Source organism: Fusarium fujikuroi, chromosome FFUJ_chr03, assembly GCF_900079805.1.
Source record: "Fusarium fujikuroi IMI 58289 draft genome, chromosome FFUJ_chr03".
Classification (NCBI taxonomy): Eukaryota; Fungi; Ascomycota; class Sordariomycetes; order Hypocreales; family Nectriaceae; genus Fusarium; species Fusarium fujikuroi.
This window is the reverse complement of record NC_036624.1, coordinates 1,507,501-2,053,801: the sequence shown is the minus strand read 5'-3', so window position 1 is coordinate 2,053,801 and position 546,301 is coordinate 1,507,501. Positions and strand designations below refer to the sequence as shown.

The following is a 546,301-nucleotide window of genomic DNA, read 5'->3' as shown; positions in this document are numbered from 1 at the left end:
CAAGAACTCACTTGTTGTCAGCTCGATTGGGAGGTCACTACTCAAGCTCGATGTGACCTCATCGGTAGATGTTTGGACTGCTAGGACAGTAGATGACACTTGAACTCCCTCGCGAGAGGTAGTCGTGTTATCTATGTAGCTTTCAGGCAAACTCGTTGTTCCGAGGCTGTTAGTGCTCTCATTGGAAGAGTTTGGAGCTGTTGTAGTGGCAGTATCAGATGTTGGGGTAGGAGTGGGTTCGATTACGATGGTTGAATACTCTGTAACTGTGTCACTTGGTTCGACACTTGTTGTATCTGCTGTTGTCATGGTTGAGTTTGGGAGTTCTTCTGAAATGATTGAGCTACTGGCTTCGGTCGATGTCTCCATCAATTCTGTGGTAGAAACGGTGGTGGTGCCTGAAGCAGTGAATGTTGTTTCCTTGGCAGTTGTAGTAGTAGTCGCCTCAGGGGTGGTCATAGTGGCCGTCTCTTTGCTAGTGGTTGCCACACTTGTATTCTCAACAGTACTAGTTGCCTCCTGAGAAGTTGTTGTTGATTCATCCTGAGTAGTTGATGTAGGGGGCTCTTCAGAGGTAGTTGTTGTCTCATCTGCAACTGTCGTCGTCGTAGACTCCTCGGCAGTGGTGGAGGTTTCTTCTGCTGTTACCCCGATTTCGATCGTTCCGGACACAGTTCCTGAAGCAGTGATGGTAGAAGTATAGGGAGTATCGCCTGCTGCCAATGTAGTTGTGGTTGTGACGTAGGCAAGCCGGAAAGGTTCGTTGCAGTCAACGCAGGCTTCAGCTTTAATCATCAGGGCTGAGTCCCACATGGCGTCTCCAGCATCACAAATTGCGACGACCACAGTCTGCGGACTGGCGGGAAGTGACGGTACATCGATCCAATAAGGCGCCGACGAGCCGGGGTACGAGGTAACGCTGTTGGGCGGTACGATCACCAGAGGTTGTGACAGCCACGGGTTCGTCGCGGTCAGCCTATTCCCACTACCATCCAAAGCATAGTTCTGGTTGTTAACGAATATGCCAATTGTATCAGGAGCGCCCCTTGGTTTGTTAGTTGACTGTAAACCGATTTGTTGCCAGTAGTACTAACCCAAGTTCTTCCGAAGCCATGACAACCTCGAATCTCATTCCTCCGAAGCCTGGAATAATCATGACATCCGCAGTCAATATCGCAGCGTTGTTACTTGAACCGCCGCCGCAATACGTTGCTGACCCAGTCGCACCATTATTCACGTAGTGGTCTCCATTCGGAAGAGCTCCCACAGCAGCTCCCGAGGTGAGGATCGCTGCGTCTCCCATACCGAAAGGTCCATCAGTGAATGTTCCAGAGCTAACCGATGCCCCTGTAAAGGACGCTGAGATGACACTTATGCCATTGCCAAAGATAGCAGAGGCCAGAGCGTTTCCGTCTGTGTTTGCCGTGACACTGAATGCACATGAAGCACGCAGCAGTGCTGCTAAGGCAACGAGACTTGACAGATGAAATCCCATCTTTAAGAAGGTATTGCGGAATTAATCAAATCGAGTGCAAACGTTGCTTTCCTCTGGCTTTCAGTTCAAGGAGTGGTCGGTGGGTGAGATTAAGAAGGTTCTTTATACACCTTTCATGAGCAGCCCATATCTGAATAGCAACTACAAAAGGGGAACTTAGAAAGTACCCCAATGCACTCATCAATAAGACCCATTCCAATGCCAACAGGTCGATGATCATCTTGAGATTACCTACTATCAGTCGATCCACGCAGTCGCCTCTAGTTGTCTGCAGCTAACGCGAGTCTTCTGCTGCTTTCTTCTGTCTCATTTTTGTAGCGGTTAGAAAGACTACGAATGGTGTGACAATTAAGTTCAGGAGAGTTTAAATCAACGTCTTGTGCAGTCTGCATATCTGAGAGTGACATGCCAAGGATCCCCTTGCACTACAATTTTTCAGGATGTCATCCAGGCTTAGTGAGTTGAATATCGACATTCCATGGATGAAAGCTTGGTTTTGGGATCAGAGAAACCATAACACTACAAGGGACGGTTGTGCCGCTGTAGTCTACTTCGATAATGAACTCTTCAGCGATACTCAAAAATCCAGTATTTTCCAAATTACAAGCCGAGCCACACCACATAATAGGACCATCTGAAACATGATGAAAGGTTTTCGTTCTTATTCGAATGCTCCCAACCCAAGAATAACATGTGTAATCGAGGATGATAAGCGAACGTTAGCCTAAGAGGAAATAATTCCGGTATGAGACATTTATGATGCATGTAAAAAGCTTAGCCTTAAACCCATGATTCTCCCTGAAACTTGGCCGGTCATTGTTGAAGAGTCAGAACATCGGCCTCAGGGGGCAAGAAAACAGCAAACCTTACTGTAAGGTATCAAAATAAATTTAGTAAAAGTCATCCTAAGCTTAGGCTATATTACCTAAGTCTTTTTGTAATTTAGGATTGAGGACCTGTATTTTCTTTCCTCCCCTAGATCGGTATTAATCAGATGAGACAGCCCACAATACACGACTCATGGCGGTCGATGGTTGGGAATGTTGTGAATAGAAGGCATGAGAGAAGAACTTCATGCCTTGTAAGATTCTACTTTGACGCTTTTTGAAGCCGTTTATTCCTATCTTCTTACTATAAGGAGGAGCCTGACCTAAACCCTACCAGAATTCTATAGTGATCGCTTAATAATACACTATATCGATAGAATTGCATTTAAAGCGCTTTCTCATATCATATGTCAATCGAGGGAAGTGGTCCGGGTTCTGGTGTTAAGCATATCACAACACTATATCGATGTCTCACACTGAGTCGGAACAGTTCCAGATAGCCAGTCTTTGGGGGGCAAGAAAACAGCAAACCTTAATGTAAGGTATCAAAATAAACCTAGCAAAAGTTATCCTAAGCTTAGGCTATATTACCTAAGTCTTTTTGTCATTTAGGATTGAGGTCCTTTGTTTTCTTTCCTCCCTTTGCCAGTCCATCGATCCAGAACAAGTGGTTCTATTGTATCGTATAATTACTTTGACTAAGCTACCATCATCTGACAGCTGTCTCAGGCCTTCCTTCGAAGAGCAGAACCATAGGTGAAGAGGCCAAATGCTGAAATGACACTGAGAAGAATTGGAACCGGTTTCCTCAGACGAAGGGCTCGGGGGAAAGCAGATCCCCCAAGCACGACGGAGGCTAAAAGACCAAGCTCGACTCCATAAGGCTGGTCATTCTGAATGCGATAGCCACCAAGAGCATCTACAAGCAAGTTGTTAACACGTTGACACGCTACGAGGAAGACAAGGGAGGTAATATTGGGACTTACATAAGAATCCAACAGCGCAGCCAGCAACGATTGAAGGAACAGATCGTGTGCGCGCGTATCCCATGATACCGCCTCCTGCGGTCAGAGCGCCGAGGATGTAGGCGGGAAGCTCAAGATCGTGGTAATTGACGGTGGCCTAAACTTGTTAGCCAACGAGCTGGTTAAGGCTGTTATAGGGCTCATGACTAACCATTGTATTGCTTGTATCCTTACTACCTGTTCTCTCAATAAATTTGTGAACTTTCAAGATGAAACAGCAACTTGTTCTTTTATGTCTAAGACGAAGCTGCGGAGCCCTCGGCCATTGACGACATATTCGAGGTACGTACCTCGCAGTTCGTGGTGAGCGTGGGTCTAACCCCCGGATTCTTGGCTTTTTGTGAACCAATCACCTTCAGTTCACCTTGGAGCTTTCGTGTCCAGAGGAAGCTCTCCTGCTGCACTTTGAACTAACCAAATCCACCAACACCAACGTACGTACGTCAAACACTACGAATCAACCATCACCAAAGCTTCATAATATCGAAAGAAACTCATACACCGAGCAAACAGCCCAACTCATCCAACAGACCCTCCCGAATTACAACAATGGCGGCTAAGAAGAACGTCCGCGATATCACCCCCTCGGCCGCTGCTACAACTCAGGCCAGCACCACCAGCGCTGGTTCAGTTCCTCCTCAGCCTCAGCCCAAGCCCGTCACTATCGCCAAGAACGAAATCAAGGGCGAAGTTCAGTGGGACAAGGTAGTCCAGAACCTCTACAATCACTACGTCAACAATACTCCTCAGCGCATCAAGTTGGTTGACGCTTTTATGGTCTTCCTTGTTGTCGTCGGTGTTCTCCAATTCATCAACTGCGCCCTCGCTGGCACCTTCGTGCGTCTTTACCTATGAATCTGTAATAGTTTATCGATTTCTAATGCTTCTTAGCCCTTCAACGCTTTCCTGTCCGGCTTCTGTGTGACGGTTGGGCAGTTCGTCTTGACTGGTATGTTACGACAACCGACGACCGACGGCCTCGAAAGATTATGGCTAATGATATCCAGCTTCGCTACGACTTCAAACAAATGAGGCTGTCAAGAACGATTGCCCTTCAGTATCCCCCGAAAGGTTTGTCGAACTCGGGTTTATAAAGGAGGCCCAACACTAACTTTCTCCAGGGCTTTCGCCGACTACATCGTCTGCAGCTTGATCCTGCATTTCTTCGCCATCAACTTCATCAACTAGACGGCTAGTTGAATATTGTGACCCTGGTGGGATAGGGACCTCTTGAGGGCTACATCGGACCCATCAAGCAGTGTACGATAAAAGACGGCAAATCACGAAATTCTTTAAAAGTTTGACCAATAGATCGGGAAATAGAACAATCAGCAAGGGGAATCATTCACATGTGCTATCTTGCCATAATCTCATTCTGCTTCACCACCACTGGCCTGAGTCTCTGGCTTTGGTGAGTCCCTTGGAGGACCGCCTTTGGGTGGGGGAGGGGCTGGTGAGTTCCTAGCCGAAGGTGCATTGTCCACAGCCCGACTCTTCTCTTCCTCCTCTTTAAAGTAATCATCCATCAGCCTGTTGGGATTGTGGCCATGGCGTTCCTTCTTCTTCCCAGCTCCCCTCGGCGGTGCACTCACCGGAGCATCACCTATCATCTGTGCAGGCACCAAAAAGTCTCCTGCTGGAGGGGCGGGCTCCGAGCCACCTACCGCGGGAGTAAATGCGTCCTCGCTCTTCTCATTGGTGGCTCCATCGAACATCGTCTCGCCAGGGGCATCAACGGGCTCGCTCAGAGGAGGAGGTATCCTGTGAAGGGCTCCGTATCCAAGCACGCAACCCAGCGCTCCTTGGCCACCCCAATCCCTGCTAGGCTGTATTGTGACTTCTCTGGTGACATTGTATTCGTTGTTGTAGACCCAGATTCGCATCGGCCGTCCGATAAAGTCCTCGACGAGCTCGCCCAGGCCACCCTCGCCATATAACGCACCCTCAGGACTACCGAGGATATAGTCACTATATGGCAGAAGACCGGCGGCATCGGCGGGGGAGTTGGCGGGGACATCGAGAACGTGCCAGATGTTAGCAGCAAGGGCCAGCGGAGCGTATTGGAGCGAAAGACCGAGGGATGCAGTATCTAATGCAACAGGCGCATGGATTTCTCTCGTTCTTTGGCCCTAATAGTTGTCAGTAGGAGAGTTCAGAAGGCACAAAGTTAATAGTTTACTTTTGCATTCCATAATCCCAAGGTAACTGTGCTGCCCGCGCAGTTTCTCACTTCCTGGCTGAACAAGGCTGGTTCGGGGTCCTCCTAGACTACTTGTTAGCGATAAGGAGCTTAGAGTGCCTAGAATGAGCCGACATACAATAGGTCTACCATTGATTCCAACAATAAAGTCGAACCAGGGTTCGATAGCAAGCTCCAGGTTGGTATTGCGCAGCACCTGGAAGCCGAAGGAGCCTCGCTCTTGTTGCCTCTGCTGCTGGACATCTCCGTCCAGGCGCGAGATGAAGCGGTTTAGCGCATTAAACATTGCTTCGATGACTTTTTCTCCAGATCTGTGTGTGTCTATTATTGCTGGGGATCAAGAGGGGCTGATGTGTTTAGTACTGTATCAGATGGAAGCATGTCAAGGGCAGATCGAGCAATCGCAAGCTGTCACTATTACAGTTGGCAGCCTTGCAGCGATGGCGTCTGTGCCAAGCCCACTAGTCTTCATGTGGGGCATACTGTGGGGAGCTCATCGTCAGCCTCGTGCTCAATTTCAACCTTTGAGCTCTTCGACTTGCTCATGGCAAGTCAATACATTCAACTTTTGAGAAAGAATGGCTGCTAGCGCTTAATACAAAACCTACTCGTACTATTCTTTGAATCAAGACATGAGTAGTTCAGGGGTAGAATTGTCGCTGGACGACTCCGAGTACTCTATGAAGCCCGCTGAAGAGCTGCCTCTAACTGATAGTTGTCACCACTATCAAGGAAAGCATGAGGTGCCATGGGATATTCAAAAGTGAGCAACTGTTGACTAGTTCACTTCTGTCGATCGTGCTAATATTGTCAGATACTTTGCGCAGCGATATTCGATCTTCTCATTGTACGACTATGGGGTTTACATGACAGACGATGCTTGGTTCGGTGTAACGCCCGAGCCAGTAGCAAAGTGAGCATACAATTCCTATACCTACCCCCTCAAGGCTCCGCTAACTCTAATCTAGCCAAGTTGCTCATGATATGTATGGCACCGACCAAAAGAAGCATATCCTAATTGATGTCTTTGGTGGCGCAGGGGGTAACAGTATTGCATTTGCTCTTTCTGAACGATGGAGTCGCGTTATCTCTATCGAACGCGACCCTTCAACCTTAGCCTGTGCCCAGAACAATGCCAAGGTCTATGGTATCGCGCCGGGGCTAATTACGTGGGTTCTCGGTGATAGCTTCGAGTACCTCGACAAGTTATTCAATCACACAGAAGAACTGCACCCAAATTTAAGAGTAAGCCTTGACGAAACAGTACTGTTTGCGAGTCCACCTTGGGGCGGCCCCGGATACCGCACTGATGAAGTGTTTAATCTTTATAACATGCAGCCGTATAATCTTGACGATTTACACACTGCATACAACAGGCTGGATCACGCGTTGTTTCTACCCCGGACGAGCGATATTCGACAAATCGCTAGGCTAGCACCTCCTGATAGGAAAGTTGAGGTTGTTCAATACTGCATGGAGGGTGCCAGCAAGGCCCTGGTAGCTTATCTTCCAGGAAAATACTCAAAGGCCCGTCAGTGAAAGATGCCCTCCAAAATAAGATCACTGCCGCGACTCGCATTGCAATGGAACAAGTCTATACCTGAGGAAGGGTGTTGCTGAGAGTCTCGGGCATTTGGTTGACGAGATCATGATGCTGTTGGGGGCAACCATACTTATCTGTTTGATACCATACCTTGCCTATTCAACGGCATATTAATATAATTTTCAGCTCATGCAGACATCAATAGACCGTTGGCGTATTGCTCAAAGGTGTATTATCCAGCTTATTCCAATTGCCTCGGTGATCGATATACAGTGTATGTTGTATAGTTGACACTGTACTGTGAATGGTTGGATTTGACTTGATCAAAACCTGTAGGAAACCCATCCACGCGCAGGAATTTTCGCATTGGGGCCCAAACTTGGCAACTTGTTCTACAGTGCCAAATACCTTTCATCATCATGGCCAAAGATAAAAAGAAGAACGCTGACGCCAAAAAGGCAAAAAAGGTGCCGTCATATTCTGTGCTACCGTGTCCGCATATGTCTTTGCCCCTCCATCAATTAATTACCCCTCCAAATACGACTGCCCCTCCATGCATCATGACATGTTGAACGTTTGACTAATGATCAGAATTAGGCTGAGAAAGCAGCCAAGCAGGCCAATAAGGGTGAAAAGAAGGCCAAGAATAAGGCCGCCAAGGTCGAAGGAAGTGATGCCGAAGATGTTGATCTTGATGAGGTGCTGGAAGAGTACCGAAGACAACAGGAGCAGTTCCTCAAGATCACTGAGACAGTAATTGATGCACCTCCGAGAGCGAGAGCTGCCTCAACGTTGATGGCTTCACCTCATGATAGCAATACTTTACTACTCTTTGGCGGTGAATACTTCAATGGCTCTCTCGCTCAGTTCTTCAACGATCTCAATATCTACAACATTAACAGAGATGAGTGGCGATGTGTAACTTCACCCAACGCTCCACTCCCACGATCTGGTCATGCTTGGACCAGAGCTGGAAACCCGAACCACGTCTATCTCTTTGGCGGGGAGTTCTCCTCGCCAAAGCAGGGCACATTTCACCACTACTCGGACTTCTGGAGGCTGGAGCCTGCAACGAGGGAGTGGACCAAGATTGAGAGCAAGGGTAAGGACAAGAGCCCTTCAGCTCGAAGTGGTCATCGGATGACGTACTGGAAGCAGTACATTATCCTCTTTGGTGGTTTCCAAGACACTTCAAATCAGACAAAGTACCTATCAGATCTTTGGATCTTTGATACTGTTAACTTTATGTGGCATTCTCCTCAGCTGCCTCCTGCCCAGCTCAAGCCAGACGCTCGCTCATCTTTCACTCTGCTACCCCATGAACAAGGTGCGGTTCTCTACGGAGGTTACTCACGTGTTAAGGCGACTGTCAACGTCAAGCAAAAGGGCAACAAGGGACCTAGCCAGGCTCAGCGAAATGTTCTTATTCCCAAGGTTCATGAAGACTGCTTCTTCCTCAGAATCTTGCAACCTGCCACAGACGCCAATCCCAACACTCCCCCGGTCGTTCGCTGGGAAAAGCGAAAGAAGCCTGCCAATGCCCCCAACCCTACACGTGCTGGTGCGACAATGGCCTGGCACAAGGGCCGCGGTATTCTCTTTGGGGGAGTGCACGACGTTGAGGCTAGTGAGGAGGGTATGGATAGTGAGTTCTTCAACCAGCTTTTCGCTTGGAACATTGAACGAAATCGATTCATGCCGTTGGGCCTACGAAAGCCTCGTCAACAGAAGAAGAATGCTGCTGAGCCCCGAGGCGGGCGTCGTGGTCGGGCTCAAGCAAATGAAGACGAGCTTCTGAGGCAGCTTGCTGCTTTGGAGACTGGAGCTTCTCTGGATGACGCTGATGAGATCGAGCTCGCCAAGAAGGAAGAGGAAAGAGACGACGACAAGCCAGCAAGAGAAATGCCAGTAACCATGGAATCCCCACATGTAAGATTTAATGCTCAACTGGCCATTCAAGACGATGTTCTCTATATCTATGGCGGAACATTTGAGAAGGGAGACCGGGAGTTCACATTTGATGATCTCTATGCCATCGATCTTGGAAAACTAGATGGTTGTAAGGAGATCTTTAGTCGACCCGTCGAAGACTGGATCGTAAGTGATGTCGAAATGGCGTATGAAATTTTGCTGGCTGACTTGAATCTCAGGAGTCTGATGACGAGGACGATGACGATGACGAGGATGACGAGGATGAAGAAGACGAGGACGAGGAAGAAACGGGTCAGCAACTCTACACACCCAGTAAGAGAAAGAAGAAGCAAGATGAGGTTTCTGAGGCTTCTGAGGCTTCGTCAGATCCTTCATCGGAGCCTTCAACGCCCTCAGAAGACGATGAGACTGAGACTGCAGCCACTTCTGTGGACGACGGGCTACCGCATCCTAGAGTAAGTATTTCGCATCCCCGCTTCAATACCATGAGTGCGTTACTGACAGAACAACAGCCTTTCGAGAGTCGGCGAGAGTTCTTCGTCCGTACATCAGCTGAGTGGCAAGAGATTCTGATGACGAGCCTCCGTTGGAAGAACATCCAGCCCGAGACACTAGCTATCAAGGAGATCAAAGCTAAGGCCTTTGAGCTTAGTGAGGAGAAGTGGTGGGATTGCCGTGAGGAAATTCTGGCTCTGGAGGAGGAACAGGAGGCTGCTGGTATTCAGGAGGTAGTAAGCTTAGCGGAGAGAGGAGATGCTGTGTCTGGTGGTGGCGCGAGAAGGAGGTAGTTAAAACTGGATGTGGCAGCTGTTATCTATATCAATCAATACGACGCCCTCTTCTGCACCCTCTTCATGACCTCCTATTCTAATTTTATGTGACCGCTCCTTTGTCCTTTTCCCGCTTATCTACTTCTTCTGTTAGTCAGTCACATACCATAGGAAGACCTTGCTATACCAAGGGTTTCCCCGAGCTTTTGGCTTGGTCTAACATCTTCTGGGCTTGAACGCCCCTGTATGCTGAGATTCATTGTCTCAAGATACAGCACGATAACAGTTCACGGGAATGGGAAATTATTGCCCTGAGCGTTTGCTGATAGTTTCTTAGTCATGTAGTCATCAACCTCCAGTCCTAGCTCCTGAGTCAACCCCAACGCCACGCACGCCAATCCATGATCTCCTACAATCGCCTCACATCAGGAGCACACACTACAATGGCTCCTCCACAACACCAGTGGGTGACCACATCGCTTTCTTGCCACGTGTCCATAGGACCAGAGCCGCAGCTCTCTCGATAAGTCAGTTGGGAGACGCAGCCATAGGCGGGTATGAAGCACCGCCAACGTCGACCTTTGGCTCGCACTCGCAGCGCTCAGCCTCCGGGACGTTGTCGATAACGGACTGAATATGGCTGCCGCAACCCCACCAGGAGGTCTTCTCTGTAGGCATTTTAGTGCCATTTTCTTGATATTGGATGCATGGACTTACTGCAGGTTCCGCAGGTGGCTTTTTTACACATTTTCGGGGCTGGGTATTCTGGCTTGATGGATATCGAGTAGGTTGTGAAAGAGGAGTCTGTCTATATCGGCTCCTCGGGGTCACAAGTGGAGATTGAGGAATGGAGAATGGAGGCCTTCCCCTTCCAGCATCTCCGGACGCCGGCGATAACTAAGTCAGAGCCAATGATTCGTCAATGATGTATGGACTGTTTTGTGAACCAATTGGCATTTGAATGGGTCAGGTCAGAATCATGAGATACGCTTCATGGGAGAAACTCTTGGAATAGTGAAGCTTCGGCTTATGATGTCATGATCATTCAAAACCGTAACACACTACTATCAAATTGACATTTCGAGGACGCTATTTCTCCATAGTTGAATAACAACCAAAACACGAATAGATTGATATAGATTGATATAGATTCACATAACGATGAAAACATGCTGACAACTCCTGCTAATGATCCATCCCCGGGCGCCTGGAAAACCACATCACAATTCCTCGCCAGCAGTCTTACTCACCAGAAGCTTATTCTTATCAATCATGTCACTCTCAACAACTGATCGAATGAGAGTTAATGTCAGTTCCCTCCCTTTCGCAACACTCGTAGGCGAAGCATCGGCTGGGACATGAAGAAACAGGGCCTTTCTGGGCCTCTGCAGTTTCCACAGCTCAGAGAGACTTGAGTAATAGATAAAGTCGCACATGAAGTGGCCTGCATCTTCTGATATGCGCAGATCCGCCTCCTGTGCTTCCTGTCAGTATTGACACGGCCTCAGATCTGCTAAGCTTACCGAACTGTACCCCTGCCACAGAGGGAGGATTTCATCGAGATTCAGCTCCGTCTCAATCTCCTCTGGGAGGCCTCGCCAGGGCCAGTCATTCCTTTCTCTCTCTTCTTCTCCGTCTATGTATTCGCCATCGACATCCGGATGCTTGTACCCATCACGGTGACCTCTCCTCTCGATGGAGTAGAACGGTCGAGGACCAGCCATTCCAACGTGAATGACAATGTCAAACTTCTGTGGAGTGTCATGGAACGATGGCACAAGGCCCCTCACAACCCGGTAATTGACACGGATAGCCTCAGGGTGCACCACGATGCGTACCTTTGGCAGAACCACAGCTACATGCCTCGAGTTAGGGTCCTTGGCTCGTAGCGGAGGAAGATATGAAGGCAAGCTGTTGGCGATTTCCCATGAGGGGTTAACGGGGTACTGTTCCCTGAACGGCTATAGCATCTGCGGGTTAGCAGGAGTTACACAACTCATATGACACTGCATATCCCGCCCAAGATGTCACGATCTTGAGCTTTGCAGTGCTGTGTGACGTCGAGCGGGGTGGTCAAGCAAGCAAATGACGCTTGATATGAGAGAGGAAGCAAAAACATACACCAAAACCTGTGACAAGCACAGTAATCTCATCGGGGTCTCCAATCTGCGAACCCATTATGCGTCGAGACTATATTTATAATAGAATAAACTAGCGACCAGGAAGATGGAGACAAGGGGGAGAATCTGGTCTTCTTGATATACTAGCTAGTGGGGATGACAGGATCATCAAGTTGTCAACCTATAAATACCTAATAACCCTCCATGGGTAAGCTGAGTGAGAAGACATAGATAAAAAGGGTAAAGTTGGGCTATTGAATCCTAAATCAGACTTAAGTTGACCTCAGTTTTTTATTTCTCTTAAGATCTGCTTACTCTTTTCTTTTCTTTTCTTTTCTTTTCTCTTTCTCCTCTCTCATATTTTTGGCCGAGGAATCACAGATAATTACTCTGACTTGTTCAACGAGAACGGAACAGGAATTGGACCAATGACATAGCAGCGTTTAATGTTAATTCGTTGCCAAGACATGCAGGCTGCCAAGTTCGGTATGGGTATAGGGTAGCTACTGAGAAACAAATACATTGTTTGATCAATCGTAATCATTTATATGTTATTGGCTTCTAATTAGTCTTTGTGTATCTGTGTTATGGCAATGGTAAGCTTGAAGATTTAATAGTAGTAGGGCTTCCTTTCTGCTATATTACACTGACTTTTGACGACTGAAGCACTGCGGAACTTTACACGTTACACTGAATCTATCGGGGTCACTTGCATGCAATGTCTCAAATACAATGGAGTCGAAGGGGGCATTTCGGATAGACTGAAAAGATAGCACTGATGAGCTAAGTATATGTTCACCAGCAGAAAAAGGCCAAAAGTTGGAACAATATATGCCATCATCTATCCCATAACAAGTACTCATGATTCTTGATAGACTTCCCCACTCGAGGTAGCCCCTCCATGCGGAGTTGCCCAAAACAGACACCTAGCCACCAAGTAACAGCTTGGATTCATCCTTTATAAACACCCTACATCAGAGCGACTGCAAACTTTTTCATATTATACAAGTTAAGCGATACCGCGAGAAAGACATATACGTTGGAATCATAAAAGCCTATTGCATTTTCGTGACAAGACAATCACCAAAAGCAACCTCCAAGTCATTCTGTCAGACTCTGCAGCCACCACCTTGTTCATCCAGATACTTTGCTCAGAGGATACAATGGGATCAACTCCGGACTACACCCTGCCCCCGCAGGAGCTTGCATTTGACGGGTTTCTCTTCGATATGGATGGTACCATCATCGACTCCACGGACGCAGTAGTGAAGCACTGGGAGACGTAAGTGCAGCCGCACCCACCTCACGTCTTACGCGGCCAACCCGAGTGAGTGACTAACCAAGCAAAGAATTGGGAATGAGATAGGCGTTGCCCCCGAAGTTATCCTTGAGACTTCTCATGGGCGAAGAAGCATCGACATACTCAAGATTCTCGCACCTGAAAAGGCGAACTGGGATTGTAAGTGATAAAAGCAACACCCCAGCCACAGCAAGCATGGCAAAGCCCACAAACACATGAATATGCATGGACATGTCAGACGCAAAACCTCACTTGAGGATATATCCTGGCGGCCATGTATGTGCTGACGAGGCCGGGTATGCCCCCATGTAACTGGACTATCATAGCTAGCTAGGCCGAGCGACCGCTGATCACTTCCCAGATGTACGTGACATGGAAGGACGTCTACCCAAGTACCACGGCCACGAGGCTGTCGAGATACCTGGCGCCCGTTCCATGCTAGAAGCACTTATCGCCAGATCTAGCCCATGGGCGATCGTCACCTCGGGCACCATCCCTCTCGTCACCGGATGGCTGCGTGCTCGAGACCTGCCCACACCGCCGTCGAATCACCTCGTCACGGCAGAGTCCGTCGAGAATGGTAAACCTGACCCCGCCTGCTACCGCCTCGGCCGTGAGCGTCTCGGTCTGCAGGCGGAGGACGCCCAGGTCCTCGTCCTCGAGGACAGCCCAGCAGGGATCCGCGCAGGGAAAGCAGCAGGCTGCAAAGTTCTCGGCCTGGTAACTAGCCATACCGTTGAGCAGGTCATCGCTGCAGAACCAGACTGGGTCGTTCGAGACCTCTCTTCAGTCAAGGTACTTCGGAGCGAGGGCGGAAAGGTGACTATCGAGATTTCAAATGCGCTCCGAATATAATTAAGCCTCGGCATTCGGTGCACCAGCGGAGCTCATGGTGGAACTGTGGTAGGTGGGTGAGGGCGAGTGAGTGAGTGAGTGAGTGAGGGAGGGAGGAAGGGAGGAAAGGTGAGGGACATGGAGCCGTGAGGGAGATGTGTAAAAAAACCACTTGATTTCATCATGACGATGGAACATTTAGCCAATAGATCCAGAGATGAAACTGGGATCCTTCCCTAGAGAAGAGATAGGCGAAAGACGATCGCCCTGAAAAGGGCATATTGACATCATCACTCTTCCTCTCCCTGGGTACATGCATATGTACTTGTTTCTTGATCTCATTTCCTTTGTCGCTCCCTGGATACTACTGTATTATGGGGATGGAGATGGAGATCCTAATCACGATCTGGCACATGATGATCGACACGCCAAAGCGACACAGCTGAAGACCTGCAGATGAGACTCAGTGAAGATATTCCGTCAATGTGCAGAAATCACGCGCTCGATCGTGTCAAGGGAGACTCTGCAACAAAGAAAGGATCCCGGGTGAAGTCTTTGTCAGTTCGAGACATGACAGTACCTACATAGTACTCACTTATTGTCTGTCGCCAATGGAACCGCACCCTCTCACACTCCCATCTCCACAAAGGCAGCTCTCTCAAGTGAGACCTCTCCAGTGGAAAGCCACTTCAACTGAGACGTTTCTTGGCCATCCTTTGTCCTTTCAGACATGATCTCTCGGCATCAATCTATACTCTCCCTCCTCTCGTGTCTAGTTGCGCTACCTGACCCGGGCGAAACATCTGGCGTCTTGCAGGCTAACGACAACCACTGTCAAGCGCGCTCAGCGGTCGCGGGTCTCCACGCTATAGCATTTCCCTAAGCATCGATTTAGCACGGTGAAATTCTTCAGGCCTTCAGCATCGGGACTCCGTGAACATGTCTCGGTTGTCACCTGTCATCGCACCGTTTCCTCTGGTGGGTCTTGAGCCAGGTAGCCCAAGGGCAGACATACAGAGTCCGTCGCCCGTTGAAGCGGGGAAGAGTGTAATTTCTCACACAGAGAGCGATAGATTGTGCATGTATGGCTAAGGGTATCGTTAATAATGCGAGAGATGGCAGTGCCAAAACTTTTCGCTTCCACTCTGCCTTGTCCTGTCTTGGCTTGGCCTACGAGGCCAAATTGACACACTACAAGAGTACTGAGTCAGAAACATCGAAGCCCCTTACCCCTGACGCGTCTTGTTGAAGACAAACAAAGCAAAAGAGAGGAAATAAAAAAAGGTTGAAGACAATATCGTCTACAGAGTCCACAATCAACACTCCACGCAGCGTGAGGAGCTCTCACGAAACCGCCGGTGTCGCAGGAAACATGCCGGCAGAGTCCCTGACCCAGATCTGTGGCGGTATCAACTTGGCGGCGTTTTCGTTCTATAATAATCAACTATTATCATCAACTACAAGTTCGCGCCGAGAGGCAGCGTACGGAAACGATTGTTCCCTTCTGGGAATGGCGGTCCGGTTCAAGTGGACCAAAGCAAGGAGACCAAGCTAACAAAAACTCTGTGTTTGTTTGAGGGAGAATTTGTGCCACGATAAGGCAGCAAGCAAGCAAGTGTTTGTTATTATATGCAGAGGGGTATGAGGCCAGCGAGGACGAGAATAGCATCAAAGATCTATGAAAAGCTCTTGTGAGGTTGGACAGCATACCAAAGTGACAGTTGACAGGTGAGGTGACAGGAACCGCAATTTCGCAGTCTGTTGTACTGCATGGCAGGTTTGCCGTGATTTCCGCACGCCGGAAGCACTCGGTCTATAAGCTGTTCAAGCATGAACAGCTGTCTTTGCCAGACCAATTTTCTGTGTTTTCGTGCCATGTCAGGGCTACGGGTGATTCCTGCAAGGTCCCGTACGCCCAGTGTCACTGTCGTGATAACTCTGATTCGCAAAGGGCGGGTAGTGACATGGAGGCTGACCCGGTGGCTTTTCTTTCCACTGTCCTCTGTGCCACTACTGTCCGGAACAAACTTCAGGCAAGGCGAAGGGAGTGGTGATTCGAAACTGCGTCAAGTCAACAAAGTCCATGGTGTTGTGATTACGACTCGCGAGCCCCCTGTCATTATTTTACTTGAGACAAGGGTTTCCCTGAAGGACCCATCATATCCCACCGTGGAAACAAAGGGAGATCTTCCGGTAGGATTCAACGGGATATCGAATCCGTGCGCATCCACGGCGTCGGAGAGGGCGGCCAAGATAATAATGGCCATAATATAGGCAGGTAGGCAGGCAGGCTAACAGCCTAAGCAGCAGAGCAGAATGCTCAGCTGGCAGGGGCTGGATAGTATCATAGAAGGAGGACGCCAGAATTCCTTTTCTCTCCCACAAATTCGCTGCCGTTATACCGCCCCGCGAGAACCCGGGTTATTGGCGCTTTACGTTCCTGGGCCGAGCACCAATACCCTGGAAAGCCATCCGCTACCTATGCAAACGCCCTAGACGCACTCTCGATTTGGATCTTAGTCCGTGATCGTGGCTGGCTCAAATGAGATTGGATCCCCTCTAAGCTTGAGTGTCTTATCCAGCCACGAAAGACGGTCCAGATACCAACAAAACACATTTCTTTGTTGTTTCATGAATTTTGCTGCCCTTTATAAGAAGCGACGAATTCTGAAATGTATTACACACCATCTTGGACTCCTTATTCCTGCATAAATATTTCCACTCCTGCTTTGTAAATGGCGCGTTTCGAGAACCGAAGGCTGGCGGCCTTTTCAAAGAGGAAAAAAGAAAGAGAGAAGAAAAAAAATGCATCATTATCTGACATCGTAGAAGAAAGGACTGCCAGAGGGGGACTGAAAAAGCAAACAAAAATATGCTCTTTGTCATATTGACCGGCCTTTGAGGCAGCCCCTAGAGCCATCATGTCTGAAAATTATTAGAGTAGAGGCCTTTGCGGTGCTCAGTGAGCGACAAGTCACTATGGCATACGTTGAAGACACGTCATGATTGGTCAATATACGGAGTATCAACAAGCTTGGTCGAGGCCCATGAAAAACTGTTATCCCCGGAGAAGTGTACAGCAGTAAGATACTGGTACCAGGACACCCTACCTAGACTACGTAGTGGGCGCTATTCAAGTTGGTTTGGGGTCTCGCTCTGCCTTCTTCCTCCATCCAGTCCCCACTCGACGACAAGAGCTTGCTTCATTAGCTTACTAGAGAATCTAACACAAGTGTCGCTATGTGATGATTCAGAGTCTGATAAGCTTGACCCCAGCAGCTAGGCTACCGACGGCGGATTGCGTCGGTTGCTTGGACTGGTGAACTGCTGCTAGGTTATTAAAGACATGGCACATCCATGGCTTCATCTCAGAAGAGATCTTTGCTCTTCGTCAGACTTGCTTTTTCAGTGCAGGCGGATTCCTGAGCTTTCTGCTTGATATCAGCGTTCGAATTGACCACGGCCTCACTGCAAGCCTCCCCCAGAAACAACGCAGCACCTACAATACAGGGCTAAGCGCTAAGGTAGCCTGGGAATCCTAGAAAGGAATAGCAAAGACCACCAGGACTCGCCGGCCACGTGTTGAATGGATCCGCTTCTGGCCTTATTCGACCAGACGAGAAACAACATGACCCCTGTTCGCCGTTCAAGAGCCCATTTCGGACCTATGCTGACCAGTCTCGTCGTTGGCATGCATGTATGCATGTAGTAGCGCGTAGCTCGATTCATCCATGATCCTGGAGCTCTGCATGTTCGACAGTGATTCCGGTTCAATATACCCTTACTGTTCATGACTCTGGCCATGACACAAGCGTATGAATATCTAGGTACAGCTGTGTTATTTGCCCGGCATTAAGGAAAACTTTAGCACATTGACAGGTGAACAATTCCTCATCAAAACAACACGTTTTTGACTTTCAGAGCTCAGGGCGTTTTTCCCTTTCCTTGACGGCATAGCTGACATCGAAGCATCGATCATTATGTCATCGAAGTTGTAGCCATTGAAAGTGCAGAGCTAGACCACCAGTCTGCGATTAGTAGGCCGACCCCTTCTTAAGTTGCACCGGGCAGCCGAAGCTCATCAGTGAGAAGCCTGCAACTTAGTATGTAAGTTAAGTCACAGGCAGTTCTTATGACAAGGTTCAGCACCTGTCATGCAAAGAGGTTTGAAGATTCTCCAATAGACCACCGGTTTACCGAGACGATGGGACATGGGGATTAAGTTGAAGCTAGGCCCAAACCCCAGTGACAGGGGCATCGGATCTGAACCTTCGCTTGCTTGTTGTACGAGTAGGCCACGAGTGCTCCAATCGTTAACGTGGTAGATTTGCCACGGCCTAGAGCTTTCCAGAGGACTGGTAACTCTCGCTAGGACCTCTAGCAATCCAACCCTGCCTCTGTTCGGCCGCCCAATACCCAATCCTCGTTGAACCTGTCCATCGATTATGCGGTGCCGAATGCTGTAGTACAAGATGCCCATACTGAAGGATCATCAGTAGATCATGATTGCATCAGGAGTCGATTCGCACCCCAGATACATATATGTATTCGGTGAGCTCAACACCTCAACTTTCCCCTCTAAAAGCTTGGTTTAGTCCAACTGTTCAGTTTCGACGACCTCCTGAGAAGGGTTTTTTTTCTTCCTTCAGGGGCAGAGCTCGGTCATGATCCATTCTCTAGCCGTGCTCAACGAGCATGGAGTGACTTGTTGGTACTTAGCGTAAGGTAGGTCTTCCAAGCCAGCCTCTGCCCCGTCTGCGCTAAGCCTTGGTTTCTGCGGGCCTCCTGGGAGGCGCTAGCACGCTGACCAATCGCAACACTGCACTCCGCAGCAGATTCTGAGACATTGTCTCTGATGAGGCAGCCGTTATGCTTGCTCAACGCTCAAGGCGGACGCCTGATAAGCACTTTCAGATAAAGCATCAAAACGGCGACGAACTAGCCCTGCTATTAGTGCTCCTGGCTAGATGTTTAAATCGTACGTTTTTCTCACTCGAAACGTCGCCTGTATTCCTGTACCCCTTGAAGTCGTAGGAAGATATGTGCGGGCCGCGGATCTAGTGCCCGGACGTGGTAAGCGAAGGCAATCTCTGATAATTCTGAATCTCTGGTAAACAGCGACCCCGAAAATGCTCGGATCTGCTTCTGACCAGGACCTCTTACAAGGGTAACCTCGTGCCAGGCTGCCAGCGGTCTTGTCTGAAGGACGACCAGGGATTCATGCAGCCTGTGGTCGGAAATGCATATCGACAAGGGTACTATACTCGATTCAGTACGTGACGTCCTCAGTATCTAAGTGCCGAAGACAAATTGGGCTTCAGACTGTAATCGCAGGTCGAATGGGAACAGTGTCCCGCGGGTGTTGGTGTGTACTCAGCTGGGAAAGGATTGTATCGTAGCAACCACTACGGCTTTCTGTTTTGGCTCGATTGTGCTTAACTACTGAGCAAGGTCGCTACTTATTTAGGCCGTTGTTGACGACAAGAATCAGACATGCAGTTTTATGACGGTTCAGAGCCGCAAAGTCGAAGTGACCCGTCCAAAAGTGATCGACAAGATCGGCCCCTGCCAGTATCGGGACGGCTTCTTCCCGACAGCAAAGACCATGTAGTCACTTTCAGATCGCTTCTGGAATCCCAGGCCCTTGACTTTTCATGTTGGAGATTCCTCGGTGTCCTCACTTCATCGGAAATCACCGCAAAGTGTATAGAATCTACCATGGTTTCCAAAGCACTCTGAACACCTGACGTTAATGCACAATGTATCGTAGTGCATGTACAGGCTCTGGAGTACATCGTATCCGAGATCCTGGTTTTCTGTCAAGTAACCCCCGCACTGAAGAGCTAATCACTTCCTAGACCAGTATCTGGGGGCATAATGGTGCACATCTTATGTAGATCATCCGTCAGGAAAATGCCTGCAACATGCACAACGCATATCAAGAAAGATTTTGATCCTCGTTCGGAAGCAAAGAGCCTCCACTGAAGCAATTCGCGGTCTGCGGTGAATCTCGAAGGAAGACAACAGCAAGAAAGAAAGTGACGCGGTCTCCCACAAGCCGCTCAGGCGGGTGCAGGTACATACATACGAGTTTGCTTATTAGTGAGTCGAGACCGTTCTCTTCGGCTTTGCCGTGAACTTCATTCTGGCTCAACCCCACCCCGTCGTACCTGAGAAGTGGAGGTGCTGTGATGTTGAAAATGAGTGTGCGACCCACTGCACCGACACAGTGACCAAAGACCTGAGAAGATCAGTTTGACATGCTGATAATAAACAACAAAATCAGTCTCTCAATTTCAACTTACTCACGTGCGTTGCTCGAAATGATCAGCACTCTCAGTACTGAAAACTTCTGTAGATAGCAACCTGGTTATGGAAGGACTCCGCTGTTTGGTTGTGATAAATAACTTTTTGGCCCTGTATCAAGCATTCGTAGTCGGGTCCGTGTAACTTTCATATTGGTGCATTTTCGTCAATGGGAAGCACAATGACGGTGCTACTGTGCTGCGATGCTACACCTCAAATTCGTTGCTTCGATATATCATTTCCGGGCTCCTAGGTTTTCTAGGATAGGCACCGTGCGCTCAGCGTTGGAACCCTGCCAGTTTTGGAAAGCTTGGTTTGTTTCCATCCCTGAGCAGTTGCGTTTCCGGTGACCCGCCTCTGGCGAGACTTACAGCTGGCCTGAATTGTCGCTTATCCATGCCGTTGATTCGTAAACTCTGGCTGGTGACCCCATCGTGGGCTAGGATCGACTCGCTGGCGACTACATACATGTCACAACCATGGCTGGGCAGGTTCTTGAAGCTTGAGAGTCGCATCCTCCTGGCCTCTCAAGGCCGTTGACAGACACATCCCCAATCTCTTTGTAGTGCCCTGGCATCACCTTCCTGCAGGTGTGCAATTTGCGGCCGGGCCCGCTAATGGCCAACCGCTCACGCTCCCTCGCACCCTCGCACCCTTTTCACATTTTCACCGGTCGTAACGTGCCTTGTAGCGCTGAGCGAACTTCACTTGGCTTGATGACATGTTTGATATCAGAAGGCAAAGATAGACCAAACAGTGCCTGTATGACAAAGTCGGAACAGTCGCATCTGAGCCAGATGTTCCTTGTAGACTGGAACTCGTCACAAAGACACAGTGTTCTCCTGAGATTGAGAACGCAGAGAGCCGACTGAACCACCTTGCTGGGAACCAGAGCGCACTACAGACGTAGTGTTCAAGCCGCTTACACAACTTCACGCAATCCCTCGTCTTGCTGTCGATCGTACCACGCCTCTTGGGGACACACTAAGTTGCAATGCCCGATATAGACAGAAGGGGTTGTACGCGAGGGATGCCAACGGCGAGGAAGGATGCCCGGTTGTAGCACCACTCAGAGCTGCCATTTGTTTCGACTATGCAAATGCGCAGAAGAGGATTTACATGGATGTGAGATTTGGCAAGCTGAATAGCCAAGGTTACATTCGCCATACTATATATGCACTCGACATTGTTCAGCTCTGCAAAGCGATGGCAAAGATGAATATCCAGACCGAGTCGGGACTTTCCTACCTGCAGTTCCTTGTGCAGGGGTGGTACGTGGATTGTTGAAGTATCATCTAAGTCGTTCGCCGTCAAATGGTTCAGTCTGATTTGGGGAAACTTTTTTGACTCGGCGACTTGGATGGTCACGACCTGCTTGGTGTGAACAACCTCAATGGCAAACTAACAAACAAGGCTGCAGGATCGCAAATTCTCTCCGCAGGGCTTGTTCGCAATTGTCGATTTGGTGTGATGTGATAATGTGGTTGCACAGCTGATAAATGAGCTTATTATGCCGTCCGCCACCAGCGGATGTGACAAAGACAACGTCGTACAAGCTGGACACTCAATCTGCCATTTGATCTTTGTGTGCCATGATGAAAGACAAGAGGTGATGAATATGTGGACTTCAGCTGGACCAATTTGAATTGAGAAAGCCCTTGTATGCTGAGCAGAGAAGCAAGCGCCAAAAAGGCAGACCACAGTCACTTCCATTGGAGTTAGGAGGTAGGTAGGTTAGTAGGTACCTAGATACTGACCTACCTGCCTTAGTACCTTTTGGATACTTTTGAGCAATCACGGAGAAGGTGGTCGTGAAGAGGCAAGCTGGAAGCTAGAAATGGAAAGCATAATCTGTTTTAGGATAACGTCTTTCCCTCACAAGCCCGAGTAGGGTACGGCGTAAAAGGTAAGTCTTTCGGGGTATACCTACCTGCCTCATCTCACCTCCCAGCTCTTCGGGACTGCATGAAAGAAAGCCCAGGCCAATGGCAGAGGTGCGTTGACAGGGCATGATTGGCTGGGGACTGACGACTTCAACAACTACAGCACGCTGCAAGCGCTGGGCCGGCGGTCCTCGTACAGGGGGACTTAGGTACGATATACTTGCCTCTTCACGATACCTTCCGGCCCAATCTAAGACTTCTGGACTTCTCGGGCCCGGAGCTTATTTGACTACGCCGACTCAATTCGCTTAATTCACAGCTCAACTCATGCATGAATGGCCTCACGGAGCGATTGCGTGTTATCGCCGACAATTGGCATTTCTGAGGAAGCCAGGCCGAACACCAAGCATCTGGACCCAAGCATCACATATGCATCAGAGAAATGGACATAATCTTGATCTGACTGAATATCAGCCCTTATTCTGGCAAGATCATCTTTTGTTTAGACTTCTGGGCAATCTAGTACGATACGAGATTGTGCGTCTCTCAGAGTCAATCACCACCTAACATGGATGAGCAACGGTGAAAAGGCAATGTCAACGACAACGAAAACACCAACAGTTGGCCGAATGAGACAAGGTCAAGGCACAGAAACTGGAGCGCCGCCTCCCTGGGACCCGGCCCTACCAACTTGCATCAACCCCTCGAGCTAAGTGCGAGATCCAGCGCGGACTCCACTGTGGCAGCTCTTGCATCTTCTTTAGGCGTAGGTCCACAACAGCTATTCCCTTTCACAGTCAAGACAGGCGAACGCAGGACCCGCTGACCCAATCCCGCCAGAACGGTGACTTCAAGCCCTCCGAGGGATGCTTCGGAGGGATAACAGAGCTGTGGATCAACGAGCGTGGACAAGGCGCCGCCACGACGGCAGCACAGACCGGCGCGGAGCGCTCCCTCCTTTGCGGTGCCCACTGCACCCCGGCGCACGCCTAAAACAAAACTCTCGCGTAGCCTTGTCGTTGGGAAGGGTGGACAGGGGTTGAATGCAGGGATGAGGTCGGTGGGCGAGCCTCCAGCTCTTGGGCCCGCAGCCCAGAACCTGAGCCCAAAGTTGCTCTAGGTACCTGGCCAGAGCACAGCAACCTAGGCTCTGGTGCTGATTCTTCGCGTGTGTGCCTGCAGCCCCTGCTCTACCCATGACAAGACATCTCGCCGCGATGTGATCTCCTCCTCCGGCCATGTTGGGATCCAGGGGTCTGATTGCTTCTTTTCGACTCCAGCTCCCTCGGGTGAGAACCCACACGCCATCTTGCAGACAGTTTACCATGACGGGCTAAAATGACTGCCGGTGTTTTTAAGGGCTCCTCAAGCTGTGTACAACATGAAGAGGTCGTTCCCTTCTTTTACCCTCGCACACCCCTCCAAATCTCCATCATTGCTTTCCCTTCCGACTAAGAACCTCCTTCGTCTACTTCATCCTTAAGAGGGCAGTTTGACTGACCTTTGTCTCACCATTGCGGTACTCTTCTCGCTTGCCTGGATTGCCTTGCCTTAACAACGGTTCTTCAAAAGACGACTTGTTCCGCTGCCTAACGCAACTTGATCACCCACGACCTCCTCACTCTCTTTTCTTCTATTTGATATTGCCTAGCCAGTCTGACCAAGTCACTCTTTACTTGTAATCGACAAGAAATCGATCTGCCATTCGTTCATACGCTTAAGATATCAAGCTTTACAGAACCTGACCCTGACTTACACGCGGGTCTGCATTCTTCATTCCAATCATTACCGCCAACTCGCCTGTTACATTCCTGAATAAAAGCCAGTGATGGAGAACATGGGTTCATACCACCACCAACCCCAGTGGTCTGGCTGGGGCTACCAGAGCGCTGCCCACCAATACCCCAGATACTCTCAACAACTACCAAGTTATGCGGCTTACCTCCCTGAATCGATGGAGCTTTACAATGCTCACCAGGGACATCTCCTACATCATCACCAAATGTCTAGAACAACTGAGACAAAGCCTCGACTCTCTAAAGAGGAGGTCGAGATCCTTGAGGCCGAGTTTCAGAAGAATCACAAGCCCAACAGCACTACCAAGAAGGCACTGGCTGAGTCTATGAGAGTAGACAATGCCCGTATTAATGTCGGTGTTGAATTTTGAGAAACCTGTATCGAAATTACTAACAAACTCGCAGAACTGGTTCCAAAACCGACGAGCAAGGGAGAAGAAGGAGAAGAACATCCGCGAGTACGCGGCGAAACAGAAAATGGACAAAGACACAACTTCCAATGACTGTGGTGTCCACTCAGACGACGACCATCTCTCTGATCGGGTTGTTTCCAGCGCTCCATTCCCAGCCCCTCGCCCTCTCGAAATCCGGTCGACAGACGTATCAAGTCCTGAGCATGAAAGCGAGAATGATGCTAGCCACTCCGATTTTGGTGTCGGCTCATCCCCAAATCTATCTTCTCAGCCTACACCAGAGCCTGTATCCGTATCTCTCAACGCATCTCTGCCCTCTTACAGTCAGTATCCTCAGTTGATTGTGCCAAACGAGGATGATGAGCCTACCCCTTCATTACCCCAGCAGTGCTTCCCTCGCCTGTCTACATCCCCTATTCAGGAGCAATATGTTTACTCCAGCAACAGCCTTGCTGTGGACCACATTAGTCAGCCCTCTATGGGTCTGAAGCCCTCCCCTTCGATGGATATTGCATCTCGTCGAAACAGGCGCCCACCTCAACTTGCCATCAATGCCTCGCGCAGTTACTCAGCAAGTGGTCCTAGAACTGGATTCGACATGGGAAGAAGGGCAGACGCTGGCCACTCAATGCGTCGTGTTGCTTCCGCGACTGGCGTTGGCCGTATCAGCAAACCCTGTGGTGGCCCGAGAAGCCCCTATTTTGAAAGAAACCCCGAGGCTCTCATGCAGCTTAACCGCTCCCCTAACTTCCAGACTGCTGCAACAATCGCACCACCCACCCCCAACACACCTGTCGTAGCAAATCAGCAAGGCTTGTGCGAGGCCACTCCGGCTAGCTCAGTAGCATACGAAGAGAAGTACCCAATGGATCTTGCCGTTCACGACCCAACTCTGCGTACTCCACCCACTACACCAGGTGTCATGGATCAACTGTACAGCAACGAGTCTGTATATCAGGTCGCCGTGGCGGATGAACCTCTGGTGACACCAGGACTGGCGCCATACCCCAGTGAGTTCGAGGTTCCTGGTACCTCAAGCCAAGTGCCCAACTATGTTTCACAGGGGTGCTCTAGCCAGCCCCAGACCCCTTCTTATGGTGCCCCAATGGGGCCTACCTACTTTGGCTTTGCTGGTGGCAACGCTGAGTACAATTGGTCCGACGACGCCTCGTTGTCGTCACATTCATCGCCTGGACAAAGTCAGCAGAGCGTCAATTTTATGAACATGACGCCCTCCAGCTTCACATACTCGGACAAGTAAATGTCCAAACATGGCCCAGAAACGGGTCGTGACACACCGCTATCAGCACCAACGGCCTCTTGCAACCTGCACATAACAGCGATTTCTTTTCTATTTCATCAAGGGCATTGTACAGTATAGACACAATGTCTTCACAGCAGCAGAAAATTGACGATTGTCAAAGCTAGTAACCATTGTTTGTTTCTCTTTTGTTCCTGTCTTTTCGGTATTTTATGAATGAATACAACGGCATCATACCCTAATGTAATGGGAGGACGGCACTGGCTGGCGCTCAGGCATGTACACAGGGAGCGGAGTTTCTTATGATCACGGAGGATCTGCTGCCACGGAAATGGCGCAAGATCTTGGCCGGGAGAATACCATACATGGAAGGTACCACATTGGAAAACCTCTGTGCCATGACCGCTGGGAGAGTTGGCAGCACATGGAGAAGCACTTAGGAAAACGCAGAAATATACTTGAATCTACAATTCAATCAAACTCATCTCTACGTCGCATGAGTGACTTTGTTCAAAATAAGATAGTATGTTGCAGACACTTGTTAGTTATGGAGTGGCAAGACCTCCATGGGGTAGATGCAGTCCTGCGATGACTGGCCACAGGTATGAGGATGTTCATAAAACTGAACTTGAAGTAGCGAATACCAAACTCGTTTACGGAGAGCCCATAAAAGGAGAAAGCGTAGCGCAAACCCCTGACGATGTTATGTTGTTTTTAGACCCCAAGGTCGTGAACCTAAAAGCGTTATGGTGGTGTCCCACATTCCTGTCTTGTAAAGTGGTGGGTTCCCAAAGCAGTAACAGATCGAGTTCTAGTTAGATGGCGCTATCCAGAAACCTTGTTCTTGACTCAAACGAACAATGAAAATGCCTTTGGCTCTCCAGTTCCTGTTTCTGGTCACATTAGCCCAAACCCGAGAACCGGGTCTCAGCCCGGACGGGCCAGTCCGAACGAAAGCCCCGGGCCGCCGAAATCTGGACTTATGACGGAAGAGCCCAACCAATCAGATGACCCTCCCTGAGGTCCAGATTAAATTCTTGTGCCCATGACGGCCCCGCACCACGCGGTACCTTCAGCCATGTCTACTCCGAGGGAAAGGGTTGGCGCGGGGGATCGACACTGCAAATGCTGAGTTTGTGCAGCGGGATCAATTAGGTAGACAGACAGCCAATTGAGTATGAGGTGGTAGAAATATGGGGCATGTATCTTGAACTCAAATCACTTCTTTCGTCTGATAGCCTCAACATGGGCCTTGTACTACTCGCAACATCCTCAAGGTAAAAAGAAGAAGAACTTGCCGTGAATCCTCCACGGACTAGTCAGTCATGACAGAAGACGCGTATAGTGCCTTGCTAAAAGCAGTTGGCCAACCCAAAGCACGAAAGATAAACGGCACAGTTGGGGTGGCTATCAAACGTCTGCTCGCTTACAAGATTACAGTTTGGAGGCTTGCCGGTTTTCGAGGAAAGTCAAAAAGGATCTCCGTTGCATCGAATGCAGCCCAACTGGGCTAACGTAAGGGACAACGACCTTGAGAAATGTTTGCCTCCTGGTCCTTGCAGTAACGCGTGGGGTGATCAATGGCCAACCATGTTCGAGAACAAAGAGCCGTGGCCATAGAGTATCGGCTAAGTAAGATTCAAAGAGTCGAACGTGACTCTGCAGCCACTAGGAACTGGCAAAGTTGACGTTTACGAGCCTGGCAGGCCTGGATAAGCAAAGATCTCTTGCGCTGGTGATTGCTCAGAGCTGAATAAGTGTCCGTTCGTTGTTGTCCCACATCGCATGCGCTATCATGTAAGAGTCTTGGCATTCATCCTGTAGACGTCAGCTTCCGCCAAGTCACGGACGAGACACTTCGTATACACAAGATAACTTCTACTTGCATACGAGTTTGTAGTAATGGAAGATCATCAGAGAACCGCTATAGCCGGGGTATCTTCAACAGCAACGACGTGCCCTGAGATTGATATCGTAGCTGGGTGTGTCTTGTTTCATCCTCAGGAAAAAAAACCTTGGTCCAAAGATTATGACTTCAGACAAGGCTTATTAGTACGGATACCTGCTGGGTATCCTCAACTCAAGCAACATAAGGCACTTAGCTGTTAAAATATTTGCTGTAGCAGAGGGTTGAATACGTATCAAATTGACCGCAAATCGATGAGTACCTTAATGTCTATGGTCTGGATGGCAATAGTATCCAGATTGGTTCATGATGTCGTCCTTCAGATCGGTAACAATTCATGGCGTGACAACACATTTTAAATACATTCCAAGAAAGAACATGACTTTGCACCAGCGGTGATTATATCCAATAGAGAGAAGAGAACGAACAATTTGGATACCACATTAATCACTATTCATGGATAATTAAGAATAGCAAATTGATGTATACCTATTCTACAGACCATTCACTCTGAGAATGAGGTGCTGTCAGTTCTGTAGCGTGTTTAGAGGTTTTGCAGGTAGCCTGTCCACTAAAATCAAGACGCGACGCGACGGGACCTCCCTATCAAATACGTCACATCCAATCCAATACACCTAGGTACCTTTAAGGTAAGTTAGAGGCATCTGGAGCTCCCGTGCACGCACCCCATTAAAACCACTTTAGCACATAAAATGTATGCTACTTGAGTACTTCATATCATAACAACAACAGTTTTTTGCAGCTTTGCAGCTATATCCTAGATTCAATTCTTTTTGTAATTGTATTCGAATATTCTCAGATGGATCCCGCCGCATGATACTTCTTCCGTTTCAATGTCCTCTTCTGCCGTTGCTGGCACAGACGCGACGCGTCCAGCGCGGTCAAGGATTTTGACACCAAGCTCTGAAGGGAGCTCAAATCACAAAGATGAGCTGCGTTCTCCCGAGGGACACAAGAGGAAGAGGGCCGACTCAGTAGCCATGGACCATCTTTTGAAGCCGTCGATTGCTATCAAGGTTTGCGAATACGACTCCGGCACTGTCGAATGCTTCAGCTAATTCGTTCTCATCATGTAGCCTCATCCTCCGAAACTCAATGTCCAGCCTCGCATCCTCTATCCATTAATGGTCCTTCCCCGCGAACGTCTACCTCTCTCCTATATAGATTTTCACGCTACCAATGTTGATCTTGCTTCGTATCGATTCTTCGAGTCTCATATCAAGATCCTTGACTTGGAGAGTCGGATGGGCTCTGGCCCCGTGGTACTTCTAGCCAGAAAGGAAGCAAGTCGTGCTGTGTACGCTCTTGAGCGACAACCCAATGGATTATATGTTGTATGCAGGCTAGGACCCTGGGCAGACTTGGAGGCTCTAGCAGACGACGCATCTGCTGTCTGTCGAGAACGCTTACGCCCAACTGCTAGAACCGAGTCTCAAAGCCAATACGGGCCTTCCGTAATCACCGCCCCGCACATTCATAACGAACAAAAAATCAAACGAGCGGCCATCGAAGCTATTCAAACCCTTGTCCGCAAAAGGCCCAGGTCGCAGTCTGTTTCGACATTGGCCGAGTCTGTGAAAACAGAAGCAGCCCCGGAAGCTGCTACAACCACAGATTCCAAACTCCCATCGCCAACCTTCAGATCAGAAGAACTGGCACGACCCCTAGGCGAGCAGCAGGCCCAGTCATCACGCCCAACAACTGCAATTTCAACCTCTGGTATAATCGAGGAGCCTTCCCAGCAGCTGACTACGGAAAGCTTATTCGAAACCTTAAGAACCCAGTATTTCGAGACGCTATACAAGTCCATGGTGAGACCTTTGAGCTTGGTTTTCGCTACCATAGCTAATCAACACAGGGATCGCTCGCATATTTTGCCAAAGGACCACTCTCTCGTGCTCGTTCTGCTTTCCATCTCGACCTTGACGCTAATCTAGATATTGAGGATCTCATCGACTTCTTGAAAGGACTCGTTCTGACCACTGTCCAAATCGACAAAAAGTATCGTGAGACTGTTCCAGCTCTTATAGCCCAGATGAAAACTGTGGTGGATAGTTCTGACGAAGGCCCGAAGAGAAAGCGCCGAGCCAAGAAGATGAAGATCGGAAAGGATGGGCTCTATCCACATGAAGAAGCTCATATCAGAAAGTGGTGGGCCACCAACAAACCTGAACTGAAAGAGGACGAGACCAACGTTCCCACTCAACAAATTCGATCACTTACCTCTATCCTTCGCACGAGAGAAACTCAGCTTCAGATGATAATCATATTGGAGATCCTGGCATTGACTCCGCTGAAATTCGCAGACGGTGCGGAAAATAGCCAGCTCCCCCTATTGCCTGATGCTGCTGAATCTCAGGGTGACGCGGTGGTTCCGTCGGCCAAGAAGCGGAGCAAACATAATCTTCCTGTTCTTGTAGATGTCCACGCTGATCGATTGACTATCTGGCAATCTACTGCTTCCGACGAGCAGCTGCTTTTAGAAGATTCCCAAATCACTCAAGCACCGGACGGTCAATCGCAGCAGAAGGCGTCATCGGAGCCTCTGAAAGACTTTTGTGTGGACATCATTGTGCCATTGTAAGCCTCATGTTTCCCTGTCATCTCCCGATAACGACTGACTATCTTCGTTAGCTTCTCCCATAGGCTCCCAGAGCTGTGCGACTCGATCAACCGTAAATTGGGAGGGCCTGTCATTGTGAAACCTACAAGGCCAAAGGTTCTGAAACGACCATTAAGCAAGCGTTCACCTAAACCAGGAGCCGTTGCCAAACGCTCCTTGTCAGGTCAGCCTACAAGGACGTTGCAAAGAGCCCTTTCGACTGAGCAGCAGTCGCGGCGAAGTGTTTCCAGAGGTCCCAGTAATATGATTGCCCTCATGCGCTCTGCAACATCCACTTCTCTGCCAGGAATCAAGAGAGAAGCTAGCGATCCATCTCTGGTTAAGTCGGCCCTGAACGCTGAGCTCGATCTAATGAATAGGAAGAGTGGGCCATTATCTCGGAGCAGCAGTGTATCCAACCTGCAAAACGCAAAATCTAACAAAAAGGCTCAAGTCGAAGCAGAGCTAAAGGAGGCTATATCTTCTTTGAGGAAACCTAACCGCGAAGTTGTCGGCAAGGCATTGGCTGAAGCGGCTGAGCGGCGAGCAACAGTGGGCTCTTCGGCCAAGAGTATGTATTTGAGTGGCAAACCTTGCGAGTATTTCTGGCTAACATTAATTCTCAGAAGTGAGAAAGCCAGGCAGAAGCTCTCTAGGCGCATCCGTTGTGAAGGCAACACCAGCAAATACACGCTTTCGAGATGTATTTGACAACCCACAGGTGGCAGATACACCCATTATGAGCACTGAAGATGTCATTCCTCCTTCAAGTCTTCCCTCTATTGTTCCCTCTACTAGTCTCCGAGGAGCACAGCGGGGTGGCTTCCGCCAGAGTCCAACTCCTGACATTGAGAGGATCGGCAGTACGCCTACAAAAGCCGGATCGAGTTTCATTCGTCGGCCTAAGAATGATGAAGACGTTTTGCCATTCCCGCCTTCTTCGCCTTCTCTAGAACGACGAACTATATCCGCTGCCGACCTGTTCAACCAGAGTGGAGTCACGAATCGAAAAAGAAAGGTCAGTTTCACTTTTGCTCGTGATGACGAGCTTTTGGCAACGCCCGTAAAGGGTATGAAAACAAAAAACATAGATATGGAGAATCAGGCGGCTGAGCCCATACCTGCTAAGTCGGTGTCAATATATGAGAAACTAGGATGGGATGACGACCTAGATGACCTGTTATGAGTTACTTGTCGGAACATATAGCGGTGTTTTTATGAGGGACATGCATCATTGCAGCAGGAGTTTCAGCATCGTTAGAAGGCGTTGGGAACATTATAAGAAATACTGTTTCGGCAATGATATTAGACATACGACACACGATACAGGTAATATGATAGCTCAATATGAACAAATTTGGCTTGAATGAAAAGACCTTCATGCCGCTGCTGACTCTACCAACATAGTTGGTAAATCTCTGATATCGACATGTTCCTGTGACCCTAGATCAACAACTCGCATGGCCTCGAGGCCCACAACGCCTTGTTGTAGCGCGAGAAATTGAAGCTCGACGACGTGACAAGCTCCCGGGGCAAGAGGACCGACACGGGTATCAGCACTTAAGCAAACAACATCAGTTGACTCGACGGATGAGTTCTTCTGTAATGCGTGGAGTACGTTTTCGTCGGTGACCGCATCGGCAACGTCTTTTTCGCCATTTCGTCGACCACCTACTGAGGGAGGCCGTGTCATACGAACTTCGCCTCGCCGGCGCTTGGGAATAGCAACAAGGGCAAGTTTGCGAGGAGGTGCAGAACTCTTTTCTGTAGCACGGTTTACAATATAGACGGTCCAAGAAAAGACCTGGCCCGAGTAGACAGGTTCAGAGGGACCGGTGAAGGTCATGGTTATGCCAAGTTCTGTAATGGAGGCGTCCGTGTTTGATGTGGCAGCCTCGAGAGTGGGTAGGGCGTCTGGGCGAATGATAGATGGCGATACCAGGGGATTTACTGCTTGGCCTGTGATAGAAAGTTGCGATGGTCTATGGGCGCGGACAATGCCAGTTCCAGCAGTTGCCGATCCATAGCCAGGATTGACTGGGAGAGTAAAGTCAAGCTGCGTAGACCATGACATGTTCATACTGGGCGTGCAGCGGCCCGGTATGACCTGAGCAGTAGCAGAGATTTTAATGTCCAGTTCCCGCATGGGGTTTTTGACTGTAACGTCGTGCTGACGGGGAGCTATGCGATAGAGGAACGTAATATGATCGTGAGAAACGCAGGTAAGAGGTAGCTGCATGCCCGCGTCATTGTTGAGGTTTTCCACAGTGGCGTCGAGAATTGAAAGTTCGATTTGATCTAATGATACCTCGCATTCGAAATGAGATGTAAAGTCAACTTCGAGCAGTGCGATCACGGCTGAGCTGGTCGGTGCCGTAGTCGGTCTTGAAAACCGGATTCTCGTGTGGACGACAGGAAAGATCTTGTGCTGGACCTGAGGCAGAGCTCGTATATGCTTCGTGACATCTTGTGACCGCGTAACCGGTGTAACTCTTGATACTCGCAGCGCAGACAACCGAGGCTTCACTCCGCCGAGTGCAGCATCACTTCCGAAAGACTCGAGTAGGTTAAAACCAGAGGGCACACCGCTCTGAAGATAGCCACTCCCCTTTCCAATGAGGTCAGTTGAAACCTCAGGTTTCATGCTCGCGGATGCCGTGAAGATGATGGCTGGTGCCGAGATTCGCGTACGAGGTCGACTCAAAAAGACGGGTAACTTCCATACAGCAAAAACACTTTGGTTTAGGTTGCCATCATCACCACTTTCTTCACTATCCTCACTCTCCTCTTCTTCCTCTTCCTCATCCCCCCCGTCGACGATAATGAAAGGGTCATCAATATCTGGGACTGTACCTGAGAAGATGGTATCTGCTGTAGGGTTCTCCTTGCCATGGGTTTTGCTGTTGACGATCTGGGCTTCGACTGATATGACTAGCCGATTGAGGTGTGTGCGGAGTGATGCTTCATCTTTCCAGGGACTTCTGAGAAGTAGAAGAACATTTACGGTCTCGTCTGGGGATTGTTAGCAACACAGTGACGAAAGAGAATGCGTATTGCTCACCGAAGAATAATGTATCCCTGCGTTTGATTGAATCAAGTATTGACTTCCCAGGCTCAACATCCTTAAAAGTTGCTTCCAGATCTAAATCCGTATTCTCCGGTATAAGATACGACAAGTGTGACTGCTCAGCAAACTCAGTCGTGGGGTCGGTAATAAATAGGCTTCTTTTGAGCTGAGTGAGAGATTCAGGCTCATGTTGAGTCGCCTCTGTTGGTATAGACTCCCTGTCTGTGGTATTACCAGAGTCTGACATTTCAGTCAAAGAATCAAAATGAGCCTGTTATGAGAAAAACTGGGATCTGAATACAATGGGGTCTTCCAAGTCGCGCGCTTGAAGGATCTCGTCTTTTTAACTATCATTGATTTGTTAGATTACCCGTGTAAGTCGGAATGCAGCTCATGCCCCTTAGCGACGTGGTCCCCCTCTGATAGAGGTCAATGCCTTAGGTAATCACGCACTTGGCTGTCGCGACGGGAAACGGTCTGTGCGCAAAAAGTTAGTGCTACCGAAATCGACCTCTAACTCAACTGCCTCCGTGTTGGCTGACTATCCTTCTCACTACATCGCCATCATTTTATCACGACCTGGAATCCCGCCACTACGTTGAAGCGGGCGATTTGTGTCGCGTACATAAGCTGCGCCAGGTGACAGTACTTTAAGATGAACGGCTTCGGCTCTCCTTATGGCCAGCCTGTTACGGCTTGGCAGGAGCATCATACGCCCGATGGAAGAGCATACTATTACAATCCGACTACCAAAGCCACGCAATGGACGAAGCCCGAGGAAATGATGACCTCAGCTGAGGTCGGTGTTCAGTGCCCGTCATTGGTGTGTACAGTGTTGCTAACAAGCCACAGCGCGCTCTCGCAAACCAGCCATGGAAGGAATACACTGCGGAGGGAGGCCGAAAGTATTGGTATAATACTGAGACGAAACAGAGCTCCTGGGAGATGCCTGATGTTTACAAGACCGCCCTCGGCACAACAAGCAAGCCCGCGACCCCTGCTTCTGCAACCCCCTACACGCCTCCCGCCAGCGCAGGCGGCTATAACCAAGCACCATATGACCAATATCGCGATCAACGCGACACTTATCCCGAGTCTCGTCAGATCACGTATGGAAACGACCCCAAAGTCCAGGCTTTTGTACCCGCCACGAACGACCCCGAATACGCCACCACTGAAGAGGCTGAAGCTGCCTTTGCCAAGCTTCTTCGGCGAAGCGGAGTCCAGCCAGACTGGACCTGGGAACAGACCATTCGAGCAACTGCGCGAGACCCGCAGTTTCGTGCCATCAAGGATCCTAAGGATCGCAAGGCTGCTTTCGATAAGTATTGTCAGGATGTTGTTGTCCAGGACAAGGAGCGCGCCAAGGAAAGATTGGCCAAACTCCGCGCTGACTTCGAGACTATGCTGAAAAGGCACCCTGAGATCACCCATTACACCCGTTGGAAGACTGCACGTCCGATTATTGAAGGCGAGACCATCTTCCGTTCTACCAACAATGAGAGCGAGCGTCGGCAGCTCTTTGAAGAGTACATCATCAGCCTGAAAAAGGCATACGCTGAGCAGCAGACGACTCTTCGGAAGACCGCTATGGATGGCCTTATCGATTTGCTTCCCAAGCTTAACTTGGAGCCATACACTCGATGGGCCGATGCTCAAGGTATCATTTCATCTACCCCGCCTTTCCAGAATGACGAGAAGTACCAGGCTCTTACCAAGTTTGACATTTTGACTGCTTTCCAAAACCACATGAAAGCCCTGGAGCGCCGGTTCAACGACACAAAACAGGAGGAGAAGAACCGAAAGTTCAGAAAAGAACGCAAGGCTCGTGACGCTTTCAAGTCTCTCCTTACTGAACTTCGCCGCAATGGAAAAATTAATGCCGGAACCAAATGGAGTCAGGTCGTTCCTCTTATCGAGAATGACAATCGCTATACCGACGCCGTAGGCCAAAGTGGCTCGACCCCCCAAGAGCTTTTCTGGGATGTTATCGAAGAGGAGGAGCGTGGGCTGCGTGGACCGAGGAACGATGTCTTGGATGTTCTCGAGGTAAGTTGTTACTTCTAATGAAGCTTTCGTAATTGGTTAGTAACAAGTTGCAGGACAAGCGGTTTGATCTTACGCCTACGAGCGATTTTGAGGAGTTCCTCTCCATCATGAAGGATGATCGACGGACTGCTAACATTGAACCTGGTATTCTCAAGCTCATCTTCGATCGAGTAAGTTGACTTAACTGATTATTTTGAGTTGTGTCTTGGTGCTGACAACTCACCAGCTTCGCGAAAAACGCTCGTCTAAGCGAGGAGACGACGATCGGCAGTCGGAACGGCAACAACGCAGGGCTATCGACGATTTACGTGCTTACATGAAGCGCATGGAGCCCCCTATCGCCTTGAGTGATACATATGACAAGGTACGATCTCGACTTTTGAAATCAGACGAGTTCCAGGCCGTTGCATCCGAAGATGCACGACGCAATGCTTTTGACAAGCACATTCGCCGGCTGCGAGAGAAGGAAGATGAAGCAGATCGAAACTACAGGCGACGTGACCGTATGTCTAGCGAACGAGACATGCATCGCCGTGAGCGGGAACGATCTAGAGGTGAGCGATCTCATCGTAGTGGTGGACGTGGTTCTCGACGAAGTCGCAGTCCGGAGCCCGATGCCTACGAAGCGGACCGACGCAAGGCTATCGCTGAGCGGGAGCGTAATCACCGAAAATCCACCATGGCCGAGGGTCTTCTGGGGGCAGATAGAAGCCGTCTGTCACCACCACCTCGTCGTGAGCGAGAAAGAGATCGTGATCGCGAGCGGGAAAGAGATTACGATCGTCCTTCTCGCTCACGCCGCGATGATGACAGCTACTACGACCGCGAAAGAAGAGATCGAGAAGATGAACGCGAGAGACTGTATCGCCGTCGTACCGACCGCGGATCACACGACGAACTTAACTATGGGGATGAACGTCCATCCGGCTCTCGACGTCGTCGTCCAGACGATGAAGACGAATACACTCGTCGTGATTCGCGCGATGCTAAGGTACGAATATAAAATCACTCTCAACTGCACTAGAGAAAGTATAGCTGATAACTTGAACCAGAGAACTAAGAGGGAACGGTCTCGAGAGCGTACACCGCCTCGTGCTGAAGAACGTCCTCGTAAGAAAACCCCTCCACCTGCAACCAAGGATGTTCACTCCGGCAGCGAAGAGGGCGAGATTGAGGAGGATTAGAAATTGGAACTGTATGTCGAAAGCTATGGTTAAAGCGTTTGGCTGCACTCTTTCTCAGTACGTACTGGCATTGTCAAATCCCCTGACAAGGTCCGTCCGGCGAGATGACACATGAGTACAGGCTTGCGGCCCCTTGTCGCCACAAGCGCCCAGTACCACAACGGTGGAGACATGGCGAGTACATTGCTTCCAGAAGCAGTCTTTTGACCAGTATGTGTCTTTCCCGCTTCTTATATTAGTCTAGGTTTATTGCTTGTGAATTTGTTGAGATAGTAGTCAACCCTCCAGATGGGCGTGTACGAGGTTCAGAAATAGTAAGGATTGTTGACCTCGTTTTAATGTTTTAATTCATCGCTTTTGCTATACGATCCAATATCTGTGTAATTGAAACTATTTCAAGACTAACTAACGGCCGTTCCGATTATGTCAATTGTTTCCCGCGAGGTGGGAAACCGTAGACGGCAGAGATCTTAATACATCAATTGTCCCTCAATCTACGAAGCAAGCCATTTGCTGTTGACGGAGAAGTTTTCGAGAATTCCAGACACCTCGAGTACCCGTCAAGACAGAAAGCCAGATACAAGCAAAGGCTTCGTAGGACCAGACAAGAGGGGACACTCTGCCGTCGCCGTCGTTATTCATCTGGGTCGTCATCCTCGCTGACGCTGCGGTCATCATCTATTCCCAAGACTCGCTGCTTTTGCCCATTCCCATTTTGAACGCCCCAAACGCCGTGAGATGCACCATCGAGAGAAGGGAAAATCTCATTATGGACGCCTTTAGCTCTTGTCAGGGGTCTCCTCCAAGAAGAACTGCAAAAACATGTTAGTAAATAATCATCTTGTGCAAATACAGCGTTTGAACTCACGAAGTTGCCGCTCATCTTCTGCTCTTGGTCGAGCTGAGATCCGCTCTTGTTGATACGGGGGCGGTAGTTGGTGGGATCACGGCGGAAAGTGACGTCGAGGTTCTTCAAGAAGGTGTTGCAGCCGGTAAGGAGTGATTCGGGCTTGTTGGCATGAGCGTCAATACCAGGCTGTCCATCGAATACAATGACACGGTCGGCAAGGTACGTGGCCATGATGAAATCGTGTTCAACAATGAAAGCAGTCTTCTTGGAATGCATGATGAATCGCTTGATGACTCGTGAGGCAATAATACGCTGCTCAGAGTCGAGATAGGCCGACGGCTCATCGATCAGATAAATGTCCGCAGGGATTCCTAGGGCAAGGACGATGGCAACACGCTGCAATTCACCACCAGAAAGGTTCTTGACTTCCTGATCAATGAAGTCGTCGAGCTTGAGAGGCTTAACGACGTCAGTCTGAAACTGCGGGGACAGGAAAGACTGTTTAATCTTCTTGAAGAAAAGCTGGCGAACAGTGCCATCGAACTTGGGGGTGATAGTCTGAGGCTTCATGCTGATTCGCATCTCGGGGACGCTTTTCTGACTATCAGGCTTGAGGGCTCCAGCCAAGAGGCGACAGAATGTGGTCTTTCCGGTACCGTTCTCACCCATCATGACGATGATCTCGGAGTCGGTGAAGTCACCAGCCTCGATGTTCAACTTGAAGCTGCCGAGAGTCTTCTCCATCTTAGGGTAGGTAAAGGCACGAGATTTGTCGATAGCGAAATCATCGGTAGTCTCCGCGATACGGAAGGTCAGAGACTCGTCTCGGAATCGCAAGTTCTCAGTCGGGATGTGACCGTCGAGGAAGATGTTGATACCTTCACGGACGGAGTGCGGGAGGGTGACGACACCATAGACGGCGGGCTTTCCGTACAGAACACAGATATAGTCGGAAAGATAATCCAAAACAGACAGATCGTGCTCGACGACAATGATATAGCCATTGTCACGGAGGAGGGAGCGGATGATCGAGGCAGCACTAAGACGCTGCTTGACATCAAGGTATGAACTTGGCTCATCGAACATATAGACGTCGGCAGCCTGAACCGAGACAGTTCCAATAGCGAACCGCTGAAGCTCACCACCAGAAAGGTGGTTAATATCTCGGTCCATGATATGGTTCAGCTCGAGAACATTGGCAACCTGCTCAGTGTTTCCAAGCGAGGCACGACTCTCGATAAGGAATCGGACAGTCTTGTTGGGGCCCCTGACCGCCCTGGGGATCTGGTCGACGTACTGAGGCTTGACAACTGCCTTGAGGTCATCTTCGAGAAGCTTGGTGAAGTAGTCTGGTTGCAAGTCAGTAACAACTCGGCTCCTCGCAGGCTTGGGGCAGCTACATACTCTGAAGCTCGGAACCACGAAAGTGCTTGATAACGTCCTCCCAATCAGGAGGGTTGTCGTGTCGGCCCAAGTTGGGCTTGAGCTTTCCGCTGAGAATCTTCAGAGCAGTACTCTTTCCAATACCGTTTGTTCCGACCAAACCAAGAACCTGGCCGGGTCGGGGCATGGGCAGACGGTGCAGCTTGAAACTGTTGGGTCCATATCGGTGGGTGACCTGGCTTTCGAGGTTGGTGGGCAAGTTGATGATGGTGATGGCGTCAAAAGGGCACTTCTTGGGGCAGATACCGCAACCGATACAGAGGGACTCGGAGATGAATGCGAGCTTAGAGTCCGGCTGGACCTCAATACAGAGTTTTCCGCTGCGAACGACGGGGCAAGACTTTTTACACTCTTGCCGACATTTTCGAGGGCGACACTAAAAGGAGGGGTCAGAAAATGTTTGGCGGGGCAATGCTGATGCTGATGCTGATGCTGGTGATCATGCTAATAACGGACCTTGTCGCTGTTGACGATGGCGATACTGTTGGTTTCACGTCAGCGCCTCTTGTTCTACTTTGTCTTTTTCTTCCTCTGCATTGTTTATGTGCTTCGTTCCGATCGCATAGACGTACCGAGTGAGCTTGTCCGACATTGTTGTGGTGAAGTAGCAAACGTCGCTTCAAAAGTGATTTTGGTGGGGTAAAATTTGTTTCGTGGGTAAGAAGAGAGAGGCGGAGGTCGACGACCAAGGGATCTCGAGCGCGCAAGATACAGTGAGTCGCTGGCGCTCGCCGATGCTCTTTGTTCAGCGGGATACAGGGTGAGAAAGAAAATCGGAGGGAGAAATCAAGGTTAAAAGAAGTTCCAAGGTCAGGCTCTGGGTTGTGCGGGTGGTAATCCAATTTTCAGGCCCTGTCATAGGTTTGGCGGGGGGGCTGTGGACCTACTAAATTAAGAGGTTCGCCTGTCGAGTAACCTACTATACTCTGGCCTCGGGGAACAAGAAAACACCAGACCTTCATATAGGGTGCCAGAATAAACCCAGTAAAAGATATCCTAAACTTAGTAAAGATATTCTAAATTTATGTAAAGTTACCTAAGTCTTTTTGTCATTTAGGATCAAGATTTCGAGTTTTCTTTCCTCCCCTAGTCAGGTCTAACAGTAAATGTGAGTGTAACCTTGCATGACGTTGTTGCTGCAGCCATCCATTTAACATATTGTCCTTCAACGACTAAAGTGACTTCGTGATTCAGCACCGATGCCTCTCTGAGTCGCCAAATGAATATAGTACCTTAATCAAGCACTGGGCAGTAGGTACAGTAAGGAGTTTTATTCAAAGTTATCAAACTAACTGATATGCTCCCCCTTCTTAAGCTTTTACCATCCCCTGACATGACTCTTGCCTCGGGGTTTCAAGATGTCAATACATCAGGTGAATAATTAGGTCCCTTGAGTATCTTCATAGAAAGGAACCCAACCGGGACAGAGCTGACTCACCCACACTACCTGGCACACCACTTTGTGCCAACAAACATGTCCTCCATAGTGGATTATATCATATCAGAGTTAAAGTGTATTATCCAAATTTCTTGTTACACACAATACCGCCCTGTATTATAAGTTCAAGGGAACAAATTTACCATTAAACGTTGGCCAATCCGCTCTCTGTGCCACATGACAAGCATTATCGACCAAAAGACAAATTTAGTACGATACTAATTCAGTAAATAGAGTGCGTTGAAGGCAAATAATATCACACCTAGGGAGAAAGGCTAAATCGGTTGTGCGATCTGCCTTCAATCCTTTCACATTCTCAACGCCGAGTTGGGAGACCAAAAGTAGAACAAACAACAGAAGCACCAATTTATTTACCACCTAGGCTCTACCTTACCTAGTAGATAGTACCAAGTACCCCGGACTCACACCTTGGCCTCAGGCAATGGTCTATTCATCCTTCCACTACAATCAATATCTCAATAAGAACAATAGGGTCCTTGGTTGAATCCAGGGTAGTGGCGCTAGTCTGTCACGTTCATTGGCTACTACTCCGTGGGCATACATGCAACAGAAAAACAATAGACATCGAGATATAGATCTAACTTCAAACCCATAAAGTCAGAAGCGGGCATATAAATACTGATGCAAGATGAAAAGAAATAATCAGGCAACGATCCTCAAAGCTCTGCCTTATATCGTGTGTACTAACTTATCGACCAAGGTACAAGGTAAACTCGCAATTATTTGGTCTCGCGTCGGATTGGTGGCTGAAGATCACGTGACGCACGCTCCACCTCTCAGGCGCTCTCAGCCTCTCACCGCCCGTGCAATCAATCCAAATCTTCAGGTTCCTGCCTCTCCACCAAATTGATTCTCCCGTCCCCTACCCACGTCACCGGGCCCCCGATACCCCCAAACACTTCCCGACAGGCAGCCGATAGTATCTAGATGTTGGCTTTGGTCTGCATGTTATACTTTAATGACTTGTGAGTTTCCCATACCCTTCCTGCTCCTTCTTGTCTCTGCCGCGCTCCTGGCTTGCTGGTCTGTCGCCCATCGTCGATCCCGCCTCGGCCTCGGCCTTGCCCATCACGATATTGCTTCCTCAAGAGTATTATATACGCCATGTTTCGACGAAAGTTGATGGATTCGATGCTCCACGTTCGTCTGGACCCTCCTGTGACCCGATACGCCGTACCCGAGTCACCTGGTTCTCTCAATTGCGAGTTCGGTGTTTCCATCAAGCGACTATCGATAACTTACACGGGATGCGACAAGTACTTCATCTCTATCGTTTCCCTAATACTCAGACGTTCCAGAGGTCATTTATGGGTCGCCGGAGTCGCGTCATCACGTTAATCCCTCAAGCGCACACGTCAGACTCGAATATCAGCTAATATCGTCGCGTTTTCAGTAGGTAGCCTGTATCATCACCAACATGATGTCCACCCCTACTTTGGGGGGTCCCTCCAATGGACATTTGTCGCCGGTTGATGGAATCAGCATGTCGTTTGATACAGGGGATCATGCAACCGATAGCGACTCGCATGATGCCCCCGATCTCACACTCGATCAACCATCACCGGCATCCTCAGACGAGGCAAACAACGATTCCAATATTGTCCACGACAATACACACATGTCAGCGAGCGAACAATCCAGCGAAGACAATGCGTCTGATGACGGAGACTTTGATATGGAGGACAGCCTCCCATCACAGAACGAAGACGCGATGGAAGACCGCGATAGCTCTACCGACTCGAATCGAGCCTCCAAGCGCAAAGCTCCTGTTGAGGAAGACGAGTACATCAAGGCTAATCCAGAGCTCTATGGGTTGAGGAGAAGTGTACGTTGTGAAAATTTTTCACTCAAACTCTCTTCAAGCTTGCTGACAAGAAGATAGACGCGACCTCGGGAACAACGAAAGATTGTAGGTCATCATCGCAATTCGGTATCAGGATGTATCATTGACTCACCTATGCAGGTCGAATCTGACGATTCGGATTCCGAACCCCCTGTCAACCGCCGAACAGTCAAAAGGCGACGTGTTGAATCCTCCCGTCCTTGTAAGTTGCCGATCTTTTATGCGCAATGCCTACCCACGCCGCCATCACTATCTAACACGGTCATCTCAGCATCCAAGATTGGAACTCCAACGTTACGTGCCTCCACAGCCGATTCCGATTCCGACTCCGACACATATGGCGGCGCTCGCGCAAAGAGCCTGCAGAAGAAGGCTCGAATGCAACGCGAGGCACAGCCAGATCTCGCCCTTGCTGAAAAGCGCTGGTCGAGTCGTCGCGCTGCACAGGTACAACAAGGAGCATACGAAGAGAGCGACGTTGACGAGGATGATGATGACGACGAGCTCGCCCCCATGGCCTACACTGTCGACTACATCGATGATTCACCGTATATAGAAAAAGTTGTCCGGCATAGGCTCAAAGACGGATTCGAAATTTCCTATGGGTTGACTAAGAACGACTTCGAATACTTCATCAAGTGGCAGGGCAAGTCGCACTTGCATGACACCTGGGAGACGTTTCAAGACATTCGAGATTATCGAGGTTACCGTAAAGTTGAGAATTACTTTAGAAAGGTGATCGAGTATGAGGTGGACATCCGCGTCGGCGATGATATCCCCCCCGAAACGAAGGAGCAATTTTTCCTTGACCGCGAGCGAGACGAGGAAGCATTCGAGGATTACACCAAGGTCGAGCGAGTGGTCGCTGTACGAGACGGTGAAGACGATACTGAGTATCTTGTCAAGTGGAAGGGCCTCACGTATGAAGAATGCACATGGGAGGTCGCGTCAGAAATCAGCGACGCGTTCCAAGACCAGATTGACCAATACCTTGATCGAGCATCACGCTCGTGGCAGTCAGACCGCAAGGAGACGAACCTCGACACAAGATCACGGATGGTCAAACTCGAGGAGCAACCCGATTTCATCAAAGGCGGCGAACTCCGCAACTTCCAGCTTCGGGGCCTAAACTTCCTATGTTTGAACTGGACAAAGGGCAATAACGTGATTCTCGCCGATGAAATGGGTCTCGGAAAAACGGTACAGACAGTATCATTCCTCAGCTGGCTCCGTAATGCTCGACGCCAGGAGGGACCATCACTTGTGGTTGCTCCTCTCAGTGTCATCCCGGCTTGGTGCGATACTTTCAACCATTGGTCCCCTGACATCAATTATGTTGTCTACCTGGGACCCGAGGATGCTCGAAAGATCATTCGTGAGCACGAGCTGCTCGTAGATGGCAACCCAAAGAAGCCCAAATTCAATGTCCTTGTCACTTCATACGAGTTTATCCTCCAGGATTGGCAATTCCTGCAGTCTATCAAATGGCAGACGCTCGCTGTCGATGAGGCTCATCGCCTCAAGAACCGGGAATCCCAATTATACAACCGGCTGGTAAGCTTTGGCATTCCTTGCAAGATCCTGATCACGGGAACACCTATTCAAAATAACTTGGCCGAACTTTCTGCTCTGCTCGACTTTCTTAACCCCGGCAAAGTCGACATTGACGAAGATCTTGATTCCCTTTCTGCCAACGATGCACAAGAGAAACTGCAACAACTTCACAAGGCCATTGCGCCTTTCATTCTGCGACGAACCAAGGAAACCGTCGAGTCAGACCTTCCTCCCAAGACTGAAAAGATTATCCGCGTTGAGCTTTCCGATGTACAGTTGGAGTACTACAAGAACATCCTGACCAGAAACTATACAGCTCTTTGCGATGCCACTAATGGACACAAGAACTCTCTCCTGAATATTATGATGGAACTGAAGAAGATCAGTAACCATCCTTACATGTTTCCTGGTGCTGAGGAGAAGGTCCTGGCCGGCAGTGTCCGCCGTGAAGACCAAATCAAGGGCTTGATTGCCAGCAGTGGAAAGATGATGTTACTCGATCAACTTCTTTCCAAGCTAAACAAAGATGGCCATCGAGTCCTGATCTTCAGTCAGATGGTTAAAATGCTTGATATTCTTGGCGACTACTGCTCCCTGCGAGGCTACAAGTTCCAGAGATTGGACGGTACTATTGCTGCTGGCCCCCGACGCATGGCCATCAACCACTTCAACGCTGATGACAGCGATGACTTTTGCTTCCTTCTCTCTACTCGTGCAGGTGGTCTTGGAATCAACCTTATGACGGCAGACACTGTCATTATTTTCGACTCTGACTGGAACCCTCAAGCTGATTTGCAAGCCATGGCTCGTGCCCATCGCATCGGTCAGAAACGTCCTGTAAACATCTACCGCCTAGTATCCAAGGAGACTGTCGAGGAAGAGGTCCTCGAAAGGGCTCGCAACAAACTCTTACTCGAATACCTAACCATCCAGGCTGGTGTCACCGACGATGGCAAGGCAGCTTTCAAGGAGGAACTCAACAAGAAGGGTCTCAGGGTGGAAGGCCCGTCTTCGTCTGAAGATATCCAAATGGTTCTCAAGATGCGATCATCTAAGATGTTCGAACAGAGTGGCAACCAAGAACGGCTCGAACAACTCGACATTGACTCGATTCTTGAGAACGCTGAGGTCACCAAGACCAAGGTCGACGACAAGATAAACCTAAGCAGTGGCGGCATCGACTGGGACAATTTCATGCAGATTACTGATGTGAAAGTGGATGATATCAACCTTGATTGGGATCAGATTATCCCCGCCGATAAGATCGCCGAAATTAAGGCCGAGGAAGAAAAGAAACAGCATGAGGCCTACGTTGCCAAGGTGGCGGCTGAAAGTGCTCCACGCAGAGCGGCCATCAAGAGCCGCCACAGAGAGAGTGAACGTGATGTTCGCCTCAAGAAACGTCAGAAGGAGCAGCAAGACAAGGAGGAGGATGACCGAAGGCCCGTGCCTCTCGATCCTAAGCGCCCTTTGAACGATAAGGAACAACGTAGTCTAATAAAGGCTTACTTCCGTTACGGCTCAATGGATGATCGCGGGGATGAAATTATCAAGGAAGCCAAGCTGAAAGAAAGGGATCCAGAGTACGTCAAGTCGGTCCTTGATGAATTCATCAAGGCAGCCAAGGAGGCGGTGGACGATAACTATGCTCAGATGGTGGAAGAAGAAAAGAGACTCGGGAAGACTCTCACGAAGAAGGACCGCAAAGCTGTCCTGATAGACTTTGGCGATCTTAAGAAGGTCAATGCTGAAACAGCCATAGAACGTCCGAAGCAGCTTCAGCTTCTCCGACAAGTCATTCGCAGCCACAATGACTGGCACACGTTTCGTCTCCCTGACGCGACAAAGGCGGCTAGCTACTCTTGCGCTTGGGGTGCTAAGGAAGATGCCATGCTCCTAGTCGGTATTGACAGACACGGCTTTGGCGCCTGGCCCCAGATTCGAGACGATCCTGATCTGGACATGGCAGACAAACTCTTCCTCGAAGAACATCGCGTAGAGAAGAAAGAGGAACGTAGCAAGGGCAACGACAAGATGAAGGCTCCTGGTGCTGTTCACCTTGTTCGGCGATCAGAGTATCTGCTTTCAGTCCTGCAAGCGAAGCACTCTAATGATCGTGGTGTGCAGCGAGCAGTAGAGAATCATCACCGTAACAACAAAAAGACACTTGTCAATGGTCACCGTGGGAGTGCCACAGCGTCTCCCGCTCCGCACAACGGCAAGAAGTCTCGCGACCGTGACAGAGACCACCTCCATGGTGACCTGCACCGATCCCGAAGCCATGCGGAGGAGCGCGGAACCCCGCGACCGGATTTCAAGCGAAAACATCTATCTCATGAAGATAGCCGTAGCCCCAAGCACCGCCGCATCGAGGAGCATCGTCGATCCAGTAAGCATGGAGAGGACAGGGAGAGATCAGAGAAGCGGCGTCACCGGGATGATGAGGACCGTCGTGATGAGCGACGGGATGACCGGCGACATGATAAACATCGCCTTAGCCACAGTCATCGCGATGAACGTCGGGAAGACCGCCGAGATGACCGACGTGACGACCGTCGTGATGATAGGCGACATGATCGACATCGTGAAGATCGTGATCGCGAACGAGAGCGAGAGCGAGCCCATGACTCGCATCCTCAGGATGAGCGCCGAGCCAAGGCTCTGCGAAGGCTGGACGAACTTCGCCGAATCGGCGACAACAAAGATAAGAGAGCTGAGGACAACGACGCCATGATCTGGTTTCTACTCAAACCGGTCCGAGAGAACTTTGAGAGGATTCTTTCTACAACCAAGGACAACGTCAAGTCAAGCAAGGAGCGGGCGTCTATCTTTGGCGTCGAGCTGGTCGTTATCGGCACTTTTCTCGACGAGAAATTGGCGGCCACTGCTGCTGACGAAGGTCTCAAGAGCAATTTCTGGTAAGTCTTACGATGATGGACATTTTCTTGTGGCGGACCCAACTAACACTGATGATAGGGACTTTCTGGCAGCTTTGTGGCCCGTAGATGATACAAGCAAGAGCGTCACGGGAAAGCGGTTGAGCAACATGTATCGCACTCTACATTCCCGCAGCAAGGGATCTGGTTCGACCAAAACCAACGGGGCATAGTCACCGCCTCCGTCAGCTTGAGAAAAGCAACGGATGATTCCTAACAAGGAACAATCAGTACGAAACCAAAACAAACACACCTCCCTACCTGTTACGAGCAGATTATACCTGATATTGTTTCATTATGACTTGAGCATCTTTTTATTCAGTTTCCGGCATAGGATCGGCGTTTGGTTGTGCATACCTCAAAAGACAGGGGCTGTCAGCATGTTTGCCCTTTACCACACTTGACTGCATTTTGAGCAAGAGCTAAGTGTGGAAAGATCTGACATTCAGGTTCAGATCATACCCGGATAGCATGATATAGGACTTGTCACAGGTGGAGTTGTATCGTCTTGATCGACTTGGCTGTTGCCAGGATTATACACACGTACGTCGGGGGGCGGGGGCATGTCTTATGCATTTGAGCTGGGCTAGCGTTGCGCGTCTTTGTTGAACTGGTTTTGTTATCTGGGGCTCGTTGTTGGTCATCTGCTCAGCACACCTCAAGAATAGGAGGTGAGAGAAGGCGATGCGGAGGTCAACACAATGCATAGAGACCCATATTGTTGTTAGATGAAGATTACTGCATGGTATGGACAGTGGATAAAAAAAAGAAACGAGCAACGACTGCCAGGCGATGGCTTCTGCTTGGGCTGATAGAAGCTCTAAACTATAAAGAAAGATGAACCCTGAGGTTCTCAGTAACCTGTCCCGCCTCGATATGTATACAACATGCTGTGATGGGTACGTAGCACATGGTGATTGATGCCCATTACAAGGCTGCTGCAAGCTTGCCGCTGGTCGGCCTCCTGCAGGCTGCAACCAACCACAATGTGTGTCACTCGTTCTCCGGCTTATTGGCATGGAGGGTGGAAATATGGTTGCTTCTTAGATATCTGATAGTTGCTTTCTTTGAGATGTCCAATATTCTATTCAACTCCCTATCCTAGCTAGTTTCAGCCAGACATGTCAGTGACCAACACCGAGATCGAATGTGCTCGAAACATTGCTCTTCTTTACTACCTTGGTAAAATTGGCTGCAAGCCCCAAAAGAACAGCATTCAAGACTGCGAGCCTATATGCAAAGCAGACATCAACAGGGCACTGTCTTTGCAGGATGAGAAGTCACTCACGTCAACACTGGCGTTTCTTTCGAGTATCCGAGATGATGCTATGAGGGTCACAGCAGTCTGTGTAGAGGAGAAGAAATCCGGTGTTGTGGTGATGATTGCAGCCAATGCAAAACATAATCTTAACTCATCACCGTATCTTGACGCTGTCAAGGAAGGGTTTGACAAGATATTCAGATCACTTAACCGGGAGACACCAGGTAAGTCAGGGGACACAGCAGGCATCTTCTGAGCTCTCTAATGAAAATGCCAGTATCTTGTGAGGAACTTCATAGACAGATTATCCGCATCGTCATCTCTATGTGTCGAAGCCGAATAATGAGCAGAGCGAGATTCATCAGGCGCGGCCAAAGACAAGGCTTTAATACCGTGTTAAAGAAAGTCAAGAAAGAAATGGCTCGATTCACAATGAATGACGATAAGAGGGAGTATATGAGACTGAGCCAAGTGCTTATTTCCAGAATAGATGATTTTCAAATCAGGTTGGCACAAGATCCATCCAGCACATCAGCATTGGACAAGAAGCTGGACTTGATCATAAGCACCTTTGCCGATATATCGAGAATACCAACTCTTTCAACAATGCTGCTCCAAGATATTCGACCGAGGATGGAACCGGACTTGTGCAGTTGCTTAATGAATACCGTTCACAAGTTGGCGCACTATGACACCTGTGCCTGGACACTTGTGAAGCTTTCGAGGACGTATTCGATACTTGGACGTACTTGTACTATCCCCGTCAGACTTGATGACACAGCATTCGGGAAGCCACCGGCAGAAACCATGGTCTTCAAGTTGGAAGAGCATTTGAAGAAGCTTAGAAAGGAGTATAACACTAACTGGGACTTGGATAACTTGGGCCAAAGACTAGCAACGAATACGAAAAAGTTCTGGGAGGACTTCTTGAGAGTTACGAACGAGCCAAAGATTCACGCTGAAATTCAACTCTTGTGACACCTCGAGCGTCACCCGGGCTCGAAGCCTCCCCGAGTTATCGCCTCCAACAAAGATGCGTGTTTCCTATGCAACGCCTTCATATTGTTGCATGGACAGTACATGATACCCAAGACACACGGGAGAATCTATCCTGGATGGAGGCTTCCATGGACTGGGCTCAATGAGACTAGAGGACTCTTTGTCAGAGAACTTGAACGGATCGCTGTAGAAAGACTCAACGTGATACATCAACAGGGGGTTGAGAAGAACATTGACCCTTTGGAGAGCACAATATCGTTAGCTGCTATTTCTACAACCCCCCTGAACAGATCTAGGGAAATGAAAGATATGCAGCCAGCAATGACGCTCACTAATACTGGGATAAACAGCGAGGTTCTAGATGCGATATGTCTGCTGCAACCTACGAAACCAAGACGATCTAAAGCTGGAGTCAAGACAAGGATAAATGCAAAGAACCTGGACGCCGAGAGAACCAAAGTCTCCTTAATACGCAGAAACTCTCCAATAAGTTCTCAGGAGACCATGGTTCTGGCACAGGAGTCAGCCAATGAAATCGAAAAAGCCCAAGGACAAGCCCCTATTTTAGTTGGAGAGCCAAATGATATCGCGTCCAAGGAGACTGAGTATGGGCTGAACAAAACTGCAATTCCAGAGACATACCAAACACGCCCGTCGAGCATTTATTTTCCAGAATCGAAGCATTCCGATCACAAGTCAAGCCTTGGCTCGACGACGTGGGGACAAGTAGAGCAGGATTCAACCAAAAGAATGAAGCTCAACTCGTTCAACCTTTACATCGAGTACACATCCTCAGATCCAAACACATCTTAAGTTCTCAAGATCAAGACCAAGAGATTGTCAGTTGGTAAAGCAGAAGAAGTCACGGATGGGAGTGATCACGTTTATGACTTGGACAGTCTGTCAACACTGGGTTGTGACCTTGGAAATTGTCAACAGGTCAAGATGAAGGCCAAGGGCGAGATTTATGTTGTGGATCTTGGTGATTTTGTTTGTCACGATGAATAATACATGTCATCCCGCCCACTAAGAGGTAGGCTTCTGAGGTCGTTGTGCTGAAATGAGCTATTGGAGAGCATGAGGAAACTCTTCTATTCTGAGCATCACCACATCGCTCAAAGGGCGTCAACGATAAAATTGAGGTGAAGCATCAGCAAAAAAGCCTTCATAGTGAATTCTGTCAAGCGATAGTTTACCTATATCTGCTGGGGGAGGTGGGCACGATAGCTACCAGAGAGACGGGCCACTGCCTGTCTGTTGGGTCGCTCTCGCACTGGAGTTTGAATGGCATATGATGACCAATGATGCTCATTCTAGCATCTCAAATGCCGTATCAGAGGAATTATATATAATAAATGCTTGGATACAATAAAACATGTTCTGCAGTTGTTGGTTGACTTGGACGAATGAGAGGTAAATAAATATAATTAATGACCGACTACGAATACCATGGACACATCGTTTCAAGCTCCTATTACCTCTTGAATAGCCATCTCGTATCTTGGGCTATCTACAGTCCGAGCACAACTCACAACACTAGTACCAAGGTAGTCGCAATGGCCCTTAAATAATTTGCTGTTGCTCATGTCTCATACATGAACAAATAAACGACGCTCATTGACTGCATCATGATATGCTGTGGATCCGTGGGGAAACACCAAATCACCGCCTGGTCCCTCATCCTCTCACTCAATCAATCTCATGCATCACATCCATCGCCTGAATAATCACATCATAATAAATTACTCTGCTTCTTACTAGCACTGCAGTCTACAGCATCTCACCAAGTAACAATACCAATACCAATACCTCCACCAACACCATCACCATCACCAACACTACAACGCCATCATGTCATCCTACACTCTTGAGCGTCAAATCGCAGAGCTCGCCGTGCTACGGGCATCAATCCTCACAAAAAGAGTCCAATCGACCGTCAGCGGCATCTCAAAAGCAGACGACTCTCCCGTCACCGCTGCTGACTTTGCCGCTCAAGCTGTTCTCATCAGTGCCCTCCGCAAGGCATTTCCCGGCGACAACTTTGTCGGTGAGGAAGATTCCAGCGCCCTTAGAGAAGATCCCGCCTTGAAGCAGCGTGTCTGGGAACTTGCTTCTAGCGCCCACCTCGACAACACAGACGACGAAGCTCTCCTTGCGAGCCCCAAAGATGTTGAGGAGCTTCTTGAGGTGATCGATCTTGGAGGACGTGGCCAAGGTGGGAGAAAGGGGCGATTCTGGGTAATGGATCCTATCGATGGAACAGCTACGTTCCTCAAGGGAGAACAATACGCTGTCTCCCTAGCTTTGGTAGAGGATGGAAAGGAGGTCGTTGGTGTTTTGGGCTGTGCGAACCTCAAGCCTGTGGATGATAAAGTTGCAGAGTCAACCATCGACAAAGATGGTCTGGGTCTTATGCTCACCGCAGTTCGCGGACAAGGCACCACGATTCGTAAGATGGACTTCAGCGGTCTCCAGCCAGCTCAGCCTCTTGACAGCGTCTCCAAAGCTTCAAGCCCTGCTGAAGCTCAGATCATCAACTACTCGAGTGGCTCGACATCTCGCCACGACCTCATCCGCAAACTCGCAAGCTCTTTTGGGGCTAAATTCCCCAACATCGAGCTGTACTCATCACATATCCGTTATGCGGCACTCCTCGTTGGCGGCGGTGATTTCCAGCTGCGTATCCCTTCATCTGACGATGTGATGATGCACATCTGGGATCATGCTGGAGCTCAACTTATCTTGACCGAGGCCGGCGGCAAAGTGACCGACCTTGACGGCAAGGATATGGACTTTGGAGCTGGAAGGGATCTGAGCCAGAACAATGGGTTGCTTGCAGCTAGACAGGGCATCCACGCTGCCGTTCTTGAGAGTATGAAGAAGATTCTTGCTGAAGATGCAGCCTCCACTTGACCAGCTATAAAATAAAAGGCTCTATCGAGAATCTCAAAGGATAATGGACCTTAATCCAAGATGCTGGTATCTACGTTCACATCAATATTCTATACATGCCAAATCCACATCTTACATCAAACTGCTTCGGCCTCCAATTTCCATGCTTCCCTGCCCATCCTTCATTTGGCCACTTCTACCCACAACAAATTCGGTATATATCCTTTGCAATCTGGCCTTCTCCTCTGAACTGATACTCGCCCGTGTGCTACCCAGAGCCTTTATGAGGTGGTCCCATTCAATCACCACCTCCCTCTGGTCGCTGCTCTGCGCCTTGGCGTCTGTGTTGGTGGCGGGAGCCCCGTGGATTTGCTTCGACTTCTTACGAGCTATCTTGATCTCTTCAAGCTTTGCCAAAATAGATGCGTTCTCGACCAGAGCAGCAGACTTGCTTTTTGGCGTCGCCCCGGTCAGAGGTTTGGCGTCTTTACCGTAACGGAACTGGACGAAGCTAGGAGTGGTGTTCGACTTGCCATTGGTTCCGTTGGATCGTTTAGAAGTGACTGTAGGTCCATCAACGTCCAAAACATCGTGAATAGCCTCGAGCTGAGCATTGGAAACAAGAGCCTGGAGGTCAGCACCCGAGAAGCCTTCAGTACGGCGAGCAATGTCCGTCAGAGGCCCATCGGATTCGGTCAACTCGTTCGAGAGTCTGACTTTTTGAAACAGTGCCTTGATGATGTCGACACGATCCTCCAGGGAAGGCATATCGCACAACAAAGACTTGTCCAGACGGCCGGGACGAAGAAGAGCAGGGTCGATCAGATCAGGCCGTGAAGTAGCTGCTAGCACGTAGACACCTGATAATCCCTCGGCACCGTCCATCTGTGTGAGAAGCTGGTTTACCACACGATCCGTGACACCTGTAGAGTCATGTCCTCTCTTGGGTGCAATGGAGTCAAACTCGTCGAAGAAAAGTACACATGGCTTCGCAGCCTGGGCCCTATCAAACAGATCTCGAACACTCTTCTCAGAGGCACCGATGTACTTGTTCAGAATTTCAGGACCCTTGACACTGATGAAATTGAGGCCGCACTCGCCTGCAACAGCGCTGGCAAGAAGCGTCTTACCGCAACCGGGATATCCGTAAAGAAGAAGGCCAGATCGAAGGCGTAGTGGACACTGCGCAAAGATGGGCGCATATTTAGTCGGGTATTGTAGCGTCTCCAGGAGCACCTGTCGTGTCTCTTGCAGCCCTCCAATCGACTTGAAGCTTGTTGACGAACTCTGCAGCGACACATTCCTCAATGAGGCTGGCGTGAATCCCTTGAGGGCCTTATCAAAATCAGCCCTTGCCAAGTGAATGGCACCGGTCGAGTCTGGCGACTCAGCAATGGCACGAATGATAGCCTCGTTCCTCGCACGAGACACAAGGACATTGATGTCGCCGGGCATATAGCCGTCTGTAGAGCCAGAAATATCAAGAAAGTCAAGATCGGAGTCCAAGATGAAGCCGCTCGTCTTTGCCGGAGGGCTCTCCTTACTCGCATGACTAGCGCCGTCCATCCAAGCACCACTGTCTTCCGTCATGCTGCCGTCAGCAGTTTGTGGTCGACTTTCGTCGCTGAACTGTGTCTGAGCTTCTTCAGCCGTCATGGCATCCTGCATGACAATAGACTCCATCACTCGGCGTCTCGATTCCTTATCAGGCGCCTTGAGTTCAACGATCTCGCGCACAACATGGCCACTGACTACAACACCATTGATTGACTCCTTGCCCTCGGCTGTGGCCAGGAGAACAACACCGCTGTCCCGAGTACAGTATTGTCTAACGATCGAGCACAGGATCTCACCGACTTGCCTGCTCCTTCCATTGTCATTGCCGACCTGAAGTTCCGTTTCTACAGGACAAAGCTTGTCCAGGTCATCAAGAACTACCACAGCTGTTCCGTTTAAGCGTGCACCCCAGCTGGCGGTGGCGAATAAACGGTTCAAAGTTTCCTTTATCGTTGAGATTCGTGTCTCGTCATTGACTAGTTTCCGGCAAGGGTAGTATAATGTATGGAATAATGAATCTTGTCGTAGTTTTTGTGCCAAGTATCGAGCAATGGAAGATTTTCCGGATCCCATACCACCAGTGAGAAGTACCGAAGAAAGGTGGACAAGATTAGACTGCAAATTTTCCAGCAAAGAGTCGATTCCAACAAGGAGCGAATCGTGGGTTGGTTGACGCTCAAACCCATCCGTTTCGGTCAGCCATGATGGCCGAGGAGTTGGTGGCTGAAAGTCAATGGGTAGTTTAGTATCGAGCCCAAGAAGCCAATTCGCAGCGTCTTTGTTCTCTTGAAAATCACCACCAAAGGTAAATTTAATGATGCCGCCTTCCCAACCCTGAGGAGGATCGAGACCGTCGTATAAGCCCATGATGGAGCCATCTGTCAAAGGTCCTTGAAGAAGCCCATCAGTACCTCTAGCAGCAGCATAGATCTGCCGGAACCGCTTCGCAGATTCTTCTTTCTCAGCCTTGGATTCTCCACCAAACCGCAGGCCTTCGACAGTCTTTGCACTTGAGGCGAAAGGAAAGACCTTGATGCTCTGAACCGCAGTCTTGGGGAGTTGCTGCGGAGCTGCTTGAAGCTTTACTATCCCGCCAACCATGCCAGAACACCCAAGACTTGCACAGAGGGGTGACGAAAGAGCAACCGATTGACTGTTGGGGGGGTCAATCCATGATCTAAGATGAGCAATGACTTTTGTGGCCGCAGTCGTCCCAGCAGGAACGCCGCCTTCTTCTGGTTGAGGCTGTTGCAGACCAGCTGGTCTAATAACATCGACCGCGACATAGTTGACCCCTTTGAAGGCTTCGCCGGAGACAAGGTCATGATCAACCCAAACACTTAAGTCCTGAACCAGGGGCCCTTCATCAAACCATTCTTCACATGAGCTTCGGTCAAGACCACGCAGAAACATGGTAGGTCTTCGCTCTTCCTTGGCGCTTCGCCGGCGCACCGTGCTGGTCGCGCTTCGTTTGGACTTGGAAGTGCTGGCTACGCTGCGGTGGTCGCCCGAGCTGTGCGAGCTCTTTTGCCTCGTCTTCGGCGCAACGATGACCTCGGCATCGGGAGATATCTTTGCGAATGGCAAGTCGGCCGGGGGCGAAGGATCCAGCGAAATAACTTTGATATTTGCGGTCGATGTCGGAGATAGATGCAGTGTCAACGCGTGGGGCTCGACGGGGTTGTCGCCAATTTTGTATAGCGGGTTCGGGAGCGCTCGAATTTGAGAGATTAGATTCAGTTCGAGGAATGTCGCATGTAGCTCAATGATCTCCCAGTCCTCCGGTGTAAGGGGTTCAATGTTGATCGTATGCGCCAGTGGAGGATCGAGATGAATGGTGGCCGTGATCTTCTGCCCTTCTGATATACCTAGTGACTTGGCTAGTGTGGCGTCGAGTTCGACAAGCTGAACCTCCTGATCGCGGGATGATCGCGAGCTGTTGAGTCCATCACGGGTCCCTGGAGGAGCGGTCCTCCTCTTGCTGGGCATGCCTGTCCATCCTACGAATATGGAGCGCTGCTGGGAGCCGGCTCCAGTCGGCGAGGCCTCACGATAGCTGAGCTCAATGATGACATTTTGTGCAGGCTATAAGCTATAGTCAGAAAATCGCCAGAGCAAATCAGTGCGGAAGAAAGTCCTTACAGTATTGACATTGACTAGGAGGGAGACCAGTGATGTAGGAAGGTTGACCAAACAGCTTTTGAGGTGAGATAGGGAGATTTCCGCTGGGACGGACTGCGCATTTCGTCTGGGAGGCATGATGCGCTTGGGCAATTGAGAAGGCTCGAATTCAATTGAGTCGGCCTCTCGCGGGAGGATGTTATTACTTGTCGGTGGGAAAAAGCAGAACACTACAGCTCAGGTGCCGAAACATTTCCGATCCGGAGTCCCTTTCTCGTCCCGCAGCCGAGGTCCCTACACGTGCTCGGTGATCATCCCCGTCCCTTTCCCCAGCTTTACGGCTTCAGTGGGTGGCCCATGCTTTCCTGCGATACCGCTGTGGCCGTCGCTGTAGCCGTGGCTGAGGTCAATTAAGCTCCATATGTGGCTGTGCGTCGCGGAACGCGAAAAGACGCGTTCGATGTGCGCGCTTACAAGGCAGGGCCCATCGCAACCACCGTTGCCCCCCTGCGACTGGCCCCGAGTCCACTCAATTTGTGCATCGCGATCGCATCTCTCCATTCACAGCAACGTACGAACTCGAATTACAGCGCTCTTCAGATTTGAGATCCTTACAAGATTTCCTCACAATGGCGCTGCGCGAGTTCAAGGCCCCTGTCAGCTATGAGAAGCAGCAACGTCAGTAGATTTACTGCTCCTACTGCGCTTAGCTCCCCGCATAAGCTAATCATCGGTATAGATGCTTTTCAGGAGTTCTTGACAGGATTCAAGACATCGCCAGAGCAAACCATCACAACTGCACTAGGCAATATCACCATCGGAGAAGATGACCTCGACGACGAGTATGATTTAATGGACGAGGATGGGCAAGATGTGAACCGGCAACAAGCGAAGGAGCGCCGTGCTCCTCAGTACAAGTACAAGAATATGCTGCAGCAACTCTCAGATCGAACGATTGACGAGGCGACGATTGATCTTGACGATTTAGCAACCGTATGATTCTCGATACTCCCTTCTCCAGCAAAGTACTAACAAGCATGTAGTGGGAGAATCAAGCGTTTGACGGTGAGGACAGTATGAGACTTGTTGATTCCATCGAGATGAACACAAAACACTACGTCGAGATATTTTCCCGAGCTGTGGACGAGGTCATGCCTCCAATGAGTGCAGATGTGAAGTGAGTGCTCAAGTGACCTAAATGTTGATGCACCACACTGACCAGCGAATAGCTTCAAGGACGATGTTCTCGACGTGTTGATGGCTCGACGACAAATCCGAAACCGAGAACTGGACGAAGCCGCTGAGCGAGACCCTACTGCTGCAGATGACAAGTTCCCTGCCGAGCTCACTCGCAGGTACACCCTCGTGTTCAAGCCCCGGACTAGCACCTCAAGTCAATCCTCAAAAGCTTTGGCGGTTCGACAAGTGCGCGGCGAGCACTTGGGTCATCTTATCACCATTCGTGCGATCGCCACTCGAGTTTCTGATGTCAAACCCATCGTTCAAGTCAGCGCCTACACTTGTGACAGATGTGGCTGTGAAATCTTCCAGCCTGTTACTGACAAGCAATATGGCCCCTTGACTATGTGCCCCTCTGAGGACTGCAGGCAGAACCAGGCCAAGGGTCAACTCAACCCTTCGTCAAGAGCCTCAAAGTTCTTGCCTTTCCAGGAGGTCAAAGTCCAGGAGATGGCCGAGCAGGTACCAATTGGTCAGATTCCTCGAAGTCTTACCGTCCTGTGCCATGGCACTCTTGTCCGCCAGATTAACCCTGGTGATGTTGTCGATATCTCAGGCATCTTCCTTCCCACCCCTTATACAGGTTTCAAGGCGATGAAGGCTGGCCTGCTCACTGATACTTATCTCGAGGCACATCACGTTCTCCAGCACAAAAAGGCATACAGTGAGATGATTGTCGATTCCACACTGGTCCGCCGGATTGAAAAATACCGCCAGACTGGCCAAGTCTACGAACTGTTGGCAAAGTCGATTGCTCCCGAAATCTTCGGACATCTTGATGTCAAAAAGGCTCTTCTCCTTCTGCTTATTGGTGGTGTGACGAAGGAAATGGGAGACGGAATGAAGATTCGTGGCGATATCAACATCTGCTTGATGGGTGATCCTGGTGTGGCCAAGTCTCAGCTCCTCAAGTACATTTCAAAGGTCGCTCCTCGTGGCGTCTACACTTCAGGTCGTGGAAGCAGTGGTGTCGGTCTCACAGCTGCTGTTATGCGTGATCCTGTCACGGATGAAATGGTTCTCGAAGGTGGTGCTCTCGTCCTGGCCGATAACGGAATCTGCTGTATTGATGAGTTCGACAAGATGGACGAGACTGACCGTACTGCCATTCACGAAGTAATGGAACAGCAAACAATTTCCATTTCAAAGGCCGGAATCTCAACAACCCTTAACGCTCGCACCTCTATTCTTGCCGCCGCTAACCCTGTTTATGGACGATATAATCCTCGCATCTCCCCCGTCGAAAATATTAATCTCCCCGCCGCGCTCTTGTCCCGTTTCGATGTCTTATTCCTGCTTCTTGATACCCCTACGCGCGAAACAGATGAACAGCTGGCCAAGCACGTTGCGTTTGTACACATGAACAGCCGACATCCCGATATCGGCACGGATAACGTTGTCTTCAGTCCTCATGAAGTGCGATCCTACATCGCCCAAGCAAGGACATACCGACCTGTCGTTCCTGAAACCGTCTCTGAGTACATGATCAAGACATACGTACGCATGCGAGACCAGCAGCAGCGCGCTGAGAAGAAGGGCAAGCAGTTTACCCACACAACCCCTCGTACCCTCTTGGGTGTTGTCCGTCTGGCCCAGGCCCTGGCCCGACTTCGATTCAGTAATGAGGTCACTCAAGACGATGTTGACGAGGCTCTCAGACTAGTCGAGGCTAGCAAAGAAAGTCTGAACAATGATCTTGGCACTGGTCGAGCGCACGCGGATCCCAGCAGCAGAATTTATAATTTCGTCAAGCAGCTTGCTGATGCCGGCCAATGTCGTCCTGAGGATGCCGATGGCGAGGACGAGCTCGGTATTGAGCTGAGCATGACGCAATTAAAGGCTCGAGTCATCGCCCGGGGCTTTACCGCCGACCAGTGGTCCAACGCTGTGCAAGAGTACACCACCATGGATGTAAGTTTTTGAAGAGACACTCCTTCATATATGAACAAATCACTAACTATCGTTAACAGATCTGGCAAACCACCAGGAATGGTGCAAGACTGGTATTTGTTAACAACGAACCCGATAACGACCAAGAGGATGACATGGACTTTTGAGAGCTGGGCATGTAACGAAGTGAGATGTTCTATGTAAAGGTCTGGCGTTTTGGCATATGAAGGTAGATGAGAATAGTCTGCTGGTAGAGCTCTGTCAATGATGAGAATTAGGCATCAAGTTTCTACCACAAACTCCAACTAATAAATAAACTCAGCTGTAATGCACATCACAAAGCTTTAATCGTTCTTGTAGCACAGATGGTTTGCAAAGAAGCCGTGCATATTTCGGGTTTCAAACACGAGTATTGTACATTTCTAGAATACATTTACAGTCTCATTTGCATCAATGCAGCACGCTCCATCTCACCAACATTACCGTGGCCGCCCACGGTCCACTTCTCGGATACTGTCCTTGAATTGAGAACATGTCGGAAAAGCCCGCTGGCGCCCCAGTATTCCATTAAAGAGCGAGCCTCGTCCTTCGTGATACCCTCAAGACGGAGGACCCAGCTGTTCTTCAGGGCCTCGTACACACGCTCGTCGTATTTACGCTCGTAGGGGTCAGGCTTGGGGATCTCACGGCCCGCCTGGCCAGCCTCGAGCTGCGAGAGAACAAGCTCTTGTGAGGTATGGTGATGGGAGTTGTTCTCTGAGGTAGCGGCGATGACAGCACCGCCATTAGGGAGAGGAGTCTTGCCAGATAGGGCGTGAATGAAGAGGCGGACAAGAGCCAGTTCATGGGCATGGACCTCGTTAAACGAGGGGTCTCTGTAATCACTGATCTTGTTGATGTGGGCAAGACCGTCGAGGGCAAAGAGCACCGGGGGTCGCCCAGGCAGTGTGAGCTCAGTCCATAGGGCAAGGAGGGTTGGCCATGCGTACTCAGCCTCCTTTGCGCTGAGAGCCAGATCAGCGAGTGTAGCGCCCTCCTTGAGGTTAGTGAACTTGGACCAGTCCTTCTCGATGTTGAGTTTTTCAAGAACGACACGGTTGGCTCTGTAGAGGCTCTGTATCATCTTGAGACAGTAGATGGGTTGGGAGAACTGCATTGGCTCAGTCTCAGGAATGGGTGAGTATTCAGTGTTTCCGTTGGTCAGATCCTGACCTGTTATGGTCAGTTAGAGGCATAAAGACGTGAAGAGGTCCTTTGGGGTTATATACCTTCGGGGACATGGAATACCACCCAGTTGTTAAGAAGCGCATATGCCATAGCCTGCAGCATGGCCATACTCTTTCCAGACAGCTTGCTACCCGTCAACACACACTTAAGAGCCTTCTTTTCCTTGGCCGATAGCTCAAGTTTCTTCATCAACTCTACCGTCTCTTTGCGCTGCAGCACATGAGGTTTTCGGAATAGGTTCCATGTCTGTGTCGTCTTGAAAGCCTCAAGGGCACGGAGATGATCCACAACCTGGTCAGGAATAGCAAACATCTTTCCAGCACTCTCAGCCTTGGTCATGTTACTGGCATCCAGATTTTCAAGGCCTGCGACAGGTAGAGCACTGTTATTGCTCAGCTGGATGCGCTTTCGGAAGGCCTTTCGCTCGCCAGGCTGAGGTTTTCGGACAGGCGTCACATTGGCACGTTTCTTATAGGACTTCTTGACCTTCTGGGGAAGGTCTCGGCGGCTCTTGATTGCCGGAGGAGCTGAGACGGCGAGAGCAGCGGTTGAAGTTGAAAACGGGGCGAGGAGGACCGGTTGAATTCGAGGAGCCCTGGGAATAGTCGGCCTCATGAGGCATCGAAGCGAATTGGCGGATGCCATTGCTCGCACTAGTATCCCAAATTGGCGTCGGAAAGGCTCTTCGTAGATATCGATGATGAGAACGAAGTCTATCGTAGAATTGACGCCAATTGGGCCGGTTCTAGGACGCTCGTCTCGAGGCCGTCGTCAGCTGAAGTTGAATGCCACTTCGAAAATCTCGGGTGGATTAAACCACACACCTCAAAGGTACTGGGGTAAGAGAAAGATTGGGGCTCTGTGATTGGCTTATACATCCTGTATCGGAAAAACGGCTGCCCACTGATCCGACATGCCTTATCGGTGCAGGAGGACCTCAGAAAAAAAAAGTTCCAGGAGCAGTACGACAACAAGAGAGCGCATCGCAACGACAAAACCGTTCATCCTTCGGCAAGTTTATGACGATTTCCAAGAAACCTCAACATCAGCCTCTAAAAATACTATTTGCTTCCACGAATATCACAATGGCGCTCCCAAGCTCTAAACCAAAGCTGCCTGTCGCAGTCGAGAAGCCCACGCCCTATACATTCGATCTCGGCCATCTTCTCGCAGAGGACCCCAACCCCGTCACTCTCGACCGCGATAATCTCGAGCAGTCCCTCGCAGAGCTTGCCCGCGACGGCGCCCAGTCTCTTATCAACCAGTTCCTCTCCACCTGCCCTCTCAACTCCACTGCCGAGGGCGTCCTTCTCACCCTTCCCGCCCCGAGCACCCGTCTCCCCCGCGAGAAGCCCGTTCCGCAGGCCAAGCCTCCTACTAAGTGGGAGCGCTTCGCTGCTAAGAAGGGCATTAAGCCCAAGACTCGCGAGCAGCGTCGCAACCTTGCCTTCGACGAGCAGACAGGCGAATGGCAGCGCAAGTGGGGATACAAGGCTCTCAACAAGAAGGGCGAGGACTGGCCCATTGTCGAGGTTGATATGGAAGCCGAAAAGAAGCGAAAAGAGGGTACCTCAATTCGCGCCGATGGTCGAAGAGAGCGCAAGGAGAGAATCAAGCGCAACGAGCGAAAGATGCGCAAAAACCAGGCTCAAGGCACAGCGGAAAATAGGCTGCGACAGCTTTGAAAGGGAACGGGATTGGTCGGCAATTTATTGCCAGCCTTGGTCAAGACTACTGCTGTTGAGCATGGAGCGGCGTTCAGGACATTGGCGTTTCGAAATCGGCATGTTAAAAGCTAGGGACTTTGGATGGTTTAGACGTTCAGCTTTCGAAGAAAAGAATGAAAAGGACAAGGCGCTGCAGCTGTCAATCTCCATGTTGTCAGGACTCACCAGACCGTGTCTAAATGTTGTCCATGTACCCCGAATGTGCGTCACGACGAAATACAACAACTAAGGATTCTCCTCCCACGTGACAGTTGATGTTGATGAAGACTATACAATTAATGGATAAGCGATTTCCGGCAGAGTATATTTACCAATGTCCAGGCACTATCTACTAAGTAGGAGGTAACCTCTGCCAATTTCAACTCTGCTACCCAACAACCCCCCTCCCAGCGGTTTTTAGTCATCAGAAACAGATATACTCGATATTTTGGTAATCTCCATGCTCTTCTCTTGCTTGGCGTGCCTTCATTTCACTGCAGCATGACGGCCAAACACGATTCTTATCAAGGCAGCTTGCCTCATCAGAGTGCTCGATAGCGAGCTACATAATCAAATTGGGCAAAGACGCAGTATGTTTGTCAATAAATCATCAGAATCAGAAACGCTGGAACTTCAAACAAGATCCCCCACTAACAAAGGGTGCAAGACACCCCTGGACGATATTCTCCTCAAAATGCATCATGGGGTATACCAAACAATAGAAAAGACAAAGTGCAGGTCAAGAACATCACTCGCTTGGTGCCGTGGATAGGTGGGCCAAATTTAAAGCATTCCTTGGATGTTTTGCTCGATTGCACATTGCCAAACCGTGCCAAACTGTTGGACCACTGTCCAGAAACGCCAGGCGTTAGTAGCAACCAAAAATGCGCCATCAAATCGAATGGCAAGGTCATAAGGGCGTGCCATCATGAATGGGCTATCGCCGAAGGATGAAGTCAGACTCTATCATAGCAGAGGCCGTGGTTGATAGTTGACACATTTACCCTCAGTCGAGGTAGAGTCGCAAGGAGGCGCTGAGAGAAATTAGGCACTTGGTGCATTCTCATCCCTCAGGGGCCTAAAGACCTCTATTCCTTTGAGGTATGGTCTTCCTGCTTCGGCTATCCTTTTGGCCACCTCCATGGGTAGCCGGGCGTGAATATGCTTGCGGAATGCAGCGTATCGTCAGGATGTCTCTGACTTCAGAAGCCGAGGGGAGATAAAGGCATAATGGGCGACAAAGGCCGCAGTTCGCTCGAGGTTCTGCCTAACTCGCGGTCGCTATTGATGGTCAAGGCAGTTGGGGCAGTCGATTCGTTCGAGACGACGCTGCCGTTGGAGGGGGATATCTGGAGCTGTTTCTTCTTCAGCTTTGGTTGCTGGTCGTTGGGACTGAGGCGGCCTGACTGCTTGCTGCTCCCCGAAGAGGAGAGTTGTTGTCGGTCGTCCTCCGACTCATCTTGTGGTCTTGGCTTTGCTGGTTCAGCGAGACCCTTTGGCGGAGGCTGGTCGAAGATCATGTATTCCTCCTCGATATACTTGGCCTCGTTCTTGCATCCTCTCCAGCAGTCGCGCCAGTCGCACACCAAGAACTTAAAGCAGAACGCGTCGATCTTCATGCACGGCTGGAAGCAGATGCACAGGTTCCTAAAGTCCATCTTGTTTTTATCCGAGTGAGCTAAGAGAAGACTGAGGTGGCAGGTAATGGCAAAAAGCAGATAATAGTTGAAAGGGGAGAGATTCGAGAGCTCTTCGATAAGTAGCTCAGGAACTTCCTCAGCACCTGCGCATTCTCTCGCGATTCGATCCTGTGCCGCTTTAGGAAACAGCTCGTCGGGAAGTTCTCGTAGCCAAGCCTTTAGCATCGAACCAATTATGTTGATGTCGTAAAGATCGCGCTCGTTGAACAGGTTGACGTCGAATTCTGTTCCGAGTTAATTTGAGTTCCTTCGCTTATCAGGAAGATGGTATTAACTTACGTTCATCGAACTTGCGCTGCCATTTCTTGATCTGAGGCCCACTGCCCGGAACACGATAAAGACCCTCGACTTCGCATCCCTTATAGTTTAGATAATCTATTGCTCGCCAAGGAAAGGCAGGCATCCAGAACTCTGTCTTATCCCTTGAATCCTCGAGGCGCTTTGATATTCTCGTCAATCGTGTTTGTTCAACTAGTGGTAAGTTGATAACTTTTATTTGATAATGTTCATCGTCAAGAGCATCCTTATCTTCTCGACCACCACGCCCACTTTTGTTGAAAAAACGGTCACTCAGCATGCCAGCGGCACGGGTACCAGAGGTCTTGAGGCCATTGAAAAAAGAGCCTCCGTTCTCGTTCAGGGAGGACGGTTGGGTCTTTGATTCCTTGTCGCGTTGTGCCCTTCTGGTAGAAGACGAATCTCTCGGCGCGCGGTCCTCGGATCGATTTCGGACTGCAGAGTTCATCATGTCTCTGATAGAACGATCACCACCTTGGTTCGTAGTCTTGTACGGCACAGAATTCAGGTGCAGTTCAGGTTCGTTGCCTTGACGAGAAGAGGCCGGGTTCAGCTCGGGGCTGGCGTCTTCCTTGTCGCGATTGGATCGGCTGCGGTTCAGTAGACCAAAAGGCTTCGACCTCCCTTTCTTTGTTGAAGACTGAGGTGAAACGGTATCGTAGTCGCCAGCGGATGATAAGGACAAGTCGCTTCGAAGAGGATCGGCGGAGACAGGTTTGTGTAGAGTATGTTCGGTGTATGAGGCACTTGGGCTTGGATCGTGTTTGTCTGCATCATGTCAGCAGTTGGTCATGGACCTAGCCTGCGCGCGATGGCTAAAGTATAATGGATCGTCCCAACTAAGCTTGGCTCAATGTTTACATACCTCCGTGTCTTGGTCGATTGGATCCGTCACTGCCCCTCGACAATACCTGGGCTCTCGTCTCGGTTTGTTTACGGTGGTGGGCATGCGATTGAGACTGACTTGCAGATTTGTTTTGCTTATTAAAATGGAAGAAACCGTTTTTAGCACCTTTCTTTAGTTCGCTTGGGATTGGTTGTTGTATCGCTTTAGACTGCGTGGTAGCCGCAGTTGTTGCTAGTGGATCAGGTAGATGGTCTTCAAGTGTAGAAGAGATAGAGGGATAGGTCGAGGGATCCTCGCGCGTCTGCCGTAAAGGCTGTCTTGGCACGGATTCTTCCCTACTCCATTCGGTGGATGTTGTGGCAGTGGAGGGCCGTTGTACAGGTATTGGCACCGGTGCTGATGGTTGTGGTGGTGGCGTTGACGATGATGGCTTCCCCTCTGCAGTTGCGTCTGCTAATGCAGATGTCGTGTGTGACGCTTTCCTGTGCTTTCCACCTTGGTTTCTCAAGGGTGAAAACCGACTATGGAAAGGAGAGGAGCGGGGAGACCGGGGCGATTTGGACTCGACCGGCGACACACCTGGAGAAACGGTTTCAGCAGTCGGCGAATCGTCTCTACTGCGTAAAGCAGCGCCAGATTCAGACTGGGATTGTGCTTGGGCTTGGGCCTGAGGCGAAGTCTGAGACGAAAGCGCCAGCGGCTGCGGTGCCGCCTTACGACCCATTCTGAATCCTGTCTGCTCACGGCGCAGTCTCACAATCGCTGTCGCAGACGTAGACACAAACGCGGGCCCTGCTTCGCAAACTCCCACTCCCACGGTGGGCGAAACGGGAGGGGGTTCAAACAGCGGGCCAGGGGGGGATCGGTCTGTTGTGCCTCTATTCTTCAATCCGATCTTGTTGCGGGTCACAGTCGGATAATTGAGCAAGACCAGCCTGTGAAGGCAGGACCTCAAGCCGGAGAAAATAGATGTGGTCAGGGCAATAGAGAACGGGGATTTGACAATTGGTGGCCGTTGAGGAGGAGGTGGGCGCGTCAACGATTCTAGTGGTGGTGGTAGTGCTGGTTGTCACTGTTGTGTAGCTAGGTCAGGGGGAGTCCAATATAGGTGGAAAGCATGGGGGCAGAAGCCAAGCTATGCGGAGGTCGAAGTAGAACTAGAATATAAGGGCAAAAAAGGGAAAGGAAAAGGGAGAAGAAGCAGGTCGGTCTGTATTTTGAAGATGGTAAGAGGGAAGGTCTTGTAGCTTCGAAATAAATGCCCTCTCGCCTCTGCAGGCGGTGTTGTTGTGGTGTTGTATCGTGTTATGCTATGCAGCTGGGTGCACTGTCGACTGTTAGATAGGTCCTTGGTAATGTCGTATTGCGTTGGGTTTTTGTCAGGCTTCAGTAATTTGGTCATTCAATATTATATCCGTAGTAATATCAATCCAATATTTCGATCGTGGTAGGGCTAATACTAATGCCCGGCATTGGTGTGTCAAAAATGTCCGAATCCCAGCCGTCAGCAGGTTGCTTTGGAGAAGAGTGCCGCTGGATACACAACAGTCGGTAGCCCCGAGTAACCAAGTTGTTCCAATCAACGAGGTAAAAGCCTGCATATAAAGCTTACTGTTGACCACTTCACGGAACGATTGCGTACGGTCGAGTAAAGGTCAGGTATCAGAGTAGGTAAGGTAGCTAGTGCATCCTTGAAGTGTGCGTGCAGTTAGTCAGGCAGTGCAGCTGATAATGTCCAAGGGTTGGCAGATCCCAAAAGAAGCAAGGGACAGGATGTGGGACGTTGTACGGAGAAGGACCAGGAACAAGGGACGAACAAAGACCAAGTCTTGGCTTTTGACGGCCTGCTTATTAGGGTGGCCTTAGGTAGGCAAGACAACCTTTGACTGCTATGCTAGCAAATGACGAAAAGACTTGGATAAATCCAGTATAGACTTAGGGCAGATTTTATATAGATTTAGGTAAGATTGAAGATTATTAGACTGATCTTTTTTGGCACCCTGATTTACTGTTAGAAGCTTTCCTGCTCACTAAGGTAGCTAAGGTAAGGTCGGCTTATATTGTGGCACTTGCTTTGCTTTTTGCCAGGGGTTCAATCACGAGGGGCTTCTGTGAGTAAATGGGGGTTACATCCAATCCAGTCCAACCACAATAAGAGGCATCTGTATGCTACCTTAGTGCCTACCTGGTACCTACCTACCTACTATCTACTTAGGTACTAAGGCACAGGCACCCTCAGCCATCAGGAACCCATGTACAGACAGTCTCAGGTACTGGGTTAGTACCAACTTAACCTTGCTCGGATAAGGTGGTTTCGGGTTCCAGCTTGCGGATAATAGGTATTCGTTCTCACCAAACGGTATATGAATACTATGAGGAACATCTGCAAATATTACGTCTCGCAGATACAGCACAGTACCGCAAATCGAGCGTTGCGCGTCAAGTGTGTAAGTGTGCTGCATGTAATGGATACGTGCGAAACTGAAACGACCTACACAAATTTAGACTCTGTAACCGATGCCCGATACCGACAGGTACTGGAAATTTGGCAACCTAAAACAGCCCGTTTCCATAGAGAATATGGACGCCAACCACCTACGAAGATAGGCTAGCTCGGTACTAAGGTAGGCTGGAACTTACATCGCATCCACGTCTATCAATTCACTGGATCCAACGCTGAGGCCCTTCTACCCCGCTATATCTGTTGGAAACGTCCTCGACCCAGGGGTTGATTCTTCGTTCACATCTTGTATTTTCGTCCCATCATGAGGGTTCTAGCTAGTCCTGATCTCCGAGTCGTGAGCTGGCCACTCTGAGGCAGAGAAACACAGCAAAAGTCCCATAGTAACCGAGGTGCCTGGCAGCCAAGGCGTCAGGCATCGGAAGTCTAGATGCGCCCAAAAGCCATGGAGCAACCAGGAACGAAAGAGCTCTGTTCAGGGCTGCAACCATGATATGAAACTAGATGGCTGTAATACGTATTGCATTTTCTGGCAACAGATAAGCCGAGTCTCTGGGGGCGATTTAGCTACTTCAAAGGCCGCTTTTTCATTTATATTCACTACTGCGGTTCACCGGCAGCACCTATTGTGTCACTTGCAACAAACTTTGCGATAAACTAGAGGCCCTTGACGCCAACATGGCTCCATCAAAGTCAACTGCCTCTCTTGGAATTTCTCTGGAATTGTAACCTGGCCACTGGCTCCATCATTCCGGGATCATAGGCAGTTCCTGGATGACCGGCAGCAGTGGCGTTCTTAGCCTTGATACAGAGTGGAGGGCTCGGGCTTTTTCCAAGTACAAGGCTTGGGTTCTGCCGTCTCTGTTCCCAAAGTCAATTTCCAGTCGACTCCCGTTTCTTTGGATGATGCATTATCGATATGGGGGGGACGGACGGGATGCTGTTTTCGAAGGCGCAACACCCTTCACGAGATAGCGAAACCTCATTTTGACACCTCTGCCTTGAAAGTCGATATCATTCGTACTACATGGGGTGCGGCACATGCCAGCCGCTTACCTGTCGAAAGTGCAGATGGATCGAGTTATAGAGTTGACGAGATGAGGCCTCATGGATCCCACTCATGAGTTTAGTGAAATTGCATATTTCCAGCGTCGTATGTTCTCTTATATCAATTCAAAGACAAACACCCACTACCCACTTGGAAAATTTGACGTCGTCAGCTTCAGCCGCCGACCGTTGCCAAATGTGGATTGCCCATCTTGCTTGGTTTGGCAGACAACCCATGTTATGATGTCCCTGCTACCCTGTCAAGTTGGCCCTGGCTGCTCCTGTACATAGCTATCCATTGCCAAGAGTGTCAACCTACATGAAACGTAGTGCAGACGATCAACTTCGTCTCATGTGTTGCAATGATCATTGTTCATCATCTCAGCCTTACAATGATGCCCTGGTTAAACCAACATTCTTGCATTGTATCGCATAAGCAAGTAATATCTTCCCATGCTTTCTCCCAATCTTTGGTTAGCCCAAATCTCAAGCCATGTTGCTGTCTCGAAACGTGCGATCTTGGGCAGAACATAGTGGTGGTCAGGCCGAACCACATGGTGGCAAGCTTGGTGTGTACGCTGACCACAAGATTCAACGATTGGGTAACCGAACCAAGTGATGCATGTTTCACGGTCATTTTGTGCTGTTTGCCAATTATTTCATCATTACAATATCCTGCACTTGATCAGCTAGCAGATTGCACTTTTCTATTTTCTTCTAGGTCGTAGCTACTACCTATGTCTTCATTCCAATTCTGGACTCCAACCAAACAGCTGCTGTTGGCCCAATCGACATCTAGCATGAGTTAATAAATTCTGTGATCTCCTTATTGAATCTCTCTGGTTCCTCGTAAAATAGCCAATGTCCGGAGTCAAACACCGATGACCTTGCTAGTCCTGGTCTTGACTTCTCTACACGTCTCACGCTCTCGAGCATTCCTTCGAGTGGAAAGCAGCTTGATCGTCGACCGGCCATAACCAACACCGGAACCGTGATTGTTTCGATGGCTTCTCGGTGGTCGAAGCGAGTATGATCTGCCAGTAGTCGTGCTAGCCATGTTTGGTCGCATTTTGCACTGATGTTTGTAAAGAAGGCTTCATCCTTGGCTTGTTGCTCAGCCGAAATCCCGTCTTCCTCCTTTGGGGCATATCGATATCCTAAGCAGCCTATCGCTAGGTCGATATGCGCCTTCTCAGGGTTATTGATCCAGTTGTATTGTGCGGCAAGCATGGTCTTCTCGTCATAACATCCAGTATGTGCCTTGGTCTCGTCCCATCCATCGAACGCTGAACGATCTTGCAGAGGTGCCTGATCAACAAATACAAATCCCGCAAAATCGTTGCACCCAAAGAGCTCCACGTAAGTCCAGAGCACGGCGGCGCCAATCGAACATCCAACAGGCACAATACTGACAGATGCCGTCTTGCGTATATGAGCAACAAGACCTGAAAGATCAGCCGCCAAGCGCGCAATGTGATAACCACCACGAGTTTGACTGGAGTCCCCGTGTCCTCGCATGTCTGGGGCAAGAACCCAGAGTGATTTGCTCAGGGACGTAAAGTTGCGGATGAAGTAATCGCTAGAGCCACTGAAGCCGTGCATGAGCAGGACACATTTCTCAGGTGCAACTCCTGTAACTTCCTTCAGTGGTAAGGAAGACTGAAATGCGATTTTACATCCATCGTTGGTGTTGAAATATTCTTTGTGCATTATTTGGGAGGATATGGTGGTCGCCTCTCTAGGTACCAAGGTTGTCTATCTGACGACTTGCAGTGGATGATGGGAGTGGAATATGTTCCATAGGATGCTTTTGTGGAGTTTTCACGCCTTCTTGAATTATTAAAGACAATCCGGCTGGGCCAACATTGTATTTCTAAGTCGCATTACCTATTATCCCACCATATAACAAATTAGATATTGGATATGAGCAAGTATTTAGTACGTATCGTCGACTTCCATCTGAATGAAATAATTCCATTTACGTTCATTTTCTCTGTTCGTTTTGATGCATTTGGACCGCATCCATGAAATTGCAAGTCAAACAACTTGTAAGGGTTGATGTCGTGCACTTTTACAGACTTTCAGGTACATTTAATTGTTCTCGATTTTCAAATAATTCTTTAAACATGGCTACATTATTATTGCAACAATATAGATATTTATCAATTACTATCTACTACTCTACAGAGACCTGCCTACCAAGTACAGGTAATGCTAGCATAAGTACCTACCTAGTAGGTAAGGTAGGTAAGTAGGTAGTAGTAGGTAGGAGAGTAGATGGTCAAGGGTAGGTACCTACTAAGGTAAGGTTTCTCGCCTTGACCGACCACCTGCCTTGACCACTGGCCAGGCAACGCTTACGTAACAGCCTACATAGAAAATTCTCTCCGTGTCAACCTCAGCGACTTCGCTCAACTTACTCCATCCTTTGACAATATGTCCCAAGACTCGATAGACCAAAAAGGTCCAGAACTCGCTGTCGATGCTCATGTGAAGTATGTCCAGAGCCTGGATACAAGAAAGGATGAGCTCGACTACTGGCTTACCGAGCATCTGCGACTCAATGGCTTGTATTGGGGATTAAACGCACTCTTCCTCCTAGGTCGGCCAGAGGCTCTCCCTCGACAGGAGGTCATCGATTTCATTCTCTCCTGCCAGCATGAAAATGGCGGGTTCGGTGCAGCACCTGGCCATGATGCTCACATGCTGTCCACAGTAAGTGCTGTGCAGATTCTCGCCATGACGGATGCTCTCGACCAGCTGGAAACAAAAGGCAAAGGCAAGAACCAGATTGGCAAGTGTAGGTATTTTGCAAGGTCCACAGTGCCTCCTATGCACTCACTGACCGCCAACAGTCATCGCGGGACTGCAGAATCAAGAGACCGGTACATTTGCCGGGGATGAATGGGGCGAGGAGGATACCCGATTCTTGTATGGTGCATTCAATGCCCTGTCCCTACTCGGTCTTATGTCCCTTGTCAACGTTGACAAGGCCGTTGCACACATTATCGCTTGTGCCAACTTTGACGGTGGCTATGGAACAAGGCCTGGTGCGGAGTCGCATTCGGGTCAGATCTTTACTTGCGTTGCCGCCCTTGCAATAGTTGGTCGGCTTGATCTCGTGGACAAAGAGAAGCTTGGCCGATGGTTGAGCGAGAGACAAGTTCCCTGTGGTGGCCTTAACGGTCGACCTGAAAAAGACGAGGATGTGTGCTACAGCTGGTGGGTATTGAGTAGTCTCGCCATGATCGAGCGCACACATTGGATCGACCGCGATGCGCTTATCGCTTTCATTCTCAAGTGTCAAGATACCGAAACTGGTGGCATCTCTGATCGACCTGGTAATATGGTCGATGTTTGGCATACCCAGTTCGGTTTGTGTGGTCTCAGTCTTCTGGGCTATCCAGGTCTTGAGGCAGTCGATCCAGTATATTGCATGCCCAAGACGATAACGAATAGACTTCTCGGCTGATCGTCTATCCGTCTATGAGCCCGTCTTTCCCCAACATCTGAACACAATGGTGCCAGCCACCACCCTCTGACCATTCATAGCACATGCTTACGACGTTGCTCTGTGATAGCATGTGAATATGGTTGAGGGAAGAGGAACTGTTGGTTTTTTCAGGGACATCGCTTGACTCCGTGGTGTTCGTCCCGTGAAGTCCTTCAAACATTCATCGACACTGAGCTTGTCAAGACATGTGCCTCATATCACGGAACCTGGATAGATATGGATGGTCTTACCTACCCCTTTGAACCTGATCATGTTAGACCGATAGTGCATTGCCCTTAATTAAAACACCTAAGTATCCATGGATCTTTCAATGTCAATAGAAAATTTCCTGCCAACGAAGACACAATCGCCTAGCTTACCCTCGGGCTCTCCTCGTGCTGTAAACATTTGCTCCTTGGCCACAATTATACACGCATTCTTGTCATCCCATACTTCCCTGGCATTTCTCAATACTGGGACCTAGCATATGAAGAGAAGCGCTTGGCCGTCTCCTCCGACATAGAATGTTACTGGCCTCCTGTTCCTTGCGCCACTCAGCTGAAATCCGTGCCTGTTCTTCATGCCTCAGAATGTTTCCTGAGGCTCGCAAGGCTTTAAGGGCACCTGCCGACACGCTCCTTCCCCCTTGAAAGTCAGACCTGGCTAGCCCCTCTTCAAGCACCCCTCATCTCCTTCCCCAGACTTCTCGTCCTCTACAGTGGTAGGTACCTTACCTTAAGGTTACCTTATGACTTCCATGAGATGCATCAAAATCATCCGAATCACCTGCATCTCCTCTGCCTTTGATATTCCATTGTCTTCAACCACCTAGTACCTATACTAGCCTGCTCATCTCCTTTCCTACCAAGGTAGATCTGGTAGATACCTTTTTCTAGTCTTGCCGTTGAGCACACCTCCGAGGAGTCTTTCAATCCTTACTTTTCGGCTTCGACTGTTCTGGTATTTTCGCATATCTGGTATTGCTGCTTGAGGAAACTTATTCCCTACAGCATTATTTTGGGAGCTCTTGCTGCCAGCAGGACAATCCCTACCAAGATACGGTGAGTTTCAAATGTTTCTCTTCTCCCTCGGTACCTACCTTACGTACCCAGGTACCGCTTGAATGACAAAATAACTGGGAAGATGAGAGTCATGGTGGCTTTCCTTGACTGTAAACAACCTTAGAAGACCTGGGCCCTGGAATCAGGAACGACCGTGCTAATTGCTTCTGCTACAGTATTGAGGCTATCTACCTAGAGAAACCGGATTCTTTCTCAAGCGTCATGTCATTTTGACTTTGTCTGAAACAATAACAAGCAGGAAGCGGGCTTTGATCTAGACACAATAAGGATCAAGGTCCAAGAGGTATGGGAAGCTTCTGCACCCTTTCCGCAGACTGCTGCCCTTCACATATCGAGATAATCATCTTTCGCGCGAGTTCTCCGCCTAAAACCGTTGCTATCCAGGTATGCAATTCGAGGCAAGCAGGGCAGGTGACTTCTGATCTCGTGGTAGACAGCTCTTCCCAAGTTCGAAGACGTCACAACTTCCTCGTAACCTGCGCTCGGGAAAGTCTCCAAGCCGAGCCTTCCCTTGCCTTCCACTCTGCCATCGGCCGGCTGTTACCCACGAGAAGCAACAAGGAGTCGATCCTGCACCATCAGTTCGAAAGTTCAGCTTCTACTGCTATAAACCGCAATCATGGCTCGAAGTAGGAAGCCCACAAAGCCACAGCTGGTAAGCAACTTCCCTTCGTATTTTCATTAGCTACTTGTTTTCCCTTCTTCTCGATCACATAAGGTACTTTGCCTTATCTTCACTTGCACAAGACCTGCTCTTTTCGACCCAGACCTTGATTCCATCTCCATCTCAACCCATTGCAATCACTATTGCCCTTGTTCTTGGCCTGTCTGTCAGCCCTTTCCCATTCGTTCTCAGACAAGGAGAATAACTCTCTGCAAGCCGTTTTATACGCCATCGATAGCCCCCTTGGTACCACAGCCCAGTCAATTTGTTAAAAATCCGCCCTGAGTCGTTACTGAATAAGGGGTTACTGATAATAACGTTGTGGCTTAGGTCATGGCTACTACAGCGATACCAGGAGACAATACAGCCAGCTCTATTAGTCGACACATCCCACTCTTTTGTTCCGTGTGCCCCGAGACTCCTCGTTTTTCGGACGTCTCACATCTTCTTACTCATATCGCTTCGAAAGGACACCTTCATCACGAAACCCAAACGAAGCTCAAGGCTCACCAAGATATTACCGCTGCGGTTAAACTTCAACGCTATGAGGAGTAGTACTCCCAAAATGGCATCGAGGCACTGTTGGTTGATAGAATGAGAGCAAAGCAGTTGAAGGAAGAGGCTCGTAGCCGGCGCAATCAAGGAACCAATTTCGCCTCTGCCAAGGTAGTGATATCTTCTTCTGGTGTTTGTTCCTTTTCTAATGGTCGAAAGCAAAACAAGCGGAAGGTTAAACAGGAGACATTAATGAGCCCCGCGATTAAGCTCGAAGGAGACGGAATTCTCGACGATTTCCCAATCTTCCCAGGCTTCTTTGACCATGAACAAGACCAAGATGTTCAAGAAGAACTCTCTTTGGGAGCCGACTCAATGTCGCTGAAGGGCCAAGTGTGGCCAGGAATGGGGAAAATGGATCTCGCCGACGACGAGATGAGGCGGACTCGGAACCAAAAGAAGCCTAAGTCCGTGATCGACAGAATGAAAAGGGCTTCGGAGCGTATCGAACCTACCCAAGTCATCTTGACATCTGAACTAGAGGTTGAAAGGACGAAGGACGTGTATGATGATGCTTCCTCTCCTGCTCCTGGCCAGGAAGAATCAGTGTGTACCATGAGAGAAAGTCCCTTCCGAATGCTAACGTACGTTGTCAGACACCACCACGAAAAGCTCCAAAAACGAAGCGCAAAAAGGTCACACCTCTTGCTGAAATCTCGGCCAACGCCCCCAAGCAACGCCGTAGTACTGCTCGTGGCCCCAAAACTGGCACGGGAAAGAAGACAAACCCTACAAAGAAACAAAATCGCGAGAAAGAACCCAAGACATATCCCCCACCAGACAAACCGCAAGTTATCCACGATGTTTTCCGCGATGAAAAGGACCGGCCAGGTGGGTATTGTGCGAAATGAAAAGGGGAAAATCGCTAATACGAAATGAAAGCTTCGATCAGTGAACCTCCACTTCCTGTCACTCGGAATGATAGAAGGTGAGGTTTTGTGCCGCTCCTGTACGAAAAACTGACACCGAAACTAGATTCGACCTTCGCACGAAGCATGGGGCTCGAAGCATTGACAACTTTCTTCATTCAAATCTTGTTTCTCCCACGCCACATCCAAGAGATCTAGCGCCACGACAACTTCTAGGCCGAGAAACATCTAACACGCTTCGACCTGAATCATTCCCTCCGGGTAAGTTTGAGGAACACCTGAGCCGCCATTATTCACAACTGGGGATCCTGGATTTGGACTTACACACAAACAGGCACATTCAGTCATGTAGAAGCTTCGTATGCTTTGAAAGACGCTACCATCTACAATGCTTCGTCACGCCTTCCATTCGTCCCTCCGAATTTTGACCAGTATCGAGGACTTGGCCCAGATCAGTTTCGATTGGCCGCAGACTATGGATTCCAGCTGAAACATGAAGACTACACGGGATCAATCACGGGAGATGTAACACAAGGGACAAACAGCAGTCCTTTCATGGGAGTGCCTGGAACCAATCCTCTTTTTTCTCATGACAGGCCATTCTTGAATCCTTACAGCCAAGCTACACCGAATGCAACATTCTCCCCATTGCCATTTACTTCTATCAACCGACAGCAAGACCAGTTACACAATGACAGAGGAATGAAAACACCGCAGGCACAAATTTGTGAGCCAAATGAGAACAACGGTGGCCTTGGAGAGGAGCAAGAGCTAAGCATGCATGCACCCTGGAACCTGAACGGTACAGAAAATGACCTGGACTTCTCCCACAGCCTTGCAGTGGACGACTCACAAATGTGACTGACAAGATGAGCACCGAAGAAGGGAAGACATGTGCCTTGTGGACCTACAGGCACAAACGAGAATCACAAGATCCACATACATCAGTGGAGTTCGCCAGTCTTCCAGATCATGGCGAGCCATGATAGATCGTTGTTCTCAACCCTCATTGCAGCCACCGAGGTAAGCACCTGGCTGACAGTCTTCATCGTACTCACTAAAAGAAAGCTCTAACCGCTCCAGATGACATGAAAATGCTGTACATATTCCATACGACTCCTGACGCCTATTTTTACCGACTCGCGTTTTTGACATTCTATTTTTCTTTTTGAACTTTCAACAAAATGGTACCGGGTGGGGACACAATTAGGAGTTTAAATTAACTTGGGACAATGTTTAGCGGCGCTCAGACGATCAGTATGGGGAATCTGGGGCTTTGAGGAGGCATATAAAATGGTGTCATGAGAAAAGAATAACTAGGGGGACTTTGGTGTCCGAGGGAGACGGACGTATCATTTGACATTGGAGTTACGGGGTTTCAAAGCAGAAGACATGGTAAGCATCGTATGGGAAATTAGTCATTCTGACATTGGGTTTATATTTCTTTCCTCTATCGAGTCCCCAAACAGTACGTAGTAAAGTTGTGATCTTATCTACAATTGTTCAATGCCCGATACAAGCTGGTCAAGATGATCCGGCCCTCCATCTATTACGTCAGACAAGGCACGGCAAACACCCCTGAAGCGACGAATCTTCATTTCTTGCTCCATTTGCCCCGACTTCAGGGCAGCAACATCGATGACTTTCTTGGGAATACGAGCGAGCCTCGCAACGTTCAGGCCATAAGATCGATGAGCAACACCTTCGCCAACTTCGTACAAGAACGTGACCTGTTCCTCGCCATCCTCTCCCTTCTCTGCCTTGAATTTCATGTGAACGTTCTTGACACCATCTAGACCTTCAGCTACCCGCGCCAGATTTTGATAGTGCGTGATGAAGAGTGTTAGGCAGCGGGTTTCAGTGACGACATGCTGCAGCACAGCCTGAGCGATGGCGGCACCATCGTGAGTACTGGTACCGCGGCCTAGTTCGTCGAGAATGACCAGACTTCGGGGGCCGGCCGTTCGAAGGATACGGGCTGTTTCAGAGACCTCGACCATGAATGTAGATTCACCAGCGAACAGATTGTCGCGCGCCCCCGTTCGTGTATGAATAGCATCGCAGAGGGTGAGAGACAAGGCATCGGCTGGGACATACGAGCCCACTTGAGAAAGGAGAACTATAAGGGCTAGGGCGCGGACGAAAGAGGACTTACCACCCATGTTGGGGCCAGTTATGAGGTGAGCGAGAGGTGAAGGATGCATGAGGCTGGTAGAGAAGGGTATGTAGCTGCCGTCAAGAGTATGCTCAGCAATAGCGTGACGGCCGTTGGTAATAGAGATAGTTGGGTCGGCGGTTGATGGGAGGAAGGAGGGTCGAGAGTAGCCTGGCTGAGCGGCAACTTTAGAGAGTGAAAGAATGCAATCGAGGGTCGCCAGAGCAGATACGGCATCGCGAAGAGGCTGGTAGTCTGCAGAAATGGAGGCGAGCAGATCTGTGAAGGCCTTGTCACAGGCGGCAGCTAGAGCCTCGCGGTGTTGGTCGCGTTCCGTAATGAGGCGAAGTACCTCGGGCGTGTGAAAGCGTGAGAGTTTCTTCGTTCCAGAAATCTTGGCCCAAGAAGCAGGGACGTTTTTGATATCTGTGTTGGGCACCTCAATAAGATATTCGATGCCAGCAACAGTGACATAGTCGACAGTCTTCTTCTTTATCTTCTCAGCGGCGACAGCACGGTGGCCATCTAGCTCGTGCTCAACATGAGCGATACCAAGTTGATGATCTTGCATATCCTCCGTCTGAAATTCATCACGGAAAAAGCCATATTTGTCATCATTCCGGGCTGCGACAAGGTTAATGCGCTCGAGATAGGACACAACTGTGTCAAGAATTTGTGGAAGTGCACAGACAGCATCGCTTAGGAGAGAGGAAGAGAAGGGGGCGTCAGAAGGACTCTTGACGGTTGAGTAATAGCTCGCAACCCTTTGGAGGGCCTGAAGCACCGAGAGGAGTTCTGGGCGTGTGCATTTGCCGTAATAGATGCGGATAAGGCTGCGTTCAAGATCGGTTTTGGTCTTGGCCAAAAGTGACTCGAGCTGGGATACAGGGATGGTTGATTGCTTCTCGAGAAGCTCCTCTACGGCGTTGAGACGGGCCTCGAGAAGTTGTTGATCGAGCAGGGGACGTCCTACCCATTTTCGGAGTAAGCGATGCCCTGGGCGCGTGAGTGTCTTATCGAGCGCCCAGAACAGACTGCCCTTTTCGGAGTGATCTGTAGAATTCCGGTACACCTCAAGGCTTTCGAGGGTCGTACCATTGATTAGCATATGTGAGCGTGTGCTGAAGCTCTGGAAGTACTTTGTAAGATCAAAGATGTGCTCGAGACCGTATTCTTGGAGATGGTTAATCATGGCCGAGAGGCAGATGGTGACAGACTCGGGAAGTTTCAAGACTTTGTCGAGAAGTGCGGCGGCAGTTTCGTCTTGGGCATTCTCTTTGAGCTTGTCCGCGTAGAATTGGGTGACGTGGGAATACGCCTCAGCCGCCATAGTCTTACTTTTGGGGACGCGTTCGACTCGACTCCGGTCACCAAAAACATTCGTGCTAGTGCCTGATAAGTGCTGCACGAGTTTATCGGTACCCTTGGTTAACTCCCCTACAATCAAGAACTCGCAAGGGGAGATGTGCAAGAGCCGCGTTTCAATCTCGCTCCGCATGAAACCGTCCTCGAAGTTGTCGTATATTATGTCTCCGGTGGCTGGCTGTACGGCAATGATGCCAACATCGACTTTCTCATCAGTGCCCCATCCCTTGGCCTTGGATTCCGTTATGCATAATAGATAGCCGCCCGAGGGGGCTCCCGAACCACCGCTCTGGTCGAGCTCACCATTCTCATCGACATATGTACCTTTTGTGTAGAGATTGGTGAGCTTACGGACGAATGGGGTATTGCGGTTGTCTCCAGCCTTCTTCAATGCTGCAGTCTCGATTTGACGAACGACACCGACTTTGTGTCCGGCAGCTACCAGGCGCTTTGCATGTACCGGAAGACGGTGCACCGGGATACTCGCCGAGGCAAAGCGATCTAAATGGGCCTCTGATGGGTCTGAATAGGTTAGAATGATGCGCCCAGAGCTACAGGAATGATAACTTACGCTCATCATAACGCATCTTGCCTGGAATGCAGACTATACTCAGCTCCTTGGCTGCTATGCGAGCGTCCTCCCCAAGGAATCGAAACTTATAGCCCACTTCCATGATGAGGATTGTGTCCATGTGTTTTCTCTTGATGTCAAGGAACTGGATCTCCATAGGGGTGAGTTTGCCTGTCTTGGAACCCTTTTTCTTCGTCTTTGCAGGGGCTGGAGCATCCTCCTCATCAGCGTCGGCATCTTCATCTTCACCCGCCAGTGCAGCATCTTGGAGATTACGACGCCATGCGAGTGCATCTGGATGGCCGAGTTTCTTGACGAATCTTTTATGTAGCTCCTGGTGTTGTCGCCTCTCTTCCGCATCTTCATCCTCATGCTGCATCGGTTCCGTGTTCTTGTTACCGTCTTGGGCGGTCGGTGCACTGGAGCCGTCGTATCGGTATCTTTCTGTCCGTGTCCCTGTGGTCTCTTGATCGCCAGCTTTCGATCTGGAGAAAAATGTGCTTGTGTCTTCATTGGCAGGGGTGTCATCAACTCTAGCTCTTTTCGGAGCCTTTCCAGGCTTCTCATTCTCCTTTAATGCATCATCTGGGGCTCGTTTTCGCGATTGCGACTCGTTATCTCTACTGGATGACTGTGGCTCTGATTGCGATTGCGATTGCGACTGGGACTGGGACTTGGCTGCTTGTGCTCGGCTTTGCTTCTCAAAGACTGCTGCTAAGCCATTGACTGTCTTTGGTGTGAAGAATGAAGTCAGTGACCGTTGTTTCTTCTCGCTCGATTTCGGAGTGGGAGCCATGTTGGAGATTAGGACTTGTGGGTGTTGTAAATGGCATCCATTAGCTATAGGGGGTGTTCAATCTAAGGTACCCTGTGAATTTCGAGGTGGTGACGTTGGAGAAAGCGCGTCTCAGACGTTGAGACGCGTTGAGTGGCTGAATTACCCACATTTCTTTCATTCTAGGTTAGTAGGTAATTCTTACTGGCACTCCAGACCCATTCATACCTACCTAGGTACCTTACCTGTACTCCCAACCTCAGTAAGTGCTTAGTGTTGACTTTGATCTGAGCTTTGCTTGACCAAAATATGTTAATGAGGCAGAGAAAACACCCATTATGAACTTGATCCTGATTCAGAAGGCAACAACTTACGGTAGCAATTCAATCACGAGATCCATGCTAAGTACTTCCCAGTAAACTCCTTACAATACCTACGTCTACAAGGAGAAGGAAGCACTATAGACATGGATGCATTGGTAGGCTATTAGAGAGTAATCACTTGCATCCATATCAATCCTTTATACAGCATTCCTGCACTCCACTCGACAATGATCAGCTAATCCCCGGCAATAGGAGCATAGGCCACCAGTTGGTTAGGGTCTACTCAGTATTGACATGTTGACATATTGACATGTGCCTTACAAGAGTCATGATCTGCGTCTGTCAAGTATTTGACTTGGTTAGGACTATCGTTGTTCATGTTTGGAGCTCCAATGACTCGACTTACCTTCGCGCCAGCTATTTACTCCGTGTTGCGCTAAGAGTGTTAATTATCACAGAAGTAAGGGACCTCGACAAAACTCATAATTTAGTTATCACATAATTCTTTAATGTGCCGCCTGAAATTCAACACAGGTGGTCACATGCATTTCTTGGCTTCAAGGATGGGCGCTTGCATCGAGGCTATGTCGCTACCCATGATGAGCTACAGAGCTCTCATGATCCATGATTTTACCCCAAATGCCCCACCCTCCCGTTATTCTTTGGCCCCCAAACCCTGCAAGGCTCTTCCCGAGGCCCCGCTTTTGATGGCTTCCAAGCTTTAGCTCGAGCTCTCGGGCGCTTACAGCTTGTTCAGCGGAACCAATCAGAGTCTGCCATCCTTCCTGGTGTTTTTGAAACATAGGTTGTGAGTTTGAGATTACGGAGTATCTGAGCTCGATATTTATCTTGTGGGATCGACGTACTTCATGCCCCTGAAGTTGTTACCGCTGGACAAGAAAGGTGTGTCTTGTTAGGTTAACTCGGGCGGTTACATCAATTATGCTCGGGAGAATACCTCGGTAGTAGGTAATAGTTACACAGGTAGATACCTTTATCCACGATGGTGAATAGCAAGACACAAGCTTTCCTTACCTACCAGGACTTCATAGGCACTGCATGTAGAACCTATTCTGTGAAGTAACGGCCTACGTTTCAATCAAACCTTAGGTAGGTACCTCAGTTTGGGTACTAGAAAACCCCTGTACTTATAGGTAGGTTCCCTCTAGTTCCCTGCGGTTGAAGGCCACGCCACGCCACCTCACTTCGTTTTAACGAGGTGCCTCCCAACTGCTGTATTGCTATTGGAAGCTCCTCATAATCTGTATGATCCAGCAGGCCACGGCGCTTGAGCAGAAGAGACCCTCTTCCCCTCTTGATTGCCTTTCCTCCTTTTCTCTCTAATTTTTTTTCTTCTTTCATGCGCTTTTGTTCTTTACAAAGAATTCCCCTGAATCTTGTTTATCATTTTTTCACTCTTGTGAAACCAACATCAGAGTTTTGTACCTGACGCGGCCGTTTCTGCGACCTACCTTCCTACTCTGCTGGGACCCCTCGATCCAATCAGGTATAAACAAGCACAACCAACGCCACCACCCGGGAGACGGAAAGCACTGAATACCTAGGTACTAATCTACTAAGGTAGTGCCTTACCTGTACCTAAGGTACACACAAGCCCACGTCATTTTCAGCCGATACAGCTCAAACGGTTGAACCCCGCTCAACCAATAACTCAAACAAGATAAAACCTACACGGCACATCACCAAAGAGTTTTGTTGACCTCTCAAGTTTGTTCTTGTTGATCAAGAACAGGCCAGCTACAGCGGCCTCCTTTGCGCCTCGTCATCTGCGTCATCAAGCTCAAACAGGACGTTCACTTGCTCGCTCACTTACCCCGCCATCATTGGGGAACTACCACATCGCATACTGTCGCACATTTCGCTTCCGTATCTTCCGTCGCCTATTAGAGGCGCCGTCGCATATCAAGATGGAGCGTAGTCGTGGTGTTCCGGATGAGGAGATGTTTCTCAGCAAGCCTGCCCCTGAAGACTGCGACAGCCCTACCGTTGAACCTTTGCGCATATTCAAACCTCAGAGCCCCCAACCCACAAAAGATGGCAGATCCTCTGCTTTCCGATACCCTGCGCCTCCTTCGTCCACATCTCCCGTCTCTAAGCACTCATTTCCTCTACCTCCTGGCGCCTCCAGCTCTGCGGCTCCCTTGCCGTTCCCGGACGACGACGACGTTCGCAAACCAACTCCTGCGAAGCCCTTCGGTTCCGCATACAACGACACCAGCCCTCGACTAGAAACTAGCCCACCAGGAAAGAAACCTGGTCTTGCTGAGCGAAGAGGAGCTGCCCCAAAACCCATCAGCTCTCCCACAAGTCCTGACGCCGACACCGATCTTTTTCAGCGCCCTCTGGCCGATAGCCACCGCCCTGGCTCCTCTAACAACAATTATCCAAGCTATCAAAAGACGTACTATCCGCCGCCTGGTGCTGCGTCTGGCTCATCAAGCAATGCGCCGGCCAAGCCAGCCGCTGTCCAACAACTCAAGATGAACGACCAGGGGGTAAATCGCTTTGCTTCAACTGCCTCGACTTCAACGACCCGGGCAAGCCGTGGCTCGCCTCCCCCTCCCGAAACCCCGATTGTGGAGCCAGGACAGGCGCCGGCTGATGCTATCGAGGCCCGTTATGCCGCCGCTGGTATCTCTGGAACTGCTACCCTTAACAGCCTAGGCGCCCCCAGTGCGGCCGCTTCCCAGAGACTCGCGCAGTACGGAAACCAGCCTCCTCCTCAACGACCATGGACACCGACCGAGACCCCAGACCAAGCACCATCCGGTCCTCCGACTGTGTACCAGGGCATGAATGCTATTTCGAGTCCGGCACAATCACATCAGTCGTTTAGTCCTCCCCCACAACCCGAACAGCAGCAACAACAAAAGCCACAGCCACAAGGGCAAGGGCAGGGCCAGGCGCAAGTCAGTGTGTTGGAGCAAGACTTCCAACGTATGAACACTAACTCGCCCCCTCCTGCGTACTCGAGCCTCAACCCTGGTGGAAACTCGTCCTATCCCAACGAGAAGCAACGGCCCCAGCAAGCCGGCTCAAGTTCTGCCGCTGCTCAACCCAACCAGCAGGTGACTGCATCGACAGCGCCAACGAAGGCCGCCGCAGTAGCTGCAGCTTCAACTATTGCTGGTGGACTTGCTTCACCTGCTCTTCAGCACCCAGGCCATCCTGCGTTTGCCAACGACCCTCACCCTGCGTTTGCGAATGAACCGCACCCTGAGCAGAATGGGCAACCGTCTCAGCAGCAAGTCGTTGCCCCTGCCCAGACCTTTGAACCCCAAAACCCTGCCTCACCTCCACCCTTGCCTGAGGGATGGATTGCCCATTTGGATCAGAATTCCGGACAATACTACTATATCCATCTGGCATCTCAGGCTACACAGTGGGAGTTTCCTAAGGGACCAAACCCCATATCTCATGAACAAGCTCCTCTCTCGCCAACCGCTTCGACTTATGGAAACCCTTTGGCATCGCCGATGTTTGGTAAGCAGGCCATGGCCTCCCCGATGTTCCCACCGCATACCCCTGGTTATGCTGAGAGTATCATGAGTGTGGCGGCTTCAGCAACACCCACAGCCGCCGGGTTTACCGGTCCTCCGCCGAGCGCAGGGGTTGATATGTATAGAATCCAACCTACGAATGGTGTTTACTTTGGCCCCTATCTACGATATGTCAACATGGATATTGAGAAGGGCCTTTGGCTGGGTAGTATTCTGATTGTGACAGATGCTCCTCAACCACCAACAATCCATATTCACCTAAGCCACGACCTGGCACCCAATCCACGACAAGCCGAGCCTCGCCCAATTTTCACACACCAAAGATGGAAGTTTTATAAATATGATTTAGAACTGCCCATGTCTGAGGCTGGTACTGAGCGTTGGACATACGCAGTTACCTCCCACCTTGGCTGCACACGCTATGAATTCGTGGTGGCTGGGCGTCAAGAGACTAGCTGGCGCTTTATTGCACATTCTGGCAACGATTTCGCTGCAGGCACTTCACAGAACGAGCGAGCTAAGCTTGGCGGGGTTGGATTTATGTGGAAGGACGTCCTTCAGAAGAATGTCGATTGTGGTGGCTTTCATGTTCAGTTAGGGCTAGGAGACCAGATCTACGGTGATCGTTTGTGGAAAGAAGTCCCTCTCCTCAAGCAGTGGCTTGCCATGAGTGGACGTGACAACAAGAAGAACGTCCAGTGGACAGCACGGCATGAAGAGGATGTCGCACACGCATACTTCCACTACTACACCAGCCACTTTGATCAACCATTTCTTCGTGAGGCGTTTGCGCAAATCCCCCATGTTCTGCAGATTGATGACCACGATATGTAAGTGCACTGTTATCATTTAGTCTGTTAGATGTACTGACCCGAATAGTTTTGATGGATATGGCTCATACCCAGACTATATGCAATCTTCGCCCATGTTCAAGAACATTGGACGAATTGCAACAGAGATGTACCTGTTGTTTCAGCACCATACCACTGTCGAGATGCTACGGAACGTCAGCACCGATCACGATATATTCACCATCACTGGAACTGGTTGGCATTTCGTGAAGTACCTGGGACCGGCTGTGGTGGTTGTTGGCCCTGACTGCCGATCCGAGCGTACCCAAGCCCAAGTAATGGCAGGCCCTACATACCAAGGGATCTTCCCCAAAGTTGCTACACTTCCACCAAGCGTGCAGCATTGTATCTGGATGATCTCGGTACCACTTGTGTATCCACGCCTTGACACCGTGGAGAGCCTTGCCAACACAATGGCTGCGGGCAAAAAGGCAGTCAACACAACCTACAACATTCTGGGTAAGGTCACGAGCTCCGTTGCAGGCGTAGTCGGCGGTAAAGATGTGGTTGCACAAGGCTTCTCGCAGGTGAAGAAGGCTGTCGGAAAGACTGGTCTCATGGGTAATGTCTTGAACCAGTTTGGCGAGCTTGATATTCAAGAAGTGCTCAAGGATATGTGGACTCACGACACCAAGGACCTAGAGAGAACCTACCTGATCCGAACTCTGCAAGGTATTTCGCAACAGAAGGGAATTAGAATGACCTTCCTCTCTGGAGGCAAGTCGACTACCACAAATCAGTTCTTGAGATTTTCAGGCTAACATTACTGCAGACGTCAATGCCTCAGGAGCTGGGTTGGTTCACGACCCCACGCACCCAGGTGACCACAAGACCATGTACCAGATCATCTCGTCCCCTATCGTGGCGGCACCTCAGAGCAACTATGTGCTCAAGATGCTGCACAACCAAAAGACGCTTTACGTGCCTCAGAATGGCAAGAAGTCAACGCACGAGGTGTCAGACACAAAAGAAGATATGATGGAGATCTTCCATTCTGATGCCAGTGGTGCCGCAAGAGAGCTCAAGAAGCTCATGGGTCGTCGAAACTACGTCGCCTTTGTTTCATACGACCAGGACGCAGCGGCAGCAGTGCCCCAGACACCGTTCAGCCCTAACCCCAGCCTGAACGGCTCGCAACAGGGCCTGTCCAAGGTGAGCCTGGCCGTCGACTTTGTTGTTCAGGGTGATGGAGCGTTCACGGCACCAACTAAATATGGTCCTGTCATCATCCCTCATCTGGAATATGGACGATGATTCAGTTGATGGTAGTTGGATTTCTAGGCAAGAGCACTGATTGGATTTCGCCATTTATATTGCACATATAGCGTTTCTACGATATTACGAAGACATGTATACATCAAAGATACCTTGTTGATTATCAGTTTGTCGAGCTTTGCAGCATTACATACGGCTACGAGACGGGTCAATTTCGACCACATTTGGCAGGATGTTCATGGAAAACATGGCATGTTTCTTGGTCTCGTTTCTATTGTGTATATATGCTTTTGAATCTCATTCCAACGCCCAAATATGTATTTAGAGATCGAAGAGTTCCTTGAGGATACGCATGGTGTCCTCAGGTCCGGTGACGGAGTGGCCAGTTGTCCTAGAGTCGGTGTAAATCTCGTAGTCGTTGCCGCCCTCGAATGTCTTGTCGCCAAAGAAGTGAATGGTCTTGTAGGCGACACCGTCAGGCTTCTTGGCCTCGTTCTCAAGGTGCTGGAGGCAGTAAGTCTTATCCCACCCGGTGGGGAACACATCGAAGGAGATCTGGCCACCAATGGAGAAGCTTTTCGTGAGAATGTCAGAAATCAGCGTGCCATGGCGGATTAGGGGTCATAACATACGTGAGGCCGAGGTGGCCGAATCGCTCCTTGAGAACAGCGACAAACTTCTCCCGGACCTTTGCGTCCTTGTCGAACGCCTCAAAGTCGTTTCGCTCCTGAGTGCTGGCGTTACGACCAACGGGGCTAATGTTGATCATTCCATTGCGGAATTCAATGAAGGTGCCGCGCTTGACGGGGATGTCGAGATCAGCAACGTAGTGGAGGACGAAGTTGGCAAGCTCCTTGTACTGCTCCTCGCCAATGAACTTGATGAAGGAGTTCGACTCGAGGGGTTCGCCGAGCTTGAAGGCAGTCAAGCCGTTCTCGGAGAAGCAGAAGTCGAAGAGGGCGGTGACGGGCTGTCCGGCGGGCTTGCCCAACTGCTCCTGTTGCTTGGCGAAGTCCGAGCCACCAACATATCCGATAGCACACTTTGAGCGAAGTTTCTGAAGGATGTCGAGGATCTCAGGCGAGGCGTCCTATACGGGTGAGGGATTGGAAGGGATTCAGAGCAGGGTGTTTGAGCGTACCAGGCGCGCGGGTGTGAGTGTGCCGTCAACGTCGAAGAGGCAGATAGTGTCCTTGAGAGGACGCTCCTGGAGAGGAGTGTACGAGGGAGGGGATACGAGAGCCATTGCGAGTGCAGCTGTAGCTTGGAAAGGAGAGAACCGAGACTGTACGGTACAGGAACAAGGTGAGATAGGGGAGCTCCTTGGTGTTGAGGAGGGGACTCGATACTACCTACCTAAACAATGGAATGGATGGGAGAAGGTGGGGCAGGGATGGGGAGCTAGATTAGTGCCTACTAGGTACTATACAGAGCATGTACGATGAATTTCAATGCGGGGCACCTAGACTTGACGACGAACTACCTTAGCACCTTACCTTGGTACCTTACACCTCAGGTACCACAGATATTGGATCCAAGGTGCTGCTCTTGGTGATTCAAAAAAGCTTGCTTGTAATATAGGTAGATCCTGGCAGAGTCGCTGAAATAACAACATGGGACCAACAGTCTGCAGACAAAATGAGGTGAATTGCTGTGGTTTCTCAAAGGTCTTCTAGAGTAACCCTTGGGCCACGTTTACCGCTAAAGATCCAGGGGTTGGTCCACTGTTGGTTATGGATGCATTGGTATTGGAAACAACACTTTCTAATGACCATGATAACTAGATGATCAATGAGGGTTGCAACTTCTGAGAAGTACTAAAGATATAAGGAAGATTGGTTACCTCTTGTTTTGAAAGCTCTGGACTGAGAATTCGTTGCTCTCATCTTCCACTCCTTGTTACCCCTCCTGGCCCTCTAATGACCCCTCTAACACTAGGTAGGTACCCCTCGGGGGGCAAGAAAACACCGGACCTTGATATGAGGTGTCAAAATAAACTCAGCAAAAGATATCCTAGATTTATGTAAAATTACCTAAGTCTTTTTGTCATTTAGGGTTAAGGTCCTGAGTTTTCTTTCCTCCTCTAGGTACCTTACCTGCCCCTCCACCAAAAGATCTTCACAGCCTCTACTAGCGCAAGGAAACTTTTTAGTGGGCCACCTGTTCCGCCCAGTCTCACCGCTAAATAGCTCGCAGCAACCAGTGGGTCCCTCAGTTGAGGTGAGCTCGGTGAACGAGTGAACGAGGATTAAATTCGGGATGGATGAATGGTCATTACCTGATGGATGTCCCTATATACACTTGTATCAGGCAGGATCTTTGAAAACAGCTCTCGTTCGTTGAAGAAGAAGAAAAAACGCAAAGTCGTGTTATTGCTTGGTCTATACAGTCGCTCAAAGAATGTATGAATAAGACAAAAACGCCTTTGTAAACCCAGCCAAGTTCATGGCAGGCTATGCCATTTCACCCCAAGCTCCAGTGAGCTCGACGATCACGTTTACGATTGTGCTCACTGCCCAGAGAGTGATCAGTCCCCATCCAATCTTGCGACTCAAGATCCATTTGTTCATGGGCACAACAATAAGCAAACCCACAAGCGTGACAAGCAGTGTGATAGCTGAGATCATCAGCGTCCCACCGACTTGAATGCGGTAAGGCTTGTACTTGATGGGATGGCTGGGGTTCTTGCGATGTTTCTTGTTTGCCTTCTGGATTGTCATCATGGCACCGCCGATACCAATCCCCAGAAGGATGTTCAGCATAGGGCCACCGAAGCAAGCAGATCTAGATGTCATATTAGCCTCGGTGCTCCAAGAAAGCCCTACTGTACTTACAAAGCCATGACGGGATACCCGAGCCGTGCTACTGTAATATCAGCGACTAGATCCCCCACACTGTTGCCAGCAGCAAATATGGTGAGACCTAATAGCGCTTCCGAGATGTTCAAAATAACACCAACTGTCTTGAGGACCCCTACAACCTCGCCTGCGATGGTTGAGATCCAAGCAATACTAATAATGAATCCCATGAAGCAAAGCATGTAATGATAACGAGGGGGTCTGTCCTCTGACGTGAAAACGACTAAGACACCGAGAAGAATGAGAGATGCCAGGAGTGCGTATAGCACCATACGGATCAAAGCTTTATGAGGGTTCTCCCAGTCCTCCAAGGTATTGGCCCACAATACAAGGACAGCAAACTGGGGGCCAGTAAATAGTTGTAGCGCCACGAGCCATCGGTTCCAGCCTGTGCAGTCATTTTTGACACTGCTGGAGGAATGGAAATCTGAAGCTGGCTTCGCCACTATAGCTGGTGGACCCAGAGAGAACTGCGAGGCAGCCAGAGTATCTCCATCTGCAGCATGTGCTGTAGAAGGTGTTGTCGCAAGGCCCACGTGACCGTTGCCACGGCTTGTGATGGTGTGTCTACGATAGCGCTCCCATTCCGATTCCCTTTCTGGCTCAATCGCCGAGTACTCGATCGATATGGGCGGAGCCATGTGCCCAACAACTTGGTGATCGTGATGGTAATGATCGGTGTGGTCATTGAGTACTTCGAGGATAGATGATTCGCCGTCTGTTGTTTCGGAGTCTACGACGGGTAAAGTCACCACCAGAAGAAAGATACTTGGGACAGAGATGGCACTGACAAACTTGTCCCATGCCGTCTTCTCTTTCCAGCCTTGCAATGTAGGGAACAAAGTTGCCCACAAGACATGGGGGGCTGGTAGTACGGCATAAGGCCACCATCTAACAGGACGTGACGGTGCATCGACTGTCAGTTGTAAGTCGGCAAAGGGTGTCTCACGACTTGCTGAACCCGGTGCAACGGTACTGGGTGATACTCCTCCTGGCGACACGAACTCAATTGGGTCATTCTGGTAATTGGGCGTAAGCAGTGCTGGCGAGTCACTGTACAAAGGGAAAGGCGTGTTAGGCGAGGAGCGGTCGCTGTAACTGCTACGTCGGCTGGAAGGTATTTGCAAGCGAAGTTCGGGAGTCAGCAGCTGTCCTTTCTGGTCTTCCGGAGGCGCATCGTGGGTGGTCCCACTGGGACCGACGGGAGGCGCTGCCAAGTTTCCCCCTACAGTGTAGGATGGGCTGGGGCTTGATGCCCTCGTTCCACTGGCTGCTGAGCCAGGAACGGACAACGTCGGCTCGGATCCGTTGCGGCGTGGAATATGTAGGTCCGGGTGAGCAGGCACACCAACTGGGACGTCTCCAGAAGAGAGCGCTCTGTTCCTTATGGGTGCGCGCTCGCCAGTGTTGGGGTCCAACTGACCATCAGACCGAGCCGATTCCGCGATTGTTGCGGTGGTCTGCCTGCGCCTGTGCACATGATAATCCGAATAGCTTCTTCCTGGGATCGTGGACAGCTGTAAATTGCCCTCGCGTTGTAGCTGCGCCAAAGCAGACCGAAATTCCAGTGCACCTACAAGACTAGGTCGAATGGGCGTCATTGTGTTTCGTCGAACTCCACGGCCTCGCAGAACTCGCATACTGCTGGCAACCTCGGCCGCAACCATGCGATCATGGTCTTCACTAGATGTGTCGCTTCCAGCTCGCTGAGGCGTACCATCAACCTCGATTCTGGGTCCGGCTTCAAGGAGCGAGATATCAGGCGGCGTAGCGTGCGCAGTGCCAGGGCCCGAGCCAGCATCATCTGGGTCGTCTCTATATGGCTCGCCGGCCAACTCGTCCCCAGAGTGACCTAGGGCTGCATACACGTGGCTGCGCGCTTCGCCTTCTCTGCGTTGTCTAGCTTTGCGTCTCGTAGAGTACCAGTGCCATGTTACAACAGTAACGACATACACTCCATAGTACCCTATCATCACCCAGCACTCCCACAAGTGCAAGTGGCCGTCAGCTAGGAAGATCATGGTGAAGACGACCGCAAGGATGAAGAAGCAAATATCGCGGGTGTATGATTTCCGATCGACACGGAACTCCCTCACCAATGCCATAGAACCAGCAACGACACCTGTGATAAAGCTTGCCGCGCCGATCAGCTCTCCGACGGCCATGCTGGCGCTATTAGAGCCCATGGCTGCAAAGGTGCTGAACACATCGGGAGACCCATTGCCAAAGGCGAGAAATGTGACGCCTGCCAGACTCTCGCTCAGGCCAAGGACTGTCGCTATCGTGCTTAGGTTGACACTGAAGAAATCACTTGCAGCGATGCCGATGGTGGTGAAGAGGAGGCCCAGCCAAAGCACGAGGGCTGTGAATGCGACGGGTCTTGCATTGCCGAAAGAGCAATAATACAGTTCAATGTAGTGTACAAGCCCGGCATCATCATCGTTGCAGTATTTGCGCACAAAGGCGCATTTGTCCACAGCATCGTGGACTTGGCTGCACTCGGGTGTTTCGACCGTAGAGGAACTGCGCTTGAAGAGCAGCTCGGGATCTGCCGCGCGATTCGAGACGGACTGCGCGAAGGTTGTATGCGACAAAAATGAATACGCAGTCAAGACTGATAGAAGGAGGACCGTAGTATAGAAAGGGCGAGACTGTAAGCGGCTGCCTCTGGGGAAACGCTTGGGAGTCGCATTGGGACGTTTGGTAGTCTTGTGCATGGGGCAAAGACGCCCACGGGGGGTGGTATTCGTCATGTTGGAGCTGGTATCGTCATGTCATGAAGTAGCTTCTCTGGATGCCATTATGATCCTGAAAGAGAAAGAAAGACAATGAACAAGAACGGGTCTTATGAAGCTTAAGAATATAGATTGAGATGCGATCCAGTGAGGGGAGTAGGAGAGATGCAGAGGAAATGTTTGGAGACCAAGAATTGGGTTCAGTGCTAGATAAGGTAAGGTTTAAAGGTTTAATAAAGTGTCTGTCGTATCTTGACGTTACATGCTCCCAAGCCCGTGGCATGCCCCATTCCCACGTTAACTTAACCGAGGGGGGAATCGTGGATCGGTGATCGAGAATCTTAATATCCCCCGTTATGCATCGACTTTCCCTTTTGAACCATCCAGAAATCCAGTTTCCAGCATTTTAGCGTCTCTTTGCGACGGGTTTGTTACGACCTAGTTTGGTGATGGTGACGAAGATGAAGGGAGGCCGCCAGTTGTTCAGAGATAGTACGGCATTGCTTGCCACAGTTAGTGTAAGAGTGAGGTGTGGCTAGGTACCTATCTTATTAGTTTCCAAGATTGGCAGGAACCACCAAGACACAGCTGATCCAGTCCAGAGCTCCCAGTGACAGACTGATCGCTAAATAATAACGATGACAGGAGTTGCTTGCTTGGTCGATACAGTATGCACACCGACTTCTCTGCCACTCGCACGTACAACATTGGGTCTCTTGGTTAAGCTTCTCATCTTCAACGTGCTTGCTTTAGGTTGCGCCACGTGCTTACTGGAAACTTGGTGATCAGATGGGATCCAGTAACTTAAGGTGGCATGGGCAGGGGTAGGTTACCATTGGGCTGTTTGGCCTGTTCCTGCCTTGGCAGCGTCTGTTGTCCGTGATGTTCCGTTTCAGACGGCGGAGAGTATCCGTAAGCACCTCCGTACCTCCGTCTCTGCCTACCTCGGTGGGCTGTGGCTAACATCTCCAGCCACAGTTGAGGCCTAAGGCTAAACAATAACACAGTATTGAAGTTACCCCACACACCGCCCGCCCCCTCGTGCTAGTTACCTCCATAGCAGTAGGCATTTATTTTGTTTACTTTGGCCAGGGGGGTCCCGCAACACGACGACGACGACAACGCGATAGGCCTCGTCCAAACACGCCCTTTTTATTCCCCCCAAAACCCACACAAACAAACTGAAAATGCCTCGAGTTGCTCAAGTCCCCCGGACGGGGAGTTCCAGGAATAACGCAGGCTCTAGTACGGCCTCACCATTCATAACGCAGTCACCTGTCAAGTCAGTCATCGATTCCCCAGCAACACCTGCGGTGTGCTAATGCAACTATCCAGAATCCCCCTCAACGATGATGTGTCAGAAAAGGGGCAGCGCATGAGCTCCAGGAGAGCTCTCCACGAAAGACAATTTAACGAGATTAAGAAAGCCGCAACTCCTCGCAAGGTTGGTCTTCGCCTTGACGACATGGAGAACGGTGATCCCCAAACTCCCCGCGGCGGCCGCGCCAGCAATATCGAAGATGACGAGGGCTTCGTGGTCGGAGGCTCCGCGGTCACGCCTATGAAGCGTGTACCGCTTCTCGCCAATTTCGAAGAATGGATGAAGATGGCCACCGACAACAAAATCAATGCGACAAATTCATGGAACTTCGCTCTCATAGACTACTTTCACGATATGTCACTCCTCAAGGAAGGCGACGGTGTGAACTTCCAAAAGGCTAGCTGTACCTTGGACGGATGTGTCAAGATCTACACCAACCGTGTGGACAGCGTCGCAACGGAAACAGGGAAGCTATTGAGTGGCCTTGCTGATAGCAACAACGCCAAGAAGAAAGACAAAGATGGCGAGGATGCCGACGAAAGCGACGAAGAAGAACTCGACGAGGATGGCAACGTAAAAAAGAAACCCAAGAAGAAGGTATAGCAAATATCCGGACACTCCCAAAAGGTTCAAACTAACATTTACTAGACACAACGATCATCTGAAGCAACACTTGCCCCCTCCTTCAATTCACTGCAGCTCAAAAAATTTGAGCTGGAATTCGCAGTCGATCCCTTGTTCAAAAAAGCATCTGCCGATTTTGATGAGGGTGGCGCCAAGGGCCTTCTTCTAAACCATCTTATGATCGATTCACAAGGACGCATCGTCTTTGACAGTAGCGACGATACTGGTGATGCCACCACCCTCGGGAAGACGAAGTCCGACGATGAAGAGGGTGACGGAGAAGACGAGGCCGAGAACGACCCGGAGGAAGAGGAGCTGGAAGATGAGGAAGAGGCCGATGACGTCGAAATTGATGTTGGAGTCCTTGGTGCCAAGTTCATCCCCGACTTGCACCGGCTCGATGAGCTTGATGTTTGTCCTTCTCTAAAGACGTTTGATCTTGGCGATCCTTCGGGATCCATGGATATTCCATTCCTGAAGGCACCCGAAGATTGGAGACAGGACCAGGACAAGGATAAGACCCCAGGAGCGCTTGGCGACTTTTCCGGTCTCGTAATCGATGGTGACGAAGCAGCAGGCTTCGACGATGACGACCTCGCCCTGGGAGCCTTCGATGCTGCCGATAATGTCGCTTTCGGCGAGGGCGGCGAGGCTTGGGCTAGAGAAGCCGCCCTGGAGCCACAGATGCGAGTGTACGACGCTGGCCTCGGTGAAGAGGGTGGTGACGGGGATGAGATCGACGGCAACGGTGAATACGTTGTTTCGATGACGAGCGCGCAGAAGGCGGACAAGATGCACGAGGACATCCTCGGATTTTTCGACCAGGCATTGCAGAAGAATTGGGCGAGCGCGGAGCACTGGAGGATCAGGAAAATCAAGGATGTGAATAAGCCAGCAACGGAGACAAAGAAACGCAAAGAGAAAGAGCCCTTTGAGATCGATTTTGCCGCACCGCTAGATTCACACACTTCGGATATTATTCATACACAAGCCACCAACAATTCGGCCATCAGCATGCTCAAGAAGGATTGGAAGTCCAAGTCACGCAATCTTCTCCCCGACGACAAGCACTTTAACTCCAAGTCTCTGCTGAGCCTATTCCTCAAGCCAAAGGCACGGATGAGCAAACGGCGCACCGGCTTCAGCTCTCGCGGTGGGGGCGGCTTTGGTAATATTGGTGCAGATAATCAACCTGATGGTGAAATGGACGAAGCATTCTGGGCCAACCAAAAGGCCCCGCAACATACAGACGAGACAGTGTTGCCTGAAGGCGACTATGATGCCAACTTCTTCCAGGACGATGTTATGCCATTCCCCGGCGGCGGTGACTTGGACGACGATGATGATCTAGAATTTGCGGACGCAAGAGAGCACTTCTCCCCAGGGCTTGACGGGCAGGCTGGACTCACTGATGGCGGAGGGCTCACGGCTCTACTTAATGGGGAGACAGTAACCAATACTGGAGCATTCGGAACAACACTGGTTACTCAAACGAGGCGTGTACGTCCCGAGTATGTGCAATATGCTAGGGTAGCCAAGAAGGTGGATGTGCGAAGGTTGAAGGAAGAGTTGTGGAAGGGTATGGATGTTGACATTCTTCAAGTAAGTTATTATGCACAGTCAAAAACGAAGACGTGGCATTATGCTGATACATCTCACTACAGAACCAACCTAAGCCCCAAGCAGTGGATGTCAGCGAACCTAAGCAAGAAGAGACGCTCAAGTTCACAGAGATCATGAACAATCTGCAGACCGTATATCCCAAGCCGGTGATGGATGATATTTCAACCTCATTCTGCTTTATCTGTCTCTTGCACTTGGCCAATGAGAAGGGTCTTGTGATTGAAAACACACCTGGTCTGTCGGAACTTGAGATCCGCAGGGATTGGTCAGCGGAGATTGTCGAGGGTGAATAGCGGGAGCGGTTTTGAACTATGTAACCACTTGTCTTGAGTATGCTTTGAGGTGGTCATGTACTTGTTTATTTGACGAGTCATGCATGGTATGCTCGCAGAATCGTTCAAGAAACACCTAGCAATGCATGGTATGGTATGGTATGGCATAACGTGATATCCTGGCGTTGGGGGGGGAGTCAACAGTAACAACATCTGGAGTACTTGTTTTGAATGAAGGACACGAAGGAATGATTAACTGATCATGCTCATGAGCTTTACGTTATACCATGTGGATGCCGACCGGAAGATGAGGCGACGGTTCTTGAATATGCAGCCTCTTTTCATTACCAATTTGAAGAAGGCAAGTTTGAATTCTTGATTGATTGGGCTTTTGTGGTCTCTTGGATCGTATCCAAGTTTTCTCAATGATAATACTTGGTGGATGGCAACCCGACCTGACCTGACATCCATATCCCAAAATCGGAGCTGCTGGAATATCAATGGCAGAAGATTCGTTATTATATCATCCAATCCAACACGCGAGTGCCACAGCGATATCTGCAACATCACACTCATCTCGTAGCTGATTTTTCCAGTTTCCATGGCTCAAGGGAGTTGATTAGCCACACAAGCTATGTCACCTGGCTAAGTAAGTACTGAAGATTGCAGAGAGATGGCATTGCTAACCAACTCATATAGGGACCCTAGTGCCTAGAGCAAATAATTTTCAGCTCATGTGTTCAAGATCAGGTCCTGATTACCTTATCTTTGTACGGGTAAAACAGACAGACTCCTGCTCAAGATCCGTATGATTTTACGTTACCTTCATTGGGTACCTAGGCGCCTAGGGACTTAGGTACCTAGAGGTATTTACCTTAAGTACCGAAGGTAAGGTACCTACCTACAGGGGGGAAGTTAAACACGAGACTGGATTTGGTGGTAGATCGGTGGATTTTGGTGTAAGCCAGTCTCATGTATTATTTCCCTCCAAGGACCTACCTCCTCCTAGGAACCTGGAACCGTCGAGCCGGGTACGTACCTTAAATCCTAGTCTCAGACCCACTCATGGGCTTTTGTGGCTGCGCCATGACGTTGAAACTGGTTACGAACTGGACCCTTATGACGATGTTGATAAATTGTGGGGGGGCCAAAGCCACCCAGAGGAGAGAACAAGAACAAAGCAATTTTGCTGAGGTAGATACTTAAGTCTGAATAAGGAAGGACCCTTGAGATCGCCTCGTTCTTTCCATTTCATTCATCATTCTCCTTTTTCCCCTCCCATCTTTGGCCTATCTAATCAGTCACCTACTCATCTTAGTACCTAAATATTGCTTCGATTTACTACTCCACATGTAAATAGCAGCCATCCAGCCACATCTCCTATATGTCTGTAGTATAAGTACCTATACAATACACACCAATCGACAACCTCCCTCAGGTGTCTTCCGAATACCAAGATCCCGAGACTGCCCCTCTCTCGCCGCAATGATCTGGTGGTGGACTCACACCTGCAAAACCCCTTGGATCAGAACACCAATGTGGTCTCCCCGATGCCGACATGCGCTACTCACTCATATGTATATAACATGTCACGACCTGGTATTGGTTCTACCCAACGTTTCCATACTAACTAATACAACTCCTAGTCATTTTCTTGTTGTAATACCTAATTCATTGCACACTAAAAAACCAAAGAGCACATGCCCTCGAAAGATCCGTTACGGACCTGGATAACCTTTCAACTATACACCAGTCAAATTCCTCATGACTTTCCGAATGCTATTTTTGGATCCTTCCAACCCTCTTTTCCACCCAAAGTTCAAGCACCTAACGCCAGAATCCGCGACTGCGCGACCCGATATCACCACAGCAGCCATTATAGGTACTCATTCATGTGTACCACCATCCACCTAAAGACCGAATCATGAAATGGAAAAGACTTGACATCATCATGCGTGGGTATCGGATAAGATAAGAAACAAAAGGGGTCCCTGGGGGGTGAGTAAGCTGCATCTCGACACATTTGGATACAAGCGTTTTGGTGTTGAATACAGCATCAGTATGCTACGAGCATACTGTCATCGTCACCGCCCTTCATCGTCGTTCGTCTCGTTCGTGCTTTTCGACAAGCTCACCAGCTCTTAGCAAGACGCTCATGCCATCGAGGCGAGTCTTGAAGGAACGATCCTCGGTCGGGGCGATCACATCAGGTGCCGGCGTCATTGGCACATCGCTGTCTACCATATATTCGTCGTTCCTGGCTGGAGGGCCAGTGGGTGGCAATGGCTGAGACCCTTGAAAGCCGAGTTAGCTTGGACTTCTTAACGAAGCCTCCATAGATTCAAGTACCATATCCCCTGGGCACAACGCCGTGGCCAAAATATGGCCTTACGAGTGGCACAGGGTCTGTCGGGCTCGGGGTCGTCGTACCAGTACCTAATCCGGAAACAGGAGAACCCCGTTCGAACATGGACGCGTTGGCAGCCACAACTGGTGTCGGCAGCGTCTGATGGTGGGAAAGGAGAGCGTGGATCGGGAGCGGTCCTTCGCCGGGAGTCCGTGCAAAGCCCCCTGCTGGACTCACTGAACCAATACTGCTGCTGGAAGACGGTTCGTGCCGGAGGAGAGGGGGCTTGGGTGGTGCCGATGGAAGCACATTGGGGACTTCGGGTACCGACCTGGGGTAGTTCGCAGCAACAAAGCCACTCGAATAAGGGTTACCTTCTGAGCCGGATGGAATTGGCATCCCCTTCCTTCCATCTTCGAGCATGTTGGACAACGAGGGCAGATGTTGATGTGAGACTTCTACCCCCCGACCTCCTTCTCGCCAGGACTGCTGGCGCTTGGGGGCTTGGTAATGGGTTTCCCGTGGACTTCCAGCATCGAAGAGGGCGGCCTGGGGTGATGACATAGTCTCATCGTTCGAGTTTGCCTGGGATAACAAAGTTGGCGTAGTCGACGAATGTTGTGATTCAGCTATCGACGCAATCGAGTTCAACCTTTCTCGCCGACAAGGTGGTGGCTCACTACCTTGCAACCTCTCACTACCACTGCCGCTCGAAGTGTTGCCTCCCGGTGTCATCGTGCTGCTGCTGCTGCTGCTGTGTCGCAATCGAACGGGATCCAGTTTTGTCCTCTTAGAGACATCGGCTAGCCAACGGCGGGGTGTCAGTTTTACTGTCATGCCAACGTGTGATGGATTTGATGCCATCTGGCTACAAACCTTGAGTACGTTTGGCCTGCTTCTCCTTGAACTCGTGGAGATATTGCATATACTTCCGATAGTCGGCCGTTTTCTTATATTCCATCAAGTCACGGTGGTACTTCTCTTTGTCGGCATTTGCTTGGCTTTCATATGCCTCCTTTTCGCTGGCATTCAGGTTTTGCCAATTCTCTCCAACGAGTTTTGCAATTTCTGTGAACGTGAGATTTTGGCTTTTTAAGTCTTCCCTCATTTCTTTGCATCGTTTGTCAGTAAATCTTCACGATCACTGAACGAGTGTGTCGGGGCAGAACTCACTGTTGGAAAACAATACATATGCTGACGGAGGTCTCTCAGGGGCATTATCGTCAGGCTGGTACCTTGTTAGTCATCAAGTCACCTACTTGAGAAATCCAAAGATTTCAACTCACCTTAGGGTGACGCCGATACTTCCGTTTAGCAACACCTGGTCCTTCAGGCGGTAGTTCCGTCCGAGTAGGCTCAGGTTGCACACTATCCGATTTTACATCCTCGCTGGTTGGTCTGACAGTAGTCACCAATGACACCGATGGGGAGATGCCTCGGGCATTAGCTATCCTTCTCTGGAGCTTCTAAAAAAAAAATTGCATCAGCGGCTGCCTGAGTAGGCGGTGACAGGAACCATACCCTCCGGTGGCCAAGTTTGACACCCAATGCATCTCTGAAAAAGGCTGTTAGTGGAAATGCTGCAGTCGGTCCACTCAGAAAGAAACATACAGATCTGACTCCTGAATGTCAAGAATGATATCCCACTCATCGAAACCTTGTTCAACGAATGCACCAAGATATTGGGACAATCCCAACTCGGCAAGAATTGACTCGAGATCGGGAGACATACAGCTCAGCTGGAAAGTTCCGGGGAACCTCCTTCCAAAAACAAACGGTTTTTTTAGATTAATTGGTGCCAGTGTGGCGGCTCAACTTCGTCCCAGGTACAAGTGGCTAGGATGCTGTACAATTTGATGAGAAACAAGCAAAGGTATCGGGTGATCAAGCCAGTTTGATGCGTCAAGGGTGCGTCCAGTGTACGTCTGGTGTTATGTTCGGGATCGTCTTTTATACATACGTTAACCACTGCTATGTGAGGCCTTTGATGGTCTTTCTTGTTGGTTGGTAGTGTTGATGGATGGAGATAACTGAGAATGGGTGGGTTCTGAAACGCGGGGTTTGGCACTGAGCTATGATGAACTGACGATGTCGGTTCAAGCTGGGTGGCTCAACAAGGAGCTATTATGAGACTGATGTTAGGCAAGAATCTGGGTAACAAGACGTCATGCTATATTCGAAAGGTTTCTGAATACGCGGAACACGCTTTGGGTCTTCAGTCTGTACTGATCGATCAAGTGTGATGAGTGAGGAGGTTTGGACGTGCAACGGAGATCTTGGGCAACACAGGAGTGATAAACTCAGGGATCGAGAGGAATAACGTCTGATGATTAGGTTGGTGACATAAAAGTTCTTGGTGAACATACAGAGGGTAAGGGGAGGGGTGTGGAAGAATGACGAAAGAAATAGGAGGCACGTACAGGCAAAATGTAATAGTATTGGGCCGGAGAATTGGTGAGAAGCGGACCTTGAACAAGAAAAGAGTTGGGACATATGGTGAAGGGCTGTTATTCTTCGCCAATTGACAAGCCACGGCAGTGAGCAGAAAGAGTTTTCTGAGGCTGAGGCAGAAGCTGGAAAGTCAAAGGAAAGGGAATCAACAGTGGGCCAGCAAGTAGGCTGGATAGATGAGGATGAGTTCGAGAGGGAGTGAAGTGCAGTTACGAGCACCCCTAGAGACAACAAGCAGAATCGGATATCTCGATTGCAAAGAGCAAGTGCTGTGATGTGGTGGATTGAGGAAAGGGTATTGTGTCCAACCGCGATGAGGGAAGAATGAGAGCTCACGGTCTGTCAGTGGCGCAAGACCTCGTCTGGGATAGATGTCGAGGATAGTGACGAGACGTGGATTGGCAGGTGATCTTCGGACTGAAACTTATGAGGCGACTGTAAGGTGACAGATCCAAGGGGGTAGGCCCCGGGTTAGGTTTGGCTGCAGGTCGCTTGAGGATCAAATGTTCTGGACCTAGGCTGTTGTTGGCGTGTGCGCGAGCGTGAGAGTCAAAAGACAGGCAAGGTAAGGCAGGACGAATATAAGAATTAGACTGTAGGGACGGGACTTCAGTCGTGGACGTACGGGAGGGGGTGTGAGGGCTGTCGAAGAAAGACAGGTCAAAGATGAGTTGCTCTGTGGGGAGCTGGTGTTAGAGCCAATATTGGGATGGGGGATTCTCATTCAGGGCATCGTGGGATCCAGATGCTGTTTGTAGATGGAGGTAGAGACAGGGTCCAGGGGAAAACGGGGCAGAGTCGGAGGTGCCGCAGCCACCGGCAAAAGAATAAATACGATTAGTTGAACCTGGAATAGGCAAAGCAGGGCTTCGGAAGCGATGATAGAATCGTGAGAGTTCAAGTGGCAGAAAAAGAGCAGAAACATCAGATTCCTACATGGCACTCGCTTCGGGGGGGTGGTCTTGCTGTTCAGAGGCTCCAAGAGAACTAGGAGGGCATGGTCTAGCCCAGCCAGTTTACAACTCAACCTAAAGGGGGCGTGGACGTGTGTGGGAGAAGGGTGTACGTCTACAATATTCCGTCAAGGGCACACAGCCTTGGCACGCTTGTCTCTTAAATTCTGGGCTGGCTGTTGATCCGCAGCCTCTTTCTTTTTCTGTTATAGAGCGTATCAAGTTTTGACGTTCGAGAAAGATGAATGATGCAAGGGCCGATTTCACACTGGAGCATTATCATCATTGTCCATCATCCATCATATTGGGTCCTGGGAGACATGGACAATTGGCACCAACATTGCTAAGCAACGTACGTACGGAAATGCAGTTCAGAATCGAGATGGGTCGAAAAACAAGAAGCGTGGACCCCCGAGGCCCTGTCATCGGCTACGTATACGATAGGGCGGCACCTGGACAACATCGAGATGCCCCAACTTGGTCCAATTGACACTTTCATGAACGATATCTGGGACCGGGCATGTTGAGTCGCTTCAACGCAACGCTACTGGTGCCCGTGACTGTGATTTCCAGCAGAGCTATCCATGGATGGATGGACGGATGTGTTGAAGAGGAAAATGCGACGCGGTTCTTGAGATGGGAGCACCAAATCGAAAGTCGGAAGGAAATCGGCACTCATCCAAAAAGATACACACCATTGCTGCTACTGCTGATGCTGATATTGATGCTGCTGGTGTTTGTTTGATGTTCCACAGAGCGAACGGTCCCATCATGATGTTCCAAGGACGCGGGCAGGCCTGTTATGGGGTTTGGCGCATCTCATCCTCTATTCAGAAAGAGGCAATTGGGCATGACGATCAACCGTCAATTTGATTGATTGATTTGCCCCGACACGGCAGGATGACAGTCATTGGCTAGGTGCATCACCCGTCCACACCAGGCTTTGCCAGCCCTCGAACTCAGGAGCGTGTCGTAGCGAAGCAACTCAGAAACTGTAACGGGTAAGATCTCGATCCCAATTCGTGAAACGGTCGTGGCCTCCCGTACGGTACGATACGGGATGACAGCGTGATGGGGTGAGAATGTCACGCTCTTGGACGCGGTCTCCCCATCATCCTCTGCAGCTGGCTCAAAGATGTTCAAAACTCGCCGAGACGGTGCACATCAACCAGCTAAAAGAAGCGTGACAGACGGACGTCAGGGTTGAAGTTGAGCTTGTTCTACAAATGGCAACGCTCGTCGGTAGCCAGGTGGTTGTGGGTTAACTAAAACGGAGTTTCTGGGTCAAGTTCTGGTGGTCGGAGCTATTGCGAGCCGGGGGTGTGGAGCCGGTATAAGTGACGCACGCCCTGGGCTGTCCACAATCCGCTCGTGGGTTGTTCCTGATCGCCATCGAGCCATCGCCTTTGTTGAAATCGAGGTTTGGCTTACTGATCGCACAACGCCAGAACTCCAACTTCACCATGATCGAGTAGGGCCTTGATCGAATCGTCCATGATGCCGCGCCAACGGGTGATCTGCTTGCTCAGAAATGCACCAGGTCCCCTTTTCACGGGCCACACGGTACGGCCACCGACGTCTTTGGGAAGTCCGTTCGTGCAGTGACAGAGGGATGCAGCCGCCAGAATTCGTCATGTTGCGCTGATGGTTGATGCCTCAAGTCGAATGACGCATATTGGAACTCGTTCCAAGGCATCATGTGTTTTCCCTTTCTACCATGATGGGGCAGTGTCATCCAGGGTGAAAACGCACGACCGACCTCCGGCAGTCCTCCTTTGATTCTGTTTCTCCGGTGCTATGATAATCTAATTCTGTTTGGGCTATTTGGGTATATTCTGCGTTGATGAGCCGAAGCTGAAGGTGATCGTTGGTTCTATTAGGCATAGTGCCTGTTAGTGGGCATGCGATAGCTCACAGGTAGTATGTAAGTTAATGGCTATCAACGACCGAGACGTGCAAGATAGGATTACTCATCGTCTGGCCACTCAAGTGGTATTGGAAATATTCGATAGCCGCAATACGTGGTGTCGGTAATTGTGAATCGAAAGCTGGTGGTAAAATCGCTATGAGCGGGATGGGAATTCGATAAAGGGTCTAGAATCTCGATCCCTCAGAGCTCTGGGATTGGCGAATGGTGGCGGATTGAGTAACCGGCTCCCCGTTCAATGTAACGCCCCTCTGGCCATTCAGCCATGCATCTTTCGTTTCGATCCCAGAGGCTTATTCGGACTGTGCCACCTTGGCCATTTCCACCAAGTATTGAGCTTGAGTTGGCGATATCTTGACCGATCGTAAAACTGATCATGGCCTAGTGTTCGAACTTGCAAGTCAAGAATGATGCAAAGTAAGGGTCACGGAGCATAGTCCGTATCACTAAGCCAATAAGCTTCAAGCTCGCGGGATCCAAAAATCTCCGGTTTTCTCGGGGGAAGCGAGAGACCACCGGCTGGCGGCATGCTCTCTGCTTTTATGACAGCAGCCTAACTATTTGGCCATACTAGGCGCTTGGAAGGTTGGAGGCGGCTGAAGTACCTGGGCTGGCTGGCTGCATCTCCAACTTCCGCCTCCGACGGCTGGGGGTCTCTGCACAAAGAATAGATATGAAAGCTACAGTGCCCGAAAGGTTTCGGGCCTTGTAGTTTTTGATGTCCAAAATAAACGGTTGTGACCGACTCCCCGATGTCGCGTAAAGCGCATCAAAGCGAAAATTTCTCCACGACGTTGAGTCTAGAACGTTGACGAGAGTAATAAGTGAGTGATAGGATTACCTTCTACCTATGCTAGGGTCACTGGCTAACTGGGTATGTACAGGCTGACAGGGCAATGGCCATATCTGATCTTTAGAAAGGGTGTGCACTAACTGGTAAGGAGAGAGGCAGTTGGTTGGTTCCTGTCCAAACCCTGCATAGAGTGCATGGAAGGGGCCGCTTCGAGTCCGCTTTCCTGGGCTATTATTCCCGGACGGATGTCCTGTTAATCTTCCTTTACGCCTGCCTATAATAATCCCACTCTACCTATTTGGTTTCGGTTCCAGCTAGTTGTTGCTCGATCTGATTCGCTGGGCTTAAGCGCTTTTTTATGCTTTGTTGCATTCAACACGTTTGCACACAGGTACTAGGTAAGGTAATAGGCAAGTTATAAACGAAGATACCTCAGGGGAGATGTATGCCTTACATTAGGTACCTAGGTAGATACCAAAGTAGATACTATAAGTACAGTAGGTACTTATTTAATTCAGCTTAATGAGTGTATACAGGACTTGTATTTCAGCACTTGAACATGGAATCACATTGGATAAAGCATAGGTGGGAAATGATCAGCAGCTAAATTTGCCCTGAGTAGGTAGCCAAGCCAGGTTTATGTAAATCGATGGATCTATCGAACAAATCTCCGTAGCTTGTTTTGCACCGGCGGGGGGCCTGTACACCAGCAAACTGGCCTTCTGTATCTAGTATCTAGGTAGGCATGTACTGACCTAGCCATCGGATTGTTGGATACCTACCTACCTTAGTAGGTAAGTTAACTTGCTACGCTCGCTGCTGCTGTGTTCATTTTCGCATGCGACACTGCGAATAGAGCTGCCCAATTCACGAAACTGGTCGTGCTGGGCCACTCTGATACCCGGGCTGGTAGGTCGCAGTCGAATCTAGAACCCAGCCATAGACATGGATGCGAGCGGCGAGTTCGATCGATGGCCAAAGGCACAAAAGCTTGCAGGCAGGCAGGGTTGTCAGGACACTCCACCAGTTTGTGTCAGTCCCAGTCAGCCCAGTTGATCGGAGAGTTTCAGAGACACTTTGACCATTTCCTATTAGCGGAGTGGATAAAGATAGACCGACTACCTACTGTACATCCCATGAAGTGTAAGCACGTATTTATGGCATACTGCAAGAATCCCTCTTCACGAAGTACATTCCCTTCTTAGAGTATGGGTGTCAATGCAGCTGCACGTTGAGATCTGGCGTGTTGGTATGCCATCGACTTTGATGGGTATGTGAATGCGGACCAAAGGAGATTCCAAAGGAGATTTGTTGGGTGCGAGTTGTCTGTTTCAGCCTCGATCCGTATTGGACAAAAGATGCATATCATGGTCGCACCACGCCTGTTCACCTACCTCCCTGTGCAACTTTCACAACAGTATCAGCTATCTGTCTGTCTTTTGGTCTCAGAGACCCAACCCAACGCCTTGACACAGTAGACCGCCCGCTTTGCTTCGGGCCTGGCACCAATATTGAGAACCATGTCTTCACTCCCTCGTTGATGCAAACCCTCAGCTGCGGTTGTCTTGAGGCGACCCGCAATGGCCCGGATCATATTGTGATCACCATCCGTCGTAGTCCAGGCCTGTGGCGCATGTGTTGCATGTGTCTAGACTAATCGATCGAGCCCATGGATCCGCCACAGCACTCATACAATCACATAAAAAAATACGGGAAACCCTATCCATCTCAACCATTATTTTTCGGACAATATCTTCCTGTGTTTTCTTATTACGGGTGCCTAGTAACGGGGGAATTACGAAAGTTTCCCGCACATCTGAGACACGGTGCTAGGTTGTTTGTTCGGGATATCTCCTTGTGACCAAGCATTGAGGCAAGTAAACCTGAAGTACTGAGTAACCAACCAGTAACCTATTCTTTAACTTATATGTCTGCGAACGCAATACCAGCTTCTCAGATATGTCTGGCTCATGTGAGAAGGCTCTGCAAAGGTTGTTTAATGATCTTCGCGTTCATTAGACGGCCTAAGATGTATGTATCCACAGCCCATTGTCAGCACATAAAAGATGGCATTAACTGTCCCTCCTCGACCGTTTGGCCCAATATGGTCATTGTTGTCTACGCTCATGAACAGAGTCCAGCCTCGAGCCTCGAGGCTCAACTACCCCTTGTTCAGTGTCTCCCGTGATTTGGCATTGACAAGCCACTCCTTTCTCCCTTTCCATGGACGCATTCGACGGCCCGTGTTCGCGCCCGCAAAATCGGGATCTAGATATTGTTCTAGACCCAAATTTGCCATATTCCCACTACTATCTGCATTGCCCACTCTGAGATACCGTATACGTGTCTGAGGTGTGACTTGGGGCATGCAATAATCTCAGATATTCTCCTTTCCAGACAATTAGTGGCATCCATGGTATGGTCACTTGATGCTGTGTGGGCTATTATTCGCAGGATGTACTAATTACGCGGAAGTGCTTCTACAACCGCCCCTGAAACCAACATACTATATTCGTTAAATTTCCATGAGAGGGCTCTCTACTGCGTAGTTCAGGGCACCTATAATTGGATGTTAGTAGTTCTTTCGCTGGCTTGATGTTATCCGTGCCTTACTTACCTATGGATCTTTACGGTTATACCCTTCCCTTAGGTTAGGTTAGAGGGAGCAGACGGGTACAGCAATGGAACGTCTGAGCTGCTTAGGCACCTTACCTTAATAATTAAATGCCCACGCGAGACCCCGAGACCCCATCACTACCGAGTGGAGGTAAGGTAACAGGCGCAATCCGAAATTGGATTGGATGTGGATCCAAAGTCAGCCCGCTCTTTTCAGAACAGCCTCAGTTTCTCCGTTCTCTTACAACAAACAGCGCAAACAATTCATCCACGGCCACCAAGAGACGAGGTAATTGCTTCGTTCCGCTCAACCAATCAATCGTCGCATTGACTGCCTACCTATCCCTGATCGTTGCAACATTACTTGCCTCCGAGGAAGTTAAACACCATGGCCCCATCTGACACAAACAACCGAGCTACAGAGCCTCTGGCCTCGGGTTCAAGTTCGGGGGATGCCGATATGGCCCAGGTGAGTAAAGTCACGACCTTCTTTTTTTTTTTTTGTCCTATTCATTTTCTTGAACTCTCCTACATATGTTGCTCCGGGAGAACGAACAAGAACGTGTATGGATGGTACGGTACACTCTGCAAGTTAGCACCAAAACACCACCGTGATGCCCGAGATGATGGTCGATATATTTGTTCGACTATCGATTTATTTATTTACCGGCTGTTGGTTCTGACAGCCAAACAAGCGTCACAAACAATGCTCTTTCTGTTCCCCAATCTCAATACCATTCCTCAACATGCCATTCCTTCATTCCCTGTCTATTCCCACTCCAGAAAGTCTAGACCCGGACTTCCCGTGGAACGTTTTATACCTTAGCTAGACCCAGCCAGTTGGTCGAGACCTTCTCGCTTCGCTTGGCTGCCACAAGTCGAACCCTCCTGATTTGCATCTGCATCAACATTGGCATCCTGCATTCTGCATCTCTGATCCCTGGATCCTGGGGTTGGTTGGACCTTGGGGGAATATCGGTATCATATCACTATTTTGTTGTCAGCATTCTTCTGCTCAGACACCCTCCCGTTTGACTCCATATCAACCTATCCCTCACTATGGCTATTGCACTGCATTGCATGATGCTGAATGTCCGTTCACTGACAATTTTCTGTTCCAGGCCTATCGAGACCTTGCTAGGTATACTATTCCAAAGTTCAGCGTCATTCCCCAGTTCATCTCACTGTTTATTCACGTTCACACTCCCTCTCACAATACCGATCCTTTCCATCCACTGTCTTCCCACTCTCGCATTTCTGTTATACGCATTCTCCTTGCCATCATTTACTATCAAACCACATGAATTGCTTCCGTCCACGTTTTTGGCAGGCTACATGCAATTAAATTTATTAAAAAAAGAAAAAGAAAAAAAACCAGCCTCTACATCCCTTGGCTTCAGTCTCAGTTCACAGATCTATTCACCTACCGGCGTGTCCGACACCTAGTCATGGCCAAAGCGTTTAGACATGGCCATGGCGATTTTCAAAATTCCCATTTTTCAAAATCTGAATCTCAAGAACCTCAGCTGAACAAGCTCCTCGGGAGATCGGCATCTATTGGTACCGATAATCACCCCATCACTACCCTTGCATCTCCCGGATTGACATTTTCTTCATCGGTGAAGGAAGTCTCCGATTGCCTCCTGATGCTTGTATCACTACATTCTTAAGTCACTCGACTTGCATTTCATTGGTTATATAAGTTCTTGCGCTGTATTGGTAACTCGGAAGCGAGGCGAGCATCCCTAGCAAAGACGCATCACGACATCTTCACAGCTCGCATGACGCACGCAGTCGTTCCTGTTCCTGCGCACCTCACTACCCATGACTTGGCCTTCGCCTCCCTGCTATTTTAGCACCAAACTCTAAGAGCGATTTTTTAGAACTGCAACTGACGCAAAGGATCCATAGAGGCGAGCAAGCGGCCACGGCCCTAGAGAATAATCTTTCAAACCTCGAGAGCAGGCTGGATGCCATCCTCGCTGCTTTAGAAGCCAGAGAAACCACACAGATGCCCGCCGCCGTAGCTAAGGCCAACAGCTCCCTAGGAGCTGCAGACAAAGGTCATAAGGGCAGATCACCGGATGGCACTAATGGCGCCGCAGAAAAGATTGAGAAGGATTCAGCCTAAGCGACCACCCAGTTCGAGCAGTGGCTACACATTATTTCACATAGTAGACTAGACAAGGGAAGCAGGGTGTCAAGCCAATTCATCAGTCTCTTCCGCAAAGACTCTTATGCTTGAAACATCTGGACGGTAGCGGCCATTCAATAATCATTCCCTATTTCGTTGAAAAGACATCCCTGTTCTCTCACCTATCTTTCGATCCCACGTACTCCTGGAGCTCAGAGGCTCATGTCCAGCCCCATATAGAAGGGCAAAATGAAATAGTAAACATGAACGAACAGAGAAAAACCAGACAAAACGCGATGAGCAATCCCGTAGAGCAAAAGATCAAACGGCATTCCACGAAACACTCATCCTCGAGTGGCCCTTCTCCAATCGTCCCTTCCTTATTCTAACTGTGGTCGCCGACATGTATCGTAAACGTATGTTTTTGTTGTCGGATCATGTTCGTCTAAATCGATATATGTCGTTGTAACGAGCAACTGGATCGATAAACGTGCTTCTCTGCAGGAAGTTTGACATAATCGTCCGCCCAAGAAAACCCCAGAAACGCCCACATGACAAATATAATGCGATAAAAAGAATTATGTCCATCTCAAGCTTTAAGCAAATGGAAGTTGAGGAACGCAGAGACACACTGCTTTGGACCTTGCCAGGTATCATGATTCGCTGTCGCCTAATCGACCAGTGCCTCGAGTTCATGATCTTCATGTCAGCCATGATGAGTTGATGCACCAGATCCCGTGATAGACAGTCGGTGTTGTCATAAAATTCACGGTAGGTACAGGAGTGGTGAGGTGACCGGGAAAAGATCCTATGGTAAATCTCAACTCATCACCTCACAATGGGCAGTAGTATTTCGCAAAGGCGGGCGAAGGCATGTGATCCTCGTCCTCTCGTTATTGACTGAGCGATCTCATGAAAGCCTGAAATGCGAGAACCAGTTAGTTGGTAAGACTTCGCATATCAGAGAGGTCAAGACGTGCTCTTGCCAGGGGATCCTCATCAGTGGCCAGAATGGCAGGGCTCTCCTTGCCATTTCCCAAAAGAGGTTCTCGACTCGTGAATGAGCGGCTCTCGAGCGTGGGTCGCAGCAGGCCCTGTCCCCCCTCCTTGTGCTTCGATTTCGTCTCGGCATGGAGTGCCAGTTCCCGCTCACGATTCTTTTCAAGCAAAGGGCCGCCGAGCGTCGCGCACTTGAGGATCGTCTGGATTAGATGATTTTGCTGCAAGGGTTTGGACAAATACTCGTCCATCTGAGCTTGGATACACTTCTCTCGGTCACCCATCATAGCGTGGGCCGTTAGGGCAATGATGGGTGTGCGGTGGCTCCCTATGCCTCGTTCGTATTCTCGAATCTTGCCCGTGGCTTCGAAGCCTCCCTGTAACCAAAAGCGTTAGTTAATGTGTCTGCGCGATGACTGTGAGGATTGAGTTTGTCGATGCTGGTACTTACCATGATTGGCATTTGTACATCCATAAGAATGACATCGAATTTCTTGCTTTGGACGGCTTTGACAGCTTCCCAGCCGTTGCCAACCACTGTTACCACATGGTGATACTTCTCAAGAATTTTCACTGCTAATCTTTGGTTGACGGTGTTGTCTTCGGCGAGCAGAATTTCGAAAGATTTCGTGTTGTCAGCGAGTGAAGGTGTCGCCCGGTTCTCGAGAGCCGGAATCATGCCGTTTCCTAGATCAATGAGCTTGCACGGCGTGGTCATATACGACGTGATTCCCAGATCTAAGCACGACTTCAGACTAACATGAACAACTGGTGCCAGCAAGACGATAGGAAGGTACTTGAAATCGTCCACGGCTCGTAACCTTCTCGCAGTGTCGATGGAATCGACGAGGATAGCGTCATAGGGAAGGGAACCACCGCTTTGAAGACGAGTCAGCGCCGGACTTTTCTCCGAATCCACAACGACGGGCTTCAATCCGATCTTCTCTAACATAGGCTTGATTGAGGTGGCGTTCTGCGACTGAGCCTTGTCAACGAACAGCACTTGATGGCCTCGGTAGGGGCGGATCTGTTGCTCGATCAGAGCAGCGTCGTCGGGAGCAAGCTTGACTAAGCATGTGAAGTGAAATTCACTGCCCTTGCCATGTTCACTGTTGACCCAGAGATCACCACCCATGAGATTGACGAGTCGTTTCGAAATAGATAGGCCTAGACCTGTTCCGCCAAACTTGCGCGTCATGGAGCCATCCGCTTGTTGGAACGTGTCGAAGATCAAATCCAGTTTGTCTTGGGCGATTCCTATGCCCGTGTCCTCCACGACAAACTCAACCGCATACTCTCCAGGTCGGACATTGTTTTGCCCCATGCTCTCCTTGATCGTTAGGCTGACCTCACCATGCTCTGTGAACTTGATAGCATTGCCAACAAGGTTGAGGATAATTTGTCTAAGGCGGAAGGAGTCGCCAATAACGTAGTCAGGCACGGAGCTGTCGACCTTGTAGGTGAGATCCAAGAACTTCTCATTTGCCTTGACAGCGAGAGTCTTGAGGGCATTGAAGACGGTTCCACGCAGTGTGTAAGGAATCTCCTCAATGACCATTCTCCGGGCTTCAATCTTGGAAAGATCCAAGATATCGTCAATTATCGTCAAGAGGCTATTGGCAAGATTATTGACAATGTTAAGCATCTCCCTCTGATATTGAGTCAGATCGGTGTCTAATGTCAGTTGGGTCATTCCGATGATACCGTTCATCGGCGTTCGAATTTCATGGGACATGTTGGCGAGGAACTCTGACTTGGTCTTGTTGGCAAGTTCGGCAGCTTCCCTGGCCTGGGTATTACGCTGAATAGAATCACGCAGATTTGAAATCATCTGGTTGATCTTGCGCTTGAGCTCGTCCATCTCACCCGACGCTTCGACGTCGACTAGCTTGGTGAAATCCCCATCGGTGGCCAAGTTGGTTATATCTGAGAAGGCGCGCACTTGTGTAGTCTGTACGAGTTAGAAAACGGGCTTCCCGCAGGGTCATCAAGGACTCCTTACCAGGTTACTGGCCATTGTGTTGACATCCGTGGTGATTTCTTTCCAGCGGCCGTCTAGACCGCCAACGTCGGCTTGAGCACCCATCTTTCCATCAACACCCACATCCTTGGCAACTCGTTGCACTTCGTAACAGAAGCTAGACAAACGGTCAACCATGTTATTGATGGTCTCTTTCAACACTTGTATCTCTCCATTTGCTTCGACCTTGATCTTCTGGCTCATGTCGCCGTTCGCAATGGCTTGAGTAACGGTTGAGATGCTTCGGACCTAGGATTTCATTAGTGACCATGTCAAATCCGAGCTTTCTGAGCAGAGATCTGAGCTTTACCTGGACTGTGAGATTTGACGCCATTGTGTTGACGTTTTCTGTGAGATCCTTCCATTTACCTTCAACATTGGCAACTTGAGCCTGTCCACCTAATGTTCCATCTGTGCCTACTTCCCTGGCTACTTTGCTCACCTCAACGGCAAACGTACCAAGACGATCCACCATCTGGTTAATCGTGTTCTTCAGTTCTGCAATTTCACCCTTCACCTCAACCCCAATCTTCTTTGTCAAGTCACCTTTGGCGACAGCTGTTGTAACCTTGGCAATTTCTCGCACTTGAGTGGTCAAGTTCATGGCCATGCCGTTGACGTTCTCCGTCAGATCCCTCCAGGTGCCTTCAACATCATGCACAGTGGCCTGCCCTCCCAGACGTCCTTCGGTTCCGACTTCGCGGGCAATTTTGGTAACCTCGCGGGCGAACTGTTGCAGCTGGTCAACCATGGAGTTGATGGTTGACTTCAGCTCGAAAATCTCTCCCCTGCAATCGGCCTGGACCTTTTGTGTAAGATCTCCCTTGGCGACAGCTGTGGTAACCTTGATAATGTCGCGCACTTGAGTCGTCAAATTGTTGGCCATGGCATTGACATTGACGGTGAGATCGTTCCACATGCCCTGCACTCCTCCAACATCAGCTTGTCCGCCTAACATGCCTTCTGTCCCGACATCTCTCGCTACACGTGTGACTTCAGAAGCAAATGTTCGTAATTGGTCCACCATGGTGTTAATCGTTTGTTGTAATTGCAATATCTCGCCTCTGGCAGGTCGTTCGATCTTTTTAGTCAGATCGCCGTGGGCCACGGCGGTGGTAACCGATGCTATCTCTCTCACTAGAGACTTGTTAGTCACAGGTTATCAATTTCGTAATCTAGGCGAAGTTGCAAACCTTGATCAGTAAGATTCTGGGCCATAACGTTTACTGTACAGGTGGTTAGCAATTTGTGTGGTGCAAAAGACTTTGGGATATGTGAAACATACCGTTGTCAGTCAATTCCTTCCATGTCCCATCGACACCGCCGATACGGGCTTGTCCACCAAGTAATCCTTCGGTACCGACTTCACGAGCGACTCGCGACACTTCGCTAGCAAATATTTGCAGCTGGTCCATCATAGCGTTGATAGTGCGCTTGAATGTTGTGATTTCAGGGTCCATTTCAACAGTGTTCATGCGAACCTTCATGGTCAAGTCACCGCGAGCAACGGCGGTAACAATCTCTCCAATTTCTCGTAGGGCCTTTTGGAAGGCCTCGTTGGCTTTCTGGTGCTTCCAAAGCTCGCGCTCCAGAGTAGCGATACGTTCCTGCTCGAGGATCTCGAGGGCTCGCTCTTGTAGCTGCTTCTGCTCCAAGAGCTGAGCATTTACACCAGCGAGCTCCTGGCGCTGACTATCGAGTAACTTGGATTGGTCATCCACATGTTCTCGAAGTCCTTCAAGGGCTTCTTCGGTCAGCTGATAAGATGGCAGATGCGGAGAGTGCAGACTACCTTGGGCGTGAAAGACTTTAGGCTTGGGACGGACCGCCACAACCTGAGCCTCTTCGCCGAAAAGAGTGTCAATAACCTCGTTGGGCGTTTCTGGGAATGGAGAGGTAGCTGAGGCCTGGCTCTCGAGCTTTCCAACACGCAGAGCAAGGTTCTGAAGCTCAAGTTCGAGCTTGCGCTTGGCGGGAGTATCTGGCCCTGGGAGTTGCACCTGAGAAGCTACACCAACCGGTATCGAATTGGGCAGTCGGGGATCTGGGGCAATCGAGGCGACAATCGAAGCCGCAGCGGCGAGGGCCGCGTCGTCAACCATGGTGATGCAGGTAGGCTGCTAATTCGCAGCTGAGTAATGGAGAAATATTTTTTTTTGCTGGTTTCCTTTTGGTTTATATATAAATAATTTCTGGCTGCGCCGAGTCGGACGTCCAAAGTGGGCGGATGGGTATGGATTGCAGATTTGAGTCGATGGATGGCACAGCGCCGGGTCGGTGGATTGTAGAGTATACTCGAAAACAGTACGACGCAAGGCAGGACGATGACCAAACTAGGGACGCAACAGCAGTCGACTGCGCAGCATCCTCGATTGTCGAGAGTTTGGATACAGCCACAGTACACTACACAAGGTGACAGTGGGCGGTGACCCTGTCGAGTAGAAATGGGCGAAGATGAGACAAAGTACAAGCAAAGCCGTCGTGAACTTGAAACCAAACAACAGAGAAGACGAAGGAGGGTATTGTCGAGACTGATCCGAGCCTGTTTCGTAGAGGTGAGAGGTCGGATGGCAACGTCGCGACAGACCGTGAGGTTTGAGAAGGAAAAGATTAGGCTGAAAGTCCAACGGGAGCCGTTTACGGGTTGACTGAAGCGGGCGTAGTGCACTGTAAATGGTAAATGGGGTGAGGGATAGGATTTGGGATCAGGGACGGAGCAAAGTACTTCAAGACAGCTGGAGAGGGGGATAAACCCAGTTCAAAAGGTGGTCCCAGCTGCAGCGGTGGCAGCAAGCACTGGACCTCAACACCGGTGTGGGGGGTCTAGCACGCCTAGGTATCTCTTAGCCTTCCGCTGACAGGAGAGTCCTTGACTCCCGTCCTTGAGGCTTTGGGGGGTACCTCTGGCTGTTCAGGGAGCTGGCGAGGACACCATGTATCTCCGAATTAGGTCGGTGCTGGGTAGATCCCTCGGTCGCTACGCTACCACAGCACAGCGCAGCACGCGCACACGCACAGCAAGACCAGTACGAGGTGGAAAGGAGGGCGACAAAAGCGATAAAAGGCGGAGCCAACCAAGCGGTACTAATGTCTGAACAGGCCTAGTGATGTTTCTCTTTTCGGATCGAAAAGGTGTTTGACTCTTTCAATGTACATCCATCCATACCATGACAATCTCTCGACCACCACACTGCGTACAGAGAGGCATGGCATTGGCTGACTACCATGGATTGCAGTTGGAATTACCTCGACCGAGTAGTAGTATGACTATGACTTCGGCTGTTGTGAGAGAGAAATATTGAACCCTGCTCAGAAAAGTTATTAGTTGGAGAATCGCATCTCCATATGTCCAACGATGCTACTCTACTACTAGCTGTCAACGATGTGAAATTGGACTGTGATGTGATCTAGTCGAAGCCTGAAACTTGGGGGATGAAACCATATCTATGAACGGTGGAGTGGGAACCCCGAAAGGAGTAGGGAAACGAGTGATCACAGCAGGGAATTGTGAGTAGGGGGTGACTCTGACTGGCCTGGGTTTGGCAGTTTGCGCAAAGAACTTTGCTATTGGGGGTTTTTACAGTACCTATAATAGGTCGGCCTCCTAAATCATGTGTAAATCCCAGTATGATCATGTTGTGGAAATAAGGCATGTGCCATGATAAATGCATCGCCTGTCCCTAATAATGCTATGGATACATGATTGCCCATGTAGTTCAAAATCTTGTACTCCGTATATGGCATGCAGACGTCAGTCTATTTTTCGTCCCTTTGTCTCTAAGTGGAGGTTCTAGCAAGGTGCCTTACCTACCTACCTACTAGGTTAGTAGTTTCTCTGCTTGGGGTTACAAAATTCATTGGCTTCATAGGTACACTACAGGTACTCTCACCTATCTCAAGTGAAAGAAGCCCAAATCTCCTGGGAAGGCCAAGTTCTTCGACCCCAAACCAATTTACCATATACGTATATCGATAGTGACAGGCTGCCTCGCAAACGGAGTCTGCGAGCAATGTCACTTTTTTAACAAGGGCCCTTCTGGGGAAATCTGAGGCTTGATAGCCAATGGTAGCATGCCCAGAGGCTCTCCCCGCCCCTAATGCAGGCTGGCGGCTGCACGAACGAATCGATCGACATTATTACTGTCCGCTAATGTCTTATGGGCACTACGACTACATCTGTAGAGGCGGCTGAGATATTGGATGGCGGATGGATGATTGAACGGGAAACGAAGGAGGGTGTCACTTTCTATAAGATCCTACTCCTAGGTAGGTAGGTAAGTATCCAGGAAGCACTCAAGTCAAGTACTGTACTGCTATAGTACCTGTGCCTCAAAACCAAACACCCTCTCTCGTCTCATATCAATCAATCTTCTCAAATTTATCAGCATCCCATCGTTCCAGTAAAAAGCAGGTTAACCGCGCAAGCAAGGGGCGGCTTAAGAAGCACTGTTGTGTATGTACATATAATGCCAGTGCCACAGCCGCTTTAGAAGTATTCAAATTTCCCATTTGTTTTATGTTTCCCCTCTACTGGTTTGTCGTTGTCCCGCAGAGCGGTCAAATACCGGTAGACGGTTACGAGTGGCGTGCACCCTTTCATCAGAAGGGTTTAATTACGACCAAACTCAAAGTCATTTTGAGACGCCTGGGTCAAGTATACATACATAGGTAGTTTGGTATTCCTTCTAAGTCGAGATTGATTAGCCTACCTACTCACTGGCGAAGTTGAAGAACTGAACTCTTATTAGCTGGCAAAGAAATGTCGCAAAAAACAACTCGATATTGGTCCACCTTGGAATCTTGCCCAGAACTCCTCCCGTACAGTACCTACATTCTCCATTCCGTTTGAAGGATGTCCACTGCCAACAGTCACGAGTATTCATCAGTACCAGCCCTGGCTGCCAAGGGCCAAGGCCGTTGATGTGGGGTTGTACTATGCTAGATACTCGCACAGTGATGATACTTACCCATCACTGAGTGGGGATTGGAGACTAAGAAGCCATACGTCGAGACCAGACTTGCAGTTCTGCTCTGATTGTGTCTTTCAATCCAGGACTTTGAGGACAATCCAATATGTTCAGTATTATTGATGTTTGTTTGACTTGAAAGCAGTTTAGGCAGTCACGGCTATGCATAAAGAGTGTGTTCTCGTGTTGGTGGATTTTGCGAATGGATCCATCTAGTGCGATCTCTAGACGCGGCTCCATTGTCATGTACTGAAACGGGCTTCTCGAGCTGTCAATAATAATAAGCGACATCCTCGTGGGCTCGTACATACGGGTCCCCCTTGCTTAGTCCGAAGATGAACTAGGATAAGTATTTCCACTGCGATCTTTATCCGAATTCTTGACCCGACTTCTCATGCACGATCACTCACCTAATAGATATATTGTCCCATCGGTCTTCTGAGTGCGCTAGAAAGGTGCTCGCAGTAAACATTCCGGGTCACACCATAAGCTTGCTCCATCTTCAGCTTACGGCACAATGCTCGCTGTTCAGCGAATATTGCAGTTACCACCGTCTGAAAACTGAAGGCATATATCTGAAGATTCAGGTGTCTTAGCACTGTGCGGTTTTCAACAGATGCTTACTGTTTCCGGACTGACTTGGTCCCGGCAGGCTGCAAATGAGAGCTGTGCAGCTGGCTGCCCTGGGCCTTAGGCCACGATCGCCGCGTATGGTACTATGAACGTGGTGTTTGCTTGGTAGCCCGGGACCACCAATTACGAGTAACAGGGTTATGACATACGCCATGAGACGGGCATTGTGATGGACAGTGTCTTGTGTTTCAGACAAGGCTGGCGCAAGTGTTGTCGCTCAGTCCGCAAAGCGCATGCTGCTAATGATCACTCCTAGGACACAGCCTTTGTGCCAGTGATATTGGGAATGGCTAGTAGTTTGTGCTAGCATTCTCAAAGATCGTCCGTAGCGAGGAGACTTGGCTAAACACATCACTACTCACTTGCGAGAAAGAACATACTATGTAGTAGGAGAGCATCTAATGGGCATGATATCTAATTGTTTTTCGGCCAGTTGCACATATGAACGTATGTACATACAGTAAGGTAAGGTCGGTAGGTACCTAATTATCATTATCGCGACAGGAGTTCAGGGGTCGCTCAATTGGTGGGTCGAGGTTGAAATCGAGTCAGCCACCCACGTCATGGTGCAGCTGCGGCACGTCCGTTTCTTATTCACCGACAGGGGTGCCCTTGATTCAACTCCTAATTGTGTGGACGACATCTTTGAAGCCCCATCTCAGGCAAATCAAAATCGAGCTTGGCAATTGCTCGCGTCGTTGCCGCTTGAACAAAAAGCCCCTCAAGTTGAGGATCTTCACAAGGCGCTGCGTAGTCCGCACCGTATGGTTTGGGCACGAGAGCCTCTTTCTAACGGGTATCTCGACCATTGTCACTGTCTGGAACATCTGAACATACTGTACGTGGGGTTGGCCCGTCCTCCTTCGAGATTGGTGGCTTGTAGTCCACGTGAGATATGTTTCGAATCCATTTAGTCACAGAAGCACGTGTACGACTCGGCTTTTGATTTCAAGATCGATGGTCAGAGACATTGCACGAAGCCTGAAGGGATGGGATAATGGGGGATGGTGGGCTAGAGGGCTAGAGGGCCAAGAGCAAAGCACTCTTCAAAAGACGGCAGCACTTGACAGCTGGTTGCTCACAAATAATCTGGCCGGTACTCATCGCGAATACCAAGAGCTGCCTCATATCCTCAAATTCATCTCTCATCCAACAACGCTGAAGCCGTTGAGCCATTATCGGCACTGTCAGTTTCGGTCGTCGTTCCAAACGAGGTACCCCGAATGCCAACCAACTGCCAATCACCACCAGAATAGTCCAAGACCGCTCAAAGCGATGTCGAATCGCGCGTATAACCATAGAACCCGCCACTGGCTTGGCCTGGATGACATTTTCTTCTAGAACCAAAACCAAGGGCTCAACAATATCGGCCCATCTCCACTCGGTGAATTGCCTCTTGTGATGATTGGCCATGTAAGCTTTTTGCCAAACAAGTCAAGTCGGATTCGATTTCGAGTGTGGTGGCGAGGAGACCCCCTATTGATACTTCTGGATACGATATGTACATACTTACTAGGAGTTTCTACATAGACATGTGTTGGTCTCTTCCTTCAGACAACACCCTACCTAATTCCAATTGCCCTGCTGCCCTGCACTGTTGAAACCGTCGGTTCATGAGAGATCATCGTTCCGAATTTCATCGAGCAGGGGCTCAATGCAGCACCGCGCACAACTACACCATCGAATTACATATCGCACTCGTGCCAACTAGGACAGAGGTCAGTCAATAACTAAGAACAAAAGTGGGAGTGGCTTCTCCTCTTCCTTTTTGCCCCTCATTGAAGGCTCTATCTACAATGGACAAATGGATTGACCAAGTGCTCCGCCCTTCTCTTTGACGGACAAGCCGGCTCAATCAGTGGAGTTGAATTGGACCCTCAAAAAAAGGACCCTGAAAATGCTGTCACTTTTCCCACCTCTACGGCCGTTGTTCTCGGTGGGCAGGGTCCAGCAGGCCACCGAGCTAGTATTAGCTTGCATTTTAAACGGTTGCCCCCTGTAAGTATTGTCCGTATCCCTTTGCCTCCAGGCTGTTTGTTGCAGTCTTGATCCGCCTTCGCTCGGTGCGGACAAGACGTGGACCATTACTATGTACTATGTACTGTACTATCTTAGTTGGATCTCGGTATCTTCGACAAAGCGGCCCTGGTTCGTGGTTGGGTGCTAGGGAACTCCTATCTATCCCCAGCTTCGTGTGTACGGGAGGCGTCTTTGTGGGATGCGGCCAAACTGCCTCAAACCTCCTCTCCATGACAACTTGACCCTCAATTAAACCAATGCAGGTATGGTCACAGTGTATTACGCGCCACTTTTGCTCGGCCGAGTCGCACATGGCATGTTACTTTTTGCATGTCTCCAAGATGAAAGACACAGGTAGACAGCACAGGTTAATAAGTTGGACGTTGCTGATTTGTGATTGACCATGTTTCTATCTCGTTCCACTCCTGATCGTAACCAGCTCGGAGATCGGCAGCAAGCATTGATCGCCATTGGTTTGTACTCACAATATTAGGCTGAATTTCATGTTTGCTTGCATCAGGTTAAGCCACTATTCTGCGACTACATCGTGAGCTGTATCCAAATGTAGGGTAGGTAGTGAAGGTGAGGCCTCGACGTTGAGCCGAGGTTTGGGAGCTTGCCACCGTTCATTTCATTTATCTTGCTTGAGTTTTCAATTGCTTCTTCTGCGTCAGACGCACCGAGTCTCAACATGGATCATTTACATAGACGGATTTGCTCATAGTAAACAGTATTGTGTTGAGACAACCATTCAAGTCTCACACAGCACCATCACCTTAAATCCCTGGGATTTCACCTTGCAACCAACACCTACACTTATTATATAGCCCAACAGTTACCGTTCAGAGCAAAAACATCCATGTATAAACTAACTAAGCAACTTCCTGCACACACGAATATGGGTATCTGATGCGTTCTCTTCCTGCCGGATAGATAGGTACCAACAAAATACAAACCAAACTACATCATAAAAACCTTCGCAGGCCTCCCAAGCCACTCCAGTGATGTCCGTTGTGTCACTGAGAATTATGCCCATGATCCCCCCTCTTGCGTTATACCACTCCTTATCGCCTCGGCAAGTTGTTACGCCCGAAGTTACCACCGAAAGCAGGGCCCGCAGACGAGTTCCAACCTTGCGTTACACTATTCTTGACAATCAGCGCAGCAGCAGCAGTGGCAGCCTGTCTCTCCTTCTGACGATGCCGGTCCTTGAGATAGTGAGCGGCTTCTGGCCGCATACGGAGGATGCGTAAGATCATATCGTCGCTCGGATCCGCCTGCGCTTCGCGGCGCTTGGCCTCCTTGGCCTTTCGCATAGTGCCCAAATTACGACTCATCATGATACTCTTGCCACGTCTGATGGTACCCATGCTGGCGAACGACCCTGCGCCGCCCAGCGAGGCTCCGAGAGCAGCCGGAGCTGACAGACGGTTACTCTGTGAGTTCTGCTGCTGGAGAGCCAAGCGTGCGCGTTCTGTTGTCGCAGCTGCCATTCTTTCCGACTCGCGTATCAGACTATTAGTATCCTCGAAATAGAAGAAGTTCAGCGATGCCAGTTCGTGCCACTTAGGCGACTTGAGAGTCTCCGCTGGAACACCTAGCTGCTCTCCCGAATCGTCTCTGGCATTGAAGAACTGGAAAAGCAAGTCCAGCCAATGATAGACAATGTCTAACTCCTTGCGTGTAAGGGGTCGCTGTTGGGAGGGCTTTTCAGACAGAGGTGGCACTAAGAGGTTCTCAATCACCATCAAGACCTCCTTCCAGAGTCGCGCCATGACAGCATCCATGGTGGCCTTTGTCAATGTCTGTTTCATGATAGCAAAGTTCTCGTCAAAGTATGCAAACAGGGGTGCAAGAGCCGCTTCAACTTGCGCTGGAGTTGCAGTCGGCACTGTTGAAGCTCGCTTTTTCCAGAGACTTGTTACCGACGCGCCAATACCGCCAGTGCCGAGCAGGTGTCTCAGAGTCTCCAAAGACAAGGTGTGATTGATCTGAGAAGTGAGCTGTTCAATGTTAGTGATGTGTTTCCATTTCAAGTTTGTACAAGAGTCGGATCCTTACCTTATCCGTGACCTTGCGGACCATATCTCTCTCAGTGCGCTTCAAATGACGAAAGGCCTTTCCGAAATGAAACTGAATATCGTCTCTCTCCCCCTCCATGCTAACTCTTATAAGTAGTCTACCTTGTGAGTCTAGGTCCAACCAGAACTCGCGAGGCAAATAGTCACTGAAATGAACAGGATCGAGTTTGAGCGATGTGCGTCCAACATAGTCGTGGTCACCGAAAGTGTCATAGTCCCAAATAGTTGCGATCATGTTGACTGGGCCCTGAACTGTGATATCGAAGGTTTCGTCCCAACGCGGGTTAAGACTCCTCTGAATGATCCGTGTTTTGTGCAGCCTCTTCTGATATTCGTCACCAAATACCACATAAGGATCACTGTAGCCGTTGGCATCACACGCCTTGAGATCCTCGGCCTCAACTACTTTGATCGTGAAGGTGTACTTGTTAGGTCGACGGGTCTTTTTCTTGGGTCCGTCGATTCTTTCCAGCAGTGCAGCACAAGCATCGGGATCCATAGTCCGTTCCAACTTGTCAAGCTCCTGCATGGCATATTCGATATTGTTCAGTTTGACAAAGGACTGTAAGCGTTAGCAGTATTCATAAAGAACATCTCATACCGAGTGTTTACCTCTGAGTAAAATTGGAAAGGTTCAACACGATCTTTATTGTTCCAGGCATCCTTGGCATATCTCATCCATTTCTCTTGAGTAGTCTGGGTCTGTGCCGCCAACTCTTCAGCTGAAGGACGGTCCATCTCTTTCGCGAATTTTTGATCAACAAGTTCGCAGTATTTGCCAATACCTGCGGCAAATGCCTTGGAGAGGGATGTCATGAATCTGGCGTGATGTTCATCGTTGCCCCAGTTGAGGTTAAAGACCGTGTCAAGGGTCTGGTTGAATAACATAAATATGTCAATGATAGAAACACTGTGCCTCTCCGAATCTCGTGGTATATCCTCCGGGTTCTCAGTGCGTACTTGGAACTGATCCTGCTTGACTGCCTGCTCAACGTACTCCTCGACTCTGCTTTCGGCGGCACGAACCCATCGCCACACGAAATCGACCAAAAGATCCTCGACGTTGAAAGCAAATGGCCGATCAGGTAGAGAATCGTTGTGGATGCGGCGGATTGCAACCAGCTCTCTGTACAGTTCGAAGCCATCCTGTATGTCGAGTTCGGTGCCAGTCTCTTGGGCCATCTCCAAAATGGACTCAATGATGGCGTTTGCATCCTCTTCGAACCGAGGGAATACCTCTTCGACCAAGATCTGGAAGGGATTTACGCCCATGATCTCGGGATTTTTGTTATAGCGTTTGTTGATCCTCTCACATAGCTTGATGACTGTTTTGCCTAACTTGACCACATTGGCAAAATCCCAGTCATTCCGGTCGGCTGATATCTCCTTTTCCATGTACTGGCGATAGGCCTCTTGAGCCTGATCATGAAGGCGCTGGCTGAGATGTTGAGAGAACTCTTCAGCAGCCTCGGGTCTAGGAGAGAAACACGGGTCGCTGAAGATGTGATTATCCAATATGTACTGGACGACGCCGATTTGGGGTGGTTTCGTATCATAGCACTGTTCCATCCTATCATAAAGGTCACGGAGCAGTGTCTCATGAAGGGTATTCAGAGTGTGTTGATAGACGGCAAAGTCATGCACCGTCCAGCGGCTGGGGTCTATTTCAGATAGAGGAGTCGAGTAGTTTGATATATGAGGAGGCTTCTTGACTTCTGGCAGTGGTGTTTTGACAAAATCGAAAACAGCATCCAGCTCCTCAGGGAGCAACTCCCGATCAAGGTAGTTGCGTGATGCAACCTCAAGCAGAGTGATGAGCCTGGAGCATTGGGGCACTCTCCATCTCACACACAATTCAGTCAAAAGGTCCATAGATTGTTTTGATAGGGGTTGGTAGTCAAGGTCAGGGTCGCTATTGATCTGGTCAAAGGTCATAGCATGTTTAAGAATGTACTTGAAGAAGGCTCTGGGGTCTGGAGGGACAAAGGTGTAAATATTCTCCTCGACTGTTCGGATACTAGAATCACCACCAATGTTCAGAGAAGCGAGGTTGATAGCTGGATCAAAGCCCATTGAAGCATCAAACGCTGGCTCGCTGTATGTAGATTGAGGCCTGCTGGAGAAGCCTTTGTCGATGTTGCTGCTCGATGTCTTGGCGAGCTCTGGTTTGGCAGTCAAAATATCAAGCATCATCTGGGACAGATGAGGAGACTCAGCCTTCTTCCACTCCTGAAAGGCCTCATCAAGATCAAAGTCATCACTCCTCAGAGCACCAGGCATGTCTGAATTTAGCCTGTGCTGGTATGACTTGAGATCCTTCAGTGCAGCCTCTTCTGTCCACACTCCCTTGTTCTCATTGATCTCGGCTTGTGCCTCTGAAAGACTCAGTCCAAAGATTCTGACTACTTGTTGAACCAAGGGCATATCCTTGACATCATAACTCAAAGGTACGACGACCTCGATAGTCGTGCCAGCGCCGTCAGATCCACCGCCAACCAAGTTTTGATCATTTGTAAGGAGCTTCTTCTCGAGAACACTCAGCTTGGACATGAGTTCAGTCTTATCGCGATCGTGGCCCTGGTCCCGAAGAATAGTGGCAATCAGGCGAACAAAGAGAGCAAGATGTCGGTCAGGAATAAGCTTCCAAGAATCGTCATCAGGAGCGGCACCTTTTTGAGCCGCCTTGGTGGTAGACGTGTAAAACATGAGTATGAGCGGCTCAAGCTTCCTCTCCTTATCAATGGTTTTGCGGAAGTTCCTTTCAGAGAAGGTAGTGTAGGCTTCTGCAAAGCTCCGCTTGACAGCAGCATCATTATAACCTGGGAGGCGTTCGCTACCCCTCAGCACGCCGCCGCAACGTTCGAGTAGAGCACTTGTAAAGTTGTGAGGTAGCTTGAAGCTTGAAGAGGAGCCGGAGGTGAATTCTTGGACGAGCGCGCCGACGCTGGTGTGAGTTCGGACGGGTTGCTTTGGAGCTGGAACATATTGCTTTCGCTTGGCCTTGGGCTGAAGGAGGTAGTGTAGATAAGCGGACCGGAGAGCGAAGCTGCGGGCTTCATCATGTTCGACGACAATTGCTTGGGCTTTGGAAGCTGCGCGTGCTCGGCCAAGATCTCTGCTGCTGCCCATCCGACGGCCTGGATTGTAGGAGCGTCGGGACTCTGACGACATTGTGGACGATCGAGGGGAGGCGACAGTGACAGCGGTATGGCAATGACGAGTACAAGGGCCTACAAAGTGAGGATGGAGATTGCTCGGGACGCCAGATGATACCTAAAAAGAAAAGAATTGGTATATTTTCTACGCGCCCCAGCTCATGACACTGGGTATCGGTCAAAACGTGAGATGTGGTCAGCAAAGGTGGATGCCGATGGTGAGTTGGAGGATTGGGCGAACGTGCGCGACAAGGGAAAAAAGGAGCGAGGGGTCCAAGATATCTCTATCTGTCTGGGCTATCAAATCTGGATAGCAAAAGAGCAATAGATAGATATGCGGTCAGTTTAGATGAAATATAAAAATTCGTATCTTGTTCCTTGCAGTTGTGGAGAAGAGTGGTTTGTTTTGTTTTGCTTTGTTTCGACTGTAAGTCAATATCTGCTCCAGCCGAAGATAGTTGATGGATGAGAGATTGACGGTGAAGTGATGATGGTCATGGAGCTGGAGGTCAGAGCCGCCCTGGTCGCAGTGCTTCAAGAGGTCAAAGAGACAAGGATGAAACAAGACGGGAACACAGTAACGACAGATCACACAACCTTTTGTTTGTGATAGGTATTTGATTAGCTGAGAGAGCGTGATGGCCCTTGATTGAAGCATAAAGGAAGCATTGGAGAGCCTGCACCATCCCATCCCATCCAATCCAATCCAATTCAATGCCATTAGCCTCCCGTCCCCTCTAATCTACAGTCGCTCACTGTTGACACAAAGCCTAAAATGGGACCCAAAACCACAAGGGGTCCAGCCCAAAATAAGAGTCTCCCAGCCCAAGGAATGGGGCGAGACGTCATCCATTCAGCCCATGGGCTGAGGAACCTGACCGGGACACGTCCTTAAACCGCTAATCCGCTAATGGTATCGCCAAAGGACCCTGAGAAGCGCTAGTTTGACCCTATCCAATGGAAACAACGGCGTGTTTGGGCGCTTACCAGTATGTATTATCGCCAGGAATTCAATTTCATCATGGCATTCTACACTTCATGGGATTCTTGTGTAGTCTTCTAATAGTATGAAATGTCTGCACAAGAAGTTCTCCACGCCCAGGGCACAAGGGTTGTCTAGGTGGGAATTGATGTAATCGCTATATGAATACATTTGAGTAAACAAAGTCTCCCTTTATAGTCCCATCTTTATTTCTTTTGCTTGACATCTTCACAGTTCACACATATATCTTGGCATTGAACATGATTTGTTTCGGTAATAGCACTTTACCTACACAACTAACATTACCTATATAAAAAAAACTGTTATTGTAGATAATAGACAGAGTCGATCTATTTTTTTATATATTGGTTCCTTCACAATTTTAATGTTTTTGTAAATATCTTATTCTATATACAATTTCCTACAATATCTAGCAGGTATTTCTTGCACAAAAGTAAAGAGAAAACATAGGGCGTTATCGGATTCACGGCACTTGATTGTACCCAAGTTAGTCGTCGATGTTTGGTGTACTTACACTGAGTGATGTGTCCTAGACATTCACTACCTACCTAGGTAGGTAGGCACCTAGCTGTTCTCGTGGTTCATCAATCCTTCGAAGTGACTGTCCTCGACTCTGACTGCTACCCTACCTCAGGTATTGGCATAACTTGAGCCTTACACCAAACGTAGTTATCATACATCCAATATCTGCAGAGCGCTGACGAGGAGCTGAGCCACAGGTATCTAAAAAATAAAAAATAAAAAATAAAAATAAAAACATGAACCGAAGGCTAGGTACCTATGTAGCAGCAGCAACTGATAACTTGAAAGCTTCGGGTTGTGATCATGTGTAAGATTCTCGTGTCTTGAATATATCCCATTTTGGTTGAGGTGGCTCACGAGGTTGCGGAGATCGCAATCTTGTATTGTGTTTTTTTACCTCGTTCATTGTGTGTGTGTCAGAGTTGTGCTATCAGTGCTTGTATCATAGACAAAATCTATCTGCACATTTGTCATGTGAAAAAAAAAGCACTGGATCTCTCGCTGTGCGGCTGTTGGTGATTGCCACCTAACTCATGGAGGATGACGAGCATGCACCAGACAATTGGCCATCGACCTACGGTATCTGGGTATGTAAGGGTTCGATATTGAAGAACCCAAACCCCGCTGTAGAGGAGCCACCGAAGGACCTGGCAGGAGTCTGGAGATGCCTGAAGGGATCAGTAGCAAGAGTTCCCTGTCTAGCCCGTCTACTCTGTACATACTGGTATGTAGAGTATCCGAAAATGAGCCAGGGTCAGGTAAAGTGGATTAATACTGTAGTGTATCACATGTAGGTCTGAGATATGGTAAGTTTTCAAGAAACGATGCTTTGCTTCTGCAGAGAGAACTTCTCATCTGCAGATGATTATATTAACCCATCTATGCTAAAGGAAGAAACATTACAGTATAAATGATCGTCCAGTATCGTCCAACAACGCCAAAATGCACCTATCGCGCTTTTGAATTCAGCCTGAGCCCAAGCGCCCACCAACAGCGCCGTTGTGTTTCAAATTGACGCATGTAACTGCATAGCCCGGTTTTGGAGGGTCTGCGGGTACCTTGCCTGACACTCGATGGTGCTTGGTCTGTTATAGGCTCAATAGGTAGGTAGCAAAAAAAAAAAAAAAGAAAAAAGACTACTCCGTAACAAATAGGTAAAGCAAGAACCATGTATCAGAAACCACCTCAGCTTGGGAGCAGTGGCCGGTTGCCAAACGCTACAAGGGGCTTAGATCGGTTAAAGATCAGTTCCCTGCTTCTCTTGGTGTTCTGGTTTTAAGCCTGGTGTGGGTGCGTAAATGGTGGTGCTTTTTATAACGACAATCGGAGAAGGGAGAAAAAGGAATAATCGTGATATGAGGGTTGAAGTTTGCGTCTATCTAGTCACCAAATGCCTGATATCCTGCATTATGTGATCGCATCAACCATATAGTAAGTGAAGACAAGATCTAGTACTTGAGTGGAACAACAAAGGGAGTCAGGGAATGCTACCTGTTGCACAGTAAATATGATTAATTAGCAGGTAGGTGGCCAGTGTGTAGCAGCATTTTAGTTGAACCAGTCTTCACTTTGTGTCTCATATGCCTTAATATTGAGACCGCAGAGCTGATGGATTCACTGTATCTGTCATCAACAAGTCGCAAGTTCCATACTTCCATCAAAAGACATTAAGGTAAGGTGGATTGATCAGGTAGGTGAGGAGACTCCTCCCAGTTCGAGATCCCAGCCGAGAGAAAAGAAGAATCGAAAATCCCCTTTCCTAGGTAATAATCCTTGGATACCTACCTACTATCTACCTACCTAGACAACTATGGACCTCAATTTTACTGCTCTAGCCGCATCGAATTCGTTGGCAACCCCTATGTACCTCGCTGGACTTTTCTTACTTGAGATAAGTCTCTAACGTGCCGCTTTCTTCGTTCCTCCCCTTCCAGAGATGACCATTCATCATCTTTGGCTCCATGATCGCGAATATTCAACAACGTTCAACATTGTCGTTTATGTCCACCCTGTCGTTGATAGCATTACGACTACAACAGGCAACAGCTCTTTTTATCTTCTTGCTTCTTGTTGATAGTCGAGTTCACAACTGCCTAACTTGACCCGCGCCCGCAGCTTCACCACATCCGTACGCCGCCTTGGACGTTGGCGCATTCATTATATGCGGGATACGCGACAGTCAAAAGTAGTTACATACTTCCCTACCTACCTACTTATCAAGTACATTGGTTATCTGACCTTGACTCCTGGCGGCCGATTGACGAGCGGTCGCAAATAGCCACACGAGTCTGATACTGGCTCTACACCTAATCGAGGTGCGAGTGGGCCACTCCGGTTGGCTCAGCGCCAGATGACGGCCTCCCCTGTCCCGCCCTGAGCCCCGCGCTACCACTTTTCGTACCGGCGCTATTCTGCCTGTTGGCTGCAGCAGCTCGCTGTCACGGTGTCACAGTGTCGCCTGTCATTGTGCGCCCTCCCCAGTGTGCGTTCGTTCGCTCGTCGCTCCAGCCCGTCTTTAAAGATCCCGACAGCTCCAGTTACTGGTCCCCAGCCGACACTGTAATCGTTCCCCGTATCTTGACTATCGCTGCCCTTCAGACCTACTTGACGATGGGCATCGTCAGCAGCAAGCCCGAGGAGGGGCCTGCTCTCTACTTGAGAGACCAGAATAGATGTACGTTGTCCTACCGTTTCCCCGCCTTGCCCTTGGATCTTGCTGGAGGCCTGCGCCGAGGTTGTGGCTTGTTACTCTAACTGACCGACTCTGTTTTGCAGTGAGCATATCCTCTTTAGTCGTCACAAACCCACGGAAGCGCACTTCTGTGAACGTCGTTCCCAATGCCTTTCCTGCGACTAGAGTTTCCGCTCAGAGACCTCTCGGGGACACATCCCCAGTAGAGTTCGTCCAGGTATGTTGCGACAGTTTGCGACCTTTCTTTGCGGCGTTGGTGACTGACCTAACCACAGGATCCTGATGTTTCAAATCCAACATCACCACCGAACTTCTTAGTCAAGCTCAGCAACGATGACGAGCTCATATTTTCCTTCACATTCGTTATGCGCCAGGCGCAGCTTGCGCAACCAGCTACTTCTTCTGAACCAGCATCCGGTCCGATCGATACCAGTATATCGGGCCTTACCTACGTCTACGCCTCGAATTTGAAAGAAGTCGAAAACTTGGTGACCAGAGAGTTTCATGCCGACCCAAATCTACATAGAAATGCCAACGTAGCATTAGTCGGCGATTATACTACAGGAGGAAGCCCATCAGTATCGTTCGAATGGACATGGAAATGGAAGCCCCCGAAGCCTACTGAGGATAAGGGTGGCGGCTGGAGGAACTCGTGCAGCGTACTATGCCACTCCTTTCGCGTTATGCAAGCGTACTAACCACGACCAGTTTGTCGAGTATGACCCTCGAGCTCACCGACTGCACACGCTAGCTAGTTTCTCCTACTTCGTTGCAGGTACTAACCCTCGAGATGCTCTTTATCCCTCATCTGCTCATGCTTTTGCAGGCACACCCGCGTCTCTGAGCCATCCAAATTCACCATCGCCCCCCTTTCTCCTGGCATCTCCGCCCAAGATTCGCGTTGCCTCGTCCCAATCAGTCGACTCTCGTATCACCGCTCCTGATATCATAGATGAGCCTGTCTCACCTCTTATTCCTACGGCTGAAATGCCCCTTACACCAGGCTTCCCACAGGCCAAAGAGACTGTCAAAGTTGACATAGCTTGTCCCAAGCCGAACGAGGAATCCATGGTCAGCGATGACGGTCCCGTTTTTCGGGCTACCCTCAAAGCCCTTGAGCAAAAGACAGGCAACATGAGGACTCAGATGAAGAAAGTTCTGAAGAAAGCAGAACATGCGCATTCTTGTCAGAGTGAAGCCAACGATGCTTTCACCGCATTCGTGGATGCTTTGCGAGAAGCTGCAGCAACCAATGCAAACGCCGTCCAGCCTGCTTTGACACATTACTTTGATAAGATTGCTAGGGAAATCTTAGCTTATGAGCGACAAAACACTTATCACCTACAGAAGATCATTATTGAACCGGTAACCAAATTATACCAAGTGGACATCAAACAAGCGGAGTCCAAGAAGCGAGACTTCGAGGAGGAAAGCAAAGATTATTATGCATATGTATCCCGTTATTTGGGACAGCGTCAGGATTCGGTCAAGGCGAAGAAGCTTGCAGAGGCCGATTCTAAATACCAAAACAAGCGACGAAACTTTGAGCTTAAACGATTTGACTACTCTAGTTTCATGCAGGACCTCCACGGCGGGCGCAAGGAACAGGAGGTTTTGTCTCACCTGACGAGGTTCGCTGATGCTCAGACACGAGGTTTTATGGATACTGCGAAGAAGATTGAGTTTCTTCTACCCCAATTGGAAGCCTTGTCCAACGAAGTTCAAGAGGCAGACAAGGAATATCAATATCAACGAAGAGAGCGTGAGGAAAAGAGGCGCCTTCTTGAAGTGAGCAACACACCATACAAAGAACCCGAACAAAATAGCACTACAAGCAATATGCCCAGCGGCTCCGCCACCAACGGCAATGCAGGCAATACCTCGGATTCAGATTTAGGCCGTGCTGACAGCACTGGGTCTCAGCTCAATGCCGGATCGGTGAATGTTCCATCAGGTGTGGAGTTATCCAGATCTCCAGGCAGTCTTGGTCAGACAGGTGTTGGAAGTCCTGCAGCTGCTTCCAAGTTCAAAGGTATTCGGGATCTTGAGGAGCGAGATAACATGCCATCTGCCGTCACTCATCGGAAGGAAGGCCTTCTGTGGGCCCTCAATAGACCGGGAGGACATGTTGACCCTCGCAACTTGAACAAACAGGGTTGGCACAAGTACGTCTCCTGATCTGGGTATGGCAAGCCTTTTCTAACATAATTTATAGATTCTGGATCGTTCTGGACCAAGGAAAACTGTCAGAGTACAGTAACTGGAAGCAGAAACTTGATCTCCACATTGACCCTATCGATCTTCGTATGGCATCTGTTCGAGAAGCCCGTAATGCGGAGCGTCGATTCTGCTTCGAAGTCATTACCCCTAGTTTCAAGCGAGTGTACCAGGCGACCTCTGAAGAGGACATGAATAGTTGGATCACAGCTATAAACAATGCTTTACAGAGCGCAATGGAAGGACGCAGCTATCAAGGGAAGCCAACCTCATCAAACGGCGATTCCTCTCTAAGAAGAGATATTGGCTCTGTGCTCACAGGAAAGACGCAATCGCTGAGCCACGGGAGTCATCATAGCGCCGCAAATACTGGGATACCGAGCCGAAGGATAACCGTGGGTGCGCGACCGAGCGCAGTCAGAACCTCCAGCTCTGGGTATGACGAGAACCCTGACAGGGTGCTCCAGATGGTCCGAGACAATGATCAAGGCAACTTGTGGTGCGCCGATTGTGGTTCCGGATCCAAGGTTGAGTGGGTATCGATCAATCTGGGCATCATTCTTTGCATCGAGTGCAGTGGCATTCACCGATCACTCGGAACCCATATAAGCAAGGTGCGGTCTTTGACGCTGGACATCAAGTCCTTCACCATTGATATTGTCGAACTTCTACTGCTAATCGGGAACCGGGTATCCAACATGATTTGGGAGGCCAAGCTTGACCAGTCGCTGAAACCAACGGCACAGGCAAGCCGAGAACAGCGACTACGGTTCATCACATCAAAGTATGTAGATCGTTTGTTCGTCGAACCCATTTCGCCCACGCTGTCACGATACGGGACAGCAGATGAGACACTCTTGGCAGCCATTAAGAAGAATGAGATACAGCAAGTACTCTATGCGTTGGCACTAAAGGCAAACCCCAACACAGTTGACAAAATGAGGGGCACACATGCTGTGTGGCTCGCGCTGGCCGCTGCAGATCCAGCAGCTCCCTCACCAGGAACTCCCCACACGGCAACCGATGCGGAAGCCAAAGCTGTACCGTTCCCTGTGGCCGAGCTATTGGTTCAGAATGGAGCCGAGATTCCTGCAACTATGCCGGCGTTTCCCCTGGGCCGCTTCGCCCAAATCTACGTTGAGCAGAAGCGTGGCCGTACAGTCATCGAAGGATCGATGGATGCAGTGCCCTCATTACCTAGTAACATGAGCCCAGCCGAGAGGCTTCAGCGAGAGAAAGAAGCCAGGCTACAGAAGCGAGTCAGCACAGGGGGCAGGCTAGCCAGATCTCCCATCCCTGAGAGATAGGAACCGGGACAGTAGGAACCATTGGCAGGCTTAAGTTCCTGTTGCTACTTGAGCAATCTCCCTCGGACACACAAACTGATCGGGAAACGATTTCGCCCCTGCAATGGGCTAATTTAACGGACGGCAAACTGTTTTTGGTAATGAAGGATGGTAGGTATTTTGACAGAAGACAAGGGCAGCACAAGGGAGTTTACTGGCGTTTACGTTGCTCATGGCTTTGTCATGCCATACGAATGGGAAAGCCATTCTGGAGACCGGGGCACTTAGGAAAGAATATGGGAGAGGAGAAAGACACCAGTATATGCTATTTTGGATTGACGGTAGAAAGGAGAGAGTGGCACATTGAAGGTGTAGAGCATCACTGCGGGCATGCTAGGTCATTGGGTACCTTATTGATAGGTTGTCGTTGCTGTTGCTTACCTTAGCTTTGCTTACTTTATGGAAAGAGATAGGCTTGATGATATTGAATAATGGTAATGTCGAGTTGAAGCCAAGATTTGCTGGAAATGCCGTGACCTGTGCATGCAAGTCTGCAGGAGGGACATAAATGGATGGTCCCCAAGCCCTCTCTGTTGCTACGTCTATTATCTCAACTTGTAGAATGACCTATCGAGAGCAGTGCCATTTAAGAGCCATTGTCGAGCAGGCTAGAACGTGGTGGCTCCTTATGACGCTCGTGACGGACGAGGCTAGGAACAGGCGTCGTGTGGGCAGGCGAATGTCTCATCCTGAGAGACAACGTGACTTGGAATCGGCGGATGACGATGCGAATTAATAGAACTGGGCCATGGGGTTGATAGTGGGTGGTCGGACGTAATATGTGCGTGCATAATTTATTGACTTATGGAAGATACAGTACTGGATCATCTGGAGGTTAAGCATGGGCTGATATCTCGATCTTGGTATATGTGCGTACCCAGTACATACCTCCAAACCGTTATGTCATCTCTATGGGCGGCTTGGAGGAATCGGATGAAAGCTTCAGACCCACCTGCAGGGCATATTGTAGCAGTTCTAGCGGTGGTTTTGCTGAGTTAGTAGGCAGAGACCTAGAGGAGGCTTTGCTCCACTGGAACGTCAAGCCGAGATCCATTCTTCAGTGGATTTTTGGCGTTCGGGGACCCACCCATTTACAGGTGAGAGACAAGGCGACCGATACTGTCATGGACAATTTCACGAGGCGAATATGTCCATAAGCGTGACTCTCTCGCCTGCGTCGACCAAGTGAGCACTTCACGACTGAACATTCGGATCAGATAATTAAAACAAGCTATAACTCACTGGCATATATCTGGAGCTCAGTTTTGATTGCAGCCCGACTGTGACTCAACTGAACTCGAATCGACTCATCGCATCTTGCATCTCAGGTACTCGGGGGCTGCTAGAAGTGGCTTGGATCGGATCGAATCAAAAGGTGCTAATGTACCACTTCTAGGCAGTTGTCGCACTCAGGTACCTTAGAACCTTAGCTCTAGGCTCCCTCCACCACCTCCCCGTCAAGCGAGTAGCACCATAACCTTTTCTTGGTCCAGGCTCAATTCACGCCCTGGTTCGCTTCCAACTTCCTCCTGTCCATAATCTTTTGCTTATCCTTACCCTTCCTTCATTCAAGGCATCGCTGTTCATCCATAGCCCCCCACTGGCTAGCATCCTTTATTCTTGGTCGACGACTTGTACTAGCTCATCGTGAACCATTTCACCCGGTTCCTCCTTGGCTTCACGTACAGATACTCCCCCTTCCTGGCCATCGCCATGGCTCCGCAACCCGAGAAGAGCCAATTGAAGCGCCCGCGCGTTAGTCCATTCCCTTCTCTTTGGCCTTTCTGAAGAAAGATTCACTTTTTATGCTGTTGGTGGGCAGAATGTCAGCCTTTTCGGAACACGTTTTGCGCCTGTCGTTCCATCTCGTGTCGCGCCATCTGTCGCTTACCGTTACTAACTTGCTTCGCTTCGCAGGGCTCGTTGCCAGATGATGAGACTGAGACCAAGAAACCTCGACGAGCTGAGCGCCTCGAGGCTGATCCAGACAAGACCCCAATTGTCAACAAGCAACATCTGCCATCGCCTCTCACACATCTTACCGATGACTCCAACGAGCTCAACAAGGAGCCTACCGCGACGCCCCCGGGACAGAACCAACACGAAATTACCCCCAAGAAGACCGAGGACACATGCTCTCAGGGCCAAGCGCTATCCTCACCACCTCAAGACACTCAACCGCTTAGTCAGTTCGTTGATCGCCACCCTGCGATCTCCGACGACATCGAGGACGAAATTCGCGAAGGGGTCTGGGGATACCTCGTTCCACTTGACCCGAAGTACGGCGACAAGCCGATTGTCCTAAAGAAACGAAGCGCATGCCCCCTCCCACACACAGTGGCCGATTCCGCCAAGCAGGATAACAAACATCATGCCAACGAGAACGGCAAGTCCGCTGCGATGAAAGATGAAGAGGCTTTTGAGAAGAAGAAGGAAAAGGGCGTCTCTTCTGGTGGCTATCTAATTGGACGGCATCCCGAGTGTGGTTAGTTTTACAATGATCTGGCGTCAGTTGATGACAATTACTAAATTAGCAACAGATATTGTTGTCAACGACGGTATTGTATCGAATCGGCATTGTCTTATTTTCACCGAAAACAAAGGCAACGACACTGTCGCAATCGTGGAGGATCTGTCGAGCAACGGCACGTACGTCAACGAAGCCATCGTGGGCCGAAATCAGCGCCGCGAACTTGAGGAGCAAGATGAGATTGCTGTCCACGGCAAGGCGCGTTTTGTCTTCCGCTACCCCCAGAGTCGACAGACAAGCGCTTTTCTCCAACAGTACACTCTCTTGGAGAAGCTTGGAAAGGGTCATTTTGCCGAGGTTTATCTATGCGTTGAGAAGGCCACTGGTCAGCGCTTCGCAGTCAAGATTTTCACAAAGCACCCTGGCGTGGAGGATCGCTCAAAGACGGAGGGCTTGCAGCAGGAAATCGGTGTATTGATGGGGGTTAGTCACCCAAACGTTCTTTGCCTAAAGGACACCTTCAACGAGCGTGATCGCGTGTACTTGGTCCTCGAGTTGGCACCAGAGGGAGAACTTTTCAACTACATCGTGATGAAGCAAAAGCTCAGCGAAGATGAGTCAAGGAAGTTGTTTGTGCAGCTCTTCCAGGGTATCAAGTACTTGGTAAGTCATGCCTTTCCCCCTCTAAGGTATGCTCTGCAAGCACGCTCCAGGGCTAACCGTGCCTTCTCAGCATGAACGTAACATTGTGCACCGAGATATCAAGCCCGAGAATATCCTGCTGGTTGATAAGAATCTGCATGTAAAGCTTGCTGACTTTGGCCTGGCCAAAATTATCGGAGAAGAATCTTTCACAACTACACTATGTGGAACGCCCAGCTATGTTGCCCCCGAGATCCTCGCAGACTCGAAGCAGCGCAAGTACACAAAGGCCGTCGATGTCTGGTCTTTGGGAGTTGTGCTTTACATTTGCTTGTGTGGTTTCCCACCTTTCTCCGATGAGCTCTACTCGCGCGACTTCCCCTTCACACTCTCCCAGCAAATCAAGAGTGGCCGTTTCGACTACCCTTCCCCTTATTGGGATTCCGTAGGAGACCCAGCACGTAAGTGAATATAACACTGAGGCCATTATACAGTTGCTAACATTGCACAGTTGACCTCATCGACTCTATGTTGATCGTTGATCCCGAGAAGAGGTTCACGATTGACCAGTGCCTGCAACACCCGTGGCTCACACAGAGCAGCCCGGGCGTAAACGACAGCACTGGTGGTCTCGTCGGAGGCATTGCAGGCCTCGAGGTCAACCGAAGAGCTCCTGCTCGTGAGCGAACCTTGCTGGCCTCTCTCAACACTGTGCAGGTCACTGCTCAGCTTGAAGTTGGCAAGGACAAGAACCCTGTGAAGGTGTTCTCAAAGAACAAAGGTCGCGTTACCAATGTTGCAAAGGAGTCTGACCCCGCCGCTCAACGGGCACCAGACGAATTTGTTGAGATGGGAGGTAAGGGCGACCAAGAATTATTTGCGGACGATGATTCGAGCATTTACCCAATAGGTGATAATGGCGAGAAGATCAAGGCAAACAAGGCCAAGAGATGAGATAAATCAGGGGTTTGGGAATGTTAGAGTTGAGTATGCGGAACCAGGGAGTATTTGGCTTTGTTCTGGTGTTACTCTCATTGAGTTGGTATTCGATATTGATTGTTTGAAGGAGTATCCTCTATAGAGACGGTACATGGGATCTGGTGTCTTGTATTGGATGCGTTGTTTCTGGTTTGTTTCTTCGCTTGCATACATATTGAATCACGGAGGAAAGGGGATGGATCTGTTGAGAAGAGCTGTTCATCAGCCAATAGTAACTTGAAAGCGTACGAAAAGTCTTGATTGTTTTACATTGCCTACTGAAAGAGCTTCGAGCAGCACTTGTAGGTCGTGAAGTGTTACACACCTGACTTGAAACATGGCTGACCGGGAGACTTGGTAGCACGACTTTGACTGTGTCGCGGCAAAATCTCGAGACCAGTCAAAGATATCTAATGTGACAGGATAATCAAGGCCTGAGAATGGAAAGGCTTTTTGTTATTACATATTCGGCATGATGATATCGTCCTCTGAACCTCTAAGCGTGGTTCTAGTTTGTTGCTTTCCAGGAGGACTAAGAAAGGGATAACAGAGAAAATTGAAAATAATTTGTATCTGGAAAGTATATTTAGAAGAGTATAGAAGCCCTTTAATAGCTTGAATTGACCATAGCTACAAGGCTTATTCAAGATAACATTGCCGAGAGCTGAGACTGATGCGCTGTTCAACCACATTCAACTTACACCGAGGAGTTCGCTATCTCCACGTGACTTATCGCTTAGCGCCCACACATACACCAGGTTGGAGAAAACCTATCTGGCGGGGTTCTCAAGGCCCCACCAGAGAGGGCTATTCGCCTGGGACGAGAAACTTCATATTTATCCGCTTGTCGACCTTACAAACGCCTCGAGATCGTCCCCCCGCGCGTCCCCGGAGTTCGCTTCTTATCCTGTTGCTCTATCCTCGTCCGCACCGCCCAAGCCGGAACGAGTTACTCGACGATCACCGCGACCGAAATCTCTATATCGAACTACCAGTCCCGCGAGGGAGTCAAAGGCAGCAAATATGGCCGAAACCAAGACTGCCGGCCAGCCCACTCTGGTCTTTGTCGATGGATCCTTCGAGGACCTCGCTGCCGAGATGGCCGACTATCTTAAGGCTGAGGATGCCAAGCAGCTTCTGAGCCAGGAGAAGCCACCTTCTCAAGAGGAGGTCATTTCCAAACTGGTCTCGGCCTCTGGAGCCCTCAACACCGTCCCCGAGAAGGAGTATACCGCCGCTTCTAACCTCATGACCCATCTCGTCCTGATGTCCTCCGACCCCAAGAAGTTCTTGCCCACTCTCTGCACCACTTTTGCCAAGCCTCTCCTCAACTCTCCCGTCCACGGCGCCGGCCTGTCACTCAACGCCCTGACGACTGTCTTTAACCTGCTCGACCCCACCGACCCCGTTCGCGCCCGCGTCTTCATGGAAATTCTCAAGTTCCTGAGAGCTCACGGCATGTTTGAGAGTCTGCGCACATATCTCGATAAGCTGCCCGAGTGGCTTGCTACCTGGGGCACCGACGCCGATTTCCAGCGAAAGATTTACGAGGAGGTCGCTGAGGTTGCTATTGAGGCTGGTGAGGAGCAGTAAGTTGTTCCCTTATGTGTACAGTGTGCGCGAGTGCTTCTGCTGGCGACTCGGAATCAGCCTGGAACCATTCCTGGAGATGTCTGCAGACACTGACCGCACCTGTATGGTTCATCTGCTGAATAATCTGCTAAACATCTGACAGACAAGCCTACGAGTACGTCGTCAAGGCTCTCCGAACATTCGACGGCGATGCCATCTCCTCCGAGGAGGCCCAGCGGCTATCTCTTCGTGCTGTCAAGAAGGCACTCACTTCCAATAACCACTTCCTGTTTCAAGACCTGAGGGGAATTCCAAGCGTCCAGGCCCTCAGCGACTCGCACCCCGTGTACTCGCAACTCCTCGATATCTTTGCTGAGCAGGACCTGGAGGATTATAACGACTTCAACGACGAGCACCAGGGTTGGGTTGAGAAGGAGAAGCTCGACCATGAGAAGCTTCACCGCAAGATGCGCCTCCTAACTTTCTCCAGCTTGGCTGCCTCCACCCCTAGCCGCGAGATCGAGTACTCCAAGATCACCAAGGCTCTCCAGATCCCCGAGAACGAGATTGAGATGTGGGCCATTGACGTGATCCGTGCCGGACTTGTTGAGGGCAAGCTTTCCCAGCAACGCCAGAAATTCCTTGTTCACAAGGTGACATACCGCGTTTTTGGCCAGAAGCAGTACCAGGAGCTGGCCAACCGGGTTGACCACTGGAGGACAACCCTGCAGAATGTTCTGGGCGTTTTGCGTCAGGAGCAGGCCAACGCCAAGGCACAGAAGGAGCGCGAGATCCAAGAGTTGGAGCGCAAGGTCGCCAACGCCGGCGTTAGCGGCAACCAAGATGGCGGTAGACGCCGACAGAACCAAAACCGGGAGCCTCGCGAACCTCGCGAACCCAGGGAGCCCCGGGAGAGGACAGAAGATGACGATTAGACGAGGCAAAACAGAGAAGGATATGCCAGGACATGACTAAAAACGAGACTAGAGCAGTCGTGGGGAAGAAAAATGAGGGGGCTTTTTTTCTGGGAATAGGGGACATTGTTATACCTGCTTTGTGTTAATACATCGTTGGGCATATGAGAGAGGGAATCCAGCGAACGAAGGGTTGCTAATGCGAATGGCGTAGCCGGTTTCATGAGCATGTTGGTCTTCTACCCTCCCAGCATTTAGGCGAAGATGGTGTCATGGCACTCTTCTTCAAAATAGAACAAAAATTGAATGCATGTTAAACACAGAGCGAATCTTGTGAGAGAGGCATGTAAGGGGTGGTTTGCTATTATATTGTACATATTTAATTGACTGTGCCGTGACCTTTTTGAAACAGCAGAACGGAGACATTAGAATGATGACGTGAACTTTTTGTGAGGATCTGGGTTGTGTATCCGTCCTATGAGACAGTTAGTGATATCTTCACAGTCAATGAATATGTGAGCAGCATCACAACGCAGCACAAGTTTGAGTAGATGAAATTTTAATCGCAGGAATGGCACTATTGTTGCACTATCCTTCAAGAGTAAATACGGACAATGGACGCAGAAGCCTGGCTTACCATTGCGTCGATTGACAAGGGCAACATAGCCTCCTGTTCCCACCAAAATGACGACCACGAAAGGCCAGAACTTGACCTCGTCATTACGACGGGGCTTTGGCGGTTGTGAAGAATAGAAACGGCCGCTTCGAGAAGCCAGAGAAGAGGACGTGAAAAGATTAAGTCTTGAGGCCGAAGCGACGAAGCGCCCGGGCTGGAAGGACATGCGAGAAGCCATTGAATGCGACCAAGACTTGGCTTCTTCAGACTGATGTGTAGTTGCAGTCTAGTTATAATCCGTTGAGAGTCGGATGGGCAAAGCAATCGATGAACTGAAGTCTGTAGTGATGAGTTCTGGTGGGACCATATTGAGGCATGAGATCGTATGGCAAAATCAGGCGAGGATTAGACATGAGCGATCACGTGACCTTTCTTATACTACCTTGTGAGAAATAGGTAGTACTTTTAGGTAGTTTAGTATTCTTATTAGCAGATAAAGACTACAATATTCAATCCGTTGTTATGAGTTAGTCATTAAGAACTAACAGTCGATCCCATATGGTCTTCATCGATCGTGACTAGGCTGGCTAGTCTGTCAGTGTCAGGACTGTTCGAACAAGGGACCAAGCCAGTCAAATATCCCGACTTGGTGCATTCAAAAGGCTTAGTAGTACTTTGATTTGTACTCATTTGAAATGAGCCTGGGCAAAGACTATAGACACTTTATTAAATTGCTGAGTACAAAACAGAATCCTTGCTTAGGTAGCTACTGTGCAACGAGGTGGTTGGTGGTTGGTTCAACTGCCGCCCGCCTACTGAACCAGCCTCTCTCACATTACGATTGACCTCAGCTCTGTCTTGAATATTAGTTAAGCGCTTGCATTTGCACCCCGCATGAGCTCATAAGGTACGACTAGACATACTTCAACGGTAGCTCCCGTGTTGGCGCAGGCGTATTCTCACCGACATCATTTGATTCTTGAAGACGAAACGCAATATAAGTGTTCAATCATCATTGTGGTCCTCGTCTCGTCTCATTTCGCCCGGTCCTACAGATCTAGCTTAGTTGCTGCGCCAACTACACCTTCATCATGGTGTCAACACCAAGGTCGATGAGTCGAAGAGACTCCCAGACGCCGCGATCACAGAAGAAACGCATGCCCAAGGGCCGTTACAGCGATGGACACTGGTGGTGTAAGTGGCAACTTTTCCCACCCAAGAATTGATCTGAACTCTGACATCTCTCAAGGTAACTGTGAACCCCGCCAGAAAGCCACACTCCGTGAGGTGAAGAAGTCTGGACCGAACAACGGCAAACTTTTCTGGAAGTGCGATGATTGTAATTTCTTCCTCTGGAGGGATGAGGCCAAGGTACGCGAGTCTGGGTTGAAGGCCTCCCGAAGAGGTAGTGAGCCCTCCAAATCTGAACCTCCGCCCATGACACAGCAATCACTTGTGTCGTATGGCTACCAAGTGACTCCGAGCCGGCGTCAGAGCGACGATGATTCTGCTGACAGCACAGAATCCGGCGAGGATTCAGAAGTCGATACCCCATTACCCAAATCAATAGGAAACCATGCACAAATTGCCGACCACTCAAAGCTGCCCTCTCCGCCTACTGCAGCTGTCGAGACACCCAGTCGTGGATCTACCAAGAGACGGCGCGACGTTTTCGAGGAAGATGATGACGAGTTCAGCGATATCGCCTCGGATGAGGAGCGCCAAATGGCTGCTATTGCGGACAAGAGCGCTGAGAAGGCCGCCCAGAGCCGTTTCACTACGCCAACCACAACTCGCTCGATCTCGGGGATGCCGACACCGTCTGTATCGCGTACACTGTTTCCCACCAGCGAATCCAAGAGACAAAAGCTAGTCTCCTTTGAAGATACTCCCTCAATGTCATCTACTACGCTGTCAGCAAACACAACACCTTCAAAGACTCCATGCGGAACGCAAGGGCTTCCTGCAAGCAGCCCTCCGGAGACGGGTTATGATGTGACAGACGAAGTCATGAATCTTCTGAGAGGCCAACAAATCGACAAGAGCGTTTTGTCATCTGTACAGAGTATACTGGAAGCTGCAGCACGTCGCACCAAGGGCATCGTTCTTGGCCGTGACTCTGCGCGGTCAAGTCTCAAGATCAAAGACGACAAAATTGCTACCATGCAAGAGCGTATTACTGCACTCGAGAACCGCGAGCGAATGCACAGGACTCAGATGACGAATATCAAGGCTGGTTTGATGAAGATGTATGATGACAACTGATTGTGTCAAGTGTTAGGTTAGACATGGCAAGGCTATGGTTGTGATGATGATAATGATGCGGGCTTTGGGCTTTGGTAATGTAGTTAGATATACCCTTTTAGCGATTGGTAAATAGTATCAGATTAGTTCTTGCGTGGCAGCCCAAATCAATTCATGAAGGTAAGGGTGTATTCATCGCGTCGCCTTGGGTTACACCGGTGACTGGCATTCAATAGAAACTACATACCTACTGAACCACCCGGCATACGTAAGTATTCAAGAGTTTTCAATTATCGTCGGAGACGTAAAGTTTTCATTTGTTATAGGCTTAGCAACATGAATTAGTGAATTTTATTTCTATACAGCCCGACTCCGGCACAGCTCCTCCCAAGTGTATGCAATCCCAATCTATACCGCTTTATCGCTAAAAGTCAGGGCCCAACCTCTCAGCGAGGGCCTTTTCAGTGTTGGCATAGACCTCGTCAGGAGGAGGGGTAGCATCGAGCTTGAGAACCTTGCCAACCTCCTCAAAGCGGTTGACGACAGGCATGCTGGTCTCGATGAAGGTACGGAATCGCTTGCGGATACTCTCGGCGTTGTCATCATCACGACCGCTGGTCTTTCCACGCTCGAGAAGACGAGACTCCATGACGTCCTCCGGGCAATCGAAGAAGAGGACTAGCTTGGCGGGACAGACAGTCTCTTCAAACTTGACGGCCTGGTCCATCTTGCGAGGGAAGCCGTCAATGAGGAAGCGCCCCTTTTGCGAATCCTTTGCCTTGAGGTCGGCGGCCATGGCGTTCTCGAGGAGAGCAATAGTCACCTCCATGGGAACAATGAGGCCGTTTCGAATATAGTCCTTGATGAGATCTCCATATTGCGAACCTGGTCTTTCCTGTTCGGCGCGCAAGAGATCACCAGCTGACAGATGACAGAAGCCGTGGTCCGAAACAAGCTTGGAGCACTGAGTGCCCTTGCCGGCGCCAGGGCCTCCGAGAACGAAGATGACGGTCACATCCTTGGGGTCGAAAGTCGGAGTTGACTTTTGGGGCGCGATGGTTGCGGGCGCATCTTGTTCGATCGCAGGCATGATGAGATATAGAGCTGTAGTTGGAGGTTGAGGTTAGCTGAGGAGTTTCATCATGGAAGAGGGGTTTACCTTTGGATTGGGTACCTTTGTCAATGCGGGATCATCTAGATAAAAAAGGGACTCTAGGAGAGGGAAATGTAAGGAAGGCGAGCCTTATCTTTTCCTCGATACAAGATCGATCGTGTTGATGCTGCCAAGACAAGGAGGAGTGGCTAGACCCTTGGATTGAGCGGTGTCCGACACATGGAGGGCCTGAGGCATCCATGATGTTGCTACAGCCCACTTTACAAGCTCAACCTCAGATCAGCTCTTATCAGATCAACCGCAATGTAACATCACCGTCATCTCGACAGAAAAATACAAGTATTTTGACGAAATTTATTCTCTTATGAGTTGATTGTAGTACTTGACTGGATTACCTCTACTATTCGAATATAGCGAGAATCTCCCAGCCCATGGACACAATCTTGATCAGCTGCAAGTGATGATTCCCTTGTCGACCATCGATACATACATTTTCTTCAGATCATATGCTGGACATACTCCTGAAACCCTGGCCTCTGACCTAGGCCTAGACTTGCTCCGAACTCCTTACCGACATCTTCATAAGTAACTTGGCAACGACCTCATCCCAACTGGCAGTGACATGATATTCTCGAATACAGGTCTGCACACATTATTCATAGTTCAGCGTGACTATTGGTTTGCAAATGACCATGGCGTTGGTCGAGTTGAAGAATTCGCCATCGGCATTGCCAATCTTGCTGAGTCTGGGCGAGACATGAATCCCAACGACTGGCTTCCCGCCCTGGATACCACTTCTGTGGCAAACATTGAGGTCGTCAAAGTTATCGCACTCGTCGTCGATGTCCCAGTCTGTCACGAAGAACGCCCTAGACTTGAGGAACTGGCTGTTCAACCAGACCGCTTTGCTGACAATGTTTTTAAGCCTCTCTTCCGCCTTGTGTTCCTGGTCAGAGCCCATGAAGATGGCTAGGTCATTCTTCATCCTGTCGACGATGCCTTTAGCCTCTTTCTGGTTGTTTTCGTCGAACTGCTTATATAAAAGGTTGGCTGTGTGAGCTTTGACACGACTCAGTTCTGGCATGCTCTCGCAATCGATCTCTGTGCTTTGTTAATACACTACAGTAAGATATGGGTAGGTTGGAGGTCATACTAGAGATGTCCAAGCAGAACAACTGGAAAACTCTGCCTGCAGGACCACCGAAGATGGCTGCTTCACCTTGGAAAATGTGAAGAACAAGGCACTTCCAGATATACTGCTCAAAATAGAACTCAGCCAGATTGGCATCTTTCTTTTGCTCCTTTTTGAGCGCTTCGACCACGCTGTGATCTGCTCCCCGGGGTGCCGTTTTTCGGAAAGGCTTTACTGTGAGGACCTGAGCAACGAAGCTGAAGATGTCGTATCTTATACCGTTCCAGGCACGTTCGACCTCGTCGTCGGTCACCTTGAATGCATCATTGAAGTTGGGGTCTCTTTCCTCACACATGACAGCTATTTCCCTTCTCAACCCGTCGGCATAGGCCTGTCTGCCGTTGGCATAAGCCTGTGTGTCCTTGAGGTTTCTGGTGAGTTCAACGTTGTCGTTAACCAGTCTACTATTTCTCTTCATGGCCGCGGCGAGTTTCTCTTCACATTGTTTGAGCTTGGAAGTGCTGTCGTCCGGTGAACTAGCCTCGAGGACTTGGCGTTCAAGAGAAGCGATTTTCTTCTGGGCCGCGTCAAGCTTAACCGCGAGTTCAGTCTTGCGCAGAGTAGTTGAGATTCGTTTCTGGACAGATGTCAGGCCTTCATGGAGGCTTTGGATGTCAGAAAGGTTGTTAGAGGGCGAATCCTCAGCGTGCGAGAGATCCGGCGTGACTGGCCTGGGAGTGGAAGCATTGTTGCTGGCGGTCGCAGACTTGTTGGTCTTAAGAACAATCTTCCGCACCTTTTTGTTGGGAGAGTCGGCTTCCTCGTCGGAGGATGATCGTTTCTTAAGCACAGCGGACTGGTTTAAGGTGAGAAGAGGAGAAGTCTCGACCGCAGGATCGGAGCTGGAGTGCACAGTCTCATCTTTTACATGAATTGATCGAGATCTCGCGGAAGACACGGAGCGGAAGCGTGGGATGATTGGCTCGTCAGAGTCGCTTTCGGGATCCTTAAAACTCTTGGGGGCCGCAGCTCGCGAGGGACGCTCTCGTCTCTCAGGAGTCGTGAGCTCCATGGCTTTTTGATGAGATGCGATGTGATGGAAAGTGAAAAGGAAGAAGCAAGGTGGCCAAAGATATCTGGCTTTGTAGAGGAGAAAGGCAAGGATGAAAGTGAAATGGTGAGGAGTTAAGGAGTTGAGGAGAAAGTTGTGAGTTTTTATGCGGCCTGGGGCTGGCAGTGATACAGAGACGAGGGGGAGAACAATAGCATGCCGAGCTGACACTGGCAGGGCAGTGCCGCCCAGTTTAACAATATGATAACAATGGGCTCTTTCCATGCACAATAGATAAAATCAGGCAACAGTGAAAAACAATATAGAAACCTGTTATAATATCTATGTCAATAGGTGGTGCATCTAAGGCTGTAGTTAGCAGTATGTCCATAGAATTGCGTTTTATGGCCTACGGCTCTATAGAGTTCCAAAAGCTGTTATACTAATCAGGGTGGAAAATATTGTAAACGTTTCCGTTAAACAGCGTCTCTGTTTAACTCATCATCGGTATTCTTCTTTATACCACAATCGAGGACATCAACATTTAGCCTTTACGGTTTATAACATTGGGGATAAATTGGCAATACACTGTAAGATCTCCTTATTCTTTCCAGGTTACTGGATCTGCTGAGGTTGCCCTTGAGGTTCATTGAAAAGTGATTGACTTGTGTCTACGGAGTACACTCCTCTGCATCAGAATTTACTTGTCTTTGTAGTAGCATATGTGTTCCGTAGTCCAAAATCTTGAATGCCTCGCTGCTGATCGCTTGATCTTTCGTTGTTAGCAGGATCAAGAGTAGTTTTTGGAGAATTTCACAACCTCTGCAAGCATATGAAGCTGCTGTCAATGATGAGAGAGACTAACTTTAACCTTCACTTCAAAGAGATCATGTTTTCGTACTGATTTTATCGTTACCTTGTATAGGATCTCCCCCAAAGGAACCTACCGCATTCAATGTATATGAGCTTGTCACAATTCCTTGGAGTTACACCCAGCCTAGGGGAGGTAAGGAAACTCAGGACCTTGACCCTAAGTGATGAAAATGTTTAGGCAAGTCTAGCCTAAGCTTGGGGGATTATTTGCTAAATTTATTTTGACATCCTACATCAAGGCCTGATGTTTTGTTGCTCCCTGAGGCCAGCCTCTGCCTCAAAAGGGAAACTTGTCACATGGCTGTAGGTAGTCAACCAACATGGGTGGAAATATCCCCTTGCAGTCTTATCCCACAAACAGCAAAAAGCGAAAGCACTGACCAAACCATTGCGAGGATGATGACTGCAATAGCTCCGTTACAATTTCCGCTTGATAACAATGGGAACAGCACAATGGTGCTTGTGTAGGATGTCCTCGAAGGCAGAGGCCGCGGTCACTGACTGTTTCATACAGATCGACGAGACCAGCAAATGATATTAATAGACACGAAGACTTGCGGTTGGGAACGCGTGTCTCGATGCATTGCAAATCGACCAGCCAATCCGGACAAAGCAAATGTCCTGGAATGGAGATTAATCCCAGGTCGTCGGGACTATCCATATGGCTTCAAGCCTCCCCATTGGATCAAGTATTCAAGTGCCGACAGCCGCGGCCCGCCCTGTCTTTCCCACTGTCAGGGCAGCATTAGGGGCTTGGCTTCGAGACAGAGCCTCCCAGCTAAGCTTCTGCTCACTGAAACTTCAGCGGGGATGACCGATGTTCGCCCCTGCATCAGCCATGATTGGCCAATCCCCCTTCTAGAACGCCCATTATCAAAATTGCCCAAGACCGACTAGACTGTCTTGGTCGATTTGACCTCCCCTTTACCCATGCATCCACTCGATTCAACGCCGCTTCTCACTTGGAATTTTGTCTCTCACCTCAGAACTTATTTTCTTCAGCCTCTTGTTGTTTCCGGCATTTGGGTCGCTCGCTTCTCTTTACCACATATCGATTATCTAATTTGGAGCATCTCAAGCGTGTTCTCGTTCGAATGAAGGTGTCATCATCGTCCTCGTCACCATCATCGCAATCCTCTCGTTTTCATCTTGACCTGAAGTCGCGTTGAACATCTGAACATATCAAACAATCACACTCGACTCGGCCCCTTCCTTTCGAAAGAACGACATAATGGAGCCAGGATTCGTGGGATGGGTGATGGAGCTTACGGCCTGGGTGGCTCCCTTTTTCATCGTCATGTCGCCCATCCTCTCCTACGCCGACCAAATTATCTCCATGTACCGAAATAAGACCAGTGCAGGCTTCTCGCTCGACATCCCTCTCATCATGCTCGTCGCGTCTTTCCTGAGGTTCGATCTCTCCTGTCGCGACACGATTAGCACGGAATATAACTGACCCGCGCGTCCCGAAACAGAATCTTTTACTGGCCCCAAGCGCAATACGATACGAGTCTACTCCTTCAGTCGCTGCTGATGGTTATCGTCCAAATAGCTCTCCTAAAAGTCGCCCTAGACTACCGACCTCCCCCACCTACCAAGGGCGGCGAGGCCGGTTTGCCATTTGCCGGTGCTGATGATGGTTTAATGGGCTTCCAGCGTCCTTATAACTTTTGGCAATGGCGATCCCCTCGACGGTAGGGTCTTTTCCCCCCATTTATATGTCAATTTGCTTGGTCTAACTGATCATAGATACTGGCATGCTATTATGTACTTTGCTGCTGGTCTTGTGTTTTTGGAGCTTCTCCTTTCCCAGATGCCTGGGCTATACGCCGTATATGCGAACACCATCGGATGCATTGGACTTGGCGTAGAAGCGACTCTCCCTATCCCGCAGATCTTGGTCAATATGCGGTCCAAGTCATCAAAAGGTCTACGATTATCGGTCCTGGCAGCTTGGATTGGCGGTGATACCATGAAGCTTTTCTGGTTCTTTACGTCAAAATCCGGAATTCCTTGGTCGTTCAAGATTTCGGGTATGTTCCAGGCTTCGTGCGACTTCTTCCTTGGTTTCCAGTACTTGCTTTACAATAGCCCCGAGGAGCCAGCACAAATCAAGGAACACCCCATGGTCGAGTGGGAGGCACCCAAGTCAACTACACGAAGTCATAGCCGGAGCCTCACCCCTACGCGACGACCTGTACCATTTGTTGGCGCTGAAGAGGCCAAATAAGCCGTCCAAGCCCATGATTATATAAATGATCTAATGATAGTGATGTTGGATCTTGATGCATACATCTGAATACAAAGCTGCTGGAGTGGAAAGTCGCCAGGAACGTCAGGATAAAGAGAGGAGGTTCTTTGAAAGAGATGGATGAGAGACGCTAGCTTAGAAGGTTCAATTCAGTCCTGGCCGAGTCAGAAAGGCCGAGTCCAAGAGCTGAGAGTGACCACAAGAAGACATCTTAAGTGAACATTGCGATATCTTCTTCTTGAGCATTTTCCTTCATCTCAGAGGACCCCACAAATTACGCAAGCCCAGCGATAGCCGGGTCTTGAGGATCCTGGCTTGTTTTTGAAACAGGCACAAGGCAAAGTCCCACCACTTTCAGCTCCGGCTATAGTGGCATCCCATCACCGTTATGTTGTGATAGCGGAGTACATGTCTGAGAATCCATCAAGCAGCTAAATGCGCATCTTGAGCAGCATCATCGAAGAGATACAGTAGAATACTAATTAATATGAATATATACAATACCATACTTATTCCTTTTATCTGCATGTTTGTTTAGTTTTGCTATGTGCTGTTCATATATTAGAGATCCTAGGTATCAGGCTATCTCAGCCTCACTGCACCCACAACCGTGCCAATTGCCAGCCCCTTTACTTAGATTCTGCCACTCAACGTCAACTTATTCAAGAATTAATCAATATTGACATTGTTTACATTCTACCGACCGCGGACTCGCTCAACTCCTGTATTGTTGAGCTATTTGCATATTATTCTGGCTTGTCAAGTCCTCTGTGGTGCAACACTGCCATAGCAGTGGCATATATTGACTTAGCCACAGTTCTTATACAGACAGGCCTTTGCAAGTCAACAAATGCCCAGATCAGCCGACCACTGAATAGGTTTTTTTGTTCCTGGGACCTGTTCCTCGAAACTCAACTCATTTAGCGAGCTTATACCTCTGTCCTTAAGCTCCTTTAACATCCTTTTCGCTTCGTCACAGGTTGTGGTTGGTAGGTTGCCTCTCCATGCTGCTTGTCTACTAAGTTGGTCGCCCAGCAACTAACCACAAATCGCAGGTTGATGTCCCTTATCCTCAACTACTATTCACCAAGCCTGGAAACAATTGCACAACTGGTTTGAGTGGGCACTAAATTTCCCATCTCCTCGTAACTTGAGGACTTATTGGATTTGACTGTGAATCACTGTCAAAACTTACTATATCTTTTTCTGCCTCTTTTCATCTTGACCCCAACTTCTTCGCATTCACACTTCGCATCGCAACTCTATATTATAAGTGTTTTCACCTATCTCAGTCACATCTTCATTGCCCTTTGATCCCAGGTAAGTAGTGAAGTATCTCTTTATTTTCTACTCGTCACGTCATAGTATAGTTTTTCATTTTCATCTTATCCCCGCACTCGAGTCTCTATAACCTTCTCTTCTCTCATCCCAACCACACATCATCATCATCTTATTGCAACAACCTTTCTTCTTCTCTTCAACACTGTCTCTTATTTATCAAATATAAAAGTCACTCGCGCATCAGCTCAACCCTCTCCCCCTCTCCCTCTTAGCAAATACCCTATTGTTGATTCCTTGATCAAGGTCAGTTTCAACTTGGCTACACCAAGCACTATCCCATTGCTCAAGTGCATTTGGCTTCATACGACTTCTCAAATATATCCTCAACGCGACCCTTAACCATAACTGTTCACGGCGACTAATAGTTCTCAGATACGTTCTGCCGAAGCCATGGCCCCCGCAAATGCCAAAGCCAACTACAAGACCTACGAGGCTCAGGCCCGTATGGTTCGCGCCATCGTAGCCGCTCATCCCGACGTCAAGTGGAACTACAAGGGTAAGAGGGCGATTTCCTTATATCTTATCGCACTTGTTTCCAAGGGTCTCTTGTGGCCTTAAGCCCTTGCTCTTTGTGTCCCCTCCCCGTAACGCTGAGTCTGCAGGAGGAGGATTGACCCTTCCCCAGAAATCGCCGCTTGTTACGGCTCTGACATGACGGACCATGCTTTGAATCATCGGTTCCGCAAGGTTCGGGCAACTGTCAGCATTATCCATGCGGCCCGTGAGCAAGGTCTCGATGTCAAGGATTTGACCACCGACGAAAACCTTCTCCCTACCACACAGGGAGCTATTGACAAGAACAGTACGATTCCCCGCCTGATCGCCTTTTCTCAAATAACATTATCATGATTTCTTGCTGTGAGCTCTCACTGACTCGCTCTCCATAGATATCGCCAAATACTTTGGTCAGTCTACCGCAGATGGCATCCAGTTCCAGTTTCGGACCATCAAGAAAGACGCTGAGGCTCTTCGTTATGCCGCTAACAACGGCGACGATGTCGCCAACTGCCTCAACCTTGGAACCGCATCCGGGCTGCCAAACACCCCGTCCAAGCCGACTCCCTCGCGCCAGCCTGGAAGTCGATCGGGCAAGGGATCCAAGCGCAAGACCTCGTATACGCCCTCGAATCCCATCAAGCGTTCTGGTTCAGAAGACGAAGACGACGACGAGCTTAACTTTGACGACATGGATCATACTCCCTCAAAGAAAGTCAAGACAACTGGCCGTACTCCTCGTGGCCCTACACCCTCTCGCACAGCTGCCCGGAAGGCCGCTGCTACTATCGCCGGCGCTTCTGCGCAGTACAATGACAGCGAGTCTCCGTACGAAGATGCCCCTACTCCAACTCCAGGTCCTACTTCGGCTCCCGTCGGTCTCCCTGCTGCAGCGCTTCCTTCCTCTGCGCCTGTTGCTCCAACCTCCATCTTTGGCAACGTAGAGCGTAAGCCTCAGCCGTCCGTTAGCGGAAATTCTGGTCTTGGCATGATCAACTCAGCTGGCCTTGGGTATCCCGACATCTTCTCAGTCGCGGCAACCTATCGCGCTCCACCTCCCGATGACTCGTCCTACATGGAATGGGGTGACGGAGAGATCTGAATCCTCGACCTCGAATCGCGATCTCTGGCTTGAGCAATAACTGACACCGTTGACAAATGTTCACGGATACAGCACCAAAATATGGATGAAAGCTCTACAGAGTGTACTATACAACATACCACAAAAGCACGAATGCGGAACCGGTTCTTTTTGTTAGCGACATATGGCTCGATCGGCTCTTACTGCCTTGCTGTCGGTATTTTGATCACATTTCATGCCCTTGCACCTGTTTTCCCAGCACAGATACCCCCTTTTCCCGCAACACAAAAGTATTCAGTTCTTTCATTTGACATCAGGCATTCGGCAGTCTTCATGGCTTCTTAGCCGGCCAGTTAGTAAGGGTTCATTTGGGCATGAATAGTATGGGGCATGTACGAGTTCTAGCTAGCTATTGTGCCCACTTCAATAAGCAACGTGAGTCTTAAAATGCGGTGCCCTGCAATTTATGGCCGTGACATAACCATCATAGTGTAAATACCATGACATGCCAAAACCACCGCATCAGGTGCAGGACAGCAATTATCTGGCAAGATCATAGTAAGAATGTCTTGTCTTAGGACTGTAACCCGAGTCATATTTTCCGAGCTGAGTATCGAATTGCCTTGAAATGTTGTCGTGGATTCAGTAGTGTTTTGTGGCTCGCATGAGACTATGCCTCACTCAGGAGTTGCTTGATTTTGACCTTCTTTTCATTGACATGTTTACGTCTCTAGGATAGACATGTTGCTCAACTTAACAAAAGCTGCCACAAGGCATCTCTTTCCACAAAGTCATGATGAATCACGTTGACCAGCCAATAATCATCCTTGATGCCGCTCAAAAGTTTCTCACTCTCAGAACCCCGACCGTACACCTTGGCCCATTCACCCCAGATTCCAAACGCCTCCTCGCTCCAAGCTCGGAAACTAACCTCCTCAATAATAGTAGGTGTGATGATCTCCTTTCCGGGGAACACACCCCATGTCACGGCATTTGTAGACGGACCGGCTTCCGTCGAACCGTTCACGTGATCGCTGTTGTCCGATGAGAGATAATCTCCGCGTGCGTTGCTGGCGTAGAAGCATACAGAGTCTTGCAGCTCCGGCGATGTGAGCTTAGCCTTGAGAGTGTCCCATTCGTTGGCGGGGATGAAGAATTCGACGAACGACTTCTGAAAGACAAAGCCGTTGGGTGGACCCCAGCCAAAGGTGCCGTCGCTGGATCGCAAGCCGTTGACGGCAGGCTGCGAGGCGACAGTCCACCAGCCCTTACGATTGAGTTGCAGGAGGTTAGGTTGAATGGTTGAACTCTCAGCCCGAAGCTCCTCCTCACTCCAGGGGATGGCAGAAAGCTCTCCCTGGATATGCTTGACAAACAGGTCGTTGATATCCTGCCGTGTCTTGGGGTAACCCCAAAGTTTGACAGCCTGTGTTACAGACATATGGAGGCTTACGCCGTATCCGTCAATCTCACCATAGGCGGGGGATCGAGCGTCACCAAAACGACCGTTGGGAAAGTCATCCCACGTCGCCTCACGGCCTAAAACGCCTTCACCCTCCGAAATGGCGAGAGTGTTTGCACGGGTATTGATCGCTTCGGCACGCACGCCGGCCTCCTGTCCAGTAGCCTCCCATTCAGGATATATCGCTGGCCTATCACCAACAATCACACGATTGTGGGGGTCTGAGGCAACAGAAGAATGTCTTCTTGACTGTCGGGAGCGGGAGTGGCTGCTAGAGCGCATGTTGGCGCTGCCATTGATCTGTAGCGAGGGAATGGCTAGTTCGTCCACTGCGATGGCTTCTTCGTTCTCTGGAGGGTCAGGAATAAGATTCGCCCGCTCCAGAATGAAGGATACGGCCTTCTCCAGGTTGAGTGTGTAAAAGTGGAAGCCTTTTGGACCTGGTGTCTTGGATTTGATGTCCTTGATTTTGTCTATCAACTCACTGACGATATCCACGCCGACCATCTTTACCCGTTCATCATCACCTTTGACAGCGTCGAGACGTGCGAGGAGATGATCTGGAATTTTGGCATGGCTCAGCTTGGTCGTGCGCTTGATCATCTGGTAGCTCTGAATGGGCATAAGTCCTGGAATAATGGGAATGCCCTTAAAGGCACCGCTGGGGTGTTCTCTTAGAGTGGTCTCGAAGTGTTCGTATGCTTCGATGTCGAAGAAAAGCTGAGTTTGGATGAAGTCGGCACCAGCCTGCACCTTTTGCACGAGGTAAGGAAGATCATGCTCCAAGCTTTGTCCGAGAGGATGGCTCTCTTCGGCATGCCCCTCGGGGTAAGCTGCGACACCAATACAGAAGTAGTCTCCATGTGTCTTGCGGATATATCTGACCAGGTCGATGGCCCAGTTGAAGTCTTGGCCTCCATCATCTTCTGAATCTTCTGGGTCGCGGTATTCCTCTCTTCGAGGGGGATCACCTCGGAGAGCCAAAATGTTTCTGATTCCTAGTGCTTTCGCATCTGAAAGCGCCTCATCGATCAATTTCTTGCTCATATTGGTGCATGTCAGGTGCAGGCAAGTCGTAAGTCCGACCTCTCTCTGACACAACTCGGCCAATTCAAGTGATTTTTGGGATGTACTGCCACCCGCACCCCAAGTGACATTTACAAAGAGCGGTCGAAGGGCACGCTCCATCCGGTGAAGACGGTCTCGCAAGTTGGAGAAGCCCATGGCGGTCTTGGGCGGGAAGAATTCGAGAGAGAAGTATGTGCCATCAGCTGGCAGAGCAGCGATGCGATCGGTGATCTTGTCCATTGCGACGGACGGCGGGGGTTGTGGTGAAGGTTCAATGATTCGCGTTTATTCGTTGTATGTGAAATGAGAAAGTTGTAGACTCAAAGTTGGACGAATATCGTCGGGGGGTACTTGAACTGTCGAATCGTCGTTGATTGAGTAGAAGGGGAGGAGAGATGCGATACCGGAAAGGGCAGTTAGCTCAAAGCTGAATTGTCGCTCTCTCTTATCGATTAAGAGCTATCGTCCTCAGATGAAGAAGGGGAGGGACTCTCAACTCAAGGAGATAACTCGGAGTGAGGCGAGTCGAAGACGTCGGGGTCCGTTTTCTTTATCCAATTCTAGATCGTGGAGGGGACGAGTTTTGTGGCGGGGCTTCCGTACTATCTAGTTGGCGGGGTACATCATTTTGCACACTGAATTGTTAGCGGTCTTCAGCGACCGTTCTCGGGTTGGCCACTGGACGTTAGCAGCCATGACGTACCCGACGGTACATGGAGACGGCTATCGTGTAAGTGGTGACCCATGTACCGACGTGGCCCGAGCTTTAAATTTCAGCCACTTTACTATCGCTTGCAGAACACAATAGCTTCAAATCTTGAGTGGAAACGTCCCGTCAACACCCAAGTCGACCCAATTGATGCGATCCTGGGTCGTATCATGCCTGCGTACCAATGCCATTGCTGCACCAAAGGCTCATGAGCTGCACCACGGCTCGGCGTGCTTTGTCTAGCCTCTCCTCCAGCTCAATTCGACATCCGATAATCGCCCACACCAAAACTACGACACTCGGAGCAACCTCACGACGGTTCTACGCTATCGACCTTACTTCAATAGACGAAAAATGGCGCCAGAGATGGAGAGAGTCTAATGAGACTTCCAGGGCCTTCGAAAAGGGGACAGACGGCCAAGATAAGCATTATGTGCTGCCAATGTTTCCATATCCCTCGGGCACACTCCATTTGGGGCACTTGCGAGTATACTCCATAGCCGATGTCGTCGCCCGATTCCGAACACTAAGGGGCGAAAAGGTCATGTTGCCTATGGGATGGGACGCCTTCGGTCTACCAGCTGAGAACGCTGCAATTGAACGAGGAGTTGCCCCAGAAAAATGGACAAGAAGTAACATGGCCAAGATGAAGGAGCAGTTGGAACTCATGAATGGGAGTTGGGATTGGGATCGTGTAGGTTCTGTCTCATATAGATCATGATTTCTGCTCTAATAATTCTTTCAGGAGTTATCAACTTGTGATCCCGAATTCTACAAACACACACAGAAGCTATTCCTCATGTTGCACGAGAGAGGTCTTGCCTACCAAGCCGAAGCTGAGGTCAACTGGGACCCTGTGGATAAAACAGTTCTTGCTAACGAGCAGGTTGATGCCAACGGCAACTCGTGGAGGTCCGGTGTCAAGGTCGAGAAGCGCAAACTCAAGCAGTGGTTTTTCCGCATCTCTGAGTTCCGTGAAGCCCTCCTCGAGGAGCTTGAGGCACTTGCAAAGGAAAATGCTTGGCCGGAGAGAGTTCTGGCTCAGCAGAAGAATTGGCTGGGTAAATCAACCGGCGCTTCAGTCAAATTCCCTGTTCTAGCCATGGGCCACGATATTCATGCAGCGATCGAAGTATTCACCACTCGACCTGATACACTCTTCGGCGTACAGTATGTGGCTCTTGCTGCCAGTCATCCAATCGTAGCTGAGCTCGCGGCTTCGGACCCTGAACTACAAGCTTTCATCGACACCATCCCTGGTCTGCCTGCGGATTCCAAGGTCGGCTATTTGTTACCTCACCTGCGGGCTATTAACCCACTTGCGTATCATGAGGAGACTCCCGATGCCACCAAGGTCTCGCTGCCTGTTTACGTTGCGCCATATGTCTTGAGTGATTATGGTGAGGGTGCTGTTATGGGTGTTCCCGGCCACGATCTGCGGGATAATGCGTTCTGGAAAGAACATCACTACGATGTGCCTGTCCGACAAGTTCTCTCTGCATCAGAGGATGAGTCAACAACAGCTATGAAGAACGAGCCCTTTGTCGAGCATGGCGTTATGACCGAACATAGTGGTTCCTTCAAGGGCAGGAATTCAGTGGCTGCTGGTGAAGAAATTGTCAGGCTGCTTGAGAAGGCTGATCTTGCAAAGCCTGTCGAGAAGTGGCGTCTCCGAGACTGGTTGATCAGCCGACAACGGTACTGGGGCACTCCTATTCCCATCATTCACTGCGACTCCTGCGGCCCGAATCCTGTGCCAGACGAACAGCTTCCTGTAAAACTTCCTGATGTGGACTGGGCAGAGACGCGTAATGGAAGTCCTTTGGAGTCGTCTCCTGAATTTGTCAATACGACTTGTCCCAAGTGTAACAGCCCTGCTCGACGAGATACGGACACTATGGATACTTTTGTTGATTCGAGCTGGTACTATGCTCGGTTTGCTGATCCCCATAATCAGGAACAGCTATTTTCTCCTGAAGCGGGCAGAACACTTCCCGTCGATACCTATATCGGGGGTATCGAGCATGCGATTCTCCATCTTCTTTATTCCCGCTTCGTTTTCAAGTTTTTGGCGTCAACCCCTCTGCTTCCCCAGTACAACGAGGACAACTACAAGTCTGCGGAGCCTTTCAAGCGCCTCATCACTCAGGGCATGGTCCATGGCAGAACATACATCAACCCTGACAACGGTCGCTTCCTCAAGCCCAATGAAGTTGACCTGACTGATCCCAATCAGCCCAAAGTGGTATCGTCTGGCAAAACGGCCAATGTCTCTTTCGAGAAGATGTCAAAGTCAAAATACAACGGGGTTGACCCCTCAGAGTTCATCTCGAAATACGGTGCTGATGCTACTCGCGCCCACATGCTGTTCCAAGCCCCTGTTGGTGACGTGCTCAACTGGGACGAGGCCAAGATTTCCGGAGTCACCCGCTGGCTCCAGCGACTCCACGATCAGATTATAGCCATTGCTGCAGAACCCGCTGACCAAACAACTACCGCCCGAGGATATCTTGTTGGGAAACATAAGAGTCTTGGTTCTGCGTCTACGGAAGAGCTCAAACAGTGGGATGCTGAGGGAGCCATTTGGCGGCATCTCCAACGAACCATCACATCAATTACTACATCTTATGAGGAAGTATACTCCCTCAACACTGTGGTATCGGATCTTATGATCCTGACTAATACCTTGGCTGAAAACGATGCTGCCAGCCCGATTGTCAAGCATGAAGCAGCTCGTGCTCTAGTTTCTATGATGGCACCCATCACGCCTGCATTTGCCGAAGAATGCTGGGCTCTTCTTTGCCCCTCCGCATCCTCCATCTTCTCGTCCACCAGCTTCCCTGTGCCGGACAACTCCCTCGCCGAACTCGTTCGCCCGCGAATACAGCCTTGTGCTGTACAGGTCAATGGCAAGGTGCGCGGTGTGGTCGATATTCCCGCCCCTCCAGCTGAGCTGTCAGGCGATGAGCTTCGGGATTGGATGGTCAGGGAGATTCTTGCTACTAAGGAGGGGGCTGCGCGGTTTTCCGAGGGCCCATACGATTTGCGCGCCGCCAAGAGGGCGATTCCTGTAAGAGGAGGCAAGACGATCAATTTTGTATTAAAGTAAACGTCGTGATCCGGTCAAGACGGCTGTACCATATCTGTAAAATAGAGGCAATAGATAGTGATAGACGTTTGGTGCTTTGCAGTGCTGCTGAGCTCGAGCTATCATTATGCGAAGTGAAGTTGATATTATACAGACTATTCGGGTCGTCCTAAGTCACAAGAGAATGTCATTCACATTCCTATACTCAACAAAAATGTGCTACTGCCGAAGCTGTAGGCAATGAACGAAATAACGAATAATACATTCTATAGGGGAAGAACCTGCCCTTTATATGTCTACGGTATCGCAGAACTTATTAATCAAGTGGGACAACGTGGCCGAGTGGTTAAGGCGATGCCCTGCTATCTCTTCGAGACATCATAGGCATTGTGTTCGCACGCGTAGGTTCGAATCCTGCCGTTGTCGATCTTTTTTACATTTCTTTCTTCTTATTTTGGTCTTCTTGCTCAGCAGAAACAAACTGCGTATTTTCGTGATGTTGTGATGTCTCGACGTTAGTGGTGGGTGGGACTGCCTCAGCACTTGTCGCTCGCCGAGCCAAAGTGCGAATAATTTAGATATTAATGGTTTTTACATTTTTCTCTTATTCTATGAGAATTTTTTCTATTCTATGTTACGATGTATGCAAGACAAGGATTTGTATCTCACATCTTGGTTGTAGAAGAACGCGGACTTCGTGGTTACTTGACTGCTCCTGTGGGCCATTAGAGTTCAATATAATATAAAACACTCTACAACTTGAGCGACTAATTTATTGTCCATATTGGTTAGCATGGACCAGAGTTTATCTTTACAGAGACACTGCTAGCTTCCATGAAATGATATTAGTGTTCGGTCTGTATACGTACGTATATGCTGTTTATTTCAATTCTGCAGAGGGGGGAAGATGCTGAGCTCACATCTCCTTGCGAATAGAAAAACGGTCAGCGTAGCCAAAACAAAGCATCACTGTGATCAGAGGAGAACTTGCAAACTGCAAATTGCTCAGCTTGACGAGTCCCCCTTTTGTTAATTGTGCATGCTTACGGGCCAGGTTGGTCCACCAGCCGACCAGCTACCATCAAGAATCGGATTACCAGCGGACATACACTCCCACGCGGTAATAGAGAATACCAGACATTATCAGAAGATCTGAGAAGAATATAATTGAATAATGCGAGTGTAGCCGCATTCGTCGATGTATACGATCAGTGAACTATGTCATACGGCATGGTCAGCATAAGCTCAGCTTCGGTCAAACCCAATAGCTCCTGTCTCAGCTGTGACGTTGCTCAATAGCCTGAATACGTTGGATCTTTGCACACCACTACAGCAGCTCAGATATGTCGTAGTGCCAGCTTAGATATCCAAGATCAATGCCAGGGGAGTCAGATCAAGGGGTCGCATCAACATGAGGGAGGTTGACATGAAAGCTACTATTAGCTTGTGGCCATGCTGATATTATTGAGCCTGATGCTAGGCCCAAGCTGAGTCCTCTCCAGCTGTCCAAATGCAGCCACCATATCGTGTGCCCTGAACAACCATGTCTATCTGCCATTTGATAGGCCATATGACCCCGCGATGCCCAAAATGTATTGCTCATGGTCCGTATTCTATCATACAATGCAGATCGTGTTGCCGAGAGTTTCCAATGCACAAACCAAAACCCCACCCACAAAGATGCACCAGTACAGTGTTCGTCGCTGTTTTTCTAGTCAAACACGATTATATCACTCGCTGCGCTCCGCTCTTCGCTCCTCATCCAACAATCTCTGATTCTCCCGACCGCTAGACTGCGGCTTCTCTGAGTCATGGTACAGAACGTAGTGTTGGATGATGAAGATGGTATCGTAAACCATGCTGATGTTGCCAAGAGCAAACTTGACCGGGTTACCGGTTATACCGCTCCAGTCGCGCTGCTGATAACTATCGATGGCCTGCTGACTGACGCTAAGGACACCGCCAGTAAGATCCAGTAAGATCTGGGAGATGCTCCAACCGTCGGTGCTCTGGTTGTTGTAGTTGGTAACGATTTGGGGAGTATACTTGATCAAGGTGACAATAAGTTTGACATAGCCTACGGCGTAGACAATATCAAGGGCAACCCAGTCATAGACGGCATCGTTTCCGGGAGATGAAGCAACAATAGCACATGTCAAAAGAACCCCAGTGATACAGCCGGCTGCTACCCCTAGAATAAACCGGCTGGGTCGGTTTCCAGAGTTCGGGGTGAATCCCCACAGCGATGGAGCGAAATACTGTGAGGTTGTGATGATGGACAAGAACAGAGCGTGGAGAGCAAAAGTGATGTCGTTGAATTGCACAGTAGACTCGAGGCCTCTGTGTCTCGCAGCATACTGAGCGCGGATTTCTGGTGAATAGTAGAAAGCTACATTCGAGCTAAAGTATGCAGCAAAACCTGATAGGTACGAACACTGTTAGTATGATGAGACGAACTGTACGAGATATGGACTAGGATGTGATCAGGCCCAGGATTCCGGAACGGCATGGCGACAAACCGCCGGGCTGACTGAGGTGAGAGAGGAGAGGGGTGTATATTGTTCATTCTTACACTCATACCATGCCATTCACTAGGCCCTGGGGGGTACGGGTATAAGGACACATTGCTGTTGGGCACTCACCGAGGACGTTGATAAAGGGGAAATCGATAGTTGTGCCGCTGGTGGAGCGACGACGCCAGTTCAGCAAGGGCTGGGGATAGAATGACGCGCTCCAGGCGAGGAAATAAATCCATCCAAAGAGGCCTGAAAGGAACGTGAGGAAGCCGACAGCCATTATTATCTACAGTCTCGTATCCTGGCGCTGTTACGCGTCAAGACTGAGATGAAGTGAAAAGGAGAGAGAATGAGGGAAGTCGATGCTCATGAGAGAGAGTCGAGGCTGTTGAGGACTCTAGCGATGAGTCGTGTGACCGTGGAGATGAATGAATGAGTCTTGGGATGAGACATCAAGCGAACCCTCATGTGCTCTGACGCCATCTCGGTACGTATTTTCGTGACTTCTAATGCCAAATCAAGACCCAACCTATGGAAGCGGTTGCACAAGTGTGGCTGATGTGCCGACTGTGGCTGCATGAGCCAATTAGGAACAGCCGATCAATCTAACAACTCTAGGTCTCATCGTGATGGAAATGTTGGATATGGAATTGCCAATTAATCGCTGTGAACTGAATCGGAGAGAAGAGGAACTCGGTGTGACGAAGAACCCCCTTCAAGATGCTGATGCTTGCTTCACCTTATCATGATCAAAGCTTCATGTTACAGCTCGCTCATCAACCACACGGAGAAGATCCGAGCAGATTTGATTTCACCCAAAACAAATGCAACAATAAGACCGAGAAGAGATGATGCTAACACTCCAAGAATATTAGAAGCTTGGGCATTGGCCCGTGAATCATAGCATCAAAGAAGCTTCCATCTACGGGAATTGCCCGAAGACGCCCTGACATCTTGAACGAGTGGATCCATCTTTGACCTTGCACGCCCCCTCGAAGATGTTGTTTTATTTTCTAGAACGTGTTTAACATGATGCTTCTCACCTTAGACCCTTGTCTCGGTAGCGAGCGGTGTGGGAATTGCAGAGCCGCAGCCGTAGCCGCAGCCGCAGGATCATGCCAGAAGTGAAAAAGCACGCCAGACGAGGCCAGACGAGGCCAGACGAGGCTCAAAATGTGGGCCCCGTAGATAGGTAGTGATGAGAAGAATCGGAAGAGGCCGGACACGATCTATATGAGACTGGGAGGTCCCTGGCGGGTTATTCTCTTGAGAGAGTTGTCATCGTCGGTAGGATCGGAGCCGAAGTGGGCATCGTGAACCAAATGGAATGCACGGTAAGTTTCTTTTTATTTTATCTTTACACTGCCGGTTGGTTCAGGTCGCATTATCTACTGCATCGTCGACTGTGGCTGCATACTGATGCATGCCGTGCTATTTCCGAGCCTTTGTGAATCAGTGGTCTTGAAACCCACATGAGTCGACTTATTCTGAGAGGAAAACATCAAACAATGGAGCTCGCAGGGGTTGAGGAGAACTGGGAATAGAGGCAGGTTGATTTGATGACGGCGTTCAGCCTCCGTTTCCAGCCGCCCCTCAGCCTCTGTGATCAAGATTGCACTCAACACCATGAGATTGAGGCGTTACCCATTCATCTTCCATGATCGTGACGTATCTATCTTGACGATTCCACCATCAGCACTTAAGTAAACCTTTTGAAGGAGAGAAACACCAATTAACCATCGCAAAGCCTAGACCCTGATCCTAGATCGCTAGAGGTTTAAAAAAAGGGGGCCTCTCTGGCTCCCGATCTTAACCCTTGCCAAACTGTGGATTCAACGGCCGTTCCGTACGGGGCATCGCTCGGCACCGGGACGGTACTTGTCACCTTATGCTCAGCTCATGAATATCAGTATCAGTATGGAGTATGAGTCTAGTCTCATATCTGTGGCTGTATGTACTAACTCTGACACGAAGATCCGTATTATTTCCTAGACGCCCGGCATTCGGCATTTTGCAACTCTATGCCTTGATGCAACACCACAGCAATACACAGTTCGACAGTCACCGCCATCAAATCAATCTCTTTTTTTGACTCGTCACCAGGTACATAACTAATAGTCTGGTCTTGATGGCTGGCTGCACAACCTTTACTTAGGAGATCGGCACTTGCTTATGCTCACTTCGTCAATTCAGCTCACAAGAGTTAAAGCCAGCGCGAGTCAGCTCAGCTTATCTCGCTGACAGGTATGGATGTATGCCACTAAGATCAAGACACATTTGGATACAGCAAGAAAAAAAAAGCGATAATTCAATCTTTCGGTCAACGTCAGTCACCGTGTGATGTGATCCATTCGTTCATTGCAGGGTGTGTAGCTAAGATAAAGATTCTATGTACTCCGTACATGCATACCTATCTTCGAATGGAACCAATTGTCGCCCACATGTCAATTGCGTGGCTCAGAAAGTGACCTTGGTTCCCACACAATCATGAGCGATCCTGCATGTACCATCCCATCCCGTCCCCGTCCTTGGTCTAACCCATAATCCCTGTAATCTTTTTAGTTCCTGGCCCTGGCGTCTCGTAAGTTCAAGGTCAGAACCTGGGAGGGTGTGTCCGTCAATCGGCCATGTCCACGACCACGTTTAATTCAAGGTCAATTCTCTTGACTCACCTTGTAATGTCTAATGCATATATATCATCTCTCAGTCTCCTCCTTTCTTGCTTCCTCTCCCCTTCGTATCATTCCCAACAACAACAACAACAACAACAACAACAACAACAACAACAACAACAACAACATATCTCTACACGCTCATCAATCTTATCATATCATAAGACTCAACGCCTCAAAGATCGGCACTACAACACCAACACCACCATTGGATAACATCATTCAAGCCAACAACAGCTAGCCTACCTAGTCGTGCATCAGTCTAGCAGCTCTCCCAACTTGATTTAAGATCTCGTCGACATCCGCTAGTCATCTCGATTCTGCTCAATCTACTCCCTGCCAATTTAAACCACCACTTGCATCACTATACTTTGAATACCAACAATCACCATGGCCACTACTATCCAACAACAACAAGAACCCCACAAGACCGGCTTTCTTGACCTCCCGGTTGAGATTCGTCTGGAAATCTACGATGAACTCCTCCTCACAGCGCCTTACACCCGATGTGGCCGACCATGCCCTGAGCAAAAAGTCCACGCTTCTCTCCTCCGCACCAACCGCCAGATTCACGATGAAGCCACAGATCTTCTCTACGGCTGCAACACGTTCCTCTCTCACCCCACACTGCTCACCTCTTTTCCCCGCCTCCGAAACTGGTACGGCCCCGTCAAGGAGTCATCCATCATCCCAAGCATCCGCCGCTTCCATACCCAAGTCCGCCTCGACGTCGATCTCCCCTACGACGCTGATGCCGTGACAAAAGCGTACAGCGGACTTGACGAGCTCACCATTGACGTCGTTCAGTCCATGTTCCTCGGCGTCGGATATCGCAATCTACGCATGTTTGAGGGTGTCAGGGGCGTCAAGAAGGTCAATGTCACTGGCAGCACAACTGGCTTCGAGGACTACGTCGAATGGCTCAAGATGTGCATGATGACAGAACCTGGTTCCAAGGTTCCCGAGTATGAACCTCAGCAGCAAGCTGGTTGGATCCAGAGACTAGCTACTGTTCACTATTAAGCTGCTTACTCTACTCTCTTCTCCCGTTCAGCGAGTCTGCTTCGGTGTATGGGTTTATTGGATTTGAAGCAACGGCGAACAAAAGCATTAACGAACGTGACGGATCTGTCTATTCACTTAGGCTTTGGAGTTTTGGTAATTCAACAGGCGTCGGAAAATGGGAATTTGATTTAGAGATTCCCACTGCGCAGAATGAAGGCGCATCAGATCAATTTCAGTTGTCACCCATAATTTTGGCACTTCATAAATAATAGAATTATATCCATTATCTTAGTCAGAGTCTCACTGTTTTCAACAACACTGTAACAATATGGACTCTTTGTTCTACTGCGTCCACGCAACCTTCACAAGATGGTGGACGTTCAGTTGATTGAATACCTGCTCATTGCGCCCGCAGCTGTACTTGAGGATTATTACATCACTAATATAAATGCATGAAAGTGCTAGAATTACATTACATATTTTATGATGTATCATGTGTAACTCTATCTAATAGCCACTGTGGGCCCGAAGAGCACCGGAATGTTGCATTTGATGTCACAAAAAGCATCATCCTCGTGTGTTCTGGTCTCTAAGTACTGATGCAATTTATATAATCAAACTTAGGTACAAGAGAGACCTATCATAAGGAAAAGGAGACAAGAGGCCGTTGAGTCTAAGTTCAGGATTACAGTTATGAACTTGTCAAACAATGAATGGCATGGCTTCAGTGTATAATGTATTGAATAGGAATCATGCTTTAGGATCTGTTTTCTGATCATCAGCTCATTTTCATTGTTTCGACCTAGATTCCTCAACGGTTCCGAGGCTCCCCTGTCAAGCGATTAAATTGCTGACATCTTTGACACTAAAGTCTCGAGTTATCTTGCCGCTCAAATCATCATGTTAATCAGATACGCTTCGTGAATGCGCCCTGTTACATACACTTGATTCTCATGTAATAATAAACCACCACACATAATTCATGAACACGTTTTGTTTTCCACAAAAAGATTCAAACAAGCTATAGTAACAATAACACTGAACTCTAAACATAACATAGTGAAGGGTGGTAAAAATACAGCTCCCATCATGCCCTTTGAATGCCCCAGAACGCCGAGTCTGATGCAAAAGAAGCAGACGCTCTCCCTCGCCCGCTCCGCTCCGCCAGGAACCGGATATCCGATTGATCTCTATCTCATCCTGCTTCTTTTTTTGTATCCCATCTTCCATCTATCCCCGTTCTTTTGTCTTTGTCTTTCGCTCTAAATGAAAACATAGATCCAAAAGAGAGATTTCATCACAAGAGGTTTTCGGTCTTGCTGGGTATTGGGTCCGATGCAATATCTCCTCGGCTTTGTCCGGTAATTGACACGGGCGGGTCGTGCTTCGGACATCGAAGCCCGGCCATGGGCTGTTTATCGAGGCGTAATAGCCGAGCAGTCACCGGACAATCGCTTTCGTCAATCTTGCATCCTCTTTAACCTCGAGCAAAAACCTCAACTCTTCCGTTTTCTGGACTCTCCCCGTCATTTCTATCATTTTGTCCATCCATCTACTGACCACCACCGCCCATGATCTTGGGCAGCGATCGCCAGCCCTTCTCGTTGGGAAGCTTAACCTTGCCAAAGTCCTCATCAAGATCGAGGATCACTTTAAGGGCGTTGCGGCTGCGACCATATGGACTAGTGTCTAGGCTGCCCTTGACCGTCGACACAGCATCTGACACTCCTGTAGGAATCTTTTCCTTCTGAGTACCAGGCATGGGTAGAAGAGTCTGAAGAACTTCATATGCAGCAAGGGTGAAGCCGAACTGAGGAGAAGATCGGAAAATACGCGCGGGACCACCCTTGAAGAAGGCAGTGAAGCCCTCCTCCTTCCAGATTGTCTTGGCTGCGTGTCGCAGACCGTTATATGTGGCCTCGCCCTTGCGGGCTTCGACCTGAAGTCGGGTCTTGATCACATCACAGGGTGTCGTCAAGTAGGCAGCGGGCATACCGGCGATCGCACCAGCAGTCAGTAGCTGCAAAACACCCAGCTTGTTGGTCGGAGACTCGCCAAAGAAGTCCTTCTTGAGATGGCTGTAAGTAGGGAAGTAGATGGCCGAGAAGGGAACGTCACGAAGCAGACACGCCGAAGCACCCTTGTACAATCCAACGAGACCCAGATTGCGCACGATCCACATAGCCGATCGCTTCGGTGTTCCTTCGACGGTCTTGGCGACCTCGCCCTGAACTTGGAGTCGAATCTTGACAATCTCGAGAGGGTTGGTAAAGACCTGTGGTAGGCTGGTCAGTGGCGCTTCTATCAGGTTATGGATAATTTGGTGGACTTACAACTTGGCAGGCACCAGCAGAACCACCAGAAATCATCTCGGACAAGACTGTAATGTTGCCATTCTTATCAGTGAAGTACTTTCGGGCAAGATCGTTCACGGTCAGCTTGATGGCCTTCTCTGGAGCAACACCAACCAGCTGGGGTAGCACGCCCGAGTAGAGACCACGGAATCCCTCATTACGGATGACCTTTTGGAAACAATCAATCGAGTTCTTGTAGAGGCGCTGACCGGGCTGGGCGCCTCGTTGGTTCTGCAGTCGCGTCTTCACCAAATCAATGGGGTACACCATGAAGGCACCAAAGGCACCAGCAACACTACCCAGAGCAAAATTGTAACCCGAGGTCAGAACACCCATCAGAATACCACCACCGGCAACCTTGGCCTTTGTAGCCTCGACGGCGTCGTAGATGGGGTTCCGCCACGAAGGATCAAGGACCTTAGCAAAATCAGAGAGTCCCAGGCGGCCAGAGGGTTCATCGAGACCGGCAAAGTGGAAAAGGATGTCAGCTTCCATTGGCGTGAAAAGGGAGAAGCGTGTGAGCTTGGCAGCCTCGTTCAGGAACTCAGGACGAGTGATCTTGCCGTCCTTGCTCTGGTCAATGGCACGGCGCAAGATGAGCTCAACGAGATCCATCCCGCCGATGACGTTCTGGAAAGCGCGCACATTGGCGTATGAAATCTTGGAACCAATGGAGAGGTTGACGAGAGTGTGCAGATTGTCAAGAATATGCTCAGACAGCTTGTGGCGGGCAGTCTCGACAATGATGCGCTCAAACTCCTCACCACTGATGAAGCCATCCCCGTCCTTGTCAAGCTGGTGGAAGGCTTGCCGAATGCGCTCGCCTTGGAGACCGCGCAACATTTGGCAGAACTGAGGATAGTCGAGAGGGTGCCGGTGCTTCTTGTTGCCAATGTAAATCTTGGCCCAATCGGACTCCCAGTCGAAGGTTAGGTTGTCGGGGCCCTTGTTGAGCTCGTACAACGTGCGAAAATCGTCGTACTTGACAGAGCCGGTGCGCTCAACGTCAAAGAGGCGGAAAGCGATCTGATACTCGGCATCCGGCTTGTTGAGGAGGTGCTCGAAAATACCCCAGTCAGCAAGACTCACTTTGCCCTTGCCATTGACATCCGCGACGCTGAATAGAATGGAATATTGATCACGGGAGATCTTGTGCTGTTTTGGGAGTGGTTAGTAAGTCCTTGCGAGTATACAAGCTTGGCTACAGCTTGCTTGAAGCAGGAGTGCGTGACTCACGTAATCCTCACCCTCGGGCACAACAGCGTTGATAAACTCATCGGGCCCGAGGAACAGTTCGCCTGTCTCAGGGTCCTTGATAGCATGCTTGGTGAAGCGCGCCTTGGTGTGGGCAGCAAGCTGTTCAGGTTCGTGTGTGCCGATGACGGCCTCCTTGACGGCCTCCTTGGCCACAGCAAGCTTGGACATTGTATATTGTAGTCGCTCGGAGGGGTAAAGAAAAGCTCCGAAAAGGATGGGTCGAGTTCACAGCAATTGGGTTGTCGGAAATAATCGAGCGATGCTCAGCAGGTCACAATCTGGGTGTCTGAGGTGACTCGGAGTCGAATTGGTTTCGTAGTGTCCACTGGCAAGTGGTCCGACAACGGCTGAGCACGACGAAATTCTCTAGAGCAGCGCAAATAGCAGAAGCTAACAAGAGGCAGAAAGAGGTGCAAAGGACAATATTTCCCTCGAACGATCGAAGTCAGCGGCAGGGAGAGAATGTCGGAGACGTATCGACGTAGCGAAAGGGAAGCGAAAGGAAGAGAAGCAGAAGCTGAAGAGGAGAGCAAAATGCGTCAATTGGGGAATTTCGAGATGGAGCGAAAGATGAGATAAATTTGCTATTCACTGGGCCAGGCCAGGCCAGGCCGGTGGTTGGTCCGGGCGGGGGGGTGTGCTGTAGGTAGCGGGTGTGTGTCTGTGTTTTGAGCCTGCCCCAAGTATCTTCGAGTATTGCACATGACTAGAAATACCTGTTATTTGTGTGTACCTTGGCCAGCAGCTCCCTTCCATAAAGGTACCTAACCTACCTTACCTACCTAGAATGTGTCTTAGCTAACCACTGCTGCACTTGCTTCTTCCTCTGAAGCCCGCCAGGTTGGCAGCTGGAAGCGCACCTCTGGAAGCAACGTGGGGCTTGGGTGGTCTGAAGTCCGGACCAGCGGACAGGTACAGGGCGGACCGCTGCAACCGCGCTCACGTTTTTCTTTGTTCTCTTTAAATCGATGCCTTGCCTTGAAGGCCCTCAGGTAAGCAGAGTGTTGGACAGTCAACGATCGAGGAATCTCGCTTCCTTTTGGCAAGTTCAGGAGCACGCACCAATGACATGATAGCAACAAAGGTCACCAGTATCAGTCAACGATCTCCAAAGCAAATTCGGTGAAGATAGTGCCCTAGAAACTACTGCCCAGCTCGAGCGACGGTACCTTGAGATACATCTCCTCCTCTAGGTTCGTGGGGGGCGCATACATATCCATCTAATGGATCTAATCTGTGGACCCCTTCCAAGTTGGCGCATCCCGGGCACCTCCTGGGCAAGGTCTTTTAACGAGCCTGGATATCAGTCGTTGCCTCAAAAGTTGAGCCTCAAGAAGGATATCATGGGTCAACTGCCAGACTCCTGAACGCCTCAAACCCACACAGATATCAGCAACTATGAGAATGCACACCTGATGTAAACCGCGTACAAAGGAAAACCACTGAATATGCTCTCTCCAGAAGAATGCCGCTTCTCTTCCGTAACACCGGGAAAGCTCCCTTCCCCGATCCCGGGGTGGCATATCGTTGTGGAGATGGACCCCAGGACTGACCCGCCTAACCGGAGTTCGGAGGAGCGCCAACTGCTTGATTCAGCACAGTCTAAGCTACCTATTTTTGTGTTTTTATTAACGATCCTGAGCATAAGACGTTCTCATGCTGTGGGTATATTGATGAAGTGTATGGACGGCAAGGCAATCATTTCTGATTTTGAAGCAGTGACCGCGTTTGGATCTAGAGGTCATATTTCGTTGCCCGGACTGACTTGGGTTCTATTTCTCTTTCTACCCTTCCGGGTCTCGCAGCCTTCTCTGACGTGGAAGGAGCGAGTCCCTTGTCTTCCATGAGAAATGTCAAAAAATCATATGTGCCGCGACGGTTCCGCTGGACCGTAGCGCAATCTATCATGTGCAGGTAATGCAGATTCTTCGGTACGGGGTCACAATGATGATCCCCTGATAGTGTTAAATAAAGGCTTCTGATGTAAATTGTTGCTCACCTGTTCTCGCCTAATACACGATATCATATGCCCCAGACTCGGAGTCGCGGAGGGTTTGCCCGCGCTTGCGACTGCGGACAGCATCCATGTTTCCAGAATAGCAGAAGCCCTCCCTCAATTTCTTAGATGTCACATGGTGCCGGTGGACTCTCTAGTGCAGCCCCGAGACCTGGTCATTTCAAGTGGAATCTTTCTTCAAGCACACCTAGGTCACGGGCACATCTCAATGCTATTCTTTGACCAAATTTGGCCAAGGTGAAACTCCAATAGAAGCCATCTTCACCATGATTTACTGTATTTTCCATGTTGTTAAACCTCAGCTTCTTCATCAAGGCATGTAACTTGCAGACCCGATTAGCAGTTTGCAGTCGCTTGTAAGGCTAACTTGCTCGCGCGCCTATCAGAATACCTGCTGCCACTTTCAAGAACCCTGACTTAGATATCCGTGTGCCAACGGGGAGTTCGTATAAATAGTCAGAGGTAGGTACTTGAGTCTACTTCCTACGACTCCTATGGTATTGCGGAAGCCCGAAATGCCGGGAATTCCCGGTCAGCAGAGAGCAGCTTTCCCCTGGGCTCTACCACGACTAGTCCAATGTCTATCCCTTGTTCTGATCTTGTTAGTGGGCGCTCGTACCCATCAGGCAAGGAGAGTCCTCCGTGGGGAAATGTCGGGGTTTTTGAGCTAGGGTCGGGGTAAGCTCGCCCTTAAAATATTCCCTTCTTCGATGTGAATAAAGTTAGCGATAGGTTTCGTGATCTTGTTCATTAGTCCCGTAAACATAGATCCCCCAACATGATAGAACTTGCGTGGATGACAAGTCGTGTGATATCAACATATCTTGTCTAGCTTGAGCGACATGCAAGATGCATTGCACGACGAGGGCAAAAAGATCTACGTTTTTCTATCTCGGTATTTACACAAGTCGACCGGCAGGTGACGGCTATACATTGTAGGAGATAGAACCCGCCTTGAAAAATACTAGATGCGGAAGTATGTTTCTCTGTTGACGAACCACTCGGTAGGTATGATAAAGACATATCCCAGCCTAGGACTGAAGCAGCAAATGCAAAGCGCCGCTGGTCTGACATACTAAATGGCACAAGGAACATCAAGTGACAATATTGAAACAAGAGAATTGAGGATTAGATACCATACACGCGTCCAGAGCCTCTACTAATCTATATGCTACTGTAAATGCAAACTTGAGGCCTATGGGGTTGCTGGCGATAGTGGCAGTGGTGATCATGGCTGATTGTATCTACATCCCACTTGCTCTGGTCTATGGTCGACTCCATTCTGCTTGAAGTCGCGAGCCCCTCACCACTCAAAGGGCCAGCCTCCACCAACGGTCCTTGAAGAATCATCCATACGCCTTTGTCCCTAGTCCATATCCCACCTACAATTGCATGTATGCAGTCGCATGTATGTAAGTTGGTGGAAGAGACCGTTCCCCCAAACGCCGAATTCCGAAAATGTATTAAACCAGCCAAATAGGCAATAAAAGATGATATAATCGCAGTCGCACAATCATGATATTCGTAACAGTCATCCAGAGTCGTTATACAGTATTTGTACTTTTCCCTCCGCTGCTTTCCCCTCCCTACATGCTCGAGAGTCCAGTGTTGAGGCAAGGCGTTTGATGGAGAAGAGGAGTCCAGGGGTAGCATGTGGGGAGTGTCGCCGCTCATATTAAGTTGGTGTGTTGTGCCCAGCTACGGCCGGGTATTAGTAAAGAGTTCGCATCAAAAAAAAACCACCGTCTTGAAGAGATTAGAGCAAAAAAGAAAGCCCAACCAAGAGCGAAAAAACCCTAACTTGTGTCGAGACAGAGTCTGAGGTAGATAATCAGGGCTTGTCCGGAGCTGGCCGCACATGCTATTCCGGTCCGGATGAAGTACTAAGGATACTCCGGTCCGGTCAAGTACCGACGCAACGACAACAGTAAAAGCACCTCAATCGCCGGTGTGACAGGTCGCAATGCTCGACGCCAGGCTGGAGAAGAGAAGAAATGGCGAGAAGTTTGTAGGCGCTATGCACCAGAAAGAACCCCCACAAACATGTCCCAGCCGGGTCATGATGGCTTCTTATCCCTCAATGGGAATGAGTTGGGGCTGCGCGAGGGACAACTCAGTACTGCCTTCGCGATACCCTTGAAGCTCTCGGCGAACGGGAGATAGCTGGTGAGGAAGAGTGAAGCCAGTATCGAGAGCTTCTTGCACCAACAAAGACGCTCCCTTATACCGGCGGTCCGTATACTTTTCAAAGATGGCGGCGTGGTGCTGGTCCGGACGATCACAGCATTCGATCATCATCGTCACCAAGTTCTTCAACTGACTCCAGGTATAGCCCGAGTAGAAGACATGCTGCTTAGTCTGCATTGCAAGTTAGCACGCGCAATATATGAGCATAGTCATGACTCCAACTTACCCAGTCACCCTTCTTGAGAATGAGTCGAGAAAGACAATGTGCACCCGCAGCCAGGAAGCTAGGGGGTGACGCCACGAAACGCTCGTCCATGATGGTCAATTCCAGGAAGTACTTGGCCAGAGTTCGAGTCTCAAGATCATAGTCATCAGCTTTGCTAACACGTCGCAAGAAGCTCATGGGCCCTGGCCAACCCAGCTCGAAGCTCAGCATACTAAGCATGAAACGCTCGGCCTTCAGAACCTCGTCGGCAGTGTAACCATTGTCAACCATGTAGACGATCTCACCCAAGGAAGGACAGTTAATCTCTTCGTACTTGGAGGCTACCAAGATTGCGGTGGCACCGACAAGTTGAAGCTTGCCAATTGAGACGATCTTTTGGGAAAGGAAACGGTCGATGTAGTTGACTGTCAGGAAAAGCGTCTCAGGCAAGAGACCAAATCGGTTGTGAACCTGTACCAGCCAGTCCATTAGGACTGATCGCATTGACCACTGAATCTCGGTTTGGTTATCCATGTAGTGCGCATTAGGAAGCATTCTGATCTGCAAAATGTTGTTAGTTTTGATATTAGAGCAATACAAACATGACTCTTTACCTCAAGCTCGCGCATATACTCAAAAATCTCGTCACCATACTCGGCAACCATGCTGACATCCCAAAGCTCTTCTTCGACCTCGTCTTGTGTACGAGTACGCTCCACCTCTTCACGTGCATCCTCGAGTTCGCGTTGAACGCGAGCTGTCACACGAGGCAGTGGAACAATTTCCGTAGCACCTCCAGCGGTCATATCCCGTGAGCGAACTGAGTGGGCTGTTGTGTATGCTTGGTCTTGGTCATCAAAGTCCTCGTCATCGGCCTCCTCCCAGCACTCTTCAGGCTCTGACATGGCAGGGAGAGAGGGGTCATAAGAGATGGGGACAATGGGTTCTTCCTCAGATATCTCAGGCAGCTTGATGTGTGACTCGGGATATTCCTCCTTCTGAAGCATATCCAGGTCGACACCGGTCTCGATGGGGAGATACATAGAATCAAGGTAGGCGCCTTGGTCGTAGGGATAATCAGCCTCTTGCAGCGACATTACAGCAGGGTTAGAGGATTTAGAGTCAAGCTCAACATCCGCTTTTGGCACTATCTTTTCCAGCTGCTTGCTTTGGGTGCGACGCAGACTAGCTTGCTGTTGCTGAGATTTGAGCTGAGGTTGGCTCTTATAGTGGCGAGGCTGAAGAGCAGGGGCATTCTGAGTTGACGGAGCAGGAGCCTTGGAGGCATTGTGGGTATCCTTCCTGACGTACGTTTCTTGAACGTTGTTACGCGATGTCTTCTTGTTCGCGTCAGAAGACTTATTTTCTAGGACGGTTCGTGTCGACGAGATGTTGGGTAGCCTTTGGGCGGGGCGAGAGAAAGAATCTTTGCTATAGACAGCGTTCTCCTTGTTTAGCGGCGCGCCGCCGTTGTTGTTGTTCACGCCATTCGATGCATAAACCTTGATCGATTTACCTTCATCACGAGTGTATACAGCCTGCTTGCTAACATTGGTCATATCACCGAAGGCGGCTCGCTTCGCTGGGCCACGGAAACCGGCTGCTGTGTTTGTGTTTGCCATTACCATATTTCCTGAAGACTTGTTTGGTTGTTGAAGATGGGGTGCGTTTTCGGCGCCGCGAGGTCGAAAAGGCTGAGGAATATGATATTAGCTTACAATTTTGTAACGGGTACTGGTATGCATCGCGATGCAAGGGAGAGGTGGCTGCCAAATCACGGCAACGGTAACTAATCAGGGAGAGAGTGTATGACAACATACCCTGGCGTCCATAGTGACGTTCAAAACTGAGGGTTGCGTGGATGAAAAAGGTTGATTGATGTGGTAAGAACGCGATTAATAGGATGCTGGTGGTCAAGGTCGCGTACGGATGCTGAAAGGATGTTCTGCTGTTTGAAGTCGGCGCGTTGATTTATCATCTAAGATGCTGCAATTACAGTTGTGATGGCAGTTGGCAGGCGACGGGTGGCTTGCAGTGCTAGGCCGTGTTGACTCTTCCCTTCTCGGTATCGACTTACTGCGCGCAATATGTTTAGGATGCTATCTCAGGCTGCGTCGAACATTGAATGATGAGGAATCCGGGGAGGAAGCTTGGTGAACAAGGCGTGTTTGGTGTTGTTGTTTTTATTTCTCAGTAGGAACAAAAGAGGCAGCAGCAGGCAATAGCTTTGGACTGGTGGGTGTTCGTGAGATTAGGGGCCCGGGCGCGCAGGGGGGGCATTGGATGGGGAGATTAGCCCTGGTAGAACTGAGCTGATGCTCGTCGAGATCAGCGGTGATGATGGCAGCAATAGAAGCCCTAAATGCTCAGGGCGTTGGAGGGAAAATGGGAATGAAGGGGTACAGAACAAAGGCAGATGAGAATGCGGCGATGATGGAATAATAAAGGTACCTCCGAAGAGCTGGGTCTGGGGAGAGCATGCACATCCATCCACATCCTGTTCGTAACTGTGCAACGGGCAACGGGACAACGTAAATGGTTGTGGAAGCCTCATGCCTTGCCAGTGCTGAGCAGAGGCTGTGACTTGATTGGAGCGCTGACCCAGCCGTCCCACTTTTTGCTTGATGTGAGATTTTGTTTGTTTGTTTATGCTGCTAACCCTCAGGTACGACGTTATTTTTGGCCCTTTAGTTCAAGGAGAACAAGCTCACTAAGCTTGGTGAGGGATGGCGCACGGGCCGCCACCGGGCCCTGGCTCGTTTCCAACCTGTCGTCACGGCGATGGCGCTTTTCCCAGCACTATACTTGTTTTGGAATAGCATAGCCTTATCGAGCTTATCTCGACTTACGTCGCGTCGCACTGGAAAAGTTCTTTAAGACGTTGACGTCGTTTATGTGGTGTCTGAGACATTGAGAACAAAAGTGATAGCTACGTAGTATGTGCCTGGATCTTGAAGGTACAACTCATCTTGATTTATATAGCGATCTCTCCAGTGTGCTGCATAATTAACCAATCTTGATCATGATTGCTTGACAATCTCTACCGCGTCTTATCAAGGTATCAGATCGCGCCAAACGAGCACGGTTTCACGTGATTCGAAATACGTAAACTCAACGGCATCTCTAAAAACCTCATAGTACTCCAAGAATTAAAAAAATCTGCCGAGACCTGTCTCGGATTGAATCAGGGAGGATCACATCCTCTCCTTTCCTTTCCGAGACCGCCGAGACAATTCATCGATCCGCACCGTCGCCAAGTTTTGCCTCCCTGCCGATATGCGCAACTTTGTGTGCAGATAGAAAGCATCAGGAATTGCGCCCAGTCATTACAGTCGAGTTCGTCTGCAACAACAAATACAAACGTCTCGTAATGTCAAAATCTCGATTATTCTATACGGTTGTCCCTCTGGACTAGCGATGGAATACTATGGCAGATATTAGTTAACAACACGCCAATATCTGCGCTTGTTTTACTGTCGTGCGATGCCTCCCTCACGGTTGAACAAGACAGCCCGCCACGCAAGCTGCACTAAGACCAACTCTACGCCACCATTTCTCGCACCTCGATCGATGCGATATTGTAGCATCATCAGTGTCATTTGGCCAGAATCTTCTGGATTTGGCAGGGTCTCTAAACTACGAATGTGTAGTCTCGAGAGAACGTTTGAATTCGTTAAATTGGTTGAACGCAGAGTAACCATATCTACCTATATCGCCAACCTGTGAGATGTAACTGGCATACAATTCCAATACAGATGACATTAGTAATTTCAAGGTACCTCAAGAGCAACGAAACACAAAACGGCTGGACTCACAAAAGTGTAAAAGCTCATGAAATTGCGCCGTTAGTCGCAAATAACCCTATACCATCACAGTGGCTTGTCTCCAAATACCGTCCTGATCACGACGTAACTATGTGAATTTTCCCTACTTTTCTCCGACTGCCATGTTCAATTTACTTCTATATACTGAGCTCCAAGCTACCTAGTCGCGACGCAGTCGCATCGACTCTGCGCAACCTTTTTGGCATCAGACTGTGCCACTTTGTGCCACGGAATTCGAGTGGGACTCAACGGGTGCGAATAGCAGCTAATCCGTTGGGCACATGGATATGAGAAACAAAAGCAAAGGTCCAAGTACGCAACGGGAATCTAGCGACGCCACATGCCAAACAAACGAGTTGGGTGGGTGGTGGTAAGGAGCGAAGCGTGTGAGGCAATACATCGTATTAGGCACAATTCGATCTACATAGTAAATGCAGATAAGTTTCTGCCAGAGCAAAAAGTGTACAAATGTAAGGATAAATGCCGAATATCGTTACATTTCTTGACTGACAAAATAGACAGCACAGGCAGACGAACAAGGGTTGTAGGTAACAGATACACACACCGTATCTTTTGTGCGCGGCGCCCTGACATGCTGCTGATGGACCTAATCGCAAGAGCAAATCGGATAGGCCCTGTCACCTTGATATCGACGATATTATCTACCTATCTCGCTTGTCAGAGATAGTCCCAGCCTAGAAACTGATGGCGGAGCCTTGGAGTCTCGTGGAAGACAAATCCGAGAGACATCTGGAGATGAGGTGACCACGGCCCAGGCTCGTCTCATAACTCCAGGCTGGGCTGCGACGAACGCTGATTTGGTCGATGGAGCCTTTCCTTGTCGCATCTTGTTTTTTTTTGTTGTTGACCACGATCACCTAAATTTTGCGCCAGCGCATCCAAACGTGGGTAATCCAGGGCGGGTCGGTGACAGCGTGCGCGCAAGCGTCATGCTTGACGGACGATGGGCGCATCGCATGCTTTGCTCTCAATGTAACGCTGTGCGACACAGAGATGAGATATGGGATGTGCGCTTTAGTTTTGGACGGCGCATTTACTGCGGCGTTTTAATCAGGGTCATTAGAAGCTTCTGTTATGAAATCTACTATACAAGAGGCAATGCGAAAAGATATCATGCAGCGCATTGCGCATCTCTGGATCGCAACTTGTGGCAAGGGTCTGCTTGGCTTGTCCAGGATATGCATGCTCCGGACTAGTCAGTCACGGGTCCTCGAGGGGCCCTCAGTATGCATGGTCTGGTTGGTGGTATACCACTTGAACTGTCGTCGTTCCAAGGGTCCACGAGTCTGATATACAGTTGAATAGATTAGACGTACTGAGAGAGGATAATAAACGACATACTTGAGGTCGGATTGAGACAATTGAGTCTCTGTCGGACCAGAAAAGAGATCAGTTGGGGTGCCGCCATCACAACGGATCCATGGCACCATCATCCACATCCACAGCTACCTCCACGTTCACTCACATTCACGTTCACGCGTGCTCTGGCCTCATGCTGAAACAAAACAAGCCGAACGTGTGGCCAAGGTCCAATCCAAGATGCCATTCCACCATCTTTCTCGTCCCTCGTACGCCGCAAGCTAATCGCTGCGACCGCTGCCTGAACGGTCCAAGATTGAAACCCCAGAGAAGGGAAATTGATCGACCGGGCCCAGGCGCCGAATGAGGGTTATCATGACACGGACAATTGGCTGTTCCTGTTAGTGGGGGACGAGGATGAATGTAGTGCCAGCGCAATTGACTGAGGTTCCGAACAGGCGCATTTCCATTCTTCAGCATCATCTTCATTCAACAGGAACGGCTTTTGTGGTTCTATTTCGAGCGCTTTGGAACTTTGGAGGCATGCGCCTGGCACACAGAGGCTGGCTGGGCTCTTGACGCTTGGATTTCTTCTGTCTCAGAATCATTCGCAAGCTAAGCGCATCATCCCTCGGAGTGGTCAATGGCCGTCATGGAAGCGCAAGTCGATAATGAACTGGCACAACTTCACTCCTTAGTCGCTGATTTGCGCATCAGACGGCCCTGTATGGCGTTGTTTCTTAATTATGTGGGATTGAAGCGCATCAAATACTTTGCTGTCCATATCATAAGAAACCCGTCGGGCAAGTGTTTTCGATAGGGGTTCCAAAAAAAAAACTGGAACATCAAGGTGTCATAATCAATATCGCCACAAAGGGGTGTCTCTCATGTTGCATCTTCAAGGGTACGGCGATACCTCAATATTACTTCTGAAAACTTATACATACAGTGAAGGAGTTAACATATCCCAAGACGGCCTATAATCCCCTTTGAAGCTCTCAAAAACTCCTCATTAACACAGACCGTTTGTGATGCTTACCGTGTGCCAAGCTTATTTCGACACATGATCAGCCTAGACAGGTCCCCAGCTTGGTCGACCATGAGAATCAGTGCGATTGGCTGCTGATGATCTGTTGCAACCACCAACTCAGACATCTCTGAGCCGCCGTTGAATCGAGAGCTCTCCGCTTTCTCAGCCTGTCGACCTCAAGAAGGTTCTTCTCAGCATCCCTTCTACTATTACGAAAGTTATGACTGAATCTTCAGACCATGGAGTCTTCATTGCTAGCCCTGTATTCAGAGAGATCAATTGTATCATGACAGACAACTTTGCGCCAGAGTCTAACATCTGTAACAAGCCCTGATTGAGGTCGCATTGAACCCTGGACAAGCTTCGCACGCTCCCATTGGAGCGCGGAGGAGGAATTCGCAGGTAAAGTGTGCGTGTGTGCGCGCGATCGCAGCTCAACAAGCGATGTCGCTGAGCATATTCTACGGCATGGACTATGTACAGTACATACATTATCAGCAGAAGCTAGCGGGAACCACTGCAGTGGTTGTTGTTCGTTGTCTCCTCTTCCTAGACTAACCACACCACATTTGGATTGGAGGTGAGGGTCGTCAACAGTCACAGACTCACACGAGGCCACCGACAAGTGTCAGAGACACTGGATCAGGAGGGGCTGGGCTTGAGGATTCTTTTCCATTGGGAGTACGGTCGCAGTTGTTGGTCGCCAACGACCAGTGTCTAGCCTAACTTGGGTTGCTTCTTGGAGCGATGGATATGTAGCTAGCAGTTGATGGATCGTGAGTGGCCGATGAGACCATACTTGGTAGCAATAGCCAGCGCTCGAGTGAGAGTTTCGGGAGGGAAAGGAAGCCAACAATCCAAGGTTCCCAGGATCCGCTGAAATGGGCAACCCATGCATGCACTGTCAGTCCCTCATGGTGCTCGGCGATATGGAGCCAATATTCAACTGAAAGCGACAGGTTCTACACAGCTTCAAGAACTGGAATCTAGACTGGCGCATTACTTTTGCTTTGCTCACCTGCCTGTTCATGAACCTTATGGCCCATATTTGTGACTTGCGACGAGTCTAAACACGATATGGCCTTTGCGAAGGCTCATCACCACCGTATAAAGACCCGAACATGCGCCTTGCTTTGCTGCTGGGGGATCGACATATGGCTGCCCAGGCCCTTGCAACCTATTCTGATGACTGGCCCGCACAGGTTTCAAAACCTGCGAGGAGTCGCAGACGAGATTCAGATGAATAGTTTATATGGTAATCATTTTATCGAGCGACTCGAGAATGCTCAACGAATCGAAACTGTAGTGTATGCGACGTGCGCGCAAAAAGATACTGATCAGTTTGCGCTGCGCATCTGCACCGCCGCATCCGCTTTTCTAGGTTCGTCCGCGCGGGAGGAGTCGAGAATGCGCCCTCTTTTCCCCTGAAGTCGGTCACAACGTAGAAACCAAAAGCAAATCTACAGTGCCTATTCTAAACATCGGGCTACCTTTTCACGGTATCTGCCACAATAATACCGAGATTAGAGGCACGTCATGGCAGTTCCTTGAATAGATGCTCGGGTTCATCGGCGAGGAACCACAATGGATGGGTCCTGGGCAATGAGTCCCCTCCCCTCAGGGCAAGCCATCCAACCAGCCCTGGCTCAATTTCAGCATCAGCCATGTTTCCCCATCCCTAACTTCTTGCCCAGACGCTGTAATTACAGGTTGTCGCACGCTGGCCAGGGCCGTCTTTAGTGGTCTGCTGGCCTAATTTCCAGGCCTCCTTCGGGAGTTCCTAACGCTTAACCCCCCTAAACGGAGTGTGCTCGTGTTAGTGAGCCCAGCTCCATTCAAATTCAACAACCTCTCTTCTCTCGCCTGGTCTGGCTCCTCTTTTCCTCATGCACATCCTCTTGCCGACTCTTCAACGCCGCCACAACCATCCCAACACGGATCAAGACCTCTCTGGTAAGTCCCATCGCCTGTGTTATTATGCGCGATCCCCATCGAGACCCAATCTCGAGGCCCCGACTCTCTCCTCTTCCATCCTGAGTCCCCAAGTTCATGTCCTCTCTGCTTCATCCGTTGTCCCCGTCCCAAGAAGCGCCAGACTGCCCCGACCCTCAAGCTACCCATCCTCTACTCGAGGGGCCCTCTTCATCATAACTTGGGAGATCCTCAGACCATCCAGCCCTTCCTCAGTTGCTAACAGGCTTCGAACAAAAACAGCATATCGATCTTTTTACCGTCGCTGTCGTTCTAACGAAAACCCTCCACCGTTCATCGTCGTCATACGCACCGCAAGTCCAAAGCCCTGAGACCACACAGACACACACAAGACTCGGCGCTTACCGCCTACCGCGTGGATGTTGATTATCCCTTGATTCTTTATCTACATTTTGACATCGCTTTTTACACATCTTGTCTTGTCTGCTTTTCTGGTCCTTGACCGTCGCATATAGTATTGAGCGTACTGTTGAGCGATCTTGTCGTGAACAGGGCCGGGCCCAGTCTATCCCAGGCAAAGCCCGCAAACACCACTTTGAGACCCATCAACCCAACTACACCCATCAATTCTCCAACGTCCATCTCTATCGACACAATAAACACCCTCTCAGCTTCACAATGGCCTCAATGTCGCCTCTCAACACTGCTATCGTTCCTTCTGGAGCATCCTCAAATGGCGGCAGTTTGTCACCTCAACAGACATCAACGCCCAAGAATGTCGCATTTGAGCTATTGTTTCTCGAATCCCCCCATTGCCGTGCGCGCTTGCCAATGCGAGTGCAAATATACCCCCACGACACAACGGACTCTATTGTCACTACCGTGAAGAACTTTTATGGTTTGTACTCGGGTCCGACCGGGTCAAAGGGAGTCAGTTTCGAAGATGATCTTGGGAACACTCTTATTGCCCGGTATGAGAACTTTCGAAATAATATGGTAGTATACGTCAGGGTTATAGAGGAACCTCCGGCGAATGCAACTGCGTATTCTCCCCACCCTTACCATAACTCATCCGCTGCCACCCACCCTTACTACAGCGACAATGGCTATACTGCCACTCAGGCTCAGCGCTTTCCCCAAGAGTTGTCCAGGCCCAGCTCTCGGACATCACGGAGACGAAGCCCGTCCCCCAACACTGCTCGTGGCCGAAGAAGTGCTTCTGCCAGCACAAATGGGAAGAAGGGTCGTTCTCGCTCCTCCAAGACCCGAGCTTCTGCCTCTCGGAGTCATACCGAACTCTACAGCGATAGTATAAACGGCTATAGCAGCAATGATGAGCATGACTCGACATCTGGAAAGAACAAGGACCAACTACCTACTACTGATATCAGTGTCGAGAACATTGTTGAAGGTGGCCGTCGTAAGAGGGCCAAGTTCGAAAGCTCGGTAAGTGGAGACCGCCATTTTGACAAGGCGGGCTCAGAGAGACTGACAACGTCGGGCTACAGGAACTTCCATTGTTCGCACCGCCCCAGATGCCTGCGGCGACATCGAATCCTTCAGTATCTCCTGCTCGCCGAGCTGAGCCTCATCGGCCCGCAATGCCATTCGTGCAGCCTCATCAAAATCCCTTCATAAACCCTCGCCCTATGCAGTCGCCCCAAGGTTATTCACATGGCATCACGCATCCCAATCTCTACTCAACCCCGGGACCCGATCGCCGCAACCGAAACAGTGGCGGATATACCAGTAGCGCCATGGGAATCCTTCCTACTCCCGACCCAACTATTGGCAGTTGTGTATCTGAAGAGGACAAGGACGTTGCTATCCAGCTGATGCGACTTGGCGACATGTCCAACATCTCCCACGGCCGAACCTCTGCTTCTACCCTCGATGATACATTTAGCGGCAGAGCCGATGCTGCTTCCTCTACTGGCGCTACTAGTGATGGCGAAAGCGAGAGTGAGACCGAATTGCCTCCTGCCCGACGCCAGAAGCTAGATATTTCCAGCACTGTTGGCAATGTCTATCAGACTACCGAGTCACACTTCATGCCACCCCCTGAAAGCGCCGAAGTTAGTGGAGACGATGCCGACTATGAGGATGGCGCTGACGAGTCTCTGCTCTCTACTGGCAAGAGCAAGCCTGGCAAGACTCAGAAAGCCTCTGCTAAACCTAAGGCATCCGCCTCTGTTTCTAAAGCACCATCGGCCAAGGCCTCCAAGATCGCCCGTCCCTCTAATGGCGTCAAGGGAAAGAAGCTGCCCCCTGTCCCAAGTGGCCCAATGTCCCCAGCTTCTATGCCCCCTTCGCGAAAGCAATCCATTGCGTCTACCGGACAGACTCCACTTGCGCCTGGCGAGGATGACCAGCCTGATCTTTCCACCAAACCTCGCTGCCAACGCTGCAGAAAGAGCAAGAAGGGCTGTGATCGCCAAAGGCCTTGCGGACGCTGCCGTGATGCTGGCCTGTCGGCAGACCAGTGCATTAGTGAGGATGAGGGCAACGGCCGAAAGGGTCGATACGGTCGTCACATGGGAGTGCCCATCAAGAAGGATGAGGTCACCGCCGTTGCCCAGCCTGCGCTATTACCCGCTGCGCCCATCGCGGCTGCTGCCATGACAATAGATAAGTCCAAGAAGCGCAAGCGATAAGCGCCTGGGTTCAATCACACTGCCTGAAAGTTTTCAATATTGTCGTATATACTGGTCTTTGAGCTTTGACACAGCAGTTTTACTGGCGTTGTTGTCGGCTTACTTGTCATCTTTGTCGATGTGACATGAATGACTTGTACAAATCTCCCAATGGGTCCCAACGGTTTACCAACAAATGGGCCATGCACTCAAATGTTTTCTTTTTATGTTTTCCCTGGTTCTTCTAGCTTGCAGGCGAGAGAGCAGCACTCATGATGATACTCAGGAGGATGTAATAACGACGGCCGTTCGGCCATTACACTCCTTATACGGCGTTTTGAGGCAAGATGTGGGAGTTTCGAGTGTCTTTTTTAACAAAAAATCTTTTTCCTCCGATTCAACATTATTTTGGTTGCCTTGAGGCTCGACGAGGTTGACGGTCAACCGCTTCTGAACCACGATGGACTTGTGGGCGGCAGTTCCATATGGCAACCGCTCAAAAAAGGTGTGATACGGTGGGGGAGCAAGGGGCATGGTGCTTGGAAAATCTCCTCAGGTTTAGAAGGAAGGACAGGAACGGTATACGGAAGGTTTATCGTGTGCGTGCTTGAGGCGCATTCTGATTGAGATGCATGACTAAAAAGGGATGCTGTCTGGATGCCACACCGGCCGCGCAAAGGAACGGGTTAACGTGGCAAAAGGCCAAATGTTTCCGATATGTTATTCTGTTTTCTAGCGACTTTTCTATATCTTGTTGTACGCAACTAACTTCATACAACATAACATGCCTGAGATTAATCAGGTTCATCAGTGCGCGTGAATGTGAAAGTGTGCGACACGAGCTACCGCAATGCGCTGCTAATATAACGTCTTCAAAATGATAGGTCATGCATTCTGGTATTGCGCGACCGCCTTACCAATGTTTTGGGGCATATTTCAATATTGATTGTTGATATTGACCAAGGCTTGTGTTTCGAGGCCGTTTCGCGACAGCGCAAGCCCGAAACTTCGGCATCGTTTGCCGAAACGCCCCGAAACGGTCAATTGCAACATTTAGAGTGAGACTTCTACATCACGTCTCACAGAACTACACATCCACCTCCAACTTTTTTTTCATCAAGTATGTTCCGACTTAATATATCACAATATTCTGTGCAGAGATATTGTGGTCTATTCTGCACCCCTACCGCAAATCGGCTGCCACCCCACCATCACAACCTGAACTAGCGTGCCGTTCCCGCTCCACCTTTTGCCGATGCGGAGACGATCTACAAGCCGATTGGCCGTTGGGCGGGATCTGGTCTCACGTGACAGCCTTACATCATATTTTTCTTTACCGCCATTGCTGTTTTTACCCCTCCATCCTTAGCGCGGGGTAATTTCTTGTCATGTTTTTTTGTTTCTGTTTTGACTGACTAGGGCATTGATTGATGTTAGTTGACAGAATAAAATTATCAAGCTTCAAGTTGCTCAATATTGTGTTCAACTCAAGCACCGGTATATGCTTAAATTTGAGATGCGGGCTGTGCCGTTTCAGAACAATAAGTTTATTGTGATTATCTCAAAGTCAAAGTCTAAGTTTGTGCTATCATGATGTTTCAAACATTCCTCCAGGACAACAGCAATGGCTTGTTTTATGAAGGGCGCAAACTCTTCTTTACCCATCGATTATCAATTATTGTTGTTCATCCTGACCCTTGGCGCCGGCTCCGCGCGGCCGCGACCACCCGTGACTTCTTCGGAGACGTTTCATTGGCCCCACGCGTCAGACCAACGGACTTCCGACTCCGGAAATAAACAATGCCGGCCATCGGAGCGGGGTCGGTGGGGATCGGTTCGTCGGCGGTTAGTGGGGCGACCGGCTGAGGTTACCCTGAACATGAAATAACGGCAATACTTTTCGCTTGTTTTGGTTCAAATATGGTGGGATTTTCAAGAGGACCATTGGCTAATACTGAAAATTATATTCATTTGGCAGGATTTTACTTCAGAGCTTGACTTCTATTTGGATTCTTGACTTTAACTAAGTTTATAATTCTTTTAGTGAAGGCCGGTCTGTTGCAAGCCTACGTCAACTGGATGGCCTCGTGATGAATAGGAAGTAATATACCTACCAGTATGTCGTGCTACTCGTAGATCCAGCTCTGTTTAACCCGGACACCAGTGTAACTGAAGGGCGCGGCTGGCACCCAGAAGCGTAACCCCATGATTCACCATAGGTCAGCAAATGAGGTTGACTGAAATTGAGAGCAACGACTATAGTAACCCGATCTGGGGTTTGTGGGGCGCGATATCGGCAAGCAACCATGGGATTGCGCCCTTCGAGAAAAATCTTTGATTCCAATGATTAAGGAATCGACTCTGATCGGGATGGGGCAGAGATCAGGGCGTATATAGTCGTCAGCCGCCCCAAGTTGAATAGCCCCGAAACTATGCCCAGCAACCTCAAATTCTAACACCTGCTGGCCAGTCCATCTTCTAGCATATCAATGGAAAACATCTTAATGCCATACACTTTATCACATCAACAATGTTTGGCAGGGATGTAGAGAAGGCGCCAACTCGGAGGCAGCCGTCACCATGCCCTTCTGAAGGCAATACCGAGGACCCTCAGAACCTCCATCACACGATTTCAAACACAAACGCCCCTCCTCCAGTCTTTGATCCTGAAAACTTCGACCCACCAGATGGAGGCTTCACAGCCTGGTCCCAAGTTCTTGCTGGTGTCTTCATCAATTGCTTGGCATGGGGCTACCCCGCCTCATTTGGTGTATATCAGCTTCATTATGAAGAATCGCTTGGATTGCCTTCGTCTCAAATCTCGTGGATCGGTTCCTGCCAGACTTTCCTGACGTTCGCGTTCTGTGGTCCAGCCGGCCGTCTTGCCGATGCTGGATATACCAGAGAGACTGTCGCCTTCGGAAGCTTCTTGGCTATCTTGGGAACGTTCATGACCAGTCTGTGTAAAGAGTATTGGCAAATCTTCTTGTCCCAGGGCGTCTGCACAGGTATCGGCTTAGCCTTGCTATTCATGCCTGCTGTGACTGTTGTTGGTTCGTATTTCAAAGCCAAGAAGGCATTTGCTTTGGCGCTGGCTGCTACGGGCACTGGGCTGGGTTCCATCATTTTCCCTGCCACTCTCCAATATCTCATTCCACAAATCGGTTTCCCATGGGCCGTCCGCTGTGCTGGCTTTGTCGCTCTCGTCTTGATAGTTGCCGCAAATCTCATACTAAAGCCGTACCTCGCCCCCAGAAAATCAGGGCCCTTGATAGAATGGGAAGCCTTCAGGGAACTCCCCTATTTATTGTTCGTGCTTGGCGCGTTTCTGAACTTTTATGCATTATACTTTGGCTTCTTTTATGTAAGTGCCTCCTTTGAAGACAAGCCGTAATGCGATGTTGTTGCTAACAGTAAACAGATCAATGTTTATGCTCGCAACGTAATTGGGTTTACAGCAGTTGAGGCTGTCAGCTTGCTACTGATTGTGAACGCAATGAGTATTCCTGCACGGCCTATAATGGGATACCTGGCAGACAATGTTCTGGGACCGATAAACGCGTTCCTTATTGGCATGACTGCACTCAGCGTCATGGTGTACTGCTGGATTGGCGTCAAGTCCGTCGCTGGCATGTACGCTTTCTGCGTCTTCTTTGGATTCGTGAACGGCGCGTGTCGGGGAACATTTGTTGGTGCTAATGCGAGCTTGACTAAAGGTAAGAGATCCGCCAACGTTTGCCTTGCTGTTTGTTCTCTTGTACATGACTGATCAGGCAATAAAGATCCCCGTAAGATGGGTACTCGCTTCGGCATGGTACAGACTATTTCTGCATTTGCCAGTTTGGCCGGACCACCGACTGCTGGTGCCATTCTGGATAGATCGAATGGCAACTTTGTATATGCACAGATTTGGGGTGGTACTGTGTTTTTGTTTGGTGCTCTCATGATTGCTTCATCCAGAGTTGCGTCAACCGGATTTGTTCTGATGAAAAAGAAATAAGAGGGAAAAAGATTGGGCATGTACACGAATACAACGATTCGGTACTTATGATTGAATAAGGAGGCGTAGGCTCTCAAGTAAGGCAACAAGTAAATGGTAATGTTTAAAGTGAATATAATATATCCGAGGTCTTTTTATATCCTGTTTAAGTGATGGAGAGTCGTGATGATTAGGCGAGCTATCTGGCTCCCGTCTTGCCATACAAAATCGTGCTCGCCCCTAAGGTGCTTATTAACTTCAACCTTGAGTCCCTGCTCTGTTAGAAGAGATGCCATGGTATCAATTTCCGGCTCATCAATAAGTGTATCCTCAGCAGACCATGCAAGCATTGTTAATTTCCCATTTGCCCAGTTGTCCCTGAAGCTTGATCCAAACCGAACTGGAGAGGCTTTCTCCCAGGCAGACTTATTGTCACCAAATGCGGCACCGATAAAGCCCGCATACCCGCCGTTGTGCCTGTCGTTGAGCCCAACAAGATCGAATATACCTGATACTCCAACAATGGCAATGGGCAAGGGTCCCTTGGGGTGAGAGGCGAGAATGTCCCCACTCATGAGAAGTTGGAACGCGAGAGTTGCACCCGCAGAGTGGCCGACCAGGATGTAGTTGTTTGACAACTCGTACTTGCCTTGTAGATAGTTCAAGGCTGACCAGATATCTTCTAAATGATCTGGGTGTTTTACGGTGGCAGACTCTTGAGGGAAGTCTGGATGAGGGGATAGCCGATAGTCGATACTGACAAAGCCAGCAATATCCAGTATCGCGACTGCACCCGAGATGACAATGCGCTTGATAGACTCGGTGAAATCGTTCTCATTGTTACGAGGATCACGCCAGGCACCTCCATGGATGAAGCTGAAAGCTGTTAGTGAAACCGGAGAAATAGCAGATCGATGGGGTACCCTTACACCACCCAATAACCAGTTTTTTGGGCTGGGCGATCAGCAAACCGCCATACGCCTAGTTTCTGACGGTTATGTTTCCCGTATTGGTGAGACGCGTAAGTGAGCCCCAGGGATTTGTCTTCGGCAATATCGGCCATCTTGTTTCGCTTTATGGGAGACTATCGACGCTATGACCCGAAAGGAAATGCTGACCACAGGGTTGTTCGCGGAGGTCAGTGAAGGATTGGGTATTAGATGCGAGAAACCCAGATCGGAGGCGTTAGTTCTTTTGGCTGTTTTTTATAGCACGAGCTTCTTTAAATTGGGGGCGGATGTTGTTCCCAGTTCTAGACATCGGCACTCGTTAGACCAAGATGAGGGGTCTTGGGATGTCGGAACTTTCGAACCCCGGGATCGGCCAATCGGATGAAGATTCCAACTTATCGGGTTGGGCACTTATATATCTGGCCGTTCCAATAAGATCTGCAGAATTGAACAAGTCACTTTCTGGCACGATCCGAAAAAGGGACTTGGTTGAGAGAATCTGGAACGCAAATGTGAACTAGATTTCAATAGTATAGAGCAAAGTCTACTAATTCAGGATCTCATAATAGGGGTAATACTTGGACATTTACGAAAACAGAAGGAGCTCTCAGGTCACCTTGCACAACATGTATTTATGTAGCAATTGCAGTTGGCAGGTGCATTGCTTTTTGCGGAACGGGACGGGAAGAAGCACGTTTAAAGAGACATAGCGACACGGAACCACGGATGAACGCCTTCCGATGTAACCGTCTTGCCATCGGTACTGGCTTTATCTGCCTTAGACATAATCATCGTGTTCCACTTCAACCTATAAATCTTCTGTCGCTGAATCCCAGGCCTGAGATGATTAGACGAGTAGCCGCAATAAGCTGCCATGCCAGGATCGCACACAAATCGGAATCATCGGGAGATAAACCGCTAGCGAAGCTGATGACCGACAGGCATCTTTGGCCTTTTGCTCTGACATGGTCACACCAAAAACCCGTCAAGACTGAAGATGTTCAGGGGCATGGGTTCGCACTACAGGGGCTGCACGTGTCTGGTTCGGGAAGCTGACCATGCTGTGCCTGTGAGATGGATCACGGACGGAAATACCTTGACGCACCCAGCATATTGCTCTCGAATCACCACTGTTTCACTCCCACTATGCCAACCCTTCGCGTGTCGCCTACTGATATTCATGAACTTCATGCTACATAGTTACGTATCGACAAGGGACTCACAGGCTTCAGTTGATAGGCATGCTGGAAGCGAGGTGGATCAATGATCGCCAGCCCCCCTGTGCTTCAACGTCTCCCCACTTCCCGATGGTGACCTCAAAAGTCCAATTCAAAAGCGACTGATGCATATATTAGCGGACTCAGCCCGGAGGAAATTAAGAAGAGACGCTGTACTTTAGTGACAGGCCTCATGGGTGGCTTACTGTGAGTTGTAATGAGCGATTCTTTGCAGACAAGGGTGTAGTCTTTGGTTGCCCCAAATGTCATGTTTTAACAGGGATTTGGACCTAGCCTAGCTAGCCTAGGCTTTCCTGCGAGCTGATACTGAAACGATGGCTGAACCGAAATCGTAGTTCCGCGGTGAAGTGCGGATCATCAGAATGTCCTACCATACCATCGGGTTCGCACTATCAAGAGAGCATCTTGGAAGAGTCTAGCGACCGACTTTTATCGTGGAGAAGACCGAATGTCTTTCTATTCTCACTATCTTTGATCAAAGTTAAGCCTCAACTAAATTGGCTAACAGGGAGAGTTGAGACTCCACAACCTGAGCCATTTGCTTGTCGTATGATTGCGCATGCTGGCATGTCTCTGTCCACCTCCTTGCTTGGGGCCGTTCATGATGTGCATTTGATTTGGTCAAGTTACGAAAAACTCTATTAAGTCCTAACTGTAAGTATTCCCAACCCCCGATGTTTGGCGTTCAACTAAGAAAAGATAGTTGCCGCTGGCTTCGGCACGCTAAACAGGGTACTTGGTTCAAACAATACGCCTGTTTTCTTCTCAAACCTAACCATCTCCAACAACTGCGCTACGTACCGCCTTGGTTACACAAGGTTTGCTTCATGGTATGCGAATCTTGACTGTCATCAGTACAAACTTTCTCAACCTGATGTTGATGCTTGTCATGCGCGGACTGACGCCATCGCCTCAACAAACAACCTGGTCTGACGATGCCTCACCAGCCCTGCCTGCAATCAGGCTGGCCCAAACAGAACTTTGACAGATGCACCGTTCCCTTCATGGCCCGTTGCAGGATTTCCATGGGCTCGCGGATGCAACATCGCCTCCCGCTAGCTAGTGGCTTGAAGAATTCGGCTAGAAACATGCCTCAAAATGGTCTTCAAGACGGTGAGATGCAAGGGTGCTCGAAGACATCAGCTTCACACCCTCTCTCTCTCTTCTCGGTCAATGGCAGGTCTGGTACCTTGCATCCGGCGTATCACACCCTTGCTCTACACAAATCAACTTCAATTTGACACCCCCCCCATCGCCAGCTATGAGTTGGAGACCCTTGCCCTGCATTTGATCAGATCCGCCGGGTCGGTTGGTGCAATCCTAGCATATGTGATTCACTCGCAGCTGTGAGATATATCTCACAGTGAGCCCCCCCTTTGCGTCCCTCTCATTAATTCTGTTTTGTGAATCTACATCATTTTTTTCCATCTTTGAGCTATTTATTTTGAACCTCCCACGACTTTTGAGGAGTGGGCCATGCTCGACCTCGAAAAGTTGTTCGTGACGCTGCAGCGCCATGGCCACTAATAAAGATATCAAAATTCATGAAGAGAACGGGTCTGCTTTGGTCGCGACAGCCATCACTCTCTTGACACTAAGCTGGTTCTCTGTCGGGCTACGCACATATACAAGGGCTGTCTTGATGAAAAGTTTGCAGCTCGATGACTGGCTTATGCTCGTTGCCCAGGTAAATTCCTCGTCATATTACATAGGACAACTCTCACTAAGAGTTAGATCATCTTCACGATATCATGTGCATTCATCCTTGAAGGTGTCCAGAAGGGAATCGGAAAGCACAATGACGCCATCAAAGACGATGAGGCCAAAGTTCAAGCCCTTATGGTAGGCATCCTCTTCTCCCTCGACACCCATTCTTGGTCAGATATTTACTCCATTATAGTGGCAGGCTTTGGCAACAGCGACCTATATTTTGGACATGATGTTCATAAAACTCAGCATTGGTGTCTTCTTGCTCCGTTTATGTGTCAAACGGGTCTACGTCTGGATTATCCGGATCAGTCTAGCTATTATCAGCATCTGGAGTGTAGTTCTCTTTTTCTGGAACCTATTCCAGTGCAAACCAGTCGAAATGCAGTGGGACTTCAGGATAAAAGACGGTACTTGTGTGAGTGCAGACCAGATCGTCTCAGCGGCCTATGCCATAAGTGTTATGACAGTCGTTTCTGACTGGCTCTACGTAAGTGGAACACTGTCTCATCTGCTAAGCTGCTGCACAATACTGAATGCTCGACAGGCCCTTCTACCAATCCCAATGCTGTGGTCAGTTAAAATGACCAAGCAAGCAAAAACAACTGTTATTGCAATTTTGGGGCTAGGCATATTGTGAGTTGGCTCTCCTCGTTGTTCAGAACCTCGCCTAATATACCATCAAGTGCCAGTGTCGCGACCCTTGTACGCCTACGATTCCTTGCGGATCTTACTGATACGGAAGACATTCTATGTGAGTAGCGTCCGGATATGTAGTCTTTTCCTAACTGACATCTTCAAGTTGCTGGAACCGATGCCATGGTTTGGACACTGATAGAACCAGGTGTCGCTATTGTTGCATCAAGTCTAGCTACCATCCGACCACTTCTTCGTGCTATGAGGATCAGAGGCTTCGAATCGACCGAAAATACTTATGGCACAGGCCACTCTGCTGCTGTCAGATCAAACGCAAACCGTTCCAAAACCGGAATCTTGATTATGCCAGGCTTTGGCCCTGAAGATGTCTCACTGACCAATATGGTGTCACAAAACAACACGAACTCCCTATCACACCCAAACGACATCGAAATCTTGCCTCCTCGACACGTGGGCGACGGCCCTACCTCACCTGGTCAAGCGAGCATCGTTAAAAGCGAGATCCTGGTGATACAAGGCAATAGCTCGCCCCTGTCGTCCTGGCAAAATCGAAACGATCGCTCTGCTTCTAGCTCTTTCGACCAAATCCACGACCTGGAGGCATACAGCCAAGAACTTGAACGCGATGATATGAGGGGCAGAGGCAGATGAATGGAATTATGATATGATACCCAAAGGAGATGAGAGCGCCCGATATATGACTATTTCTTTCTTTTTCTGTTGCAACAACGATATCTTATAGGGGACTTTTTGTACTTGTTTTCATTCGGTAAAGAAAGCAACAGGCGTCAGGATCAGGATTGGGCTGGAACATACAGGAAGCTAAATCAATAAGTTTGCCACAATGGGTTTGGCCTCTAAAAGGAGAGGCAGCAGGTGTTTAGTAAAAGGCCACGAGTCAGCAGAGGCCTGATAGATGGCGCATTGAATAAGGTTCAGATGTTTTGTTAGCCTCTAATGTGTTTATGATAATGAAGCATTTTTCAACACCCTCTTTAACTTTCTTGACTCATTTATCATCAGCACTGATACTAATGGTTCACGTGCTTGAAAATGCTTAACAGACGGTGCATACTTGATAGGCATGACACACTCTACAATCATGAAATGCTTGATGGTGTAGTTTGGGTATCTTTGTTTATTCTTCACCGAGCGACTCTCGCTAGGTTATGGTCTTCAAGTGTATCTGTGGCTTATCTTCAGGTTTGACATGATGCTCATACATCGGCACATGGCTGTGGGATGGTCCTTATTCAATCCTTAGGTCCTCGGATGAGACCTCCCAATCCTCCTCATCATCCCACTTTGGCGCAAGTACAAAACGACCCATAATCTTGCCCATTCCGATACTCTCTCCACCAATAACCCCCGGACGAGGTTTCTCGTCATTCTCTTCAATGATGACGGCCGTTGTTAAGAAATTCATCCCCGTGGCAGGGTTCAGTTCCATAGTAGTGCCACCCCAGTCCAGTTCTACACGGCCTGATTTGCGTACTTTTAGTTGGCCTACCATACCACCCGTTGATAGCAGGCTGGACATGAAACCAGCCTTCTGCTCGGGGTCTTCAAAGCCTGGTACATTAAGTCCCGCAGTGTTCTTGTCGGTGGTGAGATCCATGGGCTCTGTGTCAGCGGCGGCTGGTGTTGATTCCAAGACATTATCTTCGCCCTCACCAGGCTCAGGCTTGACTTTGTTAATGGGCCTGGGTTGGGTAATTGGCTTCAGAGGAGGCAACACAGGAGGGAACTGGAATAAGTACATGCGACCATCCTTGTTGCTCGGACCTTCTGTTTTGCCCTCTTCGCCCTCGGATATTTCGACAGCACCCAATTCATTGGCGAGAATCTCCAGATCTGTCTGGATCATGACCTCTTCTGGGTCTTGCTTTGGCTTCTTGGTCTGTGGCGCTGGTGTTTCGGAAGGCTGCTTGTCTTTGTCTCCTGCATCGGCCGTTGCCTCGATATCCAAATCCATGGAGTCGTCGAGTCCAGGCTCCTTTTTAACGACTGGCGTTTTCGTATCAGTCTTCCAGATGCCACCATCTTCTGCGTTCTCGTCCGTTAAGAGAGGCTCGTCTGCGTCGCCATCCACCCAAAGGCTCTCCTCTTCCTTTGAAGGGGTGGGAGGAATAGCTTGAGCATTTTCCGCGGCTTCTAATTCTGCTGTGGTGGCCACTATGACGCCCTCATCCTTATGCTCTCGTCGGTATATGCCCATAGGAAGTACGCTAACGGCGCGGGAATTGAGCGCCTCGATCATAGCCTCGTCTTCGCTATCAAGGTCCTCTTCGGGAGTATGAACATGGAGTTTATCCGCGTTAATTCGGGCCTCGCGAGATCGTGACGCCTGAGCAAAGCCAGGTTTCGAATCCGATTTCAATCCTCTTCCACCACCTCCCCCAAAACCACCACCACCTCCTCCTCCACCGCCGAACCAACCACCGCCTCCACGCCCGCCGGAGCCTGTATCCGTTAGAAAGCTGCAATCGAGTCATGGTATCTCGGAGGCAAGGCTTACCTGCTGCACCAGAGGAAAATGGGCCACTGGCTCCCGAAATGACTCGACCAAAACCGCCTCTACCCATGGCATCACCACGGCTCCTTTTACTCCTGAAACGTGAACGCCCTCTCGCCTTGCGCTCATCTGCTGCTCTCTCGCTGGCTTTCTGCTCCTCCTGTCGGGCAAGACTGTCTCGTTCTGCTTCATCTCGACGAATGTTCTTGGGTCGGAAGCGACCAGCTGCAGGAGCTCTTGTCGCCCGAGTGGTAGCCCCTCCGCGGGTTGAAGTAGTCGCTATACTCTGAGGTACTGGAGTGGCGCTGCCTGGAGTATCTGTAACGGCTGAAGTAGAAGAGCCGCCGTCATTTTCACCAGCTGCCCGTGAACTTGCCACGGCCGCACCTCTCCGACTGCCCCGGGCCGCTGCCCTACCACGGTTCATATTGTTTGTACTATGATTATTGCTTATAGGCTGAGAGTCAATGTAGACGGCGAGTAGTAATTTTCGGTATCCAAGGCTTTAGTCGCAGATGAAGCTTTCAAAAATTTAGCCTGAGTCGCAATGCGAAAGTATAATAGTGGGGTTCGGAATGGTGGGGGACGATGAAATTCTGCCATTTGTGAGACTTCTAGTACTCACCGCCTACTCACCCAACTGTTCTGAGGTTGATAGAATACCTTGGGTAAGGATGTAGTCAAGTTATTGAGGCTACCTAAGACATTAAATAAACAAACTAGGACAAATTAAGTTCTATACAAGATACAGGCAGGGATTCTGCAGATAGGCAAAATGGTCGGTATAAAGAACAGTTACTAACAATGCCTTAACTTAAAGAACATACTGTCTTGCTCCAAGCCTTGGGTTTCCTATTTATCTAAAACATATCACTCCTGTCAGTTCTTTAGAAAGCTTAAGAATTCTAAATTAATTCTATAAGAGAATATTATATAAGATAGTCCTTTACTATTATATATTTTCACTATTTATACTAATTACTACTTTCTTTTTTAAATACTTCTTTAAATACTTTTTTAAATTTCAAGGTAAACTAGTCTATCTTTTATAGAGATTATAATAACAATATTCTAAACTTATAATTAATTGTTCCTAAATTTATGCTTAACTATCCTTAGTACTTAGTTTAGGATCTCTTGTCTAAATCACTGATGATCTAGTGAGATGCGGTCAGGCCATCACTACATACAACTTGTATGGCAACCAGACGAGGATGTACTGTGTACCTAAGTCAGCCTCGAACTTTTTTTTCTCACTTTGAGTTGGGGTTCTTTCATAAAAATGGTATTGGCCGACGGATGACCGATAGACAGTGTGATAAGCGTGTTTATCAGTAGAAAGATAGACGATACAATGGAATGAAGCCATCAGTAAAAGGCTGCACATCTTATGTAAACGGTGATGCCTTTCGATTAGTCGGTACCGAGGAGCACGGAATTCATGGTATCATGGTAATGATGCAGGAAATTGTGTATGATATACAAAGCTGGCTTAAGAGAAATATTTGCGTGGTCAGCGATTTGCGCAAGCTTGACCTGAGATCCTACCAGCTGCAGTCTCTTCGTATTGGCTGGAGACAATGGACAGCCCAGTTGCTGTTCAAGCAGTGGTCAAGCTTTGGTAAACCAAGGCGATCCCAAAATGAAAAATACAATTATACACCAGCCACACTACTCCCGCATCTGTAACAATCAGACAGAGAATGCACCAATGTGCCTTCTGAATCTGGAAACATGGTGTCGTTGATTGATTGTGCATACCCAATCGGCATACTTCTCAAAAAGAGCTGGAAAAAAACACGCCCTCTTCTTCATGTGATGATAGTTAAGGCTTTGTTTCATCGAAGACACATCAGTGCTTTATCACCGAATTCAGAAGCAATGCTCCCTTCCTGAATAATCATTGATCCAATCCATTCTCTTCCGGCTTCAACCGTTTTGGCCCCAAACTTGACAACCACGCACCCTCGAACATTAGCTGCGGACCAAAGGACACCACCTTCTTTCTCCTCTTTGAGTCTCTGTAGTCGCCAACGCTCAAAGTCAGAAACATCTGTGGTGCTTCGCGCCATCGCTTCTGGTGAGCGGAAGTCCCGGGCTCCAATGCGAGGGAGTGCGGCGAACTCATTCCGAAAGAATTCTCCCAACGATTTGGTCTTGGATCCTCGCAATATAAGAGTTCCTGATATTGCCATATGCTGCATCATTTCTGGCAGTGTGCGGCCCACGGACTTACTCGCGTCTCTCGATAGGATGATTGAGTCTCGTACCAAGAGTCTATCAGCCGTAGTTGTTTGAGGATCTTGTAGCCATATCTCGTTCCGCCCTGTCCATTTCCTGAAGCTCCAGTTCTCTCCACGAGCCACACGCCCTTGGGTGACCCAATCCAAGAGACAGAGCGACGCTTGGCTTTTGAGCTTGAATATTTGCTTCTGGGCGTATACACTATCCTCAAAAGGCTGGACAGGATCCGGAAGGAGACACATGGAAGCACCATCTTCTATGGTAACGTCCAAGTTTTGAGTTGTGACGACATCGGCTGTAGGCGATTTGAAAATCTTTGTGTGACCTTGGGTAGCGATGCTGAGCTTCGCCTGCGGCTTGGCGTGTATTGTCAGATTAACCCCGTCTCCAGCAACAAGCCCCCCTCCATAGGATAATAGGAAAACGAGAGTGCTTGGCTGGCTAGACGAAGGAGCCGGGGATATTAATTTCAAAGGATACTGATAAGTCATGGTCTCAAGACCGCTCTCGCCGGCAGGGAGCAGGCCAACGACGATGCGGCCATCGCCAGGAGAGGAGGATGAGGGAGGAAAAGGCGAGTCCATTTTGGAACCATGTTGCGATGATAGTGAAAGGTAGAAAGCCAAGAATCAATGAAAGTTTGATTGGGCACAGGCAATAGTAACGACAGACTGCGTCTCCATCTTGACGCACCTTGACTAACAAATAAATACCTTGACCTTGGTTGAAACTGAGGCACGAGTCAAAGGTTCTCGACTATTAGATAAGAGATAAGAGACCGTTGGTCGACACAAGTGGCTGTGGCCCCACACCAGCTGGGATCGTGGGGTTATGTCGTAGGTACATCACTCAAGCTTGAGCGTGGCTTGTGAGAGGCAGAAAGGGGAGCTCCAAAGACGCTGCATGAAGTTGGGCTAATTGGCATTTGTAAAAAGCACAAATCTACCGTGATATCATGTAGCTGTGGAAACAAACACACGGATCCAAGCCAGATGTATGCTAGAGACAAAGCGGTCGTAAAGACCTATGTAAGGACTCAGGTATTCGTTAAGAAGATTACCTGCTACTTCTCCGATGTTCACCCGTGGCAATGAAAACTGGCACCACCCACCCACTTTCCAGAACAGCTTGCGCCGCCGTCATCCCCATCTCCATCCCCATTTGCACTCTACTTACTCCACGCGACATTCGACGCGCCAAGTGGCTAAAAAAACCCATTGTCACCCTCGCATCGAGGGTTTAACCACCAGACATTGATATTTCAAATGCCGATATCACGACCACCCCCAAGAGACACCATGGACAATAACGCGAGCCCGTCTCCGGATCCTGATGCGACAACGCGTCGCCGATCGGGACGCGTCGTGAGGGCACCCACCAAATTTACTCCTGATACCACAACTCAATCGACAAACCCAAAGCGCAAGCGAGGCGATCAGGATGACGAGGAAGAGGACGAAGAGGAAGATGCGGAAGATGAAGCGCCCGACTCAGACGAGGAGATGAGCAACGAACCCGACAATGACAGTGATGAAGACCATCCTGCACCGCGCTCTCGAAAGAAGTCGTCGCAAACAAGTCGCGCAAAGAAACCTTCAGCCAAGAAGCCCAAGATCAATGGTTCCAAGCCGTTGCGGCCTGCGCGAGTGACCCATGCCGCCAAAAGTCTCCCGAGCAGACCTAAGAAGAGTGTTCGCATTGAAGACGCTGCTGTGAAAGGGCATGGACTCTACTGTAGGCTAAAATTTCTCTTCCTGCGTGTTTTCCTACATGCTGACACTACAAAGCCCATCTATTCGGATCGGGTGATTCTAGCAAATCGGTGGCAGAAGAATGGCTGGCTAGCTACAAGACAAACGCAGTAGCAGCCACTGCTGATTTGGTGAACTGCATCCTTCAATGCGCTGGCTGTGATCAGCTCATCACAGAAGACGACGTTTTAGACCTGGACAACGTTGCAGGACGATTGGCAGATCTTCAGAGCGTTTACCAAGAGGTATTGCAATTCTCAATCGTGCCTCTAGCCATGCACGTTTTGCTGACATTATTACAGCAACAAATTACCGACTATCCTCTCATCTCCAGAACCAAACATTCACGATCCTTCCGAGACGTACTCATTTCCTTCTTCGAATGCCTTATCGTTGATATGCACCAAGGTCGTCTGATGTACAGAGACGAAACATTTCTTGACAATCTGCATACATGGCTTGCTAGCATGTCCTCATCATCACTCCGACCCTTCCGCCATACCGCAACCACTATATCTTTGGCAGTCCAGAGTGCGCTGGTCACAGTAGCTAACGATCTGGACTACAGACTCAAGAAGACCACTGAAAAGCGTGACAGGGAACAGACCAACAAAGATCGCAAAGCTTGCGCTGATGCCATTCAGTCATTTTTCGACACTGTTTTTGTGCATCGTTACCGAGATGTCGACCCCAAGATTCGAACTGAGTGTGTGGAAGCACTTGGGAACTGGATCATTTCCCTGCCTGTCATCTTCCTTGAGCCGGGCTACCTCCGTTATCTTGGCTGGATGCTGTCAGATACCAATGCTCCCACTCGCCTCGAGGTCTTAAAGCAGCTTACCAAAGTCTTTCGGAGAGACGCAGGGCAGCTGGGCCATTTTATTGACAGATTTCGCCCGCGATTGGTTGAAATGGCCTGCAAAGATTCCGATGTCGCTGTTCGCGTCGCAGCAATTGGCGTTATTGACGTCCTCCGCGACCAAGATCTCTTAGAAGGCGAAGAGGTGGACGCCATTGGGAAGCTCATATTTGACAATGAACTCAGAATTCGAAAGGCGGTTGTTGGCTTCTTCGTCGCATGCACTAGGGACGCTATTAGTGAAAAAACGAAAGAACTGCGTGATTCTGAAGCTACAGAGGACATACCCCGCGGGAAGAAGGCTTCTGTTGACGCCCCCCGTCTGGAATGGATTGATCTGAAGTGCCTTGCCGAAACCCTTGCCATCTATGACAATCAGATCGAGGAGGAGCACCAAAGTGGTCAGATATTGGGATTGGATGTTGCGGTTGATCTTTTGGAGTCTACTGTTCCAGAGACCAGGATCTCGCTGGCGGCCCAAGTACTGTTCGACAAGGTCAATGCGATCAAGCAGTGGACACTCTTGGCAGGATATTTGCTCTTTGATCACACAACGAGTTCAAAATCGCGGTCCAAGGCAAACAACCCAGATCTTGCATTCAAGAAGGCCGTCGCACCTACCACCGAGGAAGAATCGATACTACTGGATGTGTTGAGCTCAGCAGTAAAATCCAGCCTGACACATGCGCCTGAACACGACAGATCAAGAAAGAAGCCACAGACAGGCAAAGAAGCCGAGGATGTACGAATAAGCCCCGAAGATACAGCAGCCGAGCTGGTTATTGTAATCCCTCCTCTTCTAAGCAAGTTTGGAGCAGAGCCAGACACAGCTGCGATTGTTCTTCGCCTGGCGCATTTTCTCGATCTTGAACTCTTCAAGCCACTTCGTCAAAACACAAACAGATACGAAAAGCTGCTCGACGAAATCGTCACGCAGTTTAACCGGCATGACGATAAGAGAGTTTTGTCAGAAGCAACTGCGGCGTTATTGCACTCGCGACAGCATGGAGAGTTGGAGGAAATCACAGACAATAAATTGTCATACTTGTGGGAAACTGTCATTACTTCTCTACACAACTTTGACAAAACCTATGAGCTTTCGTCGAGAGGTAATCTAGGCGAGGCACCTCTCAGGGAATTGTCAACAGTTCTTCTCAAAATCAGCAAGCTGGCGAGCATTTCAGACTGTGTCGATGTCTTGGAGGCTGACGAAGACTCGTCCGAATCAACAACAAACCCTCCCATTCAAATACTAGCCAACATTGTTCATCGCGGCAAGTACGAGCCTCTCGATGACCAAGACATTGACGATCTCGAGGATGAGGTGGTCTCATTTGCGATCAAGACCTGCCAATTTTACTTTATGTGGAAGACGCTGGCTTATTCCAAACTCCTGTCAACGACTGGGAGCATCGCAGACGATGAGCTTGATCGACTATCGGTACTTCGCCAAACTTTCCGCCGGCATCTTATTGAAACTCTGTCGTCACGCGCCGCCATTGACCAGCTGAGATTATTCGCTACTGGCAGCTTGTGTGACCTTCACCTTACCTTCGCCACCCTCCGCCCAGCTATTGATCAACTCCGGCCTTCGTCCAGTTCTGAGTCACAACCTTCGAGTGGCGAGAAATACAAGACATTGATTCAAGATATCGAATCCGGTCTCATTCCTGAGTTGATTGCTATCTTTGACGGCACCGAGAAACAGTATGCCAAGAAGATAAAGAAGGACAAAACCCTAAATGAGCCAGCTGAAGACGAAGATCCTATGGCTGATGATGAAGACGAAGAGGACGAGGATGAAGACGAGGGTCTTTCTGAGGAAGAGCGTTTCACTGCCGAACTCAAGGCCGAAAAAGCCTTGTGCGAACTCACCGCAAAATACGTCCTCGTGATTACTGCTCGCCTGGTGGATCATAAGGGCTCACACGCAGGCAAGCTAAGGCGGCGTCTTCTTCGCAACCAAAACAAACTTGGCAATAACTTCAAAGAAGTCGTTACCTACCTAGACGAAGAGAAGTTGGCCGAGCGGACAAGGAAAAAGGCTGCCCATACACAGGCTCCGACAAGCACCAAACCTCAGAAGGCCCAGCTTAGCGAAGCCGTTGTAATTGGAGAGGATGACGAGGATGACATCTTTGATGACACGCCGCCACCAGAGGAGGGCTCCAGAGAAGATCTCCGCGCAAAGGGTCTTCTTGAGGATGATCCAATCGAAGACGATGACGAAAATGAAGATGAAGAAGCGGAACGACCAGCTCACGAATCAGACGATGATGTTATAGGTGATTAGACACAACGAGTTTGACCTCACATGGTGGATACATAACTATTGCAACCTTGGGCGGAAATGATGTGCGTTTTCTGTTTCCATTTTGTGAATAAGGCGGTATAGTTTCGGATGGTTCCTTTGTTTTCTTAGTTTCTGTATGTTCCCTCTTGCCAGTTTGGACTTACATGCTGGAGTCTGGGTATGTGGCAGAGGACCTGAATTTAGGGGGCATCAAAACACTGCGTGTACAAAAATTTCATAGTCATTGCAAAATCAGAAAAACTTCGCCTTGGTCTAATCGCTCTTCACTCCTATTTGGGACAAAACTTGCCAGTGACCACCGTAAGATCAAGATCTGAATACAACTTTCCCCTCCCCATACGCCTGACAAACACGGTCCATCGTCACTGAGCTCGTCTTCATTACCACAACCAAACTGACTGTCTGTTACAAACTATTCTCCAATAATCCTGGCGCCAAAAAGTTGGAACATTCTTTGCCAGCGTTTCCCATTCCCTGCGTTAGCTTGTGACGGTTCTGGCTCGGTAACTTTGATACCGTATTGCTTTATGCAACATGGAAATGCGCGGTTTGTGAGTTGCGTTTTGCCGGAGTTCTTTGGCTCGGGCTGCTGTTGATCGTCATCGTCGCTATCATCTGGAGGTTTTCCCTTTCTTGCCGCTTCCTGAGCAGCGGCCTTTTTCTCCTCCAGATTTCCCCAGAGCGTAAACATCTTGTCGCGGAGCTTTACCAGTGCCTGCTTATCTCGTCTCAGGTTGCATGCATCGAGCCCAGTAAGTAATTGAGCAGATTGGTTGTCGACTGCTACCCAAAGTCTCTGTTTCTTATGGTTCTCAGCGACTACAGCGTCCTCAAGCTCCAAAAAGAAACGCCACTCCCAGTTTCGCGCCCTGGAGAAATCGTCCAGCGTTCTCTGGATTGGCTGTTCATCTTCAGCTTCAGTTTCGCTGTTGGACGGCGACTCTTCACCGTCATCGGAAAGGTCCTCATACTCTGATTCCTTCTTCGGATAGGCGAAATCTGCAAGGTTTGATGGTGAAAAGTCGACAACTCGAACGTTTGCTCTGTAGTTCAAGTTCACAAAGGGCAGAGGAAGTTTTACAAGGTCGTCATCGACAGTAGTTTCATGCCGGACAAGCTTTGTGATTTCGGCAATCGGACTAGCCGGCTTGTCTTCATTTTCGCATTTCACTAAAGGATCGTCAGCTGCTGTATCAAGGAGTCTTGTGAGCTCAGGCGAGTTTACCTCGACTGTTTAGGTCCATGAAAGGGACCACATCCTGTTCTGTAGGCTCTCTGGCCTCACCTTGTTTGTTGGCTTTACTTTTCAATCGTTTTTCGTTGCGCCTCGACTTTGAGTTGCCTTTTTTTGGTTCGGATTTCGACTCTACGCCATGCTTGCGCTTTTGTCCGGCCCTCAAAGCCTCCTTGATTTCTCTAGCTTGCCCTTTTCTTAAGCGCTCGTATTGTCTTTTTCTTTGCAAGCCCTCCTTTGCACGCGGATCGAAATTCTCTGAGTCGGGATTCGATCCTACCATACGAATACTAATCTTTGGTCCATACGGATCACGATCTTCTCTCAAGAATCCCTCCAGGTTGGCACCACTGTGGCCTAGTTTGATTTGCAAATTTTTGACCAAAACCCATGCGAGAGTTCCCATATCTTGGTCACGAAGTGCAGTTACATGGGGTTCCCAGCATGTGATCTGGATGCATCTCTTCCCAAAAGGGCCCGGCCAGCCCGGTGGGTTAGCAGCCGTAGTGTACTTGTCGGTATAGCCAAATGGATCACCATCTCGGCCGATAGAGGATTCGTCGAAGCCAACAGAAAAGTTGTGAAACAATGGGTTCTCTGTATAATCGGAAACCCATAGAGTCATCTTGTCTCCGCCATCGTGGGGTGGCCGAACGACCTGGGCAACGATGTCACAGAAACATCCCTCTTGGATATCTTGAAGTAGTTTGAACTTGTCTTTGACGTTCCGTGATGCAACAACCATGGTCTCAAACGTTTCTTCACTAGGTAATCGACTCTTGTCAATGCTGTGATACATTGCAGACACGAAAGCATTCTCCTTATTGCCTGGCGCTGTGTCTTTGAGACTACTTGGTGGGCAGAGAGCGCATGAAGCTTCGCTAGGGCTTCTCGGAATTTTGGAGGCTTTATATTGAGAGATCTTCGTGTTATAAGTACTCAAGAGAGATGGGCCACCAGACCCAAATGATTGAACCTTTTGTGACTGTCAATACAAGCATTTTGGTACGGTTTAGGAACTCACTTTTGCTTGACGGATTAGCATTACATCACCAAGGCCGGGATTCGGTAGGTCTTCTTTCGGACGAAAGATGTCGAAGACAATTAAGCTATCATCATCCACAGATGAGTCGAAGAGTCGAATCTGACATTTGTAGTCTAGATGCGTTGGATGCCATAATTTACTGTAGGAAGAGATAGATTCTCACCTTTCCCTTTTGTTTGCATAGCCTCACGAAAACCGGAAACAAGGCCGTACACATTGACCAAAGCCTTGTTTGCAATTTTCCCATCCAGGATATCACGGATGGCGACGTATCCTGGAAGTGTTGATGAAGATTGGGGAGGCATTGTTTCCACCGTGAAACAACGAATGAAGGCTTAAACAGCACGAATAGATGGTCATTGGTAGTGGGCGAAATTTCGAAAAATAAACGATTCTTCGCGATCGCGTTGGTGGCAGTATAAGGTATGGATGCTCAATGCATCGTCAACTAAGGTACCAAGGTAAGGTAGGCATGGATAGGTAATGAATGGGTCTGTAGGACGCGATTGATACAGCATCTTGGGCCTTGACGCGTCAGGGGAGCTTACCCCTCCATCAGAAAGTCGCGACAGCACGTGATGATGCATGTGATTTGATTCGACTTCCAAGATTCGTTATACAGTACCTATGTTAACGGCACAGTGGCGACCTTGTGGGATATGTACCTATTTGTGAACAGAGAGCTAGACGCTACGGATACGCCATGCAATTTCTAATAAGTGTAGATTTCTCAATGTGTGCCTCAACATTCAAAGGGGTCAGGACACAGAGGTTTCGTCTATTGAGTTTCAGGCACCAAGCCATGACGAAGGAATTGACGTGAAATGTTTGTTCGTTCGTTCGCTAGTAGTTACTTTGTTTACATTACCTGGTCTCCAAGTGGATAAAAACAATGACCTGTTCTCTTTAGATTAACCTTACCCACATCATTCACAGAGTAGCCCTCTTTTCATGTCTAGGTCTACAGAGCTGAAGGTGATTTGATTGCACGGTGCTGAACTATCAACCTACGGGCGGAGTGGTTTCTGCCTGAGGCTGAAATCACCCGACTGGGGCCCTTGCGGTGGAAGCGGTTTCTCTTTAGGTTTAGCAGGCAATCAGTGGCCCAAAGCCCAGAGAAAGACTCGCCCACTGCCTGGGTCAATCATTTCGACGCCCTCCTAGTCCCCGGCTGACCAGACCCAGACCCAGACCCAAGACTTCTCTTCTCCATCAACATCAACAACAAAACTTTCTCCTTCCCCCCTCCCCTCATCCTCTTCTCCTCACTGGATTCTCTACTCTACGCTGCAGAGCAAGTCTTCTCTCCCTAGACGTTGAGCTCTTTCCATCTTCTTCTCTGCGAACCCTTTGTGCATCTTTCACCCCGCACATCAATTTGCTACTGTTCACCTACCAACGCCCCCCTCGTACCAAAACAATCGCAGTCATCATGGCTGAGCGATACATTCCCGAGCATCGCCGAACTCAGTTCAAGGCCAAGAATACCTTCAAGCCTGAGGAGCTCCGTCGTCGTCGCGAGGAGCAGCAAGTCGAGATCCGAAAGGCCAAGCGTGAGGAGAACTTGGCCAAGCGTCGAGGTATTGGAACCGGTGAGAACCGCCCTGGTGCTTCTCTTGGTGCCGCCCCTGATAGTGATGATGAGTCCGCTCCTACCGAGTCCCAGGTATGTGCCTTTCTATTTCTCGATCCTTAGGTCGTCCTTCCAAATGCTGGTTTCGCCTGCTGCTTGCGCAAAATCTCTTGTCGCTTTCGCTTCGCCCCGTCCCTCCCGTCTGCCTGTGATGTGGGGGAAAATATACACTTCAAATAACCCCACATTCTGGCTCTGGCGGGTTTGAGCAAAAGGCAGGGTACGGGTGCGGCTATGTGCACGTTCTACTCCCCGTCTTCTTGCGATCATGCACCGCTGCGAATAACGCGGCCCTGACTGTGTATCTCTTGTACGCATTTGCTAACCCCCGTCTCTAGTTGAATGAGGACCTTCCTCAGATGGTGCAGGGTGTCTTCTCGGACCAGATCGATTCGCAGATTCAGGCCACAACCAAGTTCCGAAAGCTTCTTTCCAAGGAGCGTAACCCCCCGATCGAGGAGGTCATCAAGACTGGCGTCGTTAGTCGTTTTGTCGAGTTCTTGCGATCCCCTCACACCCTGGTTCAGTTCGAGGCTGCCTGGGCTCTGACCAATATCGCATCCGGCTCCGCCACTCAGACACAGGTTGTCATTGAGGCTGGTGCTGTCCCGATTTTCGTCGAGCTTCTTGCTAGCCCCGAGCCTGATGTCAGGGAACAGGCCGTCTGGGCCCTCGGCAACATCGCTGGTGACAGCCCTCACTGCCGTGACTATGTCCTCAGCTGTGGTGCTCTTAAGCCTCTTCTTAACCTTCTTGGCGATAGCCGTAAGCTTAGCATGCTCCGCAATGCTACTTGGACACTCAGCAACTTCTGCCGTGGCAAGACCCCTCAGCCTGACTGGACTACTGTAAGTTCACATTTGAGAAGAAGAAAACGAGCGCGAATTAATTTGTTACCAGATTGCCCCCGCTCTTCCTGTCTTGTCTAAGCTCGTCTACTCCCTTGATGACGAGGTCCTCATCGATGCCTGCTGGGCTATCTCTTACCTCTCCGATGGATCCAACGACAAGATCCAGGCCGTTATTGAGGCTGGCATTCCTCGCCGACTGGTTGAGCTTCTTATGCATGCTTCCACGTCTGTACAGACTCCCGCCCTGCGCTCCGTTGGCAACATCGTTACCGGTGACGACGTTCAAACACAGGTTATTATCAACTGCGGCGCCCTACCCTGCCTCCTGTCTCTTCTGAGTTCTACCAAGGATGGCATCCGAAAGGAGGCGTGCTGGACAATTTCCAACATCACTGCCGGCAACTCTTCCCAGATCCAGGCTGTCATTGATGCCAACATCGTTCCTCCTCTGATCCACCTTCTGCAGAACGGAGACCTTAAAACCCGTAAGGAGGCTTGCTGGGCTATTAGCAACGCCACCTCCGGTGGTCTGCAGAAGCCAGAGCAAATCCGTTATCTGGTTTCTCAGGGTTGCATCAAGCCCCTGTGCGATCTACTTGGCTGCCCCGATAACAAGATTATTCAGGTTGCCCTGGACGGCCTTGAGAACATCCTCAAGATCGGTGACCTTGACAAGCAGGCCGCTGGTGAGTCTGGCGACTCCATCAACCGGTACGCTCTGTTCATTGAGGAGTGTGGTGGTATGGAGAAGATCCACGACTGCCAGAATAATGCCAACGAGGAGATTTACATGAAGGCCTACAACATCATCGAGAAGTACTTCTCGGACGATGAGGAGAACGCCGACGAGGGTATGGCCCAACAACCTGCTGGCCCTAATGGCACATTCGGCTTCGGTACCAACGGTGCTGCTCCCTCAGGCGGTTTCGACTTTGCCAAGGGTAGCGACGCCATGGATATGTAAAAGGCTCGCCGGTTCGGATTGAGAATTTCGATAGGAAATCCAGAATGTGGAGCAATCCCAACCCCCCCAAAAACATAGCACCATCACCACCCCTTCCCCCGGAACAGTTTTATGTGACTGTCGTTTACCCCTATCCCCATGATATCACACCCCATATCGCGTCTTTTTAATGTATCTGGAAGGTTTATACGAGGGAAAATCCCACCCCCTCAGATTACAGGCCCTATGGTAGCTTGAAAGCTCCAGCCTGAGAGTGATGAAGTAAGACGAGAGCGGAGTCGGCGGTGGCGTTTGGCTTCTCGGTCATGAATGCCCATGAGAAGATTCTACAGACGCCGACGAGTCTACGTGTACACGCTGAAGACATCATGATGGTTGGTGTTTACGCACGTGGGACTTGCGCAGGACGACCGCTGAGGTGAAGTGAGAGGCAGCGTCAATCGAGGACGGATGCCTCGGAGAGGCCTATGCTAGTGCACCAGGACTTCTGTGACGATGAAGCTCGAAGATTACGAAATTCGCTACCAAGTGGTGGTGAATCTGGTTCAATGGTAGCCAGAGACCGTAGTTAATCGAAAAGAATACGATGGGTGTTTGCCCCTCATTCATGATCACCAGGCATGATGGATGACATGTCATGTTTCTGACTGTAGATTTGTGTCGAATGAAGACGGCTTATTTCCCCGTACTTGAGAGTGAGAAGGGAAATTATTTGTGTTTGAATCCACCCAAAGCATTGTTCGTTGAGCTACCTATATAGATCATAATCAGAGTCTTCCCTCGAAGCCTTGGAAGGGTCGGGTTTGAGCGTTAATAGCGGGGCTACGAGGTCCGTACATGTAAAAGAAGGCGTACTGTAACATACCAGCACTACTGCACATGATGCACAGTGTGAATTAAAATATCTTTCTTGTCCCCCCAACGAGTTTTACTTGGCCATGCTGCAACTCATCTCTTTCTTTCGATGTTGCAGCTCTTGCGGGCAGTTTCCGAAAAAGAGAGATTGGCTGTGATAAGATATGAATACTGACATTTGGTAGTATATTCCGAGCCATATCTATCACCTCGCCCTTTCATAATCATCAAGAACATTCCGTGGCTGACAATTATTACTGTGTGTCGAGTGAGCTCCACTAACTAATCGATCACCAACCTAGCATTTCCCATATCAATTCTACAACAACACGACCAACAGACCACATCCTTTCAAAATGGTCAAGAAAGGCAAAGGAAAGTCCAGTGGCGGTATAGACCTTTCCGATCCCATGCCGTCTGCGCCGCCTAAAGACCCAGGAAAAGGAAAAAAGGGCCAAAAAGGTGGCACTTCTACTCCTGAAGCAGCCCCTTCTGGCCCCCCAAAACCTACGGTCAAGCAGCTCATCGGCGGCTCTTCGTGGACAGGAAAGCTGCCAGTAAACCTGCTCAGCGAGTACTGCCAGAAGCAGAAATGGGAAAGGCCCGATTATGATACCAAGAAGACCCCCGATGGTTTCTCCGTATGGGTTACTATAAGCGCCAAGGATCCTAAAACCCAACAGATCACCAAACTAGATCCCTTCAAAATTCCTGCAACTCATAAGCATCTGATCATGCGCCCTACGGCAATAGAAGCCAAGCATGCCGCAGCAACATATGCCCTCTTCAGAGTGTGTAGTATGCAGAATAAACACACGGTTCTCCCACCAGAGCACAAGTCATTATGGAAAGATTTCCAGGCTCTGAAAACCCAAGATGTGAAAGAAGGCAAGGCCTGGATGTATGAACCAGACCCGTTTAAAGCACTCCAAGAGCGTCAAGAAGCAAAGGCTGCCGCAGAAAAGAAGAGGAAAGAAATTGAGGCCGCTAAGGCTAAGGCCGCTGCCATGCCTGGTGCTTCTGGACTGGTCCTTATGAGTAATGCCGGTAAAGGAGACAGTCGATCATCCAATATCATGAAGGGATGGAGTACTGCGCCCAAGGTTGAGATGGGGAAGAAGACAAGAGCACAGTTAGAGACGTTGCTGCGAAGCGGCGTCAAGTGGAATCCAAATGGTGTCCACATGTCGAAACCTCAAAAAGACGCTATTGTTGCTGAACTCAGCAAGCTCAGCTTCCGTAAAAGCCATGTTGAAGAGGCAGTCGAATATTGCAAAGATCGAGAAGAGACGCTCGAGTGGCTTCTCATCCATGTCCCTGAAGATGATCTTCCTCGATGGGCTTTGCCAGAAAGCTATGCGGCTGGAGTTTCGGTCGGAGCTACGAATCTGAGAAGAGAGGGCATCATCAAACGGCTAGCTCAAGCAGGTTACTCACTTGAGCTGGCTACAAGGGTGCTGGACGAGCAAGGGGTTGATGAGGACAAAGCCGCAGAGACTTTGCAGAATTTGCTCTTTCCCCGAGAATCCCAGGATTCCGCCGATGCTGACTTCTTGGATTTGGGCTCACCCGAGGAACAGTGGGAAGAAGAAGTTGGGAGTCTTGAAGCAATCTATGGGGATGGTTTCGAACGTGAAGGCGATAACGTCATTCGCATCAAGCTCGATTCTGTCAAAAACGGGCAACAGACCGTCGATGCCTCTTTTCAGGTTCGACGTCCAGCTACGTATCCTGCCAACTTGATTCTGTCGATCGTGGCCAACATTCCTTCTTATATCAAGCTTAGCATCATTCGAAAAGCACTCGAGTATATCGATGAGTCTTTGCGTGATGAGCCAATGAAGATCTACCTGGCAATGGACTGGGTCCAGCAGAACATCAACGGCATCATTGAAGAGCCTGGAAAGCTGGTGGATATTTCGGCTGTCTCCTCAGCCGCAGCCGAGTACAAACCTGTTGCAGCTATTGCACAAAACAAACGAAGTACACGCGCCCCAAAAAGGATCAAATGGATAAAGGATGAGAAAAGCCGGGAGCAATGGCTTCGACGACAAGAGTCATCATCTTTGAAGAACATGGTATCCAAGCGTCAGGGTCTCCCTGCCTGGCAGATGCGAGAAGCCATAATCGGTACCGTCAGAAGCAACCATGTCACTATCATCAGCGGAGAAACAGGATCGGGTAAATCAACACAGTCTATGCAATTTATCCTGGATGATCTGTACGCGCAAGGTCTTGGTGGTTGTGCAAACATGATTGTTACCCAGCCGCGACGAATCTCAGCACTTGGCCTTGCGGATCGTGTAGCGGAAGAAAGATGTACACGCGTGGGTGAAGAGGTGGGATATGCTATACGAGGTGAATCTCGGAGATCCAAAGATACAAAGATAACATTTGTGACGACGGGTGTTCTACTCAGGCGATTGCAAACCTCAGGGGGGCGAGTAGAAGATGTCGTGGCGTCTCTGGCGGATGTCAGTCACGTTGTGATCGATGAAGTACACGAGCGCAGTCTCGATACTGACTTCCTACTCAACCTTATCCGCGATGTCATGAAGGCCAAGAAGGATATGCTCAAGCTAATTCTGATGTCTGCGACACTTGATGCCGCAACTTTCAAGAGATATTTTGCCTCGGAGGGACTCAGCGTGGGTACAGTCGAAATTGCAGGCCGAACATTCCCTGTAGACGAATACTATCTGGACGATGTGATCCGTATGACCGCATATGGAGTCGAAAGCTCTGATACAGAGTTCATCAGCGGAGAGGCTCTGGGTAAAGTCATCCAAAAGTTGGGTCATCGCATCAATTACAACCTACTGGTCGAGACGGTCAAGGCTGTTGATTTCGAGCTATCTTACGAAAAGAAACCTGGTGGTATTCTGATTTTCCTCCCTGGAGTTGGTGAGATCAACCAAGCTTGTCGCGCACTCAAAGCTATTAATTCGCTTCACGTTTTGCCACTTCATGCTTCGCTCGAGACACGAGAGCAAAAAAGAGTATTCTCTGGTGCTCCTCCAGGAAAGCGAAAAGTCGTCGTCGCAACCAATGTTGCAGAGACCTCTATCACAATAGACGACATTGTTGTGGTAATTGACAGCGGAAAGGTCAAGGAGACCAGCTTCGATGTGCAAAACAACATGCGCAAGCTCGAGGAAACGTGGGCATCACGCGCCGCCTGTAAGCAACGACGTGGTCGAGCTGGCCGAGTTCAAGAGGGCAGATGCTACAAACTCTTTACGCAAAATCTCGAACAGCAAATGTCCGAACGACCTGAGCCAGAGATTCGCCGTGTTCCACTGGAGCAGCTGTGTCTCTCAGTCCGTGCTATGGGAATGAAGGATGTTGCTGGGTTCCTTGGCAGGTCTCCAACACCTCCTGATGCGACCGCTATTGATGGAGCTATGAGGCTCCTGCGGCGCATGGGAGCACTCGATGGTGATGAGCTCACAGCCATGGGTCAGCAGCTTGCCATGCTCCCGGCTGACCTTCGGTGCGGCAAGCTGATGGTGTTTGGTGCCATCTTTGGCTGTCTAGATGATTGCGTAACCATTGCAGCAATACTGAGCACAAGAAGTCCCTTTGTTTCTCCGCAAGAGAAGAGAGACGAAGCGAAGGAGGCTCGTATGAAGTTCTACAGAGGTGATGGGGATCTCTTAACTGATCTTCAGGCCTTCCAGGAGTGGGATTTCATGATGCAGGACCATATACCCCATCGTCAGATACGATCATGGTGTGAAGAGAACTTTCTCAATTTCCAGACCTTGTCGGACATCTCCAATACGCGCGCACAGTATTATACGGCCCTAGGAGAGATTGGTATCGTGGCACCATCAGAAGCGACAATCGAGGCTCATGCACATGGAGCTAGCTCTGATGGATCCCAGCTCCTGAGAGCGCTGGTTGCTGCAGCTTTCACACCGCAGATCGCTCGCATTCAGTACCCCGACAAGAAGTTTGCAAGTTCAATGTCTGGTGCCGTGGAGTTAGACCCCGAAGCAAGGTCGATCAAGTACTTTAACCAAGAGAATGGACGCGTGTTTGTTCACCCAAGCAGTGCGTTATTTGGAAGCCAGGGGTTCTCGGGAAATGCTGCGTATATGGCTTATTTCAGTCTGATCTCAACTAGCAAGATCTTCATTCGGGACCTGACACGTACGTATATCCCCTTTCATGTTGCAAGTATTGTTCGGTTTTGCTAACATATAAAACAGCCTTCAATGCATACACACTCCTACTATTCTCGGGACCTATCGAACTCGACACTCTTGGTCGAGGTCTACTTGTTGACGGTTGGCTCAGGCTTCGAGGATGGGCGCGTATTGGTGTTTTGCTGGCTAGACTTAGAGGAATGGTTGATGAGTTGATTGCAAAGAAGGTTGAGAGCCCAGATATGAATGTTAAAGACGACGAGGTCATCATGTTGGTTAGGAGGATGATTGAGCTCGACGGTATGGATGCTTGAGTAAAAAGTCGAAGGCCATCACCAACGCAGATAGAGGTACATTAGATGTGAATTCCTGGCTTGACGGCAAAATTCTACATGAAGATCTTGAGCATGACTCAATATTTAGAAACCTGGATAGTTATTTACAATCAAATGCTGAATTCCACAACTCAACATAGATACCTGTTCACGCCTGTGCTTGTGAGACCCGTGTATGAAAAGGCGACTCCACCGTGGGGCACTCTCTATCATGAGTGCTGCACGGTCCCAGCACAGTATAAAACACTAACATCAACGCCAACACCAACAGCTGGCATCCTATAAGGGTTTCCGATATTCCCGCCTAAAGACATGTCTCATCGAGATTCAGAGCCAGAGGAGGCCATTACCAAGGAAGAGATCCGTGGTGAAGAGCCTACAAAGAAATCGGCCCGCAATGCATGCAAGTCACACACTCAACCCACTCGAAACATTCTTACATATGACAGTCGCAGAACTCATGGCTCCAAAGAGGAAAATACCACCCGAGACAAATGCAGCTCGGCCATCGCGTAGTGGGAACCCTTTCAAAGACCGCCTGGGCTTGGGTGCATATCTCGAAGATCCAGCCTCATACCCATCTTCACGCGTCATCTATCACAACGAGGACTTTGTCGCCATAAACGACCGTTATCCAAAGGCCACAATACACACTCTTCTTCTCCCTCGGTCGTCAAAGTACAATCTTCTCCATCCATTTGATGCCCTAGATGACCCAGAGGTCCTTGCCAAGGTGAAGACGGAGACTCAGCGCCTCAAGGCTCTGGTCGCAAAGGAACTCCAACGTCGTCTTGGCACGCACAGTGAGAGTGATGCTCGTCGACAAGCCGTGCTCGATGGAGATGCCGAGCAGGACCAGGGTGGGGAACTTCCGGAGGGTCGGGACTGGGCTGCAGAAGTCAAGGCCGGCGTGCATGCGGTACCAAGCATGAGACACCTTCACGTGCATGTTTTCTCGAGAGATATGTTCTCTGAAGCATTGAGGCATCGCAAACACTACAATTCATTCAATACGCAGTTTCTGGTTGATCTGGACGACTTTCCGCTTGCAGCTGATGATCCGCGCAGGAATACGAAGGAGGAGGCTTATTTGCGCTGGGATATGAAGTGCTGGAGGTGTGGGCTCAACTTTGGAAACCAATTCCAAAAGCTAAAACGCCATCTTGAAGAGGAGTATGAGACATGGAAGAAGCTTTAGGTACGGGTAGGAGAAATGGGATGGGTGGGATAAAAGGGCCTGCTTTACCCGTCTGTAAATTAGCATGATATTTGTACAACTCCTGAAGAGCACAATCCCAGTGTAACAGTTCCATGAATTCTTCCTGACCCTCAACCCTTGTGTTCCCGAGCACCCTAAAGCAAATCAACCAAACCCAGACCCTATAGTGAAGCTAGGAAAATTCCGCCGCCGCTGATTATTCAATGTTAGGATTTCTATACTGGCCATAATCGAAATCCTACTCGGAATCTTCGCCATCCTCGTCCTTAGCGGGCGACTCATTGACGGCATCATCCTCGTCGGCTGGGAGGTGTTAGCACATAATCATTTAGGGCTTTGTAGAAATTCCTCACCAGGCTCATCGTGATTGGGCTCTTCATCCTCTGATACATCGGCAGCCTTTGGCTTTCTGCCGCGCTTCTTGCCATCCTTGGGTGTTGTGGCAGCAGACTCTGTGCCGCGAGCAGCTCGAGGAGGTCGACCACGTCCCTGCTTTGGCGTACCATCGTCATTCACTGCAGCGACCTTCTTGGGTCCGGCGGCGGTCTTCTTGCCAGAACCTGGGGGTCGGCCGCGGGGGCGTCCTGTTGGAACATAGACCTTCTTGGGCATGGGCGCAGCACCCTTGGGAGGTCGTCCACGACCGCGCTTGACGGGAGCTTCAGCGGTATTCTTGGTCACTCCGGAGGAGGATTTGGGGATGCGAGGCGAGGCATCGTCCTTGGACGCGACATCTTCCTTGGTACGCGCCATGATGCGACAGAGAGAAAATAGCGATAGAGATTGAGTTGGTGGAAAGCGTGATAAAATTTCTCGAAAAATCGCGCATTAAAGTACGACACTAGTTTCTTCTGTTTGATTGTTACAGTTGAAAACGCGACAAAAGATTGTTGTGGGATGCAGAAGAAGAGAGGGAAGACGAATGTTGGATGTCGCGTTTCGTCTGCAAAGGTATCTGTACCTACTAAACCTAAGGCTAGTACCTACCAAAGGGACAGGTACTGAGGCAGGCAAGCTAAGCTCAGCTAAGGTGCAGCGCCGCCCTATTTAGCAGTAAAATTGATCAAGGGTGGCTGGAGTTTAATTCGCGTCACTTGGTCCCCGCGACAAAGAATTGGGCTATCGGGCACGACAGAATAACTCGAGTAGAGAACAGCAGATACAAAGAGGTGGTATTTCTCTCAGAGATTGACGAGAATCTAAACTTGATTCAGACTAGAGCTGCCGAGTCTTGAGGGGCCGCTTGGCTCAAGCTCCCTTCTGTTAAACCAATCAAAACCTGTACTACACAGACAAGGGCCCCCTGCAACTGCCCCTAGCAACGTGAATGACGCTGGTAAACAAAAAATACCTACAAGGGAAGACGGTGAGATGTGGGTTATTCTTCGACATCGACTTCACGACAGCATCGACAACGCCAACAGCATTCTTATGACGATGGCTCTGGACTCGAGATTGATGCCTTCTCCCTCGTCGCCCTCGGCGTCTTTTTATGAGGGCAGGGTTCACTCTTCGGCTTCAACGCCATCGCTGAGATCTCGAGATGCGGCTTTATCCATGCCCGCCAGAATGGAAGGGGGAGGAAATGTTAAGGTCGTAGTCCGAGTGAGAGCATTTCTCAAGAGAGGTGAATACACATAAGCACCCGTGTCTTCTTTTTGTCTTCTTTCCATAGAGCCTATGTATCTGACTAGTCTACAGAACTTGAACGCCAGGCAAAATGTCTGATCCAAATGGACCCCATCACTCAACTCACAACACTATCCGCACCCGATGATCCTGACCCAGAGGCTGCAAAGCTTAAGGCCAAGAAGGTCATCGAGGAGAAGAAATTTACTTTCGATAACTCCTTCTGGAGTCATGACACTGACGACAAGCACTATGCCACTCAGGAAGACGTTTACAACAGCCTTGGCGAGGACTTCCTCGATCACAACTTCGAAGGCTACCACACGTGTATCTTTGCCTACGGACAGACTGGATCTGGAAAGAGTTACACCATGATGGGCACTCCGGACCAGCCTGGCCTGATTCCTCGGACTTGCGAGGATCTCTTTGAGCGTATCGACGCCGCTCACTGCGAGAACTCAAACGTCGCCTATAATGTTCGCGTCTCGTACTTTGAAGTCTACAATGAGCACGTCCGTGACCTCCTCGTTCCTCCTCAAACGCACAAGGCGCCCAATTATCTCAAGATTCGCGAATCTCCCACCGAAGGTCCATACGTCAAGGATCTTACCGAGGTGCCCGTGCGAAACATCAATGAGATTCTGCGCTACATGAAATTGGGCGATACATCTCGTACAGTAGCGAGCACAAAGATGAACGATACAAGTAGTCGAAGTCACGCTGTTTTCACAATCATGCTGAAACAAATCCACCACGATATGGAAACCGACGAGACGACAGAGCGAAGCTCTCGCATTCGACTGGTGGATCTGGCTGGTAGCGAGAGGGCCAAGGCCACCGAGGCTACCGGTGCGCGATTACGTGAAGGTAGCAACATCAACAAATCACTGACTACGCTGGGACGTGTCATTGCTGCTCTAGCGGACCCCAAGGCCGGAAGGGGTGGGAAGCGAAAAGAGGTTGTCCCATATCGAGACTCGATCCTCACCTGGCTTCTCAAAGACTCACTAGGCGGAAACAGCAAGACGGCCATGATTGCCTGCATCGCACCCTCAGACTACGATGAAACCCTTTCCACGCTGCGATATGCCGACCAAGCCAAACGGATCCGGACTAGAGCTGTTGTCAACCAGGACCACATATCAACAGCCGAGCGAGACGCACAGATTGCTGCCATGGCGGAGGAAATTCGTATTCTGCAGCTTTCCGTATCAGACTCGAGACAGCGTGAGAAGAACGCCAAGGAAGCTGAGGACAAACTGGAGGAGTACCAGACTCATGTCAACTCTATGCAGCGCATGATGGAGGAGCGCAGCATGGTAGCTGAGAGCAAGATCAAGAAGCTTCAGACGGAGAATGAGGCCTTGAAACTGCACCTGAAGCTCGCTATCGAAAGCCTCAAGAACCCTATTCCTCCTGTTGTCGTAAAGCCAGAACGAGAAGTCGACGAGCAGGACAAAGAGAATGCCTCCGAATATAGTGAGTACGATGACGATCAGTACGATTCGGAGAGCACAGCGTACGGCGAGGATGAGTTGCAAGAAGAAATGCAGCAATACCTCCAGGATATGGGTAACTTGAGGAAGTTGATGCAAGGGGACTTGACGAGGTTTAAGAATGAGAACAGCGCGAGAATGCCACTGGGCGCAAAGGAAAACCTCTGAAACGGATGACCAACGACGCAGAAGTCATTGAAGGAAGATTTGCTAGCATGAATGGAGCATGGTGTTTTGGAAGCGTTGTTTGAATGACCGGGTTGGATTAGATTCACTGGATGTCTCTTTGAGTTTGCTGGACAATAGGCTACGTTACTTTACATTACATTACAAATGATTTAAATATGAAGAACTCTATCACACACGAGGCTATCAGGGTCAATGGCAGGATCAACTGGACCGTGAAGCTTTATATGCGTGTATGCATTGAGAAATGATAAAGGCATCAACGTTGGGCAACTACATAAGTATGCTGATTACCTAGCAGAGGGTTTCTTGTTTACTACCTATTTAATACACATATAAGTAATTCTATCTCCTACGAGTCTTCCGAATTGGGAGTTTTAAAGAGCACTCTTCCGATCCGTCGGTTAGTTTCACTAAGCGATGTGTTTGACCTGATTGGCTGAGTCGGTTCGTAAACTTCAGTTTCAGTCCGATCAGGGATATCTGAAACCGTCACCATGATTCGTCAAAATGTCAGCTGCGAAAATAGGACATGCCTTGGACGCAGTAACAGAGGTCAATAAATGAGCAACTGACGATGTTTCGTCACCAATCAATGGGGATTGCAAAGCCTGTAGAAGCTCATTCGCCGCCTCAAGGACCCCGCAGTCATGTCGTATCATGCCATGTCAAGTATCTCGGCTATGCTCTTATAGCAAAAGACTCGACAATTGTCTTGAATAATAAGAATGCAAATGTGCATGCTTGGTATATTTAAGGGTCACTAGTATACTTTCTCCGTTATTTGTCTTTACCACATTTAGAGTCTTATAGAAGTCTCGGGACATCTTGAGGCACATCAACCTACTAGACCTACTTAATATACTACCTTAGTACCTACCAGAGGTGTAGTTTAGGTACTGTAGCTTCTGAAACTCCGTACAAGGTATCCGTATCTAGGCATAGGTATATCCCCACCATAGCTCGGCATTTGGGCATCTACAGTCGCAACAAAATACTTGACCTGAACGTTAGACAGTACGTATCCACGTCTCCTTATTTTGCCTACCTAGGTACTACATGCTGGCCTTCTACTCATATGCCTGCCATTATTCGCTTGTCATTAAGGACTAAACAACGGAATAGGGGCTGTTAATGGTTTTACCTGTACTAAGTTGTCTATTCCTCTTTCTGTCCGACGTGTGCCCCTCACCAGCTAAGCTACCTACGTGACAGGGTTGCCTCTGTACTGTAGTTTCAACTCCAGTCTCCGTGCTCATCTCCGACCTTTGGCTTTCCTCACCTCCATAGGTACTCGCCATTCTTACATTCGTTTTCACTCCTTCTTCATCCCGCATCTCACCAATATGTCTTCCCGTCTCCCTCTCTTCACGCGCGGCATCGCAGACTCGCAATCTCAGGAGAACGATCCCAGCTCTCCCGCCGAACAGCGCGACGATGCCAAGCGAAACTTCCTAAAGACGATGCGAGCACTGCCCACTCAGCATTATTGGAACGTCTACTTCGACCGACAGGCCAAGGAAGGGGAAAGCGGTGATCAGTATCACTCTGGGCTGGAGCAGCTGGGTACCCAGATCGAGTCGGTGCAGGACTTTTGGCGATATGCCAACAATACTCCTGTCGGAAATATTGGTGTTCGAGAGTCCTTGTACCTCTTCAAGTCAGGCTTCCGCCCTGTCTGGGAGGATCGACGCAATATTCTGGGTGGAAGTTGGACATTCCGCTTCCCTAAGAGCATAGGTCCTGATGTGTGGACTCGTGTTCAGCTCCTTGCCATTGGCGAGAAACTCCAAAGTATTCTCGACGACGGTACGAACTCTGACCACAATGGACATGCCTGTGCTAACTTCTGCTGTAGACGACCAGCTTTGCGGTGTTGGCCTCTCCGTCCGCTTCAACTCCCACCTCATCACCGTATGGCACCGCGACGCCTCCAAGAAGAACTCGATCGACAACATCGTCAAGTGCATCATGGAAGAGCTCCCTCCCGAGATGCACCCCAAGCCTGACGCATACTACTACAAACGCCACTCAGACCACGCTGGCTTCAACCCTCCCCCGGAGCTCAAGGTCGTGCTCGATTCCCGCCGACAGGAAGAGGAGAAGCTCGCCGCCGCTGCCGCCAAGGGTGGTGACGCTAAGCCAGCGGTGACGGTCGAGTCTCCGCAATGATTTTCACGAAAGTTACGACGTTTGGTTTTGCGCTGCTATATAGTTCAGGTTCATTTCAGGTAGTTGGGTTGACATAGTGTGTGCTTGTTAGCTCACGTATCCCGTCCCGTCGCTGTCCTATGAGGCATGCATGCATCTGATAAGGCGTTTCAGAATTAGGTGTGATTATACATATATATTGGCCAGGACCCTTAATCCTGAAGAACCTAGCGCTTTTAAGATTGTGTAATTAGATTTGGAAACAGTGAATGCGTAGAACTGCTCCTCGACTCCTGATATAGATAGACACTGAATAACTGATGCCTCCGTTGATGAACTCATCTAGGTCCCTCCAAACAAGTCTCGACTCAGTAATGCGCGCTATACTATAATAATTATCATGTACGTTGGTCTGCAACAGGCAATGCATGATTAGCAGTCAGCGTCTGGTCCCTCATCTTAGGTTTCTTACCTCTCTCTCGGTGCCACATTGTAACTCTTGGATCGATTCCGCTTCATCTCATAGTATTAACTCCCCCAAGTCGTACAAGGCAAGTTTCGTTTGTTCGTAAGTCGTAACACGATGGCTCCTCCTGAAAGCTGGAGAATCACCTCCAGACACCAGCACTCTTCATTACTCCATCAAACTCCTCAACGCCCACTCCCCTAGCAACACCTACGCCGCCGTTCGCCTCGAGAATCATATCCTTGAGTAGTTCCTCATCGACATCCTCTTTGAGCACAGCAGCAACACGTCGGAGGTGTGCAAGAGTAATGGGTCCATCCTGACCGTTTGTGAATAGTCGAAAAGCTTCCTCGACTTCTGCACGATGGGCGTCCGAGTCGTGCTCCCTTGTATGGAATTTGAGGGCACAGATTGCGAAGAAAGGTTCAAATGTCGCGTAACCGTCGTTTTCTGGGTCCAGGATTGATACGAATTCTTTGAGCTCTGCGTGAGAAGAGGGCGGAATACCGAGGGCTCTAATTAAGCAAGCATATGTCAGCCAAGGACTCGAAAGCGTCCTCACATAGATACTTACATGAGTGCCGACTTGACGTCGTCAATAGGCAAGACACCATGCTTCTCGCCGTCCATTGGCTCCGCAAAGAGACTGAACGCCTCGCGGATCTCGCCCTCTTCTTGCGCAGTCACATTGTGCTCCTTGGCAAGTTTGGATTGTCGCGTCTTGGAAGCGGCGGTTGCGCTGGTCGCGGGAGCCTTGCGCTTCGGAGGCTAAGGGATTCTATTAGACCATGTTTTTACTGATGTAATTTCAGAGCGGGCATTACCATTTGCGCTTGCGAAGAAGGGACAGAAAGCACTTATACGCAGTCGCGATGATTGATGTCACAATGAATGCTTGTGGTGACAATAGTGGATTCGGCGCCCGTGAAGGACAGTGTATCAGCACCGTCTTTGGATTCTATTCAGACTGTACGGGCCCTTCTCTCAAATGAGTTTTAATAAACTTTTCTTTAGGGACCCAAACCATTTCCCTTTAACAACCTATCTCAAAATTTCCATAATCTCCATGGACTGGTTTCACAATGCACTCGCGCTCTCTTGAAGAATGATCACTGCGAAGTACTCTACGGTTTGTTTACTTGTGCCTGCTACGCCGCTATCATATACTCGGATTTCGACACCGACAGCCCTTCTCGATGCCGTGACGTTCCCTCAATATTCGCTTCTAAAAATGCTAGAGCTTGCCGCTTTGAAATCACTACAGCGAGCAAGTGTGGACAGTGAAGCAAAATTAAAACAAGCCTCGTCGGACAACTTCAAACCGGCGTGGTTCCAGCGGGTAGCAAGCGATGCCATGTCTTTGAAGACAGGCACCTAGCGATCCATGGAGACATACATTTGTAGTACTTCAATTTTCAACGCAGTCAATTATTCACTCAGAATACTCGCTCGCCCCATGCAACTCATCTTCACCCACGCATCTGGTTCCTACTGGGCCCTTGTCAATATGTTCCCTGCCATCTATATCTTGGACTCTGGCTCTCTTCAGAATGGTTAGCCGTGGGAGGGTAAAGGATAGCGAGGAAGTGTCACTACTTACTCACTTGAAGTTGTTCTTCATTTCGCGTAACTTGGCCATAACTGCCACAGGCTCAGTCTCACCTGTCTGCTTCTGAATCTCGGCATCCTATGATTGTTAGCTTGGTAACCTAACATGTTCAAGAACTTTGACGAACCTCAACCCTCATAAAAACGTTGTGTTCCTATGCAAAGTCAGCCGTTTCGTATCGAGACAACTCATGATATCGAGCTACCTTTTCGTCTCCTATGGTAAACTTGCCGGTGGTGACCTTGTTGTTCTCGGCGAAGGAATGCAGCTTCTGTACAGCATCACGCTGAGAAACAGATGCGGCAAACTTGACATTGGCCTTGGTATACTCATGTCCCGGCTGTCACAGCATGAGCATCGATGGACTTTTGTGTTGGCTCGGAACTTACATAAACTACGGTGTCATCAGGCAACGCCGCGAGCCGCTTGTTCAGAGCCTCGTGCATCTCCTCCGCATTGCCCTCGAAGAATCTTCCACATCCTGTTCATTATCAGCACAGGCCCAAAACATCCTTGTACTATTCGAGGTTTGCTCAAACTTACCGCCAATGAAAAGGGTATCACCCGTGAAAACAGCTTTGTCCTTTCCGTCTTCCACAAAGAAGCAGATGCTGTCTTGAGTGTGGCAAGGTGTATGCACACCCTTGAAGGTGATGTCGCCTAGCTTGAAGGTCTCACCATGACCAGGTGTCTTTGTAACGCCCTCGCAGTCTTTGCCACCGATAATGTCTAGCTTGGGATTGCCCAGCTCAGCAAGCTTATGGATGTCAATAAGCATTCATGGGACATCATTACGGGGTATCTTACCAGCTTCTTGTTGCCTCCTGCATGATCCCAGTGGCAGCAAGGAGATCAGTCTAGGTCGGAAGAAATTGATGGTAAATTACTCACTGATGGGTGTTAACAATGGCTGTCAAGTTGATCTTCCCCGCCTGAATAGCATCCTTCAGGATAGGCGCAACCCTGAAATATACATCAGCAGCTTCTCAAATGTTCTCAGGGTGGCTACTATGTACTCGGGAGGGTTTGCGGGATCAACGATGACGGCATCCTTGGACTTATCGTCAACTACCAGGTAAGCGTAGTTGTTGGAGCTTCCCTCCCCTGTCGAAATCAGTTTCAGGGTCCTCGAATTCTTCAGACATTTGACATACACATGGGAATTGACTGAATATGCATGGCGCGGGTAGCAACGAGCTACATCAATCATCTCAGCTAAGCACACTTTTTTGAGTTGAACAATTGACTCACGGCACTAGATAGAAATCCAATTTTCTGTCTGGGGAATGGCCGACTGGTAGCGAGTCTATACATAAGTAGGTCTGTGGAAATGTCAAGGCCGGCTGAGACGGATGCGCTGTAACAGAACAAGATCGAATGAGACGTGAGGCTTTGTCATCCAAGCGAGGCATCATGGCTCCAGTCCAGTACCTATCATGACGTTTGCCGATGCGGGCGACTGCACGTGATATGTCCAGGTTCAATTCCAACATCACCCATGTTTGCCTCTGCAGAATGATTTATACGTCTAGGTAGTCAATAAGGGGTATCTGGTAGAAATATTGGATACTCGTGCTAAACGATCCCAATGGGTTTAGGCTTCCATGTGCCTTTGAATTGTGCCCATCCAAAGTCATCTTCCTCATCAGCTTCTCCAGTGTCAGGCTCTGTATCTTTCATCGTCGTATCGGCGGTACCGGATTTTGACGACTTCTTATCTTCCTCAGACTCTCGTAGCCTCTGCATCAGTTCTACGCACTTCAAAAATGCTTGATTGCCAGGCAAACTGCCCTTGACCTCTTCAACTGTCTTGAGAACGCGCTCTGGACGCCACCGCTCGAACTCCTGGAACAGGGCTACCAGCTTCGATTCATCTCCCTCCCTTAGATACCGTAGTACTGCCTTGCGACACGCGTCGCTATTGTTCTCGCCCAGCTGCTTCCAGTAATACTCCCAAATCCACAATAAGGCCTTCTTAGCTGCTGTGCGCAGCTTTGCCAATGAGGGCAACTGTTCGTGCGTAGACTGATGGCGAAGCTCAACAAATGTAGCGGGCAATCCAATGGTCTTTGCAATAGAGTACATGCTCTGTTTGCGCTGTTTGTCCTGATGGCCATCAAGAAGACCAGTCACGAACCTTGTGTTTCATCAGCTCTGTCGCACAGTAATGGGTCTCGACTGGCAGAACTTACCTGCTAAAGGCAGCGGAATATGCTGCTCTGATTGCATACGCCGATGAGGCTGCATTTTCCCCAGCGGCTGCCTCCTTATCACTCAACGTCGCCGCCATCAACAGTGCTGTTGACTCGACCATGTGAGGACAGTTTCCTCGCTGCATCCACATCGACACACGCGCAATTGCTTTGTGCTGCCTCTTTTGTGTTTCCTGATCGTCCAGAATCTGTTGGTTTTGTATGTTTGCACTGCCTTCAGAATGGCTTGAATGGCTTGAATGCTCCTTTGCCTCTATGGCGTTGGTGTCGATGCCTGTGTACATCTGCTCGCGAACGAGCAAGAGTTCGTAACGGTCGCGCCATGGTGTAAAGACGTATTGTACCATCTTCTGTCTCTATAATAATAGATATTTTCTCCGAAGTATTTGATACTTAGCGGCATCTATTCGCTTGTTCGGGGAAAACAGTGGTGCGTATATTTTCTTTCTCTACTTTTTTTTTGTGTTTGCGTGCATTGGTTGCAGGATTTTTGTCAGGATAATATTTTTTCTATAACGAATGACGGCCGTGTTTCCCTTCAACAGGACTTGCCGTCAGTATCACGTTTTAATGCTCTGTGAGTTTATTCTGCAACCTATGATATCTCAAGAGCTTTCAATATTATAATTGTGATTTTCCGTTGATTTCTTTTACCCCCCCCCCCCCCGCCTTCAACACAAACGTATTGGAGCGCACAGCGTTGTAGATAAATGTATAAATGTCAATAAATACAAAGCACAATACTCAAAGTCCGAGGCTGGTACAGGGTAAAACATCTAAGTAAGTAAAATGAGAAAACTCAGAGTACCTGAACTCAAAAACACGTTCCCTGTAGTAGGCATTCAACAGAAGGTGTCTTGAAAAGGATGTCTACAAGATACTGTCGATTATAAATGCTTATATGCCACAGTTATGATTTCGGATAGTTGAGGTCGAGAATGGAAGTTTGGCGAGAGCATAAGGTAGCGCCTTGCCAATCAGCACGGTACAGATCTAGCGGCTATCACGACCATCCACCCGGAAAGGGACCTCCTCCCTGCGTCTTAGGCAAGTTGAGCAATTTTTCAGACCATGAGGTAGAGCAGAGCTCCTGATCGAGTCTTATTTAGAGCATGCTAGTCATGTCTCCCCAGAATGCATGAACAATCATACATATTGCTCTCCGCTGCTGGTTTAGTTCGTATGACTCCTAGTTCTATCTACGGAGCTTCCGAGCCGCACAGAGTGCTAAGAGTTACCAAGGTTAAGATTTCCATTGCTGAACTAGGTTGAGTTCGAGGAAAGAAAACTTCAGACCTTTCTCCAAAGTGATAAAAAGACTTGGGTAAGTTTAGTATAATTTTAGTATAGCATTAGACCAGTTTATTCTGGCACTCTAACTTAATGCCTGAGGCCGATTGATCACGGGGTGGAGCTGGCCACTATGTATTTTTCAGCCACAACCGTCCCTGAGCAAATACGTAATGCCTCAAAAAAAGAAATCGTAAAGAGGGGGGGTCGTGCACATGCCACGCAGGGCTGGCTCAGAGCGGGGAGGGGGCGTCAAATCTGGAACTGGACCAATTGAATATGCTGAGTCAAGTGCGGAAGCACGGACCTTCGATATGCCACATGCTGTGCAGGGTTTAGCACAGCTAATCAACGTTGGGAAGACGCGGCTCTTTTTGGGTCCACCTCATACCGCATCTTTTTGCCAAAGCTATGGATTTTACTGTCGCTTGATAGGTCATGGCCAAGTTAACATCGTTAGGAATAATACGTGACACATTGCCAAGTCCCTTTCTTCTCTCTCTCAATATTGATTGTATATTTCTTCGTTGGATAACTATTGGGCGGCTGCCTGAGCCTTACTTGTATCTCCCAGTTCTGTGCTCTTTGCACGGGGTATCCATAGCCAGCCAGACTCTATATGTAGTAAATTCAAACGCTTGCATCCATGTTCCTTATCCTGAGATCCGATCCAGGTGTACCGACCTTATCACATAATATTTTTCCATGTCCCGAAGAAGTAAAAGCCGGCTTTTCCCACCTACCAGTGTACACCATAGTGATACAAAAATTCCTGTCATTATTCATGTATGCCGTTACAAATTTCAAGATGCAGCGGAATCACTGCTCGTCATCATCCTCCTCCTCCTGCTCGTCTTCATCTTCATCCTCTTCGTCAGATTTGGGAGGTTCCCATGTCTCTTCAAGCTTCAGGCCCTTGCCTTGAGGCTCATGGGTCCTGAATGATGACCCAAGTAAAGATGACACAGTAGATCGATAGTTGTTGAGCTGAGGATCCTCGTTGTACTTCTCCGGAGTGTCGTAAAGCCCCATTCCAACCAGGATCTCGCCGTCTTCTTCCGCGGCATCTTCGAGGGCCTGATAGTGAGGATCCTCTGATACTGCAGGTTGAGACAGTTGGGTTTGTGGGAGGGTCTCAGGGGTGGGGGGTGTTGTGGAGCCAATGCCGTGCATGATAAAGGTATTCCAGTCCCATCCATTGCTATCAGTAGTCTCGGCGGGCGCAGCAATGACAGGCAGTTGACGACCCGGCAAGACCATAGAAGCAGCGGGGGAGTGATGCGACATGTTCGTTCCGTGGTAGGGATTGTAGGTCATGTTGTCGGTAGATTGATATGGGAGAGGTAGATGGGAGAATGCCAGCGGGGATGCACCGCATGAAGTTGAATCCATCATTGGGGAATAATGAGCATAGTTGCCGTGCAAGTCTTGGTGGTCGGGAGGCAAGTGGCTTGTGGTCAAGGCATAAGCGGGCTGTTGAGCCTGAACATAGGGTTGTTGGCCATATGAGCCCGGATGCCAACTCATGGGACGCGAGGATCGTGGAGCGGGTCGCTGGGACTCAACGTCACAAAATGTTGATAGCTGTTCCATGATCTGCTGTTGTCGACGTTGCGAGTTGCCGTCATTCATGAGAGTCTTGCGGCGAGCCGTGAAACCAGACGAGCGAGGGCTGTTGTTGGCGCTTGAAGGCTTGGTCACTCTCATGGCACCTCCAGATCGTTGTCCACTGGACCCTCGTGAGAACCTTCTTGAAGCTTGCGAACATGCCATTTGTTGTGTGTGGTCGTCCAGCATTGTGTCGTAAGGATATGCGATGGGTAAGGAGCCTGCTGGCTGCACACCGAAGAGTGGGTGCATCATCTTGGAGTGTATCGAGCAAGTAATATGATATGGAAAGTTGAGATATATCGAGACAAGTTGCCAAAACGACAGCTAGTATTAAAGGAGTTAAAGTGCTCAATACAAATTAATTATTGAGGTGAAAGTAATGATGGTAGATCCCAAGAGAACTGAGAAGGGCTCAGCTTGAATATGTATCGTGAAATGGTGGTACCTGCTCCGAAGGGGTTCGAGGGGGTTAACGAAACATGGGGCAATCGATGGCTTGAAAGATAAATCGAGCCTAGCAGCTTTGAACAAGATCAACTAACTCTCTAGGGATCTATGGTGTGGAACAGGAGGGACCAAGCAATAAAGAAGCATGGGCGATTTATTAGCGACATGACGGCTGTAAACCGTAGAATTTAGAACAGCCGTCAAATCAGAACCTGGGCCATGGGGTACTTGGCCAGGTTCCTCATCACATTTGACCCTCACTTCACGTTCCTGTGCTGGGATCTCCAATTTCTAGCATGGCAGCTGGGGTGGTGGGCTGCGTCATACGGGCCGGCAGGGGGGTGTGTCAACGGGCGGAGCCAGCAAGCAGTGAGAAAGGCAGGCGGGAAGTAGTGCCGGAGCGAGAATCAGGCTGCTGGTCTGGGGATTGAGACGACGTCTGCCGCATGGAGTCAAGGGTTTTCTTGTGTGAGGGGCGTGTCGACTGGCACAGAGTAGGATCAGTGCGGTTCACGCCGATTTGGTACGCCTAGGTACGCTAGAGGTAAGTTTGGCGTGGTACAGTCGTACCGACAGGGCGAACAAGGAGGAAACAGGTAGTGATGGGGCCTCCCGTCGCTATGATTGCGTTGCAGACCCACGAGAGCGGCGTCTCTAGAAGAAGTGGACCTCCTCGGGTCGTCTGGACTCAAGGCAAGCTAGGCAAGTCACCCCTGCCGCTAGGGATGCAGCTCACATGGAGTAGTGGGGAAAGAAGGGATGGAGAAGAAGTTGGCCCACGGGCTGGAGTCGTAATAAAACACAAGGAGCAAGGGTTGTCAGTCTGGCTGCAGCATCCGCCTGAGACTCACCAAGAAGTAGGGGTTAGGATATGGCTGAAGGGGTGCACCAAGCGCTGCACTAGCCGGCGCCACAATGCATGCATTTTTGGGGCCTTAGATGGGCCGGGGGACCACTACTGAGGAAGCGTCGCGCCCAGGCCAAAGGATGGAACATTTCCCTACTGGGTGAAAGTGCCACTCCGGAAGGGTCTTGAATCTCATCCAAGCGGGATGCTCATCACTGCTTTCGTGGTTTGGCATGCTTCGCTCAGGGCACTGCAGACACCCCTGCTGTAGCACATGTAATTCCCATTTCTCGGCTCTACGCTGAGTTGTTGCAACTCGCAAAGAGGGTGGGATGCGAGAAGGGCGTTTTCCTAGGAGAAACAATCATATCTGATCGACGGGTGCTTGATGGTGTTTTGCAATGGGTTTGAGATCCGCCTATCGTCACCGCCGAGGGACGACGCCGGTAATAACGGTTTGTTGTACCCGCTTCTTTATACATGCTCTTGCGTATCATGGTCCGTTTATTCTTGGGACTATTGAACGCTCGTCTGGTGAGGAAAAGCATCATTGGTGGTTTCCTGAAGATGGACGAAATAATGTGCTGGCAATTGATAAATGCTCTGAGCCAGACTTCGATAAATGGGTGGATAGCGTGATGGACTGGCACCGAGTACTTGCCCTGAGGCCTGGGATGGGTATCACCGTGAAGGTTTAATCCACAAGACGATGTATTGGCAAGGGCTTAATGGCGCAGCATTCGTAGGTGGTTGGTGTTGCGCTGTCTAGGCTGTCTCGCTGTAAAATAGCTCCAATGTCGATGAGAAATTCAAACGCACCATTTCAAATATTAAGATGTGGGACCACATCCGTACTCTAGTACCCTAAGAGTCAGAATGGTGCTTCTCCTGGAAAACTTGTGGTCGGGGACCGGCGTTGCATTATGCACATGGTACTCCGACTGTGCAGGAGAGCCAGGTAAGTCTCTACTGGGCACCATTGTGAGTTCTTTTCTGGGCGTGTGATAGTCTAGATGAGGAAGCTAGACATCCATATTACCTATGGTGGGCGATGTGCCTATGTACTGTTGCCGTTGGCGGGAATCCTTGGTGGCAAGAATACCTCAGTGGACGCGGACAGTTACCATCTTGTAAATTTGCTCCGTAAGACCAAGCACGGGCAGAGAGGAGCAATACAGTCTGGCCTACTCCGTACATGGAGCGAGACCTCAGACAAAGAGTAAGGTGCTACAGAAATATCATTCCAGGTCATTATAGAGAGAGGTATTGAGGAAGAGGGAGCGCCGGGCAGCCAGATCAATGAGGCATTGACTCAAAGCTTGGACGAATGGCGGTGCAGGACCGCCTGACTCTCCAGGCATGTACCACCCAACACCTGAGGTAATTACCTACCTCCACTTGGATACTCGGATCGGTATCTCAGGTAAGGCAGCTAGGGTAGGCACGCTCCAGCAACGCCCGACGGCCTGAGCGCTGACCTCCAATCCATCCTAGGTACCCATTACCTGGCATGGCATGGTCGAATGCCCAGTCACATACCTACCTATGTGGAGGTCCCTTGGGCGGTAAAAATACACGAGACTGGCTTACACCAAAAGCCATCGATCTACCACCAGCCCTAGTCTCTTGTTTTCTTTCACCCTAGGCTAGACTGAAAGCGCAAGCCGTCCTGCTCCGCCTGAATATTACCTACCGTAGGCAGAGGACGCTTGAACTCTCCCCTCCCTGTTTGAAGTTATTAATGGCAAGTGCGGTAACCAGTCATCTATCCACCTGCAAGCCCCAAAGGTCGTCAGTTGGCGACTCGCTCATCCTGACAGTATCATCCAAGCGCTGAATCAAGTTCGGTTAATACATGCTTTCCTCCACTCAGGGGCTGTGGAAACAACGACTCTTTCCAACCTTGGTAAATGTCGGGATGTCAGCCCGTGCTCCAGAATCCAGTCTGCCTGCAGTACCACTTCATAGCTCCCTGTGCTACAGTACGCCAACGGCAATGCCAACACCACCATGATTTGAGTACTGGCGGCTTTTTGGGCAAGCGGTTTGGTTTCTCTTCCTGGACCAGTGGATCTTATGTATGCTCCATCATGGCCTGCCACGTCGTCTACAACATGTACAAGCGATTCATCTCAAATCACGAAACACGAGCATCCTTACCTGCATATCGAAATGTGCTAGGTACGGAAGGTCTAATGTGTCTATTAAGTGTTCATCTCAGGGATCAAGAAGACTCAAGATCACAGGGTCTAAAAAGAAACAGTCGAATGTCTTCCTGGATTTATCTTAGATCTAATCAAGTGTTTTTATCATCCTCGGGTCGCCGACCAAACAGACGGCCTGGAAACAGTCAGAGGAGAGTTAGCAGAAGCCTCTAAGGTGATCCACTCTGGAACAGTTCATAATAAAGGTAATTATATTCTGTTCCTAGCCCAATGAAAGATGCAACAATGGCTACACGCTGACGGTCTCGGCTTTTACTCCTTCTCTGTCACCTCCATTGTCTCATCTCATCGCCCCTCTATCTATGGGGGATATGCACGGCTCATCAAGCTCACACCGCAGTCAACCAGAGTTTTGCTGGCGCTGGTAGCTAGGGATTCTTTGTTTACGAGATTATCCCCACCCTCAGAGTTCCATTGCGCTGACCATAACCACCAAATTGAGTGCCTGTGGAGCACAGCATACTGACGCCCCTCTCCTCCTTTAGTCCTCGCCTGTTCGCCTTCTGAAGCTCGCATCTCTCCCTCGAAAGATCTGGGCATAACTGTAAGTTGACTAGCCCCCTCTGGAAGGATCCAATCGTGCAGCAGAGGGATCAGCAGCCTGGGGCCATCAGTTTGTGAGCCTGGCGAGTTGGGCCTTGTTGTTTCTGAATTGCCCTGATTGCCCACTGATTCAGTCACCAAACAAGGGCGGCAACTGTGCGCCACCCGGAAGTGTCATGGTGCACGATGAAAGCGTGCCGCCTCGATGGGTCTTTCAACATCCTTTTTACTCAACCTCAGGTAACCCTGGCTTGTCTGGTTTAGTGTCCCAGTGAGTCTACCGTACATACCCACGAGACTCGGGTGTGTGGTCAGAACACCCAACGAGTCTATCACCGGTGGCTATGAATGCGCCGTTTAGGTAGTGTACGAGTCGATCCATCTTGCGTGTAAATTTTCTCCGTAGCAGGAGAGCGCGTCGGCATCTTGGCAAACAATTGCGGTCAGATATATCCATACTTCACCCAATAGATACCGAAATTGGTCAACAAATCCGGAGGCTGTGACCATGAACAGATACTTTGGCCGGTATTTGCTCGAGGTCAGTTGCTGCAATATCTTTGCAGTAAATCTCCCTGTCAGTTCGGAATTTTAATCAAGACAACGCTTGCCAAAACATAAAGATTTGCAATGTTTTGGATTAGCTATTAGGCTTTTTTTTCTTTTCTTTTTTGGTTCAGATGCCCTCGATCGATACCTCGGTGATTGGCGGGTCTATCCATCAATTTACGCGTTGACTTTACTGCCCTGGGCTAAGGAATTCAGGTAATTGCCGTTCTTTGATTTCATGGTCTTATCGAGGCTTGGAGGTTTCAAGCTGGCTGGCAGCTGGGTTCCATGGCCTTCAGGGGGCAAGAAAACAGCGAACCTTACTGTAGGGTGTCAAAATAAACTTAGCAAAAGTTATCCTAAACTTAGGCTATACTACCTTAAGTCTTTTTATCATTTAGGATTGAGGTCCTGTGTTTTCTTTCCTCCCCTAGCATGGGTTGTATCCGAAGTTCTCTTGTGGGTCACATGAACAGGGAGAGGAAAGGATTTGAAGGATGTCCGTGTCTTGCCCTCGCGAATCACACTCTTTGGGCTGGATCACGCATCGATTGTCCTGCCCAGGCATTTTATTTCACTTGGAACAGCACGAAAGCCGGGTAGCTTTCTGCGCGGAGCGCTGTCCCACAAGACATTGGCGCTGATCATCAACCTACATACAGTGTGTACTTGAGTACTCATCGAACTTCTCCTTACGGTTCGTGCGTTACCCGAGTCACGGAAGCGCAGCCACCACCATGTGAGAGTCTTCTAATACGGTGCAGTACATACTTTTGCATAAACTATCCCATCTCAGCACAGCGCAGTATCACTGGCCTTGGACGGTCTAGCCCCTGGCAAAGCACCACACCATTCCTCTCAAAACCATGCCAGCATGCCTCATCGGCGGATGTATCCTGGCCGCCTGGGATCACATTTGCTATCGCGGCTGACGAGGGCGATTTCAACATATGCGTCATCCAAATGCCCTCCAAGCAGCAAACAAATGGCGGTCGACAGCTCACTACCTAAATCATCAACACCATCGCCCTAGGTTGGCGACCCATTCTTAGGAACGGAGTTGCAACAGTAAGCTCCAAAGGGAACTTGCCAACGTTACACAAATGTTCAGTATCTTTGACGCAATGTTAGGTCCTAGTTGCTTTCATGTCATCCCTGGCTCAACATCTTCATTGCATTGGGGACGCACTCACCACGCATTCGTCCAGTCATTGTGAAGAATAACTGGAATCATACTCTGTACTCACCCTAGAGATCTGCTTGTGACCGTCCAATCAATCACCAGATGTGCTTCTCAGATGGATGGGGCCCAAACCAATCTGCCCTGTTCGGCCTCAAATCAAAGATCCTGCATCTAACCCATAATGTACTACGAGAGAGGCTGAAATTTTGTTTTCTTTGTTTGACTTTCTCTCGCTACCATCGCACTAGACACACATCCTCATGCCCGATTTTCACCCCTCTCAGCAAATCTGTACCAGTGGATCCCCTTTCATAGCCGAGTCGCTAATTCGGTAGCCCGAACGCTAACTGTCTTTGCGATCAGCAATGGATTCGATGTAAGACAACAAGACTCACTGGTCCCCCTTCGACACAATGCATTTACATACAGTAACGTATTCGGGTCAGATGTCGTTCGATCCGAAGATCTTTGTTGCAATAAGAATTCTTTGAGTCTTCTTGAGTACTAGCTGTAGGAAATGTGCAAGCTTCCTTTCACTTACCCAACTCTTCACGCCGAGTGGGCTATTGTCACGGGACACAGGCTCCGAAAGAAGCCATCGAATATTTACGAGCAACGATTGGCTTGCATCACCGAAACTTTTAGTTGTGATCAAAGTTGCCTGTGGCTTTCGAATCCACGCGATCTCGCTTACAGGACTTGCTGTCATTGAGACCTGGCAACCCACACCCGCCACACTATGCCAACTCAAAACAGATTGTGGGTGCTTGAAAAAGAAAAACGCAAGGGTGTGCAGATGGAGGACTTAAGCCCGTTCACCAGGGATTCCTTAGCATGACACCTGGGTATCGCCAAGGAAGCGAAAAAGAATAATTGCCCAGAGCCACGGTCCAGTTGCCGAAGATCAACATGCTTGGCCTGGCCTTGGTCTGCTTCCTATGTATGTAACATTCACCTCGATGTTTCCATGCCTACAGTACAGTACATAGTCCTCGTGGGCTGGAGACCTTCATTTCGGCAACGATTACCCAGCATGAGTGCATGTGAGCATGCGCTCATAAGACCACGCAATCCATCAGAGTGTTTCTACACTTCAACATCCCTCAACATGTTGGACAGAACTGGCGTCAATCATCATCAACAGTCATTGATGAAGGATGGCTCCAATATTATGATCAGACCCTTACACTGGGATGCGCCGCCCTTGCGCTAGACTACAAACATACCCTTGGGCCACTTTTAAAAACCGCTGCCATGGGTCTACCACAAGCAACATGAATGGAGAACGGAGAGTCTGAGGCTATGAGCGACCAGCCCCTGCACAAAAGTCTGACCTTTTTGGTATCATCTGTATTGTGTACGTACATACGGAGTACATTTGCTGGGGTTAAATACTGAGCTTCCAACAATTTCGTGTGCGTCGAGCCAATGAAGGACCCAGGCTTGATTGACTCAAGAGGATTAAATAAGAGCCCTTGCTTCAATGAGAAATCTAACTGCAACATACCTACCGCTGTGCCTTGGCCTTTCGACACCCATGGTCCAACTTTCCCATCCATCCATGCATGCCATGTAAGTCAGCTGCCAGAAGGATTTGCTTGAGAGAGAGCCATGGACAGCCTGCGTCGCCTCGACTGAGCAACATCTCACACAGCATTAGTCCCCGGCGGCGGCATGCATGCGAGTTTGTGATCATGCAGGTGTCTTTGTTAAGATGGGGGCAGAATGATTGATTACCTTGATTGTCTGTTTATGACTCGTTGCTCCAATGTTGTATCGTTGCTGTGCTGTATAACGTTAGAAACGAGTTGTTTGGAACGCTGTGAAGCCCCTCTGCGATCCTACTAGTAAGTGATCCTTCAGCGTCTCAGACCTTAGGTGCAGGACGTGACGATGAAGCAATATGCACATACATACGACCACCGCTATCCAGTCACTTACACCAGTCCAAATCCAAATCTGGTGGAGCTCTGCGGAGGTCGACCGTGGAGCGGAAGGGATATGGCTCGCGGTACGCCGTAAGATACGGCAATCAGTCTTGAGTTGGCCAGACCTGGTCTTGGGTCTTGTGGATAGCTTGGCGGCGCAACCTTGGATAGCCATGGTACCGAGAATGCATGAACAAGCCTGTTACTTATTTCGGCGTATTTTACTACTACGATTTGGGTGTCTTGATTGGATACTCAAAGAGACCAGCATCAGGCAGCCTTCATCAGACCTCTTCAATCCTGACTGCCAGACCGGTTTCAATGCTGTATATCGACGCGACCACCACCACGTAACCATGTCACCAATAGAGCACCACCACTTTCACTTTCTCTTGAATACATCATGGCTTCCCAGTCTCTCAGTTTCGCAATCAAGCGAGGCGGGAGTCAATGGTTTGCACAGTAAGCTTGTGAGAATGATCCCTTGGATAGGATACTCGAGAATAGACAAGAGGCACTCTCGAAGAGTTCCATTCATTAGATTTCGTTGCCGATCATAGATGAAAAGTAATTCAATAATTTATTCAACACAACATTACTGTCCGCCCGAGACTCAAAACGATCTCCAGTCCCTAACACGACCTGTCTTTAACGCCTGCGGCATCTAACTATAGAGCCCGGAAGCCGGGGGGGGTCTCCAGCTCCCGCCCGCTCCTCCGTCCGAGAAACCCATACCGATCGGGGATGTTCATGGTGGGTCAGAGCAGAGTTCAGCCATACCAACGGAAAGTTGCAAAGCCCTCTCTGACCGTCAAGTCCGCATCACTCGGGCTTATTCGCAACACACCCTAGAACTAATACGACACCACTCAATTGCCCATCATGGCTGTGACTGGGCATGTGTGGGGGGCTATCAGATTGGATATACCCTCCCATAGCGAGAAGACTCTCCACAGTTCACCCCTTGGCTAGTGCTTGTAGAGAGGGTTTCTAGCTTTCATCAGCGTGCAGGGGTTTTGAGACATGCTCAAAGCGGGCCGGCGTCATTCGCAAAGCAAAGCAAGCACTCGCACTCACAGTCACGCACTCGTTTGTCTCGACGAGGTTTGATGGATCTGAAGCATTTATCATGCCGTGTCCTATTTGATGGTGCAGCACTTGAATCACATCCCCTTAACTTTGATGAGAGCCAGCCAACAAGCAACATGCCAGCTGCATGTACGTACCGCCACCTTGCATGGGCTTTGGTGTGATGATCAACGAACGACATACCTACTCCGTATTTGACTTCAATTTCTGGTATCTACAGTATGGTACATACTCCGATATTGTCCGGTTATTTCTGAGGTCTGGTATCGTCATCGAGGTAGTGGCTTATATACATAGTACGGAGTACTCTCTTTAGATTCGTGTACATATTCCTGTTCTCAGTTCTCACTCCTTGTTGAAAACATGCCACACCAACAACAAAGGTGCTTCAAGTGTGGACTGTTGTGAGTTTGGTGCTGCAATTAGAATGGTCGTCATACTCTCAAAGCTGTATTAACCGCGGGCACATTAGACTTGTCGCTGACTTGGTCATGGTTGCTTTCATCCTATTCTGTCGTGTCCTCCCGTCTCATTTGACACGTCTCACACCTTGTCCCTGTCCCTAGTGCCATTGCTAAACAAGCCAGCTGCCCAAATAGCAACTACGGCAAATCGTCTTGGGCCTGCGTCTCGGGGCTTTTGGGTCCTTAGACTCTGCACCGCATGACGACGCTGTCGAGCGGCTCGCAGCTCGCTTGCCCTTTAGAATCCTCCCTAGTGTATACTATGTAAGCATTAGCTGCAGACGGACGGTTGGCCGCCGCCCTGGCTCTGGTACCGTAGTCTGTGCTCCAACCATGCCTTGGGGCGTGTGCAAATTCTCGAGAGACGGTGCGAAAATAAATAGTCGAAGGATCTCCTAAATTAGTCCTGGATCATTCTAAGCCTGTTTGAGTATTTATGTCACGTATAATTAAGCTCTAAGTTTTTCTGGCATCCCACGACTAGCCCACCTGCATACATCAGCTAGCTATTGGTTTCGCTCATCCGTCTCAACGAAGCTGGGAATTAAACATCCCTTGTGATATGATTCTCTAGAATCGATTCTTAGACTTAGGCTTGAGCGTCCAACAGTCATTACGAGACTTTTATGTTTTCGTATGACGTGTTTTAGAGCTATAGCCTCTGTTGATAGATCAGCTGGTAGATGGGATAACTCAAGGATGTTTACTTCCATCTTGTTCTTGCACTATCTAGACAGTTTCTTCACACGAGCACGAAGACTAACGACGTGCTTCTAGACTAATCGTGGTCTCCATGCAGTAGCCCCGGCGCATCCGCGTGGTTCAAGGTTGTGTCTTGCAGGCAGAATAGCATCATCCTTGCCCTTCTTAACAACCTAGGCCAGGACAACAAGACACCTGCTCATCCACTTGCATCACATCAACAAGCAGGAGAGAGACGGGACAGGTCCAAGTTGACACCTGACTAACCAATCCGTGCCCTCACCAATAGCGGGAGTGCGTGTGCGTATGTGCACTACGGCGGTTGAAGATCAAAGGAACCCAATGTTTCTATTCCCCGTTTTCACCGCCTTTCTCCCCTGTTTCTAATTATCCCCCCTTCCACTTCTCTCCTCCACTGTCTGTCCCTTCCAGTCCTAGACCCAACTGTCTCTCTTCTGCCCACTAAATCTCTCAACACACCCGAATTGAGAGCATTATCAGCCGGTGTAAGCCATAGGCAGCGACTCATGGTTCGCCGAGCCACTTTGCTGTTTCTTGCCATTTCTTTCTCCGCCCATGAGCGGTTTAGTATTTCCCCCCCAGCTCTCCTTGATATTCCGGCATCTGACCCTTGCACCGAAAGAGTCTGCCTAAAGAGCTAAATGTGTGGATTGTCGTCAAGCAACCATCGTATTATCGGGATAAGACCGTCAGGCAATCATGCCCATGGCTGCCCATGATCAGGTATTCATTCAAACGCCTCCAATCTCCGTTCCAAGCATGTCTCTTCCGAGTCCATCGAACCCCTCCCGCTGCACTTTGACCGTAGCTAGTCGAACAGCGAAACCCAGCTTCGCTCCCATGGTCCAGTCGTCAGGGTGACAGATCAGTCCGTACAGCATTCCGGCTATGAAAGTGTCACCCGCTCCCACGGCACTATATCTCGAACAGTGGTCAGGTCCTGCAGTTTAACGCGCCTTGTACTAGGTTTTGTTGCTGTGCTAGGTATTGTCAGGGCGGGGCAACTCACTCGATCACGGAAATATCTCGCCCTGATTTATCCAGGGCAGGGCAGTGAATACTCTCGCCTGTCGACCGAGACAGCCCAGCTGCTCCATCTTCACCCCACGTACACAGTGCCAGTGACCTATGCAGCTTCTTGTCAGCAAGGGCCATACAGTCAAAGCAGAAGCCTGATGTCCTTCCATGAAACGTACGCCTTTTGATGCCCTTCAACTCTCAAGCATTGTTCCGGAGTCTTGTGTCCTCGACTCTATCCCCCTTGTTAGGTCACTGCAATTGTAACGGCCGATATCCATGAGTCCACTCTCACCTCAGCCCAACTTCGCGAATAGAAGACAACATCCGCTTGTGCCGCCAGCTCAGGGAGGCCCTCTCTACCAGGCTTCTCAATTTCGACACTGATTGTCGCTTTTGGTAATACGTTACGCAGGAGACGGATACAGCTCTGTATGGTATCCGGGATTCGGCCCTGTTGTTTCATCATCAGCCTAGAATTACCGGGCAGAGGACACCGCGTCTGCATCCTACCTCAAAGTGCCACCATGTCTCCTGGTCCGGGTTGAAGCCTCGTGCGATGTTGCCAAACTCGTCTTCAGTCATTTCCAATAAGTCATTGTAGTTGACAAGCGTGCGACTACCTGATGCCTCGCTACGCATGATGTAACTGCTTGCCGCCTCCGTACTCTCCTCACGATAAACGCAGTGACTGAAGTCAATATTCGACTGCTCACCGAACGACGATATAACACGCTGTGTTGCGGACGAGCCAGTAGCGGGAAGGGGTGATACCAGATGTAGCTGGAGGGTGTCGCGCTCCGAGAGTAATTGTTCTAAGACCTGAAGGGAGTTGGGACAGTTGCCTCCACGTCGGATATTGAGACTGGTGGCACGTAACTTGGAGTCTTCGGATGGGAAGGAGGGCACGCTGGAGGTGAGTTAGTAAATGCCATGTGAATGCAGTAGAGGTGACGTTCGTGAGGATTGTATCCAGGTAACAAGCCCCTACGGCAATGAGATGCTTCATGATGTCCAGTGCCGTGCTTGTTGCAATACAAACTAGGAAAGCAATGCCGACCACCTAACCTGCGTCGGCTTACGCGTGAGGCAGACCCTATCACTTGACGTCGGCGTTATGTTGTATATCCCTTTGTGAGTTTTGGTGATGTAAGTAGTTTCAAAGATTCCATTGTAAGTGAGGGGTCTGCCGCAGGTTGGGTGTTCCACATATATTTTGTCACTCCTATATGGGAAGATAGTATGCGTATTGTCTCTGGTAAAAAGAGATACCCGTCGAGGATTACAAAACTCGTTACATTCATACGATATACTAGAACACACACTGGTCTAAAGACCTCCTAAGATGCACTGAATATGCTCTTTACTTACCTTAGGATAGAGATCTCGCGTGTTCTTGCCTACCCTAAATCTTATGTATACTCAGGCCCGACCATCAGCGTGACATGTGGGAACTGCCCGAGAGCCTCAACTTGGGAGGCTGCCAGTAACATCGTATTGTGCATGTGTACGTGGTTGTGATTCATATCGTTTATGGACCACCAGTATGATACCTTCTACTCTACCTAAACCGATTATCGTTCTTCTTACTCCTCCTGAGCGCTGACTAGTTGGGCCTTTTTCTACACATCTTGACTGTTGAAAACATGCACTTTGTCGCTTGATGATTGTGCCTCCAATATCTCCACTGGGGGCCAACTCTGCTTCTTTTGCGACTGGTCTTCCGCACACACGAAGATTGTGTCGACGGTGCTAGTAGCCGTAAAGGCGTCCGGAAAGGTGGCTGTAGAATATCTGGTGTTCCTCGTTTGAGCAATGCCGTCAAACCCGTCGACTATCTTCTGCTCATAGACAATCAAGTTGAGACCTGGCTTTCGAGAGAGCAAGGAGTGATACCAGGTAGAGTCCAGACGTCAAACAATAGATGCAATACAAGAGTGCAGGCAACCGGGCTCTCTCCCAAATCGATGGAACGACTTGGAGGGGATCCAGCCACGAAATATCCGTGAAGCTCTCTAAGGCGATATTTATCATTATGGTATTATTCGCAGTTGAGGGTTACTCGATTATCTCCAAATGGTATCACCTTTTTTTTATCTCGTTGTTACTTAGCTCTAAGTGATATTTTGGAGCTTACATAATATAAGCTGAAGTATATATCTTAAACTCAAGTATCAGTAGTCGAGTTGCTTGTTGAGAAGAGAGTTGAGAAAGTCAAGTTGGAACATATGATCAGATATCATAAATATTGATATGATTCTAGTTCGTGAAAACAAAAGATATAAGCTGGGTCATACACCACGTAGCACTGAGTCAATAGTAGCCCACGCAACTCATGTAGTCGTCGAAATTCATGCCTTGGGTGTACGTAGAATAGTGGCCGAAGGCGTACGCGAAGAGGACGATACTGTTACACGAAGCCAAAACTAGGGAAACCTTCCTAAGATAATGTTTTCCATGATGAATAGTATATGCCAGTCAACTTGACTCTGGTGAAGTAGTGGCCGATGCTGTATCTGCTTGCATGCCAGTTCTGATCCTGTTGCATGAGGACGTTGGCGGCCACTCCGTTAGAGGTCGACTGTTTGGATAGTCGGGTGCCGTTTGACGCCGACCAAGACAATGCCGTCGTACTTCACAGGCGGTTCCTTGGATTACAACAGGAAGTAAAGTAAAAATTAAGTTATTATTGCTTATATTTTCTCTGAATGTTATAGCACAGATTTGGCAGCATTAAAAAGAAAAGAAAGAAGAAAAGCAGAGGTTCATGTCAACGTTGCTTTGCCAGTTTCCTCGGAGCTGAAAGTTATACTGTAAATATCGATCGAATACCGGTTGATTTGTTCTGTCTTTGTCGGATATGCAACCAAGACCCCAAGGATAATCAGGCGTCATATTCATGGGATATACTTAAGCACCTCAGGCCACTCACGGTAGTGATCCTTGACTTATATGCCTATGTAATATGCCATGCTGTTTGACAACATGGCACATCTCTCCCACTGGTTCGGCTGGTTATTGACCATCACCATTAATCGAAGCAATATGGGAAACCCCATCCTTTAGGGAACGTGGCCTGCGCATACAATGCACTCTCATATTGGTTCTTATCCAGATCACCTCCATACAGTCGTTCCTATCATTGTGGTGCTCAAGTGTTACTATATTCGTTAACACCGAAAGCTCGCATAACCTCTGATGTGGTATTCCTTAATGTCGACGATGTTAAGTGCTTAAGGCATATGCCAGCATAAATTTATCGTTGCGATTTACTCGACCTCCTCTTCTAGCTCATATGAATACTATCTAATGCAGGAGAAAAAAAAGAGTGTCTAAGTGGGTGAACTGAACGTCGAATAAGTTGAGGTTTATCCGCCACACTGAAAAGTCTTACCTTCAGGAACTGGTGAGTGACTGGTCGGCTTCTGCTGGTCTTGGAAGGGAATCAGAACCTCGTTTGCCATGTTGGCAGAACTCAGGAGACCCTTTCGTTCGCATGGTGGGATTACGTTCCTTAGTGAGCCAGAAACAATTCAGAGGTAAGTCATCTATTTGCGTTTATTCATTTGATGTTTTATTGCTCCCTGAGGATTGCCAATCGTGGCAGCCAGTGCGTGCATCTTGTCTCGATATAAGAATTCAGTTATCGCTGGGCATCAGCCCAGGTCAACTGTTCGTGTAACTTGATGATGTAGTGGCCGTAATGGGACTGCATCTGATCAATTGTCATGGAATTTTCCTGTTGGAATGGCGATGGCGCCAGTGATGTTATCTGATCCGTTGTTATGCGTAGCCTGGTCGGGACTACAATTAAGTAGTCGCTGAGTTCACTAGGATCGGGTTTTAGAGCGCCCTGTGAGCTAGATCATGTCGTCAAGAAGGATCCCCAAGATTAAACTTCATATTTGAAGGCCCATTGAATCATCGATGGCATCTTGAAGTTGCCCAACCGACGTACACTTATGGCTAGACTTTGAAACCTTCCAGCTCTTATTTAGGCATTTCGTGATATACATGTGTATATTAGTTATGCTATCAGATTGGATACGTATGAGTTGCCACTGGCACGGTATTTGATGCTATGTTACTGGGAATATCAAGTGTTGATCCACAGTTCATGCTAACCGCTTCGCTAATGTTAGGATAGCTAAAGTAAGATAAGTCAGTATGTATATTTCTATCGTATTATTAGATGTAGGTACCAAAAAATTCCTACCTTACTGCTGGTGTTTAATTGAAGACATCTTGTCTTATGTTAATATTGCTTTTCTGGTTCTTTGTAAGCCAAAACAAGATTTGCGAACCTGACTTTGTCCTTTCACCCAGATATAGGAGATTAAAATATGAATGATGACACGTAGAAACGATCATAGATTTGAGCATAATATCTCTTTAAGCTATAATATGACTAAAATCTTGCATATATGCTGATATCTGGAGGAACCACCTTCATTCTTTCTCCTACAACATAGCTCACTTTTGAGCAGAGTAACCCTCGGACTTGGCAGAGTGTTTTGTCTCGTCCAGCTTGTCAGACGCAGCATCTTTAGCCGCGGAAGCACTGAAGAAAAGAAAGGTTAGATAATTCAGAACAGTTCGAGGATCGAGTGTGTTGGATGGTTATGCTCGAGGATCGTGTGTCAACGTACCGAGTGCCTACGCCAGCGTTCGAATCCTTGGCAACCTCCTTGTTAGCCTCCTTGCTGGTGCCAGAGAGACCCTCCTGGACCTTGTGAGGTGTTAGCAATGAACTCAGAAGCATGGCGGAATCTCGAGAGCATTCTTACCTTCTCGGTAGCTTGGTTGACAGTGTTCTTGATGGAGTCCATTGTGGATTGGTTTGTATGGTGAATGCTGAAGTTGATGATTTGTTGAGGTTGTGTGATGATGATGAGGGAAGAAAACAGACTGGACTGAGGAGGAATGGGGGGGTTTATATAGATTGATTGACTGTTCTCATTTCAACTTGCGGGTAAACCGTCGTCATCCAGTGTTTGACTACTTGTTTAGCGTACACGTCCTCGAGTTTGGTATGCCTGTCCCCATCGCTCCCCTTCTGTCCAGTTATCATGGACTATCATATGAAGGGGAAAAGTGTCGTCATTGACTGGCTTCTACATAGGAGTCCTACGTTGCCTAGGCGGCTTGATACGTTACTGTTATTGATAAGTGGGAAACAACCGGTCGTACCCCAGCTAACGCGACCACTTGAGAGCAAGATAGCAAGCAAGCTCGGGCGTTTGGCTTGTGATGGTTGCTCGAAAGACATTCCTGACGTCAGGCCATCACCGGAACGTCATCTCGATCAAAGGATCTGGGACCTGTTTTATTTGGTGGGGGTAGAAGAGAGGAGCCTGGTCTGTATACGCATTATGCGCGTCGCGGGGCACAGGTTGGGAGTTCAAGGATTGTGCCCTGTATAATTCCTAGGCGAGACACCTGAATACTGACACATGATCGACCTCGGTCCCTTGCGGCTTAAAATTTGCCTCTGTTACAGAGACTCTCTAGAGTTTGATGTCATTTCAGAGCTCTTTTGAAGGTATTTCTTCTTTTGGTAGTGGATCCACTTCCCGTGACATCGTGTAACGCGATGGGTCAGATCTGCCCCGCTTCCGGGTTTAACGGCGCCGCCACATAGCGGGGTAGCATGGAGTGTGGCGGTGACGTGGCCAGAGCTATCAGCAATGACGTCATGTGAACATACATTTCAGTTACGCTTATCCGTAAGGTGGTTACTTCACACCGCACTTATTACCTATTTCGTGCTTCCCCAAATCGGGCATTTTGTTCTTCAGCTTGCTTGCTTGTGACCGTACTCTGCCCGAGGCGGGTAAAACATAATTACGCCCGACGCCTGCATTTTTGCTTCCTGGTCTTGATTGGTGTCCGTCACCATCTGCTGTGCTCTCCATCGAGATCTCTCCCCTCGTGGTCCTTTTCGACGGAGCAATGTCTCCGCTACCAACCTTATGTATGCATGTTTGCAATTCTGGTTTTCTGATGTGCCACCACGGCCTTTTGGTGGCTGTTTGTTTCTCGATACTACGCTAACCGCTTGAGGTTTGATGTTTTCGTTTTTCGAGGGGCTTGCAAAACCGCAAAGTGCTCTTTGTATTGGTACGATTATAGTACATGGGAATATTCGTTCGAGCTCATATTTCTGGAGAGAATGACGCAATCTGTACTCCGTGATTTCAATCAGCATGAATAGCGGAAATAAAAACTACCCTAGCTGGATGGATAGCCAGCAAATTTTGGTGAAAGTCACATGCATCATCTCCCCGAGGGATGCAGGTAACAACTTGTCTATGTCGAATCGTAAATAGGCAACGAGATTATGGCGCACTTCTTTACTTGAGTCCTCGTGAGAAAGTAGATAGGGTCGGTATGGATTGTGACACGCCAATCGCATTCCAGGGTAGTAGTAAGAAGTGTTGTAAATCTTGCACAATCTGGTGTGCCGAAACTCTGCATTGCCTTGTTAGGATCACAACTGATTCCTCCCCACACTGAAATATGGCCGTGACTCCCCTAGTTAATGCTGGTAGGAACTCGAGCCTTCATATGCATATAGTAGTTAGGAATCAATAAAATGGTGAGTAGATGAAATCTGAAGCTTGACTAGTATATCTGCTTCTTAAGAAGCAGAAAGGAAGGAAGCGGTAACAAGGATTAAAACCATAAGATCCTATTCCATACCCAAATTGGATAGTGAAGTCGAGATGATATTGTGGCAGGTGAAAAAGACATGGAGAGAGGAAGGGAAAGGCAGTATGGCTGTGGGACGGCCTTTAAAACATGACTCTGGGGTCGGAATCTCTGGTAGTTCATAGTGTAATGTAAGACTCACACCGCCTTCCAGATAGTCTTAACCCGTGACAGTTTCAATTGGTAAAAATCGCAGATACTCTCTTGCCCGAGAAACTATGAAGATACAGCCTTGCGGAGGATTTGTGCAATGTCTCGCTCAGGGACTTGCTGCGCCGTCCGTATTGAACATTTAGATACCCAGTATTCACTATCTCTTCAACTTATTAGATACGTCTCTGCCTTCCTGTTCTTTATGATCGTCTGAACTGTGGACAATACGGTGTTTGCTTTTCAACAGCCTACACCATCTGGATCGACATGTGCTGCATGTTATCCGTTTAACAATAATTCGAATGATCAGTTTTTCAACGAAGCTGAGAAACCCCCATGATCTTCGCCAAGTCTCTGAGGTTAGTGTCCTCAAAACATCCGAGCTCCTCAATAGTCGTTGGAACCACGTGCTCTGGCACGTGAACAGCCTCAATCAAGCTTCTCACAGAATGATACATACGACTGTATATCAAAGGTTTCTTTCTGGGAAGTTCCCTACTATAGTTTTGCCGTTCTACATTAGAACTTGTTCTTTCTCTCTTAGCATTTCGACGTGAGACGTGGCGGTGGTAACTCGCTGATTATCAAGACTCCACAGCTTGAGGCTATCGCGTAAAGCTAGGTATCGAAATGAGCCGCAATCGCGTCTCATTTCGACACCGCTTCTCTTCGGCAAGCTCAAATTTCCTCGACAACAACTCAATTGCAGCTGTAACTCAATAACTGGACTCTCCACTCTTCAATTCAATTAATCAAAAAGAATTTAGTACTGAGGTTCGACGCAATGGCCACAGAACCCTCATCGTCCCTACCACCCGACCTTTTCGACCAAACAACAATCATCTCCCTCCTCTCAACGCTCGCGATCGTCTTCGTCGCCTATGCTGCCTCTTTGCGATTCTTGCCCTCCGCCTCCTCGGGGACTCTCCGTTTTCTTTTCATATGGCATCTCGCCGATGCCCTGTGTCATTTCCTCCTCGAAGGCAGTTTTTTGTACCACTGCTTCTTCTCGCACCAACCCCTCGTCGATGATGCGAAAACGGACCTGTTCCCAACACCTCCTGGATTCCTAGGCTATAGCGATCGAGTATATGGTGCGCAGTCAGGTGGAGACAATCCGTTTGCCCAGCTATGGATGGTATATGCGAGGGCTGACAAGAGATGGGCTGGTGTCGACTTGGGGGTTGTGAGTCTGGAGTTGTTGACTGTTTTCTTTGATGGGCCTTTAGCTGTTTATGTGTGCTACTGCCTGACTAAGAAGGATCCTAAGGTCAGCATATGGATGATTGTCCTGGCTACTTGTGAGCTGTACGGAGGTAAGTCCCGACAGTGCCTCATTTCATATGGATTCGCCAAACTAAACAACGCTCAGGATTCATGACTTTCTGTCCTGAATGGCTCATCGGAAGTACTAATCTCGACACGAGTAACTTCATGTACCTTTGGATTTACCTATTTTTCTTTAACACTCTGTGGGTCTGGATTCCGCTCTGGGTTATTTGGTACTCAGTCAAGGACATATCAAATGCCTTAAATCTGCGCCAAGGTAAGAAGACTCTCTAGACACCAAGAGATCACAGGCCATGAAGTCATTTTGCAGTATATGTGTAGTGTTGTTGAACTGCAGTGACATGGATGCAGAACGCAAAGCCCAGTTTGGGCACTGGGATCATTAATGGATGCGAGCACGGGGTGGGTAGTCATGCAGAGCCTCTTGTGAAGAGTTTGTTTCAAGCCTAGATACCCGAGATTTAGATCTAGATCTTCTCATATATCCTCAAGGTTAGGATAATATCGTCACAAGAACCGTAAAGCTTATGGTCAGGTCATCGTAAGTTCCTCAACATTGTTCGTCCTGTATTACCAGAGTATTAATTACGTGACAGTTTCTTCTCTCTCTTCAGGGCAACATTGGTGATATATCTCGTTGAATTCGTACGTACTATATGGCTTCGCTGGTAGCGAAGCCCCTGTGCCACGTCCTACCAAAAAACCCGAAACGTTTCTAGAAAAGTGCAAGTTTACACGAGCATAGCACCCTTTGCAGTGACGACGAGACGTGTTTCCTCAACTTAAATAGTACAATGAGAACGCCGATCATCAAAATCTGCCACCGAAACGTCACCCTTCACATATATGATTCAGTCCATACTAGATCAGTACACATCACCTCATTTCTCCCACTCCTTGTAACTCTTCTGCTTTTGTCTAGTATTCCATCCCAACTTTCCACTGATACTGTTCACCCAGTCTTCACTCCTCCGTCCCTCGGCTTGCACCGAGGCAAATGGAAATCTACTGGCGCTGATGGTCACGTAATCTCCTGGCTTAAGCTCGACACGTTCTCGGCCATCGAAGCTCGCCCATGAAGCCGTTCTAGCGCTATATGGAACACCGACCCGTAGCACAATCGTGTCAGGAAGGATGATAGGCCTGAAAGTCAGGGTATGCGCGCATATAGATGTTACCAGCATCACGGGGTTCTCGGGGTGGCACAAGGAGCCCCCGGCGGCGAGATTATATGCCGTTGAGCCTGTGGGTGTCGATACGCAAATACCGTCCGCCAAGACTGAGGTGAAGTGCTCATCGTCACCAAAAATTTCGGTAGTTGACATTGCTGGAATATACATTAGAATATCTCCTGCAGGGGTAACGTTTACTCTGGGATTCTCACTCGGGTTTGGTCCTCTGTCCACTACCACCTCATTCAGAATCTCGAACGTCCCATCCGGCCGATGCGTGTGCTCATCTTCCCTCTCCTCACCTATAAGCTCCTCCACCAAGTCTCGGGACTGCTCCTCGTCCTCCTCGGGCCCCTGACTAAGCTGGGCTCTCTTGCGCGGCTGGCTTCTCATGACAGTGCCTTCGAAACGAAGCCTCAGGCTAACTGTAACGCCCTTGGTGAAGGCCGTTAAGAGTGTCTGCTGGTAGTCCTCGAAGTCAAACTTGGTCAAGAAACCCAGGCTTCCTAGTGCAAAACTCAATACAGGTGGTACGATGCGCTGGAAGAGCCAGCTGGCATATAACACTGTACCGTCGCCACCAAGTGAGATAACAAAGTCAAAGGTATGAGGTCGTGTTCTGCACATGTTCTCGTCCCAATATCGGAGTCGCCTGTTCAGCGTTTCTTTGACAGCCTGCTCGTTCATGTCGCCTCTATCAAGATACCCCTTGCTCACCTCGTCAATGATTCCACTGACATCAAACTTCTTGTTTGTTTTGAGCTTGTCTTGAACATAGACAGTGTAGGCGACCTCGTGACTATGTTGAAGGAGCCACTTGACCAATTCTCGTGTCTTTGGGATCAAGTCTTGGTCGTATATCTTTGTGAGGATAAAGATGCTCTTGACCTTGAACCGAAGACGCATGCTACTCAATCGGCGACTTAGTTCACGCACACCCCATGCCATATCGCTAAGCTGCTGCTTGGTTAGGAGGCGACTTCGCACGTCGTCCTGATAACCTGAAAGGTCAACGTCGGACATGCTTTTGGTCATCTGCTGCGTCCAGGCCTGCTGATCAGCTTGGCCTGAATGTTCCATACCACCAGGCTCGACAACAGCGCGACACTTCTTCTGGTATTTGGGATCTACAATCGAGTTGAGGCTGTCGTCGCGAACAGCTTCGATGTGATCGCCATTGAGAGCCTTGTGAAAAGTGGCATGGCTAGGATTTGGATTGTTGCTTAAATATGACGGAGAGTTATTCCCTATTGAGGGTTCCGACTCTGGCTCGCTGGCTGAGCTGGCAGCATCTTTTGCGCGTCGCTGACTGTCAAGAAACTGGTGGACAAGGCACTCATCACGTCGCGAAGGATGGCGCATCACAGGCGCCTTGATCTCTGAGGCAACCATTGAGCTTTTGCGACGATATGGGTTTCCGGGATCGAAGACGACCTGCATAGGCGATTAGATCAGTCGCACCATTCTTGGTTGTCATCTGGTATTGGCGACAGTATGGACGAACCTCTACTGCCTTGCAGTCCTCGTCAGAACTCCCATCGTATTCGCGATTGCGACCATCTTCAAAATGAATGTGTTTCTCTGTGTGGTCTCCCATTTCTGCAGTTGAAAGGATAACACACGATTGTTCCTTTTACTTGTTATATCTTTTGTTGCTCGTGTAGTTGGATGACGTTGTTAGCTTGGCCTCAATAGCGGGGCATATGGGAGACGGATCCACTGAACCGCTTCTGAGAAAGCTGGAACTTTAACAATCTTGACCTTTTTTGAAGAGAGTTGATATTAAAATCATCCTGACCGCTGAGTTCACTTACCTCTCCCGCCGTGGCTCTAGCATCTGTGTATCAACTACCGATGAATGCCAGGAAGCTTTACATACCTTAGACCATGGTAGCAGCTTCGAAGACTTCACCTAGTTATTACCCATCTGCAGTGTGCTGATATAATGACAGTGGATCTCCTTGTCCTGGGCCTCGCACATGATGTTCTTGATTATAGAAAAAGAAGTCTTATCAGCCCATTGGCTACAATTTTACATACTTGTTAGCCCTGTTGGATAAGCATTGAACTCGCGTGTTAGTCAAATTATACAGTTTAGGGTAACCAGGAGCCCAAAGCATCATCATGATAGTCAATTCAAGCCAACAGACAGAACACATTGGCACACATTGCTAGACCACGATATTCTTTTCATGTGAAGCCGACATATGTCGAGCTGGTGTGGTCATTGGCAGTACCGAACGCCAATTAGAGCATGGCTTACTGAGGCTTACTTGACGTGCCGGTGGAGATGACCAATATGACATAAGCTTCTGTATCATTGATCGAAGGCGGTAAATTATGCGATATCGACTCTCAGGAATGAATCCCCTTCGGTAGCGCCTGATTAGCATAAACAGTATTCTTAATTAATATGTGAACATGGATGGTGACCCAATAAACATGTGGTGGTGTGAACAGCCCCCTCGAAGTTCTCGTGAAGGCCTCAATCAACTTGAGCCCATCAATGCAAGGTGAAACTGTCTGAAGTCTAATATGTTAGTAAAACGGTCGACGATATCTTTTAACTCGAAGCTGAGAATTCAAAAATACCGAAACAGCACCATGAGGCATCTCTTTGGCCATACATGCTGATTGGGACAACATAAGCAATAACAAACAGTCAGACCATTGTTGATCGAGTCTTCTACGAAGAGAAAACAACGACAACTGTGATTATTTAGTACATATAATAAAGACGAAGGGTGCACATTCGCCTTGCATTACAGAGCACACAAAGATAGATAGGGGTGCCAAGTCGAAGAGGGAAGTGAAGCTACTGCAGGAAAGCTATAATAAGAGACCTGTCATCCGTACCCCATGCTTAGCACTCAGTAACACCTTCGTTTTAAACATTCATTACAAGAAGATAGGATGAAGAGTAGGTATTCTTGACACGAGATCACATATGAATGCTGAGGTGCTTCTTGTAACTGATACCAACCATTAAGTATTCCTAATCAAACGCTTCGCAAGCCACTGACTGTTTGCTATAGCACCCATAGCTATAGTCCAGGCTCTTTCCGGGAGCACTTGTTTGAGGAGGAAACATCTCCCACTTCATTATGCTTCTAGCCTGGACGTGTGAAGAAAAAATAAATAAAGAGTGGACAATCCATGTTAGACCAATGCCTACAAAACAGCAAAGACTTACACAGTATGGCAAATAATTAGGATGCTAAATCGATTTCACCAAAAAAACTTACTCATGATAAACTAAAGCTGTCCCAAGCTTCTCAAAGCATCTTCTAACCCTTAGGATAAAAGCCTTCACGTTCCCCAACTGTCCATCACCAGGCGTGGGGAATGAAAGTCATATAAGTATAGGCTAATAGACGGGCAAACTACCAGACGGAGGCTCAATGAATATGACTATCCATTGCAAACTCGCTATCAAGCCGATTCTAATACTGTACTAGTCTAGGGCTAGATGCTGATGAAACTTCTCCTCATTCCAGAGATCTATGGGTTCTTCACAGTTATATTAAACAGAGCACATCCTCCATCCACTTACATGCGTGCTCTTCCCCAGTCCAATCTGCTCCCGGACGGACGACTCGGTATTCTTAATAAGAACCCGCGCACAAGACTTGTCAATTTACGAGTCGATAGGTGCATACACGAACTGCCAAGAGTTCGGCACTTGAACCTTGACCTTGTCTGGCTGTCCTCGCTTACAGAGCTGTGGGTTTCAAAGATAAAGTGGAAAGGCTTGAAACAACAAAATGGAGAACCAACCACCAGGTCCGCAGATACAGACAGATGCTAGAGAGGCCTAGACAAGGCTCTCGATGACATTGACTCGCTTCCAGCTGCAAGCTAGCCAGCTAGTGCTCTCTCACTGTGTAGGTATAGTAGTTTTTAGGCGTTCGCATGGTTCCGTTGATAGATCTGTTACCGGGTGCAAGCTCTGAACCTTGCGAAACGTCCCTGTATCCATCGTCTCGTGGCCAGCCGTTCTCCCCGCCTTCGGCACCAGCAGGATCCGTGTGACCTGCCATTGTAATCTCAAACCCTCTGTTCCAAAAGAGGAAATGGGACTCGTCTAAGCTCTTGGCCCTTTAGTCATTGTCTCGTTAGCTCTCATGCTAAAGGGGATCCCTCCCGAATCCATGTTTCCTTCTTGTTTTAAATCCACGGCGTAGTTGCACAAAACGGACAAACGTGGACGCTAGCCCAGATGCGGATTAACCCCACCGTTTGCTTCCCTTGAACTCCTGCCTCTTACAACCCGACGAAACTTGACTCTGTAACAACAATGCTTCAGCCTCTTCGAACCGGCGTTTTTCGCCGCCCTCAGAGCAGTCTTTCAAGAAGCTCAGCCAGTGGTGAAGTATCACTATCAGGAGGACCGTGAGAAGCAGTTCAGTTGTGGCTTCCATTCGAGGTCGATCATCGTCAAAGCTCAAGTGAGAATGGCACAGATGATCGAGCCCAAAGAACTCAATCTCGTGGTGGAGTAGCATTCTCTTACGCCAATTCCGTCAGCGCATTCGAGAATCAGCATCCCAGAAACCCAATCTACGCGGGTGAAACAATAGCCTTCTCGCTCTAATGCTGGAAATGCCTCTAACCCACATCAAGGGTCTGGCTTGGCTCGCTTGGCTACCGTTCTTCACCACCATCTCTCAGGGGCGACAACTTCAATGCTACCAAGCTCCGTCATGAAGCAGCTTGATCCTTGCTCTTTGGAGATTTCTGAGTCGCGCAGGGGTCACCAAGCTCACCGGATCTAGGGCAATCTGCGTTCCCGCTCGATGTGATTTGCCCTCAATTCGAGATATCAAGTCCTATATCGCCTCCATTGCCTCAGTCTCCTCCCACCTAGCTGGTGCTTGTCTGATCTTCGTTTCTTTTCTTGTTTTTCAATCTTACATTCGTTTGCCACAGGCCAGGTGCCATTTCCATTTCATTGTATTCATTTTTACAGTACATCTTGAGTGTTTGATCATCTATCTACTGCTTCTCAAAGTTTGCTCTGCTTTTCAATTGACCAAGTATACGCCTGGAGGTCATTCTGGTTCCTGCTATCATATCTCGGTGCTTTCCCATTTCTCTCATCATCTTTCCTTGTCCTTTGGCATCATAGCCCTCTTTCGATACTGTCATACGAACTCGACATCGACATGGGAAACTAGACCTACCAAGAAGGACAACGCGGTGCCGGCACTGTGAAGGCTAAACGCCTGCCCTTTACTTGACAAACACCTCGAATTTGACCAGAAAACGACAACAACATGGACAACGACCCGACGATGGACTCGACCGGCTTTCAGTTCCAGGCAAATTCTACATCAAAATGGGACAACGAACTCAAGTTTGCTGCAGCTGGCTCCGTCCGCACCTCGATCATCGTCCTATCGGTTTTCAACGTGATTGTAGCATTCGCAGTTACTATCAGTATTCTTCTGCGCTCATGGAGAACGCTAAAACAAGTCGAACCGATATGGGACTTCAAGTATGTACTGCATTTCCCGATCCGCAAGATTTTGTTCTCACAGTCACTCTTAGGTCGTCTTGGTTTCGGCTAGTCAAAGGACGAGATGTTTACCCCTTCGTACTTTCCTTGGGCATTGTAGTTCAGGGAATTGTGTATGCTACTGCTCAAGCCAAGGGACTTGAGTCACTTATGATCCTTGGGTGTGCCACAATATCGCGAATGATGCTGCTAGGTATGTTGAAAGAACAATGAGCTTTCACTTGAAGATACTAATCCAATTTAGCTTTCTTCATCGTACCCTTCATTCAGATGTTGTTCGGCCTGGAGTTGACAATCCGTATTACGAGGCCGAGCATATTCCCTTTCCGTGGCAAATTCAACACCCTTGCCTGTCTAGTAACCATCGGTATCTTGTTGATCATCGTGTTCTCCATAACCTTTGCTGTTCTACCCTCGGAGTTTTGCTTTGCCAGTCTGATCTCTTTCCTACATCGATACGATGCCGGATGCTTTGGGGTTCTACTCACTGTCATCCTGATAGTTCTGATTGAGTGCGGAGTCATATGCTTCAAGCTTCATACTGGTGCCAGAATGCGCATTGTTGAGAGGGACGAGGCATCTCGCATGGTCTACCATATGATAATTGCTGTGATATCATATGTAAGTATGGATCTGAAAGTGATAGCTTGTACTAATTCCGAACAGACTTTGCAAATAACATTCTTCTACAATACGGCGTTCCGAGATACAGGAGCCGCAGATGACACGTCAATGACACTGAACATGATCGGAACAGTTGTAATGAACATGTCAGGACTGTTGCTTGGCTGTCTCTATCTCTTCTTGCGATCAAGCAGATCCCCAACTGGCTGTTCTGATGACGACATTGAAGCGTCTCAGGGTTTCAGAAAATGGGGTGATGACCAGGATCAAGAGCCCCCAACCCCTGGGTCTGCGATGCTACAGCCTCTTGATCTTCCCAAGCTGGTTCGCAAGGCTGAAAGCAAAGAAGATCTGACGCTGGACGACAGAGTGGAAGACAAAGTGTTTGGTGCGCGCAAGGACTTCCTCAACCGTGGCCTGAAGCCTCTGCGATTGGGAAGTATGCGTAATTCAGGCGATCTTCCAACCGCACCGAAACCTGTACGGACGTCATCAAAGGAGTCGATCAAAAACTTCAAGAGAAGCATGTACAGCATTTTCCCCAAAGCCGAGCCACCCAAGTCGCCCATCCTTTTGCCGACAACAACCTACAAAGATTCCACACCCAAAAAAACACCAGCGCTTCAAAACTTAGCTGACGAACTTCTTGCACCGCCTGCCCTCCGTCTCCCGGATAAAAGATTCCGGTCAAGCGGTGCTTCTATGCTCTCAACTGCAACTGTGCAGATTGGCCTGCGCCTTTCCAACATCGGCGATATGCGCCCCGCCAAACCGGAGCTCAAACTAGACACAAATACAAACCAAGTGCACGACCTCGACTGTCCCAACAGTACAGTAAGGTTCTTTCCAAGAAAAACGAGTCCACTTGCCATCGCCATTGTCGATGTCCCAGGCGAGGGTACTAGGTATAAGATCCAGGACAACTTTGATGAGAGACTATCCGAGAAGGAACTTCCACCAGTTCCTCTCAGCGCGGGTATGAACACTCCGCCGGAGACAACTCTCAGTTCCGCTGTATATAGCCCTCAAGAGAAAACGCCCGTCTCAGCCTCGCACAATCCCAGGGCTGGATCAGTCAGTTCTGTAAGAGCTCATAGCCGACAGGGCTCAAGAAATATGGGAGAGCCAAGCAGACTTGCCAGCCGTCAGAGCTCTAGGATCGTACCAGAGATTGGCAGAATGCATAGCCGACAAGGCTCAAGGGTTGGGCCAGAGACGGGTAGAGTACATAGTCGCCAAGGGTCAAGAGTTGACTTAGAGGCAACAAAAGGAAAAGGACCATGGATTTGATAGGGGACAAAACGGTTTGGCAACTGGGGAGGATGACGATTTCATGAACGGTTTGGCAACTGTAACGATTCCCTTTGTGTTTCCATATTTAGGCCATCTTTGAAACTAGCGTCGAGATTTGGTCCCTTTTATATATAGATAATACCAGAAGATTAGGTGGACATGCTCAATAACATTTCCAATGCCAAAAGGTCGACTTCAGCGAGCATGGTATCGCGGAATCCGGGATCCCAGTAATTTATATTAGTAGTCAGCCTCTCGTGTGATTGTTGTTGTCAATTCATTGATGACTATCTGTCTTTCTTTGTCGTTTGAGCAGCAGCTCTCCTCTTCTCCCATTTCTCCCAGCCAGCCTGACACATGTCCTCTTCAATGACAAGATCCCTAACTCTGAAAGCTCTCGCCAAAGGCGTGTCTAGAGTCCATTTCAACCAGCCGGTTTGCCTCACGGCAGCAACAATGATGAACCAACCGAGAGCGCTTATGGCACCTGCAACACTACCCACAATGACCTGTTTAGGGGTATGATAGTTCAAGTATACTCTACTCCATGCCGTCGCCGCCGCAATCGCCGCCGCAACTACACTTACAGCAACTCTCTCGAGAACGCTCCACGGTCGGTGCAAGCTACTTTCTGCACGAATACCATGTACACGAGGTGGTTTGTGGCGGACAAGCAGGAACAGAGCCAGAGAGACACTCCAGAAGGCAACAAATTGTGCGTGGGAACTAGGCATACCGTAGCCCTTGCCGTGTATGCGACGCGGACGCTCTTCTTTTATCAGCCGTTTCAAGGCAAAGTTGAGCACCTCGCAGGCAAGTTGACCAAGAAACATCAAGGCGACTTCGACCTCGCGGGTAAAAAGGACGAGCGTGGCGTAAACGACGCATAGGGCTTGGGGGAGGAGGGCGAGGTAGGCGCAGGCGAGGGAGATATGATCGTCGGGGTCCTATTTTGCGATTGTTATTTGCAGGACTTTGCGTTGTGGGCGTGAAACTTACGTAGTATACGTGGGTGACGGAGAGGGAAGCGAGGGGAGTTGAACTGTCGTCCATGATGAGCTGGTTATGTGCAGCGGTATCCGAGAAGTTCAAGATAGGGACAGAGGCTGCATTCTCCTGGTAGGGCACCACAGTGTTCTCTGATTGGCACAATTTGTATATGAAAATAAGAGAAGAAAACAAAAAACAGAGAAAGGATTCGAGGCAATCACGGGTAAAAAAGCAAGCGAAAGGTGAAATCCAAGTTCAAGCTTGTGTTGTAGCCTCTAGACTAACTACTAACCTAGATGACGATGCAGCCCGCCGGCTGTGGCTGCATATGTGGCTCAGGCAGAAGAAGAAAACGTGGCGTCTCGGATTTCGGAGTCTCTTATTTGCCAACGCTGTGAATACCGGATGCCGAAACAAGACGTTACCACATTCAAGCACGGCCAAAGAGTCATCTACGTTACTTTACAATGCTATAACAGGCGTGAATGATATCGTCCCATTTTCTTCATAACCGAAGATTGCGTTTTACTCTTTACAATCCGGCATCAGTCACTTGCAGGTCACTCCGAAGTAGCCCTACCTATCTTGGGCACTATCTTAAAAACCCTCTCCTCGCCCCTCTCTCTACGTAAAGTACCTCCACCAAAGAAGCACCTCATGTTCGAGTCTTGACAAGGAAGAACGAGAAGGAGACTAAAACGATGGAGGCCTAGCAGAAACTCATTAATAAGGGCTGGTCAATTTGAGGGCTCTTGGTATTTGGCATACTTACTCAGCTTCGCCACTCTGGACAAAGTCTTTGCTGAAGTTTATCGCCTACATATACACCACGCCACTAAAGGATGAACGCTCTTCCCAAGGTATAACAACTCATAGCAGTCCCGAGGTGTCAAAAGAATCAAGATCATTAAACAGTGGGCAAGAAGAAACACCGGCCAAGGCGCCTGCAAGTGTGTTCTGAACTATCTCAGGTTTTGTCTGGATTTCTGGCATCCCGACGGAGCTGTGAGGGTTTCCCATCCCCCGAAAGCCATGGACTATAGCGACGACCCACGTCTTATAGAGCTTGGCTCTATTGAGGCTATATACCCAGAGATCCGACGCCCTGACGCAAATGACCCCTTCACCTTCGAGATAGATCTCCCCGTTGAGCCCGCCGCTCCAGTTACTGTCACTTTCCCAGCAGCTTCTGCACCTGCCCACCCAGGACTCACTACACTTGGCCAAGCTACTGAGAATGCCCAGCCTGAGGTTGACTCTCTCGAAGTCTCGTACCTGCCCCCTCTGCGGTTGAGAGTCTGTCTCCCAGAGGGTTACCCTACAGATGCGCCCCCAGACATTGTGGTATCTACCATACCGCAGTGGTTGTCGAGGGAAACGATCAAACGGCTCGAGGATGATGGACCGCGCTTATGGGACGAGATTGGTCGTGACATGGTTGCATTTACTTACATTGACCATATTCAGCGCGCCGCTGAAGACGTGTTTGGAACCATCAGTCCTGAGGGAACCCTTCAGGTTGATTCAGAACATAAACTCGCCGTGCTGGACCACGACATAAAAGCTAAAAAAGCTGCTTTCGAAAAGGAGACATTTGATTGTGGTGTCTGTCTCGGTATGTATATTCATCACGGGTCCCCAGTCACGTACTGACATTACATAGATCCCAAAAAGGGCTCCAAGTGTCACAGAATGCTTGACTGTGGACATATATTCTGTATTCAATGCCTACAGGAATTCTACAACGACGCAATCACCGAGGGCAACCTTTCTACTGTTCGTTGTCTGAGCCCTAACTGCGCTAAGAAGCGCGCAGCCTCGAAAGACACCAAGAAGCACAAGGTTGCCATCAGCCCTAGCGAGCTTCTTCAGATTGGTCTTTCCGAGGAAATGGTCAAGCGATACGTGACGCTCAAGTACAAGACAGAACTCGAGTCTGACAAAAACACAATATACTGTCCGCGACAGTGGTGTAATGGAGCAGCTCGATCGAAACGCCACAAGAAGCCGGAAGGTTTAGAGTTTGCTGAGACGTCTGATGTCGAATCCGGCAAAGAGGAACAAGAACAAGAGCAAGAAGGGAGTAGTGCCAAGTCTGGAAAAAGGAAGATTAAGGAAACGTTTAGCAAAGCGGATCTCTTGGCTATATGCGAAGACTGTGGTTTCGCCTTCTGTGGTCAATGCTACCAGTCATGGCACGGAGAGTTTGTCCGATGTGCACCACGACGTGACAAGGGAGAACTCAGCGAGGAGGAAAAAGCATCACTCGAGTACTTACAGCTTCACACGAGCCCATGCCCTACATGCAACGCCCCTGCGCAGAAGACACACGGCTGCAACCACATGATCTGCTCACGATGCGACACTCATTTCTGCTATCTATGCTCTTCATGGCTTGACCCGGTGAATCCATACCAGCACTACAACCAGCTGGCGGGCGGCAAGGTCACTTCCTGTTACATGCGGCTGTGGGAACTCGAGGGCGGCGATGGCGACGACGTGGGCTTAGGGTTCGTTGGTGGCCGGGGTCCCGTTGCAGATGCTCCCGCGGCACTCGATGATATTGAGCTCATGCCTCTGCCGGAAGTTATCGAGTCTGATGACAGTGACGGCGAGGACGAAGCTAATGTCCAGGGCAACAACAGACCGCTTGGAGGCCAGGGCCAAGGTATCGAGATTGCGCGTGAAGGGCCCCTCGTTATACGGCTCGTCGACAATCAAGCTCGTGATGGTCGACGAGCTATCCCTCCCGCTGCACCCGACGCACCGCAACAACTTGCGGGCCGCGGCCATAATGGCCCACCTCGAGGTCCAGCGGGGCGAGGACGCGGCGCAAGAGGGGATGGGAGAGTAGGAGGCGCGGTAGCCCGAGGGAGAGGAGGAGGAGGGGCTCGTGGCGGGGGAGCTGTTGCTAATCGTCAACGAGTGAACCAGCGACAACCTCAACTACCTCAGCAGGCACAGGGCCAGGATGAGAATAACCAGGATGGTCTGGATCCGGCACAGGAGGCCTGGGTTCGTCGATTTGTGCAGATGGCGCTCAACGATGAAGAGGACCTCGTTGATGGTGATTCTGATGAAGACGATGGTAATTGGGTCATTCGGTGACAGCTGTCCTCAGACAGGTTCCCGATCACGCCAAGCGCTGTATGGATGGCAGTGCGCGGCTCCGCAGTAACGACTCAAAGGTGGTTTAATGATACTGTGAATTCTCTAGATACCTGTACCTTTAGGAAACCATTACATGTGTCCTGTAGCAAATGCATGCATGATCTACCATCTCCACCAAGATCCTAGGATGATGTCAACCGGGCTTTGCTACGGCAATACATATGTAACCATCCATGTATGGCTACTCATAGCAAGTATTTTGCTACGAGAATCAAGTTCTCCTCGTCAAAGGACGACGCCAACCTGAATTGGCACATTAGTCCTAAACCCATACCCCCCATTCCATTCAGCGCACATCGGGTTCTCGATTCGTGTCTGCAATCGAGAATCTTCGGTATCAAAGATAGGCTCCGCTGCAGCAGCCCAAATTCGTCCTTGACAGCCGTTGAATATGTGGAGTGTGTATGTACTTGAGTCTGTTCTGGTTGGGTGACCTGCTGATTACTCAAACATGGCCGTATGCCTAGCATTCCAAATTACAACAACTCATTTAGACTTGTGGGAACTGCTCCGATCCTGAAAGACAAAGCATGATGCTTCGTCAATTACCGAAGGTAAACGTGGGCTCCTCCACCTGTATGGAGATTGTAAGGTAACGTCAAGTAGACCGCCAGTCGGGATTTTCACTCGGCAGACGACCCGGATCCCAGACAGCTTGGCCGGCCATGTAGATGGTGTAATTATCCTATATCGGTTTGTTCTGTTCTGTTTCGTTCCAAGGCTGCTGTGATCCAAATGGAGAGTCCTTTGCTCGCTTGAAACAGTTGACCAATGTTTGCCTTGATACCGTATCCTCTGGTGCTATAGTGAGCTGGCTTGCCGATCGACACTGTGACCCTTGAAGATGTAGACGCTCGTGTACTATAGGTAGTTAAGGACGACAACCATAAACTCAACCATGTACCTCTTCTCCTACAAGATGGCGGGACGGTCCAAGTCGACGTGTCCAGCGCACAAAGGAACATTTGCAACCAAAGATAAAAGATGAGAGATAAACAGCCCGCTCCTTGACTCCCGAGGTCATAGCACAAACTAAACGAGATCTAGATATTGAGATCAGGATATGTAAAAGGCCCTACCGCCAGCCACATGATGACCTGTCGGTCGATGCCAAGTACAAAGACACTCCTCAAGCGGACACTGCTCCGGCCAACAGAAGGTCCAGCAGCTAACGCGAGGGTAAGGCGCAAGCGTGCTCGGGCTTTTGTTCACGTGGTGTCGCACGGGATCACCATCTTTGTTGCTTGAGAAGACAACAGCGCTGCTGGTATACTGTACATGGCTATCCAGACCTGCTGGCATCAAGGGTTAATGCCTGGATAATAAGCCGTGACATGCCGTGTTAGCCTTGAACTTGCCTCGAGACCTCGTCTCTAAACTGCCGGCAATGTCGCTGCCGACCATGAAGCTCACTATGTCGAAACTCTATGACCAAACAGGGATTTAGGTGCAGCAGCTTGCAGACGCCGCCCTGCTCACAGCTATTGCATATGTGCGCACAAGCCCGCACGCAGCTAGACTCGACCTTTACCCAACAATGATAACACTGATTGTGATTGTTGACGGGTCTGAGGCTCTGGGCTGACAGTCGCAGAACATGGGAGTCATTAGTGAGACCCATGGTTTTACCATAGTACGTCGCTAACAGGCAGTTTAGCTTAGTTTCAGACATGACAAGAACCGTGCTGAATTTGTTTGCCGGCTGGTCCTCCTTACCAGGGAATAACATCCAAGAAGCACAAAGTAACAATGGCAGTAGCCAGCAATCTCGCTGCTGGATAATGCGGCAGTGTCTCCTGGGAAGAGCTGATCCTTATCCAGCCTCAAGATCGTTATCCCCAATGACGTGGTAAAAAGTCATCAATGAAGGTTAGAGACCTCTAGTACCCAGGATAGGCTGGCTCGGGAGCTCTACAAACCCTTGTTCTTGCTCTAGTGATCGGACCCTTTCCCATGCACACATGCTGCATGCGTGGCTGTCACTCTTTGTCCTCGTCGCAATTAAAAGGTACCTTTTGGCGCTCTCACATACGCCCTTAGTTTCTCGCTCAGATGCCCATTTCTGTAGTGGACCAGCGCATACATGCTGAACTGAAATCAGCTCATCCGCATTGCATCGACTCGGACTGACGGGGGATCTCTCTAAAGCTTCCCTGTGGGCGTTGCGTTGATCACCCACTGCCCCAATGCTACCGGATCTTGCCAACCAGGAGCCGCAAGCGTGCTCACGAAACACAAGTGTCTTGACATAAGTGCGGTAGGGCTGAGCTCGCGATACCACGTCAACGTCGAGCAGACTGGCTGATGCAGGTACACGGATCAAGCGAGGCCTTCAAAGGGAACCTATTCCTTTAGAGGCATTTTCGTACTTGGACATAACGCACTGTAACAAATATCACAAGGATTTTCTAGCACATGAAAACTCGGAAGTAACTGGTCAGTGAGTTAGTGGGCCAACAAAATGTAATAACAAGGATGTCTCTTCTCACAAAGTTGATTAAAGCCTCTGGGAAATGACGATTAACTAGCGTGAGTTTGTACTCTGGATGCAGGTAGAAGCGACATTTCAAACACTATTGCCGTAAATGGCCTGATGTTTGAAAAGTCTCGGGAGTGTTCATCCACGCGGCAAGGCCGCCTAATGAGTTGCACAACTCAACTTGTGCAGTATCAAAGTTGATAGGTATCTTTCCTAGGATACTTGCATGGTTGGTCACAGTATGCAAGTAGAACGCAGACCTACATTTATATTTCTTCAAGGGTCTCTGCTAGTCTGGGCTTGTTAGCTCAACAAAGGTGCCGATCGGTAGCTGGGGAGTCAACTGTACCTATGTACGCAATGTTTCGTTTCATGGCCGAATTGTTTCTTGCCCCCTCTGCTACTTGAACCCCGGGTCGTCGCATAAAAGAACGAGGTACTGCAGCAAGACGGTTGTCTGTCGCAAGCCCCAAGCCTCTGTTACAGTTGGTGGAGTTCAACTGGAGCCAATTCAACACTTTAACTGGCCATCTATAACCGACAACACGTCAAATAGGTATGTATGTGTGTACTGTAGGTATTGAGATCGCTTCAAGCCTATTGTAGCCACAAATCAGGGATCAGCATGAACCAAGGCCACCAAGTACTTCTGACCGGGGACCAAGGACTGAAGAATTGGGATCAGGGCCACAAACTCATCTCGCTGAATTCTATCGACTTCATGCGCATTAATTCGTATAATTTCGTCCACCCAGGGGAGCGATTCTGAATCGGTCCATATGCATCGTTTGCATGGTTCCGAGATGAATCGCTTTCCTGATTCAAACAAAGGTGATCAAGAGCCGGGTCTTCGATCGGCGTTTAATGTTCAGTTCAACGACGGAGCCTGGCCAAGGGATAATGAGCTATTACCCAAAGTGAGTCAAGTGTCTCCCAGTCAAGGTTGAGGAGGGACGATCAGCATCCCGAAAGGGACTACCGGCCGGAGGGACAAGGCCCAAGGCAGTCCAAGGCACGCCAGTTCGAACTTACTCGACCTAAACCCGGAGACATGTGGACCTTTGTGCTTGAGACAGCAGGGGCGGGACCCGATCGGCAGCCATCAAGGACAACGCTAAAACTGAATGCCAGCAGGGAAGCCAATCGACTCAGCTTCCTGAGCTCATGGCACTGTGGGCGTTCAACTGCCGCGATCTGCTGGCGCATTGCAACGTCTGTGGTTACGCTGCGGTTGAGGAACCAGTAACCATTGCCATCTCAGCTCTATCCCGCCCCCTCCAACGGCCACGTTTATGAAACATTCCGATAATGTTTCTCTCTGGCTGCTGGGCAGCAGTGCAAGGCAGAAAGCAGAACCCGACTCTGACGTAGTGACAAAAACCATGAGCGGGTTCTCTAATGACGGTTCTGACATTTGTGCATGGATGCACCAGGTTGTCCTACCTACACCTTTAAGTATGCACCTGCAGGACCGTTTTAGCGACTTTTCCGGGTGGACCAATCAAGTGTCGGCTATATTGCCCGTCAATTCAAGTGCTGCAAAAGCCTGCTGATGCTATCTTAATACCTGTGTATTAAGATCATGGATGTGCGAAACACAATTTCGGAGTCCACATTGCCAGAATAGTCGCCCAGTTCGCAGTATCGGCCCCTTTGTTGGAGGATCCCGTACATACCAAACTGCGCAACGTTTCTTGCAGTGCTCACTCATCATTTGTCATGTCCAGCACCAGAATCACCTCTCAAAGGATTCTTGAGCTCTGGAAAGGCCGGGTCGCCAGATTGAACAGACTACTTGTCGCAAAAGCCAACTGTGAACAGCCCGACTGCTCGTATAGTTAATGATATAAACTGAAAGGCAGGCAAAGGAAGAAGGGAGAGAGAGAGAAAATATCTTAAAAATGGTGGCTGCTTCACAGTGAAAGGCTGAGCCATCCTAATGAAGCTATCTGCATTTGCTCCAACGTTGCTTCGAAGGCAGCAGACGCAATGGCCTGCCAGATCTCAAAAAATCGCCGTGGCCACCTGGGATGGTTACATCGAGTGATTGGCGGCGGGACAGGGCACTTGTGGATAAGGGAGCTACCACTCAAAGGGTGTCTAGGCGCGTGTCTCAGGAGGAACAGTTCACCGGCGAAATTCAATTCCTTGTTCGAGTTGGGGTTTGAAGCCGTATGCCTTTTAGGATACAGTAGTTCCAAGACATGGCGCGGGCTTGGCAGCCTCGTTTGCCTGCAAGCCTCGATCGATAGATAATGCTATACACACACATTCTTCATGGGTGGTTAGAAGTGTCAGATAGTGGTATGTATTGCTGTTGATACGGGAACGAATGGGGAGGATAGTTGACCACCCTCCTCCGAACAAGCACGGGATACAGGACTGCGCAAGGCATGTGAGTATGATGAACTGCGCGCAAGAGTACGCGGTAATATTGAGTGCTCAATATCCTATCCATCTGTGGATGTGGGGACTCATGAGCTCCAGTCTGTGCGGATTTAGAGGTTGGAGATGTGGGCATGCAGTGAAAGTGCTTGGATGCGACCAATGTTCTTGAGATATGCTCATCCTGGTCATGTCGAAGAGTCGTGCAATCAACAATCAAAGGAACCCCAACCAGCAAAGAAGCGGGCCTCATCCTGCGCGTGGTCTTGAATCCTGGGTCATAAATGTTTTAACTTGAACATATTGGTCTTTTTTAGCTTGGTGCTTCGTTTGGTCTCGACTCTCGGTTTTGGCCTCGACTTCCCCGGTCAGGGAACATCAAAGTTGTTTAAGCAAGGCGGACATTTCGCGCTTTCGCGCCTTTGGCAACAATCCCTGATCACCTAGTGATAGCAATAGTGATAGCCTGATGGCGAGCCCCTCGCTACGGCCGAGCCTGGGCGCTTTAACGATTTGCTAACTCAACTGGAATGCTCCGATATGCTTGGGATTGAGCAGTTAGTGAAACTGCTCGACACTAGGAAAATTGGGGTTTTCTGATATGGAGCGGCCCCTGTGGCATCGTGACGACAATAACACGCGATGGGGATGCCACACCCACGACTGATTAGGTTTCTCACTATGCTTTGTATGCATACAAAACCTGGAGGAGGCGGAAGTTTTGGCCTTGTCGGGTGAGAGGCCTGGCAGCCTGGGCCTTGACCAAGCGATGTAAGTAACAAATCACGACGTGATCAGTGCTAGATGAGAGGATATACTGTGCATGAAAACTGTGGGGGGAAGCCGTTGAGGAGGGCGGCCGTTGAGAAGGGGCACGGCCCCGGCCGCTCTTGTCTTTTCCTGGCTCGCTTCTGCTATTTTGCGTCTCTAGTGCATCACAATTGCTTCTGAATGGCCGTTATCAACCTGGTTGAGTTTCCCCTCGCACGTCTCGCTCCTTGCTTCGTTCAGAGCATTTCCCCCCTCGTGCCTTTGTCTCACCTTTCTCATGCCCTGGACCTTGCTGGTCTTGGGTACGTACTGCTCCCTTTTCTCCACCAACGAACCAACCAAACACACCTAGGGCCAGACATTGATACAACCGCGTCCTTAACTTTGAAGCCATCTCCAAACTGGACGCCCATCTCAAACCAAGCGCATGTTTCCCCCTCACAAGTCTCCACGAGTCGTAGAGTGAAGGCAATGGAGCACCTATGACAACAGTCACTGAGTCGTGACGTGACGGCCGGCCTTGTTTCGTTTCTCCGCCCGCCCACGTTTTACCGAAACAGCCTCCCATCGTCATCATTCTTAGTAGTGAGCAACATCGCCCACAGCACGCACGTTTTCTCTGTCTTACGGACAAGGATCTCGAATTCCAGGAAAATGGGATAGTGTTGGTCCAAGCAAACGCCACATGGCTTAGAGAATAGCCACACTATTAACCGTTTGCAAGCACGTATGTGCCAAAGCCATCTACTGTACCAGCCATGGCCCTGAATCTCCATCAAGCACAAGGCTGCATGCCGGAGCAAGCTTCTCCGCACGTTCGGTCAAATTCAATTCCATCATGCGGCGCAAGCATCCCCAATCTAACTTTTGACAATAACTAGTCACCATGCTCGTGGACAACAACACAATCAACAAACGCCGCTTTTCCACGACTCAGGCCTAGCTAGCATGGATATCCTAGACAGATCATGGGCATATGGTTCGTGCTCTTCTCTAGGCTGCTGTCATTACTGCAGGGCTTTCGATATTACCTGAACACATACATGCATATAACATTACTGCTTGCTGTAATCCCACAGCATGCAAGCGGCGCGCCCGTTCCTGTCGCTGCCACTGCTGCGAATTAGTCGATGATAATTATGATGGAGCACCGATATGCTGATGATGGGGCCGTGCCGTTCACTCCACCTCCTCTCCGCTAAAAGGGTTTGAGTAAGCATAAGCTAAGCCGTCTCTTCTGCCAGACGAAGAAGGTACTCCATATTCTCATCTCCCGAGTCGATCCCAAAACGGATCACTCAAGTATGTACCTACTCCGGCTTGTAACCGGGCCTCCATTCCTTAGTTCACTGGGCAAGATCATACCAATAAGCTGCGGTCAATACCCTTTTGCTTGATATCGCCCTGTGTTAATGCCCTGTTAGGGCATCTCAGCACAGCACAGCACAGCACAGCACAGCACAGCACAGCACAGCACAGCGCATTGCTATCACAGACAGATCGTGATGGCAATGGGCGAATGTCAACCGCACACAACCAAACCCTGGTCAATAGCAAAACTCTTCAAACCTGAGTTTCCCTCTGTTTCCTTACCTCCCTGCTTCCTGAGTTTGCCCCATTATTAACAGCTCTGTCCAACGGTTTTCTAGAAATTTGCGGGCCAGCAACCTCTACTAGGCATCGGAGGATTCTTCTCTCAGAATCAACGTGCCCCGGTCAAGTGTCAGGGTTCAGGATTGGCTATGGGCAGGGCGGCTTGGTTGAGGAGGGAGGGGGCTGCCGGGCCCTCAAGAGATAGTCCCCGTGTCCCCGCTCGACCCATTTGCTCTATCCATCTCATCCCAACCAGCATGGATGGGGGTAGCCAGTACGTGGACCTTGCGTTGGGCAGGACATGCTCTTATCCAAACTTTAGCGGCATGACTTGTCAACAGTACATGGACTTTCTCTTTCGTGCTGGGCTTGATGAGCAGGGGTGTTTCTCGAACCCCTCGGTAGACGCTGACGAGGGGATGGCATAGCAAGGGACTGCGCTACGTGCTGGGGCGTGTCTGGGATGTCTTCTCTTACCTCGTGTAAAGGTCCTGGCTCCCAAAAGCCCCGGCGTTGTCGGCGGTCATGTCCTTTGCTTCTGCTATCCTGCCTGTATCCGGCAGTTTGCGGTCCTCTCTAGACCTGACCCTCTCTATCAGAAAGTCTCTGGGGCATAGCTTTGTCCGAGCTCCATTGCATGCTCCATTGATACATCCACCTTATCAGAACTGCTTGTCTCCCAGAGAAACAGCGTTTAATAAGCTCATCTTCTACTACGTAGGCTCTTTATGCTGGAGGCTCCGTTGGTGTTTACCATCACTGCTGTCGAACAGATTACTGCCCTCTGTTAAGAACCCAGCATTGTCAAAGTATTTGTATGAAATCAGCCTCCAATATCACAACAGGCTGTTTTGTTTCTCAGATCCGCCCCTCCACTCCCCGTCCTCCTTCCAAGAACGGCCGCATGCGCTGAAGTGGTCTCCCAGCCCGCAGACATTCATGACTGTTTGTGAGAGCTTATACTAAGAACTCTCTCCGGACTTGATACTACTAGGTCTTGTCGACAGCACTGACCCAAGTCCCTGTGCCTGGACCTCGAAACAGCCCCCCGTCAAACTCGGTCTCCACCCTGGGGACAGTGCCGGGTGTTGTACTAAACACTCCCCTCCATCATCTGCCGTTCCTCTGGCCGCCATCCATTTCCATATACAAGTACACACTTGCACCATCAACCTCAAACATCACTTCCCTGGTGTCTTGAGTATCGTATTGTTCCTTCGCTTCCCCCACACCTTGCGCCAAACACGCCTCTCGAGATTCTTTTATCTCGACTATCTTGTTTGGCCTGATCTGTGTCGACGTTGATGTTCTCAGGACCACGTTACTAGTGACGGGTCAAAGTCCAGACAACTTGATCTGGTTGAAGAAGCGGCAGAGTTGAATAGTTTATGCTCCCATGACAACCGCAACGGCATACCCGGCCACTATGGCAGATTTGAGAGGACACCCAGGGCATTCAAGCATGTGGTCAAGTTACGGAGGCTCAGTACACATACCAGGTCGAGTGACAGATCCCATGCCATCAACTTCTTCGCCGCTCTCAGGACGGACTAGTAGTAATCATACCGAGATGGATCAGCCCTCTCACCCCTACAGCCGATATCCCCAAGACGACCAAGAAGCATACGACAGACCTGCGCACCCAGAAATTGTCTCACATCACGGCTACCCAAACCTGAAGAGGTCTTTCTCTGAAGCAGAACCACCTGCTTACCAGGAAATTGTCCAGGATCTCCGTGACGACAGCTCCAAGATGACAGCCAGCCACGAGCACAAGCTCTTGGCCTTCAAGAGGACACAGGATAAACACACCATAGTTGACCAGCAAGGCCGCATGCAACAACTAGAGTTGTCCGCTCAACTCCACGGGATGTTCTTCCTTTCCGAAATGCCTGCGAATACATCAGATGGCTCGCTCAGACAGCCTGAGTTGACCTGTTACCGAAGAAATCTATTTCAAATCAGCGGCACTCTTGTTACACCACGAGGTCAACTGTCTGTGATCACCGAATCTGGCGAGACTGTTGCAGTCAGCAACATGGAAGTTACTATCTCTGCCATTGAGTCTGTTGATGGCAACCCGGTCCGATTAATCGTGATTCCGTGGAAAACCCCTCCACCAAACTCACCAGAGACAAACCAAACCCCAGATCAAGAACCGCAGTCTCTGCCCCTAATTCCTTTCCAGGATGATGGGACAGAATCTGATGGCGAATATGCCGTGTACCCCATTGGGTGGCGACGCCTTCAATTCAGGATGTAAGTCATTGGCTGCACTGGCAACACTCGCTTGCTAATACGATCACAGTGCAACTGCAAACAATGGTCGTCGAAAGGAGCTCCAGCAACATTTTGTCCTTCATCTCAAAGTCGTTGGAACATTGGCCAACGGTAACAAGACTGTGCTCACGGAATCCACGACGGCGCCCATTGTCGTCAGAGGGCGAAGCCCTCGTAACTTTCAAGCTCGAAAGGAGATTCCTTTGTTGGGATCCAGTGCAGGATCTCGAGGACAAGCCCTTGTGGAAACTGGAGTGGGAGTTGTTGCGGGCCCCCTAAGCGCAAAGCACCAGGAAGCGAAACCGAGAGGCATTGACGCTCAGCTCCCACGGACAGCTTTTACCTTTAACGCGCCAAAGATCCCGGGCACACAGTTAGGCCCAATAAGATCTAAGTGAGTTTGCTCCTGGGTCGACTTGGTTGTATCTAGATTTGAGCTGTACTGACCGATTTGTAGCTCATATCCAACTTGGGGAACACCGCCGGCCCAGGTGCCCTTGGGTCATATCCCAACCTCCGGTGCAGAGAGTTACCCTGCGGCATCAATGGGCCCTCTGGCTGGTACGGCCAGTTTCCCTGCTGAATCACAAGGAATGCCCATCCAATCATCGATGGAACCCCCTGTGCCCATATCCATGGTAACGAATGATTCGGAGCACCCACCAGTCCGATCCCAGTATACTTATGATATGCAGACAACGACTGGCCCTCCGCAGTTATCGATACATACCACTCCGCTCGGAAGCCATGACCAGGCCATGAACATCCCTCGTTACGTCGATAATCCAAGGCCGTTGAAGAGCCCACGACACATGAGTCATCCCTCGATAAGGAGCGCGGGCTCAGTAGCGAACACCGACGCCTCTCCAGAATATCGATACGCCCCGTATGCCCCCGTGAACTCGAGTTCTACCGAGGTTGCGCAGCCTAGTTACAACCCAGAAACATCTGGGCCACCTTCAGTGCCTGCAAGGGACTACTACGCCCCTGCGCATACCTGGACATCAGCGTCTGGGGAGCATAGTACGAATCTGGCATATGCCAGCACTGCTGAGTCTCGACCATACCCTTTCCCTCAAGACGAGTACAAGAGTACACCTGCGGGATCGTCGCCAACGAAGACCGAATCGAGCCAGCCGCAGGGTTCGTCTGTCTATAACGGAGCCGCGAGAGGCTCTTTTGATGCCATGCATCAGTATTCCTGGAATGGGAACTAGACTTCTATGTCTTATTTTATCCACAGTTAAGAAGCTCGCGTTTGACGATACAAAAAGTTGTTATCAAAAGATGTTGGCCTAACGAGAAGCATGACAACCACTGAACTTGTGGAGCGCTTGGTTCGTTTGTCAGTGAGCTTGTAACAATACCTACTGGAGTTTATTTATTTTTTTATTTTTATGACGGATGGTGTTGGCAATCTGAATTGGGCGGCTTGCACTGATTTGAAACATGGATACCAGAAAGTAGACGGAGCCGGAAGCAGAGGCAAGAATGATGAAGAGTTAATGGAGGTGAAAAGGATTGGCCGAAGGAGAAAGAAGGAAGAGGATTTGATACACGAGGATTGGCAAGGGATGACTAGAGGCTAATGACGCTGAGGAACGACGAGAACTGGTCAATTCGAAACCTCTCATTAATGCAGAGCGGCTGGTTCTGCAACGATTCGAGACGCCGTTGCATGTCTGGGGCTAAAGGACGGGTCAGGCGAAACAAGGGCGTATCTTCTTCTCTGATTTTGTTTGTTGATGTTGTTTATTTTCTCCTGCGGGTATGAATCTGCGGATTGTACCAGCTCCGTCATAGGGCGGTGTTTTATTTTGTCAAGTGGCACATCGAAAAAGTTGCCGCTGAGCTCGAGTTCCCTTATGTATCGATGAAGTAGTTAAAAACAATCGGAGTGTGATGAAGAAATTCCCTCGGGCTCTTGAGTGACTGGCTTGACTGATCGCTGTTGTGAAGGAGGTAGAGCTGGAAAATGAATAGTCATCATCCTACCCCTGGTTGGTCCTTGCAACGAAACGCTTGTGCTGTGAACCAACTACATTGCAAACTCGGGGCCTTGGGCTCTTTATACTCAGAAGCAATCAATAACTGAGGTCACACGAACGTCGCACCATCGAATGGCCCTCCGAGGCCCGGACCATCTAATGCCATGCCCCTTTCATGCTTGCGCTGTGCCAAGTTAATGTCCCAATAGCCTGGTCGTAATTGAGCCTCTAAGCAGGGCTATCGTGGGGGATGGCTTTGTTAATAGATCTGTTCTGCGAGTGCAGAAGGTAATCTGATTGGTTCACCTGAAGAGCTGAAGTTCAGGTTGACTAGTGTGCAGAGGGAATGTTAGGCTAAGTGTCACAGAGTATCACTGGTTGATGCTCGCCTTTTGTTAATCCTTAATTTATGTTGCAGAGATAATTGCGTTTTAATCAACGGACCTAGGCAGAATTTCATCTGTTGCTGTGAACACTAAACTTTGACAACTTCTGAATACTTTGATTAGAGACAAGCTCTCGGGATCAGTACATACAGTACTATCTACTAGCGTATTGAAGTACTAACCTCCTTGGGTAAGGTACCTACCTATCTAGACACCGCATTCAATACAATTTTGGCACCTCAAAAGTTAAAGTAGATGTGGCTGGTGCGAGGCGATAAGATAACAAAGCTGCCATTCCGGAATTTTGGTATAGTTATGGGGATTTTGCTGCTTACAACACCTTGACTTTTGATGGAAGTGGCCCAGCCTCAAAAGATCCCCGCTAATCTGCTTCCCTGACTTATCTTGCTGCACCTCTATAATATTGTGGTCTTTGTTTCTATTTTCATATTGAGGCAGACCTGCCCAGAATCTCACTTTATGTCCCCTGCGGCTGTCCACCATTGACAAAGAGAGAGCAGCATGTTTGAAGTGCCTGAAGCAAAGAGGTAAGTGATGGCCTGCTTACCGTGATCCGTTTTCTATGTATTAACTCACTTTTCAGGGTTCGAAGAGAAGATCTGGATAAATCAGATGATGGCGCAGAGAATTGGAGTGACGATGGTGTCTGTGATGTTGAGTTGCGCGCAAAACTGAATGCACAGATCGCAAGATCATTGGGGCTGGAAATCTTGGCAGAACCGACCCCTGAAGTCGCGATGAAGGACTGTTCTCTCGCAGGAAGCAAAGAATCTCGTGATAACGATACTGGAGGATCAGAGACTATTTCTGCCGCCAAGGATGATGAGGGAGAGGAATTTGTTTTTCGACTTTTCAGCAAAGCCCCACCAAGTCAAAAAGTCGTACTGGAGGAAGATCCTGGACCAACAGGCGATGGAACTTTTGTGATCGGTCGGCCACTCACTTACTATGTGGTTCAAAACATCTCTGCAGAACGAAAGCATGAGTATACTCTAGCAGCAGTGAGTGGGGACCAAGTGTTGGCGAGATCACACGGCAGGGCTTGGGGTCTCGAGGTTCCTTGGAGGGTTACGAAACTCGCTGTCACTCGAAACGCTAGGGCGAATAAAAAACCACAGGATGAAGTGGCTCAAACAAAACGGCGACCAGGAAAGAAACAACGGATATCCCTAAGAAAGCGAGCAAAGGAAATGGAAGAGAGGAAAACAGCCGAAGTCAAGAAATTGGCCGAGAAAGAGGAGCATGTAAAAGACAAGAAGAAGAGAATGAATCGTCTGAAGAAGCTACGAAAAAGGGCAAAAGCAAAAGGACAGAAACAAGCATTGAAAGAGGGAGATGGTAATAATGGCTCTGATGTAGGTTCGTCGGGTTCTGAGTGAACGAATTCTATAGAGTAGAGAAGCTTATAGATAAAGAGGAGTATTACTTGATAAACTATTTAAGTTTTAAATTATAAATATTTATTATTTCATATAATATTTATATGTTATTTTCCTCTTGGGTTAAAACGCTTATAAGATATAGTTACAGAATAAAATCAAAATCTGATAATGTAGTTAATAAAATTTAGCTTTTCTTAAATCGCTTTTCTTATATGTACTAATGTAGGTAGTTGCTCTCGTAGTAAGTACTTTAGTACCTAGGCAGTTATTGACCACAGCAATAAGTTGAGGAGGATGCGGGGACCCTTACCTACTAACTACCTAAGGTATAGTAGTTGCGCCTGGCAGGACCTGCATTGGTACCTCAGAGCATCCGCCAATTATATTCGGCGGGCGTTACCAATTCCCAAGGCTGAGGTGTCGGGCTTCCTCCTCCTCCATCAACTCAACCAGGCCACGTCTACAACTATTATCGCTCATACATTTCGGTCTCTCTAAAGCACCGGCTGAGACAAAAGCCACACGCTTGTTTCCCTGTAATCAGCACTTAATCAAGCAGTAATTCCACTATGGCTTAAGCACCGAAACGAAAAAAAAACATCGACTTTGGCGGGGCATTTGTTTAGATCAACCTCCCAACACCATGAGCAACGCCTGGCCCCCGAGGGCCTCTCAAGACGATGCGCAACCTATTACTCCGATAGATGATGTAACCGACACAGGTGAAATCGCTGACCTCGCCGGCGAGGCCGAACAACCCGATCTTCCACCGGTTCCTGCGCCGCCCACAGCAGCACGGCCTCCCCTCGAGCGAAACTCTCTACAAGGCGCTCCTCCAGCCGCGCCTATGGCATCTCTCCCTTCAAATGATCAGCCTTCGGGGACCGACTCGCTCTCTCTCCAGCAATTGCGCCATATAGTAGCGGAGTTCAATCGCGCAGATCCTGTCGCCTATGATTTTGAGTACACCGACATGGGTCCGCATGCCGAAGAGATAGACGAGTGGTTCAACTATCAGGTACCACAGTGGGTTAGGCTCAGTGCTGCGCAGAGAGCTTTTAAGTGGCACTGGCAGCATGAGTCGAGATCTCAGGACTCATGGGATGATGCAGATAACGATACGCGGGCACGGTTTGTCCAAACCGCTATAGCAGGCGTGCAATCCAACGATGCAGCATTACGGTCAGCTTCTATTGGGAAGCTGGTGTACCTGGTTTTGGGCCGTTGGAATGATACTGCCATGCCGAATGCGACAGCAGGAGATAGTCGGTCCGTTGCGAGTATTCCACAGCTGCAGGCTATCAAGGCTGGAGTCGAGTGTCTTAGCTCTTTGGAAGGGCTGCCAGTGATATGGGAAGCCCTGCGGAGTAATTTCGAAGTACAGTGGTGAGCATAGCCTGACGTACCTTTTGCAGCATGAAACTGAATATAGATCCCAGGTCAGGGGATCCTCTAGGGCAGCATAACAGCGCCCAAGAAGCTCAGGATGAGTTGATGAATCTCATGACCATCATGTACGTTGTAGTACAGGACACTCTCAACGACCCGGAAGACATGTCCTCTACATACGGAAAGTTGTGTAAGCTTTTTCTTCGTCTTCTATCTGGCCTTGGCTGATACGAATAGTGGAACTCAATCCCTCGATGGTCGATTACATGTTTACAGCAACTTCGAAATTACGATGGGATGAGCAAAATGCCATGCCCCAAACTCAGGTATGTTGAGCAGTCGTGTTTCACGCCGTGATGCTCATTCTTCAACAGATACTTCTACTGTTTTGGAAATCAATTCTACTTGTTTTTGGTGGAACCAAAGAGCTCGAAGCTATCAAAGACGCTACTAATGAGATGGGAGACAAAGCAGCTGATAAGAAGACCATCACTGCTTCACCCCTAGACTATCACGTTTTCCGGCAAGAGATTACATCAAAATACCCAGCATATGTACCTCCGCGACCAGCCATTCCACTTGAAGCAGATAACACCTCTTTATTACCCCCTCTCTCGAGTCAAGTTTCCAGGAATAACGGTGCTAACGGTATCATTCCCGCGCCACCTCAGGTTCACAGTGGAGGAACCTCGATTCTTGACCAACCAGTACACATTGCAACCCCAGCGCCATCACCACCCCCTTCTCCAGCGGTAAATGGAAAGGGAGGCAAGAAACAGAACTATCAAACAAACCAGAATTTCCCTTTCATGTACCCTCCTTTAGATGCGTCGAGCAACTTTGCTGGCGGGAAAGGCCCTTCTGGTCTCCAACATGCTCTGGTAGGCCGAAAGTGGGAAGGAAGCGATATTCCCGCTTCCATCCTTGAAGCTGGAGAGTTATTCTCAAAACGAGTCAGGATGACACGGGCGACTCGCCAGCTCTGGGAAGAGCGCGAGCGATTTCTTAAGTTCGAGCGCGGCTATAATAGTGACCACAATGATGATGATGACGAGATTGAGGGTCTAGACCTTAATGAGCTTTCGGCAGAAGAGCAAGAGATTCTGAAGGCGGTAAAAGCGCAGACAAAAGCAGAGGAGAAGAGAAAGAACCCCGTCGCTCCTGAACCTGAGATTGACTATGGTCCTCGACCAGAGCTGTTATCTGAACGAGACAAGCAACGCCTTGCTGCTGTTGAAAAGTTCTATGTGGGTGGTGAACACGAACCATGAAAATGGGGAAGATGCTAACGACGTTTAGCGTGATGCTCTGCCTCACCTCCAATCGCTTGTGATAGTCCTACTGCGGCCGATTCTTCTTAACGTGACAGCAATCGTCGCACAGCAACCTCAACAAGCACCTCCAGGAATGGGTAGAGGCAACAATCCTGGCATGAACGGCGGTCCTTCGGCGAATAGACAGCAGCAGGAGTTGCCCGGACAGAGCCTCCCCAAACCACCGACACCTGAATTATCTCTAGAAGAAGTTGACGCCGCCAGGACTCGGGAAATCACATCCAAAGCCATGACTGGGATTCTCATACTCCTGCTGAAATGGCTGAGAGTTTCTCGTATGTTGACAGAGTCTGCTTGATTGGCTTCTTTGCTGATATTAAATAGATGTCCTCAAATTCGAGTATATGACGCAACTTCTATTGGACTCTAACTACGTCCCTCTCGTCCTCAAGCTCTTCGCTCATCAAGATGTTCAGCAGGTGGTCGATAGCAAAATGGACCGCGCTGAAAATAGGTATGGGGTAATGCTTAGGAGTTTAGAGCCAGTCTGCTAATATCCCTAGTTTCTTCCATTTCTGTAACCTGTTGTCGCAATCTAGAGATAAGGCAGCTGCAGACTCGGTGCAGGAAGAAGATGAAGGGGATGACGAAGAAATAGAAGAGAGCGAAGATGAGGCTGCCCCTCCGCCGATCAGGAGAAGACGATCGCCAACTGCGCAAAACGACGATGACACAGATCCCAACAGCGATGACCACGCTTCTTCAACGAGACCCGAAGTAGACGAGCTTGGCTATCCCCTCAATCAACAACCGACAGAGCCTATCACAGACTTCTCGCGCCGCAACTTCTTCTCCCTCATTAATTACTTGAGAGTGATGCAAAAGATTTGCAAAAACAAAGCACACCGAAACTTGCTGCTTGTCCAATACAAGTCGTCAACAATCCTTAGGAAGTCTCTCAAAGTACCTCAACCAGAATTACGCCTGTATACGCTTAAATTGTTCAAGAACCAAGTTCCCTACTGCGGCCGTAAGTGGCGCCAGAGCAACATGCGGGTGATCACAGCGATATATCTGCACTGTCGACCGGAGCTGAAGGACGAATGGCTTGCGGGAAGTGACGTGGATGCCGAAGTGGACGCAGCGCTTCCCCTGGAACAAGCATTGCGCAGCCTAACACACTGGCTTAACCTTCGCCGGTACCCAGACAAAATCGCACCAGATATCAGAGCTGCTATGCGAGACGAGCAGGACTTTTTCTCCAGGGAACTTGAGAAGCTGGAGTTGAATTGGACGGAAGGGGGAGGCGACGATGGCATGAGCGAACTAGAGCCGGGTGAGGTCTGGTAGGCCTGTTACACAAAGGGGTTCTTGCTTGGGTGCTTTTGGTCGGTATGACGAGTGACAAACAGCAAGTTGTCTGTTCACTCTCCGTCAAGACTCGTTTGTGGGTTTCCCGCTACATCAGCGTTTTGGTCTGGGATGTAACAGTTCAACCTCTCTGATACCTATTGAAGCTTGGCTCTGCGATGATATAGAGATGGAAGAGATTAAAGCGAAGACACCAGCCTGTCAGATGAGTGTAAAGTATTTCAAGCGGCAAAAGACCCTGGAGACAACATAAACTAAGAGATTTTAGTTCAAGGAAAACAGAAAATGTGAACAGCCCAGCCTTGAATTGGATATTGATCCGTGGAGAAACGGCACATCGCTATTATCCCGGCTTTGAAGAGATCAAAATGCATATGATTAATCATTAAGCGGGCGAGTCAAGCCCTATTATCTAACATAACGTGAATATTCATGGGCGACCTGTTAATTTTGCCGGTAGCAACATTCCGGGTATCATTCTGCGCAGTTTTCCAATTGGGATTTCCAGTTTCTTTCGTTATATCTTAAGTGCGATCATAAACGCCGTCTTCATAGCGATAGTTTGGATTCTCGCTCTGACGAGCAGGCGGTTGAGTGACACCATACTCAGGCTCCGGGTAGTGAATCTGACCATAACCGTCCTGGCGCCCATGGTTGGGGTCTTGGTAACTGAAGCCGGTGTTATCGTACTTGTTGTAGGTATTGTCAGGGTAGTTGTTGACGGCGGTGCGATCTGTGGTGTGACTCTGGCGATATGTATCGAGCTGATCAGGATGAGTATGCTCCGGCAAGCCATGACCTTCTTCAGCGGCAGCAGTCTTGCGACGACGGAAAAGACGGCCCAGGAATCCACCCTTGGCACCATAGCCAGAGGTGTAGTCGTTGGCAGGACTGGGGCCGAAGCGCTTCTCCTTGCGGTGGTGGCGAGCAAGGGCAACCTCCATCACAATGGAGAATATGAAGAAGATGCTGTTGAAATGTCAGTTGGACTGCAGTATGCATGTGTCTAGATTTGTGACTTACATGGCGATGATAGAAACAGCTAGACAAGCGGACTGGAGCTTGCAAGCCGTGCGGTAACTCGGCAAAGCAGTGAATCCATCACTTCCCTCAGCAGTGTTTCCAGCTTTTCCTTTACCAAAGGGAGTGTCGAGATAGCCAGTGCAGCTGCTGGCGCCACCCTTGTTGGCAACAGCAACATAGATAAATGCACCGATGAAAGCAACATCCAAGATGATGGCGAGGAGAGAAGAAAGCGTACGGCCAGCGAGACAGCAGACAAGTACCAGAGCTGCAGCAGTGTAAAGAACGGCCACACCAGAGATACCCTCCACAGCGCGGATGGTATCACTGATGTGAAGGTTGTGGTTATGGAGCGTGGCTAAGAAGTAGGAGTAAATGGCAAGGATAAGGGCTGCACAGGCAAATTGAATGCCACGAATGAACCATTGAAGGAACTTGAGAGCGGTCCCTGACTTAGCACCCATAGTCACTTAGGTTTATACGAATATTGTCAAGAAAATAACGAAGATGTGAGGATTAAGGTTCGTGGAGGGGATAGGTAAACTGGGTGAGGAATTCGGGGTTTAAGTGGTTTCTTGCGTATGGGGACTAAGCTTGCGCAAGACATCCATTATTACGTAGCTGGGATCCCTCCCAGGGCCATTGCAAAGCATCTGATTGTGTGGAAGTGGCCGAGTTTCTGTTGATCGCATTAAGAGTGGCGATGCTAAAGCGGCCGAATCTGGTGATGACGACGTTTGGTGTGTGGCTTATACGCCTGTGATTGGATGGAACAGGTGCACAGCCTTGGTTTCGTTAGTGGGGACGCTGGCGTGTTGTGGCTTGGATGAGTTGGAATTGGGGAGAGCTTCTTGATCATCTACCTACCTCATTGTCCAATAGAACCATCCTTAAACAGGAGGAAGAACACTATTAGAGCTTCCAAGCAAACAGATATCTACCTCAATTATTACACGAACATAGAAAACTGAATGCTTTTCATACCGCTATAGCCTTCACCCATATTCGGTGGGGCAGACTACCCATTGTCGATCATCAGTCTCAGGTTTCTGATGATGTCAACCTTGAAAAAAACTTGAACGCCAATGACGACTGAGACCGGGAGATCAACTCAACTGGAAGTTTTACCTACTAAACCAGACCTGAACAAGAAGAGATGGACCGGGGGGGTTCAAGAACTGCCGAAAGGTTTGATTAAGAACTGCTCAAGTTCCGAACTTCGTGACAAGGGTAGGCCATCTAGCTAAAGGTTCTAGGGGGCCTCGATCCTAAGTGAAAAAAAAGACCTAGGTAGCTTAGTAGAAGTTTATGATATCATTTGTTGAGTTTATTTTGACACCATGTGTCAAGGTCTGATATTTTCTTGCTCCCCAAGCTGAGGTTGTAAATGGATCTGGATGTCCCTGCATTAGCCATATTCTTTCTTCAACGACCTTGGTTTAATTTACAGCTTCGTTGCCATGGGAGCCTGGTATCCCTACTAGGAATCTACTTAGTCAAGTAGGAGAATTTAACAGGCGGAGAGACATCTTACAAGCAAGCCTGCATCATTTCATTCTCCTGACAGTACCATTAAAGAAGCATCACAAATTATCATCTACTATGTGCTTTGTCTGGCAAACCGTATACAGAGCATAAAGGCATAACATGCGTGGCCATCCCGAATGAACTACTGTTAGCGCCATAATAATAGATTACTTCTCTCATCTCTCAATTCGGATTTGTTATTTCAGGCGGGGAGTTTCCTTTATACCAACTACCTGCCTATCCAATTCTTAGTGAAGCTCTGTCGTCCGCTACGTGCCCCCACCATCCGTAGGTGTGTGCAGCATGCTACTACCCCACCACGCGTCTACTAAACACGTTCAGTAGTATTGGATGTTATCTTTCATCGAACAATTGAGTGTTATTGACCCAGCAAAAGGAAATCGAGATGGCAGACGCAACTAGTGACGAAGATCGAGAGGTAGGGATACTTGCTTCTTTCCTGGCAATATTCTACCGATAGCTAATAAATTGAGTGTAGCGCCTCAAGGCTGCCTTGTGGTACGCAGTTGGTCAAATAGTTGATGAAGAGTCTCTACGCCGTAACCGAAATGCCACACCACAGTTCATCGGCGCACTCACAGAGCTAGTCTGGACACAAATCGGTAAGCAACAATCACCTCTCTCAGTTTTGTATCGGGATATACCGGGTGCTGAATAGAAGCAGAGAACGTTGCCACAGATCTGGAGAGTTTCAGCAACCACGCTGGACGGTCCACAGTGACAACAGACGATGTGTTGCTTCTCGCCAGAAAGAATCCCGATTTGCACCAGATCATGAAAGAGTTTGTTGACCAGGCCAAGGCAGAAAAGGGAACTGCAAAGGGAAGAGGGGGTGCGAGCAAACGCTAGGCTTGTGGGATGGTATCTGGGAGTTTGGCGCAACAAAAGGGACTTGACTGGTGACGGGAGTCAGAGATTACGGTTAGCGATACGCAGCTTGCAAGGAAGTTCTGATAATCAACCGTCTATTTATCCATCCACTCCCGTCTCTATGTGTATATGTGTATATGTGTATGTTCTATGGGCCCACTCAGATCTTGATCGAGGATTCCCCTTTATACTTATCCCGATACTCATTGAGCATGCCCAGAGTAACATTCGAGCCACCACAAAGCACGATCACCACGTTCTTCTCACCCCATTCCTCGTCGGACATGCCCTGTCCAAGCACTCTTCTCAAATCCCCACGATAAGCGGGGGCCAGGGCAGCACCGCAAGCGACTTCAACCAAATGCCGCCCATCGTCAGCGAAGCGCACGGCACTAATGGCAGCATCCGCATCAGATACAACGAGGCTCTTCATGGTGCCCGAAGAATGCTGGCTCCATTTCCAAGTCTGCTCTGACACTCTGGTGGCGCCCAGAGACGTTGCGATCGAGGTCATCTCAGGGAGTGTTACGTGTTCTTTGGCAAGGACGCTTGCATTGAGGCTGTCTGCTCCCTTCGTTTCGACGGCCACAACAGCTGGTTTCTTGTCTTGCCAGGGACGGCCCTCAACACCTTGCATCAGGCCATTGATCAAACCGCCGCCTCCGACACTACAGACAATCCCTTCGACGGGCTCTTCAAGTTGATCTCGGATCTCATCGACCATGGTTGCTGCACCATCCCAAACCCGAGGATCGTCGAAAGGTGGGACATATATGCCCGTGGGATCGTTTGCCAATAGCTCCTCACGCATGTACTTATCACACTCGGCCCAATTCCTGCCTTTTTGGTGTACTTCCACCCCAAGGTCGAGAAGCTTGCCCTTCATGAGCTCAGTAATGATGGTAGGAATCACGATAGTCGCCTTTTGACCCAGAGAGAGGGCAGAAGTTGCACATGCCAGACCAGCGTTGCCGCCAGATGAGCAGTAGAAGTGGACCGGGCCAGTGGCAGCACCAGCCGCTTGGGTCATAAGGTTGCCAATGCCGCGGGACTTGAAAGAGCCTGAGGGTTGAAGATTCTCAAGCTTGAGGTACACATTGCTCAGATGATGTTAGTTGGTTTGAACTATGTCGTGACGGTGAAGCTCACCAGCCTGCCACGCGGGACAGTTGAGGATTCAAGAGGCACGGTGTCCGGATCCATGGTAGCTTTGCATCAGAGCCGAGGGAGCCCATGATGGCAATTGAATTTAATCGCCTTTGTTGACAGTTTGAGGTGCTATACTGTTGCCACTTTGACTCCAATGATCGATTAAGGTTCGAATGGAAGTCAAGGCGACTCGGAGGAACAGCGTGTTATGATCAGAATTTCTTGAAGATGAAGAGATAAAGAGTCGATAGAAAAAGGCTACATTGATCTTTATAGATGCCTAGTTGCCAAGCGAGAACCACGAAGACTCCGTAGAACGCTGTCGAGAGTGTTATTGAATTTCTGTTTTTTAGCGCACTGCGGAGTTTGGCTTGGAACCCCAAATATTTCCCTGGCTGTATCCACTTGCCAAACGAAAGGCGCAAATACAGTGATAATTGCATCTCAAGCCTTCGAAAGGGTTCTAGCCTTTTGACTGTCCGAGTCAGATGAAGGAGGGAGTCCTTGGGGAGCAAGAAAACATCAGACGTTAATAGAGGATATCAAAAATAAACTTAGCAAAAGGTATCCTAAATTTAGTAAAGATATCCTAAACTTATACCAAATTACCTAAGGCTTTTCATACTTTAGGATCAAGGCCCTGGGTTTTCTTTCCTCCCCTAGAGAGTTTACTTCCCCTTTGACCTGTATAATATGGCTCTAGAATATCTACAAGGGGGAACTCGGGTTACAGCCTTGAACCCTGCATTTGCTGTAAGAGTGCGCTGACAACTTCGGACTGAAGCAATCGTTTGAAGACGTCCAGTGTCTGCTTGTCTTGATAATTAACTGGCGAGATCACTTTACAAACTTTTCCATCAATCGGTTTCGATATCTTACTTTTGGATAGATAACTTCCAAATACATCCTCTTGCGACTTTCATTGCAACTATATCTAGCCAGGTGTAGCCATTCGTTCTTTTTCCTATGGTTGGAGCAAGTGACTGGTAAGTGATCATCGATACACTTTTCTCTTCTCACAATTCGGTTCAAGAACATCATGAATATAACACCCAAAACAGACTCTTCAAGCGTTCATGGGGCCCTGGTTTATGGGCGTGAGCTAGAGGTTAACGCCTTGGTCTCCCAAAACTTGCTAAACCTCTCTATTGGTGATTGTGTCGTCCACGGCCTTGATATGCTCCATAATGGCCTCGGTGTTGTCTCTTGGACTTCTGCAACTCCTTTGATGGTTTTGTCAGTTCTCCCCTGGCATGGTAAATCACTTGATCCTGTCATCACCCGCTGATGCGGTGTCATGTCTTTGAGATGCCTCACTCGCAATATGTTATTCATCCCTTTAAACTGTCGTGCTTATCTTACATGTAACCTTCTGTCAAGATTCGCCTCTTGTGTTCTTAACGTTTGGTAGTGGTAAGGCTGGCACCCAGTCGTGACTATATTGCGGCCGGTCGCTTCTCGGTATCAGTTGCTTTAATCCCATCGCCGCTATCTTTTCTGCCAAAAGGTTGCAAACGCCTGGGCAGAAGTCGACTTCATGCCTCAAACTAGGGATGTAGCAATGCTAACACCGGTCTGCACTCTTCCTACATCGTCAACATAAAAAGGGGCTGATCGGCTGAATTGGAACAACAGAAAAACATAGAAACCAGAGATGGCTGAAACTATATGATGGATTGCTTGACTTATTGAATGCAGTGCCTCTTGGTCCAGTGTTCGTGGAAATGTAGCAGTGAATCACCAGCCCCTTATCTCAATATAAAAGCGTCCTCTTCCTTTCCTCCACATTCATCTCTTCACATCTTCCCCACAACGCCACTACCTCTCTGCCCAACACTACTCATTTCATTCTCTCCTCACCCTCACTCAAAGCTATCCAACTCCTTCAATCTTCTGCACCTACATTGCACACCATGGCGCCCACGAGCAATGTCAAGCAGATAACGATGACCAGGGCTCAAGTTGGCCAGGTCATTCGATCTAAGACCTGCTCATCCTCGCCAAGCAGTTCATCTTCTTCAAGTAGCCCGTCTGCACCAGGTAGCCCATCTTCCTCGAGCGACTCGGCCGTTTCAACCGGAAACAAGAGAAGCTCGATGGCCGCCAACAACGAACCCCCCAAGAAGCGTCATAAGGCTCAGCCCGACAGAGACTCACAGATAGTTAAAGCGTCCAACAACAACAAGGTGATCATCGAAGCACCGCTCTTGACAGATTTCACCAAGAAGTATGGAATTCCCATAAATCAATTCGTCTGGGGACCACGTGAGGCAACTCCTGAAGAAGACTCGTTTGACGAAGATGAGACGGCACCTCCTCCTGCTATCCCCAACGCCTACCAACGGGATCCAAGTTCGCGTCGAGGTAGAGCTCTGGTGCTGCTGCCGAGGAATATCAATCCCATTCCGGCCCGTTATCGAAACCGTGCTCAACGAGGTCGCCGCGGGGTTATCCGCAGTTCCCCAGCTCCAGCTCCAGCTCCAGGGCCTCGACCTAGACTCCCTATCAGGATCAAGGACAAAAACCGCAGACGTCTCGGCTTCATGGGCCTTCCCGCCGAGGTTCGTGAACAGATCTATCGAGGTCTTCTTTTGTCGGACAAACCTATTCTTGTTTACGATAGCTGGAGGCGCGTGTACCAGCGAAAGAACCCTGGCCTTGACATCAGCATCCTCATGGTGTGCAAGAAAGTCTTTGTCGAAGCGAGAGGCGTCATGTACGGCGAAAATATCTTTCTCTACCTTCTTCGGGATGCGCCTACTCAATATCACGGGATGGCCAACATCCAGGACCTAGTCAATGACGACATATATGTCCCTGAGCCTGGCATGAGAGACCAGGAAAACATCGCCGACAGAGACGCCAATCCTTTGCTACTGCCAGTCCACGAGCCTGGGACTATCGACACTGCCAAATACGCTCAATACTTTCGCTTCATCACGGTCAAGGCCGACCCCAGTCGCTCCACTGCCATTACGAAGGAATTCATGGTCGATGCTATCAAGATGTTTGCCAAGACCCCTTATAATGCCAACATCCACACGCTCAAGATCGTCATCAGCCCCAGGCTCGAACAAGGCAAATTTACCTTTGTCGATTTTTTCGAGCCAACCTCGGAGCTGATGATCGCATTGAGGGCACTACCTTGTGAGAGAATACATGTTCAGATCTTGAACGAGCATCTCAGCAATGGTGCTTGGCCCTCCTCGACTGATCTCATTCTTCGTACCCACCAACTGCGATTTCACAGGCAACTCGTGTTGCAGGCGCTTGAGGACAAAAGAGAGGATGAAAGCGATGACAGAGACGCCAAAGGTCAGAGCAGGGATCTTTTCAGAACGGATGCTAAGATGAGGAACTTCCGCTACAACAAGCTCTGTTGGATCCAACAGAGAATGGCCCAGCTCAGTAAATTCATTCTCCAGGTTTGCGAGAAGTCCGCCCAGAACGACGATGGCGAGCAGAGCAACGCTGGCGGTGCTCTATCTGGAGCGAATGACGACGATGAAGACGATTTGCACATCCAGGAACACGATGAGTGGGAGGAGAGTGAGGACGAAGAGGACGAAGACCAGGAGTCGGACTACGAGCCTGAAGACGGATTTCTATGATTGATAGAAGATAGATCCGTGCCTTAGTGGAAGCAACGAGTAAGGGGCAAGTCGAGGCGAATACTCTGATAAGAAATGGACGGATGGATGATCAATCAACTTGCTCACAGATAGCTTAGCGTACTTAATTAACTACGATTCGGGGTATCTCGCCATACCTATTCTATTCACCATCTCCATCTTTTGATCACATTACCTATGTTGAAGATATCTTGACCCTCTCCACCTCAAGTGTTTCTGTATCGATCAACACCAGCTCCTTTGTTTCTGCAAAACTCGGTACGGTCACAAGTCTTACGGACTGACCCTCAGGTCCGTGAATAACTTTGGTGGAGAAGTGTGGCTGGTTGCCGACGAAATAGAGGTGTGGGCAAGTCTGCATCACAAAAGGGTCATCGTCCTGGAACGGGTAGCTCCCTGTCCAATGTTTTAGCCTCGAGACATCAAAATTTGGGTCATCATGTACTCACATAGCGTATCGGGTGCAGTCGGGGCACAGCAACGCCATCGACACATAGCTTCCATCATGCCAAGACGGTCATCGCTGCCGACGTACTTGAAAACATCGTCGACATTTTGGCCACCAGTACCAAGAAACCTCCATCCTTCGAGCTCCGCTTCCCATGGGTTTGTGACAGTGTCAAACCAGCCTGGTTGGGTGGCTGGAGCTGTTGGGTCACGCGCATACGCTCGTGCCGCAGGGAACATTGCTGGATGTACAGGTTGCTGCGGGTAACTAGCGTTCGCTGGATCCTGAGCACCAGGGAGCATAGTGATAGGAATGGATGGTAGAAGTTCAGCAATGAACGCGTCGAAGAGTTGGGAGGGGAGTGGGTTGTAGGCGCTGGCGTCGTAGCCGTACTTCTTCTGGGCTTTCTTTTCTGGAAGTACCTCGTCTGCAGCAGGAGGTTTGCGGTCTGTTGTCGAGATGGAATTTCCTGCTATGACAAGGCGGCTAATATGAGAGGCATCGATCTGGCTTAAAGGGGTCATAGCTTCACCGAGCAGGTACTCGGAAAGGAGTTGAAGCTCAAGGGCGTGAGAAGCATCAGTGCCTGAGAAAGACAAGCCAGACACAATAGCAACCTTGCTTTTGCCTTTCTTGGCTTCAGAAGCATCAGCCATATCCTCATCTTCATCCTTTGTCTTGGCCTTTTCTGAATTGGGCTTCGAAAGATTCCAACGGTCAGGTTGTGGAGGCAGGTCAGGGAACTTGATGTCAATGACCTCTAATTCGCCGTTGGCGTTTTCGGTGCCCATGGCCCCGATAATACATCCAGTGACCAAGTTTACGGTCTTCAACACATCGCCAACCAGCCTGATGCGGCCCGACTCATCCTCCAACATGACCTGGTCGTCTTGGGAGAAATATTTAGGTGTCAGAATAGGAGCGGAGATCCAACGCTACGGACACATTAGCATTCCATTTCATAGTCGATCGGCAACTGATATGGCATACATCCTTGGACACGTCCTCCAGAATATTCGGCTTCAGTGGCATCTCCATGTATACGGTGCCAGTTACCCAGCACAGCTCTCCCTGCCGAACATCAAGCACTCTTTCAACTCTCTGTGCCTCCTCTTCACCAATCGTTGTGCCTGTCCAGGCCTCTGCGGCTACTTTGTCGATAGCTGGTTTTATCTTGGTGAGGCGCAAAAAGTACATATCGCCATACTGCTGTTGGTAAGAGCGTTGCTTGTTGAGTACAAAGGATTGTAGGGGCTTGTAAACGGAGACGCTCCGGGTAGGGACTTGGTGGGAAGTTTCACTGAGGGATTCGAGTCAGTCCAGTGCTTGCTTGGATGGGTAACAAAGCACAGCTTACGACGGCTTTCGCAAGAGGCTCCCCTCGACATCTTCGAGGGTCACCATGTTGAGTGGCCCCGAAATGGGAGTATTTGCAGGTTGACGGTGCAAATGAAGCGGCTGAAGGGTGTACGGGAAGTTTCAGGTAGTGGCAAGTTTTGTCATGTATCGTAGTCGTGCAATTGACTTGACAAAGAGCTAAATTGAAGCTTCCACCTGTAGGATGAAAACGCGTGAAGAAGTTTGGTCCCACGATTAGACGCGAGTTGGCGTAAAGTGGCTAGGCAACGGATAAGGGAACTGATAGGGCCCATTAGTGGGCAAGCATTCCACTAATAAGGGACTCGATGGGTCTCAGGTGTCATGACGTGCTGGATCTCAGGCGGAGGGTTCACTAACTGGAAACGACAACGATAGTGGAGTGCGGCCATAAACGATAGCGGGGTTCAGGTGATGGGCAGGAATCCTCATGTCCAACGGATCCCGCCTGTCACCGGCTGAGGTAACCAATCTTCGTATCGTACCTAATTTGGAGGGGGAACAGAAATCTCTGACTCGCCATTCTCATGACACGTACTATCTGATTATATAAATATCATATTCTCACAAATTTATGTTCCAGGAATACTTTCAATCCTCTTCCCATTGCCCTAACCTCTCAATTTGGCCATCCTTCTGCCTCTCTCGTTCTCTCCCGCAAGACGTCACCACCTCTGGAGCTCATCATGACACCTCCTCCTAAGCCTCCCCGTGTTGAAGTCAACAACCTCTCATACACTTTTCCCGACTACTCGACTGGTGTCAACAACATCACTTTGGATCTTCCTCCGCGGTCTCGTACCCTTCTGATTGGTGCTAATGGAGCCGGTAAAACAACTCTGCTTCGTCTTCTTGCCGGCAAACGTCTTGCGCCCAGTGACACCATCTCTATCTGCGGTGTAGATCCCTTCAAAGAGGGTCTTGAGGGTGTCACTTATCTTGGACTGGAATGGGTCCTTAACCCCATTGTCCGAACTGACATCGGCGTCAATGAGTTGCTTCGCTCTGTTGGTGGAGATGCATACCCTGATCGACGAGACGAGCTGGTCGCCATGCTTGACGTCGACACTAATTGGCGTATGCATGCTGTTTCAGATGGTGAGCGTCGTCGAGTCCAGCTTGCCATGGGTCTCCTGAGACCCTGGACGGTTCTGCTCCTCGATGAAATCACTGTCGATCTCGACGTTCTGAGTCGTGCTGAGTTTCTGGCTTGGCTCAAGCGTGAGACGGAAATTCGGGAATGTACCATCGTCTACGCCACTCATATTCTGGACAACCTCGCTGGTTGGCCGACTCATCTTGCTCATATGCACCTTGGTACTGTCAAGGAGTGGGACGAGGCTGACAAGATGCTCGCTACCATCGATGGTACTGTGGGTGCCTCCGGCAATAGCCGTCTCGGAGAGCTTGTCCTGAGCTGGCTTCGAGAGGACTTGAAGGAGCGGGGGCCACGGAGCAATATGAAACGTGGCCCTGAAGGCAAGACCTATGGGTTTGGAGGCATCCAGATCGGTGGTTATGGCGACGAGTCTAAGCAGCGCGAAGCATGAACTATTTCTTGCGGAGGTTCTTCTTACTTCGGGGCATTCTTAACAATCGCCCCGAATTTCATTTGTTTTCGGGTTGGAGTTTGGAAAGACGGATAGCACTCAACTGCATTTCTCGGCGTAGGGTCGCAATACGGGGAGGATTTGGTGGCATTGGTCACTCATGCATGGCGTTCGACTCGAAGGGAAACAGTCCTCAACCCTGTATTCTGCGGCGTTTGTTCTTTTCAACACTTGATGCATGACGACGGAACGATATGGCACTGGAAGTGCTTAGCACGGTAAATTTCAACCAAGAGTTGGCCAAACTAGACCAGGCTGATCATAATTTAACATATGGTACAAAGGACAAGATATTCATTTTCTCATCACCATTCATTGAAATGACTGCGACGTGGTTGGCCTGGAGCTGCCCTCGCCGTCTATTAATCTCCTCAGAACTGTCATTGTGTTCTTCAAAAGATCTGTAATGCCTCCGAGTTCACTAGCAGTCAGCGCCTCGAGCACCTTGATCCTATAATCCTGCCACGAGATGCGTAGCCCCCCGGAACTTGCCAATTGCCCAAGGCTACTCTGTGTCGGCGGTCCCTCATGCCTGGTGCGCAATGAAGAATCGCTATCGACTTCGGCATCCTCAAGACCTCTAATACATCGTTTGCTTTGCAAGCTCAGGAGTGGCGAGTGTGACAATGAGAAGAGAGATGCTAGAGTATGAGCCTCGTCCACAGAAGTCACATACGATGACAGAACAGGCACGAGGCTCCTCGGAATCATGCATCCAAGTGCGTTGGGGTCACTGTTAGTAAAAGCCCTGCCACGCCAAAAGCAATTGCACATGTCCATAAGGTAGCCATTGAAAAGGCTGACAAAAGTCCTGTTATATGATGTAGAGTCAATGCGGCTACTTTTCTCACGCCCCGGCTTGGTGAGCATGGCCATCTCGAAACCTTTCTTGTAAAAGGCGAGAATGGCACACATGCGTGAGACAATGGCTGCAGAACTGCTGAAGAAGAGAATGTAAATGAGGGATGAAGGGGGTAGTTCGATGCAAATGTAGTGCTTGAGGACCTGATGACTAACGAGTCTGGCGTTTCGCTCATAGAAGTCAAGAATTGCAGAACGTGATGAGACAGAAGGACATGTTTGGCAGAGTGTGAGAGCAAGTGGATTAACGTGTCGGACCAAGGCTGTGATAGTCCCACTGGCATGATCTGGTACTGTGTCACTGGATTCAAGCAGAACTGTCCAGTGGTGAAGAAGGTTCTTGTACAGGGCGAGAAGCGCTAGCAGAGATTCCGGGCTATTGTCAAGAGTGGCAGCTTCTAGGGGCTGAAAGATGTGCTTGTATAGCCCTGGAGAGTGTCAGCGTGACGAGTCAGTCTGGAGCGGCTTGAACTGACCTTGGAAGTCCAGTAATGGGGAGTAAGATAAGATCTCAAATATGGCATCGCGACGTCCAGATCCATCCCAAAGCGGAAGAAAGCGTGCAAAGAAGTCAAGTAGGAGAGGAGGAAGGTTCTGGTCCTGGTCAGATTTACCTTTAGCCAAGTCAACAAGAAACATACCTTGGTAGAAATAACATATTCCCGTAGGATATCCAGCATGTCAAAGAAGGTGCTTTCGTCTGCATCGCCATCACGAACATCTTGCAGCACACCATTGAGCCAGTTGACTAGTCTCTGCTCAGATTCGCCGTCTGGCCTCAGAAGCATGAGCTTCTGCAACAAAGGATCTGCCAGAACAGCCACTAGTTGATTGGGGAGTTCGAGCTTGTCAAGATTCTTGACGAAACTTGCAACATTCTCGATTTCCTCTAATGTAACAGAATTCTAGCAAAGTTAGTGCTTTTTCACGCAGCACAGCACGTTATTGCAGACGAACCTCTGCCACATAAGACGTGTGGACTACAGGGATTGTTCTGTTTCTAGTACTACGCCCTATAGGGCGATGAACACGGAAGCCATCTCGAGGTCGTAATGTGCCTTTTTCTGTTTGGTGAAGATGTGCATCCTGGATTTCGTCGAGCCTTGCTCGCCATTGCAGATCAGGGTGCTGAAAAATGGTCAGTAAGGGCAGTAGTAAAAAGACAAGTAAAAACGAGCCTTGAAGGAGGATGCTTTGCCCCGAACCGCGTCTCCAACAATAACTTCAGGGTAATAGTCTTTGAAAACTCTTAGAAGACCGATCAAGGACGGGTCATGTCCAGTTTGCCGGGAAAGGCTAAGCCTGTGATGTGTGAGCGAATGACCAGGCGTCTTCAACTGCAATACTTACAAGGCTTGTATTCTGAAAGGCTGGACATGTTTGCGTCTGGTAATGAGAGCCAGGAGGTGGCTGAGGTTAGGTCTGGCCAGAGTTAGCGGATTGCTCGCGGCAAAGAAAAGAAAACTTGCCGAGTGGCCGCGGTATCGAGGAGATTGAATAGAACCGAGTAGGTTTGAGAAAGCGTTTGTGGTGACTCCAAAGTGTGGTGTACTGTGATGAGCCACTTGAGAAGAGCAGCCTGGAGAGTCAGAGATGGCTTGAGGGCTCCGTGTCCAAGGCACGAGATGACTTGAAGCACAGATTTTCGAGAGATAGGTGCCACGGGATACAGGTTTCGGATGATAGCAGCTTGACTTGCTTGGTCAAGGTGATTTGGAGTTGTGACGAGAATGATGAGATCATCAAGGGTCTGAGGCAAAAGGCCCCATTCATACGATAGTGAGGTAAGACTAGCAATAGTAGATTTGACGTTGGTCTGGCGTGTTTTGGCGGGTATTTTGGATGCTACGCGGAATGTAAGTCAAGGCCTTTGTACATTGCTCGGGCAGTCTCACTCACATTCAATAACTTCGTCAACGAGAAGACGAATCTCCTGGTGGCCCGCCGAGGCGGGATCTATATCCGTCTCCATATGCTGGCGAATTTCCTGAGTTTGCAGTTCTCAGTAGATGTCAGGCAGAGAGACATACATGCGGTCCTCCGGGACCGAGCGGCAGCCTTTGGTTGAAAGTGAATGAGTGGGACGCCCCGGAAGACGGAAGACGCGTCGGCCAAGGAGACGCGTTTACGGTTTTCGGGGTTGGAGTGGGTTTTCGTTCGGAGCGGGGCATGAAGCTGTAGGTCCGCCGTCTATGTACAGCGGTACCTGGGGGAGGAAATACAGGTCAGGATCATGATCCTAAATGATGAAAAGACTTAGGTAACTTGGCATAAATTCAGGATAAATTTAGGATGTCTTTACTTAGGTTATTTTAATACCCTTTATCAAGGTCTCGTGTTGATTTATGGGAACCCACTTTCTCAAAGTCGTTGAACGTTGGACAAATGAAGGCATACGAACGAAGCTTATTTCAACCTCAATTCTGAAGAATATATCCAATGGTCTTCAGGACCTTTTCCTCCTCACTCGGAGTGTATTTTGAGTTCAGCATAACGGTTCTCGAACGTCACGCTTTGGTACAGCGCCCTTATAAGGTTCTACTGATATCCACCAGCACCTAGGCACACGGCACCTAGGTGTAGACGTGTACCAGAAATTCATTATGGCAGATCTGCATATCCTTCAGTATAATAGCTTGCTTGTTTATTTATTTGATCTATCACTTCATATCCTCTAGCATATTTTGCTTCACATCTTCATCGTTTGGGCGCGGGCAGTGCTATGACATATCCAGGTTTCAATCCCCAAGGTACGTAGTGCACATAAGAACTCGCCTAGCCTCCATTTGCCGCGGCATCAGTAACACGGTAACTCCAACCAACCTCAGGGCCGTTAAGGTTGCAGACAACCATCATCTATCGAGGCAAGGTAAATTGAGTTCATACTGCGTGTGGCAGATTTGCCTGATTTTGAAGCTTGCCTACACCATTACAAGGTAAAGAACGGCCCGTCCCTGCCGTAACCTTCAGTAACATTACTCTTAGCCACTGTCTAGGTACTAATATTTCTGATTCCTACCGAGTAGGTCGGTACCTTGGCCATCAAAGTTACAACCTCAACTTATTATTCGAGGTTATTGCTAGATGCTTGGCAGGAAAGATGGGGCTTTATTTGTTCATATCTATTTACTCCTTTATCGACTTGTTATTATGCAACTCCATTCGATTTCTCACCAGTCTTTCCTCATCCTTGCCTTGACAACCACTACGGCACGATCCAATAGCCTACATCTCTAAACTGGCTGTCAATGGGCCAACCAAACCATTGCTGACACCAGAAAACAACATCTCCATGGCGGCCATGGCGGTCAGCCTGCTACAGCCCTGGCCTATACGATAACTCCCACATTATCTAGTGCGACAGTCTTGTGCAACCGCCCGCATGTCGTTGCGGTCTCGTTATGATATTCCCTGATCGAGCCAACGGATCCGACATGTCAACTACCTATCCGCTATCCTAGCAAACCGCATTGCTCAGGAATGTCCCTAATACGCCCGAATAAGAATAGAGGGACTTCGCCCTATAGTTTCCTGCCTCTTTTCCAGACTCAACAAGACAAGGGTCAGCCAGGCTGGAATGGTTGTGTCAAGCCCGTATACCATCGACTGACGCGCAATCTCTATGTACTTGTTTGCTGCACCCGGGTCTCGTTCTAATTATTCTCTTTCCTCGTCTCAGGACCTGTTGCCGTGAGTCATGGCGAACGTGTTTTTGGACCTCGTGCCGGGGCGTTATCATTGATCCATGCCACTTTGCTGCAAGTAGCTCACCCGGTTCTGCCGACGTGCGTCTTTGTGTTACCATCAGACGGACAGCCTCTCGTGGGCGTCTTTCCGCAGTCTTGACGGATCCTCGCCTTCGGCAACCCCATTTCGTCGACTTTTTGGAGCTCATCGACGCGGATTGGATGTTCTCTTCGCCATGACCTCCGACCGGCCTTGGCCGAGGCTCATGTTTTTGATCAGGTAATCCTGACCGATGCCCTCATACCCTGGCAGCTCGAGAACTTTGTGTAGCCCTGGCGCTTCGAGGCGGCTGATTGCCCGTACATAGTATCCGTACAGCACTCACTTAACTGTACCAATTGGTGTCGCAGCCTTCGTCCCATCTAACCCCACACTCATTTAAACCCTCCTCCCAGTCCCAGCAGTCTGGATGGTGGACTGTCGCAGGACCCCAGCAAACCTGGCGCCCTAAGGCCATCGTCGTCACAAAACCCGCATTTATAGATCACTCACTGCATTGCTATTGCTATTGCTGTTGCTATTGCTATTGCTTATTCTCCTACCCGTCCAGATTCAAATTATCAAAGCATATCCTCCTCTTCTCCTCTGTCGTGAGCTTCTTATCCAGCCAGACGGCCTCGATTATGAGTTTGAGTTTCCATTCTGTCTCTTGAGTCCTTTCATCATTGAGCCATTCTCCTAGCTCACCGGCGTCCCTATCTGCGGAGCCGCTCACAACAAGCTCAACAATTCGTCGCATCTTTCTTCTCCAATATTGTTTCATACTTGCTCTTTGGAAGCTGATTTATGCCCAAGGGGGTTGGGTTCTTGTGGAGACTACGCACTTAACCGAGACGAGTAGCTTCATCGACGGTTCCGAATCAGCCATGTAACTGTATCGTCAGTCTCGATACCACTAACCTACACACAGTTGAAAACCATGTCAACTATACAAAGCCAGAGCTCACCGGCTACTTTGCTATGGGATCACCAAGACTTGATTCCTCTTCAAAAGAACCTAGGTGACGAGGATTTGGTCTTGTTATTAACACCTGCTGTTGTCCCTTTAGACCAGAGTCTTGCCAATGCAAGTGACCCTTTCGAGCCTCTCGGCAAAGCACTTGCACGCACACATCCATGGATCCGGCATGTTCCCTATACTAAGGAGCGTGGAATTACCGGCATTCATGTGGCATTCATCAAGAGAGCACGAGTCGTTATCTTCGTGCTGACTGGCTTCTCGACAGAGGAAGGTTTATTTCAGCTTGAACTCGCCGAGGTTGCTCGCGAGGTGTGTGAAGAACGCCCTTTAGTGCTTGTAGCCTGCTGTGAAGTTTCGGAAAAGGGGGCCCGCGAGTATGGTTTCCCAACTATCATTCAGTGTCCTGGGTACTTTGCGGCAGACTTACAAGCCGTCGCCGTTCTTTTGACAAGTGAACGACCGGCAACAGAGGCCACGCCGCCGACCGGTAACTCTCCTCCTCCGCCAACTTGGTCGCTCCTAAAATGGGACTACGACAAAGATCTTCCAGAAACCCACTCTTTATGGGAAGCATGTTTGCCTTCCAAATTCTATCTAAATCGCTCGACTCTTGGTTCTCTCTTGAAACGCGATGGATATGCCATGCATTACATGGTCAGAGAACCCAATCAAGGGCAGGCCGTTGGATTTTGTGCAACATTCACAACGTTTACGGATAGCAGCGGCGACCGACTGATTGGATCAGTAGCTGCTATCATCGTTCACAAAGACTTTCGGGGTCAAGGTGTTGGGCGCTTCCTCCACAACGAAGTCGTGAGCAAACTTAACAAGATTCGAGGTGTCGGAATCATTCAACTTGGAAGCACATTTCCAAGGTTGCTTTACGGTCTGCCCGCACCCGAAGCCGATACGGAGTGGTTCGAAAAACGAGGTTGGAACATGAAGGAATCAACACCTGGAAACGGGCGGCGGGTGCTCGACTGGCTGTTGAGATTTGCCGACCATCCAATTCCTGATCTGGCTTCCGCTGGCTTGACGTTCAGGCCATGCCAGCTAATAGATTACGAGAAGGTTGTCGAGATGGCAAACAAGGAGTCGCAGAAGAGATATGGGTTTGGGTGGTACGACCAATACGCCAAAACTATGGACAGTTGCTATATGAATGACATTGTAGTCGGGCTTGAAGGGGAGAATCTGGTTGCTGCAGCAATAACATATTTTCCAAATAATGGGAGCCCTTGCGGCGCAGATATTCCATGGCCAGCCTCAATCGGACAGAGCATTGGAGGAGTTTCGTGCATCTGCATCAAAGGTCGGCCACAATCCAAAACATGTTATCTGACCTTGACTGACTGTTATATTAGACGAAGACCCGGATATGGTCAATCGCCGTGACTCAGTGGCTACGAGATTGCTCCTAGCTTGTCGGCAGACCCTGAGTGAGAGAGGAATGGTTGGAATGTTTGTTGATGGCAGCAGATCGGACGAAAATGTCCTGCAGTCTTTAGGTCAGTAAGATTCTCAGGACTTTCGCAGCTACCACTTGCTGACAATGAGACTTGGTAGGTTTTTGCAAATGGGCAGAATACAAAGAGCTTTGGCGCAAAGTCTAAGGTAGGGATGAATCTCTATCGCGCAAGGGGGCCACACAACATGAACATGGTCAACAATTCTGTCAAAAACAGCTGGCAGAAGGAAGACCTGTTATTCAACGAATTTAATCCGAGCTGAAATCTCAATATAGCTCCCGAGGACTGCTTCTTGCAACGCTATCTTATATATCTTTCTTTTTATATCCGACTTTTACGACACTTGGCACAGAGTTACAACTTATATCCTCCTTTTTCCACATCATTCAAAGATATCACGACACGACTCAACAAACGAAGCCCCATGAACAGCAGCATACTGCGCCGGCTGGCGTATTTGACTACCTAAGGTATATCATGGCGCGGGTCTATTTACGCAAGAGCAACGAACTATTTACCTTGGTCAAACATTGGTATCAGCCAACAAGTCTCGTTTTAATCCACAACCTATTTTCACGCCGAGGATATTACCGGGAATCTAGCAGAGTGAATCGATTCTGGATTGTGCGCTTCTATCAGCGGCTGACGTGCGACAAAAGACTATGATGGATTTTGCCGTCCAACTTCGGAACCCTGCGATAGCAAATCACCAGGTGTGATCTGCCTGCAGTGCTCCTACTATCCCTACGTTGCCAACGCAGAATAACCCCTTAATGCATGCATCTTATAAACCCTATTGGCTCTTTTACTCATGTCACCATCCTTGAGCTCTCATTTGCTCACAAATGAGCCCAACCTCTGATCCTGTGCTACCGTCTTCGTATGCCGCCCAACCACCAAGATTCTTATGTCAAGCAACAACTAGAGCTTATGAAGTACCTACTGCTTTTGGGTGAGGTTTTGACCGCAACTACTACACGCGCCGCACTTGTGTAACAGTGACCTTACTGGCTGCTAGTGGATCAACATGAGCCAGCCCGTTTGGTCTTACAAAACACCCCAGGCAGTCATGCAAGTAGGCGGATTGTGACAACGAGACACTGCAGTCCACCAAACATTATGGGGTTTTGATAGGCGGGTTTAAGCAGTCTGAGCGTTGGTTACACAACAGCCGCTCAATTATGCAGCGTTGTACGACGAAATATTTTCTATAGGCTGATCAGGTCGGATGAGCTTTGTACGTGGATGCGTAAGCTGCAGGCTTTCAGAAAAGTGATTTGCTCCAATAATCAACCGCCTTTTTGAGGTAAGGACTGTCAAGTAAATCAAGTGGCACTGGCAAGACGATTAAATGTCTTCTAGCAGTCTAATAATATTCTACTTCGAGCGAGACACAGCTCCAGGGTATATCGAGGTGGACTGTAAGCAGAAATAGACAGAAAACAGATTTGAAATAGGGATAGAACAGACAAACATCAAGTGTGACCTAGAGCAAGAAACTTTTGAACCCCCCCATGACACCTTATATATAGACAGACGCCTCCACCCTTTTTTTTTTTTTTGGAAAACATAATGACTTTACTAGAATGACTCCTTGCTTCACGTTTCCCGCGCCCCATTCAATAGCACATTTTTAGGCCCACTTGGAAAAGTCGACGGTGTCAGTGTGGGAATCCTGCCCGTGAAATGGACCAATCTCGGTGTCGTTTGTTGTTGTAGATGATAACATTGAGGATCGATGTGAGGTCTGCTCACTTGTGCTTGTGAAAAAGGTGGCTACACTTGTACGACGTAAACTCGTAAAGCTATCGCGGACGGTGCTGGCTGGTCGCGACGACGACATATCTCCCTGTGGCAGGAACTGCTGCTGTTGGTGCAACGGAGGCGCACCCCCGAGAGATGAATTCTGTGAAGCCGATGGTGTTATTTGCCCGGATTTTGATGGTGTGTATTTCTCCCGAAGCCTTTTGATAGCACGGAGGCGACTTCTCCACGAGCTGACATGCTCACCGCCCTCACGGTTGGCCCAGACGTGAGAGAACACCGAAGCATTAAGAGCCAACAAACGGATCAGACCTGGGAGAGCCTTAAGTGACACAATTTTCATCTCTGAGGCAGGCGAGATCTCAGGGAAACCTGGCTTGCTCAAGACCTGAACGCGATAAAAGGGCTGACTGTGTTTGGAAGCGTCTCTAGCAGCAATAAACGAAGCCCTTGACGCTGGTGTAATGACAATATGGACAAAATTGAAGTCGCCCGGGAAAGTATCAAATTTGAAAGGCAGACCCGAATCGTTGAACACAATGTTAACAAAATCATTGCCAATATGGCGTTTCTTCATTGTGCAACGTGGGTCATGTTCAAGGTTCGTAGGCATCTGTGTGGTGACGTGAAACACGATTTCTGTGACACGATCTCGCCAGCAAAAAGTATACTGGCCATCAGAGTCAAATTCGCGATCGAGTCCATGAGTGTTGAACGTCGCCCCCTTGAGCTTGGTCAATGTGCCAAGATTGTTGAGGAACTCCATGTAATCGCTGCTACCAGACACATTCCCAAGAATCTCAACTTCATCAGTCTGTCCCTCTCCGATGTATATGACACCGACTTTGTGCCCATCAACAGTAGAGCTTCGATCAAAGACTCGAATGGCCCTTTCAACGGCATCATCCTCAGGGAGCGGAATAGGTCGCGCTAGATCATGACCTTGAGGGATGGACGACATCAGTTGTACCATGATGTGACTAGGCAAGATAGTATTCGTCGAGACTTGTCCCTCCCTGCTGATATCCACGTAATTAGGTGTTTGATGCGGAGGCGGTGGATCAAACGTTTCTCGAATCGTGAAGGCCGAGGTGCCTGAAGGCTGTCTCTTGACAATTTGAGCCCAGCCAGTGGTCGTGGCCTGGTTTACTGTGACGATGCTGTAACCAACCAACCATCTCTTCTTTATGATCTCTCCGAATCGATCCGATGTAAAGAGAGGGTCTTGGGATGATTCCTCCACATCAGCGTATGTATACCTTTGCATGAAGTCGATTGAAGTGAGTGCTTGTTCGTTATCCGTGTGCGCATCTTCAATCTCGTTATATATATTCCTGACAAGCCAACCAACCAGGGTGGCACGGTCTGGCAGTTTTAACGCAAGGAACCAGAAAAGTATCACATGGTATGCTAATGCATACACATACTGTGGTAAATCGTCTGTCGCGCTTGGGTGTACGGCATCCGAAAGGTTGCCCGTTGAGGTTGCTGGAGTAGACGGTTCACTGGCATGACTGTTCCTGTTGGAAGCCTTTTTGTCCCTCACAGATTGCAGATAGCGAATGCAAATTCCAAACACAATCTTGTACTCCTCTTCTCTGAAGTTGACATACACGTTGTGTAAACGGCTCAGACAAGCCAGGAACTCGAGGATGTGGATGGAGACATAAGGCTGGGTGATGATAGTAGACATCTTGGTCAACAGCTGAACCAGTGATTTGCTTGTTGAGAGTGGCAATTCATGACAGCATATAGACAAAGCATGGATGCAGCATTTTGCACTCCGCTCCCAAGTGGCGATGCCATGAACAAATGTTTTGACTATTTCATCCTCATCGCCCTTTTGAAAGTGGTCATGGTAACTGAGAATCATCGTTAAACTGTGGAAGAGACAAATCGCCACATCAGCTCGCCTCAACCCTGATGCATTTGGAGGCTCTTGAAAGGAGTTGGTTCGGATTTGCTCGCAAATGAGTCTTCGTAGCTCCTGAATCTGGGGAATGGCGTCTCTGAAAATGGCATGATTACTGAGCTGTGATGGAAGGTGAACCAGTGCAAAACTGTACACCTCCCAGTCGCAACCGTGCAACAGGCCAAGGACAGCCTCGAGCCAAGCGGCAATATCGAGGGCAGTAGCCTCAATATTCGTTTTGGTCTCTTGGACTTCTTCATCCATCACGAGTTCAGCGGAGCCAGGGCTGTGAGAAACTAGAACTGGACTAAACACGCCGGTCACGGTGTCAGGCAGAGCCTCTGGGTCCGGAAGGCTCCAAAGTTGATGATAGCGAGCTGCACTACCACTATTGCCGAGTAGGCCACTTCCAGCAGCGACACTTGCAGACCGAACGGGCATGCCTCTTTCATGGCCTTGCCCTTGGCTAAACGAAATACCGCGAGCAGACCTGGACGACCCAACATGTTCATTTCTTAACAAGCGTATAGATTGTGCAGCCTCCTCAGCCTGCTTCTTGGCGTATGTTTCCGGGGTTCGACACAAGGAGGCGGCAACAAAATTAGTCTCAAGTGTCTTTGTGATGAAAATTCGGTTGGCCCAATCGGCACGCAGCCTAAATAAGAGCTTCATAGCGGTCAACCGAGCATCGACCTCGCAGTGACTCGACTTCACAATGTTTATCAACGCATGATATAGCCTCAAGGATTTCCCACTGTCGTAATCCATAGTCTGCACAAATATCTTCACGTAGCCCTTGGCAACCACGTTTGAGGGCGACTGTCCTTGTGGCAGGTGTTCTTCCGAAGATCCTTGAGCGAACGGACTATGAGATGCTGACGATGGAATTGGTGATTTGAGCCTGTCGCCAATGACGATGCCTCGGAGGGCATCGATGATATAATCGAATAACTCCATGTCACACGATACTACAACTGAAACCATGAGCGACATGATTCCTTCAAGGACCAAAACATCCATCTCTTCAGAAACATCTTGAAGGATGCTCTTAGCCAGTTGTGGGATGAAACTCTCTTCGGGGTCGTCGCCAACTAGATCCACGACTTCGTAGGCATCCATGATGGTTTCCAAGGCTCGAAGCCTGATCTGTGAGGACCGATCTCTGTTGCCAAAGAATCCTTTTAAAACCAAGGTTAGATTTTCTTCCCATTGGAGATCTGAAGGTGAACAGCATCTGAACTGCTGAAAGTAATTCAAGACAGACGATGCAGTTTCGTCAGGGAGAAATTGATGGACTTCGGTTAGAAACGAAATAATGGTTGCCCGAGGAATAAACACATCCGATTTTTGGTTAATGAGCACATCAAGCTGTTTGATGAGGATTATAAGTTCTTGGCTCAGAGCTTCCTCAGGCTTCTCGTCCCTCACAGGACTCCGGTATCCATCAGAGTCGCGCGGCCCAGGTATTGCTCGTTTGGAACATGTCGCGGCAGCCTCGAGTATTACCGACCAGTCCTCGTCGATGATCAAGCGATGTATGTGGCCATTGCCATCGTCAAATAGAGCGTTAAGCAACTGAAGAATAGCTGTCAAAGTTTTGATGGAAGTGCCAGTTTTCGCAACTATTGTAAGACCATCCGCCAGTAACGCGAAAGGTATCCCCGGATAGCCGTTCTCCGGACTTTTGGACAGAACCTTTTGCAGTACGGCAAGAGCGCCGCGTATCTCTCGGTTAACATCCTTCTCCTTGGCCCCGTCCGTAGGATTATTTCGTAGAATATCCAATAAAATGCGGGTGGTCGCCTGTCCATTATGGCTTTTGAACAGATTTGAGAGTGTGTTCCAGGAGTCTTTTTGAAGGCTTCCCACCATGCAATAGATAGAGCTGAGCACTTGAACACAGCCTTTGAGCTTATCTTCTGGGATAGACCCAAATGTCACAATTGCATCAATGACCGCTATGCACGATCTGAGATCCTCTTCCACGCTTGTGCTCATGCAAATTGCCAGTAGTCGATCGATCAATCCTGTCACCGCAGATTCATCTGCATTGTTGAAGCTGAACTTTATGACGTCGATGAGAAAATTGAATAACTGAGCGAGGTTCTTTTCTTCACCAGAAGCGACAGCACGATTTCGAGAAGCGCCCTTTGAACTCCGGGACGCTTTCCTTCTAGCTGCACGCACCACGTTATAAGATTCCCATAGCCAATTAGTCAAAAGGGGAAGAAGCTCATAATCGAAGCCTGTCAAAACTCGGCCCCGCCGGGTTAGGTCAACAAGAGCAGCCAACTGTAGGTGAAAATCCTCCGAGTTTGCAGGCGCCGATAGGGTTGTGAAATATTCTTGCCGTTCAAGATCAGAGGAGGCCTCGTGCTTCACACACTCCGTAAGGAGCTCCCAACCAGCTGCCCGTGCTGCTGCAGGTTTTGCGGGATCGATAAGGTCTTTCGCAGCATACCAAATATCCAAGACAGGATTGAGAGGGTACTCGGCAATTGCGTATTTCAACGAGTTGGCGGCAGCAATGCGCTCGTTGGGTGAGCCATTCTTGAGAAGCTCAAAGGACTCCATGTGACTAGAGGACAGCCCATGAGGTGGGTTGGTGGAGACGGCTGGGGCTGGAGCATGAACGAACTCGGCGGTCGGCTGGGCGTTTGCTGAAGAGGGTGATGCTATAGATGGCGAGGATTTGGAGAGCTTAGAACTTGTCAGACCCCGGAGGACATGGGCAAGGCCACCCTGACGGGACGTATCTGGGGATGATGGACCATCTCCTGGCTGCGGTGACATGTGCTCGTGTGAAGTCTCGTTGGAGTCTTTGTGACTAAGTGAGGCTAATCGGCGCAGCATGTTAGCAAAGGTACAGAAACCTGTGCACTAGAAACTTTGTCATCGGCAAGGCAGAACGGATCAATCGACACGAAACAGACAACATGGGGCGTCAAAAGAGTCGCAACGATAAGGTGATGGGCACACCGGATATTGGGCAAGTTCAAGAGCTCGACGAGGCGTTTAGACAAGACAACCGAGCTGAATTGTCTTGTGTCGCAAGTACGACAAACGGAACGGCGTCTCGGATGCAAGGTGTGCAGAGCAAATTCAAAATGGGCAGACGGTGCAAGCGAGTCTCACCGGCGAAACATGTGCTACCTAGGCCTGAATTTGGCCTGTAAGAAGTTGCGTGTATACACAGGATAAGGCGTGTTCATTAAATGATCAATGAAGGTTGTAGATGATCGGGCTTCGGCTGCGAGGTATCGTGCAATTCAGTCAGGGACCAGAAGGAATGATGATAGCGATAAGTGTGACCCAATAACGCGGAGGTGGACGAGGATCCGGGATGGCACCACACGGCGGGCAGATCGGCGGGATGCAAAGGCGAGAAAAAGAGGCCGGGACTCGTAGAAGGACACACTGGCTAGAGCGCGGGGGGCTCGATCAATGACCAAGTTGCTATGATGGATGTATGAAGCGATTTGATTTGATGAGGCTGGAAGGATGAGAGAATATTGAAGAATGGGAGACGATGTTGGCACATTACCGTTAATAAGTTGGTAAAGTTTGTGCTTGGTGAATACCACCCACCTAACTCTGGGAAGACGCAATGACAAGGCAGATCGATGCAGTAGGGTACTTCCTGTAATGTATAATACTGATCTTTTGCCCACCCAAGGTACCAGGTAGTAGCTAATGGAAACGCAAGATTTCCTTACTAAGCTATAACAGATGACCCTTTGGTGACATTTGAATGGCTGTTTCCTGAAGCACACGAACAGCTCAGGGTTTGCTATGTACGCCATGCCACCAAGCTGTAGGCGGTAAGGTACCGCATGCCAATCGCGCCAATCTGGAACTATGAAGGGACCCTGAGTCTGTAGAGAATAATATTTTGTTCCTTAGCTACAGCGTACCTGCAGTATTCTCTGGCTACGGTTGTATTGGTGTGGGTTCTGTCGCCGAGTTGGGTGACAGACCATGGCGCTGATCTTATGGCTTGATTTCATCATTAAGTCTAGTAAATACATAGTCAATGAGATATACTGTCTTTTAAATTCAATAAATGTCCATGGATGTGCCGGTATGTGTATGTGTTTATGCATATCAACTGGGGTATCGCTGTCATCCGCCACAAAAGAAGTTGCCCAGATAGATGGATGTACCTTACTACTAGGGTTCATGGGCTCCGATCGATGCATACTAAGTACTAAGTTAGATACCTAGTGTAACGATTATTCAACTGCTACACGTAGGTATTTGCCTATCGTTTTGGGACAGTATCAGAGTTGTTATTCATGCAGAAGGGTTAGTACTTACCTAGCTTCTAGTTCTAGCATCAGGCCACATTGATGCAGAGAAATGCGAATATAGCCAACCTATATTCTTGGTCATTGGACTCCTTAGTACTGATCTTTTACAATACTCTGCATCGATCGATGATGACCTGTTACTACGCACGGTAGGTCACCATTTGATAATAGTACGGTCGATTCGTACTATTATGCAGATAGCAACGAGGTAGCTCCTAGGGAGAAAGAAACTCCTTGACTACAAATTAAAGCGTCAAAAATAATGAGACAGAGATCTCGCAAATCTATACCAAGCTCACGCTGATCTTTTTGTCATCTGAGACAAAAACGGAAGCCTTTTTGCCCCCGTACCTCGAGTACCTATTGACCTAGAGCTCTTCTTAGTGTGACTAGCTTCAAAGCCCATCAGCTCGCCTGCCTGGGCTAGCTCGCTGCTGAAGGCTTCAAAGCCATTTACTGCCAATAGCATCCCGCCAATGGAGACCCAGAAAAAATTAGAGCCGCCCGAGCTTTGATTTGCTTGTCAACCTGAACCTGCAACCTCTAAGCTCTTATTACTACCTACCTCCAAACTCGTCCTTCCCCATCACCACCGCTCATTTCTTTCTTCTCTTCGTCCTTTACCCTTCCCTCTTAAGGAGTCACCATATTAATACATCCTCACCATGGCGGCCGATATTGGTCAGATCGCTCAACTTCTTGACGCAACTCTCGATCCTACAGAGCATCGTAAAGGTACTTGATCCGTTGCCCTGTCCCACTACTTCGTTGCCCCGCGGTTTTGATTAGAAACTAATAAACAACCATCACCAACAGCCGAGACTGCCCTCAAGCATGAGGCTACCAAACCGCAGTACTCTCTCAGCCTTCTCAACATTGTCAACTCCGGCACCCTACCGCCAAAGACTCGACTCGCTGCTGCATTAGCCTTCAAGAATTTTATTCGAACAAACTACGTGGTCCGTCTTGCCTTTTTCTCGACCGACCCTGCCCAGAATACTAAATCGCGAACTCCGTGTAGGACGAGGAAGGCAACTATAAGCTACCTCAAAATGAGGTTCAAGTCATCAAGGAGCGCCTCATAGGCCTCATGATTTCATCTCCCCCCAATATTCAGGCCCAGCTTGGTGACGCTATTAGCGTCATTGCAGACTCTGATTTCTGGCGACGATGGGATACCCTTACCCAGGTGAGCTTGCAATATTGATGGGCAATCACAGTATAATGTACTGACATTTTTTGGCGTAGGAACTCGTCAGTCGGTTTTCCGCTACTGACCCCAAGGTCAACGTCGGCGTTCTCGAGGTTGCACATTCAATCTTTGCCAGATGGCGACCTCTCTTTCGAACAGACGAACTTTATATGGAGATCAATCATGTGATTGAGACCTTTGGACAAGCTTTCGTTCAACTTCTCGTGGTAAGTCATGGCGAGTGAATACTCTTGTCTGCTTCGTGCTCATGGTTTCTGGCGCATTAGACAACCGACAAGAAGATTGCCGAGAACAACGACAAGAAGGAAGTGCTGCATGGCTGGTTCGAGGCCTTGGACCTTCAAATCAAAATTCTCCATGACATGTCTTGTCATGATCTACCTCCTATCTTTGAGGAGAATCTCGGCAGCATCTCTGAGCTCCTTCACAAGTACCTTACCTACTCCAACCCCCTGTTGGAGACTGATGACGACACCGAGACGAGCATAGTTGATACGGTCAAGGCTGATATTTGCGAGATCCTCGAACTCTTCACCGTCAAATACGATGAGGATTTCTCCAAGTACTGTCAGCCTTTCATTGAGAAAGCGTGGAACCTTTTGTCTTCAACAGGCCCCGAGACCAAATACGACCTCATTGTCAGCAAAGCTCTGCATTTCCTCACCGCTATTGCGTCGTCTACACAACATTCAGGAATCTTCAATAGTGAGGATGTTTTGACGCAGATTGTCGAGAAGGTTATTCTGCCGAACGTGGCGCTCCGCGAATCGGATATCGAGCTATTTGAGGACGAGCCTATTGAATTCATTCGCAGGGATCTGGAGGGGTCTGATACAGACTCACGTCGTCGATCTGCTACCGATTTCCTTCGAAAGCTTCAGGAACGATTTGAAGCGCCTGTGACAACGGTGGTGTCCAAATATATCACTCACTACTTGTCTCAAGGAAGCAGTGATTGGAAGTCCAAGGATACTGCTATCTATCTCTTCCTGTCTATTGCTGCTAAGGGTGCGGTAACTGCTGCTCAGGGTGTGAAGACCGTTAACCCCCTTGTCAACGTCGTTGAATTTTTTGAGCAACACATTGCCCAAGATCTTGTTAGCACGCAAGGTATTGAACCAATCTCGAAGGTCGACGCCATCAAGTACCTCTACACTTTCCGAAGTCAGCTGTCCAAGGAGCAGTGGAAAGTGGCTCTAGGCCCTCTGATCCAGAACTTGAACTCAGATAACTACGTCGTCTACTCTTATGCTGCTATCGCAGTGGAGAGGGTGTTGTTTCTCACCGATGATTTAGGCAACCCCATGTTTCCTCGTGCAGACATTGAACCCTTCGCCAAGGATCTTCTCGGCCATCTTTTCAAGCTCATTGAAAAGGAATCAAGCCCCGCCAAGCTACAGGAGAACGAGTTTCTAATGCGTTGTGTTATGAGAATTTTGATCGTTATCAAAGACGGGGCTATTCCTCTGCTGGACAATGTGTTGACTCATCTCATCCTCATCACCAATGTTATGAAGCAAAACCCCAGCAACCCCCGCTTCTACTATTACCATTTCGAGGCCATTGGTGCTCTTGTCCGATATTGTGCCCCTAGCAATGCTGCTCTTTTCAACGAGAAGCTATGGGGGCCCTTCCACCAAATCTTGGTCGAGGATGTCACGGGTAGGTCACGCAGTTCCACGTTTGAGTATTGCTAACATTTCCTCAGAATTTATGCAATATGTCTTCCAGATTCTTGCGCAGCTTCTCGAATCTAGCCCCTCTGAGACCATTTCGGAGAATTACAAGGCCCTGTTAGGTCCTCTCCTAAACCCCACACTTTGGGAGACTCGAGGAAACGTTCCTGCGTGCACACGTCTCTTGTCGGCTGTCATTCCTCGGGCATCCCAGGCTATCCAGGCCGAGGGACAAATTGCGCCCGTGCTTGGAATCTTCCAGAAGCTGCTCAGTGGCAAAAAGTCCGAGGTACTTGCCTTTGACATCTTGGATTCCATTGTGAAGAGTTTTGAGCCGTAAGTCTTGCTTTTTCACATGCTTGTATTGATATCTAACCCTTGGTTACAGAGCTGCCCTTAATGATTACTTCGGTACAATTCTCAGGCTACTCTACACGAAGCTTCAAGGAACCCCTGCCGAGTCTCTGAAACTCCGCTTTGTCCGCTTCTACCATCTTGTATCTGCTCGTCTTGAGGCTGGCTATGGAGCAGACTACTTCATCCAGCAGTCAAACTCAGTAGAGGATGGTGTTTTCACCAAGGTCTACCCTGTTTTTGTCCTTGGTGAAACAGAGAAACTTGCACGCCCAGTTGATCGAAAGGTTGCAGTTGTCTCTCTTACCAAGACTCTGTGTGACTCGTCATCGTTTGCTCGACAGTTCGCGAAGGGCTGGGCCAACAGCTGTCGCAAGCTTCTTTCACTACTTGTTAACCCCCCTACTGTAGCTGCTGGCGCTGGTGATGAGGTCGTTGCGGAAGCAGATGTTGATGACATTGGCTTCGGCATGTCCTTCACTGCACTCAACACCTGCAGAGTATTGGCTAAGGATGATTTCCCAGAGGTTCTGGACGTCACCAAATGGGTAAAGGAGTACATGGCCAGCGCCAATCAGCGACATGGCGGCGCAATTGAGCGCTTTGTCGGTGAGCGATTGAGCCCCGAGGAGCAAGAAGCCATCGCCAAGTATATCCGATAAACTAGAGGGATGTGGTACGATGCATGTGGATGATGAAAGGGGGCCAAGGACATCCTTTTATGGATGTTGGATGATATTGAATGGACTTTACGAAGAATACCAGGACCCGAAGGGGGTTCGCAAATCCAATTGATGGATGACACGCAAGACAAAAAGGATGACAGTTGAGCAACCAAGCCAGTAACACGAATAGAGGACTGCGAAGAACCCACATCAAGCGAGGACAAATTCCGAGCTCCAGCCCCTGAGAACCATTCGCCAGTGATTTTATGTTCGTGACAATGCTATCACGTCAAAAGTAGTTTTAAAATGTATTAGATGGATGATGCTCTGGCCGTGGAATGACCCTTGTATGATGTCTATGGGGTTGTATATGCCAATGCCCATCAGAATCAAAGACACCGAGCAATGCTTGTGGAGACAGAAAGTCATCCGTGAACAGTAAACGCCTGGGGCCACGTACCCAATGGCCCCTTATCTCCGTCATAAGAGTCGTGACGATGCCATCGTTTGGTATCAAAATCATACAAGCAGCTAGGCTGCACCAAAAACTGCCCATATCCTTATCATATGCAATTGCATAACAGCAAAATTCAGAACTAGATATCGCTTCAGAGTCGTCAGAAACTTCAGCCATGGGATCGAGTATTGTGGGATCGTCTCAGTATGTGGTCTCGTTGGCTCTTGGAAATGGCAATCTCAGAAGAAGGTGCCATCTCTGCCGACAACGCTAACACTGTTGCGCCACCCACATCTGGTGGTGACATCACCAGAGTTTTGGTCTTGGTCTTGGTCTCGGGTGGGCACTGAAGTTCTTTCTGGATTCAGTGTCCCACATGGTAGGGGCGAGGGCTGGAGGTCGATCTCGCTGCTTCTCCGGGAACTCCTCCCACTAGCGTTCGTCTGGACGAACAGTAAGCTGCTGGTGCTCGATAGTCTTTTGGTAAATTCGGTGAAACTCAACCTTTTGGTAGCAGTGCTTGAAGTGGAGAGACGCTTGTCTCCGTTCGACCTCAATGAGGAATCATCAGACACCTTGCTTGGGGGTGCAGTCAATTCCAGCCTGGCCATGTTGGCAATCATTTGAGGGGTGCTGTTAGTCCTCTGTGTGGGGTTCGGCCTCGTTTTAGCATGTGCAGTGTGCGGTCGTATAGGAGGTGATTGGGGTATCACCGGAGTCCTCGATACCGAAGAACGGCTGGATGGTGATAACGGTGCTGGGTCACGACGATCAGCAATAAACTGCAATGCCCTCTGTGTTGTCGAAGGTATCAAGGCCGGACCTCGTCGATCAGGAACCCCTCCGTACGCATCCTCGTCTAAATCGTCCGAATCGCTATCATCATCCTGGCTAGAACTGTCAGAGGCCTCGAAAGCACTGCGCATTGCCAATTGTTGGGCTCGTTCGGCTTCTGCCCTCTGTTTCATTTTGTCGTCAGCTTCTCGCATCAATGCATCAAATCGAGCCAAGGAGCTCAGCTTCTCCTCGCCAGGCACCTCTCGCTCAGAACCAGGAATGCATCGCATCTGAAACGCTCTGTCCAAGATGGTCTCACGTGGCCCAGGCGGAGAGCTAGACTCTATCGCAGCGATAGATGGATGTGGCGGCTGAGAGCCAATACTGCTGCGACCGCGGATTGGCGAGCTCATTGTGGATGATCTTCCTTGCGCGGAGGTCCACCCCTCGATGAATTCCCCTTGATAATCTCCTGTAGTATTGACAGGGGATGGCAAATCAGTTGGAAGGACCGTAGTGTAGTGCTGCCCAGGGATCGGGAAATTCATTTGCTGAATTGGATAATTGTTGCTCGAAGGAGAGGAGACATCACTGCGTTTTGATCGTAAACTGGGGGATTCGGAACTGAATGTGAGGGGCCGCTCTCTGGTGGTGGTGGTGGTTGTAGTTGTTGATTGTGTGTTGATAGAGCTCTTATGTTGAAGACTCCGTGGATCAGACCGGCCAGATTTGTTACCACTGGTCGGCCGGGAGAAATAATCGGAGGCATCGCGAGACATCGAGGCAAAGGGGTTGGAGAACTGGGGTGACATTGGGCTCTCTGGACTCATCGGAGATTTTCGAGCAAGAATGTTGCGTGCCCACTCATGTAAACTGACATGATGATCGTCTGGAGGCGTGCGAAACCACAGGGTCGTCGCGCTAGCTTCTTTGCTCGATGATATGAGACCGGCAGCCCGGCTCGAACGTCGTTTCTTTTCTTTGTCGGCAACGGAGATGACGAGAGTAGGAAGAACGGGACCCTGTTTGCGATGATTGATTTGCTGGACCTGACAATCGGTGATAGAGTTCACTGGCCATTGCTGGATTGGCTCATTGTCGTCCTGAAATTCCAATGGGGTCAGCTGGGAGACATCAGGCAAGATGCTCAGGGGCTTCATACCTTGTGTTTATAGATGAGTATGCAGGATTCTTCTATGGGTAGTTTGGGGAAAGATCTACTGCCCCCAAGACTGTTGTTGCGACCGTTGGAGATAAACTGTGACTGACTAGGGCCACCTCTGGTGTTACGCCTACCAACGACAACATATCGCAGCTTTTTCGGAGGACTGTGAGTTTGGGTGACAAATAGAGCAGCGCGATAAAGGAGACTAACCTTCCAAACAGCTCTTCCAAGTATCTGGCCGCGTTCCGGAGGGACCAGGAGCATCCCCTCCAAGTTATCCATGGTGAGTGAGCACGGTAAGAATATGCGCAACGCAAACCATGGGAACAATGTCAAGTCGGACTGGTTGATGCCAAAAGAAGCCAGCAAGTGGGATCACAATCGCATCATGAGAACTGAATCATCAACGGAAGCCAATAGAGGGATAGAGTATCCCGACAAGCTAAGACTAGCAGAAAACAAACAAGCTCCCAGAAACAAAACTGAGAAATAGGGCCAATCGAAAACAAGCTGAGCGCAGAAAGACGAGACCGAAAAACCGTTGAGTTGGAATGCAGAGAAGAAAATCAGAAGAGTCGAAAGATCCAATGATGTTTGTGGCAACCGGACAGAAGCAAACTAAAGGGGACTCGGCCGGATAATGGAAGGTTCGGCAGCTGCTCGGAGACGGGACGGGCAGATCGGAGTAGCCAATTAAGGTACGCTACTAAAACGCAATGTACTCAGGACAAATTTAAGTTAGTCGTAGGCTTAGGTGCAAAGAGTAGTAGGTTAGTAGGTAAAAAGGAAGGTAACAACCGTCCCGTTGTCTCGTCTTGTCTTGCTCAGAAAGTCGAATGGGATACAAAAGGAGACCTAAAAGGGTTGGTTGTTTGATGAAGAAGGGTTTTCGTTGGCGGCTTACTTCCCTAGGTACCTAGCTACCTACTATACCTACTGTACCTACCTACGAAGGTAGGTAGACACAAACGTTAGTTACCTAGGTAGTTCAGCTCGTTGGCTGGCCGTCTGATGAGGTCCTCTTTCTTTCATCGGATTGGATTTCTTTTAACCGACCTCCACCAGCCCCTGTTGGAGATGGGATGGATGCGGGAAGAGGGGGGCCATGATGAGTTGGCCTCAGCTTCTGGACCTAATCCATCCTGGACAGCCCGTGGACGAGACATGGCTAGCACGGGGTTCACCTTTAAGGAGGATCCACCCTGGGAAGACTGGGGGGCACGAGGGTCGATGCGGGTGGACTGGTACTAAGGCAGGTACGGAGGAGGATGCGTTACAGCCAGGAGTCAGGCGAAATGAACTAAAAGTCTCGAACAGAAATGGAAGGAACAGCCTGAGCACCGCTGCACCGGTACAGTGGCTTCTCCAGGCATGCACAGTACTAGTATTTTAGAGTTCAGCGAACACAACTTGTCCGAGCCCAGGTCCATACAGTCTTGTCTAGATAGTAGGTAGTCACCAGCATCGCTGAAAGAAAGGAAGACGTACGGATAGTTGGCACGGCCTTTAACCTCCTCGATTACTACTAGGTCCCTACCTATCTCAAGGCCTGGGCAACTTATAGTAGTAAGTCCCTGCTGACCACAGTGCCTGCAGGTTAGTACCTACTTAGGTAGGTAGGTACCTAGTGACTAAAACTTTTAGGGGACTATGCTGGTCTTTACTCTTTTCTGTCTGTGGTGGGAGGACTGAGCGCAGATATCATATTGAGATCTTACAAAGTTTGAAGAAAAGTTAGTATCTGACCGTATTACCTGAGATCTTGCATCAACAACGTCGGGGAGCAAGAAAATAAGAACTAAACACACATTTAAGTTATGTCAGGAAATTCCCAATTATGGATAACTTTTGAGAAACTAGGCGGTTAGTCGGTCAAGAAACAGTTCATCCCAGATGAAACTGACTCGGGTAAGCCTGGTGGATCGACCATGTTACTCTATGTACGCCAGGAGAATTTGACATCTGATTATTTCCAGGTATGTACCCCTGTGCTTACATATGTGGTACCTACTTACCTTGTTTACCAGGTCGGAGGGGCATTTAGACGTGGGGACAATTCAATTCTCCTTTCCCTCAGGTCTTGAAGCTGTGGAAAAATAGTGTCTCAATGGGCAAAATCGGCGAGCAAATTCAGGCAGATAACTTAGTACGTAGAACTGGGAAGCTGTAAAAGAGACTCAGCCCATATATTGATAGGAAACCCCGTTCTTCAGTCCCCAGCGCGTTTGAAGCTAAGTACTGCCCAGGTGCCTCATGTAAGCTTGGTAGGGTAGGTACCTAAGATATCGTTCCAACCTGTTTGCTGCAGGGGGCACGATTCAGGATACCTTAGCGCTTCTGGCAAGATTGTGACCACGTTATTCTCTGAATCTGAATGCTCACCTCACCTTCGTAAGCCACGAAGTGACTTGGTGGGCCGATCTCGCCGCTGGAATCTCTCTGCTCAAGCATCTTCAACACTCCCAGCTACATCTTGTCCTTCCGACGTCTGATTGCCCGTTATTCCCTCCAAGTCCTCATGAGATACGGGTGTAAACTCCAGGCCCGTGTGGCCGCTAATGATAAATCATGTTTTCAGGTATTCCCGACATTGATCGGTCCCAGGAGAACTGGCAACTAAGTGTGGGGGATATCTGTGAACACTATATCTGAGAAGCAAACGATATGATGAGGGTCGTAAACCGAAAATGGAAGACCAACTTTCGCCCATGGGTTCCGTGCCCATGTCACCGTGCACATATGTACTGACGCTTGAGCCATTAATCATATTAACCCATGCTCTGGATCGCCTGGATGTTTCTCATCGCACGGTAATGCACTGAGTGCGGTATGTCATCTACAGGGATGCCCCAAGATCGAAAAAGCAAAGACCTGCCTTATATCAGTGTGCCTATCCGTAGTCGTAGTCGCTGCCTCCTGGTCTTTGAGTTGAAAGGAAAGAATCAAGAGCTTCAAGCCTCATCGACAGCGCTTTATATACAATTAAACATCTTCGGAGTACATTTCAATCACGATCCATCTTAAGTGTTTTGTCGGTTCTTAAAGAGCCAGCACGTGGCCAAGGTCAGCACATCTGGTTGCTCTAACGCTGCGCTACCAACACAGGCTCTAGGGCTCCATCGAAGATACTCAAGATAACTACCCAACCCTCAGAGCGCAAGAAAATACAGGACTTTATTTGCTGTGAGGTGTCAAAATAAACTCAGCAAAAGGTATCCTAAACTTAGCAGAGATACCCTAAACTCATACTACATTCCCTAAGTCTTTTTATCATTCAGGATTAAGGTCCTGGGGTTTTCCCTCCAGGCCTACCTAACTAGGTACCTATTGTTTGATCTGGGACGCTGTACGGATAGTCTGCTATGGATGGTATCTATCTAATGGACAGACTGGCAGAGTCCGTCGCCCATTTTACACGCGGCGCCGGCCCATCCCGCCACGATGGCCAAATTTTTTATAACCAAGGTAACATTAAGGCATTTGTACACATGTAGCACTGTAGGTATGTAGTTCGGTTAACCAAAGCAACGGATTTTCCCCCGGCAGTAGACTGGTGTTCGTGGCCACCATTCAGCCTTAACCTATGTTTGAGTATCAACAATGTACGGGGTAGGAGAAGTCGTTAACATAGAAATGATATAGCACTCACTCTTTGATGGTGCTGACTGTTCCTTTGGGCTAAACGTCTGGTTGCATGGTACAATACCAGGCAGTCAGGCACGGAGTACCTAAGGCAAACACAATACAATTACGGAGTACATACAATGAAATCCAAATGCCCAGCCCTCCGGCGGCCGTTCCTGGTCCAATAAGCAGGGGTCATGGAAACATCAAATCCTGTCGGGATATTTTCAGGGGTCTCAAGGTGGCATCGACATCACTCTGGTCTTTTGCTCTTCGTCCTCTTCTTAGAGAATACAATTCCTCCATGTATCATCGTCAGATAACACGATGCCTAGCGACAGTGTTCAGAACATAAAACAATATCGAGTAGTCTTCTATCCTCGCGTCAGTGCAATATTAATATGATCATGGCCCTGTTCGGAACAGGCTTGTTGACCCCTTTCTTCCTGTTGAAAGACAGGCTGACGACTCAAACAACATCTTTGATTGTCTCAACAATATCAACTCTGCCTCCACTTCGGCCCTTCCTTTCTACCTCGGCCTTGCTCTACATCCGTCTTTGGTTCCCGCGTCGTCCGTGAGCCATGATTGCTCCAACGTCAGGGGGGAACAGCCGTCAGGATCTTAGCGTCTCTACGGGGTACATGGCTCGATAAGCCAGGTTCAGAACCATGTGTCGACAGGGGTTCAAAGGAAGCCAAGGAGGAGAAGTCTCGATGGCAACGAATAGACAAATCAATAATCAGTTCCGAAAATCGGGATTACTCTATGGCTTTGCGTATGTTATTCTGTGCTGAATCAAGTGGAGTGGTGTTGATTCGCTTCACCATCCAAAATGCATCGGCGGCGGCTCTGAGGGATTCATTGGGATTCGTACATAAGGCATAGCTTGTCTTCTAAGTTGAATCCTCGAGAGGAACTTCGAGTAAGTTAATCTTTCCCAAATCTGCAAAGAGGCTCAACTCTTTCATCCGCCACTTTGGATGTCAAGAAATGTATTCCGTAGGACATCCGAATTTTTCTGACTTGCTAATTACTTTAAATGCCGCCTCTTTGATCCGTCTCTTGGTGTGGATGGGATGAATGATTAGGGTACATATATCCAATACATTCCTTCAAAGTCCACCAGTTAAGGCTTATGACTTTGTCTCCGGCCGAGCACTTTGACGAACCTATAGCTGAGGTCGTCGTGTATTATCCACAGCCGCAGAGGCCTGTTTGAAGTCGGATAAGGGCTGTGTGATATCAGATTTAGATTTAAGTCCCCCGAGCTACATGCAGATAGATCCATGAACATCTGCTCGTGTAGCCCAGTATCTCAGATGCTGTTGTGCGTTGATAGGCTATTGAGTGCCAACCATGGTTCAGTACCGTGTCGACTCCTTGACTATTTCTAGTATTGCATTTGCTAGATTGTAATTCTCTCAGTTTCCATCCAAGATCGATCTTGCGGATGCACAAATGGCGTGCCGTCCCGCGCTTGGCCTGGCCACCATCTCAATCATCTGCCCTGGTCCCAGTATCGCAAGGTCAGTTCATGCAGGCACTGCTAATAGTGAACTCAATTTTTATATTTAAGCTGAGGAATCTTTGTTCTAAATTCAGGCCTTATATAGGCAGGCCAGAATACTAAATTAGAAGAATCTGTAGAACTCCAAGTAACAAACAACGAAGGCAATCAGCCTGCATAACAACTTTGTTTTATGGTATTAACTAGTTGTGATTGCAAGAATTCGTTCTGATCACATCATTGATAGCCGTCAATGTACCGCGCCTTAACTACCAACCTAGGTGACCACTTTTGTTAGAAATGTTGTGAGGAACGATTTCGCAGTCTGTCTTGTCCAGCGCAAGTTAAGCTTTCGCACATGAAGGACACTCGCTCCCAGGTACCAAGGTCTAAACGAACAGAAACCGGGTTGTGAAGATGGGATTTCACATTCATGCGCCTGTCTACCTGAATACGGCAGGGTGAGACACTTAACATATTCAGACATCTCGTTTTACACATCACCCACCACCCAGACCCAACGCCGAGACAATCAATGACCGTTTCCCCGATTCGTCAAGGTCCATGATGATTATGATCGTGCCGGCGTAAGTAATCTTGGTGTGTTATACTTCCGTATATCCGCTTCCATCTACTCTATAAGTCAAACGCAAAGCACTCCCACCGTGTTCTCCCTGCCAAAAAAAAAAAAAAAAAAGTCACTTGAATGCGTCAGGAGTCTTTGACGTTACCGCATTCATCGTTCCTCTGCTGTCCAACCGTTGCCTGCTTGATTATGACGAGCCCTTAATTCAACACTGGCCGTTTTGTTGGACCAACTGGGATTCGTGTTAGCTGTTGACTTACTCATTGGGTCTCCGTGGTAACGCAAGAACACTCACATCTTTATTCGGCCATCGTCTCCCGCTGATGCTAGCATATACGAGTCGGTAGGATTCCATGCAACAGCATTGCAGCGGGGATGATGGCCATGTAGGCGCTCGACTGCCGCACCCGTGTTTTTATGCCATATAACGATGTTACCATCTTCACTACCACTTAGGACAAAACTCTCGTTGGCTCCACCAAACGAGCATCGAATCAGATAGTCACCGCCTGTATGACCGAAAAACTTCTGGACCGAGTTCCGCGTCAAGAGGTCAATGAGCTGAGCTTCACCGTCGCACTTATTGACAAGAAGATGACGTGAGTCTTGGCTGATGTTGACTGATGTCGGTCGGGCTTTAAGTTCCATATCAAACTCCAATTCTCGTGTGACAGCGTTATAGACGTGGATTGTCTGCTGATTGTCCACAGCCACGAGCCAGCGACCGTCTGGCGATCCACATAGGTCCTGGACTCTATGCTTTACCCCCCACTCGTACTGCTCACTCGTATCCAGGTTCAGAGTTCGAAGGCTGTAATTAGGATCTAGCGTTCCAACGACCAGTGACCGACTGTCCTGAGCCCAGACGCAGCCGCTCACAGGCTCCTCGAATTTAGGAAATTTCCGGATCAAAGTCCCGTCCTAAGCTCGCTGTTAGTGCTGCATTCGGGTATGAGAATGAGGAGTTGGTAATAACTCACATTGGTAGTCCACAATCTTGCATGCCCGTCCCTCGAGCAGCAGAGAATCAGAGAATCGTCAGGGCTAAAAACAATGTTTCCGACGCCGCCATCATGGCCGTCAAGAGACTCTAAGACCTTAAATGTGCGTGTATCCCATATCATAACTTCTGGACTACTGCCGCACGCCGCCATCTTGGCTCCGTCATGGGAGAACTGTACTTGCCAAATCTCATCGGCCATATTCGAAAGCTCCAATGCGACCTCTGTTGGAAAGTTGCGTCTGTCACAGAAGTGGTCTGAGTAGAGCGAAGGTGATAACGCTTCAGTATGGTATAGACAGGTGTCGATCTGACTCTGCTTAACCTGCTCAAGAAGGACTGCCAAGCGGTTTTCAGGGAGCATGACCGACGGTGATATGCATTCTTCACATGTCAGCAGGGAATCGAACAATTCAACAGAATACGTACTTGATAACTCCGAGAGCAACAGCTTTCGAGATTGGCCATTCGCACCATCCCACTCGGCCTTTGCCATAAGATCCTCGACCGAACGACACATGAGTAGACCTGATAGGAAATGCAGTTTACCAGTGTCATGGGATAACGGGGTCAACTCGCTTCGAAGTACTATCAGAGCCTTGCTTGTATCTTTCTGCTCCAGAAGTTCCAGAAACTTCTGCTGTCGTAACCAAAACCTCATGGCGTTGGGATCCGCGCCAGGTGCTAATACAAGGCCATTACCTAGGCCTTCAGTCTCCAACGAAGCGCCAGCAAGCAACTCTTCGGCCACGGGCCATGACCCGGTCAGAACAGCAGATCTGAAGCCGGCTACGGTTGGACTTTCCAGTTCGTACCCACTCTCTTCGCTCACATTATCTGCAGCAGTCCGGTATCCCATGTCTGATAACGCTTGTATCAATAGTCGGGTTACCTCCTCACGATCATGACCAAAATACTTTGAGGATCGTTCGTTGCGTCTGATGACCGATGTGTTCTTATCTCGAGCTGAAGATCCGTTCATGGCAGTCTTGTTACCGTTTGTGACCCCTGAAAACACTTCACTTGATCCATTAGATATTCCTAAAGGAGCACCATTATGGGGATCAAGAATGTCACTGCCACCCATGGTGACGTTCCCTCTTCGTCGCTTTGCCCTGGGCTCAGCGATAAGATGACCGTCTGGCGTGTAGGATCGGCCGGTTGACGGTTCGAAACGGCGGTCAGGAGCCGGGGAGCGTTGACGTCGTCCGAGTATCCGAGCCGGTACTTGACCCGGAAGTCCTTCAAATCTGGCAGCCGAAGAATCTATATTCGCGATGCCAGTCTGTGTCTGATTCCGGTTTTGTCGATGGGGTTGGGGCGCGGTTGCGTTAGCCGGGGAGGCGGCGGAGGAATGGGCGGAAGCAGTAGTATTAGAAAAGTTCGAGAGTAGATGTGGCGTGTCTGGATCACTGGAAGTGGTGTCGTGGAGATTTGGGTGCGATGGCTCGCCGGAGGAGTCCAGGACGGCCTCTCCGCGGTTTCCTGCCGCGGTGGAATCTGGGGTAGCTTGATTAGTAGAAAACTGGCTTCAACCAGAAAATGCAGTTCAGGCAAAGTAATGAAACAACAATAAGGCGAGCACGATGACAAAGGGCAGGATGGATGTGAAGAGTCGTGGTATTGTGATGTAAGGTAGGTAGTGTAGGTATGTAATGGATGGTGGTTGGAAGCGGGAGGTGGAGGTGGTGGCGCTTGATAGGTAAGGTAGGTAGGTAGGTAGGTAGGTAGGTTATGTTAGCAGCTGGGGTCAGTTAGTAAGGAGGTGTGCATGTGACGAGGTAAAGATGCTAGAGGAAACCGCCGTCTTGATCTCTTATAAATTAGTAGCTTGAGAAAGCCAGATACGATTCATGTCAATATTTATGAGTTCCAACGAGATCATCAGAGCTATCACTGTGGGCTTATTGACTACGTCCGCAGCTATGGTGTTATGTGTTGAGGTATGGCAGAGCTGTCTGGAGAAGCATCCAAGGGTGTTCACGGCTCCCAATTAGCACCCCGACAGGCGACAACAGAGGTGTACAGCACACCCAAGCTCATCTGCAACCCAGGTCTCCCCTGGAACAATTGCTCATTGTGGCTGACATTGAGTGGCATAAACACTGGGAATTATGGATCAGAGGGCGGAATGAGTGGAGGCCTGCGAGACGAGATAACCTATTCAGCATTGGCTCTGTTTCCTACCTACTTTGATATCCGATCGCTTTTGATAGGTATTTTTCTTTCTCATGCCCCAAAGAACGAATTATATAGGCATGCATTCTCTTGTTGACTGCTAACCAACTCAGAGACCGCATGGAACCTCTTACCCATCCATCAGTTAGCGTCTCTGGCTTAAGACGCAGTGTTACCCCCACACCACTGCAGCCTTAGCTGATGACGTTCAAATCATATCGTCACCGCAAATGATGAGACACTCCCGAGTCCTGGACTGCGCCTGGCTATGTGAAATCCCGATAATGTCTTACAGTGTGCTTTTCTTCGAGAGGGTGACCAGAAACTTTTATGTTCTTACTGCTCCTCTGCGGCAAGCCAATACACGTCCTACCACCATGCTGACAGTTCTCGAGCAAGCTACTGTATCAGTACCTGTTACTTTGGTAGCTACCCATGTACAAGCTTATCATGCACAAGACGGACATCTTGTGGCTGTAGCTCATCCACTACTTCCGTATTTCATGCACATGACCCTTCCCCTATACCATGTCAGGGTCTGAAGACAACTTCTTTTTCTTTTCAAATCAACAAATTAGAACTGAGGCATGGCTATCTAAGGTCTATCGCCGCCTGAAGACTGGCATCGAAAGACACGGCAAGAACTGATTGTATAAGCAAGGGTCTAATAGTGCAAGTGTCCTTGAAGCACCATATTGAAATATGCAAAGCACCAACGAAATATGACTGACAAAAACAAATGAACCGCTCCTAGGTTTGGCTGAATAGCATCACATACATACTAAACCCAAAGTCCATTCTAGGTCGCTTTTTGAATATACCTTCGAACGGGTACCTGGGGTTCGAACATCTACCGGTGCCTATATCGAGGCCTCCAGCCGGGAGACAGTATCGCCATGGTTTCTCTTAGGTATGCCGCCTCCAGGAAGGCAACCATTTTTATCTTTGGGGACCATCACAGGCTGACGTGTTCATCAGGCTACAGAGTTCTGAGCTTCCAGCCAGAATGATATTCAGGGCCGTCACGTGCAGTATCATTGATGGGAACGCTAAGCTTTTGGACCAGTTATGTAAGGCAATAAAAGCTGAGGTTGGGAATTCCTGCGCCACACTATGTGGCACAATGTAAGGACGTAATGCGGCGCGCAATGCTTAGTGCCATTAGGCTCGTGAACTCGCTGTCGTCTTGGGAGTTCCCTCCTTTATTCTAGCAACACCACCCGTCTCTTATATACAACGACCTTGCACCCCCGAACGCTGTTCATTCTCACGACTTGTACGCCTGAAAAACTTACAGACCAACCAGGGCTGCTGTGGTGCCCTGTTCCAAGCTTCCGCAACGTTTCCCGTTATCTTTTGCCTCGACCGCTTTCTGGAAGTTAAATAAACTATTAACCCTCCTCCCCCACCTATCGTTTTCAACTCGCTCGATTCTACGCATCGTTCAAGCGTACACAGTTTCAAGCTGGAAGAATCAACGAACATGAGCGGCACCCTTGCTTCGCAGGGCGGCATTTCAGATCCCGCCCTGATCCAGTTAGTCACGATGCCTACCCTCCAACTCTACCCTACCTCTAACTTCCATTGATAGACTTGTCAACAAGCTTCAGGATGTTTTCGCGACTGTTGGTGTCAACAACCCTATCGATTTGCCTCAGATCGCCGTGGTAGGAAGTCAGTCAAGTGGAAAGAGTTCAGTTTTGGAGAACATTGTCGGTCGAGACTTGTGAGTTGCTGCATACCGCCTCTGTTAGGTCGCCATGAGACTGACCGCCCCTCCTAGCCTGCCCCGAGGCTCTGGTATTGTAACCCGACGTCCCCTCGTTCTTCAACTCATCAACCGTGCGCCCCAGAGCAATGGAGTCAAGGCCGAGGAGGTCGATACCACCAACGACAAGCAGGCCAATGCCGATGAGTGGGGAGAGTTCCTTCATGCCCCTGGGCAGAAGTTCTACGACTTTTCCAAGATTCGAGACGAGATCTCTAGAGAGACAGAAGCCAAGGTTGGACGAAATGCCGGCATCTCCCCCGCTCCCATCAACCTTCGTATCTATTCTCCCAACGTCCTCACTCTGACCCTGGTCGATTTGCCCGGACTTACCAAGGTCCCAGTCGGCGACCAGCCCCGCGATATCGAACGACAGATCCGGGAGATGGTTCTCAAACATATTGGCAAGTCCAACGCCATCATACTTGCAGTCACTGCCGCCAACCAGGATTTGGCCAACTCGGACGGTCTCAAGCTGGCACGAGAGGTTGACCCTGAAGGTCAAAGGACGATCGGAGTCTTGACCAAGGTTGATCTGATGGATGAGGGAACCGATGTCATCGATATTCTGTCGAACCGTGTCATTCCTCTTCGACTGGGCTACGTCCCCGTTGTGAATCGAGGCCAACGAGATATTGATAATCGAAAGGCCATCAACCAGGCGCTCGAGGCTGAGAAGAACTTTTTCGAAAACCATAAGGCATACCGAAACAAGAGCTCATACTGTGGAACTCCCTATCTCGCGCGCAAACTTAACCTCATTCTCATGATGCACATCAAACAGACCCTACCTGACATCAAGGCCCGCATCAGTAGTTCTCTTCAAAAGTACTCAGCTGAGCTGGAAAGCCTCGGCCCCTCTATGCTCGGCAACAGCGCCAACATCGTTCTGAATATTATCACCGAGTTCACCAATGAGTGGCGCACAGTTCTGGATGGTAACAACACTGAGCTGTCCAGCACCGAGCTTTCGGGAGGTGCTCGTATCAGCTTTGTCTTTCACGAGCTTTACTCGAACGGTGTCAAGGCCATTGACCCATTTGATGTCGTCAAGGATGTTGACATCCGTACCATCCTCTATAACTCTTCTGGATCTTCTCCAGCACTATTTGTTGGTACTACCGCTTTCGAACTAATTGTGAAGCAGCAGATCAAGCGATTGGAAGACCCCAGTTTGAAGTGTGTTTCTCTCGTATACGATGAACTTGTTCGAATTCTGTCACAGCTTCTTGCCAAGCAGCTTTACCGCCGGTACCCTCAACTGAAGGAAAAGATGCATGGCGTAGTAATTGCTTTTTTCAAGAAGGCTATGGAACCTACCAACAAGCTCGTCAGAGATTTGGTGGCTATGGAATCATGCTACGTCAACACAGGCCACCCCGACTTTCTGAACGGTCACCGAGTAAGTTAATTCGCTTCTGAGCTTACTTGAAATGGCTCTAAACTGATATCTCAGGCAATGGCGATGGTGAATGAGCGATACAACCCCAGCAAGCCTGTTCAGGTTGATCCAAAGACTGGCAAGCCACTTGCATCAACCCCCCGGGCTGCCAGCCCGACAGTCCCGGATCCTGATAGCGCCGGCAACTCGGGCTTTTTTGGTAGTTTCTTCGCGGCCAAGAACAAGAAAAAGGCCGCCGCTATGGAAGCTCCTCCGCCCACTCTCAAGGCTTCTGGTACCCTGTCAGAACGCGAGAATATTGAGGTAGAGGTTATCAGTACGTTTAGATGAAGGGCTTGGCATCTACGGCATAATACTAATGACTGTACAGAGCTCCTCATCTCCTCTTACTATAACATCGTCAAGCGAACCATGATTGACATGGTCCCCAAGGCTGTCATGCTGAATCTTGTGCAGTAAGTGTTTCGCAGCCAGAGGTTCCGTCAAATCCCCTAATATCAGCTATAGATTTACCAAGGACGAAATGCAACGAGAGCTATTGGAGAACATGTACCGTACCGACACATTGGACGACCTTCTGAAGGAGAGTGACTTCACAATCCGACGGAGAAAGGAGTGCCAGCAGATGGTTGAGTCTCTCTCGAAGGCCAGTGAGATCGTCAGTCAAGTACAGTGATGTGGTGATGGACGAAGACTCGTATCATGACTTCCCTGCTCAGCATCGGGGTCAGACTGAGCCCTTCTGCCGCTTCTCCACCTACGAATTAACCGCCCCAGGGAGTTCACTGCCCAGCAGTCGTCTCCCGGCCCCTTCTCATGACGTCCTAAGCATCACTTTATTTATATTTTTCGATACCACACTTTTCAGGGGGAGGCCTAAGTAGACTGCTTAATGACTTATATTGGGATGCATGGCTTGGCCCTTACATACAACAGGGTTTGCAGGCGTGGTTTTGTCTTGGGGCGCTGTTGATGAAGCGGGAGTAAGTGGCGGTAATGTGTTGGCCGGACAGCTACTGGCTTGCGCTTTCTACCAAGCTTACTTGTTAGCTCTGAGTGGATTGTGCAGAAAGGTCCTGTTGTAGGTAGAATATATAATCATTGCCCTTCTGAGTGTGCATCCAACGCAACTCTCTTTGGTGCCAGTGTCCTAACACACCAATTACCTGGTCTTTCTACCATTAGCGCAAGCCAATGGTGGCTTGTATAAAACACGACACTCATACTCAGTACATGTTACAGCTTGGAAAGCTCCTTGAGTACAAACCCTCCCCGCTCCAGTACATACTCAGTTCCGTTCTCCCATCCCAGCCATTTCCTCAAGACTTCTTCCCCCCCTGCTCCAGGCTTCAGCAGATTCGCTCTATAGCCGTCTCCGGGTACACCTGGGCCTTGTCCAAGCCGAGCTGGGTCTGCAAGTCCTACGCCCTCTTTCATGGCAAGACAGGGCGTCTCCCGCAAGGTCACCGCCGGTCTCTGGTCACCTTCCCGCTTAGGGTCATTCTCTAGTTCACTATACTCCAGCACAGGGGTGCAACACGCATCTGTACCATCGAAAACTAGTTCCCACTGGGCACGAGTTTTACTTCGAAACCTATCTGTCATTAAATGCCGAAGCTCGGGCCAGCGATCTCTGTTGTGCTGGTCCTCTTCCCATCCTTGACCAGCAATCTCGAGCCCACTTAAAAGAATGGCAAAGAATTGCGGTTCAAGAGCTCCGACGGCGACATATTTGCCATCCAATGTCTCGTAAGTGTCGTAAAAGGGAGCACCTCCATCGAGCAAATTGTTTCCTCGGCCACTGTTGCCCACTATCGTCTTGAGCGCCATTCGAGGAAAAGTGGTCAGATATGAGCTTCCATCTACCATATTTGCCTCGACAACTTGCCCGCGGCCAGAAGATTGTCTTGAGATGATGGCCATTAAGATACCTTCAAATAGCATCGCTCCTCCACCAGCGAAGTCAGCCAGGATGTTCCACGGCGGATGTGGCTTCTCGCCATCTCTGCCCAGCATTCCCAGTGTACCTGAAACGGCAAGATAGTTAATGTCGTGACCTGCCATGAGTGCGTACTTTCCATCACGACGGAACCCAGTCATGCGGCCATATATAAGTCTTGGGTTAAGACGGCACAGCTCATCCGGACCCAGTGAAAGTTTCTCAAGTACGCCTGGACGAAAAGGATCAATGAGGACATCGGCCTCAGCAACAAGGCGTCTTATAAGCGCAACGCCCCGCTCTGATTTGAGATCCACGGCTATGGAGGATTTATGCCGGGCTAGCATATCTTCTGTAGGCGCAGATGCGTCGGGTCGAGCACGGTCTATGCGGAGAACCGAGGCGCCTGCGTCAGCGAGCAACATGCCAGCATAAGGTCCTTCAAGAAAATCGGTTTATCAACTTTGCTCTTTCATTTGTATTTGATGTACTCACCAGGAGCAAGACCAGCGAATTCTAGCACCTTGATGCCAGTCAAAGGAGGATGCTGCAACATGGTAGGTGATGTTGAAGGTAAGATGAGATTAAATATGCAGCAGAAGGGCCAAGCCAAGGCCTTCACTTACATAGGTAAGGCTAAAGGAATAATATCTGACTTACAACTAGAACGAAGGGGATATATAAGATCCAATGCCTAAGTACCTACTAAGGTAACAATTCCCCGCGGTAACACCATCAGCCGAGGTTCCACAAGTGAACAATCAGGAACCATAAATTAACCCAGACTAGGTAACGCCGCAGCCGTTCAGTCCCAGATCCTTGGCTATTTAATGTTACATGCCGAAGTGGAGACGGCTATGAATGAACTTCACTGGAGATACGTGAGATCTTGGATCAAATTGAAGCGGCAACTCACACCAAAGAAATTTTGGCCAGATTGAATTACCACCTCTTCCCCAGAATGAGCCCTTGAAACTATCATTGAATGATGTAGCTTAAGTCCTCCCCAGTCTTGAAGAGCGAGACAGAATAATGATACCAAGTGATTTGGCAAATGGCCAAAGTTTGAACAATTCGAAAGGACCAAGCTTAGATATAATCCAGTGGACCAAGAACACATGTCACAGCGCTCTCATTTTCTTTGAATCAAAAGTGTCATGTTTCATTCTTCGTTCTATCGGGCTAAAAAGGAGAAAAAGTAAAAGGAAATAGGTGAGAAAAAACTATAAGATCCAGGCCCACGTCTATCGTGAAGAAAAACAAAAGTGATCCCCTTCTTGAAACCCCGCCAACGCCCAACAGTATGCAAGCCCTGATAGTAGCCAAGAATGAAACTCCGTTCCATGCAGAAGTAGGTCGACATTGGGCGAGACAATCGTGATGAGAAGATCAGAGAGCCTTGATGTGAGCCCAGCTCGGGTATTGCGGTCTTTTTGATCGATCTCTTATCTCGCTCCAGGCATCCTTGAATGACTGTTTAGAACCAATCACCCTGGTCGTGCATGGCCTCGGCGACCTTGATGAAACCGGCGATGTTGCTACCAGCAATCAAGCTGGGAAGCTCACCCTCCTTGGCCTCGACGTACTTCTGAGCAGTCTCAAGACCAGCGACAAAGGCGTCCTTCATGATGGCCTTCAGGCGGTCATCAACCTCCTTCTCAGTCCACTGGATACGCTGGCTGTTCTGGGCCATCTCGAGGCCAGAAACAGCGACACCACCACAGTTGGAGGCCTTGCCGGGGGCGTACCAGAGCGCCTCAGCACCCTTCTCCTTGCGGTGAGCCTCAAAGACATCAATAGCCTCAGCAGTGCAACCCATGTTGGAGCCCTCAGCGACGATGAAAGCGCCAGCATCAACGAGAGCCTGTGCCTCCTCCTTGCTGACCTCGTTCTGAGTAGCACTGGGGAGGGCAATGTCGACCTTACCAACATGGACCCAAGGGCGGGCGCCCTCAATCCATGTGAACTGTCCATCGTGCTCGAAAGTGGTCAGGGCTTGGTGCTTGATCTTGAGGGCAGCAATGTTGTGAATTTGCTCGGGTGTGAATGAAGAACCCTCCTTAGCGACGAGAGCACCCTTGGAGTCGGAAAGAGAGACAACAGAACCACCAAGCTCGATGATCTTAAGAGCAGCGTATTGGGCGACATTTCCGGAGCCGGAGAGAGCGACACGCTTACCCTCGAAGGTGCCACGGTTGGCGTGCTTGAGCATGTACTCGACATAGTAGACGAGACCGTAGCCAGTAGCCTCAGGTCGGATCAAGCTACCACCCCATGAAAGACCCTTTCCAGTGAGGACACCCTCCCAACGGTTGCGAAGCTTGCGGTAGGCGCCAAAGAGGTAACCGATCTCTCGGCCACCGACACCAATATCACCAGCAGGAACATCAGTCTCGGCACCAATGTGCTTGGACAGCTCAGTCATGAAAGCCTGGCAAAATCGTCGAATCTCGGCATCAGACTTGCCCTTGGGGTCGAAGTCGGCACCACCCTTGCCACCACCCATGTTGACTAGAACAATGTTAGCGAGTCTGGTTCATTCACTTGTGCCAATGCCATCGCCCCGCAATATGCAGGGACTAGATAAGCGCGGTGCTGAGGTCACTTACGGCCAGTCAGGGCATTCTTGAAGATTTGCTCGAAACCAAGGAACTTGAGAATGGACAGGTTGACGCTGGGGTGGAATCGGAGACCACCCTTGTAGGGGCCAAGGGCACCGTTGAACTGGACTCGATAACCGCGGTTGACCTGTAGGTTACCCTTGTCGTCGTTCCAGACGACACGGAACTGAATGACACGCTCAGGGATGGCGGCCACAGCAAGGGCAGTACGATACTCGGGGTGCTCGTTGAAGAGAGAGCTGTTCTCGAGGGCAGAGGCGAGCTCTGGAGATTGCAAGTCAGGGTTTGTGTTCTCATTGATGTACATAATGGGTTACCTACCGCCATAGGCCTGCTCGAACTCGGGCTCTTGGGGAAGGTGAGACATGGTGTTCAGCTGCATTTGGGATGTGTATCGAAAGTGGTGATTGATAAATAGATTCCTGCTGGGAACGAGATTGCGAAGAGATTCGATACACTTTTCGAGACGTGTGAGTGTGAGATAAGGAGGGAGGGGAACCGTCTTGAAAGCGACGGGAAGGCGAGGTTTATATGGTTATCGAGGGCTGCAAAAGAATGGCAAGAGATGGTCGCTTGGGTCACTCCATCACTCTTTCCGTCATGGCATCGAAGTCCGCGTCCGCATCCGATACAAGACCGATGCCAGGACGGGATAGATACATGAACGCACCGCAACGCAGCGTGGCACGCACGGCACGGCACAAACATGCGACAATTCGTGTTCAGAGATAAAGGACGGGAGTCAGAAAAAAGCTCACTCGATAGGCAATCGCGTTGCCATTATCCCATCTAATCGAGTGACAAGACACACCCTAATCTCTGTCGTTCCCGATAAACCCCAGTCTAGCGTTACACCCCACATCGACATCGACAAGGAGCCTCATCACACACCCCTGGGGGGGAGGGGAGTTCCAATTTTGTCCAATGCTGTCTGATTGTCTGGAGTTGGGGTTATGGTTGTGGTCTTGCAAGTTGAAGAATTTGGATGTGGTAGACATAGACGAAACACATGTTATCGTAGCATGCCCTTCCTTTTCCTTTTCCTCTTCATCTACCATTCGAGGTAATAGGAAGACTCAAGCAACCGCACAAGATTCATGCCTCACTTTCGCAACTCACATGTGAGAGCACTAGTCAATCTATTACTACTACACCAGGGTCTTCACAGCTGCCGTGAGCTCCTCCGTACAAACTCCGTTTCTTCCCCACCATCTCATCTGGCCAATGGATCTCGGGCTCTCATATGTCGCGCGCCTACGGGTACCTTATTAGCCTCCCATTCTCACGGGCAACCAGGGCATGGTCAACCTCCGATATTCGCTCGTTCACTCCGGCAATGTAGGTCCTGGCTGCCGTCGTACCATGCCCTCTGTAGTAAAGATCAAAGACGCCATGTTTTCAGCCATTCATTATTCATGATACGGTTCCTATTAGCCAACGCCCATTATTCCAATCCATTATCAGATCCCCTCCATTCGCTCTATACGGAGTACAGCACTTCACCTCCACGCTTGCCACCGTCGCTCTTAGACTTGCGCGGTGGGGGTTCTGTAAATTACATGCACATCTTATCTTGGCTTGTGTGAAATCATCATCGACGTTAATCCGTTCATCAATGCCTTTATTAATCACTTGCAGTTCCTGCTCAGCGCCAAACTGAGCTGGCCTGACTGTTGCACTACTCTGAGTATATCCCCAGGTAAGCATGGACCTTCTCAGCTAACAAATAACCCCACACGACGTACAATCACGGTAGGTCCCTTGCTGCATCCCACGCTCAAAGGACAACTTCAGGACATTTTTTATATTATTTTTTGAGGGGTGATCTGTGTGTCTAGCGGAATGAGAAAAAGTGCCTCATCCCCCAGCCCACCACACTCCTAATTAACCTAAATCTTAACATTAAAGTCCTGTGTCGTGTGTGTGTAGGTACGTAGATGCATCAGCCAGGTTCCCGGGACTTTAGCCTGACCAAGCGCGTCAATTCAAACAATCCATTACCAATTCCCAAGCCAAACTTATTCTTTATATCTAGAAAGGGAAATATCTTTTGCCTTCTGTCGAATCAGCGACAACCCTGAATGCGGGAATAGCTCATACCGTTGCATCTTACCCTTGTCCCGTCACCGGCGTCTTCCTCCGACCCAGCGAACTTGGAAATACAGCATGCGCCGGGATAATTATCCTTGTCCACTTCCAGGTTACTTCAACCGTCTTGCTCAATTATTGTCAGTGATATTCGCCGTGGCCCCATTGACGCGCAGCACATATCGACACTCCCCGGACCCTGAACTGTAACTGTAACTGTTACCTAGTCTCTATACTATCAAGACATCCTTATTGGCCGCCTTGTCATCTTGTTTGAAGAATGAATTGACATCAACTCTTCCTCCAACCAATGGCGCTCTTGATCAGCCAACGTCGGAAAAGGATCTATCAAACCACAACTCAAGCAGCCCCAGACCATCATATGTTGCCGAAACCCTTTCCGAACGAATAATTACTGGCACGCTACAGTTCGTTCAGTGGCGGGGATACTAGGATAAAATAATCTGGGGGAGCCTGTCCTGTCACAGCATTCTCCTAATTCATCAGTACGGATACAGCGCCTGTCAAATTGTCAGAGCATGTCTCCCCGGACCGATTAGAAGACTTTAGCTTCCGTTTCATCCCTCGCCATGCTTTTGACCGAGACTACCTCGCCCCCGACAACAACAAATTTTGGTCTTAATCGTGAATGTTTAGCCGTCCGCCGTTTACGGAACTGGCTGATCCATCCGGACATACATCTCCATGAGAAAGAAAGTCTGAGACCAGATGCTCCGGGTGCCCTCCGAAAACTACAAGGACCAGTCGAAATTCCCGGGCTTCATCGCCGAACCACTGCAAATCGGCCATAGCCCGAGGATTAAGCACTGGCCACATTCATCATGAATCTGTTCCCTCATGAATTGCCCCCAACTTCCAGCCCATCATGACTTATGATACCCCCCTTCAGGCTTCAGCACCCCTCATTACCCTTGGGCCTTGGGCTATCCAATCGTTCCGACATGTTCCGCGGCCTCCTCTTCCTTCCGATCATTACTTGACTCTCAAAGTTTTACCATTGCCAAAATTATTGTTAACCACCCTTCGGTCTGCTCACGGCCAGGGTCTATCCCGCGGAGAAGCTCCCAGTGAACTTCGACATGCTTCGGGAGGTTTGGCCGCTCAGAAGCCCAGAACACATGATTTGATAAAGTATCATGCCATTTGTGTCTGTTTTCTTCTCGCCGAAACACTTCGACTTGTGCTATTCTACTGCTTCTAACCCGTGCATTATGACTGAAATTTCCCAATAATGTTTTGATACCACCAGTAGTAACACTTGGTCATTGCTTTTCGTAAGGGAAATCAAGGTCTCAGGCGCCTTCATGTCCAATGCCGTATACTTTATTCTGTCTCAAATATATGCAATGATACCTGCAACAACGTTGAGCCCGCAACCCCAACCCCCAGAACGCCTTACCTACATAATACGATTACGAACAATCCCAAACTCGTACCTGCGCCTATACATACAATATGCCTGTGTCTAGCCGTGATTTTATAACACATCTCTTCCATTACAGCTCAGCATGCCCCTCCACATCTTGCCGCCCGCACCCAGAGATGCTTTGGTTCCCTCTCCAGTGATTCAGCAAACAAAAAAAAGACATAAAAATGGCAAGGCGACGGCTGCGAATGTCGAGCAGGTATAGATGCCTGAAGAAGCAACCCTCTCACCACATGGCAGCCTGATCGGCGTCGAAACGTGAAAGCTCGCGGCCAGCATCCTCAAGATCCTTTTTAGCTTTCATGCGCATATAAAAGATGGGGCAATCTTTACTACTGCAGATAACCTCGCAGTGCATGCTGCCCTGACAGCGCTGACACTGGGTCCATAGTCGCCCGAAGCGCACCTCCAAGTCTGACACGCGATCTAGCGTCTTCTTGTAAAGCTCACCAACGCGAGGTGCGCAATTAGAGCACACCGCCCCCTGTGACTCTTCTTTCCCTGTCAGAGGTTTCTTGCAGCCCATGCATGTTTGTGTCTTCTTTGCAAACTTCATGAGACCTCCAACAGTGGGAGCTGCAACCGAGATGGTACGGGTATGATCTCCTGTAAGTAGAGAGCGCGCCTTGGTCTCACCGAGAATCGGCTCAAAGATACGGCCGAGTGGCTTAGCTAGTTGATTATCCAGGTAGTACCGCGTATCTATCGGCACGTTGTGCTCAAGCACGTAAATGGGGTCCTCCGACTTCTCGAAGTTTTTGGCGCCAGCTGGGCCTCGGACCATGACGTAGGCCACTCGGTCACCGAGTCCCGGTGCCGAGCCTGCATCTCGCTTCTTCATGCGTTGCGCCAGCTCGACGTGCGCCTGCTTTGCGGCATAATCGTCCTTTGTAAGGGCCTTTGTGATGACCAATTTCGACATGTCGACCTTATTCTGCAGCAGATCGGCAATCGTCTCTTTGACGTATCTAGAAAATTTACCATTAGCATTCCGTTTTCTCCCCGCATTGCCTGATGAGGTCTGATAACCTCTAAGAAGAAGGAAATACTGAAGCATCATTCGAGAAAGAACTTACTCTTGGGCACCTTGAACATCTTGGTCGATCAAGATCATTCGCAAGACTTTTTCAATGACCGTCTGGACCAACAAACAGTTGTCACGTCGCACCGTCTCAATACCCTTTGTGTCCATCTTGTCATACTTCTCTGGTTTAGTCCAGTATAGGCCAGCATATCGCTTCTTGTTGATCAGCAGATATGGGAAGTATACTTTTTCGAACTCGAGTTTGATGGGTTTGATGAATTTCTCCGAGACGTATTTCGAGGCTTCCTCACCAAGCTTCATAGCCTCCTGCAGGTCTTTGGTACCAAACTTAATCATGACGGAATCAGTATCACCATAAATGACCTGAGCGTCGTGAGAATATCCGTTTGCTATGTTGTAACGGTTTTCCACCTCTTCCTTGGTCTTCTCAATCATCTTTCGGCCAAAACTTGTTGTACTACTGGCAATTTCGAGACATGGGAGTTTGCCTGTTGTAGCACCAGTCAAACCGTACACACTGTTCGCGCTGACTTTCAGAGCCAGTTGTCGCCCATTCAACACAGCCTTCTTGAACGGATCTGTCTCAACCGCCAACTCACGCTTGGCCTGTTTACGGGCCGCGAGAAGTTCCTCAAGAATTTGTGCCAATAAGCCCTTGCGTTGCTTGGTTGTTACAAAAGTGTCTCCAGTCGGTGTGACAATGTAATCCTCGTCTTTCTGGAGATTCAAGGCTTCAATCGCCTTCTTACTGACCAGGGTAGTATAGCAAAGGTTATGAGCTTGCATGATACTAGGGTATAGAGAGGCGAAATCCAGCGTGGCGATCGGAACATCGTAGTAACCTCGGGTTGGCTCAATGACTGTAGCTCCTTCATATTGTTCATCAGAAGCCTCTGACTTGAGATTGGGAATTACAAGCTTCTGTTCTAGTGCTTTTCGGAACAACTGACTGATGAACTTGATTTGCTGACCTCGAGATAATAAGAAGTTGAATGGCACTCCTGTGACTCTTGCCATTTCAGTATAATTTTCCACACAAGAGAGTTTATCCATTAGCCTTTGTGGGAGGTAGGCATCTTTCAGACAGTACAGCGCCAAACGTCTTCGAGACTCGGGTGTGCCGTTGAAAAGCTCTGTGATCATTGTATGGTGGACATCCTCCTTCTGCTCGCCAAGGAAATTGGCACACACAGAGTTCAGAGTGTAACTTCTGAGGTGATGATCACGCTGGATCAGTTGGAGAAGATCCAGTTGTAGTCGACCGTTGGTGTTTGTAGCTTTGGTATCTCGGTTGCCCATCTGTTTGCTGGAGAAATTCGTCTCCTTGGCTTTGGATTGCATGCTAGGAATTCGAGTCCAGTACTCGAAACCAGGTACCTTGAGATGTTTCGCTCGGTCTAGCAAATATGGGAAATCGAAGTTGGAAATATTGTAGCCGGTGATGATATCAGGGTCCGCGCGTATAAGGAACTTCTGCCAGTCACTCAGCATTTTCTCCTCCTGTTCGTACTCAAGAATCTGGGTTGCCACAATAGAGCTCGTCTCTTGCAAACAGAATACGTTTCTAACGAATGGCTTCTTTTCTCCATATTGTGTAACGATATTTGCGATCTGGATGACGGGATCGTGGTTTGCTTCCGGGAAAATACCCTTACGGCCGGCACACTCGATATCAAAAGACAGGATACGCAACGGTGCCATCTTTGACCATTCACCGACCGGTTCGTGTGCTATGAGGTCGAGGTAGCTAACTTCAGCTTCGATTTGACAGTTGGATTGGCGAACATGATCGGGGATGATTTTGTACGTCTTAGCGGGAGCTTCAACCCACGACATTCCTCGGACCTGGGCGGATATTAGATCATGTAGCCATAACATCGCTTTTCTCATACCTTGCAGTCAACCATGAAACGCAGTAGAAATTGCAGGTTGTCAAAAGTTTGAATTTCGCCATCGTTCCTCCACATGCCTTTCCAGTTTGCATTGCCACTTTGAATCGTTGTTCGGACTTTGTTGATGAATTTGGGATCTGTCACGGTAACCTTCAGGTAGGGTTTTGATTGGTTCCCTTGAAATCCGTAAATGTTCTCTCTCATAGCAAAGGCGACTGAGTGGATGGTCGGCTGATGTTGAGCGACCTGAGTCTCTAAGTATGCCTTGAAAGCTGCACAGTCTTGTGGCTGGAAGTTGACAGGTGCGGGAACATATAGATAATGCTTGAAGTCGGTTACATGCAGCATGACTGAATTTCCTGCTTCATTGACACCAAACAGCTTGACGGTGGCCCGCCCACCATGTAATGTACCCTCCTCGGCTTCAATAGACTGGAAGCGGAGGCTGTCACGCTCCGGTACGAAGTCAACTACAGGCGGTCTATCCCATGCCTGATCCTTCTCGGTGTTGTTACGTTTGCGGTCCGACAAGTCCTGGCTGAGCTTTTCGAGGACTTCTGATTCAAATGCACTCTTGGGCTGAGTGGATGTCATTTTGGATCGACGGTCATGCTGAGAGCTGGGAGCCCGGGCCGCAGCAGGTGATGACGGTATCGCATCTACTTTGCGCTTCTTCGTTGAGGAGGGAGACGATGTGATGTTCTGGCGAGTGTGGCTCTCGCCCAGAACTCGTTTCTGAGGAAGAACTGCACTGGCCATGGTGAATGAGGCTGGCGAATGCGAAACACGAAGAAAGAACAAGTCGACGTCGAAAGAGGAAAAGACAAGAAAACTGCTATGCAATCACGTTTTCTTCCACGGAAAGGAGAGTGAAGAGTGTTTGACAACGTCTTTGGTGGATTATGATTGTTGACACTAAACGGTTGGAGGGGAGACTCTAACAGGGGAGATTTCTGATGGGTTTGACGACACGACTTTAATTGATAGCAACCGCGTAGCGCGACTCGTGTTAGTCGTGACGTGACTGACCCCACTTACTCGCCATGATCACGTGAACAGGCGTCATATATCCTTCTCTGAGACATGGGGAAAACCTACCTACCCTAGGCCATTGATAAGTGAGATTAATTGTATAGGGCTTTCTAGATCGTCTACTAAAGGAGTGATTGTCATGATCAACCGCCGTCAGCGGCTATTGGTAGCACGATGATCTGTTCCGAACTACCGCTTAATCGTACTGGGTCAACTTAGGGCGAAAGTGAAGGAGTAGTTACAAGGCCTTGTATATTCATATTTTGAATAATGGCTGCGAAAGCGCTTCCACACAGGCCAGGCAGATTGAGTCATGCTGAAAATGCACATCTCTCGGAGACTTGGCAGCTTCTTAGGTGAGTATCCCTTACAATGGTATTTCTGACCGCAAACGGCCCCTGGCCGTGCACAAATGAAAACTCCATGCAAGGACTGATGTCGTACTTGAAGTTCCTGGCAAGGGTTGCACTACCAAATTCAACTACAAAGATGACTGCCGAACACATCTTGAAGGGTATCACATGATACTAATACCTCGACGTGACAGTTGTCTAGAGACTTTCATGGCATCTATTCTTCCTGTCAGTTCATGATTTGCTCTAACATGGGCTGATAGCAGGCTGCAAAACTAGGGGAAGAACACATTCAGACATCCATTCTATAAGCATCCGTACTCCGTCTCGGGAGATCAGTTAAGCCATGCATAAAAAAAATTCATCATCTCACCCAAAATGGGCTAAAAAGGATCAAGCATCGAAAGAACTTACCCATTCAGACAAAAGGGGGCTGACAGCATGCTTTAGAGAAGTCATCTTCATGGAACCAGGACCATACGTCTGAGAGTCTTTGTATAGACGGCGAGGAAGAACCTATATTCACAAAGCAGCAACAAGAGGGAAGAATTATAGCATTTATAGCACCGTGAAGCTATCAGGCATATCATTTCCTTTGGTCACAAAATCGCTGACTTGCGGGGTATCGCGTGACATTGTGCAATGTTGGTTGGGCCTGCATACAGCCAAGAGCTGCAATATCATGTAATAGTATCGCTGACCCCATGTCTCATATCCATGTACAAGTGTAGTGTGTTGGGCAAATGCATGATACTATGCCAACGGCAACAGCCTGCAGGAATGCACAACTGGCTGATGGTGGTCAGTAAGTCACATTCACACCACTTATTCCGAGAGTTGCCGGTAAGATCCTGGTATCACGCGCAAGCACACGGTGATGCTGGATAAATCATTTCTTCATTAATCGACATAAAGAAAGCAAGAGGTAGCATTCTCCAACATCCTTATAGTGTTTCCAGTGAAAGAGCATGATCTAACTGCTATGTCCAATGGTGTCGAGTCTTGCAATGAATAAAATTGCTTATTAACGTGCAGGCTGCTTTCTAAAGCTGCGCGCACTCTTTAACCTGATGCGATATTGTTGGGTCTCTGTCGACCCAGCCTCTATTCATTATCAACTTATGAAGAACTCTTGGGCTCCTTAAGATGCTCAAAAGATCCCCAATCGCACCAATCGTTGATGGGCTGTTCAAGGTTAGCCACATTGTCATCTTGAGTAGTAGTGATGAGAAACTTACTAGGCAATTGAGATACTTGCACCAATCACAGGTGTCGTGATACTTGTAAAAGTTGTTCAGGAGAACAATGAAAACGACAATGATCATGACGAGGAAGGCAGCTCGAACCAGCCACCAAGCCCACCAGAGTGGCTTGCGCCCCTTGAAGAAACCGACAGGGTTCTTGAAAAAGTGAGGGGGCGTCTCGCCAGTCTGAGGAGAAACGGCTGCGTACGACAGCTCTTGGCCCATCCGCCGTCGCAGTGAGTTGGGCGAGTGCAGGACACAGACGCCAAGAGAGAGTCCCATAAGAAAACCGCCAATATGGACAAAGTTGTCCAAGCCGGGAAGAAGTCCCAAGACAAATGCGATGACCATATCAAGAATGATGAAAAGAAGGTCCTTGACGGGGTTGCGTCTGTCCTTCCATGAGTACAGAAGATCGAGGAGGACCAAGGCAATAATGCCAAAAAGGGCACCGGAGGCACCCACAGATGGCTGTCCTGGCGGCGCATAATTTCCACCCATGATGTTCCCGAAAATCCCAGCACTCATGTAAACGAGTAAAAACCGCACTGGCCCAATGGCCATCTCCATCTCTTTCGCAATGGTAAGCTGCAGAAGAAGGTTGAAAATGATGTGAATGAGACCGGCGTGCATGAAAATTGAGGTGATGAATCGGTACCACTGGTTGGGTTCGGGACTCTGGTTGATATCGCCATTGAACTTAGGATCTGGCACGTCACCCCCGAAACCGCAGACCACATGAAGAGGGCAGAAACTGTCGTCCCTGGTAGCATTGGGACAAAGTAGACCAGGTAGAACGGCGTCCTTCGCATTCTTGTCCACACTTTGAATACCCTTCACGTTGCGCATACAGGGGGCATAACGGGCGCCCATGTTGATCAGTAAGCCGGGAGATGGGCCGATAAATACGTTGAATTGCGGTTTGATCGCAATGGGAGTTCCTGTTAACACGCCTGTGAACGAGTCAGCTGACAGTTTTCCTCCAGCATCAATCTTCACATCTTACCCATTCTTGCTATTTCGGCGATAAAAACGGCGATTTGGACAACAGAAAAGATATAGACAACCCAAGGAATCCTCTTCTTGTTAGAGCCAATCATACCCAATTCGCCCAAGCGAACCTTGCCCTTCTTGCCCTTCTTCTTAGACCGTCCAGGGGCGTCATAGATATGATCATTCATCTCGGGGTCGTCATTTTTGGCGGTCCGATCTTGAAGGGGAATGTCTTCCTGGCCGTAAGGTCGCGCAGCGGCAGCCCCTCCAGCATAGCTTGTATCTTGATAGAAGCCTTGTTGGCCAATGTCAGCCGTACTGGAGCTGGGAGTCGGTCCGGTGTTCGAGTTTGCCGGGTACACATGATCGTCAAAGACGGTGTCGAAAGGAGACTGACCAGTTTGGCCAGGCTGATTATGGCTTGAGCTCTGACCAGAAGGGCTAGCATAAGTGCCCGCAGGAGGATATTGTATATCGTTAGGCGAGTATGGTGTTTGCTTGGTCGGGACAATATGCGCGGCAGTATCGGCAGGATAGATCGAGGTGTCCGGAGCATAGTGTGAGTTGTACGAGTTAGGCTCATATGGTGGTGCTGGTGTAGAATGCGGCGAAGGGGTTTCGTGATTCTGATAGTAGGGAGAAGCGTTGGGACCGGCCCCATAAGGAGCCTGTTGACTTCCACCGCTGTAGTAGTCGTGTGAAGCCATAGTTGACGAAAGCAAGAGATTCTCGAGTAACGGGGAGGAGGTTACGTAGGCAGTTGATGGGAGTAAGCCGCCAAGCGGCAAAGAAAGGGGATACAACTGCGACAAGCTGTTTCAGAGGGTCGGGATGGCGTCACAGATCAAGAATCGGTATTTTGAAACTCGGCGAACGATCCTTGCCCTGATCTCTATTGACAACAATGCGTGGGTGTATGTCAAATTGGCTTTGTCGTTTCCAAAGTGAAAGATGTTGAACCAGAAAATGTATCCCTCGCGCTAGGTCAAGCTTAGGTGGCTGGTCAGAATCCAAAGTCCTGAACTTCAGCTCAACGGGTTAGGTAGGCTTGAGCGGGTTGTTTCAAGGGTCGCCGGGGACGAAGAGACTGGTCTGGATTGCGTGGAAGCTCTCTTTTGATTGGACGACTGCCTTACGCGTGGAAGCTGTGGGCCCAGTGAGTAGCCTGTTCTATTTGCGTCGTTGTAAAAAATCGCCAAACGAGTGAAGCAAAAGAGTGAAGATGGGAGCATCGAAAAAAACAGGAGAGGAAATACTTGGGAATACAACAAATATGCAGCTTGGCTAGTTAGGTATCATTATTCTGAGGCAGCCTTCAGCTTAGGTAACAAGAGAATAAGGGCATATTTGTTCTATTCTCGCTGACTTGTGCCCATGACGAAACAACTCACAGCCGAGTGACGTACAAGCCGGGGCTGTGCTGACAGCTGTAAGCCATGGATCCCTGCAACCAAAGGTCGATCACTGGGAAGAAGGGTTTTTGGGTGGTGCCGTGCGGTTAAGCCATTGAGCCTCACTCTGATTAATGGATGTTTAAGCGCCACAGCTTCTTAATTTAGAACAGTAACCTCTATTCATGGCTGTTGTTGTGGTGGTGGCTAATGTGAGTCTTTGTTGATACCTACTCACTTATGGATCACAAGAACACTTGTAATCATGAAGTACTGGGAATGCTGATGTTTTATTACATGTTACAAGCTGTCAACTTCGGTTAGGTATTCCGGTATCTGCAAAGGTAAACCCCGATTTAACTCAGTAACTTCCGGACTGGTAAGAAAGACACCACGGCATCTCTTATTTATAAGTAACACTACAGCCCGTCAGCATAAACACTTATTCTGGGACAGTAGTGTAGCACAAACTCATGGATTACAATTTACTACCTACCTGTATTCTGGCTTTTCATATCGCAGGCACATGGATACTAGGCCCAGTTGACGCATTTTTATTGTCTCAACCACATCACCAATACATTTATGGTGAAATACTTGCCTTCCAGCCCGTGGCTGACACTACAGCGCAACGGACCACAGCCACTGCTAAAGCTGACGAGTCTTCCCGTATTCCTTGTACGCAGTGGAGCTCGTTGATGGCGTGTGCCCATATCGATCAGTTGTACGGGTTCCGATGAGATCTTTTGCAGTGGACAACAATTTACGCGTTGCGCCTCGTCCTATTCCACGCCAAGCTCCGGGAGAGAGAGATCCCTTGTGCAAGAAGTACAGCTCCCAGCTTGATGCATACCAGGAAATCCACCCCAACCCTCACATCTGATGGCATAACGAATCACTCCGGTGGGATGATCTCAACGCCAAGACCATTGACAAGCAAAAGGTTCCAACCTTCGCCCCCCTCCCTTCTGTGTTGGGGGGCCAGGACACGACAACGCTCGATTTGTCAACAGTAGACACGACGGGTCTGGTATAGATGATGCAAGCAACACTTCAATATCACAGCAGCCAACCTGCATTGACTGAAAACTTCTTGACAACACCTTGCACTGTGAATTGCTGAATGCTCATGTAGTACTCCGGTCAGTGGCCCGATATGCTCCTGTTGAGTGGCTGATGAGTTGGGTAGATGAGATAAGATCGTGATTATACAAACTGTTGTATCGTACATGACATGAGCTGCCCTATACACGTTGTCCTAGCCCTCTTCATTGCTCATTACAGTCGTATTGCCCTGGCGGCCCTTCGCCTTTTCCGTTAATAGTGGTACAGTTCGGTCTTGTGCATGTCGCATTTTGTCGACAATGGGTATGCGACCAGATGATCCCGTCCAGTGTTGTTTGGACATCTATGCTGTCTCTCCTCCGTTGAGACAATGTTATTTCTTCCCGATCGATGAAGCGTCGTCCGTTGTGGTCTCGTCATCTTGTTTCTTGGCACCCTTTCCCCAATTTCCACTCCAGACATCAGCGACTTGCTCCATAATGATATCGCCAATACCCTTGCCCTCTTCCATCTTTTGTTGATGCTCTTTCGCACGCTGCTCTCGCCAATTCTTCTCCTCGCCTCCCATCCATACATCGTTGAGTGCCTTGGCCACACCTGTCTTCTCCTCTTCGCTTTGTGGATTTTGTTGGCTAGCTTTGAGTGCTGCCTCGCGCTCTCGGTGCTCACGTAGTAGTCGTTGGGTGCGCTGAGCGCCTTCGGGGAGTTCGGTTCCGAATATGGAGCCCACACGGTTGCCGAACCGTGAGTAGATTGACGAGCCCGTATACTCGTAGGCGAGCTGGTTTGTGGCAAGAGAGAAGGCACTGGCGAGGACGAAGAATCGAAGATCTATCTTTCGTGGTGGGAGTAGCATGGCGAGAGGCGCAATAACTGCGCCAGCAATGGCAGAGTTGTGAATAAATTCATTACGCTCGGGCAACGGAGGTTGCGCTTGGGGCTGATCCTGCGACATTGCGATGTTGGTAGTGTTCATATAGCAGTGTCGGTTCGACTATCGCTGCAGCAGCACGATCGCAAACTGAGTTTGCGTGGGTTGGGAGAATTGAAGATGCGAAAATCCGCCACCAACTTTTTCTCGCAGTCTGGTTGGTCGCCTTGTCACGGCTATGGGAACTTGGCTTCCCAGCCAATCCTGGTGAGAAATCAGGTCCCTTCAACCTCCTCGTCATTGTAGGGTAGTCACACTACTGCAAAGTCTCATTCGAGGGCAAATAGCCTTGCCATTTTTTGGTTTTTGATTCTGGTAACAGTAATACAGAGAAATCCAAGTTCTTAGTTTGGCGACTTGTCTGTTTTAGAGTTTTCTGATATTGCCTCTGTCGGCGCCTTTGTCAGTCTAATTGGCGTTTATTAATGTTGCTGGAACCTTTTGATCCAATAGGTGTTAAGATTTCGAGCTTATGACCAGGATATTGTCAATCGACATCCATTACTACCCCATCACTTCTCAATACATAGATATAATGAAATGCATGACTTGCCTGTTCATACAAGGCACGGGCAAGATATGCAGAACGTGTGTTCACTGGGTTAAGACCATGCGAAATTCAATTGCTTTCGGGTTCGTTACGCCCTCCCACAACACGGCGAGAACTGCACAGCTAAGCTGCATGATCATGGCTACTGCCGGAACACTCTATTGCCGTTTTGAGAAGGCATTGAAAGACAGAGTAAGGTAATCGGTCCATAGGGCGAATCACGGGTTTCCCATTATGGACGTCGTTGAGTTCGGCTGACAATTTCCGGTAATTCGTGTCGTAACAGCCCTCAGATCATATCATCGGTCACTGATGAGGAGTTGCCCGACATGGTAGAGTAATATATGTCACGAAGCAAGAGAACAATCAGATACATCATAAAGTTATAAGTACCCAATGATATTCAGATCATATGTCAATCTCGTCGGTCGTCGTCGAACGCCTTCTTAGCGTTAGGCCTAACGATTAAGAGTCCGCGAGGGATTACATCGCAAACATAGCTTCTTTGGGACAGAATGCAGATAACTTCCCGGGCAATTCTTCAGCTCAATGATCAACAACATCATCTGTCCGCCAATAACCGAGGTAAGGGATGCATTGTTGCCAGCGGCAGACTTCGACGACACTAGACCATCAAAGTCTCACCAAGACTCCTGAAAACCAAGCCACCGGTGCTCACTAGCTACATGTGAGAACTCAATGGTCCGAACTGCCGCCCCCAGCCGTGCCGTGTTTACTAACTCCACCTTGACTACCGGCATCAGATCCTGCCGAGCAAGCCTAAGAGACAGCAATCTGGCCACATGGCTAAAACCTTGAGAATATGTGATGATAGAAATCATCACATCAGGCTCTTAATGAAAGGATGTACCGGGCCGATGGGCGCATGCTACTTCAAGGTTCCATACCTAGACAAGCCCTTACACAGCACTTCTCGACAGGAGAAGTCCCGATGGGCAATCTGATTGAGATGCATGGCCATTATCATGGCAGACCTCGATGTAAAGAACAGCCTCAGTGACTCCAGTGCCACCAACGTGAAGAGCAATCCAATAGAAACCAGGGTATTGTAACAGCCTTGCCGGGTCTTCACCCAGTGCCAGGTGGGCTTGACAAACGTCACGGAGCTAGGTGGGCAGCTGATCCTCTGTACAGTCAAACATAATAGGGACTAGCAGTTGGACCATAGGGTTCGCTCAAACGAAACATATAAGTATGAATTTAGACATCACGGTACTTGATAAATTCATGTGACGGCGCAAGACGGTAGCGGCTTGGAGGAGCTTACTATGCTACCCGTTTCTTAACCAATGAACCACCCTTATTTCTTAGATTCGAAATAACGCGAGGGACCGGCGCATTTTGGACAGCTTGTACTGTAAAGATTAGCTTTCCGTGGTTATAACCTATGGAAAATGAGGCTTGATCAGCTCCATGCTAGTGGACAAAGTTTCCTATATATGTTCCTGTACCTGTGAGCATTTTCAGCTCATGTACATATAGTCTCTCGGCTGATCCTATTTCGATTAGAAGCACTTAACTGTAGTACCTTACCAAGACTTGCAACAAGTGCCTTCCGCTGAGATTCAAATACCCACCACAGACCACTCAAACATCAGAGAACCAGAGGTTCAGAGGGTTGCGATCACCTACTCATATACTCGCTGCTACGGGAACCCAATGCCATTGGTAAAATTACGGAACAGTTCCTCAATAGTATATCCAATAGTACTAAAATCATCGGTGTTACATCTTCAAACCGTTTGTGTGCGTATTTACTTGTAGGTATTGCAACAAATTCACAAGAATCGACATACTTTCTGTCAGACGCACTGTTTGCTTTACCCGAGGATAACCTAGTATAGAAACAAGGCCACTTGACTGTGGGTATAGGAATAATGGATTATGAAATGCATTGTGTCATATATTGGCGGGCGCCAACTCCCGCTTAAACTCTCTCCCTGTCTAGCAGAACAGTTGCGATCTCTAGTTATGAACGGAAGTTCCGAACTACCGGGGTGGTAGTAAAACTGTATCCTTTGATCGGACTTTTCCCCTCCAATATCAGCTACTACTTGTTTAGCCGACCGCTCGACGTTTATTGAGGCTGGGAACAAGACTCACAATTGACTCGCGTTCTTAGTCGATTCAGCCCTGGTTTCATATCTCCAATAGCTCGTGGCGTTTAGAAGAATTGACTTGGTAGGACAGTGCCACGCCTCCATACAGCCATGCAACTTTTCCCCTTCCTTCTTTTTTTTTTCTTTGACTAAATCTACCTTGAAATAGACTAGCTATCTATGTCGTAAGAATACAGACCGTTGTACAATGCACGTGGCGGATACATCTCTGAGCTATTTTAGACTTTGTTGAGATGAGATTAAAGGCGCGTGGTAATCCCGGCTGCCGAGGTCACGGACTCAACTGCCAGATGAGGTTACATTGCCGATTCATTTTGAATCAATGTCTTGCTCGCATTCTCTACCGTTGTTAGCCTAGGGCGATGCTCTGTGGTTCTCTCGGCTGGTTGTCGTATCAGTGACTGATATTATGCGTCCACAGGCTTGATTTAAACCCTTGTCAGCGTTGGTATACATTTTGTGAACTTTAAAAAGTGTTGGCTCAGCAGTGAAAAGATAAACAAGAATGTTACCGAGACATGAGTCAGGAGGCCGCAGCAGTTGAGCTTGGACTTGGTCTTCATGCTCGACTGAGAATGGAGTTCACGCAGACAGGTGCTATGTTATATCCACATTGACTGCCGAATGGCCCAAGACGTTGACGCATGACTTAGGCAACTGTCTCAACATCTCATTCACTGACACGAGCGCTTCTGGAAACAGAGGTTCATGTGGGCCTCTTGGCGAGCCATCCAATGATATTGTATAGGGAGATGGCTTCTATTTGTCATCGCCGTACACCGTACCTAGTGGTTCAAAAAAACAACCCGCATGAGTTTCAGTGACAGATGCCGTGACAGCCCTTGCTTAGCCCACCAATCGGCCGTTTGTCCAATTCGGAGCCGACGCACACGGGAGATGGCACAGCCAGAGATGTAATCAGGGCTGGCTGATGGCTTGTGGAATGTCGAAACGCACTGTAACGCAACACAACGCAAAGCATCCAACTCCGGGGAGGACTGGTTCTTGGCAATTCCAATATTACAGCTGACAATGCCATGCATGGATCTCCATAACGTCCCCCACCCAAAGACCGGCCATCCCTACAGACTGGCTACCTTATTTTTAACCTAGCTACCTAATTTATATATACTTTAAATAGTTATAACTCTATTAATTTAATTTTAATTAATTTTAAATTAATACTAATTAATTTAAAATGCCTTCTTTTACTAAAAAAGATATAAGTGCTATACTTTAGATAGTTATAGATAGTATATTAGTAAATAAAGTAACTAAAGCTTATAGTATTAACCGTTTTATGCTCTAAGGTTAGATTAAAGGAAGTATAATATTAAAAGAAGCCTAAAAACCTTACTAAAAGCTCTCTAATACTTAAGAAAAGAGTCTTTAAGACTAAATTATTATTTAAGCTAATTTAGAATGCCTTATATTATATTAGTAAGTTAGAAAGTTTACCAGTAAGATTGCTATTTATAATAGTTTCCTAAAAGGTATTAGAAAGAATTAATTATAGGGCTTTTTAGGATAAAATCCTAATATTAAGATATTAAAAGGTAAGAAAATTAACTTTAACTGATATTATAGAGCTTTTTCTAAATTAATAAAGGCATTCTTTATACTCCTTATAATGCCGGTAATATACCTAGTTAAGTAGGGAAATAGATATAATATTAATAAAGTTAAAATAATAGAAGGAATAGAAATAAATAGTCTATTTTTTAATTATTAATTAAAGAAGTTAATACTTATTTATTAGCCTGGTTTTTATGCCTAAATTATAATTCTTAAGTATATTTTAGTAACTAGAAAGGTCTTAAGACTTATAGTTATTTTTAAGGGGAAAATAGTTTAATAATAATATTTCCTTAAGAATTTAGACTTCCTAAAAGACTAAAAATTTATATATAGTAATAAAGGCTAGATAAGCAATAAATTAGCATTAATTTAATTAAGAAAAGTCTTTATTTTATTAATATAGCCTAAAAAGAAAAATAAACCCTAACTTTTTATTTTTAATAGCTATAGAAGTTATATTATAGAAGATTTCCTTTAGGAATATTATAATAATAATATATATCTATTATTTCTTTCTATTTATACTTTTTATATCTTTTAGCCACTAAATATTACAGTTTTTAATTCTCTAAAGAGGGTATATTATTATCTTCTTTTAGATCTTATTTCTATCTTTAATAATAGTTATATCGGCAAGATTATATTTCTATATACTTATAATAAGGCTTAAAGAGAAGCTATTATAAAGTCTAATATAATTGCTGGCTTTAAAGCTATTAAACTGTAGCCTATAAACCTAATAAAGGTCTTAATAAACCTAATAGTTATAGAGATACCTTTTCCTACTATTATAGTAAATTTGCCGGTAAAAGAGCAGGATTTAAGTCTCCTAAAGACTTTTTATTTATCTATATAGCTTTAATAAGCTTTAGGTTAAGTTTTAGCTTCTATAATATAAGATTTAACTATTAGGCTGCTTTTTAGAAAGATTAGCAGTTAATTAAACTATTATAACTTTAATATTAAGTAATAAAATAAAGAAATAAGTATTTTACAGTAAGAAAATAAAGAAAATTAACTAAAATAATATAAAAAAGTTATCTATAACTTAAATATAAAGTTTATAAAGATTTTAGTAATAAAAAAAGCTTATAAATAGATATAAAAAACTTTATAACTAAAAAGAATAGTAAATAAAATTAAGAAATTAAAACTTAAAGATTTTTATACTAATTTCTATATAAATATTTACTAACTAAAGTTTTATTTAATATAAAAAATATAATATTATAATAATTTATTAATTAATTATAATATTAGGTTTTTAGTGTTTTGGCTAAGGTGGCCAGTCTATAGGGGTGGCCGGTCTTTGGGTGGGGGACGTTAGAGCAAAGGTGCTTCAATATCGGGACAAGTACGTACTCATTTGTCAACCTGAGATGATTGGCCATTTACCGACACAAGACTAACTCTAATATTGGGTAAAGTATTTTTTCAATAGTAGTTGGCAGTTGGCAGTTGCTCAACAAGGGAACGAGGCTTGGAAACTGAAACAGCAGAGCGTCCGATATTGTCACGTTCCGGGGATGTTTGAGAATCCCTGGAGGATAACGCTATACGCCAGTTTGATGGTTGGATACAAATGGAACGATCAGCGGACCAATAACACAATCAACAAATTCTGCTAATATGGAGAGACCGGCATGGAGATCTGACTCGAATAGGAGAAAAAATTGTCCACAACCATTACGAGCAAGACTTGGAGAGAAGTAGCTTGAGAGGCCAGGATGAGATAAAGCCTGGCACCGGGAGACGCCGTCGGCGGCCAATGTGACCGAAATGTGATCTTCACGAGCTACTGTGCGGTCGACGTGCCCGGTGTGGAGAGCCGAGCCGAGTATCAGGGGCACAATTAGGAACCATGACTAGCATGGGTATGGGCTGATGCTCATGGACAGGCACAGGGCAAGGCCATACCGGCAGAAATGGGTTGCAATGTTGCTGTTCCATGAGGACAACCTAGCCTGGTCAACGGACCGGGCCCCGTGCCGTAAAGCATGTTGGCTGAGAGTGTTGCGACATCTTAATGATCCCATAAGGCTGAAGATGGTAACAAATAGATTGATTGATACCAAAAGACGATAAAAACATCATCAGGCTCTTTCCCTGAAGCCCTCAATCCTCGACCTCGAACACTGGGCTCTCTGTCTCAGAACGTCGATATCGAATCGCTCAACCTATTCTACCCCGCCTCAACAAGCCAGAATTACTCGTAAAATGAGACTAAAATTAAGACAAGTAATGATAGGTGTCTGACAAATTGTACCGTCCCACCGGGAAGTTTCTCCTAGGGGAGCCTCCGGGGGAAAAATTACATGAGACTGGCTTACACCAAAATCCACCGATCTACCACCAAATCCAGTCTCGTGTTTTATTTCCCCCCTAGGGGAGCTCGAGAGAGCTAGGTTTATCTCTTGGCAGAATTGAGCATTGTCGACTAATTACGGAGTATTCTAAAAGCACTGATACCTTCAGCGGAAGTTGCCGCCCGCCTGGGAATGAAGCTGGATACAGTACGGAGTACGGGGTATGTGTTGCAATTGCAAGACGCCTGACATAATGAGACGCTGAACCTCCGGCGGTAGCTATTGGCCACGGTAGTGAGATTTACGAATACTCAACAATCAGTGCAAGCGCTGCAAGGGATCTCAGACTAATACGGACGATGAGACAGTCTAGTCTTCAACTACGCCGCATGATGGGATAGCCAAGAAAGTCCCCTCCCAAGTAATGGCTGAAAATCTCATACTGCACAGCGGGTGTATTTTGCAGACCAAAAGGGTACGTAGCCTAGCCGGATGATATGGGGTACCAACCCGAAGGAGAGGCTATCGAGATCTAGATTCTCGAGATTAGACGAGTACACAATAGTACAAGCTGGAGTATTATTATGAAGGCTCCTAAGCGCCATACCAGATTGGTATGCAGATACCTTAGGAACTGAGACAGGCTGGCACACATTCAGAAAGCATCCATCAATCAGTATCACTATCTGTATCCGTAATTCCCTTACGTATCCATAAACGTTTCTTGTCTTGGAACGTTCCGATGTGGAGGGTATCTAAGAGTCGGGTTGTCCATGTGTAGAGGCTAGAGATCTAGAGAGGGAGAGGGCACCCAGAAACAGTCGGTGGCTGATGACAAGGAGCTCCACCAACGATAACGAGAAAGTGAAACATGTTCTCGAATTGCAGAACTGTACTTTGCTGTGCTGTCATTTTTGCTTTTTCCTCTCGCAGAACCAATGTGCTATAAATCCCATAGTCTACATGAAAATCACTTGCCAGCGAGCGGCCAAGCCTGGGAACCCCACTAAACATCGGCCAAGTCAGCCACCTCACGGGCTGTTGAACGGGTTCAACGGAAAGAGGCCGGCAATAAGCTGGAGACCTTGGAGTACAGGAGGCACTGTCTGAAAAGGAGTTCAGGGAGTCTTTGTATCGTGCCCACAGCGGACATGCATCGGAGATATTACATGTTGTGATGCCAAGATCAAACATCTTCCCTAGTGCTACAGCGCTGACCCAACTCGCTGGGCCCCCCCAAACACACACAGCTGGGAGGATCACATCAGTATCAACGCCAACATGAATGCTTGCTCGATCAAGGAACACCCATGATGAACATGGGAAAGAAACAAAATGTCAGATGCCCTTGTCCCCCACCGCCACCGCGCTAAGTGCGCCCCTAACAGCCCTGCAACTGCAGAGTACAGAGCGTCAATCCATCTTAGGACGGCTTAGCTATCCTTGTGCGACCAACAACAGGAACGCACAAGCGCCCCCCTGTCAAATGTCAAGTCCCTATTGGGCGAATAAGTCTCGTTCCAACGAAGAAGCAAGCTCTGGGGCGCCAAAAGCATGCACTAGAGCGGCGCTGGGGAGGGGAGGGCCCGAGGCTCATGATGGGACGGGTCCGGGCCTGTCCCCGGTCGTCCCAAAGGCCAAGTCTAATCAGCCATCCATGTCCTGGAGTTGCTCAAAGGAGACAGGTACAGGCACAAACTAACAGGACTCACGGCTGCATGTTCATAGTCTAACTATGTACTCACCCTCACTCAATGTCGCACTCATCTCGGGGAGTATGTCGATGCACCACCACCACAAGTTCCGTCCATGGATCTTCACCACCCAATCCACTCACTATCACGGATTCTCAACTGGAAATGGTCAAAACTCCCATAGGCACCACTTATGTGCACTTCGGTACATTACCTCTCTCCAACACCCTGGCGCCTGTGGCAATGCCTTGGAAAACAATACCCGCACCTCTCTCTACACAAGTAGTCTAGTCACTCACAGTGGTACCTCCATGTCCTCAACGATGCGTTTTGCAGCGGCTGTCTCGCCTGTCCTGCAACGGCTTGGTCTTAGCGATGGTTACACAGAGCGTGCTACTCCTAGTTTGGCAGAGCCCGCTGTACCAGAGCAGATGATAATATGGGTAATGCCTAGAATAAACCCACCGGCGATCCGTAGCCCGTCTCTGTTTCGACTCGTGCAGTCAGTCAGTCAGTCAGTCAGTCAGCCAGTGTCTTTTGTCTCACGAGGGAACCCTGGACTTCTTGTCCCATCCAATGCTCCGCTAGACTCCCATGGATCTGCTCTCGAGCACATGGCCCCAGGCCCTTTGTCTCTATCCCCGGAAGTGAAACCGATGGCCTCAGCCTCTTTTCCCTTCTCCTGGCTAGGAGTGGCGGTGATATCGGTATGAGCCCCATCTATGCCTGTTAATGAATGCTTGATCTGCCCCTGGGATCACAATAGCATTTATGGAAAAGTGATGAGCTATAGAAAGACCTCATTGCGCCCGAGAACCGGGGCTGACACTCACTATCCGCCACTGTTGGGCTGCCCTTATGCGTTTCCATGCGTATCGACTTAGCCCGGTGCTCATCTCTGTGACGACTTGCCTTCCTTGCCTTACTTTAGTTTCTTTTGCTTGCTTGTCCACTCTTTGCTACCAGTCCCTCCCAAATCCTTTTATTACCCCGGCTGCTTCTAGTCCTCTGCCACCTTTTTCTTGCAGAAACTTTGATTGTTGACTACCGCTAAAATTACCCTTTCCCTCCACCCTCCTCCGTTTTCTCGGCCGAGAGACGGTTCGATAGAAGACGTGTGGTCGTAGAGCTACCGCGAGGTGAAACGATACCTCAAGGTATCACTACTTACTTGCTGGGTTGCTGAGGAACCTTTACTGTCTAGGTGTACTTATGGCTCAGAGTTGGGTTAGAGAGGAATCCTCATCGTCTCATTCCGAGAGAGCGGGGGGGAGAGCACAAACACAAGCACATGCACACGCACAAGGGCAAGCAAACTCGCATGTATCCTTTACAAATATGAACCATGCGGCCTCTTCGTCGTCAAGGGACAAAGCAGCAGCAACACCAACAACAGAATCACAAGCACAGGTGCAATCTGTCTCAACATCGACGGCTACGATCTTCCCAATAACTGATCTGACCACTCATCCGTCTTCTATTCCCCACCCTGCCAGCGTCAACGCTTTCAATAGCATCGATATTCCCTATACAGAGAGCTCTTACAGCAGCAGTAACGTCTCTCCTGCTTCAACGAGTACTCCGGCTACTCCCATTACAGGTGCCGGCAATACTGAACGCATCGCTACCACCAGAAGCCCATCTGTCTCTGCTGCCAGCACTTCAACTAAAACCACTTCAGTCGCTTCGACTACCTCAGCTTCCTCCGACCTTGTTGCACCATCAGCAGCCCCTCCAGCTAAAGCAAAGCGTGTCCGGACAAGTAAGCCAAAAGTCAAGACAGGATGTGCCAATTGCAAGTTCGTCTCCCCAATCCTTATCCCCTATTTCTCAACCTTGGTCGTGTTCGGGTGTAATGGTAGCCAAAATCTCACCTTTGTGGCATTATAGACAAAGGCGAATCAAATGCGACGAGGCTCGTCCAGCTTGTACGCAATGCGTTCGAAGCAACAAAACCTGCACAGGCTACCCACCCCCTAGTCGCAGTTCCCGTCCGTTCGAGGAGATTCGGATCGCTCCAAAGCCGATGCCAGCATACGATGCCCAAGCATCTTCAAGCACTTCCATTGCTCCTCTCCACGGCGACTACCATCTCCTGCCACGTCGGGCCCATCAAAGATCAATTTTGAGGACTACATCCCCAGGGACTACTTCACCGTCACCTACTACTTACCATCCATCCTCCGTTATGCAGATACAACCAAATGAATCCTTCTACCTTGACATATTCCGCTCACACACTGCTAACGAGCTTTCTGGCTTCTTCAACAACCTCTTCTGGACGCACTATGTATTGCAGGCGTGCCACTCCGAAGATGCCATCAAATGTGCTGTTATTGCACTGGGTGCTCTGTATCAGACTCTCGAGCAGACAGCTGTCCTGAATATGCACAGTGGATCGGAGATGGGTGGTGACGCGCGTGTCGAGCTTGTCAGGGGTCATTGGCAAGTTGCCATCAGGAGATATGGTGATGCATGCAATGCTTTGGTGAAACTAAACACTCAAGACCAGAGATCGCACAGGACCTCAATCATGGCGAATGTGCTTCTGGCCTGCTTTGATTCCTTTATTGGTGATCACAGGCAGGCCATTCACCAGATCCAGACGGGACTTGGCCTGCTCGACATCTTCCGCACTCAACAAAGACAAAGACTCCTTCCAGTTTCCGAAAATTCGCTGGAGGAGGAATTGGTTGTCATTTTTACTCGCTTGGCGATTCAAGCAAAGTCCTACGATATGGCATTCCACTTCCCCCAGCCGTTCAGTATAAGGCTCAGCTCACAATCGCAAACACAATCTCCTGGTCCGAGTGGCACAACTACCCCTTCGCAAGAAGAGCCCTTCTCGATCCCTGAAACCTTTACATCTGTTGTCGAAGCTCGAGTGGCCTGTGATGCGTTAAACGCTAGAATTATGAGATACATCGAGGAGCTTTTCGCCATGAAGACCGACCTCAAGAGTACCCTACCCCAATCGTGGCTTGACTATGGTCTTCATTTCAAGGACTACCTAGACGCTTGGGGAAAAGCGTTCGACAACCTATTTTTCACACGGCACAATCCTTCTGTCAGCCTTCAGGAGAAAGCAGGCATTGCTGCACTGAAAATGCTGTCCACGAATTCAAGAATCCTGTACCTCATGATGTTCAGTGACAAAGAGTCTGATTTCGACAACTTTCTTCCTCAGTTTCAGACAATTGTTGATCTTGGTACCGAAATAGTTGGTGACGAAGAGAGGCGAGCCGCATCCCGTGATTGCCCTGATCCTGAGCACTGCCAACATCGCCAACGCGAAAATTGGCAAAGTCAAGAATTGTTCCCGGCCATGGGATTCTCAGCTCCGCATCTCAAGCCCAGATTCGCAGCTGACATAGGAATTGTTGCTCCTCTGTTTGTCGTAGCAACCAAATGCCGCGATCCAGGAACAAGGCGCCGAGCTATTCAGCTTCTACGTAGCAGTTCCCGCCGTGAGGGCATGTGGGATAGCGAGATGGTTGCAAATATTAGTGCATGGGTCATGAATCTTGAGGAGTCAGAAGCGCTGTCTATGGGAGTCGAGTCATATCATGTCGACGGCATCACGAGGCCCATACCACGAATAGTCCCCGAAGAAAAGCGCTTCACAATTCGCTCTGTTGACTTCGACCTTCGAACTCGAGTTGCGGACCTTCAAGTTGGCACTCGCGGTCTGCCACCTGGTATTCCTGATTCTAAATTTCGTCAAACTCGGCTGAACTGGTAGCGAGGCCAGAGGCGTATTGGCGCTCATATTCGTGTTGTATAGATAGTTCACCAGCCGTGTATATGGACATGATCTTTCAAGGAGGTGGTGTTTCGGACTCGGAGTTCAAGGAGGTTGGGAAATGTGTTGAACTACCATATCTATGTTGCGTTATCAATGCAACAAAAACTCTCTTGGGAGACAGACTTTAATAGTACATACAGCGTCTATCATGTATGTCATTTTGGGTTCTAAACATCTCAAATTCGCGCTATTGCTCAACAGTGCCACCCATGTGTAAAGTGCGAATGTCCATCTTCTACCGGCGTTACAAGGGTGGTAACTCCTCTCGACATATGGGACACTGAAGTCGAAATCGCATCCAACCTTCCAAGCAAGCACTATGAAATATATGCCTGCAAGGTGTGACCATATATAAACGACGAGCGAAGACGCCAGCAACGCCGGTGTCTTCGTCTTCGGCTGTGAGCACGGGCACTTCCAAGACTTCACGACAGATTGCGCAGTCGATGCTCTTCGTCGTGCTTTGCTTCTTACTGCCATCATCACCTGATGATCGGGCACGCTCGATACCAGGTGTGTCATCAGCAACCAGGCCAATTGGCAAACCACCAGCTTCGAGACTATCCTCGCGAAGGACAGGGTGGTAGTCCCAAGCATCAGGGGCCCAGCCAGCGGGAATGCCAAAGCGGGGACCGATAATGTCTTGTGCGGCAAGAATGATAAGCTGTATCCAAAGCCAGGCGCAAAAGACAAGGAAGGCATGCCGATCCGAGCGAGCATAAAGAAAATTGTCTTCTTTGATCCAGAAATAAGCTACGGGGAGGAGTCGTAAGATGGACTGGCCAACGACGAATGGCCAGCCAAGAGCTCGCCGGCAGTTTCGACGAGTATTACGGAGAATTTGAGGGATCCAGAGGGATAGATAGACGAGGACACACAGGTTCAGGAACAATGACCTCAGATTGGGATACCATGTTGTAGAAGAAATGGCCAGGAATATAATACACAGGGAGGAGAGAATCATGCGGCCGATGATGCTCTGGAAGGATTGGGGGGCTTCCTCAGCACGTTGCGCAGTTGTGGCGCCCGGGACTGCAGCAGCAGCAGCAATCTCGGCATCAACATCTTGATCGGAGGGAACAATCACAGGCTGTTGCTGAGATCGAGGCAGGGGAGGCATGGCCGGTTGGTGTGCTGTCACAGGCTCCGGCAAGAGTGATCTGTCTGAAGTCGTCGCAGCGGGTAGTTCGGTGCCATTGGTGTTATCACCCATGCTGTTTGCTTCTCGCTCACGTCGAGGCCGGGCTTCAGGGAGCTGAACTTCATGGACTTTGGCGAGAAAGCTTCCACCAATGGTCATGGACAGGAATGCGGCAAACAAGAGGGCCAATGTCGGCAGAAAGGTGGCGCCAGCAGATGATACCCAAGTTGCAGCAGCAGTGAAGGTCATGCCGTCAACCATGAGCATCATGGCGATAGTCCAAAAACTCACTCGACCCATGGTCGACGGGGTGCAGGACTCACGCATCTGGTTCTTGAGGAGATTGACCTGACCAAATACAACGATTGCGTAGACAAGAATCCATGTTTTGACCTGGTATAGTTGAACCTCTATCTTCATGCCTGTTAAGTGCTGGGCCTCGCTTGGGCCAAAATCTGGAGGTCCTTTGGTCTCTAGGAAGAAGCCGCAGTCTGGAGAGTAGATGATAGCTGACATTTGGAGTTTGGGTATCTTCGGGATGGGTGCGCCAACAGGTGATTGTAACTCCGACTCAATAGCATCGATAACAGCCTCTAAAGCGCCCCTCGATGATTCCTGGGAATCTATGTTGAAATGGGTCCGACTTGGTGGAAAGACTTGCGCATACATAACATATTCGCAATGTGGCGATGGATTAGTAGTGTATAGAGGATTTTCCAGATCTGAAGTCCATGGTACAGTCTGGTCTGCATATATGTTCTCCCTCTTTGTCGCAATGGTGTGGGCAATCGACTCGTTAAGTAGCCTCTGACTAGACTGGAAGAAATCCTCACTTGGTGTAAGGTGCGGCAAGCCGAATATGCCCTCGAACTTCTCGCTGGTGGTGGTCATCAAAACCACACCTTGACGTGGCCAATGAACCCCCCATAGCCTCATTTCCCAGTCATGACCAGAGCCATGGGTATCCTCAATAGTCGTCGTGCCCTTGACACTCCGTATGAGACCTCCGGCGACGGGGACGCTACTTTCAGTTGGCAATTGCTCATACTCGTTGATGGTTTGGTTCCCTTCTAGGCGCAGCATCATGCGACCAGTGCGACCAGTGATGTTACGCGCCCAAGGCACACTTATCACCAATCCAGTCCATATCAGGAGCAATTTTGCTCAGATTGTAACTGTTATATCCTCTAGAGATAGAGGCTTTTGGCTTGACCCATTCTCCATGAACAGTCCCTGATGCGTTCAACCATATAGGCTCACCATGTCCAGTGTCCCACAGATTATGTTGTCCAACAGGTGGTATGGCATGTCGGCTGAAGGCCAAACTCCGCTCGCGGAATCTTTTCAACCCGCCCCAGGAGAGGTTGTCATCCGCACGAAAACCCGTAAGGTTTAAAAAAGATGGCTTCGCCTTGGAGTCCTTCCCCAGGACCGGTGCGAAATCGCCCCATCGCGAAGCATTCAACACGTCCAGAGCATCCTGAAAATGATCAAGTCTCTCGCCAGCGAGATCGGAAAGAGTCAGAGACTGACTTGAGTAGTCGCTATCGGGAAAGACGAGCCAAATAATGAAAACAATAAATATAAGTGTAGCGATTGGATGTTGGGCTTGAGGCATGATGGATGGATGACCCACGATAGCGAGCGACTATCACTGTATCATGCTAAATTTGGTTTAGTCGTCGGTCCAAGACGACGTGGTGAAGATGGCAATGACTGAGGATTTGAGTGTGATGAGGAAATAGGTTCGTAGATGTATGCGGTGGCTGATACTTGGTGGCTGGTCAGCCTCTCCTCATGAGATATTGTTTGAGTTATGAGACCTGGCGTTCATGGAAGTGGTACGTATCGCAACTCGGTGGTTGTAGCTGATGAGGTGGTGCTAAAAAGAAATGCCGTATCCGTCTATTTTCCGGCACAGTATGAATAAGGGGCAGTTCAGCAGCATCAAACAAAACCAGGTACCGCCAGACACAACTACCAACGCACATATACACGCTCATAAGACAAACATTGCATCTCAGAATCTACTTTGAGCACCTCAGTATCTCTCTATTAGACTCTTTCTTCTTCAGTTTTGTTCATTCGATACACCGTCCTTTCGTCCTCCTATCCCAATATCATGATGGCTAGTAACGAGCCGCAACCCGATCCAACAGCCAACAGCAAGACTGAAAATGTATGTTTTATTCTTCCGCGATTCAAGCAACCACATCTGGATTCATTCTGTGTAATATCGCACTGAGAATGCTTAAGTTGGGCGGCAAGGCCTTCATGAATGGTTTCAACAGCACCGCTGACTCGTTCTTTGTCAAAGCCTTCAGATGATGCTCGCGCCGATGTCACAGCCGCTGTTGAGGAGCTTCTAAACTCTCTGTCTAACAAATTTGCTGGTGTCTCGTCAGAAATCTTTGCGAAAAGTGAGTATCTAAGGGCTCCTTTTCCGCACCATCCCGTTAACATGGTGTGAAGTGGATGAAATGTCTCGGAGGCTGGATAATCTCGAAGCAGCTCTTCAAGAGAGCAAGGCGAAAGATGGAGGATCAACAAAGTCGTCGTGAAATTTGAGTTCAATAAGAGATACACGGTGTTTGGGCTTTCTCATGGTTGTTTCGATTCATCACATGCAAATAGAAGTGCTAATATGTCTCGTTACGATTTTATCATGTCGAGTCTAGTCGACTAAGATCCAAATACATAAAACCCTTTGATTCGTGACTTCCTTCCCGCTCTCATTTATCATATAATGATCCTTTACAGTTCATCCTTGATCTCTTCGGCCTTCTCCTCGACCTTCTGGGTAAACTTGCGAAGAACGTTGGTCTTCTGCTGAATCTGGTCACGCTTGGTGGGGGCCAGTCCACCCTTAGTAAGGATGCCGTCCAAACGAGCGAGCTCCTTCGACACCCAGTCATTGTTCGAGCTCAGCTTGTCAAAGACGCGCACGTAGTACTCGGCGTATGTTTTCTGAGCAGAATCGGTGAGGGTCTCAACCTCCTTCTTGACCTCCTCGGCGACGTCGGCGATGGCAGCACCGCCTGTGATCTTGGCCACGAGCGTGTCAAGAGACTCAACGGTACCAGCAACGGTATCAAGACCACCGCCGGTGACTCGGTGAGTTCCGGCATGCTCGTTGATCCAGTCAACAAAGGCTTGCTCACTGCGTCCACTTTCGTAGGCTACAGCCTTCTTGCTGCCAGCAGGGAACCACTTAATGGTTGGGTAGGACTTAACACCTTGCTCCTCAGCCACTGCCTTGCTGTTGGGGGCTTCGGCATCAACTTTGGCGATCAGGACATTCTTCTCGTTTACGAATGTGTTGGCGAGGTCTTCCCAGGTAGGGGCAAGGCTCTTGCAGTCTGGAATATGTCAAGATTAGTGAGATTGGACGAAAGAATGGCGCAGGGAACACTAACGTCCGCACCACGGAGCGGTAAAAGCGACGAGAACATGCTTGTCGCCACCAATGGCCTTGGGAAATGTCGCATCGTTGAGGTAGGTAACCTCGCTGGGCAGCTCAAGCTTCTTCTTGGGTTTTACACCAGTCTTTTCAACGATGAAATTGGTCAGACTCTCAAGGTCGCGGCCAGACTTGTAATCCTGAGGCTTGTTGCTCTTTCCATCGAAGAACTTGAGGGTAGGAAAACCCTGGATACCAAATCGCTTGCCAAGCTCACGCTGAGCATCAGCGTCGACTTTGGCGATTTGGACCTTGTCCTTTGCGTACTCGTAGGTATTGGCTAGGTCCTCCCAAACGGGAGCAAGCGTCTTGCAGTGTCCACACCACGGAGCGAAGAACTCGACGAGCGTAGGTTTGCCGGACTTGAGAACGATATCGTCAAAATTAGAGGGAAGTAATTCGATGACGGCGGATTTGGCTGCGACGGTAGCGGCAAGGGCGCTCAGCACGAAGCTCTTGATAAGAACCATTTCTTATGATGAACTCGATTCGTTTTACTTTGGATATAAGAGAAGTAAAGAAGAGAAAAGAAAAGCAAAATGAAGCAATGCACTGTCTGCAATCAGAGAGGTGCTTGTTTCTGGAGGGTTGCTTGGAAATCCACCAGAGATGCCAGCTTGCATAGGAATGTCCGGTGTAGGTGGATATCCCTGTAGGTTAAAGCGGGACCTAAAGCTACCTTGAGGTGAGCTGGAGCTGTATTGGTCAGCTATCGTACCTACAACAGCACATAGTTTGGATTATAGCCTTTTCGATGAAGTGTCCTCCATTAAAGTTCTCTTTGGTTCTCTCAAACTCATCAAATCGGATAGTATCCTTCGAATCAACTATTTGCAGAAATTAATAGCCTTAACCTCAGGTGTGGGCTACTCAATGGCCTATATGCTGTGTGTTCATGAGAATTCAAGCACAACTAGGTATGGTATAAATTCAATGATGCAGCCAGGTGAACGAGACTTGGCGATTCGGAGCCTGCATAACACACAAACAAAGTCTATCTATCATCTCCATATAAACAGGACGTCCATAGGCATCTAAACTTAGAGCTTCTTGAACTACCGTATTCACGATAAGAGTGCTGCGGTTCTTACAATTGACCCCACCGAGGCTCTTTTAGCTTCAAGCCCAGCTTCTAAATTGGATTTTCTAAAGAAACTTGAGAATATGCTTGGCTACTGCCTGAATCTTTGCATAGATTCACATCAGAAGCATTGTGCATATAGACGGTCAAACGAAGTACAATCTTGGTGGATTTTCCTTGAGAGCAACTCGCTAGCAGAAGGCAGCTCGCCATCCTTGACAATCCCGCCATGTAAGAAAAGAGTGACCACTCCAGCAGCAACATGATACTGCCCTCACAATTATACACAGAAAATTCAGGAATGGTATATTCAAGCTCATGCCGAAATCGAGCTTAACCTAATGGTGCAAACAGCCCCAGACACTCATGTTGGTTTGGTCTTCAGTGGATATCAGGGTAACCTTGTTGGACAGCTCCGTGCCAGTTGGGGAGGTGAGCGGGTCCATGTACTGTCCCGGGTCATTGATAGTCCGGAGTCCGATGTGCCCTGCTACCCGAACTGGGGCTGCGGACCTAGTAGGTGCACACAAGTCAAGTGTAAAATTTCCAGCGGCAACCAACTCGCGAAATCAAACCATCCCGCAACCCTTCGAGCTTTCGGCCTTCAATCATCACCGCAACGATGTCTCACGAAAGCGTCTGGAACTCCCGACCCCGAAACTACGGCAAGGGCTCTCGCAGCTGGTACGAATATATATCTCCTTTGCCCGAAATTCCATGCGCCCGCTGGCGTCGAAATCATCGACCGAAAACAATTGATGCTAACATCTCGTAGCCGCGTCTGCAAGCACAAGGCTGGTCTCATCCGAAAGTACGACCTCAACCTGTGCCGTCAGTGCTTCCGTGAGAAGGCCAAGGATATCGGCTTTAACAAGGTGAGTTTTAATCGAGCGGAATCACTTATGTGCCCCAACACCCAGGGCGACGTCCAGTGAAGTAGTGGGAACAACGAAACTGACTCAGGATTGCCTGCAGTACCGATAAACGATCATGACACCCGGTTTTCTCGTTTAAGGGATGGGGGGGACTGCTAGAGAGCAAAGTATTGTGTGGATGGGGGGAAACTCTCAGCAGAACGTCAAAGGCCTCGCGGTAACAAAAAAGAGCACTCGGAGGGCGGCCGCTTGGAACAGGAGTTTTATGGCTTGCTTGGGTCCCTCAGGAAGATCGTGCGTTTGACGAAAATCCTCCGAGGATAGACGAATACCATTGCATCGGACCTCGATCATGTCTCTGTGTCCTGTTTTATCCTCCAACTTTTGCGCATGACCAGCCTGTGGCTATGGAGTGCATCGGGTCAATGTGATTAATGACAATCCTAAAGAAAAACTCCCAAGTGCTGGCCCTCGCGCATCCTTGAAGACCCTGCTGTGCTCATCTAACGTTGATCCAGTCATCGTTACGTGTCACGGCCACAATGACCATCATACTACCACAATGGACAAATGATTTGAGGCGAAACGAATTTTTTAAGTTTATAAGTCTTATTACTGCCTCCCCTAGATTTTATCTAATCCGGATCACCAAGAAGGTGGGAGGAAGCAGAGCGGAGATCTTTGAGCCCCAAGGCCAGCTAAATAAATATACAGGAGCCAAAATGGACTCAAAGAAAGACATTGCATGATTGTACATAAGCGTAATAATTCGTACACCGCCCCCGTTTACCTTTTCATTTCTTGTCTAGAGCGCCGCTTATTTGAGGATGCGAGTGCAGAGACCAGTAGCGACAGTTCGACCACCCTCACGGATGTTGAATCGCTGACCAACCTCGATGGCATTGGGGTGACCCATGGTGACAACCATCTCGGTGTTGTCGCCAGGCATGACCATCTTGCTGGAGGCATCCTCAGTACCCTCAGGGAAAGTCAGGTCAATGGACTCATCTGCGGTTCGGAGGTAGAGCTGGGGTCGGTAGTGCTCCTGGAAACCGGTGTGTCGGCCACCCTCCTCCTTGGAGAGGACATAGAGGGAAGCGAGGAACTGGGTGTGAGACTTCACGGTGCCAGGAGCGCAGACGACCATACCACGGCGGACATCCTCACGGCGAACACCTCGGATGAGGAGACCAGAGTTGTCACCAGCCTGGGACTGCTCACAAGACTTCTTGAAGGTCTCGATATCGGTAACCTTGGTCTTGATAACCTCCTGACCCTTTCCAACAAGCTCGATCTCCTGGTCACGCTTCAGAACACCACGCTCCACACGGCCAGACACGACGGTACCACGGCCAGCAATGGAGAAGACATCCTCGACGGACATAAGGAAGGGCTTGTCAAGGTCACGCTCGGGGGTTGGGATCCACTCGTCGACGGCAGCAAGAAGCTCATCAATCTTCTCGGTGCCAATCTCAGGGCGCTGGTTCTGGAGAGACATGAGAGCCGAGCCCATGATGACGGGGGTGTCGTCGCCTTCGAAGCCATAGGTGTTAAGAAGCTCGCGCATCTCCATCTCGACGAGCTCAAGCATCTCGGGGTCATCAATGGCATCGACCTTGTTGACAAAGACGACAATTCGCTGAACACCAACCTGACGAGCGAGGAGCAAGTGTTCACGGGTCTGGGGCATCTGTCCATCGGAGGCAGCAACTACGATGATAGCACCGTCCATGTTGGCTGCACCAGTAATCATGTTCTTGATGTAATCGGCGTGACCAGGGCAATCGACGTGGGAGTAGTGGCGGTTGTCGGTGGCGTACTCGATGTGTGCGGTCGAGATGGTAATACCACGCTTTCGCTCCTCAGGAGCCTTGTCAATGGCACCATATTCAAGGAAGTTGGCGAGGCCCTTGTCGGCCTGTCGCTTTGTGATGGCAGCAGAAAGAGTGGTCTATGATGAAGAGTCAGCTGGGTTTTGAGAAAGAAAGAGAGGGGAGGGGTTGTAGATTCTAGAGGACGCAGTCATACCTTGCCGTGATCGACGTGACCAATTGTACCGATGTTCACATGAGGCTTTGATCGCTCAAAAACAGCATATGTGCGGTAGAGGTTGAGGACACCGGATGTGTTCTGCTTGCTGAAGGCGGACTGAAGAGGGTTGACGGGGTTAGCCCGTAGACCTTGTCGGGCGGTGCGCAGGAAAGGCGCAAGGGATCGGAAAGCGGTCGACATTGTAACGGCTCCCTCTAGATAGTATAAATGACAATTAAAAACGAGACTAGAGCGGAGAGAAAGGGGAACAGAAGCGAGAAACACACGATGGTGCTGTCGGGGTGCACGATAGAGACGGAGATGGAGATGGGACTCGGCTATAATGAGGCCTCGAAATTTTCTCGAGCTATCAATTCAGGCCTCTTGTCTCGCTCTAAAGGTGTCTGTTCGGGAATGGATATCTGGTGGAGCCAACCCGCCAGTTTTACACCCACTCAGACCACAAGGAAATAAAAAGGTAGATCACGTGGAGTTGATGAAGCTGATGTTCCGTCAAGTTTCTGTACTTATGACCTACATAGTATTTACTACGAAATACAAGGTATGGATGTTTTTTTTTTAAGAGAAGCTGTAGAGCTTTATAGTTTCAAAGGCGTCTGAGTTACACTTTTGTATTGGCGGCAATGGTACCCTTCAGGTCAGATTCCTACTAATACAATGTCTCGACGACTCTGGATTAGGTATATAAGTAGTGTACTTAGCCTACTATCCGTCAATGCCCTCAGGGCGTTTTTAAATAAATCTCAGGATCAGTGGGAATTGAATTACTGTAGCATATCTTGAGTGATTAGGATTCTTCTTCATCAAAGCAATTCGCGAAGCACTGCCAATCATATACATTCAACAATAGCATAATGCCATGGAAGTATCCTGTACCCTCATCTTATTTGCGGGTTCCAGAATTTGACCAGTGAGACGGGTCCGTCGGAGAAGGCCAACTAAAAGGAACCTCCCAAGTCGCGCGCCATATAAAAATCTCAACCGTAGCACCTCAACTCACAAGCTTCGACATCTTTCCCTCTCCTCACTGAATCAAGCATTACTCCTTATACTATTCTGGCACCATTATTCCCGTCGCTTTAAACTACAACACCTGGACACCTTCACCAATACGATTATTAAACTCACCTGCTTTAAACGCGACTGTCTCTTCAGACCCTCAACAGCGACCACAGCAACATCCTAGTAGAGCAGGTTCATTCACAAACCCATAGCCCATTTCAAAGTACCTGGAAACGCTTAAAATGGATCCTGTTGGTCAACAACAGCAACACCAGGGCGAGCAGCCTGAACTCAATGCCTTTGGAAAACTCACTGCTCAGTTCCTGCAGTATGGAGCAAATGCATCCAACAACATTTCAAACGCCTTCGACAGCATGGACACAAAAGCATGGCTCCGTCTCACCGTCATTGTTGGTGGCTATATGCTGCTGCGCCCCTTGTTCCTCAAGTTCGTTACTAAGGGGGCTGTCCAAAAGATGGAGGATGATGATGCCCGCGAAAAGCGCAAGGCACAAATTTCTCCCAATGAGCTACGTGGCCTAGTTGAGGATGAGCCTGAGATTGACGAGGAGGGCGATGGCACTGGTGCCGATTGGGGCCAGAAGGCTAGAGTGAGGCAGAGGACTATGCTGAAGGATCTTCTCGAAGCTGAGGAACGAAGGAGGGAGGAAGAGGAGGAAGATAAGGATATCGCTGATCTTCTAGAGGACTAGACTCTGGTCATCTGGGCTTCTTTGGGCGCATTGGTGGGGAGTTTCTGATTTGGCTGATTGAAAGTGACAAGAGGGTCATATCGTGGGTTGCAAGCACGTCTCCTAGACTGGCCACTGACTTGATTGAAAACTTGGACACCTCCACTTCGGTTTCTCGTAAAGCGCAGGTTTCCCAGTGAGGCTGATTCTTTTGATCAGAATGAATCCCACCAGACCATACTGATAATCTGAGAAAGCGGAAGAATGAAGCAGTCTGAAGCATAATATTATCACACATGTATAGTCTCGCCGTTGTTTGGGACCATAAAGATCATTAAGTTAACGTACGGAGTAGAATGACCATGCTTATTCGATAAACTATACCTAGAATACAACCAGAGGTTCCAAGCGAATGTGGTTCACGTTGACCGGGGAACAGGCTCACGGGTCAAGTAGTTAAGCATTGCAGCGCTGGAACCACACATGTGAGAAAACATTAAGACAGAGTCGACAATCTAACACGAGGAATGCAATGATAAATTGTTTTTACATGTAGATTTACAGGTATTTATGGCACCTGCAACTAGCGACAGCATTATGTACAAGCACCCGTGATTATCAGGCACTTAGAGCAGGCTGCCTTATACCAGATTTTGATAGCCCTGCAAGGCATGAGAACACTATGTAAGTGCTGGGCATAGGCGTTGGCCCTTAGCATAGCCGCGATTCTCCCACTCGAATAGACGATAGGCATTAGTATCTATCGATATGACTGGCAATCCTTCCAGTGTTAGAGAGCGAATAAACAGAAGTGATTGCCCTGGAGGTTCTTTGAAGTACCTAATCTGGTGGCATGTGAAGATCCCCCTGCTGTATTACTATGTACAACCGTTCGATGCTGCATGAAGTTCTCTGTCCGGTTACCGAGACATGATATCCATGCCTCAGGGGGCAAGAAAACAGCGAACCTCACAGTAGGGTATCAAAATAAACTTAGCAAAAGTCATCCTAAACTTAGGCTATATTACCTTAAGTCTTTTTATCATTTAGGATCGAGGTCCTGTGTTTTCTTTCCTCCCCTAGCCATGATCCATCTTGTGGTGATACGTTACCCTTGAGCAAATCGGTGATTTTTAGAGTGGCTTTAATGGCGTGCAAATCGAAACGTAGGAGGGGCAACCTGGCGGGGGTATTGGAGAGGGGTGGCAGGGTAGATGCCCAGCTGCCCATCAAGAGGTACTTCGATTTGCGTGATCTGACAGCCAATTATTAAGTACTTCAAGTGATGGATGCTATGTCATCTGGCTTCGTACTTCGATTTGGACCCAGACTGCGCCCCAAGGCATCTCCGACACCTTCTCGTTCCTTCTGACGTCGCCGCCTTGAAACCAAAACTAGAACCGACGAAGTAGATCGTGTCTTTTTTCTGCATTTTTGTTTAGGCTACCAGGCTTGAGCTTATAGTTTCGGTTTCAACATTTTACTTGGAGCGTTTCTCAACGGTTGATAGACCAGGACTGCGAACCATTTGGGAGCGCCCGCACCAATAACAACCTAACCTTCCCGTCTCCAGCAGGCCTGTGCGACAATAGAAAACAAACATCAGCAAACTGCCCGAACTGCGGCCTGATCCGAGCAGATCTACTTGGTTGTCCTTCATTTTATGATCTGTGATCGCATTTGCTGTTCTTGTTTTCTCGGTAGTGTATCATGATTTCTTGATTTCGTGCCGATCAGACATATAGACGCTTGCATCATGGGCGAATCGTTTGACATACAGAACCTCCTCCAGGCGGGTTACTTCACAACTTCTCGAGCCAAGAGTCCGAAGCCGTATGGTCACCGAAATCGTTCAAGAGAACTACTACTTACACAGAAACATAGTCCATCGTCGCCAAAGTTAGATGATCGTCCTTCTTCTCAACCCCCACCGTCGCAACAGCCACCATATCAGCTACCTTACTACCCTTTAATACCACGACCACGGTCCGCCGCGCCGCCACGAATACCAAGAGTTAGACCACCGCCTCCATCTGTGGAAGATGAGGAAGTCTCTCTCAAGCGAGAGCATGGTGTGTGCCTCGCAAAGCATCAGGAAGAAGAGCCCCCATCCCGTGGAGATATTGAACAGAACCCTATGATAATGGAAGTTCATGAATATAACCCTGAGCGGCGGTTTGTCATTCTGACAGGATCATCAAGCGGCTCAGAAGGTGGTGAAGCAGAAACGAGGGTTGGGTCGGACAGGAGACGTGAGACCGAGAGACGAAGAGAAGAGGACCGACGCAATGAGCCAAGCAGGAGACCTGAACCTGAACGAAGGGCTGAACCTGAACGAAGGGCTGAATCTGAACGAAGATCTGAACCTGAAATGAGGAACGAAACAAAACCTCCTCGTGCTGACCGGTTCGAGAAAGCCCAAAGGAACGAGCGACAAGATCGGCCATTGGGTGACGCATACACAGACACAAGATCCAGCCGGAGATACGATACTACTCTCAAGGCTGATGTAACAACGAGCAGGGAGCGTAGTCGACCACCGTTGGAAAAGAGACGCAGTCGGCAGGATCTACCTCGACTCGAAACTGAATTTAGAGACGACCAACTCCCCGAAAAATACCGTACTCGTCCTTCAGCCAGCGGACGACATGACCAACCCCCTGCACGACCCCCAAAGATTCCTCTTGACCCCCAGCTCGCACCTGAAGTTATTAAAAGTAGCGCCAGCGGACGGGATCAAGCGTACTATGGACAGTCTCAGAGTGCTTCTCGTAGGTCTCCTACTCGACCAGGGCATGTATCAAGCGCCCCGAATGAGCGACGATATGATAATGGTCACACTCGTACTTCTTCAACCGCTTCCACCTCAAAGCGTACGAATGTCGAGGCTGAGAAACCGACACGCCCTCTTTCAAAAGAGCGGATTGGAGATACGTCAGCTCGCCCTCTTTCCAAGGATCGTGATGAGCAAGCTGCTCGTCCGCTTTCAAAAGAAAGAGTTGGAACTGAATCCTCTAACCGAGGCGATTACTTGCCAAGAACTACCAAGAAAGATAGATCCCCTTCCTATGGGAGGACTGATCGTGAAGATTATGGAAGATCATCGACATACCCTCCTCGTGAGCCGACACGGGAACCAACAATAAGACGTGATGACCGTCGTGATGATCGAGGCGACGACAATCGCTCTGGTGACGATCATCCAAAGGGTCCACGGGAATTGCACCCAAGACGGAAGAAGTCTGTCGTGTTGCAGGATGAACGCGAATCCCAGCCAAAGCTGGAAAAGGTTGATGCACCAAGTGGTCCCCGATTGAGACCACGAGGACCTACGATGCCTATTCCAGTCGTTATCCCTACGGGTTCGGCAGTCTCGGATGATTTTACTCAAAACTTACGACCTGCGTCAACCTTTCCAGTTGCTCGAGATGAGCATGTTCTTCCAGAGAGGCCTAAAAATGAGCTTCCATATCCCGTGGACGAGGATACTTTGATCGACCCCTTCGATACCCGCAGCAAGTTTGAGAGGATTGGTAGGCCACGATCCCAATACGAACCAGACCCAATCATATCAATGCCCGAGATGCCAACGCCTATTGCCATTGGCCCTGAAATACCACTTGAAGCCAGGCCAGCATCAGCTATTTCATCTTCCACTCGCTCTCCAGCTTCTTCGCAGTCATGGCAACCTCCAACATTCGACCCTAATCGAGATGGGGTTCGCCTTGAGAAACCAGTGGGGTCTGTTAGGCGTCACTCGGAGCATCAAGAAGCGACAGGTGTAACCACGTTCCCCGAATGCCGCCGCAAGCACCCCGTTGCAGGTTTGGTGGATTGGCTTACACTGCCTCGTACAGAGTTCAACATTTGTCCTGATTGCTATGGTTCCATCTTTGCCAAAACCGAATACCGAAAGCCATTCCAGCCGATGCTTCGCCCCTCGGCTCAAGCAATTGCATGCGATTTTGGCGTTGGACCATGGTATCGTATTGCCTGGCTCCTCACCTTGAAAAACGAAGTGCCGGATCTACGACTCTTTCATGAGGTTGCCAAAGCCATATCTACCACTTACAGCCTACCGTGCCCTGGTGACAGAGTCACCACCCGTAATTGGCTAACGCTCTGGAATCCATACACTCGACAGCCTGTATATGATTTTACCATATGTCCCCAATGCGCTCAAATTATCCAGGCACTGTTCCCCAATCTGACTGGCATTTTCATTCCTCTGGACTCCCGCTCAGAACCTACTAGGGGGCTTTGCGCGATGCGTTTTAAGCCAAAAAGAAAACGTTTCGTCATGTACTTTGACGCTATGGAAACGACTTCAGACCAAGCTCGACTGGAACAGGAAGAGCCAGACCTTGGCACACTTGCACAAGAAGTTGAGAAGATGGCCGCAGTGAGCGAGTGTCAAGAGGACAAGCCAATCACCAACGGATACTGGCATATCATGCAATACCTTCGACAGTTCTCTGTCTGTGGCGAATGCTTCGATGAGGTCGTCAGGCCATTAATAAAAGACGACAATGTCATCGCTCGCAACTTTTATATGAAGCCACAAAAGCTGCCACTCGCAACCTGCCAGCTCTACTCTAATCGAATGAGAGAGATTTTTAAAAAGGCGTGCCGGTGGAATGACCCCAAATACCTAGAAGCCAAGGTACTTGAGAGGATGGATGTCGAAGCCATGATTCACGAAAAACTGGCCAAGTTGGACAGATCTAAACATGAAGACGAGGATTGGGTTGAGGAACAGGTAGATAAGTATATTCAAGAATGGAAGAGGTGGGAATGATGGGTTATGACGTAAGGGACACGGTAAGGTGGTATATCTGCATCTTGGGGTATTTAGAAGGACATAATGATGACACGTACTTATGCTAAGACGGAGCGACTCGGGTGAGCCTTTATGAGAACCACACGAACATTATATGAACAAACCAACCTTATCCAAGTGATACCTACCTTAGTGCTGTCAATGTAAGCCACGATGATCACCCCAGAGGAGTGCGAGTAGTACTACTCGCACTGTCATTTAGTGTGATAGAAACTCGCTACTTGAAGTGGGGCAGACTTAGGGTCTCCCCTTCCCACCAAACCGCAAAAATATCCTAACTGAAATTTCGTGAGCCTCGCAACCTCCCACTCCATCACCAATTTCGACGCCGCACGACCCGAGGTAAGAACTCAACGCCAGCCGTCGCAATTGATCTGGACCTTTTTCATACTAACTCAAGCATAATCAACAGGTCCAAGTCTCAACCTTCGCAATGGCTTCGCGACCTACCGTCTCTATCATCGGCAAAGATGGTGCTCCCACAGGAGCTACCCACGCCATTCCCGCCGTCTTCACCAGCCCGATCCGACCGGACATTGTCCAGCAGGTTCACACCGGTATCGCTAAGAACAAGCGACAGCCTTATGCTGTGAGCGAGAAGGCTGGTCACCAGACCTCTGCCGAGTCTTGGGGAACTGGTTAGTACACGATGTCTTTTTCGCCCAGATTTATGGTTTAAGAGGGGAAATTTTCTGTGGGTGGGGAGAAAATCACGGAAGTGGACGAGGGAGAGACGACAAATGCTATGGGATTGCACAGCGATGAGCAGAACAACAGGCTAATCACATTGCAAACAGGTCGTGCTGTCGCTCGTATTCCCCGTGTCTCTGGTGGTGGTACTCACCGCGCTGGTCAGGCTGCCTTCGGTAACATGTGTCGTTCCGGTCGCATGTTCGCCCCTACCAAGATCTGGCGCAAGTGGCACGTCAAGGTCAACCAGGGCCAGAAGTAAGTCTATTTTCGACGACGAGGCTCCTAATTCCAAGACTAACGTGCAACACCAGGCGATATGCTGTCGTCTCTGCTCTCGCTGCCTCCGCTGCCGTTCCCCTGCTCCAGGCCCGTGGCCACCAGGTCAACTCCGTCCCTGAGGTTCCTCTGGTTGTCGACTCCGCCGTCTTCGAGGGTGCTGCCATTGCCAAGACTGCTGCTGCTTTCGGTCTTCTGAAGGCTGTTGGCGCTGGTCCCGATATCGAGAAGGTCAAGAACTCCAAGAAGCTCCGTGCTGGTAAGGGCAAGCTCCGTGGCCGACGCCACCGCCAGCGACGTGGCCCTCTTGTCATCTACGACCCCGAGACTGATGGCAAGGAGCTTGTCACTGCTTTCCGCAACATCACTGGTGTCGAGACCTCTCCCGTCACCGCTCTCAACCTTCTCCAGCTCGCCCCTGGTGGTCACCTTGGCCGCTTCATTGTCTGGACATCTGCTGCCTTCAAGGCCCTTGACGAGATCTACGGTTCCACCACCGAGGCCTCTGCCCACAAGCGTGACTTCCTCCTTCCCTCCAACGTTGTCTCTCAGGCCGATCTTACTCGTCTGATCAACAGCTCTGAAATCCAGAGCTCTCTCAACGCTCCCAAGGGCGAGGCTGTCACCCGCCGATCTGCTGTCCAGAAGAAGAACCCTCTTAAGAACAAGCAGGTCATGCTTCGCCTGAACCCTTATGCCTCCGTGTTTGCCCAGGAGGCTCAGAAGAAGCAGAACTAAAATAATTCTCGACTTGCTGGGTGTGCAGCGGGTTAAGACGGAACTAGATGATGGGTCTTGCATGGTTTGATATTGAGGCGTAATGGCTTCTTTGAAGGTTGAGCTCTCTTAAAAATGAATCAGAGATATGATACGAATTACAGCCTGACTCGGCATTGGTTCCACAACTTGATGCTTGTTCGCCGTAACTGTGAATTTCCCCTACTACGTTCGCTTGCGGTGATTGTCGTAATAGCAGTTGTTTTTGTTACATGATTGATAACATACACACATGTAGTATCGACGTTGACCTGTACAGTGACATGTTCCATGTTGGTAGCCTGCGCTACTTTTCTTGTCCAATGCTCATCATCCAGTAACTCTGTTCTTATATCTACTCTAGCTGGGCAACTCTTCGAGTAGCTTCTCAATCTGTGCCGTATCGTTAATCTTGAAGAATTCACCCACAGACCGTGCAAATCTGCTTGAGCCGTCGTCAATATTCTGGTCGCTCTCCGCTGCAAAGCACAGTCGTATATACTGCCAGCCACGCTTTTCCCGAATCTCCGGTGTGGCACTGAACATGCTACCAGGGCTGCCCAGCACCAGATGAGGTGCATGTGTACTATGGATCAGAAATGCATTTGCCAATGCGGTGCCATCAATGACAGGGGCAATGTCACCCCCTCTGGACTGGTAGAGAGGGTGCTTCTCGAAGTGGACACGCACCCAAACAAACATCCCTCCACGGGGCCAGTCAAAATCGAACAGGCGTATCTTGTTGACGACGCCGCCGTCCAAGTCTGGGTTTCGGGACGCTGACTGCCTCGGAGAAAATGAGTTCTTCTCAAGGATAGAGCACATTCGGGTCATGCGACGCTCATACTCGCCACGAAGTCCCTCAAGCCATCGCACCCAACCATCAAGCTGCCAGCCAGTAAACGAGGGTTTCTCTGATTCTGGGAGAGAGGAGAATGTCTCAAGAGCTGATGAGTGGGGGCCTAGAATGGCTTGAGCAATGAGTGCTTGGACGAAACCTGAGGGCTGGCCAGTGCTGGTCTCCGCGATCCTATTCATTAAGAGTCAGCCTTTACGATATCGATTACTGAGATACGGGATAACATACCTAGTAAGACGTTCGATGATTGCGGGTTGCGCAGTGGCGTAACCCAATCGGGAACCAGGAGCAACTGTCTTGGAAAAGGTATCGAGACGAATGACACGGCCGTCAACATCAATGCTAAGATATGATGGAACAAGGGAATCTATGAAGTCGTAGCCAGATGACTTGACTATCTTGTATGAATCGGCTACTGAGGGGATAGTGTAGCCCCTAGCTTTGGCTTCGTGTATCGCAGCGGAAGGGAACTGCAGATACCAATACGGGTCATCTTCAACAATGATGATGTCGTACTTGCTTGCCAGCGCGTAGATCTCCTTTCGTCTCTGAACGCCTACAACACCACTTGTAGGGTTGTCGCCCATCCTGTATTCAGCGGTCAGTATACGAGCGCGTGTTCTTAGTTAAGCCAGATTACGCACGTTACCGTATATAAGAAATGTGGCAGTCGTCCGTTTTGAGAATTCCAGTTCTCGAGCACCTCTCGCAGACCACCAGATCCTTCGACTATCATACCTTCTTCGTCAATCTCAACTGGAACAACATTGACTCCAAGAGGCCGAGCTTGAGTAAGGACGTTACCAAACACAAAGGTCTCACAGAGCATGCCCGGCCGCTCTTTTACGGGATGCAACCCCTCATACCAGGGGTCAACCAGGAGCTGAAGGACCTTTGAGAACCCATCCGTGCCGCCATTGTTGAGAATGACATCCGCGCCACCTTGGTAGGGAACGCTTGGGTGAAGTACTTGGTTCGTGAACTGCCTAATGAAAGAATGCAGCGGCGGGTAGCCAGTCACCTGACCATACTGAAGGGCAGTGGCAAGATCAACCTTCTTAGTGATGTCTGGCTCGTTGAGAATCTTCGGTATAGAGATCCTAGACGATGTTTTGTTGTAATCTGGATTTCTGGGGGCGTTTTTGTCTGGACTGTTGCTGTGTCCGAGAACACTGCCTGAAAGAGACTCAGTTGATAACGCAACCTTGTCAGGGTAATTCGGTGAGGGCTCCCAACGGTCCGCGTTAGATATCTGGGCTTCCAAGGTATCGAAGGGGAAATATTTGACATTGGGCATTCCTACCGGCCGTGTTAGTACGGACGTGTAAGACGGAGGCTAACTCAAAGTTTCGGTGCCTCGGTGCCGGGATCGTCGATCACCGACCGAATCCTACTCACCTCCAGCAAAATTGCTAATGCCCGGAATCTGCATGAATTTGTAAAAGGCCTTGATATTGCTTGGCTTGCGATTTCTAGCCACTCTCGAGAACAGGTGCGACAGGTCTTTGGGTGGAGGTAGAGCTTGGAGAGCCGTCGCAGCTGGCGAAGCCAGGGCTGTAGTATCAGTTGCGGATGGTGCCATTGCCAAGATCAAAACCAGTTGGCTTTTTCAGAAATTGTTAAGTTCTCAGGCAAGACCTTAGAAGATGTAAAGGCAATCAACATGGAAGAATGAAAGAACACAAGCAGATAAAATGAACGTTCTTTTCCCCTCTTCAAGTACCCTTGACGTTTCTTCGCGTATCTCTAACCGGATGTTCTAATGATAAGGCAGTCCAACTATTGCCCTGACTGGGTTGGACCGGACCTGTTCAATCGCATTCCCGATGGCCGAATTGCCCCAAAACGTTGGATCCATTGTCTTTCCAACTGCATTACAAATCCAACCCCGACTCCCGCCATTCTAACCCACCATCACAACATCATTGCACTCGCACCATCCCCAAAGACCCCATAGTTTGCCGAATCGGATATGGAGTGAGTGGGAACCACCACCAACGGTTTGCTCTACAGTCTGCAGCCCCTGTCCTAAGCATCCTATCACATCGTCTGGGGTCAAGACGATATTGAATCGCAAAGTCCTAGACAAATGACGAAAGTGTATTGCGAATTTCCGCAATACCTCGTCCTTCAGTCTTAATCAGAGCTCTTCTCCCTCCTTCTCCACATCAGGTTGAAGGCTCATAGTGAAATCCAATCTCCTCAAAGGTCTGAGCCTTGCAGCCTAGTTGCTCGAATCTGGCCTTGGCTTTGAGGAACATGCTGCGCTGCCACATGAGCTCGTCATTCCAGTAAGGCGGCTCTTTTCCTGGCCGCTTGGCCTTCATAGCCCAATCATGCAATTTGTTGATGTAGTGGCCATCTCCGTTGGGACCAAACACATGCAAAGCGTCGCCTTCCTGCTTCTCCAATGCCTGGCTCCAAGCTTCCATGGCTTCCCGAGAAGGGAGCTCAATGTTGTTGGACCACACAGCTGAAAACAGAGCTGCTTGGCTCTCACTCAGCGGCCAAGGGGCTGCTTTCATGTTGAGACCTGGGAACACGAGGGTTGGATGGTGAATATTGAAAACATGTTGGTACAACCCATGCACACCTCGGCCTGTGGTAATGAGCTGGTGGCCTAGATCCCCAAGAAATGGGAAGCTATAGAGGAAGCCGGTGCAGAAGATGATGGCGTCAATATCCGTCTCGACTCGGCCATCCTTGAAACGGATTCCCTTCTCTTCAACCAAGAACTCCTCAACCTCTGCTGTTTCCGTACATCCAGAATGAGCTAGTCGATCTGGGGGTGTAGGATGTCGCACTGACAAGATAGCAGGCTTTCTACACTCCTGATTGATCTGCAAAGCAATGTCGAGCCCAGACGGGCCATTACCAATCACAACTACCTTGCTGTCTCTAAACGGATGGGGAGTGCGATACTGTTTGGAGTGCGTAATCACTCCGGGGTACGCCTCGTTAAACTCTTCCAAGTTCTTCATATTGGGCAGATAGGGTATAGAGTAGTGACCGTTCGCAACGACCAAGGCATCAAAGGTATCCGTAGTTATGTTGCCGCTATTGATAGTTGACTGTGTTTCAACCTCCCATCTGTCCCGACTGTCTTGCGCTTTCAGAGTCACCCGCTCGACACGTCGACAAAAACGAATTAAGGGTTTGACATCCTCTGCATACTTGACCAGATAGTCCTCGATCATAGGCCTCTCGGGGAAGAGCTTGGAGTCCTCGGGAAAGGCTTGGTCGGAAAAGGTCATGACTTCTTTTGGGATATTGGCGTGTAGGTTCTCGTACATCGGCGAAGTGAAAATCGGAGCTGATGTTGAATTCCATTTTATGGGGTTTTCAGGAGGGCAATGAGGATCTTCTTGAGGCACAGGACAAGTTCCTGGGGCTAACCCATAGTATCGCCAAATGCCGCCAACATGATCCTGCTGCTCGAAGATAACAATGTCCTCGAAACCCTGCGCAATGAGATATTTCGCTGCCGCAAGCCCAGAAGGACCAGCCCCGATGATTGCGATTTTGTGGACGTCGAAAGGCGTCGGCTGAGTCAGAGAGCCCATATTGTAAGAGGTGAAGCAACTAATAAGGCAGCGTCCCGTCCCAAACACGAACCAATTCTTCACTGGTGTAAAGTTGTGAAGCAGAAAAGACAAATCAGCAAATCAACGAGTTGCCTAGGTAATCAAATTCTTCTATGGACAAGCCTGGAAGGAGTCATCAGCTTTCCCTTGCCATCGAGATACGCCTAAACCTGAGTGGGGGTCAGGAGCCATTTCGACTTTGTCCCGACTCTTTTTACTGCTTCTGTTAAGTCACAGTAGTTCGGTGGTTCCCATTGGAAGTCCTGGCCTGTTGTCGGCCCCAGAGCCGCATAAGAGCCGCCGTCTAACACCCGGCGATTTTTCAACAGCACCTCAGTGATAGACTGATGGGCTAGACTGCGATCTCTTCACCGCCTTCTATTTTCGGTCATATCCCCACCACAGCTTCCTCCTTGCTCGGAAGCTTGCATATCGATTTCATTGTTCCAACAACAATTCACACGTCAACGAGCAAATCAGCGCCTCGGACGCGATTAATAGCCGCTTGACCAACGGAAAAGACATACGAGATGCGACAACCATAAAATCATAGAAACAACAAATAAAGCTGTCGCACATGATTTAATACAGCAACACAGTCCCTCTGGCTTGTTAGGTCCCGTCGACGCGACTTACATTGCGACCAAACCACGATGAACAACTCGCAACCCACAACATCACTACTCGACCAGGGCGAACCTATATCAATCGCCCAGCTCAGTCCGGATGTCCCAAGTCAAGACGCACGAGTTATAATTGGTACCGTAACTATCACATGGCCATTTAGCATCCTCAACAAATCTATCGCATTTCTTTTAGCTGAGCGAGACTTTCGACTCCGACGCGAGAATGGCCAGGTGCGGATCCGTTTCCATGGCGCAGCCGCTAGAGCGATCGCAGATGCATCGCTGGGGGCAGGGGATGAGGTTCGTGTGAGCCTGCAGGGTGTCAAGTGGGAGAAGAACGAGACGCAGACTCAAGTCGCAGGAAGCACTCTTGCATGGCAGCTCGAATTCTCAAACCGCTTGGTACTTGGAATCCGCCGACCTGGAGAAGAACGAGACACATTGCTCACTATCGACGCCCCAGACGCGGAGACGGGAGTTACTACCACCAACGGCCAAATTGATGATACTGACCAAGTCGACACGCTTACATCCGTGCCCGAGCGACCTGCTACACCTACGCCTTTGTCTCCAGAAATCACCTTGCCTCTGAAACGAACTTCTTCGTCGACTTTGGATCCTCTTGAATTCGCTTCGCCTGCTTTCCTCAAACGAGCGCGTGTCTCTTACGGCGCATTATTCGAAGGCGATATAGACATGTTAGATGACGAAGTTGACAGGGCCAAGTCAAAAAAGCGCACACGGTTCAGTCTACCTGCCAACTCTTGGCGTTACACTAGCCGATCCCCTAGTCCTGAGCCTGAGAATGATCATGAAGAGAAAGATAAAGAGGAGTCCTATATGAGTAGTGTCTCGCAGCGCAATGGCGAGACAGAAGATACAGCCATGAACACACCACCGCGACCGGCGATGGTAGATCAAGGCAGTCAAACAGTATATGTTGACTTTACTCCAATGGCCAGTGTGCAGGTTTTGGCTGAATCCAGACCAGCGTTTGGGTTGACTCAGACGACTCCCACACCGTTTACCCGAACGAGACTGTTTGAAAGGGACGACTCTCTTATGAACCAGTCTTTACCACTCGCAGAAGACTCGACAACACCACAGGGGATGCCACAGGGGACAGACGAATATTTACTGGGTCATGCCCCAAGTAACATGAACACCGATATGGCTTTTAGCTTTACCCCACAGACCGTACTCTTTCCTCGGGCAACGGGCTATTTTTCGGAAGGAAATACTCGAGATACTGTAACAAATTCGCCCAGTTTCGCTTCGAGAGAAGTAGAGTATCCAGCTGAGTTCCTGGAGACCGAAAATCTCCCTCAGAATGCTGTAGAAGCTCTAGCTGGTCTTGCTGGTCATGAACCACCGTCCTCTTCACCCCATCCAAATCCTTTTGGTGCTGAACCAGCGTTTCACCCTACATTTGCTGCGACTTCACAACCGCCTCAGACTGCTTGGGCTGTAGGATCATCCCCTAGACCTCGCTCTGTAGTTGCTAGTAGCGACGCTGAGAATCCAGTCGAAATCTTGAGCTCTTCGCCATTAAGGGAACAAGGGTCGCCGGAGTCTAGTAGAGACCGCCAGTTGTCTCCCTCGCGAGAGAACACGGATATGAACACAACCGCGAACGTATCTCCAGAACCCACACTTGAGGAACCGGCCAGTGAAGCAGAGTATTATCGCGACGGTGGTGATGAGCCTGGCGATGATTACGACTTAAGGAAGTACTCCCGCACGCACGACGACGATGACGACATAGAGACATCTGAAGAGGACCCCGATCTAGATACCAATGACCCTGACACACGAACCATGAACCCCGACGAAGATGACGGGGATGGCGATGAAGATGTCGTAAATTCACAGGAATATCTTGACGACGAGTACGCTGACACGTACGAGCAACGATCCGAAATTGAAGCAGAAGAGTACGAAGGGTCGGAAGGTGATGCTGAAGGTGAATATGATTCGGATGAATATGATTACTATGATGAAGATGGCGCAGAAGAGGGAGCATACAATCGCCCTCCCACTACCCTTGTTTCTAGGGAGCCCATTGTCATCGACCTACTTTCAGATTCCGAAGATGAGGAAGCGCCTGTACCAGAGCCAGAACCAGAGACAACAATGGATGTAGAGGCCAAAAATACAGACGACAACTCAGCACCTGGCATAGAAGAGGCGGAAACATCACCAATGTCCAAGATAGAAGGAGATTCTGAAGTCCCCAAAACAGATGGGATTATGGCTGAAGAGGATAGCCAGCGTCTGTCGCGGTTCGATACGGTCGAAGAACCCCTATCTTCATCAAGCAAAGGGGGGGAGCAGGCAATAGAGACACAAAGGGTTGACAGCCGGCAGATGGGTTCAATGAATGAGGGCCAAGTCCCTACATCTTATATTGAAGGCTCAACCAAGAATGAAGCTGAAGTTACCGAGGCCACCATTTGTGCAAACAAGCTTCGGGGTGACAATGAGATCATAGACAAAGCAAAGTCGCCTGTCCCCGCAACTGCCCCGCGGAAGTCTCCCATCGCAGAAGAATTGCGATCCTATGGTTACGAAGTTGGAAAGGAATTAAATCCAATGGAAACGGAAGGATGCGATATCAATATGGGGAATGCCCCTACACTGCAAGAAGAAGCAAAAGGGCACGAGACAGAGGACATTGCCTCTGTTCGATCTACTGAGACGAAACCGCTAGACGAGACCGCAGTTGAGCATGAAGTGACAGTCGAAGCCATGGACATTGATGAACTACCTCGCAGACCTACTCCAACAGCAGAAATTCTTGAGGCCAACATCGATACTAGCGAAGAAGTAGACATCGCGACAACGGGAGCTCCTCACGAACCATCTCAACAGCCACAAGAGACCCTATACGATGATGTAGGATCGTCGAATTTTTGCAAAACGGTGCCGTTGTCCGGCGAGAGTCAATCTGTGGCTTTCGAGATTCAGAAAAATGTCGACTCTCAGACATCCCAAGATCTTAAACATTCTGAAACACATGAAAACATATCGGACCACTTGTCAGAGATGGCAACTAACCCAGGTTCTGACATGGCAAATGCCTTGTACCAAGTCGACAGGGATGGTGTTGAGAAGGCAAGCGATGAGACACAGCCTGAAAATGGTGGCCAAATTTCCCCTCCACCAACGCAGAACCCAGAAGTCCAGACCCCGCCAGCAGACAGCATCAAATTCTCACATGACAGCTCTGTCGAACATCTTCCTACTCCTGGCGGCACACAGCAGGTGATTGAGGTCGAAACAGTCGACACACTTAGTGTTGTCACTCATGCCCACCAGATAACGGAGGAGGAGGATGAAGGACCAGAGGGTCAGATCATGGCCGAAATATTACAACAATCTCCCATGCGATCCAAAACATACCTTCCTACTGATCCTGCTTTGTCCACAGTATTGTCGCAAACCAGATCGCCTGAACCCATTGGGCCGGCTGATGGGCCACTTATAGGATCTTCCCAAGACACTGATGCAGCATCTGAAGTCATTTTCGCCAAGTCTCTGCGACCTCGGCGACACAGGCCAACTAAATCATCAGGTGGTAATGACCACGACGATCCTAGCCTGGCGTTTATCACAGCCACACCCACCTTGAAGACCTCGGACCGTGAAAGTAAGCCTAGCAGTCCAGCCACATCAAGCAGCAAGACACGAAGTAAAACACAACAGGATGATCCCAGCATCCAATTGGCAGGTGGCTCGGTGCAGGCAGATACAAAGAGCAAAGGGAAGAGAAAGGCAACCGACGATGAGAGTGTTCACAGCGTGGACAACAATTCACCGGGATCCCAGCGAGTGCTGCGTTCGAGAAATGACCACGGCGACCCTAGCATACTGCTTGCCAAAGGGTCAAGTCCACCGACTCGCCAGACTAGAAGTCAAAAGACGCCAGATCCAAAGCGAGAAACCCCTAGGCGTGAAACTCGCTCGGTGTCGAGAAGTTTTCACCGGCAGGATGAATCCCCGAATATGTCGTTCGCCTCGCTCAAGTCACCTTCCATTGCTGGCTCTACAGCGACTGTGCCTGAAGAAGAGGATGTCAAAACTCTGAAAATGCAGCTGGTCAAAAGCCTGCGAACGAATTTGCCCGACTTTCTGTCGCTTAAGATGCTCAGCAGAAACTCGATCGACAAGATGACGGATATTCTTGCTGTAATAACACAGTCACCGCCTCCTCCACACCGACCGAAGCACGGCCCTCGGGATTTCATGCTCACTTTGTGTCTAATTGATCCGTCGACCGCGCCGGCCCAGGTACGGGTGGCCCATATTTTCCGGCCCCATCTAACATCACTACCGGATGTCGAGAGTGGGGATGTTATCCTCCTCCGCCGGGTCAAGGTGGTGTCAATGAAGGGCCGTGGCTTCGGCGTCCGTTCCGAAGATGGCTCGTCCTGGGCAGTCTCGAAATCCAACGAACGAGAAATTCTTACGCAGGTCAAGGGTCCACCTATAGAAATCACCCCGGAGGAGATCGAATACGCCAAGGGTCTACGGCATTGGTGGAGCCTCCAGGATGACAACGCTATGGGCAAGATCGAGACAGCGTCCCGGAAGGTGACCGAGGCAGGTAAAGAGAACGCCAAATGAGTGGACGGGCATAAGAAGAAATATTGTGGATTGGAGAACTTGGCATGGATCTCACTCACGGCATATAGAAAAAGGGCATAAATGCATTGCTTTCGTTTATGTATTTTGGGGATTTATGACTGATGGTGTTTTGGGAGCAAACGACGTCAATAAGCAACCTTTTGACATAAGAAAGTTGCTAAAAGAATCACATCATTCTATAACTGATTATGCCCGAGGCCTGACATTGTAACTATTTGTGTAATTCGATTCTTTTCTCTGTGTCAATACCAATGCAGTCACGGGCAAACAAGTGCATCGAATCTACTTATGCCGAGGATATGTTCACCACGTGTAAGCTGCGAGCAAGCTTAAGTTTAAGGTGCGAGCAAAGCTGATGGCCCGATATCGGGATGATGTGACTCTTTTGCGAGTTCTCCAGACACTTATGGCTTGTGACAATGAATGAATATTCGTCTAATTGCAAGTAGGCAAATCATTGTAGGAGTCATAAGGTGGCGTCAGGGACAAGGTTTGGTGGAGTAGGATAATCTGGGGGAACGGAGGCTTCACACCGGACAGCTAGATGGGAGCTAGGACGAACGGCAACGGGACTTCCCCAGATGTCAGATGGGTATGTTGTGTCGATGGTAGCACTGGATTCTCAAGGTAAGGCAAGGCCAGGGAGTTCTATGGAGTAGACATATTTAGCACGGAGCCGCACCCTCGGTACCTGTCCGTGAGTGGGCACGGGGTAGGCACGAGCTAACTTATGAAAGAAACACGCCTCAGACATTCTCTGGGGTTTAATCTGAACTTGCAAGATACTGTATCCGTAGAGGGGTGTATTCGTTTATGCTAAGCGAGGTCGTTTTGAAGAATGTGCTTGCAAGTGACGTTTGCTTTTACTCATTAGAGGCCCATGTCTTGGTTCCTGAAGCTAAAGGCATGTGAGGCGGGGTAGCTCTTCGTTCTAAGGGGAGCTCGGGGAGTGTGAGGAGGTTCGGAGAAACGGAACATGATGAATGTCTACATGTTGATTGATGTCGAAAGAAGCTCGGGGTGTGCAGTGAACGAGCTATCCAAGTCTGGCTGGTGTCTTGCCGTCCAACACTCATGATGTTTCTTCGGCAAAGATTTAGTGATATACTTGGTGTAACGCTCAAGCATCACATGAACTATCGGTTTATTCTTGCAAACCAACCTACTGAGATGGTGTAAGTCCTGATGCGGGTACGGGAATTTTCTTTTGCTTGCTTGGATGGCCTCCTACACTGTACAGCTAAGTCAGACGAGGACAATTCTCAGCTTGGCCGAGGCAAGCCGATCTATGATTTCGGAGCATATGAAACCAATAGGCTGCTGCTCTTCAAACACCAGGCATATCAACAGGGGCTGTGGCTCCCAACAGAAAAATGTCGTATTTAGGCCGAAGTAAACCAGGGCCAAACACTTGCTAGTATGATGCGGTTGATATCTCTGGTACCAGTGGCTCACTTCCAGCTATTGTTGAGCTTATTGACGTTGAAGATGCTCAAAGCCGCAATAATAAATTGGCTTTCTATTGAACATCTCGATTTCGGCAAGACTAGCCAGTACTTGCTACCCGTGAATTTAGTCTGTCGATCTTTATCCATCAAGGAGCTGATTTGATATGCCACAACGGTCTAGATACCGTGATACCGACATATATCCCGCGAAACAGGTATGCTAGGAAAGCATAGCAGGTAATTCGGCATTGCGGAGGGTTGCCCGTGAACATCAAAGGTGAATGCTTGCTAGTCTACTAGTGCCGAAATACTCCAGGGTAACATCAATAACGTTCAGATGAACATAAAGTCATGATCCTTTAGAGGCCGAACCTCGTCCGAGAACACAGACAACATGTGCCGTGGGTTGGACTTGTGATTACATGTGTCATCACATGCATGGATGCTTATTGTGCTGGGGAGTTATTGAGTTTCAGTTCAGTAACATAAATTTTGTTGACGTTTTGACAAAGCCCCGATCTAGACAAGTCAACAAGATCCTGGAGAGGATAGACGAATGCGGGGTGACGGCATGGCACCCAATAGGCGGGCTGTCTGGATGATTCAAGGCTAACCTTCTATCAATCGTCTCATTTTGTGTGAGCTGAATGACTCAAATTGAGTTGGGAAAGAAAGTCACGAGTTGTAGTAGCGAATACTGTTGAGAGACTGTCGACAGTTTTGGCACAGCAATGGTAACTCAATGATTACCAATGCTTCCAGACCAAAAGAGAAAACCCCTTGGAATCAATTGACCTAACTCAATTTTAGCCAGGGACCGAGTGGAACTCAGGTGAAGGGAAGAAGAAAAAAAAAAGGTCAGGCATGGTGAGAGAGAAGTGGGGTCACCTTCCTGGAGATTCCGTGGTGAGACGCGCGAGACCTTGAACCTCTAGAGGTTAGGCGTACCCGAGCATGCCCCTGTCTCGCACCTTCCCCGCTGGATCCATTTGTCGATCTCCACTATCCACATGTACATCAGCAAAGTACCCGCCGAACTCTGATAAATGCATGAAATTAGGCTCTGCGATGCCTTCCCGGACAGGTCTCCTGCAGCCTGGGGAGCCAGTGGATCACATTTCGGGAAGACGGCCTGAGGCCGGGGTGGTTCAGCGCTTCCTGCCTGACCCGCGGGATTGCTTCTGGGCTGAATGGGCGCTAGTGAGGGCATCCACTCGGGCAAAGTCGGAAGACTTTTGATAGAAACTGAGTTATTGAAGTCGGGAGACATTCCCTAGTTTTCGTCTGACCCAGGGAGGCGGAGCCCAAGACGTGCATGCGGAATAGCAAATGAAACAGTATCTGAGCCCAAAGAGGTTTGTTGAAATGATTTGTGATTTGGGTCTGAGGAGAAATCAGGTATCACCATCAGGAAGGAACCAACCAAACTTGATAGGTACCGGGCAGAGGATGAGGGATGCGCATGAGCTATTGCCTCTTTGGAACAAATTTTTCACTGAATGACTGATGGCAGTAAGTTTCTAGGGTTGTAGAGTGTATCTGATACGTAATGTCACTTCTCCTACAGCAAACCGTTGGGGAAACGGCAGCGCTCTGAGCACACACTGCTAGACACTCATTTCCCGTCAATTTCAGGCCAGAGTGAATTTCGGTGAGTCGGCCTGTGAGAACCCCATTTACGAGATGCGTTGGTAAGCATCCAAAGATAGGTATCTGTTGTGGCCATGGCGCTGCAGGCACATGGACTTTGCTGACCGTATCTTACGTACGATGCAAAATGATAATAATAATGCAACTCACCGTGTGCCTAATAAGCATGGGGGAGACGCAAGATGATGGCAATCGATCCAATCTCAGCAAAAGCAAGCAAAACGGCAGCACATGCAGGCCTAGTGTGCGTGGATCAGTCGCACTTCTTTCCAACGGCAATGCTTCTTACTGATAACTGCAGCACACGGTGAAGTGCGGAATCAGACCCTAGAGTCTGTGCTGTTAATGATACGAACATTGAGACAAGTCAGTTCATAGAGAGGTGTATCAACAATCGTCAGACCCTGAACCCGGCAAGGGACAATATCGTCTCGATTACTGGGGTTTCTCTTCGCATTTTACATGGCTGCATGATATCCTCCTCCCAACTCCGTACCCCTTTCTCGGCCTCAAAGGGTCGGGCCGTTGACGAGTGGTATGATATGTACATATCTAGAGACCTGCCTGCACTGCTTGCTTATGAGCAACAAGAGAAACATTCGAAACTGGAATGACAAGATTCTCAATGTACATAACTATGCAGGATAGATGTTCCTGTTGTGAATTGCTACCTTACGTTTACCAGATTGAGATAATGCCCCATAAGTCTCCGCAATTTTGGCATCAAGCTCGAAAACATACCTATTGCAACTTAAAGCGGGCTAGAAAATTGGCGTGGATTCTTATTCTGCTGTGTATAGCAACAGAGAAACACTTCGATACTGCGTTCTCGCGGAGGAAATTTATAGAAACGACAAGTCAAAATCTACAAAGCTGTAGAAGAGAGAGGAAAAACATCAAAAACCCCCGCTTACATACCACAACAGCGTAACGGCGCCTGATGTAAATTGCATTATTTTACAAGGAGTCAGATCAGTGGACGCGTAAGAGTTTACCCTGGATAGACAGACTGAGTAAGGCGCTTTACGCTTCAAGCTGCAAAATGAAGTGCCACTTATTAGCAGGACAAGTGAAAACACATAGAACACAAATATCAAATTCTTTCAGACTTGCAGAACTTGCAAATTCAGCCTCCAAGGTCCAATCACAACCTCATTAACAGACGTAGCGTCCACAGCGCCCCGTCAACCGGAGGAGCTCCAGAGAGGGGCCTCCAAGAGTGGATAATATCGGGTGTCCGGTGGGGCCCTCGCCGGGGCCTTGTGCGCCGAGACCTTGTTCCGAAAGCACGACATCGGGTTGTAAAGCGAGACGTTGCGTCCATATCAAGGTCAGTCAAAAGATCGATGCAAATCCAAGCATGGGCTATTGTTCGGTTAAAAATAACACAGGGATCCTTTGGCCTCTTTCTTGTTTTGGTTATTGCAATCTCTTTAAACTTGAGCTTTGAGGCTCAATACTTTCTTCGTGTCCCTGATTATCCATTTATCCACATTAACACAGAAATTGCCGTCCACTGAGTACCCGTACCTTTCCCTCTGATGACAGCCGTAGAAGTAAAGCCCTGCCAGTCTCATGTTTTTCATGATCCCTCTCCCTTGAATCTCATCTTGTCAATCACGTCTGACATTTTTTCCTTTGCGTGTTCTAGGTTCTAACCAGGGCTTGGACAACGATGTGGAACCACCTAAGTTAGCCCCCGTAGTCGGCGCCGTTGTCCTTTGCTGTGCCTCCGTTTTCCGTCCTCAAATGCTCGTCGTGAGTCTGCCAAAGGTTATTTTCCTCATCGTCCTATGACTGAGCACGGCAGTCGTCGGCCTGTACCCTGGCTTGTGAGAATATCAGTAGAGATACCGGCGCCGATTGAATCAAGATACGGCCGGCGGTAGATTTTTATCTGTAGGCAATAGATAGGGTGACTCGGTTTAGGGCTATTGCATTACAGACAGGCAAGTGAAATAATCAACCTCGAAGTCTTGGAAATTATCCCACATCTCCTCTCTGGTCAATACAGCATTTACTCAATTGTCAATTGTCAATATCGGATATCTTCTTGTTATTCGGTGAATCCCAGCGCCTATGATTCCTGACAACACGACTTGACCCCCACCATCACCCCATTTGGACCGTCGTCAAGTGGTTTCTGCGCCCATTTACACATACCTACACCGGTGTCCTTACTGAGCCTCACCAAGGTAAATCGACCTATATCCGAAGAGAGATTGACTGTATGGAGTGTTTCGCCGAGCGCCTGGATCTGGCTTCTTTTGACCGAGATGCGCAGGTGGAATGCTCTTGAAAGTGGCCATATCACTGATCGTCTAAGGACTCGACAACACCTCACATCCCAGCGTAACGCATCGTGAAGCGGACATACACCCGCACGTCCATAGGGGCACACGGGCTCTGCTACGCACTCCACAGTCAAAGCCACCGAGCAGAGAACGTAATTCAAAAGTCAAGTGACTCATAGACACGGAAAGATAGAGGTAAGTTTGAACAAGTCATGTTCGGGACTCTTTCTAATACCGAAACAGTTGCCAAGCTCCCCCAGTATTTGGCGAGTTAGAGTCCTGCCTCAAGAGGAAAGAAGACAGAAGCTCGACCTGTAGCTTCCGCAGCCAGGGTCCTCGTCTCAGTTCCATCTCCCCAGCAAAGTACGTATCAGCCAGATTTCTGTCACAGCCAAAGAGGACTAGGTGAAAGATACATCTTTCCACAAGTCACCCGCTAGTCCCCCCGATACATGAATATCCCCAATCCTCCTGCGTTCCACGCGGGATCCCAGCTAGTGCTTCCACTGGTCCCACCCTCTACTCACCTTTCAGCCCCAATGCCCAAGAAGAAAATTCCCCCATGCGGTTATCCCCATCCATAACAGCTCGGGTTTGTGTGCTGCAGTTGATCTGTTGACCTCAAGTCGAGCTCAATTCATCCAGTTCAGTTCGAGTTCTCATTAGGAATTCGAACTGTGAGAGGGACGTTACTTGCTATACGCCCATGTTATTTCTCACACCCACGATCTATCCCCATCATGTCTCCCGTATCCCAGAGGTTACCTCATCCCCTCCCTATCCTTCTCATCGAATGAAAAGCTGCAAGGATCTGCTACGTTTACTCGGTCGCGCCGTAGACTTTTCGTTGGCGCCCTAGTAGTGTACCGGTACCGAATTACATGGCTAACAGTCCACTCTCAAGGTGACCAGGGCGTATTTCTGGAGAAAAAAGTGAAACCGCTTTTTGTCCGTCCGTAGGTTGCCATCCGTCTTGCTCCGTCATTGTCATCGCTTGTCGTCCTCTCCTCAACCTCCCCAAAAATTTGGGTTTGGTTTCGCAAAAAATTGGCTGGTGCTGCGCCTGTTGCAGTTAATATCCCCTTCCTACGAGGTCAAGACACGCCAAGCAGCAGTATTTGCATAAACGCACTCACAATCTCATTCTTACACACCTCACAGCATCAGATAAGCGTCGGCCGCAACATTTGTTGCATCACAATCCCTTGATTCATTCACTGATTTCTCTGCCCTGCCCTGTCCTGCCTGCCTGCCCTACACCACCCAACAAGACGTACCCCCGTTCCCCGAGCTTACCCCTGCTCCCTCTCCCCCATACTCCGGTATCTCTGCGAGTTTCTCATCTGAGGTACGGTACCATTGCCATACCCAAACCCAAACATGGGCCAAACGCTCTCGACCATGACAGTGGCCTCGCCTTCGGGACCCGGTTCCGCCCAAAACGTCTTAAACCGACTTTTCTTCGCTAGTGGCCCCTTGCGCTCCGCGACATCGTCTACATTGACCCGTGCTTCCACCCGCTCGTCTACTGTTGTTCCCCCAGCCGCTGTTCTCACGGCGACTACTAATAATCGCCGCCCTCGACCCTCAATCCCCAGGCTCTCCTATTCATCCTTCTTTCCGTTCTCATCACCCCATCTCGCATTGTCTATGTCCATGGCGTCTTCGTCTCCTCATAGTACCGCCAGCTCTGAAATTGCCACACCTCGCTCTAGATCATCAACAACATCATCCCCGTGTGTACCCCCCTCCCGTCCCCCGACCCCTCCTCCCCGTTGCCTATAACTATATCTAACCTCCCCATGTCTTTCCAGACGAAGACTTACAGATTCCAATCCAATGTCCCCCGTCGACCTTTCCAAGATCGAACAAGAAATCAAGATGGCCGCCCTTGATCAACACCGTGGCTACGTCCAAGACCACTATGCCGAGGTCAAGCAGGACCGAACACCTGAATATGTCGACGAGTCCAATGCTGCCGGCTACCAGATTGTTCGAGAACCTCTCTGGAACAAGGGTAAGCCGTCCCATTCCACCTAGTCAATTGCAACAACACTTGTTGTCACCACTATGGCGCCAGTGGCCTTGCTACCACTTGTAGTCATTGAAGGTGTCTGTCGCTCGTGACGAATTCCTTCTTCGCCGGCTGTGATACTTCAAGCATGCTAACAATTCTCTGTGCAGGACTTGCCTTCACACCCGAGGAACGCGCTTCCAAGAACCTCACTGGTCTCCTCCCCCACACCATGGAGAGCTTCGAGACCCAGTGCGCCCGAGCCATGAAGATGATTCAGACCCGCCAGACACCTATCGACAAGTACCTTTACCTGTCCACTCTCAAGGACCAAAATACCGACCTTTTCTATCGTCTCCTCATCGACAACATCCGCGAGCTCATGCCCCTCGTCTATACCCCCACAATCGGTGATGTCTGCTTGCAATACTCTAGCATTTACACTCGCCCCGAGGCCCTGTACATCTCTATCAAGCAGCGAAAGTCCATTCGTGCTATGCTCCGAAACTGGCCTTGCCAGGATCCTGAGATTTGTGTCGTCACCGATGGCTCTCGCATTCTTGGTCTGGGTGATCTCGGTATCAACGGTGTCGGCATCTCTGTAAGTCGATCGAAAAACCACACTTGAAATACTCCTAACCAGGAACACCAGATCGGAAAGCTTGCTCTTTACACCGGCGCTGCTGGTATCCACCCCTCCAAGACCCTTCCCATTGTCCTTGACTGCGGTACCAACAACGAGGAGAACCTGAAGGACCCCTTCTACCTGGGTCTGCGACAAAAGCGACCTTCATACCCTGAGCAGCAGGCTTTCATGGATGAGTTCATGGAAGCTGCCCGTGAGGTTTTCCCCAGCATGGTTGTCCAATTCGAGGACTTCGACAGTGAGAAGGCCTTTGGTTATCTCGACCGTTACCGAAACCAATATCGATGCTTCGTAAGTGAACCGATGAATCTGATGAAAGTTCGGCACTGACATGATCTTGATAGAACGATGATATCCAGGGAACTGGTGCCGTCGTGTTGGGTGGATACATTGGTGCTGTTGAGCAGTCTGGTGTTCCTATCGAGGAACAGCGACTTGTCTTTATGGGCGCTGGTTCTGCTGGTGTCGGTGTTGCGAAACAGCTCGTTGAGTACTATACACGCCGTGGATTGAGCGAGGCTGCTGCCCGCGACAAGTTCTGGCTCGTCGATACCAAGGGTCTTGTTACTAAAGACCGTGGTGATCGCCTGGCTGAGCACAAGAAGTACTTCGCGCGAACTGACAACAATGGTCAGCAGTACCGTACTCTTGAGGAAGTCATCGAGTATGTCAAGCCCAGTGCCCTGGTTGGTCTGACTGCGACCTTCGGCGTCTTCACCGAGCCTGTTGTCCGAGCTCTCAAGCACTCTGTTCAGGAGGGTGGTCTTGAGCGCCGTCCTATTCTCTTCCCTCTCAGCAACCCTCTCACAAAGGCTGAGTGCACCTTTGAGCAGGCTATTGAGTGGACCGAGGGCACTGTCCTCTTCGCTTCTGGCTCTCCCTTCAACCCCGTCAAGGCCAAGTTTGGTGACGAAACTCACCACACGGTCTACCACCCCAACCAAGGTAACAATGTTTACATTTTCCCTGGTCTGGGTCTCGGTGCAATCCTGGCCAAGGCTTCTCGTGTTACCGACGAGATGGTTTACACCTCTGCCGCTGCTCTGGCCGGTTCCCTAAATGCCGATGAGGTTCATAAGGGCCTCATATACCCCCGCATCGAGCGTGTCCGTGATGCTAGTGTCATTGTCGCTCGTGAGGTCATGAAGGCTGCTCGACGTGGTGGTGTCTCTGAGCTTCCTGAGTCCCAATGGGCCGAGTGGGAGGAGTGGGGTGATGTTGCCCTGACCACATACATCAAGCAGCGCATCTATAACCCCCTCTGCTTTGCTGATGCTAAGACGCATCTGTAATCATGTGCACACTTGTGCATGATTTGCAAGCATTGTCATTTGAGGGGTTGGGATAGGCCAAGATGTACATCTCGACCATGAAGTGCTCGTCGTCGGGATTGCACTTGCAAATGATTGCGGTATTTGAGTGACTTGAGTATACCCACTGAGCTGCTTTGCAGACTTCAATGCCAAAGATCAGCTGTGGGTTACTCTTGTTATGTCATGTTATGCCACACGCTATAGTCGGTGGCCCCCAGTACTCTGCTGAGCGAGCCTCCGTGATGAGGCTTTTTTGTTTTCCATAATCTGCTTGACGTGTTAACGGCTATTAATTTTGTTTACATCTGGCATGGACCAGACAGGATGGGAATAGAGGCGAGGTTAAAAAAGAGACGGAAGAAGACTTTACATACCAGCCAACGAGATACTTGAAACAAGCATTGCTGTGCCTTGTGTTGCTCTTTTCTATCGTGACATTTGACGTGCTGACCGTGATGAGATTGTTGTATCAAAGGATTCAACTAGCCATGAAGTATTGCGAGGTGAGGTGTTGGTTGGCCACAAAATGCCATGGATATATCCTCAAAATGGGGTTGACTGTCCTGAGACTTTGGGAACCGGCGCTAGAAAGCAACCTATGAAGGTGCTAAAACCCCCCATTCATTCCGTGAAGCACCACGACATGCCCAAAAGCCTGGGCATGCTTTGCTTGTCTCAGCATGAAGGACCAAGTTCTGGCAAGATTGTGTTAAGTGATTCCAATGCCCCTCCGCGCTGTTCGCGTCGATCGAGGCCCAGGCCCCTGATGTCTGACTGCAGGCGCACTTGCTATCGTGGAGGTGGCCAGTAATTATGCTGTAAGATGGTTGTCATGTCCTGGATTGCCAATGGGTATTTGGGTGGTTTCGGTCCAACTTGTTGTTGTTAAGTAGAGGAATGAATGAGGATACAAGATACAAGAAGATCTTCGAAACTTTGCTTGCGAAGTGCGATCGCTCAGGCCGGTTGTTTTTGTTGGTTTGTCAAGCTACCTATGTTGAAACGCTGGGGAGATTGGTTGTTAGGCCGCCGCAAATTGATGTCCGAGAGCATAAATAGAAACTGAGGCTGTTGAATGTCCAAAGCGAGGCATTGATGCCTGTAGGGAGAGTTGAGGCAAGTCAAGGGCACCACTTGGACCCAGAGAAATGCGGCAGGATCGTGATCGTAACAAACAGGCAGGTGAATGTGAAGGAGGGTTACAACTTGTTGGGGGTAGGTGGTTTTTGTCCCTCGCACAACCTAAGTCAAGTCGTAAGATGGGAGGACGTCAAGGCCGGTTGATAGCCGCAGCCGCTTCAGGACGTCGGTAGCCGAGCCAAAGCTCGCCTGGAGGTTCGGGGATGGCGTTTGCCAAAGCCGAGCAGGGGGAGTCTACATATGCAGTGCGATGGCGCGTGGCTGCGGCAGAGAGCATAGGGCAAAAGATGAGACATATTTCTGTCATAGAAAACGTACCCTGTGCCATTGGGCAACGGAGACTGTTGGTGGAGGGGTTTTGTATTTGAGCAAAGCCGTGTTGATACCATGTAGCGATTTCTTCTTCAACGGTATTGTATTTGCGGTGGTGGGCGCGCCTCGGGTACCTTTGGGATCGTTGTATGTGGAGTCGGTCTCGGGCCCGGGCTCCAGCTTTCGATAATAACGGCGGAGGGCGCGGAAGGTTGGCGGATGGGTGCAGTTGAGATGTTTTCTTTTTACACAAACTATCATACTGAAAGGTGCGCTAAACTATTTGTCAAGGAAATTATGTTGCTGTCTTGATTTTATGCCTCTTGTACTCAGGGACACATGGCAGGTTGAAACACCAATTATTGACGTCTAGATGGTACAATCGATGACCAGACCAACTCTCAGCTTCGATCGAGCAGCCTGTTCCTGGTTCGTATCACGCATGAACCGCCCGAGAGAAAAGCTCCGTAGTGGGGATTTCTTCATTGACAAACACGACATTTGACGTGGATTGTGGTAAATCACTTCTCAAATATGGACGAATTGTTGGGGAGTGTCAAGAGAATGCCCGAGGGTCCCGAGAATTCTACGAGACCGACCGACGTTATTTCCCTACAGTCATCGGTCAGAAGTGATGTGCTTAGACAAAGCTGCCAGTCATTGTTGATCTCGGACCTGAATTCGACGTCCTTCGCTCATCATACATCTGTGCGTAGTGAATACAGCGAATCGTGGCATGATCGTCAACCTTTGGTTTACGGAACATGTCCAGGGCGGGAGATCGGCCACACCACCACCCCGGCTCGTTTACTACTCCGTACAGATTCCTGGAATAATGCGGAGGGTAAAAATGCTAAAGTCCTACGGAGAAATACCGATATTCAGGGTGAGGGTGAAAATCATCTATCAAACCTAGTCCAGAGCTCAACCATCAGGGCCGGTCATGTCACAAAAAAAAAAGAGCCCCTGTCTGGGCTGGGCTGGGCTGCATCTGCATCTGCATCAAGATGGCTTTGACCGGCACGAGACGACACGATGCACAACGAGGCTCATGGCCCACTTGCACCCCATGGAGAAGCATATGTAAATAACCTGCTGAAGAATGAAAAAGCGGAAAATGCCTGCTCTCATTGGAGTTTGATCTCCCCTGCCTTCATGGCTCAAACCTCGAGGGGCTCAACTTGACCAGGCAGGGTTAGCCGGATGTCTTTTCCCGCACCCCTTCGAGCTTAGGCTTACAGTAGCCCTCCGTAATGGTAACCAGTGGGCTCGGGTTGTGGCCGATGGGGGAGGTGATCTCAGCGCCGGAGGCACCGGGGCCGGAAGGGACCCACTGCGGGTTGAACTCCGCTTCAGGCGGGCGACTGACTTGACCTTCGGTGATTGATTTGCATCGCGATGATGTGGAGATCCCCCGACGTCTCACCTTTACTAGCTTGTTCCCAAACTGGATGTTCACCTTGGAATCCGAGGCGGTCACAAGAATGAGACTCAACAGCTAATACTCCGTACCCACAGAGCACAATATGTATACCCACATGACCTTGACGAAACGGTGAAGAGAAACATACTGCAGTCCAAGGTGTGGGCAAAGGAGTGTAAGAATCAGATGAGGTGAGGTGGTGTAGTGAGGAATTTTCGTTCCGTGTCTCCCATCTTCAGCCGTCTTTAATTTTAGATAGATCACCTTGCTGGCCATTGTAATCCATGCAAATCTGCAAGAAGACATAAACCTGCAGCATCGGTTAATTTTGTTGAGGGATGGAAGTTGTACTGGCTTTTTTCTTTCTTTTTATATATGTGTATATGATGAAACATGACTATGAAAGATGTGAGAAGTTCAAATTCAAGTCACAAAAACTAATGCGTACGGAGTATATTGAGCGGGTTTGTTATCTTGCTCCTACACCGACTATTGCATGCCTGATAGAACAAGAAGAACTCATTCAAATATTAAGCTTCAGTGACCCGGAGCAACCCGTCAACTTGCGTCGTTAAGAACCCGTAGCGGTGTTGGTCTTCCGTGGATGCTCACGTTCACACCCTCAGACGTATTGGCATGCCATTCCTTCCATGCAAGTGGAAATGTACTTTCGACAGAGATTTCACAGCCTCGTGATTCGTCAACAGAGCTACCCATCAAGGATATTGGTTGCTTTTGGATAGCCGAACTTTGCCGACTATTCTCCGTTATTGGCCAATCTGTCTGACGTAATTCGTGTCAACACGAATTGATTGGTTCAGACAATGCCCAGATTCATCCCTGCCGTACCGGACCAAAGGGACAAGCACCATGATATTCTTGGGTTTAACAAGAGCGTCATAGTTTTTGACTTCATGTCAGTTGAATAAGTAGTCTTTCGCATCTTGCTGCGTACTGCTACCAGATCTGAGGATGCATTTATAAAGTAGCAATTCCAAAAAGGTGGGTCTATAGGGAAAAGCTTTGATAAACTTCATGATGACCCTAGGGCAAGGCTTTTGAGAGCGGATAATTGAGGTCCGGAAGTGGGCCAGCTCCAGAAGAAGAGGACTTGGCAAGGACTACGGCATGCTGTTCGTGAACCATGAAGACCCTGGTGACTCTGGGGTACCCTCCTCCGCATGGGTTGAAGTCCGACGTTGAGAGGGCTGAGGGCTGATTCCATCGAAGACTGCAATGGAAGGATGACGAAGAGAACAACCCTTGTTCGAATGTTGAATCGATGCGATGCACAGTATCAATGTCGTCGTACTGTAGGTTTGGTTAATTTTTTGTTCTATAACAGGCCGCATTTCTGCGTCTGCAGCGCCTCGTGATGTCTCAGCCGATTCGATTCGACCTTTCCGATTCCGAAGCTCACGCCCACCCCTGTGGACACTGGAGCGGCTGACTCGATTAGGATGGTCAAGGACTATCGGTGATTGGCTTCTCCACACTGCACTGACAAACTGTGGGGAGAGGAACGCTGTTGGGATCGGGAGCGACACATTGGGCAGTTAGCACGGATACTGGGGACGGCAGCTCAGGTCAGTTCTGGTCAATTGTTTCTCAGGGAGAGCTATTGGACTAACTTAGCTCGTCCAAAATGTGGAATCAGCATCTGGAAACATTGGACCTGCGGTACCTATTGGCTTACTTACGTGGCCTGTTTCTCGAGACTCATTGTGGGGAGAACGGGGAAAAAGACAGTCACATCATGAAGATGAGGGACAGCATGTGGGTACTGCCGTATTTACATATCTCTCCAAGTCGGGGTAAAGTTTGGAGAAGTTTTATTAATACGTGATGAGGCAACTGAACGCCTTTCGAGTCAGAATACCACATAAAACTTACGGTGGCTTGGGAAATGGGTCAATTGAATTGCTTGTTTCTTTTGCTTGGCGCATAATAAGAACATTCGACGTGAATGTGTCGCTCTCAGACTAAATGTCGTCAACATCACCTTACCATTCCCTCGGATCTCGAATTATTGCTGGATCTAGAGAACCCCAATACAAGGTAACGCAAAGAGCTATACTGGCGATCTCTTCGATATTCGTATTAGCTGCTCATCTAAGTGTATGTATTGTCGCCAGCTTTAGAGTTGTCAGCCTCTCCAATGCCGGTGTTGCAGCGCCCGTGCTTCCGTGGAGCCGGCATCTCATGAGGTGGGAGGTGTTGTGGACGTTCAATCTTGAGCTAAGTACCCGGCTGATCCAGCGCACGATACATATCAAGAGAAGCAGGATCGCTTTTGATAGGTTTCCAAACGTAGTTGAGGATGGATAATGGCAGGATTCATCAATCGCGAGGTGCAGGTCTCGCCAGTCGTGTCCGTCCATACCCGGCAAGATTTTAAACGCTAACCCCGGACCAAGAGAGCATGGCTCAAGAAAGAGACTTGCATCTGGTCCCGCAAACGCCAAGTAGTGGTCTCGACGCCTTGGTGGCTGATTAGAGTGAAAATGAAAGGAGGGGAAGAAAACACCATACACAAGGGATAGATTCCGCCGAACAAAGAATTATACATGAACCAGACGTCTCCTAATTAATTGAAGCTTTCCTTCCACTATGAAAACTCCCAGAGCAACCAACCTCTTTTGTTAGACTGGCATGCTAATAACAATGGTAGGGCATTGTCAAGGATGAACGCAATTCCAAGTCCAAGTTCACTAGCTGCTAACAAAAAGTCAAGTGACAAGTGCCCAGACAGATGACAAGATTTCGTCAATGCCCAGATATGAAATGCTTGGCTATATGTAAGCAGTTGACAATCTACATGAAATCCTCGTAGCTCACGATTGCGTGGTTACATCTCGTTCCCTTGGCTTATCGCACAAACGCAAATCCAACACACTGACGTTGATTTTCACTTTTATTTTCTTATCCTTTGGTAATGTGTAGCTCTGCCGTTGTATCGTCGCCGATAAATCCCCACATCCACGCGCACCCCAATGTGACGGCGAAGGGTGCCACCTCCAGACTTGCCCCCTGCTAGAGGGCTTTGCCAGCTTGGGAGTAGCTCTCCGCTTACAGTAGGAACAGCCAGCGCTAAATTACCCATCATCCAGGTTCTTCTTGCGGACTCGTTAGGCCCACCCTCGATGAGCCCTGTCCTGGACGCTCAAACGCCATCGACACCCTCGCCCAAAGACCCTCAAATGCCTCGTACACGCCCTCCTCCACTTGGTTACCTTGGTGCTTGTGCTTGCTCTCATCGATCAAACTGCTTCTTGTCCCCTCCGTGACTAACATGGCTCTGCCAGACTAGTGACGAGAATATAATAACCTTCCGCACCCCCCACCAACCATCCCCCGGATTTCCATCCCCTTGGCTTCAAACTTCTATTTGCACCAGACCTGTTGGTGATCCTCTGTGCCTCTGTTCCTCTTTGATTGTGAAGCATCCCAGATTATCTCAATCTGATGGGGATTAGGCATTCGCTCTAATTCAGATTGAGGTCGACATTTGAGCCTCAGCCTGTCCCTGTCATCACTCTTCCAGCCTCGTCTACCTTACTTCCCACCAGTCTCGGGGTAAACAAAAGACAACAACCGAGCCACGATAGACATTTTGAATCTCGACGACAAACGACTGAAACTAATCTGAACTCTCCACTCTACCGCTTGTATCTGGCCAAATCGAACATTTCAATGATTCATCACAACGACGACCACTGCCCTCTCTCACCATTTTAATTTTTGCAAGACCTAGTACCGCCACATCGAGGATCTTCAAACAGCATTACGCACTCATCGGGCTTTCAGTCACAAGCCCATACCAGTAATCACCATAACTGGAGTTGTCAATCGACAAATACTGAGTCTGTACGAGATCAAACATCACAACAACTATAGCCATGCAAACAGAAGCTTCACAGGGCTCGGCAGCCCCGCCATCGCCAACGGCAACCTCAGTAAAGGCTTCCAACGAAAAGAACAGCAAGAAGAGAGCCTCACCATCTGGCGACTCGGAGCAACCGGAAAAGATCACAAAGCGACGCGCTGCCCGTGCTTGCGTGTCCTGCCGGGCACGAAAAGTCCGATGCGACGTAGTCGAAGGAGCCCCTTGTGGAAACTGTCGCTGGGACAATGTTGAGGTACGCTTCTAGTTACTAACTATTGGATTCTGGACAAAACAGTCAATCCCCGCCCTGGATTTGAGAGCATGACTGACATATGAGCAGTGCGTTGTCCAAGAAAGCCGTAGGCGAAAGTAAGTTATCCCAACGTTTTCCGGGCATCGTGTTCCGATCGACTTCATTCCGGCCCCTTGAACCGGCTGCCGGTACCAATGGAGCTCACTCGAAAACGTCATGTCACGCAAAACGCCCCAGAGAAAAAAATTACGTTGGGTTTACGTTGCTAACCGCCGCCGCAGGAAGAATCTTTATACGGCCAGCACAGCGGGCCAGTCCGTCTCCACAGAAGCTCAGTTGCGTTGCAAAACAACGGCCAGCAACGGGAATCCTACAGGTCCCAGCAAGAGTGCGACTGTGGGCATGAGCACAGCCGACCTTCGACGTCCCAGCAGCGGCTCAGCCATTTCGACTAGCAGCATTGACGCACCCAGTACTTTTCTGAACAGTTCCGTCCTTGATAGCCATATGCCTCACATGATATGTAAGTTTTTGCGCTACTTTCAACTTCCAACCTCAACCCTCATTTTGTGCGCCGTAGCCAGCCCTCTCGATTGGCTAGTGGCTTTCTTTTTTGGGGGAACAACTCCGTTCTCCGCATTTTCAGCCGCCCCTGGCCCGCTTTCTTCATGTACTCCACAGTACTTACATGCCCGATCACATGGAAATTTAACGACGGTTGATGATGGAATGCGCGGGAACCGAACGAACTATCGCTGACCACGAGACCCAGATCAACGCTCTGGCTACCGCCGAGATTCCAGCTCACTCAATAAGATTCAGTCAATAGAATCTAACGCACACCGGTCGTCATGGGGTAGCATCATCCCGGACCCTGCGTTCTTCGATAACTTGCGTACCACTCAATTGCTCGGATCTCTCGAAGAGAAGGACACCCCGGCTCCCCAGTTCCCTGCATTCTTACGACCTCTGCCAAATAAGATCGCGCCTGAAGATGTCGATTATCTCAAGATCAAGGGCGCACTATCGGTGCCCACCCTGCCACTGCAAAATGCACTCCTTCAGGCTTATGTCGAATACGTGCACCCATACATGCCGCTTATGGACCTGAACAACTTTCTCGGCGTCATCAACAGTCGTGATGGAAAGAATGGTCAGACAAGTCTCTTCCTCTACCAGGCTGTGATGTTCGCAGCGTCAGCCTTCGTAGACATGAAGTACCTTCGTGAGGGTGGTTACACCACTCGAAAAGCAGCTCGCAAGTCCTTCTTTCAAAAGACAAGGGTGAGTAAGGTCTCCAACCACGTGGGACTTGCCAAACTAATCCGCCAATAGTTACTGTACGACTTCGATTACGAGTCAGATCGCCTTGTCCTCGTACAAGCTTTGCTTTTGATGACGTATTGGTATGAGACGCCAGATGACCAGAAAGACACATGGCACTGGATGGGTGTGGCCATCTCACTGGCACACACTATCGGCCTTCATCGAAACCCCGGGTCCACCAGCATGGCCCCAGCAAAACAAAAGCTCTGGAAGCGAATATGGTGGTCTTGCTTCATGCGAGATCGCCTCATCGCTCTCGGCATGAGACGGCCTACGCGTATTAAGGACGAAGATTTCGATGTGCCCATGCTCGAGGAGAGTGACTTTGAGATTGAGGTCCTCCCCGAGAACAATACCGTTATCCCAGCTAGCTGTGCATTGGTTCGCAATCTCGACATGCAGCGAGAGCTGGCTATCATGTGCATTGCCAAAGCTCAGCTGTGCGTATGCATTAGCCGCATGCTGAAGGCTCAATATTCAGTTTTGATCCGGGATAAGATGAAGCCCGAAAATACTACTAACAGCACTATGATGCTTTTCCCTAATAAGCAATTAGATAACGTTGAGAGCGTTACCGAGGTGGATCACGAACTTATGGCATGGGCTGAGTCGCTACCAGCCTGCTGCCAGTACCGCACTCTAACACCTTTGGATGTCAAAGACGGACGATCAACGATTGCTGTTCAGAGGACACTCCTGCACATGGTATACTACACTACCATATCGGCTCTGCACCGACCCCAGTTCCTGCCATCGTCACCTCTCCAGGCCCCAACAACATCCCGACAAGTACAAGATATGTCTCGACTACGTGTTCGCGATGCTGCGATGCATATTACCCGAATGGCTACGGAGCTCCACCAATACCGATTGGAGCGATTCTTGCCAACGACTGGTGTCACTGTTATTCTTCCTGCAATGATCATTCACCTCCTCGAGATGAAGAATCCCACGCCCCAGGCCCGGGAGCGTGCCACACGAGGATTCCGCCAATGTATGCGGGTTATGGAGAAGCTCCGAGAGGTTTATGCTGCTGCAGATTACGCAACTGGGTTCCTTGATGCTGCTCTGCGAAAGGCTGCGATTGATATCAACTCCAGCGTTGCACCTTCAACTCTAGCCATGATGAAACGGGTACCAATCGAGTTCAGCGCTCAAACACCACCTCCTGAGAATGCGCCATACATGACTGCTTCCGAGTCGCTATTTAATGAGAAGCCGAAGGAGCCTCGGCCTGTGGCAGCACCAACTATGATGCCGCCAAATACTGTCAACGCTGCAGCTTTGGAGATGCCCACAAACTCACCACCCCAGACGGAGATGGAGTCTCCTGCCGCTGGCTTGACACCGAGCGTCAGTGCTGGATCAGAGGAAATTCAACTGGATGTTGACAATATGGATCTCGATTTCATGCAAGGCCACGACGAGTTTGACTGGAATGCTGTGGCCGGAACCGATTTTGACGTTGACCAGTGGCTGCAATTCCCCCCTGAGGGCGTGAACAATCAAGACGATAATTTGATCGCTGGGGTATTGGGCGTTGAGGAGCCTACTATGTCGGCAGAACAAGCGCTGACCTGGGCTATTAATGCCGAGGTCGACGCAGCCCGGCAAACCGAGAACCGCGAGATTCCTGCCCCGGCATAGTTTCTAGACGCCTCAACTTCGGTATTGCAACGCAATTCTGGATCAATGATCTTTTTGGACGGAGCCTTGCATTTGTTTCATTTTTGCGTTACCTGTTGTATGTGTCTGAATTCGAGACAAGGCGTTAGGATTGTTGCTCCAGGAGGCGCATTATGTTTTGAGGGACGGCGGATATGATTTAATGTTTTTAAGGACATCAAAAAGCAACGCTTGGCACGACTGTTGATGAAGACATTGATTTTGGCGTTTGATATCACCTACAGACAGGAAAGGGATGCCCCCAGGGGCTCAAACTTGTTGTTGCTGGTTGTTTTCTTGTCAACCTGAAGATGTGTTTTGTAGTTGAATGGTAACGAAATCCAAGTTGAATCATGAGTACCTGATGTGACATCTGTTATAGTATCTGTAGTTCTATTTTAGTTAGTTATGGACCCCTGCATGCCCTCAATAGTAGTAAAACTTTTGAGTTGTACTTAATGTTAACGAAAGCATGTAGTTCCGTTATCCTGTCTACTCAGCTCAATATGACCAATACATGCAGGGGAGCACATTGACTATGGAGAACAAGAAATAGCAAGGTTGAACCGATGGACCTCGCAGTGCGTTGTTATTATAGGGTGTCGACTACATGAAGCGAGAATTTGGCATGGAGTATGTAATTTAACTCGGCAGGTCATGAATTGGAGGTCGATTGGGTATGGCGCAATCTATTTGTTGACATTGAAAACTAGCATCATGATGGCTGACAGGGTGACGGTTAACAGGGGCAGATAGGTACAAACGAGACGGGGGGTCTTGTGATCATGACTGATAGATAGGCAAGACATGAGCAGATGAGATGGATGGAAAAAATGCTTTTAGAGGATTGAGTAGCTAACTTCGGATGTCTCTGCCTATTCAAACCACCCCTTTTTTCTGTCTTGGTGATGTGTAGACATGCTCACGATGGTGTTTAGTGATTACAGGCACAGAAGCTGCGGATAAGATGGTTCAAGATATTGAAGACTGACAAGGGCCAAATCGATCTAATTCGATGCCCTGGCTTGGTCGTACAGGGCAATCGAGCTAATAATATCACCGTTGACGGTTGATGGGCCAGCCTGCGATGGAATAAAGAAGATCTCCTTTCCGTCTACGTTATGTACGAGGTGGTCAAGGTCGTTACCTAGCCAGGTCTTGGCCTCATATTAGAGAGTGGAGGAAAGGGAGGCGAATATGGGGCGTAACCGAGCCCAGGCGAGAAGAAGGGCTTTTCTCTTTGATTACCTCTAGGTACTTACTACTTTAGCAGCTGTAACTAATGCTGGCACGTAATAGTACCTACCTACTTGAATACAAGACATGGATGGATGTCTCTAGCATCCGTCAGGTTGGTACCTGGAGGGGAAACGCTAGGTGCGTAGCACTCTATGTATTCTATAGTGAGGGTCCCAAGCTCATTTTCTCTCCCTTACAACGTAGGCCTCTCAACCACCATCACTTCAACATATCTTCTTTTCCTTGACTAGATCTTGCGACTATGGTTATTATTATTTGTATTCTTGGCATCTTTGCATTATACCTGATCCGTCAATTGTCGTTGTACCTTTCTTTACCGCTTCATCTTCCCTGAGTGTGCTCCCTCCCTTGAAGCAAAGTGGCCGCAGCTCCGAAGCTCATCGTCCAACGTCACCAAAGTTTTATTATATTTATTGCTTTTTTCTCTGTGCATACTGTTTGCACTCTTTTGTTCACTCGATACTCGAACTCTTACCAGTATCTCTAAACAAGATCTTGACCAGATCCGGCCATTCCATCGTGCCAACCAACAGCCTAGCTCTTGCAAAGTTCCAACGACGTCAAATCGACGATACTCTGTTTGAGCTGCGTTTCTATTTCACTACATTGCGCACAGGGCATCCGGCCGATCGAACCGATTTTCTTTTTCCTTCCTATCCATGGTCACGAATCGTGGGTGACGAACCATTGGTTTTGGATTCATTTGACCAGGGCGCTAAATACGACAAGCTACTTGCACAAGCCCCATCCTTGCCGCCAATTCAGTGTAAACCTCATTTATTACAGGCCTCCGCAACGAGACGCAACGCGACCGTGGCCCACACAAGAACCTCACACGTCAACCCAAACCACGTCAAACTCAACTCTTCTTTGCGCAACTCTTTGACCGCCATCTCCCATCGGCGATTGCTTCGTTCCCTTACAACTCCCTTTCAGCTCCCAGAGTGGCCTTCCAAAGGCCCTCTTTGTCGCTCCTTACCTCTTCGGATCCACTTTCAGCTTGCTTTTTTCCCTTTCCCTTAAGCCTAAGAGCTTTGTCAGTTGCGCGACTCTGTGCCACACACAGCTTCACTTCTTGAATTCGTAACTAAGCGGTCTTCCAACCTGCATGAAACCTTGCAGCCTTTGAACAAAGAAGCTCCACCTGATCGCATTCACTAGCAAACACCACAAGGACTTTTCCGACCTGACAGCGACCTATCTGACGACACAATTTCTGACGTATCTTCTTCGATATGGGCATCAAAACCTCCACTCATCCCCGCCCCATCGACATGTCCCCAGGTTCCTAGACAGATCATGATTCTACGATCCATCCACCCGATTCGAGCCTGTCTGTCTGCTGGATAATAACCATGACCGATCTCAACGCCCAAGTCGCCAAGCAGGCGCGCGATGCCGCCGCCACTTCGCCGGCTCCGAAGAACAAACTTACTGAAGATATTATTGTGAATCTCGGTCCTGCTACTGTCGTCGATGCGCTGAACACGGCCACTGGCGCCCTTCGCACGTCCTTGGATAATGCCTCTTCTAAGGAGCGAGATTTCATAAATCGCACCGCTCTTGCGTCATACACAATCTGGGGATGGTTTGAGGAACTTCAGTCTTGGCCGTGGCCCTCCGAACCGGGGCCTGCTGGATTTCTGATGCCCAGCGATGAAGAGCGCAAACGAAAATCAATGCAACTTACCGTCCCAGGGGACGACGAGGATCAGTGGATGGGGAGTTTGCTTGCTCGAGATGTGTCGAAACATGAGCAGAGGCTGGCTCAAATTCAGTGTGATTTGTCAGACCTTGATCTCGAAGACATCAAAGTCCATGTCCTCAACCATCATATCCTCCCCTTATCCAGACCAGGTACACCACTTGCTGAATTCACGGGAGTTGGTCAGTTATCGCGTTCCAGCTATAATCGCATGGAGGACCACACTGCAGTGATCACAGCGATTGTTCTGAAGGCGCTGCCCGTCTTGGATAAGCTGACTCGTTTACTACACACCTGGAACCTACGACTTTGTGCTCTGCGTCGCATACCAACGGTTCTACTTGCCCTTGAGGACGCTGAAGTTGCACTTAAATCTGCTTTTAAGGCCATTTCTATCCCCACAAAAGACACACCCAAGAAAGACAACAACACTCCTTTGCAAGATTCCGCGCTTACGAGGAATACATTTGATGTGATGAAGGCGCATCTCGGCGAACTCATTGTCCGTCCGGGTCGGTCGCTTGATTATATGCTAGACTGCTTGGAAGGACTACCTGACACGCTCCCCAGTGATTGGTTGGATCGAATGGAAGCTGTAGAGTCGAGTTACGGTGAATGGGTTGTGGTTTGTGAGAGGAAGATCAGACACACTGAAAGGACTGCCCCCCCTGAACCATCGGGACCTCCCCGCTCTCCTTCACCAGTGAAGAACAGCAATGCATCTGACAAGTCTACTACACTCGTTGACAGTTTGACTGACGATGAATCTGATAACGATGATGAGAGCTCTGCCAATGCTGGGGCTGCTGTTGTACCCATCCCGTTGCTTCTACCGCCCAAGAAGGTGGCAGTCACTAGCTCCGACAACTCAGCTATGGAACCCACGAAAGCTAGGGTGCCTTCTGGCGTTTCGGAGCCGGAGAAAGTTGTCCCAGAGTGGTATAGGAGAGATCCGTCATCAGAGAGTGAGCCCGAGAGCCCTTCCTTTCTCCCCATCGAAGAAGTCGACGAACCATACGATGACGAGAACCACACTTTTGACGGTACCAGAGACGTAATGCCAGTCCAGTCACAATTACCAAGGCCAAGCATCGAACAAGACTTTAACTCCTCGATACTGTCAACTCAGTACCCTGGAACACCTGACCACAGCTTCACACACCACTTCGATCGAGATATCTCTCCTGAATTACCGCCGCTTCGACCCCTTCCTCTTCCAAGGCAGAAGATTGATCCATCCCGTACTCTTACTGTCACTCAGCCTTCGTCGAGCTATTTCGGCGGCATATCTAGTGATCCACCTGAGGTATCCGCTTCTCCTGACATTCCTCGGACCCGAATTCGTGAAGCAGAGTACATTCAGGCAAGCCCCCCCAGTACTCCGCCCATGTTGCCTGTGAATTCACGGGAATCCTCTTTGGCACCTCTGGATAGCCCTCTATTACCAGATCGGAACATCGATGATCTAGATATGTCCAATATGCAAATTGAGGATTCGTTCAACGAAGACTTTGACGATTCATTTTCAATCGCTGAGTACCCCACTACTTTCGACCGCCGCAGTAGCGTTGGCGATCAACACCTGCAACAACAAATCAGTCAGATCATTGACTCGATACCCGCCAAGATCAAGCTAACTAATGACTCCTCTTCGAGAGTCAACCTGAACCCCCCGGATGTGCAGCTCCCACGCATCAGAAAGAGGCCTTCCATTGAGCCTTTCCGAAGAAGCGCTTCGAATCTTTCATCCCGTGCTGGTACGCCCTCGTTCACCCTTTCGCCTGCCAAGAACACGAGGGTACGAAACCGTGGCCACCATGAGATCAAGGTCTACCATCTTTCTCGTTCGTCCGGCGAGGCTCCAATTAAACTGTTCATTCGCTGTGTTGGCGAACAGGGAGAACGTGTCATGGTTCGTGTGGGTGGCGGCTGGGCAGATCTAGGCGAATATCTCAAGGAGTATGCTAGCCACCACAAACGCCGATCTGCTACAGCCAACGCCAAAGTTGAGGTTCTTCCAGAATCTCCTGGGGCATCAAGGTCTAATATGGGGTCAAGTCCAAATGGGCGACCTCAATCTGCGGTTGAGTTATCCCCTATGTCCCCATTGTCTGTCCGTAAGACGCGACGAAGCGTTGGTGCCGTGGGTAGCGAAGCACCTAAATTGAATACCAAAACGTACGCCTTTGGCCCCGCCCTTGGTGAGGAGGATCCCTCAGAAGTGTTCAACCGGTCGCGGTCCAACTCTCACCTTGATTGGAATGAAGACGAGAGCTCTTTCCTTGGACTTGCGGGGCCTACAGGCAAGAAAGTTGAGATGAGTGAGGAGAACAAAGCATGGGTCGCAAGTGTCAAGGAAAAGGTCAGAATCGCTAGCGGCGAGCGAAGTCGGCTGCCATCAACGAGCAGCCAGTTTGGTGAGCTCGGTAGAATCGGTGGCACAAAGCGACTATTCCTCAAAACTGAGGACCGTCGGGAATCGAAAGGCGGTCGAGAATCGAGAGGAGGCCGAGAGTCACGGGGAAGTGTCAGATGAAGCTGGTATAACAGCACGAGCAACGAAGCTTCTACTCTTGTGTTAACATACTTGCACTTGACCACGAACCTATGAACCTTAGCATTGAACACGCACAACGACTATCATGGGGGCAAACTTTTGCTTTGTGGAGTTGGGGAACCACTGGGACTCATCATACATGGACTTAGTATTTGAATTTTTCCTTTTGTTTCGATGATACGGTCTTTCCTTGGACGAACTGCGGACAGTGTAGACAGTCAATACCCATATTTCCTTTTTGTTATGAGATCTTAGCGTAGTACTTAGTTAGATATGTGAGTAAGAAGAAACGTGAAATATCAATCAAACCATCCAGGCAAATTTTGGTAATCACTGATGCTGAGCCGTAATTTAACAATCAATGATTCCAATTCTAAAAAGCAAAAGTTCATTTCGATTCCATAACTGACCGTTATGGTCAAAACATGCGTAGTATCATAGCTTGACCTAAACCCTACCCATAACAAGATCCTTTTCTGCCAGACCCAATGCACCCGGTTTCCGAAGCCCACCTTTTGTTCCCCTTCAATGCCAGTGTATCCGATTTTCAGTTCCCGTTTTCTCTCCTCTCATCGCTTTAGCTCAATCATCATCGTCTCCTGCTCTGCGGGCAGCGCGACGTTTGCCCTTTCCACCCTTAGGGTTACCCTTAAAGTGCTTCTTGCTTGATGTCATCTGGATCTCCTTGGGGTCAAGGCCATTCTCGAGAGCGACCGCTGTACGCGCTTTGCGGCCTGACAGGTGTTTACCCGCCAGAGGATCTTCCTTGCCCTGCTCCGAATACTGGTAGTTGAAAGGTCGGCTGACGTGACCCTGAGAGCTAGAAGGACCGAAGAAGCCCTTGTCGATTTTTTTGGACTTTGGGCCTGCAGGTAGGGGAACATCGACAGTAGAGGCAAGGTCAACAGCATCGTCGTCCATAGCAAGGAAAGGTTCGCTGCTGGCTGGGTCGATGACTGAGAGCTGATCCATAGCGGCACTTAGGGCAGCTCGTCGTTTCTCAGGAAGGTGCTCTTCATCATAGAGCCCTCGGTTGAAGTCGGCCGCATCATTAATTCCAGGAGGCGGTGAAACGAATAGCAGCTTACCATTTACATAGTCTTTGAGGATATATCGAGCAGCGCGGGACTCATCAGGCTGACCAAGACCCTGGGTTTGGAAACCACGGGCACGGGCATATGCACGGAGCAGCTCAGCAGCCGTAGGAATCCCTGTACCACCTTCCTCTATGGCTCGGGTGCGGATATGAATACCATAGATTGCCTCGAGGAAAGGCTGAGGGATTCGCTGAGTGACGAGGCCCACAGGTCCCTGGAACTCGCGAAGCTGGTCGATGGGGAGAACACCGTTACAAACAAGATCAGCCTTGGTGGTGGCAAAGTTGGGGAAGACAAGACCAGGACAATCGCAGAGGATGACACGTTCGCTGAGGTGAATGGTCTGGAAGTGCTTGGTCTTTCCCGGAGTTGAGGAGACTGAAACTTTCTTTGCACCAATGAGAGCATTGATAGTAGAAGATTTACCAACGTTGGGGTAACCAACTAAGCCAACCTGCAGCTTGTGATCCGAGCCTGTTAATGCATTAGCTGAATTGTTTATCGAGTTTGGTTTTCTTGGTATATCTCACCTGCGTCTGCGGGAGAATGTTTCAGGAAGATGTCTTCCAGCTCTTGAACTGTAAGAATCTGTGTATCAATGTCTTCGGTTTCCTCTGCCCCGTTTGCCTCTTTATTAGTTTGGCTCTGTTGCACAGAGTCTTGAGTCAATGGAGCACCTTCTTGTTCTTTTTGGTCGCTACCCTCGCCTTGTTCCTCCTGCTCAGATTCTGACGAAGACCCAGCGGGCGACTCATCTTCTGAATCGTCGAGTTCCCTGGCCTCGTTCTCTGCCTTGGCCAGCTCGGCGGAGAAAAAGCGATATGCAATGCCAGCCTCCTTCAGATGCTTTGCCCAAGCCTTTCTCTGTTTGGGTGTCATCATATCTGCCTTGTTGATGAGAAGAAGGTTCTCTTTCTTGGGATCAACAGCCTTGACATATGACTCAAGATCTTCAGAACGGAATAGGAGAGGGTTTCTGGCATCGACGATCTGGACAATAAGATCCGATCGTTCAATAACTCGCCAGAGCTGTCGCCAAACCTCTAGGTTTCGCTCAAAAGGTGTCATAAGAAGATCGTTATTCTCTTGTAGCTCTGCCAAGCCACGCCTCCAGTTAAGGAAGCTCTCTCGCTCTCGTGCGTCCAGTTCTTCAGGTGTTGTTGTAGAATCCCACTTGGGCCTTCGGGGGACAGTCAAACGACCTTTATGCTGCTTGTGCTTTCCAAGGACATCTCTCTCCTCATGTGCTGAAAGAAGGTATGGGTTCTTTTGGTCTGTATGGATAATCTTGACATTGTTGGTCTTTTCGGCTGTGAAATCGGTACCAGCCAACTCGGCGGTGGCCAGGAACTCATCCAGATCGCCTTGCTCCGTAACGGAGCGCATCTTGACCCAAGCAGCATCCTTCTTCTCGTTGACAAGATATTGTTCGCCTGTGGCGTGGTTTGTTCTGGTGATGGCAGAAGTTCGCTTCCTGTCGGTTCCCTTGCCTTTACCGAAGCGATCGTTCATGAGGGCGTTGCCCAAACCGACCGAGTTCTTGGACTTTGCCAGAACCATTTTGACGTCGATATAGAGTGTAGTATTCGGTTGGTGTGCTTCGGCAGCTAATATACGAGGAACGGCTGCTCCAAGTCGCAATACCTCTCGAGGTTTTGTTGATTTTGTGTAAAAACTGAGTTGGACTGATCTGAGAGGGCTGTCTACTGATCAACTCTGTGCCCCGCTGAATAATGACTGTTCTTGGAGGGGCAAATGGATTTTTCGGGGTCCGTCACGGTGTTTCAATTACTGTTTCCGCACTATAGGCTTCCGCGATGGATGGGGGCTTGATACTGTGCGAATGATCTTAGAGGGCCTGGGATAACTGTGGAGTATATGATAAGGATTTTTTCCCACCCCGCTAGATTTTTGTACCCGGATGAATGTTGTCTAAGCCTAACATCCACGCCCACCTAACAACTAAATTCTTGTTGCTTCAAACCGTCAAGATGCCTCGAAAGTGGATGTAAGTACTCCATGGTAGTTATGAAACCATAGTATACTGATACAGATCGTGCAGCGACAAAAAGTCTGCCCAGCACTTTACCCTAGTGCACCGACCACAAAATGATCCCCTTATCCACGACGAGAATGCACCTGCGATGGTGCTCAACCCTACCCAGACCAAGAAGGGTTCATCCAAATCGAAGGATCTCGATGAACTGGCTTCTGAGCTAGGCTATGAGGCCGAAGATATCCGCGCGAACGAGGGCGAGGCAGCTAGTTATGGTGTTTACTTTGATGATTCTGAATACGATTACATGCAACATCTGCGCGATCTCAACACTGGTGGCGGAGAGGTTGTTTTTGTGGAGTCGACAGCTACTGCAAACAAAGGCAAAGGAAAGCAGAAGCAATCACTTGAGGATGCACTCAAGAAGCTGGACATAGAGCAGAACGCAGGCGACATTCTCGATGACGAAATTCTTCCATCCAAGAATCTTACAAGGGTGACCTACGAGGCCCAACAGGATATTCCTGATTCTATCAAAGGATTTCAACCCGATATGGATCCTCGTCTTCGAGAAGTCCTTGAAGCCCTGGAAGATGATGCATATGTTGACGATGGTGACGACGATATTTTCAAGGAGCTTGCCAAGGACGGTCGCGAACTGGAAGATTATGAGTTTGACGGTGCAGATTTTGACGAGGATGACGGCTGGGAATCAGATGCGACAGCCAAGCCAAACAAAGACTACAAAGATGACAGCATCCCTCAACTCGTACCCACAGAGCAACCCGAGGAGGGGCCCTCTCAAGATTGGCTTGAGGATTTCAAGCAATTCAAGAAGGAGCAAAAAGGTGGCAAGGCCCCCGTTGCTCCATCACAGTCTGAGATGCAATCTAATTGGACGACAACTACTCACGGGGGCCGACGCAAGAAGAGAAAGGGAGCCCTGACGGATACCTCGAGCTATTCAATGACCTCTTCATCTTTAGTACGAACTGAACAGATGACCCTCTTGGACGCAAGGTTTGACAAAATCGAGGAGCGATACAACGAGGATATGGAGGATGACATGCAGTCGATGTCTGCTGTTTCAACTATGTCTACTGTTCAAGGCCCTGTTCGTGGCGACTTTGATAACATCATGGATGATTTCCTTGGAAACTTCACAAAACCTGGAAAGAGGACAAATAAGAAGACTAAGGCTCAAACAGGCCTCGAGCAATTGGAAGAGATTCGAAAAGGATTGGGGCCTGCTCGAATCCGCGGCAGGATAAAATAATCAAGAATTTGGCACATGGGAGATCAACCAGATTTGAAATTTTTGGACTGGAATAAAAGAACGGAGTTTCAGGAGTAAAGGGATTTCAATGAGACATGTGTTCGCAGATTGGTGTGGAGATGGGATACGACTGGATTTACGTTCTACTACGGTACGAACTTCCATGTACCTTTGTTATCACGTGAGAGTGGGTTCAGTGCAACAAGCAAACCATAGCTCTCCAGAATAGGAACTAGCTCAAATGGATCAATTCTATCTCCATCACTCAACCGCAGCTTGTTAAAACATTCACGTCACACCACTCATAGAGAGGGCTTTAACTCATCCTCATGTCCAGACGATTCCCTAGATGAGTGCGACGCTTGTTGCATCATCAAATCAGATGTTTTCGACTTTCGGCCAGCCAACGCGGAGTCCGTCTCCAGCGTTCAATCCTTTTGCGACGAACTCTGAGAACAAAGGCAGCGCATTCGGAATTGATAGTACAGGCGACTCGTCAAAGACGAAGCGGACCAAGCGATCATCAGCATTTGGCGATCAGAGCGACAATGAAGCAAAGCGCAAGGCCAATAAACAGTTCAAAAACAAGGATGCCAATCTGAGTGACGGAGGTGGCAGGAACAAGAACCGGAAGAGCGACGAAAAGAAGAAGAACACTGATCCAAAGAAAAACCTTTCCAATACTGCCACCTTCTCCAGGAAACAAGCAGGACAAAACACGCGGAGCAATGGATCAACTCCTTTTGCGGCGACGCGTATCGAGTCGCGACCAACTTCGTCATCAAGCGCCAACTCCGACGATGAGCCTATCCCCGATACCTATCATTCCGACGATCCGCAAGCGAAAAGAGTATACGAGCAACTGCGTAAAGATGGCATTCACCCTCCCCAGTGGCCTTCACAACCTGGGAATCCCAAGAACAAGGCTGAAGTGACAAAGTTCCGCGAGAAATACGAAACCTATCGCAATAAGGCGCGCGCATCTCTGACGAAGGCCGGACTGATCGATGACCCAGATAAGCGCAAAACTCTTCAGGATGCTATTGACTTCAAAGGCATCTGCGAGGATATGTGCCCTGAGTACGAGAAGATCACTCGAATTAATGAAATGGACGTTCATCAGCCCGAAAAGAATCCCAAGACTACATACGCGAATACACGTCGCATGGTCAAGAAGCTCGCTCGCTCCGCCGCTGGTCAAGAAGCGCCGTTGCCCATGGACGTTCGATCCGTGCCGGCCCTCAAAAGGACATTGGACTATTTAATTGACGACCTCTTACGTGACGACGGCAACCTACCAGTCTTGCATGGGTTTTTATGGGACAGAACACGCGCGATCCGCAGAGATTTCACTTTTTTCTCGTCACTCACCCCCGACGAAATGAAGATTCAGGTCTATGTTTTGGAGAACATCGCGCGATTCCATGTTACGGCACTTCACCTTCTCACTCGAGACGGCAAAACACCCGAGGACTTCGTAGAGCAGCAGGAATTAGAACAGCTTGGGAAAGCCCTCTTGTCTCTCCGCGACGCTTACGATGATTGCAACGATCAGGGCATAAGATGTGAGAACGAGCCGGAATTCCGGGCATACTACCTCATCTTCCATGCCTACGATTCAAACATTATAGAAACGTTGCAGCGCCAATGGAAACCAGCTCTTTGGAAGGACTCCAATGAGGTTCGTACGGCCGTCCTACTCGTTGAGGCTCTTCAAAATACCCAAGACTTTCACGGACCTCTGAAAGATGCGCCGTCATTAGCCGCATCAGCGGCATATCAATCATATTTCAGAATAGTTGAGGATCCCAAGGTTTCATACACAATGGCCTGCTTCGCAGAATGCCACTTTCCCAGGCTTCGTCGCGCTATCTTGGCCGCCATCAATAGAGGTCTCGCTCGGCCTAGGGAGACGTCCAAGGACGTTACTGCTGCTGTTTTGAACAAGTTTCTTCGTTTCGATACCATCGAGCAAGCTGTTGAATTTGCGGAGCTTCACAATATCGAATTTGGCCAATGCGATGAGGACCCATCCGATGCCAGTCGTCAATACGCGAAACTAGACAGTCGTGGTTCTTTACCTCACCTTCGCCTTCAACACCAATTCTCTTACTCTCTTGTGGAAAAGAAACGTGGCTCAAAATCACTACCAGAGCTGATACATCAAACAACTTATCAAAGCGCAAATCCTTCCAAGGCTGCAGTTAACGGTTCATCCCAAGAAAGCCTTTTTGTTCCAGAAACAAAACCTACTCCCAACAAAACAACAATCCCCACTGGACCCAAAGCTACAACGCCAAACCCATTTGCATCATTTGGCAAGCCTAGTGAACCTGGAGGGGACAATAAGCCCATCAATGGCAACTCAGGTAAGACCCCATTCCTACTGTTTAATTTGTGCCAAAGATTCTGCATCCCATGGTTTTCTGCATGTTCGATTACGTGTAAAGACCTTTACTTTGCAGGCGAATAGGAAATCGCATTCAGCCGGAGACTCGACAGGCCACAGTTCTTGAGATTTACTAAGGACAACACATTGGCTCGAGACGAACCACTGGAAATCTGGCAAAGACACGCCTAAACCACTGGTTCTGACGTTTGTATTCGCTTAGGGACTACAATCAACGGAACGGCCTCGATTAGTGCTTCTGGTTCACAACAAACACCATTCCAGAAACCCCCATTCGTATCTGGCTTGGCTTCGACAGCCAAGCCGCCTGCGGTCAACCCCTTCGCACACACAACATCTGCACTTACGCCATCCTCCGCCGGCAATGTTTCTCATCTGCCAGCACCTACCCCCGAGCAGCCACCTCGATCTGGAAATGGAAACAGGCCAGTACTGAACCCGTTTGCCTCTTCTTTCAAGCCACCAACCACTTCTGCTGAGCAGGCACAGAGCAGTCCATTCGGTCAGGGTTCTGCCTACAGTGAGAAAGAGGCGACATCAGGAACGACCTTCACCTCACTGCCAGCCCCTACGGCGGTCGCCTCGACAGAGAACACTTCTAGCAAAGTTATAGTAGCGGACAAGCCACAGCTCCATGCTCCCACCATCACTTCAACACAACCCGCGAAGCAACCTAGCATCAACATATTTCCACCAACGCCTCAACTGTCCTCAAGTCCCTTTACTACCGTAACACAACCTCAAAAATCATCTACACCGAGCGACAGCAGTGCCACATCACAAGCGACGATCCCCCCAGCAGCTTTGAACCTGGGCAAAACAACTACGTTAACTGGAGAACAAGGCAAGCCAGCAACGAGCTTTTTTGACACACAACCCCCAACCACATCAACGCCTCAATTCTCGTTCCCTTCGGTTGGAACCTCATCTTTGTCCCATCCTGCATCAAATGGTGGTGGCTCCCAACTCCCAACAACCCCAACAGCTGCACAAATAGCAAAGGAGCCCATCCGCCCTCCTGAACCACCATCGCCACCTCGTGACCTCTTGGGTGATTTTACCAGATGGTTCGTAACTGGCGATGACGGACTCATGGACGAATTTCAAGCATTTATGTTGGATAATATACTACAAGGCGTGTATCGAGAATACGTCAAGGAAGAAGAAGCCAGGAGACAAAAGGAGGAAGAAGAGCAAGCACTGGCAGAAGCACAAAAGTTTCGCATCTACAGCTTATCAGTCAGGTACTTCTATCGCTGGAAAGAGATTGCGCGTGATCGCCGCTTGAGCCAGCTTCGTCGTAGCGGTCGAGAGCAGATGAGAGCCTACTATGAAGCACAGCGTGTAGCGCAAGCCAAGGCTCAACGAGAAGCTGCTCGCCAAGCTGCCCGAGAGCAGGCTGAAATCGCCGAGTTGAATCGACCAGAGGAGCTGAAGGGTCTACTTAAACACAAGAAGCCAAGTAAACGTCGTCAAGCAGCAGAAGAGGACGCACTGCTTGCTTCCGGTGTTCTATCTGGAATCAACAACGAGCAGGAAGCTGTGGCCAGGATTGTGCGTAGAGCGCCATCCGCCACCAGCTCCATTTCCAGCAAACAATCGAGCTCATCTCTCGCAAGAAGTGGTTCAAAGACCAGAGCTCTTCGGCAACAGTTTGGTGATCAATCGGCCACTTTCAGACGCTCGCTGCCTCCTGTTGTTTCTCGAAATGCCGAAAGTCCAGAGCCCAGTAATCGTGTCAGCAGAGTATCCGAACGCTGGCGACTCAAGGCTATGGGGATTGTGCAGATGCCTGATGGAACTGCTCTCCCTGAAAGGCTGGCGAACGAGATGCAGTATGGCAAGAAGCAGTCAACGGGCAGTATGGGCCCGCCTAGCAGTGGTTTCAAGCGCCGGGCCTCTATAAGTGGCCTTGGTCATTCTGAGGAACGCCATCGATTATCTGGGTCGCACGGCACCGTCGATACCACCGAATCTGATAGTTCTGCGACAAACAAGAGAAAGCGAGCCACTGACGACGATGGTGAGCTAGCTCAGGATGACCAGACCAAAATCAGCTCGCATAAACGAGTCATGAGCGATGCGCAAACCCTAATCGACGAACTCCGTGCTATGAGGGAAGAGATGGAAGAGGGAGCGACTTGGTTCAAAGACCAGAACGATAGAATGCAGAGTGAACTGATCAGCAGAGGCTCGACACCCTGGGATCAAGATATATGAGAAATTGTACATAAAAAAGCCAAGACTGCTGATGATGAGGATGGCGGTACCATACAAAGTATATACTCCTGTGGTTGGATGGAAGGGAGTTGCAACACTTGAGTCTTGACGGTTACTCCAGGTACCTGTGTCAATATGGGGTGATGGCATGATTTAGAGCTGGTTGGGAAAGGCATTGCATTATAAGGAGAAATGGTCAAGCAAATGTATACACACGTCTGCATTTCATTTCATTTCATTTCAAGTCACATCACGCATTCGCTGCCTTTTGACTGATCTCTTATTACAGCGTCTCGCCACTAAACTCCTATATGCAAAAGCCCATATCCATAAGTACCGTGTCTGTTTACCCATGAAACTCCTCGGCTCAGAAATGATCAACGTAAATGGCCACCAGCACATAAGCTCACGATCGTCTGGCCTTTTTGGGTGGTGGATCAAAGACAATCCGAATATTCCGTGTTTCACTGGGAGCCTGTGAATCTCTGGACTGCTTTTTCCTCAGAAAGCCTTTGCCCGAGCCATTACTTGGTTGTTGCACCCAAGGATTGTTGCTATCGTGGCATTCACGTGGGAATGTAGCTGAACGGGGCGTTGTGATAGAGAAACCGGGGCTAAACAGCGGGGATGTGATCCCCGGTGTACTACATTGTGGCCCAGCTGAGTGTGACAACAGGGCAGCGTTTGTACAGCTTGATACGCTCTCTACTGGAGACGCATCCTCGCGATAGGGTGTGTGTAGAGGAGCTTTTGTCGGAAGCGGGTGCGGGATAGCGGTAGTGACAATGCCGAGTTTGTGGGTATCGTTCAGATTTCTCACTGCACTACGTGGGTTCCAAAGTGCAGTCTTTGACAGGTTTCGTTCTTCATCCATATAAGGGGGGAGGTCGTGGAAGCCGGGAGTCCTTGGTGTAACATGTGTCTGGCAACGGAACGAGAGAGAAGAGCGTCTGTTGCGTACAGAATGCCTTTTGCGTTTCCGATGTTGCATGAAGATACAGCCTGCAGAAATGAGAAGGAAAGCGGCGGCACCAACAGCGATGGCAGCAATTGAGGTGTTGGGAAGGTCATGGTTATCTCCTGGTGCAACTGAGGCAGAGGGATCTACAATCGAGATGCTCCCCTCGCTGAAAACAGTGTCATTGAGTCCTATAGGGGTTCCTGGTTTGGGACGCTGTTGGCATCCAGCATTGAGGGCAACAAGGACTACATAAAGAGATGGTTAGATGAGTCAAGCAGCTGGGTTAAGAAACGGCTCACAATTCGATATGATTGTCTGCGAGCTATCTGCCTTGACACATGCCTGGCATTTATCAACTGCGTCGCCGAGCATGGCTTTGTCATCAGTGTCACAGTAATCATACTGTTCTCTATCGTTGGGTTCGGTGATGCCCTTCTTCAGAGCATTCTCAATAGGGCCACAAGCTTCAGATGTGATACAGGGGCCGGAACTGATGCCGGTTGCATTTGGGTAGCCAAAGATACAGTAGTCGAAAGAGTAACGCATATTGTCTAATAGCGCAAAAGTCAGATGATGTTGAACAGTTGAGTCCTCAGCATGACTTACACAAGAACCAATCTTGGTCACTTTCGTCGCCCTGTTTGAAAGCACTGTCCTGCAAACAAGCCAGACATCTTTGGAACTTCTGGCCTGCTGTCTTCCTCTTGAAGTCATCGTCATCGCAGACGATCTCGTTGCCACGGGTTTCGTAGGAATTGGGATCTGACTGGTCAAGGCAGAACTGGGAACAGGGAGAGTTGGGTGTGACTTGTAGAGCCGAGACCGGCATCCAGAACAAAAAGAAAGGGACAATAGAGAAGAAGAACATCGTGGAGGTCCGCTGTGGTGTTTAATGTTTCAAAAAGAAGGTCGCTGTTTCGATAAGCGACAAGAATACTATGATGGGTATCGAGGTCGATCTGAGGCCAGGCCAGCTGTGAAACAGCTCGATTTGAAAGAGAAGAAACGGTATTAAAGAAAATGAATACGGTGGGTTGGTATACCAGATACCCTTGTTACAACATGTTGGTATCAGTCGTTAAATATAAGGGCATCGCAATACAACACAAGTAGGAATTAGAATGAGTGAACGAGCGAGGAGCAGAAAGGAACGAGAAGTGGAAATCTAAGGCGAGAATTCTTGAGAACAGAAGGGAAACAGAAGAAGCGAGCTGCAGCCCTTCTGCATATTAATTACCTTAGCTAGTATACTTACTTAAATTCCCTATGGATAGCGTGAAGAGAAAACGAGAACGTGGGTGTCGTTCTCCATCACTCGATCGAGAGCTGCAGATGCAACGCCATGCACCACACTTCACCGCACTAAGATGCATACTCTGCCCTCTGCCCTATATTGCACCTTGCAAGACTCAGCTGGAGTTGGCCAAGGACTGAACGCGACCGAAAAGGGGGTCTGGTTGCCGCGCTATGGCTCCCAATCACCCAATTCTCGGCTGAGAAGTGCCGCCAACTTGTCTGTGCCGCATCGATCCATGCTTGTGATAGGAAACAACTATTCCCCAGGCGGTATCGAGGCGGTCCAAGCAGCGAACAAGGATTGAGGGTTAGGTAGTTGGGTGGTGAAAATGGCTACGGGCGCTTAAGTTGTATGTATGAGACACATAGAAAAGGTGGTGAACTGAGACGAACCAGACAGAGCCTGTTTACGGAGGATTTTCTGTGGCCTCATTGGTTCGTGCCTGGAAGTGCCAGAAGATGGCTTTCACAAGCAGCGAATCAGAGACAAGGGAAGCGGCAGTGTAGTTCAGGGCGGTTATTAGGTAGCTTTAGGGGCCCAAGCAGCCCCAGCGCTTAATTAAGGCTGGCTCTGGACTGTAACTGTCATAACCAAGTTCATTCATCATCACACCTACATCACACCTGCGAAAGTGCCTGGAAACGACTGCGAAGAAAAGCGCATATGAAATGAATCAAAATGAAATCTAGTCTATAAGCTTAACCAAAAAACCGTCCCATAAACACCAAAACTGCCGAATATCTCCTTGTCGATGCCGGTTCTTTTCTCATTCTAGTCGTATTCAAGGCCATATCCAATGGCATACATGCATCTCTTGCCCTTGCCGCACCACGCATGGAACACCATGAACTGTCCATTTTCCGAACTTGTGCCTCCACCAGGACCTTTCAGGCCTAGAGTTGGTGTCTTGAGAAATGGAGCTTTCCCCCGCCTGTAAGGGCCCTCGACCCGGTCACTTATGGCATATTTGAGATCATAGGCATCGCCTGTGTAAATGTGGCTACTGAAGAAGAGCAGATACTTGCCCTGTTCTGTCCGTACCAGACTCGGAGCCTCAACCAGGGGCCCATCCTCGGAGACGATCCGGTCCAGGATGTCCACAGGTTTGCCGATCGGTGTGGAGCCGTCCTTTGTCGAGACCTCTTGGAGTCGGATGGGAGTTCCCGAGCCGTCGTTGAGAGCGTTGCCGTCGACTTTATAGACGACATATCGTTTCTTTGTGGACTCGTCAAAGAAACCCGCCGGGTCGATTGCGCCGCCTTCGTCACGTGGGCAGGCGAATGGTTCAGGATCCATTGTATATGGACCGGTGCTGTTGTGGGATCGTGCAACTCCAATGCAATGTCCACCTTCTGGAAGTTCTCCAGAAAAGTACATTATGTACGAGTCATCCTCCAGCTTCCGCACGTCAGGGGCCCAATAATTTCTGCCACTCGTCCATCCAGCTCCAGGGAGGGCATCTTGCTGGAGATGAGTCCACTCGCCCATGAGATCATCTGCCACAGCGACCTGGATGTGGTAGCCACCACCGCTTGTTGCAAAAGACACCCAGTGGTCGTCTTGGTCTTGAACAAGGCATGGGTCGGGGAAGTTGATATCTAGTCGTGGGGAGAAAGACCTTCCGCGACCTTTATGTCTTCGACTCAAGTGCTGCTTTGGTGGTGGCAATATGAATGGTCGAAGAACAGGAGACGATGTGTTCGTTGGTAGGGCTGATACAGTGTCGAAAAGAGAGATTGAGAGAATGAAGAAGATGATTAGCCCACAGGGACTCGATGAAGCGGACATGACGGGCATATCTTCTGAACTCAACCCTTTCTGGGACGCTGGCGGTGCAGCATATAAATCGTTCAGCTGAGCCTCAATCTCGGTATCAGTCAATCTCTATGTCATGTATAGTCGATCACTGGGTCCGAGTAAAGCTGAAGGCTAAGTGATCAACACGCTCTGACGTTGAGTTGTGAATCCTTGACCCAGATGAGAACTTGGCAAGTATTTATATCCCAAGGGAAAACAGACTTTGCAGAAGAAGGTTTGAGTCGAATACGCCTGCAAAAGTGTAGATAGGCTTCTGATTCAATGATGGGTCTTGTTGCAGGTATTTTTCATGTATGAGCAACTCTAACTGATCTCTGGGACAAGAAACTTTTGATATCAGAACCTTAGACGAGCAAACGCACAACTAACCTCCGAATTTTCCTCACTTTATACTTCTACTCTTACAGCCACAGGCCAAGCCATGGGACCTACTTCCACCACTTACTACGCGACCCTCTTTGCTATCACGCCAATACACTCTCATGCAGGATAGAAACGGCCAACTAGACGCTCTCTTGACAACAGTCTAATCTTAAGCCCATCCCTGATCTTAATAGGAGCAGGCAAAGGAAGGGACCAAAAATTCAGCCAGTCCAAGTAAACGCCCAAGCCGGGATATCCCTCGCTATCATGCTGTGCCATGCGCTGGCTAACAGAGTTGCAGCGACTTGAATCCTCTGCTTAGCGAACAGGTTGCTGCGGTGGAAGTCCACTCCCTCAACTATGAAACAGGGACAGCTGTTACTCGAGATGCGTTGCTAGAGCCTGATTCGTCCAATGTTTCCACCCAGGCCCAATGTTCTGTTTGGCCAAGACTGGTTCCTTTTTGATCTGCGACTAACACGACAACGGTTGGATTGTTACTCGACCGTACGTATCAGGGACTTTCCAATGTTCCTCCTGTGGAACCCTGACTCAACTAGACTACCCGTACCTTATGCTCTCAGTTTTTTCGTGGCCAGAAAAATGTGTCATCATACTTACAGTAGCCTCGACAACACATGCATTGCCCAGACTTGACGGACGTTTCATGACGATGGGACCTCAGATCGGATTTCAACAATACCGTAACACCAAGAGCCACCGTACTAGGTGACCGCTACATTATGTGTCATGTGTCAGTGTACCCCAACCACGCATCAGTCCTTACACACAGCGGTCACAAGCATAAACTACGGCAGATAGACAAGGTTAAACCTCATACATTCACAGATCCTAGACAGACGGTTCCCACAGAGACATGCAGTAGTTTTATCGTGCTTTGCATTGAGTGCCTTGCATCTACTCCTACCAGGATTTTCGAACCAAAAACGCCATGATAACCCCAAAAACATTTTCAAGCAGCCAAAAACGGCACGAGAACAAGAATATGGTACAGCAAGCAGACCTCTCCTTGCCAGCAGAACCTACATCTCGGGTATCAAGATCTGCCTTCAGGTTTCGGCCCATACCCAAACTTGGCCTGTATTCCATTAGTCGCTGTCGCTGTCCATAGCCTCGCCCTTGGCAGCCTTCTTAGCAGCCTTGGCCGCCTTTTTCTCTGCCTTTCTTCGTTTGCGCTCAGCCTTCTCTTCAGCGGTTTCGCCATCGTGCTTCTTGCGCTTCTTGTCCTTACTGTCATCAGCAGCAGGGGAAGAGGGAGTGACAGCCTCCTCCATGGGAGTATCCTCAGCCTCAGAGGCCTTGGCAGGAGCGGCAGCGGCGGCGGCAGCAGAGGCATCGCTGGTGCTGAAATCCTTGTATTCGGAGCTCCACTTGGCAGGAGTGGCATCGTTGGGACGGCCGTACTTGTCGAGTTTGCCGTCAGCCTTGAGCTTCTTCTTCTCAAGAGCAACAGGGCCAAGACCCCAGCGGCGGGGATAGAGGTCGCGCTCCATGATGCAGCGCTTGACCTTGGCAACGACACCGTGATCGCAGGTGGACATCTCGACAGTGGACATCTGAGCGATACCTAGAGCAATGGCTTCACCCTTGGTGGTCATAAGAACGACCTCCTCGTGATGCTCAATGGCAGACTCTGTCAATGAATTAGCAAGTTGCGACACGAATTATCGCTTGAGGACTTACCGTATCGAAGAAGACCGGGAAGCATGAGCTTGGCACCATAGCAGACAGCGTTAACAGCACTGTCCTTGACAACAAGTCGCTTGTAAGAAGTCAGGAGGGTCTCAAGAGGAGAGATAACCTTGCGAAGGTAAGACTCGTCGCGGGTGTTATCCATTTGCCACTGGGCGTCGAGAACATCGTGGAGAGTGACCAGGCCCTTGGACTCATCCATGGCACCACTGCGGACACGTCGAAGCTCCTGCATGTGGCCACCGACACCAAGAAGGAGACCCAAGTGGACACAGAGGGTTCGGATATAAGTACCGGCCTCGCAGCTGACCCAGAAGACACCGAGGTGTCGGTCGTTGTCGAACTCGATAAGCTTGCTCTCGTGAATGGTTCGGATACGGAGCTGACGCTTGACGGCAGAGATCAAAGGGGGTCGCTGGAAGAGCGCACCGGTAAGAGTCTCGAGGGCGCGGGCGAACTGGGCCTGGCCACCGGGCAGCTTGTCGTGAAGGCGGATGACAGCCACATACTCCTTTCCGGCACCCTGCTGGGACTTGACAAGACGAGTGGCACGATCAATGCAAACGATCAAGCAACCAGTGACCTTGGGATCGAGGGTACCACTGTGTCCAGTCTTTTCGCATCTATAGGAAATATCGTTAGCAAATAGTTCGACTTGGACGCGCACTTTGACGCGATACGCTTGGTTGGAAAATTTTCGTACCGTAGAATGCGCTTGACCCAAGCGACGACCTCGTGCGAAGAAGGGTTAGAGGGCTTATCGAGGTTGATGACACCAGAGCTGATGTATTGCTTAAGATCGCGCTTCAGGGGAGAGCAGCCATTGGGGATAGGAGTGAAGTGGCCTGTTCGGACAAGAACTGCAAGTTTTGAAGATTATCAGTTAGTCTTTTGAATCTCAAACAAGGGATCAATTGAGGCTCTGCAGGCCACCAGAAAATATCAAAAACGCGCTTTAATCATTGAATTGTATCAGGAAACTCACGCTTGTCGTAGTTCTTGAGCAGCAGAGGCCACTGGCTGGTGTCGAGAGAAGGAGTGGTCGCCTGGGGCTTGATAGTGTACTCCTCCTCCTCTGTTGTCGTCTTCTTGACGACCGCGACCTCCTTGGACATTTTGAACGGATTGTAGTTTCCCTTTTGGAAATTGTGTGATATACCGGGTGAAGCGCGGCAGGTGCTTCTTCGCGACAGGAGGGAAGAAACGGAAGGTGCGAGTCGTTGGTTTCCTCGTGTCTTGCCCGGTGTTGTTGGAAGCTTCCAAATTTTTTTTCTCTGGTCGGATTTCATTGTGGGGACCGAAGGAAGCTGCGACCGGTGTGTGGCGGCAATTGAACACTAATCCTACTTTGGTTACCTCGGCTGTTTTAGCCACAATACCTAGCCACCACTGGGATCTACCAAGTCATGTTCTCACGTTTACTCATTCAACAGACATCACAGCATCAAAGATTTCAACGATATACCTCAAGACACTAGCTGACTTTCAGCGGGAACTTTCAAGATTAGATGGCTCTAGCTAGACTGTCCTGCGGATCATCCTGCAAGTGCAAGTTCACAGTGGAGCTATATTATACATATTTTTCATTCAGTTCAAATCGTGACACATCAATAGTGGTATCCCAACCTTCAACGCCAAGCTAACAGGAGAAAAAAAGGAGCGACAGCCATGTTATCAGGCTCGTAGCACATTCGAGCCTACGGGTCACGACCCATTCGGCCAGGATCTTCGTGATGTCCATACGGGTCATGGTATCCGTACGACTGATTCATATGGTTGAAACCTTCTGGAAAGTAACCTGGCTGCGGAGCAGTCGTCCGACTTGACTCTCCATAGGGATTGACACCCGTCTGGTATATCCCTATGCCCGCATGAGGATTGTCCACAGGTGTCATCTCATACTCTTCCCCTTGGAGGCCCTTGCCTTTTGAGTTGCCTGAGTTGACAGAAGAGTCATCTCCACCCAAAGCAACCCCTATCTGGGAGCTGCTTGGATCTGGTTGATACATTGAAGGGAACATCTGGGGAAATTGCGATTGGCTGTTCATCGCCGGAGTCATCTGTTGGTTGGGGGCCATGACTGGCCAGTGAGCGAGCTTGAGTTCAGTTGCGCTGACTGGACTGTTATACTGCGAGGCGTATGGTGACACATGGTGCGGAAACAGATGCTCGGATCGGACACTGACCGGCGATTCGTCCCAGCTTCTCAGTGGCTTCTGGCTGAGAGGGGTGTCGCGAGTTTCGCGAGGGATAGTTAGTGGGGTAGGCCAGGAATTGTTGTGTTTCGTTTCCAGCATGCTGAGGAATGCCCTTCTTCGTCTCCTACCACGCCAGATGATACAAAATCCAAGGATAAATAAGATGAAGGCCACACCTCCAGCGGCGATGCCCACCTTGGCACCGAGACTAATAGGACCCTGGTCGAGCCAATCTGGGTTCACGGAAGCAACTGGCGTGGGCTCTGTGACATTGACGTCGTCTCTAGAGAATATGCTTCCTTCTGTAGAGACCAAGGTACCAGGCAGTGGTTTCTGTTCACATCCAGCTTGAAGAACAGTGATAACTGTTTATGGTTAATATATGAGCCAGCGAGAGAATTCATTATTAGCAGACGTACAATTGGCAAGGAAATGGTTGTCGCCAGCTTGGAGGCACTCGGTGCATCCAACAAAATCAGCTGTGTCGTGGATAGGCCAATTATCGCAATAGTCGTAGCCCTCGACGTCCGAGGATAAGTTGCGGTATACTATGGCATTGCGGAACGGCCCACAGGCTTTTCTGTCAAGTGTTAGACAAAAGTCGGGTGCAAAAGAAGGATATAACTGACGATGTCAAACATGGTGTGTCTATTGTGTTCTTATTGTCAGGAATTCCGAACAAGCAATACGAGGTTGCGTAGCGCAAGTTGTCTAGAGAAGGTCAGTCCTCAATTTTCATGCTGATACGTAAGATCTCAACCTACAGAGGTAGTATTCCTGGTCTGTTTGATTGTTCTTAGTAGTGTAGTCGCTGCTTTGCTCACACGTCAGGCACTGTTGAAAAACAATGCCTGCGCCACTGGTATAATCGCCTTCCTGGCAGACGACATCATCGTTTGTAGTCGCATCGAGAACATTGCCACATACTGTTCCACAAGGAGAATTGTCTGCGACGAGAATTGCAACAGCTGGGCCGAGCAGGCTCAGGCCTGTTGTTATCAATGTTAAACCATGCATCGCTGATGAAGCCGGCGGTAAGTTGTAAGGCCGAGTGGTTGATGAGCTTCAGTGGGAGGACCAGCTTTACTCGTTTGCGGTAAGAGGCCAAGCTGAAGAGAACGGTGTCCGATGGAGGGGATGGGTCCGATGTGTTACACCAGATAATAGGTGAAGTAGAGTTTTATCTGCGCGCGCAGTAGGACGAGGTTTGCCGCCTTTGAGGGATCCTTGAGGGCCGGTTGACTATCGGCCGCGCCTTATTCTTATATCAGCCCCGTTCGCTTCTAGGTGCTCAGAGACGTGGTGACATGTGTGACACATGCCAGGGGCCAACCGCGCCTCTTGTGTCTGGCGCGGAAAATGAAGTGATTGTGGGGGAATCTGCTGTTCCAGCGCGGCTGTAGGTATGCAGAACTTGTATCAGAGAGCAAGTCAATGTGAGCGATGCAAGTGATAAGTTGAAATGGCGTGGTGATGAAAAGCCTAGAAAGCGTCAACTGCACCGCTATGGTTGCAGAGGCGCATATGTAGGACTACAGGCAGTTCATGTCTGATTGGGGCCAAAGTTCCACCTCTCTTCTCCCAGCCTCCACATCCTCGAGAGGTGATAGCTACTTTGTGGGAAGAATCGACCATGATCCTCGCTAGGATTGGTCGGCATCTACGGCACGGTCTGTTCTTTATCCCAGTCTCAAATTGTGACGGTGTTGAGAGAGAATGGTATATGAGGGGAACCAGCCACTCACAGTCGCTATCACGACAACCGCCAACCCCATCGAAGCCATGCTGCAAGGCCCCCGGTTCTTTCACACTAGCCCCGGCGGCTACAGGCTCCAATGATTGACTATCGACTATCCAAACCCCATCCACCCAAATGGCCCTGTCAACTGTCTACCGCTCCTCTCACGGCTTTTCGAGTACTGCCAGGACTGCTCTCCACGGCACCTATCGCCGCACATCGGTGGTGACTTTAAGCTTTGATTTCTGACTATGAGCCGGAAGTGCTTGATATATAGATTCCGTTTTTTACTGACATGTCACCGGCATTGCTCGATTTCCTTTTCGATATTATGGATCGGCTATTCGTAAATATGTACTAGGTTTCTACGAGGTTGAGCGAGTTTGTATTGTAAGCATAGATATTTTAATGGCTTTGTGGCCATCACATAGATGCGGAGGTGAAGAAAGTCATACAAGCTCGTCACTACTCTCCAAAGTGTTCGCTCTTGATGAACTCCTCCCTTAAGCATTGCACCACTTGCTCCAACAGTCTTACCTAAACATCCATGGAACCTCAGAAAAATGTGTAAGTTCCCATAATTTCGGCGGCCTCATCGCAATCTCGGCCCCACCTCATACCGAAGCTCTGGGCTTCAGTGTCGAATCTGTCTTCACTGGTATTGGTATAAAGCATCTGACGCTCACGCAATCCAAATGCATCTTGAATTATGATCGCTACCTCGTTTTCTCAGTTGAATACTCCCAAATAAGGCTCCGTAAGAAGCTTGATGGAGTAGGCACTGATAAGCTTTCCATATAAATCTTCAAACACGAACAACCCTTGGTTAATGTTTACGAGCAATGAACTCAGTGGCTTCAAGGTTTCAATTCTGATGTTTTGTCTTCTTTATTCAACTGCCATCCAGTTTCATTATCTACATACTGCGTAACTGCTAAATGCCTACTCCAAAGCTCGCCTACCAGTCCAACGTCGCGAAACAAATAAAATTTTGTGAGGGCCAAGCCTCCAGTGACCATAAGAATACCATATCCCCCACCCCCAAAAAACAAGTATATGAACATGTTAGCAAAGGCCAGTGGGTTGTCATATGAGTCCTTCATCCCGACTCAAGACGGTTGTCACGGCCATCGACTGTTCAGGATCCTCGTTGAGTCAACAGCATCCATGACAAGACTACCAAGTGCCTCCCCTACCATTGAGTTCATTGCAGAGTACAAGCAATGCTGACATGTGTATCGTGAGATAAAGAAAGTGAGCGAGAAAAGAGTATCAAAATAAAAGCCAGAAAGGGCTTTGCGCTGGGTTAGATACCCGAGCAGAAGATTATGCCACTTGGACAGTGTCTGCTTCAGGCAAAGAACCTGAATCTATGTCAAAGTTGTTGAGATTATTGATGAGTGATGGGTCAACTTCCAAATCCTCACTTTTGAAAACCATAGCTTTGGGAGTGCTGGGATTAAAAAACGAAGGTGTGGCGGGAGACCGTCCTGGAGTCGAAATAGTTTGCAACGTCTCCGCAAATGACCCCGAGTCGCTAGCCTCTCCAACTTCATTGGTTACATATTCGTGATTTTTGTCCTGTGGTTTTTCGCCGGGTCCGGGGGTGATCAAAGGGGTGTAATCTAGTTGTGGAGTTGGCCCGTTGGTCGAATTATTGCTTCGTTCGGCGATGGCACTCGCAGTAGATACAGATGCGGGAGCGGAGTCAGTTCTGACTGGTGGCGATGAGGTTATTGGCCTGACAGTAACAGGTCTGGAAGCAGGATAGTTCATTGGAGGTGCGCTTTCAGTGTGGCGGTTCCCACTTGCAGAAGGATTTCGTCCATGAACAGGGCAATTGGGACAAACAACGGATTCTACTCGCTCAAACTCACGTGGGAGATTGTTATCGTGGGATGGCATACGACCATGCTGGCCTGACGAGGTTCTCCTTGTTCGAGATTGTCGTCCTCGTGACCGATGCTGGCTCGTTCTGCTATGCAGTAGCTCGTTGCGAGTCGAGTCACGAGATGAGGAACGTTCCGCGGTTGGCATCGCCGAATCATAAGCTCCATTTGTTGCCAGAGGCTTGGGCTGTGGCATTCGACCACGGCTTGCTGCGCGTTGAGTCGTATTGACCGAATCATCATAATCAGCCGCTGTTCTTGCCCGCTCGCCGCTGATGCATTGAAGAACATCCTCGAGGTTATTCAATGGCTTCCCGCGGGTTTGGTAGCCTCCTCGTGAAGGCGGTCGATCCGCGCTGTAGTTGTTGTTCCTGAATAGACTCGGGCTTGCAGCTATTGGTATCATATGATCTTCTGTCGGTGGAATGATGGCAGACCTAGGGCGAGTGTTGCTGCGATCTCTCAGATGAGGCCAGTCGTGAGCACGCAAGCCGTTTGCAGACTCGGATCTTAATCTGCTGGCAGACTCGGCACGCTGAGAGATTTCCTCAAGATGCTGTGTAATAGCATTGCTGATATCACGATCTTCAAGTGCTGAATCGGATCTTTCCCTTGTTCCTGTACGGCTTGCGTTTCGGGACTTTGGGGATGGTGGTCTGGCAAAACTGGTATCATGCTTTATCGGTGATTTTGCTGTCTCTCTAGATGCCCGTGACGATCTAGAAGCTCTAGATGCCTCAGATGATTCGGATATAACTGTTTCATTGGTTCTGTTCGACGAAGTATTCGACAGGGGACTGAATGCTCTCAGATCCTTTGGAGTCGCATTGCTCTGGCTGCGGTTTTGTAATGTTCCAGTACTGAGGGGGCGTATTTCGCCGGTGATTTCTGACCAGGGAAATGGTTCTGGCTTCCTGCCCACTGCAGTAGCGGGTGTCCAGCCAGCGGAAAGCGGTGTTGGGCCAGTGGAATCGGGAGGCATCCAAAACCGCTGAGCATCTGATGGGGACATTCCATCAAGGGACAGGGGTGTTCTTCCATCATCTGGAGAAGCAAAGGTAAATCGATGATTATATGGATGATCTTTCAGCTTGAAAGTGTTCGTTGGGTAGCCGCTGAGAGGAGCTGCACTATTAGGGTATGGCGTACTATCTTCTGGTGGGCGTGTCTGTACAGTGGCATTGGATGCCTGAGACATGTTAGATCGCACTGATCTTTCTGATCTCAGAGATGCGGCGCTGATGGGATGATCCGGCGGATACTGGTGAGGTAGAATGGGAGGTGATTCGGGAATTATGAGCCTGGGTCGAACAGACATGGGTGTTGGGCTAGGCGCCGACGGTGTAGGAATATTGAGACTATCTGTGCCAGGAGAACGAGCTGAGTTGCTCATAACCAGCCCTGGGGCAGGAGGAATAGTAATCGTTGGCGCCTGTCGTCTTCTCGTAGAGTCATGAGATCCGTCTTTTGGAAGAGTGCAGCGTTGAGACATGGAGGAGATGTGATGCCCTAGTGCGGTTGAGCCTGAAGGATGTGGGCTGGTCACGCTATTCAAGGAACTTTCTGTCTGGCCGTCTTTCTTTGAATCCTCTGAGGAACGCCGGACCTCATTGGACCGGGGATTGTTGGTCTCGTCGTTTAGTTGCAATCTTCCCGGTGCCTCCATGCCAGCACCTCGTGGGTCCGGGCGATAGACAAGTTTTGCGTATGGTGAGTTATTGGTGTCGACGACCAGCAACTCTTTCTCCCCGCGTCCTAAAAGACCATAAACTCTAACTTCGCCGTCCTGGATACCGATGACTGCACTGGTACCGGCATATAGAGCCTCATCCTCATACCCTGTGCGATTACAGAATACAACAATAATCTCATCTTCATTCTCGGCGCGAATGAGAGGCTCAAGTCGAGTAACCCAATAAGTAAGTGTTTCCATGTCAGGTTCGTTGGGCATGCGGGTAAACCGACGAGGATCCTCTCTGGTATTCCAGGCCATAGACACAATGACGAGATTTGACTCAACTTCGAGGATATGATAGGCAAATTCAAAGGCATGCCATGGCGCTTCAAACTTATAGGGACTATTCAACGGTCAGTAAGTCACCCAAACCGTCTCACGCTTCTTCTTGCCACATACTTTAAGTCCATGCCTATTCAAAGTGGTCAGTATAACTCCAAGGTAGGAAACAGAGAAGAACTCACAGATTCCTATTGAGGTGTTTCCCAGCCCAGGAATAAAGCCTTCGTAAAATCCTTGCCCTCCTTCTAGTGCCCATGTTTCATCTGTATGGTATAAAAAGGATTTGCGGTAGTTCGCTATTGTCTCGCCATCCCCATTGACGACAATAACAGAGTTATAATATTCCGGACCTGTGGGCCACTTTGGTGTGACGTCGACTTTCTCAGGGTATCCGACCGTCACAGTACAGTTGTATTTGAGGGCGATGGTCCTGGCCCAGAGAGACGTGATGCCGGAGCCAGAGGGTTCAAGAAATGGAGCAATATCTTGCAGTGATTTGAAGTTGTACCCTTCTCAAAGTATTAGCATCGCATAGTCAAGAGTGCTTAGAACAGGATAGTGAAGGAAAGTCAACAGAAATCAATCAACTTCATCCACTCTAAATGAATTACCAGAGAAAGCCAGCTCGGGCAGCACAAGGAGATCCAGATCATCTGGGTTTGCCCTCGATAATACCGAATCGGCGCGGTTCAAATTGTTATCGACATCTCCCACCTGGGGCGCAAACTGCAAGCACCCAATTCTCATGATTGCGATTGCGCTGAATTGTCGTTTGTGAATAGATGCGACGCTGAAATGAATGAAGACCCCGCAATGGCGACACGTCTCCCCTAGAACAAGGCCTTGGACTGGTGAGGCCCGGAGCTGTAATAAGCTCAACGAGCAAAGCGGCCGAGAATACCACAACAAGAGAGAGAATACAGAAAACAAAAGAAGTAAAATATAGAAATCAACAACTAAAGGGGAGGAAGAGAAGTAGGATTGCAAAAATAATCGTGGAGAACGCCCACCGTTAGGCACAGGTCGAGGAACCAACGGGTATATCTAGTGACAGTTGGGGGCTGGGCAAGTCCTTGACAATTCAAGGGAAGGCCGCTAGACTGGTGCCGCATGTAAGCTCAGGAATCACCCGTCACTCCCATGGGCTCAGCCTTAACAAGAGTATTCGGAGCTATTGAGTGACAAGGGTTGCAAGGTAGGCGCTGAGAGGAGCCTCGATGATCCTCCCTGTTCTATGCTGTGTGCCAGTTCAGGGCCTCAGCAGAGCTTTGCCGAGTGCTAAACACACATCGCGTGGTGATTTAATTGCTCCTTGAAGCGCTCGACCCCCGCCAGCTGCCAGCAACGGGCGCATCTACCAGAAAACGGGGCCCAATGGACGGTAAGCGTTAAGCGCCCAACAACCCCGCGACAAGGGTTCGGGCCTGGTCCTCCCGCATTCCCGGAACCTCTATACCATATCTGGGTTTCGCTTGGTTGGTCTCGAATTGATGTCACTGGTCAGTGTTGTCTTCGTGACAACCATTTCTGACCAGCGATGATTCGATGCTTCGTTTTTTACCAGTCAGAAGAACCTGGGCACTTAATGCAGCTTCAAGAACTAACACTGATTGTACAGCACATTGCTTTCAATCACCTCTGAGAAACAAGCGAGGGAGTGCGAGTGATTACCATCAGCGTCGGCGTAGAGCCATCTAACCTCATTAGACCTTAAGTGATAGTTCATGAGTACATCGCCGTTCAGCCTTCCAATTTACCTGCAGGTCATTTACATGTTGGAGTGAAAACTTCGAGTTGATCTCCCCAAAAGACTGAAGGCTGTTGTGACTGATTGTCTTTCTATTCACCGGGCTCTCCCGACAACCACTTCTATGTTTTTCCTATTAACTTCCTTATATATTGACTTTTGGAAATGATCAATTCGAATTTCGAAACCATCCGGAAGTTAATAATATCAATTTATTTTATACTCAATTCTGACGACACTCCTAGTTTTTCTTCTGTTACTTCAACGGCCGTCGTCTACTGCCTAGCAACTAAAACCAATCAACAAACGCAAATACATGTTTGATCGTCGCCTTGAACTTCAAAATCCCGGGACCAACGAACGTGTACTATTGGTTATCGGTTTCCAGACTGTACCGTCTGTGATGAACGTTGCATTATATCCACCCATGACGACAGCCAGTCATGATAAAACTCAGTACACCAGAACGTAGACCGCGACTTTGGCTCCTTCATCCATCAACGAGTGGAATCTATGGGCAAGCATTCTTCCCTCAGCTGATAATGCCATCCTTTATCCCTCGACGCCCTTGTTTCTCGGTCATACATTCACCCTTCACCGCCCGACAACCTACCTACCTACCTACCTTATGGAATGGGTGCCGGGCGACATCACAGGACGTAATGGTCACGTGAGCATTCAATTCACAAGGTCACGTTGAATGTCATGATTCGATACTAACAGAAGCCTGTCCAGCTCTATGCTTATAAAGGTGACAGCCGCGCGCCAAACTCTGTTGTCATCTCAACAGCCGATGAAGGAGCTTGTTGGTTCTCATTTGTTTCATGTTCCTTCTCTGCCAGTAAGATATAAAAGCCATGTCAAACACTGCAGTTGGTTCTGCAGTAATTATAGGGAGACTCTCTTCGCTGATCATCATGTCAGTGGTTGATCCTATTAGCGATGTTGGATGATCAAAACTTAGTTTCAGGTTTAAGTAATACAAAAGACGTGGGTTCTAGAGGCTAACATCGTATCTGTGTTTTCAGTCACACATATGCAAGTTTGCATTTTGTCTTTGAACGGTTCGGTGCCGAGGATATGACTGCCATGTCAAATGTTTCTCTAGACCTCCAGACTTGAGCGAAATTCCTGGTAGACAGATATCACTTGAGAGGAGGTCTACTACGTAGTAGAATGATCAGCCCATGATTATACACCCAATTTGCAGTGTTGGCTAGGCATTGTCCAAGTACTAAGATAGTCATGGCGAACTATACCAGTGGACAAAACCAATATGATCAAGATTAATAGACATAACTACTCAGGTTGGTGCCTTGCACACCCACCCAGTAGGCTGTCACTCAGGAATACATCTTGCCCTTTGTCAGCTCAATAAGATCAACTGTAGATATCCAATCCAGCAAGGGTGATCGAGTCTACACAAACAGCTTACCCTATATCTTCAGGTCCGCGTTGTGGTCCCGCCTCAGCAGTGAGGATTTGTGCTATTTGTGTCAACCATATTTAAAGAGTCTATTACCATGGCATTTTCCTTTTTCGTATGTCCCCATTTTTCTGTAAAGGAATTCAAGTTCGACGACCAAACTTTGGAAAGAGTGTTGTGTTATAATATCAAAGGCCAATAGAGTTGACGGATTAGGTAGAGCTTGTAGTGTAAATTGGTCATTCCAAAACTTTGAAACGGATCCATGGGAATGGCGTCTATTTTAAAAGCCTCATCGATAGCTAGCACGATAATAACACAATAGCGAGATGGGCTTTTCAACATTCGACGACTCAGAACAAGACCATGGCGCTTCGTCGGATGAATCAACATCCTTGCCGCACCGACATACTTTAGACGAGCTAGCTAGATATGCAGTTCCATCACTATCACATGAATCTTATTGGCCAACACTAACTCATATTACAGGGAACAAATGGACAGCAGGGTTTAGCGCGTCTGCGGCAATCTGAGCGCCTGTACCTCGCGTGGAACGAGAACAATATACCCAAAATAGCGACGCAAAGGATTGACGCAGGGTGGTTGGGGAGTGAACACGCGCGCTAAAATGATAACTAAGAAAGAGAACAAGAGAAGACGAAATAATGTGTCAGGAGTAGCCTTTGTAGGAATATTGGATGGAAGAGTCAAATGAAGATCACTGACGTATACAACTTGCAACATCGCTTATCTGTTTATTGCCTTGGAACCGGCCTCAACGGTCGATCAATCTGCCAGTAAGTCACTACGGAAGTGTTGTGCAGAGCCTGGCATCTACGGAGTACTGCCTGACTGCTTACACAGTAGGTGTTGGCCTCGCAAGTTGGCCGGCGTTTGCGACGCTTTGCAGAAGAGTCTTGATTGGATTGTGGTGCTCGCCAAATACTACCACCCCTGCCCACGCATAGTCTTAACCGCCAGAGAGCATGCACAGAAGTACTGATTGGCCAGTTGCCGGGGTTTTCAGGGGTCTCCGGATTGAAACAGCAAACACCATTGGTTAGCTCTTAACTCGGTTTCTATTCTGAGCTGGCACACTCTTACACCTTGTTCCCCTCAGTCTAGCGATTGTCCATCCTATTGTAGGACACTTCGAGATCCAGCCCATCCCGAAAGCTACCACATAGACGAGAGCTGACAACTGAATGTGGCAAGCTAAACTTTGAATCCCAGCAATTGTCGGATTGCTCGAACCACACAGATAATGCTGTACCAAGGATGTCTTGTGCGGCACCTGCTTGATAAATCAATCATGATGCCCACATGCCTTTTTCGAAGCCTGCCTTCCCACTCCATTTTACTTGTTACATTTATGTTGGTTCATGGTGAACTTTCAGGCCTGCATTGGTAAACCGAGGATCAGTTGCTGTACCCATTTGCCTCACCACCGCGTTCGAAAATTTGAGGTTGTCACCACAGCCTGCCATGCTGGGGGTCGTTCCGTGACCAGTTGTCCTCCCCCTTCTTCGAGTCCCAGCCTTCGTCTTTCATACCGAGCCGCTCAAAGTGAAACGAAGACTTCATAATGCGGGGTCTTTTTCTTGGGCTGAGCACAACAGCTCTCTTTTCTTCCTCTAGCTTTGCCCTTCATTTCACAACGGAGTCAGAATGTGCCGCTCTATGTTCGGATGGCTCAAATTCAACAACTTCCAACCCTCAAACCTCTACGACAAATTCTACAGACGTTGTATGCGAGGACAATGAATATTCAAGCTCAGGGAATGGCATCAGGTTTAAAAACTGCCTCAATTGTCTCCAGAAGAGCGATACCACGTGGAAAGAACAAAGCGATGTGTATTGGTTTCTGTGTGAGTCTCAGTATGTTACAGCCTCTGGCCTCGCTAACATGGTGATGGTGCAGACAACGTGCGATATGCGTTTGATGTTTGCCTGTACTCTTACCCAGATGCGGCAGACTCGGGTACTATAAATTCCCCTTGCAACATTGAAAGCTCATGTGGCTCTCTCGAGGATGCTCTGACGGCATCACTATTGAAGACTACCCCCGATAACCAGTTCGACTATTGCGAAGCCGAAGATTCAGTCATTAAAAGCTCCAGTTACAACCAGTGTATTGGCTGTCTGCAGTCAACATCGAATCAAAAGTATCTGGCCAACTGTAAGTTCTCTGTATGCTGATTCTTCGAAATAAAACTAACAAGCACCTAGTTCTGGTGGCATTGAAAGCTGGCTGTATTCAAGAGCCTAAGAAAGGCGATATACTTGGCCTTAGTGGCACAATTTTCACTCACAAACTCATCAATATTACTGATCCTAGCACCAACGAAACTCTGCCTGGTGATGGTGGTGCTCCCGTTGGGTCTATGACAACTGGCACAATCGTCGGTATCGCTGTGGGATGCGGCCTAGGCATAGCTGGCATGGTGTGGCTTATCTTCATGTACTGTCGAAGAAGTCGACAACGCCGCGGTGCAGGAATCAAGATTGAATCACCACCTCCCGATGCACCAATGAATGACCCTTCTATGTACGGCATTCACAAGTCTTCTTACTTTACCGACAATGCTGGATATCCCGGGCGCTCCGCGCAGCCTCATGACCATAATGGAAACCACATCCGCACAATGTCTAACGCAGAGTATTACGATAGTTTCGAACAAGACGGCAGCGGTATTAATGGCAAGGTCAGCTATCACTATGCACCGCACTCGAAAAGCAATGGTCCCAATGCTGCACTGCCAGCACACCCAGCCTACATCCCCAGGGTCGTCAGCCGCCTTCCTGATGCTAAGGCACCGAGTTCCCTCCGGCATACCATGAGATCCAATGTCCCCGATTCATATGCTCTACAGACATATCTCAGCGCTGCTGAGCCTGCAGGAACTGACACCCAGCGGATCGCGGAGGTGGCATCTCTGAGTACTTCGAGCTCGCGTGTTGCGAGCCGCGACCCTTCTCCTGTACCACATCATCCAGCTACTAGACCACCAACATCAGTGGCGGCTCCAATTGCTGCCCCCGAAGCCGTCAAAACCAAGCCATCCTTCGCATTTCCTTCTCTATCAAAACTCATCATTCCCAAGAAGCAGGGGACCCCACAGCTGAATCTGCTATCAGCAACCCCTATATCAGCGATTGATAATGATCCTAGACATGAGCTAAGGATCTCCAGGCCGTTGGCTGTGTTGGATCCAAGGTTTCAAGACCGACCGCTAGGAGGTGGTACAGTCCTAGCAACTGAGGTGCCGGCTGGGTTCAGTGACGACTACCTCAAGAGGCGGGAAGCAAACAAGTCTCCCTTGTTAAGCGGCAACAGTCGCGTTTATGGATGATGATAAAATGCTATATATTCACGTGAAGAGCTTGCGTGCCGGTAATCACGGTATTACAGAAACTTTTGGTTTGGTTCAAGCTTGGAGTTATTTGGTCAATATATCTAGGCACGACGTGCCTCAGATCGCTACGATACAGATGGTGGGCATAGGAGTTCTATAGTGATAATTCTTTCATTCATCCTATTGTATACCTTGCAAGTGACAACAGAAAGGGGGCATGTTTCAGCCCAGTCGCTGACCTGGGCCACGAGACCGCCACGAATCTGGCAAAGGGCCTGTGTTGATACCAGTGCTACGCCCGGAAGACGGTGAATTCCCAGGTCGGACGGCGGTACCGAAACCTCTGGCAGTGATCCTTGGTGTCTGCACAAGACGCTCAAGCCAAGCAGGGGTTCTCAACAGTCGAGGGCCGTTCCCGAACTCAGGCCAGATTCTTGTGAGAAAATCGAACAGATGGGCGGCGAGTAGACCCTCAATTTCGACCAATGCCTTCTGTGGTCCTGCCATGAGCGCGGTGACAACGATCATGCAGATTGGCAGAGCCTGGGCGGGGATGGTAAGAACGAGATACTGTGTTTTCTGGCCACGTTGGTCTTGAGTAGTGGTGTAAATCATGGCAAGAATGAGGCCGTTCATGTACAAGAAGCTCGTAAGTCCGGCGAGGTAGTCGATCATCTAGCGACGTCGTTAACCTCAGTACAGGCACATGACATACGGGTACGTGTTTGGGATATTTGAGTTTTATTGCTATGATATAAAAATGTAGGGAGCTAAAAAACCACTCGAGTGAATTGAGAATCACACGAGCCATCCATATAGACATCCCACCATGCCTACACCGCAGACCAACCCGGAAATGCGAATGATGGGTGGTCCGAAGTGCAGGGGTGATCTTCCTCATTTCCAGGAACCGTGATAGCTGAAGAGGCAAAGCACTATCCGGGCAGATATATGAGGGGGGTTTTGAAAGGAACACATGGGAGAGTAGCAATGCACGGGTATGTAGGCGCAGGCTTACCAGAATTACGGTGCAGACAAATAATATGTAGAACACAAGATCGACCTTGCGTGGGAAACGTGGGTTCCCCATCTCCAGCTGCACGCTGTAGCGATACAGAAAGAACGAGTTGAAGAGCAAGTTGATCGGCTGCATTTCGATGAAGAAACATGTTACGAGTCGCCAGATTTGAGGCGGAAACATCCAAAGATAGGATGGGTGATATATCAGACGCGTGGCTGGTAGTAGCCCAACGATGCAACCAATGGAGGTCAACACTGTAGCAGTAATCAGGTTCCTGTGACATAGTTAGCGAGTGCTATCGAGAACACAAATGAACATGCGACGTACCGAGAAACGGGTGGCAGAGCCCAGTAGGCGGCCATCACATTGTCAGCCATTATGGGCAACTTTGCTCAATGCGGCGACGGTAGTAGTAGCAGGTCAACGATAGCTGAGTCAAGAGTACTTTTTCTGCACAAGGAAGAAAAAGAAAACAAGTGGAGGTTCAGCGGACGTTTTATGTAGAAAGAGAAGAAACATGGGACTTTGCAAAACCAGGCAACCAGGGACTCATGGTTATTGCTTGCGTGTCATCTTCGTTCTTTGTCTTTGGAAGAGTGTGGAAGGAGAGAAGGTAACAGCTTGGAAAAAATTCCAATAAATGAACAATCCGCTCTAGCGGGGCACCAGATCGGGGCCGACGTTCCGCCGAGATTGAAGGCCCTAGGTGTGGCTAGTGGGAGCTCGCGCCACACTTAATGAAGCGTGTGTCATAGAAGCGGAAGTGACCGGGCTTCGGGATCTCCAAGCTCACGAACATATCGTCTGATATTGCTGTAAAACTTTTTATTGTATTCACTCATCAATTGGCTCTGGAGCCCTCTAAAATACTGAGTTCTGGACACTGGGCCTTGAGGCATCAACATCACAAAGACAAGATCAAACCATCATCATGCGTGCTCACGATGCTATGCAGAGCGAGGAAGCCAATGATGCTGCTTGGGAGGCTGCCAGAGGAGGTGTTGCAGGTGCAGTCAAGTGGGGAATAGGTGCCGCAGTGTTGGGTGCTGCCGGGTATATCTGGTCGCCGTTGTATCGATCCATGACGATTCAATTCAAAGTGTATGGCTCACTCTCACAGCTGATCCATCCTGGTACTGACCTTTTCAAGGTATTTACAAATGTGTGGCATGGTACCTGGAGCCATGATCGAGGCAGACTCACGGCTCAGAGCATACGAGCACCGAGTGAGAATGCAGCGGCGGTTGATGGGAGACAGGGCTAAATGGGAACGGTATGAGGAAGAATTCATCAAAGGTGATGGCAAGTGATCGCCTCAGGCGCGGAAGCAGAGTCCCTATGATCTCAATCTCTCACTGAAAAGTCTTGACTGCAACTGCTTGGGGTATAACGGCGTACATATGTCACATTAGAGATGACCATCGAGTCGTCTGTGTAAATCACATTACTTTAGCATCTTTCCTTCGCTTTCTCAGTCGAATACCAACTCCAACGCCAACGATGCACCCATGTCTAGATTCATCTCCATATTCTATACCCGAAATCGCTTAGGATCCATGTTGATTTTGCATAGCCGAACGACACATCCGCTGAGTTGGAGTAGTGTTTGCACACCTTCGAGGACCTTCATATGTGTAAAGCCTATCTCTTTGATAAACTCCAGCTTTGCATGTTCGCTCAACGTAGGGATAGTTTTCGTAACCTTGAACATAGTGCTAATAATGTCGTGGCTTGAGTAACCTAGATCCCAAAGTTCTCGGAGTGTTTCCAGTGCGGAATCAACATTGCCCTCATAGCAAGCCTTCAGCATCGCCTGCACCTTGATTGGATGAGGCGAGTCAACAACCTTGAAGACATTGTCTCCTGAGACGAATCCAAAGCCGGCAAAAGTAGATTGAAGGTTGTTGATAGCTTGTCGCATATCTCCCTCGGCGCTGAAAACCAAGGCTGCAAGTCCATCATCACTGTATTCAACCTTTTCCGCCTCAATGATTTGCATGAGTCGCTTTACGACTTGAGCGTCCGTTAACTTGGCGTATCGTAGGATGGCGCATCGCGATTGGAGGGGTTCGATGATCTTGTTGGACTGGTTGCAGGCGAAAGCAAATCGTGTAGTGTTGGAGTAGATCTCCATAGTTCGTCTAAGGGCTTGCTGAGCACCCGAAGTCATGCTGTCGGCTTCATCGAGAATGACCAGTTTGTGGCGCCCAGCAGGCAGAGTGACCTTCTTTTGGGCGAAGCCCTTGATCCTGTTTCGAACAACATCAATACCTGGATGTGTCAGTGAGATTTTTATCGCATGGGAGGATCCAAGTACCTCGCTCGTCACTGGCATTGAGCTCCAAGACCGCTTCCTTGTACGATTCACCTAGGAGCTGCCGGGCCAGACATAGCACACTGGTGGTCTTTCCAATACCAGGCATACCCGAGATAATTACATGGGGCATGTTGCCCTCTCTAGCAATGATCTTGAGTCTTTCGATCGTTTCTGTGTTTCCGACGACATCGTCGAGGAACACTGGTCGATACTTTTCCACCCTAGAAACAATGAGTGAGCAATTCTTCAAGGGGCATGAATGGCATACCAGGGAAGCTCATAATTTGTGGTCCCATTAGAAGAAGCTTTGAGAGCCGCCTTTGAGGCAGAGTTCGACGACTCGCCACGTTCTTCGGGTTTTTTGGAAGACATTTTGGGTATGCTGCTGTGGTAAAATCGTCGATCCTACAACTGAAGCCTGAAATGGTATGTCAATCACTTAACGCGACTGAGAGGATACAGACGCGTCGAGTAAATGGTCCGTGCGCAGAACCTAGAGCCAAGGTAGCGCCCCACTCATGCCACCGCTTTCTACTTTCTATGGCAAAATCTTGTCACTGCGATAACTTTTTTGAGTCTATCAAACAGCAAACATATCACCAACAGTATCTTGAATCCACAGCTTCTGGACGATCCACGACGGGAATACCACTGAAAAATTACGAAAAGCGCAGCGACTTCAATTCTCAAGCTTCACACAGTATCAAGCAGCCATGGGTGTTCAGAAAAAGACTCGCAAATTCGCAGAGGTATGCATCCTTATCGATAAGCATCGCAAAAGTTGCCCAAATTTCAACATATCCACGACGATGAAGATGGGGCGCGCAAACATCAAGCACCCTCAAATGCTGACCACAATACGCAACAGGTGAAGCGAGTTATTGGTCGTCGCGATGCCAGACTAAAGGAAAACAAACTCAAGGCTGAGCTCGCTCAGAGGGAGAAGGAAAAGAAGACCATCAACGGCGAGCTTATTCGAGAAGCGCCTCAGATGCCCAGCAACATGTTCTTTCAACACAATACAGCTCTCGTTCCTCCCTACAACGTCCTCGTGGATACCAACTTTCTCAGTCACTCGGTTCAGCGAAAGCTCTCTCTTCTCGACTCCATGATGGATTGTCTCTATGCGAAGTGTAACCCTATCATCACTTCCTGTGTGGTAAGTCCCCAGCTCCAAGCTTGAACCCGCTGGACCGTGACTAATAGATATTTCCACTCTTAGATGAGCGAACTTGAGAAGCTCGGACCTAAGTATCGCCTGGCCCTAAGAGTTGCAAGAGACGAACGATGGACACGGCTTGAATGCGACCACAAGGGCACCTATGCAGACGATTGCTTAGTCGACAGGGTGCAGAAATCCAGAATCTATATCGTGGGGACAAACGATAAGGCGCTCAAGCAACGGCTACGAAAGATTCCTGGTGTGCCAATCATGAGTGTGGCAAGGGCCAAGTACGTGATAGAGAGGTTGCCAGGTGCGCCTGACTCCTAGGTATTCTTTTTGTTGTTTGGGAATGGGGGGTTGCATTTACGAGTTTACGACGCATCGCATAGCTTGGTTCTGGCCAGCACTAATGACGTTGAGCCTGGTCACTATTTGAAAGGGTTATTATGCGATGTTCTAGGGTAGCTAGGTACAAAATCCAACGGGTATTCACCCTCGTCTGTAATGGAATGACAAGCTACAACATATTCCATTGGATGTCTGGTGTTCACCTGGGCTGTGCCTCTTGTGTTTTAAAGTCGGTTTACTTTAGTATGTAACTCCCCTAGCCCAACGATCGTTGTTGAAGTCATACAGTATACCCCGGATATAAGTGGCCATGAATCCTTTGGTGACATGTGATTGGGTGTTTATCAGCACCTTACTATTGGCATCTGACATTCATCTTCAGATACGCAGTCACATTCAAATCTCCGTGTCAGACCGTCAAAAACGACTTACATAAAGTCAATACTACACACTGTCTAGTATTGCTGACAATTGAATCGTTCCTCAACCTTCAGAAAGCTTTCACGACAGCGCATTATCTGACGGAGATGGATTCCAGCCCAAATGATAATGATCAGTCATCAACGTCTGAAGCCCGCCAGAAGCGCTCACGCGTTCTTCTTTCATGTGCGCCATGTCGCAACTCAAAGTTGAAATGTGATAGAGAGCAACCATGTGGGCAATGCTCCAAAAAGGGGCGCGCATCTCAGTGTACTTATGCCCCAAAACCTGAACGGAAACGGCCTGCCAAAGGCATGTCCGCACGTTTGAAGCGTCTCGAGGGCATGGTGCGGGAGATGATGGACTCTGAAGGTGCAGCCCCAGGAACCCAAGCAAGTACCGGAGCCGGCGCAGGATTGGCGAATGGTACTGCCACAGGACCGGACGTCCAAGGCCATGTCGTACACAGCAAGAAAGGGGCAACCTACGTTGGCGCGACGCATTGTATGGCAATGCTGGAAGATGTACGTATTCATATAGGAGTCTGCGATGAGTACAAGGAGCTAAGGCTAACAGTGAGTAGATTGAGGACTTGAAAGACTACTTTGAGCAGCCTGAAGAAGTAGGAGAGGATCAAATCCTAGACGATGAGATTGATCCTACAGAAGTCATGTTGAACACAAGAGCTGGACCAAGGAACCGAGAGGAGCTGCTTAGTCGCCTACCGGAGAGAAAGGTCGCAGATAGACTTCTTTCGCGTTACTTTGCGTCGATGAGTCCTTCGCAACGTTAGTATGTCCCGCTAAACACCCAATGCTTTTACTAACAATTGCCAGATATTGTTCACCGGCCAGTTTTCACCAGGCAGTATTCTAAGTTCTGGCAAGACCCAAACGAAGCATCATTGCATTGGATAGCGCAATTATTCATGATGCTCAGCCTTGGCGTATTTTTCAATAAGTTTATCAACTCAAGTGAGCTCGAGGGTGACTCTCCTCTCCCAGCTCAGGACAGGATCCGTCACTACAAGGCTTGTGCTGGATGGGCTCTCGTCTGGGGCAAATACACGCAACCATCCTCGGCGACACTCCCAGCGTTCTTGCTCTACGTTGAGTCATCTTTCCTCTTTAACCGTGCAGCTCAAATGAACTGCTACGTACTCTCAGGCGTGTGCATCCGTCTGATGCTCAAGATGGGTCTCCATAGAGACCCAAGTAAGCTGGCGAACATCTCGTCTTATGAGGGCGAGATGCGCAGGCGCATGTGGAACATGGCCATTCAGGTCGAACTTCTGGTTTCTTTCCACATGGGCCTCCCAAGTATGCTACAAGGTATAGAAACTGATACTGCAGTACCACGAAATCTAGACGACCATGACTTTGACGAAGATTCGACGGAATTGCCTCTTAGTCGACCACCTACAGACTGGACCTCCATGACATATCCAATCCATAAGACACAGATTCTTCGGGTGTTTGGACAGATCGCGAGACAAGCTCATGCTCTGACACCACCAAGTTATGCTGAGGTCGCCAAGCTCGACAACTTGCTGCACGAGACCTGGAAGAGTGTCCCATCTTTCATGATGGTACGCCCACTAGATGAGTGTGTTGGTGATCCGCCAGTTCTGCTCATCCAACGTTTCGGGTTGACAGCCCTATACAACAAATGCCGTATTGTATTGCATCGTCGGTATCTCGCAGAGGCAATTCCGCAACGTGAGCATGATTACTCACGCAGGCAATGTCTGGAGGGTGCTTTGTCGCTGCTCAATTACCAACACATTATCTGGGAAGCTTGCAAGCCAGGACACGTATTGAGCCAGCATGGTTGGTTTGTCTCGTCCCTCGCGGTCCATGACTTTCTCATGGCCGCAATGGTGCTTTACCTGGTCATCAAGAATGAAAATTACTCAGAGGTTGGAAGTGACTATGACTGGATGTCGCAGACTGCACCAACGCCAACTAAAAATGAGTTAATTTGTATGATCAAGAGGTCTTGGCTCATTTGGGCAGATGTGTCACGAGACGCAGTGGAAGTCAAGAAAACAGCAGATACACTGGCTACAATGTTGGCCAAGCTCGGAGCTTCAGTTGAAGAGCCAGCAAGTGCCCTTGAACAAGCTGGTCCCAGTGTCAGTGGTGATAACGAATACTCTTCGCTTGGGACTCCATCTGTAGACCCTAGCACACTGGGGTCGATCGGAGGTGACCCGGTACTGCTCTCGAGTCTGGGGTTGGGTAAGACATCCCAAGAAATATGATAGATAAGAGATATGCTTACAAGGATAGGCTCATCAACGGGATCTGCATCAGACCAGACACCCCTGGATCTCAATCTGGCAGGAGATGCAGGAACTAGCATGAACTTTACGAATATGGGGACAGAAGGTCTTCAGTTTGATCCGGCTTGGATGGATACTGCAGCTAGCAACATGGACTGGGTAAGTTGCGTCGTGGCCGTTATCTGGAAAGCTGTGTATTTGGCAAACTAACAATCTCGGTAGCGTTACCTCGACATATCGCTGGCTCACAGTCATGATGCTGGACGCAACGAAGACACTGGTCAGACGTGGATAGAGAGGGCACCACCATTGGAACAAATGGATATCATGAGTTCAGGAATATGGATTCCAGATCATCCTGAATCCACTTGAGGACGATCAAGCAACATCTTTAGAAGTGTAGTTGCTGTTATACTAGAATTGGTCATATTGGCAATCTGAAATTAAGTTTTGATTACAACAGCTTACCGTATCTCGTTGATAACTTGCCGAGTCAGATAGTAAGATGAGGATGCTGATAGCGCCTGAGACAGATCGTCCTCCGGGTATGTCACCACTTCAACAAACGAAAGGGTGGTGTGGCCCTCACGAACTGTTACGACCATCGGGCCATGCAATACATACACAACATTCCGAGCTAGGTCCGCTTTCTGGGGAAACGAGATCCGGGGGACTAGCTAGCAATCCCCGCACAGCATCTAGATGTTGATGATTTGGATGAAGCTCATCGAAGTGGGAGAGGAATCAGGCTTCTCAGGCTTGACCTTTGTTTCTTCTTTTTGCCAACACGCAATATTGCCGCAGTATTTGGTGATTGAACAGTCGGCACAAGATCATCATTGTGACAGTATCACCAATATTGCGAAATGGCTGACGTGTTCGCCTCGAAACACCCACCGATAAGCAAGTCAATACACGATATGATAACAGCTGAACCCAATCAATAGGATCATGGTGATTACAGGGATATATGACGTCGATCCGGGGAATTGGTTGATAAAATTAGTGGCGCCGTATGCTCCGCGGAGATGGTCATATCAGTTTGCGGCGTCGGGATCCCATCCGTCGACACAACATAAGCTTACACAACACCATATAAACAGCACGGAACTCCGGCCGAAGTATACTGTACGTTCGAGAATGTCGGCTTACAGTGCAGTCGAATATTGCAAGTAATATTGATGGATCAGGTCGTGTGACTATGTTTGATAGACCGCCAATTCGCAATTTAACCTTCTAGAACAAAATCACGGTTCTAGAGCATAACTCCCGGGGTCCATACGCCGTGTATTGAGCAGGTGACCGGCAAACCACCCCTGAGCCGATTAACCAACCCTTGGAGGACCAAAAGGTACTCATGCAAATCAAAGTCGCACAAGAGCAACGTCAATCATTGTTGGCAGTGTGAAGTCCCAGCCATGGACTGTTTCGACTGTCTTCTAGACTGGTTCGCAATGAATAACATCAGTAATATTTGTATTGAATAAAGTAAAAATATCCCAAGGAACTCGGAAAAAGCCTTCACGCATCCAATATGTTAAATGCTTCTGCCTTAGCAATAATAACCATGACAGTACCGCACACTAGGGGAAGTTATCCGCCACGATGGAGAGCTCTCGAAAAGCATAGCATATGTAGCAGAAGATCGTTTCGTTTCGTTTCGTTTCATTTCGTTTGCGAGTCTGGTGACCAACAAGGGCTTCTTTGCCATCCCGCGACGCCGCTATCAGTTGCACGAACAAATAGGCAGCTTGATGTTAGACGTGTTGTCAAGTTGATGAGAAATGGATTCGGGTTGAAAATTTTTGACTGGAGAGTCGTGGTACTGCCTGGATACTTTTACCTAATTTGAACGCTACTTCGGCACTTCTTCAACCACCTCCACTTCTATCGTGGGCAGCTTTCTGCCCTGGTCTCGTCTTTTCGGGGTTGAATACCACCAAATGTCTGGCCGCCGGCCAACTGGGTATCCAGTTCCAAAGGAGAAAGAGACCAAGACCTGGATCATGGACCTGAACCCGAACCTCAATCTAGTAGCGGGAGCGTGCGTTCCTAGCCGGTTCGCTCCCGCGGGGATGCGAAGATCTGTGTCGTTCGTAGAGGGCAGGCAGTCAAGTCATGGATCGTTTGTTGGCCTCTCAGTAGCACCGGTGTACTGTTCTTCTGCTGGTTGGTACGACCGGCTGCCCGCTTAGATTGCTTAATACTCTAATAAGGTCGATCACGGGCAGAGCCTCAGAGTGATCTTAACGGGCTTGGCAATGGCTGGTGACATTGTGGTTTGATCGTTCATGATTGTGAAGGTGGAAGAAGGTTAGAGAAGAGGTTGAGAAATTGAGGGAACGTTTGTAAGTCGATAGATTAGATAGGTGTATTCCGAAGTGAAAAACAACTGCCATTTACGGATAATATTGCTGGGACTGATAACTAATAAGCGCCTGCCCTATCAAAGTTCGGCCTGTCGGTGACAAGCTGAAAGTGCCAGAAGTGACCTGTCCAATATGCGAGCCCGATACTTCAGCTCGCGCGTCAACCTATAACCAACTGTCTGGTGTATTCCGTAACAGAGAGCATTAGCTAGACCATCCTCCTCTTCTACCAACTCATGCTAGTATGCCTCGGCTGCAACGCAGTCACCATCATCAAATGAGGAGGAGTGAGGAGTGAGGAGTGATGAGGTACATGAGACATCAGCTCCCCTCTCCGACCTGATGTTGGATTCATGATAGTGTGGAGGAGGTAGTATCGCGCCATACGTGCCAATCGTGGGGGAATCACTGCGCCGCAGAGGCCAAAAATGGAGAGGTCAATTTCGTGATGGACTTGTCTGCTTAATCTGCGCCGTACTGTTGGGTGATGAGGGGTTGATTTAGCAAACAGGTACTAGACCAGGTCAATATGAAGGGACGGACCAGCCGTGGTCTTGTGATGCATTCATCAGGCTAACATGAACCGAAAGGGAGAAAGCAAATTACTCTAATTCTCTATCTATATGTCCCGACAACAACGTTGTAGATGGAATCGAGTAAAAGCTATGTAATGGGAATGAGGACCGGCGCCTATTGGCGAATGGTGGTGTTGGGGTATGGCCGATTCCGCAATCTGGAACCTGGAGCATCCCCGTCGTTTGTCAAATTGTCTCTCTTGTCATGACATGGGTGGCACTGCATTTGTCTGGTTTGGTTGTTGGACCTGGACCTGGAACTGGAATTCCTCCTTGTTGGACACCGACACCTACCTTCATGGTTAAAATGATATTTCAACTCGACGACAGATATGCAAGAGCTGCCAAGATGTTACCCAGATCGGCCGGTCACGAGTCGAGTCGAGTCCCCTACTCACTTATTATGCAGGGAAATATTAACCTACACCTATCCGACGGTAGGCTGACTTCATGGCTGACTTCATGGCTGATACAAACATGGGGCGCTAAATAAGCTTCCATGTCAGTTGACTCCGAGACACCGACCTGGAGATATCAATACATCAGTGGTGAGTTCTGGGCGATAAGCCCAGCGCCGTGGATCGCCGATTCAGAGACAAGCTTGAACTATTCTTGGTGTGATTGGCCACCCCCGGACTTTCAATCTGTGCTGGGTTTGGTCCACGAGAGGGCCTTGTTTGGAGTTTTTAACATTTACGAAGTGGGAGACCGAAAGGAAGATGAGCTTATTCACAGCCAGATGTGAGTGAAATGAGGCCCTCGATGGCATTGCCGGAGGGGCAAATGGGAACACGAGTTTCGGGGGCATTGCGTCCAAACCTTCGCCTTCTAACGACATCCAGCAGGCTCTCGAGAAGTCAGCTCGTGGTGTAAGATTGATAGCGATAGCCTGGAAACAAGGAGGCTCATACCACGAGCAATCAAATTTTGCCCCGATTGGTCCAAGATTGACCATCTTGGCCGATCCTCTATCCACCTTGACGGCTCCAGAAGCTTTTTCAAGGCGTAGCCGGCCGATTTGAATTTTCTTACCCTTGGTGACCCTGTTGCCGTGCGCGTCCGGCATTGGCTCCAACTTTCATATTGGGTGGTGAGTTAACGTAACGCCTCTGAATTCCCGGAAACCATTATTTCCATCGTCATGAGGGTAAGGTAACTTGTACTTGGGTGGTCTGTTTTGACGTCTGTAAATGGCCCACCGAATAACTGCGTCCAACTACCATGGGAGTGCAGCCCTGGTGCAGGGGCGCCTGTAGGCGTCACCTGGGGTCGAAAAGGCAACATCAGGTCTCTTTATCTTTCGTATCTTGCCCTGTCCTGAGTAAGGGAGGAAAATCTCTTCATTTAAAAGGACGGTCAAGAGTTAAACCCGTTTCATCCGGAGAGGTACTTGGCAGAAGTACTGATAAGAAGAATTCGGAGTGGTTCCGTCTAGGTTCAACAAGGTTAGAGGAGAGGCAAGGCGAGACAGGTGACTTGCTGACCGAAATCCTAATGGACAAAAAGGGCAACTGTTAATGTACTCCCGTCATGTCATGATACCTGTGTCTTGGCTTGGGTCGAACCATCCACAAAGGTACCTGGATAGTGCAGGGTACTTCTGTAGTGACGTTGAATTACAGATGGCGTTTCTTTTCAATTCTCTTATCAGTCGGTCGAGTCGGTTTCTGCTTGCCGGGGTCCGGGTGTGGTTATGGAACTTCTGGTCACTTTTAATTCCCATTGTGACGATGAATCCGGTCTTTGTTATCGCCTGGCGCTCCCCCTCTATCCTCTTGCTTCCTCTAGCTTTCTATTATCGAACAAGCCAAGTTGGCGAGCATCCATCCCCAGTTTCCAACCCGCAATCTTGAATCTTGTTCCCCATTTCCCCATTCTTTCCATCCTGTTCTACTGCGCTTCTGTACGCATAGTCAGCCCTGACACCCTATTTGTGTAAGCTCATGAGTGTTGTTGTTATTGCGATGCCCCGCCAAATCAGGAACCGTTCTTGACTGAGACAAAAGTTAAATACCCGCATGATGAATGATAAGGAGCCTTAGACAGGCAAACAATTTCATTCGCTGCCTTATGCTACGGGGTTAATCGTCAAGCAGACAAACTGAACTGTACTCCGTAGCGTATACACATTTACCGCCAAGCTTGAACTAATGCTTAAATAAAAGTTGAGGGTAGATTTTCCTGTACAAGTTAATAAGTGGTCAGCTTAGCTTAGACCCCTCATTCATCGTCAAGGTTGTTCTTGATCCCTTGATTCTTTTCGAGCTACTTGCAGCTTTTGTCTTGGCCCTCTCCAGCTACAACCTTTTTGGACTTCATCGACGCCATCATATTTTTGGTGTCGGCCCCAGATCGTACCCACGAGGGCCTTTGTGTGTGGCTTCATTCAGTGATACCCATACCTGTACCCACCGACTGAGTGTGAGTGTAAGGTTAGTTTCAAGGACTCGGCGCTATCTCTACACCTTGGTTGTGATGTCGCATACACCCCCTCGCTATCAACCTGCAACCGCACGCCATAAACCGACACCACCCATACCGTACCATACCTTCCTTACCTTACCATCCATACCTACATTTGAATACCTTACATAGGTATAGGTTCTGCTCCTGCTTGGGTTTGCTACGCTGCCTTACTTACACACACCGACCGAAGTCGCTCACAGCAGCCGACCTATCTTATACTTGTGCAGAGCCCAGCCCTCGTGTCTATTCGTGAACGACGACTTGACCATATATCTCCTGCAGGAGATCGACCTTGACCGGTGCAACGGAAACCCCTTGTTACAGCTGCAAGTCGAATCATCCTCTCAACTCAACCCATCTCAATTTGACTTCATCATCTGAGTTCTCGGCTCTCTTCGAACCCTTTTGAAGCTGCGTCGTCGCTTACAGGACCCTGAAAGCACCACGCTAGAACCTTTTCCAATTCCACCTTCACCCACAATCGCACATTGGGTCAGGGTTGTTTGTTGGATTACCATTTCCTTACCTATTTAAATCCACCTAGGAACTGGGGCGCACACACTGCACTGCACGCTGAGCGCAAGCCTGGCCTGGCGCAAACGCCGCGACGGAGCATCGTGACCTCTTTTTTATTTCTTTTACTGGGGTTTCGAGTTTACTAGTCGACAGTCGCTTTGTTGTATCCTGTCTAGGTTTCTCTATATTTTCCTCCCCCTCTTCTCTCTCTTGTCGACTTTCCTCACGATCTCCTACTTCTCCGTCCTCAGCTTCGAGCAGACCACCGCCAATAAACACCCTGCTGTCTGCTGGTGGTTTGGCTTCCGCACCTGCATTGGGCTCACCCTCTGGTCCACCACCACACTTGAGTTTTTACGTACAGACCGTCGCCTGTACCTTTCAACTTTGCCTTTCACTTGGTGGTCATATCCTGTTTTGCCTCCCAAGCCGGCATCCCGTGGGCCACCCCCGACTTAATACCGGCTCTGGCTCTGTTCCGACCCGGCTAATAAAGGTCTTCCTGTCTCCGCTCCGTGGCCGGTGGCTTCAGCCCTCGAGTCAAGTTCCGATAGCGACGTGATATTTTCTTTTTCTTCCCACTCACACAGAGAGTGCATCAGCGCACTGCTATAGCATGCCCGCTCAACTAAACGGGTCCATGACCGCCAGCATCCCCATTCGAATACCCGGCGACCAGGTCCAGGCTCAGGCTCAACCTGCTGTTTTTTACAAGCAGCACAAGCACTCCAGATCTTCTTATTCCGATTCTTCTCCGCTCGCAAATTCAAGGAACAATTCTTTAACTTTCCGTCCTTATAAGAGGCTCATGTCAAACCCAGACAAGACCATCGCTGTCATCAACGCCAGCGGGCGACAGGCTGCGTCTTTCATCCGCGTCGCCACAGCCGTTGGTTACCATGTGCGCGCTCAGTTGAGAAATCTCGACGGTGTCGTCGCTGCTGAAGTTTCGGGGAATCCCAATGTTACCGTATTTGTTGGCGAGCTCTACACAAGACATCAGCCCTCTGAAGCAAACCGTGATGTTACCAAGCACGGCCCGCTGGCCGGTGTCGGCGTCAACTACGACGTGATCGCAAGTCTGTTCCGCGGCGCACAACTCGCCTTCATAAATACAACTTTTTACGGCGATGAGATTCAAATCGGAAAGGCCCTAGCCGACGCCGCTAAGCGCGCGGGAATTCAACACTACGTGTACTCGTCCATGCCCGATCATGGTGCTTACAACCCCGAATGGCCCTCATTACCCCTCTGGGCTGCCAAGCATGAGGTCGAGCAATATGTGCGCAAACTCAGAATACCAGCCACTTTTGTGTACACTGGCATCTACAACAACAATTTCACCTCCCTTCAGTATCCCCTTTTCTGCATGGATCTGCAAAAGGACGGCTCGTTCAAATGGCAAGCACCTTTCCATCCCGACGCCAAGCTACCCTGGTTAGATGCCGAGCATGATGTTGGTCCCGCGGTCCTGCAGATCTTCAAGGATGGGCCAAGCAAATGGAACGGAGAGCGCATTGCACTTGCATACGAATACTTGACACCCAAGGAGGTGTGCCGACTCTTCTCTAAGGGAGTCGGCCGTCCTGTGCGCTATGTGCGAGGCCCCATTGAAATCAAGGTTCGAATCCCTGAAGGCTACCGGGAACAGCTCGTCGGTCTTGAGAAACTGTTCGACCCCAATCAGAAAGATCCTCGAAAGCAACCACCTTACTTTGGTGACCCCAAGGTCGAAGTCAGCTGCCCAAGTGAAGCCTTGGAGTTGTGGGAAGGCCCTCGAGGTATCGAAGAATACGCACGTGAGATGTTCCCCATAGAAGAGGAAGCCAATGGTCTCACATGGATGCTGGATGATGATGCGAGTGACGATGAGGATGTGCACAATACAGCAACCCATGTCGAGCAACTGAGAATCCACGACGGTGACGATGATAGCGACGACGATAATGACGACGGCCTTGTCATAAAAGGTCGCAAGCGGGACGAGGAAGAGTGGTTAGCATAATGGAAACCCATGGCGTCTGGATCTTGGCTAAAATACGACATCAAAAGCAGGAAAGGGGTTAAAAAGAAGAGTTAGTCCATCGGAATCTAGAAGCCCAGTGCTGAGGCGATTACGGAACGGAGCAGACCTGGCGACGCGGCATTGCATTTCGGCAGGAGTTGTGTTTTTGGAGAGGCGTCTCTACTGGCGTAGGTTTGGTCTAGGAAACTAAACGATTTTATTATGACTTGTCAATGGATGAAATAAAAGTAACGAATTACCTTTGCCCTCGATTTTGTTATGTCTTTAGCCTGTGATGTGTGTTGAAGGTGGCAGTCATTTGTAGATGATGCTCGTGCAAACTCCGCGAGACTGAGATCCAATACCAGCAGACTGGTTCGATACCTCTCGCTTGAAGGCCACCATCAATCTAAATGACTGGTGCTTGGCTCAAATGTCTGACTGCTCTTAAGTAAGACACACCCAACAACGAGCTGGCAAAAGAGTGCGTGTCGATAGAATGATAGTATACAAAGTGAGCCTGGAAGACAGATGGCTACCTCAATGGGGCTGAAATGAAATGGGGAACTCAGCTGCTTCTTATATACGATTATCTTAAAGCCAGGACTAATGGATTAATAAACGGCCACCTCGTCATGCATAACACCGCTAGGTTTATCTGGGCCCTTACATCAAGATGCTGGTTTGTCATAACAAGGTTTAACAGTATATCATCGCAACACCATTTACCACCCCCGCGTATCCGCCCTCCGTACCGTTGAACGTGGCTCCCATGTAAGATCACGTGGGGTTATGTTTGTTCTCGAGAGACTTGCTTGATAGATGGCCATCATACGTGGTTCTTCTATGCCTTCTTGGTGAAGTTCAGATCATATGGCAAGAATCACACAAGGACGAGAATTGCTACATTAACTACCCCGGAATCAAAGACTCGCCAAGATTATCGCCACAGCGGTCGAGTTGCACGCCGCGTGGGGGAGAAATCCGGGGTGACAAGGGGATGAACTCTCCGTTATCTAGCATGATTAGGGGCAATGCAGGAGAGGGTGGTCAGGGTGTTTATCTGTTATGCCTCTCCTTATCTATCAGGACTCTAGGTCCAAGATCAAACGAAGATCTTCAACAACGAGACAATGAGAGTCAGCTTTCTGTGAATTAAAGAATAACCAACAGCGAGTTCCATTCTGTGCATATTAAGCCAATATGGCAGAGATGAACCCAAAGAATTGTTCTATCTGCTCTAATCATGACCCTAGGTGCTCGGACACTGGGATATCACATGCCTCAACTGCAACTGATAAGATACACAACTTAGTACAGTATTTCCTATCATGGCCGCGGAGTCGAGCCGGATATCCAGAAGCTTAAGAAGACATTCAAGGCTTGATCACAAGTGCCCTCGGTCGTTGAAGGCTAATCGAGCCTCTATGATTGCTTAGGCGAGAAGATGACTGGAGTGAACGGTGTAATACTCTTGCCACCAACATATTTCGAATATCAGGGATATTGATCCTTGCTGGCTATCCACGATAAGGAGACTACTGTTCTTTTTGAATCAGGCTAGGGGAGGAAAGAAAACCCAGGACCTTGATCCTAAATGACAAAAAGACTATAGGTAAGTTTATGATATTTTTGCTAAATTTAGGATACATTTTGTTAAGTTTATTTGGATATCCTTTATTCAAGTTTCATATTTTCTTTGATAATCTCGTCGAGATCAACTGGGTGATATACGTTTTGTTCATTGATATTGTCACGTTCTTGTTCGAATTTCTCTCCTTTTTCAGCGACCACTGATGGCCCGGGGGCATCGTTTGATCGCTCTCTCAGGGCCTGGAAGTTTGAACAGGAGCATATTGCTGGGCTTATTTGCACCTTTTCGGGGGGCCTGGGAGGATAAGGACTAACAACTTGAACAGAAAACATATATCGGTGATACCGTGCTCGAAGTACTAATAGAATCTGTCATCTTAAGTACAAATATTTATTTTACCATCGCTATTAATTGCTTAAGAAGTGTCCACCAAGAGTTGAGAGTTAGGTGATTATAGTAATCCCATAATCCAGGAAATAAACAGGGATATAGAGTCATAGAATTTATAGACAAAGAATCAGGATCCTGTATTCGGTAATTATATCTTTCAAGCAACTTACCAATAAGCCGCCGAACATTCCACCGAGTTGTGCGATGTATTTGACAGGTATCTAACGTGGACTGTCGAACTGCCGGATAAAAAAGGCTGGGTTTTGCTAGGCAGTTAGCTAACAACTTTTATTATATTAATTATACTCATCCCTGGTCTCCCGTTATCGCTGTCGTTGCTCGATATCCTCAGTAAGTATGAACAGCTGTTCCCCCTGGTTTGGTTGATTGTGGGAGATAGGTAGTTCTGCGAGGCATATTGAAGCCTCTCAACCTTATCACAGCCTCTTCCACAAGAGTAGTTCGGGGCTTTTCGTCCCAGTCTCGCAAAATTCCGGGAGCACGACCCTAAAGAATGAAATACTTGTAGAACTTTAGGATGAACTTAGGTAAATTTTGTATTAACTTAGGAGAGCCTTTTCTTAGTTACTTCTAATACCCTGGTGTGCCTTCAGCCATTCCCTCTATGGCAGACGTCGTGAAGAGCATCCTGGGAAGACCCCATCTCCAGCCAATTGATCTTCTTGACCTTCCAGTTGTCGATGAAAGCTTTTGTTTCCGGGGTGTCTACCTCGATGTTGTACTCAAGAACGGCACATACCTGGTCGAGGGTGTTTATGTTGGTTCCAGTCTGGGGTACAAAGGGTACCTTGGGATCTCCGGTCGTGTCGCCTTTCACCAAAGGTTCTCATTGAGAAATTATAACTACCTGCCAAGAGATGTTAAGTGTCACCATTATAGTGTAGCCTGCAAAGACTATGTCACTCCACACTTCCGAATAGTCTCACTATTTGAAGTGATCCGTGGCAACGCGGTTGCATCAATTCTCGCGGAGCAAGGGCTTATGATATACCTCTCAACAGTGGCACGGGCATACCCCAATCAGCTGAATCTCTTTCACGAAAGCAGGAATGGAATCCAAGATCTTCCTGACTTCAGTGACATCGGTCTGAACAGGGCCCTACCCTTAGCCCAAAATCAACATTGGTTACCTTGCAATAGGACCATTTATCAAGAATGGTTGAATGGAAGAAGCCAAGAAGCCCACTGTTGCAACTGTGGCCGCCCATTCACGAATCTTCCAGACGAAAAGAGATGGAAAGGCTTCTTCGAAGCGAGACGTTGCGCTGCCTGTTGGCTCCGTTGATACAAGCACAAGGAGGAGAACTGCCCCGATCTCATTACTGACGCAAGGATGCATGAGGCCTGAGTTGGCTGGGGCAACCCTGATGCATGTGGGAATCCAGCATGCGAAGAGCCAGAAATGCGCGCAATTTTCGTTTTTGGGTCAGGATATTCCATGCGCAGGTTGTTACCTGCATCTAAGAACTCACGGCAGCGATAACGATAACCCGAAATATGGGCAGACGGCGGCGGGTCATCGCAAGTGGGTAGAGGAGGGGCATGACGATGTCTATGGAACATATCGTGTACCTAGTCCGATTGATAGCCACCTCGTTGGAGGGAAAGGCTGGAAGACAGCATCTAAATGCCCGGCCTGCGCTCGCAAGCCAACCAAGAAAGAAGATGAGGAGTGGATGGAGCTGTATGGGGATATCAGCGCAATATGTGGTGTAGACCGCGAGTATACCATTTTCATAATGCGCCGCACATAGAAGAGGGCTTGTGCTCTCCTCCAAACCAGGAAAAAAGGGGATAAAACATCTGACGAGGTCGATGAAGGCGCCTCCCAAGACTAGAGCCGATATACTCCTTTCACATTAGCGTCTTCTAGACACGCAAATAAACTATTCCCTCCTCCCCTCCTTTCTCACGATCTTGGCAAATGCAGGTGTTTCAGGCAGCAGGTCGCTATCTTTAAAAGACCGATGCAGATGAATGGCCTGCCCTTGAGCTTTTCGAGTCCAAGAACGTGAATACCCCAGGGACGACCCCTTCATTGAAGAGTAGGAAAGGACTTGAAGAAACCGGTAGTAGGCATGTTAGAGGATAATAAAGCTTCTATAATGCCAGGGGAAAACGTAAGAGGGCATAGCAAGCGTACTCCGTAAAGTACCTCTTCTTGCGGGAAGAGGTAGTCAAACGATGCAGTCTTCAAAGCCCGATGGGTCAGAGACGGTAGTTGCCACGTGAGAAGTTGGAAGTATACGACATCTTCGGGCAGGGAATATGAGATGGTACCCATTGAAAAGCTGTAGGACGTGAAAAGATGGTAGAAACAGCTTGATGCAGAGATGCCTTGACCAACCTCTTGAGCCGTTTTATGACCATATTATTCTCCCCATAACAGCTATGCACGAGTCGCATCGTCGCAGGTCCTATTTGTTCCTAATGTCATAGTCAGTGCCGGTCTATTCCGCACATGGCCGATATATTGCTATGTAATGGGCTGCTGACCATTCTTCTTCTTCTTCCGCACTCAGCGTATAAAGCGGCACAGACTAAGGTTTCACAGTCATATCCTCGACTTCAAGTCCTTGGATGAGTTGGTGGATGCCTGGAACCATAGCTCCATCAACGAATTCAATATCGGTGGTGGCCTCGGTTTCGTCAGTCCATTGCTTTGCGTTTTGATAATTTCGTGACAACACCTTTCAAATCTATTTTTGTCTTCTCTATTGACAGGTATTTGGCATGTATGGCTCCATGTTCATTGGTGGCTTGCCAGCAAACTATCGAAGTCTGGTAACCCATCCGTCGTTGCCTGTAAGAATTGGATTGACTGCTTCTTCATCTCCAAGTTCTAGAATTTCAGATTGGTCTGGTGGCCTTTCCAGGAGTTGATCAAGCACCGCATCAAGCTTATCTGCGTCGTTACAGCTCTTGTTTAAATCAAGGTTATATTTGCATGTCTTGTATGTATTCAAGTCAATACCGTGTATCACATATCACGTACAATATAAATTTCACAAGGGAGACAAGTTGAAGTCAAGAATGTATCATTTCTTGCTCATGAGAGCTATGCTTGTCGACTGCATTTCCATCTCAGTCGAGATCTAAAAACATAAAAACAAAACAGATAGCAAAGGGTATTCATAATACCCCCCTCCACAATCTGCCACCATTTCCCATGGAGCTCAGCATGCCCCTTCTCTAGATGATGACATGGTAACGCCGGCCAATCTTACGAGCTTAGGCCGTTTTTGACTGCCTTGACCATGTTGTAGTGCTCCTCAAAATCGTCGCTGATAAGTTGACACTTAAGTGTCCGGTTGTTGACTTGCAACTCGTGTGGGATGTGAGGAGGGTGGTCAGTCCCATCCTTGCCAAACCGGACGGTACGCATTCATGCAAGGGAAATGATAAGCTCGGAGTTGTACTCGTCGACGCGGGTTCTCTCGCACATATCCCAGTTCACAATGGCAGCCTCAATGGCCTTTGCCATTGTGTATCTATCTTTAAACCTGACACACTCGGCGCTTACAGTGAGGCCACCCTCATCCTTCCAGCAAGTCTTAAAATCCTTGCCTTGAGAGTTTGCCTTAAATGAGATGTTCAAGTATGCACTAGCGTTGGCCATGCGATGGGGGTTTGTCTGGAAGTCTTGGCCTTGCTTCTGTTTTGATGGCGTGACGGGTAGATTCTTGATGAAGTAGCTGGCGGCTACAGACGTTTCCTTGAGTTTCTTGACGTTTAAGATAGGCATAGCGATCATGTTGTTATCTGAGTTACAGGCAAAGAACACCTTTTCAAAGAAAAGGTTTCGCATTTTATCAGTGATAGCCTGGGCGCCTGTTCTAGAGACAGGACGAGAATCACACTATTCCTGCAAAAGATTATGGAAGCTAGATTTTTCCTGCTCTGAGAGTTCTTCCGCTCTAAGGATAGTGGTGTTGGCCATACGGTTGATAACTTGGTCGTTGGGCATGATGATAGATGTTTCCTGAGTCCAACCGTTAGTCAAAGACTCGTAAGAGTTGATAGGGTTGTAGACTTGCTGAGATGCTTTGAAGAGTTCTTGTTTGAATGTTCACGAGACGGAATCTACAGGATGTGAGAGCAGATGGTTACGTTTAAGTTTTTCTGTTTTGGAATTATCGTAATTAAAACCAAGTTGAGTGAGCGCTTGCTATTGTTGAAATGATTTCTATTGTCGAGTGATGTTTGAGAAGAACAATAAAATAAACGTGGGACCAGTTGACCATGATGAGCTCTTGTGTAATACGCTAGATATACTGATTTAACGTCCCTTAAAGGCGGCAGTGCCACGGAGCTTCGATATAAACTATAGTGATTCTATGGTTATATTCACGTTGGTTCGTTTCGGTCACCAAGTTTAGTCATTTCCATGGTGAGTAAATGCAGATTAACTAGTATGAGGTTGGGGCATACGAAAGACGAAACAGGAAACGCACTTGTGGCACAGCTTATATTGAAAATTGGAATACGCTACTGTATTGTGCCGATGAAAAGTTGATTCTCTATTGCATTTATTTACGTTTTATATCCGTCTGAACAATCAATATAAGACCAATATGTCAAGAAATAACGCTAGACCACTTCCACCGAGAAGGCGACCCCTACGAGAGCGCTCAGATAATGTCACTGGGTTATCGGCAGCTCAAGAGAACCTCAAAGATAAGAGTAGCAAGGCCAATGAACAAGAAGTGGATTCAGTGGTTGATCTCAACCAGATAATTGAGGAGATTGACTTATGTGATACTGCAACAGAACAAGATGTGGATCCCGATGAGGGTAAGGAAGAGGAAGACAACATCGACTGGGTCACTCGACTCAGGATCAGCAAGCAAAAGCCTCCAAAGGACCTAAGTCCATTCATGCCTAATGGCCAAATTGCAATCAATGCTGCTAATGTTTAAAGATTCAACAATAAATGCACCAGTGTCACAACCAACCCCAAAGCTTTCGCAGACCAGCAAGACCTACAAGCCGGAATCACTTTCGCGGATCGAGCAATGACTCAAGTAGTCATTGAAGTATTCCAAAGACTTGAAGTTTAAGATCTCACGAACGCATTCCCGAGAAATGTCCCTGATGTGGTGAAAACCATCTTGGCCTTGAGGAACTTCTGCCTACAGAACTTCTCTACCTTCCCCTCGTTGATAGTAGCTTTTGACTATGGGGTGTATACGTCGATATTGCAATGAATGCTGACACCGATCAAGTGAAATGAGTATATGTCGGTTCAAGTGTTGCATATAAATCCTATATTGGCATCCAAGAACGCGTCAGGCATCACGAACGACAAGCTCAGAGAGACTATAATACACTAACTACCTGAGAACAAAAGATCAAGGCACTATCAAGCGATATGCCATGATGACGTCGAACCAAACTTCCGGGTTTTATCCCTTTTCGAAGTAACACCTGGCAACAATATGGCCACAACTATTGCAGAACAGGTCGTGGTATTGTTCTTGGGAACGATGCCATCTGCTAGCTCTGTGCAAAAGCAGTTTTCATGTGATCTTCGCACATTGATACCTGGACTCCCAGACCTTGGAGAAATAGGACTCAGCTGCGCACTACTTTACTATATGTTGAATGGCTGAAGAAGACGAAACAATTGAGTCAATATTTCAATTGTAGACGCCCTGGTGCAGAGCATTGGGCATTTGGGTTGTATGGCCCTGACTCTTGCTACAAAAGTTGTTTAGTATATCGAAGAGCTCACTAAGGGTTTAATCCAAAACAGGGGATAGATACTACCAGCAATAGGTTACTTGGAAGCTAGGTCTACGGTGACTTGTCCATAATGAGGGTTAGTAACATGACTCTGAGCACCACCTATTCTCTGAACTTCAAGCCAGCCATTGACGTGGCATAGTATTGAATTAGGTCTTTCTTTTGGTAGAATAAAGAGTGAAGTATTGGATTGCATGAGCTTCACACTTGCAGAGAAGCCTCAGGTAGTCAGAATATTCAAGACTACCCATCAATATTAACAGCCAATTGGTCAAAGATTCTACCTAACTTACCATAACTCTTCTAAACATTTTCTAAAATATACTAAACTGACCTAAAAGTTTTCATTACTTAGGGTTCAATCCTAAGTTCTCTGCCGTTCCCTAGACTAGAACAAGCGGGGATACCTCACACGTCACGTTGTAAACAGAGCTGGTACTCAGCAGTTACTGCGACACATTACAAGCAACCCATACCAGGTTGATTCATGGATGTATACTATAGCCTTGATAACATGAAAAATACCTCAAACTAATGTAATACAGCATCTGCGGGTTCCCCTCTGTCTGGTCTTACTCCTCAACTCGCTTGCTCCCCAACGGAGCCTCTTCATCAGCAGTTGCACCAGCATGGCCCTCAGGGAGGGCATTGAGATCATCCTCATGAATGTCGAGGTCTTTAAATTGCAGCCAGAAGCATGTCCCGGCAATGACGGCGAGGATTGCGACGACACCGTAGTTCCAAACAAGAAGAGGATCGGCCGCAAGACCAACGAGAGCCTGACCGAGGGCAGCCGAGAAAGCTGTCATGAAAAGAGCCACGGCCTGGACCATGGACCGCATGTTCTTGGGAGCCTTTGAGAAGGCATACTCAAGAGAAGTAATAGAAGCGAACACTTCAGAGAGAGCAATGAGAACATAACTGCCTGTTTGAGCCCAGACGTTGATGGGGGCTTCTGCGCAGTTGACCATTTTACCTTCTGCTTCACTCCAGATTTCACCTGAAGCATACATGCCACACTCGGATTTCTGGTAGATGTAGTGTTGGACAACTGCAGCCCAGATCATGGCAGCAGCTCCGGTGAAGAAACCGGCCGTGATCTTCTTGATGGGGGTAAAGCGAAAACCGGCTTTTCTGAGGGCAGGGTAAATGAAGAAATCATTAAGCGGGATGAAGATCAAAAGAGCGAAAGGATTGAGATTCGAAAGAATGTCGTTAGGGACGCCATGACGCTGCATCACAGCCGCCTGGGAGATGAGGTTATTGTTGACTATTTATCTCAGTTACTCTTCACACAACTCATCTCAATGCAATGATCAACTTACTCTGATTATAGCAGAGCCAGAAAATTGGGTACCAGCAGAAGACAGCACATGCGTTGAATCCTCGGCTGAGCTCGTCGACCCAGGCGTCGTCAAAGGTCATCCATTTAGGACGGGTCTCATGGCTGAAGTTTGAGGGCTTAACTTTCTCCCAAAAGTCATCTCTATGAAGATTTCTCCATGTAGCAACTGGATTGATGCTCCAACAACCCTTCTGGGCAAGAAACCAAGTCTTAAGTGCCTGTCCCAGGACGGAGCCGCCAGGAGGCCTTCGCTCATACTTGTTGCGGTTCAACCACATTACAAGCGGACACAGACAGAGCATGAACGTTGGCAGTGTATAAGATAGCCAGAAACCGATTTCCTTCTCCGCAAATACCATCTGCGTCGTGCGTTAGCATCAGTTGTGATATGCAGAATCTTGAACTTCAACACCAAGTCTCAACACCTCGCCTCAACACCACGCTTCAACAGCCTCAGTTTTGGGATAAAGAACGTAAAATACTCACAGTAACCTGGCCTACCAAAGCCCCTACGTTTATACAGAAATAAAACCAGCTTTTGGCGTTAGTTTTGAAGTGTTTGTTGTGTTGGGAATACTCACAGATACACCCTTTCGATTGTCACAGCAGGGTCGACAATGACACGCTCCCCTGACTTGAGAGTCTTCACATGCATATACTGCTCGCCAAGCTGCTCAACAATAAGAGGATTGACGTTAGGTTTGAAACCGCCAGTACCGAAACCGATAACAATGATAGCAATGATCATGGCGCCAAGGGCGCCACCTTGGTTAGAAATGACAGGGGGGATCGCGGACATTATCAATATAATGTGCCCAATAATGTCAATTCCGAGAGCCCAGCTGATGGTTTTATAACGGCCCCAATACTGGTCAGCAATATAGGCACCGAGAAGGGGCATAAAGTATTGCCAGAACTGGTTGAAGGTGGTGATTCCGGTCGAGGCGCGCTGTCCCATATCGAGAGCACCAGGCTGTTTTGGGTCAGCTCCAGTGGTAGAGCCGTCGGGAAGCTTATGCTGAATGAAATTGGTGACTTTCTGAGTTAGTATGACTGAACTTATGTTATCGAGGCTGAGTGAGAACTTACAAACAACGGTACAACCATAATAAGAGAAGCGCTCGCACAACTCCACGAAAGCAATACTGAACAGCTTCATGGGAATCTTGTTTGGGACTCGGCGCAAAGTGCCTAATTCCTCTGCAGTCGGGAACTGACCATCTGGTGTGACACCACCAGCGGGGGCAACAGCGCCCGCATCTGCAGTGGCTGGACGAGGGTCGGTGACGATAGAGGCTCTCTTCTCGGCAGAGATAGAAGCTCGCTTCTCGTCAAGGACCTCAGCTCGGAGACCGGCCACAGTTATGGGCTCGGCGAGACTGTCTCCTGCAGGCGCCATGGTGGTATGTGTACGGATCTTTGGGTCCGCAGAAATGAGACAAGATAGAGGTCAATACAACAGCACTCTGCCAGATACGAGCCAGAGAATTCTGTCACGGGGAGAGACGTTTTATATCTTTTGGAGTGTCGGACAACGCTACCATAATGGACCTTCTACACCGGATAGCACCGAGTACGATCGGCATCGAATAAGAAGCCAGAGGGGGGCAATTGGACAAAGCCAAGACGCCAGATCTGACGAGAAAACGCGAGATATGCATCTCGAAAGTCAGGAGGACGTATCAACTGCAAGGATACAGAGAAAGAAGAAGGTCGTAATTGCTACCTACTATAAAAGGCTTGATCCCAGGAGACTCACGACAAGGGTGGAATCCTTCTCATCCTGCCAAGATATCTCATGCAGTTTGATAGTCGATACAGGATTTTACGGTCATCAAGGAAGCGATGTGCATACTGTTGGTTGGGCATCTTATACAGAGTAACTACCACTGTATGTACAATCTAAACGCTCCATGTTAGGATGAGGTTGAACTTTTGCAGTATACTAGTCTTACATTTACTTGGCAAGGACAAAAAAGTTCTTAGTAGCGTTCTTTAGCTTGCCAATGCAAGCCAATGTTCGGGAAATTTATTTCTGCATCTGGGCGGTACGGTCTGTGTGAGACTTGAGAACGCCACCTAGGTATGGACATGGGCTAACATTTTGAAGCTCTACAGATGTGATATTACATCAATGTACTCACAAAGAGTTGTGCGACCTTCACCTCGGGTCGTGAGAATCTTTTTGATAAGGACCAGAGTATCGAGGTATTGATGACTTCGACTTGGCAAACCGTATAGTCCTTATCTGTGGGATCCAAGTTAGGATATGACTCCGACAATGCGACACAGAGGTTACGGAGCTAAACTCAGTATGCATCTGAAGCAGTCAAAACGTTCCTGATTAGCCAGTCTGCAGCCGTCCCGTGATAACGAGGATGCCAAGACAGACACTGGGGGGACTAGGTGCTGGTGGTTGTTACTCGATCTTGGCATAAGAAGATCCATGGAACGTTAAGAACTTTTGTAAGTCTGGGCATGATAAATGGGGAATAGATAAGTAGGGGATGGCATTGGATTCCCGTGTTGCAGTCGGTTTAAGGTTGTGTGGTCGGCCATGATAAGGGCTCGTACCAATGGGATACGAAAATTGGTCCAGGGCATAGTACTGTACTACGACTTATACCCAAATGATTTACTAGTCGATGGTCCTTTTTGGCTTCATGCTACCAGGTGGTGACAGAATCTTCCTCAAAGGTTCGAAGGACCATTGTGCCTAGGCCTGTATCGTTGGATCAAGATATACCTGGACATACTCCGTATACAATGTCATTTGCTTGCCGGTCCCCAAGGACATCTACCGTATTATCTGCCAGGCCACCACCACACAAGACCATCCCCAGCTCTTTGTTCTGTAGACTGCCACCTTCCTTTTCCCGCCTAACCGCCCCGCACTGCGATAATCCTTGAAAGCAGCTTAATTTAAGCTTCTTTCAACGAGCAATCACCCGCAGCAATTCGATTGGACAGCATCAGTAAACTCACCCATACAGAACTTTCTGATTGCCAAGCCGCCGCTTCTGACAACATGATCAGAGAGACAGCCTGGAGTAGAACTTTGTTTAGCAAGTGTAATTTCCTCAATATGGCAGTTGTGATATAGAAAATATGGTAAAGCGGATATCATCGGATAATTGATGCATCGACGGCCTGATTATGTGATAACACAACAGCGGTCGGACCTGGCAGCTTCGTCGCAGGTACATCACTCTCGAATTATGGCAAGTATCATGATTCCCAAACACCCACATAATGGCAGGTTCAGGAGTCAGAAGTGGATGTACTAGATGGTACATCTCTTTTGTATGGTCCCATATGCCCCTTGAACAATGATCCCATGAAATCAGTGGTTTCACGCTTCCAGCACATGGTGGCTGCCTACCGTTTTCTCGACCTGTTTGTGCCCAAAGAGGTCTAAATTACCTAGTACTTTATGCTTCGAAGACTGTTAATACTTCTCTAGGGATCTTGCGTTTTTACCATCATAAATCGACATGCCGCTTTGCATCAAAGGCATGATCTCTGTGTCGGAGTCTAGCCGTAAGGTGTTTTCTGTTCCTCTTCTTTTTCGGTGGTAACCTATAAGTCTGACGTTAGATATAGTCATAACGCCATCGTAAAGTTTGAACTTTGGGACAAACAACAAGTACACAATTCGCATTACCAAACAGCAAGCCGCGCGGACTCGTGGAGCCAAGCAGAAGGCTCTTCTTCAGTTATAATTCCAAGTCAAGACAAGATGAGATGAGATGTGGCATAATGTGTACATCTATGTATCGGTACAGAGCCAACATGTTGTAAAATTATTGGCAATGATTCAAGTCATCACTTCTTGCCTCGGAGTTCTGTTGACGCAGACTATTTTACCTGAGGATGGCACGATGAACTTGGTGGGGTTACCGATCGACGGACTCTTAGATGGTCCAAAAAGTGACTTCATATGGTGAATAACGACGAAGAAGAGTTCGTACGCCCAAACAGCAATACAGCAACGGATAACGGGCCACCAGACTCCGCCAATTTGTTGTCAAGCCTTCAATGGCACTCCACAGCGAGATACCAGTTGACGAAGAAGTGGACACTCTACTCAAAACGGGTGTCTTCTTTTGGCAGCACCAAACAATAGGCGAGCCTGAGCGACATATCCGACAATCTTGTTTTACCCATGGCTACCTATGGCCCCAGATCCAGCAACCTATTCAACGACTTGAAACTCTGAACATCGCGAAGGTCTTCTCTCCAACGTTCTTTAGGCCGTGCAAGGGATTTTTGGAAGGCCAGGCATCAGCCAGTCGATCTTCCCAACCTACGATGCGCCGATGGAAAGCTTCTGTTTCTGGGGTACGTATAATGAGATATTGTTGTCATTACCTATTAAAGATGGTCAAGAATGAGTGATGAGTTTTGCACACGTCATGCAGACACTTGCACAGCACTGTTGATCGCGTAATCGAGAATCATGTCTGAAACAATTTTAGGACCCTCACATGAATCCATTCTAACTGGTTGGTATCTTTCCGAGTAGATAGAAAAGTCTAATAATACCGCCGTGACAAAAGCCCTTTTTGATTATCCAAGTCTATTGTATTTCTTTTAAGCTCCCGGATTGGTAAACACCAATTCCCTATGATCTGAAGGTCATCCATTTCCACGTGACCTAAGCATTCCCTTACAGCTTGCCCTTGAGCAAGTTGTTGATCATCTCGCGACCAGTGATGCGAGTGGTATCCCAGAGGGTAGGAAAGTCGAGGGTGCTGGACAGGCCGTCGGCAAAGCCAAAGAAGAGCATGGGAGGGATCCAGCCTCGAGCGTACTCGAGCGCGAAGCAGCCCTCGGGCATCTTGTATTGCTTGACATCGCCACGGCGAAGGTGGTGGATGCTGCCGGCGGGATACACCTCGGCCTTGTACTCGCCAGGGACGTAAGCCAGCTGAGTTCCAGAAAGGATGTGGAAGTAGTCGTCGGCGGTGTGGCGACCAGTGTGACCCTCGGTACCGATGGCAGTGCCTGTTTGACAGAATGTTAGCGATTGATATGCAACTGCAGCAGAGAAACACACCAAAGATGATGAGGTACTCGGTAACACTGGCGTGGATGATGTACATGGCACCCATAGCACCACCAGCGTTGTTAAAGACCCATTCCTCCTTGAGATTGATATGCTCGGGAACCTTCTCGTTAAGCTCCGTGACGATGTACTGCACAACCGATCGGGTGTCCTCTCCGTGCTTAGCGATGGCTCGCTTAGATAGATCGTCGAGGTGATCGAGGTCGAAGATGTAGAACTGGTTCAGGTTCTGCTCGACAAAGTAGACGACAGAGCTCAGGAGAGCTGTGAGGAGACCGAGAACCAGGAGGAGCTTATTGAGACCGCTGCCCTGCGACGCGGCCGTCGCAGAGGACTTTGACTTTGACTTGCTCTTTGCCATTGTGTTGACCGACCAAGTTGAACAAGTTGAAAGGAACAAGTCGTCGCAAATCAATCGCGTGAAGAAGGGGGCTATTAGCCCACAATTTCTGTTGAGCCCCGGAAATTAACTTAATAAGCCGTTCGGAGCTGGACCCTGGAGCCGCCCGGCCCCGGGATTAGCCCATCAACATCTTGACCATTCCGCATCGCGTTTCCGACCGCAATTTTCTAACCATGTGAAATCTGTCTGCCAGCTCATAGCCTCGTTTTCGTATTTGTATTCGCGATTATCAATATCCCGAGCCTCGTCAAATATATAAATCTATTGGCTATCTTTGCAAACCATCAGAGAAAATAGCACTGCTTTTCCCCATTGTTCCTCACTGCAACCTCTGTGTATGCGTGGTTCTTTCAACGCCGTACAATTACACCTTAAAACTGGGGGAGAAATAGAAAAGAAAACCAACTCCAATCCCAATCCCAATCCCAACCCTGCCGCGATAGCTTCTGTAAATCGCTAAACATTCCTTCATGCCTTCCAAGTAGAGTTACACATGCCGTCTTCTTCCTGTTGGTTTCTAATCCACGTCTGAATCTCCCATGACCTCTGTTCTATCGGCATCATCCACGTCTTCGTCGTCGTGAAGGACTGTCTGATCTTCAATCTCGGCATCGTCCATTGTGACGTCTCCCATGGTAATGTCGCCAGCCGTCATGTCTCCCACTGTGACATCCCCAAGTGTAACATCACCGTTAGCATCGCCATTCTGTTTATCCATTTCGTCATCCAGATCAAGATCTGCATCGTCCTCTTCCGGTTTCTTTGGTCTGGGTCGCTTGACCGGGGCAATGACACCAAGTTCCGATGATCGTGGCCCCCAACGAGCTAGACGTCTTGTCGCCCGTTTCAACGCCCCGGCGTAGGCACTAACTTCTTCGCCGAAGTCATCCTTCTCCTTTGCAAGGAGACAAAGACCACCCACGCCCTTCTCTCTGAATGGCCCTGGAGTCTTATCTCCATATGTTAGGTTCCGAGGAGTTGAGGTTTCATCATCACTGTCTTCGAAAGGATCTTCTTGGACCTGTAGTCTTTGATAGGCTCTGAAAACGGCACCATCTTGTCGCCTGAGTTTTCGGCTCTTATGGTGTTGCCGGCGAAGACCACGGTCAAGAATATACTCGACCCTTTGGCTCCTGTTTCGCTCAACAGCGAGTTGATGGGCTGTTGGTGGGCGGGGCTTTCTTGCAACAACACCCTCATTGACAGTATGTGCCGGAGATGAACCCTCGAAGATCTGATACTTGAGGGGTGCACCTCTGCGATTCGAGGCAAGACCGCGACCAAGCCCTCTAGGCGGAGGTGTTGATCGTGTACTATCCATATCAGACTCATGTTTCGAGGGCCTGATGCGGGGGAGGATGGCTGGACCCTCGTCAGCGAAAGATGGTCGCATTTTGCTTCGCTTGTTGTCTCTTTCATTGAGGAGAGCCTGGTCCATTTCAAGAATCTTCGCCCTCATCTTCTGTTTGGAGCGTCCAAACTCAATCTCTTCTTCGGTGTCTACGTTCTCTTTTGCTTTCTCTTCTGGGGTCATCTCCACGAGCTCAGGTACGCCCTGGTTTGCAACATCCAGCCCATAGTCGACTCCGGGCCCGAAGGGGTTCTCCTCGCAGCCTTCTTCCGTAAAATCAGATTCAAGATAGAACCACATAAGCCAGAGGAATGCATTCGCTCTCGATTTGCTCGTGTATTCAGTCCTCATGATCAGGTCGTGGAGTTCTCGATGGCGAGGAAAGTGAAGCTCGGCGATTTTCTGAGCTGTGTTGCACATGACAAATATAAGATTGACGGGATTTGTGCGAGGAGTATCCAACTGCTTAATTTTGTCGAGAGAGTTGGGCTCCTCTCGATCTTCTGCACCACCTTTTAGAATGGACTTAAGACGAGGTGCATCCTGAAGTTGCTTGTAGGCATGAGGATCCTGGCGAGCTTGAAGCGATGGGATGGCATGGTATGTACGGAGCTGAGCTCTCATCTCAGGAAAGACTGGAAACGTTAGGGGTGGTTTCAAGGGTGAGAAGATCGACCTTACAATTCAGAGTGGTATTCATTCGGCCCATGTTGACAAGAAGACACACCATAGCCATTCCTTTTGCGGCTTCTCTGTCACTTAGCAGTTTATCGCGAAGCACCTTGCTAGTCTTTGAGCTGCGGGACATTGTATCGATATACAGGTCGGCAAAACATTGGCGCTGGAGTCGTTTGGGCTCATATGAGTTGGTAAAAACACATTGCTCGTTGTCGAACACGGCCTTGAGGAAGTCGTATTGAATGTCTTCTCTCCAAAGAGGCTCGCCATCTTCCTTCTTTAGATGGCGTATCTTGCCGATCGTCGGTTGATTTGCGGTGTCCTTACTTTGTGATGATTTCGTTTTACCGCGCGACGATTTTTCTTGAGGATCTGGAGTGGCATTGGCCATCTGAGTATCGTCGTCCTCGGTCATGGCTCGTGAGACAAAGGACTTGGCTTCGGGCTGGCCGGGCGAGCTGGGAGGATCAACCTCCGACGTCGCGGCAAGAGAGGCAGGAGACGCCATTGTAGGTGGTTGTGGCTTTTAACAAAAACGAGGGTATTCGCAAGGGGTCGCGAGAAATAGAGGTCCAAGTTCAAATCGTCTGGATTGATCAACGGCGCATCGCGAAAGGACAATTCGGTTAGACTATCAATGTTTGGCAGGGAGATGGAGGTGGGGATTGAATGATGATGACTGTGCCGAAGACCAGATTGCGCGCAGATTGTTTGCGGGTTACGAATGCGACGGTGATGATAGCGTCAGTAGTGGTGTTTTTGAATAAAATAGAACGAGTCAAGGTTATGGAGTTTGTTGATACTTGAGGTTGGGAAGAAATGGAGATGGGAATGGAAGTAAGAAGGGGAGTTGCCAGTTCCTCTCCTCAGCCTTTTCCTTGTCTTGCGTTAGTTTGCCTGGGGCAGCAGAGACGCCCACGAGCCAGGAAGTTGCTGAGCGCGTCACGGTAGGTACATTACCACAGGAGCCCGTCGTACCTGATTCACGACTAGGGACTCCGTACTTTCCATGGGTCAGGCAGGGAGGTGTTCGGTGGAGCAAGGAGGCTGAAAATGATGTGGCTTGAACAATATTGTGGCGTTATTATATCTTAAGCATGGTCTGTGCTGGTCGCGCTGCAACGACCCGAGCTAATAAGCTGTAGCAGCGGCCTAGCATTGTGTTTTCTAGCAGGGGATTGTACTCCCCCATCTCTTTACATCAACAAATCTCATACCAAAGAGAGCAACCAAGCTCACCACGGCTTCGGCCAGGACGACATACATACTAACCAACAGGGATATTGCCGACGGGATAGTCTCTTTTTTAAAGGTCCAAGACACCGCAGAGAACTGGCCAGTCTTGCACAGCATTCAAGAGACTGAAGGACATGCAAACAAACAGAACCAAATTCAAAATCACTATTGTCGACAGCAGTCCACGTCGTTTAAACTCCAGGCACCCAACATGGCCACTCCCGTCAAAACGACTACTATTGGCGGTCCTCCAGTAACCGACAGCCCAGGTACTTGGCGTCACCCACGACTCAACGAGATCGCCAGGCGTCGTAATGCGACGACCTTCTCCGAGAAGAATGTGCGCCAGATCGCCTATAATGTCATTGCGCTGCTAGGATTCTGCTGTTTGCAGCTCTTAGCTAAGCTCAACATTGGTTCTGAAGTGTGAGTTTTCGCGAACGCCTTTTGCGACCGACCAGTCGTTAACTCCAATCTTTAGTGTTCCTAGCTCTTTTAGGACATACTTGAGCTGGGCATGGTTCGTTCTCAACCTCGTACCATTTATCAACATTGGCATCGCGTGTCTGCCCTTGATTCGACCGAAAGATGACCTCTCCGATATCCCTCTGACACCTGCTCAGCGCAAGCTGCTGGGCCTTGACCCCTCCTCAACCGCCCCGACCCCCGATGCGAAGTTCAGCACACCTCCTCGATACTCACGCACACCTTCCATAGGTGGCTCTGTTGGAAGCCGAGGAAGCTATAGCAGCTCACCTCTTTCTGGGCGAGGAAGTCCTCTCGTACAGGGAATGGCTGGCTCACCGTTGGGCAGCCCTCTTTTCCAGAAGAGCGTCAACAGTTTCGGCAATGGAAGAAGGTCTTCTTTTGGATCAACGAGCCCATTTGCGGCTAGCTCTTCTTCCAACCTCTTCTCAGATCCTGCTTCCCCCGGTTCCGCTGGGGGCAAGCGAACAAGTGTCGGGCTGAACAGCAAGTGGTTATACGAGAAGGGACGGCGACCATCAGGTAATGCCTGGAACTTGTGAATCAGAGCTGAATACTGAAGGGAGACATTTTGGACAAGCATGTTTGTGATACAGGAAGGGCTCAAGCTATGTGAGCCTTGCTATTCGGCCAAGAGACATTGTGTTCAATGTACATGGAATATGTCTTGTTAGAAACCCATGTTGATATTCTCGTAACGGGTTCGCAGCGGGAGTCAGAAAACTCCTCAATAACCAAACTAATGATTTAAATGCACCGCATAGCCAGTGATTTAAGAAGATCGCTGTGGAGATACCAAACTGGGTATTCCATAGGCTCGGAACTATACGGTTGTCTTATGCTATGCGTAGGGAGGCAGATATTCTTGAGAATAGAGCATTTCTTATGCCTCTGCAGCCGCAATCGACCAGCAGAGGAATTGGCAAACATCCCAGGTCAAATTCATTCAGTGCATTCCAATCTTGACGACAGGGCGGCCAATGAAAGCGTGAGCTTCTGACTTGGCCGCGATATCTTCTGCCTCCTCCATCGTGAGCAAAGTCAAATGACTACGTATTCCGTGCTGAACTACAAATTCCATCATCTCTCTAGTCTCACTCATGCTACCATGGACTGTTCCCTTGACAAAAATCTCTCTCAAGATGAGATTCATGGGGTCGAATTTGAGACCATGCTCAGGAAAGCCAGCAGCGACTAATATTCCTCTTGGTTGCAACCGCTGAGCGGCCCAATCACTGGCAGCATCATCGCTAGTGCATACAATGGTAGCTTTGAGACCAATTCCGTCGGTAAAGTCGGAGATCTTCTGAATAGTTTCTGGGTCATCAAGCTTGAGTACGAGATCCGGCTGGAGGTGGGAGGGAACTCCAGAAGCGAGCTTCAGACCAACCTCATGGCTGTCAATAGCTATCACCCTATAGCCTCGAGCCTTTGCAAATTGAATCCCAAAATCCCAAGGCCACCTATACCGATGATGCCAATGGTCTCGCCCTTTGTTGTATCGGCCTGGTTAATGGCGTGCCACACAGTTGCCTCAGATTGGTTGTCAGTAGAGCACGGGCAACAGAAACACTTTCAACTCTGGGAAACACACCCCGGCACACATCAAAGGGGCCGCCTGCTCAAAGCCTATGCTGTCAGGCAAGGACACCACAGCACCATGCCAGGAAACCATGTATTCGGCAAAGGCTCCATCACGACGAACGATGCCACACATAGTCCTATTATCACAGAAACGTGGATCGAGCGATCCAAGACTCTGCATAGCCCATTTGCATCCATTACAACCCTGGCAAGGATCCATAAAGTTTGTAACTCCCACACGATCCCCTTTATGCCATATCCCAGGTACATCAGAGCCAAGAGCGACTATTGTTCCGGCTGGTTCATGAGAGCCGATGAAAGGTAATGATACCTGGGTTATGCCATGATATACCATGAGATCGGTGTGACAGAAGCCAGCGGTTGCTACACGGATGAGAGCTTCATTGAGCTTTGGCTTGGGAACTGGAACATCATGGAGAAGGGTGTAGTTTTTATGAAACTAAATACGTCAACGAGTGCAAAAGCACGAGATCTGGGTAGATAACTTCACCTCAACCAGTCTTAATGCTTTCATCGTCTGAGGTACAGTAACATGAGCCGTCATTGTTCCAATATTCTTGATGGAAGGTAACTGATTAGAATGGTTACAGGAGAATAGTTGTGGTGTTTAGTTTGCAAACAGTCAGACGAATTCTCCAGGTTAGGCACAACCTTGGATAAATGAGAGTAGCTTGCAAAGGAGACAGAATCGGAGTGGTGAGACAGCAAATTACGTGGTTCTCATGCTGACGTGTCTTGGCTATTCTTGATTAAGCCAGTTGCCATTATTTGTTTTTTTTAACCAGTTTAGTGATTCCTACGACTCATCCTTCATGAACTCATATTTAGATTCCATTCATTGCACCAAAGATTACCCAGGGCCATCATACGTACAATTATCTGGCCTGCTGCGTTTTTACAACTTGGTCATGAAGCTACTCTTCTCATTCTCAAAAATGTTGGTGAGGGTTCCAATATGAGGCAGAATCTCAACCGCAAATTCGTCGCCGTGCCGGAGCGCATCCTTGGGGGTTCGGCCCATCCCAACACCTGCGGGGGTGCCAGTGACAATGACAGTTCCCGGGGGAAGTGTAGTGCCTTGGGACAGCCAGCTGATAATTTTAGGGATAGAAAAGATGAGGTCGCTGAGTGAAGTCAGTGGGGAGATTGTATAACTGTGTATGGTGCTACTCACTCAGTGCCGCTCTCCTGATACACTTCGCCGTTCTTCAACCCTCGCATGTGAAGCTTGGTAGGATCTGTAATAAGAGATTTGAGAACCAGTGTTGGGCCTATATAGGGAATTGTTAGTTCAATCAACCATAACTTTAGATCAACTTACCTAATGGACAAGCCCCATCAAAGCTCTTTGAGAAAGACCATTGAGACTGGTTCAGCTGTTGAGTACGGCTGGAAACATCGTTGGCGGCAGTGTATCCAAGAACGTAGTCCAAAGCTTCGGCCTCGCTGACGTTCTTAGCTGTCTGACCAATTACCACAGCTAATTCTGCCTCGTAATCGCCAGACTCGTCCACCTGGCTCAGCTTGGGAATGGTTCCACGAGCTGGCCAAGGATCCACAATCGTTGTCGCTGGTTTCCTATCTACAGGTCAACTCAAAGTCTTGTCTTATGTTACTGATCAGCCAGACTTACATGAAGATGACCGGGATTGCTGGGGGATCAAGTCCACATTCGGCAGCATGCTTTCTGTACTAATGGCGAGTTAGATCCTGCGATTTTCGGAAGTAGCTTGACATACATTCAAACCGACACACCGAACAGTACCGATCTCATTTTGGGCAAGAGGGGACAGAATGCGGTCAATGGTTTCGGTAGTACCAGTAGAGGATCCTGGGGACAGGACTGATGAACCTGACCAAACATTGACAGCAACCTCTTGACCCCGGCGTAAGGCAGCACCAACATCAATATCCTTGTCTGCTGGCTGACCGATAAGGATCTTGGAAGGACTAGATCTCGGTACAAAGCGTACGAGACCTACAAGAGTTGTTAGGGTAATGCCTTAACGGACTTGAGATGATCTGCTTACGCTGGAGGGTAGATGAGGCCATAGTATCTACTGCGTATGGCGTGATTGGGAAAACACTTGAGATCAAAATAAGTGAAGACAGAAACCAAGAGATCGAGGCCTTGGGCTCTTTATAAATGGCGGACTTAAGCCTAGCGACAATGAATGAACAGGTATTATTAAGGCCGGCTTCGGCATGTTGATGTCCATGTAACAGCGTGCGGGAGATGGGGTCCCGGCGGGGAGACGCCGGACTGCTATCGGTTCGGGTAGAAGCCCCGGAGGGAACTAATGGAAAGTCAAAACATCCATAACTACGGAGTAGGTACCTCCGTATATATATGTATTGTTTACATATCCTTGCCCATCGATATACTGGCAAGTTGTTAGGTAATTGACAGGCTATACGGAACGGAATCTTTGGACAGGATATTAAATATAAGTAACTAAAGCAAACACTCTATTTCATCCTTTATACTTGCTAGTCTTCAGTCAGTAAACCTATATCAGAAGATAGAACACAACAACACCAGTAAACCACTAACATTTCGATAATGTACAGCAATAAATTAAGCACTACTGCCCTGAATCACATTGTTCAAGGGTCAAAGAGGATGTAAACGTGCAAGATGCAAAAGATAATGCGTGATCCGAGAATCGAACTCGGGACCCTCCCATGGGAGAGGAGGATTTTACCACTAAACTAATCACGCTTCTTTGTTAATGGATGCGAGAGTTGGTAGCCTATGTAGGGAATGGATGCTGAGCTGCATCCTGTGTAACGATAAATTGCTATCTGCCTACCGATGTTGGAGAGTTGAGACGGAGCAAACAGGCGATTGCGAGCTTCTTATATCAGTCGGGGCTGATAGGATCCGCCCATGACTTGCTTAAGATCGCTTTGTGGGGCAGAAACGGACCTTACTGCATTGGTTTTAACTCTCTTCCGCCACGACGTTGACTTTGGCCCAACATAGGTAATCATATTATGGATCGAAGCTCGAAGTACCATGTTTTACATGCAAGTTCGGTATATGATCTAATCAGTTGCTATACGCAGGATGAATGAGGGACAGCACAACAGCCCAAGTTTTGGTGTACCGGTACTGGATGTTGACACGGCACCAAAGAGGGCAAAGGCCAGCTGGTACTTACGCTGTCCACGTCTGGGAAGCTGATACAATTCCAGTAGACGATATATCCTACAGTGGTACAACCTATGACTGTATGAAGCTGGCCCAGGGGGTAGAGTTTGGATTCTAAGAGCGAGGTTCGTGTGATTCTCACGTCAAGGTAAGGAGAGAAAAGTCGGTCCATGGAGGGGCTTCTCTCGAGCCTGAGCTATTACCAAAGTGGGCCATTCTTGTGGACACTGTTTCTGACGGAGCCCAGCTTGAAGCTTCGGGTACGTACTGGTCATGGCCAACCTGAACCCCTCCACCAACAGTTGCCCACCTGAGCTGCAACACCTCGCCTCAATATCGTCAGGTATTCTACGTCACTACATAGTATATTTCTTTTGGTCACATCGCTACCAATCCGCAAACCGTTCCTCAAGTCACTCACCCTACAAACGCCTACCATGGCCAGCAAGGTTGACCGCATAGTTGCCCGGCTACAGGCCAAGATCGAAGAGGGCGATTATTACGAAGCTCAACAGCAGACCCGTGTCGCGGCATCTCGTTATATCAAGACCTCCAACTGGCCTGCCGCGATCGATATTCTCTCCAATGTATCCCAAGCCTTGCTGCGCGCGGGGCAGGGTGGCAGTGGAGGAGACCTGTGTGCTATGCTGGTCGACGTCTACAAGCAGGCAGAACTCAAGCCTGATGCTACCGCCAAGGGTAGACTATTGACTTGTCTGCGGCTATTCGAGGCTGGCGAGCCTACGAGGAAGAAGTTTATCGGTGAAATCATAGCGTAAGTGCTACATCGTTGTCTTGACGAGCTATCGCGAACGAGCATACTGACATTATTGGGGAAAGTTGGTCAGCAAAATTTGGTGAATATCCAGCTGGAGATCCTGAGCTTCACCATGTCGCCGGCTCACTATATGCCGAGGAGCACGATACATACGAGGCCGAGAAACATTTGATATTAGGAACCAAGGACTCGCCCGAGATTCTGACAAAGATGGAATATAATTGGTACAAGGAGAGCGAGCCTCATCAAGCGGCTCTCTTCGCCGGCCGCGCAGTTCTCCCATATCTCCTCGTTGGCAATGTTCGTGCTGCCAATACCTGCTACCGCCTCTTCACCAGCTCCCTCTCCAACGATAACCCGAACCTTGGTGTCCAAGACGTGTCGAGCTCCGCTGGTGACATCCGCATCTTTCCAAGCCTGCCTCTACTCAACTTTCTTGGCTTTCTCCTTCTTGCTATCCAACGCGGCGCACCCGAACTCTACCGTGCTTTGGTGTCCAAGTATGCCACACAAATCAACGAGGCGGGATCATGGGCCGAGGCGCTTGAGATGGTTGGAGAGATGTACTTTGGCCTGTCCAAGCCTCGACAAAGCAACCCTCTTATGGATATGATGAGCGGTTTCTTTGGTGGTGGTGGCCAACCAGAAAAGCCAAAGCGTAAGCAGGTTACGCAACGGCAAGATGCCCCCGCAGCGGAAGGTCTGGACTAGATAATTTGAACTGTGGGCTTGGATGCTGATATACCATATTGTCTTGAGAAAAACATAGACAGCAGGCGTTGGAAGGTAAATAAAAGACTGGGCTAACCACGGGGCTGTTCTTCTGGTTCAAACATCCAATTGTCTTCGGCAAGGGCTGCCACTTTGGCTCGTAGACTTGCTCTTACAGCTTCAAGAAGTTCTGATGCGGCGTTAGTAAGATGAGAATGACAAAGACAAGACACGTCGCACCTTCAGGTTGTTCCGTCATCGCATGACGATGCATCTGGTGATGTTTAACTGCTTCTGCCAGACGTTGTCTTTCCTCTACTCGCATTTTAGCATGGGTAGATCTCTAGTCCTGCGCATGTCTTACTCTCACACTCTTGTCTATGGTCTAGGGGCAACTCATCCTCGTCTTCCATTATCGGTGTCGGAGGGTCCCCGAGCTCAATTTCTCCGTGCTTATCACGAACTACAATCTCAGATGTATCAGATAAAATATCGACGTCTGAATGCAGTGTTTCGGCAGACGTAGAAGTCGATCCAGCGGTAGGTCGCCGGGTCAACTGGCTTTGGAATAGATTACGACGAACGCCTGCTGAAGAGGCGCCGTTACGAGAGCGGGGAACCCCCGTGCCATTCGTTGTTGTCCGTGTTCGATCTGCCATCGCCAAACCTTCAATCTCGTTGGTCGTTGTGATATGAAAGAAGTGTAACTATCCAAGAAGTTGAAGGCGACCAAAAATTGGTTATGTAAAGGCAGATGTTATGTCACCTTCTGTTGACTTTCTGTGGGGTGTCCCGGGGTGTCTTCGTCTAGTCATCTTAGCTGCTTCATGTTAGGCTTACTCCATCCTTTTCTTCTCTTCAGCCTATCTGGTCAGGGCAGTTGCACAAACACTTGTGCCTACCTCCAATAAGCATGTGAAGAGCTCAGTGTCACTCGCACAATTACCTACCTTAATCTACTAAGTACTAACAGGCAATCAATAACCTCCTCACTTCCACTAGGTAGGTAGGTATATCTTCACATTCATGGAGTCTCATGCTTTTGGACACCCGCTGCCTCCAAGCTCAAAAGGCGGGAGCATTCAAGGTGTAATAGCCACCCTCACTCCGTCCTTGCAAACGTTAAATCTAAACCATTCTTATTTCAGAAAAAGGTATACACTCGACATGTACCGATGATAGTCGAGTTGCGTTCAGGTATGTTGTCGCCAGTACTATTTGCCATGTGCTCCTGTATGCGGAACATCAGTAGGGCGACCATGTGCCATTGGTGTAATGTGCCGTAAGCTCTGTCTCTTTATCGTACAGCTTGTCTTTATCTCCAAGAATGCAGCCTAGCCCATCAATACGCCCCCGACATCACCCGAATTCGAGAGTTTATTCTGGTCGCTTTGCGGTGCTCCTACAGGGAGAGGTTGTAGGAGTATTCGTCTTCCATGTTCTGGCTGATCCAAAGGACGACAGAGCTGTGCGGAATTAGTGAAAACATTCGATTTCCTTGGATAATATTCTTCTTACCTAACGCCAACAAGAGCGTTACTGAGCACATTCTCAATTCCCATACCCAGAGCAGGCATAGCGACGCTGGGCACAACGAACTTGAGAACAAAGACGGTGACACCACCGGCCATTCCACCAGCGAGAGCAGCAAAACCCAAGAACAGAACCACGCGAGCCTTCCACGCTACCCCATTTCCGCTGTAGCTGAAGGAATCGGCGCTTAGGCGTTGCTTTTCGACCGAATTGATGATAAGCATGCCCAAGCTGGAGAAAATAAAGGGCAGCCAGTCAACAAACTTGACATGGATATCGGAGCCGTTGCGTGATGACTTTGACCAGACTGCGGAATCGAGCATGATGTAAAAGGCGATGGAGAACTAAAGCGCACCAGGTGGTAAGTACCAAACTATTGACAGGACGAGCGCATGAAGTGGCGAGATGCGTTGAGAGAGCCATGCAACGAAGAACGCCGAATTCTCAAGGAGGGATAATTTTATAGATTCAACGTACAATAGCTCCGGCGCTGTAGACACCAGCATTTCGGGCCCAGACCGTGTTGAGCCACTCGGGCCGTCGAAACTTCCAAAGACGCTCTTCCTCCATAGCTAAAGATTATGTGCGTTGCGAAAGGTTTGGTTCCTGTAGAGCAGTTGTCTGATGTTGCAGTATCGCTGATCGTTAACGAATGATCGTGTTGACGATAGGTGCTCGGGACTGGAGGCTGACAATGACGAGGCTCACGCGTGGACGGGACCGGCCTTGCTTTAGCGCCGATTGGGATCACGTGATACATCTCTGTTTGGAAGTGCGACTTGGTGAAGTGGGTCGTGGTCGTGGAGACATTTCGCGTGGCTGGGTGTCATAAACTGCAAAACACAAGAATCCACTCGCGGAGACGCAAAAGATCCCCGTTGTAGAGAGCTATGTCACATTGATTACCCCGCTGGTCGGTGCGATGCTCGCTCCGCTCACGCAGGACCCTGAAAACAATGGAGTTGAGCTGCGGATAGTGACAAGTATCACCATAGGGCATGTACCTACTAACACAAGGTCTTGTAAGCTGTAAGCTCCAGTTTCGCTTCTTACCTGATAGATATTTAGGGTCAGGGCATATGTAAGGGACTGAAATATAGTGATGTGGCGCATATGATATTGATCAAGGCAAAACTCTATTCAGCTAAACATTTTACTTTGCATGCCGTTTCAACGGTGTCCAACGGTTCGGATACAGCATCTCTATCTGCAAGATAATGCATCAAGAAGGGTAACGACAGGAAGCCACTTGAACAAGACCCAGCCGTCGCGGATCGGGTATGCAACTAAGCACTTGTCAAATGTAGCAGGATATTGACAACCAATGGTGCCTGTTACGTTCATAGTCGGACAACAACAGATGCTGGGTACCTACCTATCATGTATTAACTTGACTGTACACACCACGCTTTCCATGGGGCAACCATTATTAGACGAGGCTCTCAGGCACAACACCAAGAGCCATCGAGGTTCGTGGGCCAAAACAGCCAGCCGCTGAGGATTCAAGGCTGACCACCATACCTGTGTGGCGGCGAGCCGTGTCTGTCAAGTTTCACCGAATGAATCCAGAGTGTTGATAGCCGCTGTACATTCAAAACAATTGCCGCATTAGCCTCTAGGTATTAATAGGCCGCAGCTCTCCTGATATTTGCAGTGTTGCTAATGTTTTTCAGACAGACGCTATCGAACATGGGCGAATAAGATCTTCCCAATAACACCTGGTCTAGACCTATTCGATCTTAAACATCAGGTGCACCATTCTCCTTTTTACTGGCCTGCCCTTCGCAAACACCTGGCCCACGCATTGACAGGCAGGCATTAGGAAGGTGCAGCAAGCCCCAGTCCCTGCCCGCTTTTGTCTCTGTTGTGCGACCCCGTCTTGTCAGTCCCTTCCCCGTCCCATCGCTTCAACTCGATCTTCACTCTATCATACAATTGCTAACGCGATTTTTGGTAGTGCGTCTCGCCCACTCGCTTGGTTACGCACACTCATTCGCTCGCCTATGCAGTTATTACATTCTTTATTTCTTTCTTAGTCCTTGTTGTATTCCTTCGTTCGAGTTGCAGGTGGCCGGCACAGATAACTTCACTAATTACCCATCTCTCGCTTGCCGTCTTCACTCCGCTTGCCCCCTTGCCAGGACAATAGACGCGGCATATCCCTTTGGACGTACACATTACTATCGAGCAATAAGTCGCCTCCTACTTCCGGGTTCTCGAAGAAACACGCCTGTTTCTACGCGCTATTTCATAACGGGAGCACACATCTGCTAAATCAACGCTCGACCTCCCCTTTTGACATTCCTAACCACCCTCGATATACGCAATTTATCTCACCCGCCCTGGGTCGATCACAAAACAGAGTCTCACACGATTGTTCGGTGATTCCTGACGCCTATCTCGCGAGAGATCTTTTTCCAACAATACTTAATATCAATCCCGAGGACGTAATTTGTTTGGACAACTATTCTGAGAGATAGCCGATTGAAACAACTACTTCAGCATGAGACCAATCAACTACCTACCGAGACCTGACCTTTTGGTCTCGGTGTTTGCCTCCATTTCAGTGTACGGTGGCCTGGCTATGGCTCAAGATACCAAGGATGACCCCAAGAATAATGATCCATCTGCTATTCCTGAGGCGACCGATTCGAAGAATAGCGATGCCAATAAACCCACCAATACAGCCGCTGAGCCAGCTAGTACTGAGACGAAAGACAATGCGAAGCCTGCGTCAACGAAAGACGAGCAGTCTTCCAAAACGGAGGAAAAAGAAGAGCCCAAGTCTACTGCGAAAGATGACTCCAAGTCTACTGAGGAAGAGGATCAGGCTAGTACTGCGACAGGAGAGGGTCCAACCAAAACCAAAGACATTCAGTCCACGATCACATCCATCGCTTCTTCTGGCACGGAAGAAGCTATGCCTACCTTGACAAGATACAAGCCAATTCCGACTTATCCAGCTCCTTCGGTTCCCCCTACTAACAACGCTCCTTTCATGCGGCACTCGAGTGCCCCTGACGGTACCGTGTTTATTGCAGTTGGTGCTATCCTTGGCGCTCTTGGGCTCGCCATCCTACTCTGGCGTCTTATCGTTGGCATCCTCCTGCATCGGTCTGTTGAGCGAGCAGCCAAAGCCCAACATAGCGAGAACGCAAAGACTGGCTTTCCTGCGCCCCCTGCACCTTTCTACAAATATACTGATACCGGATCGACAATGTCTCTCTCTGCTGGTCGTGGCGTGCGACGAACCACCCGTGGACCTGTTCTATCGTCAACTCCTAGTGCCTCCAATCTGTTTTTCTCTCCAACTGCCGCAGCATCAGGCAACGGGGCTGGCAATCGTGGCTCTGCATTTTTGCCATCTGGTTTTTATGCGGCTGGCACGAGCTCTCCCGGTGGCCAACATGAGAATAACATCAGCATGACCAACTTACGCCCTGATTCACGCGGTCACTTTGGCACTCCTTCACGACATACCTTGAATCCAAGTCCTCCAGATTCACCTTCATTCCAAGGCCGAAGGGATATCAGTAACTCGACCCTCAATCTCAATCGACCACCAAGCCAACGCGCCCCTAGTGCGTTCCTCGAAGACCTTCTCGCTGACGATCCTTCGAGTCTGCCACCTCCACATATGCCTGCCTCGACCGCCAGGCGCTCATCCTATGGCAGTGGCTCTCCTGGCGCGCACAACCGAATCTAAACCGGTATCAAGCGACTTCTATCATGGAAAACTTTACATGCGAGCGACATCATGCTTAAGCGTCCTTGTTACCAGAGAAAAAATTTGGTGTTACAGGAGGGGCATCACCTTTGAATCATTTTACAACAGCGGCGTCAAGAGAGTGGCATTTTTCTCATTGGGATATGGCTTGTGGATAATCCGATACTGAGTCATGAGAGGATATAGGTGCAACGATCCTCGGTAATGTGTACGTGGGTGATTTGAATAGAGTTTTGGGCTATTGTCGACGGTGCAATAGTTCAGCTTGGCTGCAGGCAATGGTGTAGCTTTAAGCCCTAACCACGGCCGCTATCAGACCACCAAAGTTCTAGTCTATGTTTGGATAACTTGGGGGAGTTAACGGTTTTGATACATACTCCAGAATTATCTTCTGGCTTTCTTAGTACATAGTCCTCTTCAACATGATATCTTCATTTCCGCCTGTCTTTCTGTGACTAACGACAACCAAACTTGGGAGACAACCACGAATTTAATGGGTGACGGTACACCAATTGAGGTAGTCTGGAACTTCCGTTACGAAAGAGAAACGTTGAACAAGTGCGATGTCGTCTTTTACGAGAATACGTTAATCTCCTCGTTAAACACCTACGTATACAAATTTGCTCTCACGACTGAGCGAAGTTAGACACACTGCAATCAAAATCAGTAGTTGCCAACATAACATAACTTTAAGTTTGTGACAAATCACTCCCCTATCTTGCAGGTAGAGAGGGTAAGTTAGGCAAGAAACGCCATGATTATGAACAGACTGTACTTATATTACGCCGTACGTCGTATGTCAAAGGTAGGCCGTTCATACTATCATATGCTCATCATCGTACACTCTATTACGTTCTTCGCCGCGTACCACATAAAACCCCATTCCTGGTATTGCGCTTTAGCCGACTCCATACTCAATGGCTGTTGGTCCCACAAGATGTATCGTTCTTCATTATGCATTAATAAGTTATTTCATCCTTGAATCGTGCCCTGCCTGCGCCTTGACTAACCGAGGGGCATAAACAATCTAAGCTTGGGAGGTCGTTGTCGCCCTTTCTCCTCAGTTATTATCGTTCAACTGTTCTTTGTTACTGTGCTCTTCCAGAGACCGTCTTTCCGGATGCTCATCAACAGGTACGCTGTAAACCGAATCACGGCTGTCGGACTGGGGTTGCTTTGGCTTTGATTGCTCCTTTTCTTTTCGTTCTTCCTCTTCCTGCTGTCTTTCTAGCGCCTCAATCTCTTTGACAGTCTTTTTGCTTGACTCGACATCCTCTTCCGCCTCTGCCAATAGTAATCTCACTCTCTCGATCCTCGTCATGGCCCCTTCTAGTTTATCGAGACGTCTCCGTTTCTCTTGATCTCGTCGCTCCAGCTCATCCACGCGCTGTTCTAACTTTGCCCGTGCACGTCTCTCCTCGGCGACCATTTCATTTGCCTGCTCGAAGAGGGCAGCGCTAAGCTCCTCAACCTCCTGGCTGGTAGCTGCAACCTTGCCTTCGGCTTCCTTGCGCAAGCATTGTTCTCGATTGAGCGCCTCCAGAAGATCTTCGGCTGAGGGAGATGGCAGGGGTTGCAACTGTTGTGGACGGTGCGATTGGCTGCTTATGGAACGCTGGTTGGAAGGCCGGGAGGGGTTGGTGTCGATATGGGGAAGTTCGTGTGACTTGCGCGGGGAGAGGAAAGATGATAGCCGGCTGGTGCCGCTTTGTAGGAATGACATGCGAGGGTTTGTAGGCGTCGCAGGGAGTTGCTTCTGAGTTGGCGATGAGGGTAGCTGAGCGCGCAAATTGGCTAGTTCATCCTCGTAATCGGCCCAGCGATCGACGGCGGCAGTGGCCTTCTCATTAAGAAGACGGACTTGGTTTTCGAGATCTTCGATACGGGCCTGGGCCTCAAGCAGTTGAACTTGGCTGTGATCGAGAGGTAATGAATAGCCACAGCCCGGGCAGCACGGCGTAGAATCAGCAGAGAGAGTGGGCGCTGCCATTGTCATGACCATTGTCGTTGACATGGCCGGCGCATATATGATGTTGTATGTGAGCCGTCGGCGGTTACTCACGATGCAGGGCGGATGCTAGGATAGGTTTGTAGATGCGATAAACCGTACAATCACTGAGAATATGCCAGCGAAGCAATTATGGCCACCAAGGGATATATATATAAAAGTCGTGGGTGTTGTTTCAAAAAGAAACGTTCCAATGGATGCAGGGATAGTCAGCCCAAGTGTCCCTATTTTTGTCGCTGAACCGAATGCGGGCAGTGGCTTTGGCGCCTTGGACACGCGATAGCTTGAGGGGCCGGGAGGCGCTTGGGCGGCTGAGCAGGCGATTTCAGTGGCGCGTGTCTTGGTGATCAGGGTCCAGTATGTATTTTAGATTACGAAACAAATGGCGTTTCTTGTATACCCACGCATGTTACAGTAGCAAACCGAGACCTTGGGAATTGATGTTATTTATGTTGATTTCCCAATCTGCCTTGTTTGGGTAGTCATTTATTCCACTACTAGCAAAGACATAGGCAGTCAAGCGCTAAAGAACAACAAACGATATTTCATGACTCAATCTCGCATCAAATTGCTGTTGGAATGAATAAACAGGGTCAAGTCACGTCACTATGTCTGATCATGTTACATCCCATGCAATAACTCTGGGAATACGCTTCTCGGGTGGTATGAGCTTTAAATTATGTTGTTATGTTGATTCTGGGGCAGGCCCAACTCATTTTTCGCCCGGCCGTCCTGGGCTCAATTCTCGTCGTTGTGTTAACACTTCTTCGACTATCCCAAGCCCCGTCTCTTTTATCGGATTTGAGCGAAGAGCCCAGCCAGACGAATTGGCATTTATGCGAGAAGCCTCGCGCCATGAGATGATAACAGAAAGCCATTGTATGAATGGAATCCGGTGGCTATAGTGATGAACACGTGCCTTGTTCCCTGTAGAATACAGAGTTTGCAGGTGCACTTGTTCCGCGGCTGATAGGTCTCCTAGCCAGATTATTCCGAGACAAGCGATGTCGGGTGTCCTTGTTGTATCAGGACAGCTCTCAAACAAAACTGCAAGCTCAGCTTGGCTTTGCAACCTTTCGAGGCTCGCAAATTCCTGTTTCGGGATCTCTGTATTCTTTCCAACTGATAGGGACCATATCATTACCCGCCTCACTCGTAGCCATAACAACGCCCAGTTCGTTCGAAGCCGTCGATAGGTAGTAGTTGGCCTGGTCTCCGAGGGATATCTGGCACAAATATGTCAACAACACCACCCTATACCAAGCAAAGGGAAAACTCACCACTTGCGCGCGGACAATGTCGCCAGGCTTAAAAGACTCGTAAATTTTAACCTTATCCTTTTCTGTTGCCCTTACATCTTGCACTCTGATCACACCCTGCCACTCTGTCTGCAATACTGTGTCGCCAACTTGCTGAATAACCACAATCGCTTGCTTTGGCATCAGGCGCAGGACTCGTGCAAGGACAATATTCTCGACGTCGGGCAATATCTCGCGCTTGTGGCCATGACGGGCAACGGAGATAGTAGCCAGTTCCTCTGTCGTAGGTGCAGTGATCTTGTTGAGACGCTTTTGAGGGCCGGGAGTCTTTGCCGGGGGTGTCACAGTGACTCGGCCAAGCAGAGAAGAAACTACATTACCTCCGTAAACATGTGTTCCGGGCCCCGGCGCAAATTTGGTGACCGGGCCCAAGATATTGCCGGGCAGGGCAACGGAGGGAATGTCGTCGACAGCCATAACCCTCGATTTAGGTGCTTAGGTGAGCTTGCGGTGAAGGGTGTGAAGGATTTGCTTCATTCAGCTCCCGCGCGGATGAATATGCTTATTCACCGGAAGTCGTCAGCTCAATCTTTGCGGAATATCGGAGTTGGGTGTTGGATGACGAAAGCTCAATTCAGCCTTGCAGTTATGCAGTCTCATTGCATCCAGACTTTGCTGAAATTCTCCAAATCCATCGGGACGGCTTTCAATTGCGGGGCCGACATTGAAGCTCATGTGTTATGTAAGCGCCAATGTGGTGCTTAAGTCCCTGCCGATTAACTCCGTCCTACACATATTGAGTCCGCCGAACCGGAGCCGGGCTTTCACTCAAGAACGCCATTCGACGACAAGTCTATCGGATCTTATTGTTCCTCCTCGCTTACACGATGCAATGCAGTAGTCCGGCTACTAAAGACTGCATGGGCGGGGAAGCGGTAAGGTCTTTTTGGCACGGAGGGATAGGTTTCGTCATGGAAGCAGGACAAGGCCAATGCTGAGCTACCATACCTCGGATTCGAGGTCACCAGACCAGAGGGCCGTTATGCTGTGCATGGCATGACGAAGAGGTTATGCGGAGTGACTGCCAGACTCCTCAGACTCTGGTCCTAAGTCGGTCATTAACTCGTCTCGAAAGAGCTGGTCTAGATTCCAGCCATGGTTTTGGGTATAGTCGCAACGTGTTTACCATGCATCAACCACGCTGAGCAACCAATCGCCAATGTCGAATATTCAGCTTGTACTTCGTAGCGTTCGACTTGCTCAACCGTCAGCGCTGGACAGCCTTGACTTGTACGCTGGCCGTTACGCCCCCCTAAACGGGCTCAACTGACAACATCTCCCAGCAACAGTTACCAACTTGGGTAACTTGGCACAATGTCACGTTCTGAAATCTATAAAACGCAGATGTATGGTGTCTCGAGTTCGAGGAAGGCCTTCTAGTGCAAACTCGGGTAGTGGGTGAGGTGGTTCCATGCGGGATCTCCACACCCACACCCACGCCCCTTGGCAACAACTGGCTAATGAGAGGCACTTCGTTTTCGTTCGAAGATCCTAAAAGGGTGTTTTGCTGGTCAGAGCTCACCTACCTAGTATACGCGGACACTGAACGAGTTCCAGAGCGAGAGGCCGAGCCGAAGAGCACCCATCATGATGTTATTCTCGACGAACCGAGCCACTTTCAGCCCGGGTCTCTGTTTCCATCCAGTCACTTTGTGTCTTCTCTGTTGTGACAAACACCATTTACGGAGTTGCCTGAGTCAATCCGGTGACTCATTGCTTGTTATTTCATCATGAGCCTCTCATAGCCGTCATCGAAACTGCAACGAATCCATCCTTCACGCAACAGGCACCGGCCCCCCTTTGGCGCTATCTCCGCGTGGCAGGCACCCAGGATTATTGCCGTAATCCGAATCTGTTGAGCGTCGGTTCAAAAGGTCTCTAATAAGAGGCTGATTTTACAGTGCTTTGTAATCCATTGGGTCCTTTGTCTACTCTCTTCATCGACCATACAGGCGATGCAGCCACACCCAACCCACCCACACCCCCTGTAGACGGACTCTTTTTCCTACTGTCATTTTGACGAGATTCTATTACTTTTCTAATTCGCCTTTATTCCCTTCCCCTTCGTCTTAAATTCCCATCTGTCTCTTGTGTCTTTTCTCATTCCATCACGCCAAGATCTACCTGTGGGCCGTCCATCGATCGGTTTTGTTTCTTGGCAACCCATTACGAGGTTGTATCGCGATCTTAGAGACGAAAGTATATTGTTTCCGGTTCAATTCCGTCGCCTTTTCACTCCTCATAGTGTCATTGGTCTCACGACGACCTTTATAAAGTTGACATTGCTTGTGAGACTGTATCTGGGTATTGTTAGATATAGGCCTTAGCCGCGAGCCTCAGAGCTATTCCACGACTCATATCTGTTTCAACATTCACGGGATATACGAGATTGATTCAACGCAAATATGCCTGATCCTGTGGACAAGGAGCTTCAGCCCTCTGATACCCAGGCAGCGTCTCTCTCCCCAACAAATTTCGAAAAGTCCAGCGACTCAGATGAGGACAAGATAAGGGAGTTTGGAGAAAAACACGCCGAAAGAAGCGAGAAAATTGATGAAATCACTGAGAAACATGAATCAAGGCTTGCAGATCTCGAGGAAATCAAGACTGGCGCAACTGAAGCTTCAGCAATTACACCGACAACATCAGGAACTCAAGCGCAACAGAAGAAGTCATGGCATAAGAAATTGAATCCTCTCCGCTGGGGCTCGCCACCTCCGGTTCCTGAAAAGCCAATGCAGAGTAGGGAACATGATGCTGGTTTCCTAAGCAAGTTAACATTCCAATGGATGGGACCGTTGATGCATGTGAGTTTTAACACTTTCTCAAATTCTATCTCGCTGGTTATACTGCAGATCTGCAAGCCACCAATTTCTGATATGCGGCGCGGCCCGTCTTACAACGCTTTTGCTGACTCGATCATATCAATAGGCTGGCTACCGAAGACCCCTGGAAGAGAATGACATCTGGACTGTCAATCCGGACAGAGCCGTGGAACCACTGACTCTGCAAATGAAAGCATCGTTCCAGAAACGAGTTGAAAGAGGTGACAAGCACCCCCTATTCTGGGCTATGCACGAGACTTTTAAGGGGGAATTTTGGACGGGAGGCGCATGTGCCCTCTACACCAGCATCATTCAGGTCATAAGTCCATTCACCCTTCGATACCTAATTCAATTCGCTGCCGACGCCTATGTAGCGAACAAGACTGGTGGGCCTCCGCCCCATCTTGGTAAGGGTATCGGGCTGGCCTTTGGCATCACACTGATGCAAATCACGCAGAGTTTGGGAACGAACCACTACATCTACCGAGGCATGACAGTTGGTGGTCAGAGCAGAGGAGTTTTGATTGGACTTATCTATGAAAAGTCGCTGGTCATTTCAGGCCGCGCCAAAGCTGAGGGTGCTTTACAGAGCAACGCACCTGGTGCAAAAGACGATGCTGAAGACAAGAAGAAGGCCAAGAAAGCCAAAAAGGCGAAGCCGGATGCGTCAGATGGAACAGGCTGGGGAAACGGCCGTATCACTGCTCTGCAGAGTGTTGACACGTATCGTGTCGATCAGGCATCTGCTCTCTTCCATATGGTATGGACGTCTCCTATTTTATGTCTCCTCACTCTAGCACTCTTGCTCGTCAATATCACCTACAGCGCCCTGGCTGGTTACGGTTTGCTTGTTATTGGAATGCCGTTCTTGACGAAGGCTATTCGAAGTTTGTTTCACCGGCGACGAGCGATCAATCAAATTACCGATCAACGTGTGTCTCTCACCCAGGAAATCTTGCAGTCAGTCCGCTTTGTCAAGTTTTTTGGATGGGAGAAGGCCTTCCTCGAACGTCTCGGTGATTTCAGAAATAAAGAAATCCACGCTATTCAGATCTTGCTTGCTATTCGAAACGCACTCAATGCCGTCAGCATGTCACTCCCCATCTTCGCCTCCATGCTGTCCTTCATCTGCTACTCCCTCACGCATAGCGGTCTTACGGCTGCCGAGGTTTTCTCCTCGCTGGCTTTGTTTAACGGTCTCAGAATTCCCCTGAATTTGTTGCCAATGGTTCTGGGTCAAGTAATTGATGCGTGGGGCTCTGTTCAGCGAATTCAAGAGTTTCTGCTTCAGGAAGAGATGGTCGAAGATATGACAATTGACACCACGGGTGATGATGCGATCCGACTGCAAGCCGCCTCTTTTACTTGGGAGAAGTCGCACAAGGAAGAGTCCGAGAAGAGCGAGAAGGACAAGAAGCAGATCCAGGCTCAAACTTCTCAGCACGAACCTTCAGGTGATGACACAAGCACTTTGGTCGAGGAGCGAGAGCCTTTCAAGCTTCAAGATCTCAGCTTTGGTGTAAAGAGGAACGAGCTTGTTGCTGTCATCGGATCAGTCGGTAGTGGGAAGAGTTCTCTACTGTCTGCACTTGCTGGCGACATGAGGAAGACTGATGGCCACGTTACTTTCGGCGCATCCAGAGCTTTCTGTCCTCAATATGCTTGGATTCAGAACACCACTCTCAAGAACAACATCATATTTGGTAAAGACATGGACAAGAATTGGTACAAAGAAGTCATTCAAGCGTAAGTTCCCTCCATTGTCTCGCTTCAATTGTCGCTAACATACTTTCTAGCTGCGCGCTCCAGGCAGATCTCGATATGCTTCCCAACGGCGATATGACGGAAATCGGTGAACGTGGTATTACCATCTCTGGAGGTCAGAAGCAGCGTCTCAATATCGCCCGAGCCATCTACTTCGACGCCGATATCGTTCTTATGGACGACCCCCTTAGCGCTGTTGACGCTCATGTTGGCCGTCATATCTTCGATAATGCCATTCTTGGCCTTCTCAAGGATAAGTGTCGCATCCTGGCCACCCACCAGCTCTGGGTACTCAGTCGCTGTGATCGCATCATTTGGATGGAGAACGGCAAGATCCAAGCCGTTGATACGTTCGAGAAACTTATGAAGGACCATAAAGGGTTCCAGTCTCTTATGGAGACAACTGCGGTTGAGGAAAAGCGAGAAGAGGCCACGAAACCCGACGATGGCGAGCAACCCACGGCGGACGAGAAAAAGAAGAAGAAGAAGAAGGGAGCTGCCCTGATGACCCAAGAAGAAAAGGCTAGTTCGAGTGTCTCGTGGTCTGTCTACGCTGCCTACGTCAGGGCATCTGGTTCCATATTGAACGCTCCGTTGGTGCTATTCCTCCTTATTGTCTCTCAGGGAGCCAATATCGTGACAAGCCTGTGGTTATCATATTGGACTTCAAACAAGTTCAATCTCTCTACAGGTGTCTACATCGCTATCTACGCAGCACTTGGTGTTGTGCAGGCTCTCCTCATGTTCGCCTTCTCTGTGGTCCTGTCCATTCTGGGAACGAAATCGAGTAAGGTCATGCTTAGAATCGCTGTAACTCGCGTCCTTCGTGCACCCATGTCCTTCTTTGATACGACACCACTTGGACGTATCACGAACCGCTTTTCACGGGACGTTGATGTTATGGACAACAATCTTTCGGACGCACTTCGCATGTTCCTGTTGACCATGGGTATGATCACATCAGTATTCATCCTTATCATTGCGTTCTACTATTACTTCGTGATCGCCTTGGTCCCTCTGTACATTGCATTTGTCACAGCAGCGATGTACTACCGTGCTTCGGCACGAGAAGTCAAACGTTTCGAATCCGTCCTCAGATCGCACGTCTTTGCCAAGTTCGGCGAGGGCCTCACAGGTGTCGCGTCGATTCGAGCCTACGGGCTACAGGATCGCTTCGTTAACGAACTACGTGAATCTATCGACAACATGAACGGCGCTTACTACATTACCTTCGCTAATCAGCGTTGGCTCTCAATGCGAATCGATCTTATCGGCGTACTCCTTGTCTTTGTGACAGCCATCCTTGTTGTTACGTCCCGTTTCTCGATCAATCCTTCCACTGGTGGCCTTGTTCTGAGTTACATCCTCTCGATTGTTGGCATGATGCAATTTTCTGTGCGTCAACTTGCCGAAGTCGAGAATGCTATGAATGCTGTGGAGAGACTTTACTACTATGGTACTGAACTTGAGGAGGAGGCTCCTTCACATACCGTCGAAGTTCGGAAAACGTGGCCCGAGAAGGGTGAAATTGTCTTCGATAATGTCGAGATGCGATATCGTGCTGGTCTCCCACTTGTCCTTTCAGGATTGACAATGCATGTCAAGGGCGGCGAGCGCATTGGTATCGTTGGGCGTACTGGTGCTGGAAAGAGTTCTATCATGAGCACTTTGTTCCGTCTGGTAGAGATCTCTGGTGGTAAGATTACCATCGATGGTCTCGATATTTCCACCCTTGGACTTCACGATCTCCGATCCCGGCTCGCGATTATCCCGCAGGATCCCACCCTCTTCAGAGGGACTGTCCGCAGCAACCTCGATCCTTTCCATGAACACACTGATCTCGCACTCTGGTCTGCTCTGCGCCAAGCGGATCTTGTTCCTGCCAACGCTGCATCGCCCGAAGAAGCACGCCGTACAAACGATCCCTCACGTATACATCTCGACACCCCTGTCGAGGAAGATGGCCTCAACTTCTCGCTCGGTCAAAGGCAGCTCATGGCACTCGCACGAGCTCTTGTCCGAGGCGCCCAGATCATCGTTTGCGACGAAGCCACTTCCTCGGTGGATATGGAGACAGACGATAAGATCCAGGCTACTATGGCAGTTGGGTTCCGCGGCAAAACACTTCTGTGCATCGCTCATCGCCTGCGAACCATCATCGGCTACGATCGTATCTGTGTCATGGATGCAGGGCGTATCGCTGAGCTGGATACACCGATGGAACTGTGGAAAAGAGGCGGTATTTTTCGCAGCATGTGTGATCGCAGTGGTATCAGGGTCGAAGATATACACGGTGCAAAAGAAGAGATGGTTGTGGTGACAGGAGAGAGCAGCCAACAGTGAGGTGCTGACAGCATATAATCATGAAAATGGTGTTCAAGCATATAGATTTGATATAGTCAAATATTTGAAAGCTCAATGAGCCCGAAAGATGCGGCATTTTAGTTCATAAATGAGAATACAGTTGTTTCCATACGTTGCGGATTTATATGTATTATGTGCATAATTTCCCAACTCGCAACTACTCTGCTTAGACTGATAGAATGTGTGTGGGCAAGCTCCGTGCGTCCTAAGTGAGATACTGTAAGGAGTTCTGACACCAAATTGCATATAGGAACATCTAGGATAACATGTAAAGCACTTGATGGGTCTGCTCGGATCGTCTGAAAGTTGGGGAATGAGGACACTGCTGGAACCCGAGCGATCCTTGACAAAGCGGTGCACTTAAGACTGGTCTTGGTACATAATAAAGATATATTCTTCGTAGCTAGCAAAACGCGGAACGCCTGGCATAACATATGACGCTTTAGAAATATTCTAGTCTAGCCACTCTTTTATAGGCCTTGCCATCTAACTCAGAAACACCACCTCGTGTCGTCAGTTGGCCTGGCTATATGTTCTTCTTGCAACGAGCAACATCTCACGGCTCAGTCCTCAATGCCGTTCCATGACTTCTCATCCTCAGACCTAATTGCGGTTTCGGACTTTGACGTCTCTGATTTGGGTTCCTTCACGGGCTTGGAGTCCTCCTGGGACTCAAGAGCTATCGCCTTTCGAGGCGGTGATTCTGTCTCGTTTGGAGAATTCGATCGTCTTCGCTTTTCTCCCTTGTTGGGACTTTGTTGCTTGTCGTGTTTCCATTTAGATGAGCCATTGCCCTTCGACTCATTTTTCTTCTTATTCGACTTGTCACCAGCGGGTGGTTGTGGCTTGTTCTTGCTCCAACTCTCGAGCATACGAGCAACTTGAGGCCCCCAAACCTCTTCACCCTTGGCCAGATCCTCATATTCGAGACAGTTGTCGTTCCCGACTTCGAAGTCGCTCTGGCGTGTTCGAGCAAGCTCTGCCATCAGGGCAGCTGAATCCAGCTTAGCCCCTAGATCATGGCAGAAGCTCCTGACATAGAATCCAGATGTTACAGTCAACCGCACCTTCACGGCGGGAGGTCCTTGGTCGCTCCACGGGGGAGGTGTGCTTGTATCAGGCGACTCTGGAACCAGGTTCGACCCCTTATTAGAGTATGTCGGCTGTGGTAGCTGTCCAAGAGCGCCAGACATCATGGGAGGCTCTTTGGATTTTCGCGATCGCTTCGAAGGTGCATCTTTGATAAGCGCATCTTGGCGCTCCTCAAAACTGCGCTTGAACGATTCGTGCGCCGCTATCGCTTTATCGTCCTGTTGCTTCTCCTCTGGGCTCAACTTCTTGTTGGTCTCCTGTTGCTTCTTAACCCTCCAGACCTGCTCCGCCAGGTTGCGCTCTGCAGCCTCAGCTTCCTCGGTTGGCCATCGGTGATTGTGCTTCCCAGGCTCGTACCATTCCACCAGCTCAATGTCCTTAACCTCGACTTCTCGACCCTCGATCTGTCGTGGGATGGGCTTGCCTTCACGCGCATACTCATACAGGGGCTTCCCGTTCATCTTCAACGCAGAGTATAGGGGCGGGATCTGCATCTGACGGCCCCTGAACGTTTCGAGCTCCTTCTCAACTTTCTCGCGAGTGATATGCTCATATGGCCGCTTGGTCAGAATGCGACCTACTCGATCGTAGGTGTCGGTCGCGGCGCCAAATACAACAATGGTCTCGTACGTCTTAGTGCATTCCAGAAACTGGGGAAGAGACTTGGTGGCGGATCCAATGCCCAGGATGAGAACACCTGTAGCAAGGGGATCCAAAGTTCCTCCATGGCCAATCTTGACCTGCGAGGCTTTCTTGATGAGCTTGCGACGGGCGAACTCTTTGCCGGATTCGCTAATGCGCTTTGCGACCTCGGAATCGATCAATGGCTTGAAAAAGCTAGAGGGATTGAATGCTTGCTGGCATTCGCGAATGACTTGCGCCGAGCTTTGGCCGCAAGGCTTGTTGATGGCTAAAAGCGATCATGTTAATACAATGATAAAGAGAGAGCAAAGTTCGCAATGGAACAGAGTCAGCAATTCACCTACCAAAGACGCCTTCTCGGACCTGGTCCGCTGCCATCTTCAATGTCTTTCGGGGAAGTCGCATAAGCTCTCCAAAGGACTAGATATGGCCAAGAGGAGAAAACAGGAGAGAAGGGAGGAATGGAAAGTGTTGAACTTGAGGCCGCGGTGGAGCTTGTTAAGAAGATCCAGCGCCCGCCACCAAACGCACCACTCACTTACTTTGACCTCAGAGCTCGATTCATTGTCTTGGGCGCAGAAAAAAAAAAGTCTTATCAGTAGTAGTCCCCGCTTAAAAATTACCAGGAACAATTAAAAGTAGTCTAGGCTACAATAAGTCATGTTAAATGCCTATGCGAACAATAGAAACAGGAGAAGCTTGGAGCATGCTCTAAGCACAATTGTACGGATACAAGCGATTTGTGAGTTCGTGGAGCAATTAAGATTTGTAACTGCCTTAAATCCGATGTAAACGTTTGGAAGTTCCAGGCTCACCGATTACATGTAATACGAAACAGGAATAAACATACTGCTCGAGTAATTATTTCAGCTCTAGATCCTGACGAGCTATTATCGGCAATCCTTGATTGGAGCAAAGGCACTTTAGCCAACGCGTTCTAGTGGGACACCCAAGAACACCTCACCTTGCCTACCAGAGGAAAGAAAACTCAGGACCTTGACCCTAAATGATAATAATATTTAGGTAATCTAGCCGTGGTGTAGGGGAGTCTTAATAAGTCTATTCTATTACCCTGTTTCAATTCTTGAGTTTTCTTGCTCCCCTAGGCTTGCCCCAGGGAGTAAGAAAACTTGGAGGCTCAAGGCAGGGTGTCAAAAATAACAAGCCGAACGGGCATGGAGAGGCCATGTCAAGTGTCACTAGTATTTTTGTCTAATTGGATACAGGTCTAAGCTTTCTTACCTTCTCTCTTCAGAAAACAATAACCCCTGTAACTTTAGTGGGCTGTCAGTGATCTGCCCCGCCATCTTGCCATTTGAAGCGCGACCGCGTTTCTGTGTAGGCCTGCCGATTGAATGCTAAGTTAGCTCTCATCAACTGCACATTTATTGTATTCGCAGTCCTTTTGCACCACTTTCACATCACCAACACCTCCCATTCTTGCTACGAACAAACCACTTCTCGCTACTCCATTGACCGGTACTTTCAATACAAGTTGAAATTCATCAACATCTCTACCCCTTGCCTACCGAGGCCGATTTACTCGTGCGTTCTCAAATCAACGACCTGCCAACGTCTTAACGCCCCATTTCGATGAGCGCTCTCGAGGCTTGAACATTGCAAACATGGTCGGGCGCCCCCGCCGGGCGTCTACGTCTAGTGTCGATACAGAAGATGAGAGTCAAAGATCATGGAAGCAGGAGAAATCGGTGCTGCGGTTTGACCCCGGTGGTGTGGACTCAGATACAACCTTCGAGATCAATGATGCCGTCGTTCTCAACAAAGATGGTCACACCCTTGAAAACGCCCTCGATGTCGCTACACGCGGCCCCTACATCATCCGAGGATTGCTCCATATTGAGGAGCAGTCGCAGAGAGCACGCCGTTGGTTCTTGCACCCATGATTATGATGTAATGAGATCTAACTGTGCATCACAGTCATAATGAAAGTGCGTTCTTTGACACCTTTCGAAGTCAGAAAATGCGGCCAATTCTCTATCGGAGAATCTGAAAGCGGTTCTCCAGTCATATGGATGCTGGGTGCTTGTGGATGGTTCGAATTAAACCCTGCGCCAGCATACCTCCCCATATACAGAAAAATGCAGGAGGCTATACGGCTCTACTATAGATTGATGGCAATTTACAGAGATAAGAAACCCAAGAGGGCGAAGAAGAGCAAAAAAGATGCGCTGAAGGAACTCTACCAGGTATTTCATGAGGTACGTATCGCGGTCCCTCGTATGCTGCTTAGCTATACAACGATCCTGACTCTCTATTCAAGTATGCTGCCAGTATAGGAGATGGTTCAACACTCGAGGAAGTGATCACAAGATGTGATGACCATGCTTCGTTTCTCATTGCTCAATGCATCCAGGACCAGAGCGAGGTCGAGTGGTTCGTGACCCCTTTCTTCAAATGGTTGATAAATAGACATCAAGTGAGTACAAGATCCTTTGTCGTCCGGACAACTGAATCTTATCAATCTTTTCAGGATCTATACAACAAGGAGCTTGAAAGAATGAACAACCCTCCGCAGCCCCAGAGATCCCCCTCTGTTGAGACCAGCAACACCCCTGTCTCACAGATATTGACCTCCCGAACTCGCAATGCTTCTTCGGCCCCGTCGACAGCTCGCGACGCAACCCCAGATATCATTGAGCCTGAGGACAGTCCTCCCCGACGACGATACTCAAGATCGCGGTCTGCTACTCACAGGCCCGAAAACACTGCTGTGGACCTGTTCAGCTCTACACAGATTTCGAGAGATGGGTCAACAAGGCCGGGCAGCGTTCATTCCTCAGCTAGTGTATCAAGCGTCCGTATGAGCCAGGCACCTGGTACGGTGGATGCCAAGGACGATGCTTTCCGGAGCGTTCTTGATGCCCTTGAGTGGATTCGCGTAGAGATCAGCAACTCCAGGAACGGACATCTGAGCATCCCAGCTGTGACTCAGCGATTCTGGTCAAACTTCAGTTTCCCCACCTACAAAGGCGATATAAGGCCATCGTATAGGGTGCCTATCACGGAAGTTCTCCATTACAATGCGCATGCTCTCTTACAGGTTCTTAACAAGGATAAGTATGATGGCGAATTCTATTCATGGCTACAAGAGCTCGCCCAAACGCCTTTCAACCCTGTCACCATTAAACTATCAGATTTTCCGTTCTACGTTAAACGACGTCAGCCATCTAACAAGAACAACCCAAGCAAAACAACGCCCCCCTCGCAAGCTAGAGCCGCCTCTAGGAACCACGATGGAGGGCCTTCAACTCCTCTCCGCTCTTCGCCTGCAGGTAAGAGCCTTATGCGACCAGGTCGTCCATCTGGTATCAAGTCCAGTCTTCGTCTGGCAACCACTTCTAGAAAGCGGCCTCACTCTGAAGTTGATAGTGACTCTGAGGATGAGGGGTCAGAGCCGAAGCGATCCCACTACTTTTCTGGTGAGGAAGAGACTATGGGTGATACCAGTCACATGAGTCTGTCCGAGGATGAAGATGCTCAAGAAACATCTGAAGGCCCTGTCAAGATTTATCTAAGAGCAGACAACATCCCTACAACCGTACCACGTGGCCCTGGCGAGACATGGGTCTGTGAAGAAGAGGATTGTGGATATGTGGTCCGTGGCGGTGATATTCAAAACTGCCGAGACCGTATCAGACGCCATTTTAACGAGCACGAACAGCAGATGGATCGTGTAAACCTCGCCAGGACCGAAGCCACTCGCGGTCACTTGCCTGTAAAGTATGCTTATTTCCCGCCCTTTCTGATTGTCGTTGAGTTACATCCCCCTTGCATTACCCAGCAAAGGCAAAGCCCGCCTATAGACCAAGTTGCTACTGCAGCCTCAACTCCAACACTTGCGAACAGCCCTGTTGCACCCTCTCTTCAGCCACGAACACCAGAGTCGTCTCCAACCAAGACTCCTGTTCTTGCGAGCAGACACAACTTTAGGTCCATTGTAGATGGATTCCGAAGACGCGCCCATCCCGTGTCAGATAACATCGATAAACTGACATTTTGATCATAGTCACCTAATGGACAAGCTCAAAAAGCTAGGTGAGAAGTCCCAGGCCGCCGAACAGCTTAGGGTCAACGAAATCGTGTTACCCCAGCGCATCAAACGAAACCTGCTTGTTTAATCATATCAGACGACACTTCTCGGCTGAATCGTACTTTCTGCATCAGCCCTATATTTTGTTTCAAAGGAGATACCCTCAGTAATGGCGCAGCGTCGGTTAACTAGGACGAGACCAGTATTCAATGGTCATGCAAGCAGCAATATCTTGGGGATGGTGCAAGCCAGAGCTCAATCACCACTTGCGGATACTCACATGAGTGAGCTTAGAATGGGCAATATTGTAAACCAAACTCAAGTCACGAATTATGTATCAATGCTACCAATCCACTTATGCATGTGGATGAGATACACCAGGTCACATAAAAACGTTCATAATACCTGCAGTACATAATCTAACAATGTTCTGTCGTAAGATAACATATCCTTTGAAATTATGTAAATTACCTGAATTCCGTACCCTGTAGTTTCAGAAATGACACTCCGAGTAAGCTCCATTTTAGTACACGTATATCTATCGCTCCGTGTTCGATACTTTGCGGTTCGGTCGTCTAATTTCCTACTCCATCCGTAGCCATCTTGTCTTTACCCAAATTCTTGCTCACCTCGAGAACAAAGGCCTCCTCGATGGCACCCATCCTCTTAAAGACACGCAGCCATCGTTGTCCCCATCGTCGGATCATGGCTTCGCGATCGCTTGATCCGTCACCTCCCTCCATCAGCTCATCCTTGCTTCCACCAGCCCAGCTAACGAGAGCATCATTCATGGCGCGGAAAAGATCCTGAGTCGATTTTATCTCCTTGATGCGTGTCTCCTCATCGGTTTCGGGTGCAGCGACAACATCACGGCTGCGACGCGTGACTTTGAAAATCGTGTTAAAGACTAGCTCAAAGAGATGAGGTTCGGTGAGACTATCACCACCATCAGTGCCGTTGGCTGGCGTGCTAGCCACAAGAGCCCAGTCTACCACGGTAAAAGGGGTCAGGATGGAGTAGTTGACAAGTTTTTCGATGATTGAGAGAGCAACACCAGGGTGTGCGTGCCAGTAACTCATGACGGCAGAGATAATTTGGGCGCGCGCCGCATCGGAGGAATTACCAGCTTCAAGTAATCGACCCTTGGTTCGCTCGATACAGGCAAGGACGTGGCTTAACGACTTGGAACCAACCCAGCAAACGGCGGTCATAAAGACATCTGTGCTGGCAACGATAGGGTCCAATGATTGCTCTGAAGCTTGGGTTCGAATGCTGTCGAAAAGAGGCTGAAACTCCTCATCTGGTGCTTTCCGTCTCAGGAGACTGGCGATTTCCTGGCCCTCCTTGGAGAACGGCGTTTCTGGAGCATGTCAGTAAGCTGCACTGGGCAATAGAACTCGATACATACCAGGATTCTGAAACTTGAAGTCGGGAACATCTTTCTCTTTCTCAGGGCCTACCAAGGGTAGGTAGGGTTCAGGGAGGGTCTTCTGAATTCTCTGGGCAAAACTCAGTCTCACTTCCTTATCCAGGGCACCCTTCAAGAACCACTTGCTGGGATGGGCATTTGGCAGTTGCGCATCATCGACCCATTCGACCCACTTCCAGGTGAAGCCAAAATTACTGAGATGGTGGGAAAACCAATCCATGAACCGATAGCTCAGCTCCAGATCCATTTGAGGGCTGTTCCGGTAGAGATATCTAATAGCCCTACCAAGACTAGGGGCAATAGCGGCTGGTGCCAACTTGCAGGCCTCAGTGAGGACTGAATGGTAGTACACAAGCTTTCGCTCGGGCGTGGGCAGTTGGAACAACTGCGAGAACACTGTATCGACAGCAACATCCTCTGGCTTCCATGTGTTTTTACCATCGGGAAAGTTCTTCAATTCATCAAAAGGAGTGGCACGCTTAACAAAAGTGCCGTCGGCGAAATAGCAATCCAGGTCCATCATGTAGCGAGCCGTCACATTACGGTTGAAGTCCAGGATGTTGATCGTGTCAAGAAGGCCATCGCGAATAAGGGATGCAGCGATGTCGGTCACAGCTGGGACAGAAGAGATATCCTGTTGAGAGTAGACTGAAAAGTATATCTCTGGAAATAGAGGTCGGGGCCCGGCAATAACAGTTGCGGGAATGGCGATAGCGGGAAGCGCGTGTTTAGGCGCATTCGAGAGTTTGTCTTGAGCCTCGATATCCTCCAGTGGCATCTCCCAAGGTCGTGGCAAGCATGATAGTTCCCAGTTCTTGGCTGCTTCAGACTGGAGCTGCTGTTGGAGCAGCATACAAACACTAAGAGACGTGCCAGGACTCTCTTCTTTGCCCTCGGGGTGATAAGGATCAACAAGTACCTGGAGGGCATGAGGTTCGGAAGCAATAATGTCTGTCTTCTCCATCAACTCCGCAGCCTTTTGCTGAAATTGTCCAGGGGCGGACACCATGATGTAAGGGATGGTAAGGAGAATTATCTTGACAATTTCGGTACCAATAGTCTGTCATAAGTCAGTAAACAGATTCAGATTGCCACATCGTTCAACTCACGTCGTCCGAACTGGCTGTTTGGAGGTCCGCAGCTCGACTGAATAGCTCCTCTAGAATGGGAAAGAGGCCATCCCCTTCCATCAAAGACTGCAGACAAGCCAGAAACTTAAGAAGCAACTTTACATCACGCCATTCGCCCTGAGCGATCTTGTCTGCTGTCATTTGCCCAATGCGAGCGAGGATCTCGTCAACGAACTCAGGCTTCAGGGTATTGATGATGTGAACAACGGCGGCAACGAAGGGCGTCTTGAGAGGCTGCTCGAGCAGAAGTTGCGTCACCAAGTCGAGAAATGTCTTGCGAAGATTTTCGTCGTCATGATTTTCGGCCACCATATGTGCAATGGATTGAACTTCTTCTGCCCATCTGCGCAAAGGAGAGTCTGCGATGCTCAGAAGCTGCCGTCGGACGCGCACAGGAAGAGGTGCCGAGTCAACCCGTCTTCTCTGGTTTCGGCGATCGTAATGGTCGTCGTCATCTACATAACAGAATATTAGCAGGTGAGTTGAAGGGAACGCGACAGCTTCGCGTAGCTTGCATCGGGCTGAGCTCAGCGCAACACACCTCGATATCTTCGCTTGCGGTAGCCGCCTGGTCGTCGATCGTAGTCGGCCATGATGCGCTTCTCGTATTTGAAAACGTAGCTGCTTGTCGAATCTCAATAGTGGCTCGTAGTGATGATAAGTAAAGTTTGTGAGATCGAATGCGAGGCTGCGTCACTGCTAAAAGTTTGGGAGGACATCCACTAGGGACGGGATTAAGTAGAGTGATATTGGTAGCTGCCCTGAGGTGCATGAACTAGCGTGGGATTGGAGCATTGTCGTACGAAGCGAAAAGTACCGCGAGGCTAACACGCTAACACCTGAGCTTAGTGTGAATGCCTGAGGCAGGAGTATGTAACCACTGACATAAGTCTGCTTGCCTTCCCAACATAGCTATGATTCAGAATCATCAAATAAACGGATCTTATGAGACCCTTCCTTTGGCGGTATTGCGAGGCTACAAAGCATGCGGCCAATTTACAGGCTTCCACTTGATTTTGAGCTTGACATAATATAATAGACTCAATACTCAACTTTTAATTTCTAGACATCGGCGATCACTCAAGTAAAATGATCCTCGAAGAGTACCAAGTAGAAACTAGAAACCAAAAAACGTGGATTTTATCAACTTGCGCAATTGAAGTCTATACATAAAAGCTGTATGCTTTCCAGAGACATCAATTCAGAGCTCCCCACGTGCTTCAATGCGTCACGTCATTCATTCTTCTGCCTTTTATTTGTGATTCATAAGCAGTCCCTTATTCTTTATATCGTCTTGGACCATTGACGACTAGACCAAATAATGCCAAACTCCTCCACGTCGGCGGGAAAGCGAGAGTAAAATGCCACAGGGCCGTCCATGGCCAGCTTCAATTGATAAATTCGTTGCAGCGTTGAGGACAATATCGGTTGCCGGGTTATGTTCACCGCAGGCCATACCAGACCAAACCTTTTCAACCACTCAGGCGTCTCCAACCAATCCCAGGATCGGAACCCTCTGGGCAACCATGGCAAAGGCATAACGCGGCACCAAAAGAAGAATTCAACAAATGTCATCGCCATTCGCAAAGCCAACCATAGCCGAATAATTGGGTTCCTCCCTTGAGACGCATACAATAAAAAAAGAGCACCGATCATCCTCATGCATCGAAACGTGGTCTAAAAACGTAATTCCCTGTGATATGCATCAATGGGGTTATCCCTCGTCGTGACTAGCCTTAAGGCAAAACTGAGAGCGGGTTCATATAAAGGGCACGCACAACGCCCAATCCCCTCCCTGCCGGGAAAGACTCCAACGCTCACCAGAACACACATGCCTTCTCATCTGGCCCTCGACGCCTATACACCGTGCCTTGTATCAAAGACCGACGCTATTAGCTTCAGGACCATGTAGCGCCTGCCCGCCATCTGACCCGGCCTTAGCCTGGGCCATCGCTCCCAACCACTTTTACTCAGCTCGGTACTGGGAGTGGACGAGGCAGGACTCTTCCACAGCCGCGGAGAGCCTGAGAAGGGTGTAAGCAAATGCAAACTACCCTTCGCCTCGACGCGAGGCCGGCTCAATCGAGTTTCGCCATCATCTCCTGCTCCGTCAAGGGTGTGAAGTGGTCGATATCAAGGCCTTGAGATGCTAACACGGGTCGGATGTGTGCTGGAACAAGCTTTTGGTTCAGGCTGGGGGCGATTGAGAGTTCTGGATCATTGTTAGCTATCTTGCTGTTGAAGGTGTCTGTGGAATCTCATCATACCATGACGTGTGAAATCGAAAAGCGCAGGGAGTTCACGAAGCTGGCCAGTGCCGTGTCGCGAATCAGGAAGCTTTGTATTGGGGTCCCGAAGTTCGTCAAAGAAAGGGTGAACCATAGCATCGATGGCTGACTGTCGCTCGGTTGGGGTGTACTCAAGGAGGCGGGCGATGAGGTCAATAGCATTGGCATCCGCCTTTCGGAAGACCTTGTTAAATGGATGAGGCTTGATCTGGGGGAACTTGTGCTCCATGTAGTTGGGGTTCATGGTTCGAATTTGTTCTCGAGTAGGAGTGCCCAGGACCTTGATTATTTCGACGAGCTGATCAATGCCCGACTCGCCAGGGAAGAGAGGTTGACCAAGCATCAATTCAGCCATCACACAGCCAGTAGACCACACATCTAGGCCAGTTAGCAAGGAGGTATGATTAGTATTCGTACAGAAATCTTACCGATCTTTGTGGTATAATTTGTCGCACCAAAGATAAGTTCAGGTGCACGGTAGTACCGGGAGCAGATGTACGAAACGTTGGGCTCATTAGGGACCAAAATTTTCGCACTTCCGAAATCGCAAAGCTTAAGGATGCCGCTGTTGGGATCCAGGAGAAGGTTCTGAGGTTTGATGTCTCGGTGACAGATGCCCTGAGAGTGAATGTATGCCAAGGCTCTGAATAACTGGTAGATGTACAACTTGACCTCCAGGATGGGCATAGTAGTTTTCATCTTGTTGAAAAATCGAGAGGCTCGGTAGACGGTCTCGGGCACGAACTCTTGGACGAGGTTCAAGTAAACCTCATCTTTCTATGAGGGAATTAGCGGATTGGGCGACGTAACTGGATGAGCAAGATCCCATACACGTTCACCATTGGAATAATAGAAAGCCTTCAACTGAACAATGTTGGGGTGGCGGACAATGCGCATGATCTGGAGCTCACGGTTCTGGATTGGAGGAAACAATTAGTAAATGGCCCGGACAAGCTGGGTTAGTGCCTAGTACCTTGAATCGCTTGTCCTGAAGGACTCGTTTAATAGCAGCATCCTCTCCGGAAGGGGACAGTTTGGTCTGGAAAACAACACCGAAGGAGCCATTTCCAACAATCTTGCATTGCGTGTATTGCAGATCCCGAGTTTCTCCAGTCACTCCATCTTGGACCTTCTCGCGGATCACCTCTGCAATTGTGTCAGTTGAGCGGTCATCTATCAAACCAGGCACAAGATTCAGGCCCAATGGCAGGGGTTGGTATACTAACCTCCCATCCGGAGGCTGTTGAAGGCGTTTGGCCGATGAGCCGACATTGTTTGGATGCGTATGTCCTATTCGAAGCAAAAATGCAGGCAAAGTGGGCAAAGTCGCCGGGGCGGTTCAATGCAAGAGGGATGCTTTGTGTAGTGGGAGCCGTGATGGGCAAAAAGAGCGGGCCAATGTTGGTGACTTGATTGGGAGAAGCTGAATCGCAAGCAGAAGCTCGGCCGATGATGATTTCTTAACAAAGGTCTGTATTTGCGCGAGACGAGTACAGAACACTTGGATGACGATGGACGAGTAATGTCTCGGTCGAACAGGGTATCGGCACGGGCGCAGAGGGGCGACTCGTGAGGTTAATTCTGCACTCAAAGTTTGGCAGCCGGTGGATTTATGGCTGGTAAAACGTCTGCCGACTGTCGGAATGGACTATTGACCGTATGTGAGCTGGAGACAGTGACAGGGACGATGCGCAAAGAATTGGCAAGGCCAAGGGTATCTGGGGAAACAAAGAGAAAACCGAGGGGGAGAATCGGTGGTGTTTTTGGTGGCACGGGACAGGCTGGAGGGGGGGCGGGGCAGAGGGGAAGGGAGGGGAGGAAAGGGAACGGTGGGCGCGAGAAAGTGGGCAAGAGACGGGGTATAAAAAGCTGTTGGTAACGAGGGAAAAAGGACGCCGGGGGACAGGGCCTAAACATAGATCAAGTACTAATGGAGAGGTAGAGCCTTAGGTGGCGACGCAGGTGAGGGACGGACAGGCCGTGTTGGGTCGGGTCTCTCTTTTCCAGTCCCAAAGACAACTTTTCGCTGACTGAGCGCGTGGGTACAAGCCCGAATTGATAAGTTTTGAAGCAAGGCAGAGTGGGAGGAAGAGCGAGGAGGTTGAGATGAGGAATATGCGTGCATGCGTGCGGCAGGATGCGCTATGCTACCTACGCATGCATTCAGTGGCATGGATTTGTTTGGGTAGGTTTTGGATTGAATTTTTTTTCCCTCTTCTCTGTTGTCACCTGTTTCTGCACTGGCTGCTGAGGCTTATGCAAGGGTCAAGTGGTGAAGGAGCTTCTGCAGTCACATTGACCTTGATTGAATGAAGCCCAAACGTCACGCTTCCAAGCTTTAAAGTCAAGCACTTTGCTTTGGCGACCTTGAAAAAGCGCTGAACACAAAGTGATGGATAGCCAGGCGTGTACTTGGTGCTAGGGGAGTGCGGGCATGGAGGCTGGCGCAAGGCGGGTCGGGGCGGGGTGCTGGCTAGATGGAACACACTCGTGACAGCCCGTTGACAGAATGCAGCCAGAGGTCAAGGATAATACGACGAAAAGCTGTTGCAAGCCAAATGTTGAGGGAGTATAAGACAGCAAAAGGAAAGTGAATAGGTGCCTGAGGAATGGAAGGGCCAGTGATGTAGTTCACGTGAAAGATATGTACTTACTTTAGTCCGTAATGCAATCGACACGGGCAGTGATGACGATGATGCACAGTTGGAATCGTGGAGTTGGTGACCTCGAGATCTAGTTACGGCTCCTAGCACTGACCGATCGTGAGATGCGTCAGATTTTCGACTAATAAGGAACAAAGTGGCAAGGGCCTCTGATGTTTGTTGGAGAAGGGAAAGACGTAATCAGATTGACTTGACACGAGGCAGGGTGGTTGCTTGTGTTCATGTGAGTGCAATCGGGTGCGGTGCAGTACTGTGCTTTTGGCGGCGTATGTGGTGGTGCAGCGGCTAGGTACTGTGGCAGGGCCAGGCAAGAAGCAAGTCAACTTGAAATGCGGCGAACTATAGTATGAGACAGTGTAGACCCGATGAGGCTCTTGTTTCTGGATTGTCGAGTTTGACGAGGGTTTGCAGAAAGCGTCGACGAACGGATGAGTGCACTACAGCAACAGAAGGCAGCGGCGGGAGCGAAGAATTAGATTGAGAAGCGGCTCGAGCGGACAGACGTAGCGCGGATGCGGCTTGCGATGTGGCCCAGAACGGAAATTGTCAAGCCAGTATGAAGTCTGAAAGCCCCCAAAGTATGCCAAGGGCGATAATTGAGAATAATAGAATATGATGGCAGAGGAGGAATGCTTGACGTCCAGTGAAATGAGCTGAGCTGGGCTGGACTGAACTGAACTGAGCTTTGCTGCGATGGTGCTGAGCTCTGCTGGGCTGAGGAGCTGTTCTGAATGGGGCTTGGGCGCGAGGACCTAGTCTAAGGTTGCGGAACCTGACTGGGAGAGCTTGGGTGGACCCGACCTAGGCGAACGACGGGTAGGAACCTAAGATGACACTCAAAAATCAGTGTCTCGGATGGTACTCTTTGACTTAGGCACCTGTACATACTGCTGCAGCTCGAGGTGGTTGTTGAAGAAGTAACTCCGGGGATTTGCGGGGCGTTTTCTGCTTAATCTATACAGAGTGACGGCATGGCCATGGGTAAGGATAGAGGCAAAGTTCAACAAAAACCTCTAGAGTTTAAGATTTAGGTCTGTCGTTAGCCTAAGATGGTTGCAAGACGTGTAATGAAGTGGTTTGGGAAAGAGGGGGCACTGTTGGTGTGTGAGGGGTCAACCAACAAAGCTGGAGCAGAGAGCGACAGCAATATGCATAGGTTCTGACATTCGTCTCATTACCAGGCAGACATGGATGTCTCTTGATACACTGCAGTTTCCAGACACGAGAAGCGAAAGATGCAAGCTATTCGGGACATGGGGCCTTGAGTCGTGAGGAATACGGATGTTGTGTGGGATTGCATGTAGGTACCTTAGGTTGGGAGCGAAATGGGAGGATAAGGTAGGGAGTATCACCATTTGGTATCCATAACTGCAGGTTAATTGAATACCTAGACTTTCAACATGGGCAGCTTAGTACCTATAGCATTGACTTTTGGGGACAGTAGTCACCAGCGAATGGCTCCAGCAGCACAAAGGATTGGGCAAGTACAGTTGTGCTGAATTAAGATAGCCATCTTGGATTACAAATTTGGTGCTATTTGGGAATCAATACCACCTGCTAGGCGTCGAGCTGGGTTCAATTGGCACGAAGAAAAACATGAATGTCTTGTGAGCAACTTGACGCCCATTCAAGGAAGACCCGCAGTGTTGGGCTTGCTCATGTGCCCATCTTGAGACTGGTCTGGAGGCATAATTGGGAGGAAGGCCAGGTACCCAGGCGCTAAAGTCCGGCAGGCGAGAGTCTCCCTTGTCTTGCATCAATGAACCTGGCTCTAGCCCACTGAGCACCAGACTTGCAGAGTTGGGTAAGCTCGATGAGGTGCCGCAGGGTAAGGTACCTACACAGTAATCTGTACCAATCAGACAGGGACTCAGTGGATGGTGCTGATGTATGCTTGAATAGTAGGTAAGGTACCTAAGGTGCACAAGCAGAGCACCTTCACGTTGGGGCCATGATCTTCAGTAAATGTCGTTGTATTTTTATTATACATTTTTCGCTCATTTCCATCCTGACAACCAAATGCAGCCGATTCTCTATATATATCTGCAATGTACCTACCTAGTACTTTGACCATGGAGTACGGAACAGGTTCAGATTGTACTGAACAAAATGATCGGGTTTCTTTTCGTGCCAATGGGGATATGTGCATCCCTCACAAAGGACAACACAAGCTCAAATCATTTTTTGAGAATATTGCGAACCATAATATCCTATTGGTAGCCATCATGTAGGATCCAGTATACCTCAAGAAATTGAAGAAGAAAAAAAGTCCCAACCTGAATACAGCGGCCAGGACATCAACGATAATAAACGGATACAAGCAATACGAATAGTAGCATGTACTGCACAACTACGGATAGGTTTGTAGGTAGGTTAGTAGGTCCCCTCGTGGGCTCGGCAATGTAATAAAGCATTGATCATTAACTGGCACCTGATGTCCTGAAGATACCTACAAGGGGTGCTGTCTTCAACACACGATGCAGTGATTGATATAATACTACAGCCTAACAATAGGTTTAGAAATACTCGCGGAACCCCGTGTGAAATTGAAAAGTCAAACTCGGATTGACTAGAACCGATCGCCCAGGGAGTATTTTAGTTCACATGATTTCCAAAGTGGTCTGGCCCAACTGAAGTTCAATTCGCCAACAACCAGCAGATGTCATGTCACCTCACCTCACTCAACGTACGGAGTACAGCAAATTGCCTCTTCCGTCCCGCCTCATCTCAATCTCCTCGACTCGAGATCTTTTATCCGCGCACGACGAAGCTAACAAGACAACCTAGCAATTGTTTTGAGATATCTACTCACCAAAGCATGTCTGTTTATCGAGCCAGAGTGCAAGTACAACTACATTCCCATATTCCGTACCTGGCAACAATTGTCCAAGGATTATCGTCGCTAGATCTTTAGATGCCCCGGGGAATGTTACCAGCCTTCAATCTATCGATCAAAAAGCAACGTTAGCGACAAGGGGGTTGTCGGACAGAGCAGAGAGACAGCTAACAGCCCCTGCAACTCCCCTAGCATTGGCCCGAATCCACCGGGTTTTCTTTCACGGTTGGTTCCCACCTCATGTATGTAGAAAGTCGAGATGACGATGGACGCTTTCTTACACTGAGCACATGCTCCTGCGGGGCCGTGGCACGGTGAGGCTGGGTGGATCCCTGACGTCTGAAACTTTGGAACCTCGATAGATATCCAATGAAGCAGTGGTTAAAGGTTGCTGTTGTTGTGCCCTAACGGTTCGTCCACAGGAGCCACCGTAATCCTGATGGATATTGGCTTTTCGAAAGAGCTGAGGCCTGACTTGGATAGTTTGGGGATAGTACCCTCGAATAGATCCACAGCATGGACATCAGCTTGCCTTCGGATCTGTTCATCCCAGTGCAACCGCAACAGACAATTCCCGTTTCTCATGAGCTATGAAGTCGTCAGCGCCAGTGGTTGGATGGTAGGATGGCTGGGCGGCGATTGGTGGTGTCGAGGCTTGATTAAATGGTGGTCAATGTGGATACAGGGTTACTTAAGTGTCAACGCCAACGGTGATCTGCTTCAGGCCAATCATTGGGCCAGACGTCATGCTGAGGACGTCATTCTGCAAAGACCAACCGCACGGATACAGTGCCGAAGTGCTTTATGCCCGCGGGTTCAGTTTAAAAACAACAACCAAGCCATGCGGTGTCGAAACGGAAGATAGATCTTGCACCGACGAACGGACGGGTGGATATACCGTTTTGGAATGACAGGCGAGGTCACGCCAAAAGCCGATGCGGCCACGGCACATGGGATGGCTAGCACCTCACCACGAGACCATGATCTTGATGACGCTCATCAAATAGCCTCCAAAGGACTCGAACACTAACAAACGCCCTAGTCACCCATCAAAAGCCCCTGGGGACGTCTCCACTTAGAGCATGCTGACCACAGAACCGATGGCGGCTCTGGACCACTCAGAGGCTCCTGGCAGTCGCGGAACCTGGCGAGGCATGCGAGCACCGTAGGAAGGGAGTTTCCCAGGTGGTGGGCAATCATGCTAGGTGGGTGGAGGACTGCGGAATGCAGTCGGTCATGAGACCCCTCATATACAACGCTAATGGCCATGGCCAAGTTTAGGTTTGTGAAAAGTGCAAGGTGCATCTGATCAACATGAAGGGGGAAAAGGGGTCCCTGATCACTATGGCCAATCATCAAAGTTATCAGAGCAAAGTTGAGGTCCTCATAAGTTGTTTTGACGACCTGGAACCAACCATTGGAGTCTGAAACCAATGAAGCATCGTTACTTAGTATAGCTGATTCTCCAAGTCGCCAAATGGAGGTCAACAAACACGCTTGCGGCTCAATTGATAGACTGGAACTCGGCAAATATTCCTAAAGGCCCGCCACGATTCACCTTGCCAAGTAAGGACTCCGTAATATCATAAGGGGATAAAACGTATCATCAAATTGGGCTGACCGCGGTGACACCGGGAAATGAATCAATGAGGGGTTTTCAATCTCCAATGTCTTGATATATGTACGGTTTCACAGCCAACGAGAAAGCAACGCCACTAAATATGTCAGCATGACTTTGGAGGCGCCTTTTGGTTCCAAACATTGGGTCTCGAAGTCGTGATATCTCCAATTCTATGTCACCTGACATGCGGATGAGTGGATCTTAAAAATTGGACAGGACGACTAGGATGGTTGCCGTCAATTTGAACGTCGTCGATCGAGGCCGATTGGCAGAATCAACGATGAGACGGCTACGGACCGTGACGACAAAGTACAAAGTTCAAAATAGAAACCAAGCCATTGCTGGTAAACTGTCAGCTGGTAGTGAGGTTACTGTTCAGCTAACTATGACCAGCAGTGTCCCAAATTTACATGAACGTTGAGGGTTAAAATATAGATATTCGAGACAACGGCAGCAAGGGGCTGTCTTTGCATATGTTGGATTTTCTGACAGCACACAACGCACCCAAATATGGGCATCGTCGCTGGATGTTCGGGAGCCATGCCAGCTGTCAGGATGATATCGAACGTTTGTATGTACAGGCTTGTATGGGGTGTTGCTATATCAGCCCAGTTTTCAGCCTCACTGTTAGCGCTCATAATCGAACTCCTGCCTTTTTTCTGGACGTTTTGCTTGACTTGTCAAAGGGACTGGCATCGTCGAGTTAAAACTTAATGACTTAACTCCGAACCCCCTTTTGGCTGACTCTCGTCGATAATAACACGGTATTAGCAGTGTGGTTCACGAGCTTGTTAGTGTCAGTCAACATATTTCAGTATAATCCGTACGTGTTCAGTCATTCGAGCCAGTTGTTATACCAAGTTTCCCCAACGCCCTCTCGCACAACTCAGCAAGGGTTCACCAGCGGCTTTGGCGATCCACGGCACAAACCAGGTAGAGATCCGTGACACCCTACCCTTATGTAAACCTTGCAATTGAGATGGTAATTACCCTTTTGATTCACCTGAGCTACCGTTCCGCCTTACTGGCAGTCGCCGTCTCGTCTGTGTCGTACGTGTTGCACCGGCGCGTCGAAGCCATAGTACCGTTACATGTCTAGTGTAAATCGTTGTCCAAAAAGGCCGCTTTATGTTGGTTGTATCCTCGATGTATTTCAGGTTCTCATAGGTCTTCTTGCCAATGTATGGCAGTAGACATATGGCCAAAATGGTATCGTTGTTTCACACAAAGCATCCTCAGCATGGGACAAAACATGCTGTCTAGAAGCCGAGGAGTTATCAAAGCTTGAAAACAAACCCCTAGACTACAGTTCTATTCCTCAGGGCTGGGGCCATGCAATCTCAAATGGGCCTTGACGCTTGAGCATATGAACAGCATGATGAGGCTGGGTTACATGGTCATCACAATAACAAATTGAGGACTGTAATCTGACTTCCATCAGAGAATATCACCAAGCTGACTTTCCCCTTGCAAGAAGTGAAACACTTGTAAGCTTGAACTGATGAGCGGAGAGCTACCCCCATCGTCGAGCCGGTGAGCATATCAAAGTACTATTGGAAGCATGCGGTACAGACTCGTTAGATACTCTGTTAGTCTATGACAGTATCTAAAGAGCCCGAGACCTCCTTCAGATATCCTGGAAGAATGAATTTATGCTGCCCCGTTCAAAGCATTGTTGAGTCCTTCTCGTGCTGACATATCCTTCTCCTACGCCAGCCCATGGTTTCTTTCATCAAATTACTGCCTACGAAGCAAACTCAATACTCGGTCCCGGATATATTTCGCCACGTATGAAGTCTCCCGTAAGCCTATTGGATGTTTATCGCCGGTCTCACTCACATACAGGCGTTACTGTTATATCGCCACCGGAGCAAATTGTAGAGCGTGGCTGGAGTTGGCAAGCGTTATTTTATTTCATTGCCAGAGGCTTCCATTGCTCGGTAATGCACGGTTGACATGGTGTGCAGTATGGTCCTAGTGTATGTTCGAATGCAGGCAGTGATGCTGCTTGTCATATGTGACTGCAAACCGGGGCTTTACCCAGGTTCCCCGGTTCTAAAGTTTTCTTATAGAGTATGTACCCATGATCTGACAAATATAACGGAGTAGTCTCTCGCATTTTTATATCTGCCAGGGCTTCTTTATTCTATACTACATAGACGAATGATGAGGATATGATGACTCTGGTTGGAGATCAACGTGCATATCCGCTGCTGTAATAAATGGTCTATTGATTGATTACCAGTCATGAAGCAAGGCTCATCACATGGCCGTCCGTAAGCATATGTACCCCCCAACAAAGATAACTCAGCCAGCCAAAGGGCACACTCATCTCATCAGTCCTACAGTAACAGCTCACGGCCCCCCTGACCCCTGTGCACACGCTTCCCTATCCAGCGACGTGCATCTTCTTGATCCAAACCCTGGCCATTCTCCAGGTACAAGGCATCGGGAGACCACAGCGTTGTATTTGCACGACCGTAATCCTTGAGATTTTATCCTTATTTGACTTGAATGTGTATGTATGTATGTAACATAGCATGAGCATGTGCCCTAACCTGGACTGCTCTGAGGTGAGTCCTGCCAACGCAACATGTTTGGATGAAGTATCAAGCCTGGGATATCGAACCACGCCTGAGTTGACGCAGCGTTTTGGTCATGTTCAGCTGGCGTACGAAAGACCTCTATTAGTTTTTAGCTATTCAGGAGTGTCTGAGGTATTAACACGATGCAACCGTTGCAAGCAATAGAATTAGAGCTTTTTCTTAAACTGGTTCATTTGGCCCTAGCCCACGGCTGTGCGGGTATCAGGACAGACTTTGGCTGCTACAGGCTGGTAATACTGTCGACGTGCTTAGGTAGTGAGGTAAACTTCCGACGAGAATATGTCCGATCTGACAAATAAAGTCCCGAGGCTTGCCATGTCACATTGGTGTAGTTGAGGCTACCCTACATGCTAGGATATGAATATCCGTCTCTTATGATGAGCTCGTCTCACGTTACGTATAGCTAGCGACATAGCATTCTATAGCAACAACCCATAACCGCGACGAAGCAAAGGACTCATGGTGCCGATCAATGCTACATAGATTTCTTAGCCTCCCTTTGAGCCGAGAAATGAAAGAATTGTGAAGTTAGGGCCTCTTTCATCGACTTGAGCTGATAAACCGAGCTGCATGTTGAAAGAAGCAAGCAAACATGCCTATCAAACATAACTTGTCAACACCAAGTGCCTGATCATTAAACACATCATGATCAGTATGTTGGGCCCCGAGGTGCCATACTGATGGTGACGTGGGAGTGTTACTTGCTGAGAAGACAACAGACAAGAAGCAGCCGGTATCTCTTAGCCAAACATGTGAACTCGTCCAGGCGGCAAGATTTAAAAGACTAGTCTTCATCGTTGACTTTGTCAGCAACCATATCCTTGGCAGTGTTGATAACCTTCTCAGGAGGTCGTTCGACATGCTCAGCAGGAGTGCCAATGCCACTCGGGATAGGGGACAGTTGTGCGCTCACAACTCCGCTGCTAGGAACCGGAATTTTGATATCTTGAGGTGATCCAGGTACGATCTGGGGATCCAGGCCAGGAATATGTATACGCTTAGCCTCATTCTGATATGCTGCTGGGATGATCTCGATGATCTCGTCGCGTGGAAAATTGATGACTGGGATGTCAGTGGTAGAGCAGTGCATTAAATAAGCGTAGAGAACTCGAAGCACCGATTCGTGGGCAATAATGAGAAGGTCGTGCTGTTCTCGCTCGAGTTCGAGAATGATGGGCTCCAGGCGAACAGCCAGATCATGGTATGACTATTGATAATTAGCATTGAGAAGATGACTTACTTCACCAACCTGTAGCTGAAGCATACCTCTGCACGCGGATATCGGTGGTGGTAAGGGTCTAATTCGTGCTTTTCGACCTCATCGGGGTAGATCTGGCGAATCATACGCTCCGACATCTTCTCGCAAACGCCTGGGTTGATTTGACTGAGTTGTGTTCGCTGACGGACCTTGTAGCCTTTCTCCTTTAGGACGTCAGAAGTTTGCACCGTACGCATACGAGTCGATGTCCAAACGGTGAGTGGCGGTAGAGGCACATCTGGACCCCCTTCCTCGATGTTTGTCAGACGTTCCTGCTCTCGATGCTTCAAAAGAGCCTCGGACATTTTTTGGGCATAATCTCTCCCTTCTTGAGACAGAGGGGCATCGGCCTTGTACGAGTCTTCTTCTGCCGTAGTACCAGCCCGGGCAAAGAAGGTTTTCCGTGATTTGATGTGCAGGTTGGTGAGGTAGAAGACGATTCGGTGAGCAAGATAATTGAAGCTGACGTTGTTGTAGAAGAACTTTTCCCCGGCATTGATCATCTTGATGTAGTTCAATTCCTTCTCATTCATGGTTTCAAATACAGGAATCTTCATCTCAATTCTCTGAAGGTATAGCTTAGCGGCTTCATCAGGTTCCATACCAGCGAACTGCAGTCAACATTCAGCATTGGTTATAGTTGGATCAGGCAGATGGTATGTACTCACGTCTGGGGACGAGATCTTGACATTTCTTGCATTCTCACGAAGGATGCGTTCATCATCGACAAAGGACTCGATGAAAAGAGTCTGCTGCGTCAGCGATTGCTGAGACCCGACAAGATGGGTGGTGACTTACTTGAACATCGTGCTTCGCAAATTCCTTGGCTAGCGAACGCCGTCCATTAGCAGTAGGGTTTACTGCATCGTAAATGGCGACCTGGCCGTTGTCGTGATTCAGCCAGGAGTAAATGTCTTCACGGCATTTCTTCAGGATTTTCTGGCGCAGAATGACAGATGCAGGCGATGCGTTCGGGAAGAAATAATCATCGGGAATAGATCCATCGGGGCCAACAGTTGCTCGACGGTAGTCGCCGAGGTGAAAGATACGAGACTTCACACCAAGCCACCCCAAATAACGTGCCATGGAAACGCATATATGTCTGGAAGGTTGTTAACTTGGACCAGGCACAGAATCATTAAACCTACGTTTTCCCACGTGCAGGTGGTCCAACCATGACAATTGCGATGCGGCCAGAGTGAAACAATCGGCCAGACATGGTGCTGTATAGCTGAGCCGGGGCCAAGTCTTGACCATGAGGAATATCATGAATGGCATCAATAAATGTAGAGCTCTTGCGACGGTACCGAGGGGCATTGGCCGCAATCTCGGCGGTTCTGTCAACATCAGCTTCATCGCTTAACAAATAACGAAAAAGACATCTGTCTTTGGCCAAGGTTCGATGAAAGACGGGGATCGACATAAAGCGACACTCCAAATCACAGGGTTCCGTGATTCTAGGAATGAAGATGGTACCGACTTGAAGTTGAAAGACGACGAAATTACCTAGGTATCTAGACACGGGGAGGAACGAGTGAAGAGATGAGATGAGAAAGGATAGCAACATACAAAAGAGTATCCATCTTGTCTCTCGTCGGCGATGCCTATACACGATGCTTGTGTGGCAAGATTTTTGAGAGGAACGGCGAATTCGAGAAACCGAAGACTCTGAGGCTCAGCCAAAACGGACAGTTGGCGGTAATTTGGGAGTATAGAGACAGTTCAGGCTTTCGTTGGGTTCAGATAAACACAGTTCTATTGGCGGTAGAGCGACAAAAGGAGGACTGCCGCGCCTTGTTTTTGGCGAAGCCCTCAACAGCCTCGATCGTTGAGTGTGATGGATCTTCAACAAGGGTGAGCCTCAAGAAACAATTAGTGGCAGAAGCCGGTCTTTGCCGGCGGGGTCAATATTTAAAAGCGAACAGGCCGGTCGTCTGATGCTACTACGATGGAGCCTTGGGTTGATCAGAAGGAAATTTCGCGTTTGAAGTGAACACGATAGAGATAACCTAAGTGAACATTGGGAACGAGGAGCAGAAAGTAGCAATCGGTTGGTGTTGAAGAATAGTAGTTATGCCACAGGGAGGGAGCTGGAGATCAGGTGCAGGTACTCTCCGAAGTATCTATACCCACAAGGAGGGGACGTCATATCTCAGATATGCGTTGTAAAGAATGCAAGGCGAACCCTAAATCCCTGAGATATAAACCCGCCGGAAAGTATACAGTACATTGCACTACCAGAATAACGATAACTCCGCTTCTGGCGCAGCCTACCTGATACACAGTGAACAGCTGGGATGCTTCTGTAGGTACTTTCCTTTGATTTATCCCCCTCCAGCTGTAGGGTACCTTATCCTTGGGCGTTAGACTGTACTAGCCACAATCTCTCGGGATGGACAGTTGGAGACGCCACAGCCGACTCGGCATCATAGGTGGCTCGTGCTCCCCACCCAAGAGCTGTCCAAGCCAGATGAAAATTATTCTCCATCTCCATCCAACTGCGCTCGTCATCACGACCCTGGCGTTCAGAGGCCTCGGCATTCAATCGCTTTCGAGGGTATTTTAACAACTCCTTCTACTTCACTAATTTCGCATCACCGAATTTTGCTCCGGCTGGCTGATCGTCCACCGTCGCTGTCCACTATCTCTTTGTTGGCACCTCTTCCGACCTCTTCCCGCCCTCGCTTCGGCGCACCTCAGTCACAATGGCCTCCGCAGCCGCATTGGATCCCGTCAAGACGGCCCTGCTTTCCAATCCCATCGCTAGCGTTTTAGGAGATGCCCTCAACTCGTTTAACGAGCGAAGGGCCAAATTAGGCCTTTCCAACCCAGGAACTATCGAGAGTCTTGCCAAGGAGGTTCAGCGCGATGTCTTCCTCAACAATTACATGTTCACCGGAATGCGTGCCGATCTCACAAAGATCTTTAGCATGGCTCCTCTCTTCCAGGTTTCCCACCAATTCGCCATGGGAGAGCGCATTAACCCCTACACATTTGCTGCGATGTACGGAACAGGCAAGGTAAATACCATGAGCCACGGTATTTCTGCATAGTAGGTCGCTGATTCATCGACAGGTCTTCTGCCAAGGTAATCTGGATAACGAGGGTTCTCTCTCCGGTCGATTCAACTGGAGATGGTCCGACAAGTTTGTATCCAAGTCTCAGATCTCCATTTCTCCCGGTGGTCAGGATATGGCGCAGTTCGAACACGAGTATACTGGCAACGATTTCAGCGCATCCCTCAAGATGCTGAACCCTTCTTACCTCGAGGGTGGTGTGACTGGCATCTATATCGGAAGCTACCTCCAGTCTGTTACCCCTAAACTCGCCCTAGGTCTTGAAACTCTCTGGCAGCGACCTGCCCTTACCCAAGGCCCCGAGTGCGCTGTCTCTTATGCTGCCCGTTACAAGTCCGCAGATTGGATCGCTACCGCTCAGCTCCAGGCTGCTATGGGCACCCTTAACACCTCCTACTGGCGACGACTCTCGGACAAGGTTCAGGCCGGTGTTGATTTGAGCCTCGGCCTCGTTCCCTCTGCAGGTGGCCTCATGGGTGGTGGCCTTCAGAAGGAGGGCGTCACCACTATTGGTGCCAAGTACGATTTCCGCATGTCTACTTTCCGGGCTCAGGTGGACTCCAAGGGCAAGCTTAGCTGCGTTCTGGAAAAGCGTGTTGCACCACCCGTTATGATGACATTTGCTGCTGACATTGATCACTTCACGGTTTGTGCCCTAATTCCCATCCATTCGACCATGTACTGACAATCACTCTAGCATCAAGCCAAGATTGGGTTGGGTGTCTCAATTGAGGCAGCCCCTGAGGAGCTCCAAGAACAACAGGAGTCTCTTGGCTCCCAGCCTCCCCCTAACATTCCCTTTTAAGCCCCGAGCTTAAACTCCTCTAAAATCCGCGACGACGCGGCACTCCCCGCTCAAATGAGTGATATATCTTAATGATCGCTCAGCTGTGAGCAGGCCAGGACGAAGTTTCGACCTCACCCCAAACTCTTCTCACCACACTCGATGTCTTATTAGTCGTCCTTTTCGTCTCTGGTGATATCATGACTTCCCAGCCCGAGGGAGGTGGCCTGGCCAGCATTAGGTCCCGGTCCAACCCCTATGTGCTTGGAAGTTGAGTATCTGTGTATATTATTGTCGTGGACTTGCATCGTCCTGGTCATGTGTATGAATTTCCTGCAACGCACATTACGGAGGGACGAAAAGTCAGTCATCGCACTGTTCTTGTTTTTAAATAGTTTTGAACGAACTCCTCATCTCGGCGCTCATGGCGGCTGCGGTTGTTTTAGTTCGACGTGTTGATGGGTCTGGATGAGCTGGTGAATATCAGGGCAAGCTACGAAGAGATGGCCTCCCTGCTCATGTATATGTGTACAAGGAAATAGACAAACTTGAAGCTACGTCTTTCGCCTTCTCATGGGTTATATGCGAGAAATGGTCATGGATTTGTTTGACTGCTTTTCGCACAATGTCCTTCAGCACAAATGGTAGACGTTATCACGGGATATTTGTCACCTGAAAGCATTTTGAGGCTCTAAAATCAAATGATGAAGTCTTTTCTCGCCATCAGCGTGCGGTACCACCTCCGATTCTTGTGCTCATTATCTCATATATGCGTGTATCATGTTCGAAGTACCCCCCAAACTTCGAAAATTAGCCTTGCGACAACAAATTGTCACAACCGCCCAAAAACGCCTTGCTAATTACCAGAGTTCTGTTCACTTTTTTCTTTCGCAAGACCAATACGGGAAAAAAAGGAGGTCTTCATAGGGCACCAACATCACAAAACCATCTCTGCGTAACCTGCTGTCCAACGTCATACTAACAACAAAGTCGCTGCGTCACCCCATCCCCGTTCATCTGTTTAATCCCGTGCCAGTTCCTCCTTGTAAATCGAGACTCCTATAGCTATGCATGTCCAAACATCAGAACGATCGTAAGTATGTGAAGTATAATCTAATTGCATTCTCTCTCTCGTAACGTGGTTATCGGGATGACGTAACAGGATGACTGCTACATCACTGTACATTCTCGTTCAGGTTGGTCGCCGCTCTTATTCTTTACTTTGTCTTTGGACTTGACCCTCTTATGTCCATGTTTATGACCATGGTGACGATGGTGATGCTGTTCGGGCTCTGGTTCGGCGAGTTGCTCTGTTCCATCCACGGCATCCTTTGATTCCTTCGACTCTTTAGATATCTCTGCCGTCAAGACACCCGTGGAGTTGGCAGAAGACATGCCAATGCCATTGGCTTCATCTTTGGGCTCCGTCAAAGGCTCTTTGCTCGGCCGCATGAGACCGCCCAATCTGCTCATCGAGAAACTAATGCGATTTTCTCCATTCTGGCTACTGGGCCGACTTCTGTTAACCAATGTGAATCTAGATGCCGCGCGTGATAACCTAGATGCTGTCGATTCTTCGTTAGGCGTGACAGCTGGAGAGTGGGAGTTGGGGGTATGTATGGTCGAATCGGTCCAAATAGCGCTGGGACGCCGCGAGTCCCCAGCTAAAGATCCCGGGTTGCGATCGATATCTTCGCTTCTCCGTGGTCTTTCGCCCTCCATAGAGAGGCGAATACTTGGTGGTTTACTAGACAAAAGTTGTGAGTTTTCCAAGGTCGGTGTACTATCAAAATAGCCTTCCTCCAGACTACCCAATCGGTTGCTTCGCGAAGGAGTAGGAGGCAATTCAATGCTGATTTTCGAATCATTGTAGGAGGGCGGTTCTGTCTCTGTCTCGTCCACAGATGGAGGCGAGACTTCGACCATCGGCATAACCTGATAGAACAGAAGATAAGGCATTTCCTCCTTCAATGCTGACCTGATATCTTCCACATAACTGACTCGGTTTTCGATCTGGAGGTCATCGAATTTAACCCATTGTGCTTCCTCGTAATCCGGTGGTGGGTCGAAATTATGCCGTCTATTGTCTTTCAATAACTTAGGGGCCACCCGGGCGAACGAAACATAATGGCCGCTTTGTAGCGAGTCGCCCCGGTGGCAGATGACGGACTGTAGGACGAGCTTATAGTCCGTGTTCAGAACGTTCATATCTTCCTCGGCCTTGGGTTCATCGGCTAGCATGAAATGGGGTAGTCTCAGACTATCGGGAATGTCGATAAAGGTATTGTGACGTTTCGGCTGGCCGGACTCAGTCATGGCGTAACGCTTGAGACAGATGCCAACAACAGGCCTTTGCTCAAAGTTCAATGCGACCTCCGTATTATTTCTGGGCTCACTGCTTGAAAGCGCATGCCAAGCTGAACTATATGTTAATATTCATACTGGGCTCAATGAGGTGGCGCAAACTTACGAATTAGACGAAAAAACTGCCAGGCTGGAATAGTAACTGCTTTCACAACTGTCGAGCCTTTCCTCATAGCCTTTTGAAGCATTGTGACATTGTCTGGGGTAGAGGGACGACCGTCTTCATCCAACACTACGCGCTGGATAACGCTGGTTGACCTCGTTCGCATGCTTGGCTTGTTCTTCACTATTTCCACAGTCGTAACCTCTCCCTCTTCTTCATCATCAGGAGTGCTCCCGTCCTTGACATTGGGATCTGCTAGCAGAAGAGGAACCCCCTTTTCCGAAGTTGGCGTTATCTCCAACGGTGTATTTACCAAAGGGGATGTTGGTGTTGATGCTTCGCCGCGTTCTTCAGTGATGATGCGAATTGTATCCCTATGCTTGAGTGTTGGTGTCTCACTTCGACTCTTCTCTTCTACCCCGAGCTTCTTCCCGTCTTCGCTATCTCGCTTAACGTCTACCTGGGCGTTGAAGTATTCTTCGAGGCAGTCTTCTAATTTCAGACCCTTCTCCTCAGGATCTGGCGGTACAGCCAGATTCAGGAGACGCTCGTAAACAACCTTGTGGTCGTCCTTGTCCTTCTTGCCTTGGTGGAAGAGATCGACTTGCAGTGAAAGTAGAGGCAGCTGTAAAGTTTCTGTTATGAAAGCAAAGGCCTCCGAAGTGTCTTGTTGTTCAAGCATCCGTGCATCCGACCATCCACAGTCAGCCAGAGCGTCCTGTATTAACTTGGTCTGTTCAATGTTAGTTTGAACATCACTGAGATCGTGCCTATGCCACTCACCATATCCGTATGCACTAATTTCCCCGTCCTCAACATATTAACCCACATCCGCAAAAGATTGACAAGTTTGTTGCGATTGTCTTCTTCTGGAAAATCATTCTTGAGCATACACTCGAAAGCATCGATCTTGGCGAACATTGAGAACAGAAGTGCATCAAGATAGCAAGTCACATTGCCACGGTTTTCGGCACCCACCATATCCACGCTGGGATCATATGGAATAATGATACCCGCTGCAGCCTTTTGCTCCATATCGATAAACTCAACTGTCTTATTGGGGTCGTGGTCTGCAAACTTGGTTGCCATGATGTCGGTGACATGGTCGGCGGTGACATTGGTTATGTTGAGCTCGTCTAGTCGGCGTAAAATGTCCTCGATCTAATAGAAGGCAAAGTTAATGACACGATCCTTCATGCTGTAATCCGAGTCGTACTTGTGCGGTATCCTTCTCTTTCTCTGCTTCTGCTTTTGCTCCTTGTTTTGCGCTGTCGTTTTTGAACAAGGCCATGAAAGCCCCAGCGGAGAGTGGTCGAGGCTGGATAGTTGTGTGTCAGAATACTTCATCTTGGACTATAACAAGCTCGTTGCTGGATGCAGTTCTATAGATCACCCATCAAAGAATTCCCATCCAGGCAATAACGTACCTTGTTTTTGTTGCTAGTGCTGTCAGGAACCGTTGGGACAACTGGCGCTGGTGTAGCCGACTTGGATCGCCGGCCATTCTTTTCGCGCTTGCTGAGAAACTTTCTTGGAAACTCCTTCATGGTGTTTGAATAGCAAGGGAGAGTCGGATATGTCGATCAAAAGTAAGAGAGGGACTCGTCAGGTTCAACGAGGGAGAAACAAGCCACAAGTCTTCATCATCGGGGGCGCATCCGTTGTTTGGGAAGGGTCGGGAAGTGGCTCAAGTGCGACGCGCGATGGGTGAGATGGATTTGTTCGGTTTACGGCTTTCAAGTGTTCGACAAGAGAAGAAATCGATGGAGGAAGAAAACACAAAGCAAGTGTTTCAAGCTTTAAGAAGAGAGAGGAGTTTTCAGCTAGTAGGAGCAAGAGAAAAAGCGAGGAAGCTGAAATACATCCTTCAGTTGGAGGGACCTGTGTACTTGAAAAAAAAAGGCCGAGACTGAGTGATCAGCAAGGTAAGTCGGGCATCGGAGCGCAAGTCTCAATGGCCAAACAGCCCACGGGAGCGCTTGTTGAGGGGCTAGAGGGGGTGACCTGAAGGTTATCGTACTAAAATAGAAGGATAGGCACCTAGGTTGATAGTGGCGGGGGTGGGACAGCCTCTGAGGTAAGGTTTAAGGTAACAGTTGTAGGACCCCTGTGCCCTGTCAATCCTGTCACTCCCGTCGGTAAGGTACTTAGTACGGAGGTTTACTTTTTCTTCCTTGCCTTTTGTCTATGGAACCAAAAAGTGGGCAAAAGGGTTTGTAGCTATTATTCAATTGCCTCGAACAACTAGGTACACTTCAACATTACACTTCATTGGCTAGTGTGACCGGTTCAACGGCGCTGATATCCTTTCTGTTTTTCCATTCCAGGCCGGTAATCCATGGAGCCGATCCTAGCCAATTTCCGCGCAATAACAAGGACAAAAAAACAGCGGCCTTGCAGGGCGAGCTAAGCCAACGAGGAAGTTGGCAAATAGGTTATGAAAGAGTCAAGTGATTTACAAATTACTGAAGCCTGGCCAACTCAGCTCTAACATACACACGTGTTATCATGTGTGATGGAACACTCGTCTGTGCATCAGCTCCCCTTCTCCTGATAGACCCTAGGTATTTTGGCCGCAGCATCATTGTACATGTGTAGTAGGTTCTGTAATCTTATTCTCTAATCACCTAACCCACTCGATTCTACCTCAGCTAAACTCAGCCAGAACTCTTGTAACACAACAGTTCCACCAAAACACATTTTGTAACAGCTCCAAAAGGGAGATACTCTGTATCATTCGGTGGCTTTGCATTGCCATCGTCACCATGATCGTCATCTTACTGCACTTCGTCACACCGTCAGCCCTTCTATAATCGTCCGTCTGGCTCTATAGACTTTAGGCTGAGATGATGCACTCACATCAGGGCTATAGGCACAACAGAACTGGTGACCTAAGAAAAAGCGGACTATGCAGGCGTGTGAGTATGTCAGGTACAGCTAAATACCTAGGTAGACGCATTCGATCGAAATTGGATCTCTCATTCGTATCTGAATACGTATGCAATTAGTCCCTGCGCCAAATGAACCGAAGGTCCCTCTAGGAAACTGAAGGCTCTTCGGTCTGGTGCTGCGTATTATTAACCACAACCAGACGAGTTCATGGTGGCCCGGGGAGCCTGATCTAGGCATTGCCTGACAATGCCTGGAAATCTTTGATCGTGACGTATAGGTCTTAAAGATTATCAGACCGCTCCTCTGAACATCTACTCCAGCAGTTAGATCAACCACTGTGTCGGATGTTAAGTACCCCATGTTTGTCCGACAACGTATGGTTGTTGATGTTTTCGGGCCGCCCGTTGAAAACCTGGTTCGTTGGGAAAGCCACCTACCTGTATCTGAACTCGGTCGCCAGATCGGTCCTTGCTCTCAAGAAGGACGGAGATAAACCGGGTCGACGGGACCACGGACATCCCGCGTCCAGCTTTTCGGGTCCGCTGACTCCGCTCCATATTTTGAGGCATCTACCTGAAATACTGAAGTACGTCGTCGGACTGTTGCATAGTCCGAGACCGATAAACGTTGGTGGAAAAAGGCAAAGGACTCGGGCACAGCGATATCGTCCATTTACTCAAGAACAAGACTATTGGTGGCATCGTAATTATGCTCTCTTGGACTACTAATACTAGACCTGGTTTTTAGATCTGGGTAATTGGAGGGGTGATCGGAGTGCTTCGGAAGTGGTGATCACGATGCTCAGGATTGAGCAATCAGATAATAAAAGCTAGCTCAAAGAGAGCAGGCTCAATTACCAAGTTTACGTATTCAGAGTAAGGTAATTTGTATAGGACGATCTTCTTTTACTTCAAAACATACTTAGGTATGTAGGAAAATGAGAATTAATAGAGAATATGTTGACAATGAAATCCGTAAGATTGCAACTTTGGCCACAGATCTTGAAATAAGTATTGATATGACGCTTTCGGTAACAGGAGAAGGGGAATCAAAAGGAGCAGGTTTCGATTCAGTAATGAGATTTATCACAAGTCTTAAATAAACTTGAATTTACTTACCTTACCCAGGCATTCCTCAAACGATGTACGGTGTAAGAGCACAGCCACAATTTCAGATAGGTACCTCATGTGGCGCAGCCAACCGCCAGCCGCTTAGATGGAAATTTCCAAATCCACGCGACGACCACACATCTTTTCGACGACGAGGAATTCCAATCTACGAGCCCATGATGACCACGGTACGAGAAGGAGCTCGCATGGCGAGCTCATTGGGACGGAGGCATCTGCCTCTGAGGACAGGTTCCGTTTGTGTGCAGCGCTTTGTCTCGACCGAGGCAAAGAAGTCCTCCGCTCTCGCAGATCTTGACAATGCTTCGTCTTTTGCGACAGGTTCTCCCGACGAAGCGGCTATCCAGGCCTTCAATTCTAGAGAAAAAGCTGCAGAGACGGGCAAAAAACTTCCCGGCAATAGGTCCGTAGCCCAATTGCTCCCCTTGACTGAGCTCGAGTTGATTGACTTGCTATAGATACCAATACCATCCTCCCAAATACTACCGTGGTCCTCTACACCCCGTCCAGGTGCCCAAGTCCTCCGATCCGACTGCTCGAGACTTCGTTCCCGGTCCTTTCAGCTTCCCTCGATTAAAGCACACATACGAAAGCACGATTGCGCCAGATCTGATCGCCATGACATATCAGCATACCCCGCCAGGTTCAGAAGTTCCTGTTTCCAACAAGGGTAACTTGAGGGAATGGGACGAGTCTTCGCCTTACCACAAGAATCGACCTCGCCGAGGACCTCGAGGTGGTGGCTCTTCAAGGCTAGGCTTAGTGGAGCGCCCAATTGAATGGCACAACGTACCTGATATTGAGGCTATCACTATCAACTCATTCGCTCCCATGGGTGCCCAGAACAAGGAGTACCTGCACGTGTGCCGTGCTGTTATCCAAGCCATCTCTGGTGCCTTCCCTGAGGTCACAAGAGTCAAGCATGGCGTTGTTCAGTGGGGTGTCAGGAAGGGCGACAAGACTGGCTGCAAAGTGACGCTGAAAGGTGCTCAAGCTTACGACTTCCTTGATAAGCTCATTACTCTGGTCTTGCCTAAGATCAAGGACTGGCCTGGTATTGATGCTACTACTGGCGATAGTGCAGGCAACCTGGCGTTCGGTATGAAGCCCGACTGGATGGCATACTTTCCTGAAATCGAGTTCAACTACGACGTGAGTGCTTATACACTAATCAAGACAAGGGTGAGCTAATCATGAGTAGATGTACCCTGCACGACTGATGCCTGGATGTGATATATTCATCAAGACGACTGGTACATCAGATAGGCAAGGCCGTCTTCTTTTGGAGGCACTCGGCCTTCCCTTCTATGGCAAGGCTAGGCACTAAATTACGGAAGGTGTCGTTGCAAGGCGTTGGAAACAAATGTCAACTCTAAGTAGCTGACATGTAGCATAGATTCATGTACCAAGACGAATGTATCATAAATGAATATTTAAAATCCAGGGCAGATTGCCTATACCCATTCTATTTTAGTACCCTCCGGGATCTTCATCTCTCTTGTCCACGCCCTGTGCTTCAGTCCAACGCCCCAACTCCGTCCCAATGCAACTGTTCGTTATGTTTTGATGTTTGATCCCACTAAAGTTTCTCAAGCCTTGCCGATCTTCTCGCGTAATCCGTTGACCACCTCGTCGACAGCCTCCATGCTTGTGGCATCGACCTTGTCAGTCTTATGACCCCTCTTGGTCAACTCATCGGCAAAGAGGTCCATCGCTGGTTGGTAATTGCGCACCGCTGAGCTCAGCGCATATACAGCCTTGCGCCGAACATCGTTATGCTCATCCTCCTGGGTCGCTAGGTTTACAAGTAGCGGAAGCCCTCCCATAGCGAGCAAACGCTCCTGGGTGCGCTCGTTGTTCTGTACAGCGGTTCCCACACACCAGGCTGCCATCTTGCGCATCTCTCGCTCGTCATGCTTGAGCTGGTCGAGTAGTGGGGTCCACAGGCTGAGATTTGCGATATTGTTTGCATTGTCGAGTCCCTCAATAAGTTGCTCAAAGTTGTCAAAGGCGATGAGTTTGTCGTCAAGGGAGACCTGCTCAGCATCGTCCGATGTGATTATGTCCATAGAGGCCCTCATAAGGTCGGCGTCAGAGGGACCGCCCATGAGCGATGCCATGAGTTCTGGTGTGAGTTGTGTGGTGGGAGCTGGGGCATCAGGGTCATTTTTGGTGGCATCTGATTGCTCAATACTCCATTTGAGGAGTTCGTTAAGTCGCTTGTCATCCATGTCTCCTTATTTTTGTAGTGTGTTTCTTGATATGTTGCTTGAGCTGAGTTTGTTGAAGGAGTAAGAACAAAAAACATCAATCTTTTGATATTTGCTTTCAAATTTCAACTTTACCAAGCATATCGATTAGAATTTGCCCATTTCTGGAATCTTCAAGAAGACTCTAGTCCAGAAACGGTCTAGCTCAAGACAGATACAAAGAACACCAATTCTCCATCAACCGACCAATTATTTTCTGGCAGTTCGATAAGGATACATTGCAGCCCAATCAGTGCCTTATGATGACTTGTACATGCGTTTGAGTCAAAGAACATAGTAGTACCAAGCTTCTGCTGGGGATAGACACCGCAATTCAACTGACAGCAGTTCTACGTGGCAGAGATATATTTCATCATAGCTCCCCTCCAGCTCAGCAAAGCTGCCCCACCTTGCAAGGTTGCCCCTCATCGCTGCTTTTGTGGCCGAGACGGGAGAATGAGCTTAAAGTGAGAGCGAAAAAGGCTAAGAAAGGATTCTGTGTAAGATACCACACCAAACAGCATGATTGACCAGAAGGCACTGTGGCTGGTTGAACGCGCGTGTATTGCGTTGCATGACACTTGCAGGAGCCTGGCCGCAAGGCTACCATAATACTGAAGTCTAAATTCCCATGTTCGAACTAATGGAGCCTAGTCAGTGGACGCATTTCGCATCTTCGAGAGGCGCCGGAGATCCCGTTGTTCGTAGGTAAGTAAGCGAAGGCATTCATTCTCACAGCCTGGCTACTGGCCGACTGCTCCCGCTGGTGGGTTTCCCCGGCTGGGCTGGGCAGGGGCGAGATACAGGGGTCTAATTCAGAGTTTAGGAGATCTGTTGATTGTGAAGCCAATATTTGACAGCCTCGTGGTTCAGGGGTGCTCATGAAGCGGTGTTGAAATTAGGCTGCTAATACAGTGGGGGGCAAAAAGTATGAAGACCCCTTAAGGTACCGAAAGGGGCATCTAACTGGAACAGGAGATTATTGCAATGCCGCTTTAAGCTTATATTTTTAACCTTTTAAAGTAACTGTAAATAGGCTTAATACTTTATATACTAACCCTTTATAGCAATTATAGCTATAATGCAATTTAGCATTATATTATAAAGGTTCTTTAATACTATATCTTAAAGACTATCTTAAGCTTCTATTGTAGTTAAAATTAAGGCATATTATATAGTAACTGTATTTTCTATATAAGTTAGTTTTAAATATAATTAATATATCTTTGCCTTTATTAGTACCTATAGATTCTCTATAGGGTTTAAATCAGGCAAATATAGCAGTTAAGTTATTAGCTTAACCTAAAGCTCTTCTAGGAGGGCTTTAACAATCTAGGTAGTATATATAGATATATTATTATATATAAAGATATCGCCAGCTTAAAGAAACTAAGGTAAGATATAAAAATAAAGATAATATATATTAATAGTATTAACGTTACTAATAAAAGGCACTAATAGTATATAAAAATTATAACTAAAAGCAGCCTAAAATATCTACTAAATAGTACCTTACCTTCTTACCTCTTTTATATCTTATATGCAAAGAGCTTTATAAGGCAATAAGAAAGTCTAAATAGGTCTTAAGCCCTAACTGCAGTATACTATATACTTATTACTCTATTTTATATACCTTTAATTAATACCTTAATATATTATAGTCTATTAAAGCCTCTTGCAAGCCTATAGTAGTATTAAAGTAACTTATTTTTTCTATATTTATTTTCTCTTATTTATCTTATATAAAAGGTATTAAAGAGATTATAATTTAACTATATTATTAATAGAATTAAGTAAATCTTATATAGTTATATATAAATTAGTTATAATAGCATTATAAATTTAATCTTATTACTTTTCTATAAGCTTATACAGTATGCCTAATTAAGGTAAAGAAAAATTTTCCTCTCTTTATTATGCCTTATAGCAATATATTGTTTTAATTATTTTAAGGGAAATATAGAGAAACTGCTTCTAAATTTAATAGTAAGAATAACCTTATCTCTTTAATTTATATATTTAAGACTGTAATAAAGGCGAAAGCTCTTTGCCATGTGGCATTATAATCTGTTTTTTAATGTTATAATGTATATAAAAAAGCGGCATTAAAAATGCGGTCTTAATCGGGCTAGTCAGGGAGGAGCTACTTAGGGGGTCTTTATACTTTTTGCCCCCCACTGTATGAACCACACTCACGATGGCGAACAAGATATGGGACTCGATGGAACATAAAATTGTCTCTCAATATATAGTAACGTTCAGCAGCACATCCTGATTTGTCGAAGAAGTCTCTATAGTGAAGCAGATGATACAGCTGCGTGAGATCGAGGAGGTTCTCGCCGCCAACCACAAATCCCTACCTATCCAAGGCAGACCAGTCGGAATGAACGGGTGAGTGCTGTCTCTTCAGTAAACGAAACAGGCCCTAACGCGTATTTGGTATGGTTGGTCAGCAAGAAACTTCTTCGATACAAAAGCTCTCTCCGCGTAACTCTGCCCTGAACGAGGATGTATATTGCTCGATTAGCCACTTGTGCTAATTATGGAGTGGAACTCGGGACCTGGAAGCTGGGTACCGGTTCCAATCTGCGGAGCATCTGGAGATTTGGCATGGAAATAACAGCCCCTTTTCAGTTACAAAACCCAAGTCTTTGGAAGTCTTGGGATGGTTGTTGGTCGTTCTGGATGATGAGATCCGTAGACATTCCGTTTATGGATGGGCCTCACCCTGGAATGAAGATTGGACAGCATCTCTGAGCTATGTGTGGCTGGGGCTGACTTGAACAGGAGCTATTTGCGTAGACCTTCTTGATGATACAAAGATGCCTAGGATACCTACTAGGCTGGCATGTTATTTACAAGTCAATGATGTCTAGTAGAATGCCACTCTGAAGAACGAGTCCTCAGCTGAAACGTTCACATACTTTGCCAAGAGAAAATAAAAGGAAGCCTCAGAGGCTGCAGCATTAGAAAGTTCCCTAGCTGACGTCTTCGCCAGCTCGCGTGGCGGTGGATGAAGTTCTGCTTACGACGTCACCTTGTACAGAAAGGATAAAGTCAGGACGGTGAAGCGGCCCGTTTTACTCAGTCGGGAGCTGCTTGCAAATGTTCTAGAACTTAACAGAAAATCACAACCTGATCCGAAGGAATCACTAGATATTCTGACCTTGAATCACGACCACTTGCCTCGATATCAATTCTCCAAGGAATTGGCGATCACGAACCTCTTTTACTGTTGTAGGTAAGCTCCCCACCTCAGCCACCGCTATAACCATTCCACTGCGACCGCTGCTGTGCAACCACTGGGACAAAGTTGCTCTCAGGGCATCCTTCTCTGCACTACGACCACCACGAACCAATCAGTAAAGCGGCAAGCAGCTTGGAAAGACCTGTTTTTCTGGTTGCCCCGCCTCTATTTCCCCCCTAGCAAGAGTGCAGCTCTCGCTCCTGCTCTAGACTGTGCCTCGTCTGCTCAGTTTCCCTACCCAATTCTGGTAGGCGGTCTCTTCAGGTTGCCCCCCTTGTCCCCAAAGTGTCCACCTCAGCAATTCGGGGCCCGCCCACAACTTTCTTGTGACAGCGTCGCCCGGCGATACTTGTCTCCTTTCCCCCTCCCCCATTCTCCCGCCTCCGTCTCTTTCCCTCTCCCATTCCATTCCAAACTACTTCTCTTCAACTCTTCTAACCCCCGACCTCCGTCTCCTTCTCCATTCAACGTCTCTTTTCCTGTAAGCTTGCTCTTTCACCTACTGATTACTACATCTTTCGTCTCTCTTCTTTAATAGCTCTTCGTCTTTTCTTCTTTGATTCTTGGCCGCTAATCCCGTTCCTGGACAGCTTTCTCATACACACACCGTAATCCACAGCCATGGAGGGTACGTCGCATCATACCGCGTCGCTGCATCGTCGGATCTAAACAATCCGTTTTGAGCATCGCGAAGATCATCTCCAGACTCATGCTGACTTGCATTTCGCTTTATAGAAGAAGTTGCTGCTCTCGTCATCGACAATGGGTAAGCTCCCCCGCCTGTCTCACCGACCTCTTGACTATCTCTCCCCGCCTCTCTGCCCCTGGACCAGATCTGCCACCGCATCGTCCGATGCCCGACACCGGCCTCGACATTGATGCTTGGGAGTGCTTGGTCTTTGAATTGGTGCTGAGCGATCTCAGCATGTCCATGATAGCTAACTTGATATCAGTTCGGGTATGTGCAAGGCCGGTTTCGCCGGTGATGATGCTCCCCGAGCTGTTTTCCGTGAGTACCCCACTTTCTAGCCTATGCGCCCAAAGAATTGATATCGCATTTCCTGGGCGCAAGTTAATCAGAAACCCAAAACTAACGTTGTCAACAGCTTCCATTGTCGGTCGCCCCCGTCATCATGGGTAAGTTGTAGCTACAGCGGCAATTCTGCCGCCTTCCTGGGGCTGGCCACTGACAAGTTCTCAGTATCATGATTGGTATGGGTCAGAAGGACTCTTATGTTGGTGATGAGGCTCAGTCCAAGCGTGGTATCCTCACTCTGCGATACCCCATTGAGCACGGTGTTGTCACCAACTGGGACGACATGGAGAAGATTTGGCATCACACCTTCTACAACGAGCTGCGTGTCGCCCCCGAGGAGCACCCCGTCCTGCTCACCGAGGCTCCCATCAACCCCAAGTCCAACCGTGAGAAGATGACCCAGATTGTCTTCGAGACATTTAACGCCCCAGCTTTCTACGTCTCTATCCAGGCCGTTCTGTCTCTGTACGCCTCCGGTCGTACCACTGGTATCGTTCTGGACTCTGGTGATGGTGTCACTCACGTTGTCCCCATTTATGAGGGTTTCGCCCTTCCCCACGCCATTGCCCGTGTCGACATGGCTGGTCGTGATCTTACCGACTACCTCATGAAGATTCTTGCTGAGCGCGGTTACACTTTCTCCACCACCGCCGAGCGAGAAATCGTCCGTGACATCAAGGAGAAGCTTTGCTACGTCGCCCTCGACTTCGAGCAGGAGATCCAGACTGCCGCCCAGAGCTCCAGCCTGGAGAAGTCCTACGAGCTTCCCGATGGTCAGGTCATTACTATTGGCAACGAGCGATTCCGTGCTCCTGAGGCTCTCTTCCAGCCTTCTGTCCTTGGTCTTGAGAGCGGTGGTATCCACGTCACCACCTTCAACTCGATCATGAAGTGTGATGTCGATGTCCGAAAGGATCTCTACGGTAACATTGTCATGGTAAGTTTCGTGAGAATGAGCTGTCCGAATTGTTCTAACCTTGATTCAGTCTGGTGGTACCACCATGTACCCTGGTCTCTCCGACCGTATGCAGAAGGAGATCACTGCTCTTGCTCCTTCTTCCATGAAGGTCAAGATCATTGCTCCTCCCGAGCGAAAGTACTCCGTCTGGATCGGTGGTTCCATTCTTGCTTCCCTGTCCACTTTCCAGCAAATGTGGATCTCCAAGCAGGAGTACGACGAGAGCGGTCCCTCAATCGTTCACCGCAAGTGCTTCTAAGGTATGTCAAGCTCCTGGTGACTGGGAGGCTTCTTGCTAACTTACTAAGCTACCCGACCGACAAACCAAATCCTCCCACTCGCGCAACGACGACAAGATCATGGAGGTGGCGACAGACGCTAAGCTTTGGGTGGTTGGCAAACGTCAAAGTCGACTCTCATATTTACGAAAAGTTTTTGACATGGTCAGAAGGGTGGGCGTTGCGCTTACGAAGAGATGTGATGGCCCCTTTGTTGTAGTTGCGCGTGTAATGCGTGCCTAGGGGTAGAAGCCGAGGTTGACATACAAATACTTTTTTACTTTCCGCTTAGAATTTTTTGAAATGAAACGAGGTGATGACATGATGTCTGGTCCCTTACGTACATTAAGTATGTCCACATACATGGTATCGTAATTAATTCTCACAAGTGCTTCCGGAGAGCATTCATTACGGCGCTTTACTTGTGGTGTCTAGGGGTTGAGAAGTCTGGTAATTGTTTGCGTCGTCTGTGGTTGGATCACGTCCCTCTGCAGAAGCGGGAGTTGTGTCTGACTGCGCTTCAACTTCAGCAGACGTAGCGGCCCTCTCTTCCTCAAGTTTCTTGTACTTCCTACGACTCTTTTTCGAAGCACTTGCAGCTTTCTTTTGCTTTACCTTGCCGACAATAGCCGATCGACTCTGATCCCCGTTGCGAAGTTCATCAACACGTTGCGCGAGTAATTCACGTGCATGCTTCCGGTTCTGGTCTCTTGAACGGGTTGCCTGAGACTTGACGACGATGCCAGTGGGTATGTGCTTCAGCTGAACTGCGGAATTGGTTTTATTCTAGTGTAACAACTGTGTAAGCTGAAAGAACTTCCGAGGACTGTGATCAATAGCTGGGGAGCTAGAAAAAGAGTATGCGTACAATCTTTTGTCCACCAGGACCGCTGCCTTTGACATAGGACTCTTCGATCTCAGACTCAGGCGGGGGCTTCGGCCGAGGAGGGAGAGCTTTCGCCAGGAAGATAGATGTATTGTGAAAGGTCCGTATTGGAAGTGCTGGGGGAGTGCTGTAGCGGATGGTTCGGAGGAGTTTGAGCGGCGTCATTACGATGCCATTGAATGCAGACATTCAACAAGAACATGAGATGCTTTGTGGCAAGGCCGTGAACTAGAGTCGTAATTCAGGTTATAAGATGAAGATTAAGCACTGTGGTCGATGCTGATTTGGGCTTCCTGTGCCACGAGGGAGCCACAGTCACAGCCACAGCCACGAGCCAGTCGCGTGCGTATCAGCAGCCACAGCGAGATGGTGATCCAGTAAATTAGAGACCCGCACCCCCTGTAAGTTTCAATACATCGAAGCCTTAGCACTTCCCTGCGGTGCCTCCGGTACCCAATTTTCGGGAGCGTCGGTACGATAAAGGCACAAGGAGCCCAGATAAAGGAGGGCCGGCCTTTCCCTGATCCTTATCCTTATCCTGATCCTGTATTCTCCATTGCTTCAACCTTTTCCCCTGAACCTACCACTTCAAGTCATTCATTTCAGCACACGGCAATTTTGCGACGACGGCTACCGATATCTGCGATTCAAACACGTATTTTGACCCTTCAACTCGACACAATGGCTGTTCTTGGATCATTTCGCAAGTGGTTGAGCCTCAAGCAATACCAGCTGGAGGTCACTTTCAGTGTGTACATGTTCACGCCCTGGGAGAAGTTCTTCTTCAGTATGTTATCCGCAATCTCACACGTTTCAAGTTGTCGTCTTCTGAAGACTAATTCACCGCCCTAGGCTCTATTGTTTTTCTGCTCTTCAGCTTGACCTTCATCGCCGCCTGTCTTTACCTCCCGCATCACATTTCTTTCCTCGTCGGTCGCGCCTGGTACTATATCAACGGAGAGCACATTGATGTTGCCGAGGTGGTGCAGGAAGCTGTTAAAGATATGTCTGCGAGCGCGCTGTCCGGGACAACTGCAAGCGTCGTAGATGTTACCAAGGAGACTGTCGAAACGGTTGTGAGAGAACTATAAAATCCAGCACTGGATTGCTCACGCGAAAATTCTGGAAATGCATACATGCTGGACATTGGCACATAAATGGCTTCGTAATGAGGAGGCTCTGCATAAATGAGTCGTAAGAGTCGGTCTTTGGCCAAGGTCCGTGAGAGATGGCTCGAGTTTCATCTGGTATACGATATAATGGATATGGATCTACAAAACTTTAGCCAATAGATGGCTGTAATGATAATACACTTTTACTCAACAATCCTACTGTTGATCCCACTGCTCGGTCTGTACAAAGATGAGCAAACCTCTGCCCTCGGTGTGAAGGAAATTTCTGGTAACGTTCGTAATCATAACTTTTGGTTCTATGGGTCTGCAGACACCTGAAGATACGCCTGGCTGAAGGCATATACTCTGAGTGAACTATCCTCTCCTGCAACTGCCACTTCAAATGGCCTCTCAGCCCCCTCTCGTACGACAGGACGCCAAGCAAGCTGGTGAATAGCCTTGGGCAAACAGTAACTAGAGGTGATGTTAGCAGTTGGTTCTTTTATATCGGTGGTTTACAGGCACTCACTCCTCACATGCGGGCTTCTCAATGACATCAGTTCCATCCTCCTTGATCAGGCAAAGACTTAGTCGGCCAAGTTCTGTGCCAACTGCCAAGATAAATCTACCGTCAATAATCTGAGGGACAAAATCGACCGATGTCACAGGGGATGCAGTCGGGATGGAGGCTGTCTGAGAGAACTGAAGCTTTCCATCTTCGTTTGGCTTGGCGGCCCAAATGCGCACTTGCTTGTCACGGCCAGCAGTTGCGAATACTGGCGCCTCAGACGACGCAGGCGCCCACGCTGCGTCAAGTACCATACGTGTGTGACCCTTGGGATTGATCTGCAGCAGCTTGTACGCAGCTTCATCCTCAGGCGCGCGTTCAAAGACCGCCCATTGGCGATCGCGTCCTACACTCAGGAGGAACTGGTCGTCAGAGGAGAATCGAAGGCGGGTGGCTGTTAGAGAGTGTGCGGCCAGAGGCGGCCTGAGCTCAGTCCAACGATTTGTCTCGAATAGTCGAATTACGGCGTGGTTGGTTGAGCTGGCTTTGCATGCACTGGCGACGAGAGTGCCATCGTGGCTAGCTGCGAGACAAGAAATTTCGTAACCGTGTCCATACAGCTTCTCGGTTTCCGGCCACAGGGTATGTCTTGAGAGTGTCTCCTCAAAAGGAGGGTGATCGATCTCCAAATGCGACTTTTTGACTATCGAGGCTGGATCCATGGCCTCACGATCCCGGTCGTCGATGGGCTGAATTTCTTGGTCGTCTTCCACGGCATCAATTGCCTTGTTAGATAGTCCCAGGACTGGCATGTTGGCGGCATCTGGCATGTTCTGAACATCCATACCACCACCGATGCCTGCAAGACGGTTGAGCATCGAGGCAACAGCTTTGGGTTCGCTAAAGACACGCATGAGTTTCTCGTCTGCCCCTGAGACGAATTGAGAAGTTCCCACAGAGTCAATACAGTTGAGATCATAGCCGTGAATCTGAGGCCGGGACATTTCATGCCATGTCTCATTTCCTGGTCTGTCCCAGCGTGTATGCAGTCGTGTGGTTTGGTCAGAGCTTGTTGACAAGAGATACTCACCATTCTTGGCCCACGTTATACCTGTAACAGCTCTGGTATGCCCAGAAATAGCAACACATGGCTGCCAAAAGTCTTCCGCGGGAACATATTCCCATCGTCTCCAGCTACCAGTACGACCGAGGCAGGCTACTGATTTCCCATCGGGAGACCACAAGCCAGTCCAAAATCCCCCTGTGCTTCCAGTTGCTGTTGTTGCACCCTTCTCTCTGCTAATCTCACCAAGTCTCGCCATGCTGACCCAGATTCCAGAGCCAGAGTCAGCTTCCCAGATGGCGAGCGAGTTATCGGCCGATGTCGAGAGCAGCTGTAGCTTGTCGTTGTCCTGTCGTTGCCAGCGTGCACTATATATCCAGTCCTCGTGGCCCAAAAGAAGTGCTTCGAAAGTAACAGAGAAGTCCTTGCCGGCGGACTGAAGACGATGTGCCTTGTTGGAGGGTGACTTTCCGGGGAGGTATGCGTCACTGGAAGGGTCTGAACCACTGGCAGCAGCAGCGGGCAGCTCACTCCCCTGGTGGAATCTCCAGATACGGATGTATTTATCCTGGCTCGCTGAGGCGAGTAACAGATCACTGTCAGGGGCACATGTCTCTTTGGCGAAGCTCAAGCTCCGTATCCAACCCTCATGTCCTGTCAAAGTGGCTTGTACTTTGAACTGAACGTTTTCTGACTTAACTTCAGCTGTGAAAATCTGCACTATATCTCTTGTACCAGCGGATGCCAGCACCAAAACATCGTCTTCATCTCCAGCGTAGCTGAGTGATAGGCACATGGGGAAGTATTTGGGTGTTGTCTTGACGCTTTGGAGTAGAGTGAACTGATCATTCTCGAGGTTCCATATTTTTATGGAGGCATCTGCACTTCCAGTTGCGATAATCCATTTCTGGGCCCCCTTAATCCTCAAGGCAGCGATACAGTTGATGGCAGCAGTGTGCTCCGTTGAGGTATGGATAGGCTTGAATTCATCCCTGTTGCGAGATGCTTTCCAGATGATCACGGTCTTGTCGTCTGAGCCAGAAACGAGAAACGAGTTTTCGTCCTGGTCTCCTTCGGAGAGAAACGTCAAGGCCTTGACAGTGCTCTTGTGCCCATTGAGCAGCTTTGTGACTCCCTGGGGAGATTCCGACTTCACATATGTTAGTATCAAGACACCTAGATGGTCTGCCAGAAAGAAGCGCAAAACAGGGTATATTGACATTAAAGCAGCAAGGTGACTCGAATACTAACCAAAGGTCGCCATAACGCAATGTTAATATCGGCTCCAAAAGCCAAAATCCCACATTGACTCCAGTCTGCAACAGCGGTCTGCCGGTTGGCGCCCGAGGAGAGATATTCGATGGAGACGGGTCTTGAGCCCATTGTTGTCCCTATCTCGCCTTTCGTCGTCTCTGACTGAAGTCGTTATTTTTAGAGGTTGTAAGGATGAGTCTGAAAAGTGTGTGCTTCTTGACTTCTGATTGGCTGTAGAGACGTCCTTCTGAGATTTTTGGACGGTGTTGCTTATGTCATCCGATTTACGCTTGCAGGTGGCTTCAAACACCAACCCAAGAAAAGCAAATTAATGTCAACTGCTTCTACCAAAGGTCACGCGCTTATTGTTACAGAGACACCAGTGGCAGCATTCTTCGTCGCGACACGATTATCTCCGTTAGTTCACTCATCTTGTTTTCTCTGCCGAACTGAAAACCTAGCGTTATCATTGTAGAAGGCTAATATATCGTCAGCCTCTTACACCACGCCTCTTGGATACCTTAGACACAGTTTCACTACTGCCAACCACTACCTCGGGACCACCTTTTACCCACTACTGAAAAAGCAAATTCACGATCAGTTGACAGCGGTAGCATCAGGATCACGCTCCCAGATCGTCACTTGACTTCAACTTGCACATCTCTGTCACAATGGCCGAGTCGACATCGGGCCCCAAGCTCAACATCGACGTCGAGTTCTCGTAAGTCGCTGCTCCAAGATTTTCATCTTGCATGTATTATATGATCTATCAGCTCCCGCTTGCACGGTCTTGACTCAGAATCAGACTCAGACTCGAGCCCACCCCCTTCTGCGCCATCAAATTTTCTCCTGGCGGGAGTGTCCACCTGAACCACGCTTGTGCCTGGATCCTCGCTTCCAGCGAGTCTCTTCTCTGCACTTTCTTCGATCCCTTTGCTTTTTCCTGGCCATTCTGTTCGCTGGGCTAACATTGTGGCACTGCAGTGGCGGCCTGGAGATGCTCTTCTCCAACAAGAGGCAGCATGCTCTGGCCATTCCCGCGGCAGACCCGGACGGGAAACCCGTTGATATTGCGTATCTGATCGGCCATCTATGTCAGAACGTCATGGATGATTCTCGCAAAGATCTTTTTGTTCTAGACAACCACCTGTACGTCTTGGCTACATTGCTCTCTATCTCCGTTCATGTCTTCGTATCGCTATACACACTCCCCTCGACCATGGCCACGGCCGTGTTGGTTTGAACAGCACTTCAATTCATCTCCTACCTCATTTGCGTGTCTTTGTCGCTAATAGGGGTGGCAATCAGTCGACCAGGCATCCTGGTTCTGATCAATGATGCCGACTGGGAGCTCGAAGGTGAGGAGGCCTATGAGATCCAGACCGGTGACAATATCTTGTTTGTCTCAACGCTACATGGAGGTTAGATCGCTGCACTCTTCGTCCGCTTTAGGCCTCAAAATATCACCGCAAGTCGGTCAGTGCAGTACCGGTACGGCTTTTATTGAAGAATTTCTACATGCATGCACATATAAACATACAAATCCACGCATTCCTACGTATGCGTACAGAAAACACAACTCCCTTGCATATCGAATTGTTGAGAAACAGGCAAGGGCATGGACATGGTATGCATCGAGCGCATGCGCAGCCAAGTCCACAACAGGCCAGTCTCGGGCTGACTTCACGTTTCGACATGGCGGGACTGATACGCGAATGTTGGTTACTTGCTCCTTTTGGTCTCACTGTCTTGCCTTTGTTGTCTCTCGCCTCGTCTTACCTGTATATCTTGCCACTCCGATGAAACGACCGTCTTATGTGGACAATGAATGGATCACACTCGTCGCTTGCGCGTGTATCTGCGCCTGCACTCCCCGTCTCAGCCAGCCCTGCAACGGCCTTTAGAACCAACAACTCCAGTCTCTGGTCTAGGCGCATCGATCTTAGTCCCAGCAGAAACCCATCTTGCATCTTAAACCACATACACATTACAAGGAACGTGCATTGTGTGCACAAGCAGCATCAACGGCTTTGTGGAGGCGAAAAAGGAAAACCCACTTTGGCTTGCATGCCTTGCATCTACAGCCCTTGAGAGTTGAGACCAGCAAAAGCCTCATTTCTTTAAAACTGGGAGGGAAAATGGAATGGCGGACAGTGACACGACGGGCCGTGCCATTGCAACGTTATCTACGGCGGTGAAGGGAAGATCCCACCCAAAGTGCTCTGCCACATGGTTGAGACGCAGAGGTACGAAATGAGGCTTCATGTGCGTATGCACGAGAGTTGATCCATTTTCATGTGCGTTTGCTAGGCTCTTTGGAACAAGCTGGCCATCCAGGGGAGAGGGAGAGAAGAGAGTAGAGGCGGGGCGGTGAATTTTAGGGGAGGGGGCCTTGTCGATCAAAGCCAGAAAGAGAGGTATGCAGCCCTAATCTACATCAGTCTGCATTTTGTACGCATGCTATGTAGAGCGAGCGTTACTGTAATTGTGAGCTATGGATAAACCATTTGTTGTTTTCTGCAGAAGTTCGAAGTCTTTTGGACGTAGGCAGTAGTCCGAAGAAACCGAGAAACTTCAGGTATGACTTGCAACTCGTTTCAACAGCAAACGGCATATGTATCATCATCACATGAATTCACATGGCATCTTCACCTTTCATATCAACCCCTACAATATCTCTTGCATGCTGCCAATATGCGTAGTCATACGTCGCCTCACTTAGGTACGGATGTTCTGTTCCTGATGGACATCCTCCCCCCCCCCAACAGTGAGCAGTGCCTCTTCTCATATGGACAACCCTCAACTGTAAGCGAGCATCATTATCCATACTGTACCTGGGCTCTCATCACTCATCTCCATCTGACCCCCTGACAACTCGATCTCGGCACCAGGATCATCATCCTCCATCGAGGCCTTACAGCTCGGCTCAGCTTTGTCAATTTCTCTCTGATGACTTGGGCAGCATTACAGCCCCCAAGGTTCCTAATCTGGGTCATCCGTGTCTTGGCTTTACTTGTAATCCCCCGCCTTCTTGATCAGTAGCCAGTGACTTAGACTAGAGAGTCCTTTGGAGAATTATGCTATCATGTGCCCCTACAATGCTTGGGTGGCAGATTTCCAAAGCAATCGTCTTTGCCATGCATTGTCTTCCTTGCTCATTTCATGGCTGGCATTGAGATGGTTATGGTTAGAAGGTTATTTTGTTTCGGGCTGGAAAGGTCCAGAAAGACGCGGTAATCATTTGAGCCTACGATGCTAGATGCCAGCAGGCATCCCTATCTCAGCAGTGATGTCCTGCACTGGTTATTTTGTTTGTTATCCCTATCAATAGTCGTGTCTTTGATCATAGTGGAAGGCTCCCGAAAGTTCTTCTAAGAATATGTTTGCTAAATTCAAATTATCTACTATCTTGACGCCGATGTCTCGATTTCGCCCCCCTGTGGCTACTTTCGACCTTTTTTTGCTCCCGTTTCATTATTTCAGATGCTGCCATCTAATTTTGAGTCTAATAACTCGAAATTCAGTTTACCAACCCTAGTAAAATGGTCCAATAACCAAGGGTATATCCTTTCATACAACTCCAAAAAGCAGTTGAAGCCAGTGCGTACACTCGCGTATCGACAACCATAAAGCAAAAACGAAGAACTGATGAGGCGAAAGAAACAAGAAAAAAAGACTAGACCTCTCTGGCAGATGAAACCGCCTTTTCCTAGACCGCCGTAAATCATGAACCAAGCCACCCGCTCCCTTACATCCTCTTACAAAGACCGCCAATTAATAGAATGATGAGCTAAGCTGTCCTTAAATGAAGGAAACCGGAGAGGCTTGCGCAAGGCTTGATGCAATTGGTATCAAAATAGTAAAAAGAGAAAGGTAAGGGTGAATCCCCTGCATCATTGTGTTGAGACAACCACCCAAAGAAAATCAACCGCTTCGTTATGGCCTCCAGAAGAGTCCAATTTTTCAACTCCTTTTAGAACACCCGCTTCTGTAAATTCTGCTTTTTTTAAATCGAAAATTGAACCGCTGGTATGCCTCCCGTATGGTAGTACTGTTGTAAATTTGGTGAAATGAAATGCGTGACGCTCCCGAGTCATATCCAAGTTGTGCGGTATCTCTGTCTCATGATACCAACCATGAGCTCTCAGTACATGCGTCCATGGTAGCCCATCTCGCGCGTGCTACCGGTCGCATAAAGCATGCCGTTGTTATTCGGTGGCTGGATGTGGTGATGACCATGCATGTCATAAACCTCATAGCCACCATTGTGAGTCTGGCGAGACATTTGGTTGATGGGAGCGGGGTGGCCTCGAGTCACACTGTAGGAAGCGAGGCTGCCCGATACAGGGAGTCCGTGAGGAGTCACTGGTGTTGAGGCAATTTGAGGAAGGGGATATTGGGGCACAGCTGTCATGGTGTTGGCAGGAGGAGACTGGGACGCCTTGGTCTTACGTTCAGCAACCGTGCGGGCTTTTCCTCTACCCTTGATCCCTTTGTTGCTGTTCTTGTAGTGCGTGGCGAAGTACTCAAAAAGCTCGCGATCGGCTTCGGTGACCTCCTCACCCGAGGCGATGATTTTGGCGAACTTCATTGTAAGCTTCTTGAGTGTCTTCTTGTGGAAGTTGTTTTGGTGCGTCTGGCAGCGGATTAGAATATCGTCTATTTTGGGGGCTCTTTACACATACCTTCATGTTTCCAAGTTGTGAGAATGTCTTGTTACAATCGTCGAGAATGCAAACAAAGGGCTTGAGGCCTTGGTGAGTCTGTAGGTGGGCGCGAAGGTTGCCGCGTTGAGCAAAGTGGCGATCACACTTGTCGCAAGCAAAGGGGCGTTCGCCAGTGTGACGACGTCTGTGAGTCTTGAGGTTGCCAAGTTGAGAGAAGGTCAGGTCGCAGCCAGGAAAGTCACAGTTCTAAAGGTGTTAGTTGAGCGCAATCAGCCGTGGATGTTTTCACTCACGTATGGCTTGATGCCAGTGTGTGTCCTGCGATGAATGTCGAGATGGGTCTTTTGGGTGAAACTCTTCTGGCAATTGGGGCCATCACAGCGATATCTCTTTCGAGATGTCTTGCTGTCCATAGGGCCTGGTGTTCCTTGACTTTCAAAGCTTGCCTCAGAGACAGGAGACATTCCAGGAGTGAGTGGCTGCTGCACTGTATCGGCCTGTAAGTCTGCCTTGCGTTGGATGGCTTTCATCAGCTCATCCACTTCTGTTTCGAAGTTGATCTGATCACCAGGGTTGAGAGTTTCGTTGGAGGTGATAGTCTTTGAGCCCATAGATGGGTTGGTGCACGAGGATCTGACAGTCGAGGCTTGCGAGTCGCTCCGTGCTGGGGAAGGTGCTTGTTCGGCATATGTGTACTTCATCTCCCGAGAATAAGAGGGAATTCGACCGTGGTCGTTATCATGTCCCATAGGCCGGCGATCATTGTATTCTATTTTGAAAGGCGTTGAGTGGTGGGGAGGCGTAGGCGGGCCTTGGTATCCTCCAAATTGGTAGGGATTGGGAACCTGGTAGTGAGGTGCCGTGAGGCTGTTCACCGGACCTGAACTGTAAGGTGGCTGAACCATGTAAGGTGTCATGACAGGTCGTTGGAGAGGACCAGTAGTGGTGGCTCGAGAGTCAAAAGGAATCATGTGTGGGGATTCCATCATGGTATAATCGCCGGGAAGTTGTTGCGACCAGCGCCCCCAGTTGGGAGCGTCTGAGGATTGAGCTGCAAGGGCCATTTGCCAGTTCAGATCAGCCCTGCTCTCAAAGCAAGACTGATAGTTTCTGTTGCTTGGACTGATTCAAACGAAGCAAGTCAAGAAAGACTTGGTGTTGGTTGAGATGATCAAGAAGGGCCGGAGCAGAGTGTATGAAGGCAACAAGAGGGACCTGAACTATAATAGAAGGATGAATATGATGTAGAAAGAAGCGATTGTATAAAGATGTCAGGTGCTGGGTATGGTTCTTTGTGAGGCAGACTTGACTAGATGGTAGAGAAATTCAGAGGAAAGGCCCAAGTATATATCCTCTGGCTTCAGAAGATAAGTTGATGTGCGACAAGGGTCAAAGAATCTTAGAGCCAATAGAACGGTAAAGGTCGGAGATCCTCTCTAAGGCGGGTCTACCAAGTCTAGCACTCTATGTGGCCAGGCCCTGGGATTGTAACAGAAGGTAGCCCGGGTCTCGTCATAAGCTGGCCTGCGTCGTAGAGTGAGAACTTCAAACCCCTCCCCACGCGCGGGTACCAGGCATGGGCAAGGGCTGGGGGTGGGTGGTCGATCTAGTCAGGGCGCCGCAAAACCAGAGTGAGGATGGGGTTTCTGGGTCAAAAAGATGATCAAACGGAGGGGTGAGGAACAAGAGCTTGCTTTTGGGAGATGGACAAAACTAATCCATGTCTAGCTCCTCTATCTAGACTGGACCCCAAGCAGTTGTCTCTATCACTTTGATATCTGAACCAGCCAGGTTCAAAGCCACAGTTGAGACATTGGTGTGAGCAACAGCAAGGGGAGACAGACCCCCGGGAATTTCTATGGGAGAGCTGAGTTGATCTCTCTCTTTTCTCAATGCTAAATCGATCTCACTTGGCTCCATCGATTTGGGCGGCCGCCAGTTTGATGGAAGTAAAATGGGGATTGGTCCTGAGCGTTTGATGTTCTCCCCTTAGAGTCTTTACTTGAGAACGATCTCAAGTCATGCTTCAAGTCAGATGTCGCAATTGATGTTCAACTTCCTAGCTCCAAAGTCTGTTTAACAAAGTCGTCTTCTTCATCTTCAAGACTTGAGGTCAAGTTTAAAGACGTGGGTGTGGCATTGGGATGCGGGATCTTGACAAGGGTCTTTTTGCGCTAAAAAGGACGCCGCTCCTGGGGGAGGGCTTGAAGTTGGGACAAGGGGTGGAGGGGTGTCCGCGGGCGTGTGTTCAGGAACAACCATGACTGAATTACTCCAAGGGATATCCCTGAGCCCCGGGACATAATCTCGAATTTTTTATCCTCTCCATCAAGGCCTCGCCCAGCCGGACGCCGCCGGTGTAGTGTTTGAGCTTCAGCGCGATACCCGGCTGCTGGAGCCGGTTGCTGGCATCGGCAGACATCAGTTACTTTTGCTGATGGATTTTGGGATCTGTTTAGAGCAGTGACAGAGCTTGTGAGATTCTTCAGTCCAACTATTCTGGTGATGTTGACTCTGACGGTTAGCAGCTGTGATGGTTTGCTCGCTACTCCATAGTTGAGCTATGATGCAGTCAAATCTGATCAACCGTCGAGTACAACGTTCAGGAAACTGTCATGGTTTTCGAGTTGCACCCACTCCAGGTTTATATTACAGGATCCGCAAGGCGGCTCCGTGTCTTCGAGCTGTGTTCTTCTTTCAGGTGCACAATGTGATGGCGGCTTCCGCAGCCAACAGGGCCTGCTGATTTGAACTGGCACTGCGGGCCCATTAATCCCGTTGCTCATCGTGAAGCGGTAAATTGAGGGTTTACTCGGGACCGTTTTGCAATCTCTCAGCCGTTGAGCTCTGTCCTTCATCCCAGAAACTCCAGTCAGGTGAGGTGTGCAATTTTGTGCTATGCGGAGTTGTTCCGGGCGTGGAAAGAGACATCAACACGTACTGCTGCAGCTGGTTATGGTAAGGCTGGCCAACATCGAGTCCCTTGCGTATATCATACATGCCTACGCCGCATAACCACCTCTCGATGATGATGATGAATTGCCATTCGGTCGATTCCATCATCGTCATCAGGCGTCGTCTCCTCTACTCTTTAGAGAGTATCAAGGCAGGACGGCATGTGAAGCGCCTCTTCTGGGCACGTACAGCAGTGGCGCTGGATCAGTTGGCATAGATGGTTCCTGGGGACAAATGCGAACACAACAACGGTCAAACGTTCGTAGCAGCTTTGGCTCCGCCAGACTAATGTTAGCACTTCAGAGGCTTGGGGCTAGGGTAAGCCGTTGTAAGACAATTGGGTCCAAACAGGACATGATTGTTGACTGTTGAGATGAGCTTGAGTTGTGGGACCTGGATACACACAACTGGCTCGTTATCAGCGGTAATGTCCTCTCTTTCCTTACTCTAATAAGTTCTACGGCGACGCTTTAGTTCATTATTAATCTTGTGGTGAAGGCTACGTGGCTGTCACTTCTTACACGATACTCCACTGCCCTACGGTTTGCTACCTATGGATATGAGGAGGTGTAGGGATTTGTTAATTGCCATGGTTAGAGGAAGCTGACGGTTGTTGTTACTAACGTCTGTTCTCATCACTCGTTCTCTAACCTACCTCAGCCAGGTCAGGCGCCGGCAATCAAACGGAGGCCCCAAATCCCGGGACAGCCGCTGTTAACCCCTTCATGGGGACTCATGACCCAGTTCAGCATCATAAACATATGCCAAAAAAGGCCGATACCTATGTTACAAGACAGAATACCTTTTTTCCCCCGCTAATCCTTCACTCTGGGGGTATTGAGTCCCGTCTTCCGTAGTCTACGAGCCCACGTTCGAGGTATGCTTTATTTATAAAAAGCCCTCTAGGAAACTGCATGCACGGCAGTTATTCTCCTATTTCATGTCCGGGCAATACCCGGCAGCAGTGCACACTCTTTTCCATAAAATACAGGGAACAGCACAGGCCAACTGTAATCTGGATGATTACATATGTATCCATACTTTGGTATCTTATTCGACGTCTACAAAATACTCAGTACAGGAGATTTCTCACCCAAGGGGCAGACAATTGTGTGAATGCTTCTCTCAAGTTTACCAGGGTGCAGATGCTCGCTTGATTCCTGTGATTTCAGGACCAGTAGCGAATCTGGAGCTGAAAGGCCGTGCGTCCAGGGTTGTTGTGTTGCGTTTGCACGCATTCATTGCGTACAAGCCGGGATAATGCTTCTTTCTTTTGTTCAATCACAACTGCGGAAGGTCGTTTCTCACTCACCATGATGCGAGCCAATCGAAAAAGCACCTCGAAACATTCAACATGTGCCCGCCAGTTCACTTATTAATGCGCTACGTAATGCCTCAGTCGCGGGGGTTTTCCATTATCAAGGAGCACGTGCAGACGGAAAGATTGTACCCTTTCGCATTGACCTTCACCCTAGACGGTTTTGAAATGCCATCGCGTAGCCCAAGTTTGGGTTGGCACCGGCCCCGTTGTCCATCTCATCTTGTTGGTAAAGAAAACGCAAGTATCACCAACAATCACAGGCCTAGGACAAACCAAGGACCCCACACGCTGTACTACAGTTCTACTTGATCACGATAATCTGAGTTTCACAGCAGTGATCGTGTAGGTACACCAGCCTTAATTCTCCCCCTCCTGGCCTTCGGTATAAGGTAGCCAAACGAGAACCTCGGAGGCACGAAACAGCTTTTAACATCCATTACTGCTGAACCCCGACATGCTGGTAATGCCTGGTCGAAGCTTCTCAGCCTCTCAGCATTAACCAAATCACGGGACACAATCATGACATAACAGTTATGAATGGTCATCCCTATTAGCTCATAACGGTGTCCCTTAACGGAACGGTGTTGTTTTCTCGGCCGATGAGAAAACAGGGACATCAAGTCTAAGTGGACACCCCTGTCCTTCTCGCAAGACCATTGGAGGGGGGTGTTATGGCCAGTATCTATTTCGAGATAAAGCCACCCTCTGAGGTCACGGAATGGAATATGATACATCATTTCACCACGACTCCTGAATGGACCATTGATGGACTTGGATCTCGCTGCATCAAAATCTCGATTTTCCGAACTTGGACTCTGAAAGGGCTGAAGAATCTCGCAAAGCAACTGTAGAAGGGGAAAAAGTAGCGCAGAACTGAGCCATCGGGTTATCATGGTCTCCCAATATGGACGCTCAAACCCCAGTGAGCTGCGCTTGAGTGAGGCACGGCACCACAGGTCAATCGTGGGGGTTGTTACCTTCACCTTGGCTAGGGATCGTTGCTTTCGCAACAAGACAAAAGTTGGTAGGCTCCAACATCGTGGGCCATTCAGTCTGCCATGACGGCGGGGCAGCACAACAGGTCATGTGTAGTCGCTATTTCGACGACTTGGTAGCCTTGTTGTAGATGAATCCAATCTAGTTTGTGGTTTTTGAATAGGCAACTGGCAATGAAGTGCAATAGACACGGTTCCTTTGCACTTAACGTCTAGTAATACATTCAACCTTTGCTAGTTGGCTGCTTGTTTGATCACTGCCATAAGGGAGTAAAGTGGTGACGATATCCAGATAGTTACAATTGCCATATCTGGGGAAGCTTGAGAGGAAGAGCATTTGAAAGTTGAAACCAACTAGGGTTCAGGCAAGGATGTTTTACGAGGGGATGGTCAGGAGTCAGGAACAGTTACAACACAGCAGGGGCAATAACACTGCGCTACATAGGCGCCGTCCCTCTCTGACTACCGCGAGCCCTTCAACAAGTTCTAATAGTCGATTGACATATCACATCGGCAGCGTCAATATTGCCTCAGATGCGCTAACTACCTAGGACTGATTGCTGCCCAGGCATATGTTGCAACGCAATTCGAGACCAATATTCGCTGGCAATTCCCGATACCCGGTCCTTGCACAACCTGCAAATTCTGACCTTCTTATCCTGGCCCTCGAGGTTCTATCATTAGAATAGATGTTTGCTCAAACAAGAGCGCGGCTGTGCTGCGACAAGCCGCACCGCCCTGGTTCATGCTTATTGAGGCTTGCCTTTGGGCGCATCATGATCCTGGCCAATGGCTCCGAGGTGCTCCCAGAGCTTTGGGAACATCGGAGATCCTTTTGCTGATTGGTTGTTTTATGTGGACTGAACACGGCAGATCGTCTTAGACTCAACTCTGACCATGATGGCTCTCTCTCAACTTTCATGATCAAGACTGGGCCGGGGCAAAACATAAAAACAAAGCGCGTCTTTCGAGACTTCTTACTCTCGCTAAAGACTGTTCAAGTGCGGAATTGCATTTGAAAGCCCACAAGGCAGACAGCGAGAGAACGACACAGGACACGCTGGGTGCCAGACAGGGGTCATCTCTGCCAGGGGTCTCTGTGGACTCCAGTTCAGGGCGGTTCTGGGGACCATGGGGCCGGCAATACACGGCGGGGGCCGTCCTCCGCACCAGAGACCGGCCGGCGAACCCACCCCGAACCGACTTTTCTCAATTCTCACTCTGCAGACGCCGCGTTATCCCCGTTATCGTTACAGTGGATATCGAAATCTACAATCATTCGATCTACAAGTTCTAGACAAGTCATCGGGCTTTCTTAATGCCATACTCTTGTTGGCTTCATGGAGTAAATCCTTGTCAAGAAAGGCGTGAATTTGACGAAATTTGGCGAAGCCACAATGAATTTTCTTTTTTAGAACTATAGCCATTACTGTAAACAACTGGGGAGCCTTTGCTTCCTAATTCTTACTGGTATATGGCCCAGCTTCCTGTTTTTTGTGAAGATATTTGGTCTTTGATGAAGCAATGAGGGCTGTCATCCACTTAACCATGATGGAAATGACCGGTCATAGAGCATGTGAGCATAAAGGAGGGATTAGGAAAAGACCGAAAATATTTCAGCCCTGACAATCCAGGACTGACGAAGCGGGACCATGAATTTCATCTCAGATGACAAGACGGGCCAGCACAGTCCAGAATGCGGGTATCCATCTTGTTCAAGGACAGGCGGTTCAGCGAACAGATTGACGAAGTCCTATCCGTACTTCATCCACGATACGCTCCAATCCTCTGCGAAATCATCATCGAAGCAGCCTTGGATTGAGAAGAGGACGGTCTGACCAATAGAAGCCCTTCACCCGCAACTCATCGTTTCCTTGCGGGATCACGCCCCATGAAAAGACCCTTGCTGCCAAGATCTAGGGACAACCACACCCACCATGTTTGCATGAAACTCAATAGCATGCAATAAATACACCTGCAGCTGGCTGCGAGAAACAGGTAAAGTCTGCATGCAATTCTTGCAGCGTTTGGACCCTTGCTCTTTCCAGCGACCGAGCCTCACGCAGCCCTTCAAGTATGTACAATGCACATTTGGGATGTGCATAATGAACAGGATCCTTTCATCGAGCTTCATCAGTTATCAGGTTCCAACTTTTCGCAAACGCTCATCTCAGCCCAGTTTAGAATCTTCTATCCCCTTTCTTCCTCTTACAACCCCCAAGCCCTGTTTTCTCTTCGAGTCATGGTGTGCCTATGCATGCAGCAGTGATGCTAATCCGATACCTTTGAAGCCCTGGCCCTGCGGTTCTCGAGATCTGGCACTAATGTTCAGCCATCTACCTGAATGCAGGAACGTAACACATACAGAGCATGAATTGATACTACTGCAGAAACTTCACCGAGTGGCAAGCCGCTCATGTCAAAACGTTCTACTCAAGGCTTTAAGTCGTTCCACAGGCTGTTCGATACTTTGATTCGAGCGATTGTATCAGGCTTGCCAGTGTAATCGCACGTAGGCAGTGATGAGAAAACTGACATGTCAAAGATCGAGAATAGCCTCAGAAGCCACCAGGCTGAAATGTTGATGTTTATGATTCGACGGCCTGCGCTGGCCATGGTGTGGAAGTAAACCAAAGTCTTTGACAAGGGAGCGACCCACCACATCGGAACGTTTGAGGGTGCAGTCAAGCCCATAACTCGTGTGTCTGACTTGAACAGCAAGTGTCAGGCCAGAAACACGGCTAAGGTTACCAAGGATGACTCCAGTAACTTTTGCGAGCTAACAAAGATAGGAGTGGGTTAATTGGGGATTGCGTTATACCATAATCCTTGTTCACTGTTTCTGTTTCGTTCTCTTTCTTCTCCCATCTTCTCTTTTATCGCATAGCTCTTCTAGCTCTGTGTCAACAAAGGTTAGTGTGGATTTTTCAAAAAATGACAGCGTGGAAACTTCTGTAGCTGACGCTTTCATTTCCGTAATCAAATCAGTTAACAGCTCAGGCCAATGCTCTACAATGCAGACTTCAAACAGCGCCGAAAATGTTTGTATGAGCACGCACAAACGCCAAAGAACCAGCCTGCAGATGCTCCGTGCTTTATTCCCTGACCTTGATGTTTATTTCTGGGTAAGCAGAATACTACATTACGGCAAATCCTGCGTGATCATTCAAGAGTAAGAGATGAACAACTGATAGCAGAAGCTTGGCCTAAAGTTGATGATGGAGAGGGTAAGCCCGGGAAGTTTTCGGCTTCGGGATCTTGTGGCCCCGATTGTTCGGTACTGGGAGACCGGAAGATCGGAGCACAGGCGGAAGCTTGATACGGTGGATCGGGAGATATTCGAGGCTCACAATTGGTGCATCACAGCTTGCGGTTGCTCCCGGAACAGAGGGAGCCGTAGCTTATTCCTCACAGGGCTTTATGCGCTTGGTGCGCAGTGCGCTACGATTGTATTGCTGTTTTGGTCGCTGCGAGACTGTTGTGGTGGTCCTCTCTGTGTAAGAGCAGGGTGCATTATTTGCCCACAGCGTTGTTCTTAGCTCTCTTTGCTCGCGAGCCTTGACAGCGGGACGGCGGCTCGGCCTTTAGTTGCTACCAGCTGTCGGGGACTGCCGCTGGCTTGCCAGTTGATTCCACGATAGGGGTATATCTAGTAAGATCTCTCAATTGGAGACTCAAGGAGGTCATTGCGCAACACATCCCGCCGTGGTGTCGGGTCCCGCTAACAGGGGTCCCTGGCCAAGCGGCGTCTAGCCATGGCGATCTTTAACATGGCTCTGAGCAACTTCAGACTCAAACCAATGCTTGAGTGCATCACCGGGATCACCAGTCAAAGTCAGTCAGGTGCTGAAAGCCTGTCACTGGCATATTTATCGAGCTGCGGAGAAGAGTAGGCACTGCCTGCAGAGATTAGGACTCTGAAGTTCAGGATCTGGCACTGGCGAGTAGTAGTTACTGCCCAATTCCTGTTACGTTACTGTTCTTCGAGCTAATAAAAAATCGGGTTTTAGTATGATTGATAGACTGAAGCTACGGATTACCGAGAAGGGCAAAATTAGGAAACGGCGTGCCAAAGAAGCGCGGGGGAAACGGGAGAGTCACACGGACTCAGCCTAAGGGGAGCTCAATTAATTAGGGCACTTGCTAAGGCTGCAGAGGCTGTCCAACATCCTGGACGTTGCAGCTGTTGGTTTGGCACACCAACGTCAGTGCGTATTGTGAGTTGGGAAACCACAATAATAGGGCTCATCGGCTACACTAGGAGAGTAGGAACCGAGTATTCTTAGAAAATCAGTCAAACCCCCAGTGACTATCCTAAACTACGCAATCCCCCTCATTTTCGTCATTACCTAGCTAACAAAAATGCAAATTGCCTTACTCTTTCGCCCTGTTGCGACCCTACAACAAGAGTTATGCAATGATCCTGCAACAGCCCCTGCTTGCTTCAGTCCAAGCAGCTGGATTCTTGCGACCTGTCATTTCTGGCGAATCTCAGATCCTCGGTCAGCAATTCCAAGATAGGCACCGCGCCAATGTAACCCCGCGGCAATTGGCCAGGTTGGCGATGGAGCGGGCTCCCAGGTGATCGATTCGAGCTTGGGCTGGGATGACAATCGGGTCGCTCACCCAGCTTCCCAAGGGCCAAGGTCGCAGCGGTACCTTGCAGGACGTAACAGAAATGCTGGGCATCCCCACCATGACGCTGACCATGAAAACCTGTTGTAGGGTATGAATGCCACAGTCTGTATCATCGCAATCAGGTAAGGGAGGTGGTAACTGAGGGTTGCGATCTTTGTAACGGCGCAGGATCTGGTTTCGAGAGATTCTGCAAGGGAGATTTACGTGGGAGTTTCAGACCAAGGGAATCGGCTTGAATACCGCTTGGCCCGTAGTCAGTAGCGCATGCTAGGCGAGAGTGTATTTGATAGTCATAATGAAAGCGCTATAATCGGTCATGAACCTTATTTGCGACACTTGGGCAAAGAGGTGTTGATTGTTCCCCCCTGCTGGCCCATCATATACGCCATAGGCATTGCATTGTGATCTCCATGAACCCCTATCATCGCCCTACCGGAGAGCAAGCTCTGACTCCTCATTCCTGGTCTTAAGTCAGGGTTTACGGAGTACACCCAGACCGACACCGCAATCCATGCTGTGGCTGGTATCAGCCTTGGTTGATTCATCTCTTGTTATCCACAGATGATTGAGAGACTGACTACGTACCCGCCTCATTTACCAACAATCCCTCACAGCCCTCGAAATGGTCTTAGTCTTTCATAGACACCGCCTGCTCCTGATACGAGCTGTCCTCACCGTAAAGAGACTCCAGCGACCCACAGGACTGGGTCCAGAGATTAGCCTTGATGAGATCCTCGGGCGAAGTAAATCAATACCACGTCGTATCTGCCCAAAGAGACGCGTTGTAACGCTGGTTCCTCGAAGAGTATCAGCTTGCGAGCTGGACACCCGCGCGTTGTGACAGTAGCAGCGATATCCTCTGGGCCCTGCATTATCTGATCCTGTCTTCACATCTGGCAGATCTTTGTTTCCCTACCTGGCCCTGGAGCCTGGAGTTTAGGTTGTCATGTTTGATCGCCAAAAATCGCAAGCATCACCCCTAATCAGCATCGCGCCGTCGGTGAAGCCGGCTCGATCTGGCACTTAAACCTTTTATTTTGTAAGAGATGAAGCTCGAAACCAACCCTTTTTGGGGCGCCCGCGGGAAGAGCCTTGATTAGGGAAACGGGCGGCTAAATCTGGGGCCGTTGAGGCCGTTCCCGCGCGTGCTTTTGCTTTTTAGGCATGAATCAGAAATGGCCAAAGTAGCGAGAACAACTGACTACTAACCTACCGTTGGATGAGGGAATATGATGCGTGAAATGGTTGCTCGCCTACACGGTGACCAGATAGGATGAGCTGAAATTTGTCGGTCAACGTTTTCAGCACGAATAGATTACTGCCAACTATGCTTGTCACAG

At 49.1% G+C, this 546,301-nt stretch overlaps 158 protein-coding genes, besides 2 other annotated features; 75 read left to right on the top strand and 83 right to left on the bottom strand.

Moving 5' to 3' along the window:
• Positions 1 to 1,495, bottom strand: part of FFUJ_02760 (uncharacterized protein) — a gene marked incomplete at both ends in the record, with an annotated part of 3,117 nt that extends 1,622 nt beyond the window's left edge. Inside the window, 2 exons of the mRNA XM_023574530.1 lie at positions 12 to 1,045; positions 1,095 to 1,495. Of these exons, the coding sequence (XP_023427868.1) occupies positions 12 to 1,045; positions 1,095 to 1,495 (1,435 nt within the window).
• Positions 1,496 to 3,047: 1,552 nt separating this feature from the next.
• FFUJ_02759 (uncharacterized protein) lies at positions 3,048 to 3,501 on the bottom strand (the record flags this gene model as incomplete). XM_023574529.1 has 3 exons in its annotated part: positions 3,048 to 3,241; positions 3,309 to 3,444; positions 3,499 to 3,501. 3 exons carry the CDS (start codon positions 3,499 to 3,501, stop codon positions 3,048 to 3,050), a joined length of 333 nt encoding a protein of 110 aa, XP_023428835.1.
• A 395-nt stretch (positions 3,502 to 3,896) lies between these two features.
• FFUJ_02758 (related to apoptotic cell death regulator DAD1) lies at positions 3,897 to 4,535 on the top strand (the record flags this gene model as incomplete). XM_023574527.1 has 4 exons in its annotated part: positions 3,897 to 4,184; positions 4,239 to 4,296; positions 4,355 to 4,418; positions 4,469 to 4,535. The coding sequence occupies 4 exons, from the start codon at positions 3,897 to 3,899 to the stop codon at positions 4,533 to 4,535; spliced, it is 477 nt and encodes a 158-aa protein (XP_023427867.1).
• Positions 4,536 to 4,717: 182 nt separating this feature from the next.
• Positions 4,718 to 5,833, bottom strand: FFUJ_02757 (GRH1-like protein; the record flags this gene model as incomplete). XM_023574526.1 has 3 exons in its annotated part: positions 4,718 to 5,476; positions 5,527 to 5,610; positions 5,666 to 5,833. 3 exons carry the CDS (start codon positions 5,831 to 5,833, stop codon positions 4,718 to 4,720), a joined length of 1,011 nt encoding a protein of 336 aa, XP_023427866.1.
• Positions 5,834 to 6,179: 346 nt separating this feature from the next.
• FFUJ_02756 (related to TGS1 TrimethylGuanosine Synthase) lies at positions 6,180 to 7,086 on the top strand (the record flags this gene model as incomplete). XM_023574525.1 has 3 exons in its annotated part: positions 6,180 to 6,310; positions 6,362 to 6,460; positions 6,516 to 7,086. 3 exons carry the CDS (start codon positions 6,180 to 6,182, stop codon positions 7,084 to 7,086), a joined length of 801 nt encoding a protein of 266 aa, XP_023427865.1.
• Positions 7,087 to 7,509: 423 nt separating this feature from the next.
• On the top strand, positions 7,510 to 9,810 carry FFUJ_02755 (related to Kel2p and Kel1p; the record flags this gene model as incomplete). XM_023574524.1 has 4 exons in its annotated part: positions 7,510 to 7,557; positions 7,688 to 9,187; positions 9,241 to 9,477; positions 9,535 to 9,810. The coding sequence occupies 4 exons, from the start codon at positions 7,510 to 7,512 to the stop codon at positions 9,808 to 9,810; spliced, it is 2,061 nt and encodes a 686-aa protein (XP_023427864.1).
• Positions 9,811 to 10,320: 510 nt separating this feature from the next.
• FFUJ_02754 (uncharacterized protein) lies at positions 10,321 to 10,540 on the bottom strand (the record flags this gene model as incomplete). XM_023574523.1 has 2 exons in its annotated part: positions 10,321 to 10,460; positions 10,510 to 10,540. The coding sequence occupies 2 exons, from the start codon at positions 10,538 to 10,540 to the stop codon at positions 10,321 to 10,323; spliced, it is 171 nt and encodes a 56-aa protein (XP_023427863.1).
• Positions 10,541 to 11,012: 472 nt separating this feature from the next.
• On the bottom strand, positions 11,013 to 11,970 carry FFUJ_02753 (uncharacterized protein; the record flags this gene model as incomplete). XM_023574522.1 has 3 exons in its annotated part: positions 11,013 to 11,267; positions 11,316 to 11,753; positions 11,914 to 11,970. The coding sequence occupies 3 exons, from the start codon at positions 11,968 to 11,970 to the stop codon at positions 11,013 to 11,015; spliced, it is 750 nt and encodes a 249-aa protein (XP_023427862.1).
• A 1,105-nt stretch (positions 11,971 to 13,075) lies between these two features.
• On the top strand, positions 13,076 to 14,067 carry FFUJ_02752 (probable glycerol-3-phosphate phosphatase (glycerol-1-phosphatase); the record flags this gene model as incomplete). XM_023574521.1 has 3 exons in its annotated part: positions 13,076 to 13,194; positions 13,262 to 13,371; positions 13,574 to 14,067. The coding sequence occupies 3 exons, from the start codon at positions 13,076 to 13,078 to the stop codon at positions 14,065 to 14,067; spliced, it is 723 nt and encodes a 240-aa protein (XP_023427861.1).
• An 8,864-nt stretch (positions 14,068 to 22,931) lies between these two features.
• On the bottom strand, positions 22,932 to 23,543 carry FFUJ_02751 (uncharacterized protein; the record flags this gene model as incomplete). XM_023574520.1 has 2 exons in its annotated part: positions 22,932 to 23,351; positions 23,430 to 23,543. 2 exons carry the CDS (start codon positions 23,541 to 23,543, stop codon positions 22,932 to 22,934), a joined length of 534 nt encoding a protein of 177 aa, XP_023427860.1.
• A 529-nt stretch (positions 23,544 to 24,072) lies between these two features.
• FFUJ_02750 (uncharacterized protein) lies at positions 24,073 to 25,705 on the top strand (the record flags this gene model as incomplete). XM_023574519.1 has 2 exons in its annotated part: positions 24,073 to 24,384; positions 24,437 to 25,705. 2 exons carry the CDS (start codon positions 24,073 to 24,075, stop codon positions 25,703 to 25,705), a joined length of 1,581 nt encoding a protein of 526 aa, XP_023427859.1.
• Positions 25,706 to 28,465: 2,760 nt separating this feature from the next.
• FFUJ_02749 (uncharacterized protein) lies at positions 28,466 to 31,420 on the top strand (the record flags this gene model as incomplete). XM_023574518.1 has 6 exons in its annotated part: positions 28,466 to 28,648; positions 28,709 to 29,443; positions 29,491 to 30,212; positions 30,267 to 30,805; positions 30,861 to 30,937; positions 31,049 to 31,420. The coding sequence occupies 6 exons, from the start codon at positions 28,466 to 28,468 to the stop codon at positions 31,418 to 31,420; spliced, it is 2,628 nt and encodes an 875-aa protein (XP_023427858.1).
• Positions 31,421 to 31,612: 192 nt separating this feature from the next.
• FFUJ_02748 (uncharacterized protein) lies at positions 31,613 to 33,548 on the bottom strand (the record flags this gene model as incomplete). XM_023574516.1 has 3 exons in its annotated part: positions 31,613 to 33,030; positions 33,088 to 33,246; positions 33,296 to 33,548. The coding sequence occupies 3 exons, from the start codon at positions 33,546 to 33,548 to the stop codon at positions 31,613 to 31,615; spliced, it is 1,830 nt and encodes a 609-aa protein (XP_023427857.1).
• Positions 33,549 to 33,956: 408 nt separating this feature from the next.
• On the top strand, positions 33,957 to 36,534 carry FFUJ_02747 (related to U1 snRNP protein; the record flags this gene model as incomplete). XM_023574515.1 has 5 exons in its annotated part: positions 33,957 to 34,100; positions 34,154 to 35,350; positions 35,404 to 35,520; positions 35,577 to 36,341; positions 36,403 to 36,534. 5 exons carry the CDS (start codon positions 33,957 to 33,959, stop codon positions 36,532 to 36,534), a joined length of 2,355 nt encoding a protein of 784 aa, XP_023427856.1.
• Positions 36,535 to 37,313: 779 nt separating this feature from the next.
• On the bottom strand, positions 37,314 to 39,419 carry FFUJ_02746 (probable RNase L inhibitor; the record flags this gene model as incomplete). XM_023574514.1 has 5 exons in its annotated part: positions 37,314 to 37,346; positions 37,403 to 38,733; positions 38,789 to 39,203; positions 39,284 to 39,308; positions 39,400 to 39,419. 5 exons carry the CDS (start codon positions 39,417 to 39,419, stop codon positions 37,314 to 37,316), a joined length of 1,824 nt encoding a protein of 607 aa, XP_023427855.1.
• A 2,350-nt stretch (positions 39,420 to 41,769) lies between these two features.
• On the top strand, positions 41,770 to 46,792 carry FFUJ_02745 (related to transcriptional regulator CHD1; the record flags this gene model as incomplete). XM_023574513.1 has 5 exons in its annotated part: positions 41,770 to 42,111; positions 42,169 to 42,195; positions 42,250 to 42,331; positions 42,401 to 46,601; positions 46,660 to 46,792. 5 exons carry the CDS (start codon positions 41,770 to 41,772, stop codon positions 46,790 to 46,792), a joined length of 4,785 nt encoding a protein of 1,594 aa, XP_023427854.1.
• A 948-nt stretch (positions 46,793 to 47,740) lies between these two features.
• On the top strand, positions 47,741 to 49,692 carry FFUJ_02744 (uncharacterized protein; the record flags this gene model as incomplete). XM_023574512.1 has 3 exons in its annotated part: positions 47,741 to 48,104; positions 48,158 to 48,813; positions 48,868 to 49,692. 3 exons carry the CDS (start codon positions 47,741 to 47,743, stop codon positions 49,690 to 49,692), a joined length of 1,845 nt encoding a protein of 614 aa, XP_023427853.1.
• Positions 49,693 to 50,730: 1,038 nt separating this feature from the next.
• Positions 50,731 to 51,792, top strand: FFUJ_02743 (related to 3`(2`),5`-bisphosphate nucleotidase; the record flags this gene model as incomplete). Its single annotated transcript, XM_023574511.1, has 1 exon — positions 50,731 to 51,792. The coding sequence occupies one exon, from the start codon at positions 50,731 to 50,733 to the stop codon at positions 51,790 to 51,792; it is 1,062 nt and encodes a 353-aa protein (XP_023427852.1).
• Positions 51,793 to 51,903: 111 nt separating this feature from the next.
• Positions 51,904 to 55,587, bottom strand: FFUJ_02742 (probable peroxin-1; the record flags this gene model as incomplete). XM_023574510.1 has 2 exons in its annotated part: positions 51,904 to 55,413; positions 55,471 to 55,587. 2 exons carry the CDS (start codon positions 55,585 to 55,587, stop codon positions 51,904 to 51,906), a joined length of 3,627 nt encoding a protein of 1,208 aa, XP_023427851.1.
• Positions 55,588 to 56,078: 491 nt separating this feature from the next.
• Positions 56,079 to 58,745, top strand: FFUJ_02741 (probable DNA replication licensing factor; the record flags this gene model as incomplete). XM_023574509.1 has 5 exons in its annotated part: positions 56,079 to 56,127; positions 56,189 to 56,442; positions 56,493 to 56,626; positions 56,679 to 58,599; positions 58,659 to 58,745. The coding sequence occupies 5 exons, from the start codon at positions 56,079 to 56,081 to the stop codon at positions 58,743 to 58,745; spliced, it is 2,445 nt and encodes an 814-aa protein (XP_023427850.1).
• A 266-nt stretch (positions 58,746 to 59,011) lies between these two features.
• On the bottom strand, positions 59,012 to 60,450 carry FFUJ_02740 (related to ribosomal protein; the record flags this gene model as incomplete). XM_023574508.1 has 2 exons in its annotated part: positions 59,012 to 59,790; positions 59,847 to 60,450. The coding sequence occupies 2 exons, from the start codon at positions 60,448 to 60,450 to the stop codon at positions 59,012 to 59,014; spliced, it is 1,383 nt and encodes a 460-aa protein (XP_023427849.1).
• A 440-nt stretch (positions 60,451 to 60,890) lies between these two features.
• On the top strand, positions 60,891 to 61,490 carry FFUJ_02739 (related to regulator of ribosome biogenesis; the record flags this gene model as incomplete). The annotated part of the gene is made up of 1 exon (XM_023574507.1): positions 60,891 to 61,490. The coding sequence occupies one exon, from the start codon at positions 60,891 to 60,893 to the stop codon at positions 61,488 to 61,490; it is 600 nt and encodes a 199-aa protein (XP_023428788.1).
• A 1,223-nt stretch (positions 61,491 to 62,713) lies between these two features.
• On the bottom strand, positions 62,714 to 65,079 carry FFUJ_02738 (related to GTPase-activating protein beta-chimerin; the record flags this gene model as incomplete). XM_023574505.1 has 3 exons in its annotated part: positions 62,714 to 63,435; positions 63,491 to 64,276; positions 64,374 to 65,079. 3 exons carry the CDS (start codon positions 65,077 to 65,079, stop codon positions 62,714 to 62,716), a joined length of 2,214 nt encoding a protein of 737 aa, XP_023427848.1.
• Positions 65,080 to 68,658: 3,579 nt separating this feature from the next.
• Positions 68,659 to 69,573, bottom strand: FFUJ_02737 (related to non-heme chloroperoxidase; the record flags this gene model as incomplete). Its single annotated transcript, XM_023574504.1, has 1 exon — positions 68,659 to 69,573. The coding sequence occupies one exon, from the start codon at positions 69,571 to 69,573 to the stop codon at positions 68,659 to 68,661; it is 915 nt and encodes a 304-aa protein (XP_023427847.1).
• Positions 69,574 to 70,299: 726 nt separating this feature from the next.
• FFUJ_02736 (probable Rab geranylgeranyl transferase type II beta subunit) lies at positions 70,300 to 71,335 on the top strand (the record flags this gene model as incomplete). XM_023574503.1 has 2 exons in its annotated part: positions 70,300 to 70,663; positions 70,719 to 71,335. The coding sequence occupies 2 exons, from the start codon at positions 70,300 to 70,302 to the stop codon at positions 71,333 to 71,335; spliced, it is 981 nt and encodes a 326-aa protein (XP_023427846.1).
• A 2,361-nt stretch (positions 71,336 to 73,696) lies between these two features.
• Positions 73,697 to 75,387, top strand: FFUJ_02735 (uncharacterized protein; the record flags this gene model as incomplete). XM_023574502.1 has 6 exons in its annotated part: positions 73,697 to 73,768; positions 73,817 to 74,203; positions 74,254 to 74,488; positions 74,540 to 74,585; positions 74,633 to 74,787; positions 74,861 to 75,387. The coding sequence occupies 6 exons, from the start codon at positions 73,697 to 73,699 to the stop codon at positions 75,385 to 75,387; spliced, it is 1,422 nt and encodes a 473-aa protein (XP_023427845.1).
• A 632-nt stretch (positions 75,388 to 76,019) lies between these two features.
• FFUJ_02734 (related to DNA mismatch repair protein) lies at positions 76,020 to 79,413 on the bottom strand (the record flags this gene model as incomplete). XM_023574501.1 has 2 exons in its annotated part: positions 76,020 to 78,568; positions 78,618 to 79,413. 2 exons carry the CDS (start codon positions 79,411 to 79,413, stop codon positions 76,020 to 76,022), a joined length of 3,345 nt encoding a protein of 1,114 aa, XP_023427844.1.
• Positions 79,414 to 81,643: 2,230 nt separating this feature from the next.
• Positions 81,644 to 85,341, top strand: FFUJ_02733 (related to WW domain protein; the record flags this gene model as incomplete). XM_023574500.1 has 3 exons in its annotated part: positions 81,644 to 84,066; positions 84,116 to 84,759; positions 84,860 to 85,341. 3 exons carry the CDS (start codon positions 81,644 to 81,646, stop codon positions 85,339 to 85,341), a joined length of 3,549 nt encoding a protein of 1,182 aa, XP_023427843.1.
• Positions 85,342 to 85,623: 282 nt separating this feature from the next.
• On the bottom strand, positions 85,624 to 86,548 carry FFUJ_02732 (probable phosphomannomutase; the record flags this gene model as incomplete). XM_023574499.1 has 3 exons in its annotated part: positions 85,624 to 85,876; positions 85,935 to 86,392; positions 86,444 to 86,548. The coding sequence occupies 3 exons, from the start codon at positions 86,546 to 86,548 to the stop codon at positions 85,624 to 85,626; spliced, it is 816 nt and encodes a 271-aa protein (XP_023427842.1).
• Positions 86,549 to 87,755: 1,207 nt separating this feature from the next.
• On the bottom strand, positions 87,756 to 90,913 carry FFUJ_02731 (related to sodium-calcium exchangers; the record flags this gene model as incomplete). XM_023574498.1 has 2 exons in its annotated part: positions 87,756 to 88,086; positions 88,137 to 90,913. 2 exons carry the CDS (start codon positions 90,911 to 90,913, stop codon positions 87,756 to 87,758), a joined length of 3,108 nt encoding a protein of 1,035 aa, XP_023427841.1.
• Positions 90,914 to 92,082: 1,169 nt separating this feature from the next.
• FFUJ_02730 (related to condensin complex component cnd2) lies at positions 92,083 to 94,756 on the top strand (the record flags this gene model as incomplete). XM_023574497.1 has 4 exons in its annotated part: positions 92,083 to 92,177; positions 92,231 to 92,813; positions 92,865 to 94,442; positions 94,505 to 94,756. 4 exons carry the CDS (start codon positions 92,083 to 92,085, stop codon positions 94,754 to 94,756), a joined length of 2,508 nt encoding a protein of 835 aa, XP_023427840.1.
• Positions 94,757 to 96,829: 2,073 nt separating this feature from the next.
• On the bottom strand, positions 96,830 to 98,812 carry FFUJ_02729 (related to nonhistone chromosomal protein; the record flags this gene model as incomplete). XM_023574496.1 has 7 exons in its annotated part: positions 96,830 to 97,029; positions 97,085 to 97,885; positions 97,959 to 98,192; positions 98,256 to 98,310; positions 98,369 to 98,548; positions 98,604 to 98,637; positions 98,694 to 98,812. The coding sequence occupies 7 exons, from the start codon at positions 98,810 to 98,812 to the stop codon at positions 96,830 to 96,832; spliced, it is 1,623 nt and encodes a 540-aa protein (XP_023427839.1).
• A 7,398-nt stretch (positions 98,813 to 106,210) lies between these two features.
• Positions 106,211 to 107,953, top strand: FFUJ_02728 (uncharacterized protein; the record flags this gene model as incomplete). XM_023574494.1 has 3 exons in its annotated part: positions 106,211 to 106,291; positions 106,944 to 106,963; positions 107,734 to 107,953. The coding sequence occupies 3 exons, from the start codon at positions 106,211 to 106,213 to the stop codon at positions 107,951 to 107,953; spliced, it is 321 nt and encodes a 106-aa protein (XP_023427838.1).
• A 941-nt stretch (positions 107,954 to 108,894) lies between these two features.
• FFUJ_02727 (NIK-1 nonidentical kinase-1) lies at positions 108,895 to 113,077 on the bottom strand (the record flags this gene model as incomplete). XM_023574493.1 has 6 exons in its annotated part: positions 108,895 to 109,332; positions 109,407 to 110,906; positions 110,958 to 111,224; positions 111,286 to 112,112; positions 112,169 to 112,201; positions 112,261 to 113,077. 6 exons carry the CDS (start codon positions 113,075 to 113,077, stop codon positions 108,895 to 108,897), a joined length of 3,882 nt encoding a protein of 1,293 aa, XP_023427837.1.
• Positions 113,078 to 119,658: 6,581 nt separating this feature from the next.
• On the bottom strand, positions 119,659 to 123,846 carry FFUJ_02726 (related to C2 domain protein; the record flags this gene model as incomplete). XM_023574492.1 has 3 exons in its annotated part: positions 119,659 to 120,597; positions 120,656 to 121,237; positions 121,288 to 123,846. The coding sequence occupies 3 exons, from the start codon at positions 123,844 to 123,846 to the stop codon at positions 119,659 to 119,661; spliced, it is 4,080 nt and encodes a 1,359-aa protein (XP_023427836.1).
• A 3,670-nt stretch (positions 123,847 to 127,516) lies between these two features.
• On the top strand, positions 127,517 to 131,571 carry FFUJ_02725 (related to ADP-ribosylation factor (ARF) GTPase activating protein (GAP) with effector functions; the record flags this gene model as incomplete). XM_023574491.1 has 6 exons in its annotated part: positions 127,517 to 127,575; positions 127,671 to 128,029; positions 128,149 to 128,264; positions 128,323 to 128,706; positions 128,756 to 130,212; positions 130,263 to 131,571. The coding sequence occupies 6 exons, from the start codon at positions 127,517 to 127,519 to the stop codon at positions 131,569 to 131,571; spliced, it is 3,684 nt and encodes a 1,227-aa protein (XP_023427835.1).
• Positions 131,572 to 133,323: 1,752 nt separating this feature from the next.
• FFUJ_02724 (related to serine/threonine-protein kinase Chk2) lies at positions 133,324 to 135,676 on the top strand (the record flags this gene model as incomplete). XM_023574490.1 has 5 exons in its annotated part: positions 133,324 to 133,365; positions 133,528 to 134,095; positions 134,151 to 134,743; positions 134,814 to 135,183; positions 135,234 to 135,676. 5 exons carry the CDS (start codon positions 133,324 to 133,326, stop codon positions 135,674 to 135,676), a joined length of 2,016 nt encoding a protein of 671 aa, XP_023427834.1.
• A 1,047-nt stretch (positions 135,677 to 136,723) lies between these two features.
• On the top strand, positions 136,724 to 138,207 carry FFUJ_02723 (related to Eukaryotic translation initiation factor 3 subunit M; the record flags this gene model as incomplete). XM_023574489.1 has 2 exons in its annotated part: positions 136,724 to 137,289; positions 137,436 to 138,207. The coding sequence occupies 2 exons, from the start codon at positions 136,724 to 136,726 to the stop codon at positions 138,205 to 138,207; spliced, it is 1,338 nt and encodes a 445-aa protein (XP_023427833.1).
• A 404-nt stretch (positions 138,208 to 138,611) lies between these two features.
• On the bottom strand, positions 138,612 to 139,040 carry FFUJ_02722 (uncharacterized protein; the record flags this gene model as incomplete). XM_023574488.1 has 2 exons in its annotated part: positions 138,612 to 138,661; positions 138,824 to 139,040. The coding sequence occupies 2 exons, from the start codon at positions 139,038 to 139,040 to the stop codon at positions 138,612 to 138,614; spliced, it is 267 nt and encodes an 88-aa protein (XP_023427832.1).
• An 853-nt stretch (positions 139,041 to 139,893) lies between these two features.
• Positions 139,894 to 141,067, top strand: FFUJ_02721 (uncharacterized protein; the record flags this gene model as incomplete). XM_023574487.1 has 2 exons in its annotated part: positions 139,894 to 139,996; positions 140,052 to 141,067. The coding sequence occupies 2 exons, from the start codon at positions 139,894 to 139,896 to the stop codon at positions 141,065 to 141,067; spliced, it is 1,119 nt and encodes a 372-aa protein (XP_023427831.1).
• Positions 141,068 to 141,470: 403 nt separating this feature from the next.
• On the bottom strand, positions 141,471 to 142,136 carry FFUJ_02720 (probable uridine-monophosphate kinase (UMP-CMP kinase); the record flags this gene model as incomplete). Its single annotated transcript, XM_023574486.1, has 1 exon — positions 141,471 to 142,136. One exon carries the CDS (start codon positions 142,134 to 142,136, stop codon positions 141,471 to 141,473), a length of 666 nt encoding a protein of 221 aa, XP_023427830.1.
• A 676-nt stretch (positions 142,137 to 142,812) lies between these two features.
• Positions 142,813 to 144,364, bottom strand: FFUJ_02719 (uncharacterized protein; the record flags this gene model as incomplete). XM_023574485.1 has 2 exons in its annotated part: positions 142,813 to 143,261; positions 143,314 to 144,364. 2 exons carry the CDS (start codon positions 144,362 to 144,364, stop codon positions 142,813 to 142,815), a joined length of 1,500 nt encoding a protein of 499 aa, XP_023427829.1.
• Positions 144,365 to 146,447: 2,083 nt separating this feature from the next.
• On the top strand, positions 146,448 to 147,446 carry FFUJ_02718 (related to PQ loop repeat protein; the record flags this gene model as incomplete). XM_023574483.1 has 3 exons in its annotated part: positions 146,448 to 146,626; positions 146,692 to 146,910; positions 146,966 to 147,446. The coding sequence occupies 3 exons, from the start codon at positions 146,448 to 146,450 to the stop codon at positions 147,444 to 147,446; spliced, it is 879 nt and encodes a 292-aa protein (XP_023427828.1).
• Positions 147,447 to 149,198: 1,752 nt separating this feature from the next.
• FFUJ_02717 (uncharacterized protein) lies at positions 149,199 to 150,405 on the top strand (the record flags this gene model as incomplete). XM_023574482.1 has 3 exons in its annotated part: positions 149,199 to 149,304; positions 149,434 to 149,610; positions 149,696 to 150,405. The coding sequence occupies 3 exons, from the start codon at positions 149,199 to 149,201 to the stop codon at positions 150,403 to 150,405; spliced, it is 993 nt and encodes a 330-aa protein (XP_023427827.1).
• Positions 150,406 to 151,132: 727 nt separating this feature from the next.
• FFUJ_02716 (probable MET12-methylenetetrahydrofolate reductase) lies at positions 151,133 to 153,154 on the bottom strand (the record flags this gene model as incomplete). The annotated part of the gene is made up of 1 exon (XM_023574481.1): positions 151,133 to 153,154. One exon carries the CDS (start codon positions 153,152 to 153,154, stop codon positions 151,133 to 151,135), a length of 2,022 nt encoding a protein of 673 aa, XP_023427826.1.
• A 677-nt stretch (positions 153,155 to 153,831) lies between these two features.
• On the top strand, positions 153,832 to 156,732 carry FFUJ_02715 (probable leucine--tRNA ligase precursor, mitochondrial; the record flags this gene model as incomplete). XM_023574480.1 has 2 exons in its annotated part: positions 153,832 to 154,317; positions 154,369 to 156,732. The coding sequence occupies 2 exons, from the start codon at positions 153,832 to 153,834 to the stop codon at positions 156,730 to 156,732; spliced, it is 2,850 nt and encodes a 949-aa protein (XP_023427825.1).
• A 307-nt stretch (positions 156,733 to 157,039) lies between these two features.
• Positions 157,040 to 157,137, top strand: a tRNA (tRNA-Ser).
• A 1,304-nt stretch (positions 157,138 to 158,441) lies between these two features.
• FFUJ_02714 (related to CTNS protein) lies at positions 158,442 to 159,507 on the bottom strand (the record flags this gene model as incomplete). XM_023574479.1 has 2 exons in its annotated part: positions 158,442 to 159,130; positions 159,354 to 159,507. The coding sequence occupies 2 exons, from the start codon at positions 159,505 to 159,507 to the stop codon at positions 158,442 to 158,444; spliced, it is 843 nt and encodes a 280-aa protein (XP_023427824.1).
• A 2,782-nt stretch (positions 159,508 to 162,289) lies between these two features.
• On the top strand, positions 162,290 to 162,922 carry FFUJ_02713 (uncharacterized protein; the record flags this gene model as incomplete). Its single annotated transcript, XM_023574478.1, has 1 exon — positions 162,290 to 162,922. One exon carries the CDS (start codon positions 162,290 to 162,292, stop codon positions 162,920 to 162,922), a length of 633 nt encoding a protein of 210 aa, XP_023427823.1.
• A 1,534-nt stretch (positions 162,923 to 164,456) lies between these two features.
• Positions 164,457 to 166,683, bottom strand: FFUJ_02712 (probable mitochondrial carrier protein ARALAR1; the record flags this gene model as incomplete). XM_023574477.1 has 3 exons in its annotated part: positions 164,457 to 165,179; positions 165,238 to 166,413; positions 166,495 to 166,683. 3 exons carry the CDS (start codon positions 166,681 to 166,683, stop codon positions 164,457 to 164,459), a joined length of 2,088 nt encoding a protein of 695 aa, XP_023427822.1.
• Positions 166,684 to 170,602: 3,919 nt separating this feature from the next.
• On the bottom strand, positions 170,603 to 172,756 carry FFUJ_02711 (related to cyclin B3; the record flags this gene model as incomplete). XM_023574476.1 has 4 exons in its annotated part: positions 170,603 to 170,890; positions 170,946 to 171,485; positions 171,539 to 172,618; positions 172,745 to 172,756. The coding sequence occupies 4 exons, from the start codon at positions 172,754 to 172,756 to the stop codon at positions 170,603 to 170,605; spliced, it is 1,920 nt and encodes a 639-aa protein (XP_023428787.1).
• A 6,952-nt stretch (positions 172,757 to 179,708) lies between these two features.
• Positions 179,709 to 181,684, top strand: FFUJ_02710 (related to C6 finger domain protein; the record flags this gene model as incomplete). XM_023574475.1 has 2 exons in its annotated part: positions 179,709 to 180,476; positions 180,539 to 181,684. 2 exons carry the CDS (start codon positions 179,709 to 179,711, stop codon positions 181,682 to 181,684), a joined length of 1,914 nt encoding a protein of 637 aa, XP_023427821.1.
• Positions 181,685 to 184,193: 2,509 nt separating this feature from the next.
• On the top strand, positions 184,194 to 185,663 carry FFUJ_02709 (related to monocarboxylate transporter 4; the record flags this gene model as incomplete). XM_023574474.1 has 3 exons in its annotated part: positions 184,194 to 185,027; positions 185,085 to 185,379; positions 185,437 to 185,663. 3 exons carry the CDS (start codon positions 184,194 to 184,196, stop codon positions 185,661 to 185,663), a joined length of 1,356 nt encoding a protein of 451 aa, XP_023427820.1.
• Positions 185,664 to 185,797: 134 nt separating this feature from the next.
• On the bottom strand, positions 185,798 to 186,705 carry FFUJ_02708 (uncharacterized protein; the record flags this gene model as incomplete). XM_023574472.1 has 2 exons in its annotated part: positions 185,798 to 186,518; positions 186,572 to 186,705. 2 exons carry the CDS (start codon positions 186,703 to 186,705, stop codon positions 185,798 to 185,800), a joined length of 855 nt encoding a protein of 284 aa, XP_023427819.1.
• A 2,641-nt stretch (positions 186,706 to 189,346) lies between these two features.
• On the top strand, positions 189,347 to 190,845 carry FFUJ_02707 (related to integral membrane protein pth11; the record flags this gene model as incomplete). XM_023574471.1 has 6 exons in its annotated part: positions 189,347 to 189,517; positions 189,565 to 189,672; positions 189,731 to 190,027; positions 190,085 to 190,173; positions 190,224 to 190,291; positions 190,340 to 190,845. 6 exons carry the CDS (start codon positions 189,347 to 189,349, stop codon positions 190,843 to 190,845), a joined length of 1,239 nt encoding a protein of 412 aa, XP_023427818.1.
• Positions 190,846 to 191,443: 598 nt separating this feature from the next.
• On the bottom strand, positions 191,444 to 193,136 carry FFUJ_02706 (related to DNA-directed RNA polymerase III, 47 KD subunit; the record flags this gene model as incomplete). XM_023574470.1 has 2 exons in its annotated part: positions 191,444 to 192,657; positions 192,713 to 193,136. The coding sequence occupies 2 exons, from the start codon at positions 193,134 to 193,136 to the stop codon at positions 191,444 to 191,446; spliced, it is 1,638 nt and encodes a 545-aa protein (XP_023427817.1).
• Positions 193,137 to 194,547: 1,411 nt separating this feature from the next.
• On the bottom strand, positions 194,548 to 195,537 carry FFUJ_02705 (related to urease accessory protein UreD; the record flags this gene model as incomplete). The annotated part of the gene is made up of 1 exon (XM_023574469.1): positions 194,548 to 195,537. One exon carries the CDS (start codon positions 195,535 to 195,537, stop codon positions 194,548 to 194,550), a length of 990 nt encoding a protein of 329 aa, XP_023427816.1.
• Positions 195,538 to 196,251: 714 nt separating this feature from the next.
• Positions 196,252 to 199,856, top strand: FFUJ_02704 (related to nuclear protein SA-1; the record flags this gene model as incomplete). XM_023574468.1 has 3 exons in its annotated part: positions 196,252 to 196,687; positions 196,741 to 197,762; positions 197,907 to 199,856. 3 exons carry the CDS (start codon positions 196,252 to 196,254, stop codon positions 199,854 to 199,856), a joined length of 3,408 nt encoding a protein of 1,135 aa, XP_023427815.1.
• Positions 199,857 to 200,289: 433 nt separating this feature from the next.
• On the bottom strand, positions 200,290 to 202,461 carry FFUJ_02703 (uncharacterized protein; the record flags this gene model as incomplete). XM_023574467.1 has 4 exons in its annotated part: positions 200,290 to 201,047; positions 201,103 to 202,087; positions 202,136 to 202,269; positions 202,320 to 202,461. The coding sequence occupies 4 exons, from the start codon at positions 202,459 to 202,461 to the stop codon at positions 200,290 to 200,292; spliced, it is 2,019 nt and encodes a 672-aa protein (XP_023427814.1).
• Positions 202,462 to 203,588: 1,127 nt separating this feature from the next.
• Positions 203,589 to 205,604, top strand: FFUJ_02702 (probable importin alpha SRP1; the record flags this gene model as incomplete). XM_023574466.1 has 3 exons in its annotated part: positions 203,589 to 203,822; positions 204,128 to 204,637; positions 204,690 to 205,604. 3 exons carry the CDS (start codon positions 203,589 to 203,591, stop codon positions 205,602 to 205,604), a joined length of 1,659 nt encoding a protein of 552 aa, XP_023427813.1.
• A 1,211-nt stretch (positions 205,605 to 206,815) lies between these two features.
• FFUJ_02701 (related to helicases) lies at positions 206,816 to 210,924 on the top strand (the record flags this gene model as incomplete). XM_023574465.1 has 2 exons in its annotated part: positions 206,816 to 210,614; positions 210,674 to 210,924. The coding sequence occupies 2 exons, from the start codon at positions 206,816 to 206,818 to the stop codon at positions 210,922 to 210,924; spliced, it is 4,050 nt and encodes a 1,349-aa protein (XP_023427812.1).
• A 333-nt stretch (positions 210,925 to 211,257) lies between these two features.
• On the top strand, positions 211,258 to 212,143 carry FFUJ_02700 (HNT3-like nucleotide-binding family protein; the record flags this gene model as incomplete). XM_023574464.1 has 2 exons in its annotated part: positions 211,258 to 211,312; positions 211,395 to 212,143. 2 exons carry the CDS (start codon positions 211,258 to 211,260, stop codon positions 212,141 to 212,143), a joined length of 804 nt encoding a protein of 267 aa, XP_023427811.1.
• Positions 212,144 to 212,402: 259 nt separating this feature from the next.
• On the bottom strand, positions 212,403 to 212,917 carry FFUJ_02699 (uncharacterized protein; the record flags this gene model as incomplete). XM_023574463.1 has 2 exons in its annotated part: positions 212,403 to 212,467; positions 212,518 to 212,917. The coding sequence occupies 2 exons, from the start codon at positions 212,915 to 212,917 to the stop codon at positions 212,403 to 212,405; spliced, it is 465 nt and encodes a 154-aa protein (XP_023427810.1).
• Positions 212,918 to 213,897: 980 nt separating this feature from the next.
• FFUJ_02698 (related to kinesin-like protein kif1c) lies at positions 213,898 to 215,457 on the top strand (the record flags this gene model as incomplete). The annotated part of the gene is made up of 1 exon (XM_023574461.1): positions 213,898 to 215,457. One exon carries the CDS (start codon positions 213,898 to 213,900, stop codon positions 215,455 to 215,457), a length of 1,560 nt encoding a protein of 519 aa, XP_023427809.1.
• Positions 215,458 to 216,821: 1,364 nt separating this feature from the next.
• FFUJ_02697 (related to translation initiation factor 4e) lies at positions 216,822 to 217,647 on the top strand (the record flags this gene model as incomplete). XM_023574460.1 has 2 exons in its annotated part: positions 216,822 to 217,284; positions 217,334 to 217,647. The coding sequence occupies 2 exons, from the start codon at positions 216,822 to 216,824 to the stop codon at positions 217,645 to 217,647; spliced, it is 777 nt and encodes a 258-aa protein (XP_023427808.1).
• A 587-nt stretch (positions 217,648 to 218,234) lies between these two features.
• On the bottom strand, positions 218,235 to 220,880 carry FFUJ_02696 (probable hydroxyacylglutathione hydrolase; the record flags this gene model as incomplete). XM_023574459.1 has 11 exons in its annotated part: positions 218,235 to 218,607; positions 218,667 to 218,831; positions 219,697 to 219,779; positions 219,829 to 219,855; positions 219,907 to 220,041; positions 220,091 to 220,182; positions 220,245 to 220,430; positions 220,509 to 220,525; positions 220,593 to 220,664; positions 220,718 to 220,805; positions 220,856 to 220,880. The coding sequence occupies 11 exons, from the start codon at positions 220,878 to 220,880 to the stop codon at positions 218,235 to 218,237; spliced, it is 1,263 nt and encodes a 420-aa protein (XP_023428869.1).
• Positions 220,881 to 221,276: 396 nt separating this feature from the next.
• Positions 221,277 to 222,261, bottom strand: FFUJ_02695 (probable hydroxyacylglutathione hydrolase; the record flags this gene model as incomplete). XM_023574458.1 has 2 exons in its annotated part: positions 221,277 to 221,838; positions 221,894 to 222,261. The coding sequence occupies 2 exons, from the start codon at positions 222,259 to 222,261 to the stop codon at positions 221,277 to 221,279; spliced, it is 930 nt and encodes a 309-aa protein (XP_023427807.1).
• A 1,762-nt stretch (positions 222,262 to 224,023) lies between these two features.
• On the bottom strand, positions 224,024 to 225,067 carry FFUJ_02694 (uncharacterized protein; the record flags this gene model as incomplete). Its single annotated transcript, XM_023574457.1, has 1 exon — positions 224,024 to 225,067. The coding sequence occupies one exon, from the start codon at positions 225,065 to 225,067 to the stop codon at positions 224,024 to 224,026; it is 1,044 nt and encodes a 347-aa protein (XP_023427806.1).
• Positions 225,068 to 232,342: 7,275 nt separating this feature from the next.
• Positions 232,343 to 232,712, bottom strand: FFUJ_02693 (uncharacterized protein; the record flags this gene model as incomplete). XM_023574456.1 has 2 exons in its annotated part: positions 232,343 to 232,396; positions 232,551 to 232,712. 2 exons carry the CDS (start codon positions 232,710 to 232,712, stop codon positions 232,343 to 232,345), a joined length of 216 nt encoding a protein of 71 aa, XP_023427805.1.
• Positions 232,713 to 235,544: 2,832 nt separating this feature from the next.
• Positions 235,545 to 239,294, bottom strand: FFUJ_02692 (uncharacterized protein; the record flags this gene model as incomplete). XM_023574455.1 has 7 exons in its annotated part: positions 235,545 to 235,728; positions 235,823 to 235,939; positions 236,010 to 236,065; positions 236,126 to 236,284; positions 236,344 to 236,740; positions 237,457 to 237,697; positions 239,225 to 239,294. The coding sequence occupies 7 exons, from the start codon at positions 239,292 to 239,294 to the stop codon at positions 235,545 to 235,547; spliced, it is 1,224 nt and encodes a 407-aa protein (XP_023427804.1).
• A 1,009-nt stretch (positions 239,295 to 240,303) lies between these two features.
• Positions 240,304 to 240,659, bottom strand: FFUJ_02691 (probable glucose repressible protein Grg1; the record flags this gene model as incomplete). XM_023574454.1 has 3 exons in its annotated part: positions 240,304 to 240,391; positions 240,480 to 240,559; positions 240,618 to 240,659. The coding sequence occupies 3 exons, from the start codon at positions 240,657 to 240,659 to the stop codon at positions 240,304 to 240,306; spliced, it is 210 nt and encodes a 69-aa protein (XP_023427803.1).
• A 2,819-nt stretch (positions 240,660 to 243,478) lies between these two features.
• On the top strand, positions 243,479 to 244,257 carry FFUJ_02690 (related to C-8,7 sterol isomerase/emopamil-binding protein; the record flags this gene model as incomplete). XM_023574453.1 has 2 exons in its annotated part: positions 243,479 to 244,010; positions 244,067 to 244,257. 2 exons carry the CDS (start codon positions 243,479 to 243,481, stop codon positions 244,255 to 244,257), a joined length of 723 nt encoding a protein of 240 aa, XP_023427802.1.
• A 608-nt stretch (positions 244,258 to 244,865) lies between these two features.
• On the bottom strand, positions 244,866 to 246,753 carry FFUJ_02689 (related to UTR1 (associated with ferric reductase activity); the record flags this gene model as incomplete). XM_023574452.1 has 2 exons in its annotated part: positions 244,866 to 246,590; positions 246,661 to 246,753. 2 exons carry the CDS (start codon positions 246,751 to 246,753, stop codon positions 244,866 to 244,868), a joined length of 1,818 nt encoding a protein of 605 aa, XP_023427801.1.
• Positions 246,754 to 250,432: 3,679 nt separating this feature from the next.
• FFUJ_02688 (uncharacterized protein) lies at positions 250,433 to 252,588 on the top strand (the record flags this gene model as incomplete). XM_023574449.1 has 4 exons in its annotated part: positions 250,433 to 250,653; positions 250,707 to 250,867; positions 250,919 to 251,295; positions 251,341 to 252,588. The coding sequence occupies 4 exons, from the start codon at positions 250,433 to 250,435 to the stop codon at positions 252,586 to 252,588; spliced, it is 2,007 nt and encodes a 668-aa protein (XP_023427800.1).
• A 290-nt stretch (positions 252,589 to 252,878) lies between these two features.
• FFUJ_02687 (related to CAX4 protein) lies at positions 252,879 to 253,644 on the bottom strand (the record flags this gene model as incomplete). XM_023574448.1 has 2 exons in its annotated part: positions 252,879 to 253,538; positions 253,591 to 253,644. The coding sequence occupies 2 exons, from the start codon at positions 253,642 to 253,644 to the stop codon at positions 252,879 to 252,881; spliced, it is 714 nt and encodes a 237-aa protein (XP_023427799.1).
• Positions 253,645 to 254,613: 969 nt separating this feature from the next.
• FFUJ_02686 (HFB30-like protein) lies at positions 254,614 to 256,689 on the top strand (the record flags this gene model as incomplete). XM_023574447.1 has 2 exons in its annotated part: positions 254,614 to 255,196; positions 255,245 to 256,689. The coding sequence occupies 2 exons, from the start codon at positions 254,614 to 254,616 to the stop codon at positions 256,687 to 256,689; spliced, it is 2,028 nt and encodes a 675-aa protein (XP_023427798.1).
• Positions 256,690 to 265,406: 8,717 nt separating this feature from the next.
• On the top strand, positions 265,407 to 267,477 carry FFUJ_02685 (related to acid phosphatase; the record flags this gene model as incomplete). XM_023574446.1 has 3 exons in its annotated part: positions 265,407 to 266,239; positions 266,289 to 266,654; positions 266,718 to 267,477. 3 exons carry the CDS (start codon positions 265,407 to 265,409, stop codon positions 267,475 to 267,477), a joined length of 1,959 nt encoding a protein of 652 aa, XP_023427797.1.
• A 1,679-nt stretch (positions 267,478 to 269,156) lies between these two features.
• FFUJ_02684 (uncharacterized protein) lies at positions 269,157 to 270,034 on the top strand (the record flags this gene model as incomplete). XM_023574445.1 has 2 exons in its annotated part: positions 269,157 to 269,182; positions 269,239 to 270,034. 2 exons carry the CDS (start codon positions 269,157 to 269,159, stop codon positions 270,032 to 270,034), a joined length of 822 nt encoding a protein of 273 aa, XP_023427796.1.
• Positions 270,035 to 270,680: 646 nt separating this feature from the next.
• On the top strand, positions 270,681 to 274,050 carry FFUJ_02683 (probable Protein required for hyphal anastomosis (HAM-2); the record flags this gene model as incomplete). XM_023574444.1 has 7 exons in its annotated part: positions 270,681 to 271,423; positions 271,477 to 271,616; positions 271,664 to 271,752; positions 271,801 to 272,673; positions 272,726 to 273,035; positions 273,085 to 273,214; positions 273,264 to 274,050. The coding sequence occupies 7 exons, from the start codon at positions 270,681 to 270,683 to the stop codon at positions 274,048 to 274,050; spliced, it is 3,072 nt and encodes a 1,023-aa protein (XP_023427795.1).
• A 545-nt stretch (positions 274,051 to 274,595) lies between these two features.
• FFUJ_02682 (uncharacterized protein) lies at positions 274,596 to 275,558 on the bottom strand (the record flags this gene model as incomplete). XM_023574443.1 has 2 exons in its annotated part: positions 274,596 to 275,040; positions 275,095 to 275,558. The coding sequence occupies 2 exons, from the start codon at positions 275,556 to 275,558 to the stop codon at positions 274,596 to 274,598; spliced, it is 909 nt and encodes a 302-aa protein (XP_023427794.1).
• A 1,469-nt stretch (positions 275,559 to 277,027) lies between these two features.
• On the top strand, positions 277,028 to 277,491 carry FFUJ_02681 (related to apoptosis-inducing TAF9-like domain 1 family protein, putative; the record flags this gene model as incomplete). XM_023574442.1 has 3 exons in its annotated part: positions 277,028 to 277,060; positions 277,121 to 277,244; positions 277,307 to 277,491. The coding sequence occupies 3 exons, from the start codon at positions 277,028 to 277,030 to the stop codon at positions 277,489 to 277,491; spliced, it is 342 nt and encodes a 113-aa protein (XP_023427793.1).
• Positions 277,492 to 277,672: 181 nt separating this feature from the next.
• On the bottom strand, positions 277,673 to 278,747 carry FFUJ_02680 (related to L-serine dehydratase; the record flags this gene model as incomplete). XM_023574441.1 has 2 exons in its annotated part: positions 277,673 to 278,612; positions 278,662 to 278,747. The coding sequence occupies 2 exons, from the start codon at positions 278,745 to 278,747 to the stop codon at positions 277,673 to 277,675; spliced, it is 1,026 nt and encodes a 341-aa protein (XP_023427792.1).
• Positions 278,748 to 280,574: 1,827 nt separating this feature from the next.
• FFUJ_02679 (uncharacterized protein) lies at positions 280,575 to 282,272 on the top strand (the record flags this gene model as incomplete). Its single annotated transcript, XM_023574440.1, has 1 exon — positions 280,575 to 282,272. One exon carries the CDS (start codon positions 280,575 to 280,577, stop codon positions 282,270 to 282,272), a length of 1,698 nt encoding a protein of 565 aa, XP_023427791.1.
• A 196-nt stretch (positions 282,273 to 282,468) lies between these two features.
• On the bottom strand, positions 282,469 to 284,145 carry FFUJ_14895 (related to dna polymerase delta small subunit; the record flags this gene model as incomplete). XM_023574438.1 has 4 exons in its annotated part: positions 282,469 to 282,689; positions 282,743 to 283,676; positions 283,732 to 284,041; positions 284,099 to 284,145. The coding sequence occupies 4 exons, from the start codon at positions 284,143 to 284,145 to the stop codon at positions 282,469 to 282,471; spliced, it is 1,512 nt and encodes a 503-aa protein (XP_023428746.1).
• Positions 284,146 to 284,804: 659 nt separating this feature from the next.
• Positions 284,805 to 285,668, top strand: FFUJ_02678 (related to ATP-binding cassette (ABC) transporter; the record flags this gene model as incomplete). Its single annotated transcript, XM_023574437.1, has 1 exon — positions 284,805 to 285,668. One exon carries the CDS (start codon positions 284,805 to 284,807, stop codon positions 285,666 to 285,668), a length of 864 nt encoding a protein of 287 aa, XP_023427790.1.
• A 372-nt stretch (positions 285,669 to 286,040) lies between these two features.
• FFUJ_02677 (uncharacterized protein) lies at positions 286,041 to 288,561 on the bottom strand (the record flags this gene model as incomplete). XM_023574436.1 has 8 exons in its annotated part: positions 286,041 to 287,017; positions 287,066 to 287,183; positions 287,231 to 287,494; positions 287,547 to 287,717; positions 287,795 to 287,891; positions 287,940 to 288,011; positions 288,125 to 288,434; positions 288,489 to 288,561. 8 exons carry the CDS (start codon positions 288,559 to 288,561, stop codon positions 286,041 to 286,043), a joined length of 2,082 nt encoding a protein of 693 aa, XP_023427789.1.
• A 2,694-nt stretch (positions 288,562 to 291,255) lies between these two features.
• On the top strand, positions 291,256 to 292,813 carry FFUJ_02676 (related to beta-N-acetylglucosaminidase; the record flags this gene model as incomplete). XM_023574435.1 has 2 exons in its annotated part: positions 291,256 to 292,609; positions 292,662 to 292,813. 2 exons carry the CDS (start codon positions 291,256 to 291,258, stop codon positions 292,811 to 292,813), a joined length of 1,506 nt encoding a protein of 501 aa, XP_023427788.1.
• A 1,586-nt stretch (positions 292,814 to 294,399) lies between these two features.
• FFUJ_02675 (related to tuberin) lies at positions 294,400 to 299,295 on the bottom strand (the record flags this gene model as incomplete). The annotated part of the gene is made up of 1 exon (XM_023574434.1): positions 294,400 to 299,295. One exon carries the CDS (start codon positions 299,293 to 299,295, stop codon positions 294,400 to 294,402), a length of 4,896 nt encoding a protein of 1,631 aa, XP_023427787.1.
• Positions 299,296 to 301,417: 2,122 nt separating this feature from the next.
• On the top strand, positions 301,418 to 304,657 carry FFUJ_02674 (probable importin-alpha export receptor; the record flags this gene model as incomplete). XM_023574433.1 has 7 exons in its annotated part: positions 301,418 to 301,487; positions 301,569 to 301,711; positions 301,774 to 301,941; positions 302,001 to 302,171; positions 302,232 to 303,627; positions 303,674 to 303,977; positions 304,030 to 304,657. 7 exons carry the CDS (start codon positions 301,418 to 301,420, stop codon positions 304,655 to 304,657), a joined length of 2,880 nt encoding a protein of 959 aa, XP_023427786.1.
• Positions 304,658 to 305,356: 699 nt separating this feature from the next.
• FFUJ_02673 (uncharacterized protein) lies at positions 305,357 to 307,341 on the bottom strand (the record flags this gene model as incomplete). XM_023574432.1 has 2 exons in its annotated part: positions 305,357 to 306,997; positions 307,057 to 307,341. 2 exons carry the CDS (start codon positions 307,339 to 307,341, stop codon positions 305,357 to 305,359), a joined length of 1,926 nt encoding a protein of 641 aa, XP_023427785.1.
• A 5,588-nt stretch (positions 307,342 to 312,929) lies between these two features.
• Positions 312,930 to 316,755, bottom strand: FFUJ_02672 (related to WD40 repeat-containing protein; the record flags this gene model as incomplete). XM_023574431.1 has 5 exons in its annotated part: positions 312,930 to 313,011; positions 313,075 to 313,700; positions 313,760 to 314,163; positions 314,209 to 315,279; positions 316,740 to 316,755. 5 exons carry the CDS (start codon positions 316,753 to 316,755, stop codon positions 312,930 to 312,932), a joined length of 2,199 nt encoding a protein of 732 aa, XP_023428786.1.
• Positions 316,756 to 317,440: 685 nt separating this feature from the next.
• On the top strand, positions 317,441 to 319,803 carry FFUJ_02671 (probable VpsA protein; the record flags this gene model as incomplete). XM_023574430.1 has 6 exons in its annotated part: positions 317,441 to 317,493; positions 317,549 to 317,683; positions 317,741 to 319,127; positions 319,182 to 319,443; positions 319,498 to 319,582; positions 319,635 to 319,803. 6 exons carry the CDS (start codon positions 317,441 to 317,443, stop codon positions 319,801 to 319,803), a joined length of 2,091 nt encoding a protein of 696 aa, XP_023427784.1.
• A 560-nt stretch (positions 319,804 to 320,363) lies between these two features.
• On the bottom strand, positions 320,364 to 321,622 carry FFUJ_02670 (probable alpha-methylacyl-coa racemase; the record flags this gene model as incomplete). XM_023574429.1 has 2 exons in its annotated part: positions 320,364 to 321,505; positions 321,562 to 321,622. 2 exons carry the CDS (start codon positions 321,620 to 321,622, stop codon positions 320,364 to 320,366), a joined length of 1,203 nt encoding a protein of 400 aa, XP_023427783.1.
• A 921-nt stretch (positions 321,623 to 322,543) lies between these two features.
• Positions 322,544 to 324,054, bottom strand: FFUJ_02669 (probable glutamate dehydrogenase (NADP+); the record flags this gene model as incomplete). XM_023574427.1 has 3 exons in its annotated part: positions 322,544 to 323,577; positions 323,676 to 323,951; positions 324,009 to 324,054. The coding sequence occupies 3 exons, from the start codon at positions 324,052 to 324,054 to the stop codon at positions 322,544 to 322,546; spliced, it is 1,356 nt and encodes a 451-aa protein (XP_023427782.1).
• Positions 324,055 to 327,448: 3,394 nt separating this feature from the next.
• Positions 327,449 to 330,918, bottom strand: FFUJ_02668 (probable DNA-directed DNA polymerase III; the record flags this gene model as incomplete). XM_023574426.1 has 3 exons in its annotated part: positions 327,449 to 328,190; positions 328,299 to 330,112; positions 330,160 to 330,918. The coding sequence occupies 3 exons, from the start codon at positions 330,916 to 330,918 to the stop codon at positions 327,449 to 327,451; spliced, it is 3,315 nt and encodes a 1,104-aa protein (XP_023428745.1).
• Positions 330,919 to 332,663: 1,745 nt separating this feature from the next.
• On the bottom strand, positions 332,664 to 334,488 carry FFUJ_02667 (related to membrane protein; the record flags this gene model as incomplete). XM_023574425.1 has 3 exons in its annotated part: positions 332,664 to 332,729; positions 332,783 to 333,741; positions 333,795 to 334,488. 3 exons carry the CDS (start codon positions 334,486 to 334,488, stop codon positions 332,664 to 332,666), a joined length of 1,719 nt encoding a protein of 572 aa, XP_023427781.1.
• Positions 334,489 to 336,610: 2,122 nt separating this feature from the next.
• FFUJ_02666 (uncharacterized protein) lies at positions 336,611 to 337,192 on the bottom strand (the record flags this gene model as incomplete). Its single annotated transcript, XM_023574424.1, has 1 exon — positions 336,611 to 337,192. One exon carries the CDS (start codon positions 337,190 to 337,192, stop codon positions 336,611 to 336,613), a length of 582 nt encoding a protein of 193 aa, XP_023427780.1.
• A 9,583-nt stretch (positions 337,193 to 346,775) lies between these two features.
• On the top strand, positions 346,776 to 349,179 carry FFUJ_02665 (uncharacterized protein; the record flags this gene model as incomplete). XM_023574423.1 has 2 exons in its annotated part: positions 346,776 to 347,236; positions 347,328 to 349,179. The coding sequence occupies 2 exons, from the start codon at positions 346,776 to 346,778 to the stop codon at positions 349,177 to 349,179; spliced, it is 2,313 nt and encodes a 770-aa protein (XP_023427779.1).
• Positions 349,180 to 349,486: 307 nt separating this feature from the next.
• On the bottom strand, positions 349,487 to 352,001 carry FFUJ_02664 (related to TUL1 RING-domain E3 ubiquitin ligase; the record flags this gene model as incomplete). XM_023574422.1 is given in 2 exon segments in its annotated part: positions 349,487 to 351,509; positions 351,511 to 352,001. Coding segments are annotated over 2 exon segments (2,514 nt in total).
• Positions 352,002 to 352,508: 507 nt separating this feature from the next.
• On the top strand, positions 352,509 to 352,944 carry FFUJ_02663 (uncharacterized protein; the record flags this gene model as incomplete). XM_023574421.1 has 3 exons in its annotated part: positions 352,509 to 352,562; positions 352,701 to 352,803; positions 352,856 to 352,944. The coding sequence occupies 3 exons, from the start codon at positions 352,509 to 352,511 to the stop codon at positions 352,942 to 352,944; spliced, it is 246 nt and encodes an 81-aa protein (XP_023427778.1).
• Positions 352,945 to 353,137: 193 nt separating this feature from the next.
• FFUJ_02662 (probable protein disulfide-isomerase precursor) lies at positions 353,138 to 354,313 on the bottom strand (the record flags this gene model as incomplete). XM_023574420.1 has 2 exons in its annotated part: positions 353,138 to 353,742; positions 353,800 to 354,313. The coding sequence occupies 2 exons, from the start codon at positions 354,311 to 354,313 to the stop codon at positions 353,138 to 353,140; spliced, it is 1,119 nt and encodes a 372-aa protein (XP_023427777.1).
• Positions 354,314 to 355,546: 1,233 nt separating this feature from the next.
• Positions 355,547 to 355,859, top strand: FFUJ_02661 (probable 40S ribosomal protein S29; the record flags this gene model as incomplete). XM_023574419.1 has 3 exons in its annotated part: positions 355,547 to 355,608; positions 355,700 to 355,799; positions 355,845 to 355,859. The coding sequence occupies 3 exons, from the start codon at positions 355,547 to 355,549 to the stop codon at positions 355,857 to 355,859; spliced, it is 177 nt and encodes a 58-aa protein (XP_023428840.1).
• Positions 355,860 to 356,616: 757 nt separating this feature from the next.
• FFUJ_02660 (probable translation elongation factor EF-Tu precursor, mitochondrial) lies at positions 356,617 to 358,031 on the bottom strand (the record flags this gene model as incomplete). XM_023574418.1 has 2 exons in its annotated part: positions 356,617 to 357,750; positions 357,828 to 358,031. 2 exons carry the CDS (start codon positions 358,029 to 358,031, stop codon positions 356,617 to 356,619), a joined length of 1,338 nt encoding a protein of 445 aa, XP_023427776.1.
• A 1,064-nt stretch (positions 358,032 to 359,095) lies between these two features.
• Positions 359,096 to 359,566, top strand: FFUJ_02659 (uncharacterized protein; the record flags this gene model as incomplete). The annotated part of the gene is made up of 1 exon (XM_023574416.1): positions 359,096 to 359,566. One exon carries the CDS (start codon positions 359,096 to 359,098, stop codon positions 359,564 to 359,566), a length of 471 nt encoding a protein of 156 aa, XP_023427775.1.
• Positions 359,567 to 361,301: 1,735 nt separating this feature from the next.
• On the top strand, positions 361,302 to 364,343 carry FFUJ_02658 (related to ser/arg-related nuclear matrix protein; the record flags this gene model as incomplete). Its single annotated transcript, XM_023574415.1, has 1 exon — positions 361,302 to 364,343. One exon carries the CDS (start codon positions 361,302 to 361,304, stop codon positions 364,341 to 364,343), a length of 3,042 nt encoding a protein of 1,013 aa, XP_023427774.1.
• A 475-nt stretch (positions 364,344 to 364,818) lies between these two features.
• FFUJ_02657 (probable ribosomal protein RPL4A) lies at positions 364,819 to 366,092 on the top strand (the record flags this gene model as incomplete). XM_023574414.1 has 3 exons in its annotated part: positions 364,819 to 365,023; positions 365,183 to 365,333; positions 365,390 to 366,092. The coding sequence occupies 3 exons, from the start codon at positions 364,819 to 364,821 to the stop codon at positions 366,090 to 366,092; spliced, it is 1,059 nt and encodes a 352-aa protein (XP_023427773.1).
• Positions 366,093 to 366,470: 378 nt separating this feature from the next.
• FFUJ_02656 (related to aromatic amino acid aminotransferase I) lies at positions 366,471 to 368,551 on the bottom strand (the record flags this gene model as incomplete). XM_023574413.1 has 4 exons in its annotated part: positions 366,471 to 367,140; positions 367,198 to 367,557; positions 367,614 to 368,268; positions 368,368 to 368,551. The coding sequence occupies 4 exons, from the start codon at positions 368,549 to 368,551 to the stop codon at positions 366,471 to 366,473; spliced, it is 1,869 nt and encodes a 622-aa protein (XP_023427772.1).
• A 586-nt stretch (positions 368,552 to 369,137) lies between these two features.
• Positions 369,138 to 370,532, bottom strand: FFUJ_02655 (related to flavin-containing monooxygenase; the record flags this gene model as incomplete). Its single annotated transcript, XM_023574412.1, has 1 exon — positions 369,138 to 370,532. One exon carries the CDS (start codon positions 370,530 to 370,532, stop codon positions 369,138 to 369,140), a length of 1,395 nt encoding a protein of 464 aa, XP_023427771.1.
• A 674-nt stretch (positions 370,533 to 371,206) lies between these two features.
• On the top strand, positions 371,207 to 375,805 carry FFUJ_02654 (uncharacterized protein; the record flags this gene model as incomplete). XM_023574411.1 has 2 exons in its annotated part: positions 371,207 to 373,461; positions 373,540 to 375,805. 2 exons carry the CDS (start codon positions 371,207 to 371,209, stop codon positions 375,803 to 375,805), a joined length of 4,521 nt encoding a protein of 1,506 aa, XP_023427770.1.
• Positions 375,806 to 382,598: 6,793 nt separating this feature from the next.
• FFUJ_02653 (related to malate dehydrogenase (oxaloacetate-decarboxylating) (NADP+)) lies at positions 382,599 to 385,170 on the top strand (the record flags this gene model as incomplete). XM_023574410.1 has 5 exons in its annotated part: positions 382,599 to 382,954; positions 383,033 to 383,235; positions 383,403 to 383,833; positions 383,885 to 384,169; positions 384,223 to 385,170. The coding sequence occupies 5 exons, from the start codon at positions 382,599 to 382,601 to the stop codon at positions 385,168 to 385,170; spliced, it is 2,223 nt and encodes a 740-aa protein (XP_023427769.1).
• A 6,795-nt stretch (positions 385,171 to 391,965) lies between these two features.
• FFUJ_02652 (probable cutinase transcription factor 1 beta) lies at positions 391,966 to 395,178 on the top strand (the record flags this gene model as incomplete). XM_023574409.1 has 5 exons in its annotated part: positions 391,966 to 392,205; positions 392,293 to 392,321; positions 392,487 to 392,728; positions 392,978 to 393,489; positions 393,541 to 395,178. 5 exons carry the CDS (start codon positions 391,966 to 391,968, stop codon positions 395,176 to 395,178), a joined length of 2,661 nt encoding a protein of 886 aa, XP_023427768.1.
• Positions 395,179 to 397,811: 2,633 nt separating this feature from the next.
• Positions 397,812 to 400,697, top strand: FFUJ_02651 (uncharacterized protein; the record flags this gene model as incomplete). Its single annotated transcript, XM_023574408.1, has 1 exon — positions 397,812 to 400,697. One exon carries the CDS (start codon positions 397,812 to 397,814, stop codon positions 400,695 to 400,697), a length of 2,886 nt encoding a protein of 961 aa, XP_023427767.1.
• A 603-nt stretch (positions 400,698 to 401,300) lies between these two features.
• FFUJ_02650 (putative GTP-binding protein MMR1-like protein) lies at positions 401,301 to 403,375 on the bottom strand (the record flags this gene model as incomplete). XM_023574407.1 has 2 exons in its annotated part: positions 401,301 to 402,289; positions 402,346 to 403,375. 2 exons carry the CDS (start codon positions 403,373 to 403,375, stop codon positions 401,301 to 401,303), a joined length of 2,019 nt encoding a protein of 672 aa, XP_023427766.1.
• A 431-nt stretch (positions 403,376 to 403,806) lies between these two features.
• FFUJ_02649 (related to low-temperature viability protein LTV1) lies at positions 403,807 to 405,087 on the top strand (the record flags this gene model as incomplete). XM_023574405.1 has 2 exons in its annotated part: positions 403,807 to 403,823; positions 403,878 to 405,087. 2 exons carry the CDS (start codon positions 403,807 to 403,809, stop codon positions 405,085 to 405,087), a joined length of 1,227 nt encoding a protein of 408 aa, XP_023427765.1.
• A 349-nt stretch (positions 405,088 to 405,436) lies between these two features.
• On the top strand, positions 405,437 to 409,717 carry FFUJ_02648 (related to leucine permease transcriptional regulator SAC3; the record flags this gene model as incomplete). XM_023574404.1 has 2 exons in its annotated part: positions 405,437 to 407,456; positions 407,700 to 409,717. The coding sequence occupies 2 exons, from the start codon at positions 405,437 to 405,439 to the stop codon at positions 409,715 to 409,717; spliced, it is 4,038 nt and encodes a 1,345-aa protein (XP_023427764.1).
• Positions 409,718 to 410,123: 406 nt separating this feature from the next.
• Positions 410,124 to 411,546, bottom strand: FFUJ_02647 (related to exo-alpha-sialidase / neuraminidase; the record flags this gene model as incomplete). XM_023574403.1 has 3 exons in its annotated part: positions 410,124 to 410,923; positions 410,978 to 411,229; positions 411,285 to 411,546. 3 exons carry the CDS (start codon positions 411,544 to 411,546, stop codon positions 410,124 to 410,126), a joined length of 1,314 nt encoding a protein of 437 aa, XP_023427763.1.
• Positions 411,547 to 412,746: 1,200 nt separating this feature from the next.
• FFUJ_02646 (related to endo-arabinase) lies at positions 412,747 to 413,763 on the bottom strand (the record flags this gene model as incomplete). Its single annotated transcript, XM_023574402.1, has 1 exon — positions 412,747 to 413,763. The coding sequence occupies one exon, from the start codon at positions 413,761 to 413,763 to the stop codon at positions 412,747 to 412,749; it is 1,017 nt and encodes a 338-aa protein (XP_023427762.1).
• A 1,502-nt stretch (positions 413,764 to 415,265) lies between these two features.
• Positions 415,266 to 416,984, bottom strand: FFUJ_02645 (probable centromere/microtubule binding protein cbf5; the record flags this gene model as incomplete). XM_023574401.1 has 4 exons in its annotated part: positions 415,266 to 415,810; positions 415,861 to 416,492; positions 416,573 to 416,729; positions 416,855 to 416,984. The coding sequence occupies 4 exons, from the start codon at positions 416,982 to 416,984 to the stop codon at positions 415,266 to 415,268; spliced, it is 1,464 nt and encodes a 487-aa protein (XP_023427761.1).
• A 582-nt stretch (positions 416,985 to 417,566) lies between these two features.
• FFUJ_02644 (uncharacterized protein) lies at positions 417,567 to 419,084 on the bottom strand (the record flags this gene model as incomplete). XM_023574400.1 has 4 exons in its annotated part: positions 417,567 to 418,432; positions 418,487 to 418,647; positions 418,697 to 418,778; positions 418,832 to 419,084. The coding sequence occupies 4 exons, from the start codon at positions 419,082 to 419,084 to the stop codon at positions 417,567 to 417,569; spliced, it is 1,362 nt and encodes a 453-aa protein (XP_023427760.1).
• A 2,047-nt stretch (positions 419,085 to 421,131) lies between these two features.
• Positions 421,132 to 424,458, bottom strand: FFUJ_02643 (related to amino-terminal amidase; the record flags this gene model as incomplete). XM_023574399.1 has 4 exons in its annotated part: positions 421,132 to 423,772; positions 423,829 to 423,841; positions 423,894 to 424,220; positions 424,323 to 424,458. The coding sequence occupies 4 exons, from the start codon at positions 424,456 to 424,458 to the stop codon at positions 421,132 to 421,134; spliced, it is 3,117 nt and encodes a 1,038-aa protein (XP_023428785.1).
• A 4,011-nt stretch (positions 424,459 to 428,469) lies between these two features.
• On the top strand, positions 428,470 to 430,237 carry FFUJ_02642 (related to exo-alpha-sialidase / neuraminidase; the record flags this gene model as incomplete). XM_023574398.1 has 3 exons in its annotated part: positions 428,470 to 428,752; positions 428,806 to 429,063; positions 429,114 to 430,237. The coding sequence occupies 3 exons, from the start codon at positions 428,470 to 428,472 to the stop codon at positions 430,235 to 430,237; spliced, it is 1,665 nt and encodes a 554-aa protein (XP_023427759.1).
• Positions 430,238 to 430,462: 225 nt separating this feature from the next.
• Positions 430,463 to 431,638, bottom strand: FFUJ_02641 (related to F-LANa protein; the record flags this gene model as incomplete). XM_023574397.1 has 3 exons in its annotated part: positions 430,463 to 430,915; positions 431,259 to 431,535; positions 431,589 to 431,638. 3 exons carry the CDS (start codon positions 431,636 to 431,638, stop codon positions 430,463 to 430,465), a joined length of 780 nt encoding a protein of 259 aa, XP_023427758.1.
• A 554-nt stretch (positions 431,639 to 432,192) lies between these two features.
• On the top strand, positions 432,193 to 432,571 carry FFUJ_02640 (uncharacterized protein; the record flags this gene model as incomplete). XM_023574396.1 has 2 exons in its annotated part: positions 432,193 to 432,362; positions 432,412 to 432,571. The coding sequence occupies 2 exons, from the start codon at positions 432,193 to 432,195 to the stop codon at positions 432,569 to 432,571; spliced, it is 330 nt and encodes a 109-aa protein (XP_023427757.1).
• Positions 432,572 to 432,792: 221 nt separating this feature from the next.
• FFUJ_02639 (probable replication factor c (40 kDa subunit)) lies at positions 432,793 to 433,950 on the bottom strand (the record flags this gene model as incomplete). XM_023574394.1 has 3 exons in its annotated part: positions 432,793 to 433,532; positions 433,579 to 433,799; positions 433,847 to 433,950. The coding sequence occupies 3 exons, from the start codon at positions 433,948 to 433,950 to the stop codon at positions 432,793 to 432,795; spliced, it is 1,065 nt and encodes a 354-aa protein (XP_023427756.1).
• A 341-nt stretch (positions 433,951 to 434,291) lies between these two features.
• FFUJ_02638 (probable FCF1 involved in the pre-rRNA processing steps of 40S ribosomal subunit biogenesis) lies at positions 434,292 to 435,070 on the top strand (the record flags this gene model as incomplete). XM_023574393.1 has 3 exons in its annotated part: positions 434,292 to 434,327; positions 434,447 to 434,737; positions 434,801 to 435,070. 3 exons carry the CDS (start codon positions 434,292 to 434,294, stop codon positions 435,068 to 435,070), a joined length of 597 nt encoding a protein of 198 aa, XP_023427755.1.
• A 755-nt stretch (positions 435,071 to 435,825) lies between these two features.
• On the top strand, positions 435,826 to 438,167 carry FFUJ_02637 (uncharacterized protein; the record flags this gene model as incomplete). XM_023574392.1 has 5 exons in its annotated part: positions 435,826 to 436,035; positions 436,095 to 436,299; positions 436,348 to 437,751; positions 437,803 to 437,954; positions 438,018 to 438,167. The coding sequence occupies 5 exons, from the start codon at positions 435,826 to 435,828 to the stop codon at positions 438,165 to 438,167; spliced, it is 2,121 nt and encodes a 706-aa protein (XP_023428744.1).
• A 6,170-nt stretch (positions 438,168 to 444,337) lies between these two features.
• Positions 444,338 to 445,726, top strand: FFUJ_02636 (probable nitrogen metabolic regulation protein nmr; the record flags this gene model as incomplete). Its single annotated transcript, XM_023574391.1, has 1 exon — positions 444,338 to 445,726. One exon carries the CDS (start codon positions 444,338 to 444,340, stop codon positions 445,724 to 445,726), a length of 1,389 nt encoding a protein of 462 aa, XP_023427754.1.
• A 2,609-nt stretch (positions 445,727 to 448,335) lies between these two features.
• On the top strand, positions 448,336 to 449,485 carry FFUJ_02635 (uncharacterized protein; the record flags this gene model as incomplete). XM_023574390.1 has 2 exons in its annotated part: positions 448,336 to 448,816; positions 448,902 to 449,485. The coding sequence occupies 2 exons, from the start codon at positions 448,336 to 448,338 to the stop codon at positions 449,483 to 449,485; spliced, it is 1,065 nt and encodes a 354-aa protein (XP_023427753.1).
• A 1,631-nt stretch (positions 449,486 to 451,116) lies between these two features.
• On the bottom strand, positions 451,117 to 451,539 carry FFUJ_02634 (uncharacterized protein; the record flags this gene model as incomplete). Its single annotated transcript, XM_023574389.1, has 1 exon — positions 451,117 to 451,539. The coding sequence occupies one exon, from the start codon at positions 451,537 to 451,539 to the stop codon at positions 451,117 to 451,119; it is 423 nt and encodes a 140-aa protein (XP_023427752.1).
• A 766-nt stretch (positions 451,540 to 452,305) lies between these two features.
• FFUJ_02633 (uncharacterized protein) lies at positions 452,306 to 452,650 on the top strand (the record flags this gene model as incomplete). Its single annotated transcript, XM_023574388.1, has 1 exon — positions 452,306 to 452,650. The coding sequence occupies one exon, from the start codon at positions 452,306 to 452,308 to the stop codon at positions 452,648 to 452,650; it is 345 nt and encodes a 114-aa protein (XP_023427751.1).
• Positions 452,651 to 454,048: 1,398 nt separating this feature from the next.
• Positions 454,049 to 456,220, bottom strand: FFUJ_02632 (related to PTR2-Di-and tripeptide permease; the record flags this gene model as incomplete). XM_023574387.1 has 5 exons in its annotated part: positions 454,049 to 454,746; positions 454,802 to 455,180; positions 455,308 to 455,356; positions 455,403 to 455,856; positions 455,911 to 456,220. 5 exons carry the CDS (start codon positions 456,218 to 456,220, stop codon positions 454,049 to 454,051), a joined length of 1,890 nt encoding a protein of 629 aa, XP_023427750.1.
• Positions 456,221 to 459,490: 3,270 nt separating this feature from the next.
• FFUJ_02631 (probable C-8 sterol isomerase erg-1) lies at positions 459,491 to 460,250 on the bottom strand (the record flags this gene model as incomplete). XM_023574386.1 has 2 exons in its annotated part: positions 459,491 to 459,828; positions 459,881 to 460,250. 2 exons carry the CDS (start codon positions 460,248 to 460,250, stop codon positions 459,491 to 459,493), a joined length of 708 nt encoding a protein of 235 aa, XP_023427749.1.
• A 559-nt stretch (positions 460,251 to 460,809) lies between these two features.
• Positions 460,810 to 462,829, bottom strand: FFUJ_02630 (related to Dictyostelium protein kinase; the record flags this gene model as incomplete). XM_023574385.1 has 2 exons in its annotated part: positions 460,810 to 462,278; positions 462,325 to 462,829. The coding sequence occupies 2 exons, from the start codon at positions 462,827 to 462,829 to the stop codon at positions 460,810 to 460,812; spliced, it is 1,974 nt and encodes a 657-aa protein (XP_023427748.1).
• A 939-nt stretch (positions 462,830 to 463,768) lies between these two features.
• Positions 463,769 to 464,585, top strand: FFUJ_02629 (uncharacterized protein; the record flags this gene model as incomplete). XM_023574383.1 has 2 exons in its annotated part: positions 463,769 to 463,983; positions 464,039 to 464,585. The coding sequence occupies 2 exons, from the start codon at positions 463,769 to 463,771 to the stop codon at positions 464,583 to 464,585; spliced, it is 762 nt and encodes a 253-aa protein (XP_023427747.1).
• A 205-nt stretch (positions 464,586 to 464,790) lies between these two features.
• On the bottom strand, positions 464,791 to 466,192 carry FFUJ_02628 (related to ADH5-alcohol dehydrogenase V; the record flags this gene model as incomplete). XM_023574382.1 has 5 exons in its annotated part: positions 464,791 to 464,907; positions 465,011 to 465,450; positions 465,513 to 465,576; positions 465,638 to 466,087; positions 466,139 to 466,192. The coding sequence occupies 5 exons, from the start codon at positions 466,190 to 466,192 to the stop codon at positions 464,791 to 464,793; spliced, it is 1,125 nt and encodes a 374-aa protein (XP_023427746.1).
• Positions 466,193 to 466,543: 351 nt separating this feature from the next.
• FFUJ_02627 (related to bifunctional 4-hydroxyphenylacetate degradation enzyme) lies at positions 466,544 to 467,700 on the bottom strand (the record flags this gene model as incomplete). XM_023574381.1 has 6 exons in its annotated part: positions 466,544 to 466,772; positions 466,823 to 466,919; positions 466,970 to 467,226; positions 467,282 to 467,340; positions 467,388 to 467,626; positions 467,679 to 467,700. The coding sequence occupies 6 exons, from the start codon at positions 467,698 to 467,700 to the stop codon at positions 466,544 to 466,546; spliced, it is 903 nt and encodes a 300-aa protein (XP_023427745.1).
• Positions 467,701 to 468,299: 599 nt separating this feature from the next.
• Positions 468,300 to 468,370, bottom strand: a tRNA (tRNA-Gly).
• An 869-nt stretch (positions 468,371 to 469,239) lies between these two features.
• On the top strand, positions 469,240 to 470,291 carry FFUJ_02626 (uncharacterized protein; the record flags this gene model as incomplete). XM_023574380.1 has 2 exons in its annotated part: positions 469,240 to 469,577; positions 469,643 to 470,291. 2 exons carry the CDS (start codon positions 469,240 to 469,242, stop codon positions 470,289 to 470,291), a joined length of 987 nt encoding a protein of 328 aa, XP_023427744.1.
• A 92-nt stretch (positions 470,292 to 470,383) lies between these two features.
• Positions 470,384 to 470,950, bottom strand: FFUJ_02625 (uncharacterized protein; the record flags this gene model as incomplete). XM_023574379.1 has 3 exons in its annotated part: positions 470,384 to 470,481; positions 470,532 to 470,606; positions 470,656 to 470,950. The coding sequence occupies 3 exons, from the start codon at positions 470,948 to 470,950 to the stop codon at positions 470,384 to 470,386; spliced, it is 468 nt and encodes a 155-aa protein (XP_023427743.1).
• Positions 470,951 to 471,693: 743 nt separating this feature from the next.
• Positions 471,694 to 472,394, bottom strand: FFUJ_02624 (probable VPS68 Protein involved in vacuolar protein sorting; the record flags this gene model as incomplete). XM_023574378.1 has 3 exons in its annotated part: positions 471,694 to 471,757; positions 471,810 to 472,168; positions 472,302 to 472,394. The coding sequence occupies 3 exons, from the start codon at positions 472,392 to 472,394 to the stop codon at positions 471,694 to 471,696; spliced, it is 516 nt and encodes a 171-aa protein (XP_023427742.1).
• Positions 472,395 to 474,327: 1,933 nt separating this feature from the next.
• FFUJ_02623 (related to CSI2 protein) lies at positions 474,328 to 475,530 on the top strand (the record flags this gene model as incomplete). Its single annotated transcript, XM_023574377.1, has 1 exon — positions 474,328 to 475,530. One exon carries the CDS (start codon positions 474,328 to 474,330, stop codon positions 475,528 to 475,530), a length of 1,203 nt encoding a protein of 400 aa, XP_023427741.1.
• A 1,081-nt stretch (positions 475,531 to 476,611) lies between these two features.
• Positions 476,612 to 477,565, bottom strand: FFUJ_02622 (related to TFIID and SAGA subunit TAF61; the record flags this gene model as incomplete). Its single annotated transcript, XM_023574376.1, has 1 exon — positions 476,612 to 477,565. One exon carries the CDS (start codon positions 477,563 to 477,565, stop codon positions 476,612 to 476,614), a length of 954 nt encoding a protein of 317 aa, XP_023427740.1.
• A 1,049-nt stretch (positions 477,566 to 478,614) lies between these two features.
• FFUJ_02621 (probable CSL4-core component of the 3`-5` exosome) lies at positions 478,615 to 479,295 on the bottom strand (the record flags this gene model as incomplete). XM_023574375.1 has 2 exons in its annotated part: positions 478,615 to 478,785; positions 478,840 to 479,295. 2 exons carry the CDS (start codon positions 479,293 to 479,295, stop codon positions 478,615 to 478,617), a joined length of 627 nt encoding a protein of 208 aa, XP_023427739.1.
• Positions 479,296 to 481,283: 1,988 nt separating this feature from the next.
• FFUJ_02620 (probable ATP-binding cassette transporter protein YOR1) lies at positions 481,284 to 485,810 on the top strand (the record flags this gene model as incomplete). XM_023574374.1 has 3 exons in its annotated part: positions 481,284 to 481,685; positions 481,810 to 483,449; positions 483,500 to 485,810. The coding sequence occupies 3 exons, from the start codon at positions 481,284 to 481,286 to the stop codon at positions 485,808 to 485,810; spliced, it is 4,353 nt and encodes a 1,450-aa protein (XP_023427738.1).
• Positions 485,811 to 486,394: 584 nt separating this feature from the next.
• FFUJ_14894 (related to pseudouridine synthase) lies at positions 486,395 to 487,943 on the bottom strand (the record flags this gene model as incomplete). XM_023574372.1 has 2 exons in its annotated part: positions 486,395 to 487,833; positions 487,910 to 487,943. The coding sequence occupies 2 exons, from the start codon at positions 487,941 to 487,943 to the stop codon at positions 486,395 to 486,397; spliced, it is 1,473 nt and encodes a 490-aa protein (XP_023428743.1).
• A 1,247-nt stretch (positions 487,944 to 489,190) lies between these two features.
• On the top strand, positions 489,191 to 491,704 carry FFUJ_02619 (uncharacterized protein; the record flags this gene model as incomplete). XM_023574371.1 has 5 exons in its annotated part: positions 489,191 to 489,449; positions 489,504 to 489,784; positions 489,847 to 490,002; positions 490,057 to 491,555; positions 491,593 to 491,704. 5 exons carry the CDS (start codon positions 489,191 to 489,193, stop codon positions 491,702 to 491,704), a joined length of 2,307 nt encoding a protein of 768 aa, XP_023427737.1.
• Positions 491,705 to 492,191: 487 nt separating this feature from the next.
• Positions 492,192 to 494,768, bottom strand: FFUJ_02618 (related to cap binding protein 80 (Cbp80); the record flags this gene model as incomplete). XM_023574370.1 has 4 exons in its annotated part: positions 492,192 to 492,976; positions 493,025 to 494,105; positions 494,155 to 494,630; positions 494,717 to 494,768. 4 exons carry the CDS (start codon positions 494,766 to 494,768, stop codon positions 492,192 to 492,194), a joined length of 2,394 nt encoding a protein of 797 aa, XP_023427736.1.
• A 1,485-nt stretch (positions 494,769 to 496,253) lies between these two features.
• On the bottom strand, positions 496,254 to 497,735 carry FFUJ_02617 (probable glycogen synthase kinase 3 alpha; the record flags this gene model as incomplete). XM_023574369.1 has 6 exons in its annotated part: positions 496,254 to 496,387; positions 496,443 to 496,841; positions 496,892 to 497,240; positions 497,295 to 497,378; positions 497,437 to 497,609; positions 497,690 to 497,735. The coding sequence occupies 6 exons, from the start codon at positions 497,733 to 497,735 to the stop codon at positions 496,254 to 496,256; spliced, it is 1,185 nt and encodes a 394-aa protein (XP_023427735.1).
• A 9,238-nt stretch (positions 497,736 to 506,973) lies between these two features.
• On the bottom strand, positions 506,974 to 509,030 carry FFUJ_02616 (related to 6-phosphofructo-2-kinase/fructose-2,6-bisphosphate 2-phosphatase; the record flags this gene model as incomplete). XM_023574368.1 has 6 exons in its annotated part: positions 506,974 to 507,396; positions 507,456 to 508,058; positions 508,116 to 508,196; positions 508,246 to 508,549; positions 508,596 to 508,784; positions 509,017 to 509,030. The coding sequence occupies 6 exons, from the start codon at positions 509,028 to 509,030 to the stop codon at positions 506,974 to 506,976; spliced, it is 1,614 nt and encodes a 537-aa protein (XP_023428784.1).
• A 1,122-nt stretch (positions 509,031 to 510,152) lies between these two features.
• On the top strand, positions 510,153 to 511,329 carry FFUJ_02615 (probable mitochondrial import receptor MOM38; the record flags this gene model as incomplete). XM_023574367.1 has 3 exons in its annotated part: positions 510,153 to 510,467; positions 510,523 to 511,170; positions 511,222 to 511,329. The coding sequence occupies 3 exons, from the start codon at positions 510,153 to 510,155 to the stop codon at positions 511,327 to 511,329; spliced, it is 1,071 nt and encodes a 356-aa protein (XP_023427734.1).
• A 1,149-nt stretch (positions 511,330 to 512,478) lies between these two features.
• Positions 512,479 to 515,322, bottom strand: FFUJ_02614 (uncharacterized protein; the record flags this gene model as incomplete). XM_023574366.1 has 5 exons in its annotated part: positions 512,479 to 513,725; positions 513,779 to 514,508; positions 514,559 to 514,936; positions 514,992 to 515,093; positions 515,203 to 515,322. The coding sequence occupies 5 exons, from the start codon at positions 515,320 to 515,322 to the stop codon at positions 512,479 to 512,481; spliced, it is 2,577 nt and encodes an 858-aa protein (XP_023427733.1).
• Positions 515,323 to 517,955: 2,633 nt separating this feature from the next.
• FFUJ_02613 (related to ribosomal protein L5 precursor, mitochondrial) lies at positions 517,956 to 519,121 on the top strand (the record flags this gene model as incomplete). XM_023574365.1 has 3 exons in its annotated part: positions 517,956 to 518,197; positions 518,253 to 518,946; positions 518,996 to 519,121. The coding sequence occupies 3 exons, from the start codon at positions 517,956 to 517,958 to the stop codon at positions 519,119 to 519,121; spliced, it is 1,062 nt and encodes a 353-aa protein (XP_023427732.1).
• Positions 519,122 to 519,383: 262 nt separating this feature from the next.
• On the bottom strand, positions 519,384 to 520,025 carry FFUJ_02612 (probable FES1-Hsp70 nucleotide exchange factor; the record flags this gene model as incomplete). The annotated part of the gene is made up of 1 exon (XM_023574364.1): positions 519,384 to 520,025. One exon carries the CDS (start codon positions 520,023 to 520,025, stop codon positions 519,384 to 519,386), a length of 642 nt encoding a protein of 213 aa, XP_023427731.1.
• Positions 520,026 to 523,911: 3,886 nt separating this feature from the next.
• Positions 523,912 to 525,543, top strand: FFUJ_02611 (probable Actin; the record flags this gene model as incomplete). XM_023574363.1 has 6 exons in its annotated part: positions 523,912 to 523,918; positions 524,026 to 524,056; positions 524,244 to 524,299; positions 524,397 to 524,427; positions 524,492 to 525,263; positions 525,313 to 525,543. The coding sequence occupies 6 exons, from the start codon at positions 523,912 to 523,914 to the stop codon at positions 525,541 to 525,543; spliced, it is 1,128 nt and encodes a 375-aa protein (XP_023428783.1).
• A 427-nt stretch (positions 525,544 to 525,970) lies between these two features.
• Positions 525,971 to 526,613, bottom strand: FFUJ_02610 (related to polypeptide chain release factors; the record flags this gene model as incomplete). XM_023574361.1 has 2 exons in its annotated part: positions 525,971 to 526,348; positions 526,431 to 526,613. The coding sequence occupies 2 exons, from the start codon at positions 526,611 to 526,613 to the stop codon at positions 525,971 to 525,973; spliced, it is 561 nt and encodes a 186-aa protein (XP_023427730.1).
• A 516-nt stretch (positions 526,614 to 527,129) lies between these two features.
• On the top strand, positions 527,130 to 527,539 carry FFUJ_02609 (uncharacterized protein; the record flags this gene model as incomplete). XM_023574360.1 has 2 exons in its annotated part: positions 527,130 to 527,235; positions 527,301 to 527,539. 2 exons carry the CDS (start codon positions 527,130 to 527,132, stop codon positions 527,537 to 527,539), a joined length of 345 nt encoding a protein of 114 aa, XP_023427729.1.
• A 338-nt stretch (positions 527,540 to 527,877) lies between these two features.
• Positions 527,878 to 530,514, bottom strand: FFUJ_02608 (related to ELP2-29 kDa subunit of elongator and elongating RNA polymerase II holoenzyme; the record flags this gene model as incomplete). XM_023574359.1 has 3 exons in its annotated part: positions 527,878 to 528,034; positions 528,090 to 530,281; positions 530,383 to 530,514. 3 exons carry the CDS (start codon positions 530,512 to 530,514, stop codon positions 527,878 to 527,880), a joined length of 2,481 nt encoding a protein of 826 aa, XP_023427728.1.
• A 202-nt stretch (positions 530,515 to 530,716) lies between these two features.
• FFUJ_02607 (related to ubiquitin related modifier URM1) lies at positions 530,717 to 531,811 on the top strand (the record flags this gene model as incomplete). XM_023574358.1 has 5 exons in its annotated part: positions 530,717 to 530,802; positions 530,847 to 530,856; positions 531,000 to 531,106; positions 531,370 to 531,534; positions 531,694 to 531,811. 5 exons carry the CDS (start codon positions 530,717 to 530,719, stop codon positions 531,809 to 531,811), a joined length of 486 nt encoding a protein of 161 aa, XP_023428782.1.
• Positions 531,812 to 534,529: 2,718 nt separating this feature from the next.
• On the bottom strand, positions 534,530 to 536,116 carry FFUJ_02606 (related to finger protein AZF1; the record flags this gene model as incomplete). XM_023574357.1 has 3 exons in its annotated part: positions 534,530 to 535,021; positions 535,071 to 535,298; positions 535,346 to 536,116. The coding sequence occupies 3 exons, from the start codon at positions 536,114 to 536,116 to the stop codon at positions 534,530 to 534,532; spliced, it is 1,491 nt and encodes a 496-aa protein (XP_023427727.1).
• Positions 536,117 to 545,589: 9,473 nt separating this feature from the next.
• FFUJ_02605 (uncharacterized protein) lies at positions 545,590 to 545,833 on the bottom strand (the record flags this gene model as incomplete). XM_023574356.1 has 2 exons in its annotated part: positions 545,590 to 545,664; positions 545,717 to 545,833. The coding sequence occupies 2 exons, from the start codon at positions 545,831 to 545,833 to the stop codon at positions 545,590 to 545,592; spliced, it is 192 nt and encodes a 63-aa protein (XP_023427726.1).
• Positions 545,834 to 546,301: the final 468 nt, after the last annotated feature.